At 42.5% G+C, this 492,654-nt stretch overlaps 3 protein-coding genes, 3 long non-coding RNA genes, 1 other non-coding gene and 3 pseudogenes across 21 annotated transcripts, besides 24 other annotated features; 5 read left to right on the forward strand and 5 right to left on the reverse strand.

Moving 5' to 3' along the window:
• Positions 1-6,249: 6,249 nt before the first annotated feature.
• Positions 6,250-6,356, reverse strand: LOC124900911 (small nucleolar RNA U13). Its single transcript, XR_007058553.1, has one exon. It is a non-coding gene; the product is annotated as a small nucleolar RNA U13 (small nucleolar RNA).
• Positions 23,881-23,940: an enhancer, noted in NCBI's record as "active region_22185". NCBI's record gives its function as "activates an Ori minimal core promoter by ATAC-STARR-seq in GM12878 lymphoblastoid cells {active_cell/tissue: GM12878}" and the evidence as "EXISTENCE:reporter gene assay evidence [ECO:0000049][PMID:35858748]".
• RWDD4 (RWD domain containing 4) lies at positions 63,690-83,240 on the reverse strand. 4 transcript variants are annotated; one of them, NM_001307922.2, is made up of 8 exons: positions 82,984-83,240; positions 79,936-80,016; positions 75,273-75,378; positions 75,039-75,186; positions 73,506-73,623; positions 70,543-70,592; positions 70,406-70,408; positions 63,690-65,523 (listed from the first exon to the last, which is right to left on the reverse strand). In NM_001307922.2, the coding sequence occupies exons 3-8, from the start codon at positions 75,296-75,298 to the stop codon at positions 65,491-65,493; spliced, it is 378 nt and encodes a 125-aa protein (NP_001294851.1). In that variant the 5' UTR covers positions 75,299-75,378; positions 79,936-80,016; positions 82,984-83,240; the 3' UTR covers positions 63,690-65,490. The 4 variants fall into 4 exon arrangements, with proteins under 4 accessions (NP_001294851.1, NP_689895.2, XP_047305703.1 ...); NM_152682.4 differs by having other exon boundaries at positions 75,273-75,382; XM_047449747.1 differs by having other exon boundaries at positions 75,273-75,382; positions 79,936-80,029.
• RNU6-479P (RNA, U6 small nuclear 479, pseudogene) lies at positions 77,627-77,731 on the reverse strand (annotated as a pseudogene).
• Positions 82,447-83,235: an enhancer, noted in NCBI's record as "H3K27ac hESC enhancer chr4:184579545-184580333 (GRCh37/hg19 assembly coordinates)". NCBI's record gives its function as "activates a minimal SCP1, AML or CMV promoter by ChIP-STARR-seq in naive and primed H9 embryonic stem cells {active_cell/tissue: H9 hESC(naive and primed)}" and the evidence as "EXISTENCE:reporter gene assay evidence [ECO:0000049][PMID:30033119]".
• Positions 82,447-83,279: a biological region, named in NCBI's record as "H3K27ac hESC enhancer GRCh37_chr4:184579545-184580333".
• Positions 82,755-82,975: a silencer, noted in NCBI's record as "fragment chr4:184579853-184580073 (GRCh37/hg19 assembly coordinates)". NCBI's record gives its function as "represses an EF-1alpha promoter that drives an FKBP-Casp9 reporter gene in an ReSE screen in K562 erythroleukemia cells {active_cell/tissue: K562}" and the evidence as "EXISTENCE:reporter gene assay evidence [ECO:0000049][PMID:32094911]".
• Positions 82,790-82,999: a silencer, noted in NCBI's record as "silent region_15831". NCBI's record gives its function as "represses an Ori minimal core promoter by ATAC-STARR-seq in GM12878 lymphoblastoid cells {active_cell/tissue: GM12878}" and the evidence as "EXISTENCE:reporter gene assay evidence [ECO:0000049][PMID:35858748]".
• Positions 83,150-83,279: an enhancer, noted in NCBI's record as "active region_22186". NCBI's record gives its function as "activates an Ori minimal core promoter by ATAC-STARR-seq in GM12878 lymphoblastoid cells {active_cell/tissue: GM12878}" and the evidence as "EXISTENCE:reporter gene assay evidence [ECO:0000049][PMID:35858748]".
• Positions 83,236-84,023: an enhancer, noted in NCBI's record as "H3K27ac hESC enhancer chr4:184580334-184581121 (GRCh37/hg19 assembly coordinates)". NCBI's record gives its function as "activates a minimal SCP1, AML or CMV promoter by ChIP-STARR-seq in naive and primed H9 embryonic stem cells {active_cell/tissue: H9 hESC(naive and primed)}" and the evidence as "EXISTENCE:reporter gene assay evidence [ECO:0000049][PMID:30033119]".
• On the forward strand, positions 83,348-137,644 carry TRAPPC11 (trafficking protein particle complex subunit 11). 5 transcript variants are annotated; one of them, XM_024454180.2, is made up of 31 exons: positions 83,348-83,502; positions 84,159-84,450; positions 87,902-88,126; positions 90,312-90,481; positions 91,115-91,185; positions 92,058-92,172; positions 98,768-98,867; positions 99,219-99,292; positions 101,513-101,609; positions 103,408-103,541; positions 104,175-104,322; positions 106,787-106,880; positions 108,030-108,109; positions 108,200-108,278; positions 108,360-108,414; positions 108,751-108,896; positions 109,139-109,200; positions 109,326-109,458; positions 110,673-110,803; positions 115,371-115,526; positions 117,015-117,202; positions 117,644-117,792; positions 117,972-118,093; positions 118,659-118,778; positions 121,558-121,623; positions 121,734-121,890; positions 125,752-125,863; positions 129,034-129,125; positions 130,862-130,995; positions 132,462-132,629; positions 136,655-137,644. In XM_024454180.2, the coding sequence occupies exons 3-31, from the start codon at positions 87,923-87,925 to the stop codon at positions 136,697-136,699; spliced, it is 3,402 nt and encodes a 1,133-aa protein (XP_024309948.1). In that variant the 5' UTR covers positions 83,348-83,502; positions 84,159-84,450; positions 87,902-87,922; the 3' UTR covers positions 136,700-137,644. The 5 variants fall into 5 exon arrangements, with proteins under 5 accessions (XP_024309948.1, NP_951008.1, NP_068761.4 ...); NM_199053.3 differs by lacking the exon at positions 84,159-84,450 and having other exon boundaries at positions 132,462-132,471; positions 132,591-132,629; NM_021942.6 differs by lacking the exon at positions 84,159-84,450.
• Positions 83,370-83,659: a silencer, noted in NCBI's record as "silent region_15832". NCBI's record gives its function as "represses an Ori minimal core promoter by ATAC-STARR-seq in GM12878 lymphoblastoid cells {active_cell/tissue: GM12878}" and the evidence as "EXISTENCE:reporter gene assay evidence [ECO:0000049][PMID:35858748]".
• On the reverse strand, positions 99,658-99,770 carry RNU6-335P (RNA, U6 small nuclear 335, pseudogene; annotated as a pseudogene).
• Positions 117,268-118,467: an enhancer, noted in NCBI's record as "BRD4-independent group 4 enhancer chr4:184614366-184615565 (GRCh37/hg19 assembly coordinates)". NCBI's record gives its function as "activates an origin of replication core promoter dependent on BRD2, P300/CBP, MED14 and CDK7 cofactors, and independent of BRD4, by STARR-seq in HCT116 cells {active_cell/tissue: HCT116}" and the evidence as "EXISTENCE:reporter gene assay evidence [ECO:0000049][PMID:35650434]".
• Positions 129,986-130,086, forward strand: RNU6-1053P (RNA, U6 small nuclear 1053, pseudogene; annotated as a pseudogene).
• Positions 146,757-147,286: a silencer, noted in NCBI's record as "silent region_15833". NCBI's record gives its function as "represses an Ori minimal core promoter by ATAC-STARR-seq in GM12878 lymphoblastoid cells {active_cell/tissue: GM12878}" and the evidence as "EXISTENCE:reporter gene assay evidence [ECO:0000049][PMID:35858748]".
• Positions 147,238-147,999: an enhancer, noted in NCBI's record as "H3K27ac-H3K4me1 hESC enhancer chr4:184644336-184645097 (GRCh37/hg19 assembly coordinates)". NCBI's record gives its function as "activates a minimal SCP1, AML or CMV promoter by ChIP-STARR-seq in naive H9 embryonic stem cells {active_cell/tissue: H9 hESC(naive)}" and the evidence as "EXISTENCE:reporter gene assay evidence [ECO:0000049][PMID:30033119]".
• Positions 147,397-147,446: an enhancer, noted in NCBI's record as "active region_22187". NCBI's record gives its function as "activates an Ori minimal core promoter by ATAC-STARR-seq in GM12878 lymphoblastoid cells {active_cell/tissue: GM12878}" and the evidence as "EXISTENCE:reporter gene assay evidence [ECO:0000049][PMID:35858748]".
• LOC105377581 (uncharacterized) lies at positions 149,919-158,092 on the forward strand. The gene is made up of 3 exons (XR_939545.4): positions 149,919-150,254; positions 154,158-154,346; positions 156,515-158,092. It is a non-coding gene; the product is annotated as an uncharacterized LOC105377581 (long non-coding RNA).
• Positions 158,093-184,789: 26,697 nt separating this feature from the next.
• Positions 184,790-189,878, reverse strand: LOC124900824 (uncharacterized). The gene is made up of 2 exons (XR_007058412.1): positions 189,507-189,878; positions 184,790-186,425 (listed from the first exon to the last, which is right to left on the reverse strand). It is a non-coding gene; the product is annotated as an uncharacterized LOC124900824 (long non-coding RNA).
• Positions 189,879-222,076: 32,198 nt separating this feature from the next.
• On the forward strand, positions 222,077-447,585 carry STOX2 (storkhead box 2). Of its 8 annotated transcripts, XM_011532131.2 has the most exons (7): positions 411,714-411,985; positions 412,331-412,646; positions 412,753-412,872; positions 414,060-414,226; positions 425,380-425,532; positions 433,213-435,478; positions 441,144-447,581. In XM_011532131.2, the coding sequence occupies exons 4-7, from the start codon at positions 414,199-414,201 to the stop codon at positions 441,337-441,339; spliced, it is 2,643 nt and encodes an 880-aa protein (XP_011530433.1). In that variant the 5' UTR covers positions 411,714-411,985; positions 412,331-412,646; positions 412,753-412,872; positions 414,060-414,198; the 3' UTR covers positions 441,340-447,581. The 8 variants fall into 8 exon arrangements, 7 of the variants coding, with proteins under 7 accessions (XP_016863955.2, NP_064610.1, XP_011530433.1 ...); XM_047415989.1 differs by having other exon boundaries at positions 414,060-425,532; XM_047415990.1 differs by lacking the exon at positions 414,060-414,226.
• Positions 223,772-224,333: an enhancer, noted in NCBI's record as "NANOG hESC enhancer chr4:184720870-184721431 (GRCh37/hg19 assembly coordinates)". NCBI's record gives its function as "activates a minimal SCP1, AML or CMV promoter by ChIP-STARR-seq in naive H9 embryonic stem cells {active_cell/tissue: H9 hESC(naive)}" and the evidence as "EXISTENCE:reporter gene assay evidence [ECO:0000049][PMID:30033119]".
• Positions 249,036-249,536: an enhancer, noted in NCBI's record as "H3K4me1 hESC enhancer chr4:184746134-184746634 (GRCh37/hg19 assembly coordinates)". NCBI's record gives its function as "activates a minimal SCP1, AML or CMV promoter by ChIP-STARR-seq in naive H9 embryonic stem cells {active_cell/tissue: H9 hESC(naive)}" and the evidence as "EXISTENCE:reporter gene assay evidence [ECO:0000049][PMID:30033119]".
• Positions 249,537-250,037: an enhancer, noted in NCBI's record as "H3K4me1 hESC enhancer chr4:184746635-184747135 (GRCh37/hg19 assembly coordinates)". NCBI's record gives its function as "activates a minimal SCP1, AML or CMV promoter by ChIP-STARR-seq in naive H9 embryonic stem cells {active_cell/tissue: H9 hESC(naive)}" and the evidence as "EXISTENCE:reporter gene assay evidence [ECO:0000049][PMID:30033119]".
• Positions 286,227-286,728: an enhancer, noted in NCBI's record as "H3K4me1 hESC enhancer chr4:184783325-184783826 (GRCh37/hg19 assembly coordinates)". NCBI's record gives its function as "activates a minimal SCP1, AML or CMV promoter by ChIP-STARR-seq in naive H9 embryonic stem cells {active_cell/tissue: H9 hESC(naive)}" and the evidence as "EXISTENCE:reporter gene assay evidence [ECO:0000049][PMID:30033119]".
• Positions 302,426-303,178: an enhancer, noted in NCBI's record as "NANOG-H3K4me1 hESC enhancer chr4:184799524-184800276 (GRCh37/hg19 assembly coordinates)". NCBI's record gives its function as "activates a minimal SCP1, AML or CMV promoter by ChIP-STARR-seq in naive H9 embryonic stem cells {active_cell/tissue: H9 hESC(naive)}" and the evidence as "EXISTENCE:reporter gene assay evidence [ECO:0000049][PMID:30033119]".
• Positions 328,905-329,614: an enhancer, noted in NCBI's record as "OCT4-NANOG-H3K27ac hESC enhancer chr4:184826003-184826712 (GRCh37/hg19 assembly coordinates)". NCBI's record gives its function as "activates a minimal SCP1, AML or CMV promoter by ChIP-STARR-seq in naive H9 embryonic stem cells {active_cell/tissue: H9 hESC(naive)}" and the evidence as "EXISTENCE:reporter gene assay evidence [ECO:0000049][PMID:30033119]".
• Positions 329,615-330,322: an enhancer, noted in NCBI's record as "OCT4-NANOG-H3K27ac hESC enhancer chr4:184826713-184827420 (GRCh37/hg19 assembly coordinates)". NCBI's record gives its function as "activates a minimal SCP1, AML or CMV promoter by ChIP-STARR-seq in naive and primed H9 embryonic stem cells {active_cell/tissue: H9 hESC(naive and primed)}" and the evidence as "EXISTENCE:reporter gene assay evidence [ECO:0000049][PMID:30033119]".
• Positions 344,424-345,089: an enhancer, noted in NCBI's record as "NANOG-H3K4me1 hESC enhancer chr4:184841522-184842187 (GRCh37/hg19 assembly coordinates)". NCBI's record gives its function as "activates a minimal SCP1, AML or CMV promoter by ChIP-STARR-seq in primed H9 embryonic stem cells {active_cell/tissue: H9 hESC(primed)}" and the evidence as "EXISTENCE:reporter gene assay evidence [ECO:0000049][PMID:30033119]".
• Positions 348,429-348,928: an enhancer, noted in NCBI's record as "H3K27ac hESC enhancer chr4:184845527-184846026 (GRCh37/hg19 assembly coordinates)". NCBI's record gives its function as "activates a minimal SCP1, AML or CMV promoter by ChIP-STARR-seq in primed H9 embryonic stem cells {active_cell/tissue: H9 hESC(primed)}" and the evidence as "EXISTENCE:reporter gene assay evidence [ECO:0000049][PMID:30033119]".
• Positions 397,659-397,848: a silencer, noted in NCBI's record as "fragment chr4:184894757-184894946 (GRCh37/hg19 assembly coordinates)". NCBI's record gives its function as "represses an EF-1alpha promoter that drives an FKBP-Casp9 reporter gene in an ReSE screen in K562 erythroleukemia cells {active_cell/tissue: K562}" and the evidence as "EXISTENCE:reporter gene assay evidence [ECO:0000049][PMID:32094911]".
• Positions 411,992-412,778: an enhancer, noted in NCBI's record as "H3K27ac-H3K4me1 hESC enhancer chr4:184909090-184909876 (GRCh37/hg19 assembly coordinates)". NCBI's record gives its function as "activates a minimal SCP1, AML or CMV promoter by ChIP-STARR-seq in naive H9 embryonic stem cells {active_cell/tissue: H9 hESC(naive)}" and the evidence as "EXISTENCE:reporter gene assay evidence [ECO:0000049][PMID:30033119]".
• Positions 441,243-441,742: an enhancer, noted in NCBI's record as "H3K4me1 hESC enhancer chr4:184938341-184938840 (GRCh37/hg19 assembly coordinates)". NCBI's record gives its function as "activates a minimal SCP1, AML or CMV promoter by ChIP-STARR-seq in primed H9 embryonic stem cells {active_cell/tissue: H9 hESC(primed)}" and the evidence as "EXISTENCE:reporter gene assay evidence [ECO:0000049][PMID:30033119]".
• A 7,432-nt stretch (positions 447,586-455,017) lies between the features above and the next one.
• LOC107986330 (uncharacterized) lies at positions 455,018-486,869 on the forward strand. The gene is made up of 3 exons (XR_002959824.2): positions 455,018-455,921; positions 483,927-484,148; positions 486,751-486,869. It is a non-coding gene; the product is annotated as an uncharacterized LOC107986330 (long non-coding RNA).
• Positions 486,870-492,654: the final 5,785 nt, after the last annotated feature.

The raw sequence follows: 492,654 nt of genomic DNA on the forward strand, positions 1-492,654 counted from the left end.
CCCTCCGCAAGGCAGAACTGAACATGTAAGATATTAGCACTGCATATTTTCCCCGATAATAAAAATATTGACTTTATACTTGTATATTGCTGAAGGTTTTCTTGTCCACTATTCTACCATCAATCATTTAGTACTGCACTGTCCTATACAGTAGCCAGGAGCCACATATGACTGTTGAGTACCTGTAATGTGACCAGTCCAAGTTCACATGTGCTGAAAGTATAAAATACGCTCCAGATTGTGAAGACTTAGAATAAAGAAAGTAAAATAGTTCATTAATAATGTTTATATTAACTGTATGTAGAGAAACGATACTATTTGGATATAATGGATGAAATAAAACTCTAAAATTAATTTTACTTAATTTCTTTTTGCTTTTCCAAACACGGCGGCGAAAAGGTTTACCATTTCGTGTGCGGCTCACATATTCCTGTTCGACAGCGTGGACTGGAAGCTGGCCTAGGGTCTTTTAGCACCAATTCCTTGCCCAGGTATTTCGGTGAGAACACTTGATCACATCCACACCACGTGGGTTCCTCCGTGTAGCTTCACAATCTTGCTGAAATGTTGTCCAAGTGAGCAACCGTGTGTCTGTAGGATTAGGGCTGATGACTGGCTCCTGATCACAGCCTACCCTGGTGTGGGAAGGTGGCTGCAGAAGGGGTTACCGGACATGCTACAAGTCCTGCAGCTTCTCACTAGGGGAACGGAATTAAACTCCAGGGCCTGTGCCTGCAGAAGGCCAAGGACGTTCATTCCACTCCACTGAAATTATAGCTCTAACCTTGAGCAGAAAATGTCATTGTCAGAAGAAATAAGATTAGGGGATCAACAGTGAAAAACATCAACTACAAACTTTTTAATGTTAAGATTCCAGGGTTAAAATTCTATTTCCCCATCACCATTTGTCTACATAGCTGGTATTTCCTCGGCCCACACATGACAAGTCTCTTGTGGCTTGACTCTGAAAGTTTTTACATACTTTGCCTTCCATTTAGTTAGAGGGGATTTTGTTTCACTTTAATCATTTGGTGACTTGTAGAGTCGTGAGTTCCTGTCATAATCAAATTAATGGATTAGTATTATCTCTTCAAAGCAATGCAAAAAATAATGTACAGGCATGTGCCGTACAATGATATTTCAGTCAATGACAAACTGCATGAACGATGGTGGGTCTATAAGATTATAAAGGGGCTGAAAAATTCCTATTGCCTAGTGACATCATAGCTACCAGATTCATTGTCACATGGTAGTGCCATGCATTGCTCACATGTTGTTGTGAATACTGGGCTGCCAGTCATATAAAAGCATCGCACATACAAGTATGTACAGTACGTAATACTTGATGATAATAAGTGACTATTTTACTGGTTTATGTATTTACTAAACTATACTTTTTATCATTATTTTAGAGCATACTCCATCTACTTATTAAAAAAAGTTAAGTAAAACTCAGGCAGGTCCTTCAGGAGGTATCCGGACGAAAGCATTGTTATCACAGGAGACGACAGCTCCATGCCTGTTACTTCCCCTGAAGACCTTCCAGTGGCACAAGATGTGAAGATGGAAGACAGTGATACTCATGATCCTACCCTGTGTAGGCCTAGGCTAATGTGTGTGTTTGTGTCTTCGTTTTTCACCAAAAAATGTTTAAAAAGTAAAAGATAAATAAATAAAAGTTAAAAACAGAAAAGAACTTAGAGACTAAGGATATAAAGAAAGAAAATATGTATATATATGTAGCCGTACAATGTGTTTGTGTTTTAAGCTGTGTTATTACAAAAGAGTCAAAATATTTTTTTAAAAAAGTTTATGAAGTAAAAACATTACAGTAAGCTAAGGTTAATTTATTGTTGAAGAAAGACATTTTAAAAATAAATTTAGTGGCTGGGTGCAGTGGCTCATGCCTGTAATCCCAGCTCTTTGGGAGGCCAAGGCGGGTGGATCACCTGAGGTCAGGAGTTCGAGACCAGCCTGGCCAACATGGCAAAACCCCGTCTCTACTAAAAATACAAAAATTAGCTGGGTGTGGTGGCACGCACGTGTAGTCCCAGCTACTTGGAAGGCTGAGGCAGTAGAATTGCTTGAACCCAGGAGGCGGAGGTTGCAGTGAGTCAAGATCACGCCACTGCACTCCAGCCTGAGCAACAGAATGAGACTCTGTCTCAAGAAAAAAAAAAATTAGTGTAGCCTAAGTGTACAGTGTTTATAAAGTCTATAGTGGTGTGCAGCAACGTCCTAGGCCTTCACATTCACTCACCATTCACTCACTGACTTACCCAGTGCAACTTCCAGTTCTGCAAGCTTTATTCATAGTAAGTGCCCCATATATGTGTACCATTTTAAATATTTTATGCTGTACTTTTAATGTGCCTTTTCTATGTTTAGATACACAAATACTTACCATTGTGTTACAATTGCCTACAATATTCAGTATAGTAACCTGCTGTACAGATTTGCAGCCAATAGTCTATACCATACAGCCTAGGTATACAGTGGGCTATACCATTTAGAGTTAAGTACGCTCTTTGATGTTTTCACAACAACAAAATCACCTAATGACACGTTTCTCAGAATGTACCCCCACCATTAGCTGATGTGTGATTGTAGAGGGAAATTTCGTGTTTGGACTGTGTGTTTATTTTTCCCCCAAGTCATTTTTTCTCCTAATGAACCCTGTGTATTTAAATTACAGTCTACCAAATAAGGTAGCTTTATTTCTATTTCTAATTTCTCCCTCTGTGATTTCCCAATAAAGATTTAGTACTTGTCATTTGCATTTTAATTAGGCCCTGTTCCTGGTTGTGGCAGATCAGTTTTGCCTGGAGGTTTGATGCATTCCTTGACTGTGCTCTCTGTTACCTGTACTCTGTCATTTTTATTTCCTCTTGTTCTGTCTGTCATGAAGGCATGTGATAGAGAGATAGTGTCCTCAAATGATAAAAAGATAAGTGGCTGTGATAGAACTATTTACCTACCATCCTGTTAAAGTTTCAGAGCTAGTCTTGAATGTTTTGTCTGTGCACTGAAAAACAATGTATACTTTGCTGTTGTTGGGTGGAATTTCAATTACGTCAAGTTGGTTGATCATTTTGTTGAAATCTTGTATAAGCTTACTTATTTTATGTCTGTTTATTCTATCAATAACTAAGAGAGAGTGTTGAAATATTTCAGTATAGGCCGGGCGCGGTGGCTCACACTTGTAATCCCAGCACTTTGGGAGGCTAAGGTGCACAGATCACCTGAGGTCAGCCTGGCCAACATGGTGAAACCCGTCTCTACTAAAAATACATAAATTAGCCGGGCATGGTGGCAGGCGCTGGTAGTCCCAGCTACTAGGGAGGCTGAGGCAGGAAAATCGCTTGAACCCGGCAGGCGGAGGTTGCAGTGAGCTGAGATTGGGTCATTTCACTCCAGCCTGGGCAACAAAAGCAAAAAAATTAAAAAATAAAACAATAAAAAATAAAACTGTCTCAAAAAAACAAAAACAAAATTGAAATATTTCAGTATAATTGTGGAATTATCTATTTCTCCTTTCAATTCTACCAGTTTTCCTTTATGCATTTTAAAGCTCTGTTATTATGTGCAAAAACATTTAAGATTACTATATTTTTTTGATGACTTGAGCCCTTTATCAATGTGAAATGACTCTGTTTATCTCTGATAACATTCCATGGTATGAAATCAACTTCGATATTTATGTAGTACTTCAGCTTTCTTTTGATTACTTTTATCATGGCGTATCCTTTTCCATCTTTTATAACCTTTTATTATTTTCATATTTAAAGTGCATTTATTGTAAGGAGCCTATACTTGGGTCTTTCTTCTGTTCAATTCTGATTTATGTCATTTAATGACTGGTAGTCCATTTACTTTTAATGTGATTATTAATATGGTTACGTTTAACCTACCATTTTACTGTTTGTTTTCTATGTATTGCATTCCCCATTTTGCCTTCTTATGGATTTGTTGAATATTTTCTACAATTTCATTTATCTGTTTGTTGGTTTGTTAGCTATACCTCTCTTTTTTTAATGACTGATTTAGGGTTTATAGTATATATCAGGGGATGGCAAACTATAGCCCCTAAGCCAAATCTGCTTGCCACCTGTTATTGTAAATAAAGTTTTATTGAAATACACCCACGCTCATTAGTGTATTTATTGCCTGTGGCTGCTTTTGCAGAACAACAACAGTATTGAGGGTGGGTGCAGCAGCTCACGTCTGTAATCCCAGCACTTTGGGAGGCTGAGGTGGGAGGATCACAGAAGGAGTTCAAGACCAGCCTGGGCCACACAGGGAGACCCCATCTCTACCAAAAAAAAAAAAAAAATTAGCTGGGTGTAGTGGCATGCACCTGTAGCCTCGGCTACTTGGGAGGCTGAGATGGGAGGACAGCCTGAGCTCAGGAGTTTAAGGCTGCAGCAGCTGTGAATTCGCCACTGCACTACAGCCTGAATAACAGAGTGAAGCCCTGTCTCAAAAAAAAAAAAAAAAAAGTAAAAATAACAATAAAATAGAACACGAAAACAGTAGAATTGAGTAGTTGTGACAGAGACCATAAGGCCTGCAAAGATGGAAATACTTACTATCTGACCCTTTACAGAAAATGTTTGCCAACCCCTGATAAGCACTTTAACTTATCATAATCTACCATCAAGAAATGTCATGCTGTTTCACATATACTTGCAACAATAAATTCAAATCCTGGATTGGCCTTTGTGCTCTTGTCAAAAATTTTACTTCTATTTATAAGGCCCACAATGCATTGTGGTTATTTTTGCTTTATAAAATTATGTTTCAAAGAGATTTTTTTAAATACGAAAAAAGAGTCTTTTATATTAACCTCCCCTGCTCCCTCCCAACCCCCTACACAATGACCATTTCTGGTGTTCTTTATTCCTTTGTATAAAACCAGATTTCTACCTGGCATTATACTTTGGCCTAAGGGACTTCTCTTAACATTTCTTATAGTGTAGGTCTACTGGTGATTAATTCTTTTGGTTTTGTATGTCTGAAAAAGTCTTTATTTTGATTTTGCTTTTGAAGACATTGTTACTGGATATAAAAATCTAAGTTGACAGTGTTTTTTGTTTTGTTTTGTCTTTTAGCACTATAAGGTTGCTTTGCCACTATCTTCTGGTTTATATTATTTCTAACAAGAAGTTTGCTCTCATTCTTATCTTTATTCCTCCATACCTGTATCTTCTTCCTGGTTGCTTTTTTTTTTTTTTCCTTTTTAGTAGTAGATTTAACAACTTGATTTTGATATGTTTTTATCATAGTCTTCTTTACATGTCTTGTGTTGGGATTTGTTAAATTTCTTAAACCTGTGGATTAATAGTTTGCATTAAATTTGGAAATGTTTTGGCTATTCTTTCTTCAAATATTTTTTATGATCCTCTGCTTCCTCTTCCCACCAGACTCCCGTTACACAATTACACATATATTAGACTAACTGAAGTTGTCCCATAGTTCACTTATATTTTATTCTTTTTTTCAGTCTTTTTTTCTCTCTGTGTGTTTTAGTTTGGACAGTTTGTACTGCTATATATTCACATTTACTAATCTTCAGCACTTTCTAATCTGTTATTAATTTTATCCGATATATTTTTTATTTTGGACATTTAGTTTTATTTCTAAAAGTTTTAATTGGGTCTCTAAAAATATTTCTCATGTCTCTTTTTAACATGGGCATACTTTTGTCTACCATCTTAAACTTTCAGGATATAGGTATAGTTACTATCTTAAAGTCCTCCTCCACTTATTCTATTGTCTCATTTCTGGGTCTGTTTATGTTAATTTTTCTGCCAATTAATTTTCATCCATTTCCCCAATATAACTCTTTTTTCTTGAGCATTTTTTTCTTTCTTTTTTTTTTTTTTTCCCTGTTGCCCAGGCTGGAGTGCAATAGCATGATCACGGCTCACTGCAGCCTCAACGTCCCGGGCTCAGGCAATTCTCCCACCTCAGCCTCTCAAGTAGCTGGGACTACAGGCACACATCACCATGCCCAGCTAATTCTTAAATTTTTTGTAGAATGAGGTCTTGCTATGTTGTCAGGGCTGGTCTCAAACTCCTGGGCTCAACTGATCCTCCCACCACAGCCTCCCAAAGTGCTGGGATTGTAGGTGTGAGCGACCATGCTGAGCCTTCTTGAATATTTTGAAAGAAATCTCCGACAACATGTGTCTCGTAAATATTTCAGTGTGCATGTCTAAGTGATAATTAGTAAAGATTTTTTTTTCACATTGGATGGATAATGTGGTGTTGATGTAGTAACAAGGTTTGAGGGAGGCTGATCTCACACTTTAACATGAAAACGAAATCATCACACTTATGAACCAAAAAAGAATGGTAAAGACTTTAAAAAACATCATCCCTTTGCTATTTATCACTTAAGAAAACTAATAACCATTCCTGAATATAATCTAACATTCAGATCGTATGTGAATTGCTCTACTTCATCTTAAAAATGCCTTTTTACAGATGATTTGTTTGACTCAGGATACAATGAGAATCACAAATTGGCTGCTATATCTCTAAGTCTCTTTTATTCTATAAGTCTCTTTTCAATATGCTATAGCATGTTAAAGAAAATGGGTCGTTTGTCTGCAGATCCCACAATCCACATTGGCTGATTGTTTCCTTGTGGTATCATTTGACTTGTGCTGCAAACCCTTGTATCCCCTGGAAATTGATAGTTGGGCCTAGAGGTCTAAGTGGTAGGCTCAGGCTGAATTTTACAGGCAAGAACCCTCCATATGAATGCTGCGCAATTTTGTGGCATCACATCATGTGGTACATTATGGCGCATTGTCCCATTTTTAGAAAGGCCGAGATTGATCAGTATGTGCTGGATGTGCCCCACTGATGCCTCCACTGGGAACTCCTACAACATCTCATCTCATGTTTTTGGCTTGCATCAGGGAAGAAAAACTTTATTTTATTTTTATTTTTATTTATTCTATTTATTCATTTATTTTTTTGAGATGGAGTTTTGCTCTTATTGCCCAGGCTGGAGTGCAATAGGGCAATCTCGGCTCACCACAACTTCTGCCTCCCGGGTTCAAACTATTCTCCTGCCTCAGCTTCCCAAGTAGCTGGGATTACAGGTGCACGCCACCACAGCCGGCTAATTTTTGTATTTTTAGTAGAGACAGGGTTTCTCCATGTTGATCAGGCTGGTCTCGAACTCCTGACCTCAGGTGATCTGCCCGTCTCGGCCTCCCAAAGTGCTAGTATTACAGGCTTGAGCCACTGCGCCTGGCCAAAGAAAAATGTTATACTCAGATTATGAAGATAGGCAGGGCCAGTATTTTTAGGCACACATCTGCTTAAGAGGTGGCTATGGGAACACTCTTGGCTCACGCTTAGGCAGCATCCCTGTCTCCATGGCTTCTCTGGTCATTCACCCATTTGCCTGCCTGTTGGGCTGTGCACTTGTCAGAGAGGGCCAGTGGCCTGCTACGGTATCCGTAACATTATTCCATTGTAAGTCCTCACCAGAGGTTTTGTGGGAAGCCACATGAGAAACTAGAATTTTCATACTAGAAATTAAAGACAGTTGGGGGGGAGGGTCTGATAAAATAGCCTTGAAAAAGACTCTTTGGCATGAAATAGTTACTCTATTTTTTTGAGGGTTAAATGTCCTTTCTTTGATGAAGTCATGTTAATGTAGTTCGTAAATGGCCAAATATAAAGTTGGCCATTTTATTTTACTGATCTGTGAAATAAAAAAGTTTCAGATAACAGGTTAAGATAATCCTCAATCTAGGAAGTATATGAGAATCTCCGGGTAGCATGCACTTTTAATATTTTTCCAAGAGGACATAGCTTAGGAAAGAAAAAAGATTGGGAAACGCTGCTCTAAAAGACAATGGAATTAGCATGATGAACATCAATCTATCAGATGATAAAGGTAACTATAACTGGCAACGTCTTTTTTTTTTTTTTTTTTTTTTGAGATGGAGTCTCCTGGAATGCAGTGGCGTGATCTCAGCTCACTGCAAGCTCCGCCTCCCGGGTTCACACCATTCTCCTGCCTCAGCCTCCCGAGTAGCTGGGACTACAGGCGCCCGCCACCATGCCCGGCTAATTTTTTGTATTTTTAGTAGAGACAGTGTTTCACTGTGTTAGCCAGGATGGTCTCGATCTCCTGACCTCGTGATCCACCCGCCTCGGCCTCCCAAAGTGCTGGGATTACAGGCGTGAGCCACCGCGCCCGGCCTTTTTTTTTTTTTTTTTTTTTAAATCCATAAAGGTCCACTACCAGCCAGATGTGGTGGCTCACGCCTGTAACCCCAGCACTTTGGGAGGCCGAGGTGGGTGGATCACGAGGTCAAGAGATGGAGACCATCCTGACTAACACGGTGAAACCCCGTCTCTACTAAAAATACAAAAAATTAGCCGGGCGTGGTGGCGGGTGCCTGTAGTCCCAGCTACTCGGGAGGCTGAGGAAGGAGAATGGCGCGAACCCGGGAGGCGGAGCTTGCAGTGAGATGACATCACGCCACTGCAGTCCAGCCTGGCGACAGAGCGAGATTCCATCTCAAAAAAAAAAAAAAAAAAAAGGTTCACTATCACTCAATACCACATTAAAAATAAATAGCCACAATGAAGTACCACTTAACACCCACGAGGATAGCTATGATGAAAAAGAGATAATAGTAACAAGTGTTGGTGAGGGTGGAAAAAGTGAAACCTTCACAGGCTGTGGGTGGGGACATAAAATGGTGCAAGCACCACGGAAAACAGTCTGGCAGTTCCTTAAAGGGAGATACAGAGTCTCCATGTGACCAAGCAATTCCATGCTTAGTTCTATACTTAAGAGAACTTCAAGCCTATGTTCACACAAAACCTGCACACAAATGTTCATAGCAGCGTTAACCACAATAGCTAAAAAGCTTTAACAGCCCAAATGTCCAGGAACTGAAGAATGGGTAAATAAAATGTGGTCTATCCATACAATGGAATGTTATTCAGCAATAAAAAGAAATGCAGTGTTGATTCATGCTACAACGTGGATAAACCTTGAAAACATGATGCTCAGTGAAAGCAGCCAGTCACAAAGGACTACATATTGTATAATTTCATTTATAGGAAATGTCCAGAGTAATCAAATCCAGGGCCGGGCACGGTGGCTCACGCCTGTAATCCCAGCACTTTGGGAGGCTGAGGCAAGCGGATCACGAGGTCAGGAGTTCAAGACCAGCCTGGCCAACATGGTGAAACCCCATCTCTACTAAAAGTACAAAAAATTAGCCAGGAGTGGTGGCACACGCCTGTAGTCCCAGCTACTTGGGAGGCTGGGGCAGGAGAATTGCTTGAATCCGGCAGGCGGAGGTTGCAGTGAGCCGAGATTATGCCACTGCACTCCAGCCTGGGGGACAGAGAGAGACTCCATCTCAAAAAATAATAACAATAATAATAATAAAATCAAATTCAGTGACACAAAGTAGATTGTGTTTCCTAGAGCGTGAGAGGCAAGGAAGGAGGGAGATGGGAATGACTGCCAGTGGGTATGGAGTTTCTTTGGGGATGAGAAAACGTTCTAAAATGTTCTCAGATGATTTCAGGATGGTCGTACAACTCTACCAAGGTAACTGGCATGAATAAATCCACTAAAAAGATAAAGTTAGATTAGAATGAATGTAATTTGTTAATACACACACACACACACACACACACATATATATATATATATATTTTTTTGAGACGGAGTCTCGCTCTGTCGCCCAGGCTGGAGTGCAGTGGCGCGAACTTGGCTCACTGCAAGCTCTGCCTTCCGGGTTCACGCCATTGTCCTGCCTCAGCCTCCCAAGTAGCTGGGACTACAGGTGCCCGCCACCATGCCCAGCTAATTTTTTTGTATTTTTAGTAGAGACGTGGTTTCACCGTGATCTCGATCTCCTGACCTCGTGATCCGCCTGCCTCGGCCTCCCAAAGTGCTGGGATTACAGGCGTGAGCCACTGAGCCTGGCCAAATCTGTGCATATATTAAATCCACTAAATTATACAGTTTAAATGTATGCATTGTATGGTATGTAAAATACATCTTAATAAAGCTGTTATAAAATAAAAAGCAGCCTTTTGAATAAATATCGCCTTAAAGACCTGAAATGTTTCACTCATCTGCCATGTAGCATCTCAAGATTAGAGATTTACAAAGTTAGAATTGATTTCGCAGTCATCTGGTCTTTATCTCCTTATTGGCTTTTTCATCCTCTTTCTCCATTTTTAAAATTTTAATTTAAATTAACAAGACTACCCATTTATTAAGTAACAATGAAAGACAACTCTACCAATGTAACTGGTATGAATAAATCCACTAGAAAGATAAAGTTAGATTAGAATGAATCTAATTTGTTAATTCATTTGTTTAATGAATAAAGATTTGGAATAAATGGTGTTGCATAAACCCATTTCCTGAATTAAGAATAGGGAATATAAAATATCCTAAAGCCTATAGAGAACAGTGAGCTATCATTTTAATTTTATGACAGTTTTAAAACAGAGACGGATGAGAATGAGAGCTGTTGGGCCTGTGGACATAAAGAGACAGGCAGACAGAAGGAAAGCTAATGTTGTTAGAATTGGTGGCTCCGGTATAAATCGGACAGGAAAACACTCCTTAAGATAGAATCCTTCAGAGTGGAAGGAACATGAAACTGTGAAAAGCATCTCTCTGGAATTCCTAGTCAGAGATAATATATGAAGAAAGCAGACTGTCTACTAAAGAACTAGTGACTGATAGCATATGACCACAAGTGTTTTAAACTACGGACAGTGAGAGTTTGAAACGCAGAATATCAAATACTATGTCGTGAATTCAAAATGCAGAAGGATTGCATTAGTAAAAGTATTCCTGAGGTCATTATTGAAAATTCCAGAAGGTTCAGAGGGAAAAATAAATAGGCAGAAATTTCTACGGAGGCCCTTTCTGATTCAGGCAGAGCTGGTAGACATGTGACTCTTGCCTGTCATCCAGGGAGGCCAGGACCATAAGATTCAAAGCCACTCTAGAGCAGGGGTCCCCAACCGCCGGGCCACACCGAAGCTTCCTCTGTATTTACAGCTGCTCCCATCACTCGCATGACCGCCTGAGTTCCACCTCCTCAGATCAGCAGCAGCATTAGATTCTCAAGGAAGCGAGAACCTTTTGTGAACTGCGCATGTGAGGGATCTGGGTTGTGTGCTCTTTAATGAGAATCTAATGCCTGATGATCTGTCACCGTCTCCCATCACCCCCACATGGGACCGTCTAGTTGCAGGAAAACAAGCTCAGGATTCCCACTGATTCTACATTATGGTGAGTGTATAATTATTTCATTATGTATTATAATAGAAATAAAGTACACAATAAATGTAATGTACTTGAATCATCCCGAAACCATCCCCCCAACCCCCAACCCCATTCATGGAGAAATTGTCTTCCACGAAACCAGTGCCTGGTGCCAAAAAAGTTGGCGACCACTGCTCTAGAGAGAGGATAGAAGACACCCAAATCAGCCAAGAGCAACAACAACAACAGAGGAGGATGGCTTTCAACCAAGTTTGTTTTTTGTTTGTTTGTTTTGACAGAGTTTCACTCTGTTGCCCAGGCTGGAGTGCAATGGTGCCATCTCGGCTCACTGCAACCTCCACCTCCTGGGTTCAAGCAATTCTCCTGCCTTAGCCCCCTGAGTAGCTGAGACTACAGGTGTGCACCACCACACCTGGCTAATTTTCGTATTTTTAGTAGAGACAGAGTTTTACCATGTTGGCCAGGCTGGTCTTGAACTCCTGGACTCAAGTGATCCGCCCGCCTCAGCCTCCCAAAGTGCTGGGATTACAGGCATGAACCACTGTGCCCGGCCCTTTAACCAATCTTGATGGTTTATCACATAGAGAGCTCATGCTCTATTGACCTGTAACCATGAGGCAAAATTTGCCCAGAAAATGGAGGTTCCTGAAAGATGGTTGGACCTCCAGGTATTTCAAGAAACAATTTCAACCGCTGCAGCTTCCAACAGAGACACACAAAAAACAAACAAACAGAATGATAGAGAAAGACCTTCCTGAGGCAATATTCTCAGTCTGTGACCTTTTAAGATCCTGCTCAAAAGATTTTAAAGCCAGGTTGTGCTTTGATAAGTAAAGGCATATAGTTCCTTTGTACTTGTTCTAAAGGATTAAATGAAGTTAAATTTAATGCCTCCAAATCCCTAAGGCCTTATTATGGACTCCATGAATTAATTTTTCAAATCGCTGTTTGTTTGGAGAGCCTGTCCTGTGTCTCCTGCAAGCTGGTCAAAGAACATTTTGTACTGGCTCTGAAAGAGCTCCGTCAAGTCACGGGAGACTCCATTTCAATTTAACACGTGGCAATTAATTCTCGCAAAAGACTGTGCCTGACAGCTTCAACAGTGTTGTGTAAGAAGACAGAGTACAATTTGGTGGCGTATCAATTTACAGTGTTAGCATATTTTTACATGAGCCATAAATCTTGCAGATTCACCAACTCTCAGCTTAATTTATAAGCTTTCGTTTCTGGGAGCACGTCCCACTGCAGTCTCGCCTCCTTAGTGTTGTAACAGCTTTCTTGAGATTTCACTTCAGAATTTGACAAGGTGTCCAAGATGAATGGTAATCATGTTACAGAGCTAGAGAAACATGCGAACCAGACTATTTATAACTCTGCCCTTTTACTAGTCACGTTCAGTACTATGTGGCCTTAACCTACAGTTATTGATCTAAATGACCTAGTTCTGAACTGAGACTTTTCCATTTTTAGAGTTAAATTATAATTTGTAGTAATCCTTTAATACTTTAAAACCCTCAAATTGTTAATAGTTGTATTGAGATGTAATTCACACATCATACAATCACTTATTGAAAGCGTACAATTCGACTGAGCGAGGTGCCTCAGGCCTATAAGCCCCACCCATTGGGAGGCCAAGGTGGGAAGACTGCTTAAGGCCAGGAGTTTGGGACCAGCCTGGGGAACATAGCAAGACTCTGTCTATATAAAATAAATAAATAAATACATAACATAAAATAAAATCAAAAATTAATCAGGTGGGTGGCACATGCCTGTAGTCCCAGCTACTCAGGAGGCTGAGGTGGGAGGATGGCTTGAGCCCAGGAGGTTGAAGCTGCAGTGAGCTATGATCACGCCACTGCACTCCAGCCTGGGTTACAGAGCAATACCTTGTCTCTAAAAAAATTAAATGAAAATAAATAAGTAAAAATAAAGTGTACAGTTCGATTTTTTTTTCATATATTCACCAGATTGTGAACCAGCAATCATTTTCTATCTGTATAGATTTACCTGTTCTGGACATTTCATAGAAGTGGATCACACAATATGTAGTTTTTTGTGACTGGCTTATTTCACCTATCATGATGTTTTCAAGGTTCCTCTATACTGTAGCCTGTGTCAGTACTTCATTTCTTTTCATTGACAAATAATATTCCATTGAATGCATATATCACAATTTGCTTATCCATTCATCAGCTGACAGACAACACAAAAATGTTCTACAAGAAAAAATAGTGGCTCATATATAATCATGAAATATCTTGGCTGTCTGTTACATATGCGCTGCAATAATGTTTAAACCCTTGCTAAAGTATAATTTGCCTGAAAGTCTGGGTATGAATTATGATACAGAACATGAATTATAGATTGTGCAGTGTTTTATTCAGGGTTTTCTGGATTAGTAGAGACTTTTCTCTGACATTCGCATATATCACACTTCCAACAGACTCCTGGTTCTAACACAGCATGTTCTTAAAAGCCTGTCAGTGATGCTTTAGCTATGTCGGTGCAATATTTATCCTGTGATGTTTCAACAAGGGATGTCTAAAATAGCCAGGAACTTCCAGATCATCAAAAACACAATCCACTCTCTAGATTCCAGGCTTTGCAATGACTGCCCAGCTCCAACCACGGTGAGGAGGTATTTGCAAGGAGTCTCAGGCTGCAGAGAGATGAAGGGTCTAAAAGGAGTCCTTCCAGAAGTGATGACTCACTGCCTTTAAAGGACATCTGGGACTCAGCTGCAAACATAACCTCAATCAATTTTTGCAGAGATGTATAGCTTATTTGCCGATAATCATTTTCATGAGAGATGCTATTTCATTGCCTGAAGATTAAAATTTATAACACTGGCTGTAGCAGCAATAGAAGCCGTTGAATCGCCACCATTATAACCCGCAGGTGAACAGCACCAACTGTTGTGTGAAAGGAATGGCAGCCTCAAAGCAGTTACAGGCTGATTGGAATAAGGGAAGGATTTAGAATAAAATGTTGTAGCGAGCCAGGTGTGGTGGTTCACACCTGTAACCCCAGCAATTTGGGAGGCTGGGGTGGGTGGATTGCCTGAGGTCAGGAGTTCAAGACCAGCCTGGCCAACATAGTGAAACCCCTTCTCTACTAAATATACAAAAAAATTAGCTGGGTGTGGTAGTGGGTGCCTGTAATCCCAGCTACTAAGGAGGCTGAGGCAGGAGAATTGCTTGTACTCAGAAGGCGGAGGTTGCAGTGAACCGAGATCACACCATTGCACTCCAGCCTGGGCAACAAGATCGAAACTCCATCTCAAAAAACAAAACAAAAACAAAAACAAAACATTGTAGCATAAAATATAGAGGCAAGTGGGGCGTGGGTGGAGGGAACCGGCGGCTGTCAGACACAGGCAATGAATGGCCTAGAAACCCAAGTGCCGTGTGTTCATGCTTGTTCTGCTAATTCAACACCAAGATATCATGTCTATTTACTCCACTGTGAATGCAGATGGTTGTATTGATTGTCAGAATGGTGAACTGAAATAATGTATGAAAAAGTGCCTAAAACATGATAGGTGTTCTGTAAATTATTCAGTGAACCCGACAAGAGCTAAATGATTCCAATGCTGCTTATGTCAAATACCAATATAGAAATCTCTATTTTGCAAAATAATTTCCCAATCCCAATTATTGCAATAACTTTCAAACAATTTTTACACAACACAATCATTTAGAGAGACCCACGGATTTCACTATTGTTTTGTGTAGAACAGGACATTCAACTTAATCTGGTACTAGGGATATATAGTACAGTACAGACACAATTCCTGTTCTCTACAAGTTGATAATCTCATGGAGAAGGTTACACTTACCCCTACCACCTGTGAGATCTGGATAAATATTTTTTTGCATGTCCCTTGTCTATATAACTGAATTTTTACAACGTATTTCAAAGTTCATACACCCATATGAGATATGGTGATTTATTGATGAAGATTTTGAAAAGTGGCAAGAAAATAGAGATTAAAGTATTTTTCTGTTGTCCAACCAGTGCATGTAAAAATTCTTTTTAGTGTCCAAGCACTATTGCTTTTTGTTGAGGTTCAGGAATCATCTCTTTATGTTCTTTATCATCAGATGCCCTCTAACTGCTTCCACATGCCCCTTCATGAGAAAAAGTTAGCAGGGCTGTTACTCAAATGCTGTGGCTCTTCAGAAACTGAGTGGACCGAAAGGTTATGGATCGTCTTGTCTCTGCGGTTCTCTAATACCACTCATCTGATTACATCATTACTCATCGCCCACTGGGCTTCCAGTGACTCCCTCCAAGGTTGTTACTGGGCTTCATTAATGATGACCACAAATGCAAGTCTTACCCAGAATATGTAGAAGAATTTGAACAATGATTTGTTTTATAATCAGTTTCACTCTTCTGTTTGGAATATTACCACTTAAACCTGGAAGAACACATCATCCAAATATGTACTCCTTAGACTATAACCCCAGCATTGCTAGAATGTGATCTCTTTGATACTATCTGTAACTCGACTTTCCAGACACCACCACCAGCAGGGAGGACAGGTGAGGGGTCCTGTGTGGAGAGAGAAGAGTGGTTCCATTCCTGCAAGAATATCAGTCTTTTATCTGGCAGAACAGGCAGCTCAGTGATGGGAAGCAAGGGATGGTATTAATTGGAAGGGTCTGTTGGATTGGAAGGGCCCATTGGCATTGGCATGGTAGAGCAATAGTCTCAAAAGCTCCTCCATGGAGGAGACAGTCAGGGCGCCTCTCGAGGACTTCCTGACACGTGCAGGAGTCTATGGAGGAGGTGGAGTGACTGCCCTGGTGACAGCAGTTGAGGGTGCACAGGGTAAAAGACCCCTGCCACCACCCCCAGTGGCCCTCAGGGGCTATTGATGGGAGGTGGCCCCACAGTTGGGAAATGTGAGCAAAAGCCTGGGCTGGCTTCATGAGTGTGTGACTTTGGGTTCATGTAAATGGAGTCACATTATATGTGGTCTTTTGTGACTGGCTTCTTTTCCTTGGCATAATGTTTGGTTTAATGCTCTATTGTCATCATCTTAAAATTTTTAATTCAATTCAATTAATTAATTTTTTTTTGTTTTGAGACAGAGTTTCACTCTGTCACCCAGGCTGGAGTGCAGTGGTGCCATCTTAGCTCACTGCAACCTCACCCTCCCAGGTTCAAGCAATTCTCCTGCCTCAGCCTCCCAAGTAGCTGGGACTACAGGCGCACGCACCACGCCCGGCTAATTTTTGTATTTTTTTAGTAGAGACGGGGTTTCACCATGTTGGCCAAGCTGGCCTTGAATGCTTGACCTCAAGTGATCGCCTGCCTCGGCCTCCCAAAGTGCTGGGATTATAGGTGCGAGCCACTGCACCCAGCCAAAATGTTTAATTTTATCTTTGCACATGTGTTTTGGAAGGAAAGTCTACCGGGGCAATGGAACTTGCGTGTTCGCAGTGGAGATATGCCAAGTGTCCAGACACTGAGCAATGGCCGGGCAGCCAGGGACACTGTGGAGTCCTTAGGTAGCCAGGTCAGGACCTGGGCCTTAATCAGTGGTGACAACAGGGGCTGTAGCAGCAGTGGTGGTGGTGGCAGTGGTGGCAGCCATGAGAAAAAGGAGAGGCTTCTCATGGGGGCAGCAACACGACCAGGAGGTGGGGAGCAGCTTGCCTTTCTGTCTCCGGAGCCCATCCCTGCAGCATCCGCACAAATGCTAACTCTGGCCTGAGCCCTGGGACAGGAACTGCAGGTGATCGGGCAGTCAACTTTGTCAGTAAATTATTATTATTATTTATTTTTATTTTTATTTTTTTGAGACGGAGTCTCGCTCTGTCGCCCAGGCTGGAGTGCAGTGGCGCGATCTCGGCTCACTGCAAGCTCCGCCTCCCGGGTTCACGCCATTCTCCTGCCTCAGCCTCCCGAATAGCTGGGACTACAGGCGCCCGCCACCACGCCTGGCTAATTTTTTGTATTTTTCATAGACACGGGGTTTCAACATGTTAGCCAGGATGGCCAGTAAATTATTACAAAAGAAAATAATACATATGGGCATTGCAATACAGCATACCAGGAAGCTATTAGAATTTTCAGAGTGTGGACTCTATAGTTTTTTAAAATACTGGAACACTACAAAGCAAACATCCACAGGCTTAGAAATTAAATTTAAAAGTCATTGGATTCAATTATTTTCATAAGAAGCTTCAAATGAACCAATGATTAATGAGAAAGACAATTTTAAAATTAAATTTTCCATGTAAAAATACAATTACAGAATGCATAAACAAGTGTTTAAATTATATGAAAATTATGAATACAATTTCAAATGACCTCTACAAGTTAGAGGAAATGTCAGAGAAAAACCTTAAAATGCCAGTGTGTAAATTTACATTTGTTTGCTTTGTGTTTTTGAGATGGGATCTTGCTGTGACGCCCAGACTGGAGTGTAGTGGCACAGTCATGGATCATTGCAGCCTCTACCTCCTAGGCTCAAGTGATCCATCTGCCTCAGCCTCCCAAGTATCTGGGACCACAGGAGTGCATCACCACGCTCAGCTAATTTTTTAAATCTATTATAGAGATGGGGTCTCCCTGTGTTGCCCAGGCTGGTCTTGAACTCCTGGCCTAAAGTAATCTTCCTGCCTCAGCCTCCCAAAGCACTGGGATTACAGACGTGAGCCAACGTGCCTAGTCAAAATTAATTTTTTTTTTTTTTTTTTTTTTTTTTTGAGACAGAGTCTTGCTCTGTCGCCAGGCTGGAGTGCAGTGGCGTGATCTCGGCTCACTGCAACCTCCGCCTCCCGGGTTCAAGTGATTCTCCTGCCTCAGCCTCCTGAGTAGCTGGGACTACAGGCACCTGCCACCACACCCTGCTAATTTTTGTATTTTTAGTAGAGACAGGGTTTCACCATGTTAGCCAGGATGGTATCTATCTCTTGACCTTGTGATCCACCTGCCTTGGCCTCCAAAAATGCTGGGATTACAGGCGTGAGCCACCGAGTCTAGCCCCTACATTTACATTTAAAATCACATTCAGATTTAAACAAAACTGATTTGTATGAAGAGGTTAATCTTTTTTAGAAAAATCATTCTGTGAAAATCATCTCTAGATGTGCTAAAATGTGGATTTCAAAATAATTTGCCAGAAATTTTTCCCAAAGCTGTCACAGCTCATAAATATTCTTAGCCCCAGAAAGTTTTGTCCTTCTCAAAATAAAAGTTAAAGTATTACTCAAAAATTAGCCAAGCATGGTGGTACATGCCTATAATCCCAGCTACTTGGGAGGCTGAGGCAGGAGAACAGCTTGAACACAGGAGATGGAGGTTGCAGTGAGCTGAGATCACACCACTGCACTCTAGCCTGGGAGACAGAGCGAGACCTTGTCTCAAAAAAAGAAACAAAAGTTAAAGTATTATTATTTATCATATTATTAATACATAAAGTTATGACAGACAATGGAATATTATTCAGGATTAAAAAGAAATGAGCTATCAAGGCATGAAATGATGTGGAGGAAGCTTAAATCCATGTTACCAAGTGAAAAAAAGGCAATCTGAAGAGACACATACATACTGTAAACCTAAAACTGCTCTAAAAAATTAGCCTAATTAAAAGGGGGCAAAAATAAGCAAAAGACCTAAACAGACACATGACAAAAAAAAAAAAAAAGATACACAGATGGCAAAATAAGCATATCAAAGGATGATCAACATCGTATGTCACTGGAGAACTGCAAATTAAAACAACGAGATGCCACTACACACCTGGAGTGTGAGGCAAAAATCTAAAACACTGACAATACCAAATGCTGACAAGGATGTGGAGCAACAGGAACTCTCATTCATTGCTGGTGGGAATGCAAAATGGTACAGCCACGTTGGAAGACAGTTTGGCAGTTTCTTGCAAAATGAAACACACTTTTACCATATGATTCAGCAATCATGCTCCTTGGTATTTACCTAAATGAGTTGAAGCTTATGTCCACACAAAAATCTACACATAGAGGCCAGGCACGGTGGCTCATGCCTGTAATCCCAGCACTCTGGGAGGCTGAGGTGGGTGGATCACCTGAGGTCAGGAGTTCAAGACCAGCCTGGCCAACATAGTGAAACCCTGTCTCTTCTACTAAAAATACAAAAATTAGCCTGGCATGGTGACGGGAGCCTGTAATCCCAGTTACTCAGGAGGCTGAGGCATGAGAATTGCTTGAACCAGGGAGGCGGAGGTTGCAGTGAGTGGAGATCACAGCACTGCACTCCAGCCAGGGCGACAGAGCAAGACTCCATCACACACAAAAAATAAAATCTACACATAGATGTTTATAACAACTTTATTCATAACTGCCCAAGCTGGAAAGCAACCAAAATGTCCTTTAGTAGGTGAGTGGATAAATAAACTGTAGCACACCCATACCATGGAATATCAGGTTTTCACAAAGGTGAAATTTTCTGTATGTAGATTTTAGATCAATAAATCTAATTTTTAAAAAGTCTATATTTCCAAAAACATAACAAGTAAAAAGTTTTAAAGAAGAAAATAATAAATCATAACTGCAAACATTTCATATTTTACTTCAGAAAGGTATAATAACTAAGACCATCCTGGAAAAAACTATAAAGAAAATTTTTGTTTTTTTTTAAGACCTGATGCATGAAATCATTTTGAATTCTTTTTAAGGATTTGAAGCTGTATTGTTGTATTCCCACAAAGAGCATCCTAAAACTCCCAAATGTTTGAAAATAAATAAATTTTAATGACTGTAATCCAAAAACATATGATATTTTAGGAAGGATGTTGATTCTTGCACATTTGTATGGCCTCTAAGATCAAATGGAGAAAGTAGAGGGTTGTGACAAGACCCCCAGAGTGAGTGCCTAAACTGCAGTCTCAGAGTGAGTTTACACCAGAATGAGCATGACTGAGAAATGGCAGAGCAGGCCACACTTCCCACCTATTTTTATAAGAGACTCAGGTGACTCATGGCCCAGTGACCAAAGCCTGTGAGAGTCTTTGAGACTAGGGGATCTAGTACTAAGATCCCTAAGCTCGCTACTGATGAGGGTCATTCCTTCTAACAGGGACTGGTGTAGATGCAAAAGGAGCCCAAACAGAGGAGGAAGAGATTTGTGCATAAGCTTAGGCAAGATCCAAGGTGCCAGGTTAAAGATGAATGGGTCTGAGAACAGATTAGTTTCTGTTCAGCTTCCTTCAGATGTCTTGGAGTCTTAGGAAAATGAGGCTGTAATCACTACCACCACTGCCTTCATTTACAGTGTGTGCTTAATATGGGCTTGGCATTGCGCTAAGCTTTTATGTGTTTTATCTCATTTCATTCTCATAACAATCATAAAATGCAGTAATTTTCCTTATCTCCCCTGTACAAATAAAAAAGTGGAGACACAGAGAGATTAAATAGGCTGCCAGAAGAGGGATGCCCAGTCATTAAATTGTAGAAAAGGAATTCAAACATAGGCATTCTGACTCCAAAATATTTACTTGTAACAAGTACAAAAAGGAGTTAGTTACATAAGGATTTGCATTTTTATACAAAAATTTCTACACAAAACTGCCAGTAAAGGCAAGACAGCTTTAGAACCTCACCAGAGTAAAACACTAGAGGTGGAGAGAGAGGAGATGGTATAGTCTGGGGAAGATGTATTCCAGCAGTGCTAGTGAGAGAGGATAAAGAATGCCTTCATAAAACACCCATGTGAAAATACACTCCACAGCCTTCCTGAACCCAGAAATGTCCAACAGTACAATGATACATACAGCAAATCAGGGGCTACTGTTCTGATTCTGACACTGACTCCACTGTGCCCTACAATTAGTGTGACCCAGGGAAACACATATTATATATGTGGTTTTCAAATTTGCCTGCATGTTGGAAATACCTGGGAGACTTTAAAAATACTAACATTTGGGTCTCGCCCCCAGAGGTTCTGATTTAATTGGTTCTGGAAATTTAAGTTTAGTTTAAGGCTTCCAAGTGACTCTAATGTGCCATCAGGGTTGAAAACCGCTGTATTAGAGGGCATTACAGCTTACTTGATGAGTACTGGGAAAGACTGCTTTAGCCAATCTGCCAAACTCTGAGTTTTAGTTGAAGGGCTTAATGCATTTACATTTAGTGTAATTATTGATAAAGTAATTATATTTATATCTACAATTTGCTATTTGTTTTCTATGTCTTTTTGTTGTTCTATGCCTCCATTATTGCTTTCTTCTGTGTTAGAGATTTTCTAGTGTATCATTTTACTGATTTCTTTCCTGTATTTTTTTAGTTATTTTCTTACTTGTTACCCTGAGGATTGCAATGAACATCTTAGTTTATAAAAATCTAGTTTGAATTATATCAGCTTAATTGAAATTATATACAAAACTGTTGCTCTGTATAACTCCATTCACTCCTCTTTTTTGTGCTATCATTGTCGTACAGGTAACGTCTTATATAGGTTATATCCATCAACATAAATTTACAATTATTGTCACGTGCAGTTGTCTTTTAAATCATATAGGACCGGCTGGGCGTGGTGGCTCATACCTGTAATTGCAGCACTTTGGGAGGCTGAGGCCAGTGGATCACTTGAGGTCAGTAGTTAGAGGCCAGCCTGGTCAACATGGCGAAACCCTGTCACTTCTAAAAATACAAAAAAAATAGCTGGGTGTGATGGTGTGCACCTGTAATCCTAGCCACTCAGGAGGCTGAAGCAGGAGAATCCATTGAACCCAGAGGCAGAGGTGGCAGTGAGCCGAGATTGCAGTGAGCCCAGTTCACACCACTGCACTCCAGCCTCCTGGGCAACAGAGCAAGACTCTGTCTCAAAAAAATAAATAAATAAATAAAAGAAAAAAAAGGAAGAAAGGTGAAACAAAAAATCATATAGAAAAGAGTTACATGTGAAAACATAATTATACTGTTATTTACATTTACCTGTGTAGTCACCTCTACTGGTGCACCTTTCTTCTTCATATAGATTTGAATTACTGTCTAGGGTGCTTTAATCTAAGCCTGAAGAACTCCCTTTAGTATTTCCAGTAGGGTAGATTGCTAGCAATGCATTCTCTCTGTTTCTAAAATCTGGGAATATTTTATTTCTCCTTCATTTTTGAAGGACAGTTTTGCTGAATTCCTGGCTTCTGAAGGAGTTTTGTTAGATATAAAATTCTTAGATGAGTCTTTTTCTTTCAGTGCTTTGAATATAACATCCTACTCTCTCTACTATCCATAGATTTTGATGATAAATCAGCTCTTAATTTTATTGAGAAATTCTTGGATGTCATAAGTTGCTTCTTTCTTATTTTTAAGATTCTCTATCTTTAGTTTTGATGTTTATCATGTGTCTAAGTGTGCATCCCTTTGAGTTTATTCTACTTAGGGTTCATTAAGCTTCTTAAATACATACATAAATAAATGTTTTTCACCAGATTTGGGAAGTTTTCAGCCATATGTCTTCAAATAATTATTACTCCCCTTTCTCTCTCTCCTTACCTTCTGGGATTCCTATTATGTATATGTTGGTATGCTTGATGGTGTTCTACATATCACTGAAGTTCTTTTCATTTTTCTTCATTCTTTTTTCTGTTTCTTAGACTGGATAATCTCAACTAACCAATCTTCAGTTTGGTGATTCTTCCTTCTGTCTCAAATTTGCTGTTGAAACAATCTAATGGCTTTTTCATTTTAGTTATTGTAAATTTTACCTCCAGAATTTCTATTTGCTTCTTTTAAAAAAGTAATTTATATCTATTGATATTCTCTATTTAGTGAGACATCACTCTTATACTTTCCTTTAGTTCTTTAGACATAGTTTCCTTTAGTTTTTGAAGGCATATTTTAAATAGCTGACTTAAAGTGTTTTTAGTAATTTAAACATCTGGGCTTACTGTGGGACAGTTTCATTGATTGCTTCCTTCCTGCACATGGGTCATAATTTCTTGTTTCTTGGCATGTGCTATGGTTTGAATGTGTCCCCCAAAATTTATGTGTTGGAAACTTAATCTCCCATGCAACAGTGTTGAGAGGTGGGAACTTTAAGAAGTGATTAGGTCATATGACTTTGCCCTCATGAATGGATTAACATCATTGTAACAGGAATGGGTCAGTTATTATGAAAGTGGGTTTGTTATAAAAGTGAGTTTGGCCCCCTCTTGCTCTCTTATTCTCACTCTCTCTTGCCCTTCTGCCTTCCACCACAGGATGACACAGTATAAAGTCCCTTACCAGATGCTAGCACCATGCTCTTGGACCTCCCAGCCTCTAAAACCATTAGCCAAATACATTTCTGTTCATTATTAGTCACCTAGTCTCAAATATTCTGTTATAGCAGCAAACAATGACAACATGGACTAAGATAGCATGTCTCACAATGTTTGTTGAAAACTACATTTCAAATAATACAGTATGGCAATTCTCAAAATCAGATTCTCCCCATTCCCCAGAGTTTGCTATTACTGCTTTTGTGTGTATTTTTGTTTGTTCAGTGACTTCTCTGAATGAATTCTTTGTGTTCTTTGTTGTGTGTAGCCACTGAAATTCCTGCTTAGTAGTCAGCTTAGTAGTCAGCTAATGATTACAGAGAGATTTCCTTAAACACCTGGAACCAATAAGCCTCTTGGTCTTTGCCAGTGGGCCATCTGTGTACATTGGGCACACCTTTAGGACTCAGCCAGGCAGCTGACAACTCTATCTTAGCTTTCACTTCCTCACTGTGCAGAGGTTCAAGGTCAGCAGAGGTCAGAGCTCAGGGCCTTCTCAGGTCTTTCTTGAGCATGCAGACAATGCTGGGCATGCACACAGCCCAATGTGGCCTTGTAGATTCCCAGGAATATGCAGGAGCTTTTCAAAGCCCCATGGACATCCCACTCTCCAGCTTTTCCTTTTAAATTTTTTGGCTAGTCTATTATTTGCCCCAACTGTTATCCACTGCTTTGGGAGGCTGCAAAGTTAAACAATGTCTTTTAAGTGTTTTTGACAAATGTCCCCAAGGAAAGGCTTTGGTACCAGGTGAGCTCAGAGTCAGGTCAAACAAAGACAGTCTTGTTAGTAGGGTCTCTCAGGGAACTACGCAACAGGTGAAATAATGACAATTCTCAAGGAATAAGGCCTTGAAGAACCCTAGCCCATTTTGCCCCCTCTGGTGGCTGCCAAGCTGCTGGTTTTCACTGTGATTGGGAGGCTGTTTTCAAGGCTAACATAAAGTCAGAGAAAAGGGAATGGAGATGGGGCGAGTGAAAATGCCATAAAGCTAGTTGTTCTTACCAAGATTCAGCCATTTTTCTTGAGTAAATTCTCCCTGGATTGTGACAAGACTTTAATTTTCAGAGTTCTGAGAAAAGTTGATTCTGACCATTTTTGCCATTTTCTCATTGCTTTCTATGGAAGAAAGAATTTTCAGAGGTCCTCACTTCGCTATTTTTGCTGACATCAACTCCCAGTAAGGTGGCTGGGTATGGTAGCTCATGACTATAATCCCAACCCCTTGGGAGGCTGAGGCGGGTGGATCACTTGAGGTCAGGAATTCAAGATCAGCCTGGCCAACATGGTGAAACCCTGCCTCTACTAAAATACAAAAGATTAGCTGGGCATGGTGGTTCGTGCCTATAGTGCTAGCTACTTTGGAGGCTGAGGCAGGAGAATCACTTGAACCTGGGAGGCAGAGATTGCAGTGAGCTAAGATTGCACCACTGCACTCCAGCCTGGGCAACAGAGTGCGACTCTGTCTCAAAAATCAAAAACTCCCAACAAGGAACTACTGGTCTAGTGAATGAATATCATCATATTCACACCTATGCTTCATGTTCATTTCAATTGTTTTAACACTTTGTATTAAGACAGCTCTGTTTCTCTGGAGGTCCTGCTGAGACTTCTAGCTGTGTGCCACTGGCAATGAAACCCAACATATTTACCATACACACTTGTGAGCACATTCTTCAGATATCCCTCTGAATTATAATTGTAGCTGTTGTAAGTCATTTTGGGACAGTCTGCCCTCGAGGAACCAAAACAAATAAATAGAAAAGATTATCTCTCAATAGCTTTAATTAATTTTGTTCCATTAGTCTTGCACTTTCATACTGCTATCACATAATTATTTGTAAATTATATTCATAACTGTTTCTTAATTTGTAGTAATTTTATCACTCAGAGGATAATAGTTAATTATTTTCCCTATAATTATCATGGAAGAAAAACAGGGCTCTTTAAAACTGTGAAATTAAATTGGAAAGGAATTTCAAACAGCCACACTTCCCTTTGCCCTGACATCCCAGATGGTGTCTATGGTTTGTGTTCACAGTTATGCAAAATGACAGATGTCAGGAAGCAAATATTTTCAGCATATTAATAAGAGTGAATGCACTGCCACCTTCTGCATTGCAGCCATGCACTGACACAGAATGCTGATAACTCTCAGATGGAGCAGACGAAAAGGCTCAGGTACACTCCTGGATTGTTTAGTGTCTGGAGCAGTCAATGGAAAATCAAAACACTGAAGATCTAGCACCTACTCCACCAGAGACTCACTGTGTGACTTTGGTCATGTTCCTTTTAGGAGACAGGGATATGAACTAGTAAGTAGAGAAGTAAGACTAGTAAGCAGAGAGCCACATCTCATTGATTCAGCATCATCATCAGAGATGAGATGGTGCACACACCATAATTCTCCAAATAGCTGAAGCTTATTTTAAGCTCTGACATGTTAATTTTTATCAATTTTGAAGGAAATCCCTCTAAAACATATCATACAGTCATATTGTTTCTTAAAGTGAATGACATAAAACATAATTTCAACCTCCTCTTTAACCAACACAAAAATATATAATAGGCGGGGCGCGGTGGCTCACGTCTGTAATCCTAGCACTTTGGGAGGCTGAGGTGGGTGGATCACCTGACGTCAGGAGTTCAAAACCAGCCTGGCCAACACAGCAAAACCCCATTTCTACTGAAAATACAAAAAATTAGCTGGGCATGGTGGCAACTTGGCAGGCTGAGGCAGGAGAATTGCTTGAACCCGGGAGGTGGAGATTGCAGTGAGCTGAGATCATGCCACTGCACTCCAGCCTGGGCGACAAAGCAAGACTCTGTCTCAAAAAATAACAATAATAATAATAATAATAATAATAATAAAACAGATGGGACAAATAGGTAAATTTACTCCCAAATTTACATGACATGGAAATGGATTATGTGTGGCAGTTAAAAGAGATCTGCTGTAGTCAAAGAACTCTCTTCCCAACTTGACCATTTCCAAAAAGGCCTGCATCTGCTGGAGGTGACATGTCACTCTACAGAGGCCTCTGGGCCTGACTTCTCTTCCAGAGGGCTGAGACTTAGTATGTGGATTTGCAGGCCTAGTAGCCAGAGTCGCTGATCCCTCCGGCCTCCTCTGGAATGTGTTCTTGGATGAGTTAGGCTTTCTCAACACGTGAACGCAGTGTTTCAGGTCTATCCCCTAATCTTAAGTACTATGACCCTCTTACCTTCTAGGTGAGGGGTGCCCCCCTACTCTCTGTTCAAATCATGTTTCAGGTGGAATGGAAAGGTGATGTGTCTGGTTTTCAAATCCTTGTGCGTTGGAAGCATTGATGATGACGGCAGCAACCTCAGCTCATTCATTTTAGCTCCCTCTGCTGTTTCAGCAACATAGATCATTAAAACAAAAAACTACCACAGAAAACCAAACCAACAACAACAAAACCCCTAAGAACTCTATTTTTTTTTTTCTAAGAACTCTCAAGGAGAGGAAAAGGAAAGAAACTTAATTGGGGCTTGAAAGTTTTATAAAAGAAGCAATCTTTATATGAAAAACTAAAGAGGATATGGAATACACTTTTCTAAAATAGCTACTTTTTCTTTCACTGTGTCTTTTTATCATCATTAAAAATTATGTTCACATTAATAAATATTACCAATCTGATAATAATAATTTATGGCTTGGAGTTATTGATTTATTCTTCAACAAATATTTATGATCCCATTATGCACATAGTACATGGGGCTGGGTGCTGTGGATACACAGGGGAGGAAGAGAGTTGTTTTAATAATGCTCTTTAGCTGGGCACAGTGGTTCATGCCTGTAATCCCAGCACTTTGGGAGGCCGAGGCAGGCAGATCACTCAAAGTCAGGACCAGTTTGGCCAAGATGGCAAAACCCCATCTTTACTAAAAATACAAAAATTAGCTGGGTGTGGTGGCATGAGCCTGTAATCTCAGTTACTTGGGCGGTTGAGGCACAAGAATCACTTGAAACCGGGAAGCAGAGGTTTCAGTGAGCCGAGATTATGACACTGCACTCCACCCTGGGCAACACAGTGAGACCCTGCCTCAAAAAAAAAATACAAAAAGTAGCCAGGCACAGTGGCGCATGCCTGCAATCCCAGCTACATGGGAAGCTGAGGCAGGAGAATCACTTGAACCCAGAGGTGGAGACTGCAGTGAGCCAAGATCACTTCACTGCACTCCAGCCTGGGTGACAAAGAGAGACCCTGTCTCAAAAAATTAAAAAAAAAAAGATACTCTTTAATCTCATAAATCTGCATGGGTTTATTCCTGTTTTCATTGTCATAACCATTCCTTGGAAAATAGATGAAATCATTAATGAAGATTAATGTAATTTACTATAGATTTATTTTAAAAAATAAAACCCTTTAAAAGTTTTGTCTCTGATCTTCAAACCTATCATTAAAGGCAGTAGTATGAACCTTGAAAACAAACTTGGGCACGTGACCTAAACCTTCTGTGCCTTAGTTTCCTTAGTATAAATGGGATGCTGGCGATAACACTACTTCATATAGGATTGTTGGAAATAATAAATGAGTTAAATCACTTTAAGTGCTCAGGCTAATACCTGACACCCAGAAAGCACGAAATAAATGTTAGTTATTATCTTTATTCATTTGTGAATTCACTGAGCACCTACTATGTTTTTCCTATTCATATGAGCAAACATACAAAGACTTTATGCTTTGCTAATTGTTTCCATCATTTACAGCAAAATTTCTAAAAGACAAGTTTTCCATAATTGCCGTCTCTGCTTCCCTACTGCCGGTTCTCACTTAAATCCTCCATACTCTGGATCCTGACTTTGGTCCCCTTCAGTACCTGTATTCCTGAAAGGCCGTTAAAGATCCCCAAATTCCCCGCCGGGCTTGGTGGCTCACGCCGGTAATCCCAGCACTTTGGGAGGCCTAGGTGGGCAGATCATGAGGTCAGATCAAGACCATCCTGGCCAACATGGTGAAACTCTGTCTCTACTAAAATACAAAAAATTAGCTGGCGTGGTGGTGCTTGCCTGTAGTCCTAGCTACTTGGGAGGCTGAGGCAGAGGAATCCCTTGAACCCAGGAGGTGGAGACTGCAGTGAGCCGAGATCGCACCACTGCACTCCAGCCTGGCAACAGAGTGAGACTCCATCTCAAAAAAAAGAAAAAAAAAAAGATCCCCAAAGTCCAGTAAGACATTCACGTGGACCTTCTTCGTCTTGAAGTCTGGAAAGCATCTGCTGCCTGACATGTATTGTTCTTGTGGTTTCTCTGACACAGTGGTGGCAGAGTTCTTTTTTTTTTTTTTTTTGAAACAGGGTTTCACTCTTGTTGCCCAGGCTGGAGTGCAATGGCTTGATCTCAGCTCACCACAACCTCTGCCTTCGAGGTTCAAGCGATTCTTCTGCCTCAGCCTTCCAAGTAGCTGGGACTACAGGCATGTGCCACCATGCCGGCTAATTTTGTATCTTTAGTAGAGATGGGGTTTCTCCATGTCGGTCAGGCTGGTCTCGAACTCCCGACCTCAGGTGATCCACCTGCCTCGGCCTCCCAAACTGCTGGGATGACGGGTGTGAGCCGCTGCTCCTAGAGTTATTTTATCTCTGACTCTTTTTCTGTTTCCTTTGATCTTTCTTTTGTCCCAATGAGGCAGGGAACCTAAGGATTTCCTACAACTAAATCAAACGGAAACACTTCAGTAGGATAGGAAATGTCCTCTTCATTTACATAGGGCGTACACCGAGTAAATGACTTTATAACTTTACTTCATCCCCTTCATTTGCAAAGGGCATACAGTAAGTAACCAATGGAAACCTCTCGAGGGTATTTAAACCCCAGAAAATTCTGTAACAGGACTCTTGAGCCTCTATGCTCCGGCCCGCTCCCACACTGTAGACTGTACTTTTGTTTTCAATAAATTTCTGCTTTTTTTTTTTTTTGAGACAGGGTCTCACTCTGTTGCCCAGGCTGGAGTGCAGTGGTGTGATCTCGGCTCACTGCAGCCTCCGCCTCCTGGGTTCAAGTGATTCTCGTGCCTCAACCTCCCTAGTAGCTGGGACTACAGCCGTGTGCCACGATGTCCAGGTAAGTTTTGTATTTTTAGTAGGCACGGGGTTTCACCATGTTGCCAGCTGTAACTCAGGGATTCCCAGGATCCCGTCTTCAGTTTTGACAATTTGGTAGAACAGCTCACAGAATTCAGGGAAACTCTTTACTTATGTTTACTGCTTTATTATAAAGGGTACAACTCAGAAACAGCCAGACAGAAGAGATGCATAGGTCAAGGTATGGGGTGGGGGTGCATGGAGCTTCCACGCCCTCTGGGGCAGGCCACCATCCCAGCACCTCCATGAGCTCAGCAACCTGGAAGTTCATCAACTCTTGTTCAAGGGTCTTCAGAGAGCTGTTTTCCAGTGAGTGGGGATGAAAGTTACAACCTTCTAATCACTTGGTGTTTCTGGTTACCAATCCCATCCTAAGGCTATTTAGGGGCCCCACCCTAAGTCACGTCATTAGCACAACTTAAAGGTTCTAGAAAGGGACTTTTTAACACAGACAAAAGCCACTCCTATCGTTCAGGAAATTCCAAGGGTTTTAAGAGCTTTGTTGCAGAAATCTGAGACAAAGGACATATATATATAAAATATATAAATATATACGTATTATTATTATTTTTATTTTTTTATTTTTTTGAGATGGAGTCTTGCTCTGTTGCCCAGGCTGGAGTGCAGAGGCGTGATCTCGGCTCACTGCAAGCTCCGCCTCCCAGGTTCAAGCGATTCTCCTGCCTCAGCCTCCTGAGTAGCTGGGATTACAGGCACCCACCGCCACGCCAGTTCAATTTTTGTATTTTTAGTAGAGACGAGGTTTCACTATGGTGCTCAGGCTGGTCTCGAACTCCTGACCTCATGATCCACCCACCTCGGCCTCCCAAAGTGCTGGGATTACAGGCATGAGCCACTGCACCCAGCCAAATATATTTCAGAGCCAAAGGGCTTAGGTATGAACTCAAGCACCATGACTTAGGAGCTGTGTGACTTGGGTGCCTTAAGTAATCTCCATGAATCACAGTTTCCTCGTCCGTTAAATGGCGATAATAATAAAACCTCCCTAATAAGCTTGTTGTGAGGATTAAGCAAGTTAACAGAAGCACTTAAAATAGTACCTGGCACATAGTAAGCGATTCGAAAGTGTTTGCTCACTATTCACTCCGTGGCTCACTCCATTGTAAGATAATATTCTAACTCCTTTCTTCCCTACAGGTTAAGTTCCCAAGGGCTTTTAAGGCTCTCTATTTTACAAAATCTTAAATTCCATATTATTCACAGCAAGTAATTTAATAAGTATTAAATAGAGGCAAGATTGGCTAGAAGTGGTCTTCATTCTAAATGAAGACCTTGGGAAGCGGGGTGTGTGTGTATGTGAGTATGTGTGTGTGCATGTGTGTGTGAGTGTGTGTATGAGAGTGCGTGAGTGCATTTGTATTCCAGAACTCCACTTTCTGGAATAGGAATATTTAGGAAGAACATATCTAGGCTTTCAGTACACCTATTGAAATGGGAGAGTTCCCTTATCTCCCTTGCAGGGCGTGTGGCTGGCTTCTTCCGTGCCCTGCTGCTCAGACCCCTAGGGGAGCATGCAGATGGGCAGGTGCAGAGGTCGTGGGGAGCGTTTTTGGGCTCTGACCCCCAAGGCAGTGAAGCCCAAGTGGGCGTGTGTTACAGTGTGCTCCTTCAGCTTTGCTGTCTGCTGATGGCTTGTGTTAATCAGCTGGATAGACCCTCTGCCTTACTGCAAGGGCAGAGGGTGTCCTGTATCCTGAGTTCTTACCCAGTGTACTGGAAAAATTGTATCACACGTGAGCTCAAAGGATGAGTGCAAGGTTTTATTGAGTGGTGGAAGTGGCTTTCAGTGAGATGGGTGGGGAGCCGAAAGGGAGATGGAGTGGGAAGGTGGTCTTCCCCTGGAGTTAGGACGCCCAGCGCCCCCCAGCCAAACTCCCCTCGGTGTCCACCTAGTTCTGCCATCCCTGGTCTGCCGGTGTCTGCTGGTGTGCTCCTCTGCTCCTCTCCATGCCTAGCCACTTGTGTCTGTGCCTGCTAAGGTCTTGGGCTTATATGGACACAGGCTGGGGGCACGTGTCAGGCCAGAGAGGTCTTAGAAAATGCAACATTTGGGCACAAAATCAAAACAGGAGCGCCTGTTCTCACTTAGATCTGTGGGCACAAGCCCAAGGGTGGAGCTCTCGCCAGGGACCCTGCCCTTTTCTACCCAGCACTTTCCTGCCCCCCCGTCCTGTATCACTAGCAGTATAGTAATATATACAGATAAGTACCAAACCCTTGCTTGAAGAATGAAAATCTTTCCAAATCAGAAATTAAGAAGTGATTTTTGGCAGAGATATTGAAATAAATTATGTTCCTGGTTGCTGGTGGAATGTCAGTATTTCCATTATAAATTGTCGATTCAAATTCAGATGGTACAGGATGGAGTTCACTGTGTTCCATTAAAGCCTTTGAATTCCAGGGCGTGTGCGCCCTGATTCCTTTCAGGTTATTACACAGTTTTCCTTGAAACAGGGATAAAATTGGCTGATTCATTAAACTCATCATGACATAATGCTAAGTAATAAATTCAAAGACAAACCCATACAGGAAAATCAGGTCGCAAAAACTAACAATCTTTCTTACACATCCACTTGTTTCATTTGCAGCCATTTTTATGTATTTCAGTTTAATTTATGAGGAGTTCAGTTTAATTTGTGAGGACTCCTAGAATCTTTTGAAGGATCTGCTAGGAATTTGTTGCTCTGTGCAAACAAAGATCTATGCTTCCTTTAAGACTCAGCTCAAGTCACACCTCCCATTAATCTTACTTAACCAGAAATCTTATGTAACTCTTCTTATGGACTGTGTGTTGTGTTCCCAAAAATTCATATATTAAAATCCTAGCCCCCAGTGTGATGGTGTTTGGAGGTAGGGTCTCTGGGAGGTGATCAGGTTATGAGGGTGCAGCCCTTATGAATGGCATTAGTACCCTTATGAAAGAGACCCCAGAGAGCTCCCTCGCCCTCTTTCTGCCAAGTGAGGATACAATGAGAAGTTGGCAGCCTGCACCCCAACAGACCCCTCATAGGAACCCAGCCACGTTGGCACCTTGATCTCGGACTTCCAGCCTCCAGAATGGTGAGAAATACTTATTTGTTGCTTACAAGCCACCCAGTCTATGGTACTTTGGTATAGCAGCTTGAACTGACTAAGGCATTCCCTGGCCTAGTATTTCCACTAGTTCATCATCATAATCACCTATGAGTTTTTGAAAAAAAAAAAAAAAAAAAAAAAAAATCCCAGGCCAGATTTCTAAAGATTCCCCTAGGTAAATCTGGAATAGGCCCAGTAACAATTGTAAAAGTTCCTGTGGGGATTATGATGATCAGGCAGATTTAGAAGCTACTTGTCTATCTCAATCTTCTAGTACTTAATAGGTGTGCAGTAGATGAGTTTAGAAATACCGAACTCCTGCAGACCTGCTTTTCTGAGAACTATTTCTCTATCCACAAGTAGTGGGTCCTGACAAGTTTAACTTTGGTACATGACTTTCTTTTGGGGACAGTGATTTGACCAAGAGAAGGTATCTGACATAAGCTGAGTCAGACTTTTTTCTTGTTTTATTTGAATTGAGAGATTGAGCCTGAAAGAGTTGGGAACTGCGTCACTTAGAAGAGCATGAGACTCAAGGTCCACAGTGCCCTGCTGGGCTTCTGGGGCTTTTCTGCTTCCCGCCTTTTCTGCCTTTTCTGGGGCCCGTTGCCATCAACTCTTCCTGGAGTTCCCGTGAAACACTGGGGCTGCTATAAAAACTACCGCCACCCCTGAGTGCCTTCAAACACTAGAACTGGATTCTCTCACAGTTTAGGAGGCCAGAAATCCAAAATCAAGGTGTTGGCTCACGCCTGTCTTCCTAGCACTTTGGGAGGCTGAGGCGGGTGGATCACCTGAGGTCAGGAGTTTGAGACCAGCCTGGCCAACATGGCGAAACCCCGTCTCTACTAAAAATACAAAAATTAGCTGGGTGTGGTGGCGGGCACCTATAATCCCAGCTACTCAGGAGACTGAGGCAGGAGAATCACTTGAACCTGGAGGGCGGAGGTTGCAGTGAGCCGAGATCACGCCACTTCACTCCAGCCTGGGCGAAAGAGTGAAACTCTGTCTCAAAAAAAAAAAAAAAAAAAAAAAAATCAAGGTGTGGGCAGGATTGGTTCCTTCTGGGGGCTGTTGAGGAGAAACTGCCCCAAGTGTCTCCCCTAGCTTCCTTCTGGTGTTGCCAGCAATCCTTGGCACTCCCTGGTTGTAGGCACATCACTCCAATCTCTGCGGCCTCTCTTTTTTTTTTAAGGACACCAGTCATTGTATATAGAGCTCACCCTAAATCCAGGAAGAGTTCATCTCAAGATCCTCAACTAATTACATCTGCAAAGACTCTATTTCCAAATAAGGTCAGACCCTGAGGTTCTGGGTGGACTAGATTTCAGAGGGACACTTATTCCATCCTCTACATGCTTATTTGCTTGAGTGAGCTGCCAAAGACAACACACTCAAAATCCCAAAGAGAGAGGGGATCTCTCTTCCCCAGCATTTATATCAGTCCCATAAGGAACTCAGGAATCAGCTTGGGTCATGTGACCACGCCTGGACTGTGTCAAGGGAGGCAGGCATTCTGATTGGCCAGCCTGAGTCACACGCTCATGTGCATTGGGGAAAGAGGAGTCAAATGATTGACAGCTTCACCAGAGTCACATGGGATGGAGAAGGGAGTTTTCCCAAAGGGAAGGAATGCTGGCTAGATATAATTGCAACCCCTCAGTATCCCCATGACTCATCTGGTTTCAGATTTGAAGGAAAAATAAAAATTGCAATTGACATTTCCATAGTTCATAACATTTATAGCAAACTGGCCCCCAAACACTCCCTCTTTCCACAGACTTAGCAAGCTTTAGTTACAGGGTTCCTACTACCTAGTAATAAAAGATAAAAATTCTCAGATAAAGGACTGAAACCTTAGTCTCTCCATCTCAAAATTGTTACCCATAAAATCAACTGACTGTGTTCAAAGAAGTGATAGTTGTTCACATTGACATAGCACTTTGCACATTCATATCTATTATCAAAATTGATGAGCACAGTGACTCTGGGAGACAGGCATGTGCTATTATCTCCATTTCGAGGGGCGGAACAAGAAAGACATTTGCCGGAGGTCACATGATCAGCTTGTGCAGAACCAGCCTCAGAATCCAGACCCGCCTGATTCCTGAACAGCCTCTGCACTTATTATAATGGCCCAGTTCTGGGATCCCTTCAAAGCCAGGAGAGTACTCTGCAGAACACTTTGTCCTCCTCTCAAACAGCCTCTCCATGACACACGGTTGCTCTTTTGCTGGGAGACGCCAAGACAAACTTTTGATCTCACAAACACGTTTTTCTTCCTCAGAAACACATAGTCTCATTCCAAAGAAATGCAAAGCTCAGAGGTTTGTGGAAGAATCAATCTTTGCTCTCTTCTAGAAAATGAAAAAACAGGGAGCTTTGATATTGTCTTCTCCTCCTTAAAGTAAAACAACAGGCTGGGTGCAGTGGCTCATGCCTGTAATCCTAGCACTTTGGGAGGCCGAGGCAGGGGGATCACTTGAGGTCAGGAATTTGAGACCAGCCTGGCCAACATAGCGAAACCCCATCTCTACTAAAAAAAAAAATACAAAAATTAGCTGGGCGTGGTAGAGCGCCCGTAAGCCCAGCTACTCAGGAGGCTGAGGAATGAGAACTGCTTTAACCTGAAAGACAGAGGTTGCAGTGAGCTGAGATCACGCCACTGCACTGCAGCCTGGGGATAGAGCGAGACTCCGTCACACACACACACACACGCACACACACACACACACGTATGGCTCCTTTCTCCTCTGGAACTTTGAGGACTGAGGCTTAGGGTGATGGGCTTCAGTCGTGACAGGAGGGACTTGTCAGGACTTGGGAAGATATCTGTGTGTAGGTGTGTCCATGTACTTAGTGGGCATGTGCATGTGGTGTGGCATGGAATAACGACGTTAATTTTCCCGCAGGGTGATTAGTTCCCAGGCAATAACAACAGAAACCAAACAGCATTTCTTCACTATCTGCAGAATTGCGGGAATTTCCGCCATCTGCCTCATCCCAGGCCTCTTGAACAATTGAAAAGGAACCCAGGAAAAAGGGTGGAGAAGAGGGTTAATTTTAGCTGTCAACTTGGGTAGGTCATGGCACCCACATATTTGATCAAACACCAGCCTAAAAACAAACAAACAAACAAACACAATCCTTTGCAGCAACAAAGGTGTTTGATTAAGCACCCCTGTTGTTTGTTTGTGTTTGTTTGTTTTTGAGTCAGAGTCTCACTCTGTCACCCAGGCTGAAGTGCAATGGCACGATCTCAGCTCACTGCAACTTCCCCTAACTGGGTTCAAGCGATTCCCCTGCCTCAGCCTCCCTAGTAGCTGGGACTACAGGCGCCCGCCACCACACCCAGCTAATTTTTGTATTTTCAGTAGAGACGGGGTTTCACCATGTTGGCCAGGCTGGTCTCAAACTCCTGGCCTCAAGTGATCTGCCCTCGTTGGCCTCACAAAGTGCTATAATTACAGGCATGAGCCCCACACTCAGCCTCAAACATCTTTGTTGCTGCAAAGGTTTGTTTTTTTATTTTATTTCCTTTTTTGTTTTTTGAGACAGGGTCTCACTCTGTCACCCAAGCTGAGGTGTGGTGGTGCAGACATGGTTCACTGCAACCTCTGCCTCCTGGGCTTAAGTGATCCTCCCACCACGGCCTCCCAAGTAGCTGGGACTACAGGTGAGCATCACCGTGCCCGGCTAGTTTTTGTATTTTTTGTAGAGGGGGTTTCCTCATGTTTCCCAGGCTGTGCAAAGGTATTTTAAAGATGAAATGAACATTTAAGTCACTAGACTTTGAGTAAAGTAGATGGTCCTCTGTAATGTGGGTGGGCCTCACACAAGCAGTTGAAGGCTTTATGAGAAAACTGGCTGAGGTTCCCCTGAAGAAGGAGGAATTCTGCCAGCAGACTGTCTTGGGATTTGATCTGCAGCATCAGTGCTTTCCTGGGTCTCCAGCCTGCCAGCCTACCCTGCGGACTGTGGGCTCACCAACAGCACTGTGTGAGCCTCCAACAGGACTGTGTGAGCCAATTCCCTGGCACAAATCTCTGAATATAAATCTCTACACGTCCTGTCGGCTCTGTTCCCTCCAGCGCATCCTTGCACACATGCTTCTGGCTGCCCCGTGACGCCGGCTTTCCCCCTTCACTGGTCGCATGGCGGCTTTGCTTCCCTGTCCCCCACCCCGGGTGCATGGGCTCTGCTGTATCTTGTCTCTTCCCATGTAGGCCGGTCCTACCAAGTACAGGGGTCGTTTTCACACATGCTGTCATTGTCTCATATCTCTCCGTCCCCTGCTCAGACACACTCTGCCCCTTGAGCTGTCCTTGAGCTGATGACTACCAAGCATCGCCGACTTGCACTCAGCTCTCAGGGACGTCAGCATCACAGCTCCTTCTGGTTTCCTAACTCCTCTTTGAAAGACATTTCTAGGGGAAGCCATCGTTTCTAATTACCTTCAGAGGTTATCACCAAAACCTCCTTTCTGAAAAAAATTAGTACATTTATACAGTAAGTCCTCACTTGACATCATAGGTAGAGTCTTTGAAACTGTGACTTTAAGCAACGTGTACAGCAGGTCCTTGAATAACATTGGTTATAATATCGATGAGGGACAAACATCGGTTTCATTATACATTGTTTTGCTTAAAGTTACAGTTTCCAAGAACCTATCTATGACATTAAATGAGGACTTCGTGTATATTCAAATGGATTCTCTTTCTGAGTCTCTAGATATAGACTATAATGTGAATTCTAATCATCACGTTATTTCCTGAGCTCCTGTATGCTCAGTTATATGCCTTAGTTTTGATTTTGGGTATGCTAATCCTCATGTTAAGTTCCCCACCATTTGGAAACTGAAACATCGGATGCTCTATCAGCAGCCTAGGGATGCTCACATTTAATTAAATGCAGCTGGGAAGATACTTCTTTAATAATTGTTTAGTCTATTATCACTTATCAAGTAAGTATATAGCAGCTCTAATCTTCAGGAATAAATGACTTTCACCTCCCCTCTTTTCTGTAAAATGCACAAATTGCCATGAGCTCTTCTTGGTATTGGAGCTACTTTTCTTTTGAGGGTGACAATCCGTTCCTTTACTACAGTACTTGAAAACTTGTCCTGGAAAATGACCCAAGAGACCAGGGGAAAATGCAGTGAGCCTCCTGTTTGAGGGTGACACAGTCAGTGCTTGTCTTTACCTCCCTCCCTAGCTCCCAAGATCTAATGAAAAGGATACACAACATATGTTCTTAAGAGAATCAATCCATTCTCCATCACAGAGCTGGGAAAGAAGAAAGGCTGTCACCATTAAAGCAGAATTTGGTGGGGGTGGTGGTACAGATTTCTGGAATATTGAAAACAAATGGCCTCAATTTATGAAGAAACTAAGGCAGAGAGTTCCACCACTAAACACAGGCATTGTCAGAGGCGTGCCATTCTCCCAAACAGAGCCCCAGAGAAACTCCAAGCTCAGGGTCAACAGAAATGAACACAGACCTTAGTTAAAAGGCTGACTGCCGATTGTCATGTCTCGCTGCCACGTTGCATATAAAAATAGGAAAACATAAACATCAAGTAGAGATGTGTGTAAAGGATACTAATAGTCAGAGAAACACACATGGCCCTTATGCACATAAAAAGATGCTCAAATTCTCTAGTAGTCTAGTAGATTAGTGCAAAAAGAATGATGACAACATACCATATTTTACTCATTTGAAAGCTGATACTATCCTGTTTCAGTAAATGTATGGGTGAATGGTCTCTGCCTGTTGGTAGGAATCTAAAGGTATAGTTGTTTCTGTTTTTTTTTTTTTCCTTAGTTGCTCCAGAGCTAACTCCTCGGCAGTGCACCCAGAGTGAGTCTAAAAGTACAGTCTTCTGGGATGACAATTTGTCACCATCTAACAAAATGTCCCATGTCTTCGTACAGCAATTGTTCTTTGACTTAACAGAAATATTGACACATGCAGAAGAATACAAGTGCAGGAATATACCACATAACATGGTTTGCAATGGCTAATAATTAGAAACAATTTATAGAGAAATGGATAAATTACAGTTTATTTATAGTAAGGAAAACTATGTTTAAAAGATCTGACAGGGAAAGACCCTTAAGATATATTGTTTAAAAAAATAAGCAATGTGCACCCGGGATAATCCTAATGAACCCAAAGTAATCACAAGTGTACTTACAAGAAGGAGGCAGTGGAGTTAGGGTCAGAGAGAAGATGTAAGGATGGGCACAGAGGTCAGAGAGAGGCGAAGATGCTTTGAAGATTGAGGAAGGGGCCTTGAGTAAAGAAATGCAAAAGCCAGGAAAGGCAAGGAGACAAAATCTTCCCTGGAGCCTATACCTCTTTTGTTGTTGTTGATTTTCAAACAATTACGAACATACTGAAATTTTCAAGAATAGTAGGACTTTTTTTCCCTGAACCATGTGAGAGTAATGCTGACACAAAGCCCCATCATTCTGAATTCTTTAGTTTGTAATTCCTACAAACAAGGAGATTCTCCTACACAAGCAAACATACCACCAGCAAAATCAGGAAATTAACAATGAAATCTTCCTACCACCTACTCTACAGATTCCACCCCAGTTTCTCCAATTGCACCAGTCGTATCCTTTATAGTCAAAGGATCCAGGACAGGGTCTCCCGCTGCTTTCACTGGTCATGTCTCTACTCACTTTCAATCTAGAGGCTGTCTTCTCGCTGCCTTCTATCAGGTGGCAAATGATTCTGATTTGTCCGTTTCTGCTGAGATCAACTTGATTAAGGTGGTATTTGTCAGATTTCTCCACTGTGCATGACTAATGTTTTGGAATCAGTAAGGAAACGTGGGACTATTTAAATATCCCATTTCTTTCTTTGTTTCTTCTTTCTTTTCTTTCCTTTCCCTCCCTCCCCCTCTCTCTCTCTTTCTCTCTCTCTCTCTCTCTTTCTCTCTCTCTCTCTTTCTTTCTGATAGTCTTACTCACTTGCCCAGGCTGGAGTACAGTGGCGTGATCTCAGTTCACTGCAACCTCCACCTTCCAGGTTCAAGCAATCTTCCTTCCTCAGCCTCCCGAGTAGCTGGGATTACAGGTGCCCGCCACCACGCCCGGCTAATTTTTGTATTTTTAGTAGAGACTGGGTTTCGTCATGTTGGCCAGGCTGGTCTGGAACTCCTGACCTCAGGTGAACCGCCCACCTCGGCCTCCCAAAGTGCTAGGATGACAGGCGTGAACCACCGTGCCCAGCCTCAATATTCCATTTCTTATCAAACATTGACTCACTGATTTTAGCTTCCATTGATATTTTTGGATGATTTAATTATTGCCTTATTAATGACCAAACAGTGATTTTTCTAACTGCATCATTTTTTTCTCCATTTACTTGTTGCCACTTGCATTAGTGTCCTATTGTGTGTCATACTGTATTAGTGCTGCTATAACAAACTACCATAACCTTAGCGGGTTAAAACAACTTAAATGTATTATTTTGTAACTCTGGAGGCCAGACGTTCCCCATCGGTGTCACTAGGTTAAAATCAAGGCACTGGCAGGCCTGTGTTCCTCTTAAAGGCACCAGGGAAGAAGCCGTTCCCTTGCCTTCTAGCTTCTGGAGGACGCCTGCATTCCTGGGCTATGGCCCCCTCCTCTATCTTCAAGCCATCAGCATAGCACCTTCCCTCCTCTCTGACCTCTGCTTTCATCCGTTTATCCTCTCTCTGATTCTGCTCCTCATGGCTGCTTTGTGTAAGCGCCCTTGTGACCACATTGGGGACCTCCCCCCCATAATCCAGGATTATACACACTCATCTGCATTTAAATCTACATATTATACATAATATAGACACATATTTGTATAATATATTATATCTTTATTTATCTATATAATTTTTTTGAGACATGGTGTCATTCTGTCACCCAGGCTGGAATGCAGTGGCACGATCTTGGCTTACTGCAGCCTCAACCTCCTGGGCTCAAGCGATCCTCCCACCTTAGCCTCCCAAGTAGCTGGAACTACAGGTGTGCACCACCACACCTGGCTAATTCTTAATTTTTTTGTAAAGAAGGGACCTCACTGTGTTGCCCAGGCTGGTCTCAAACTCCTGGCCTTAAGTGATCCTCCGACCTTGGCCTCCCAAAATGTTGGGATTAAAGGCAGGTGTGAGCCACTGCACCCGACCCTTATCTATATATTCAAAACCATGAGTTTGCACCAATGCCTTTAATTCCAATCCAACACCATAAGGTTCAGATTAGTTGTCTTATCATTCACCCTGCAGCTCATTTCCAACAATGAAAAGCCTGACTCCCACCACTTTCAATATGTTTCACTATTGGACTAATCCCTCTTGTGTGTGTTCAGTCTCCCCTCCTGGCCAGACCCCTCCACTCTCCTCACACTACGCGGCCTGCCAGGTGAAAACAATACAGGGACTGCCACTAAGCCCTACTTTTTTTCTTTTATTTTTCTTTCTTTTTTTCCCCTCCCTCCTTCCTCTTTCTTTTCCCTCCCTTCCTCCCTCCCTCCTTTCCTTCCTTTCTTTTCTTTCTCTTTCTTTTTGTTCCTTCCTTCTTCTCTTTTTCTTTCTTTTCCTTCCTTCCTTCCTCTCTCTCTTTCTGTCTCCTTCCTTCCTTCCCTTCCTTCCCTCCCCTTCCCTCCCCTTCCTTCCTTCCTTTCTTCTTTCTTTCTTTCCTTCCTCTTTCTTTTTTTTCAAGGTCAGTCTGGCTCTGTCACCCAGGCTGGAGTACAGAGTGGCCTGATCTTGGCTCAAAGCAGCCTTGACCACCCTAGGCTCAAGCTATCCTCCTGCCTCAGCCTCCTGAGCAGCTGGGACCACAGGGCTGCACTACCACACCGGGATAATTTTTGTGTCTTTTGTAGAGACGGGGTTTCACCATGTTGCCTAGGTTGGTCTCGAACTCCTGAGCTCAAATGATCCACTCACCTTGGCCTCCCAAAGTGCTGGGATTACAGGCATGAGCCACTGGGCCCAGCCTGTTTTTTTCTTAAATACTACTACTTAGAACTAAATGTGAAATCATCCAAATATCATATTATCCTAAATTTGATTAAGATAATTACTGTTGGCTGGAAAAGGTAGTATTACATATGGCTTAATTCCTTTACTGTATAGTCCACAGAGATTGAGACTTTAATCTTCACATTGAGTGGAAAATAAGAGAGAATATGTTCAGATGACAGTAAAATAAAGTCAAATTAGACTTTCAGACAAAATTACATTAAATATATTTTGACATTGAAACAAGTGACCAAGTGCAGTTGAGGAATTTCTTTGACTCATGACATTTACAGTAAGAGTAAATATAGAGGCCGGGCACAGTGGCTCACGCCTGTAATCCCAGCACTTTGGGAGGCAGAGGTGGTTAGATCACAAGATCAGGAGATCCAGACCATCCTGACTAACACGGTGAAACCCCGTCTCTACTAAAAAATACAAAAAATTAGCCCGGCGTGGTGGCGGGCGCCTGTAGTCCCACCTACTCGGGAGGCTGAGGCAGGAGAATCACTTGAACCCGGGAGGCGGAGGTTCCGGTGAGCCGAGATCGCACCACTGCACACCAGCCTGGTGACACAGCGAGGCTCCATCTCAAAAAAAAAAAAAGAAAAAAAAGAAAAAGAAAAACTCAGCTGTTAAACATTTCTTGCTCAAATAACTTCTGTAAAATGCTTAATAGAATAAATAATCGTATCAGTCAGGGTTCTCTGGAGAAACAGAACCAATAAGAGATATATATGTATGTGTGTATGTATACATACACATACAAAGAGACAGCGAGAGAGATTTTAAAGAATTGCTCAAGTAATTGAGGAGGCCGGCAAGTCTGAAATCTCTAGGACAGGCCCACAGGTTGGAAATTCAGGCAGGAGTTGATGTTACCGTCTCGAGTCCGAAATCTGCAAAGCAGGCCAAGCCCTCCGGAAACTCACTCAGAGTTTCTGTGCTGCAGGCTCGAGGCAGAATTCCTTTTTTCTCGGGAAAGGCTCAGTCTCCGCTCTGAAAGCCTTCAGCTGATTGCATGAAGCTCACCCACATTCAAGAGGATAATCTACTTTACTCAGAGTCAGCTGATTGTACGTATCAATCACATCTACACAATACCTTCACAGCAACATCCAAGTTAGTGTTTAACCAAGCAGCTGGGCCCCACAGCCAAGCCAAGTTGAGACATAATGAACCATCACTGTCTCTGTAACTATCTGTTTTCAAAGAAACATTGATTTTCTTTCGCAATCACTTCCAGAAGTTTGACTTAGTATTTCCTACACACTGTTTAACTAACATTGAATTAACTCTTAGTTCCTAATAAAGGTTTGCTAACACATACATACAAATCTTATTAGAAAATTGATTTGCATGTGTTAGAAAACATATTTATTGCATTATTTTGGAACAGTTTTAGTTTTTGCATTATCTCTTCTGTGGTCATATATTGGATTTTCTTTGATGCTTTTCACTGATGACAGCTATTTGGGGGAAAACATAGATGATTTTTACAAAACGCGTCACTGAAAGGGTTTGGGCAGACAACAGTGCGTCTTTTGGTGCAGGCTGGCACTCACACGCAGAGATGCCGCAAGATCAGTCTCCACCCCTCAGACCTCTGCGGAGGGACGCTTGGGTCCGGCTAGTTGGACTAAGACAGCCCCGGACTGCAAGGAAAGGCCTCAAGGCCCCGCCCCCACTCATTTGGGTTCTCTTTTTAAAGGGCAAACCCGAGTGGCCTTGCCAGGGGGAACAAAATGTCTGCTTGGGCATCGGGCAGGCTGGGCTTAGGTGACAGCTGTTCAGGCAGTTCGCTGTCTGGAGAGCCTGTTGCCAGCACCTGTTGACCTTGTGAGAAGTTCCATTTGGGCACAGCCCCTCCTGCAGGGGGAGGGGGGAGGTTCTGGTCCCATTTAGATTGTTGCCAGGCAACCCATATCTTCAGGGTCAGACTGTCCTGTTTGTCTTTCCACAAAGTATACAGACAACCATAAACAAAGCATAGCTTAAGTAACATTTAGATTGTTGAGGGAACATAAAATAGGGCTTGTTTTTTCCGTCCCCCTCCCTCATCATTGCCCAAAGATGTTACTGATTTGAAATAATTTTTAGATGATCTGCGTGCAAGAAAAAACACAGGGACGGCCAGGCGCGGTGGCTCACGCCTGTAATCCCAGCGCTTTTGGAGGCGGAGGCGGGCGGATCACCTGAAGTCAGGAGTTCAAGACCGGCCTGGCCAACACGGTGAAACGCCGTCTCTACTATAAAATACAAAAATTAGCTGGGCATGGTGGCACGTGCCTGTAGTCCCAGCTACTTGGGAGGCTGAGGCAGGAGAATTTGCTTGAACCTGGGAGGCGGAGGTTGCAGTGAGCCGAGATGGCGCCACTATACTCCAGCCTGGGCAACAGAGTGAGACTCCGTCTCAAAAAAAAAAAAAAAAAAAAAAAACACAACAGGGACAAATATCCCATCAGCTAACGCTGTGATGATGTTGTCACAAATTACGAGTGGCCTCAATGGAGTGTGGTACTTTTACAATTTACTGTTTAAATAATGCAATAAATACAAACTACTTAAGTGGTGTATGTTCAATAATGCCACAGAACTCTCTAACTGTTTAATCATTTAGGGCTACATTTCATTATTTCATCTTTATTATATTTCAATCCATCCTCTATCAACACCATAGCAAACCTTCCCTCTAGACCTGTGTATCCAATAAGGCAGCCACTAGCCACATGTGGTTATGTAAATGAAAATTACAATTTACTAGTTTAAATGAACAGTTAGTTCTTCCGTCACCCTAGCCACATTTCAAGTGGTCAATAGCCACATGTGGCTAGTGGCTACTTTATCAGGGAACACAGCTAAAGGACACTTCCATCATTGCAAAAAGTTACATTGGACAGTGTTGCTGACCTTTGGCAGGAAACAAAGTCTTGAATTGTCTGGTGTCCAGGTTTCATAAAAAGCCTGTTTACACCAGAAATGGGCAGAAAAAAGAAAAGAAAAAGCCTGCTTAGGAGAAGCAATATTTACGGAGGATTGGTGGAAGGATGCCCATCTCTATAATTTATTTGAGTTTTAGCTTGGAATCAAGCAAGCCCATAGCAGTGTTTCTGGATCACAGAGTCTTGGCACTCCAGAAAACTGTTTTCATGGAGCCACATTTTAGGATTTTGTCCAATAACTCATTAAGAAACAACCTTGTGAGTATTGCTGTGCAGAAAGTAAAGAATTAAGCATCATGGGGACCTGTCAAAGGACAGATGTGCTAGCCTGATGTGGCATTTACTGGACAAATCTGAGAGAAATTGAGCAGCAAAATAAGTAATGATAAATGGATTACAGAATTAACCCAGCATGAAAATAGTCTGCACTGGCCGGGCGAGGTGGCTCACGTCTGTAATCCCAGCACTTTGGGAGGCTGAGGTGGGTGGATCACTTGAGGTCAGGAGTTCGAGACCAGCCTGACTAACATAGTGAAACACTGTTTCTACTAAAAATACAAAAAATTAGCCAGGCGTGGTGGCACATGCCTGTAATCCTAGCTTCTTGGGAGGCTGAGGCAGGAGAATCACTTGAACCCAGGAGGCAGAGGTTGCAGTGAGCTGAGATCGCGCCATTGCACTCCAGCTTGGGCAACAAGAGCGAGACTGTCTCAAAAAAAAAAAAAAAAAAAAAAAGAAATAGTCTGTACTGATGTCAATTAATATGTGGAGGAGAATGGGAAGTACCATGGAATGCCAACAAATGAATGCAGAGGGAATAATGGAATTCGAACATCGAACATCACCACTTGTCTATTGTTGTAGACATAATTGTTTTATGGAAGAGTCAGCAAAGAAACTAGCAGGTTGGATAGGAGACAAGAGATTTTTATGACACCAAAGTGTCTCCTTATAAGTATTTATTAATTATAAAGATAAAAAATAGTAACTTTACAGTGGAGAAACGGCAGACGCTACCTTAACCAAGCATTCAAAGGTAACATCACCAGTAATGGGAAAAGTAGATATCTTGTGCCCCCTGATGGGATACACTGAGGACTCACTACTACTTCTGAGATGTCCCTGCCGAAAATACTGAATCTGGATCTAATGAGGAAGAACAGGCAACCCCAGACTCAGAAACACTCTACAAAAGCATCTGGCCTGTGCTGTCCAAAATGTCAAGGGCTTCCAAGACAAAGAAAGATTTAGGAAGTGTTCCAGATTAAAGACCAAAGAGACATGATGACAGGTACAAATTTGAGCCTAGATAAGATCACTGAGCAGAAAAAAGAAACCAAAAAACTCTTTTTTTCTTTTGCCATAAAGGTATTTAAGAAAAATGATAACATCTGAAAAGTCTTGTATATTAGGAAATACTACTGTATTCATGTTAACTTCCTGATTTTGGTCATTGCACTGTGGTTACAGAAAATAACATTCTTGTTTTTAGGAAGTATGCACTGTAGTGTTCAGGAGTAAAGGGGCATAGTGTCTCCAGCTATCTCTCAGATGGTTCAGAAATATGTAATTCCCTCTTACAGTCCAAGATCTCCAGCGGATGTCTGGAACCAATCCATGCGTATACTATATTTTTCCTGTATGGGAACACCTGTGGTAAAAGTCAGTTTAGAAACATGGCACAGTAAGAGATTAGCAACAATAGTTAATAAAAAGAACAATTATAACAATATACTGTCATAAAAGTTATGCGAATGTGGTCTCTCACTCTCTCTCAAAATATTGTCAAACCCCAGTTGACGCAGGCAACTGAATCCACAGAAAGTAAAATTGCCGATAAGGGGGGATTACTGTATATATGTACGTGTATAGAGAGAGATAGAGAGAGAAATACATTGGGAGAGAGGCAGAAAAGGAGAACAGTAAAGTAAATATATGGGAGGCTGGGCACGGTGGCTCACACCTGTAATCCCAGCACTTTGGGAGGCTGAGGCAGGCAGATCACCTAAGGTCAAGAATTCAAGACCAGCCTGGCCAACATGGTGAAACTCCATCTCTACTAAATATACAAAAATTAGCCAGATGTGGTGGCATGTGCCTGTAATCCCAGCTACTCTGGAGGCTGAGGCAGGAGAATCGCTGGAACCCGGGAGGCAGAGGTTGCAGGTGAGCCAAGATTGAGCCACTGCACTCCAGTCTGGGCAACGAGAGTGAAACTCCATTTCAGAAAAATAAAAAAAAGTGAATATATGGGAAAATACAACAAATACAACATTGAGGAATCTAGATGAAGAGTATTAGCAACCTCTTTGTACATTTTTTGCAATTGTTTGTGGTCTGAAATTACTTCAAAAATGAAATGAATAGAAGAAATAATCTTATGAAATCCATTACTATACTTGTGGGAGGCTTAAACCTCTGCATCCCAATTGTGAAACTTCATATGAGCAAATTCTTACAATTAAAACCTATAAAAGCTTTAATTTTTTCCAAAGGTTGTAGAGTTTCTCTTTTTGCCTGTTTAAAGTATGAAACTGTTTCCCTTTTATCCTTGACATTCAGAAAGCTCAGGGCTAAGTAGTATCTGTAGTTTCTAGCTAACTATAGTGACCATGGAGGACCCTATAGAAAACACTCTGTGGGCCGGGCACAGTGGCTCATGCCTGTAATCCCAGCACTTTGGGAGGCCGAGGTGGGTGGATCACCCGAGGTCAGGAGTTCAAGACCAGCCTGGCCAACATGGTGAAACCCTGTTTCTACTGAAAATACAAAATACTGTACATAAAACCCCACCAGGTGGCGACTCATGCTCCTGTCCCCACTTTACAGACGGACAAACTGAAGCACAGAGAAGTTAGGGAGCACACAAGCTCATCAGCTTAGAAAGCCGGAGAGCCAAGGGTGGAACCCACGCAGCCAGCACTGTTAACAAACTGGAACTGTGCGGCCATTCAAAGGTGAGAATTACAGAGGGAGGGAGCTCACTTCATGCTTGCAAGAAGATCTCAGCACAGAGTTGACCGAGGCAACAGTTAAACAGTCTTGAAAATAAATACGCGTCCACATTATATTGTTACAATTTTTTTTTTCTGAGGCAGCATCTTGCTCTGTTGCCCAGGCTCTAGTGTAGTAGTGTGATCTGGGCTCACTGTAGCCTCGACTTCCTCAGGCTCTAGTGATCCTCCCACCTCAGCCTCCTGGGTAGCTGAGATTACAGGCGCCTGCCACCACGCCCACTAAATTTTGTATTTTTAGTAGTAGTTTCGCCATGTTGGCCAGGCTGGTCTCGAACTCCTGGGCTCAAGCCATCCACCCACCTCAGCCTCCCAAAGTGCTGGGATTACAGATGTGCACCACCACCACGCCCGGCCTATTGCAACAATTTTAAAATTAGCATGTGGAAATATAAAATAAAATAATAATTTTTTATTTTATATTTTTCCTGAAATTTTTGTATAAATAATTGAAACGCATTACATTTATTTTTTGGAGTTTATTTATTTTTACAGAGTCTCACTGTCACCCATGCTGGAGTACAGTGGTGCGATCACAGCTCACTGCAACCTCTACCTCCCAGGTTCCAGTGATTCTCCTGCCTCAGCCTCCTGAGTAACTGGGATTACAGGTACACATCACCACGCCCATGTAATTTTTGTATTTTTAGTAGAGATGGGGTTTCACCATGTCGGCCAGGCTGGTCTCCAACTCCACCGTGCCCAGTCTTCCATATATTTACTTTACTGTTCTCCTTCTCTGTCTCTCTCCTAATGTATTTCTCTCTATATATACATGTACATATATATAGTAATCCCCCCTTATCGGCGATTTCACTTTCTGTGGATTTAGTTACCTGCATCCACCCACCTCGGCCTCCCAAAGTGATGGGATTACAGGTGTGAGCCACTGCGCCCGGCCCCCATTATATTTATTGATAATGCTCTCACATATGATACCAAAGAACTGGGTCAGGGAAGGGAGGACTTCCAGGCTAGAGAAATATTGTTAGGGAGTCACAGACGAGGCAAAGGTATGTGGGTGTATATGGGTGTGTGTGTGACTGAGGGTGAGTGTGAGTAAGTGTGAGTGAATGTGGGTGACTATGAGTCGCCCTAGGACAGGAGGGTGTTCTGGCCAGGGCGGGTCCCACCTGGTGCCCTAGGCTGCTGTGAAGGACTGTGTGGCCACTCCCGACCCTGAGCTGGAATAAGCAGGTAAGTCTTTGTCTGACTTGTTTTGATTAATCCAAGATGTTAAAGGAGTAGGAGAGCTGGCTGTTTCTCTCCATTACTGTTGTGTAGGGGAAAAAAAGACCAATATAGATATAGGATTCCCTCAGTATCCACAGAAGATTTGTTCCAGGACCCCTTCAGATACCAGAATCCAAGGATGCTCAAGTCCCTGATATAAAATGGCTTAGTATTTGCCTAGAACCATACACATCCTCCCGTATACTTTAAATCATCCCTAGATTCCTTATAATACCCAATACAATGTATTGCTATGTAAACAATTGTTATATTCTATTGGTTAGAGAATACTGACCCCCAAAAAATGTCTGTACATGTTCAGTACAGGCACGATTTTTTTTCGAGTGTTTTCGATCCACAGTTGGTTGAATCCAGCAATGCAGAACCCATGAACACGGAGGGCTGACTGTATATATATATATATATATATATATATACATATATGTATGTATGTATATATATACACACACACACAAGTTTAAAAACTGTCTGCAGAGGAGAGGCTGAATAGAGAAATGTGGTCTTTGGGCCAAACACTAGTACCCACCAATGATAATTAAAAAAAGCAGGAGTAGGCCGGGTGCAGTGGCTCATGCCTATAATCCTAGCACTTTGGGAGGCCAAGGCGGGTGGATTACCTGAGGTTAAGAGTTGGAGACCAGCCTGGCCAACATGGTCTCTACTAAAAATACAAAATGAGCTGGGCGTGGTGGCATGTGCCTGTAATCTCAGTTACTCGGGAGGCTGAGGCTGAGGCAGGAGAATTGCTTGAACCCAGGAGGTGGAGGTTGCGGTGAGCCAAGATCACGCCATTGCACTCCAGCCTGGGCGGCAGAGCAAAAACTCCATCTCAAAAAAAAAAGGAGTATTTACTAGCTGACCTGGATGTCTTACGTGCTACCCCAGGCTGGCCTGGCCCAGCTGGAGTCACAGGGGCGTAGGCAGGAGGCTGCCTGCCTGGAGCAGGAATAGGGGATGCAGAGGTCGGCTACAGGCACCTGGCACCCTTTTCTCAGCATGAATTGTACCTACCACCTGGCTACAAGTGTGGGTTCTTCCCATCAATCTAGCTCATAAAACCCTGTATTTTCCTTCATAAAATCTACTGTAAGTTGTAATTATAAGCAAATGTACTTCTACTTAACTTTTAACAGAACAGCTTGCACAGATCCCGCAAAGAAATTAACCAAAGAACCAAAGAAATTAACATCATGAACAGAGGCTGGGCACAGTCATGTTGAGGGTGACCAACTTGTCAGATCCGCCTTGGCCTCCCTAAAGTGCTAGGATTACGGGCACGAGCCACTGCACCCGTTTTATCACTGAAAGTCCTGTGTCCTGGGAAACCTCTCAGTAGCCTTACTATTGGGCGGTTTATCTTGGCTGCAGGATAACTGCTGGTACATACAGGCACCTTTGTACAAACTGGGAAAAGGAAACCCATCCTTTTGGCAGACCAACCAGGAAAAAGGTTTTCTTCGTCCACATTGAGACTGTCTCAAGCCTGGGCATACAGCTTGGTGATTCATGTGAGCCCCTTGAGCAAGTACAAACATACAGGATGGCCTTGCTTTGCCGGGATCACAAGCTTATGGTCCAGGGGTTGAATTCTAGCCCATGGCCATATTTTTTTAGGCCTGTTTTTTTGAATATTTTAAGTACAAATGTGTAAAATTCAGGAGAGTCTACATAAAAACACAACTTTTAGGCCAGGTGTGGTGGCTCATGCCTGTAATCCCAGCACTTTGGGAGGCCGAGGCAGGTGGATCACCTGAGGTCAGGAGTTCGAGACCAGCCTGGCCAACATAGCAAAACCCTGTCTCTACTAGTAATACAAAAACTAGCCAGGTGTGCTGGTGCACACCTGTAATCCCAGCTACTTTGGAGACCGAGGCAGGAGAATGGCTTGAACCTGGGAGGTGGAAGTTGCAGTGAGCTGAGATTGTGCCACTGCACTCCAGCCTGGGTGACAAGCGCGAAATTCCGTCTCCAAATAAATAAATAAAAATGAAAACATGACTTTCTGGCTACTGTTTAAAAGATCTAGTAATGCTCTACTTTTCTTCTTCCATGGCAATAACAGGCTGGAGTCACATAGCAGCGGCTAACTTTGAACTCCACAAATCACCATACTCCCCATTACCCCTGACTGTCACTGACTTGGAGGCTAAGTAGAAACTCATCATTCCTTAGTGCTTTGTGTTGTTTTTTTTCTCTAAACCGAACCTGCTTACATTTTGTGACAGCCCAGCCCCTGTAGGCTTTGTGGTTCTTGTCTGTTTGAGACAGGGTCTCGCTTTGTCACCCAGGCTGGAGTGCAGTGGTGTGATTATACCTCACTGCAGCCTCAAACTCCTGGGCTCAAGCGACCCTCCTGCTTCAGCCTCCTGAGTAGCTGGGACTATAGGTTGAGCCACTGTGCCCAGCTCCCTGTCGGTTTTTTAGCATTCAGTCCCTGCTACTATCTGACTCTCCATTGATCACAAGGTGAGACTGCAGCAAGTTCAAACCTTACAGCCTCTTGGCTTAAGCCAGAAAGCAAGAGCATCTTCCTTGGAGTCCTGCCAAATCTCATTGCATACTACTGGTTCTTAGTAAGTCCAGACCAAACCTTCCTTTGTTGTTGTTGTTGTTTTTGAGACAGAGTTTTGCTCTTGTTGCCCAGGCTGGAGTGCAATGGCGTGATCTCGGCTCACTGCAACCTCCATCTCCTGGGTTCAAGTGATTCTCTCCTGCCTCAGCCTCCCGAGTAGCTGGTGTTACAGGCAAGCACCACAACGCCTGGCTAATTTTGTATTTTTAGTAGAGACGCGGTTTCACCATGTTGGTTGGGCTGGTCTTGAACTCGACCTCAGGTGATCCACCCGCCTCGGCCTCCCAAAGTGCTGGGATTACAGGTGTGAGCCACTGCACCCGGCCCAGACCAAAACTTCCAACAGCACATGAATGTTGTATTTTTGCACTTCCATTTGTTTGCAATCTCAGATTTTTGATGCATGTCTTTAGGGTTCTGGTGGCTTGGAGGAAAGATCATGTATCTACTGTGTTTGTGTTTAGATTTCAGGGAGAGTAAGGCTTCTAGGAGGACATTGCTCCTGAGCCATATTTGGAGGAAGGTAAAGGACAAGAGGAGCGGGATGAGTATTTCAGATTGAGGACGTGGGCCAAGGGAGAACCAACCGCCCATGGCGAGGGAGAACAAGCTGCTCTGGGGCTCCTTACAACTTTCCCAGCTGTCTTTCTCCCCCTTTCTGTAGAGGCTGATGCTATTTGTGATGCCCATCTTCTATAAGCTGTCAGCCAGAAACACCTGCTGAAATAAAGGCCATCTGTTCTGAATGCTGAATGCGCGGTTGTTGGGATCTCCCAAGAAACACACACACAAAAATGAACTTACTCCAAGGAAGCCAGACTTGACATGGACCCTCTGGGGCTTTGACGGCCCTTGGCCTCCAGTGGACGTCCAGAATCAGGGAAGACATTGCTGTGGCCTTCTCGGTACACTATGGGCTCCCATCAGGTAGAGGTCGCGCTGTGTGAGCTGGTGTGTCCCTTTTGACTCAGGGAACATGCTTGCTTGTCTGCACTGCAGTGAGTCCCCAGTGAAATGAAATGGCAGGTCTTCAGAGGCATGAAAATGCCAGCTGTTGTGTGTCATGGAAAGACGCACCAGCCTGGGCAAGTCAGAGGCAACCCAGAATAAATGGATCCACTGTGAAATGGGATTAATACTGGTTTCTACCCCATGTGGAGATCAGAGACTGGGCAGTTATTAATATTAAAGTGGAGCTTTGCTGTGCAGGTCAGCAGAAAGAGGGGTAGTGAGCTGGAGATGGATGGGAGATCAACCAAGGGCTTTCATTTTTGTTGTTTGAGAGATACTAGAGCATGCTTGTTTGCTGAAGGGAATGATTCAGTAGAAAGAAAGCGGATACAAGAGAGAAAGGGTTGATTTGTGGAAGCCTTTGAGAACGTTAGAGGCAATGGGGTTTAGAACCCAAGTGAAGATGGCTGGGTGCGGTGGCTCACGCCTGTAATCCCAGCACTTTGGGAGGCCGAGGCGGGCGAATCACAAGGTCAGGAGATCGAGACCATCCTGGATAACATGGTGAAACCCCGTCTGTACTAAAAATACAAAAAATTAGCCGGGCACGGTGGCAGGCGCCTGTAGTCCCAGCTACTCGGGAGGCTGAGGCAGGAGAATGGCATGAACCCAGGAGGTGGAGCTTGCAGTGAGCCGAGAAGGTGCCACTGCACTCCAGCCTGGGCGAGAGTGCGAGACTCCGTCTCAAAAAAAAACAAAACAAACAAACAAAGAAAACAGAAAGAACCCAAGTGAAGATGTGGGCCTCGGGTAAGAGCAGAGGCATTTGATCCTGTGCACCAGGAAATCGAATATGGATACTCCTGTAACCAGGATGTAGCTGTGGTGCTGGGCAGATGAGTTACTTAAAGCAAACAGTTTTCCTCCAAACACAGAATGGCACTTAATCAGAGGCATTAATATGAGTTTCATGGGGAAAGGGGACATGAACTTAGGATATGGTTGAGAGAAGCAGGTAAGGGGATGGGACATGAAGTTGGAACTCTGGGGTTTTACTGTAGCATGTGGGCTCTGAGTGTCTATGGAACAGGGCGTCTATGCCGGGACCGGGAAAAGAGATGGAAGCAGAATTGCCATTCTTTACAGTAAGTTTTGCCTAGGCTGTCTATGATAGTGCTGCAAGTTTTGAGTTAATGACTCTTCACCAAAATCTTTTACTTAAGTGTCCACAGATCTGCCTATTCCTGATCTAAGCTATAAATCCAAGAAACTAAATTCTGTTGAGCCAGTCAACGAGGATCAGTTTCAGCTCGGCGCAGTGGCTCACACCTGTAATCCCAGTACTTTGGGAGGCCGAGGCAGGCAGATCACTTGAGGCAAGGAGTTCAGGACCAGTCTGGACAACATGGTGAAACCCCATCTCTACTAAAAATACAAAAATTAGCCGGGCGTGGTGGTGTGGTCCTGTAATCCCCGCTACTTGGGAGGCTGAGACACAAGAATTACTTGAACCTGGGAGGCAGACGTTGCAGTGAGCCAAGATTGTGCCACTGCACTCCAGCCTGCGTGACACAGCAAGACTCTGTCTCAAAAAAAAAAAAAAAAAAAAAAGTTTCCACCACGGGGAAGAGTTAAGAAAATTGCTAGGGAAGCTGCCCAGCCCAATGGCCTCAGAAGAGGGACAAAATTCCCTGGAACCAGATTTAGACATGGGGTCAAGTGTTTACTTTGCAGCCAGACCTGGGCCCACTGTCTAAGTGGAGATGTCTGCCACGTCTTCCCTTCTGAAACAGTCACTCAGCATTTCTTTCAATAACAAATATCACTGAATGTGCAAAAGGGAAATGATTTAAAGGTGACATTTAGAAAGATGAGGAAATTTTAAACTGATTTTCAACTTCTTCAGAATGACGTTTCTCCTTTCACTTAAAGAATCACAACGTGGAGGCCAGGCGTGGTGGCTCACATCTGTAATCTCAGCACTTTGGGAGGCCGAGGTGGGTGGATCACCTGAGGTCAGAAGTTCAAGACCAGCCTGGCCAAAGTGGTGAAACCCCGTCTCTACAAAAAATACAAAAACTAGCCGGGCATGGTGGTGTGTGCCTGTAATCCCAGCTACTTGGGAGGCTGAGGCAGGAGAATCGCTTGAACCCGGGAGGTGGAGGTTGCAGTAAGCCGAAATCACACCACTGCACTCCAGCCTGGGCGACAGCCTGAGACTCTGTCTCAAAAAAAAAAAAAAAAACCAAAAACAAAAATCACAACTTGTCAGTTAATAGGGTTGCAAATTTAAAAAAAAGAAAAAAAGGGCCGGATGCAGTGGCTCATGCCTGTAATCCCAGCACTTTGGGAGGCCGAGGTGGGCAAATCACAAGGTTAGGAGATCGAGACCATCCTGGCTAACACGGTGAAACCCCGTCTCTACTAAAAAATACAAAAAATTACCCGGGTGTGGTGGCCGGCGCCTGTAGTCCCAGCTACTCGGGAGGCTGAGGCAGGAGAATGGCGTGAACCCGGGAGGCGGAGCTTGCAGTGAGCTGAGATCACCCCACTGCACTCCAGCCTGGGCAACAGACTGAGACTCTGTCTCACAAAAAAAAAAAAAAAAAAAAAAAGAATTACAACTTAAGTGCAGAAATTGAATATATTTTTGTTTTTAATCACTGACTCAATGCAGAAGTAGATGTCCTGATTTCAAGCATGACGCAGTTGGAATGACAGGTACAGCTCAAGTGGAAAATAGTGTAAAACAAATTCTGCAGCTTATTAAGAAACAGGAGGCTTGTCAGGTGCGGTGGCTCATGACAGTAATCCCAGCACTTCGGGAGGCCGAGGTGGGTGGATCACTTGAGGTCAGGAGTTCGAGACCAGCCTGGTCAACATGGTGAAATCCCATCTCTACTAAAAATACAAAAATTAACTGCCGTGGTGGTGGGCACCTGTACTCCCAGCTATTCAGGAGGCTGAGGCACTAGAATCACTTGAACCCCAGAGGCAGAGGTTGCAGTGAGCCGAGACTGTGCTACTGCTCTCCAGCCTGGGCGACAGAGCAAGACTCAGTCTAAAAAAAAAGAAGAAAGAAAGAAACAGGAGGCTTAAGTAAAATGCAGGATTTTGCTCTATATTATAGTTTGCTCCATTTTATAGGTAGAAAAAAATAAAATCTTAAAGAAGTTATTTGCTGACAGTGGAAAGTGGTCGGGTTTTTTTTTGTGTGTTGTTTTGTTTTTTCAGTCTCAGACTGAACTCTCTAGGACACTTGCCCTGTTAAGTGGGTTGGTGCCAGAGAGAAAACGCTCTGGACACTCCAACTAGTGGACTGCTAGAATTCACCGGACTGACTCCCTGCCACCTTTGGCCCAATCTAAGCACTGTTCTGGTTCAATTCAAGGTCGTCTGATTTGATTCCACTGAAACCCTCACAACCATTAAAGTCGAGCAGCAACTTAAGATTTAGAAAAGTGGTTTTCAATTTTTTAAAATAGAACTCATAGTAGATTTTATGCCACAACCCAGTCCTTAAACACACACACGCCCATTCTAAAGCAAGCCAAAAATGTTTCACAAACAGTATCTACTCTCAGAACACGTATTGCATTCCGATCAATATATTCTATTCAACTGTTTTGTTCATTAAAAAAGATGTTGCTAAAAATCTACTACATTGATTTTTTTTTTCTTTTTTTGAGACAGAGTCTTACTCTGACGCCCAGGCTGGAGTGTAATAGCGCGATCTCAGCTCACTGCAACCTCCGTCTCCTGGGTTCAAGCGATTCTCCTGCCTCAGCCTCCCGAGTAGCTGGGATTACAGGCACCTGCCACCACGCCAGGCTAAGTTTTGTATTTTTAGTAGAGAAGGGGTTTCACCATGTTGGCCAGGCTGGTCTCGAACCTCTGACCTCAGGTGATCCACCTGCCTTGGCCTCCCAAAGTACTAGGATTACAGGTGTGAGCCACTGTGCCCAGCCCTAAATTGAATTTGTATCCACTACTAGGTTACAAACCAGCCTGCCTGAAACACACAGGTTTAGAAAATGTATTTTTCTCTGTTTTGATCATTTATGTATTAGAATAACAGCCAAGATTTTATAAACCGGAAAACATTTGATATTAATATTCAAGGACATCTGATTAGAACAAAGGTGACAAAGTATTTATTTTAAAAATAATCACCACCACTTATTGCCTACTCTTATAGTATTAGGCTCTTTACAAACATTTTCTCCAATCTCTTAAACAACCTTGTAATTTACGGTACTCTTGTTCCCATCAAGGGATGAACCCCAACCTCACAGAGGATGGCCAGAAGTAACAACACCCAAAGGAGATGACCGAGCAAGCAAGCCGATGGACTTGCCACAGCGCATGGTTGCCGGCAGTAGATAAGACTTGGTGGATCCGAGCGAGACAATTCATTACTCTCAGCACAGCACACGACAGCAGCTCAGCATGACAGAGCTTGGTCTCCTGACCCCAAGTCCCGTGGCACAGGCCAGGCTCTGCACCTTTGATAGCAAGTGGTAACAATCCAGTCTCCTCCCTATGGGACAAACAGTGGCCTGGCAGTCGTGCTGTGGTTGCCTCTACGACTAGCTACACAAATGGCTACACCCTGGTCAGAGCGTGGTGGGCCCTGCAGGTTGGCATAGTCTGCAAAGACACGCAGGGTCCCGGGGCCCGTGGTGGACTGACTCTCTCAATAATTCTCCACTTTATAGTGGAAAGACATTATTTTCTTTTTTTGTTTGTTTTTGAGACTGAGGCTTGCTCTGTTGCCCAGCCTGGAGTGCAGTGGCGCGACCTCGACTCACTGCAACCTCCGTCTCTTGGATTCAAGCGATTCTCTTGCCTCAGCCTCCCAAGTAGCTGGGATTACAGGCATCTGCCACCACGCCCAGCTAGTTTTTGTATTTTTAGTAGATACGGGGTTTCACCATGTTGGCTAGGCTGGTCTCGAACTCCTGATCTCAGGTGATCTGCCCGCCTCGGCTTCCCAAAGTGCTGAGATTATACAGGTGTGACTCACCTTGCCCGGCCGAAAGACATCATTTTCTTACATCTACACAAATAATGTGGCAGGGTATGCATTCTCGTACATCCCCCTTACTCTGATGCAAATGCTTTTCTTTGATCCCCTGTCTAATCCGGCTCCTTTGACCCAGGACATACCTGAAGATACTGATGAGTATGGGCAAGTAATGACACAAGACTTTATCCCTGTACATGGATCATTTCACACAGACAAGCACAGACGTGGAAACAATTTCTAGAAGTGGAATTTCTGGACCAAAGGCCTTTGTGATTTTGATGGATATTGCTGAATTGTCCTTTGTCAAGGTTGCATTAGCTTACACTCAAAACAACTTGTGAGAGAGAACCGGTTTCCTCACACCTTTGATATGTCACCAAGCTATTCAGTCTTCGCCAGTGTCACAGGAGAAAAACAGAATCTCCCTGCAGTTTTAGTTTCTCTTGTGATGAGGGTGTGTCCTTTTGTTTAACATAAATTTACATTTCCTTTTCTGAAACTGTCACATCTAAGAGTTTTTTATGTATAAGTATACTAAAAGTACTTTTTCTTAGTTTTATTTATGCAATTTTTTCCACGCACAATTTTTTACATTTATGTCATCAAATGTAACATTTTCTTTATGGCTTCAGAGTCTTGTGTCATACTTTGGGAAGGTTGTCTCATCCTGAAACTATTTTTAAAATCTCCATTTCTTTTCTTTTCTTTCTTTTTTTTTTTTTTTTTTTTTTTGAGACAGGGTGTTGCTCTGTTGTCCAGGCTGGAACACACGGGCATGATCACAGATTCACTACAGCCTTGACCTTCCCAGCTCAGGCGATCCTCCCACCTCAGCCACCTGAGTAGCTGGGACTACAGGCACATGCAACCACACCAGGCTAATTTTTAAAATTTTTCGTAGAGATGGAGGTCTCACTATGTTTCCCAGGCTGGTCTTAAACTACTATGCTGAAGCAATCCTCCCATCCTGGCCTCTCGAAATGCTGGGATTACAAATCCATTTTATTTTAAAAGTTTTTTTCATCTCTCTGAATTTACTGCGATGTTAAGAGTGAGATAGGAGTACCTTTCCTTTTTCCCCCAGTGGCTCTTTGGTTCTCCAATACCATACATTGAAGAAACTGCATATTAAATTTTCTCATATATATATATTTAGGTCTATTTCTGGGCTCTATTTTCTTTCATTGATCTGAGCAGGTATCAGCACAGTATCACTTTAATTCTTGCTGCTGGAAATGTTTGACTAAATTTTATTTTTATTTTTTTTGAGATGGAGTCTTGCTCTGTCGCCAGGCTGGAGTGCAGTGGTGTGACCTCGGCTCACTGCAATCTCCACCTCCCCGGTTTAAGCAATTCCCCTACCTCAGTCTCCCAAGTAGTTAGGACTACAGGTGTGTACGACCACACTCAGCTAATTTTTGTATTTTAGTAGAGACGGGGTTTCATTATTGTTGGCCAGGCTGGTCTTGATTTCCAGACCCAGTGATCCGCCCGCCTCGGCCTCCCAGAGTGCTGGGATTACAGGCTGAGCCACTGCGCTGGGCCATGTTTGACTAATTGAAAGAACTAAACTCACATCATCACTGTTTTTGAAAAAAAATTTTTTTTTTTTGTCTATTCTGGTATGCTTAGTTTTCCTTAAGAACTTTGGAGTCAGCTTTTCTTTCTTTTAAAAATCCAGTTGCAGTTTCACTGGGATTACCTTACTTATTTATAGGATTGCCTTATTTATAGGATCAGTTAAACAAAACTAGTATCATTATCAATTGATTTTTTTTCAATTGCTTAGGCTAAAATCCAATTTGGAGTTAGCTTCGATGCCTCTAGCTCTCCCACATCCTTCGTTGGATTCACCAGCAAGCCCGTCAGCAGTTCCTTCACTATATATCCAGAAACTGACCGCTTCTCACCCACTCCCACCTCCCACCCTTGTCAAGGAATCGTCATTCTTCACCCACTTCCTCAACAGCTTCCTAACTGGCCTTCCTGCCTTCCCTCTTGCTTGCCTATTCTCAACACACAAGTCAGATCCCCTCACTCCTCCGCTCAATACATACCCTCTGAAGGCTTTCCGCCTCACTCAGTAAAAAGCAGACTTGGAGCAGAGGAAACAGCCAGAACAAAGGCCACAGGCAGGATCATGTTGGGGAAGACGAGGGGAGGGCCAGAGCTAGCAGGAGTCTATGGCCTTAGAGACTAGTTCACGCTAAAAGTAGCCGAAACTAGTTACCCCCGCGGGGTGGAGATTGTGAGAGAAGGGAAAAAGATCTTTTTTTTACAAAATTAAAAGCCCTGCAGAACTACTTGCCTTCTAAAACTATCTACATGTATGACTTTGATAAAAATAAAAAATAAGAAATTTTAAAACACTGACATATAAAAAGAAAAATATAGAAACCAACGGAAAAATGTAACAGATGGTATTTGTCAGCATGCAGCGGGAGTTCAGCTTTCCTTCAGCAGATGGACGGACATTCTTATAACCAAAACTGCATGATTCCTCAGTTATCATGAGAATTTCAAACAAAAAAAACTAACATCTATCAATTTAAAATTTGTGAGATGCCCGTGGGAGGTAAAGAATATTTTGTTAGTGTAATTTATCAAGTGAAATGGCAAAGTGACAATGGTAGGTTTAGCGATCTTCAGAAAAACAGAAGGGGGAGGAAAAGGTTTGATAGTTTTTTTGTTTTTGTTTTTTGAGACGGAGTCTGTCTCTGTCACCCAGGCTGGAGTGCAGAGGCACAAACTCGGCTCACTGCAACCTCTGCCTCCTGGGTTCAAGCGATTCTCCTGCCTCAGCATCCTGAGTAGCTGGGACTGCAGGCCACCCAGCTAATTTTTTATTTTTAGTAGCGATGGGGTTTCACCATGTTGGCCAGGCTGGTCTCGAACTCCTGACCTCAGCTGATCCTCCCGCCTTGGCCTTCCAAAGTGCTGGGATTACAGGCATGAGCCACCACACCAGGCCAATAGTTTTGTGTTTTAAAAATAATCATACTGTTGCGTAGATATTTGAAAAAAGTGTGATTTTAGTAATACAAAGGATAGTGAAGAGAATATGAAAGCTAAAGTGTTGGCTTTCTGCGAAGAAGCCTCAGAGATGAAAATCTCCCGTAGGCTCCAGGGTCCAAATCTTCGTATGTTCCTTCACAGATGAGACTGACTGTAAGCAATGCAGAACACCTACTGCCCTCTGTAAAAACAAACATATGGCATGCAGCGTCTTCTTGCCGTAGGAGCAGGAGAATGAAGAGCCGGAGCAGTTAGGAGGAAAAGCTTCCTCCTTAGTCAATTCCACCGCCATGTTAAACACAAAGATTTTCCCCGATTGCTTTGTGTACTCTAAAAACTGCCCCAGTGTTAAACTTTTAAGGTTGATTTCTAATCACCCAATTATGAAGCAAAATATTTTAAATCTGCATCCCCCCCTCCACTCCCCAACAGTTTCCTTCTTTTCTAAGCTGGATTCTCTTTCACTAACAACAGAGCATAGACGTAGTTTGTTATTTAAAATATCAAGAATAGTTTCCCAACAGGCCAGACTTCGTGGCAGGCAGAGAAAAGGACCTATTATAGATCCAGAAGGCTGCAGCCAAACAGGCAAGATCACTTAAAACTTCCCAGGTGCCAGCAATAACAAACAGAAAACGGGCAGGGGTGGGGACGCTTCCTGCCTTACTGTATCACCACAATCAACCTATTACGACAATTTATTCTGGAAACTAGATTTATACAGGAAGCTCAGCAAGCAAAAATGGTATTCCTCTAGAAATGGGAAAGTTAAAATAATTTTCTTATTTTTGGTTCTCATTAGTGAGAAATTAAGGCTATTAAAATTACTTATTTATTCAGGCATTGCCTCTTAAAATGTTCTCAGCTCTTCATATAAGCAAAAATTATCATGCAAGAATTTTCATTATTACAAATTTACAAAGTCATTAAAGATCTCATTCTCAATCAAACACTTGCTCCTCTCCTCATATTGTGCAATGTAGCTTTACTTAATTGATCTTCAGGAATAATGCAAAAATCAATGATAAAAGTCCTTAGCCCTTTGAAAGGCACATTTTGTGCCTCTGAAAATTAACAATCTTCATATAAAAGTCGTTTCATCTTTCGCGTGCTCTGATCAGTGGCTTTCACACTTTTTTCATGACTCATTTTAATAAACTTTACATAGTGACTCAGTACCCATACATGCACACCCCAAACTAAAGTTTTCACAGGGAAAAAAAACCCTCTTACAACAGGTAGTGCATGCTGGTATTTTCTGTTCAATTCTATTGTCTCCCATTCCATTAAAAAATGTTAGTAAAGACCCCTAATTAATTTCCTCACTAAAGGAACACAAATTTGAAAATCACTCTGGGTTACATATTACTTATTTTTTTGTCACATTAACTGAAAATACTGAAATTTTGAATCTTAGATGTCCAATCCCTCTTGTTCTGTTTTCACTCTGGAATATTCAAAGGTAAAAACACGCAAACACAAATCTCTATTGTTACTACATAGCATGACTTTTATATTTATTATTTATTTTTGAGACAGGGTCTTGCTCTGTTGCCCAGGCTGGAGTGCAATGGTGTGATCTCTGCTCACCACAACCTCCATCTCCCGGGTTCAAGCGATTCTCATGCCTCAACCTCCTGAGTAGCTGGGATTACAGGTGCCTGTCACCACGCACAGCTAGTTTTTTTGTATTTTTAGTAGAGATGGGGTTTTGCTATGTTGGCCAGGCTGGTCTTGAACTCCTGGCCTCAAGTGATCTGCCTGCCTCGGCCTCCCAAAGTGCTGTGATTACAGGAGTGAGCCACCACACCCTGCCAAATTTATGGTTAAAGCAATCACAGCCAGCCCTCTGGAAACACTGGCCGAATCCTCAATACTGCTCTCTTCTGGGAATCTGGAGTCCTGGTTACTCGGGAGCCTAGGTCCTGGGGAGGCTGCAGTGAGTTATGATCGTGCCACTGCACTCCAGCCTGGGTGACAGAGCAAGACCCTATCTCTCTACAAAAAAAAAAAAAAAAAAAGAAAAGAAAAACCCTCCGAAAAAATTCCAAGATCCAGGGTTAGGCACATCTACAGTACCAAGCAGGGCTTGGTGAAAGCTTGAATCAAGCAACAAATAAAAAAAAGCTGTGGCCTGTGACAAAACGGTGTGGAATGATTCTAATGCTGCAATCAAAAAGAGAAAATCCAAAGTGCCGGCCAGTACCCGTTTCATTCCATAGGATATTTAAACATATCAGATTTGTCAAGGTTCACTGCAAGTGTATTTGTCATCTTTAAATTCAATTTCAATTTTTTCATTTCAAGAAGTTCTCTTTGGTTTTCAAATCTTCTGATAATTGTCTTGTTCCCCATTCAGTTTATTTATTTAAAACACACTTTGAGTCTGTAGAGTATCACTATACCCTTGTGGCTCCTGTTCCCCTAAGATTTTTGGGCAGGCTCTCATGCCTTGCTTTTATGTATTGTGATTTTTGACTGTGAGGACACATTCCATAAACTCTTTATGGGGCACCTCACTGGTGGTCTGGGTTCAAGTTGAGTTCTGAAAGAACAGAGATGTGTGTTCATTTCTAACAGTTACCTAGAGCCCCTACTGATTTGGTTCAACTAAGATATTGGCTTGAGGTTTTGTCTGTTTTAAAATCATACATAGGGGGAGGAATTTGGGCTGAAATCCAAGTGTGAGGTAACTTGGGGGCACAAACTGTCAGGAGTGTGTGTGTATCCATACTTATATATGTGTATATATATGTATATACTTATATTTTACTCTTCCATCCAGAACCAGTTCCAAGACAGAAATTTCCTCAGGGCTCGCACTGGAGGATGGGCCTCAGTCTTACAGATGTGTCGGGGGTATGACTCCCTAACCTAGGCTGATCCTGGCCTTCATCTCTTGTCTTCTGGGCCCTTGAAGCTGAAAACTAAAGCTGTCCTTAACCTCTAGGTTCCAACTTTCACTGAATTTTTTGGCCTCTAGGCATTCCTTTTCTCCTGTGAGCTCATTTGAAAAACATTTTTTAATCCAACATTTTGAATAGTTTCTAGTAGGAGGGTACATCTTGCACCATAAGGCCATGCAGATTTATAAAATCAACAATTCTCTCTGAAGTGATCTGAAATAAAATGTGTAGAAAAATCGCTGTGTATAATTCAGACTTTATTGCTTATTAATTATGTCACTCCACAAAATTTTAAGTAAACAGACATTGAGAAAATATACTGGGAGTGTTAAACAGATGACGGCAATATTGATGAGGCTGTTCAAGTGTTTTACATAAGGTAATAAGAGGTACCACCATCACCAGAACCCCTACAAATTTTTACATTTCATATAAAAAGAGTAAAAATAGTTCATTGGCATGTAACTAGCATCATTCTCTGTAATCTATGAGCCATAATAAGCCTGAACAATTTCAGTCTCTTCAGAGCAAAACAAAGTATTTTATTCCACTAGCAGATGTTTCTCCAAAAACAAAAAACAAACCAATACAACCACAAATACTACCCACACACAACCCTGAAACATAAGTTGCCATATTCCAGTGGTCCTGAATTTTAACATGTTTTGCTCTACATTAATTCAAGAAATAAAATGAGAAACAGCTTTGAAAATGAGATTAACTCCTTTGCTGTAATTATACTTACTCTATAATTCAAACTATTTAGCTGAAGTCAGTTAACGAGTAAAAACCGCGGATACAGCTCAAACTGCTCTTAACTTCTTTAAATGTTTACTGTTCTATCAAAACTCAGACCCAAGCTGCACAGGTGTAACTTGAGGCACTAACAATCTTCCTACCAGACGTAATAGTTTTATGTGTTCTTAAAGCTGGGCGCATATACAAAATCACTGTACATCACACATAAACATCAGAAACTTTTCTTGGCACAACTAGACCAATAGTTTCCTCTATTATTATTATTTTTAAATCAAGCATGTGTAACAGTTCAGCATTTAAAAGACTCCCATGTATATGATTAAAAAGATGCTCAGGTTGAGAAATACATTTGAATACTTGAAAAGACACTCCAAAAAGAAACAAGACTTGAAATGTGGTTTTATGTTGAACCATTTAGGAGACCTCAGTTATCCAACAACTAAAAGCACACAACAGCAGATAAATAGGATTTTATTAAAATCAATGTCTCCAACAATACAAAAACTAAATATTAAGGCATCTTTTACTCCCATCCTGGTATATGCAAGAGAAATGTTTTAAGAAAGGGCCAGCATTTCTTACTAAAATGCTTTCTAGTGTATTTGGCAGATTTGTTTTTATATTCTCCTATTCCACATACCACTCAAAGCACTCATGATCAAACATCTTGACCCAAATCAAGAGAAAAGTATAAATAGATATTAATTTATTAAAAGGAAGCAGTTCATCTTTCAAAAATTAAAAGAAACTACAAAAAGTATCATGTATAAAGTTCAAATACCAGCATTTAAATTTCTCTGAAGTAATTTACGGTTCAGTAATTAAGCAAAAGAAGAGATGAAGACTTAAGAGAAGAAGCCTATTAATATGGATTGCACTATGGAGTAACTGTTCACTGAGTACTCCGCTCCACTGGGATGATAGTTTGAAAAGGGCTTCATACTCCTTTAAGAAAATAGCACATCCACCAGGATAAGATCATTTAAATTAACACTGATTCTTATTCCCCATGCCTGTCCATTTATAAAGCTCAAGGGGCTTCATAAAGTATACTAAACAGTAACATTTTCACCTTTTATTAAGGCAAGTTTGTGAAAATAATTTAATACAACAAGATCTCTTCATGAACTTTCAACTTACAACCTTTTTAATGTAAGAAACATACAAAAAATTGTGTTTTATAAAAAGTCGCCTCAATACCAGAAAATAGTAATGAAAGATTTTGAACCCAGTTTTACTCTTTAAAGAATGCTCTTTCCTTGTCTCAAATTCCAAGTGCTACTCATCATCCTTAGAGCCAGTTTTGCTTAACTATAAAAAAAAGAGAGAAAATAGTCAACAAGTGGTATTTTCTGAGTTCACTATTTCCATGGAGTATCAAAATTAAACTATAGGCAACGAGGCTTAAGTAACTTAAATCACCTACAGTTTTTACCACATGTAGCTACTTTTCAACTTCAAGCTCAGCTACTTCAAACGGGTTTCAAAATGTAACCTTGACAAAAATCTAAACTCAACAGAACAAGGTGGTGTGTGGGTGGGTGAGCGGGACACTCTTGAAGCTTTCTAGGAAGTAAACTGGAACCAAGAATATACAAATAGAAGGTACCATCTATAAAATGAATGACACTCTTCAAAAGTTCTTGTTTTCCATCACATATTCTTTTTAAAATTTTTAAAAAATAATTTTAAATGTGGTCAAATAAAAAAATACGTAACCTAAGATTTACCATCTTAACCAGACAATAAATTCTTATAGTTTTGAAAATATGATAAAAGTCTTATTTTTGCATTGCAATTTTTTTCTAAGAAAAATCTTTGGCAGGGGTTGGCAAATTTGGGGTAAGGGGAGGCAGATAAAATACAAAGATGATTCTGATCAGACTACTGCTCCAACTACTGAGAAAGGCCACCGCACCTGACAACTCCAAGAACACTAGAGAGTGTGGGAAGCCATGAAAAGCAGAAACTACTAAAGGTGTTGGTTCTCAAATATTTCGGCCTGAGGACCTCTTTCCATTCTTAAAATTTTTTTTTTTTTTTTTTTTTTGAGACAGAGTCTCGCTCTGTCGCCCAGGCTGGAGTGCAGTGGCGCGATCTCGGCTCACTGCAAGCTCCGCCTCCCGGGTTCACGCCATTCTCCTGCCTCAGCCTCCCAAGTAGCTGGGACTACAGGCGCCCGCTACCACGCCCGGCTAATTTTTTGTATTTTTAGTAGAGACGGGGTTTCACCGTGTTAGCCAGGATGGTCTCGATCTCCTGACCTCGTGATCCGCCCGCCTCGGCCTCCCAAAGTGCTGGGATTACAGGCGTGAGCCACCACGCCCCACCCCAAATCTCTTTATTATCTAGCTCAGTGGAAGACAGCTGGCTTCTCACAAATATGCTTCAACAGTAAATCAGGTATAATGGAAGACAGCTAACAACAGCACAGTATAAGTACTAAGAACAACCTGGGTTAATATGCACATCCTCAACCTACTGATTGAGAAAATTCTGGTAAACACAAGAAAATACAAGCACACATTCTCTTAGTGCTTTAAGAGTATTAGTGATGGCATCATCAAATGTCATGCAGCCTCTGGAAAACGCCAGAGAAGTTTCATAAGAAAATGGGTTGGCTGGGCGCGGTGGCTCACGCCTGTAATCCCAGCACTTTGGGAGGCTGAGGCGAGTGGATCACGAGGTCAGGAGATTGAGACCATCCTGGCTAACACGGTGAAACCCCGTCTCTACTAAAAAATACAAAAAATTACCCGGGCATGGTGGTGGGTGCCTGTAGTCCCAGCTACTTGGGAGGCTGAGGCAGGAGAATGGCGTGAACCCGGGAGGCGGAGATTGCAGTGAGCCGAGATCGTGTGACTGCACTCCAGCCTGGGTGACAGAGCGAGACTCCGTTCAAAAATAAATAAATAAATAAATAAATAAATAAATAAATAAATAAATAAAATAAAAATTAAAAAAAAAAAAAAAAGAAAACGGGTTAAGGCCGGGCATGGTGGCTCACACCTGTAATCCCAGCACTTTGGGAGGCTGAGGTGGGTGGATCACTTGAGGTCAGGAGTTTGTGACCAGCCTGGCCAATATGGTGAAACCCCATCTCTACTAAAAATAAAAAAATTAGCCAGGCGTGGTGGCGCATGCCCATAGTCCCAGGCTGAGGTAGAAGAATCGCTTGAACCTGGGAGGCAGAGGTTGCACTGACCTGAAATTGCGCCACTGAACTCCAGCCTGAGTGACAGAGCAAGACTCTATCTCAAAAAAAAAAAAAAAAAAAAAAAAAAAAAAAAGCATTTAAGGGCACACATCATCTTACTATTACGATGCAAATAGTTTTGACCTTGTGTACCCCCTGAGAGAGTCTCAGGGACATCCCAGGGGTCCAAAGCCCACAGCTGGAAACTACTGGCTTAGCATAATAGATTCAGAGACCAAATTATGTCTAGGTGGTAACCTCCTTAAAAATATCTTCTTTCGGGCTGGGCATGGTGGCTCAAGCCTGTAATCCCAGCACTTTGGGAGGCCAAGGCGGGTGGATCACCTGAGGTCAGGAGTTGGAGACCAGCCTGGCCAACATGGTGAAACCCCATCTCTACTAAAAAATACCAAAATTAGCCAGGTGTGGTGGCAAGCGCCTGTAATTCCAACTACTTGGGAGGCTGAGGCAGGAGAATCACTTGAACCCAGAAGGTGGAGGTTGCAGTGAGCCAAGATCGCACCACTGCACTCCAGCCTGGGCAACAAGTGCGAAACTCCGTCTCAAAAACAAACGAACAAACAAAAACCACAAAAAAAACTTCTTTCATCTCCCAAGATTACTGGTAATTTGAATTTTACTCTTTGTTACAAATTGGAATTTTATTTCTATTATCAGGGACTCTTAAAAACTTCTGGAGCTAGGGAAGGAGGAGCACTATCAACACCTTTAGATCAGATTCTTTTTCTTCTCACTTTCAGCTTAGAGCTGCACTAAGAGAGGCAACATTTTGACTAAGAAAATTGCTCATTTTGGAGCACAGCATATTTGGAGGAAAGAATGAATTTAGCTGGTTAGGCTATATGTTGGTATATGTAGGACAACATGAAGTATCCATCAAGCATCAGTGGAGAAAGTCCTGGGAAATGAGAGAATGCCGGAGAGGCTTCACTCATACAGTATCTTACACAGGGGAGGAAGAAATACTGTGTCTCTTCCAATTGTAAGTTAGGGCCCAACTCCCAGGAAATATTTTTGTACTAGTTACTAGCAGCACTAAGATTATTTTAAAGTTTCAATAGAAAATGCATTCAATGGAACAAACAGCTGGCTTTAAAATAAAGTTTAAGAAAATGGCCAGGGCCGGGCACTGTGGCTCACACCTGTAATACCAACACTTTGGGAGGCAGAGGTGAGGGGGGATCGCTTGAGGCCAGGAGTTTGAGACCACCCTGGTCTACATGGCGAAAGCCCATCTCTATTAAAAATACAAAAATTAGCCAGGTGTGGCGGTGCATGCCTGTAGTCCTAGCTACTTGGGAGGCTGTGGCACAAGAATTGCTTGAACCCAGGAGCAGAGGGTGCAGTGAGCTGAGATCATGCCACTGAGATCCAGCCTGGGTGACGGAGCGAGACTCGGCTTCAAAAAAAAAAAGAAAAGAAAAGAAAAGAAAAGAAAATAGCCCTGAGCAGTGGCTCATGCCTGTAATCCCAGTACTTTGGGAGGCCAAGGTGGGAGGATCACTTGAGCCCAGGAGTTCGGGACCAGCAGCCTGGGCAACAAAGTGAGACCCTGTCTCTAGTAAAAATAAAAAAATTAGTTGAGTGTGGTGGTGCATGCCTGTGGCCCCTGCTACCTGGGATGCTGAGGTGAGAGGATCGCTTAATCTGGGGAGGTCAAGGCTACAGTGAGCCATGTTCACGCCACTGCACTCCAGCTTGGGCAACAGAAACAGACCTCATCTTCAAAAACAAAACAACAACAAAAAACCCAAAACAACAACCAAAAAGGTTTAAGAATACACTGCTTGTAAATTACCTGTATTTGTGGGTCCTCACTAAAATCCTAATCTTTAACTACCCTTGCATCCCATTAAACACTTCTCACAGGAGTTGTGGCACTAAATGGAATGCAAAATTTATTTCGTGAAGTCCTACAAAGAGAATTAATTTACTATGTTAAATATTAGTGTAACGTATTTGAAACTACAGCTAATACAAGAAAAATCTGAGACATGTAGGCAGCAAAATTCAAAATGAAAGCAAACAATTTTAAACAGAAACAGAGCATTGTTCTTGGTATGATGAACAACCACGTTTAAGGTCTGTCCTTAAAAAAACCCACAAAAGCCAAGGCCAGGTGTGGTGGCTGCCGCCGGCAATCCCAGCACGTTGTGAGGCCGAGGTAGCAGGATCACCTAAGCCCAGGAGGTCGAGAACAGCCTGGGCAACATATCTGTCTCTGCAAAAAAAAAAAAAAAAAAAATTAGCCAGGCATGGTGGCACATGCCTTTGATCCCAGCTAGTCAGGAGGCTGAGGATCACTTAAGCCTGGGAGGTCCAAGGCTGCAGTGGGCTGTGATTATGCCACCAGCTAGCCTGGGTGACAGGGCAAGATCCTGTCTCAAAAACAAAAAACAAAAACCAAAAACTTAAAAGTAATTTCTACTAAGAAAGTAAAACATTCTTTTCCACATCTGGTTTTCTTCAGTTTCCATATATTGTTGATAACTTGGAGTCATATTTAAGAATCTGCGTTATCTTTTCTTTTCTTTTTCTGTTTTTTTGAGATGGAGTCTCACTCTGTCGCCCAGGCTGGAGTGCAGTGGCACGATCTCAGCTTACTGCAACCTCCGCCTCCTGGGTTCAAGCGAATTCTCGTGCCTCAGCCTCCTGAGTAGTTGGGACTACAGGCGTGCGCCACCATGCCCAGCTCATTTTTGTATTTTTAGTATAGACAGGGTTTCACCATGTTGGCCAAGCTAGTCTCGAACTCCTGACCTCAGGTGATCCAACCACCTTGACCTCCAAAAGTGCTGGGATTACAGGTGTGAGCCACTGTCCCCTAAGTATCTGCATTCTTAAGATGTGCTTACATAGTCATACTATATTGTAGTTTTAACTTCTGCAAATTTTCCATTACTTAAAAAAAAAAAAGATCTAAAATTGAGAGTGCAGGGAAAAGAAGAATGTAAAAGGTATTTCAAAAATACTTACATGCTGAATGTAAAAAAGGAAACAGACATCCCAGTGAATTCCAAAGGTTGTGAAGGGGAAAACAAAAAATAAGAATTTCATTATTTGCTGGTAATAATTGTAACAAGTTTAAAGACTAGAATATAAATGTTATATACCTTCACAACATCAACCCAGTTCCAGCCTCGAGGAAGTTCTCCTTTGTGATCTAGAAGATAAAAAATAGTAACTTTATTTCTAAGACCAACCAGCTAGTTTTATAATAATTAAGATTTTATATACTACTGTACACAACAAATAGGTTAAAAATTTAAATGACATATTACTAAGTTGGAAAAAGAGTTTATCATTATGAATCGATACTGTTCTCCTAGGAATACTTGCAAAATATTTTAGGTATACTCCTTTTTTACATTTATGATATTGCTATCCAAGACAAAACCTGATAATGAGGAAAAAATATAGAGATGGGTTGGTAATGCCAGGAAAAGCAGTTAATCCATTTATTAGTTTCATGCATTTGCATGAAGCTACTGCTTTATATAAGAGGTCATTGCTTATTTAAGTAATAAGTTGTATTGTTCTGTTTAATAAATTAGCATTTCGCACCCAGAAGCTAGGCTCAAGACAGGAGGACTCACAAATATATGTCTGGCCTGGCTTCAAGACTAAAAGAAGGGCTGGCTAACTTATGTATTAGTTGCTGTGATCTGATAACATATTCATTATTTAATCTAACATTCTTTAAAAAGGGCTTTAATCTGTTGGGATTGCTTGGAAACTAGCTTATAATTCATAGTCTGCAAAGTGCTTTTATTATTTTAACAGAATATTCAAATTTAAAGAATAGCTTAACAAATATTATCTAAAAATTCTTCAATTTAAAATGGCTTGATTTCCTTTATGCTTGATGTATGCCATGCATGTCTCCACTTTATGAAACCTTAAAAATTTAAACTCAAAACAAGTACATTATATGAATTTTCCAGCTAGGGAAAAAGAAATTAACCCATGATACTTACAGGAGAGAAGCAATATTACTGGAGCTCAATTTTAGATGCTATCGGTTCTTTTCTCTTTCATGCCAAGAAGAATCGTATCCCCCTGGTTACTGGTTATAGGGGGCACATCACCAATTTTGGTTAACTAAAACTTAGCCACAGTGCCGTGGCTGTCCCATTAAAATTTTATTTAGAATGAAAGCTCCAAGTCACAAACTCGTATACTGTCATTATGGGAAGGTAATGGCTTTAGGTGGGCATCATCAAAGAGATGAAGGTAGGGAGCTATTAATGAAATAGAGTGATCACAGGTCATTATGTATGAAAGCAATATTACCTAACTGACATAGATGCTACAATATTCAAAGAGAGATAAACCAAATTCTAGACAACAAACTGTAATGGCTAACAACTTACTGCTTCAGTTGTTTTTAGAGTTTAATGCTGCTCTGACATTAGGTAGAATGAATTCTTAGATTTTTTTATTTCACAAACCATTACCATTTCAAAAATGTATTTTGGAAACAAACACAGAGTTGCTATTTGCCACAGACAGACATTAAACAAAACATAAACCACAAAAAAACTGCCATTCCATTACAGAAGAAAGGACATTTAAAAGGCCCTCACCAGGCCGGATGCGGTGGCTCAAGCCCGTAATCCCAGCACTTTGGGAGGCCGAGGCTGGCAGATCACGAGGTCAAGAGATCGAGACCAGCCTGCCCAATATGGTGAAACCCTGTCTCTACAAAAAATAACAAAAATTAGCCAGGCATAGTGACATGCGCCAGTAGTCTCAGCTACTCGGGAGGCTGAGGCAGGAGAATTGCCTGAACCCAGGAGGCGGAGGTTGCAGTGATCGCGCCACTGCACTCCAGCCTGGGCAACAGAGCGAGACTCCGTCTCAAAAGAAAAAAGAAAAAAAAAAAAAAAGGCCCTCACCAAAATAAAAGGGTCGGTTCTTCTCAATAAAGAGAAACTTTTTAACCTGACATAGTAGCACACGCATAGATACATACATAAGTGTAAATGTGCAAGTACACAAATGACGTCCTCATTTTCCCTAACTGTGAAAAAGTTTACAGACTGTTATCAATTTGCAAGTTTTCAGGTTAAATAAAGAAAAGCAATCAAATATTATTGTTGATATGAGCTAGAGTTTATTATCTTCTTCTAAAGAACTCTTGTTTAGAACATATGAGAATTCTATTCTTAAATATTATTGTTGTATAATTAACTACAGGCAAAAATGTTAAATTACTTATCACACTAAGACCTAATGGTATACTGGTATCCATTTCAAATGAAAACTGTATTTCAAAAAATTTTTAATAACACACAGCTACTAAAGAGGTAAACAAATCCCAAACATGTTAGAGCTCCAGGTAGAACATGTTTTTGTAGACTATTTAAATGCTCCTCAATCTCTAGACTCATTTATAGTTACTTTGCCACTCGGTTACCTTTTTTTTTCAAATGGTGACCTCTTGTGATGAAGTAGTAGTAAATATTTTCTTTTTTTTTTCTTTTTTTGAGACAGAGTTTTGCTGTTGTTGCCCAGGCTGAAGTGCAGTGGCACAGTCTCGGCTTGCTGCAACGGCTGCCTCCTGGGTTCAAGCAATTCTCCTGCCTCAGCCTCTCGAAATATTTTCAGTATACATATGTGACCCAAAAGGTCAGTGACCCAAAAGTTCACTGGCCCAAATGTTCCAAGAAGAAAGAGTAAGAATTAATCTAAATATATCCACCATATCACACTAAGAAGCAATCCATTTATCTGGGTTATAAAAGAAAAAAAAACGGCTGGGCGTGGTGGCTCACGCCTGTAATCCCAGCACTTTGGGAGGCAGAGGCAGGTGGATCACCTGAGGTCAGGAGTTCGAGACCAGCCTGGCCAACATGGTGAAACCCCGTCTCTACTAAAAATACAAAAATTAGCCAGGTGTGGTGGCATGCGCCTATAATCCCAACTACTCGGGAGGCTGAGGCAGGAGAATCGCATGAGCCTGGGAGGTGGAGGCTGCAGTGAGCTGAGATCATGCCACTGCACTCCAGCCTGGGCAACAAGAGTGAGACTCTGTCAAAAAAAAGAAAAGAAAAGAAAAGAAACACACACAAACCTGTTTTGTCTGCCAGCTTACGCTTCTGGGCTTTTGAAAGTTGTTCTTTTTTGTCTTTTTTCTTACTTGATGGGGCTGTATTAGGAGTTTCAATTGAGATGATATTGCTTATCGATGTCTAAAAAAAAAAAGAAATAATTCTCAGCCTCATACCTTACAACTTGTGTTACACTAAATACAGCTATATCCTGAAGTGGGTTGATAATTTTTACACTTATGAAATAAAAGAATCCTATATTATTATGATTCATTTTTAAAATCAAGTGCCCTTAACACATTATTGGTTTTACTCTTTTAAAAGTTCAGATCAAAGGACGTAATATTAGTTCAATTGTTATAACCAAAATCCTGGGAAGGAAGATCTGATTATCAGCCTTATGTTGAAGATCTGAGGTTCCAAGGTAGGTTTACAATTCAGTTAACTTGCTATTATTTGGAAATTTAATTAAAACCTTTTTTTTTCTTTACAGAGCTTTTCTCAATGTGAACACTTGACAATTTAAACACGTCTTTAGAAAAATCACGTGTGCCTACCTAGAACATCCTGGTTCCCGGAAGAAAAATTTTAAGACACATGGGTTAATGCAGTCAGGGTATATGATAGCTAAAATGTAAAATGCTTACTAGGTCTAAGCATGGCTGCAAATGTTTTCCATATACCACACATTTGATCCTCAGCACAATCTTAGAAGGTAGATACTATATAACCCCCATTTGACAGATGAGGAACTGGGCACAGAAAGATTAAGAAACCTGCCGAAAGTCACAGAGTTGGTGAGTGGTGCAGTGATGTGAACCCAGGCAGTCTGGCCCAGAGTCCATGATCTTAGCTACCACCCTCCACTGCTCCTCCAGTTGCCTCTTGGGGTTCTGTGTCCTGTTGGGAATGTGAAAGCCAAAACCACTTGCACAGAAGACAGGCCTTGCTGCCAACAGCTTAGCCCTTGGTTCACAAGACAACACTAAATTATACCGAACCCCTCAAAGTCTTTTAGTGCATGACGTGGTGCAAAGGGGCCTCATACACAGATGCTTAACGTCATGAAAGAAATATTTCCTAAAACTATTCTAGAAATAATAATAAAACAATTTTTTCTATTCAATAAAGTTTCCACATGCTGCAACATCTACACATTGAACTGTGGCAAGACTGTTTACAATGAAACAAGCCTCATGCAGAAAGCAATTTCATACTTATTTTAGCACTGCATAAGAGATCCCTTAGCTGTTTAAGCTTTATGGAGAGATTAAACAAATATTAAAAATACTAGGTTCTATGATATCTCAGTTTTGGTGGGCATGTTATATATATTCTAGTCTTTGATAAAGGATAAAAATCTAGAGAATATAATATCATTTTCTAGGTTAAATAGAAGAAATCTGAAATCCATTGTTCTCATTTAACTCAGGTGTAACTCTCACTTTAACAAGTCTTCTTCCGATTTTGAATATATATTAAGTAGTACAAATTTATTGCTAACAGCAAAACCAAAACAACAAAAGAATCCGGCAAAAAAATAATCACATACTCACTGCGGAATTGATGGGATTGTGATTCTCCATGAACTGCTCTTTATTGTCTTTGGCATATTCAAACAATGTATAGGTCATAGCGGTTCCAAGATTAGCTTCTACTGCTTCCTGTAGCTTGGCTAATATACTCTGCTTTACAGCTGATGATCTACAATGCACAACAAAAATACCTTGCTGAGAGAAAAGTATAACAGAGAGTGAAATGAAAAGCAGTAAAAACAAGACACTACTCACATGGTGTTGTTAAAAAAAGCGTTCATAGATAGAATTGGAGGTGTTTGGGGATATGTTTCTGTCCAGGAAATCTCTATTAAGAAGGCTTTGGGATCACCATTTTCACCTATCTGAAGAGAAGGGGAAATCTTAGGCTTGTAAAAGGTGATAAAAAGACAGAAAACTAAATTATAATCTTCAAAAGGGTGAATTCTTTCCAATACTCATGCTCAGATCAGAAATGTAATATTTTGAAAAGTCCAGTGACACAGGCTAGGACTGAGCAGGGGTGAAGGGAGTCTCAGGACAGTCTGACTTTAATTTAGTCCTAGTATAGCTTCATAGGTTCAGTTTATGCCCATGTCCTGTCCCTAACCAGCCTACCAGCTTTTCTAGTACCACGCCTACATCTTAGGTATTTTTTAGTGTTTTCCGAGGATGAAAATAAGACATCAACTTATCCGTGGGATACAGAAAGAGAATGGACAAAAATAATTCACAAACTCGACACACCTCATCTTTGTTTTAAGTTATCCAACTGCTAAATCCTAGGAGGCACAACCCCAAGAGTCAAGAAAATGAAATTTAAAACTGAGAGAAAAAAGGAAAAGGCAAAGGATAAGGGACAGGAATGTCTTCAGCTGCTAACAATTTCTGAATAAAGACGCCCTTGTTTCTTCCGCTCTGCTAACTTTTTATTTAAACATTTTTAATCTTAAAGAAAAACTGAAATAGTATAATGAACACTCTGACATTCATCTTATTCACCAAATACTTTCTGCCTCATTTACTTTATCTTTCCCCCTCTCCACCATAGAATCAACCCCTACTCTCCCAATGTGATTTTTTTCCCCTTTGGTTTTTGCTTAAACATCTAACAGTAATGAAATTTCCTCAATATGTGAGTAAAGTATCTTAAGAAAAGGACAATCTTCTTCATAACCACAAGATCATTATTACACCCAAGAAATTCAACATTGGTACAAAAATGCTATCTAATACATAAACCATATTAAAAACTACCCAATCATATCTAAAGTGTCCTTTAATAGACATCACCTCAACCCACAAATCCATAATCCATTGAGGGATCATGGACTGCACGAGTTGTTATGCCTCTTTATTCTGCTTTAATTTACAACAGTCCCCAGCCCTCTCCCCTGGCTTTTTTTTTTTTTTTTTGAGACAGGGTCTCACTCCATTGCCCAGGCTGGGGTCCAGCTGATCACGGGGCGGTCACAGCGAGCTGAGATCGTGCCATTGCACTCCAGCCTGGGCGACAGAGCAAGAGTCTGTGGCAAAAGTAAAAAAAAATAAAATAAAAAAAGAAATCAGCTGGACACAGTGGCTCATGTCTGTACTCTCAGCACTTTGGGAGGCCAAGGCGGGTAGATCATGAGGTCAAGAGATCGAGACCATCCTGGCCAACATGGTGAAACCCCATCTCTGCTAAAAATACAAAAATTAGCTGGGCATGGTGGCATGCGCCTGTAGTCCCAGCTGCTCAGGAGGCTGAGGCAGGAGAATCGCTTGAATCTGGTAGGCAGAGGTTGCAGTGAGCCGAGATAGTGCCACTGCACTACAGCCTGGCAACAGAGCAAGACTCCATCTCAAAAAAAAAAAAAAAGAAAGAAATCCTCCCACCTCAGCCACTCAAGTAGCTGGAGCTACAGGCGTGTGCCCCATGCCAGACTTTAAAAAACTTTCTGTAGAGACAAGGTCTTCCTATGTTGCCCAGGCTGGTCTCGAACTCCTGAGCTCAAGTGATCTTCCTGCCTCAGCCTCCCAAAGTGCTGGGATTATAGATAGGCATGAGCCACTGTGACTGGCTTCCCCTGCCTTTTAAGCCAAAAAGAATACAGGCTAGTTTTCTTGTATAATGTCCCCAGATCTGAACTGATTCAAATTAAACATTTTTGGTAAGAAAACTACAGAGGTGATGTGGCATCTTCCCATAGCATCATATAAGGAGGCACAGAAGATCTTCCAGAATCATCACTGGTGACACTAAGATTGATCACATGGTTTAGGTGATCTTCTCCAGATCTCTTCAACACAAACCTTTTCATTTTGTAATTAAGGAATAATCTCGCTGGGTGAGGTGGCTCATGTCTGTAATCCCAGCTCTTTGAGAAGGTGAGGTGGGAGGATGACTTGAGGCCAGGAGTTAGAGACCAGCCTGGGCAACACAGCAAGACCCTGTCTCTATTAAAAAAAAAAAAATCATCATCGTCTGTGGGGCAACACTACAAAACTGTATGAATACCTTGTTTCTCAACAACCTTTCACCCAAAGGTTTTAGCCTTCATTAACAGTCCTTAACTGTAACTGAATCAATTATCATACTGGTGGTTGCAAAATGGTGATCTTCTAGTAAAACGGTGGAATGATACATGAATCAACATCTCATCCTTACACAGGGCTATGCTAATCTCCTCTGTATTGTTATTAAAATAAATGTAGGGATCTACTGATAGACCTGGATAAGGATTATCTGCATAATAGATGTCATTGGTTTATGTTTAAATATAGATGATAAAAAGTGATAAAAGTTACCTGCTTGATGCAATCACTACGTCCTTACTCATGGCGCATTTAGGAATAAATTATCACATGCCTCACACTGTGCTGGGTACCGAAGATACAAAGATAGAGACAAGGCTATTCCTGTCTTCAGACAGATATTTATATAACTTACAAAACTGCAATATGAATAATAGTTCAAAAGTAACAAAACAAAGTATGAAGAAATGGGGAACGGCTAATTCTGATTCAAAGTCAGAGCAGAGACAGGAGACATGGCCCAAATATTAATGTATCACAGAGAAGGCCTGAGTTAGGCCTTAAAGGAGAGGCAGGGGAATAATGGACCTGAGGTGAGAGAAAGATCAAACAATGTGTGCAAAAGCATAGTACTAGAAAAAAATACACGGGGGGAAATGTCACAACCCATTATGTCTAAGGCATGTGAGTGGAGGGGAAAGTTTGGAGACAGAAACAAACAGAAGGATTTGGAGTGTCAAGTGAAAAAATTTCGTCCTCATTTTATAGGCAAGAGGAACCCAGAGAAAAACATTTTTAAAGAAGAGAATGGGATGACAACTTAAATGCTTCAGAGTGCCAACTAGTACTGTTGGAGGACTCATGGTGGAGTATAAGGGGGAAGCTAAAGAAAGTATTAAACCGGGGAAGTCAACTAGGAGGCTACCAGACTATTCCGTGCAAGAACTGAGGGGTGTGACTCAGGCCACAGGAAGAACTTTACCCCTGGCCCTTTGACTATCAACACACTGTCTCCTAATCTCATGTATCATTCTTCTTAAATCCATCCTATGGGTCACGTCAGTGTCCATCTTATAGTACATATAAATGTCCTAGGGCATTCTGCACAACATGCTCTAAATCACTGCCATTGTGAATGAGATATTTAGGAGAGTATAGGGAAATTCTCGACCTCCCATTTGCTAAGGAGAGAGTAGCAACTGGATTCAAACCGAAGGGCCTAGGACTTAGCTCCACTGTTAACTTTGGACATTTGAGGTCCATGGTTATTACATACTTGGAGATGGTGTAAGGACTGTTAAGCTTGAAAGGGAATTGAGAACAGAAACTTATTTTCTGTGATGGTCATCCATCGATCATGCATAAGAATCATTTCTAATAGTTTAAACTGTGACAATGTTAATAATAACTGTAAATCTTTTACAAAAAAAACTTCCCCATTCCGCTACTTATAATTATTTGTGTGTTTTTTTTGTTTTTTTTTTTGAGTCCCGCTCTGTCGCCCAGACTGGAGTGCAGTGGCACAATCTCTGCTCACTGGAACCTCCGCCTCCTGGGTTCAAGTGATTCTCCTGCCTCAGCCTCCCAAGTAGCTGGGACTACAGGCATGCACCATCATGCGTGGCTAATTTTTGTATTTTTAGTAGAGACAGGGTTTCACCTTGTTGGCCAGGCTGGTCTAGAACTCCAGACTTGAGGTGATCCGCCTGCCTCGGCCTCTCAAAGTTCTGGGATTAAAGGTGTGAGCCACTGTGCCCCGCCTACTTATAATCATTTGAATAAAAGGTTTATATGACTTATTTACAAAATAAAATACTGTTACTATTTTTTTTTTGAGACAGAGTCTCGCTCTGTCGCAGTGGCTTGATCTCGGCTCACTGCAAGCTCTGCCTCCCGGGTTCACGCCATTCTCCTGCCTCAGCCTCCCGAGTAGCTGGGACTACAGGCGCCCGCCACCATGCCCGGCTAATTTTTTGTATTTTTAGTAGAGACAGTGGGGTTTCACCATGTTGGCCAGGATGGTCTCGATCTCCTGACCTCGTGATCCGCCCACCTTGGCCTCCCAAAGTGCTGGGATTACAGGTGAGAGCCACCGCGCCCAGCCCTACTGTTACTATTTTATGTTAAAGATAAGATTAAATAATTTTTAAGGTTTTTTCCATTTCTAGTATCTTATGATTCTGGTACAATAAAAACAAGTTTATCTTGGTTTTTTAAGCTTCTGAATTAAGTTTTCAAACGTTAAAAATGACTGATGTTAGGGTGATGTTTCCATTTAAATGCTACAGAAAATACAGACATAATAAATTTAAACAAGTTTAAAAAACAAAATAAGCATTTTTAGCCACTTTCAGTCTTTTCTAGAAAAGTTCTAAGTGCTCTTATTCATGCCATGTCTTACCCTATATTGAAAAGAAACTGGACTTAATTCCCGGAAACTTTCATCTCCTTCATAAATAGAGCGTAATGCTTCTAGTTCCATCTGAAATAAAGAACTGAATGAGTTTTGTTTAGTGGTATAAATGAATTAGAAATAGAGGGTCTTTACTTTCTCATTCAAGCCCACTCAACTATGTAAAAGCTTGACTAACTTATATAACCTTAGATACTTACCACATAGGTGCATGCAGCAACACATGACAATATTACTACCAATGATACTTACTTTCAAACTCTGTGTCAGGGACTACTAAGCACTGTACAATGTATGATCGCGCTGACTTCTCAAATCAACCCTGTCAAGAGGCTCCTATTATTTTCTCCTTCCTAGGGAAGCAAGGAAGTCTCCCTGTAAAGCCACTCCAGAGCAAGCGCTCTTAGAACTTGGCTAAAGACGAACCTGGGTGCAAAGAGCATTAAACCTAAAGATAAGAACTATGAAAAACAATACTTTCCCATTATTTACATACATTTCTTTTATATGTAATCCTTCCCACAGTGATACAAAGCTCTAAAAAACACCTAAGGGCAAGAAAAAGAACTTAAGAAAAAGGCTGACAAGTATCTACCCAAGATGAGACAGGACTGTCAGAGAAAATGTAACTAGTAATCCTTGCTTGGACATAGTTCTTAGAACATTTTGGTATTACAACTGAGAAGTTCATCACTGTGATCACCGATGAATACCTGAGAAAAGAAGTAAAGCAAGACTGCACTTGGGTACACGTTTAAGTTTTTCAAAAAGATGCATGTCATGAATTCTACAAACTAAAGATGGTGAAAGTGGGCTTGATCTACAGTCAAAATTTTAGAATAGAAATTATTGGCTGGGCGCGGTGGCTCACATCTGTAATCCCAGCACTTTGGGAGGCCGAGGCGGGCGGATCACCTGAGGTCAGGAGTTCGAGGTCAGCCTGGCCAACACGGTGAAACCCCATCTCTACTAAAGACACAAAAATTAGCCAGGTGTGGTGATGGGCGCCTGTAGTCCCAGCTACTCAGGAGGCTGAGGCAAGAGAATCGCTTGAACCCAGGAGGCGGAGGTTGCAGTGAGCCGAGATCGGGCCACTGCAATCCAGCCTGGGCTACAGAGCGAGGCTCCGTCTCAAAAATAGCAACAACAACAGCAAAAAGACATTGTTGAAGAAACAGTGTGTGAGGAACTGGGACATTAAGGAGTAGACCCTAAGACCTAGTAAGTATATGAAAAACAAGATATACCCTTCTTAGATAGGGAAACTTGATTGGCACAATGAAGAAAGGCATAAAACACCGACTATATAGATTTCAGCCAGGCTCCACAGGTTTCTCTTGCTACCTTTACAGAAAAAACAAAAAAAAACAAAATACAGAAATTCAAGCCGGATTCAAGAATAACTAAGATTAGATTGGAACAAAAACCTTACTCAAGATATAGTACTACTCCTTCTGTCCCTAATCCTTTCCCATATTTTAATTTATGACTTGGACAGGTACAAAAATAGGAGGCAAGTTTATTAAATTTGTGGATGACAATTTGTTGGGACAGTGAATAATGCTGATGGCTGAATAAGAATCCAAAAAGTCTTTGAAAAGCAAGCTAATGATGAAATTTAGCAGGGTAAGTAGAACTTGTATCAATACTCAGATACCTAAATGTAGAAGTTGAAGATGAAAGACAAATTGCTTTGTATAAAGCACTTAAAAGATTTCAGTTGACAGTAAATTTAACTAGACAAAACAGCAAGATGCCACAATTTTGAAACAGGACATTTAAAAAATTAAAATCTGTCCACAAACACGTGATTCCAGGATAGTGAAGAGATTAACAAAGAATGGATATATGAAGACAAGCTAAAAGGAACCACTTCCTCAGAGAAGGTCTGAGAAACTGGGCAGGAAACTATCTTCAAAGATCAGAACATCGGTCATCTGAAAGAAGAATGAAATTTTCTTGTTAAACTGGAGATTCCTGGGCCCACCACAGAAATTCTGATTCAGTAGGTCTGGGGTGGAGTGCACGCATCTGTTTTCTAGCAACCATCTAAATGGTTCTAAGGTAGGGGACTATGGTCCAACTCTGAGAAACATTACACTGTATGTTCTTTGCTTTGCAGGGAGAAGAAGCTATTAACGCATTCACTTAGAAATTCACCCGGCAAGAATATTTTAGAAGAGATTCAGATATCAACTAGCTAGCTTGTTGGACTTTGGGTCCTTTAAAGGTTAACTTCCAATCCAGAGATTCTATTACATTTATCATGTAAAAGTAGTAAGTTTCAAGCATTATACTTTAAATTAACAGTGAACTTATCTACCACCCAATAAGACCTGGTTTCTAGTCCCGATTCTACCACGTACTTACTGTGCAGCCCTGCGGCTATCATCGACCCACCTATCAAAGTTAGAAGGTTCCCCTACAGATGGCCCGTAGCACCCACCCCCCAACTCTAATATTATATGATTCAATGTCAAAATGGCATCTCACAAGGAAATATTTGAGCATAAACCATAAATTCAGGTGGTACATGAATGCTCAAAACAGACAGATGGGTAAAAGATTTCCCCAAACAATATGGACAGAAACTCAGATGCACCACCAGTGTCATTTTCTTCCATGAGAAATGTAACTAACTCAATTAGCCCTCTACTAGCCAAGAGATTTAAAGATGACCAGACTAAAATTTAAAGGTGATCAGCCTAACTCAGTAAACAGGCACTGAACACATGGGATTCAAGGAGAGCCAAGAGCACTGGATCGTGCACCAAGGACGCTCATCCCTGTTATTAAGTAACCAGGGGAGACTCCCGGATTTGCAAAAATGAAAAATGAGGGGGGAAGAGTGGCAGAGGCGGACTCCTGGCCATTCACGCGCGCTTGGGTGGGACGCCGGTGAACTCGGGGCACCCCGGCCGGCTCCGAGGGCACAGGGCACGTGCCGGGCAGGCTGTCCGGGCACCAGGTCTCACGGGGGCCCGGGGCTGCGCGCCGCGCCCGCGCTGGGAGAGGGCCCTGAGCCGGGGGGCTCACCTCCTGGTCCTCGTTGGCACTCATCGCGCCGGTCGCGGGGCGCCTCCTGAGCGGACGGCGTTCGCAACAACGAAGAGAAAGCGAAGGCAGCGGCCCAGAGGCCGGGCGTCCCCCTTTCGCGCCTCGGCTGTGGGGGCGGCACAGTCTTGGCACTGGCAGACGCCAACTGCGCGCGCCCCGAGCCTCGGCAGCGCCCAGCCGCCGGCAGTGGGCTGTGGGCTACGAGCCGGAGCCGCGGCTGGTGGGGCCTGGGAAGTGCAGCGTCTCCCTGACGCTTGGAGGAGCGGCGTAAAGTTCCGGGACAGCGATTGGTGTAGAGCGCGGTCACTCAGGCCCAGAAAGTGCTTCCTGTGCCGGGGGAGGTGGGTACAGGGAAGTCTCGCCTGTTGGAACTGGCTGTGGGGCTGCGGCGGTGGGGACGGGCCACGGCGTTCTGTGACATCCCCCCGCCTCCCCTCGTCTTCTCCCGGCTGGCGGCGACCGGCCTCAGCTGCAGCGGGCCCGGGGCGTGGGGCCTGGGTGAGTCCGGGCCCGGAGACCCGCGGGGCCAGGCGGGACCGCCGAGGAAGAGAGCTAGCTCTTAACAATGCTGGTTTGGGGGCCTGCGTTTTGCAATCCCATCGACGGGTGCAATCCTGGCACTTCTCTTTTAGACCCGAGGAAAGACGCACCCGTTTCTAGGGCCTCCCAGGTTTAAGACGGGGGAATAAGAGGAGGAAGATATCTGCCTTTAGGGACTGCAAGGTTATTTCTCTACCTTTCCTCACTGGAGCTACCAGAACAGATACTGGGACCATGGGGACGGTGTTTCTCCTACGTTGGATTGTTGCTTCTCATCTTTAACATCGAAACATCATTTCGTCCCCACACTGTCGTTCCTCTTTTGTTCGTTTTGTAGTTGAACATCTCTGAATCCCATTCTTAGCAGCCTTGTGTCCTAACACCCTGAACTTCCAGTTAGTTAAAAGAAAAAAAAAGTAACCACATTAGGTTTTGGGGTTTTTTTAGTTGCCAATTTGATTGGGTCACCTTTCTTATCTTTCACGCTAGTTTCCAGTTTACTTCCCTTGCATTACTTGATCTCCCATCCATTATTCACCTTCTATAGCTGCGCCTCCTTTCGTGTATAGTTTCGTTGGTTGCTCCATTGGATATCTGAAAATTTCTCCTTCCAGCCTGTCATTGAAATCCATTCGATCTGCGCCTGTGCGTTATCGGGGTTCTCATTCAAATTCCTTTGCTGCAGAATAAGCACGACCATTTCAGGTGACATAGGAGAATGTGGCAAGACTTTCTGATACAATTTTCGTGCAGCAATTTTGGGACACATTTCCCATAATTTAGATCTCTGCTGTCCAGTTCTGTAGCCAGTAGCTACATCAGGCATTTGAAATAGGCTAGTCTGAATTGAGATGTGCTGTGAGTGTGAAATACACACCAGATTTTGAAGACTCAGTACAAAAAAAGGTAAAATATGTCATTAATAACTTTTATATTATTGTCAGTATGATAATATTTTGGACATACTGTACTGCGTTAAATTGAATATTAAAATGAATTCCATCCACGTTTTACTTTTTAATATGACTGCTAGAAATTTTTAATTTATTTATGTGACTTGTATTTCTATTGGATGACAGTCATTTTTAGTTCCTCTTATTTCAACTCCATATTTAAAGACCACAGCTATGTCTTTTGGGCCTCTGGAGTTATTACAGGAAATGGCCTCTAGTCTAGACTCGTTCATATTAAGCAAAGGGGCCCGTATTGTATTTTGGTCACTTGTTTTTTGTTGTTGTTGTTGAGACGGAGTCTTGCTCTGTTGCCCAGGCTGGAGTGCAGTGGTGCGATCTCGGCTCACTGAAATCTCCGCCTCCCGGGTTCAAGCCATTCTCCTGCCTCAGCCTCCCGAGTAGCTGGGACTATAGGCACGCATCACCATGCCCGGCTAATTTTTGTATTTTTAGTAGAGACGGGGTTTCACCCTATTGGCCAGGCTGGTTTTGAACCGTTGACCTCGTGAATCGCCCGCCTTGGCCTCCCAAAGTGCTGGGATTACAGGCGTGAGCCGCTGTACCCAGCCTGGTCACCCCTTTTTAATTTTCATTCCTACATTACCCAGAACTAGACTGTTTCTTTCTCTGAACATGCAATCCTTTGCCCTCATAACTTAATCCTGTCCTAAAAATATTTAAACAATTCTAAAACAATCTGTTGTAGACATTTCTGGCAAGCTTTGCAAATCATTTATTGAATACCTGTTGTTCTTTCAGTATGTAAACATGAGAAGACTAATAGTCTTTCCTAAATTAACCTTTCAGTTGAAAATATTCCATGTTTTGGGGATTAGGTATTAGCCTAAGTGTGCCTCACTTTTCACAAAGATTGTGTTAGACTTCTCCATAATATACTGGTATACTGGTGTAGATTACCTTTTTTTTTTTTTTTTTTTTTTTTTGAGACGGAGTCTCCTCGCTCTGTCGCCCAGGCTGGAGTGCAGTGGCGCGATCTCCGCTCACTGCAAGCTCCGCCTCCCGGGTTCACGCCATTCTCCTGCCTCAGCCTCCCGAGTAGCTGGGACTACAGGCGCCCACCACCATACTCGGCTAATTTTTTGTGTTTTTAGTAGAGACGGGGTTTCACCATGTTAGCCAGGATGGTCTCGATCTCCTGACCTTGTGATCCGCCCGCCTCGGCCTCCCAAAGTGCTGGGATTACAGGCGTGAGCCACCGCGCCCGGCCAGATTACCTTTTAAAAGAGCCTCATGACACATTCTTTTTCAAATAAGATTATATTTAAAATGTAGTGATAATTTTGTTTGGAATAACTTTTTTTTTTTTTTTTTTTTTTGTGGCACAATCTTGCTCTGTCACCCAGGCTGGAGTGCAGTGGCACAATCATAGTTCACTGTAACTTTAAACACCTAGACTCAAGTGATCCTCCCATCTCAGCCTCCCAAGTGGCTGGGACTACAAGTGAGCACCACCATGCCCGGCTATTTTCTTTTTTATTTCTTTTAGAGACAGGATCTCACTATGTTTCCCAGGCCAGTCTTGAACTCCTGGCCTCAACAATCCTCTGGCCTTGTCCTCCAAAAGTGCTGGGATTATAGGCATGAGCCACTTGTGCCTTACCTGAATTCTCTGTAATATGCTGGTATAGATTATCTTTTAAAAGAACCTCATTTGGGAGGCCAAGGCTGGCAATCGCCTGAGGTCACGAGATCAAGACCATCCTGGCCAACATGGTGAAACCCTGTCCACTAAAATACAAAAAATTAGCTGGGTGTGGTGGTGCATGCCTGTAGTCCCAGCTACTAGGGAGGCTGAGGCAGGGGAATCACTTGAACCCGGGAGGTGGAGGTTGTAGTGAGCTGATATTGGGCCAGTGCACTCCAGCCTGGTGACAGAGTGATACTCCGTCTCAAAAAAAAAAAAAAAAAAGAACCTCATGTTGTTACATCCTTTTGCAAGTAAGATTATATTAAAAATATAATGACAGTCTTGTTCGGGATAAACATAGTTTTATATACTTATAAAGTCAGGGCATACGTTAGATTTATTATGGACTGATTCTTAGCTAAAGGACGCAGTGGAAACATCCTCCGAGAGGTTTCCATTCATTGTTAGTTTTTCCCTTACAGATTTTTCTTTAAAGAGTAAATTTTATATTGTGGGAAATGAGACAACATAGCTACTATTTAGATAATTACATAAATTAAAGGCTATTTTAATAATATCCTAGGTATTCAGAAATTCAATATTAGCAATTACAGAGAAATTAGGGGAAGTTTATTATATGTAAGTCAACTGTTTTTCTTTTATATTTTTCTTTCAATATATTTTTCTTTTATAGTTGAAATAGATCATGTAGATCTATTTTAATTTTATCACCTTCTTGCTTTCTTGGTCTACTAATTTCAAAGTTCTGTGTGCATTTTGAGACATTACTGAAAATGCCGATTTGTCTTAAAGTTGACTTCATTTTTAACATGAAAGATTTTTTCTTAAATGTCATATAGTTATTACATTTTAATAGATCTAATTCAGGAATTAAAGTTTTCCCTTTTTCTCTCTTCTGTTTGTTTGACAGTTTGCAGATACTCAAAGCCTTTTGCCTTTTTGTAATGATTATTTTATTTATTTTATTTTTTTTGAGACAGAGTCTCACTCTGTCACCCAGATTGGAGTGGAGTGCCGTGATCTTGGCTCACTGGAGCCTCCGCCTCCTGGGTTCAAGTGATTCTCCTGCCTCAGCCTCCAAGTAGTTGGGGTTACAGGTGTGTGCCACCATGTCCAGCTAATTTTTTGTTTTTTGTTTTTGAGACAGAGTCTCCCTCTGTCATCCAGGCTAGAGTGCAGTGGCGCCATCTTGGCTCACTGCAACCTCCACCTCCCGGGTTCACGCCATTCTCCTGCCTCAGCCTCCTGAGTAGCTGGGACTACAGGCGCCCACCACCACGCCCGGCTAATTTTTTGGATATTTAGTAGAGACAGGGTTTCACCGTGTTAGCCAGGATGGTCTCGATCTCCTGACCTCGTGATCTGCCCACCTAGGCCTCCCAAAGTGCTGGGATTACAGGCGTGAGTCACCACGACCAACCAATTTTTTGTATTTTTAGTAGAGACAAGGTTTCACTGTGTTGGCTAGGCTGGTCTTTAACTCCTGGCCTCCAGTGATCCACCTGCTTCGGCCTCCCAAAGTGTTGGGATTGTATGCGTGAGCCACCATGCCTGGCCTTGTAATGATTATTTTTTTGTAATGATTTTTAAATAGAGATTCATATATTGGAAATGAATATGAGTTGTTTTTTTTTTTTTTTTTTTGAGACAGAGTTTTGCTCTTGTTGCCCAGGCTGGAGAAATGAATATGAGTTTTTAAAAATTAATTATGAATGTATTAACATTTGTATTTCAGGTTTTTTGTGACATCGTAAACATGAGCCCCACACAGTGGGACTTCCCTGTGGAATTATGTTGCCGGCCTATGGCCTTTGTTACTCTAACGGGCCTGGATGTAGTTTATAATGCAGTCCATCGAGCTGTCTGGGACGCCTTCTGTGCAAATCGGAGAGCTGATCGAGTACCAATTTCTTTCAAGGTGCTCCCAGGTGACCATGAGTATCCCAAATGTAGACCCAAGGTAATGGCATTGTGATGGCATGTGTTCTTTCCTTCTCTCTCTCTATGTGTGTGTGTGTGTCTTTTTTGTTCTGTTGTGTGTGTGGAGTTTATCAAGACAGTGGTCACAGTGGTGCATAAAGAAAGCCTTAGGCATTTTCATGTAATACACTGCATGTATATTTAATAATAGTTCTTTTTTTTTAAACTCCAGAGGAATAATTACTTTATAAAGCTTTCTATCCTATGAGCCCAGGTTTTCCCTTTTTTGTTTTTAGGAAAAAACCCAACATAGTCCCCTCTAAAAGGAAGGTCTTGCATTCCCCACCATCATTACTAATGTCGTTTTTGAATCCCATGGTCTGTGCAATGTGGCTCAATTTCACAGATTTTTTGAGCACTTGCTTTGTGATAGGTACCTGGAACCATGCAACAAGCTAGTGATACGAATTTAAGTGAGACAGGTTCCCTATTCTTGAGGAGTTTTACATAAACTAACACAGTTTATTCATTGCGGAATGAAGAAAGGTATTAAGTTCAAAACTGACTTTTAAGGTGAACGACATAGTAAAGACGACTTTACCTTAGATAATAATTATTATCATGATGATAGTATCACTAATAGCTAACATAGTTGTAAAAAAACAGTAAAACAGTTTACTGTTTTAAGCAGTTTATGTGTAGTGATTTGTTATTTATCATAATCTTATGAGGTTGGTTTGAAAGTTAGGTGATAAAACCCTTTTAGTTCTGACCCCTATCCTTTTTTTTTCTTTTGCCCTAGAGCAGTGTCTCTGACATAGTAGTCTCTGGACCAAGTATGTCATCATAACCTGGGGTATTTATTAAAAATGTAGATTGCAGCCCTCCTCTTTGGTTTCTGGGAATATAGGACTTGGTCACCGGCTGATTATTTTTGTGTGTGTTTGAGAACCACACGACAACATTTCATATACTCAGCCCTGGAAACTGAGCTCTCTGAAATTGTGCAAGTAATAGCATCCCAGCCCTGGCCCTCACACGATTATTTTTCTTTTCTTTCTTTTTTTTTTTTTTTTTTTTTGAGACGGAGTCTCGCTCTGTCCCCGAGGCTGGAGTGCTGTGGCGCGATATCGGCTCACTGCAAGCTCCGCCTCCTGGGTTCGTGCCATTCTCCTGCTTCAGCCTCCCGAGTGGCTGGGACTACAGGCGCCCGCCACCACGTCCAGCTAATTTTCTGTATTTTTAGTAGAGACGGGGTTTCACCGTGTTAGCCAGGATGGTCTCGATCTCCTGACCTCGTGATCTGCCCACCTTGGCCTCCCAAAGTGCTGGGATTACAGGCGTGAGCCACCGTGCCAGGCCTACATGATTATTTTTCTTTAGTGTCATGTTTGTGTCAAGAAGGCAGGGAGCCCAGCACAAGCCCTCTTTTCTCTTAATGCTCGAATTCAAGCTGCTTTTCATTTCTCTATTCCCAGCTTTTGGCTGAGTCCCCATGTTATTTTGTGTCAGACTTCCTTATTGACCTCATCTTTCCTTGCTGGAGGTAGACATTGGATCACCATGAAGTGGAGTAGTCTGAGCCAGCACAGCTGATTTGGAAGGAATGTGAGGTTTCAACTGCATCCCTCAGGGCTAACACTCAAATCTACAGCATCCTCTTCCCACTCTGTGGCACTCAGTGCCCAGACTCAAGTGGCTGCTGTGAAGCTTCTGTTTAAGAATTGTTCTCTGCTTTGTACTTCATCTACAAGTGAGGTGAAATGCATCACAGCAATATGTCTTTGAAATAAACAAAGCCTATTGGATTTTAGATAATATTTTATTTGAGCAGTTTTACAAGAACAGAAGCTGGAATGGTGAAGAATATAAGTAGAATTTACCTGGAAATGGGCTACTTTTTTTTTTTTTTTTTTCTTTAGCAAAGTATTTGAGACCCTTGACATCATTAGACATGCATCATCGTTTTATGCATTCAGTTATGGGGCTGATAGAAACTCTTTGGCTTCAGTCATTCTTTAAATGGGAAGTATAGCTTCTCCAGGGTTGAGATTCCACCTTCAACACTTACTAGTTCTTACTGAATCTGTAAGCCTGAGTTTCCTAATCAAAAATGGGAGGTGTGTATATTGAATGAGATCAATGCACATAAAGTGCTTGGCACTCAGTAACAGGTGGTTTCTGCTCCTGTCAGGTAACTTTTCAATTTCTGCCAATGTTTGCAGAGAACTTCATATGAGTGGTACATTCCTAAAGGGATCTTAAAGACTGGCTGGATGAATAAGCATCTGAATCTGGTGCCAGCCCTGGTGGTTGTGTTCTATGAACTGGACTGGGATGAGCCTCAGTGGAAAGAAAAGCAGTCTGAGTGCGCCACCAGAGTGGAAATAGTCAGGTATGATCTTCTGTGTCAGGGCAGCTATGTCAGTTTGCACATGTGTGTTATTCACTAACATTCCTTGAAGGCAATGGAGTACCGTTCAGACTGCAGTGGTCACTTTGCGGATTGACCTCCAGTGAATCTTGTTCACTTCCTCACAGGTAGCATAATTATTGACTGTATATAATGCTGGGTACGTGAAGAAATTTAGAAGACTAATTGGTCTGAATTTCCAAATGTTTTTCTTGTATTATCTTTTTTGGAGACATAGTAATTTACTGTTTAGTCTCTTAAAACGCTTTGCTTTATCACTGTTTAAGTTTCAAATAATTAATTCTTTTGGATGACTACTCTGCAGTGTATCACCATAAAGAAGTAAGTTGCATTATAACTTTTACGTAAAAGTATACATTAATCTTTTGCTTTTAAGGAAGATTTTTAAGATTAGAAGATGTGAGATCATACTTTTAGAATTTAAATCATTGTGACATATATGTGCTTTGTGTGCAGGAAAAGATTTCTTCTGATCTTGGTTTTTTTAGTTGAAATTTATCTTCGGTTGAATGACCAAGGTTGTATTTTATGTGAAGTCATGAATACATTTTTTAAGTTAAAATAATTAATTTTATTCTTGCTTTTTCATTGCAGGCAAAGTTTACAAGGAAGAAACACAAAAGTTGCAGTGGTTCTGATTCAGAAGAAAACCCCTTTGCCCCCAGGTATCAGAAGTCTAATTAATGAATTAATTGTTTTATACCTCCAATTCTTATTAAAGGGAGATAGGGGTTTTTTGGATGTTTAAATCTTTTATGCATTCAGTTATGGGGCTGATAGTATGTTAACTTTAAAAAGCACCAATGATACATGAACAAATGCTTATTGTAAAAAATTAAAGATAGTGAAGAATGCAAATCTCAAGTTCCCCTAGTTCCCCTGTTCCACTTGTCTTCTTATGTAGGGGATATAGGAAGGCATGTTCAATTCACAAAACAATTCGCTTGAATTTTTTTACAAGAGTATAATTTTTTTTGACTTCCAAAGCTTTCCAAAAAAGAATATAATTTACTTATCTAAGATCTATTTGAAGCTGTATTCCTTATATGAAATTTTTTCATTAATTTTCTGTAGGGCAAAGAAAAAGGCTATAGGATTTGTAGTTTTCTCTTGGAAAATGTCTTAGTTTCAGATTCTTATTTCCACTTTCCCAGACTTTTGTAGACCAAAATATATTTTTGTTTCTGTGTTGAAACTTATAGCATCCAAAATGGTTTTGGAGACTTCTTTCATGAATTATTGCTTCCAGTTTTAGTTATGTTTTTTGAAATAGTTATGTGGTATATCTGTTGGCATTACTTGGCCACCTATCCTGGCTCAGTAGAAAATTCCACAGTGTTTTCCTAAAAGGCATATACTGTGTAACCTCTAAGAACCACACAGAGCTCTCAAGGAGCCCAGGAGTCCTGTTGGTGTGATGAAAAGCTGTTTGGGTTTTTATTCCTAATTCTATTTTTTCAGACTTGGGGAAATATTTATTTGGGAAGCTACATTAGTTATTTTATTTCTCATTCATCTTGATGGGGATTATCAACAGGAGAAGATGTCATTGCTTCAGAAAGGGCTGCAGCTTTATGCAATGCATGTGAACTCTCAGGAAAGTCTTTGTTTGTACTGCCGCACACTGACCACCTTGTGGGTTATATTATAAGGTAAGTAGAGGTCTTTTAAAGTTTTGTTTTTTTAGATTATTAAGAATTGAGAAATTGGTAGCTTAGACCCATTTATTTTTTTAAAAAATCATGTTCATGAAAAACATTCATATGATACAGAGGCTATGGGGTAAAAATAAAAGTCTTTTTTGTTAAATTCTTAACCCTCTCCAATTCCCTGAGGTAACCAGTATCAACAGTTGCTCAAGTTTCCTTCCAAAAAAAGTCTTTTTGTATAAGAACAAATATATGTATTTCTTTATAGTATCCATACCACACACACAAACACAAAAACATAAATGTGCTCATATGATACACAGTGATCTTCCACTTAACATTACCTCATTAACATGCTTCCATATGTGCATCTAGGTCAACTTTATTTAAAGAAACAAAGTTTATATGTTTCTCCATTATACTTTCCAGTAATTACCCATGTCCTTGAGTGACATGTATGTCCTTTTTTGTGAGAGTGTCTCCATTCCACTCTGGCCTGTTTTTGCTTCATTCTTGAGCTGTCGATGTATCTATGTCACTAATTTCTTAGGAAGGTGTGAGCCCTATCATATCTTAAATATTTTTATAAAGCCTTTGTGTATAAAGGGCAGATTACCTGGAGACACAACATTACCTCAAAAATCATGTGGTCATTATTCATTGTTTTGTAGCATTTATTGTCACACAGAAGTTTTGTAGTAGTACATTTTATGCTAGGATGTATTTAGATATGAATATTTTCATTGATTTTGACTGTAAAATGGTTTTCCTTTTCATTCTGCATAAGTGTCCTTCGTTAACTCATGAACAGTTTTATTTATTTTTGAGTATTGCTTCTCTTGCATTTGTTTCTTTCTCAGAAGCAAACCTCTGAAAATGATCCGCTGCAGGAGGTTACCTGGCCTTCTCACTGGTATATAAAAGACCAGGCTTCTAAGAAAGAGAAGCATACATTTAGCAGAGAACATGCAGAGGAATAGGATCAAATGAAAAGATGAATTGCAAAGAAACTTAAATGCAATTAGCAAAATAAATCTTTACACTGGAAGCAGTAAACAGTAGAATTCACACCACAGAAAATCAAGTCCATGGTGCCCAGGGTAACATTGAGATAATTGCTTAGAATTCAGAGGAAAAGAATAAATGAGTTTTATTCCTTAAATGCAGACATATGAGCAATAGGGAACAGAGAGAAGAGAGGGGCAGCTGGTAGCACACTCAGGCAGCTTTTCTTTCCACTGAGGCTCATCCCAGCATCACACCTGGCCTCAGCTCTCCAGGCCTGGACAGCTCACCATTGACTCTGCACTTCAGTGCTTTCCTATTCACAGTGCTGTTCCTTGTCAGATGCTTTCATAGTCATGCCCACCTGCCAGCTCTCCTTTTCTGGGCTCTCTCTTACTCAACATTTAAGGCTTCAACGAAGCCTTCATTAGAAAGCTGTTGTCCTCTGTGCTATACCCTGCTGTAATGACTCTTCACTGAGCAGCATTACCTTCCAGAGACTATTTGGCAATGCCTGGAGACTTTTATGATTGCCATAACTGAGGGGGTTGCTGTATTGGCTTCCAGTGGGTAGAGGCCAGGGATGTTGCCACACACTCTACAGCGTACAGGACAGCCCTGCACAACAAGGAATTACCTGGCCGAAATGTCAGCAGTGCTGAGCTTGAGAACCCTACCTTAACCATCAGTGATCCTGCCCACCACAGCTTTCAAATTTAGGCGGTCATGGATTCAAGAGAAACAGAGGATGGGCCTCTGCCCTTAACCACTTGTAGTTTTGTTGTGGATGATGAAACATTTCAATAAGGAGTACATTGTCAAAATAACTGATGTAAAAACAAGTGCCCTGGGTCCATAGCCTCCAGCATGTGGATACAAGATGGGGAGTGCATAAGATAGTCCATTGGAGATGAGGAAACTCATAGACCCTTTCTTCAGATTTATATTTTATCTTCAGAGAGAGAGAGAGTAAAGCTGAATATCAGGACATCTTCATCTCATTGATCTGGGAGGGAAGTAGTGGAGCTACTGATGGCACACTTACTCCTGTGCTTTCAGAGCCTTTCGAGGTATTACCTATACATGCTACAATGATTTCATTAGTGTTTTTTTAAGTGTCAAAATGTTAGAATCTTGATAAAACTTCTGTAATGCATTGGGAGTGATTGTGCAAATCTTTTGTATTGGAGAAGTTTGCTGATCATTTCAAGGCAAAATACAGGAGTTGTCCAAGTTAATGATTCGAGTAAGCTTTTTTCTTTTATTAAAAAGTAAGTGTTCCCAACGTTCAGACCTTTCCTCTTAGGACAATAGGCTGTCTGTGTCATGCTTACTAGCAGCTGTTTAAAAACCACGCACATACTTTGCCTTTCAAAACAAAGGTGACAGTTTAATAATGAGTAAGAAAGCAAATGCTTCTCAAAGGAAAGTTGTGCTATAGAGAGAATATGCCAAAAATGGCTCTGGAAAATATTGGAAGCAGTTTTCTTTTCTTTTCATTTTTAAGATGGAATCTCATTCTGTCACCCAGACTGGAGTGCAGTGGCACAATCTCGGCTCACTGCAACCTCTGCCTCCCAAGTTCAATCGATTCTCCTCCCTCACCCTCCTGAATAGCTGGGACTACAGGCATGCACCACCACACCCGGCTAATTTGTTTGCTTTTGGTTTTTGGTTTTTTTTTGAGACAAAGTCTCACTCTGTCGCCCAGGCTGGAGTGCAGTGGCGTGGTCTTGGCTCACTGCAACCTCTGCCCCCCAGATTCAAGTGATTCTTCTGCCTCAGCCTCCCAAGTAGCTGAGATTACAGGCAATCTTGGCCAGGCTGGTCTTGAACTCCTGACCTCATGATCCACCCGTCTCAGCCTCCCAAAGTGCTGGGATTATAGGCGTGAGCCACCATGCCTGGCCTAATATTTGTATTTTTAGTAGAGTCAGGGTTTTACCACATTGGCCAGGCTGGTCTCGAACTCCTGACCTTAGGTGATCCGCCCACCTCGGCCTCCCATAGTGCTGGGATTACATTCATGAGCCACTGTTCCCGGCCCTGGAAGCGGTTTTCTAATTAGTTTAAAATTATTTGAAGCAAAGAATTTCCATGGGCTTGAACTCCGTTGTTAAAAATACAAAACGATGTATGCAGATGTACAGATTCATGCAGTTAGATTTTTGTCTCTGATCTTCGTCTTTCCATAAATTAAAAATTGGAACTGCTGTAAGCATTTGGCTGGGCGGGACAGTATTGAAGCAGTGTTTCACTCTCCCTTCTGTCCCCTTTTCCTGAAAAGGCTGGAGGAGAAAGGAAGAAAGGATGTAAGGACCCCACCCCTCATCCCCCGCAGCCCCAACTGCTGCTCCTGCTTCTGCTCTTGTGCCTTTTATTTGCAGCCTTTAGCACAGGATCTACCTTCAATATAACTTCCTTTTAAGTATACAGTAGTCCTCCTTTTGTCCTCCAAAGTTGTGTGAATATTTTTGCCTCTTAGGTACTTTACAAAATTCGGGAACACCCCTTTTAGACATAAATCTGCATCTATAACTTAGAAGCTAGAATGTCCTTCACCTGAAAACCGGTAGCTCTCTTTCCTGGAATCGGTGCTCGTTTTTCAAAGTTCAGTTGCAGTGGCTAAAATATATGTTTGTATGCTCTGAAAAATGTGCTTGCTTGATATGCTAGTGCAGTGGTGGCAGAAAATGGACTCCAGGTGATCTTTATATGAATATTGCTAAGAGTAAATATACATGTGTTCTAATAAAAAGTTAGAATAAGGAGCAGCTCGTAATTAAAAGTTTAACCTAAATTATCTGGTAGGATAAATTCTATTTCGAGACAGGTCAAACAATAAAATACAGATAATTGTGTGCGTATTTGTATATGTGTATGTACGTGTGCATCTTGTCTAGCTCAAAACAAGTTGATCAGGTTCCTACCTTCATAAAGAAGCTGATTTAACTGTGGAGACCAAAAGCATCCATGTTAAATTCCACAGAGCACTGCAAGTGTAAATTCTGTAATATAGTTTGTAAGTCTTACAGGATTTCAGAGAAGAAATAAATAGATGTGACCTGGGAAGGTTTAAGGAAGAGGAAGGCCTGCAACTGTGCTTGAAGGTGTGGATTAGTGGGAGGAAGTAGTGGTTATTTTGGACAGAGGAATGTCATAAAAAAGCATGGACATCTGAAGTTCAGCTAGTTTAAATCACTAAATGGGAAGACTGAATCGGTTGGATTTTTTTTTATTGTAGAACAAAAAAAACTGAAGGTCTCTTTCCTTAAAAGAGCATTCTTAATGTTTGGTGTTGCCTTAAAAGTGTAATGTTTGAGTATCTGGTAAGAGAATTGGTCTTTTCACTAACAGCCTTATGTCTTGACTAGATTTGTCGTTTATTTATTTATGTTTGTGAAACTGGTTATAAGGTTTTCTCCAAATAAGCCTCAAATAATAAAGAAGTGTATGAATTAAAAAGTGGAAGCCTTACAACACTTATGCTCTATCCCGTGATGTCTCTGTAGCCTGTTACGGTTAAAGCGAGGGAAAGATTTGACTCTGTATCCCTCAGTTTAGAGGAAATAATAGCACTTACCAAGCCTACTTACTCTCAGTCTTCTGTATTGACTGTTTAACAGGTGTTTTATCTCTAAGTACACATTCAGCTTGAAAACTAAAACCACACTTATCTTTGATATTTACTGAGACAATCTAGATTAATAATACTGATTCTCTATTGAGAAGGATTTTTTGTTTTTGTTTTTTGAATCATTCAGAATAGTCTGTAGACATATTTCTGGCTACCATAACATTAGATATTCTAGTCAGTGCCTTGTTGCTACCCGTTCGCAAATTTTTTTTTTTTTTTTTTTTGAGATGGAGTCTCGCTCTGTTGCCCAGGCTGGAGTACAGTGGCGTCATCTCCGTTCATTGCAAGCTCCGTCTCCTGGGTTCATGCCATTCTCCTGCCTCAGCCTCCTGAGTAGCTGGGACTACAGGTGCCCACCACCACACCTGGCCAATTTTTTGTATTTTTATTAGAGACAGGGTTTCACCGTGTTAGCCAGGCTGGTCTTGATCTCCTGACCTCGTGATCCGCCTCTGCCTCCCAAAGTGCTGGGATTACAAGCGTGAGCACTGTGCCCGGCCCCCATTTGCAAAATTTAAAGGATAGCTTAGGTTAATACATTCCTTCACACATTATTTGGTTCAAGGTTAGATTCTAATTTTGTCATATTTTAACATTTTTAAAACTACAGTTTTGAAAATAGAAAAATCTTAAAAGGCCGGACATGAGGGTTTATGCCTGTAATCCCAATACTTTGGGAGATCGAGGCATTTGGATCGTTTAAGTCCAGGAATTTGAGACCAGCCTGGGCAACATGGTGAAACCCCGTCTCTACAAAAAATATAAAAATTAGCTGGGCGTGGTCATGTATGCATGTAGTTCCAGCCACTCTGGAGGCTGAGGTGGGTAGATCACTGGAGCCCAGGAGGCTGAGGCTGTGGTGAGACTTGATTGCACCACTGCACTCCAGCCTGGGCAACAGAGCGGGACCCTGTCTCAAAAATGAAATGAAATGAAATGAAATAATGAAATGAAATGAAATGAAATATCTTAACCTAGAAAATCAAATATAAAATATAATAGCTGATATTTAAGTTCGTCTTTTATCTGGCTATGAGTTCTGCTTTCTTTCACGCCCTAGGCAGATAACTCCTGATAACTTCTTTTCACCAAAGAAAGCTTGAGTTGTGTATCCATCTCTGGTCAGATTTTCTTGTTCCTATGTAAGTTATAGAATGATGGAGGATTTAAATCACACAAATGTTTTCACCTTATTTGCCAGTTCTCATTTTTGGTTCTTTCCCCATTAGTTTTCTTATTCTTTTAAATCCTAAATACTAAAATCACCAAAAAACTGAAATCTAATTGATTAATAATTTTTTTCAGACTTTTTATAAAAATATAAAATAGTAGGGGCGAATGTGCTTTTAGAGATTCCAATCAAATTTTAGGCCAGGAGCGGTGGCTCACACCTGTGATCCTAATCCCAGCACTTTGGGAGGCCAAGGTGGGCGGATCACTTGAGGTCAGGAGATCAACACCAGCCCTGCTGGCCAACATGGTAAAACCTCACCTAAACTAAAAATATAAAAATTAGCTAGGCATGGTGGCACATGCCTATAGTCCCAGCTACCTGATAGGCTGAGACACAGGAATCGCTTGAACCAGGGAAGTGGAAGTTGCAGTGAACCAAGATTGCGTCACTGCACTCCAGCCTGGGTAGTGACAGAGCCAGACCCTGTCTCAAAAAAAAAAAAAAAAAAAAAAAAAGATTACCAAGTTTTTATGAATCAGAGAAAGGTATTTTTATTTGTTGTATCCTGTATTATAAATAATTTTAAATGGCTTTTGGATGGTCTTGTTTTTAGACTTTTTGATCTGAAAATTCAGGTTATCTTTTGCTTCACTTTGTCTTATTCATAATGTAAAACAGATATTTCTGTCACCATTTTACTTTCAGGTCTCACAAATATTCTTGAAAAGTTTGGTTTAAAATAATTCAATATGTAAATGCTTGTTTGTTTTTGTTTTTTACAGATTGGAAAATGCCTTTTATGAACATGCACAGACTTATTACTACACTGAGATCAGAAGAGTGAAATCTCATAAAGAATTTTTGAATAAAACAACACACCAGGTGCGTGATTTTTTGCAATAATAGAAGCATTCTGGAGCGGATTATTATTATTTTTGAGGTGATTATTACATGTTCTTAATACTTTAATGTTTTAAATGGTTTCAGCATTTCTAAAGTTTTTTTCAATGCTTTTAAAAATTAATTTGTTTTTAAATTAAACTCTTTGCTTTTAAAGTTCTTAAAGGTAGATTTTTATAGCCTTCTTAATTGTGCCTTTATTTGTGGGAATAATTCTTGTATTTCAGTTTTGAATATTTTTCTTCATTCTTTTATGTCTCCTCATAATAAACATTATAATTTTCACATTTTAAATAGAATATGTATAATAGTAATTTTTTTGTCTCTTTTTAGCTTTTATTTGTTAGGCATCAGTTCAAAATAGCTTTCTTCAGTGAGTTGAAACAAGATACACAAAATGCGCTGAAGTAAGTTAAGCTTTCAAACTAAATGTTTCCTATTTTTATATTAACAATAACATGTGATGGAAATTTCTGAATCTCAGCCAAAGTATAATTAAGTTTAAAGTGTTCATATTGCTTAGATTTAGGAATTAGTGTAGAGATGAATGGAGTATAATATTTTAGGATTTTTAAAAATTTTCATTTTATTATTGGAAGTAAATTTCATTGTGTCATAAAGCTTTCTGGTTTGATTAATTAAATTTTATGAGCCACAGAAATGTAATATTAAAATTTTCCCCATCTTCTTGACTTTATTTTGTGTATACTCTGTAAAATTCTTGTAAGAGGCTGATTTAAACATTATCTAAATCGGACTTTGTTTTTCCAAAATAAATTTTTAAATGTGCCTCTTCACAAATTTGCATGTCATCCTTGCGCAGGAGCCACGCTAATCTTCTCCGTGTTGCTCCAATTTTAGCATATATGCTGCTGAAGTGAGCACCAGACTATTGATTTTTATAGGTTTATACACTAGTACATTTATTAAATTCAATTTTTTAAATTAAATTTTAATGTTATCAGTCAGTTGCATCATTTTCCATTTGAAGTCTCTGCTTAGAGCCTTGAAGATTAGTTGCAGATGTGTTGGCAGTGGTTAAATATTTTAGTCCTTTGCTTTTACGAAGCAGAATTCAATGAAACTTGACCTCTTTGTAGCTTTAACTCACTTTTTGAAGACAAAGGTATTAAAAACAGCTATTTATCCCAAAATTGAGGAGGGCAAAGAAAAATAGAAATAAATAAAAATAATTTTATTATTCACAGGAATATTGCAGAAACATCTTATTTTTGTTGTTGTTTTGAGATGTTTAAGTACCAAAGCACCAAGTTGTGTTTCCTGAATCTCAACAACTTCATATAACTGGCTTTAATGTAGTTCATTTTTTTTTTTTGAGACAGAGTTTTGCTCTTGTTGCCCAGGCTGGAGTGCAGTGGCGCGATCTCGGCTCACTGCAACCTCTGCCTACTGGATTCAAGTGATTCTCCTGTCTCAGCCTCCCGAGTAGCTGGGACTACAGGTGCCTGCCACCACGCCCAGCTAATTTTTATATTTTTAGTAGAGACAGGGTTTCACCATGTTGGCCATGCTGGTCTCGAACTCCTGACCTCAGGTGATCCACCCACCTTGGCCTCCCAAAATGCTGGGATTACAGGTGTGAGCCACTGCGCCTGGCCTGTAGTTCATTTTTATCGATGGTATTAGTTTAAATCCTTCAATTTCAGTTCTGTTCAAAAATAATTCTGGAAAGAAATACATTTACCTGGAAAAGTTATGAACAAACTTTTTCTATGAAAAGCCTGTTTTGAGATTTCCTCATTTCCTTCCATGTGCAAGGTAGGCCCTGTTCCCAGCAGGCCCTCCTTTCTCACCATGCTTCTCCTTCAGCGTGAGCTGCCCGAAGGACATCTTTCCCTGCTCTGTAGACTTTACCTGAGGCCAGTAATATTCACTTAACCTGTAGAGGTACTTGGGGTTAAAAAGCTGTTGACCTGTGCTGCTGTTTTTTTGAGATGGCATCTCCCTCTGTTACCTGGGCTGGACTGTGGTGGCACGATCTCAGCTCACTGCAGTCTCTGCCTCCTGGGTTCAAGGGATTCTCCTGCCTCAACTTCCTGAGTAGCTGGGATTACAGGCTTGTGCTACCACACCCGGCTAACTTTTGTATTTTTAGTAGAGACGGGGTTTCACCCTGTTGGCCAGGCTGATCTGAAACTCCTGACCTCAAGTGATCCGCCCACCTCAGCCTCTCAAAGTGCTGGGATTACAGGTGTGAGCCACCGTGCCTGGCTGACCTGTGCTGTCTTGATACCACCTTTGCTAATAAAATTTCTATTTGTTTGAGAGCTTGTAATGGTACTTTAAAATACTTATGTTTTTTAACAGAATGCTGATTTTTCTGGACAGTTGTCCAATTTCCTTTTTTAAGTTATCTGTTTGTTACTGACAGATGTTAATGACAGGAAGAACAACGCACATGTCATGGTTCTGTTCTTTATGAAATCATTGATTCCTCTCATATATTTAATAACTAATGGCTCATTTATCAGGAAATCAGAGATTGACATTATTGAGCTGTTGAGCACTAAAATGTTGAGTAAATATTCTTTGTTATTTCTAGTGATTTGGTTCTTAGAAATCGTTTATTAAACTAATTTATATCATTAACCACCCTCCTCATTTAGGAATTATAGGACCGCCTATAATCTTGTACACGAATTGAGAGCCCATGAAACTAATATTCTGGAAATTAAGACTATGGCAGGATTTATAAACTACAAGGTAATAATTCTGCTTCCAAATACAGGGAATTTGTGTTTCAATATTAAATTATCTTTTTAAAATTTGAACATCAAAATTAATTTCTTGCTCTGAAAAGTTAGTATTTGATTAATTATGATCTCCCCTTTTATATCCTTTTTCTCAGAAGGGCATCGATTCTTAGCAGGCTATTTATAGTAGTTGTATTTTGAATTGATAAGTTCTAGAGGTTTTAAAAGTTTGGAGGGTTTTTTGGTTTTTGTTTTGTTTTTCAGTGGGAGCAAGGAGGAGTTGAGAAGAAAGCTGCCTGTATTACTGAGTTTTAAAGGATAAAATTATTAGAACTATGTGACTTCTTCTTGGTTTAATGGCACAGAAAAGAAGTGTCTATTCACCTTAGAGGAAACTTTTTTTTTTTTTTTTTGAGACGGAGTTTTGCTCTGTTGCCAGGCTGGAGTGCAGTGGTGGGATCTCGGCTCACTGGAACCTCTGCCTCCTGGGTTCAAGCAATTCTTCTGCCTCAGCCTTCTGAGTAGCTGGGAGTACAGGCATGCGCCACCACACCCAGCTAATTTTTGTGTTTTTAGTAGAGACATGGCTTCACCATGTTGGCCAGGATGGTTTCGATCTCTTGACCTCGTGATCCACCTGTCTCGGCCTCCCAAAGTGCTGGAATTACGGGTGTGAGCCACCACGCCCAGCCAGAGGAAACTTTTATACCTACTGTTTGAGCATTTTATTTTGAGATTGTCTATCACAGGAATAGGTGCCCTCAGAAGTCAAGCAACGGCTGTTTGGTTTGCTTTTAGTTTTTTCACATTCATCTTAAAGATGCCTGACTCTGTGTTGGTGATGTATGGCCAAATAGATACTTTAATTCGCTGTTTTTTTCTAATAGGAAAAGATTAGAAACAACCCAGTTGTAAGTGATTGGTTATATAAATTATAACTGTAAACAAAGAAATATTAAAAGCTGTTGAGAATGAGGCCGCTCTATGTAGTGATATGGAATAATACCCAAAATATATTGCAAGATGAATAAAGTCACAGATTAGCATATTTAGTGTGATGTTGTTATTTGTATAAAAACAATAGTTTTCTAGAAAGGCATACACATACTTATCTGTGTGTAGAATATATCAGGAAGCATATGGCAGAAACTGATTGCCTCTAGAAAGGGAAATTAGATGGCTGAGAGACAGGAATGGATGAGAGACTGACTTTTCATGTGTTCCTTTGTACTTAAAAAATAAAAGTGAAAATTGTAACAAGCATATGGAAATAAATTTAGGCTTTGTTTCTTCCTTTTTTCCTTTTGCCCCAAATACATACATATTAGTACTATTTTGAAATAGCATGCCAGCCACAAAATTTTCAAGAATTTCTGTAATACTTGTTTGATATGGAGGTAACTTTGCTTTAATTATGCTACAGAAAATCTTTAGCTTTATGACAAGTCTAAAACTGAAAATTGATCTATCTTATCTCAATTACCTGTTGGACATAGTTTATTTTAGTCCATGTTCTTCATTGGGGATAATTTTTAAATTCTGTTCCATATTTTTTAAAAGCTTTTCTAAAGTGTAGAATAAATTATGTACAAATAGTGAGTTATTTTATTTCATTTCTAAAAGGGATATATAACCTTTGGTTTTAGCATAACCATTCTGATGAGGAAAATTAATTGTATTGCAAAGAGCTTCAGAGAAGGAAATTTCATTGTCTTTTTCTAATGTTATTCTCAAAATAGTTTTTAAATGAATATGTCTTTTGACTTTCTTTTTTTCCTTTATTTTGGGATCAATTTTACATTTTGCAGATCTGTAGGCTGTGTTTTCAACACAACACCCCATTGGATGCAATTGCTCAGTTCCGAAAACACATCGACTTGTGTAAGAAAAAGATTGGAAGTGCAGAGCTGTCTTTTGAGCATGATGCATGGATGTCTAAACAGTATGTTTTACATTGTCCTTTTAGAATTTTTTAAAAATGATACATAGTATTTGGAGAAATAGCATGGACTTTGGTTCTAAAACTGAACCAGGTTTTTTGTCACTAAGTAGGTTTTTGATGATGTAGCATAAGTATGTTTCTGGTAATATTGTACATTGATATTGTATACAGTTCCTTAATGGGAATTATTTAATTCATGGTACCATCTTTTTCATTCAGCATATATTTATTGAGTCTCTACCATATGTCTAGGTCCTGGGGATATAGCAGTAAACAAAATTCCTGCTGTCATGGAGCTCACTGTTTGAGAATGAAGTTTAAAAATTGCTAAAATGAAATTGTTCCCAGAAACTTGGGTGTATTTATTTGAGTGGTAGGAACTATGTTGAGATCTAGTTTGATGGTATATTTATAAAGACTTGTTAGAAGAGATGACTTAAATATAGAACCTATCTGTAACCTACAGTTAGTGTGTATTAATATTTACAAAGAAATTAGAACAAATATTAACTGTTCATCAATAGCACCATTTTAACACAGTCTGCTGAGGTTAAGTTTCCCAGGATGAATTACCAGAAATAAGCTTCTTTTTCTTTTCATTCCTCTTTATTTCTTGATTTTCTTTTCTTTAAGATTCCAGGCCTTTGGAGATTTATTTGATGAAGCTATTAAGTTAGGGTTAACAGCTATTCAAACTCAGAATCCTGGTTTCTATTACCAGCAGGCAGCATACTATGCCCAGGAGCGGAAACAGCTTGCAAAAACCCTCTGTAACCACGAAGTAAGTTACTCACTCCGTATTATCTAGCACATAGAAAAGTTATTCTTCTTTTGAAAGAAGCTAGAACTGATTGGTGTTGATAATTTTTTCCAAGTCTTTAAATTTAATTAGTTTTTATTTTTTATAGCTTTAGGAATTACATTGATCTTTGGTTTTAGCCTGAGTACTCTGTTTTCACCTGTGAATTGAGCAGAAGTTTTTCTTTGAAGAACTAATTTTTGGCAGTAAGTTAGTGACTATTTAGACAAGAGAAAATTACTTTAAAAGCCACATTTTCATCCTTGTCACACTATAAATCCATTGTTTTGTTTCTATGATCACTGCTGTAAAAGTTTGGAAATCTGTTTTGACCCACTGGAGAGGATAAATTTTGACTTCTTTCTCTTCCTGGGGTTTTCCTGTATGGAGACTCTTTTTTTTTTTTTTTTTTTTTGGAGATGGAGTCTGTCTCTTGTTGCCCAGGCTAGAGTGCAGTGGTGCAGTCTCGGCTTACTGCATCCTCCATCTCTTCATCTCTTGGGTTCAAGTGATGCTCCTGCCACAATCTCCTGAGTAGCTGGGATTACAGGCGCCCGCCACCACGCCTGGCTAATTTTTGTACTTTTAGTAGAGATGGGGTTTCGCCACGTTGGCCAGGCTGGTCTCAAACTCCTGATCTCAGGTGATCTGCCCGCCTTGGCCTTCCAAAGTGCTGGAATTACAGGCGTGAGCCACCGCGCCTGGCCTCCTGTGTAGAGACTCTTAAGAGTCTGTTTGAGGAGTAGTGTTCATTGCATAGTTTCTTGATGTTTCAGTTTGCCTTTTTCTTGGAAGATTACATTTAGATATCAGTTTTCTTATAAACACCTTTAAAATAAGAACGTGGTATATATATATAAATATATTTATATTTATATTGTTACAGTAGTTTATTTTCACTTAAAACCTGCAGTTCTCTTCTCTGAAGATGAGTGAATATTATCAGTAGTACTATTTTTAAAACTGTTCCAAAAACGAATAGATTGTATATTAGTACTTAAAATGAATGGATTTTTTTCTCTAAAATGATGATTTAGCTGTTTTTGCCATGCTATTTGTATGATTTGTAATTTTATTGTGTGTATTATATTTCTAAAGTTTGGCATATTGTAATTTTGAACACAGTATTTTAAAAAGTGACTAAAACTAGGTTTTATAAGAATGTAAGGAACTGGGCATTAATAAATATCATTGGTTAAAATGTAAATTAATGGGCCGGGTGCGGTGGCTCACGCCTGTAATCCCAGCACTTTGGGAGGCTGAGGTGGGCAGATCACAAGGTCAGGAGATCGAGACCATCCTGGCTAACACGATGAAACCCCGTCTCTACTAAAAATACAAAAAATTAGCCGGGTGTGGTGGCGGGGGCCTGTAGTCCCAGCTACTGGGGAGGCTGAGGCAGGAGAATGGCGTGAACCTGGGAGGCGGGGCTTGCAGCGAGCCGAGATCGTGCCAGTGCACTCCAGCCTGGGCGACAACTCTGTCTCAAAAAGAAAAAAAAAGTAAAATAAAATTTCCATCAAATAATAATTTGAGAAGCTTTAAAACTGTGCATATCTTTTGACCTAGAATTTAATTTTTGGAGATAACTAAGGCAGCTAATAAATTCTGAAATAAGTACCAAAATTTATTTATAAAGTTGTTCTCACAGATTTATTAATTAATTGTAAAATAGAAATAAGATGAATAGCTATAGGGAATTTGTTAAAATATGCACTAGTAAGCAGCCATGAAAAATAATGTTTTAGAAGAACATTTAATGCTGGATTAAATATACAGAATATATTTAAATGAAAGAAGGAGGTTGAAAATTAATCATTAACAAATTTGTGCATGTGAAATCTGGAAGAATGATAACATACATTCTTAACAGTGGGAGTTGGTAGTAGGTTTATAAGTAATTTAGATTTTCATCCTTTTGGATGTTTTCTGCATTTTTCATGTATTACGTTTTGGTTTCAGAGGGAAAAGTTAAAAAGAAGAAAAAGCACTGTAAATCTGTCAGTTCTGGTGCCAAAAATATTCCCCCACAATAGCAAGATTTAATACAGAAGTGATAAAGAAGGAAAATAGTGTCTTCTTTGTAGAACTCCTTGTAACATTGTTTTCATTTACACAAAGAGCATGTATGCATGCGGAATAAATATAGAGCATAATTTGTAATATATTTTTACTGGTTTATTAGAGCAAAGATTAAAAAAGTGAAGAAATTACTGTGAAATCATTTGTCAGAATCAGATTGATTTTTATGAGACTACCTAAATATGAAACATTTTTAGCTTAATTTTTGTTAAAATTTATGTTAAAATATTCACAAATTTGATAATTGAATATATATTTGGTGGTTGTATTTATGAAAACTTTTTTGTTCAGTCAAAGGTTGGGCAAGAGTTGATTTGCGATGAGTTCCATAAACTATTATTTAGGTTTGTGTTTTAATTTACAGGCTTCTGTAATGTATCCCAATCCTGATCCCTTAGAAACACAAACAGGCGTTCTTGACTTTTATGGACAAAGATCATGGCGACAAGGAATACTAAGTAAATAATTTTTCCCTCTGTCCTTTCCTCTCAACCTCAAAAGGCAACAATAGCTATAATAGATTTTCCATTGGCTGCACATGCATAAGAAATTATGTTGAAGTAAAAATGTGTGCTTTTTAAACATTGTTTTTGTTTTTAGAATGCTTTGTATGTATCACTGCATCTTAGAGTGACTTATAATTAAAGTTGCTGTTGTGATTAAAACATGTATCTGGGTGTGGTGGCACATGCCTGTAGTCCCAGCTACTTGGGAGACTGAGGTGGAAGGATCACACCTGTGAACAGCCACTGCACTCCAGCCTGGGCAGCATAGTGAGACCTCATCTCAAAAAAAAAAAAAAAATACAACATTTGGACATCTGTTGTTTTAAATGACACATGCCACTGTTGTCTTATTTAAATATTTTAATTCCAGTTAACTTTTAACAATTGATTTGACATTTTAAAACAGCATTAACTCATATTACCTTAAAAACAATTTCTCTGCATATTTTTTAATACTTTATACGTAATTTAATTCAAGCAATTGAACTATAACTGTTAAATTACTGGCTAGGCGAGGTGGCTCATGCCTGTAATCCCAGCGCTTTGGGAGGCCAAGGTGGGAGGATTGCTTGAGGCCAGGAGTTTGAGACCAGCCTGGGCAACATAGTGAGAACCCATCTCTACAAAAAAATACAAAAATTAGCCACACATAGTGGCATGTGCCTGTAGTCCCAGCTACTTGGGAGGCTGAGATGGGATGATCGCTTGAGCCTAGGAGGTTGATGCGCAGTGAGCTGTGATTGTACCGCTGCACTCCAGCCTGGGCAACAGAGTGAGATCCCGTCTCAAAAAAAGAAAAAAAGGAAATGATTATCTCCAGCAAGTGTATCCTCTATAGAGGATGATATTGACATTGCTTTTCAGATCGTTGATTCCAGTAGGTAGAAGAACATTGAGCTCAATAATGTTCCCATCAGAACAGAACACGGAAGTTTCCATGTTAATAAAGCTGCCTCTTAGCACCTTTACGATTCTAGAATGTTGAAGAGTCTGAAATGATTATATTAAATAAAGGTTTCAAGGAGTGTACACATACAACGTTCATATGAAGATTTATATTAAATGAGCTGTCTAAAATGAGTTGTGTCTCATCTTACGCAGGTTTTGATCTTTCTGATCCTGAAAAAGAAAAGGTGGGAATTCTTGCCATTCAGCTGAAGGAGAGAAATGTTGTTCACTCTGTAAGTTTTGTGTCCAATATAAACTATTTTTTACACTATTTAAGAAAAATATTTGTATTGAAATGTTTCACACTCTACTTTTTCTAATAGGAGATAATCATAACTCTTCTGAGCAATGCTGTTGCACAGTTCAAGAAGTATAAGTGCCCGCGAATGAAAAGTCACCTAAGTATGTATCCACAAACGTCACCATTGCATGCAACTTTGAATGACTTTAAGTTACATACATAAATCTTTTTTTCCTTTATAGTGGTTCAGATGGGAGAGGAATATTATTACGCAAAGGATTATACCAAAGCTTTGAAGTGAGTCCTGTTCACTATTTACTTTTACAAGTATTTGGATTATCTGAAGTGAAACTGAAATAGAAATCAGTGTTGAAGGAGTTCGTATTTTCATATTTATTTCTATTGTTGTTAAACTCCATTTCTGTAATGTTTTTTTCAAGTGCTATTGATGGCACAATCTTTTTCAGTGTTTTAAGAAATCTCACGTTTAGCTAAATATGAGAATACCTGTTCAACCATCTCAGTAAGATTTTTCTATACTTACATAAAATGAGGAAAGTATTTTTTTCTCCATGAACTCTTCGAACCCTTTCTTGTGAAGCCGGTTCAGTATTACATTTTGTCTTCTTTGAGGTTGCTGGATTATGTGATGTGTGATTATCGGAGTGAAGGATGGTGGACTCTGCTCACTTCTGTATTAACTACAGCTCTGAAGTGCTCCTACCTCATGGCCCAATTAAAGGATTACATTACTTACTCCCTAGAACTCCTTGGTAGAGGTAACCTGATGTTTTTTGAGTAAAATTCTTGATACATAAAATTATTTAGCATCTTTAAGCTTTTTAAAATTTAAAGAATAATTTAGTCCCAGATAATTAGTATACTTTACTATGTGCAAATCACTGTGCTTAGTCATCTTAAAGAGGTATTTATTATTATATCAAGTTTCTAAAACAATAAATGGGGGTAGTAGACTTAATTATAAGTACTTAAAATGTTTTTCCTTCTTTCTTCATACTAGCTTCAACTCTGAAAGATGACCAGAAGTCTCGGATAGAAAAGAACCTCATAAATGTTTTAATGGTAGGTTGGAATTGTTTATATAGAGTGTGTTATTAGGAATATGTGTACTTATATCTATATCAACTAATCCAAGTAGTGGTTTTTATTCAACTAGTTGAATGGATGTTAACTCTGTGTTGATGCAGAATGAAAGTCCTGATCCAGAACCCGACTGTGATATCTTAGCTGTGAAAACTGCTCAGAAGCTGTGGGCAGACCGAATTTCTCTGGCTGGCAGCAATATTTTCACAATAGGAGTACAGGACTTTGTGCCATTTGGTAGGTAGCTAACATCTACAGTACTATTTCAGAGAAATTGTCTTATTTCTACAAAATGAATAGGTGCAGAATAATAAATATAAAAGTCAAGAAAGAGTTTTCAAAGTATAATCATGTTATAGATAAACTGATTTTTTTTTGTGTCCCCTCAGTGACTTACAAAGGTAGTTAGGATCTTAAATACTTGACTTATGTTTTAAAATACACTTTGCTCATTTGTAGTTCAGGTGTTATTAGAAACACCTGACAGTTATTTAAAAGGTTGTGCTTTACTGTCTAGGTAGGTATTTTGAAATAATAATAAAATGGTTCTTTTTCATTTAAAATCTTGTCATCTACATTTCAGGAGCAGCTGTGTTTTTAAAATTAAAGATGGTTTTGAAGCTGTAATTTATTTAAATTTTATTTTATATTATTTATTTGTTCATTTATTTTATTTTTCTTTTTCGAGACAGGGTCTCACTCTGCCACCCAGGCTGGAGTGCAGTGGCATGATCTCAGCTCACTGCAACCTCTTCCTCCCAGGTTCAAGCGATTCTCCTCCCTCAGCCTCCTGACTAGCTGAGATTACTTATGGGCGTGTACTACCATGCCTAGCTAATTTTTGTATTTTTAGCAGAGATGGGGTGTCACCATGTTGGCCAGGCTGGTCTTGAACTTCTGACCTTAGGTGATGCACCCGCCTGAGCCTCCCAAAGTGCTGGGATTACAGGCACGAGCTACCATGCCTGGCCTATTTATTATTCTTTTTGAGATAGAGCCTTGCTCTGTCACCTAGGCTGGAGGGCAATGCTGCGACCTCCGTTTACCACAACCTCCACCTCCTGGGTTCAAGTGATTCTTGTGCCTCAGCCTCCCTAGTAGCTGGGATTATAGGTGCACACCACCATGCCCGGCTAATTTTTGTATTTTTAGTATAGATAAGGTTTCACCGTGTTGGCCAGGCTGGTCTCAAACTCCTGACCTCAAGTGATCCGCCTGGCTTGGCCTCCCCAAGTGTTGGGATTACAGGCGTGAGCCACTGTGCTCAGCCTAAATTTTATTTTTATAATAAAAAGTTAGCTCATTTGTCTCTTGAAGTGCCTTAAGTGCAGAAGTCAGTAAGAATGGTCAGTGCAGATGTGTCTTTCTGAAGAATCAATTTGGTTAACAGGATGTGTGTGGGTCGTGGGTATCTGGTTGTGCATAACACAGCCCTTTTGTTTTATTTCTAGTGCAGTGCAAAGCCAAGTTTCATGCCCCAAGTTTTCATGTTGATGTTCCTGTTCAGTTTGATATTTATCTGAAGGCTGATTGTCCACATCCCATTAGGTTTTCCAAGCTCTGTGTCAGCTTTAATAATCAGGTAATGATGCCATGTCATGTGTTTTTACCACGTTTATCTTATTGTAGCTTATGTTAAACTAGATAAAATGAGCTTAGTGAATTTTATGTCTTAATGGTTTCATAGTAACAAATGAACTTTGGTAAGGTCTATTCAAAAATATATCTCCAGGGCCGGGCACAGTGGCTCACGCCTGTAATCTCAGCACTTTGGGAGGCCGAGGCAGGCAGATCACAAGGTCAAGAGATCGAGACCAGCCTGGCCAACATGGTGAAACCCCGTCTCTACTAAAAATACAAAAAAATCTGCTGGGTGTGGTGGCACGTGCCTGTAGTCCCAGCTACTTGGGAGGCTGAGGCAGGAGAATCACTTGAACTCGGGAGATGGAGGTTGCAGTGAGCTGAGATCGTGCCACTGCACTCCAGCCTGGTGACAGAGCAAGATCTGTGTCAAAAAATATATATATATATATGTTTCTAAACTTCTAGCAATTCAAGTTTACACTTTGCTTACTCCAATTTTTGTTTTCACTCCATGTTTATAAAGTCTTAAGAATTCTCTGTGTGTGTGTGTATATATATATATATGTACACATATAGTATATATATACTTTTTTTTTCTGTCTTTTTTGAGACGGGGTCTCGCTCTGTTGCCCAGGCTAGAGTGCATTGGTGCAATCATAGCTCACTGTAGCCTCAACCTTTTGGACTCCCACCTTAGCCCCCTAAGTAGCTGGAACTACAGGCACCTGCCACCACGTCTGGCTAACTTTTGTATTTTTTGTAGAGACAGGGTTTTGCTGTGTTGCCCAAGCTGGTCTTGAACTCCTGGGCTCCAGTGATCCACCAACCTCAGCCTCCCAAAGTGCTAGGATTACAGGTGTGAGGCATCACATCTGGCCTTAAATTTTTTTTATAATGTATACTTGAATTCCAAATAAGGTATATTCAGAATGAATAGAATTAAAAAAACATTTGGTTTATATTTTACTTCAACATTATTAGTTAATGTTATTAGTTTATGATTATGGAACTAATTTATGTTTGACATTTAAAAAATTGAAATGGAATAGATGGATATAATGTGAAAAGTAAATGTGTGTCTTCTTTCTTCTCCATTCTCCCACACACCCTCTACGTTAACTTCTTGAATAACCTAGACATTTTCTGCACATGAATATATAAGCAACTTTTTTTCTTGCAGAATTGGGATCATATTTCCTGCATTTGAATATATTTGAAGCATTATATAGTATATAGTCAAGTACTTCATTACAACTCTATTATAAACTCACTTAGTAGATAATCATCTTTTGATTACCCAGAAAGTATAGTGAGTCTTTCACCAACAAGCATTTATTGAGAGTTACGATATTCTTAACATGCTGAATCTGAGTATAGCATATGTCGACCTCATTAAAATTTAGGCATTTTGGGGACAAGGGCCAGGACAGAATCAAAGATTGCCCAAATAGGTAATGAAGACTAAATTACGTAGTGTAGGCTAGAAAGAGGGACAGCTGTAGTAGGCATGCCAGAAAAAAGGGAGGGAGTTCCAAGAATGAAGATGAAATTACGATAGGTCGAAAAGATGGAGGGGGAGAACATGTTTGGCAATGAGAAAACACTGCATGGAAACAGAAGCGCACAATCTGTGTTTCTGGGAAAGTCACACCTCACTAGAACAGAGGGTTTATAATGCTGGGTGGTGGGAAATAAGGCCAGGTGGCTTAAAGGAACCTGGAAGAGTTAAGCGGGGATAGGCTAGTAAACAGATGTCTTTGAAGATTTATTTGTTCTTTTGTCTGTGTTCTATTTATTGGATGGTGATAAAGAAACGTTATCTGTTTTATTAGGATTTGATTCATAAGAAAAGAGAAATATCTCTGTAATAGAAATGATTAGATGAAGCTGGGTCACCTGAAGATCAGTATGTTCTATTCAACTTCAGACCCTTGCCCAGGGATTTCCTCTAATCCGTTTGAGAATTTTATTTTAGTGTGTGTGCGTGTGTGTGTGTGTGTTTGTGTGTGTTTTGAGACAAGGCTGCACTCTATCTCCCAGGCTGGAGTGCAGTGGCACCATCTTGAGTTACTGCAGCCTTAGTCTCCCAGGCTCAAGTGATCCTCCCACCTCAGCCTCCTCTGAGTAGCTGGGACTACAGGCACATGCCACCATGCCCAGCTAATTTTTGTATTTTTTTATAGAGATGGAGTGTTGCTCAGGCTGGTCTTGAACTGCTGGGCTCAAGGAGCCCACCCACCTCAGCCTCCCAAAGTGCTGGGATTACAGGTGTGAGCCATCATGCCTGGCCCAGTTTGAGAATTTTAAAGCAAGAGCATGCAATTTATTCTTAAAGTTTTAAGAAACTTTATTCTAGTAGCAAAATAGAAATAATATCATGGAAGCCAATTAGAGGCTCTTTATATTAATCCATGTACAAAAGTACAAGTATCGGAATTGAGTTGCTGGTGTTGGGAATGGAGATTCAGGGATATAAGAGGCATTTAAAAATAGATAAATCTGGATTGCCAAGTGCATATAGCGGCTGAAAAGTGGGGATAGGATGAATGAAGGACAGGAGGTTTTGTACATGCCCTTTCCTCTGCTTGAATTGGTTTGCCCTCCTCTCCGACTACTTCATTCCTTCTTGCCTTTTCTCACTTAAAAGCATCACTTCTTCAGGGAAGCCTCCCCTGACTTACATGACTGAATCACTTAGCCAGGCTCTCATAGCCTTGGTAGTACTAATCACACTGTGGTTTCACCGTTGTCTGTGTGATTATTTGGTAAATTACCTGTTTTTCCTTACTGGAATCTAAGCTCCACAAGGGCAGAAGGGCAGGGGTTTTTTTTGTTTGTTTGTTTTGTTCATTATGAAATTAGAGGGTCAACACAAGGACTCTTTTTTTTTTTTTTTTAAAGAGATACTTTGTTGCCCAGGCTGGAGTGCAGTGATGTGATCATAACTCATCTCAGCCTCAAACTCCTGGGCTCAAGTGAAGTATGGGGACTCTTATTTTACTTTTCCCTTAATAGCCTACTATTTCATTTCTTTTCTTTCCTTTTTTTTTTCAACAAAAAATATAAGCTACTATAATTAAAAACTAATAACGCTAAAATGGAATATAAAGCAATTAGTTTTAAAATTTAGATTATATTCTGAATATATCTTATTTGAAATTTAAGATACAGGCGGGGCGCAGTGGCTCACGCCTGTAATCCCAGCACTTTGGGAGGCCAAGGTGGGCGGATCACTGGAGGTCAGGAGTTCAAGACCAGCCTGGCCAACATGGTGAAACCCCATCTCTACTAAAAACCCAAAAATTAGCTGAGCGTGGTGGCGGGTGCCTGTAGTCTCAGCTACTTGGGAGGCTGAGGCATGAGAATTGCTTGAACCTGAGAGGCGGAGGTTGTAGTGAGCTGAAATTGCATTTCTAGTGGGCGATGGAGTGAGACTCCGTCTTAAAAGAAAAGAAATTCACAATATAAACCATAAGAAAAAAAAAAGTAGAGTAGTTTTTATAAGCATGGAATAGAAATGAAAATTGGCGGGAAAGTATAATACTTGAACTGTGTAAGAATTTCTATGAAGGTAATTTATATGCTGGAATAGAAGATGGCTCTTGGAAAGGTCTTGATATTTATTGAACAGATGAGAATAGTGATTCCATAGATAGAAACATGAAAGCTGTCTTCCTTTACTCATCTATGAGGATTGTTCTCTTCTGGGAAGGCAGATGCACATTCACTTTGGGACGTGCTGAGTTTCAGTGGTAGTGGACTTGTCCTCTAGACAGTTGTGGATATAAGCTTGTAATTAAGGAAATAAGACAGAATAGGACAACTGTATGTGAGAGATACTAGCAACAATGGTATGGTGAACGTGGAAACAAATACATTTCCAATGAAGTGAACAGAGAGAGAAATGAAGACCTGAAAGAAAGCAAAGGAATGGGGCTGGGCTTGGTGGCTCACACCTGTAATCCCAACACTTTTGAAGGCTGAGGCAGGAGGATCACTTGAGCCCAGGAAGTTTGAAACCAGCTTGGGCAACGTAGTGAGACCCCATCTCTACAAAAAATAGAAAAATTAGTCTAGTGTGATCGTACATGCCTATGGTCCCAGCTACTTTGGAGGCTGAGGTGGGACTATCCCTTGGGTCCAAAAGGTTGAGGCTACAGTGAGCCGAGATCATGCCACTGCACTCCAGGTAGGAAAAACAGGAAGTAACCAAGCAGGATGAGAAACAGGAAAGATTATAGCATCACAGAAGCCAAGTAAAAAAAGGCTCTTCAAGAAAAGGAGGTGATAAACAGTAGTGTCCAGTGCAACAAAGAACAAACTGTTTCTCTGGGAGAGGGATAGCTAAATATTTTCAGAAAACAGTTTATGTGTAGTGAACTGTTATATTATGGCAGCAGTAAGTGGATAAATGCCTCTATTTGGCATAAAAAATACTTCCTTTTATTAGTAACCCTTCATAATGCTTCAGTGTTTGTGGAGTTATACTAAATGAGCTCCAAAGCACTTGGCATTTAGGGTTAGCAGACATCTGACATTTGATGACCCCTGTTCACCTTTTTCAGGAATACAACCAGTTCTGTGTAATAGAAGAAGCATCCAAAGCAAATGAAGTTTTAGAAAATCTGACTCAAGGAAAGATGTGCCTAGTTCCTGGCAAAACAAGAAAACTGTTATTTAAGTTTGTTGCAAAAACTGAAGATGTGGGAAAGAAAATTGAGGTTAGTTATGAAATTTGTTTTAAAATATTTTTAATAATAAAAGTATGTTTATATCAATATTTTAAATAATACAAAAGTTGATTAAGTAAAAAATGAAAATCTGCTACTTGGACTTCCTAAAGGAAACCATTCATAATAGTTTGGGAAGTTTCCTTCAGACATTTTTCTGTGAACATACTTGTAGTTTAAAATTTTTTGCAATTAAAAAATTGAGAATATACTGTACATAATAAACTGTAGCTGGCTTTTGTCATTTAATAGTGTATATTAGATATTATTTCTTGTTAGTATATAAACCAATCTTGTTTTTTAATGACCACATAATCAGTTAAGGAGTTTTAAATAATGTATATTATGTAATATAGCAAATATATTTTTTATGTTATTCAGACTGAATATCTTTTGATGTTTAAGCATTACTGAGTACATATTTTTAAAGAAAAATGAACATATATATTTGTAAAGATTGATATAGTATAGATAATTGAAATGCCTTTTAGAAATATAGGATCTAAGTAATATCTTTATTGAGCATAAACTCTGGAGCCAAACTGTATGGGTTTAAATTACAGCTCTCTAGCTTATTAGCTTGTGGCCCTGGGCAGTTACTTAGCTTCTTTGTGTCTCAGTGTATTCATCTGTAAAATGGGGATCATAAGAGTACTAATCTCTTAGGATTTCATGAGGATTAAATCAGCTAGTTAATGTAACTTGCTTGGAATAGTGATTAGCACACAGTAAGCATTCATTAAGTGCTTGTTTTTCATGACTTGAATGGGAATGGTTAGCTCATCTAAACTTGGGACCATTGCTAAGATAAATGGCATATAAAGTTATACAACCAGTGTTCCCATAACAGTTTCTGTGAACATGTTGCTTTTATTATTTGCTTATTCATTAAAAAAAAAAAAACTTTCATGATTTTGACTAAATGCCCTAATTGCATATTTTATTTTTTCATGGTACCTAAGGGAACCTACCAGACATAAATAATAATTAGTAATTCTATTTTGAGTCCTTTTGTTAATGGTTTTAGTTGAATAGATCATGTATTCAATTAATAAAGCATTTTATTGCTAATACTGTAAATATTTTTGAGAAAAATATTTGTGGAGTCGGAAATGAGGTTATAATGTATCCATAGCCATCACAATACTTATTTCATTCAGCAACCACTAATTGAACCTTCATTACATCAGGGACTATGCCAGATGTTAAAATCATAACACTACTGTGCAATCAGCCTGTCAACAGAAAGTCAGGTTAGTGTCTCTGTTTTAAAGGTGAAGAAGTTGGAACCCAGAGCGCAGTTAGTCTCTGTCCCAGCCCGAGTAAGACCTCTAATAGCAGGTGTTCTCACTTCTGTCACACTGGGGGTCTCTAGATGAACTCCATGGTCTTAGCAGTCGACGATGTAATTTTGGTGAGAGGAGATGGTGACAAGCACATATGAGATGACATTTCCAACATCCTTTTTTTTCTTTTTAGATTACTTCAGTGGATCTTGCTCTGGGCAATGAGACGGGAAGATGTGTGGTTTTAAATTGGCAGGGAGGAGGAGGAGATGCTGCTTCCTCCCAAGAAGCCTTACAGGCAGCTCGGTCTTTCAAAAGGCGACCTAAGCTACCTGACAATGAAGTTCACTGGGACAGCATTATAATTCAGGCAAGCACAATGTAAGTCTGCTTTGCTAAGCTGATATTAAAGGTCATCCTCTTATTTCTTTTGCTATTTTTTTTGGAGACAGAGTCTCTCTCTTGTCCAGGCTGGAGTGCAGTGGTGTGATCACGACTCACTGTAGCCTTGACCACCTGAGCTCAAACCATCCTCCCACCTCAGGCGCTACCCTTGCCTTCCCCAGTAGTTGGGACTACAGCCAGGTGCCACCATGCCTGACTAATTTTTGTATTTTTTCTAGAGATGAGGGTCTTACTATGCTGCCCAGCCTTGTTTCAAACTCCTGGGCTCAAGCGATCCTCCTGCCTCAGTCTCCCAAAATGCTGGGATTACAGGCCTGAGCCTCTGCACCCAGCCTCTTATTTCTTTTAAATACTTTATTTGAATAATTTATTTGCTTTTTTTTTGATCAGTTACTTAGCTAAGGTTTCTTTTCAAAGGATCATATCCAGAGTCCCAAACATTTCTGTACATCTGCTACATGAACCCCCTGCACTGACTAATGAAATGTATTGTTTGGTTGTGACTGTTCAGTCCCATGAAAAGACCCAAATCAGAGATGTGAAGCTCACCGCTGGCTTAAAACCAGGTAAGCATTCCTTTTTGTAAGTTTGATCAGTATTAATCCAACATTAAATAAGCATCAGTGATGTCAACTCTAGGACTTTTGTTTACAAGAGGGTATGGCATAGTGCTCTTCACACAGTATTGATTATTGGGATAATGTTTGAATTCTTTGTTTTGAAGAACCAATATTAACTCTTTTAGGACAGGATGCCAATTTAACTCAGAAGACTCACGTGACTCTTCATGGAACAGAACTGTGTGATGAATCCTACCCGGCTTTACTCACTGACATTCCTGTTGGAGACTTACATCCAGGGGAACAGGTAAACTTGGTCAACTGGGATTGAAGAGGAAATCAATTAGTTTGTAGTTTTAAATATATAGTGAGTTTTTAACAGTTCAGAGCGTTTTAACGCATATTCTAGGACTGAAAAAGTGATTTAACTAATGAACATTTCATACACATTTTACATACGTAAATGTGTAAAATGTCTTAAGCAGTTTTTCTACAAGGGAATTTAGAAAACATGCTTAACATGAATTAGTGGGCTAATAAAATACCCATTGTTTGTAACTTAGTGCAGTTAACTTCTCAGTCAACTTCTGCTTCCAAACTAGATAGAAAAATATTTTGGAAGTTAAAGAACAATAATTTCTAAAAGATGCAGTAGTAATGATCCCACCCTTATACTGTGGCCACAGTGTAATCAGAGTACTCTACTACAGTGGGAGCATTGATGAGTTACATTGTAACATTCTGTAAAAGTGATAAAGAATTTAGCCAGTTGGTATAAATAAACTCTAGAAGGTGGGAACATTATCCTAGAATATATATCAAGAAGAAATGTCTGTAATACTAATTAAATTACAACATTTATTTTGTTACAGCTGGAAAAAATGTTGTATGTTCGCTGTGGAACAGTGGGTTCCAGAATGTTTCTTGTATATGTTTCTTACCTGATAAATACAACCGTTGAAGAAAAAGAAATTGTTTGCAAGTGTCACAAGGTATTTTTTTATAGCTACTTTATAAAGCATCATATGTGGAGTATTCCCATTTTGTGTTATTTTAGTTTACCTATAAAATAAGCATAAAATAAGCAGTTTAGGTGCTTATAGTCTGTTATAAATTTTAATTAAACTTTTTAAAAAATCACTTATATTGAGATTTGTTTAGGCTGGCATTCACTGCTCAAACATTAAACAGAAAATTAGCTTATATGGCTTTTCTTTTTTTTTTTTTTTTTTTTGAGGCGGAGTTTTGCCCTTGTCGCCCAGGCTGGAGTGCAGTGGCACGATCTTGGCTCACTGCGACCTCCACCTCCCGGGTTCAAGCGATTCTCCTGCCTCAGCCTCCCGAGTAGCTGGGATTACAGGCATGCACCACCACACCCAGCTAATTTTTTGTATTTTTAGTAGATACGGGGTTTCTCCATGTTGGTCAGGCTGGTCTTGAACTCCCAACCTCAGGTGATCTGCCCACCTTGGCCTCCCAAAGTGCTGGGATTACAGGCGTGATCCACTGGACCCGGCCTATATGGCTTTTCGTATAGAGGATCAATAGGATTGAGATCTCAAGCAAATCACACATGAGATAAAATCTGTAAGTTGACTTACATATAGAGGGTTCTGGAGAAAAGGAGGTCGCCCTTTGAAAGGCATTTTTCTGTTATTAAAAAATATTGGTAAAAATTGTTTTCGGTAAGTGCACATAAAAGTGAAAATAGGAACGATCACGGTTACAGTTCACAACTCGAAGGCAACTGCTAACTCTTTGTGTTTCTTATTGGTCTCTTTTCTATTTCTAGAGATTTTTAACAGGCCATGTTTCTAAATAGATTCAATTGTGCTGTATATAATGTTTATGTTCTCTTTTGTTAGTAGAACATTATGATATTTGGTATCTTCTTGGTCCTGACAGTAATGTTGTCTTAGTTTTCTCTTAGGAATTGGGTCCTCAGCCCAGCAGAGGAGAAGGCCTATAGCAATTTGGGGATTTGTAGTTTTGTTACTGCACAGAGTCTGGGCTGTGGGCTATTTACTAGTCATTGGGAAAGAAAACCATCTCAAAATTATTAGTATTTCCCAAGCGGGAGAGAAGAAGGCATGTAATGTACTGTTGAAAATTTCTCATAGCCTGGTATAATACATAGAGTCCTATATGGTAGCTTAGGAGATAAGGGTGCCAATCTCAGCACATTATATGTATTATCTCATTTGATTTTTCTAACAAGCCTGTGAGGATTATGAAACTGGGACTTAAAGAGACTGCATGAGTTGAGCATCCCAAATCTGAAAATTCAAAATCCAAAACGTTCCAAAATCTTTTGGAAACTTTTTGAGTGCCAGCATGACACTCAAAGGAAATGCTCCCAGGAGCATTTTGGACTTGGAATGCTCAACAAGTAAGTATAATCCAAATACTCCAAAATCCAAAAAATCTGAGACACTTCTGGCCCCAAGCATTTCAGATAACCTGTATAACTTTCCCAGGGTCACGTCATTAGGTTCAAGGTCACAGAGCTAGTAAATATGTATTGAGCCAGGATTAGAATTCAGCTCTGTCTGGCATTACAGCCTGAGCTTTTAACCAGTATGATCTTTTTTAAAGGTTTCTTACCAAGAGGTTGTGTTATTTGTTTTGAAAGATGAAATAACCCCATGGTTTTTTTTCTTCTTTCTTTTATTTTTTTATTTTGACATGGGGTCTCACTGTGTTGCCCAGCTTGGAGTGTAGTGGCACGATCTTGGTTCACTGCAGCCTCCGACTCCTGGGTTCAAGCAATCCACCCATCTCAGCCTCCCGAGTAACTGGGACTACAGGTGTGCACCACCATACTCAGCAGATTTTTTATATTTTTGGTAGAGACAGGGTTGTGCCATGTTGCTCAGGCTGGTCTTGAACTCCTGAGCTCAAGCAATTTGTCCACCTCAGCCTCCCAAAGCTGGGATTACAGGTGTGAGCCACCATGCCCACCCCCCCATTGTTTTTCTAACAGACTCTTTTAGAAAGGAGATGTAGCATGTTGGTTAAGAGTGTAGGCTCCATGACCTCATCTTAAAGTGGCAATCATAATAGCACTTGTTTCCTTGTGTGATTATGAACATTACATAATACATGTATACGGATGATAGCAGTGTCTGTCACATTACATTATTATTATCTTTCTTATTAGTCATTTTGAGTTGAGGTGTAGTAGGAACTTAGACAAAAGGAAGACCCTAGCTTTGTGGAACGTCTGATTCCTCCTCTGCAAAATGGTGATGATGCCTGCCCTGCCCACTTCATTAGATCCAGAGATAAATAATGTATAAGAAAACACTTTAGCCAGGTGCTGTGGTTCACTCCTGTAGTACCAGCACTTTGGGGTTCTGAGGCAAGAGGATCACTTGAGGCTAGGAGTTCAAGACTAGCCTGAGCAACATAGCAAGACCCCATCTCTAAAACCATAAAATACGGTAGCCGGGCGTGGTAGTGTGCTCCTGTAGTCCCAGCTGCTCAGGAGGATCACTTGAGCCCAGGTGTTCGAGGCTGCAGTGATCTGTGATGGTGCCACTGTCCTCCATCCTGGTTGCCAGAGTGAGACCCTGTCTCCCAAAGGAAAAAAAAAAAATTAGTACTCAGTTCTCTCGACACAGATTTTTACAAATGTTATCTAAAAGGCCTTTACTTCTTAGTATGTATAATTTGGGATTATTTATTGATCAGTGATAGGTTGTGTTTTTTAAAACTTTATATAAAAAGATTTAGAAAATCCATGAATGTGCCCTTTACATTTTCTTGCAGGATGAAACTGTAACAATTGAAACAGTCTTTCCATTTGATGTTGCGGTTAAATTTGTTTCTACCAAGGTATGTTTCTTTGAGGCATACTAGAAATCATTTAGGTTATAAAAATGGACTGAAATGATAAAATGGATTAAGGTAATTCCTGACAGACCTTTTATCTTCATTTGTGACAGTTTGAGCACCTGGAAAGGGTTTATGCTGACATCCCCTTTCTGTTGATGACGGACCTCTTAAGTGCCTCACCCTGGGCCCTCACTATTGTTTCCAGTGAGCTCCAGCTTGCTCCATCCATGACCACAGTGGACCAGCTCGAGTCTCAAGTGGACAATGGTGAGTCTGGTTCATTCCCACTTAAAGACCAGGAGAATTGTGCGCGCGTGTGTGTGTGTGTGTATAAGCTGGCAATGGAAGAGTTAATTAGCTTTTTGCTAAGTGAGGGAACTTGAGACCTGCACTCGTGAAAGCAAATGCATATGGAATTAAGGTGGAATTAGTGTCATTTATAATACCATTTGCTTGAGTATACCTGATTTTAAAAGGTTAGACTTTTTTCCTACTCTAAGGGAGTTATACTTTGAAAATGTACTTCACAAAAAGAATTTTTTTTTCATTTTTGAACTTTTTAAAGATTTTTTTCTCATTAACTCTTAATGTTTACTGTTTTTCATAACTTGAAATGAGAAAAGGTATTTATTAAAGAAACTTTGGAAAATATAGAAAAATAGAAGTTACATTTTCTGAGTCACCCTACTAAAACAATTTGTAAGACTGATTCAAATCCAGGACAACACCTTTCTGGTTTTAAAAAGTACTAATAATATCTTTTGCTTTCAGAATGTCTTCATGAGTTTTTTTTCATCTCTCCTTGAAACTCGGTTTTCTCTTGTGTGTTTGGAAATCATTGTCTCTGTCCTACTTTGTTTTTCTGTCTCCTTCCCTTTTTCCTTATTGTCCTTATTGTGCTAATTGGGAATAATGAGCTTTAGGGTCAGACTGAACTAGATTCAGTTCTCAGCCCTACAACTTGTTCTTTCATGAACTTGGATGGTTCCTTTCATCACTTCTTAGAGTCAAAGAGGATGATGTATGTGAAATAATTAATATATATGAGAACATATGAAATAGCTCAGTGCTCATTTTCTAACAGCTCAATAAAAGCTTGTTATTTGTCCATTCTTGCTGATTCCTTTTCTTTCAGTGTTGGTCATTTCCAGTATCCTGACGTTGGTTCTCTTGTTCTTTCTCTACAAGTCTTCAGCTGCCACACGACCTTAGGCTGCCTGCATTCCCTCGTCCAGTTGGAGGGGTTGTCTGGTTGTAAGGGTTGTTGTACGTACACTTGATCCAAGCTGGAAACTGCAGAGAAAAACTACACTCCTTCACACGCACATCTATCCTTCACACCCACATCCAAACATTTTTTTAATCCAGCTTTTCATCTCCATCCTCAGTGCCATCCTCACCATTTCTCTCACCTGGTCTATAGAAGTAGGTCCTTAACTGTTTTCTTCCTTGGCAGTCATTCTCTTCCCTATCCTGCCTTTCATATTGCCACTAGACTTTGTGACACACTGGACCTCACCTGGTCAGGCTCTGGCTGACCTTCCCAGCTGCCTCTACCCCAGGCTGTCTACTGCCCTTTGCTCTCTCCCAGGTTTCAACCAAGACAAACTTAGGGCATTCATCCAACATTGCCCCCAGCTACTTTTGAACATATCTTTGGAACTTTTGTGTAAAACCTTCATCTTTTTCAACCTGTTGAACTCTGGCTTGCTCTTCAGGGCTCTTGTAAACTTGAACTTCTTGTTCCTCCCAAGCAGGACTAAGTACTCTTCCTTCTTTATTCCCATGGTGTTTTGTACACACCTACATTGTAACACTTACCATATTATATTGCAATTTCGTATTTGTAAATATGGCTCCCTTACTAGACTGTGTGTTCCCTTAGAACCTGAGTTGTGTCTTATTCATCTTCATATCGCTAGCATCATAGTACTTAGCTAATAAGTGTTTACTAAATTAAGGAATAATCTGTGGCTTGAACTTCTAGTATATTAGTTTCTTACTGCTGCTGTAACAAACTACCACAAAGTTAGTGGCTTAAAATGACACAGATTCAACTGTATTAAAGTTCTACAGGTTAGAAGTCCAAAAAACAAGGTGTCAGCCTGGTTGCGTTCCTTCTGGAGGCTCTCAGGGAAAATCTGTTTCTTTGCCTTCTCCAGCTTCTAGAGGTCACCTGCACTCCTCCTCATGTGGCTCCTTCCTCTGTCTTCAAAACCAGCAGGTAGCACTTCTTTGTCACAAATTGACCCTAATGTTAATTGGTTTTTTTTTTTTTGAGACAGAGTCTCTGTCACCCAGGCTGGAGTGCAGTGGCACGATCTCGGCTTACTGCAAGCTCTGCCTCCCGGGTTCATGCCATTCTCCTGCCTCAGCCTCTCCGAGTAGCTGGGACTACAGGCACCCACCACCACGCCCGGCTAATTTTTGTATTTTTAGTAGAGACAGGGTTTCACCGTGGTCTCGATCTCCTGACCGCGTGATCTGCTCATCTCAGCCTCCCAAAGTGCTGGGATTACAAGCGTGAGCCACCACGCCCAGCCAATGTTAATTATTAATAAACATTGTGACCGTTTTATTTAACTTCTTACAATTAAGGAGAACTTTGGTAGAGTTTAATATGAATGGCCCAGGTTTTTTAAAAGACGATCTCTAGAGGCTCAAACTGATGTGTATTTTATTTACTGGGCTACAATATCATTTCCAAGTCTTTAACATTACATAAAAATACTTAATTAAAGCAAAGGTTGATCCAGCTTTTTTCCCTTTCACTGTTGTTATCTGTCCACAATCAGACCTCCATTGATCTGTCACAACCATCTTCATTAGAAAACCATAAAAATAGCCTAATGTTTAGAAACTTTGTTGTTATTCCTTTGGAGTTGCACTCACAGATTGCTAAAATTGCCGTTAAATATGTACTGTTGCCTGCTTGCATTTGAAGCTGAGGCATTGCAGGCTCTGGAGAGCTGAAAGGTGGAGGAGACTTGGTTTGAATGGGCGCTTATCTTGTCATCAGGGAATTTGCTATAAAATTGGCAGAAGGAAAGCATTCTTGCACAGAGGTGAATGGCCATGTGAGGCAATAGTGAGGCGGTATGAGTGCTATTAGTAATACAGGCTGAGTATCTCTTACCTGAAGTGTTTGGTACTAGAAGTGTTTCAGATTTCGGGTTTTTCAGATTTTGGAATATTTGCATTATACTTAGTGGGTGAGCATCCCTCATCTAAAAATCTGAAATCTGAAATGCTTTAAAGAACATTTCCTCTTTTAAAAAAAAATTTATTTTCATTTTGGAGCCAAGGTCTCACTCTGTCACCCAGGCTGGAGTGCAGTGGCAGGATCATGGCTCACTGCAGCCTCAGACTTCTGGGCTCAAGCTATTCTCCCACCTCAGCCTCCCAAGTAGCTAGGACCACAGGTGCACGCCACCACACCTGGCTAATTTTTAAATTATTTATAGGGACGAGATCTCCCTGTGTTGCTCAGGCGAGTCTCAAACTCCTGGAGCTCAAGCAGTCCTCCCACCTTGGCCTCCGTAAGTGAGATTACAGGTGTGAGCCACCACACCTGGATGCACTTCCTTTTAGAATAACCTTTGCGTGTCATGTTGGCACTCAAAACATTTCAGATTTTGAAGCATTTTGGTTTCAGATTTTTAGATTAGGGATGGTCAACCTGTATATGTTTACTCAGAGAAAGCCACAATTTTCTGGAATGATATTTTGAGTACTTTAAGAGTAACTGAAATTTTCTATTTTCTTTTTCTCTACCCCAAAGTGTTTACTTTGGAGGCATGAAATAATTTGGAAAAAGAAAAACAATCACCGTAAGATATTGATTCTGTCTCTAAGCTTTTTGCATTCATTAGTTTCCATAGGACTTTCTTGCAGATATACAGATGCCTCATTGGATTTTACTGTGATGGAATATTGGTACATTAGCAAAAACAGTGGACTTTGTGACCTTGAAAAAGTCATTTAACATCTCTGAACCCTACTTTCTAAGTCTCTACAAGTAATATATAGTGGGTGAGGTGTTCTTTCTTTGTTCTGTTACTTGGATGTGAAACTCTCCTTTTGTAGATGAAACCATTGCATAAGGAATATAAAGACTTTTCCCTGTAGTTATCTTACAGACTGGAGAGAGTGCTAGTGAATGCTTTTGTCTTCAATGCCCATCTCTTGGAAATATTGAAGGTGGAGTAGCAACCGGGCATTATATTATCTCTTGGAAAAGGTAAGAATTATGTCAATCCTGTCTTTTCTTCAATGTCTCTGTTATTCTCATACCTTTATTATTCATCTTTGTCACTTAATATTTGAGAGTTTCTGTCATTCTGAAGAGCAGAAGTCATGTGGATATGAACACAAACCTGAAAAAGATAATTAAAGCTGAATTTGTGCTTGTCGTAATTTGTGACTTATATGCTATTAAAATTTTAGCCAAACTAAATCTGTACACAAAGGGTGTATGTATAAGAATGTTCATGGGCTGGGCGCAGTGGCTCCCACCTGTAATCCCAGCACTTTCGTAGACCTAGGTGGGAGGATCGCTGGAGCTCAGGAGTTTGAGACCAGCCTGGGCAACATGGTGAAACCCTGTCTCTACAAAAAATACAAAAATTAGCTTGGCTTGTTGATGCACATCTGCAGTCCCAGCTACTCAGGAGGCTGAGGGGGGAGGATGACTTGAGCTCAAAAAGTGGAGGTTTCAGTGAGCTGAGATTGTGCCACTGCACTCTAGCCTGGGCAACAGAGCGAGACCCTGTTTAAAAAAAAAAAAAAAAAGTTCATAGCAGCATTGATTGCAATAGGAAAAAAATGGGGGAAAAAAACGTAAATGCCCATCAATAGAAAAGAGAATAAATTGTGGCACGTTCATACAGTGGAATACTATATTTCAGTGAAATGAATGAACCAGAGCTACACCATCAACATCTTAAGGTAAAGTGAACAAAGCAAGCTACTGATGAGAATATGAATAAATTGCATTTATATGCCATTGAAAAACATGCTATGTATTTCTTAGGACTACGTACATAATTTGGAAAAGTATAAAATACATAGGAATGATAAATACCCAATTCAGGATAGTGGTTACCTTTGGGATGGGGGGATACAAGCAGGAAGGGCTCTGCAGGAAGATTCAATTGTATCATTGTAATTTCTTTCTTAGACTGGGAAGTAGATACATGATATTCATGTGTTATCCTGTTGATGAGGCTTAGTTATTTTCAGAAATTTTAAAACAGGGAATAAAATGTATTACTTAAAAATGAGAAAGGAATCAGAAGATACTAGTTTTAAGGGAATGTTTATACAACTCAGAGTAATGAGTAGGAAGATCTGAATGTTATGGCTGTCATGAAAAAGTTATAAATTATCAAAATTGACTAAAGGAAAAATTTTTTAACCTAAAAAAACCAGTAACTGGAGGAAATTCATGAAATTGCCTTCAAAGAATATATGTTTAGTATATGTAATTACATGGTATGACTTATTGTTTTCATGTTATAAATTATATGCAAAGCATAGAACAAGAAGGAAAATCCCCTGGGTTTGTTCATGAAGAGCACCCATACCTAAACCTGACAAAGGCAGAAAATAAAAAAGACAACTGTAGGCCAGCAGTTCTCAAACTTTTTGGTCTCAAGACTCCTTTACACTTTGAAAAATCAGTGAGAACCCTAAACAGCTTATTTATGTGAGTTATATGCATAAATATTTACCATGTTGGAAACTAAAGCAGAAACTTTTTAAGAATGGAGAAATATGTAATTTTACTAAGAAGTAAATAAACTTGTCTTTCTTTTCCCCATTCCTGAATTTACCATATTGATGTTTAGTTTTATTTTTTTGTTTGTAGGTGTCAAAATAGCATTTTAAAGGCACTGCTGAATTATTCCATCATACTACAGTATGAATTTGTGCTTGTCATAATTTGTGACTTATATGCTATTGAAATTTTAGCCAAACTAAATCTGTACACAAAGGGTGTGTGTATAAGAATGTTCATGGGCTGGGCACAGTGGCTCACACCTGTAATCCCAGCACTTTCATAGACCTAGGTGGGAGGATCGCTGGAGCTCAGGAGGTATATTCATTTCTTATTGATGAGGGCTTAGATGCTTTGCCTGTTGCTTTTGCTCTGTGATAGTTTGCACATCATGTCAGCTGCTCCACCCTTAGGCTCAAAAGGGATTTCCCTGGCACCACCCTTATAGTTCCCACTTTAGCTGTACCACAGGGAAAATATTTAACAGTTTCATAATGTTACTTCAGCTCCATAAATATTGGAACACCACTATGTTTGTTGATAGTAAAATACTTTTAGTTCTTCAGTTTCTACTGTATACGTGTAGTGAGTTACAATAGTGCTCTTCAAAGTGGTCTGGGGCCCACCTGTAAACCATCCTCAGTGAGTTAAGGAATTTATGTCATGATGTAAATCACTGCACTGTTCCTGAATTGAGAAAGTCTTGCTACCAAAACACTGTATTAAATCGTGTGCATCATGATTGACAGTCTGACACACCTCCTCACTTATCCCCCACTGGTAACATGCAGCAGCCCTGGGTTATAACAGTTTGTTAATTGGAAATACTCAGAAGTGTGATTTTAAAAGCTCTTAACTTCACAAAATATTTCCATTAATAATGTTTTGGGAGGCCTGGTGCGGTGGCTCACGCCTGTAATCCCAGCACTTTGGGAAGCTGAGGCAGGTGGATCACCTGAGGTCAGGAGTTTGAGACCAGCCTGGCCAACATGGCAGAACCTCGTCTCTGCTAAAAATACAAAAATTAGCTGGGCGTGGCTTCACGCGCCTGTAATCCCAGCTACTCGGGAGGCTGAGGCAGGAGAATCACTTGAACCCAGGAGGTGGAGGTTGCAGTGAGCCAAGGTTGCACCATTGCAGCCCAGCCTGGGTGAGAGAGTGAGACTGTCTCAAAAAAAAAAAAAAAAAAATTGGCCAGGCGCATGCCTGTAATCCCAGCACTTTGAGAGGCCGAGGTGGGCGGATCACGAGGTCAGGAGATCAAGACCATCCTAGCTAACACGGTGAAACCCCGTCTCTACTAAAAATACAAAAAATTAGCCAGGCGTGGTGGCGGGCGCCTGTAGTTCCAGCTACTCGGGAGGCTGAGGCAGGAGAATGGTGTAAACCTGGGAGGCAGAGCTTGCAGTGAGCCGAGATCGCGCCACTGCACTCCAGTCTGGGCAACAGAGTGAGACTCTGTCTCAAAAAAATAATAATAAAATAATAATAATAATATTTTGGGAAATGGATAAGTAACATTTCCTTTGAAACTAGCTGGTGAATACATGTTTCCTGTTTTTGATGAACTTCTTTCATAGTTTAAAAAGATGTTTAAAAAGAGTTTAAAAAGATGACCTCTTCTGCCACAGGACCTCAGCAATGGAGAATATCCCCATCATCACAACTGTCATCACTCTGCCGCACGTGATTGTGGAGAATATCCCTCTCCATGTGAATGCAGGTAGCGGAATTCAAATTTTACTTGATAAGAAGGACCCAATAATAATAGTTATTTTAACCTCTAAGAGTTTAGTTATTTTAACATTCTATTTAGAAAGTTTTTCAGCATTTGTAAAAGTAGCTTATGGCCAGTCTTGCTTCCTCTCTACTTCTACACACTCCTCCTACCCCTGTTATTTTGGAACAAATCCCTAGATACAAAGCCATAAATACTTTCATATGCCTGTTTTAAAAATAATGGCTATTTTAAAAAATATAATTACAGTACCATTATCACCTCTTTAAAAATTAGCAGTAATGTCTTAATGTCATCAAATTCCAATGTTGAAATTTTCCTAGTTAACTCTGGATGTTTTTTCAGTTTATTTTGAGGACTATACACTGCAACTGATGGATAAGTCTTATACTATCCTGTAACCTATAGGTAGGCAGCTAGGCTGACTACTACTCCCTCCCCCATACCATCTCTCCTCTCCCCACCCACCATTAACCCCTGCATCACCTCTTCCAATACCGCTTTCTCTACCACTTTGTCCATCTCCTCCCTCCCCGCATCTCTTCCTTGCTGAAGAAACTAAGTCATTTGTCCTATAGAGTTTCCCACAACCTGGATTTTGGAGATTACATGGTGCTGTTTTTAAATGTTTCTCTGTCCCTATAAATTGGCAGCCTGTCTGTAGGCTTGATCAGATTCAGGGTCAAGTTTTTGGCAAGAATACTTCATAGTGTATGTGCTCCCACCAGGAGGCAGGTAACATCTGTCCATCATTCTTTCTTTACTGAAATACTTTATCAAGAGAAACTTCCCTTTATCAACTGTTTGGTTATCCTAATGTCTATAATTTGAAAAAACTGTTTATAGTGCTCACTTCAACAGCATACATGTAAATGGGACTGGTGCAGAGATGAGCACGGCCCTATGCAAGGATGACACCCAAATTCATGAAGCCTTCCATGTTTTTGTATCCTAGGAAAAATAAAATGGCAGAACTGCCAGAACACACACACACACACACACACACACACACACCCACCAAACAACAGTGTATCCACAAATGAATGAATGAAAGTTTTACTTATAACTTCACTGAAACACAGCTTTTGCTTATTCTAGTTTAGGAACCATGAGTGATATTTTGGGAAACCTTTTATGGATTTAAGAAATGATCCCTGGCTGGGCGCGGTGGCTCACGCCTGTAATCCCAGCACTTTGGGAGGCCAAGGTGGGTGGATCACGAGGTCAGGAGATCGAGACCATCCTGGCTAACACGGTGAAACCCCGTCTCTATTAAAAATGCAAAAAATTAGCCAGACATGGTGGCGGGCACCTGTAGTCCCAGCTACTTGGGAGGCTGAAGCAGGACAATGGCGTGAACCCGGGAGGCGGAGCTTGCAGTGAGCCGAGATAGCACCACTGCACTCCAGCCTGGGTGAAAGAGCGAGACTCCGCCTCAAAAAAAAAAAAAAAGAAATGATCCTTAAAATATAATTCAGTTCCTGATAGCCAAGACCCTGTCTAGGCCAGTCATTTTTAGAAGGACACTCATTTCCTTAGCCTGTTTTATCATAGTCTTATTGCTGTTGTCCAATCAAAGAATTTTCTTATCCGGCAAGAGTACAGTAACGTCATTAATTTAAATGATACTATGTCCACAGAATGAGATTCATTTACAAAACGAAGCCATAAGTGGGGAGCTATTTTTTAAACCAAGAGAAGTGTGTCATCTTTCTCTGTAGATCTGCCGTCATTTGGGCGTGTCAGAGAGTCGTTACCTGTCAAGTATCACCTACAGAATAAGACCGACTTAGTTCAAGATGTAGAAATTTCTGTGGAGCCCAGTGATGCCTTCATGTTCTCAGGTCTCAAACAGGTACAGGTCATATCTTGTGATGCTTATGTTGACACAAAAGTGTGCCAGGAAACGGAGAGCTGTACCTTTAGTTTTTATGAATGAACTGAGTAAAGCTGACTGTGGTCCCTGTTGTTTTGGTAATAGTGAATTTTTAAGCACCTTAAGTACAGCTGCCTATAAAGGTGGGTTACCCTTGTCACATCATTGAGACGAGACACGTGGGTTCTTCTTATAAAACAGAAGTCCACAAATCCTTGGACTATATTATAATATGTTATAATTCCTGAAAAACTTAAAAATGTCCCCTTATTACTGATGAGTGTGTGTGTTTATGTGTGTGTGTGTGTGTGTGTGTGTGTGAGGCCTGGAGACTTCACTGTCCTAATATTAACAGCCCATTTTTCTATCAGTGAAGTTTCATAGCAATTTTGATTTTGCGTAGAATATACTTAACCTTTCGTGTGTTTAGATACATTTTGTTTCTATACTTTAAATTATCTAGATTTTTTTATTTGTTCAGTCAAATCAGGTTGGAAAAGTTCATCAAGTTTTTAAATGAGCAAACAAAATACCCAGGCAAAACCATGCTTCAGTGAGAGTCCTGTCCTCCACTGTCAGAGGGATAACAGAGATGACCCTCCAAAGTCAGGAAATACTTTTTAATTAACAAGGGCATAATTAGAGAACATATGTGTCTTAACACCTGGAAGTGTCTATCCTGACTAATTAACTGCTCTGCATATTCTGAGTGCTGTGTTTGTTGTTAAATGCAAAATAGAATTTTATATGAAATATGCTGTATGTTCAGGTACTGTTTTATATTTATAATATACAGTATTAAATATACCAACTATAGTATTTACAAATGAGTGAGCTTTTTTCTTGAGTGTCTTGATTTTTTCCACGTGTTGACTTACATAAATCGTAGGAAATATAAAGATGCTAAAATCTTACCAGTTAGTATACTTTTTAAAAGTATTGTCAAAGATTTTCAAAACATCTTTTTTTTTTCCTCCTGCAGTTACTTAACACAAAGGTAAAATCCTTAAAACAAAACAAACTACTAAATAAATTAGAAAGAACTAATTTGGTATTGACATAATGTCTACAAGTAGATACTCTTTTTACAAATTATCCCTTTACATATTGTGAACATAAAAGCTACCTGGGCTAAGGCAGAGAAAAGATTCACCTGCCTTGAGTTCTCATTCTTTAGGAGGTATAAGTTACCCATTGTAGGTCTTGGTAGAAACCGAGAAATCTTGCATATATTTTTTACACATTTCCTGTCTGCCATGTCCTAAACTCATACTAATTCAGCCCTACACTTTGGAATCTGTTTGGAAGATGGACTAGGAGAGAGTGAATATTTCAGTAGAAGGATTTGGTTATCCAATCTTTTGTAAATAATTGAGGGTAACAACATATAGATATTGCACATATGTGTATTTGATTATCTTTCTCTGTGACTTTTTATGATGCAGATTCGATTACGTATCCTCCCTGGCACGGAGCAGGAAATGCTATATAATTTCTATCCTCTGATGGCTGGATACCAGCAGCTGCCATCTCTCAACATCAACTTGCTTAGATTTCCTAACTTCACAAATCAGCTGCTCAGGCGTTTTATACCTACCAGTATTTTTGTCAAGGTAAAGCTTAGCAATTTTCTGCTTTTTAAATTCAAAGTCTTAAAAACAAACAGACTTCTTTTTCATGTAAACTTCACTGAACAGTATTTTGAGACCAACAGTGATAGTTTTGCCTTTTATTATATGTATTTGGCAGTATTGCTGTTCATTTCTATAGTTACTTTTTATAGAATCTAATTTCAAAGATTGTATTTCCTTAGGTAAATAATGATTTATCTTTATAATATCCTTAAGCATATTTTCTCTTTGGTTTAGTAAAGTATGCTTTAAAATTGTAATTTGTTTGTAACTAGTATTTCATCAAAATGAATTAACTTTAAATATCCTTAAACTTTTCTGATTCCCTGTAACTGTGTAATATTAGATTTAGCTCTCTTCTGAAAATGATCATCTCTCAGAAACTATACTCTGATTTAATGTTTTTTTTTTAATTACACAATTTCCAGGTCCCTACAATAAAAGAATACATACGATGGGCAGTGTGTAAGAGTGAATTGGAGGGATGAGTGGTTAATTTAGCTCAGCAGCCCACCTCTGATTGTCACTCCCTGATACCTAAATAAGAGCCATCTCTCCACATGCTTCTGGTGTCCCTCTAACATACATATACATTAACATAACATACATACACATTAATATATGTCACTGCTGTGCGCCCTCTTTTAAGTTTCTACCCTCATTTGGAATGACAGTTTATATTGCTCACTACTTCCTTTTTTGTGTCTGTCTTATTCAAGTTTGGGGGAACAGTTCCTTGTTTATATAATCCAGGATTTGGTAAGTTATCTGTTAATAATATTCTCTGTACTCTGCCAGCTTTTATATTTCCAGACTTTTATACAGAGTTTTTTCTATCTGTATAAAAATAATTAACCCTCCCAAGCTCCTATTCCACACCATACTTTTAAATTGTAAAAGAGGCCTGGCGCAGTGGCTCACACCTGTAATCCCAGCACTTTGGGAGGCCGAGGCGGGCAGATCATAAGGTCAGGAGATCGAGACCATCCTGGCTAACATGGTGAAACCCCATCTCTACTAAAAATACAGAAAATTAGCCGGGCGTGGTGGCAGGCACCTGTAGTTCCAGCTACTTGGGAGGCTGAGGCAGGAGAATTGCTTGAACCCAGGAGGCAGAGCTTGCAGTGAGTGGAGGTTGTGCCACTGCACTCCAGCCTGGGCAACAGAGCGAGACACTGTCTCAAAATAAATAAATAACTTGTAAAAGAAAAATCTCATAATTTTGGATATCCTTGTGTTTAAACGCTTTTTAAATATTTTCGCCAGATCCCTTCAGTCTAAAGACATTTCCATTGGCCCCACACTCTCCTGGTGAAGTCACTCTGCAGGGGACGAGTCTCATGACTGGGTGGGGGAACAGAGGGGAACAGGTGGCCTCCATAATGTCCCTTTAGCTGTTAGACTTTTTGAAGTTTGCTATTTTTAAACTTAGAAGTACTGTTTGAATCATTTAGATGTATGTAGACTTGATCATATTCTAGCTGCACAGAAATAGCTTGTTTGAAATACTAGAGTAACTAATACTGAAAAGGAGAGATTTTTGGTTCCATCAATTATTCTCTTTCATTCCTTTCTCTGGTGCTCAGGAGACCCAAACCTAATCCCAGCTAATGCTTGTTCAGTCTTTTGATTTTCTCTCAAGGTAAACCTCTTCTGGGTAGTGTTTAAATTCACAAGGAAAGGTTCCAGAAAATAAACTTTTTTTTTTTTTTGAGACAGCGTCTTGCTCTGTTGCCCAGGCTGGAGTGCAGTGGCCCGATGTCTGCTCACTGCAAGCTCTGCCTCCTGGGTTCACGCCATTCTCCTGCCTCAGCCTCCCGAGTAGCTGGGACTACAAGCGCCTGCCACCACGCCTGGCTAATTTTTTGTATTTTTAGTAGATACGGGGTTTCACCATGTTAGCCAGGATGGTCTCGATCTCCTGACCTCGTGATCCTCCCGCCTCGGCCTCCTAAAGTGCTGGGATTACAGGTGTGAGCCACTGCGCCCGGCCTAACATTTTTAACATGACTAGCATGCCCTGTTTAACTGCAGGGATCCTTTTCTGAGTACAGATACCACTTTCTAGCAACTTGACTGCTGCCAAAAATGTTCACCGGACTCCGCAGAGCCAGCTCTTTAATCAGTAGGGAAAATTTATAATTAAAAAATTTTGGCCGGGCGTGGTGGCTCACGCCTGTAATCCCAGCACTTTGGGAGGCCAAGGCTGGTGGATCACCTGAGGTCAGGAGTTCGAGACCAGCCTAGTTAACATGGTGAAACCCCATCTCTAGTAAAAACACAAAAATTAGCCGGGTGTGGTGTGGTGGGCGCCTGCAATCCCAGCTACTTGGGAGGCCGAGGCAGGAGAATTGCTTGAATCTGGAAGACAGAGGTTGCAGTGAGGTGAGACCATGCCATTGCACTCCAGCCTGGGCAACAGAATGAGATGCTGTCTCAAAAAAAAAAAATTGCCATTCTACAGTGTATATATAGTGTACATATTTCAAAACATCATGTTGTATACCGTAAATGTCTACAATTTTTTTTTTTACTTGTCACTCTAAGGACAGTGGCTGAGGATTACCCTTTCCCACTTATTGGACAATCACTGACTAAAATTTTAGGTCCTAGTGCACCTGTATTAAACTTTAGAGCTATGCTGTCCGGTATAGCCACTAGCCACATGTGACTATTGAGATTCAGTTTAAATTAAATTTGCTTAGTTACACTGCCACATTTCAAGTGCTCAATCGCTAAATGTGACTAGCGACTGCCATACCAGACAGTGACGTCCTAGGCAAGGATGAATCCATACTTTTCTTCCTTTGAATAAAAGGCTTTGGTTTTCTAATTGTATGATGCACTCATTTTTTGCTCTTGCTTGTAAAAGCTACATTTGGCAGGGATTTCACTAGCTTGAGCCATGATTTTGTTTCTAAAATTGAGCAGCTCCCATCAGTACTAAAAAAACAGTCAAGAATCAAGGATCGGGAACCTATTTCACTCACTCCATTCCTGCCGTGAATGTCTGGAAGCTATACTTAGCTATGTTTCTGTATGTATGTACACACACACTGCTATATACATCTGAACAACCACAGCAGCAGCAAACTGAAAGCAGGAGTGCTGTCTTCACTGCCTCGGGAATGCCTCAGAATCTTTCTGCTTAAAGCATAGCAAATCACTTTTGATTGTGAACACTCTTCTGTTTCATTTCCTGATCATCTTTCTCCTGCTTTCCCCACAAAGGTCTGCTATTGTATATCTGTATAATAAAATAAAATTATTTGTAAGAATTGTATTCTTTTAGCTACTAGCTATCCCTCTGGGATGTTGTTAACCTGCCAGAAATTTTACAACTAAAAACAGTTACGATACCTTTTATTCATTCTTAGTCTTGACTTTTCTGACGTGATGTTTTAAATTCTTTCAATCAGTGATCTTAGAGATAGGGCAGTTTTTGTTTTTATCTGCCACTTTTATCCTTGCAGCATGCATTGGAGTTCACTGCAGACACTTTTTCTCAAACAGGAGATTGGGCAACCTTGAGTCCCCAAAAGGAACTTACCTGTCAGCTCAGGCTCTGGACCTGCTTAAAGCTTGAGACACAGGAGGGCCCTGAGCAAGAGAGAGAGAATAAAACTATCAGTTAAGTAGGAATGATAAACAAGGTTCCATTCCACATGTGGGAGATGGCCTGGCAGTAGCTGCTGGAACGCAGGGTTGAGAGAGAAGTACTGACAGAAGAGGATTCTTCGGGTGGAAGTGCAGAGTCAGCTGGTGATGGCTACAGGAGAGGGCAGCTCCCAGCCTGTGCCGTGGCCATCCCCAGGTGCAAGTGAAGAAAGAAAGAGGTGGGGTGAAAGGAGGAGAATCACCATATCACCATTTTTATTTTGATGCTTACACTCATTTATTCTGTTTTTGTAAAACAGTTTCAAGAATTTAAAAATCCTTCCAGTTAATAGAGCTTTTGTTATTATATTATAATTTTGTAAACCCACTTTGTTTTTCCCACTTTAAAGCCACAGGGTCGACTCATGGATGATACCTCTATTGCTGCTGCATGATGTTCAAGACCGGCCCTTGGCTGTTGTTACAGAGATGTTGGGCAGAGCTATGCAGGTGTTTCATTGTGAACTCTAGCTTTGATCATGGTAAAAAGTTAACCTTTTCTATTTTTTAATGGATGTTATACCAACTATTCAGAGGAACTCATACTTCAAAAATATTAGGAAAATCTGTCTTATAGTTTCTCTAATAAATATCTGAAATCTCAGTACGACATGAAAGAATGTCAGACCATTGTTATTGTTGAAAGTCATTTGATGAATGGTAAATTCTATGAAAAGTAAGTGATTTGCATGTATAATATCAGGAAAATTAAGCATCCCAAGTGTGACTGGACAAAGAGAGCAGATGCACCAGTGCCTGTGCCATAAAGTTCCGAATCCCCCATGTGTCTCTTTCAGAGCTGGCCAGACCGGAAATAAATCATTCTCATAAATTCAGTGTGTACTCAGAACACATACACAACAACATAGGGAGTTGTATGACTGATACGGAAAACTTCCAGAAAGTTTTAATCAAAGCAGTTTAATTAAGGTATCAAAAATATCTTTGCTTACTATCAAGAAGTGTCAAATAGGTTCAGCTTGCTGCCAAAATATGGATCATTTATGAAGCAGGTTCATATTTTAGAGGTGTTAATAAAATCCTCATCGGAAAAGATCCAAAGTGCAAGGATTTGATTATAAACATAATTTCCTAGACTGAAAGTTTTTGGAAAAGATGCAGGGTCTGAGTCAGGCCTTCTGGTTATATTGTGCAGTTTCAAAAGAACTATTTAAAACTCTTGAAAACTCATGTAAATAAAAATCATAGGGTGAAAATTGTATTTGTTAAAATACCTTAATAATTTAAAATGACCTGATTTCCTGGAAAATTTTATTATTCAAAAGGTGGAGGCATTGTAAAAAGGAAATAGTGATGTAAATAAACATGTTCTCTTTCAAGTATGCTTGTCTGTCTCTATCTTTTATTTTGAGCTTGTTTGATTTCAGCTTCATGGAACAGCTTTTACTAAGAACACTGTTGCATGAGATGCAATGGCAAGCACAGGATTGAAAATTGGGCTGTGTTCTAGAACTGGCTCTGGTAACATTATGTGAGAGTTGGACAGTGCTATCTTGGGAGGACATGAGCTCCCTGTTGTAACATGGCTTTTCAGGTAGAGGCCATGGAGCATGACTCTAGAGTCCAGCTGTCTAGGATCAAATCCCTCCTCTGCTGCTTTTGTCTGGGTGACGTTGTTCAAGTTCCTTACCCTCTGTGTATCTCAGCGTTCTTGTATATAAGATGTAAATAACACCCATCTTATAGGCTTGTTATGAAGGATGATATAGATTCATACATGAGAAGAGCTTGGAACAGTGCCAGACCCAAAGTTATGTATGAGGGTGCTCAGCCAGTGTCATCTATATTTTTATGGGAAGGCTGAAGAGGGTATTCACTTTTCTACTGGAGAGTTCCATGTTATCAGAATTTGTTGATACATTTTACATAATTTACTACATATATGAGTATACATGTGTATGTAAATACGTGAAACTATAAACAAGTTTCATAGAAGAATGCATTCTGTGTACTCTTACATATTTTGTATCCTACTCTGTTTTGTTAAAAAACATCCCTGGTTATAAACCTGATGAATTGATTTCATGACCCACTAATAGGATGTAAAGTGCGGTTTGAAAAATACTGGACCAAGATCTTGAAGGTGCTGTTGAATTCTAAGATGGTCTGACGCAGTGCTTACATAATAAAGATCCCATGTGTTAACACTGCCATTGTCAAACGAAGTACATGTTTGAACAGTGGGTCACTGACATGCACTTTAAAATGATCAACATGGATGGCAGTGGGATTTGTGTACCTGTGCGCGCTTCTGTACGGATATCAAACAGGTCTTTTTCTTCTTGATCTTTCTTAGAGTTGGCAATAGAGTAAGCCTTTCTCAACCAGGAATTCTCCCATATCACAAATTCTACTGTGAGTATATTCTGTCTACCTATTTTGAAACTGAAAATTTTGATTCAACAATACATGAAGTCATCATCTACCCTGGGTTCTAAACTCAGAACTGTTACAGTGTTGCAGGAGCTCTTCATTCACTGAGGCTCCGAGTGTCAGGGAGGACCTCACCCTCTTTCTCCCTGCCTCTGCCAGCAGCCACGACCATCTGTCCCTCATGAGAACGTCTGCCTTCTGTCTTTGTACGTTTGGTTCTCAACATTGCTGTCTGCCAGTGTTCGCACCATCCAGGGATACAGTTTTTTAAATAAAGTGTTATAAATTGTGGGGGAGGTGTGTATAAAAGTTTAACTCGTATACATGATGCGATAAGCACTGGTGGATAATCCAAATATTACCAAAAGGAGCATGCAGATGGTAATGTCTTTGGGAAGGACAAAGTTATTAATTTGCTTAGTTTTATATCTTTGTGATCCTTCAACTTGCAAATTTGATCCCTTCAACTCAGTTTTCCTCATAATGTCTTTAGTTCTCTATCTTTGAATTCTTATGAGAATGAAGAGGTTTTACAGAGCATGGCTCTTCACGTTTTTCAGAATGTCTTCACATTACTTGGAGATTCATTATTTTTGTTCGAATTCAGTCATTTCTTTCATGGACCATGTTATATTTCCACCCAGAATATAAAAAGCCCCCCAGTTGATACTCTGAAATAATAGCTGTGAAGAATTCCAAGCTGTAATTTCCATGTTGGTGTTGTAAGGAGAAAGGGAGCGCTGTTAAGGAAAGGACAGCAAGCAGACAAGCGAAGTTCGCCTTTTAATGGGGAGGGTCCCTGCCGCCCCAGCAAATACCCTTCTGAAGCCTCCTCACCTGGCCTTAAAATTCAGAAAAGGCACCCAAAGTGTCCCAACTCAGTTTAAAAGTTAGACATGGGTTGCATTATTTAATGGTAGAGTGGATAAATAGCAGTGACAGTAACTTTCAAAGCAGTTACGTGCATGCAGCATTAGTAATTAGAGATGGTCCAACAAATGTGTGATAACCAAATAGAAATGTATACATTATCTCATCTCCTCAGTTTTTCATGCCATATGGATTCACCCCACAGGACTAAATCTTCTCTAGCTAAAGCATTATGAGTGAATGCTAACTAAAAGCATTCAGTTATATAAGGAAACAAATTTTTACGTTATTTTATTGTCCCAGTATTCTTACATACCCTGTTTTACAATTACAGATTTGTTCTGAAACATTTCTAATGAGTGACACTGCTGCTGTTCTTTTTTTTTTTTTTTTTTTTTTTTTTTTTTTGAGACAGAGTCTCACTCTGCTCATTCTGTTGCCCAGGCTGGAGCGCAGTGGCATGATCTCAGGTCACTGCAACATCCGCCTCCCAGTTTCAAGCAATTCTCCTGCCTCGGCCTCCCTAGTAGCTGGGATTAGAGGTGTCCACCACCATACCCAGCTAATTTTTGTATTTTTAGTAGAGATGGCGTTTTGCCATGTTGGCCAGGCTGGTCTCAAACTCCCGACCTCAGGTGATCCACCCACCTCAGCCTCCCAAAGTGCTAGGATTATAGGCATGAGCCACCGTGCCCGGCCATACTCATGCCATTCTTTGGTGACCATAACCATACCATTTATTTTAGCAAGTGATGCCATTCTCAGACATACCTACTGAAGAGCTCCATAAAATTCACTAAATGAGTATAAAATTCCATGTTTTTCATGAAAAAAAATGCATAGTTCCATTATATTCAAGTTTTCCTTAAAGATCAAATTGGTGAAAAAACATTCCCTTCCACTCGATTTACTTATGTCTGCAAAAGGAGAAGACGATCACAAGGCCTTATTGTTTCTGCTTTCTGAAGCATGTTTTACTAGAGGGGAAAGTAGAACCAAGGTCAAAACTGCCACGCATGTCCACTCAGGGTGCACTGCCTGAGTTAGCCCTGCTTTGCAGGGAGCTGTGTTAAAAGGGAAAAATCTCAAACTGCCGAGTACCCTTGCATTTCAAGGTCTGTGTACCATCCAAGTTATACTCCAAGCAACTTTTTTTTCTTTTTTTACTATGCTCACTCCAGTTTTTTTTTTTATCATTTCTATTTTCTCTCCATTGAAAGAACACAAAACTCATAGTAACCTTGAAATTGGTTTTTTATTTACAGAATACACCCTTATCCAAAATGTATCAACATGAGGCAGAGCGCGGTGGCTCATGCCTGTAATCCCAGCACTTTGGGAGGCTGAGGTGGGCGGGTCATTTGAGCCCAGGAGTTCAAGACAAGCCTGGGCAACATGGCAAATCCCCGTCTCTACTAAAAATACAAAAAATTAGCCGGACGTGGTGGCTCGTGCCTCTAGTCCTGTAGTCTCAGCTACTCGGGGAGCTTAGGTGGGAGGATCACTCGAACCTGGGAAGTCAAGGCTGTAGTGAGCCATGATCACACCACCACACTCCAGCCCGGGTGACAGAGCGAGATCCCGTTTCAGGAAAAAAAAATAGTATCATCATGCATGGTAAATGGAAACTTACAAATATTACCTTGTTAGGTTGGTCAGGATTTCTAAACTATCTTTCCCAAATGATCATTGCTAACATTTATTGAGTAATGTGATGTGCCACATGGGTATGTTTTTATCTCATATAATACTCATAAAAGCTCAATGTGGTTTTAGGTACTCTTATTATTCCCATTTTGAAGATGTGAAAGCTGAGGCGCAGAAAGGTTAAGTAACTTGCCCAGTGTTCTGGTTATCCATTGCTACAAAACAAATCTGCCCAATGTTTAATAGCTTAAAACAACCATCATTATCTTTATGGTTTCAGTGGGGCAGGAATTTGGGAACAACTCAGATGGACAGTTCTGGCTTGGGGTCACTCATGCAGTTGTAGTCAAACAGTAGCTGGAGTTAGAATAGGACCAACTGTGAGAACCAGGGGAACCGAGGCAGCTTGGAGCTAGCCAGGCACCTCTATTTAGTTAGGGTCGCTCTATGTGTTCACTGGGATTCCTCACAGCATGGCCGGCTGAAGGTGGCTGGACTGCTTACCTGGCAGCTCAAACCTCCAGTGAGAATGGAACCAGCAAGGGAAGCTGCATCACCTTTTTTGACCTTGCCTTCAATAACACATAATGTCACTGCTAGGGTCACAGTCCACCCAGATTCAAGGGGAGGGAACACAAACTATAAATGTCACCTCTTGAGGGGGAAATGGCCTCATCCAGAAGGTACAGGACAGGAGGTATTATTGCCTCCATCTTTGGAAAACAAAATCTGCTGTACCCAGTGACATGGCAAGTGGGAGTAGAGCTGGGACTGTCATCAAGGTACTGTCCTGCAGAGGCCGCAACACTACACAGCCACCATTCTAATGCTGCCAGGGCTTAGTCCTAAATAAATTTGTCTTGAGCTAAATTATGTATGCCTGAAGTACTAGGCATTTTTATGAATTAAGATCTTTCCATGCCTGGGTCTCCATGGCTGAAGCCTCTAATCCCAAAATTTTGGGAGTCTGAGAGGTAAGGATCGCTTGAGGCTAGGAGTTTGAGACCAGCCTGGGCTAGCAAGCCCCTGTCTCCACACAAAACAGAAAAATTAGCCAGGAGTGGTGGTGCCCCCCTGCTACTCTGGAGGCTGAGGCAGGAGGATCACTTGAACCCAGGACGTGGGGCCGCAGTGAGTCATGATTGCACCACTGCACTCCAGCCTGGGCGACAGAGAGCCTGTCTCTAAAAAAAAAAAAAAAAAAAAAAAAAATTCTTTCATTCTGTGACAGTAAATCTATTGCCCTCAATTACACAAATTTATTCCAAGTATTTACTGTGGGCCTACTGTGGGCCAGTTTGTGGGCTGGTTGCTGTGGCCATAAAGGAATCCCTATTCCTGAAGACCAGTGGTCCAGCAGGAGACACTGCCACGGCAGCAGGTTCTGACACAGTGTGGTCAGTGCCATGGAAATGGGCACAAGACTAGTAAGTGATGGGATGTCTGGGATTTCCTTTAACATACCTGAAAAGAAACAAAATAACCAGATTGGAGAGAAATGGATGAAACAAGATTTGAAAAATGTTGATAACATTAAAGATGGGTGGGCCTGGGGGCTTTGCCATTCACTCTCCTTTTGGGTATGTCTGGAAATTTCCATAATAAAAAAATAACAAAGGATACAAGGTAGACAGGAGCCCCAGGGAAGGATTAACTTTATTATAGAGTATGAGGAGGAAGCTGCGGGGAGGTAGGGCTTCCTCAAGGAGGGACATTGACATTGGAGTTGTTTTTGTTTTTGTGTTCATAATAAAATGATTCTGTGCTTTTGTTGTGTGGGAATGCATTTCCATCATCCATGAACAGATAATGTTATGTGAACTGGATTTTGGAGGACATAGAAACGTTTGTAAAATAAACAGATCAAGGAAGAGCTTTCCAGGTGATGAAAGGGACTGTTGGCATGCACCCCTGCGGCACCCTGGCATGCCAGTGCTTTGAACATAGACAGACTTGTCCACTGTTGAGTAAACCTAACCTTTATTTTTTTCTTCCTTAGATATTCAGTGATAAGAGAATGGTGAGCAGGGGATGAAACTCACTTAAAAATGCAAGCGCGCTTGCTGCTGTCTCCCTGCACCTCTGCAGAGCAGGGCTTCTCTCCCGGAGCTTTTGGAGGAAGCTGGTCTTCTTTTTGGTAATGCTCATCAGCTTGAAGAACCGTAGTCTGAAAAAATATTTGATCTTGGAGAATAATTCAAAATCACTATCTCAACAAAGGACTGAATTCCAAATGCCAAATTTAACAGGAACAGTTCATAAACCCTTTATTCAAGATGAAATAGGCCAGGCGCGGTGGCTCAGGCCTGTAATCCCAGCACTTTGGGAGGCCGAGGTGGGCGGATCACGAGGTCAGGAGATCGAGACCATCCTGGCTAACACGGTGAAACCCCGTCTCTACTAAAAATACAACAAATTACCCGGGTGTGGTGGCGGGTGCCTGTAGTCCCAGCTACTGGAGAGGCTGAAGCAGGAGCATGGCCTGAACCCGGGAGGCGGAGCTTGCAGTGAGCCAAGATCATGCCACTGCACTCCAGCCTGGGAGACAGAGTGAGACTCCGTCTCAAAAAAAAAAAAAAAAAAAGATGAAATACGGAATTATTCAGTCATAGGATGGGAGGGGCTCCGTAATAGCTTTTTAAAATCAAACAGCTGATTTTTTTTTAATCAAAGGTATTAGTGACACCATTTGGTCAGACTACATTTACGATATTCTCTCCACTTCTGATTGCCATCCTTTATTTCATTTTACTTTTTTATTGTGACCATTTCCGAACAGACACAAAAGTAGAGACTGTTACACACTTCCATGCTTATACTCAGCTTCAGCCATTAATGCCTTGCCCTCTACCATCCATCCTCCCTACCTCATTTCACCAGAAAGAAAAGGACTTTTAAAATCACACAACCACAATGCATTATTACATCTAATCAATTATTTCTTTACATTGTCTAGTATAACATATTCAATTTTCCCTAAGTCTTTTTACAGTTGGCTTGTTTGAATATGGATCCAAACAAGGTCCATCATTATATTGTTTCATTTCATGTAGAACAGTCCCGTCCCCCTTTATATCCCCTATTGACTTGATGAAGAAATGGGTCAGTTGTTTTGTAAAATATCCCACATTCGGGGTTTAGTTAATTGCAACCCCAGGGTGTTTATGTAACTTGTTCCTCTATCTACTGTTTTTCCAATGGACTGGGAGTTAGAGTTACAAGCTAGCCTGAGCTCAAATTCTTTCTCCTTCTCATCCTCCCTCCAGTTCTTCTCTCCTCTACTTCCTTCCTTTCACCCTCCTTCTCTCTCCCTCACTCCTTCCTTCCATCTTTCCTTTTTTTTTTTTTTTTTCAGAATAAGGCTATTTCATAGGTGATATTTCCCATCACCACACTTCTGTCTCGTCTCGCTTTTCGTGGTAAGACTGATCAATGGGTTTAGAGGATGGCAGCCTAATTCCTTTATCATAAGGTTCAGCTAAACAGCCATCGATGCAATTGTCTGAATTGAATGACGCTCATTGCATTGACGCATTGATCGCTGTTTAGCTGAACTGTATATTTAACTTAAATGTTTTAAAATTAGAAGTTTTTCAATTGGAAGTTGCAAAATGTAATTAAAGAATGCTATTCTGCATTCATTGACTGGAATTCTTAGAGAATTTTTTTTCCTCATCCACTAGGTCTATTTAATTACCCTACAATATAGTTCCTACAGCAAAGAGAACTTTTTTTCTTAATTCAGCCCATCAGACAAGGAAGCAAAGATAATTTTTAATAACCTAATTCCTTCTCTTTATTTGTAATTTTCTTCCTTTTTTTTTTTTTTTTTTGAGACGAGCCTAACTCTGTCACCCAGATGGGAGTGCAGTGGCATGATTTTGGCTCGCTGCAACCCCCGCCTCCCGGGTTCAAGTGATTCTCCTGCCTCAGCCTCCCAAGAGTAGCTGGGATTACAGGCGCGCACCACCAAGCCCCGCTAATCTTTGTATTTTTAGTAGAGACGGGGTTTCACCAGGATGGCCAGGCTGGTCTCGAACCCCTGGGCTCTAGTGATCTGCCCGCCTCAGCCTCCGAAAGTGCTGAGATTACAGGAGTGAGCCCCAGCGGCCGGCCTCTGTATTTTTAATTTTCAGTGTAACGAGTTGGTGGCCCTCCTATCTCTAATGTTATCCCAGAGCTTCGGTGTTTGTGCTTCGTGCCCTCTCCGTTTCTCCCCTGTTCTTATGGAATAATGATGTGCATTAGGAGCCTGGGGTCAGGAGTCCAAGGTTAGGGTGAGGGCTTTCCCGTGGTGTTGGCAGCAGCTGGCGCCTGCGCCCTCCGTGCAGGAGAGCAGCTCCCTCCAGCGGCTTCCCTCGCGCTTTGTGCCTTGCCCACCGCTCAGACGCTCTGCTCTGAAAAGTAAAGTTCACAAGGTATCTTCAGCTGCAAGGATAAAATCAAGAAGACAACTTCAAACACAACCTTTATCAACTTAAAATCAATATTAATGTACGAATGGTCCGAATGGTCACCTTGGGAAATCAGTGAAAGGGCCTGACATGGAGAAGAGATTAAATTATGTTTAATAAATGTTCATTTTATGTTCATTCTTTGAAAACGGGCACTCATTGAGTGACAGATCTTTTACCACACACAAACACTAACAGATACGCGTAACTGCGCCCTGCGACATTTTATTTTCCGGCTGCTCCCCCTCCGCTGTCAGGTGGGCAGTGTCCACGGTGCTTAGGGGAACAGGAGGGGTTCCGGTGCTGCTTCCCTTCCGTGCACAGAAAATCCACCCAGGCTGGCGCGGCGGCTCACGCCTGTAATCCCAGCACTTTGAGTGGCTGAGGGGGGCGGTTCACTTGAGGTCATGAGTTCGAGACCAGACTGGCCAACACGGTGAAACCGTCTCTACTAAAAATAAAAACCGTCTCTGCTAAAAAAATTAGCCAGGCTAGGTGGCGCGCCTGTAATCCCAGCACTCTGAGAGGACAAGGCGGGTGGGTCACCTGAGGTCAGGAGTTCCAGACCAGCCTGGCCAACAAGGTGAAACCGCATCTCTACTAAAAATACAAAAATTAGGCCGGGCGCGGTGGCTCACGCCTGTAATCCCAGCACTTTGGGAGGCCGAGGCGGGCGGATCACGAGGTCATAAGATCAAACCATCCTGGCTAACACGGTGAAACCCCGTCTCTACTAAAAATACAAAAAAATTAGCCGGGCGTGGTGCGGGCGCCTGTAGTCCCAGCTACTCGGGAGGCTGAGGCAGGAGAATGGCGTGAACCCGGGAGGCGGAGCTTGCAGTGAGCCGAGATCCCGCCACTGCACTCCAGCCTGGGGGAAAGAGCCAGACTCCGTCTCAAAAAAAAAAAATAAAAAATAAAAAATTAAATTAGCCTGGCGTGGTGGCAGACATCTGTAATCCCAGCTACTGGGGAGGCTGAGGTGCGAGAATCATTTGAACCCGGGAGGCGGAGGTTGCAGTGAGCCGAGATCGCGCCACTGCACTTCAACCTGGGCGACAGAGGGAGACCTCATCTCAAAAAAAAAAAAAAAAAACAAAAGAGGAAACAAACAAACAAAAAACCTACACCAGCCCAGCCTCTCTAGCGAGGCTCACCCGCCCGCCCGGCCCCCGCACCCGGTCTCGGCTTCTCTGGCCAGGCCGCGGGGCCGTTCGGCGCGGGGCGGGGCGTCGGGGAGTTTCCGCAGCGGTTAGACCGGCCAGGGGACCTCGGGACAATGAGCCTTTCTGTTTTAAAGCCGGAACCCAGCCGGGCCGCGCCGCGAGGAGGCTCCCCTGAGGCTGGCAGGAGAGACCTGCAGAAACTCGTGCGCGCCGAGCGAGGCGGGCGCCCTGGGGCTGGGGCACGCGGCCGGCGGGGGCCGCCAGGGAGCGGCCGTGGCGGGACCAGGACTACGGTGCGCCCCGCCGCCGCCAGCACCCGCCTTGGGAAGCCCGTCCGACGCGTACGCTGCAGGGGCCTTCAATAGGGGCTGTCGCCACCTGCACCCGCGCCGCTGCGGTTCGCAGGAAACTCCTGTGGCTTTTCGGAAGCACAATGCAGAACGCCCGGTGAGGGTTTGCAAAGCCGCCCTGGGAGATGCCGCAGTGTGAAACCTTTACGGTTGCACCTGGCCTCTCTGCTGCATCTGGCCTGTCTGCTGCACCTGGCCTCTCTGCCCCACCTGGCCTCTCTGCCCCACCTGGCCTCTCTGCTGCATCTGGCCTCTGCTGCGCCTGGCCTGTCTGCTGCATCTGGCGCCTGTTGCACCTGGCCTCTTGGCTGCAACTGGCCTCTCAGCTGCGCCTCTTTGTTGCCTCTGCAAACTCGGGTGCCCTGGAGCTTCCTACCCAGAAGTGAGTGCCGTGCACACTGCAGGTGCGAGGTGCCCCTCCTTCTGTCTGTTCTGTTTGGTTTGGCAGATGACAGCACTCTCAGTGGGGCCTGAAACCTTGACAGTCATGGCTTTCTTTGTAAGGACTCTCTTCCTTCATTAAATCGCTTGTATTTGGATTACAGAGATCTGTCATAAAGAGATTCAGTACTTAATAATAACGTGGGGAAAGGATCACCAGGTACTGTTAAGAAAAAAGCAAGGACAGAACAGTGAATACGGTAATGATCTTGTTTCGTAATACAAAACAAAACAGACACTATGCAAATACAAACCCAAAGGAAAATGATCATGCATAAAAATACTGTTTTTGGGCCGGGGGCTGTGGCCCATGCCTATAATCCCAGCACTTTGGGAGGCCAAGGCAGGAGGATCACTTGAGTCCAGGAGTTCAAGATCAGCCTCGGCAACAAAGCGTGACTTCGTCTCTACAAAAATTAAAAAGAAATTAGCCAGGCGCTGGTGTGGGCCTGTAGTCTCGGCTACTTGAAAGGCTGAGGTATGAGGATTGCTGGAGCCCAGGAGGTCAAGGCTGCATTGAGCTATGATTGTGCCACTGCACTCTAGGCTGGGCGACAGAGCTGGGCCCCATCTCTCTCTCTCTCTAGAAAGATAGTTTTTGGATTGTTGGATTGTACAGGTGATAATAATTTTCTTTATTTTACTTATCTGTTCCGAATAGTTTTCCACAGTAAACATGTTTTTTTTTCTAAGAAGAAGGGATAATAAATGTTTATTTTTTGAAAGGAACATAGATCGGCTGGGCGTGGTGGCTCACGCCTGTAATCCCAGCACTTTGGGAGGCGGAGGCGGGCAGATCACGAGATCAGAAGACCAGCCTGGCCAATGTGGTGAAACCCCGTCACTACTAAAAATAAAAAAAAATTAGCTAGGCACGGTGGCACACACCTGTTGTCCCAGTTACTCGGGAGGCTGAGGCAGGAGAATTACTTGAACCGGGAGGCGGAGGTTGCAGTGAGCCGAGATGGTGCCACTGCACTCCAGCCTGGGCAACAGAATGAGACTCCATCTCAAAAAAATAAATCAATAAAAGGAACATAGATCACAACACCAGAGGGAAGAGACCCAGCAGACGGGTCCTATGCAGAAACTTGCTCCCCAGTGATCCACAAGTCACCCAGGAGGTAAAGTATATGCAAGCCACATCAGTGTTCCAGGATGAGGGTTGCCATTAACAAGTTTGTTTCCAGCCCTGAAATCTGTTCCCATTTGAACAAATATTACTCTTAGGAATAGTATAGGGCTCCCCCACCAAGATGGTTTAAGCAAAGGTCATAGGCCCTGCCTGTCTAAAAATGTAACCCTGAAGTTCTTTTTGGGTGAAAGCATTGTTAGGTGTCTCAGACAAGGACTGTTCTATTCAACACGGAAGCACGCGTTTGCTTGTGAGCTGTTACTGCAGACTTGCCTGAGATGCATCCAGCCCAGAAGGGCAGGCACAGTGGGCAGCTTGTGTATGGAGGGAGATCAACCGGGAGAAGACACAAAGATACATTTTTGAGACTTTATTATTTCCCATCTAAAAGTCCACCCCTATTCTAGTGGCCAGAATTGACTGCAGAGAAGGCAGGGTGCCCAGGAAGGGGACTGTATGGTAAACACAGCATTATCACTGCCACAGGAGCCTGGTAGGGCTCAGCTGAAACTCCACCTCCCTCCACAGCCTTCAGGGGTCCTTCTTGTCCTATGGACTCTTCTGGCATTTCCTGTGTGGATGCCCATCTCATACCTTTACATTTTTAAATTTTATTTATTTGAGATGGAGTCTTACTCTGTCACCAGGCTGGAGTGCAGTGGCACTATCTCAGCTCACTGCAACTTCCACCTCCCAGGTTCAAACAATTTTCCTGCTTCAGCTTCCTAAGTAGCTAGGATTGCAGGCGTCCGCCACCCTGCCCAGCTAATTTTTGTATTTTTAGTAGAGGTGGGGTTTCATCATGTTGGTCAGGCTGGTCTCGAACTCCTGACCACAGGTGATCTGCCCTCCGTGGCCTCCCAAAGTGCTGGTGAGAGGTGAAGCCGGCTGGGCTTCTGGGATGGGTGGGGACTTGGAGAACTTATTTGTCTAGCTAAAGGATTGTAAACGCACCAATCAGCACTCTGTGTCTAGCTAAAGGTTTGTAAATGCACCAATCAGCACTCTGTCAAAAATGGACCAATCAGCACTCTGTAAAATGGACCAATCAGCACTCTGTAAAATGGACCAATCAGCTTGCTGTAAAATGGACCAATCAGCAGGATGTGGGTGGGGCCAAATAAGGGGATAAAAAGCAGGCCATGCGAGCCACCTGTGGCAACCCACTTGGGTTCCCTGCGATGTTGTGGAAGGGTTGTTGTTTTGCTGTTTCCAGTAAATGTTGGTGTTGCTCAGTTTTTGGGTCCACACTGTGTTTATGAGCTGTAACACGCACTGCAAAGGTCTGCAGCTTCACTCCTGAGGTCAGCGAGACCATGAACTCACCAACCTGCTGGGAGGGATGAACAACTCCGGACGCGCCACGTTTATGAACTGTAACACCACGAAGGTCTGCAGCTTCGCTCCTGAGGCCAGCACGACCATGAACCCATTAGAAGGAATGAACAACTCCAGACGCGCTGCCCTTAGGAGCCGTAACACTCACTGTGAAGGTAAGCAGTTTCACTCCTTAAGTCAGGGAGACCACGAACCCACCAGAAGGAAGAAACTCCAGACACACCGAAGGGGTGGCCTGTCCCTCCACACCTGTGGATATTTCTAGTTGGGTGGGACGAGAGAGTGAGAAAAGAAATGACACAAAGTATAGAGGAAACAACAGTGGGCCCAGAGCACCAGCACCAGCACTGGTCTCTGAGTTCCCTCAGTTTCTATTGATTACTATCTTCATTATTTCAGTAAAAAGGAATGTAGTAGGAGGGCAGGGTGATAATGAGAAGGTCAGCAACAAACGTGAGCAATAGAATCTGTGTCATAATTAAGTTCGAGGGAAGGTACTATGACTGGACGTGCACGTAAGCCAGATTTATGTTTCTCTCCACCCAAACATCTCAGTGGAGTAAAGAATAACAAGGCAGCACTGCTGCAAGCATGTCTCGCCTCCCACCATAGGGCGGTTTTTCTCTGATCTCAGAATTGAACAAATGTACTATCGGGTTTTATACCGAGACATTCAGTTCCCAGGGGCAGGCAGGAGACCTGGGCAGTTCCAGAGGCAGGCAGGATAGTGGCCGCCTTCTATCTCAACTGCAAGAGGCTTTCCTTTTACTAATCCACCTCAGCACAGACCCTTTTCAGGTGTCGGGCTGGGGGACGGTCAGGTCTTTCTCATCCCATGAGGCCATATTTCAGACTATCACAAGGGGAGAAACCTTGGACAATACCCTGCTTTCAAGGGCAGAGGTCCCTGCGGCTTTCCTCAGTGCATTGTGCCCCTGGTTTATTGAGACTAGAGAATGGCGATGACTTTTACCAAGTATACTGCTTGTAAACATTTTGTTAACAAGGGATGTCCTGCACAGCCCTAGATCCCTTAAACCTTGATTTCATACAACACATGTTTTTGTGAGCTCCAGGTTGGGTCAAAGTGGCTGGGGCAAAGTGGTTGGGGCAAAGCTACAAATTAACATCTCAGCAAAGCAATTGTTTAAAGTACAGGTCTTTTTCAAAATGGAGTCTCTTATGTCTTTCCTTTCTATATAGACACAGTAACAGTCTGATCTTTCCTTTCCCTACAACACACCATCTTTAAGAACTATAACACTCACCACAAGGGCCCATGGCTTCATTCTTGAAGTCAGCGAGACCAAGAACCCACCAATTCTGGACACACTGGGATTACGGGCATGAGTCACTGCACCCAGCTCATCTTGCACCTTTTTAAAGGCTGCATTCTGTCTCTCAACTAGCTCTTTGTCCTGTATCTCTTTTCTCTCTAGTGCCCAAAGCAGGGCTCAGATGGGGTTGGACGCAGCCATCAATGGCCAGGGGATGACTTAGTTGCTCGAAAGTGCAATCTGGGCTGTCTTGTTACTAAAAACAGTTCTGTGAAATGCTACAGTCAACAGCCACTTGCTGGTTTAACTCAGTGATTGAACTGGATACAGTGACTAGAGAGAATCCAAATAGTATGGAGGCCCAAGGTCAGCTGCCTTGTTGAGTCAGTCAGCAGAGAGAAAGCTCTCCACCAGAGTACGCAGAAGTGTAGCGGGCTATCTTCAGGGAACTATGTCCTGGATAGCTACAGGATACGGTTTTAGGTGTTCTGTCAATGATCATATTATTTAGTGCAGTTAAATAAGGATTTATTCACTGATCAAGCAGAATTTTTAAAAATATATACTTCCCGAATGCTAAAAATGGAATTAAAAGCAGCCAATTCTTGTAGAATTGCTGACTTCCCTTTCTCTATTTGTGAGAGAGATATGGAGTGATCCCGACCTTAACAGAATTTTTTTTTCTTTGAGATGGAGTCTCACTCCATCACCCAGGCTGGAAGGCAGTGGCGCGATCTCGGCTCACTGCAACCTCTGCCTCCTGGGTTCAAGCGATTCTCCCACCTCGACCTCCCCAGTAGCTAGGATTACAGGTGCCCACCGCCACACCTAGTTGTTTTGTATTTTCAGTAGAGAATGGGGTCTCGCCATGTTGGCCAGGCTGGTCTCAAACTTCTGACCTCAAGTGATCTGGTTGCATCAGCCTCCCAAAGTGCTGGGATTATAGGCGTGAGCCATTGTGCCTGGCTAATTTTTTTGTATCTTTAGTAGAGACGTTTTCACCATGTTGGCCAGGCTGGTCTGGAATTCTTGACCTCAAGTGATCCACCTGCCTCGGCCTCTCAAAAGTGCTGGGATTACGGGCATGAGCCACCGCGCCCGGCCTAGACCCCGGACCTTAACAGCAGCTGTTAAGGACACAGCCCCCGTTTGGCCAACGCTAAGCATTTTGCCAAATAGTAGCTTGTTCTGCCTTCTGTGCAACTCTCCGCTGGATTCTGTTCAGTCGAAGGGGATGGCAGGAGTGAACGCCTCCGAACTGTGTGTGTAAGGAGAGGGAGGGGCTGGCAGACATCTTGTGATTGACAGCAACCCAGTGTCAGTCCATCCGTCATTCATTGGTCTCTGACCCCAGCACAAATCCCACCGAGGCTGTTGGAACCTCGGTAGAGGAAGTTGGGGTCTCGCACCAGAAACAAACGTTCCTTACTTACAGAGGGGCAGCTTTCCCTGGAAGTTGACCGGGTCCGGCATCTGCTCACATACGCCTTTCCACTGCCTGGGAAGACAGAGTGGCAAACTGGCTGGGCATTTGTAACCATGTCATCTGGAATCCTGTTTGCATGTGGATGGAGACTTTTCTTACTGTACTCTGAACTGTTCATTCATTCTTTGACTTAACAGATATTTGTTTGTTTTTGAGGCAGAGTCTGGCTCTGTTGCCAGGCTGGACTGCAGTGGCACAATCTCTGCTCACTGTAACCTCTGCCTCCCAAATTCAAGTAATTCTCCTGCCTCAGCCTCCTGATTAGCTGGGGCTGCAGGTGCACGCTGCCACACCTGGTTTTTTTTTTGTTTTTGTTTTTGTTTTTGTTTGTATTTTAGTAGTGACAGGGTTTCTTGAACTCCTAAGCTCAGGCAATCCGCCCGCCGCGGCCTCCCAAAGTGCTTGGATTACAGGTGTGAGCCACTGCCCCAGCCACTTAACAGATGTTTATTGAACACTAAAAATGTGTCAGGTGCTCTCTTAAGCCAGTTCAAGTACATTGGTGAACAAAATACACCAAGACTCCCCTCCTCATGGGTATTTTAGGATGGATAATAAACCACAAATATAATAGATAAACATTAGAAAGTATTTTAGAAGGTGATACATGCTATGAAAAAAGAAATAACAGCAGGGTGCCAAGCATGGTAGTTCACACCTGTAATCCTAGCACTTTGGAAGGCTGAGGTGGGTAGACTGATAGAGCCTAGGCGTTGAAGACCAGCCTGGGCAACATAGCAAGACACCATTTGTACAAAAAAATGCAAAAATTAGAGGTGGGTGTGGTGGCACATGCCTGTACTCCCAGCTACTCGGGAGACTCAGATGGGAGGATCACTGCTGCCTGGGTGGATGAGGCTGTAACAAGCCATGATTGCGCCACTGGATTCCAGCCCGTGTGACAGAGTGAGACCCTGTTTTTCCCCACCCAACCCCCGGCAAAAAAGAAGGAGAGCAGGGTGAGTGGGGGTTACATTGTTAAATAGGAGGTCAGAGCAGGACTCGCCAAAAAAGTAGCGTTTAAGCAAAAACTTGAAGAGGACATTAGCTTTGAGGTGGTTGGAGAAAGCAGGCTTTAGGCACAGAGAAGAGTTAGTTTCAATGTCCCGAAGGAGGGGCATGCCCAACGGGAATTTCCAGAGCAGTGTGGGGAGCAGAGTGAGCAAGGCGATGAGATCACAGAGGTGTCGGATCTTGCCAGACCTTCCAGGCCATTCATTGCACAGACTTGGCTTTTTCTCTGAATAGGGAACCACTGGGAGGTTAGAGCAAAGGAGTGACGAGCTCTGACTTAGCTTTCACAGGATCACTCTGGCTGCTGTGTTGATCCTGGACTGTCAGGGTACAAAGGTAGAGGAGACATTGCGGTGATCCCAGGGCCCTGGAGAGAGGAGTGGCAGTGGAACTGATGAGAGGTGCTCAGATGCTGGAGAGAACTAGAGTGACTTGCCCAAGGTCACACAGCTAGTCAGCAGGAGAGCCAGGTAAGAGCCCAATTCTCCCAAATTACAATGTCATGCTTAATCCACTACCCTTCTCTTCAGTCTTTCGGCACCTCGTGGCCATGCTGAGATGCAGGTTTCACATGTGATTTTTGGTTGTCTTGGAGGCATCAATGCATTTGAGTATATGTCTAGGTATCTCATTCCAGCACCATTCTTTTGAAAATGTTTTGGGGCTAGAAGGTAGTATATCAGACATCCACTCTTTGCTACACACACTGATACCTGGATATGATTTCTAGATATTTTTGCAAAAATTCTTGTATACACCCTTTTTCTCTGTCGAAGGCACATCTAGTGATACCAATATGACACTGAAGGCACCCGAGGTGGATTCCTGGCAAGCTTCTACTGTGCATAAGATGAAGATCTGCTCTTGTCTGATGGCTACTCCAGGAAGAAGCAGATGAGCTACGGCTGGAATTATAGCCATGATGCTTTTCTCTAATCTAGAAGGTTCCTGAGGATGTCAGTGACTGATCTGTGGCTTGGCATGTTCACTGAGTCGGTTCTGTCCACATTTCCAGTCTAATGTAGCCAGGAGGGGTTCTCATAGCAGACACTCTGAGGTGTCTCAGCCTTTAGATTGCAGGAGACAGATCTGGACTTAGGCCGCTGGCTTAGGGGATGCCGCCAAGTGACCTAAAGAGTTTCAGAGTCTTAACTAAACCGGAGGGGATAGCTTCAGTCTTGCCACAACTTCCTAAATGGGCCTTCCAGCAGAACCATTAGACTGCAAGTGCCAAACAGACATGTTGTATTCACCGCCTTGTCTCCAGCTCCCCCAGAACCATCCATGGTGCATTAGAAAAAAAGAATATTTGTTGCACATATAGGTAAATTTGGGCCTACTCTTTAGAAATGATTTATTCCTCAGTTTCGGATTCCTCTTTTTTTTCTTTCCTATTTCTTGTCCTTTCTCATTACTTTTTATTTATTTATCAATTTATTTATTTCAGGGTCTTGCTATGTTCCCCAGGCTGGTCTCAAACTCCTGGCCTCAGGCAGTTGCCTCGCTTCAGCCTCCCAAGGTGCTGGGATTACAGGCATGAGCCACTGCACCTAGCCTGCCTTCTTCATTTTCCAAATTTACATTTACATTTGAGAACTCCTCCCTCACCCCACCCCATGTCCGTTTGTCATTTGCTCAGAATCAAACCACAGAGGCCCAGACCGGGCACGGTAGCTCACGCCTGTAATCCCAGCACTTTGGGAGGCCAAGAGGGGTGGACCACCTGAGGTCAGGAATTCAAGACCAGCCTGACCAGCATAGTGAAACCCCATGCCTTCTAAAAATACAAAAATTAGCCAGGCGTCATGGCACATGCCTGTAATCCCAGGTACTGGGGAGGCTGAGGCAGAATTGCTTGAACCCGGGGGGGGCGGATGTTGCAGTGAGCTGAGATCATGCCGCTGCACTCTAGCCTGGGCGACAGAATGAGACCCTGTTTCAATAAATAAATAAATAATGGGCCCATATGAATGCCCGTAAAAGCACTGGCCGTAATCATATCTAATGCCCTAATACCTGGAAGCTTCCAAGTCCCACGACAGCAAAGTCCTGGTGCTTTTGAAAGCAGAAATTGGCTCATGCCTTTAATCCCAGCACTTTGGGAGGCCGAGGTGGGCAGATGATGAGGTCAAGAGATCGAGACCATCCTGGCCAACATGGTGAAACTCCGTCTCTACTAAAAATACAAAAATTAGCTGGGCGTGGTGGTGCACGCCTGTAGTCGCAGCTACTCGGGAGGCTGAGGCAGGAGAATCACTTGAACCTGGGAGGCAGAGGTTGCAGTGAGCTGAGATCACACCACTGCACTCCAGCCTGGGCAACAGAGCGAGACTCCGTCTCAACAACAAAAAAAAAGAAAAGAGAAAAGAAAAGAGAAAGCGGAAACCGAAGCACAGTGATTCTGAGTGCACCCTTTATTCTCATGGCTAGTTCCAGGTAAGTTGGAGATGTACCGTGGCCTACATAACGTGCCTAAGGATACGGACAATTTCTGTCAAAGTGTAACAATGAGAGTTCTATCAGACACTGCAGGCTGATGGCCCATGTCGTTCATTCACCGTGGGTGCTCTAGCCCTAAGTCACTTTGCAGAAGTTTTTTTGTTTTTTCTCAAGCCACATTTCTTTGTCCTCCCACCAGGGAAAACCCCAGCTGACATCTTTTCTTCTGGAGACAGTACAAGATGACGTCTTTGGAGGGCTCTTCAAATAAAGTATGATGCAAATAAAAAGATTTTGCCTTTTGGAAACTTCTTCCGAAACCCCTTATGGTATTTCATCAATCACAAAAATGGGAATTGAGTCACCTGCCCGAGCCCTGTAACCAGGACAGTTGTAGCACACGCTGAACGATGGCCCTGACAGATGTGACTGAGTCTCCCTCGCCTTCTGTTTTGTTTGTGTGTCCAGAACTCCTATTTGTGAGAAAATTGTATTCCCTGCGCTTGAGTCCTGGTCTTCTGAGCTGACATAAGGAACTGTAAGCAGTGGGGGCTGCCATGCAGCAGGGCTCCATCTGCCCCAAGTCTCTGTGACTGCTGCTCGCTGCACAGAGGCCCTGGGTGATCAGAGGCTGCACCGGTGAACCTGTGCAGCCCCGCGCATCCCGACAGGCCACACGTAATTTCTGCCTCTCAGTGAAATCTACCTGCAAGATTTGCTCTTATTTTCTCTGCAGCAAACAACAGGATGAACTTTATTTTCTCATTGAAAACAAGGTGCCGGGAAGTGATTGCGCACCCGTCGGAGATGCACAGAGCCTTGGGCTTCAGACTCTCCCCTGAAGCCCCGAAAAGCCACCCTCATTGACCACATGTACTGAGTGCCCATCCGAGCAGGACTGCAGGAGCGGCTGGACTGTCCATGACCCCTAACAACCCACATGTCCAGAGATGGCGTTTCTGTCTTCTTGGGAGGGAGGCCTGTTGAGCTGCATCTGCACCTCATGATGCCCGGAGTGGCACGTGGAGCTGCACCTGCACACTTGGCTTCTGGTTGCCGGGGTGCCCAGGGAGTTCACCATCGGATAGCAGCCCGCTGCCTGCCTCTCTCTGCCCTCCTGTGGGACACTCCTCGGCTCCCATGACCTCTCGGAGCCCACATTTGCCCTCCTGCTCACCTCACCAGGCCCTGGAAGTTGCAGGCTGCAGGTGGGCAAGGGAGGCTGCCACCACTGCTTGGGATCCGGTCTCCTGGTGGCTGCCTGCAGAGACCGCCCAGATAAGGGGACGAGGAGTTGGTGTCCTGTGAGACAAACTTCAGTCAATGGCAGACAAGAGTCAGTGGATGAAGTCTGCCTTCCTTCGTGGACTGTTTTATGATACTGTTTATAGTTTAGTCAGCCTCTCCGGAGACATCCTGTAAGGCAGAAAAATCACGGTTTTGTGAGGAGCTCAGCAATGCACTTGTGTTTGCTCTCCCTCCTTCCCTCCTTGCTCCTTCCTTCCTTCCCTGCTTCCTCCTTCCCCTTTCTTCCTTTTCTGCTTCCTCTTTTCCCCCTTCCCCCTTTTTTCTTTCCTCTTTTCTCCTTCCTCCTTCCCTCCTTCCTTCACTGATACTTTTTGGGATTACTCTCCCTAGTAAAGCATAAGCACAAATGCCTTGTCCTTGGTTCTGGTTTCCAGAGAACCTGGGCTAAGATAAGTTTATTCCAGAATATCTTGATCTTGAATGTCCTTCTCTGTCTCCTTCCTTCCTTCTTTCCTCCCTCCCTCCCTCCTTATTTCCTCCTCCTTCTTTTTTCTTTTTTCCTTTCCTTTCTTTTCCGTTTTTTTTCTTTTCCTTTCTTTCTCTTTTCTTTTGACGGAGTCTCACTCTGTCGCCCAGGCTGGAGTACATGACACAATCTTGGCTCTCTGCAACCACCACCTCCCATGTTCAAGCGATTCTCCTGCCTCAGCCTCCCGAGTAGGTGGGATTATAGGCACACAGCACCACGCCCAGATAATTTTTGTATTTTTTGAAGAGATGGGGTTTCACCGTGTTGGCCAGGCTGGTCTTGAATTCCTAAACTCAAGTGATTCGCCCGCCAAGGCCTCCCAAAGTGCTGGGATTACAGGCGTGAGCCACCACTCCGGGCCCTGAATTCTTTTTGCAATTTAAAACAGTGTTTGCAAAATTTTTGACCTAGGCCATTCATCTTCTTATTTTTACTATGTTATTTATAGAAGGAATATATATTTATAGTAGAAAATTTGGAAAAGGCAGAAAAATATAAATAAGAAAATGAAAATAATTCACCAGCCATTACTGAATGATGAAGACCTTGAACTTTTTGGAGAATTTTCTTCCAGTTTTTATTCTTTGCATCAAGAGTGTTCATTTTATAAGTAGTTGTCCCCAAAACAGCCAGACCTATTATTATTATTTTTTTTATCCAGCAATTGGATTTTTTTATTTTATTTTATTTTATTTTATTTATTTTATTTTATTTTATTTTTTATTGATCATTCTTGGGTGTTTCTCGCAGAGGGGGATTTGGCAGGGTCATAGGACAATAGTGGAGGGAAGGTCAGCAGATAAACAAGTGAACAAAGGTCTCTGGTTTTCCTAGGCAGAGGACGCTGGGGCCTTCCGCAGTGTTTGTGTCCCTGGGTACTTGAGATTAGGGAGTGGTGATGACTCTTAAGGAGCATGCTGCCTTCAAGCATCTGTTTAACAAAGCACATCTTGCACCACCCTTAATCCATTCAACCCTGAGTGGACACAGCACATGTTTCAGAGAGCACAGGGTTGGGGGTAAGGTCAGAGATCAACAGGATCCCAAGGCAGAAGAATTTTTCTTAGTACAGAACAAAATGAAAAGTCTCCCATGTCTACTTCTATCCACACAGACCCGGCAACCATCCGATTTCTCAATTTTTTCCCCACCCTTCCCGCCTTTCTATTCCACAAAACCGCCATTGTCATCATGGCCCATCCCCAATGAGCCGCTGGGCACACCTCCCAGACGGGGTCGTGGCCGGGCAGAGGGGCTCCTCACTTCCCAGTAGGGGCGGCCGGGCAGAAGCGCCCCTCACCTCCCGGATGGGGCGGCTGGCCGGGCGGGGGCTGACCCCCCACCACCCTCCCGGACGGGGCAGCTGGCCAGGCAGAGCGGCTCCTCACTTCCCAGTAGGGGCGGCCGGGCAGAGGCGCCCCTCACCTCCTGGATAGGGCGGCTGGCCGGGCGGGGGGCTGTCCCCCCCACCTCCCTCCCGGATGGGGCGGCTGGCTGGGCAGAGGGGTCCTCACTTCCCAGTAGGGGCGGCCGGGCAGAGGCGCCCCTCACCTCCCGGACGGGGCGGCCGGCCGGAAGGGGGGCTGACCCCCCCACCTCCCTCCCGGACGGGGCGGCTGGCCGGGCAGAGGGGCTCCTCACTTTCCAATAAGGGCGGCCGGGCAGAGGCGCCCCTCACCTCCCGGACGGGGTGGCTGGCCAGGCGGGGGGCTGATCCCCCCACCTCCCTCCCGGACGGGGCGGCTGGCCGGGTGGGGGGCTGAGCCCCCCGCTCGCTCCGGGACTGGGCGGGTGGGCCGGCGGGGGGGCTGACCCCCCCCCCTCCCCCCGGCCCGGGGCGGCCGGCCGGAAAGGGTGCGACCCCCCCACCCCCCTCCCGGACAGGGCGGCTGGCCGACGCCCCCCCCGCCTCCCTCCCGGACGGGGCGGCTGGCCGGGCAGAGGAGCTCCTCACTTTCCAGTAGGGGCGGCCAGGCAGAGGCGCCCCTCACCTCCCGGACGGGGCGGCTGGCTGGGCGGGGGGCTGACCCCCCCTCCCCCTTCCCGGACAGGGCGGCTGGCCGGGCGGGGGCTGACCCCCCCACCTCCCTCCCGGGCGGGGCGGCTGGCCGGGCAGAGGGGCTCCTCACTTCCCAGTAGGGGCGGCCGGGCAGAGGCGCCCCTCACCTCCCGGACGGGGCGGCTGGCCAGATGGGGGGCTGATCCCCCCACCTCCCTCCCGGACGGGGCGGCTGGCCGGGCGGGGGGCTGACCCCCCACCTCCCTCCCAGACTGGGCGGCTGGCTGGGCGGGGGGCTGACCCCCCCACCTCCCTCCCGGACGGGGCGGCTGGCCGGGCAGAGGGGTCCTCACTTCCCAGTAGGGGCGGCCGGGCAGAGGCGCCCCTCACCTCCCGGACGGGGCGGCTGGCCGGGCGGGGGGCTGACCCCCCCTCCCCCCTCCCGGATGGGGCGGCTGGCCAGGCGGGGGGCTGTCCCCCCCACCTCCCTCCCGGACGGGGCGGCTGGCCGGGCAGAGGGGTCCTCACTTCCCAGTAGGGGCGGCCGGGCAGAGGCGCCCCTCACCTCCCGGAAGGGGCGGCCGGCCGGAAGGAGGGCTGACCCCCCCACCTCCCTCCCGGACGGGGCGGCTGGCCGACCCCCCCCCCGCCTCCCTCCCGGACGGGGCGGCTGGCCGGGCAGAGGGGCTCCTCACTTTCCAGTAGGGGCGGCCGGGCAGAGGCGCCCCTCACCTCCCGGACGGGGCGGCTGGCCAGGCGGGGGGCTGATCCCCCCACCTCCCTCCCGGACGGGGCGGCTGGCCGGGCAGAGGGGTCCTCACTTCCCAGTAGGGGAGGCCGGGCAGAGGCGCCCCTCACCTCCCGGACGGGGCGGCCAGCCGGGCGGGGGGCTGACCCCCCCACCTCCCTCCCGGACGGGGTGGCTGCCGGGCGGAGACGCTCCTCACTTCCCAGACGGGGTGGTTGCCGGACGGAGGGGCTCCTCACTTCTCAGACGGGGCGGTTGCCAGGCAGAGGGTTTCCTCACTTCTCAGACGGAGCGGCCGGGCAGAGACGCTCCTCACCTCCCAGACAGGGTTGCGGCCCAGCAGAGGCGCTCCTCACATCCCAGACAGGGCGGTGGGGCAGAGGTGCTCCCCACATCTCAGACGATGGGCGGCCGGGCAGAGACGCTCCTCACTTCCTAGATGGGATGGCGGCGGGGAAGAGGTGCTCCTCGCTTCCTAGATGGGATGGCGGCCGGGCAGAGACGCTCCTCACTTTCCAGACTGGGCAGCCAGGCAGAGGGGCTCCTCATATCCCAGACGATGGGCGGCCAGGCAGAGACGCTCCTCACTTCCCAGACGGGGTGGCGGCCGGGCAGAGGCTGCAATCTCGGCTCTTTGGGAGGCCAAGGCAGGCGGCTGGGAGGTGTAGGTTGTAGTGAGCTGAGATCACGCCACTGCACTCCAGCCTGGGCACCATTGAGCACTGAGTGAACGAGACTCCATCTGCAATCCCGGCACCTCGGGAGGCCGAGGCTGGCGGATCACTCGCGGTTAGGAGCTGGAGACCAGCCCGGCCAACACAGCGAAACCCCGTCTCCACCAAAAAAAAACGAAAACCAGTCAGGCGTGGCGGCGCGCGCCTGCAATCGCAGGCACTCGGCAGGCTGAGGCAGGAGAATCAGGCAGGGAGGTTGCAGTGAGCCGAGATGGCAGCAGTACCGTCCAGCTTTGGCTCGGCATCAGAGGGAGACCGTGGAGGGAGAGGGAGACCGTGGAGGGAGAGGGAGAGGGAGAGCCAGACCTATTATTTTTAAACTGTCTCTCATGCCTGACACTAGACTCATTTGCAGATTTTTAATTTGTATTTTTTAGAGACAGGATCTCATGCTGTTACCTAGGCTAAAGTGCAATGGTGCAATCATAGCTCACTGCAGCCTCGAACTCCTGCACTCAAGTGATCTTCCTGCCTCAGCCTCCCGAGTAGCTGGGACTACAGGCAAGTGTCAATACACCTGGCTACTTTTCTTAGTTTTTATTCTTGTCTCACTCTGTTGCCCAGGCTGGTCTCAAATTCCTGGGCTCAAGCTATCCTCCCACCTTGGTCTCCCAAAGTGCTTGGATTACAGGCATGAGCCACCATGCCGGATCTTATTTGCAGTTTACATGGTCAACTTAAATTGGAGTAATTCAAACCCGTAGGGTGAGATTCCTAAGTGTATTCTCAGAAATTAATGGACATTGCCAAAGTGGCTAACATGCTTTAAAAATGCCTTAGTCATTGATAGCTTTTCTGCACACACGAAGCACTAATAATACTCTCACAATGACGCTCAGAGAACAATAGGGCGTGGGAGGAGGGCTGGTGATGCCGTTCTATAAATAAGAACTAAAGAACCATCCGGAGGTTCAGTTGAGAGATATTAGGCAGTTAAAGTGATTATTGCTAAAATAAAGAATATTCGTTTTGGTTTATTGGAAGCTATGGTAGCATTTTGGGAGACTGTGATTAGTTATTAATAGCACAGATGGTGATGAGTCAATCTTGGCTTCTCTGCTTGTAAGTTGTTTGACGTTGGGGTATTACTGAAACTTTTTTTTTTTTTTTTTTTTTGAGACAGAGTCCCGTTCTGTTGCTCAGGCTGGAGTGCAGTGGCACAATCTTGGCTCACTGCAATCTCCGCCCACCAGGTTCAAGCGATCCTCCTGCCTCAGCCTCCTGAGTAGCTGGGATGACAGGCATGCACCACCTCGCCCAGCTAATTTTTGTATTTTTAGTAGAGACAGGGTTTTACCATGTTGGCCAGGCTGGTTTCTAACTCCTGACCTCAGGTGATCTGCCCACCTGGGCCTCCCAAAGTGCAGGGATTACAAGCGTGAGCCACCACGCCCAGCCTACTTAAACTTTTTGAGTTCCAGTTTTCTCATCCGAAACATGATAATAGGCAATAATAATAAAAAATAAAAATCTTGCAGAATTGTTCATTTATTTATTCAACAATTATTTGCTTAGTGCTGTCTAACAAACAACGGTTCAGGAGGCTGTAGTGTTTGGGTTATAGTAGTGAATGACACAGACAAGGTCTCAGCTATCTTGGAGCCCACAGCGACAGCTCAGCAAATGACAGCATCATCAGCACTGCCACCTCCACCATTGTCATCGTTGTCATCGGTGAAATTTCCCTTATGTTGCATATTGATTTAAGAACATTGGTTAGCCCAGAGCACTGCATTTTTTAAAAACTAAATTAAACTTTTTATGTTGAGATAATTATAGATTCACATTCATTTGTAAGAAATATTACAAGGAGATCTTTTGTACCTTGCAAAACTAAAGTACAAGATCACAAGAGAATACTGACATTGATACAATCCACCAGTCTTAATCAGATTTCCCCACTTGTGTGTGTGTGTGTGTGTGTGTGTGTATTTAATTCTAGGCAATTTTATCACCTATGTAGGTTGATATATCCACCACCATAGTGAAGATACAGAATAGGCCAGCACGGTGGCTCATACCTATAATCCCAGCACTTTGGGAGACCAAGGTGGGAAGATTGCTTGTGGCCAGAAGTTTTTGAGAGCAGCCTGCAACGTAGTGAGACCTATTTTTTTCTAAGAAAAAAACAGAAAAAGAAGATACAGAAAAGATCCATCTCTATGAGGATTCTATGTGTTGTTAACCATTGCTCCCCACCCCCCCCGCCCGCCCCCGCCACCTCACACAGTTCCTCATCTCTGGCAACAACTAATCTGCTCTCCATTTCTTTCATTTCATCATTTCAAGAATGTTATATAAATAGGATACTACAATATATAACTTTGGGGATCAGCATTTTTCACTCAGCATAATTCCTCAGAGATTAACCCGATCCATTTTTTTTTGTTTTTTTTTTGGAGGTGGGTGGGAAGGAATATCCCTCTGTTGCCCAGGCTGGGGTGCAGTGGTGAGATCTCGGCTCACGAAACTTCTGCCTCTTAGGTTCAAGCGATTCTCCCGCCTCAGCCTCCAGAGTAGCTGGGATTACAGGTGTGCGCCATGCTGCCTGGCTAATTTTTGTAATTTTTTTTTTAGTAGGGTCGGGGTTTTGCCATGTTGGCCAGGCTGGTCTTGAACTCTGGACCTCAAGTGATCTGCCCACCTCAGCCTCCCAAAGTGCTGGGATTACAGGCATGAGCCACCGCGCCTGGCCTAACCTGTTCCTTTTTATTGTTGATTATTATTGCAAGATGGATGGACCACACCGCGCCTGGCCTAACCCGTTCCTTTTTATTGTTGATTACTATTGCATGATGGATGGACCACAACTTACCTATCCACTCACAAATCGAAGGACATGTAGGTTGTTTCTAGTTTTTAAATACTATGAACAGAACTGCAATAAATATTTGTTTACAGGTTTTTGTGAACATAGTTTTCATTTCTCTGAAATAAATTTCTAAGAGTGCAATTACTGGGTCTTATGGTAATAATATGCTTCAGTTTACAATAAACTGCTAAATTGTTTTCCAGAGTGGCTGTACCATTTTACATTTCCACCCATAATACATGAGCGATTCAGTGTCTCTGCATCCTTGCTACCATTTGGCATTGTGACTGTTTTTTATTTTAGCCATTTGGATAGGTGTGTAATGATACCTGTAGCTCACTATGGTTGTAATTTGCATTCCCTTGACAGCTAGTGGTGTTGAACATCTTTTCGTATGCTTATTTGCCATCTGTATATCCTTTTCAGTGAAAACATAGTTGTTCCATTTTCTAACCGGGATTTCGACACTGTTGAATTTTGAGAGTTCTTTATATATTCTAGATACCAGTTCTTTGTCTGACATGTTTTTTGCATATTTTTTTTTCTTCTCAGTCTGTAGCCTGTCTTTTCATCCTCTTTGAGGAGAATAGAGCAAAAGATTTTAATTTTGATGTGGTCCAATTTATCGTTTTTTCCTTTTATGGATTTATTTTTAGGGTTGAGCCTAAGAACTCTTCGACTAGCTCTAGAGCCCAAAGATTTTCTATGTTTTTTTTCTAAAAGTCTCATAGCTTTTAAGTCTGTTATATATTTTATGTGAAATTCCAAAGGAATTTTCAGAAATGCCTTTTACTTTAGTAAAAGTTCATACTGATATTTCCAATTCAGATTTAAGATTACAGAGTTTTTACTTCTAAAAAATTAAATTTATTGGCCAGGCACGGTGGCTCACGCCTATAATCCCAGCACTTTGGGAGGCCAAGGTGGGCACATCACCTGAGGTCAGGAGTTCGAGACCATCCTGACCAACACAGTGAAACCCCGTCTCTACTAAAAATACAAAACTTAGCTGGGCGTCATGTCACGCGCTTGTAATCCCAGCTACTCAGGAGGCTGAGGCAGGAGACTCACTTGAACCCGACAGGCGAGGTTGCAGTGAGCTGAGATTGTGCCACTGCACTCCAGCCTGGGAGACAGAGCTGGACTTCATCTCAAAAAAAAAAAAAATTAAATTGAATAATTAAATTAATCTCTTTTCTTATATCATTGACAATTGTAGTTCCTAATGACAATAACACAATTACTTATTGGCTTTATTCTACAAATACCTAAAATAGTTTTAAAATAAAAATACTATTATTACTAAAATGCAATTAACTGCATTTCAGATTTCTATGGGGCTCTGTGTCCTGAGATTATACATCTCTAAGGATACACAGTAAAATTCTGTTTCACTTGATAATTCCACTTAATTTGTTACTTCACCTTATTAATTCACTTAATGGTTTCACTTAAATAATTCCTTTCTCTGTCTGCTTGTGCCACCAGCTTTATATGTACGGCAGCTATATTTCAGTTTGTTTTCCATTTTTGGTTTTGCTTTGTTTTTAATTGGTGATTTAATTTTATTTTTTTAACCATGTGAACCATGTAATGTTCCTGAAGTTTCTAAATGACACCACTTGGTAAGTTTCACTGAAGCCTTGCTTGCCTCCCAGCTCTCTGTAGTGTTCTAACCTCCACTCCTACAGGGAACCATTTTTATTGGTTTTTGGTTTTTGCGTCCTTTGTTTTTATTTTTGTTTTGCAAATTTAGGAAAATGTCTAATTATATTTATTTCTCTTTTCTTATACAAAAGGTCTCAGTTCTATTACACTACTTTATGATAGCTATGTCATATATCTCTCTCAATATTTTTTTTTACAATGTAGATATAAAATTTTTGATATGTCTTAATATTTAGGAAGGTTTGTATTTTTGTTCTAATTGTTATCTTGGTATTCACATATTTGTATAAGAGCTTTGAGTCCCTTTTTTAATACACTGTCTATTTGCTCCCAACTATGGGTAATAATGAAATTAACTAATACCCACTCTTTCCTCTACTCTTTCTCATCCTGCTTCCAAAATTAAAGTGATAGCCTTTTACTCACAGTTAATATCGGCGAGTTACTTACTGAGCTTATTCTACTTTCCAAGTACTTCGTTCATCCCAAACTCAGTTTTTTATTAGTTCTATTATATCCATATTTTCAGAGTATATAATATTGAAATACCTTCTTCCTTTTTTTTTTTCTTTTTTTTTTTTTTGAGACAGGGTCTTGCTTTGTCACCCAGGCTGGAGTGCAGTGGTGTGATCATGGTTCACTGCAATTTCTGCCTCCTGGGTTCAAGCTACCCTCCTACCTCAGCCTCCCGAGTAAATTGGATTACAGGCATGTGCCACCACACTCGGCTAATTTAAAAGAGAAAATTTTGGTAGAGACAAGATGTCACTATATTGCCCAGGCTGATCTTGAACTCCTGGACTCAAGTAATCCTCCTGCCTTGCCCTCCTAAAGTACCGGGATTACGTGCGTGAGCCACCATGCAGGGCCTACCCTTCTTCCATTTTTATTCTCATTATTTTTTCTTAGTTCTACGGATAAATAAGCTCATCAAAGACTTTGTGCTGAAGCTTCTTATGATTATTTTGAATGGTTGTTTGGAGCTCATTTTCATAGATTTCTTGGAAAGGCATGTGGGAACAATATTATCTGAGGTCTTGCATGTTTCTTTGTTTGTTTATTTATTTATTTTTATTTATTTTTTGGGACAGAGTCTCGCTCTGTCACCCAGGCTGGAGTGCAGTGGCACCATCTCAGCTCACTGCAACCTCTGCCCCCAGAGTTCAACCAATTGTCCTGCCTCAGCCTCCTGAGTAGCTGGGACTACAGGAGTCTGCCACCATCATGCCTGGCTAATTTTTGTATTTTTCTTAGGGACAGGGTTTCACCATGTTGGCCAGGCTGGTCTAGAACTCCTGACCTCAGGTAATCCGCCCGCTTCGGCCTCCCAAAGTTCTGGGATTACAGGCTTGAGCCACCGCGCCCGGCCAGTCTTGCATGTTTATAGCGGTGATCTTTATTGTTGATGAGTTTGACTGGATATAAAATCCTTGGCTCACATTTTCTTTCCTTGAGTATTGTAAATGTGTTGTTCCATTGTCTTCCATTATGAAGTGTTATTAATAAATCGGATACAAATTTTATCTTTTTTCCGTTGTAGTTCTCATTTGGTTTTTGTTTAGATACTCAGATAATTTTTTCTTTCTCTCTAATTCCCGGTAGTTTAACAAGAATATCTCAGTGTGAAATGTATCTCTGAATACATCTCTGAGTGATTTTCCTAGGTACATAGTATATCCTCTTAATTGTAGATTCGAGTATTTTTCTTTTTTTTTTTGAGACAGGATCTCACTCTGTCGCCCAGGCTGAAATGCAATAGTTTGATCTCGGCTCACTGCAGCCTTGATCTCCTGGGCTGAAGCCGTCGTCCCACCTCAGCCTCCTGAGTAGCTGGGACTATGGACATGTGCCACTATGCTTGGCTACCTTTTAATTTTTTTTTTATTTGATAGAGATGGGTTCTCATTATGCTGCCCAGGCTGGTCTAGAACTCCTTGGCCCAAGTGCTCCTCGCCTCAGAATCCCAAAGTGCTGGGGTTACAGGCATGAGCCACCACGCCCAGCTCAAGTATCTTTTTATTTGTCAAAAGATTACTTACACTATTATTTGTTCTGATCTATTTATTTGATTTCCTTTTTAAGAAACTCCTATGTCATATTGTCATAGATTTCCTTTGCCAATCTTCTATATCTATCTTTTAAAAAATATTTTTAAAAATTTTCCGTTTGGACTGGGTGTGGTGGCTCATGCCTGTAATCCCAGCACTTTGGGAGGCCGAGGTGAGAGAATCGCTTGAGCTTAGGAGTTTGAGATCAGTCTGGGCAACATGGTGAGACCCCTCTCTATAAAAAATAAAAAGATTAGCTGGGTGTGGTGGCGAGCACCTGTAGTCCCAGCTACTCAGAAGGCTGAGGCAGGGGGATTGCTTGAGGCGGGGAGATTGAGGCTGCAGTGAGCCATGATAGCGCTACTGCACACCAGCCTGGGCGACAGAGGGAGACCGTGTCTCAGAAACAAGCAAGAAACAACAACCAAAAAATGTCCCGTTTGATTTTTGTTTCCTCCTTTCTAATCTCAATGTCCTTGCTATACTTTCTGTAATGCCTATTGCTCTCATGTAACTTCTAGCTTAGTCTTCATTTATAAAATATTATTTTCTAATTTTTTTCTGAGCTCTTTTGTCACGTTTCTATTGTTCAGCTATCTAATTTTTAATGTATTTATGATATGTTTCTGTAGTTCCTGAAGTTTTTGGAATTACTTTGGGTTCATTTTATATTAGGACACATTTTTCATTTGCTTTGTGGACATATTTTTCTTGCCTTTCCCTTGCATTTTTATCTGTTAGCACAATTAATATTTTTTTTTAGTTTTTCTTTTTCTTTTTTTTTGAGACAGAGTCTTACTCTGTTGCCCGGGCTGGAGTGCAGTGGCGTGATCTTGGCTCACTGCAACCTCTGTCTCCTGGGTTCAAGCGATTCTCCTGCCTCAGCCTCTGTAGTAGCTGGGATTACAGGCGTGCACCACCACGCCTGGCTAATTTTTGTGGTTTTTTTAGTAGAGATGAGATTTTGCCCTTTTGGCCAGGGTGGTCTCAAACTCCTGACTTCAGGTGATCCGCCTACCTCGGCCTCCCAAAGTGCTGGGATTACAGGCTTGAGCCACCACGCCTGGAATAATGTTTATACTTATATGGGACAGTTTTTTTCCTGTAATTTGAGGACAGTATTGTCACACAGAGAGTAGGAGATAGGCCCAGGTAGCTTTCTGGCTTGAAAACTCCCTTCTCTATTGTTATTTCAAAGTTTTCCCAAAAGTGGCCATTCTCTGTCTTCACCTCCACAGCTATGAGATCTTTCTCCTTTGTATTGTCTTTCTTTTTATACCCGGTGCCCTGATCTGATCAATTTAGATTCTACTACCAGAAGCTGCCTTTTTTTTTCAATTTAGGGTAGGTTCTTTTCCTCCTAGCAGAAGGGTTTTGTTGAGTACATCTGAGGTCCTCCAGGACCTAGGTCATCCTAGTGTGTCCGGAATTGGTGGGTTCTTGGTCTCACTGACTTCAAGAATGAAGCCACAGACCCTTGCCGTGAGTGTTACAGTTCTTAAAGATGGTGTGTCCAGAATTTGTTCCTTCTGATGTTCGGACGTGTTCGGAGTTTCTTCCTTCTGGTGGGTTTGTGGTCTCGCTGGCTTCAGGAGTGAAGCCTCAGACCTTCGCAGTGAGTGTCACAGCTCTTAAGGTGGTGCGTCTGGAGTTGTTCATTCCTCCCAGTGGGTCCGTGGTCTCACTGGCTCAGGAGTGAAGCTGCAGACCTTTGCGATGAGTGTTACAGCTCATAAAGGCAATGCGGACCCAAAGAGTGAGCAGCAACAAAATTTACTGCAAAGAGTGAAAGAACAAACCTTCCACAGTGTGGAAAGGGACCCAAGCGGGTTGTCACTGCTGGCTCAGACAGCCTGCTTTTATTCCCTTATCTGACCCCACCCACATCCTGCTGATTGGCCCATTTTACAGAGAGCTGATTGGTCTGTTTTGACAGGGTGCTGATTGGTGTGTTTACAATCCCTGAGCTAGACACAGAGTGCTGATTGGTGTATTTACAATTCTCTAGCTAGACATAAAAGTTCTCCAAGTCCCCACTAGATTAACTAGACACAGAGCACTGATTGGTGCGTTTACAAACCTTGAGCTAGACACAGGGTGCTGATTGGTGTGTTTACAAACCTTGACCTAGACACAGAGTGCTGATTGGTGTATTTACAATCCTTTAGTTAGACATAAAGGTTCTCCAAGTCCCCACTAGATTAGCTAGACAGAGCACTGATCGGTGCATTCACAAACCTTGAGCTAGACACAGGGTGCTGATTGGTGCATTTACGATCCTCCAGCTAGACATAAAAGTACTCCAAGTCCCCACCCACTCAGGAGCCCAGCTGGCTTTGCCTAGGGGATCCCACGCCAGGGCCGCAGGCGGAGCTGCCCGCCAGTCCTGTGCCACATGCCTGCACTCCTCAGCCCTTGGGCGATCGATAGGACCAGGCAGGGGGCCGTGCCCGCTGGGGAGGCTTGAGTTGTGCGGGAACCCACTGCAGGGCGGGAGCGAGCTCGGGCATGGCAGGCTGCAGGTCCCGAGCTCTTCCCCATGCAGAGGCCGCTGAGACCGGGTGAGAATTCAAGCATGGCACGGGCCCGCCGGCAGTGCTGGGGGACCTGGCGCCCCCTCTGCAGCTGCTGGCCCGGGTGCTAAGCCCCTCACTGCCCGGGGCCGGCATCCGGCAGGCCACTCCTAGTGCAGGGCCTGCCGAGCCCACGCCCACCTGGAACTCGCACTGGCCAGCGAGCACCGCGCGCAGCCCCGGTTCCCGCAGGCACCTCTCCCTCCACACCTCCCCGCAAGCAGAGGGAGCTGGCTCCAGCCTCAGCCAGCCCAGAGAGGGGCTCCCACAGTGCAGGGGCGGGCTGAAGAGCTCCTCAAGCTCGGCCAGAGTGGGCGCCGAGGCCGAGGAGGCACCGAGAGGGAGCGAGGGCTGCCAGCACGCTGTCACCTCTCACTAGTTTCCTCTGAGCAGAGCCCGCTCATGTAGCGTGACTTGCTGTTGGCAAGGGCTGTGTTACGAGACTCTCAGGCTGACTAAATTCTCAGCTTACTCTGGCCCAAAAGACGTGATCATGTGCTGCTGGCTTCAGATCTGCAGCCAGTGACATGAGCTGTATTGGGAGTATTTAGACCACAAACCCCAGCCAACGCTACAAGTCAAGGTTGGTTGTGTTGCGTTTGTTTGTCTTGGAGAGCTGATTTCACTGGCCTTTAGCCCCATCAGAATTCCCCTTCCTTTCTTCCCTTAGGTTCTTCACACAGGTGTTAACACTGCAAGGGTTCCAAGCGGGTTTTGTTGATAGTGGTGGTTTGATCCTCCTCGTAGTTATTCTGGAGTTCCTGGGGAAACTTTTGTCATCTAATTTTATTAAAAATACTGTCTGAGAGTTGTTTAAATGTTGTCATCCTATTGCTGTGGGTATCTGGAAAAACTGGTAATGGTCTTACCTGGACTGGAAGCCTGCGGAAATCCTTTGGAATGTAATTGGTAACAGTGCTCATGTCTTTATGATACAGTAATAAGTAACATTGTCATGTTTTTATAGTAGCACTTCACAGTTTACTTAATCCCTTTATGAGACAGAGCAGGCCTAATTTCATTTTGTGGACCAGGAAGCTGAGGTCTATAAGAGTTAAATAATTTGTCCATTTATAGCTAATAAATGGTAGAGCTGGAGTTTAAACTCAAGTTTGTAACTCAAATCTAGCGATGTATATTAAAGTATAAATACATTTGCAAAGAATGCTTAATTTGAGCTAGTGTTTTATCAAAATCTAGGGCAATATTCAGAGTTTTGACCTCTAATGGACTAAATATCCCAATATTTGAATTCCTTAGTCACCCTTGCACTGAAGCATCTTCTCTCTCCAGTCTCTCCCTTTTTGTAAATAGTACCCCACTCTCCTGGGTACTCAAGCTGGAAACCAGGAAGTAGGGCAAAGAGGTGTTCCCTCCACATTGTAATTCAGGAATGCCAGAAAATTGTCTTCTCTTTTCTTCATGCCCCTCATACAAATCCCTGCTGGCTCACTGATGCCTGAAATTCCATCATTTATTGCTTTGGCTCACAGCCAGGAGAAGGGATGCCAGGAAGCCATGCACATGCTTTCCTTCCTAGTGTTGACTGGGTGCCAGGCATCTGTTATTGACTCTCCATCATTCTTCTGCATTACACCTTTTTCTAAGTGAGGGAACCAAAGCTCAAAGAAATTAAGTAATTTTGTTAGGGTCACAAGGCAGGTTGATAGAAGATATAATAACTGAACCCAAGTTGGGTTGGCTCCCAAATCTGTGATTTAGCTTCCATTCTAGGCTAATATTTATGTGGGCCTAGCACTGCAGTAAGTATTTGTCTTACTGCATACTTGTTCTCAGGGCAAATCAGCGTAGCCCCTGATGAAAGTTCCCTACTCATATCAACTTACAGCTCACTGCAGTGCACTCGCAAGGCTTCTGACTGCCTGAGGTCATTCTCTGGCTCCTGCTCTCTCCAGCAACGCTAACATGACAGACTAAAAGTGTTACAGAAACACTGGGGGGCTCAGTCTAGGTCCTGCTGCTCGCCGCACAGAAAGCCTATCACTGAGACAACAGTATTACCAAGGAAGAGGGCTTTAATCGGGTGCTACAGCTGAGGAGGTGGGACCTCAGGCTCAAATCCACCTCCTTGATTGACTAAAACTAGAGGTTTATATAGCAGGGAAGGAATATAACAATGTGTGAGAAAACAGTAACTGGGGAGGGGCAAGGAAGCAATCCCATGAGGAATGAGGGGCCTGGCATCTCGTTGTCTGGATGTGGGTAACTGGTGAGTTTCAATTCTTTGATACTTTTTTTTTTTTGAGAGGTCTGGAGGTCATTTCTGAGGAAGGAACTCGCAGAAGACAAATGTTAAGTTTCAAGCTTTTTAAGACCAGAAGGGTCAATTTCTATGTTTATCTTAAAAACTATCCGTGGGACTATACTGGGTCAGTTTCAAAAGCATGGGAAAATTAACTCTCCCACCCCAACCCCAGCAGCCAAGCAGCCATCAACCAGTGACTGATGGGAATGGGTGTATAAAAGCCGCAGCTCCCTTGCCTGTCGCGAGGGAAAACCCTGCACTGACTCTCGGAATTCTACGCTGGAATTAGGCTCCAGTTGTCCACTTACTGACACTTCTGATAATACCTCCTTTATCAGCTGCCCTTCTTACCCTGTCTCAGTTCCCAGCTTACCAATAGATATTTCCTGGGATCCTTTCCAAAATAATCTAATCTACTTGCACTTGAATCTTGGTGTTGGGGTTCTCAAGGTCTGCTTCTTTGGAACCCAAACTAAGGCAATTGGCATCATCCGAAATACAGATTTTCAGGAGGAGAAGGATTGGTGGACTTTGAGATCATCAGGCCTTGAAGTGAACAGAAGAAGAGCTGGGCCACTCTCATTTGTTCCCACATCATTACTACATCCACGTGTTCCTTAGCCCATCAGTCACAGCCAGGGAGATGGAGTCACACGTTCGTCCGTGAACAGATATTATGCCAGTTCTAGGGAACAGGGATAATGCAATGAACAAAATGGATAAAAAGCTCTGCCCTTATGGAGGTTATAGTCTAATGGCTGCCAAGAGATTCTTCAAAAGAACCAAATGGATCTTCTAGGATGGAATAATACATATCTGAAATAATTTTAAAAATTGTATAGGCTTAACTTCAGGAGAAAGGACATGAATTTGAAGACAGATGAAAAATCATTCAAGCTGAAGCACATTGAGCAAAAATATATATTTTTTAATGAGCAGAGCCTCAATAATTGTGGGACAATATCTAACGTAATTAGAATCTTAGAAGAAGCAGAGAGAGAATGTGGCAGAATATTTATTTGAGGAAAATGATGGCAGAATTTCCAAGATTGAGAAAAAGTAATTCAACTTGTAGACCCACGAAGCTCAGCACCTCCCAAACAGGATAAATTTAAAGAAAATTACCATTAGGCAAATCATCAGCAAACTGCTAACAAACAGAGATAAAGCAGCCAAAGTAAAAAGACACATTACATAGAGGAGAACAAAGATCAGAAACAAGGCAGAAGATAATGGAAAACCATCTTTAAAGTGCTTATAGGGGGAGGAAAAACCTGTCAACCTGAATTTCATAACTAGTAAAAGTGTCCTGAATTGTCCCGAATGAAGCCAAGTGAATTACCTGGATCATCTGATCTGTGGAAGCACTGGTTTGGATAAGTTAGGCTCCAACATGTGTCAGAGGGACAGCAGAGTGTGATCGGGACCCAGCCTGCCTGAGTCCAATTTCTGACTCCATCTCTCACTAGCCGAGTGAACTTGGGCAAGTTCCTCAGTTTCTCTCTGCCTCATCTTTTCATCTCTAACATGAAGATGATAATATCCACCTCACATGGGTATTTTATGGATTAAGTGAATTATTTGATTTCCAACAGTCTGAGGATTTTCTCGGTATCTTTGTTATTGATTTCTAGTTTAATTCCATTATGGTCCAAGAACATAAGAACATATTTTGTATGACTTCTATTCTTTTATCTTCATTTTTTAATTTTTTTTTTTTGAGATGGAGTCTAGCTGTGTCACCCAGGCTGGAGTTCAATGGCGCAATCTCGGCTCACTGCAACCTCCGCCTCCCCGGTTCAAGCGATTCCCCTGCCCCAGGCTCCCGAGTAGCTGGGATTACAGTTGCCTGCCACCATGCTCGGCTGGTTTTTGTATTTTTTAGTAGAGACAGGGTTTCACCATGTTGGTCAGGCTGGTCTCGAACTCCTGACCTCAGGTGATCCGCCCGCCTCGGCCTCCCAAAGTGTTGGGATTACAGGGTCTCACTCTGTCACCCAGGCTGGAATGCAGTGGTGTGATCATAGCTCACTGTAACCTCAAACTCCTGGGCTCAAGCAATCCTCCCACCTCACCCTCCTAAGTAGCTGGGACTACAAGCACACACCACCACTCCCAACTAATTTTTAAAAATTTTATAGAGATGAGGTCTCACTTTGTTGCCCAGGTTGATCTCGAACTCCTGGTCTCAAGTGATCCTCTCACCTTGACCTCCCAAAGCTCTAAGATTACACGTATAAGCCACTGCACCCAGCCACAGATTATTTTATTTTATTTTTTCTTATTTTTCTTCCCTTTGATCTATACAATTAACGCACAAATTCTTTTAAATTGTAAATGTTTGTTTAATGACTCAGGATATAGTCTATCTTGGTAAATATTTCCTATGCAGTTGAAAATAATGTGTATTTTGTTGTTGGGTGGAGTGTTCTATAAATGTCAACTAGATCCAGTTGATTGATAGTATCGTTCAATTCTTCTAAATCCTTGCTGATTTTCTGTCGGCTGGTTGTATTACTAAGAGAGGCATGTTAACATCTCCAACTATAATTGTGGATTTGCTCAAGTTTCCTTTAAGCTGTGTTAGTTTTGCTTTATGTGTTTTGAAGCTCTGTTGTTACATGCATATGCCTTTAACCACACCATTGCATGTGAGCTGTGACCTGAAAGATAAGATGCAATTTTAAAATGCCAAAGCCAGGAATAACATTCCATGAAATAGGCATAACTATTTTAAAGGCACCAGTGAATGAGAGGGCCTGGCATAGTCAGGGAATGAATGACAAGCACCATATGAAGATAGCAGGAGAGAATCACCAATGAGCCATAAAATCCATATATTTTGTTGTGCTAACCTTTGACCTGAATTATCCACAAGGATGCGAAGGGAATTATCTGGATCATTTGCTCTTTGAAAACAACAAATCCAGATGACTTAGGCTGCAAAGTGTGTCACATGGGCAGTGGAGCGTCATCTGCAGTCAGCCTGCCTGAGTCAATTTCTTTTTCCAAAATGCACTAGCTGAGTGGACTTGAGCAAGTTCCTCAACTCCCTTCTGCCTTGGGTTCTCATCTGTCACAACAGAGTTTCAAAAATAGATGAAAATATTCTCATCTGATAATAGTAATATCAGCTCAGAGGGTTATTGTAAGGATTGAGTTGACCCATGAAAAGAGCTTAGAATGGTAACCACTCAACAAACAAAATCTACTTTTTTCAAAAGCAACTATCAGAATTAATTGAATGAACTAGGCAGAATAGCACCTTGCTGTCTTAGTCTCCTAGGGGCTGCCAAACCTAAGTACCACAAACTGGGTGACTTTCAACACATACATTTATTCTCTTACAGTTCTGGCGGCCAGAAGTCTGAAGTCAAGGTGTCCACAGGCTAAGCTCTCTCTGAAGGTTCTTGTGGGCAATCCTTCCTGGACTCTTCCTAGCTTCTGATAGTTGCTGGCCATTCTTGGTGTTCCTTGGCTTTTGGCAGCGTAACTACAATCTCAGCTCTCTTCCCTCTACGTGATGTTTCCAAATTTCCCTCTTCTTATGGGGACATCAGTAGTTAGATGAGGGCCCATCCTAATCCAGTATGGCTTCATCGTAACTGGAATACATCTGCAATGACCCTATTTCCAAATAAGGTCATATCTACAGGCTCCAGGTGGACATGAATTTGGTGGGAGGGGACAGTCTTCAGCCCAGTACACATCTCAATTGCCCACATTCCTTGACGACTTGCTCTAGATAGCCAATTTTCTAGAAGGAACAAATTATTTTTCTTTGACCCTTTGGCCAAAAATATTTCCAAATTTCTTTGCTCACTTTTCAATTTTTTGAAATCAAAGATAACAATTCCAATTGCACTTCCTTTATAGACCTAGGCTGTCAGTCATCTGTCACAGAGGTCTGTGACAAGGTTTTAAGTCCCCATGCTCTCTGGTTCTTGGGTTGGCACACTAGAGTTTGTCTGTTTTCTTTCCATTTATGGCTGTAACTTGTCCTTTCTTGTTGCTGTGGGCATTTGGGTTAGCGTAGAGCTTCTCTCTCATTTCTAAATTTCTGTGAGTTAGGAACCAGAACTCCATGTTTGCTATAGTTGTAGAATTTAGCTTTAGTGTTTTTTTTTTTTTTTTGAGAGGGAGTCTCGCTCTGTCGCCCAGGCTGGAGTGCAGCGGCGCGATCTCGGCTCACTGTAAGCTCCGCCTCCCGGGTTCACGCCATTCTCCTGGCTCAGCCTCCCGAGTAGCTGGGACTACAGGTGCCTGCCACCGCGCCCGGCTAATTTTTTGTATTTTTTAGTAGAGACGGGGTTTCACCGTGTTAGCCAGGATGGTCTCAGTCTCCTGACCTCGTGATCCGCCCGCCTCGGCCTCCCAAAGTGCTGGGATTACAGGTGTGAGCCACTGTGCCAGGCAGCTTTAGTCTTTATAATAGACCACGTGGCTTCTCTTGAATGGAGTAAATTATATTTTATGCAAAGATTGTATGTAGCACACACAGAAATAAACCAGAATCCTAAAGGTTTACCACTTTGGAATTTGCTGAGAAAACCTGAACTCAACGAGACAGTATTATAACTCATTTAGAGAGGGACGTTAACAATTCTGTATTTTGATATTAGTTTCCTATTCCTTGTAATAAAGGATCAGCTGATTGCATTTCAGCGTTGCAGCTTAGGGCACAGCCTCTGTCTCGGTGGTCTGCGTGCTACTGGCTCTTGTTTTCTGCGTCGAATCCTTCCCCTTCCTTTAAGGTTATTCTCACTAATCACAGCTCCATGCACTTGTTCAAAGCACAGTCCTGAAGCACACAAGCTTCGCTAATGAATCTCTTTAGAAGACCTTGCCTCCCTCCCATATACTCTACAAAATGGGGAGTGTCTGCTTTGCAAGTTAACTGGAATGGATGCCCAATGCCGATGCTGCAGCTCTGGCCGTCTGTCTGTCTGTCTGTCTGTCCCTCTCTCTCTAACTCAGGCACCGTTTTTCTAATACCTGTGAATTCTGCCCCATCAGGAGGCCCCTTTTCCACTTACCTGGTTCCCATGTAGGCATTTGCTATAGAGTTGAACTGTAGATGGGTGTAGCGTTACTCTCATGACCTAATCTGATAATGTGCAGAAGAGCCGGTGATAATGGATGCACAGTTCCTATAAGACTGAGCCTTGGATTCCCATGTTCGTTCGCCTCTCGCCCCTTTTTTGTCGGGATTCAATAAATGGGAAGTCGAAAATTCAACACTCAAATAGGAGAGTCAACTATGTAAAGGCAGACTCCTCTAAGCATTAAAATGAAGGCTGAAATACTAACGTCCTTGTGACCTGCAATCATTTCTTCTAAGAGGAGGGTCAGTAGACTGTGTTTGTTGAGCATATTTTTAGAACTTTGCCATTGAATCCAGTCGTGCAGGTCTGGGCCTTGCTCTGTGGAAACGGTAGTCACGGCCAAGCCTGACTTTGCTGCCTTTGCAGCTCCCACCTGAATCCTCCTCCTGTTTGACCACGCCTTTTCTGCCCACCCATACTGGAGCTCACTTCCTCTGGCAGTGTGGATCAGAACGTCCCGCTTCTTTTTTTTTTTTTTTTTTTTTTTTTGAGACGGAGTCTCGCACTGCCGCCCAGGCTGGAGTGCAGTGGCGAGATCTCGGCTCGCTGCAAGCTCTGCCTCCTGGGTTCAGGCCATTCTCCTGCCTCAGCCTCCCGAGTAGCTGGGACTACAGGCGCCCGCCACCACGCCCGGCTACATTTTTTGTATTTTTAGTAGAGATGGGGTTTCACTGTGTTAGCCAGGATGGTCTTGATCTCCTGACCTTGTGATCCGCCCGCCTCGGCCTCCCAAAGCGCTGGGATTACAGGCATGAGCCACCGCGCCCTGCCGGCAGAGCGTCCAGTTTCTAAAGGATCTGCCCTGTCCTGCGTTCTGTTTCCTCAAGGCGGAGCGGGACACCGACTAGCCTGACAGCTTCCTGGGATTTTTTTAAATTTTGTTTTTATTTATTTATTTTGAGACAGAGTCTTGCCCTGTCGTCCAGGCTGGAGTGCAGTGCTGCAATCTCGGCTCACTGCAATCTCCGCCTCTGGGATTCAAGCAATTCTCCTGCCTCAGCCCCCCGCCAAGTAGCTGGGATTGCAGGCGCCTGACACCAGGCCTGGCTGATTTTTGTATTTTTACTAGAGACAGGGTTTCATGATGTTGGCCTGGCTGGTCTCGAACTCCTGACCTCGGGTGATCTGCCCATCTTGGCCTCCCAAAGTGCTGGGATTATAGGCGTGAGCCATTGTGCCCGGCCCTTCCTGGGATTTTCAAGCTGAAAGAGCTCTACAGATAAATGACAGGAGTTAATTTTAGTAAAAAGCGGGAGAAGGGGTCTGTGTGTACACATATGTGTTGGCATTGGTGTGGGAGTATACATGTATATGTGCTTGTGAGCACACATGTACAGTCATGCACCGCATAACCACATTTTGATTAACCACAGACTGCGTATCCAGTAACGGTCCCGTGAGATTATAATGCTGTATGTTTCCTGTACCTTTTCTAGGTTTAGACACACGAATACATACCACTGTGTTACGATCGCCTGTGGTATTCAGTACAGTCACATGCTGTACGGATTTGTAGCCTAGGAGCAATAGGCTCCACCATATCGCCAGGAGTGTAGTGGGCTGTACCAACTAGGGGTATAAGTGCACACTGTGATGTTCATACAACAATGGCATTGCCTAAAGACACATTTCTCAGAACATATCCTGTCATTATGCAGCACATGATGCAGTAATATTGAACACAGGTGCTTTGGGGGAGTCCCCCCAGTCACTCCATATCCAAGATTTACTCTCTCATACAATCTGTCCAGTAAATGATACACAGCTGAAATGATCTTCTCTTTTTGGTTCAGTGAGCGGATCCCAAGTTAGAACATTCTACCAAATAGGAGGGATTAGTGAGCCATTATCTTCCTCAGGAATTTTTGCTATGAGAATTCACTGTTTATTTATGAGGCCACTGGTTTCTTTAAAATGTTGGAATTCGGTATTTTTTAGTTAAAAACAATTTTTTTGAGACAGAGTCTCTCTGTGTCACTTAGTGAAGGGCTGAAGTGAAGTGGTACAATCATACTTTACTGCAGCCTCAACATCCTGGGCTCAAGCGATCCCCTGGCCTCAGCCTCCTGAATAGCTGGGACTACAGGCTCGCACACTACGCTCAGCTAATTTTTGCATTTTTTGTAGAGATGACGTTTCACCGTGTTGCCCAGGCTGGTCTCAAAGTCCTGGGCTCAAGTGATCCACCCACCTTGGCCTCCCAAAGTGCTGGGACTTACAGGCATGAGACACTGCACTGGCCTTAATTAAAATTTTTATTTTGAGATAGTTTAGAATTACATGTACTTGCAAGAAATGCATTTAGTACTTTTAATTCAGGTACTAGTTTCACAGTGCCTTACGAACTGTAGGCATGTTCAGTATACAACGATTGACGGGTAGATTGGTAAAATAACTATAATTTGTGCCTTACAAGTGGGCTTTTGAGGGAAATATGTTCAGGAATTACTGAGATAACTACATAAGGGTTCATTATAATATGTTTGGAAATTACTGAGATATATATATCTTTACATATGGGTCCATGGATAGAAAGTAAATCGGCTGGGAACGGTGGCTCACGCCTGTAATCCCAGCACTTTGGGAGGCTGAGGCGGGTGGATCACGTGAGGTCAGGAGTTGAACACCAGCCTGGCCAACACGGTGAAACCCCGTCTCTATTAAAAGTACAAAAAAAAAAAAAATTAGCCGGGCGTGGTGGCGGGCGCCTGTAATCTCAGATACTCAGGAGGCTGAGGCAGGAGAATTGCTTGAACCCGGGAGGTGGAAGTTGCAGTGAGCCGAGATTGAGCCAGTGCACTCCAGCCTGGGTGACAAGATCAAGACTCCATCTCAAAAAAAAAAAAAAAAAAAAAAAAGTAAATCTGGATCATTCAGTGTCTTTGTGTCTTGTTTTTTGTTTTTTATGCATTTCTCACTTTTAAGTTTTTGGGTTTTTTCATTTTTACCCCATACCATATGCATGTAGTCCCAATATATCTTGTGGTTGTTAATTGGTGAACGTGATGAACTCTTGAAATGCTAGCGTTTTCTTCACTTAATCGGGCAGGACTCTGAGGAGTAAGCTGAGGGTGGAGTCCTGTGGCTGGGGAGAGATGAGCGCGGGACAGCAGCCCCTCTCTGCAGAGCCTCGAGGCTTCTGTGGCCCCGTGGGGTCAGATGCGTGGCATGGCTTGCTGGTCTTGTTCCCATGGCACAGAAGAAACTACACTTCCTTTTGCCCAAACTCAGCCACCATGGAGCCTACTCCTCAGTCTTTCATTTACTTCTAGAATGCTGACAGGTGAGAATGCTACCTCCGGGCTGCCAAGCCACAAAGCGTGACAGCCCGCTCCCTGGGAACCACAAATATTTGGAATCTGAAGTGGATTGGGAACTAAAAATACAACACCTTAAGAAACTACAGTTTGGGGCTGGGCACAGTGTCTTGCGCTTGTAATCCCAGCACTTTGGGAGGCTGAGATGGGCGGATCGCTTGAGGCCAGGAGTTCAAGACCAGCCTGGCGAACATGGTGAAACCCCGTCTCTGTAAAAAAATTGACCAGGCATGGTGGCAGGCGCCTGAAGTTCCAGCTACCCAGGAGGCTGAGGCAGGAGAATCGCTTGAACCCGGGAGGCAAAGACTGCAATGAGCCAAGATTGTGCCACTGCACTCCAGCCTGGACAACAGAGTAAGACCCTGTCTCAAAAAAGCAAGCAAACAAACAAACTGAAGTTTGGGAACAAGTTAGCCAAGCCGGGACTCCCCTGAAATGCATTCGATAAGCATTGCATGAAAGCTGACCTCAGATTGTGCCACTGCACTCCAGCCTGGGTGACAGAGCAAGACTCCGTCTTTGGGGGGGGGGGGGGGAAGAGTTTATAAGACTGATAGTTAGTGGTTTCTTCTTTTTTTTTTCTTTTAGTTTGATAGAAATGCACTCCGCCAGCTGAGCATGTAGTTTGGAGTGAGAGCAGGTTACTTTCTCTGTGGGAGACAGAAATGTTAGAGTGAGGGTCCCGGGGGAGCTGGGGATGCTGGCTATGGCTTTGCGGAAGGCTTAAACGGAAAGCGACATGGAATTTGAAATACATGTTTTACAAGTGGAGGGTGTGGGGCGGTGTCCTGGATTCTGCCGAGCCCGCACCAAGTGTCCTGTCACACAAGGCAGAAGGGGAGGCTGGCCTTGCGCCTCAAATCCCTGCCAGGCAAGGCCTCTCGCCTGCCTCCTTAGGACCAAAGCCACCTAACTTCTGCCCAGGCGAAGGCAGTAAACGTCTCTAACTCTGCGGAAGGCAAAAAGTCAAGTCACACAAAGAAAAAAAAACAAATAAGCAAACAAAAAATAAATCATTTGGGTGAGCTGTTTGCTGAGGTTTTAAAGCTGTCCTCTTGAACCTGAAAGGAACGTCCTGGCGCGGTGACAGCAGTGGCTGGTTGTGCGTGGGCTGCAGTTCCCAAGGCCGTGAGCAGGAGGCGCTATCAGGATCAAAGGCGGGACCGTGGGTCTTCAGGGCCACATCCGTGAGAATCGCTGACGTCCGCAGGGAGGGAGCCTCGGTGGGAAGGCTGGGGACGGGGCGTGGGGAAGGCTGGGGACAGGGCAGGGAAAGAGCAACGGTGGTAGATGCGAAATCAAGCCCGGATGGCGAGGCAGTCCCACCGTGTTACTTACCCTTCCTCCCTAACATTCCATAGAGGAAAAATCTGGCGACAGCTGACATCAAGGGGAGATCTAAAAGAGAAGGGCAGAAGCCACCCCCAAAACCCCAGGGAAGTATGGAAGGCGGACCGCTGTTTCAGGCCGCTTCAGGTCCTGAACTGGGGCGCCCGCCTTTCTCCGCCCTTTCCCTCGGCCTCCCAGCGACTTCTCCACTAACCGCCCCAGTGCTGTTTCCTTGGGGCTTTCCTTGAGCCCCAGGTCTCCAAATCCAGAATGAGAAACTCCGAGAGTGCAAAGGAGAGGGAGGAGATTTGGAAGCAGCTCCCGGGATGTTTGGCTCTGAGTCTGGTGGTAAAGATCAGTCCTTGGCCTTCTTGTAGGCAAAAGGGTTCTGTTCTGTATGCCTATGATTAGGGGTGCCAGGCTTCGCAAATAAAAGTGCAGCGTACGCCGACACATGCTACAACATGGGTGAGCCGTGGAAGCCTGCTGAGTGAAAGAGGCCAGTCACAAAAAAGACCACATACCGCATGAGTCCATGTATGTGAAATGTCCAGACTGGGAAAGTCTATAAAGACAGGAAATAAACTATTGGCCATTCAGGGCTGCAGAATGACGCAGCAGGGATGGGGAGTGACTTGATAACAGCCACAGGGTGTCTTTTTGGGTGATAACAATGTTTTAAAATTAGATATGTGGTAATGGTCGAGTAACTGGGAATATACTAAACCCCAGTGAACTGCACGCTAAACGTGGTGGAATTTTATAATCCATGAGTATCTTAAAGCTGTTTTATAAAACACAGGATACCCAGTTAAATTTGAATTTTATGAATAGATAAATCATGAAAAGAAATTTAGTATAAGTATATCCCAAGCAATATTTGGGACATATTTATATTTAAAATATTTTCATTGTTTATCTGAAATTCAAATTCATTGTTTATCTGAAATTCAAATTTAACTGGATGTCTGGTATTTTGTTTGGCAACTCTATGCTTCTAAATGTCTCAGAAAGCATCAATCTACAGCAAGAGTAAGAAGAAATAGTTCATGTGATGTCATTTAAATAGATTTAAAGAGACTTCTATATACTTTGGGCATCAAAAAAGCTTAATTAACTGAGAGTAAGAACTTCTTGATTTAATGTTAATTTTAAAAATTCTACTTGTAGCCACCAAGGTGGAAAACATAGCTTTTATTATTAAACATTTCCAAAAATCAGGCTGGGCGCAGTGGCTCACACCAGTAATCCCAGCACTTTGGGAGGCTGAGGTGGGTGGATCACCTGAGGTCAGGAGTTCGAAACCAGGCTGGCCAACATGGTGAAACCCCGTTTCTACTAAAAATACAAAAATTAGCTGGGCTTGGTGGTGGGTGCCTGTAATCCCGGCTACTTGGTAGGCTGAGGCAGGAGAATCTCTTGAACCTGGGAGGCAGAGGTTGCAGTGAGCCAAGATTGAGCCATAGCACTCCAGCCTGGGTGACAAGAGCAAAACTCCGTCTTTAAAAAAAAAAAAAAATTTAAAGAAAATCATAGAAAATGCTGAGAGGTGAGAAGGACCGGATACTTTATAAGATCCTCCTAATCTTCACAGCTTATAATCTTGCCATTAAATCAGAAACATTATGGGGGAAGTTCAAGAGTGTGGAACTTTAAAAAATGTTTGGCTTGTTTGAGTACATGAGAAATTAGTATAAATATTTACCATATAGTGATTGTCAAACAATGGGATTTACTTATTGTTACACTTTATGGGAGAAAATGAAAATCTCTTCAAGTAAAGTTTATATACATACAAAATCCTCCCCTGGATGTTTGCTTTGGTTTTAATGGGATGTTTCAGTTTGCAAATACTGGTAAGCAGAGTTGTTTAAAGTTGGAACTTGGATAAAGGTCATTTTAGCAGAGCAGCCACACCTCTGCTCTGATACTGGAAGAACCAGCATAAAATTGCTACAGTGGCATAAGTCAATGCAAGATTATGAAGCAATTAACTAGCAGGTTGTGTCGTAAAACTCTGTTCACACTTTTAGTACAGGGGTAAAAGAGGTCAATATTGTTTTTCTTATTTTATAAATTGAAAAACATAAACCTGCAATACGTTGCTCTGACTTTAATAATTTGACCAGTTGGAATTAGAATGTGTTGGAGTTACATGCTGCAACATTTAACCAAGCCTTAGATTTCTGATTAAATATTTTAAATATATAATAGATACAGAATTAACCTTCACACACTCTGATAGCTCAAATCTCTCACTATGATATTGGTGTGATAATGAATTAAAATAAAAATTATAGGTTAAAATAAATTTAAATTAAATTAAATTGACAAGTTCTATGTAGGTTCAGAGAAAGAGACCAAATCCTTCTCCTTGAGTAATTTCAGTGCTTATATGGAATATAAGGGATGCCAACATTAGGCAACGATTTTCAGGATACTTTCCTCTTTCAACTTACACCTAGAGTTGTAAAAAATCCTTCATGTAGGTGACACATTGAGATTCAGATCCTAAGAGGATATGGCATAATTGTTCTCCTTTTAAAAATTTCATTTTGAGGGCTAACATGCTGTTTTCTCTTATTTTTAGTTGACACATGATCATTGTACATACTCATAGGATATAGAGTGATATTTCATTACATGCATACAATGTATAATGATCATATCGGGCTAGTTTGAATATCCATTGCCTCAAACGATTATCATTTCTCTGTGTTATGAACATTCAAAATCCTCTCTTCTAGCTTTTTGAGAGTATACAATAAATGATAGTTAACCATATTTATCCTACAGTGCTACAAAACACCGGAACTCATTTCTTCTATCTAGCTGTAATTCTGTATCTATTAACCAACTTCTCATCATCCTCGGTTCCTCTTTGCCCTTTCCAGGCTCTAATGCTAAGGGCCAAATCTTCATATAAAAAATAGTTGTGAAGAAAAGAAAGTTGGCCAAACCAGGATCACGGCCGTAATCCCAGCACTTTGGGAGACTGAGGCAGGAGGATCATTTGAGGCCAGGAGTTCGTGACCAGCCTGGGTAACATAGTGAGACCCCCATCTCTACAACAACAACAACAAAAAAAAAAAAAAAAAAGAAAGAAAAAAGAAAAAAAAATAGCCATGTGCCACGCACCTAAAGTCTCAGCTACTTAGAAGGCTGAAGCTAGAGAATCTCTTGAGCCCAGGTGTTGGAAGCTGCAGTGAGCTGTGATTGCACTATTGCACTCAGCCTGGGTGACAGAGTGAGACTCTGTCTCAAAAAAAAAAAAGAAAAAAAAAAAAGAAAGAGTTTGTAATTTTTTAAAGTTAAGAAATAGAATTGAAGAGGCTGAGCAGTATCTGGAAACAAAAATCCACTTAAAAACACTCATGTAGCTAATGCCATTCCCTAGATTCATGAGGGCTTTTTTCTGCTGAAACTCTCGAGGAATGAAGCGTTTCTGGGACATGAGCAGGGAGAATGCATATAACCCTCAGAGCTGAGATCATGCACCTCCGACTCTTCCTCCTTGTCCAGTGTTGACTAACGTGGTCTACTGGATTCTGGTCCAGCCATGTTAATTAAGGTGACAATACAAATGAAGTTCAAACTTCCCTAACACACGAAGCTAAGAAATCACAAAATGGAAAAGTCTGAAAGGTCTCAAAACTGGAGCCAGTCTGTAGAGCTGGGGAAGATGATGTGCTTATTGGACTCAACCCAAGAGACTAGTTCCAAAGGAGGGAGACCTGGAAAGAGAAAGAGGTTACTGTGTTGGCATGGCTAAAGGATTTAATTAGAATCTCTCATTAAAATTAACCACATTTCACAGACTTCAGTCGGCAAGAATATTGGAAAATGATGCACAAGGCTGGGAAAAAAATGATCCGTGGTGCTGGATCCATGATCTACTTGGAATTAGTGTAAAAAGTGAGATGAACTTCACTAGGGCTAAATCTCCTGCTTGTGGGTAAGAAAATAACCAATTTCTTTTCATTCATTCTTAAAGACCAAACATGCTTAAAACAAATATTGCCTTTCCCCCTCTAATGTTCATTCTGTACTGGAAGTATTCTCTTTGCTATTTCTTTAAAGTTTTAGTGTAGCCCCTTGGGTCCAGTTTCAGTCAATCAAATAAGAAAAATATTAGTACCACTCCCAGCCACTTGAGCTAATGCATTGAATCAATAATCTGTTTCAATTTATATTATGTAACATACATTATTATATATTTATATTAAAAAATTTAGTCCAGTCCAACATAGTGTTCCTTCCTTTCTGATCCAACATCCTTATTGGGCTTCCACACATGTCCTTCTGGTTTCTGTTGATATAAATTGGTGTATTATAATCTTACGGCTTATATTTCATACCTGTTGGGGCCTGCTGGGATTTGTGTCTGTTCTAGAATCAATGAGAAACGGGTGGGGGTGGGGCTGACCCTGACCCACTGCTCCTCCTAAGGAGGGTCAGAAGTCCTTTGTAAGGCAACCACTTCAGAAGAGACCATTGCAGGACCTTCAGCCATGAGGACAATAATCTCCTTAACCAGGCTAAAAAGGGCTGCTTCTACCAGCAAAGAAGACTTGGCAGATCTGGGGACTTCAGGCCCCCTGCCACATCGAATATGCCTACATACTCCCTTCCCAATTTTTATGAGTCCCTCTCCTTTCCAATCATTGCCTTAACTTTAGCAAAGGAGATCCTGTAAGGTTAAATTCAATTGAATTGAACTTTGGGTTTGGTTTTCAGAAATCTTGACTCTAGCTACAAGAAAAGATGCTTTTTTTGGCGAGGGGGAGGGCAGTCATAGAAGATTTCTAGTCCTTTAGCCAGACCTTGAGTTGGGAATTTAAAGCCCTAAGCTCATCATTTTCTTTCTCCAAGTGCTGCAGAACACTTCAAAATCAGCAAGCAACCCCATTATGTGTAAAGTGTTCTATGGCAGGAGCTACACATAGTCACCTGAAGCCTTGCTTGCTTTTTTTTTTTTTGAGAGGGAATCTCACTCTGTCACCCAGGCTGGAGTGCAGTGGCGAGATCTTGGCTCACTGCAACCTCCGCCTCCTGGGTTCAAGCTATTCTCCTGCTTCAGCCTCCGGAGTAGCTGGGAGTACAGACACCCACCGTCATGTCCAGCTACTTTTTGTATTTTTGTAGAGATGGGTTTCACCATGTTGGCCAGGCTGGTCTTGAACTCCTGACCTCAGATGATCCGCCCGCCCTGGCCTCCCAAAGTGCTGGGATTCCAGGCGTGAGCCGCTGCGCCAGGCCTGAAGCCTTGCTGTCTATAGGCACTTGATGACAGGTCTCTATAGGTAAATCATTAAAATCACTTTTGCCATCTTGTTTCATACATGACCGTTACCCTCTTTACCGATGGAAACAGAATCACTAACACTTTAAAATTGAATCAGATCAGAGAACCAATTTCAGGTAGCCTAGAACTGGTTCCAAGGACACATCCTCTGAAACGATTTCTGGCACGGGTTTCCATAGAAGGCAGGGTTCAGTCAGAGATGCTGAATCACTGTAAGTGGTACGGAATAATGGATTCATTTTGGGGATTAGACGTTACACAATTGTGGGAGTTGCTGGAGGAGTCAGTGCAAGGCTGTTGCGTCTTCGTCTGGTGATGAAATCCTTGTAGGTTACTAGACCCACTTGGGGAAGAAAAGCCAGGTATGAAATGGCATCAGCAAGGACAGACTGTGACCCACTAGAACACACTGGAACCCACAAGGATAACTGGGACCCACAAGAACAAACTGGAACCTGTGTCTGCCTCACTGGCTCCAACATGGTGACACTGACCAGGAGGAGATGTGGAGCCTCCTTCATCGAGGAGCTGCACACACACCTGGCCTGGGACGCAGAGGAGCTGCAGGGATGTTCTGGTGGGAACTGGAGAAGGAGGAGCCTGGCTGGTGGCCACGGGACAGGATGTGCTTGCACATTAATGACAACGTGTGTGGCTCCCACACTGCCCAGAGCCTGCACTGACCTTCAGAACCTAAAGATATGGCAGAGCCCTTGCTTTTGTCTCCCAAATATTGGGCAAAATTCTCTTGTGGTCTGCCCTAACCCAGCAACATGCAGGGAAGAGAATGCTGGAAATGCAGTCCCAGCTTGGCTAAGTTGACCAAAGCAGCAAACAATCAGTATTTCCTATTGTCATGGGGTTTATATTCTAGTGAGGAAAGGGACTATCAATAAGTGAGTAAATATGTACGTGTGTATGTGTATTTCTTATAAGAACCTTCTGAGATAGGAATGTGTCTTATCCCTATTTGACAGATGAGAAAACTAAGGCCAAAATCGATTAAGTATTTTGCCCTAGGTCCTGTAGCTCATAAGTGTCAGAGCAAAGCTCTGGACAAGGCAGTTTGCAATCAAATTCCAATGTATACTAATTGCTATTCTGTTTTGTTCATTCTGCAGTAGCCTTCCCCAAACACTCAACCCAAATGGGATACTTTCAGGTGATATTGCAGATGTTATTAGTTTATTGCATTCATACTATTTTATCCTTCAATTGTGTTGTACTTATTAATAATGACTTACCTAATTGGATATAAAACTCTTTGATCGACAATATGAACATGTGTGTGTGTGTTCACTTCGGCTGTTAATAGTGTTGCGCACTCAGCCAGCGCCTTGTAAATTCTTGTTGTGTTGACTTAAGGGCTTGAACAATCACACAGCGAGGCATGTGTACCTGTGGCCTAAGCAGCATTAAGTTTGAAAGAAACCTTTTCCTAAGTGCTTTGCCATTCTTTGAAATGTGCTGAAGAAAAGAGAAAGCAGTCACCACTCCCTCCAGGACCTACCTCTGTACTGGCCTCAGATCATCACGTAATTCAGACAAGCTGGGGCACGGGAGCAGTCGGGAGGACAGAGGGGTCCCGCTGAGGCTGGCCCAGTGGCGGTCACGGTCGGGTTTGCCACGAAGGATCCTTCCAAAGGCCTATTAAGTGAATTCCTGTAGCTCATTCAGCCGATGGAAGGTAGAAGGGACTCAGAACTTCAGGCCTAATTCTGCGTTTTTGTATGCCCCAAGAATGAAAGGGCTCTTTGTGAATTTGCATGTAGATTTATTTAACATTCAACCGGCAGAAAACGGAAGGTAGTGCATGACACTGGGGGGAACCAGGCCCCCGCCCACCTCACATCGTCATGGCATTAGCTGTTTACTGGCTCCCGTGGAAACATTGGAAGGGGATTTGTTTTGTGGTTGGGTTTCCTTTTTTTTTTTTTTTTAGCATGATTGCAGTTAGATCTGCAGTATTTCCTCAAATATGTGAGGGGAAGGGAGCGGTGACTTCCTAAAGGAAAGTATTTATATTTTTAGACTGAAATAGGCTGTTACAAAGCTTTTCTCCAAAAACACATTTAAAAAAGGAGTGTTCTAAACAATAGAAAATGTATCTTAACGCATAGTTAAGGTAGTTTATCTTATAAAATATGTTTTAATGCAGTGACAAAGGGCTAAGACACTTTGGTTTGTTTTTATTTATTTATTTTTATTGATACATGGCAATTTTGTCTTATTTTAAAGGAGCACCAAGAAAATGCTTCTGGATGTTGGAATGTCAGCCTCGACTCCGCTTCTTTCTGAACTCGCTTGTTCTGCTTCGGGCTCCCATGTCAGCAGTGTCGTGGAGAGCTCGTCCGTGTGAAGGGACAGCATCCCGGCCAGGCCATGGATGGTGGCCCGGGAGGAGGAAGTGTGAGCGGGTCAAGAGAGAGAGAAGGCATGAGAGAGGCACTCTGCTCGGATGACACAGCCCACACTGTTTTGCCACAGATTTGTGGTGTATCACAGCTCGAGGGAGTCCTGGAGGCCACCCAGGCCAGGGTTTCTCATGTTGTTGACCATGTGCACCAGGAGGTGAGGCCTGGGAATCCACCTACTTAGTGGCTCAGGAGAGCTGGCCCAATAACCAGCTGGTACAGAGGCCTCATTTCATCGAGGAGCAGTCTGGACTGGAGAGGCCACAGGACTCGGAACAGCACCAGATTGAAAGCAGAGCCCATTTGAGACGTGGCTTAAAGAGGGACACCATGCTGTCCAAACGTGGGTGTAGACAGAGCAGACACAGCCTCTTTTATCTGCTTATTGTGGCTCTGGGAAGACAGCTCCCCAACCCCTCCATTCCTCTCTCATTTGTTCATCTTGAAACCCATTAAGAGGGCACAAAACCTTTATGTCACAGTGGGAGATAATATGTGAATGATTCTTAGAAAGGTAAGAGGTATAGGCTGGGCGCGGTGGCTCACGCCTGGAATCCCAGCACTTTAGGAGGCCAAGGTGGGCGGATCATGAGGTCAGGAGATCGAGACCATCCTGGCTAACACGGTGAAACCCCGTCTCTACTACAAATACAAAAAAATTAGCCGGGCATGGTGGCGGGCGCCTGTAGTCCCAGCTACTCGGGAGGCTGAGGCTGGAGAATGGAGTGAACCCGGGAGGCGGAGCTTGCAGTGAGCCGAGATTGCGCCACTGCACTCCAGCCTGGGCAACAGAGCGAAACTCCGTCTCAAAAAAAAAAAAAAAAAAAGAAAGAAAAAAAAGAAAGGTAAGAGGTATAAAATATCCCCCAAGCTAAGGAGGCGCTGTAATAGGCAGCTCTCCACTTTTGAGAAGATTAGCTATTGGAGGAAGAGGTGGCATGAAACGGCACAGGACCCAAAAGGTGCCCTGCATGGAGGGAACATCCCAGATCACAGATCAAAGACTGGATGCAGGGTGGGAATCCTGTTTTCTAATTTTTTATTATAAAAATTTCCAAACACACAAAAATTAAAAGAATGATGTACTGATCACCCAGATATCTACCACTTATATTCAAAAACTTAAAACATTCCCATAGATGTGCATGATCTATCTATAGGTCCATCTGTGTGTGTGTGTGTGTGTGTGTGTGTGTGTGTGTGTGTGTGTGTGTGTGTGTGTCTGGTCGAGGACCAGCATTTCAATAAAGGATAGGGAGTGCTCAACAGGAAACAAGGACAAGACACAGAGGCTGAGGTGGGCAGATCACTTGGGGCCGATAGTTCGAGACCAGGCTGACCAACATGGTGAAACCCCGTCTCTACTAAAATTACAAAAAAATTAGCTGGGCGTGGTAGCGCATGCCTGTAATCCCGGCTACTTGGGAGGCTGAGGCAGGAGGATCGCTTGAACATGGGAGGCGGAGGTTGCAGTGAGTTGAGATCGCGCACTTCACTCTCGCAACAGAGCGAGACTCCATCTCAAAAAAAAGAAAGAAAGAAACTTAGTTACAAAGATTTGAACTTTAACTTGATGTAGTTAAGTTTAAATGTATGTGGAATAAACCGTGGCAGGGTTTGATTTAATTTTAATTGTTTTTTGCTTTTGTCTTATTTAGAGAGGTAAATGAGATGCTTTGGCAACTGTTGAGGAAGAGAGGAAACAGACTTCAATGCAGTTAAGATGGACATAAGCAGGTTGGAAGGCAGCCAGAGGGAATTTTTGCAGAAGGAGTGACCCAGTCTTGGGGACAGAGAATATGGATTTGTTTTCCCCAAAGAATTTATTGAGCTCTGTGTGTAGTGAGCATGGCTGGATGGTGTGAAGAGCAGGTGGAGGAGGATATCAGGGACAAGAGACGAATATGGGTGGCGTGGCCGCAGCACTGCACAGGGCCAGCCAATGAGCTAGGGCTCCATGCATAGCCTGGGCAGGACTCTTCCAGTATCTAAAGGAAGAGGTTTACATTTCCAGAAGTGTTAACCTGTGTCCTCTCAGTGTCTGCCCAGGGTAACCCATCTTGATAAGATATAGTCATTTCTCCTTTTGGCCCAAGGAACAAGTCCAGGCTCATCGGTGTGGCAAAACCTGACCATGTGCATACCATGCACCCGGCAGTCGCACTAGCTGCTCAGAGATGCCTAAATGCACCAGGGCCTTTTTTTAACTTTTATTTTTTTTTTTATTTTTGAGACAGTCGTCTCGCTCTGTCACCCAGGCTGGAGTGTTAACGCGATCTTGGCTCACTGCAACCTTTGCCTCCCGGATTTAAGTCGATTCTCCTGCCTCAGCCTCCCGAGTAGCTGGGATTATAGGCGCACACCACTACACCTGGGTGATTTTTGTATTTTTAGTAGAGACTGGGTTTCACCATGTTGGCCAGGCTGGTCTCGAACTCCTGACCTCAGGTGATCCACCCACCTCGGCCTCCCAAAATGCTGGGACTACAGGCGTGAGCCGCGCCCGGCCTGCACCAGGGCTGTTTATTCCTTGGACACTCTGAAGGTCAGCTCTCTTGACCTCTTCCCAATCATGTCTAGCCTGCAGTGTCTGACTCAGTTTTCAAGAACCATCTCAAATGCAAGTCTTCCTTAACTTCCATTCATAATTAATAATTTCCTTTGGTTTCCAGAGTAGTTGGTCTTCACACTTTTTGGTCAAATAACCTTTAAAATTATTTTGGAAAACTGTTTCACCTCTTGCAGATAATTAAGTTGACACTCCCAATATTCTTAAAGTTTAAGTAGTTGTATAGGATTTGATTTCCAGAGTATTGTAAAAGTATTCCAGATAGTTTACAAATACAGCAATTGTATTTCTCTTTTAAATGTATCACTGGAATAGAAATAGCATTGCAATGTGATGTCTACTTCAGTTATTTTTTAAAAAGTACAAGACCAAGTTTATCCTTAACGGGAGTAGAATGAAGATGAGAGGGAGTGGGGAGAGCATCGTGGTTGGTGGGTTTCAGAAAGAAGAGCCCTGGTCTGCTTCTCTGATCAGGGTTCGGGGCAGCAGCAAGCCCAGACCCAAGTCCATGTATCAGAGGGCAGGGAGGATTTTTGCTCCCAAGGGGATCACCAGATTCCCGAGAAGAAATGGCTGTCAGATGGGTCTTAGTAGCAAAGAGCTTCCTGCACCTCAGCGTGTCATGGAAACAGCAGAATAATTCTTGTGTACCCATGAGGGCCCCAGGAGTCATAGGAGAAGAGCCTCAAAACCTGGAGGAGCCAGTGGATTGAAAGGGACACTGTCTCTGTGATGACCTGTGTAGACCAGAGACCAAGGGCCTGGCAGGGAAACACATGTCTAAGCTGATGTCTGTGTGGACAGGTGACAGTGAGGGCCTGGTGGATTCTCCTTTGCTTCAGGATACCTTGGCATGACCCCTCTACCCCACCGAAAACCTAAGTACAACCCCAGACAAAGGGCAGAATGGCCTAGCGTGGTGGCTCATGCCTGTAATCCCAGCACTTTGGGAGGCCGAGGCGGGTGGATCACCTGAAGTCAGGAGTTCGAGACCAGCCTGACCAACATGGTGAAACCCTGTCTCTACCAAAAATACACAATTAGCTAGGCATGGTGGTGTGTGCTTGTAATCCCAGCTACTCTGGAGGCTGAGGCAAGACAGTTGCTTCAACCCAGGAGGCAGAGGTTGCGGTGAGCTGAGATCATGCCATTGCACTCCAGCCTGGGTGACAAGAGCGAAACTCCTTCTTGGGGGGGAAAAAAAGGCAGAATGAGATGTCATTTCTATCACTCTGATGTAATGGTGACGGTGTAATGGTGGCTTGAAAGATAAAACAATTGAGTTAAAGAAAAATAAAGCTGTATTTTGTACATATCCCAGTGTGCAAGATAAAAGCATACAGAGATGTAGTCCTGCTACAAATGTGTAGAACACTTTATTTTTGCTCCTCTAATTAGACCATATACTCCTATGATGGGGATTGTATCTGCTTTACATTAAGTGTATTGCACACCAGTGTTTGTGAACAGAGGTGTGTATGTGTGCGTGTGTGTGTGTGTGATGTTACTGTGACTGTGGTATATGAAGAACTGTCTTGATTCAGGACAACTCAGCCAATATTTCTGACGTTAGATTTGATCAATTTTTGCCTTTTTGGGGTCTAACTTTGGAATCACACTTAAAACTCCCTCATGAATGTTGGGAAGAAGTATTTTTGCTGAGGAAAAACTGAACTCACAGAGCAAAATGTAAAGAAAAAATGGAAATTGAGAAGGTAGTAAAATACTAATGAAAGGAAGGAAATTGTGGAAAGAGTTGCTGTCAGCTGGGGACTCAAAAGGAAGGAACAGGTCGGTTCAAGGTCATAGGGTCATCAGAGAGGAGTGCAGACTGGCCTCCAACCAAGCACAGGGCAGGAGCCTAAGGTCCTCAGAATTAAATTTATTTCATAAATGGTGTTCAAATCCAATTAAGTAGGTCCAGATTTACAGTGATTTCAAGTGAAGCTTTTAACTGAAACCTGAGGCCTGAAAGTGGGTTTACTCCTGTGCTTTTGGTTAAAGCAAGAATCGTTAGTTAGACAAAGCAAAGCAACAGTAAAGCAATTTTATGTTTTTGAAATCCTCGGGCAGGTGAGCTTGTTCTGCCTAAGGGTAAACCAGCCTCTACCACTTGTTCTCTCAAGTTACGGGCTTTGAGGGAGCCCTGTGAAAAATTGCCGTGTAATGGATCTGTACTGAGGTGGTTGACTGATAAGGTGCTTTGTGTTAGAAAGGTGCCTGGGCAATGTAAACATAACGACAAGGAGCTCTCACAGGCTTCATGTTCAAATCTCGTGGGGGAAAGAGATGCTGGAAGAGCTTCCTCCATCGGGAGAGGTGAGGTTGCCACCTGGTTCCCAAGTCATAGGAATCTGGTGCTATCTTAGACTCACTCACAGGAGCTAATGGTAGTTTTGCAAATGTGTCGATTGGGAAATGCTACAAAAAGCGGTTTCTAGGGGGAACATTTTCTCTGTATTGTAAATGATACAAAAATTGGATAGTGTGGGGCACAGTAGCTCACACCTGTAATCCCAGGGACTCAGGAGACTGAGGTGGGAGGATCACTTGAGCCCAGGAGTCTGAGTCTTCAGTGAACTCTGATCACACCATCGCACTCCAGCATCTGCAAGAGAGCCAGACCCTGTCTCTAAAAAAAAAAACATTAGATGGCAAGGTCAGAAAACATTAAATAAATTTATTTAAGTTCTATATAAGGTTGTTATTATAATGATCACATTAAGGGCAGGTGAATTGGTGTACAGCTATATTGAAGTCAATAATCTGAGCACCAAAATGATCAGAAAATGTAGAGTATTTCTATAATAAATGAGGATTTATATGTTCTAAATAATCAGTTATTTCCTCCAAGGGAAGATCCATATTAGTTGAACATTTCAGTAATTCTCCGAACATGGACAGCAATTTGTTTCTGCCCATTCCAGTAGGAGAAACACTGGCTTGAGGATTTTACAATGAATGTGTACAGCAATTTTTGTGTTTGGTATTGTGGCCACTGTATAGGGTGGATTTATTGCCGCCTTCCACTTGCATATAATCCACAGGAGGTCTCTTCAGAGCCAGTTCCTTTTTTTTTTTTTTTTTTTTGAGACGGAGTCTGGCTCTGTCGCCCAGGCTGGAGTACAGTGGCGCGATCTCGGCTCACTGCAAGCTCCGCCTCCCGGGTTCACGCCATTCTCCTGAATCAGCCTCCGGAGTAGCTGGGACTACAAGTAGAGGGGACTACAGGCGCCTGCCAACATGCCCGGCTAATTTTTTGTATTTTTAGTAGAGATGGGTTTTCACCATGTTAGCCAGGATGGTCTCGATCTCCTGACCTCATGATCCGCCCGCTTCGGCCTCCCAAACTGCTGGGATTACAGGCATGAGCCACAGTGCCCGGCCCAGAGCCAGTTCCTTTTATAATGACACGTGCCTGAGACTCTCCTGTCCCTGGTCTGTCTGGTGGACTGAGTCACCCCTAAAGACCACTTTGTAGTCATAGAACATCATCTGTCCCCAGTCAACACATTTATTTATCTATTTTCTGAATAATCAGGTCCAAATTCCTCTACCTGGCTTCCAAGACCTTCTGTGGTATAGCGCCAATGGAATTCCTGGGTTTGAGTCACATTTCAGAACATGTTAGCTAAGGCCTATACCTTGCCAGGTGCTTGTGTGTGGGTGGGTCTATGTACAGGTCATAAAGATACCATGCAGGGAGATTGAGCTCCAACACTACAAGCTCATCTCCTCATCAACCCAGCTGCAAACTGTGTTACTACTTCCTGTATTTCCTTCAAGCAAAATATCTTGCCATTTCCATACTGCTATTCATATCCCTCAGGGTCCAATGTCTCTGTTCATTTAGGCTGCCATAACAGAATCCCAGACATGAACAACAGACAATTACTTCTCACGGTTCTGGAGGCTGGGAAGTCCAAGAGCAAGGTGCTGGCAGATTCAGTGTCTGATGAGGCCCCTCTCCTTAGTTTATAGTCCAGAAAGCCTTCTCACTCTGTCCTCACATGGTGGAAGGAGTGAGGGATTTTTCTAGAGTCTCTTTTATAAGGGCACTAATCCCATTTATAAGGGGCTCTGCCCCCATGACCTAATCACCTCCCAAAAGCCCCACCTCCCAATGCTATTGCATTGGAAGCTAGGAATTCAACATGTGAATTCTGGGGGGACACAAACATTCAGACCACAGGACCCAGCAAATGTTTCTTGTTCTGGCTACTTTAGTCCTCCCTGTTTTTTGCGCTGAAATTTCACGGTAATGATACTGGGCTGGGTGCAGTGGCTCACACCTGTAATCCCAGCACTTTGGGAGTCTAAGGTAGGAGGATCACTTGAGCCCAGAGGTTCGAAACCAGCCTGGGCAACACAGTGAGACACTGTTCCTACAAAAAAAATTTAAAAATTAACCGGGGGTGGTTGCGGACTCCTGTGGTCCTAGCTACTCGGGAGGCTGAGGTGGGAGGATCACTTGAGCCCAGGAGATTGAGGCTGCAGTGAGCTGAGATTGTGCCACTGCACTCCAGCCTGGTGACAGAGTGAGACCCTATCTCAAAAACAAAACAACAAAACAAACAAAAAACTCCAAAGTAACAATACTCTCTTCCACACAGTTAAGGCCATATCATTATTTTAAATTTTGGCTTTTATTTCAGGTATGTAGGTCTCATGTCTCCCACCTACACTGTAAATTCCTTTTTTCAGCCTAGCTGGACACTCGTTAAACATTTGTTTGGTGAGTGATAATGGAAGACTCCCATTTAAACAAACAACAACAATAACAACAGCAAAAACCTCGCTCCCCTGACTGATAAAGGAGCACATCATCCTCTTCTCTACTGAAGTTTGGGGAAGACGTAGTCAGCCAAACATCTTTATCTCTGACTCTACTGACTTTCCCACTTTTAAGTGCTGGAACCAGGACCCAAACTTAGCTTTTCCGACTCCACGTTCAGTGTTCTTTCTGGGACAGTACGTGTAAGAGAACAAAAGCCTGGGTCCTCACAGCCTTCCAAAGTTACTAACCATATGAATGGAAACGTACAATGGATGACATTATTTCTTCCAGGATGTAAGAGGTTGCCAACTGTCCCGCTGCTCTTTTCAGAAGGAAGAAGACATTAACTATTTACTCCCAGAACACCTGGGACTGGGTAAGGGAAGAGAGTGATGAATGGCTTATGAGTAGATGCCCCAGAGATGGGGAAGTAGAGTGTGGCTAATTCCAGCAGCATTTTGCTCAGGCATTCCCTGAATCCCACAGCCAACGTCCATCTTTCCCAGCCTCACAAGAGGCAGTAGTCAGGAGCACAGACTATGGAGTCTGCCCACCTTGGTTTGGATCCAAGTGCCTCCTTCTAGAAGCTCTGTGGCCTTGGGCAAGTAACTTCCCCTTTCTGAGCCTCAGTTTCCCATCTCTAGGAAATCTACAACATTATAGGCTTCCTGGCAGGGCTGCTCTGAAAATTATGAGTTAATATCTGTCAAGTGCTGAGAGAGTGCCTGGCTCATAACAAATACTATGTCATGTTTCTTAAGAAACAAAAAGCAAAGAACTTATTATTTGTGGAGTTTGTTTCTCACAAAGGCACATTATGCTATCATGGAATTTGCTGCTTTCATTCAACATGTGTTTTGAGATATATTCACTATACTACAAACAGATCTAGTTCTTTCCTTGTGACTGCTCTATAGCATTACATTGTGGAAATGTATTTTATTTGGCCATTTGAATACAAATGGGCATTTAGATTGTTTCTATTTTTTGTTAGAGAATCAGTATTCAATAATACTCTCATCTATTAAGTCAAATATTTTCTATTGTAAGTATGCATTTTATTGTAAGTAAGGCTTATTTTAAAAATGCTTAGCTATGTAAAGTCACAGATCTAATATTATATTTAGTCATGAATAAATGTTTTAAAATTATGTATGAGAACATTAATTAGGAAAATGTTGCTACATTACTTTCAAAATAAGCATATGTTTTAAACAAACGTGGTTTTGGGGAGAATATATCATATAGATGCATCTGAATGCTGAAGCATCACTAAATCCCTAGCAAATGCATTTTTTGGGAATAATCTTTTTAGATTAAGTAGTATTTTATATATATATTTTGAGACAGAGTCTCACTGTGTCACCCAGACTGGAGTGCAGTGGTGCGATGTTGGCTCACTGCAGCCTCCGTCTCCTGGGTTCAAGCGATTCTCCTGCCTCCACCTCCCAAGCAGCTGGGATTACAGGGGCCTGCCGCTGCACTCTGATAATTTTCGTATTTTTTGTAGAGAAAGGATTTCACCATGTTGGCCAGGCTTGTGTCAAACTCCTGGCCTCAAATGATCTGCCCGCCTCGGCCTCCCAAAGTCCTGGGATTATAGATGTGAGCCACCACGCCTGGCTAGTTTTTGTATTTTTAGTAGAGATGAAGTTTCACCATGTTGGCCAGACTGGTCTCGAACTCCTGGCCTCAAGTGGTCTGCCAGCCTCGACCTCCCAAAGTGTTGGGATTATGGGTGTGAGCCACCATGCCTGGCCTAATGTTATATAATTTTAATGCAATCTTAAATTCTTTGTTTTCTAATATCTACTTTAAAGTTTTCTTTTTGTTCTTGAGTCCATACTTGGTGATGAATTCCATTTTTAGAGACTTAAGAGAAGGTTTTCATCAATATGACACAAGCACATACTCTTACAGTCAAATCTTTATGTCATGTAGGACACACCTACTATATCTTTGTCTGAACTCCTCACAGTGAAAGAAATAGGTACATATCCTACATGCATTCTATTACGTGTAATATTATTTATTAACTTTTAGGTTAGTTTTGATTTTTTTGAGTGTGTGTATACATTTGTGGGCTGTTTTTCATCCCCAAAGTAACACTTGCTCATTTTTAAATATTAAAAAAAAATTGAGAGCAGGATAAAATAAAATAAAATATCAAATCCCTTTCCAGTGCTTCCCAATTTTACTCACCAATGGTTGCTCCAAGTAACTGCTTGGAGCTTGGCAGGAAACAGACGGCACTCACAAAAGGGGTGATGGAAGCAGGTTTCATGAAGGGACTACTTACAAAGGAGGGGCAGAGCTAAGAGAAACTAACAAGGGGCAGTGAAGCACCCTGGGGTGGCCATAGCAGCAAGTTCTGTACCCTCTCCTAGGCCTGAAGGAACAAGGGAAGGGAGTGGATACTCACCCAGCAAGACCAACCAGTGTAGAAAAGGTCCCTGGAGAGCAGCCCAGCCCTGGGGAGAGGAACCCCGCTACTGCCCACCCTGAGGCCTGACTAGGAAGAGTGAGGAAAAGTACACCATTTCCTCTCCTCCCGGCCTCCCAGCTCCTGCCAATTTCTCCCATCAGCTAGGTCCAGCCGGAAGTCAGAGGGCAAGAGGGCCTGTTGGCGCATCCCATGGCAGCCTGCCTCCTGATGGGGCGCAGGAAAGAAAGGGGTGGGGCAGGGATCTGGAGGGGAGCTAAAGAAAATTCAGGCAGGGGGCTTACCCACAGAGTCAGTGACACCAGCCTCTGATAGCTTCTTCCCACACCACATGCATTGGCAGATTTCTCTGACTTTCTTTTTAGGGCAGTGTCACCCTCCCATGCATTGGATGATCCTTAAAGAAAAGGACTGGCAGACGGGATCTGAGCCTGGGATCCGAGCTTCCCAAATCGTTTGAGCCTCTAGCCAGGGTGCCACAAAAGGGGAGATCTGAGCAACAGACATGGCCGGTGCTAACGTTGTAATATTTAGAGTCTGACTCATCAAATCCAGGTGGTAATCCCTCAGATCCTTGGGCCACCAAGCAGATTCACGAAAGAGCACTTACCTCTTCATTAAGGCTTGACAACACATTTCCTTTCTGAGAATACAATGCTTGGGCTGGTCTGATCATATTCAGAACCACAAAATTGCTTTTGTTTAGCTGTAATCCCTTCCCCAACTTGTACCATCTTGAAACATTAGTGGAGATACTAGGAAACTGTACATCAAGTTTTTGGCCTGTTCCAAAGTTTTTGGCCATAAGATGCTGAATTATATCAAAATTGTGACCAACTAAGTTTGGATTTACTTTCAATATATTGTTATTTAATGTTACCCATGGAGTTGATTAGGAAAGACATCAAAAGGTCAGTGATTTACAAAACACTATGGTTGAGTCCTAGGAGTTAGAAGGAGAGCAGTGCACCAACACAGAGATTCAACTCTAGGAGAAAACATCAGTCCCAGCTGTGGCTAGGGTGACACTGTTGTCTGCATCTTCGCTGAAAAGGTAAGTGGAAGCCTGGATGTCCTTGTCTGTTTAGTGCTGCTGTAACAAAATATCAGAAACTGGGTAATTTACTTCTTAAATCACCACGTAAAGACCCCGCCTCTTAATACCATCACACTGGCCACCAAGTTTCAACACCTGAATTTTGGAGGGAACATGTTAAAATCATAGCACTGGGCTTAGGAGAGGATTCAGGAAAGTGATTGGAGCAACATGGAAGTAAATTCATTGTCATATGTTCTTAGCTTAGAGTCTATACTTTCTTTTCTTTTCTTTTCTTTTTTTTTTTTAGTTTTTTTGGGAGATGGAGTCTTGCTCTGTTGCCCAGGCTGGAGTGCAGTGGTGCGATCTTGGCTCACTGCAACCTCTGCCTCCTGGGTTCAAGCGATTCTCCTGCCTCAGCCTCCCGAGTAGCTGGGATTACAGGCATCCACCACCACACCTGGCTAATTTTTGTATTTTTAGTAGAGAAGGGTTTCACCATGTTGTCCGGGCTTGTCTTGAACTCCTGACCTCAGGTGATCCACCGGCCTCAGCCTCCCAAACTGCCGAGATTACAGGCATGAGCCACTGTACCTGGCCTAGAGTCTATACTTTCAGCTGCGTAGTGACTAGCAGATTTGAATAAAAGATAATCCTGAACATCTTGCAATTGCTGCAACCTAAAGCAATATAACTAGAGCTTTTCTAAACTTCTGTGCATTTTGCCCACTCTCCTTGACATGGCCCTCAAGCCAGCCAGCCCCTTCTCGGGGCTTAGTTCCTCAGTTCTCTCTCTGTGGTCCTATTAGTGACAACGGCAGACAGGCTGTCTCCAGCACAAATGGAGAACTACCTGCCACATGTCCAGACACTCAACAGTTTTAGTGCAAACCAACCGTTACAATATGTTCTGCAAACATACTTTATCTTAATTTTGTTTTTTATCAGTTTTATTGAGGTATAATCTACAGAGCATAACATACATCTCTTTTAAGTATACACTTCAAAGAATTTTAGCATATTTACAGAGTTGTACAATTATTACCATGATCTAATTTCAGAACATTTCCATGACCCTACAAAGAAACCTCTTGCTCATTAGCAGTCATTCCCAATTTTCACCCCCAGCTGTAGGCAACCACTCACCTGTTCTCTGTTTCTACAGATTTGCCTTTTCTGGACATTTCATATAAATAGGATGATAAAATCTGTGGTCACTTGTGTCTGGCTTGCTTCACTGAGCATTAGGTTCTTCCAGTTTTTAGTGTGTTTTAGCCCTTCATTCTTCTTGATTGTCAAATAGTATTCCATTGTGTGCATAAACATCTTGTTTTCCATTTATCAGTTCATGGACACATAGATTGTTTCCACTTTTTGGCTACTGTGAATAGAGCTTTTTTTTTTTTTTTTTCTTTGAAACAGAGTCTCACTCTGTCCCCCAGGCTGGAGTACAGTGGCCCAATCTCCGCTCACTGCAACCTCCGCCTCCTGGGTTCAAATGATTCTCCTACCTCAGCCTCCCAAGTAGATGGGATTACAGGCATGTGCCACTAGACTTGGCTAATTTTTTTTATTTTTTTAGTAGAGACAGGGTTTCACCATGTTGGCCAGGCTGGTCTCTAACTCAGGTGATCTGCCCGCCTCGGCCTCCCAAAATGCTGGGATTGCAGGAGTGAGCCACCACACCCTGCCAAACATTGTTTACGAGTCTTTGCATGGACATATGTTTTCATTTCATTTCCTTTCTTTTGGGTAGATAGCTATTGATACAAGCGGAATTGCTGGATCACATATGAAGTCTGTGTTTCACCTTTTGAGAAACTACTAAACTGTTCCAGAGTGGCTGTACCATCCTCCATTTCCACAAACAATGTCGGAGGGTTTCCGTTTCTCCACATCCTTGCCAACACTTATTATCGTTTGCCTTTTTAAAAAATTGTAACTGTTCTACTAGGTAAAAAATGGTATCTCATTGTGATTTTGTCAGTATGCGTTTCCTTAGTGACGAATGATGGTGAGCATCTTTTCATGCGCATTTTGGCCACGTGTATATCTTGGGGAAAATGTTTACTTAAATCTTTTGCATTTTTTTAAATTAAAAATTTTATTGAGGTAATTGTAAACCCATGCAGGTGTAAGAAATAATTCAGAGAGATCCCTTGCCCAATTTCTTCCAATGATGACATACTATATCATATCACAGCCAAGATACTAACAATGAAACAATCTACCAGGCTTACTCTTGATTCTCCTGTTTCACTTGTACTCTTTTGTGTGTGTGTGCACATATGTGTATTTAGTTCTGTGCATTTTTTTTTTTGAGACAGAGTCTCCCTCTGTCACCCAGGTTACAGTGCAGTGGCGTCATCTCGGCTCACTGCAACCTCCGCCTCCCGGGTTCAAGGGATTCTCCTGCCTCAGCCTCCTGAGTAGAGACACCACCGTGCCCGGCTAATTTTCGTATTTTTAGTAGAGACGGGGTTTCACCGTGTTGGCCATGGTTGGCCAGGCTGGTGTTGAACTCCTGACCTCAGGTGGTCTGCCCCGCATTGGCCTCCCAGAGTGCTGGGATTACAGGCGCTAGCTACTATGCCCGGCTGAGTTCTGTGCATTTTTTATCACTGATAAAGGTATGTGTATCTGTTACCACAAGATGCAGAACAGGTTTGTCTCCATAAGGGTCCCTCCTGTTGACTTTTATAACCATACCATCTACCTGCCCCACTTGGCTCCACTCCATTACACCTCCTCCCACTCCACTGCTCCTAACCTTAGGCAACCACAAGTCTGCTTTCCATTTCTATAATTTTGTCATTTCGAGAATGTCATATAAATGGAATCATGAAGTATGTAATCTGAGATTGGTTTTTTTTCTGTTAGCATAATTCCCTGGAAATTCATCCAAGATGTTCATGTATCAATACTCCATATCTTTTGATTGCTGAGTATTTCATGGTAGAATGTTCTACAGTTTATTTAACCATTCACCCACTGAAGGGTATCTGAGTTGGAAGGACATCTGAACTGTTTCCAGGTTTTGACAATTGTGCATGAAGCTTCTATGAACAGTCATATGCAGGTTTTTGTGTGAACAGAAGTTTTATTTCTCTGAGATAAATGCCCAAGAGTGCAACTGTTCAGTCATATAGTAATTGCATGTTTAGTTTCATAAGAAATTGTCAAACTTTCTCAGAGTGGCTTTACCATTTTAAGTTTCCTCCAGCAATGTATGAGTGATCGATTTCTCTGCACCCTTGCCAGCATTTGATGCTGTCACTATTTTTTATTAGTCATTTGCATAGACGTATAATGATACAATAGCTTTTTGTGATTTGAATTTGCATTTCCTTGATGGCTATGATATTGAACTTCTTTTCATGTGCTTGTTTGGTATCTGTGTCTCCTCTTCAATGAAATGTCTGTTTTGGCTTATGCCAATTTTCTAATTGAGCTACATTTTTTTTTTTTTTTTTTTTTTTTTGAGAGGGAGTCTCACTCTGTCACCCAGGCTGGAGTGCAGTGGTGCGATCTTGGCTCGCTGGAACCTCTGCCTCCCATGTTCAAGAGATTCTTGTGCCTCAGCCTCCCGAGTAGCTGGGACTACAGGTGCACACACCACCACGACCGGCTGATTTTTGCATTTTTAGTAGAGACGGGGTTTCAGTATGTTGCCCAGGCTGATATTTAACTCCTGAGCTCAAGCGATCTGCTTGCCTCAGCCTCCCAAATTGCTGAGATTACAGGTGTGAGCCACTGTGCCAAGCCATAATGGAGCTACTTATCTTTTAACCATTGAGTTTTAAGAGTTCTTGATATAATCTGGATGCAAGTTTTTTAAATCACATACATGATTTGCAAATATCTTCTCCCAATATTTGAGTGTATTTTTACTTTCTTGATGGTGTCTTTTGACATACAAAAGCTTTTAATTTTGATTAAGTCTAAGTTACCATTTTTCTCCTCTTGCATGTGTTTCTGGTATTATATCTAAGAAATCATTGCCTAACCCAAGAGCATGAAGATTTACTCCTATTCCTTCTTCTATGATTTTTAGTTTCAGCTCTCACATTTAGGTCTGTGATAAATTTTGAGTTAACTTTTGTGTATGGTGTAAGGTGCTTTTGCTTATAAATATCCAATTTTCCCAGTACTATTTGTTAAAAATACCTTCTTTCTCCTTACATTTTGTTGGCACCTTTATTGCAAATCAGTTGACCATAAGTGGAAGCACCTATTTCTGGGCTCTCAGTTTTTTTTTTTTTAAACCATTGATCGATGCGTCTGGTACCACACTGTCTTCATCCCTGTAGTCTATCTTTTTATTTTAACAAATATACTGCTATGATCTTCTGTAAATGCAGATTCTAATTTACAATTTTTTGATTCCTTGGAGTTCTGCCTTAGAATATTCAGAGGCAGCCCCATGCTTCCAGCCTGCCTGGGCCTTTCTCCTTCTCTTCCAACTCCCAGCTCTGTCTCATTGTGTTAGGAGCCTCCTGTGCACATGTTAGGCACCCTAACCCTCAGTCACAGGATGACAGTTTTATTTCTTTTCTGTTTTTTGTTGTTGTTGTTTGTTTTTGTTTTTGTTTTTGAGATGGAGTCTTGCTCTGTTGCCAAGGCTGGAGTGCAATGGCGTGATCTTGGCTCACTGCAACCTCCACCTCCCGGGATCAAGCGATTCTCCTGCCTCAGCCCCCTGAGTAGTTGGGATTGCAGGCGCCCGCCACCAAGCCCGGCTAATTTTTGTATTTTTAGTAGAGATGGGGTTTCACCATGTTGGCCAGACTGGTCTCGAACCCCTGACCTCAGGTGATCTGCCCAACCTCAGCCTCTCGAAGTGCTGGGATTACAGGCATGAGTCACTGTGCCCAGACAGCTTTATTTCTTTAAATACTTGTCAGCTGGGACTATCCTTATGCTCCTAGAGGCCTTCCTCTGATTCTTGCAGAAGGACTTTTATGTTTTGGAGTCAGCAAAAAATGCATTAGATCCTTGTCACCCTTGAAATCTGTCCAGCTTCCCCTCCTGCCACATCTCTCTTCTGCCTTCAGCTAGAAGAAGACTCTGCTTGTGAAGACTCATGTGGTTATATCGGGTCCGCCCAGATAATTCAGGATAATCTCCCTATTTTAAGGTCAATTGATTAGTAACATTAATTACATCTTCAAAGCCCCTTTTTCCCGGGCACAGTGGCTCACACCTGTAATCCCAGCACCATGGGAGATTGAGGCAGGTGGATCACTTGAGGTCAGGAGTTTCAGACCAGCCTGGCCAACATGATGAAACCCTGTATCTACTAAAAGCACAAAAATTAGCTGGGCGTTGTGGCAGGCGCCTGTAATCCCAGCTACTTGGGAGGCTGAGGCAAGAGAATCGCTTGAACCCGGAAGGTGGAGGTTGCCGTGAGCTGAGATCGAGCCACTGCACTCCAGACTGGGTGACAAAGTGAGAGTCCATCTTAAAAAATAAAATAAAATAAAATAAAAAAGGTCCTTTTTTTCCCATGTAATAGACCATATTCACAGGTTCCAGAGATTAGGGCATGGACATTTGTGGAGGGCCATTATTCAGCTTGCCACACTAGACCTAGAATTATTAAATTAGTGCTGTGATTTTGATCTTCTGAAAGCACTTTGAGTTCACCTTCATTTTAGGAGATTATTGTCACTGGCTGTGAGTTCTAGCTTTTAAAAAGATATTCCATTGTCTTCTAGCTCCATCATTTCTACCAAAAAGCAGACAAAATGTCTTACTGTTACGCCTTTGAAGGTAATGTTTCCCCCCACGCTCTATCCCCACCCAACTACTTTAAGATCTTCTTTTCATTTTTGGTTTTCAACAGCTTTATCTTGATGTGTGTATGTGTGATTTTTTTGTGTGCAGAGCTTCTTACATCTGTGAGATAATGTTACATATCAGTTTTGGAAAATTCTGCTTGGTTATTTGGTTATCTCTTCAAATATTTATTCTGCCCCATTCTCAAAGAGCTTTAATTATTCCTGTGTATTACACAGTTCCAATATATACCAGGGGTTTCTGTGCTTTTTTTTCATTGTTGTTTTCCTTTGTGTTTTAAAATCTGAATATTTCCTACTGACCTGTGTGTCAGTTCACCAGCCCTTTCTTATACTGTGCATTGTCTAGTCTTGAACCCACCTGCTGAGTCCTAATTACAGACATTGTACTTTCCATTTTACAGTTTCATTTAATTTTCCTCTTTAGGTTTTGGTTTTTCTGGTAATAATCTCTACTGTTTGTTTTCCTCTATTTTTCTTGAACATATGTTAGTTATTTTAGAGTCTCTGCTCTGAGTCTGCGTCTGGTATATATTTCATTCCCTCAGGGACTCAACAGACTCCATATAGTCCTTTTCCCTGGTAGGCCTTGTAATTTTTAACTGAATTCTGGACATTGTCTATAAAATATTGGAGAGGGCTGGGCACGGTGACTCATGCCTGCAATCCCAGCACTTTCGGAGGCCGAGGCTGGTGGATCACCAGAGGTCAAGAGTTTGAGACCAGCCTGGCCAACATGGTGAAACCTCGTCTTTACTAAACCTCGTCTTTACTAAAAATACAAAATTTAGCTGGGTGCGGTGGCGGGTGCCTGTAATCCCAGCTACTCAGGAGGCTGAGGCAGGAGAATCGCTTGAACCCGGGAGGCAGAGGTTGCGGTGAGCCGAGATCGCGCCACTGCACTCCAGCCTGGGTGACAGAGTGAGACTCTGTCTCAAACAAAACAAAACAAAACAAAACAAAACTGGAGAGGCCCAGTTGATGCTACTTTCCTCCAGGGAAACGTTACCCCTCCCCTTGCTAAGCAGCTAGAGTCGGGGGGGTACTGAGCTTTTGCTTTTGCTCAGTAAGGGACTGAGCAGACGCTACTCTGGGTTGCAGTCTTGGCATAGCTCTCTTTGGTTCACCTCTCTTCTTACGCTAATGAGTTCTGGGCTTTCAACTGAGGACCTGATGTGTACACTGGGGTTCCTGTCCCTGGCAGGTCATGAACTCTAATCTTTGTCTTATCATTACTCTGAGGCTGCCAAAAGCTTGGCTCTAGTTTTCAGCTGAGTTATTTATTTCCGTATCCTTTCCAGCTGTCTTGAAGAGAAAACAGTCCATGTTTGAGGCCCTTCAATTGTGTCACTCCAGCTGCATAAAAGTGCCAAAAAGTCTACTGGTTTCTCCGCCCATCAGAAGCAGCGCTTTACTCAGGCAAAGCCTGGGCTTTCAGCCTCTTGCTCATACTTAGGATTAAGCAATTTCCTTTGGGAAAAGTGGCTGCAGAAGGTTGGATCATTACTTCATGGCTCTTCTCTCTGAAAGTTTATTACCCTTTTTCCTTGTTGCTTTAGAAACTATGTGATGTCTGTAAGCAGATCATGCTTATGTTTAATCTAGCTTTTCTAGTTGTTCCTGGAAGAATCACTGGTCTTACATAAGCAACTCTACCCTACCCAGAAACATAAGGCCAGTGAGTGCTAGAGGTGTTATTTCTGATATATATCATTTTTATGTGGGTGTAATGAGAAATTTTTAGAGTATATAGTGTGCTTTACTGTCAGAAATGAACGCCTTCCATTTCCACTTTTTTCTTGGTAATGAGTATGTTTTCTGTTAAAACATAGTGTTTTTTTTTTAAACTATGTATATATTTTATTCCGATGTGAAGTACAATTTTAGACATGGAGTGCTTATCCAATTCCTTTTCCAATTATATTTATACCTTTCAAAATATTTAAACAGGATAAATAGGATAAATTAAAAATGATGAGGCTGGGTGCAGTGGCTCACACCTGTAATCCCAGCACTTTGGGAAGCTGAAGTGGGCAGATGACTTGAGGTCAGGAGTTCGAGACTAGCCTGGCCAACATGGTGAAACCCCGTCTCTACTAAAAATACAAAAATTAGCCAGGTGTGAGGTAGTGTGCCTATAATCCCAGCTACTCGAGAGGCTGAGGCAGGAGAATCACTTGAACCCAAGAGGCGGAGTTTGCAGTGAACTGAGATTCTGGCACTGCACTCCAGCCTGGGTGACTGAGCAAGACTCTGTCTCAAAAAAAAAAAAAAAAAAAAAGCGATGAGCTGAGAAGACACCAAGATTTGCAATAACTGTTACAGATGGTAGACAAGTCTTAATTAACAAGACAATCTCCATCAATAATATAAAAAAGTGAACAAATTACAAATAAAACTACTTCAAATATATTTTGAAAAAGTAGACATCTGTATTTTTCCATCTGGAATACACAGGATCTAGTCTTCTAGATAAATGTCTAATAACTTCATCTTGGATCATCAGGAAAAATCAATTACATATAATATTTTTCTAAACTCTATGGTCAGTCACATCTAAAATCATTAAGTGTAAAACAGCATATGAATCTAATTACATTTATAACTGAATGCCCAGTATAGATGATTTTGAAGTTCTACTTTTTTTTTGAGACGGAGTCTCACTCTGTCACCCAGGCTGGAGTGCAGTGGCGCAATCTCGGCTCACTGCAAGCTTCACCTCCTGAGTTCACGCCATTCTCCGGCCCCAGCCTCCTGAGTAGCTGGGACTACAGGTGCCCACCACCACGCTCGGCTAATTTTTTTGTATTTTTAGTAGAGACAGGGTTTCACCGTATTAGCCAGGATGGTCTCGATCTCCTGACCTCGTGATCCGCCTGCCTCGGCCTCCCAAAGTGTTGGGATGACAGGCGTGAGCCACTGCACCCGGCCCTGAAGTTCTACTTTTTAATAACTAGAACATGTAGGCCAGCCGCAGTGGCTCAAGCCTGTCATCCCCGCACTTTGGGGGGCCAAGGCGGGCAGATCACTTGAGGTCCGGAGTTCAAGACCAGCCTGGCTAACATGGTAAAATCCTGTCTTTACTAAAAGTACAAAAATTAGTCAGGTGTGGTGGCACACGCCTATAATTCCAGCTACTCAGGAAGCAGGGACAGGAGAATTGCTTGAACTTGGGAGGTGGAGGTTACAGTCAGCCGAGATTGTGCCACTGCATTCCGGCTTGGGCAACAGAGCGAGACTCTGTCTCAAAAAAAAAAAACAAAAACACAGAACTTGTATTAAGTCATTATTCTTTCTCTTATGAGTGACTGTGTTTCTGCCTTTTTAAATGTTTTGATACCTGCATGTTTCAGATAGCAGTTATCTGATTAGCCATAGCATTTTCCTAAAACTGCCTATTTTTAGCTCTGGTCCTTTTTTTTTTTTTTTTCCTCTTTTCCTTTTGGAAACCTGCCATCTACAGAGATCTCAGAGGAGGGAGAGCCTGTTCACTCGCGAATATGTATTTCGGGCAAGATGGCGGGTTCCTGGCAGGTTATAATTTCCACTGCTGGAGACCTCAGACACTGAGTATTCACTTCCTTTTTTGAGGGAGACAAAATCAAGGGTAGAACTTGGCAATTACATTAAAAAAAATCAACAGATAACGAACCGCTGCTATTCCAGTAAGCAGACAAACATGTCTAAAAATTATGTTTATTTTACCATGTACCTTTGTTACTAATATCAGCTATTGTTATTTCACATGAAGTAGCAAGAAGGTGTATCTATGTCCATCTAAATACTTATGAAAATAATGACAGTATAGTGTGTGTTGTAGCAGCAGTTTGTCATGTTGTTTTTTTCTCACCACAGCCCTCATGGAGGATGTCATTTATGTGAAAGACACAGACGTGAAAGACACAGGCTCATGAGGGTACGGTGAAACACACAAATCCTGGCAGGGTAGTTGTAAAAGTCCACCCCTTCTGTTCTTACTTAATAAAGCCTAGCAATATGCAAAAGAATGAGAGTAAAATTATTACTGGAGAAACTTTGACTCTACTCTACCTTTAAAATAAATAAAAAGAAATCCATCCCAAACTGACACTCTAGTGTTAATAACCATTTTCTTATGACATACTTCCCAATGATAGAGACTCAGCAGTGGATCAAGATCTTTAGATTGGAAAGAGCTATACATAATGCATCAATACCATACCACAAGTACTCATCTCCCAAGTGTTAGCCCAATATCACCCACTGCAAGCTGTCCTCTCATTCCCAATTCCCTTTTACAATGAGCCACTCCTTCCATTGACGCCCCTCTCTCCTTTCTGCTGCTCTGCAGCATGTACATGTTTCTACCATTCCACCAATTAGTGTAACTTCATTTTGGGGGGATGACTTGTCTGTTTCTTTTTACAAACTACAAGCTCCCTCCAAACAAGGGCCATGTCACATCTATTTCTCTTTGTCCAGCAGTCAGCTCACTGCCTAGAATACAAGAGTTGTCTGATATGATTGTTGACGAATGGGAGCAATATTTAGTAGCTTCGAATCACTCAGTGTTAAAGCCTGAGACGTGCACGCTCATGATATGGATATCCAATACTGTCAACATTTCATAATTTGGTTTGGCTGGTGGAATTTTTGTTCAAATAAAAATGAATTTAGCATGAAATTTGGGTTGGGTTTACACTAACAAGCAGGTAAAGAGTCAAATGTTCTAATGGGGAAAGTATTATGCTAGATTGGTCTCCACTCTTAATTGCTGCTGTCGCAGGTACAGGAATGGAACATAAGCAAACCTCTAATAGAAACTGAAGACAAAGAGATATATGTTTTGCACACTGCTCTTTGAAATTTGGTTTTGAAGTGGGATGAGCTTCTGCCATTGTAGTTGAAATGCCAGGGCCAGTGCTGTGTAAGTAGAGAGGGGTCATGGCTGGGGGAATTGTCAACAGAGGCATTATTCAGAAGCATCTCAAAAGCCAGTTGCAGTTCAATGTTAGGCCATAGGCGCTTTCACTGATAGTGGTACTATTAAACTTCCTACCAGAAAAGATGAATCCTTTTGGGAAAATTTAGTGAGGAATCAGAATAGATAGAGAAGCTTCTAGGAGCATTTTGAGCCACTTTGAGAAAGTGTCTCAGGCAGTCAAAAAGTCTTCCCCGTAGGGTAGATCAGTACAGGATCTTCACTAAGGTAAGTGTCTCTGGTAGGCTGTGGGAAGAAGTGATGTATGGGATGTGCCTTGGCAGTGTTTTCAATATCATATTCATTCTCAACCACAAGAGATAGCCAATATCCTCAAAGTAAGTGATTCGCACGTGTGTGGCTACAATAACTAGACCATCACGAACTCTTTAAAAAACAGTGGAAGGGGGTCTCACAGTATAGCTGTTGAGAGCACAAACTCTGAAACCAGACTGCCTGGGCTTGAACTGTGGCTTGGTGACTGTCTTAGTCCATTCAGTGTTGCTATAACAGAATACCTGAGACTGAGTCATTCATAAAGGGGAGAGTTTTATTTAGCTCATGGTTCTGCAGTCTGGGAAGTCCAAGGGTGCAGCCTGGCTTCTGGCGAGGGCTTTCACTCTGCATCATGACTTGACAGAGAAGGTCAAAGGGGAAGCAGATACATGGGAAGACCCAACAGGAGGAGGAACCTCACTTTGTAACAGCTGATCTCATGGGAATGAATTCATTCCTGAGAGAACTAATCCCATCTTGCTGGAGAAAGAATTCACTCACTACCACGAGAATGAAACCAAGCCATTCATGAGAAATCTGCCCCCATGACCCAAACACCTCCCACTAGGCCCCACCTCCCAATACCACCACATTTCAACATGGCTTTTGGTGAGGACAAAAAACAAATCCAAACCACAGCAGTGACTTAACAGTGGAGGTCCTGCACATGTTGCTTAATTCTCTTTGAATCAATTTTCGTCTGTAAAATTAGGATGACAAGAGTATCTATCCCATAGGGCTGCTGTGTGGATTAAATAAGTGAATATACATAAAGTACTTAGCACACTGCATGACATATAGGAAGCACCATATAAATGCTAGCTATTTTTATTATTTATCTGGGATAAGCAGTAGCAGACACGTAATTGAAGGTTCAACAGTTGATGGATTCCTGCTTGTAGGTAAACATGTAGTCGTAAGCATGAAAAAAAATCACTAATACTGCATAAGAGTTATGACACAATTAAGTTTGGGTTATTATTGAAAGAATCCTTTAGAAGGCCTGTAATTAGAATAAATGATCACCCCCATGGCTATAGAAGTTCTGTGGAAATTCTGGCTTCCTACTACAGTAAGGTTTTTATTCTTATTTTTTTTGAGACAGGGTTCCATCCTGTCACTCAGCTGAAGTGCAGTGGCATGATCATAGCTCACTGTGGCCTCAACCTCCCAGGCTCAAGTGATCCTGCCTCAACCTTCTGAGTAGCTGGGACTACAGGTGTGTGCCACCATGCCTGACTCATTTTTTCTTTCTTAATGTAGAGACAGGGTCTCATCATGTTGCCCAGGCTGATCTCAAATTCCCGGGCTCAGGTAACCCTCCCACCTTGGCCTCCCAACATGCTGGGATTACAGGCTTGAGCCAGGTTTTTATTTTTTTAATTTTATCTTTTTTTATAGATGGGGGTCTTGCTATGTTGCCCAGGCTGGATTTGAACTCCTGGGCTCAAGCAATCATCCTGCTTTAGCCTCTGAGTAGCTGGGATTACAGGCATGTGCCACTGTACCTGACAACAGTAAGGTTTTTTTGTGCAGACACTGTTGTTTCTGACATGTAACCAATCGCTGCCTGGAATTATGTACTCATGAGTCTAACAGAATACTTGAGACTGAGTCATTTATAAAGAGGAGAGGCTTATTTAGCTCATGGTTCTGCGGTCTGGGAAGTCCAAGGGCATAACCTGGCTTCTGACGAGGGCTTTCACACTGCATCATGACACAGCAGAGAAGGTAATCTATCTACAATACTGTGCTATCAAAATAATATAGAAGGACATTCTTTTTTCTTTATAAAAGCTGACTCTCCATAGATGCATAATCAGCATGTCATTAAAATATTATTTTCTGCCTGGATTCTTATAAATTGTAGTTCTACATGTAGCATGCATATATTATAAGAACAATGGTGTTACAATTATCTATTTCTATGTAATCAATCACCCCAAAACATGGTGATGTAAAAAGGCCACCATTTTATTACGCTCACAATTCTGTGGATCAGGAATTCAGGCAGGGCAAAGTGGGATGGCTCACCTTTGCTACAAAGTTGGAAGTTTCAGCTGGGGTGGCTTGGATGGCCAGATATGTCTGGGACAGCTCAACTGGGGCCATCAGTCTGGGGCCTCAGCTCTTCCATAGTTGGTGTCTTCTGTGGCTGGAACGTCTCCTTCACTCATGTGTCTGGCTCCTGGGTTGGGATGGCAAGAGCAGCTGGGGATTGGCCATCAGCACTCTGTCTGCACACCTTCTCCATGTGACTAGCTTGAGCTTCTTCACAATATGATGAATACAGGGTAGTAGCACTTGTTACATGGTGGCTGGCTTCCATGAGGCAGGACTGGGAACGATGAGACCTTAGGTCTACAGACAGAACTCATGCAGTATCCCTTCAGTTCTATTCTATTGGCTAAAGAAATCACGGTGCCTGCCCAGAGTGAAGCGAGTGGAGAGACGGTTTCTACTTCTTGACGGAAGTGTGGCAATATCATATCATAGATATGCATGTGAACAGGAGGTATTGTGGCAGAGATCTGTAGAAAACAGTAGCTGCCACAAACAGAAATTCCAAACTGGAGGCACTTAGGCAGGAATGCACCTCCCTGACTGATGATTGTCTGGGCTTCTGTTATAGCACAGTGGACAATCAGCAATTGATAAACTTGGCCAAGAGCAAGTTTACAAGGCCGTCTTTCCCCAGCAAGAATGGCAGGCAGTTGACTGCAGGCAGTGGGGAGAAGTGCTGACAAAGAATTTCATTCACCATGCTCTTTAATCCTGCCCCAAATCCCACTCATCTTGAACTTCAGGATTGAGACAACCGAGGCAAAAGTTTTCCCCAGAGAGTTTGAGATGGCTTTGAGGATTTCTTATGTGATTAGATATTCAAGCAGTTCTTCATAGTTTTTCCTGAATGTTTTCAAGTAAATTGGTGCATGCATTTCTTGGGACTAAAGTAACACTGGTTTATCATGTTGGTTCTTACATTCCTGTGGAAGCTGCAGTGGATGGTGACGAAGCATGGGTCTGAATTCATAGATCTAGTTTAAATCTTGGCTTTATTCATTGTGCGACCTTGGGCAAATTACTTAACATCTGAGAACCTCAGTTCCTTCTTGGAAACTTAGAATAATAATTGTTCCTTCTTACTAATTTTATAAGAATGAGGCATTATATATATTTGTATACCCATATATATATAACATGTCTCATTGTTTTTATTTATATATTTTATACATAATATGTAAATATATAAAAATACGTAAATATATATATTTATATATATAAAATGCCTCATTCTTACAAAATCAGTAAGAAGGAACAATTATTATTCTAATGTTTCATATATCTATGGGATCACTGTAGTCTTGGCAAGTTGGGCTACTTCTCATCCTTTGGGCTGGAGTACATGTCCACCTTTTCTGTGAGGGCTTCCCTCAACATCCTATCTAAGGTAGGTCCTCCCTGTTTCTGTCTGTCCCTTCACCTGTTTGACATGCTATAACTACACTCAAGGTCATTCCTTTATGTGGTGATTGCTCCCCTTAAACCCATTATGTTTTCTTGACTGGTTTTTATCTTGTTTTTCTAAATTTGAAGGAATGCTCATTCATCACAGAGCCTGTCCTAGCTCCTGGCTACTGCTGCAGCGGGAGATAGGGGCAAAGAGAGAAGAGACTGGGGATGGTATAGGTGGGGCAGGGAGGGGAAAGAGAGGGAAAGGCTGAGAAAGAAACAGAAGTTATATTCAGAGGCACATTTTGGTGAACTGACATGGAGGAAACAATTGAGTCCATGAATGGAAGATACTGTGAGACAACTGGGAGTTGAGGATTATTGAAAATGAAAATTTGGGCCAGGTGTGGTGGCTCATGCCTGTAATCCCTGCACTTTGGGAGGCCGAGGCAGGGGGTCGCAAGGTCAGGAGATCATCACCAGCCTGGTCAATATGGTGAAATCCCGCCTCTATTAAAAATACAAAAATTAGCTGTGCGTGGTGGTGCTTGCCTGTAATCCCAGCTACTCAGGAGGCTGAGGCATAAGAATCACTTGAACTCAGGAGGGGGAGGTTGCAGTGAGTCAAGATCATGCCACTGCACTCCAGCCTGGGTGACAGAGTGAGACTCCATCTCAAAAAAAAGAGAATGAAAATTCACTGTGTCACTTATCTGAAAAATATGATTGCCATTAAGACTATCTTCTGAAAAAAAAAAAAACACAATAATATGACCACACATGAAAAGTTCTTAGCACATTGCTTGCCGTATAGTAAGTAATCATTAATTGGTAATGATGATGTTAATGAGGTTGATAGTAATGCAAATGATGACAGCAGTAAGAACCAATAAAGAATCTTCTTTTCTTAGTCCCATTGAGTTCTGATGGTAGATCCTCTAAGATAGCCCCTCCTGTTGGGAAGATCAATAGTTTTTGTGATTGCGTGGGTGCCAAGAGCTTGCTATCTCTATGTGAGGGAGATCATTTCTATTAGAAGTTGCTCTTTTTATTTGTCACTTTATTGTAATTGTCTTAATAATTAAACATTTTCATGGTTCATTATAAATGTGCCTGGAGCTTCTAAGATGACCCCTAATGATCTCTATGTCCTGGAATTCATACGTTTGTATAAATCCCTCCCCTTGAGTGTGAGCTTGGCTTTAGTGACTCACTTCTAGAAAACAGAATGCAGCAGAGGTGATGGCATGTTATTTCTCTCTTGAGTGATCTAAGGGAAGCCATCTGGCACGTTGTGAGCTACCCTGTGGAAAGGTTCAAGTTGCAAGAAAAACAGTGGGCTTCCATGAAGTGAGGAATAAGAGCCTCAGTCCAGCAACCTTCAAGAAACTGAATCCTGTCAATAATCATGTGAATGAGCTTGGAAATGGGTCCATACCCAGTTGAACCTTCAGATGAGACAGCAGCCCTAACTTGACTGTAGCTTCCTGAGATGCCTTGAGCCACAGACACTGTATTAGTTGGTTCTTACACTGCTATAAAGAAATATCTGAGACTGGGTGGTTTATAAAGAAAAGAGACTTAATTGGCTCATGGTTCTGTAGGCTGTACAGGATCATGGTGTCATCAGCTTTAGAGGAGGCCTCAGGGAACTTACAATTATGGCAGAAAGCAAAGTGGGAACAGGCATCTTACATGGCAAGAGCAGGACCAAGAAAGAGATAGGGGAAGCACTACACACTTTTAAATAACCAGATCCTGTGAGAACTCACTCACAAGAACAGTGCCCAAGGATGGTGCTAAACCATTCACGAGGGACCCACCCCCATGATGCAATCACCTCTCTCCAGGCCCCACCTCCAACACTGGGGAATACAATTGAACATGAGATTTTGGTGGGGACACAGATCCAAACCATTCAGGCACTCAGTGGGGTTATGCCTGGATTACTGACCTGCAGAAACTGTGAGATTAAAAATGTTTGTTGTTTGAAGCTGCTAAGTTTTGGAATAATTTGTTATGCTGCAATAGATGACTAATACAAATGTCAAGTATCATTTATGCAAGAGGCACTGTTGAAGGACCTTAATGGGATATTCTATCTACCAGTAATTGGTTAGGTAAGTGGGACAGATGGGACGACATGGGGTTTGAGCTTTGGGATAAACTGCTTAGGTTTAGATTCTAATTCTAAACCTAGGCATTTCATTGCTGGGGGATCCTATACAAATTTCCCACATTCTTTGTGCCTTAATTTCCTCATCCACAAATTAATAGAGATGGTATAAGATCTGCCTTAGAGGGCTGTTGTAAGAATTAAAGACCTTTCCATGCCCCGGGTGCTGAACTAAATTTTACTCTTTATTATCAGGAGGAATTGTTGCCTAAGGAAGACAAAGACCTCTGTATCAAGATGCGGAAAGAGTATACAGATAGGACTTGTCCAGACATCTTAGGGCTGAGCTCCTAAGCCATGAGTTTGGAAAAAGATGCTTTCTTTTTACAGATTCAGGGATAGGAGAGGGAACATTTGAGTCTTAATTTTGACTAAAACTTGGCTCTAAGGCTGTTGAGCCTAGATAGCTGTAGTGGAAGATGGAAAACCTATTTTTTTTTTTCCAAAGGGTTGAGTAATCTTTCAAGAAGTAGCTATTTGAAAACACTGTTCCTTTGAGTATTCTAGAAAATATTCTTTGTTCTGAGGAAATAAAATAGGCCATTTAGTTACACAAATAGAACGCAGAGCCGATTGGACAGATGTTTGCGATGCCGTTCAAGAGGGAAACATGCTTTGCTGAGAATGTCAAAGGTTGTCTATATTGAAGGCAGTTTTGCATTTAATTTCCTAGGGAAAAAGATGTATAACTATTTCAGATGGTTGCTTGTTCCTGCAGTATTTTGTATGTTTTTGCTCAGGAGTTGCTCACAGAAAATGAAGGAGCTATTTTTGGTGATTTTCCGGGCACAGAGTTACCTTAGGGTAACTGTGAGAACTAAGGTCCTTCATCTATCTGATAAGTAGACTGAACACACATTGTCCCACCCTGCATCCAACCTATTTGTACGAAGCTACACTGCCTCATGTTTCCTATACAGATGATTGAAGACATATCGTAAAGAGAAGAACTATAGTATCTTGCGGATGCTGCTCATGAATAGATGGACTAATCAAAACCCAATGTCACCTCAGTAGCAATGAGCACACCTAGTAGCCACATGTTGGTTTCTAAATACCATTCACTAAAAAGAATCAGAGTTCCTTGGAAAAATGGCTGATTGTAGGGGTGGAGCAAAATGATTCTGGAACATCTTGACATGCCAAAAAGTAACGAAGTGCTCAGAGAATGATGAGACCAATTCTAAAGGACGTAAGAGCCAGCTTTTAGAAGCTCCCACTGGCCAAATTTGGGGTAATATGAACATCAAAATAATGATAATACTTAAGAATTATAACCTATTGAATAAAGCAAGAAGGCATAGCCCATGCTGTTATTTAATAATAAAGGAAAGCTCATTTTTACAGTAGAATGACAACGAATACACGTAGAAGGCATGATGAAACTGGAATACCAGAATTTAGCAACCATTATAATATCAAGACAAACAAGAATCAAAGACCACTATAATGAGCAAACAATGGAGAAGTAACAGGATGGTATTTATATAATCTCAAAATACTTCTCAGAAAGATATTTATTAATTAAAAGAGTAAAATAATAATTTATAGTAGGGAGATTGTTCCATCATTTAGAAAAAGAATTTGTGCATGTGTAGAGACAGAGTAAAATGTTAATTAAGGAACCCAGGTGAAGATATGTGGGTATTCTTTGTACAATTCTTGCACTTTGTCTGAAGTTATGTCAAAATAAAACAAAAAAAGAGACAAATGCAAACTAAAAAAATCACAAGTGTAAAATTGTCCCTTCTTCCATTTTTCCAACCACCATCACTTCCTTTCTTCCTGAGGCCCAGACACTAAGCAAGGAGGGTGAGGAATGCGGCATTTCAACGGGGCCAAATTGAGGAGGCTTAATACGAAAGCGCCAAAAGCCAGGCAAGAAAATCACAGGTCTCCCCACACGGTGGGTGCCTGGGAAATTCTGAGGTCAGGATGCCCTGCTCCAGCGGCCTTCCTATGTTAAACCCAGCTCTTGGCTTTTTGAGGTCTGAAAAGCACCTAGGGTCTGTAACACCCTCATGCTGACTGAAAACTTTATCATCTGAGGTGACTTCCTATCCATTTATTTGCTTGATTCCTTCACCAGTCCAGTGACAGGGACTTAGCAGGACTTAACAACTCCCATTTTGCAGATGGAGAAACTGAGTTTCTGTTTATTATAACAGTGTGGGCTATGCCTTCTTGCTTTATTCAATAGGGCATCCTGCAGTAAGACTAAAACTCAGGTCTTGGCCGGGCACGGTGGCTCACGCCTGTAATCCCAGCACTTTAGGAGGCCGAGGTGGGTGGATCACCTGAGGTCAGGAGTTCGAGACCAGCCTGGACAATGTGGTGAAACCCCGTCTCTACTAAAAATACAAAAATTAGCTGGGTGTGGTGGCGCCCGCCTGTAATCCCAGCTACTGGGGAGGCTGAGGCAGGAGAAACCTGGGAGGCGGAGGTTGCAGTGAGCCAAGATCGCGCCATTGCACTCTAGCCTGGGCGACAGTGAGACCTCGTCTCAAACACAAAACAAAACAAAACAAAACAAAACAAACCAAAACAAAACAAAACAAACACCTCAGGTCTTTAGACCCGGGTTTAGTGACTTTTTCATGATAATAAAATCACAGGACGCCAGCGGAAAACAGTTCAGTTATTTCTATTCCCCAAAACTAGGCTGGACATTCTGTGTTTTTCACGGTGTGGTCCGAGACCACCAGCAGCAGCAGTAGCAGCAGCATCTGGGAATTTCTTAGAAATTTAAAAAACCGGGTTCCTCTAGACCTACTGAATCAGAAACTCTGGGAATGGGGCCCAGATACCTGCGTTTTAATACGTGTTCAGGTGACGGTGATGCACGTTGAAATTTAAATACCGCTCTGGGTAAATGTAGCATAACTCTTAATGCTTCTTATGACAATCATCTCTTTTCACATATGACTACTAGCCTCTCTCGATTAAAATATAAGTCATACAGAATTTGGCACAGAAACAAACGTAAGGAATTTTCTTAAAAGCATCATCGTTACCTTTCCTGGTAAATTTCTGTAACCTCTTCATAAACCGAGGGTTAATGGTTGATTGGGTTTCCTCTAGGGTAGGCCAAAGTATATGCTGAAGACAAGAGAGTAGAATTCCTCAAGAGTTTGGGAGGAGGGACTGATGACAATTTTTGGTGGTTGACTAAGTTTTTTAAAAAGCCACTTCTAAGGGTACATTCATTAACCAGTCAGCGAATCCACTTGTTCCAGCGAGAGGTGGGAGGTGGGGGCAGGGGTGGAGCGTGGGGAGGAGCGACACTCGCCGCTCCGGAATCCGTGCCTTCCAAGTGTCGCCGTTGCGTCCCCCGCAACCCCCGCTTTCTGATCTCCCTCGAGGCCCAACACCCAAAGGCTCACCCCTAGGCCATCCGCGCTCCCCGACCACCTCCCTCATAGGACTCCTTGGGATTCCTCAGGCCGCGTCCAGCCGAGGGGGTTCCCGGGCGCGGTGCGCACTGCCCGCCCCCTCACTGCCTCCTCCCGCGTCTCCGCCCCCGCGGGGCCGCTGGGCGCCCGGGGAGGCGAGGGTGCCGAGGCCGGAAAATGAGCGCTGCCCGAAGGGTGGCCCGGAGCTGCAGGTAACGCGGTCCAGAGCTCAGGCCGGAGCGGGCCCCGCACACCGTCCCTTCCCCGCAGCGACCCGCGGGCTGCGCCCAGGGACTGCGCCGGGCGCCCGGGCTGCAGGGACGCGGGCGCGGGGGAGGCGCGGCCAGCCCTGCCCTGGGGGACGGTCGCGCTCCCCGCTGGTCTTGCAGCCACGTCCCGGCGGCTGTTCCTGGGAGCGGCGGGAGGCGGCCTCGGTGAGCCAGGTCGGCGCGGCAGATGCCTGGGAAGATGGAGAAGTTTCTGCAGATCGCGCCTCACTCCCTGGCCATCGTCCTGGGCCCGGCAGAGGCGCCGGCGGGGGAAAGGCCAGGGGCAGCCCGGCCCGCGCCCCCGGCCCAGCCCCGCCAGCTCGCCCGGCACCACATCGGCTACGAGATCTTCGCCGACTTCAAAGCCGAGAACATGCAGCACTTCTGGAACAAGAAGGTCACGGCCGCGGTGGCCGAGACCTTCTTCCTGGGCTGGATCGACGAGCAGGTCCTGCTGATCCAGGGCAAGGAGGAACATCTGGAGGCGCTGCGCGAAGGCTGGACGCGCCGGGCCCTGCGGCCGCCCTCGGGCTTCCACATCCGCTGCCTGGGTGAGTGCGACCGCCGCGCGCCCGTCCCGTCCCTTCCCACCGGATCGCGTCCGTGCCGTGCGGTCGCGGGTGCCCCGCCCTGCCCCAGCCCGCCGCGGGCACCGCCGAGGCTCCCCTGGGTGCCCGCGTCCCTGCCGGGGGAGGAGCCGGGGGCCCTCTGCGAGCGTGGGATTGGGGAACTTCCTGGCACCGAAAGGAGGGAGCCGTCCCATTCCCGGTGCGCCGCCCCCGCCTGCCCGCGGGAGCCTCCCCGGTGGCGGGCGGTGCCTGAGGCCGGCCAGGTGGGCGCCGCGGCTCGGCGGGCGGCTCGGAGGGCGCGGCGCTCGGGGCGCGTGAGTGTCCCCCTCCCGGCACTGCTCCGCGGCTGGAGTGCGCGGGCCGGGCGGAGGTGGGCGGGGAGGATTCCGGGGCTCGGGTCGCGCGGGGCTCCCAGCTGGAGCGGCGGCTCAGGTGCGCCCGGGACGCCCTTCCCTGGGCGGCGACTGCGGGGGACGCGCCGGGAAGCTAGGGTTGAGGCTGAGTGTTGCGCGCACGCATTTCTCAACGAGGCAAGGCTGCAGAGTTCGTCTTAAATGTCTCACCTGCAGCACATCTCTCAAGTCGTTTTGTGTGTCTGAGGGAAGGAAGAGACACAAAGAGGCCGGAGGAAAAAAAATCTGATCCTCAACAAAAGAGAGCAAAACGTAAAGAGGGGCAGAGTCGCCCAGAGGTGAAGGTCGCCGCCGCGTTTCCAGTGCTGCTTTGACTTGCTGGTTTTTATTGCACTACTTCATTTCCCCTCCTTAATCCAGTTTGCATCGCCTGTAGAATATACTTTTGAGTTTTGTACTTTGGGTTTTATACTTTGAGTTTTTGTACTATTACATAGTAAATAGTAAAGCTTTAGGAAACAATTTCAAGGAAGAAAGCATTCTTTCTAGTCCCGCGGTTCAGAAATTCTTTCTTGACATTTTGGGAGGTCAAAAGTTCAAACGCTAAAAAACTGTAAAGCCGCCTTTTCTCGTTACCCGCTGTTGCTATGCCGCCTTCCTCTGAAGGATTAGCTGTTACCTGCTGATGTGACGCCATCTATGCGTGTGACGAATTTATAGCATTTTTATTTTGTTGTGTTTTGTCTATTTTGGCAGAGAAGAGATCTTTACAAAGCTTTCTTTGACTTGAGTAGACAAAAAGCTAGTAAAGCTTGCATCTTGTGTATTTTGTAACCTGCGCTGAATTTCAAAAGGTGCCTTGATTTTCTCAATTCTTTTGACTTTAGCAAGAACCTCAGTCTCTGAAATTAAGCGGCCTCCGTAAAGGGCCAAGGTGAACGCCTCTGAGACTTAACTTGCTTTTGCCCCGTAGGACTGTGACACATTAGGACGTAAGGATATACGTAGTCATTTATATGCACCGTATAGATTGCTCTACAGGCTTTTAATAATTTTCTTTGAAATTCGATTTCACACTTTTTAATGTTTTATTTTGCATAATTTCAAATATATACAAAAGTAGTATAACTCAAAAATATTATATTGAACCCCCACCGTGTACTCAACGTTCCGCTCCAAAAAGTATCAATGGCATGGCCGGTCTTACTGCATTTATACCCCCATCTACCCCCTACCCGTACTTTTTTGAAATCTCAGACATTATATCAACTTGATTTCATTTGTAAATATTTCAGTATGCTCATGTATTTTTTTTATTTCAGCAGAATTTATAAGTTCATAGGAATTGGTGATCTGTCATATTAACCAAAGAGAAATATTTTGGCAATTTTTAAAGGTTCCAAATTGCTCTAATTGGTTGACTGTTGCCCTGACCTGGGTAGGTGGCCTGGCCTGAGCTGTCTCTGCTGACTGGCAACTGATGGGGCCTGCCAGCCTCTGTAGTACTGAGCTCCTCACCTTACCTCTGCACCCTCAGAGGAAGCAGAGGGACTCCCTCTTAAAGCCCAAGCATCAGATAAAAGAGCAGGGGTGATACCTGCTGGGATCCAAGTGCTAACTTTCTTTTGAACTGCCTGGGGGGTGGGGTGGGTTAAAAATCTCCACTGGAATTCCAATTTTGCTTCAGTAATGACGGTAAAATGCTGAATTGTTTGAAAGATTTTTATCTACTATAAAAATTCTCAATATCTGCTGCAGGCTTCCTCATTTTTTTTTGTTGCCAGATCTTTTATTGGGCTTTGCAATTCCAGTCTGGAAGCTGATGAGGATTGGCTCACAACCTTTTATTCTGAGTCACAATACACGTGATGACAAGTTCAAATGCTGGCGGGGGGCCGGGGCGGTGATATGGGGGATCCTGGCTGAAACTCTGCTCTGAAAAGCGTGATGTTATAGGAATAGCCTAGAATCGATCTACTGCTAAACGTACAAAACCAGAAACCAAATGCTATCTTTGATACTTTATTATTAGTAATACATTTCTTGCAGCATCCCTTTCAATTGACCCCCATCTGTAGTACATATATCGTCAGGTCCTTTTACATTGTTTTGGGATTTTAGCTCATTATTTCATGCATATGAAACGGCCATAGAGCCAGACACATAGATGAGCTTTACAGGAGGCGCATTACATTCCCACTTGTTGAACTTGAATTAAGCTCATCAGTTACCAATAGTCCTCTGAAATAACTGGTAGCCAAAAGTTTGCTTAAGTCTTATCATTCTTGTGGGGGATACAGATTATTTATAAAAATTGGTTGTGTTTCAGATGATCTCTTAGATCCCACCATAGAGAGTGGTAATAAAAGTGTCCCATTAGATCCTGCCAGTGAAGAAAGGAGAGGAACGGTTTTGCCCTGTCTCTTGACTTGGGTTCGCCTGGGTGCATGATTTCACACAACCCAGAGCAGAGAGGCTCACAGGCGGGGCGAGACAGGCAAGCCCCGGTGCTTTTGTCTGGCTGTGCTGTGGTACAGTTGAGGCAAACCTACACTTTCACAGCAGGATTTGCCAGGAGTTAATATTTTATGCTGTAACTTGAAACACCTGTGTTGAAATCATAAGCATTTTGGTGCCTGTAATTCCAAAAGTATATGGTTCTAACCAACTGTAAAACTTCAGGTGAGGGTTGGACAACAAGGAGATAATTACTGGATTCAACAAGAAGCAGGGTGTTAAGCCACTCAAAGGAAAAGTGGTTTTGACTTGGCATCTTCCAATTCACTACTTAGAAATAACCTACTAGAATTTGCAAGTCCATTCTTAGAAATAACCTACTGTGGGCATATAGAAAAAAAGTTTGGACTTTTGATTTTCAGAACCCTTCAAAGGGTATACAGGATGCTGGTAATGTTTTAAAATTGTGCTATGTATTTTGAGTAAATCACAGTAAATTAAAGCCCATACATGTTTATTGAGTGCTTTCTAGCGCCAGCCTCTGTGTCACTCCTGCAAATAGGAAGACTGATGGGACATGCCATCTTTTGGGGTATTCTGACATAAGAAATTGAGAGTGTGCTAAATGCTTTGAGGACTCTTTGTTTTGAGTGAACGAGAAGCAGTTACTTCTGTCTTGTGAGCTGGTAGGGGAGGTTTCCCAGGTATGAGGCTTGAACTTGATCTTGTGCAGATGGAGATGGGGGTGGGGCGGGAGTTCCTGCAGAGCAGGAGAACTTTCCCTGCTGGGGAAGGAGGTGCCCGGAGCTTGAGTGAAGGCTTGGGGTTGGAGAGTTCCTGATGTGTTTGGAAACTGGCTGGGGTGATAAGACAATGGAAAGGTGGGAGAGGGCCAGATGTGAAGATCTAGAAGCCACTGGAGGCTTCTAAGCAAGGGTGGGAATGAAGTGATTTGATCTGTGTTACAATGAGAATTCCATGCCAGTGAGGGTGAAGGGTGGGACTGGGAGGGGATTAGAAAGAAATAGGAGCACTAGCTAGGCCTATTGAAACAGAGGGAGAAATGCCAAGTGCTTCTTTAGAGTGTTTGCTCTCCTTCGGTACACTTGCACAGGCCACGGTTAGTACCCGAAGAAAGACACCATTAGTCTGGTTGAGGCTGGAGGGCCTTCTAGCCTCGGCCACAAGCCCTTAGCCTTTGTGTGGAGCCATGTGCGTGCTCCCCCTCCAGACCTCAGGGAGCACAGGTGCATCTCTGTCCCCAAATGGGAAAGTGGCACTTTACACTTTCCCATTTGATCCTCACATGTTTAAATAGTTCAGACCAAATACACTTTTTTAGACTTTATATCAGAACTTGTATTTTGCATTATAAAATTGTTTAGAACACATGGGCATCAAGATTTTATTCTTTTCCAAAATTTTTATTGGTTTTCTCAAAAAGAGTTGCTTTCTTGAAGTGATTTCCCCAAATAGTAGATTTTTAAGACAGATTTCTTTTTTGTTTTTGAGACAAGGTTTCATTCTGTTGCCCAGGCTGGAGTGCAGTGGCACTATCATGGCTCACTGCAGCCTCCAACTCCTGAGCTCAAGTGGTCCTCCTGCCTCAGCCTCCCTAGTAGGTGGGCTATAGGCACACACCACTAAGCCTGGCTAATTTTTAACTTTTTTTTTTTGTAGAGACAGGGTCTCCCTATGTTGCCAAGGCTGGTTGTATTAGTCCATTTTTCTTTTTTTTTTGAGGCGGAGTCTCGCTCTGTCGCCCAGGCTGGAGTGCAGTGGTGCGATCTCGGCTCATTGCAAGCTCCGCCTCCCGGGTTCACGCCATTCTCCTGCCTCAGCCTCCCGAGTAGCTGGGACTACAAGTAGTTGGGACTACAGGCGCCTGCCAACACACCTGGCTGATTTTTTGTATTTTTAGTAGAGACGGGGTCTCACCGTATTAGCCGTGATGGTCTCGATCTCCTGACCTCTTGATCCGCCTGCCTTGGCCTTCCAAAGTGCTGGGGTTACAGGCGTGAGCCACCGCACCCGGCCCGTATCAGTCCATTTTTATGCTGCTGTTAAAGACACACCTGAGACTGGGCAATTTACAAAGGAAAGAAGTTTAATGGAGAACTCACAGTTTCACATGGCTGGGGAAGCCTCACAATCATGGCAGAAGGCAAGGAGGAGCAAGTCACATCTTACGTGGATGGCAGCAGGCAAAGAGAGCTTGTGCAAGCAAACTCCCTTTTTTAAAACCATCAGATCTCGTGAAACCCATTCACTATCATGAGAATAGCACGGGAAAGATCCGTCCCCATAATTCAGTCATCTCCCACAGGGTCCCTCCCATAACATGTGGGAATTATGGGAGCTATAAGACGAGATTTGGGTGGGGACACAGCTCCAAACCAAATCACTGGTTTTGAACTCCTGGCCTCAAGCAGTCCTCCTGTCTCAGCCTCCTAAAGTGCTGAGATTACAGATGTTAGCACCTAAGCCTGGCCTAGAATTATTAAAAAAAAATGTACACTCCACAGACATTTGTATACTCAAAAGAAGTTACAGTTCAATAACTTACTTAAGTCAACTTAAAATTGAATAATATTCCTAGACGAATAGCTTGAATTGCTTAACAATTGTTTTAAAGCCTTTTAAATTGTAGATATTGATTCATTCAGTGACTAGAGCATTCACCAGTTCCTGGGATGTGTTCTAGGCACTGAAGTGGAGAACAAGTCAGATACAGTCCCTGTACTTTTGGAGGCTCCATTCTAGTGGCACAACAGACATTTGAAAAATTAAAGAAATGGTCTGGGCGTAGTGGCTCACACCTGTAATCCCAGCACTTTGGGAGGCTGAGGCAGGTGGGCCACCTGAGGTCAGGACTTTGAGACCAGCCTGGCCAACATGGTGAAACCCTGTCTCTACTAAAAACACAAAAATTAGCCAGGTGTGGTGGCAGACACCTGTAATCCTAACTACTTGGGAGGCTGAGGCAGGAGAATCGCTTGAACCTGGGAGGCAGAAGTTGTAGTGAGCCGAGCTGAGATCACGACACTGCACTCCAGCCTGGGTGACAGTGAGACTCTGTCTCAAAAAAAAGAAAGAAAAGAATTAAAGAAATAAAAATTTCTAATATTTTTAAATGCTGTAAAAATTAAGCACTTGATAGAATAGAGAGCGCTGGGGAGAAATGACAGAATAGCTAACATTTACATTTATTGATCACCGACTATTTTCTAAATGCTTTATTTTTATGATCTAATCTAATCTTTAAGACACCTATACCATTTAGGTATCATTATTTTATCCATATACAAATAAGGACCTTAAGGAACAGAAAGATAAATGTTCTCCAGGGATGCCTACTTAATAAGTGATAGAGCCGGGATGTGAACCCAGGCCCTGGGATGCTAGAAGCAGTGTTTTGGATGACTACTCGACAGTACCTCATTTGGGGTGACACTTGACCAATGAGGCAGGTATCCACCAACCAGCAATGACAGAGGAGCAGGTGGAAATCAGCTTGCTATGCTGGAGAAACAGAGAGGGTGGCCCATGGGGCTGGGCTTGTTGAGCCAGGAAAGGAGAAGAAGGTGTGACTGCAGCTGAGGTCAGAAGCAGGCCCAGGCCAGGTCCTGTGGGGCCGTGTGGGATGGTATTCTGCAGAGAGAAGGCATGAGTCTCCAGAAATGTGCACTGGGTTGGGGTCGGCAGAAAATTTAGAGAAGTTTAAGAAGCGGGCCTGGCTCCTAAAGAAGCTTATCTCTTACATTAAAATCTCAGGATTAAGTCTAAACAGTGAACAAGGATGCATTTAAAACTTTAGTGACTTCTAGCTAGTCATAAAAACCATTTTTATGAATTATCTCACTTTGGCTCAAAGATGTTTTCAGCAAAGGCTGTCAGTTTCATTGTAATAAAGCATTTAGAATGAACTTCTGAGATTCCAGGTCTTGCTGTGATAAATCTGGCTTTGCAAAGATTTATAAATTTTACTGCTTATAGATTAATTATGATCTTGAGCACGTTTGTTTCCTTGTGGGTTTACTTTGAATTTGGAAAATAAATTGCATCAAGAGGTAAATTTGCTGGTTATTGCCAAGTTCTTTTAAAAGGGCTCATTAAACTGAAACGGTGTCTGTGTCTTGCGACGGGTTGAAAGTATTTAGATGCTTTCTGTTCCTGAGGTCGATCATATATTTTGCGGTAAAAACCCGGGAAAGTTCGTTATATACAAACTATTTGCTGCAAGGAATTTTAAATGTCTTCAGTCTGCCTAAAATATCACACACAGTGATGATCTGGTCACCTTAAAAATAAAATTTTCAGTGTATGAGGTGGGCTTTAACATTAGTTACTTGAAGTTTGGAGATTGTACTTGTATCCTTCTACTTAGTTTATATATTTGTTAAATAAGTTTTAAACCCTTGTTGCATAGCTGTAGACATGATATGATTTCCAACATTTCTTAATTTGGGGGAAACTAACGATATGGTCTATAGTTTATCTCAATGAGGAATAAATAGATGTATTGCCAAAGTACAAGCTTTGGATCTAATTTTTTAATTTATAGTATACTATAATAATAGCTAGATCTGGATTTTTAAGAAGGCCTTCTGTCAAGAGCTTTTAATCCACTTGAATCACAGTAGGCCAAGCATGGTGGCTCACGCCTATAATCCCAGCACTTTGGGATGCCTAAGTGAGGGGATCACTGGAGCCCAGGAGTTCTGGACCAGCCTGGGGCAAGATGGCAAGATCCCATTTCTACAAAAAAGTTTTAAAAAAATTAGCTGAGCATGGTGCTGTGTGACTGTGGTCCCAGCTACTTGAGAGGCTGAGGTGGGAGGATCGTTTGAGCCTGGGAGATGGAAGCTACAGTGAGCCAAGATTGTGCCACTGCAGTCTAGCGTGGGTGACAGAGTGAGACCCTATCTAAATAAATACAAAAAGTAAAAATAAAAATCACACTGGCGTGGGATGAGCTGGCTTAAACAGCTCTTGATAGCTTGGCATCAGTCTCTCTTGATGCGGACCAGTCAGGCTGGACACTACCAAGGGCCAGAGCTGGCGGTGTGTCTTTGAGAATTTGATAAATGGATAAATGACTTAGATAAAGAGGTAGAAAGGATTCATCCAAGTCTTTGGGGCCTGAATTAAGTGGGTAAGTTGAGAAAGTGCATGGGACAGTGGGAGACCCCATGCTGAGCAGATCCAGGTCTGAATTTGTCCTTATGACATTAACACTTTGGAAGCATACCTCTGTGCTGTAGATTTCACTCTGAAGATGAAAATAAACACGATTAAAGACTCCATTTTCCCAATTTATTGTGAAGGCCCTGTAATAATTTTCTAAAGTGACAGCCCATCTGTCAGTGTAAAATGACTTGCTTCTGTAAGCAGGATGTCACCTCCCCACTCCCCAATAACGTACGTTTGGGAAGCACATGATGTCCCTTAGTCTAGCTCTCTGGCATGGAAGCTGGGGATGCATAGTGAGTCCAAAATCACCTCCTTCTCATGAATCCGGGAGTCCCTGGAGCTCACGGAGGGCTTCCTGGTGTCTTGAAGGGGTGGAATCCAGTCTGGGGCGCCCCATCTTCCTGCCGCCTGAGGTTGCTGCAGCCTTCTGTCTTCACTGTGAACCCCGGGATACTGCGGCGGTGCTGGCTGGAAGGCTGGCTTCCCAGAGCAGTGACCCGCTGTGGCCTGCTTCCTGAGAGCTCTGCGTGTGACAGCATTTCCTTCTGTCTCAGCCTCTGCCAGCGCTGTGTCAGGTGCCTCCCTTCTTCCCCCGACCCCCACTTTCCCTCCAGGATTTGGACTATTTTTTCTTTTCAAACCATTGCAACAAAAGGTTATGATGACACCTCTGCCTTTCTACTTCTAAATAAGGTCCGCCGCCGTCCAAATTTTGAGGAAACAAACATTTATGTGTTCGTGTTCAGGACGGTAGGGCCCAGGACATGCCCTTGTAAGGCAAGTGGTCTTCAGAGATTCCAGACTCCCCCGCATGCACTGCCCCCACGGCCCCACAGCTCGAAGCCCCCATGCCTGGAGGGGGCCTTTGTGAGTCCCAGATGCTTTCTGACACTTTCTTTTTTTCTTTTTTTTTTGAGACGGAGTCTTGCTCTGTCGCCCAGGCTGGAGTGCAGTGGCGCGATCTCGGCTCACTGCAAGCTCCGTCTCCCGGGTTCACGCCATTCTCCTGCTTCAGCCTCCCGAGTAGCTGGGACTGCAGGCGACCACCACCACGCCCAGCTAATTTTTAGTATTTTTAGTAGAGACGGGGTTTCACCGCGTTAGCCATGATGGTCTCGATCTCCTGACCTCGTGATCTGCCCGTCTTGGCCTCCCAAAGTGCTGGGATTACAGGCCTGAACCACCGCGCCCGGCCTCTGACACTTTCATGCTGAAAAAGGGAGGAGAACTTCTCCATATTTAGAGGGGCACCACGGTGGATATGATTTCCAAAACAAATTTTATTATGGACAGCAGTCCCCAGGCCCTTCTGGTGTGACCCCTTTGGGATGCTTTCCACTCTTGGGACAGTCCTGCAGTCCTTGCAAACCACCTGTCAGCCTAAGGCGCCAGTGAGCCTGCCCGAGCCGCCAGGGTTTGCAGCCTCTCTGGCCACCGTGTCTCATCGCCTTCCCTCTTTGTCATTTGGCTTTGGGTGACACCTTCTCTAGGGAACACTTGCGCTTTATCTCTGCGGCCTTCACAGCCCCACACCCCACACCCACCCCACTCCCAGCTCAGCTTCTTAATCCTGCCTGCTTGTTTGGCAGCCCTGGTGGGTGGATGGAGCTGGAAGAGGCTGAGCTGGGGGAGGTGGGGTAGGCAGGTGAGGGCCCAGGGTGCTCTTGAAGCAGTGGGCTGTCAGCAGGGAGATGGGAGCATGGGAGACGGCCCAGATGCATGACTGGGAGCTGAAAAAAGGCGAGGGAGAAGATAGAGGAAGAGGAGGTGTGAGGGGAGCAGCTGCCTGCTGTCCGTGAGGCTGCAGCGGAAGGCTCTTGCTGGGAATCAGGCCGCTTTCTTTGTGGATTTATCTACCCAACAGGCCTGCGGGGCGGGCTGAGCTCTCCCAGCCAATTTCGCCAAGGCCAGGAGGAGGACTAAGGGATCAGCGCGGGTTCCCGTAGCAGATGGACCCCACATTACACCTGCTGGGTGAAAAGAACTGTCCAGTCTGGACGAATCACTTTGGTTTTTCCTTTTTAAATCTCTGTTCTCTGGTCAATAAACCAGACTCTCCTGGACTCTTCCTGAGGAAGTGAAAGGAGGATACAGCTCAGTGAACTCTGCGGCGCTTCTGGAAAGAAATCCAGTTCTCTATCTCATCGGTTAGGGTTACATCTCTCCTGTAGTCTTGTTACAGCGCCACCATTCATTCCAATCCTCGCCTGACTCCCTCCAGCAGTGCCTCTGGGCTCCAGGTTCTCCTGACCGGTCACTTCCCCTCTGTCCTGGGTTGGTCGTGATAGGCTGGGAAAGCCTTGGAAGGCCTGCTCACTTTGGAGTTAATATAGAACCGCAGAGACGGGAAGCATCCTTTGTTTTTTGTTTTGGGGGACTTTGTGACTAGCATAATTTGTCTAGGTTGATCACTTTCCTTTCATCAGAGCCTGGTTATTAATTTGTAACAAAAAGTTTGTCCAAGGAAAGTCTTTAATCGTTAGTAGACTGTGAGGTAATGTAGAAAATGCAGAAAGCAGTACGTTTTAAATATAGGAAATGCAGTAATGTAGAAAAACAAAAGCAGTACTTTAGACACTGTCTGTTCCCAGATAATAATGGTTACTCTAGCATCTTTGTTTCATTTTTACCTGTATCTTTAGCATTTCCTCTTATATTGAAAAAGGAACATTCTAGAAGACAGTCTTTATGCTATATACTTCTTCATTCTGTTAGATCAGGGGTGTCCAATCTTTTGGCTTCCCTGGGCCACATAGGAAGAAGAATTGTCTTGGGCTACACATAAAATACACTGACACTAATGGTAGCTGATGAGCTAAAAAAAATGGCAAAAAAAATCTCATACTGTTTTAAGAAACTTTAAGACACTGGGGGTCTTGATTGCTTTGAATTGTTTTTCTAGGGGTAGTGATGAATTTGTACTAAAGTTTTCATCTGTACGCATTGTAAACAATAGGACATGCTTGAATTTTGTGGAATTTGGATACGAATTAGAGCTGTTATTTATTTATTTATTTTTGAGACAGAGGGAGTCTTGCTCTGTCTCCCAGGCTGGAGTACAGTGGTGTGATCACGGCTCACTGCAACCTTGAGCTCTCAGACTCAAGAGATCCTTCCGCTTCAGCCTCCCAAGTAACTGGGGCTACAGGCATGAGCCACCACACCCAGCTAACTTTAAAATAAAGTTTTTTTTAGTGGAGATGACATGTCACTATGTTGCCCAGGCTGGTCTCGAACTCTTCCTCAAGTGATCCTCTCGCCTTGGCCTCCCAAAGTGCTGGGATTACAGGCGTGAGCCACTGTGCCTGGCCTGATCTGATTTTTATTTTTATTTATTTATTGAGACGGAGTCTTGCTCTGTCACCAGGCTGGAGTGCAGTGGCTCGATCTCGGCTAACTGCAACCTCTGCCTCCCTTGTTCAAGTGATTCTTCTGCCTCAGCCTCCTGAGTAGCTGGGATTCCAGGCACGTGCCATCACACCCAGCTAATTTTTCTACTTTTAGTAGAGACGGAGTTTCACCATGTTGGCCAGGATGGTCTCGATTTCCTGACCTCGTGATCTGCCCACCTCAGCCTCCCAAAGTGCTGAAATTACAGGTGTGAGCTACCATTCCCGGCCCTGACTTTTATTTTTTAAGTCAACTCTCCACTTTTGGAGAAATACAGAGATTTGTGTTTTGATTATGTACTTGACTTTCTAGAAGCCAAAACAGAAAAACATACAGACTTTCAACATTACCGTTGTATCTTTTCCTTTAGTACACTTATTTTGCATTTGCTATTTTTGATAAAATGTTTTAAGTGCTGTTTCCCTCTGAAATACTTTTTAAAAGTTGAATTATGAGCATCTTTTATTCTCCAAAAAATTATAGATAGGTTTTTCTATGGAAGACTGTGAAATGTCAGCTTTTTGTAAATCACTAACAGTAAACTGAATTCATAGAGCATAACTCTCGAATGTTCACTGCCATTTTTACCTATGAAGAATTAACTTGTTTGGTGGTTTCCTTTTGACCTTGTAACTACAGTACTGCTCTGCATGGATAAATAAACCCGGATTCTCTACCCTTGACCCTAAGGAGGAGTAGTGGGGACAGAGGTAAGTGTAGCTGCCACCTTGCAGTTGCAGGGAGGGACTGGTGTAGGAATGAGTTGGTAAAATGCTCACTTTCTGGCCCAGAAACCTCCTTCATTGTGTATCTGGACCAGGGACTGTTGAGGATGCTTCTGCCCTAGGTTAAAGAAAAAATTATTTAATGTTACTTTTAAAGTACTGTGAGGAAGGCTTTATCAGGACCACCATGGTAGGTACAGGAAGCAGTGCAACAAGGTTTTGCAGTAGGGGAGAGAAATTAGGCTCAACTCCAAACACAGCATGGGCAAGTGGCAATTCATTGCCAAAGAAAGAGCTGGGTGGAAGTCAGTGGCTGGAAAATTACTACCAAGAAACATCAGGGGTGCTGTGGTTTAAATGTGTTCCCCAAAGTTCGTATCTTGGAATCTAATCCCCAGTGCAACAGCGTTGACAGGTGGGAACTGTAAGAGGTGATTAGGCAATGAGTCCTTTGCCCTCATCAATGGATTAATGCTGTTATCTTGGGAGTGGGTTCTGGATAAATGGATGAATTGCCTGCACCCTCACCCCCACCCCCACCCCATGCAATGGCTTCTCCCATGTTGTGGCACAGCAGGGGGCCCTCACAAAATTCAGCCCCTTGATTTTGGACTTCCCAGCCTCCAGAACCATAAGCCAGATATACTTCTGTTGTTCATAAATTAACCAATCTGTGGTATTCTGTTATAGCAGCACAACATGGACTAAGACAAGGCACGAGGGGATTTCTGGCTAAACCTACCTAATAGAATTCTTGCTGAAGACAGGCCAGGGTGATCAGACAGCACGTCGGGGGTGGTGGGGGATGAGAAACCTGATCAGATATCAAGGATTGGGGTTCTTGTCAAACCGATTTAGTGCAGGGTTCTTTTGCTAAAGTGATTTTACAAGGAAGTGTACAGATGGGCCTACGAGAAGGTTCAAGAGACTGACTACAGTTTGGCCAAGCAGAGAATCTTTGTCACTGACCAAGTTTCAAAGGACGGGGAGGGGTGATAGATGGTACATGGGGACTGACACCCGTTTATTCTTAGGAGACTACATCAGTTGGTTTGGAAATTGGAATTGTTTTTGTTTGTTTCCAGTTTATATTGTGTTAAGTCTATGTTAGATCCAGAATTCAAAAGCAGAAAGGTGAGAAATGTGGGCATTGCTATGGAGTTAAACTGGCTCACAGAACAAGCGGCTCCCTCAGGCAATCCTAGGAACAGATTTTCAGACGTTACAAGCACCAGGTATTTGATCCAGGCCTAAAGTATGAAGCGCCATGCTGTTCCTTTGGGTGACAAGTTTTGGTTTTTGTCACATGCTTCTCCTGTTTTAAATCTTCCATCTCCTTCATGTGGAAGAGATTGTTTATGTTTAAAACTGCTTATGCCAAATCAAGAAGTAAATAAAAGCAGGAAGGGGAATAGAAGCTGCTTATAGCAGCAAATCTTTAGTTTGAAGAAGTCCATGAAGACAGATTCACATGGAAATTGTTGATGGTGTTAATTCAGTGATATGTGACTAATTAGAAAATGTTTCCTGTGAAAAAAGTTTAATTCATGAATAGTTTTTTCCTCTCCTCTCTTTCTTCTTTTAAAAATGAATACTTTAGATATGTCTTTGACACTATGGAAGAGATAAGGTTCAGAAAGCTCCAAAATTTCTTTGTTTTCTTAAAATAATATCAGTTTCTTTTATTCTTAAGTGTGAGCCCATTTCTTATAAAATGACCTAGTGAGAAAGCCTGGATTTTTTTTTTTTTTTTTTTTTTTGAGACAGGGTCTCACTCTCACCCAGGCTAGGGTGCAGTGGTGTGATTATGGCTCACTGCAGCCTCTACCTTCTGGAATCAAGTGATCCTCCCACCTCAGCCTCCTCAGTAGTTGGAACTACAGGCATATGCCGCCACACCCAACTAACTTATTTTTATTTTTGTAGAGATGGGTCTCACTATGTTGCCCAGGCAGGTCTCAAACTCCTGAGCTCAAGCAACCCTTTTGCCTTGGCCTCCCAAAGCATTGGGATTACAGGGGTGAGCCACCATGCCCAGCCGTCTGTGATTTTCTTAAAGTCCAGCAGTTTGTAGCTATATTTGCAGTTAAAATGTGAAATCATATTTAGCCAGCAAATTTGCATGTAATTTGAATAAACTATAACTTTAAATTTACTTTAAATGTACTCAAACTGATGATTAATTGATAAAGTTGCATTGTGCTTAATACCTTTAAAAATGTCTATGCAATTTAAGGGTTTTTAGATTTGTTTAAAAAAGTGCTAAAATCAGTATTAAATTTTTAAATGATTTTTTCTTCCCTCATTAAAATTTCTGGAAGTTTATTAGTAGAAACTCAGTTACGTGCTGATAGAATATGCATTACAGTTGTTTCTAAAGAGCAGCTCAACATGAATTGGTGAGTTCACATCATTTCTGTGACTACTTGTGAGGACTGACTTTTCAGAATATAAATCTGTACTGCCCAGTCTAAGGATCGAGAGTGTGATCTAATAAAAAAAATGCTTTTACTTTCAAGGAGGGATTTAGAGTGTGTGCAGTTGTGTAGAGAGAATGTGAATGATTTTCTCTAAGCCCTGACCCCATGTACTCAAAAGTTCTGAACTCTAATGAATGAATGCAGCCCTTTGTAACACTGCTAACATATTTAATTTTCCAAGTATGTAGGTCATTGTGCTGATTTTGTTCTCATACCAAAAAGATTGTCCAAGCATTTCAATGAAGATATTTCACACACTGCCTTCTCAAGTCATAAAAGTTGAAAATGATTACCATTTATGTGATCAATTATTTAAAAAAATAATTTGCATTTAAAGTCAGCCCTCCGTGTCTGTGGGTTCTGGGGCCACAGATTCAGCCAATGGCAGATGGAAAATATTCAGAAAAAATACAAATAAAAAACCAATACAGGCAGGGCATGGTGGCTCATGCCTGTAATCCCAGCACTTTGGGAAGCCGAGGGGGGCAGATCACTTGAGGTCAGGAGTTGGAGACCAGTGTGTCCACATGGTGAAAACCCGTCTCTACTAAAAATACAAAAATTAGCCGGGCAAGGTGGCGGGCACCTGTAATTCCAGCTACTTGGGAGGCTGAGGCAGGAGAATTGCTTGAACCCGGGAAGTGGAGGTTGCAGTGAGCTGAGATCATGCCATTGCCCTCCAGCTTGGGTGACAGAGTGAGACCCTGTCTCAAAAAGAAAAAAGAAAAAACAGCCAATGTAGTCTAACAACTATTTACATTGCTTTAGGTATTATGGGTAAGCTAGAGATGATTTAAAGAATCTGGAAGGATGTGAGTAGGTTATCTGTGAATACTCTGCCATTTGATGTCAGGGACTTGAGCATCCGTGGATTTTCGTATTCTTGGTATCTGATCCTCTGTACCGAGGGAGGCCTGTGTGTTCTACTTGCTTATGTTAGCAGGACACTTTGAATGTGTCTTTCCCATTAGATTGTAATTCCTTTGAGGGTGGAGACTATAAACTTCAGTTTATATTTTCGAGCTCAGTTTTCTATGTAATGTGGATCTATAAGTATTACATAAATATCCTCACAGGTAGAGTCAATGCTAATTGGCGGCTGGTAGTAATTTCTAAACTACCATTTTAACACTGGGGGAAAAACACTCAGTACTGACAAGGGTAAAATAAATCTGATACCTTAATGTGCTGCCAGTGAAATTATAAGTTGAAAAAACTCTTCTTTGGAAAGTATCTTGGCAGTCTGTATGAGAAAGCCATCTAAATGTTCATATAGTTTGATGTAGTAATTTTATTTCTGGGGCTATCTCTAAGATAATATTGCAAAATTTTGGAATATTTGTAATATTGTCTTAGAGATAGTCCTAGAAATAGAGTTACTGCATCTTACATTTTGTAGAGAGCTATATGTAGGAAGCTATTCATTACACAATTTTTAAGGAAGAAAAATTGCATATAATCTAAATGCCACGAATGGAAAATATTAGGTAAATTATGGTTCTTTATATTGGATGGAATAGTATATAGCCGTTAAAATATCTATGAAGGTTATGAAGCAACATAGAAAAGTGCTTATGATATATAATGTCACTTAGAAACACATGGAATATTTCACAACAATACAAATTAGAACAGAATCTTAAACCAGATGCTTAGGGAAGATGGGAAAGAATAACAATAATTACTGTATATTGAGTAATTATTATGTTTTAGGGACTTTGCCGAGTAATTTTCTCACTTAATTTTTATAAATGGCTCTTGGTTTGTTCATTTTGCGGACAAAGACACTGAGCTTAGAGAGGTTGTGTAATCTTGCTCAGCCATGTTGAGTGATGGGACTGCATCGGGACCAGGTCTGCCTGTGGGATCCAGGGTCCGTGCTTGAAACTGGTAATTTGCAAATTTTTCTGTGTGTCAGAATCATCTGAGAACTTTAAATAGATAAATGAGTGAGCAAACAAATACATGCCCCGTGGCCCACCTCCTGAATTAGTCACCTGGCAGACAACCAGAGCCTGGCACGGTTTACACCAAGCCAGGGTCTAGTGCCAGCCTGTGGCCAGCATTTAGGACCCTCTGCACATTCCGTTTGTTGGGTACAACACAAATATTAAAATACATACAAAAATACACAAATATTAATACTGTGAATATTAATAGTGGTTGGATTTGGGTTAGAGAACTAAGTGATTTTAGTCTTTTTTCTTCATTTTCAGATTTTCTTTAGCGATAAATGATGTTACTTTGAGTATAAAGATTTAGTAAAAAGAAAATTGAATAAAAGATTTGATTTAGAGTCCTTCTTTTGGGGGGAATATTTTATTTTATTTTATTTTATTTTTTTTCAAGACAAGGTTTCGCTCTGTTGCCCACGCTGGAGTGCAGCAGTGTGATCATAGCTTGCTGTGGCTGCCTGGCTCAGGTGATCCTCTGACCTCAGCCTCCCGAGTGGCTGGGACTGTAGGTGTCCACCACCATGCCCAGCTAATTTTTTTTTTTTATTTTAATAGAGAAGGAGTCTTGCTATATTGCCAGGCTGGTCTCCAACTCAAGCGATCCTCCCGTCTCAGCCTCCCAATGTGCTGGGATTATAGGTGTGGACCACTGTGGGCCTGTGTTGTTGCTTTAAAAAACCCACTGTGAAGATGCATAAGTGGGGAAATGGAATTGTAGTCAAAAGAGGCTTAATCTTAGCAAAATACTATAAAATGTATCAGTCTAATGATGATGACACTTAATAGCATATATTAAATTTATTTCAGTTACAACATTGCTTTAGAAATTAAAATGAACTATAGATTTTTAATAAATGATATATTAATTATATCTCAATTTAAAAATAAAATAAAATAAATTGGACAATTACAAAAAGCCAGTGAGATTGGCCTGTTTAGCTCTTTGACAAGCAAGAGAGAAAACTATAATTGCAGAACATTTTTGTTGTGAAGGAAGGGGAATAAAATTCTTTTACTCATAGTTGAGAAGAAACAGAGTGAAGTGAGATATTAATTACAGGACACAGTGGACTTTATTGTTACTGTTCAACCTTGTGGTCCTCAGCATGGGTAGGTAAACACGAGATCTTTTGAATGAGGTCTCTCGAACACTGCATGGGCAACAAATGCGATACCTTAAATAAGGTATAAATGATGTTGAAAAGTGTCTATTTTCAGGAAGGCAGAGGAAAATGTCAAACTTTAGACAACTTGTGTGTGTATTTTTTTAAAATCAACCACTTATTTTTATATTATTGATACTATTGACATGAAATGATAAAAAATCTTGCATACGTGGTTGGACACCTGGAGTAACCTTAGCATCCAGTGTCCAACAGTACATTATTGTAACATCTTCCTCACTTTGCAGGCCTGCCAAATTTCAGAATTCCTGGGTCAATTTGGAAGAAAACCAAATCGATTCGTAAGGAATAACCAGCGATTTCATGAGTGATTCATGTGGACATGAATGTATATTGTGAAGAGTAAGAGGAATATTGGATATATTTTTAAAAGCTGAGCAGTGGTGCCAGTTAGCCTTAGTCATAAAAGTCTTATTTTAAAAATGGTGACGTCAATAGCAAGGTCATGGAATCAACACAAGTGCCCATCAACAGTGGATTAGATAAAGCATGGAATACTATGCAGCCATAAACAAGAATGAAATCATGTCCTTTGCAGCAACTTGGATGCAGCTGGAGGCCATTATCCTAAGTAAATTAATGCAGAAACAGAAAGTTAATATCATATGTTCTCACTTATAAGCGGGAGCAAAACAATGGGTACACATGCACATAAAAATCGGAACAGTAGACATCAGATACCCTAAAAGGAGGGAGGAGGAGGGGGAAGGGTGGAAACACCACCTATTGAGTACTGTATTCACTATTTGGGTGATGGGTTCACCAGAAGCTCAAACTTCAGCATTACATGATATATCTGTGTAACAAATCTGCACATGCATCCCCTGAATATAAAATTTAAAAAAAAAATTCAAAAAAATTTAAATGGTGAAGTGTATTCATTTATTTTGGAAACATCACTTTTCTTCCACACATGAGATGGAATGGAACTGGAACACATTATCGAAATCCACAAAAGCTGTGAAAATTTTATATTAAATAATCCTGTAACTTGAAAAGATTTTAAAAAGTCCTCATTAAAGATAGGCTCATGAAAATTAGCGTATTTTTGTGTCTGCCAAAACTTCTTTGCAGAGGAAATGGGGATGAAATTCCAGATGATGTCTTTGTCTAACTGTACGGGCAAGGGCTGCATTGGCTGAATTGATGACTTCGCTGAAGCTATTGAATTTCTAGTGTTGCCTCAGATCACGTCATCATTTTTGCTGTGAGCTCTGATAGTTGCAATTGTGTTCAACTCCTGGTGAGTGCAGCACATGCCTCAAGTCATGAGAGATGGAAAAGGACTACTGTTTTCTGCAGGTAGGTGGCCACCACTAAAGCTTTGAAATGGTGTCCACATTCTTGGAAGCTAGTGAACTGAAGCAAAGAGGAAAAGAACCCTCCAACTATTTTGGGGGCTGATCTGTGTCATTCATAAAAGAATGGCTTTCAAAACTGCTTAGTAATCTAGGGGAAAACCTCAGTCCTTACCAACAAGATGGTTCACTGGGTTCAAAAGAACGTGCCACACACCCGGAGGCGTGCCTTGCTTTGCAACCCTTTGCATGCTGGCTGCAGGGTCCGTCCTTTGCTGGCGATCAGTGGGAAGTATGGTTGCCAGACTATGAGCTGAAAGACATAGTAGCCCTATTTTTGGATCGCCAGGGAAAAAATCAAATTGTTTGTACTTAAGAAAAGTCCTCAGGTGGAGCATTGTGTATTTGGTAGAAAGACTGGAAACTCCAAATACACAGAAATAGAAATTTCAAGGGATAAAAACAAACATTATAGTTCATGCATTTATAAACAGGTTTTAAAATAATTATAAGCCACCAATTTGATGACACTCTCAAGACTTCGTGAGAGTGACTTTTGAGAAGTTACATCTCATCCAGTTTAGGTGAATTCAGGTCACCTACTCTTGACATGAGTAGAGATTTGCCTTTGTGACTTGTGAGGAGAGACCTTTTCTCACCGATGGTATTGAAAAGAGAACTCCAAGCGAGGTTTGGGAAGAGGAATTTGATTCAGGTGCCAGATATACTTTACAGATCACTGTGGTTATCTTACATTAAAACAAGCAAATGTGCATCTTCAGGTATTATCTTATTTCTTTCACTCACAGACATTTGCTGCACTGTTCTCCCCACCTCACGCAGCAGAACACTTGGGTATGAAGTAACTATCACTGTACTTTCGGTGAGCAAGCACCCTCAGCATTAAAAAAAATTACATGACAAGAAAAAATATGTATGTTTCAAGGCGACTATAAATATTTTTCTTTTTTTCTTTTCTTTTTTTTTTAGTATAATTTTTTTTTTTAATTGATCATTCTTGGGTGTTTCTCGCAGAGGGGGACTTGGCAGGGTCATAGGACAACAGTGGAGGGAAGGTCAGCAGATAAACAAGTGAACAAAGGTCTCTGGTTTTCCTAGGCAGAGGACCCTGCGGCCTTCCTCAGTGTTTGTGTCCCTGGGTACTTGAGATTAGGGAGTGGTGATGACTCTTAACGAGCATGCTGCCTTCAAGCATCTGTTTAACAAAGCACATCTTGCACCGCCCTTAATCCATTCAACCCTGAGTGGACACAGCACATGTTTCAGAGAGCACAGGTGTTGGAGGTAAGGTCACAGATCAACAGGATCCCAAGGCAGAAGAATTTTTCTTAGTACACAACAAAATGGAGTCTCCTATGTCTACTTCCTTCTACACAGACACAGCAACAATCTGATTTCTCTATCTTTTCCCCACATTTCCCCCTTTTCTATTCGACAAAACCGCCATCGTCATCATGGCCCGTTCTCAATGAGCTGTTGAGTACACCTCCCAGACGGGGTGGCGGCCGGGCAGAGGGGCCCCTCACTTCCCAGAAGGGGCGGCCGGGCAGAGGCGCCCCCCACCTCCCGGACGGGGTAGCCGGCTGGGCGGGGGCTGACTCCCCACCTCCCTCCTGGACAGGGCGGCTGCTGGGCGGAGACGCTCCCCACCTCCCAGACGGGGTGGCTGCCGGGCGGAGGGGCTCCTCACCTCCCAGACGGGGTCGCGACCGGGCAGAGGCGCTCCTCACATCCCAGACGGGGTGGTGGGGCAGAGGCGCGCGTCACTTCCTAGATGGGATGGCGGCCGGGAAGAGGCGGTCCTCACTTCCCAGACTGGGCAGCGGGGCAGAGGGGCTCCTCACATCTCAGACGATGGGTGGCCGGGCAGAGACCCTCCTCACTTCCTAGATGGGATGGCGGCTGGGCAGAGACGCTCCTCACTTTCCAGACTGGGCAGCCAGGCAGAGGGGCTCCTCACATCCCAGACGATGGGCGGCCAGGCAGAGACGCTCCTCACTTCCCAGAGGGGGTGGCAGCCAGGCAGAGGCTGCAATCTTGGCACTTTGGGAGGCCAAGGCAGGGGGCTGGGAGGTGGAGGTTGTAGAGAGCCGAGATCACGCCGCTGCACTCCAGCCTGGGCAACATTGAGCACTGAGTGAACGAGACTCCATCTGCAATCCCGGCACCTCGGGAGGCCGAGGCTAGCAGATCACTCCCGGTTAGGAGCTGGAGACCAGCCCGGCCAACACAGCGAAACCCCGTCTCCACCAAAAAAATACGAAAACCAGTCAGGCATGGCGGCGCGCGCCCACAATCGCAGGCACTGGGCAGGTTGAGGCAGGAGAATCAGGCAGGGAGGTTGCAGTGAGCAGAGATGGTGGCAGTACAGTCCTGCTTCGGCTGGGCATCAGAGGGAGACCGTGGAAAGAGAGGGAGAGGGAGACTGTGGGGAGAGGGAGAGGGGGAGGGGGAGGGAGAGGGAGAGTGGGAGGGGGAGGGGGAGGAGGGAGAGGCGAAATATTTTTCTTTTAAAATATCATTGCTTTGATGTTTTTCATTGATGCACTTAATTTTACTTCAGGTGAAATGAAAGGAGGGCGTGAGATATTTTATGTTCGTCAAAAGGAAGCATGGGTGAAAAAGGCTTGAACGGCATCGCCCCACTAAATCACAAGGAGGAGAATAAGGTTCTTTCTCCCTTTGCTTTGCTGGCTTTTGGGCCATGCTCTTTTTCCATGCAAACTGCCGTTGCCTTTGGAGGAGAAGGTGGTGAGGTTATGCTCTTAAATAGGGTAAGCAATGTTCTGGAAAATAGTTTTACAGTACAGTTGAGATTTGGAGTGCTTAGAGAATGTGCATTATGGTATAAGTATCAGAGTTAAACTAAAATCCCAATGAATATTAGTTCATAGTTCTTCTTTTACTCTCTTTTTGAAGTATGCGCTAGTCACACCATTAAAATGATCTGAAAAAATCCTGACTTTTTCTTTTTTTTAAGAGATGGGGTTTCACCATGTTGGCCGGGCTGGTCTCGAACTCCTGACCTCAAGTGATCCTCCCGCCTCGGCCTCCCAAAGTGCTGGGATTGTAAGCGTGAGCCACCATGCCCAGCTAGACTATTTTTATTTTATTACCAGATGATGTTCTGTGTTCATGAGGCTCATAACCTGTTTGTGCATGTGTGTCTCTGGTTTTCACATCTTGCCCCTACTATTAGGGTCTTATCTTGTGAGGAGGTGGGCCACTCCATGTCCCTTTCCTCTCCTATTGCCGCTTCTCTCATTGATGTCATTGTCAGGTGACAAACCTGGGTGCCCTGCCAGGAGCTCTGGATTTGAATGTGGGCCCTCATCCCTGCTCTACTCTTTAAAAGCTGCAGGGTCTCAGACAAGTGGCTCTCCTATTGGAGGATTCAATGAGATTAAAACCATAAATGTATCAATTTATTCTTTACTGTTTTAAAACTTTGAGTTTTGAGTAAATTTCTTTTGATCTGTCTGCTTATTTAGACATAACAGTATATGGTTATTAGAATTATTAGGCTATGTATCTTGCAAAGGACTGAAATTGTCATACTTAGTTTCAAAGTATGCAGATTGAATAACAGAAGCTGTCTGTGCAGTCAAATCTGGCTGATCCCCATTATGGTTTTTGAGACATTCAAGGTAACTCAGAAACCAGGAGATTAAAAAAAGAATGAAGCTAAGGAGTGTTTTGGCAGAGCACGGTGGTTAACTCCTATAGTCCCAGCACTGTGGTAGGCCGAGGTAGAAGGATCGCTTGAGCTCAGGAGTTCAAACACAACATAGTGAGACCCCGTCTCTACAAAAAAAAAAACACCAAAAATTAGCCTAGTGTGGTGGTGAACACCTGTAGTCCCAGCTACTCAGGAGGCTGAGGTGGCAGGGTTGCTTGAGTCCGGGAGGTCATGGTTACAGTGAGCTGTGATTGTGCCACTGTACTCCAGCCTCTGGCAACAGAGTGAGACCCTGTCTCAAAGAAAAAGAAAAAAGAAAAAGAAAAAAGAGATTTTTCTCTTCACGGTTCTGTTGAGTTCCTGGCCCTCCTTTCCTGATGCCAATCTAATATAGCATAACGACTTAATTTTGCTCTTGAATTGTACACAGAGGCTTGGTGAGAACCCTCCCTTGGCTGGAGGCCCGTGTGTAACCATATGGTGCTTCACGGAATGCAGATAATGGCTTTATTTTCCTCCCTGTCTTAATAGGTGGAAGCCTGTGCTAGCAGGTAGAGGATCTTTTATAAAGAACAAACGAAAGCATTACACTGATATTATTCATGCCAGAGCACAGCAACTGTTAGCTGCTCTGAAAATTGTAATTCCTTTTCTTCTACCTGCTGGATATTTTCACCCATGACCCTTAAGAGAATGCGGGTGATCCCAACCCTTGCTGCGAAGGTCATTGCTCACAGCTCCCCATCTTGCTGTGTCCTTTGTTCTGATGTCACTGGGGTTGGGCCTGAGGCCTCTTTGGGAGGCTGGCAGGCAGGTAGGCTGGGAAGGTGAGGGTTGGCAGTGTGTCCTCTTCCGGAACTGCAGGGTGCTGTCCCCACTGTCACACCCCACCACCTCCCTTTTGAGCCCTGCCTAGAGGGGAGGGGAGGGGTCCCTGCTGCTCCAGCAGCCTCCCCCTCCACATCCCTGCGGAGCACCCATCCCTGTCCCTGTTCCTGCCGGGCTGCATTCTGACCCCTGCCCCAGGTTTGTGAGTCTGTAGGGTGGGGTTCTAGTCACAGAGTTGGAGCTTAGGATCTAACAGAAATGGATGGGGCTTTAGAAGTCTATGTCCCCCACCCTGCCCTTCCCTAAAAAGGACGCTTGTGTGTGGAAAAGGTGATACAGTTTGTGTCGGGTCTTGCAGCCAGGCTGGCTGGGGGTGCCTAGGTCTCTGGGATTTGCCCTCCTGGGCAGGGTGCTCTGCAAACTTCCCGTCCTGATCAGCCTTTCAGGCCCCGGATTATGGAGTCTCTGCCACCCACGTGCTAGGGAGCATCAAACCCCCATAAGCCACAAGCCTAGATGGGATTCCTGTGCCCTCCAGAGAGGACAGATCCCATCCATGCTGGAGAGTGAGCTTTTAAAAAGCTACTGCTAATGGAACGCTGGCTGTAGCTTAGATTGAGAAGTAACCCATTTATGTATATCATGGTCTCCAACCTTTTTGGCACCAGGGACTGGTTTTGTAAAGGACAGTTTTTCCACAGACTGGCATGGGGGATGGTTTTGGGATGACTCAAGCGCATGACCTTTATTGTGCACTTTATTTCTGTTGTGATTACATTGTTATATATAATGAAATAATTATACACTCACCATCATGTAGAATCAGTGGGAGCCCTGAGCTTGTTCTCCTGCAACTAGACGGTCCCATCTGGGAGACAGTGACAGATCATCAGGCATTAGATTCTCATAAGGAGCACACACCCCAGATCCCTCACATGCGCAGTTCACAAAAGGGTTCACGCTCCCATGACCATCTAACGCTGCCGCGGATCTGACAGGAGGCGCAGCTCAGGTGGCCATCTGAGCGATGGGGAGCAGCTGCAAATGCAGATGAAGCTTCCCTGGCTCGCCTGCCACTCTCCTCCTTCTGTGCAGCCCAGTTCCTAATAGGCCACAGTACCGGTCTGTGGCCCAGGGGTTGGGGACCCCTGTGATATACATGATTGTATTTAATCTTCATGGAAACTCAGTGAGGCTCTTCTTATCTCTATTGTCTAAGAGGCTGAAATTCAGAGAGGTTAAGTATCTTGCTGGAGGTCCAGCTGTGCAGTGCTGAGACCTCAGCCCAGGTCTGCCTGACTCCACGGCTGAGCCTGCACATGGCTCTCCTAGCCTTCCTGTGTCCGACCCATCTGCTGTGCACCTCCTGAGAACCTTCGGGTGCTCTTGAAAGCTTGTATGATCTACGTTTTTCTTTCAATATAAATGTAACCGCAATGATCTAGCGATGATTCTCTCTTTTTAAAACTATCACTTGGGCTGAGCGTGGTGGCTCACACCTGTAATCCCAGCACTTTGGGAGGCCAAGGTGGGTGGATCACCTGAGGTCTGGAGTTCAAGACCAGCCTGGCCAACATGGTGAAACCCCATCTCTCCTAAAAATACAAAAATCAGCTGGGTGTGGTGGTGGATGCCTGTAGTCCCAGCTACTCGGGAGGCTGAGGCAGGGGAATCACTTGAACCCGGGAGGCAGAGGTTGCAGTGAGCTGAGAATGTGCCACTGCACTCCAGCCTGGGCAAAAAGAGCAAAACTCCGTCTAAAAACAAAACAAAAAACAAACAAACCAAAAAACCCCCAACTATCATCTGGAGGCAACAGCTGGCTGTCCAGAAGTAGACTGTTGAAAGGCAAACTGTTACACAATAAAAGACTTTCCTTCCCACTAGCCCATCACATTCCTTAGGCTCATAGACCTGGAAGATGAGGGAATGTGGAGCTGTGCTCTCTGCCCTAATCGTAGTAGCTCTGGTGAGTCACCAGATGTCTGGCCCACAAGAAGTTCCAGCAAAGCACGTCCTCATAGCTCTGGGCCCGAGAGACACCAGTGCCTAAAGGGCTGTCACACTTCCCAGCCCATCTGGCGGAGGCTGCCGCGGGTTTGAAAACTTACCTGATGAGCAGAGGCCTTTCAATTCCAAAGACTTTCACAACTTTCCTGGCGTTTTCCTTGGCTCTTAACATCTGTGCCTCTAGACTGTAAATCCTCTAGGGCGGGGATTTTGTTCTTTGGCACATTTTAGCTATTGTAAAGCATAATGTACAGCATACGTTAAAAACAGTATAACAGCAAGGCAATTTTGTCCTTCAAATGCGGCTTCAGGTCTTGATCTTTTTCCCAGATACGCAGACATGTGTAGCCATGTATCGTAAAATCGGCTACTGAACTTTCTGTGAGAAGTGGTTTCCATGAGATCCATTTGTGGTGTTATTGCAAACTTGGGAAGGCATCAGATGTTAGAACAATTCAGCAGTTGTATACATACAATGGTTTTTTTGAGCTTTAGCTCATAAACCGTCACCTACTTTAAAATAATTTTGGGATTAAAACAATGTAATAATAAATTCATACTGGCCAGAATAGGATAATTTAAGCAGGGATACCCTCATAGCAATTTTTTTTTCTGGGTCATAAAGCTAATACAATATTCTCACCACCTGCTAATGTTCCTCATATTTTATTATAAATTATTTCTCACCGACATTCTACTTTCATTTAAGGCTATTTTACTTTCCTAGGCCTTGGGCCTTGGGTAATTTCGTTAGGTAAATTTCTGTTACATCTGATTTGAAAAGGCACGCTGGAGAGAGGGAAATGGAACGGCCAGCCATCTGGATGAACTCTGAGAGCTTCTCAAATAAACAGCCACAAAGATATTATTGTGTGATTCGTGTGCCCTAAAACTTAAAGTATAATAATAATAAAATTAAAAAAAGATATTATTGTGTGATTATAGAAAAGTTTCTTAATTTGCTGTAAACTGGTAAACAGAAATTATATTTATTTGACATGGGATAAAGTTTTGAGGGAAGCACAGAGTAAAATGTGCATTTTGTAAAAATAACAGAATCTGAACCAATAGAAGATTTATTTAGTATGTATTATGTGATGCACCAATACTAGGCGCCATGGGAGAGGCAGGAGACATCATGCATTTAGTTCCAGCTGCTCAGGACTCAGGGCTTCCCCAGACACGCAGGGCAGCAGACTGTGGCGGGTGGTTAAGTGCCCAGATGGGGGCTTCCAGGCAAGTGCTGTGAGCTCGTGAAGAGAGGGGACCGATAGAGTTCAATTGTGACCCTTGCCCTGGACTACTAAGTGTGCAATCACAAGTGGGTTCTCTTCTTGGCCTGCACAATTGGAATGTCCCCATGTCCCCTATCTCCTCACACAATCTTGGGCTTGGGGATCGGGGAGGAACATGGTGGATAATCCCTGGCTCTTAAGGACCAAGGAGGCTGCTCATCAAAGACACTTGCTGAAAAGAGGCAGAGCTAGGACTGAGCATCCAAGGTCACCCCATGGTGTCAGGAGGTCGTGGTGGATGGTCTCAGGTCCACCATGAGGACGGCTGGGACATTCTTCCAGCTTATTTTGCTTTGAGGATCTTGAGCTAATTATGCATGAGGAGGAGAGGCTGTGGGCGAGGAAGGAAGGACGTGTTCTTAGGAGGGAGATGCAGCTGATGAGGCTTCCCAAGCAGTAGGTTGGGAGGAAGGTGGGCCGGGAGCGGTCAGCCTTCACACAGCTGGGCCATCCCTCGTGTGGCGCGTGCTGCAGATGGCAGCGGTCAGCTCGTGTCATCTCCTAGCATCCCTGGACCGCAAAACAGGCTTGCACTGGGTGGCAGGCAACCTTCAATGGGTGAATAGACGTTCCTTCAGGCCCAAGTGCAGGCAGCCACCCTCGCTGTAGGTGTGTGTGTCCGTGCCTCTGTCCTGCCAACGTGGGTGCAGCGCCCGACCCCTCCCTGCCCGTCCTCTGTGTCCCAGGACTCGCGGTGAAGCCCTGAGCATGGGCTTCCATTGTTATTTTCTGAGGATAGCTTGACAGGACAGGGGCAACCTAGACCTAGTGGAGCAGGAGTCAGGGTCAGCGAGGTGGCTGGGGCTGGACTTTGCCGGGGAGGGGTTCAGATTTAATGCTTCGAGCAGTGGAAAGCTGCTCTGGGCTCCTGAGCACAGGCAGGGTGTGATCAAATCAGTGTTTGGGGAAGTTTAGTCTGGGAACGAGTATGGCAGTCAGTTTGGCAAATGATGGGGAGAAGGCGCGAGAAGGGTCGTTGGCTGTGAGCTGAAAATCGACACCATTTGCAGTCGCTGAAACCTTTGGGTAATCTATCACCTCTTCTTCTGCTCTTTCCTGTTTGTCTAATCTAGAAGTTCTCAGTTTTTAGTGCACAACAGACTCATCGGGAAACAGGTTAAAACACAGACTCCTGGGCCCCACTCCCAGGGACTCTAGCTCAGCAGACCAGGAGTGGGGCTGGGGACCTGCATTTCGTTTTCATTTCGCTCCTCAGATGATTCCAGTGCAGTTGATTCGAGGACCAAGTTTGAGAAAACAAACTCAGCTGCCAGGTTCCATCTGGTTTTGGTCTTTTTTCCCTTTCTGTTGGGGCACTTCTTTCTGTTCTCATCACCACTGCTAGTCCTGACCCCTCCATGGTTTCCCTGAGCCTTGCCCCTCACCGTCCTCATCAGCGAACCTGTTCCCCTGAGAATGGCTTGCTCATCTATCTCAGGGGATACCCAGGCAGCCTCTGGCTCCAGCGACTCCCTGTCCCCGTCACTGGCCTTCGAGGCACAGTTCGTCTTCCCTGTGAAAGCTGCCACTCTGACCTCCCTGCTGAGTAAGTGTAACCTCTCTGCTTTCCATTTCCATGGCTTGTATTCTCTACACCACTTCACTCCTTTCAAATACGAGCCATTAGCTTGTCGAAAGAGCAAGAACTTGGTATCACACAGTCCTGGGACGGCTGCCTGCTAGCAATGTGGCCCTGGCAGGTCACACCATCGCCCTCAACTTCAGTTTTCCCGACCGTGGAATCTGCCCCGCAGGGTTTGCGGAGGCTTAAGTGGGAGAATACACAGTGTCCACTACATAGAATGTGTTTGGACAAATGCTATTTCTCTTTCTTTTCTCTGCGTCTGGAATCGCCAGCTGGACCAAAGACCCTCAGAAGAGAAAGGCTGTGTTTTATGTTCCTCTCTGATCTCAGCATTGAGCTTGCTGCTCAACAGGCAATCATAATGCAAAAGGCAGTGATAGTAGTAGCGGTAATGGTAATAATAGTAATAGCAAATTTATAAGTATTTATGATATGCCAGGCATTACATATAACATGACCTATTTAATCTTCTCAACAGAGCTTTGAGGTATTGGCTGTCATTAACACCATCTGAGGAAACTGAGGCACAGAGTGGTTAGGTGCCCAGGGTCACCTAGCTGCTATGTAGTATAGTCAGTATTTGAACTCAGAAAGTCTGGCTGCAACCACCGTATTTTTATAGCACTGAAATAAAAATAACCCCTATTTTATTGTTATGAAAAATGTCAGTCATTTATAGAAATGGAATAGCATGGGTGCGGTGGCTCACATCTGTAATCCTAGCACTTTGGGAGGCCAAGGAGGGAGCATCGCTTGAGGCCAGGAGTTCAACACTAGCCTGGGCAACACAGCAAGACCCCAGTCTACAAAAAATGAGGAAATTAGCTACGTGTGGTGACACGCACCTGTAGTCTACTAGGGAGGTTGAGGCGTGAGGATTGCTTGAACCCAGGAGTTTGAAGCTGCAGTGAGCTGGGATCATACCACTGCACTCCAGGCTGGGTGACAATGAGACCCTGTCTCTAAAAAAAGAAAATAAAAATAAAAAAACAAAGAATTGGAGGGAATGAGAGAATGAGTTCCTCTTTACTCAGCTTTAATGTAATCAACACATGGCCCATGTTGTTTCATTGGTGCTGTCACCTCTATCTTCACTTTGGGTTATTTTGAAACAAATCTCAGACATCATACTATTGTAAATACAACACATTAGCAATTGTATTTACAATGAACTTGTACATATTTTATAAATAAATTTCAAAAAGATGGGCCAGGAGTGGTGTCACGTGTCTGTAGTCCCAGCTGCTCGAGAGGCTGAGGCAGGAGGATTGCTTGAACCCAGTTCAAAGCTGCAGTGAGCTATGCACACCACTGCATTCCAGCCTGGGTGACAGAATGAAATCCTGCCTCAAAAAAAAAAAAAAAAAGAAAGAAAAAAAGACGGCCTTTATTGCCCCAGTATAACCTCAATGCCATTATCAGACTTAAAAATATCATATTATTGGTAATTCCTTAATACCAGCTATCCTGTTTGTGTTTAAATTTCTCTGATGTTTGCATAAACATTTTTTTACAGTTCATTTGTTCAAATCAGGATCCCAACAAAAGACAGTCTATTTTTGAGAATGAATTTTTAAAGCAAAGTACCTGAAAATGTTGTGTACTTGTTGCACTTTATTCAGCAAATGTTTATTGTGCCCATGTTTGCAAGGCACGGTTTGAGGCTGGAGAAAGAGACTTCCAAGGAGCTGCCAGCTGGCTGTGATGACAGGGTGGACTCGGAAACTGGCAGAGGGTGTTGGCGCATTTTGCCTCTGAAGTCATAAGTTTGGGTGAGTGACACAGCGGTAGAGTCTTGACAGGGCTGGGGAAGGTGGGAGGAAGAAACAGCCCCAGGAAAAGAGGATGGGTGTGGCTCGGGGGATGTGTTTAGATTCTTCAGTCATATTCAGTCTAACATGTCTATTTCCTGTATTTCATTCTTCGTCTCTACCCTTCCACTTGATTTTTCTTGCAAGTTGTTATGTTGGCTTTTCCCCCCTTTATAAAAAAAATGGTCAGGAACTTGGGGAGGTGCATTGAATGATGACAGTGTGTTTGAGTAAAGTAAATGAATGCAGTGGGGTAAATCCATGCTTTTAGGGCATAATCCCAGAGGCGACAGATTTAAGTTTTTAGGTACATGCTTTTATTATTCAGGCTGGCTCTTGGTACTGAAAATGTCTTGACAAATGAGCCAGCATTCAGATAACTGAAAAAATGAACTTCTGTGAAATACTTCTGTTTGCTTTGAAATTATTCATCACTTTGTTTGGGGGACCTTGCCAAATTCAAAGTGGAGTATTGTGATGTACCTTGAGCCTGATGGAGTTTTTTTCTGTATTTAACCAAGATCACACTTTAAAACTAGACAGAGAATCATGGGTACCTTGTAAAAAACCTACCACGGACGCCAGACCTGGTGCTGCAGACACATGTGTTTTGTCAGGTAGATTTAAGTTGTAACAGGCAGAAGAAGGAAAGCAGTTTGGCTTGGGTGCCAACCGGGAGATTAGCAATTTGCTGATTTCAGCTGTTTTATGGCAACATTTATAAAGTTGACTAATTTTCTCCACAGATATTTTGCCAATTAGCATTAAGAAACAAGAGAATTTAGAAATAAACTTTTGCTCTTTTCCTATCCAAAGAAAGTGGTCTTTTGTTTTTAAAAATCTATCATCTTTTTCTTTGATGAGAGAAATTATATTTGAGGCATTTAGTTAATCTGCTATTCTTTGAAACATACACATTCTTATTTTGGAAAAATTAAAAACATTCATCTCTACATTCAACATTCTTTAAGACTGGTGGGATTGTGAGTTGCAGTAGTAGCAGAAAGAAAAGACAGAACGTGGAAAAAAGCCGTTTCCTTTCTCTTTTTGTTGCAACTTCTAGTCCCTTGTCATTTGTTTGTCTTTGTCACACTTGCAGGCCTTTCCAACCCCCAGAATCTAGGGTACTGTTATACATAACTAGAAGACTTCTATGCGCCAGATTATTTAATGCTCCTCATTCCCTTTGCATTTGGTGGCACGTCTCCCTCATGTCTTTGTATTAAACTGTCAGTCACCAGCATAGGTAACACAGTACACTTTAAATTTCTTGTGAAAATCAGCCCTTGGTCACATTGTCTTAGCCATGGGCCAAGGCCTTCAATTCCAGCCCCACCTCAGGAGTTCACAGATAGTGAGTCAATACGTTCCCTGTAATTTTAAGCCAGCTCGACTTGCGGTTTCTGTTACTTGCAACCAGATGCACCTAATGGATCCTGATTGTAATGAACTTTATAATTAGATTTTCTGTTATGTGTTGGAAATGAAACAGAGTAATTCTCCTCTCCTGGCCAAGGAACTTACACTCCCAAAGAGACACGAAGAAAAGTGAACACTTACTGAGCATCTGCTGTGTGTGCTGGGTGTTTCAGAGACATTTCCTCATGGAATGCTGAAGATGGCCATTACTGGGCCTGCTCCCTCTTCTTGCAGGTATGAGTGATGGGGTAGAATCGGCGAATCCTTTAGATCTTTACTGCATTGTTGCTGAAGTTATGCTGATTGTGACTATTTCTGGGCTGTCAATGGATTTTTATGTGGCCCTGAGCACAGTGTCTCAGGGAGGTAGGGCTATTTCCAGTGTCTGAGCAGAACTAATTTCACATCCCCCCCAACAAGGTATCTAGGGTCACCTGGTGCGTTGTTACTTGCTTTTCTGCTAACCTGCTTTCCTTGCACACAGTAGAAAATTGGGCTAGGAGTAACATACTGTTCTAACTATAATTAAAAGAATTCCCCCTCATTGGCCAAGTGCAAGCACATGGGGTTTTTACACTCTCAGTCGACTGAATTACATTCTAGGTGCACTGAGAGTTTGCTACTATGGGTGTTATCTTGTTTTCTGAATTCCACTGGGTGATAAAATGCAACTACAGCTGTGTCCTTCTGTGGGAAGGAGGGAGTCCAGTGAAGTCCTCTGTGCCAGGGCTGGGAGAGATGGTCATGAGGGTTCTTATCCTTTGACCTTAGCCATGACCCCAGGCTGGCTTTACCTTTGACCCTGCCCTTTTGATGTGCCCAGGGCTGGTCTGGCCTGGCTAGTAGTCACTCCTTGTGTGGCAGTTAGCTGAGGGTATATCTGAGGGTGATATAGGGTATATCTGTTGGTTGAAATTAGCTGGGATGAAAACATACCTTTCATCATAGGCCAATGGCTCATTGAAAAGAAATTAGTCATGAACTTCACTGTCAGCTGAAAAGTAGTCATTAAGGGCCCTCCTCCAACAATAGGACACTTGTTCCGGTTTCAGGGTCACCTGATCCACACCAATAGGGGAAGACTGGGGAAGAATGCTGTGCAAAACGTTTTCAGAGGTTGTAACAGGCAGGTCTGCATTTTTAGAATTTTTTTTTTTTTTTTGGCTAGCTGTATATGATTGAACAGTTTTCAGTTTCAAAGTTGCAGGCTTTGGTGTTTAGATCCTTCCTAGGCTGGTGGTAGAAGAATCCTGGGATTCTGGGTTAGTCCTCGGCGGAGATGGCCAAGCACTACATGGGACCGAACTCCGGGCCTGAGCAGCTGGCTTGGAGGGTGTTGGCTTTTCTCCTTCCTGGTGGGTGTGGAGGCGTGAGGGGGGATGGTGGGGGGATGGAAGATTTCAGTGAGAGTTGTTTATTGCTAAAGGTCTACAGGAGAGAAGACGATTTGAAAGGCAGGATACAGTAGGTTAAAAAGGTTGTCCTGTACAGAACACACCCACAGAAATTGCACACATGTAAGGAAAATTGTGGCAGGAAAGAAGCTTGGCTCTTTTGCCTTTCTTCATTTCCGCCCCCAAGTTTGCCTTGAACTTGGAATCTTACGTTATAAACGTTGCCAAATTGCAGCTCCAATCAGGAAACAGATGGTTAGGCAGTACCAGAAAACACAAATAATTGTGGGGACCATGAACATTAGTTCATGAACATTAGAAAACCCTGATGGAAAGTTTAGAACTATGTACATTTTTTTTTTTTTTGGTGAATATCAGACTTAAATAATTGCGAAAAGAATGGTCTAGAAATATTTTGCTAGGTATTAGAATTTTGTGGTACAGTAAACAATTAATCAACTTCTAGTTTATAAAAAATCTGCTGTGCTGTATAATTCTTAAAAATAAATTTAGTCAGTGATGGATGCGCTGAGGGCCCTGACCACCACGAAGCAATAGATCAGGTAGCAAAATGCACTTGTACCCCACGGATATAGACAAAAAACACTAAAAGTAAATACATAGATAAATAAATTTTGTTAAGCTTATCTGCCTTAGTTTCTGTCTAGGTGGCTGTAAACACGCCCTGGTCTCATTTCCGAGGCTTTGTACTTCCTCTTTTCTCTCCTGGGACAGCTCTGCCCAATTTTTCCTGTTTCCAGGCTTTAGTCCCCTTCTCGGCCCCTCCCTGAAGCTTCTTCTGGTGAATTCTGCAGTTCATTCATTTCTTCTTCTTCTTCTTTTTTTTTTTTTTTTTGAGACAGAGTTTCACTCTTGTTGCCTAGGCTGGAGTGCAATGGAGTGATCTTGGCTCACTGCAACCTCTGCCTGCTAGGTTCAAGTGATTCTCCTGCCTCAGCCTCCTGAGTAGCTGGGATTACAAGTGCCCGTCACCATGCCCGGCTAATTTTTGTATTTTTGGTAGAGACAGGGTTTCACCATGTTGGCCAGGCTGGTCTCGAACTCCTGATCTCAGGTGGTCCGCCCACCATGGCCTTCCAAAGTGCTGGGATTATAGGCAGGAGCCACCACACCTGGCCCTGGAGCTCATTCATTTCTATTTGTTTCTGAAAGCAGGGACTCTAAATATTACTAACCCCATTTTGGCTCCTAGTTGTATGCTTATCTCTGTTAGAGAAGACTCTTGAAATTATCTAAGGAATGTAATACTTCATCCAGTTTTTTAAAACTCTAGAAAGCTAGATTCTGCAGCTTCTTAGTAGCCTATAACCGACTCTTTTTTTTTTTTTTTTTTTTTTGAGACGGAGTCTTGCTCTGTCACCCAGGCTGGAATGCAGTGGCATGATCTCGGCTCACTGCAATCTCTGCCTCCTGGGTTCAAGCGATTCTCCTGCCTCAGCCTCCCAAGTAACTGGGATTACAGGTGCCTGCCACCATGCCCGGCTAATTTTTGTATTTTTAGTAGAGACAGGTTTTACCATGTTGGCCAGGCTGGTCTTGAACTCCTGACCTCAAGTGATCCGCCTGCCTTGGCCTCCCAAAGTGCTGGGATTAGAGGCGTGAGCCACCACACCCAGCCTATAACTGGCTCTTACCCTTACTGTCGTTAGGCTCTTCCTCTGACTCTCGGCTCAATTAAAAAGATGAGGTAAACTTTATACACAATCCCTTCATGTATATTTAAGGAACAGTGATGTCTCCTTTTAACTTCACCTCTGCAGACCAAACACTACAGATTCCGTCAAAACCTGTTACAGCATGCTGATGTTTTTCAATCTCCAATAGGAGTATTAGTCAGCTATTAAGAATATTTTGCTAATTTGTTACCAAATATGGATTATCCATGGCGATGGTCTACCTGAAATTTCCCCTGTGAAATGGACATGGTTCAGTGAGTTTGAACATTGATACACTCAGTTCTTAATCGTCTTTCTAAATTCAGTGACAGTTCTTTTTTTATTGCCTAATAACCGCTTGCAAGAAGTCAAGTCCAGACTCTTCCTGATTTTGTAGGAGCGTTTGTGCTTTGCAACCTGCCCCATGATTATGGTGTGACCTGTCAGGATTCCCTTCGTGGTTACTTAGCAGAACGCTTAGGTCTGGCATCATCAAAGAATGTCTAACTCTGCTTGGTAATGATGAAACTGGTGGGGGTTTTTGAATTACTCTTAAAAAGTTATTTCCCCAGGTAAGTTCATAGCCTGGATATTTCCCCACATAAAAGATCAAACATTCCTTAATCTCTTCTCTATATCCCACCCTTTAAGACCTTCAGGTTAGAGAGGAGACATTCTGAAAAAATCCAAATGCAAACAGTGGTATGTCAGAAGAAATGGTTTCAAGTGGTCGCAACAGAGAAATAGCGTTGGCAAGGCGGGATCGGGGCTGATGAAAATGATACAGGCTTTTATATTTCTGCAGGAGTTTTTTTTTTTTTTCATTCCAAGCATACCAGAGTTTCACCAAAGCAGGTAGAAAGAATGTGAGAAGGGCCGGGCGCGGTGGCTCACGCCTGTAATCCCAGCACTTTGGGAGGCCGAGGCGGGCGGATCACGAGGTCAGGAGATCGAGACCATCCCGGCTAAAAACGGTGAAACCCCGTCTCTACTAAAAATACAAAAATTAGCCGGGCGTGGTGGCAGGCGCCTGTAGTCCCAGCTACTTGGGAGGCTGAGGCAGGAGAATGGCGTGAACCCGGGAGGCGGAGCTTGCAGTGAGCCGAGATCCCGCCACTGCACTCCAGCCTGGGCGACAGAGTGAGACTCCGTCTCAAAAAAAAAAAAAAAAAAAAGAATGTGAGAAGGTGTTGTCACAAAATCCAGGCATGAGTGTATTTCTCCTCCTTAGAGCCAGCCTCTTCTGGCAAGCCATTGGATCTCTTCAAGCCTCAGCTTCTCCATCTATAGAATGGCTACAGCAGTGTTACTTGCTTCCCAGGAGAGGAGCATTCCATCAGCAGTAAAGCATTCATTGATCTTCCTTTTGTTTCTCTGTCACAGCCTGGCATGGTCCCAAAATATTGTAGTAATCAATGTGTTTTGAATTAATGGGTTTCTAAATATTCCCATGCTTCACACAGACCGTTTTGGATCTCTGAAGTTTTGCACCGTGCAGCCTGTTAGGCAGTTGATCAACCTGTGACTACCTTGTTTGTGGCTTATTTTCCCCAGCCAGAGCAGCCCGGATCTGCTGGCAACCTGGCAATCTTTGTTGTGAGAGGTTAACACAATTCCTACAGTCTGCACAAGCAGGAGGTGGAGTGGAGGTGGGAGAGGTGCGGAGTTGGAATGGCTCCCAGGCTGCCGTCTTGGCTCGTGTGAGTCAGTGGCATGGAACACGCAGGTTCTGTGCATTTATATAAGGGAAGGAAGGCTGTTGGCTCTACATTCTATATATTCCCCAGTTGTCGCTCAGAATAGTCATGAAGATCCGTGCCTATTCCATGTTCTTTTGGTCTTACAATGATAGTCATATTAGGCAAAGAGAACACAAAGTCTCTTGAACATTAGCTGCTTGCCTTGAATTTCAGTGTGACGCATTCATTCATTCCATTTATTCATTCAAGAAGCAATATTTAGCACTTACTCTGTGTCAGGTACTGTGCTAGGAACTGAGATTCCTACCTCAAGAAACTTCAAGTTTACAGTGGAAGAGACAGGTAATCTTTGTGATCCAAGGTTACTGAAGCAGTGAGATGTGGGCCAGGTGCTCTGGGGAACCTGTGGATGAGCCAAGAATTTCCGATGTTGGGGCTGGGGTGGATAGGAAGGATGCACAGAGCAGAAGATCTTTAGAGTTTGATGCAATACAGTGTCGTGGAGAGGAAACATAGTGTCTTGAAGGAGAGCATAGGTGAGATTGAATTCTAGCTCCTCTTCTTAACAATTACGTGACCCTCAGGCAAGTTACCTATTTTTTTTTTTTTTGAACTTCAGCTTTTTCATCTGAGAATAGGCAAAGAAGATAATAAGATAATAATGTCCTAAGACTTCATCATAGTGTCTGGCAACCAATAGATTTTTTTTTTTTTTTGAGACGGAGTCTGGCTCTGTTGCCCAGGCTGGAGTGCAGTGGCGCAATCTCAGTGCACTGCAAGCTCCGCCTCAAGGTTCATGCCATTCTCCTGCCTCAGCTTCCCGAGTAGCTGGGACTACAGGCGCCCACCACCACACCCGGCTAATTTTTTTGTATTTTTAGTAGAGACGGGGTTTCACCATGTTAGCCAGGATGGTCTTGATCTCCTGACCTCGTGATCCACCTGCCTCGGCCTCCCAAAGTGCTGGGATTACAGGCGTGAGCCACCGTGCCTGGCCAAACCAATAGATTTTTAATTAATTAATTAATTAATGTCCAGTAATAGTTTTTAAATATGTTAATTAATTAATGTCTGTCTGTTTTCAATCTCTTCCTCTTATTGTTCCTCACATTGTTACTGGAGGCAAATTATTACAATAGAAAGAACACTAGAATTGGCTCTGCCACCAGCCTACTGTGTGACTCCAGGGATGCAGAGCTAGTCACACCTCCCTGTAGACCTCCTGTGGGATCTGTGAGGGGAAAGATCTGGGTTGACTTGTTTCCAGTTTTTGGCTATTAAGAGTAATGCAGCTACAAACATTCCCTACAAGTCTTTGTGTGACATATGTTTTCATTTCTCTTGGGTATACACCTAGGAGTGGAATTGCTGGGTCGTATGGTAACTCCATGTTTAACCTTCTGAAGGACTTCCAGGCTGTTCTCACATGGCTGTACCATTTTACAATCTCACCAGCATTGTGTAAGGGTTCTGATTCCTCTCCATCCTCACCAACACTTGTTACTGCCATTTTTTTTTTTATCTGAGCCATCCTAGTGGGTGGAAAGTGGTATCCACTGCAGTTTTGATTTGCGATCTCCTGGTGACTAATGATGTTGAACGTCTTTTCATGTGCTTTTTGGCTGTTTATCATAGCCTTTGGAGAAATGTCTGTTCAAATCCTTTGCCCATTGTGAGAGTCATTGACTTTGGTATTTGTTGTTTGGACTCTCCTTCTCCTGGCTTGTGGAGATTGCTTTATCCTCTGAGGTTGCACCGCAGATCCTCTTCTGCAAGTCAATGGGTATGGTTGTGGTGTAGCGGGTTTCAGCAGCAACAGTGGTCTGAGGACCACTAAAAATAAACATAAGGAGTGTCACTACGTTAGCAGCATAGGCTGTTTTATGCTGAAATAACGTCTCAGTGGCTTAACACATTAAGCCTCATTTCTTCTTCTGCAAAGTCTATGCTCCAGGCTGCTGCAATCTTAGGGCACGACTCTACTTTCTATGAATGTGAACAATGTGAGGGGACTCAGGGGCTTTTTGATGCCTCAGCCATTATCCAGACCCCATCACATGGCCCCATACAATGGGAAGGGATCTGGGAAGTGCAGTCTTCCATGTCCTGGGAAGGGGTGACCTGGTATTAGTGAGCATCAGCAGTGTCCATCGCAGTCACCGTCTCCCATTTCGTGGCAGGGTCAGTGACTTCTCGTGACAGCCTCATGAAGGTGAAAAAGCAGGGATACTATTAGACACTCTGATATTGGAAATCTCCTAGTTGGCTCAGTGGAACTACAAAACTTCACTTAGGGACACTAAGATTCATCTGGAATATTTGCTTCTAATTTGACTATACAGGTTTGGTACACCTTGGAATGGATTGTCTTTTCTGTCTTTTATATAATAATTCCAGGAAGACGGTGTTTTGAGTTCCTACTGTGTGCCAGTATTGTACTGTGTGCTGCTTATACAGGATTAATTAGAGCACATCCCTGCTTCTTAGGACTCATACACGTAGCACTGTACAAGAGTGGGGATAAACACATAGACTGACATCTATGCTGGTGAGTGAAGATTAGTAGCAGGAGGAAAGACTTCTGGGAGCAGAAATGGGGGAATCCTTGGAGCTTTCTCGGGGAGTGGGGAAGAGCATCCCAGGCCATTCCCTTTATTTTTAATTGTGGAAAAATATACATAACCCTTCATATAGATCATTTAAATCATTCATAAGTGTACAATTCAGTAACATTAAATACATTCACAATGTCATGTAACCATCACCAATATCTATACCTATTAAATAAGAACTCCCATCCCCTGGCACCCTTTATTCTACTTGCTGCCTTATGGAGTTTCCTATTCTAGGTACTTCCTATAAGTGGAATCATACAGTATTTGTCCTTCTGTATCTGGCTTATCTCACTCAGCATGCTATTTTCAGAGTCCGTGCTTTTTTTTTTTTCTTTGAGATAGAGTCTCTCTCTGTCACTCAGGCTGAAGTGCAGTGGCACAATCTTGACTCACTGCAACTTCTGCCTCTCGGGTTCAAGTAATTTTCCTGCCTCAGCCTCCCACGTAGCTGGGATTACAGACGTGCACCACCACGCCTGGCTAATTTTTGTATTTTTGGTGGAGATGAGGTTTCACCATGTTGGCCAGGCTGGTCTCGAACTCCTGGCCTCAAGTGATCCCCCTGCCTCAGCCTCCCAAAGTGCTGGGATTACACATGTGAGCCACCGCACCTGGCCTCCACGCATGTTGTAGCACATATTAAAATTTCATTCCTTTTCAAGGCTGAATAATAAATACTCCATCGTGTGTGTATACCAAATTTTGTTTATCTGTTCATCTGTGGATGGAGCCTTGAGTTGTTTCCACTTTTTGGCTATGATGCTGCTGTGGACGTGGGTGTGCAGATGTGGGTGTCTGTTCCAGTGGCACTCACTTTTTTAGGAAAATTTTACCTTGAGTTCTGAGATAGCACATATTCATTGTGGATTAGTTAGAAAAATACAGAAAATTAAAATTAAAACAGAAAATCACCGCTTTTGTATTTAGTGATAATTTTTACGGTAAAAATATGTTAAATTTATCTCCTTTTTTCTCTTTAAATATTTCAATAAATATATTGACTAGATTTTTAGTATTTATTATTTTTATTATTTAATTTATTGAAATATTTAAATAATTCAATACATATATTGAAATACTTAAATAATTCAATACATATATTGAAAAACTTAAATAATTCAATACATATATTGAAATACTTAAATAATTCAATACATATATTGAAATACTTAAATAATTCAATACATATATTGAAATATTTAAATAAATGAAATTTGTTAAATAAATAAATACATAAAATATTTCAAATATTTTTAATGACCATAAACAATACTTTTATGGGTGTGTCTTGATTTATTATTTCATTACTTTTAGATAGTTTTGAGATTTATTATAAATTACATCGAGATGAACATATCTATATAAATCTTTGTTGATAAATCTGTTATTTACATAAAAATGAAGCTACTACATCAAAGATATGAGCAAATCAAGTTGCTTATCACAAATGGCCGATTACTTTGTGAGAGTTTTGCCACAGCCTCGCCAGTGTGTGAGTCCCCATGTCCTTAAAGCAGCACAGTAATGCTCTTGCTCAAAACTGTGCTTCCCATTCCAGGGGTTTTGGCCTCTCTCTGCAGCCCCCACTTGGGGCACCCATTGTGGATGGGTGGAGACTGACTGTTGAGGAGAGTGTGCCTTGTTTAGTTATATACAAGTGGCTCTCAAGCCTTTGTTCTGCCTCCACCTCCTCCACGTGGTTACACACTCATCACCAGTGAGTCTCATTTCTTGCAGAAGTCTTCACTTTGGAGAGAGGTATATATGAGCAGTTTCTGGTAAGCATTTGAGAATCACTGATTGTGCTAGCCAGAGAAAGAGAACCAATAAGATGCAGTAAGATGTGTGTACACACACACAGGTACACGTGCACGCGCGCGCGCACACACACACACACAGGTACACATGCACACACACACACACACACACAGAGAGCAGGCCAGGTTGGAGACCCAGGGAAGAGTGGGTGCTGCAGATCCAATCCAAAGGCAGTTGGCTAGCAGAGTTCCCTCTTCCTTGGAGGAAGTCAGTCTTTTTCTCTTAAGGCCTTTGATTGGACGAGGGTCACCCATATCATGGAAGGTAATTTGCTTTATTCACAGTCTACTGGCTAAGTGTTAATGTCATCTGAAAGAGTCACAGAGACATCTAGACATCTAGGTGTCAGATCAAATATGTGGGTACCGTGACCTAGCCAAGTTGGCAATAAAATTAACCATCACACTGATCCGAAAAGTTTGGGTGCCACTGACTTTAACGTTCTCCTGCATATAGGCAAGAATTAAAACACACACACAACAAAAGTTTATTTTTACTCTGAACCACTTGAGGGCACCATGAACGAGGGAAATGGAAAGTTGTGGCTCATCCGCTGTTCCTTTTAGAACAACCAGCATTAGTACTACAGGAAACCTGAGGGGATTTCTCCATGCGAGTCCCTAATTTTGCAGTTGAGAAAGTTACTGTGACTGTGTGCAAGTCTACAGGGCAAAGTAATAGAGTGAGTGAATGAGGCCAGAACGCGAACTGTGTCCTCTTGACTTTGCATTTCATGTTCTTTTTCGGACATTCTGATAATTTCTATTAATTAATAATGGAAAGAATTTGAAATATATGTGAGTTGTTTTGGTTCCCATAAGTTACATATGGTGATGTGGCACCTAATGTTGTGCAGATTGCATGAGTAAAGAATCCATTTAACTTTTAAACATCAATTATGAAATGATAAACTTTCGGATTTACAAATATTGTTGATACTGAGTCTGTAGCGAGTTTTGGCCAACGCTCTAAGGGTTTTGTTTGTTCTTCCTTTTGTAAAATGTTGCCTTCGAGTAACACAAAGGCCTGTGGTCTGTGAACACTCAGCGTGCAAGGATTTCTTTGTTTTTCATGGACTCTGTGTGTGTGTGCGCGTGTGTGTGTGTGTGTTGGTTGTGGGGGCAAGAACTAGGGGAAAAGGGATGCCAAAAAATGTAAGCATGTAGTTTTTCTCCGCTTTGTTGTGAAAACAAAATTGATAATGTAACTTTTGGAATCAAGTCTTTTGTATTTAGATTGGAACGTTCTAATACCTTATTGTTACAAATAGACAATGTGTCTGAAAAGCTGAATTTTTGAGAGTGGATGGATTATTTAAAATAATGATTCTTAACCCATTTGTACAATTCTGTGTTCTGTTACAAATGTCTTTTCTTTGTCCATGTAACAGTCAATTCCTGTTCTCTGAAGGAGGAATTCTCTCGGTAATTTCTGAGCCCTTCTTTAGGTGGTTGGCCACCAGGGGGCAAGCGAAGAATGGCAGAAGCCATCTGACGTAGCCCCTTCATCACTGCAGATAAACTGGTGATGCTTTCCTGACACACTTAATGGCAACCAGAGGTTTTCTGCACGTTTGTGTTTGTGTGTAAGTGTGTGGGGTGAGTGTGTGGCAGTGGTTATTTGCTGTATTTTGACTGCATAAAATTGCCATGCTTTCCCCTCGGTCTCCTAGAAATCCTTGTAGGATAATTATAACACAAGAAACAGATTTGATGGAAATTCTCATAATTCTCATACTCTGAAGCTTAGCTCATATGCATATTTCAGACTTGCCAGAGCCCCTCTTCAGTGGCTTGAGACTTGGTCTTAATCTTTTTGTCTGACTACAAAAAAAGTTCAGTGATGTGGTTAGTGTGTTCTTAGAGACACTGCACACTGTGGATCTGCGGGAGAGAGTTTCACTCATTGTATTCTGTTATTTTTTTTGAGACAGGGTCTCACTCTGTTGCCCAGGCTGGAGTGCTGTGGCGGGATCTCAGCTCGCTGCAATCTCCGCCTCCTGGGCTCAAGCAATCCTCCCACCTCAGCCTCCTGAGTAGCTGGGATTACAGGTGCACACCACTACATCCGGCTAATTTTTGTATTTTTAGTAGAGATAGGGTTTCACCATGTTGCCCAGGCTGGTCTCAAATTCTTGGGCTCAAGTGATCTGCCCGCCCCGACCTCCCGTGCTGGGATTACAGGCGTGTGTCACCACGCCCGGTTCAGTTTTCATCGTAGTATTTATTTATTTATTTATTTATTTATTTATTTATTTATTTATAGACAGGTTCTAGCTGTGTGGCTCAGGCTTGAGTATGGGGTGTGATCATAGCTTACTGGAGACTTAGCTTCCTGGGTAGCTAGTACTATAGGTGCATGCCACCACACCAGGCTAGTACTGTAGGTGCATGCCACCATACCAGGCTAATTATTATTACTATTTTTTATTTTTAGAGAGACAGGAACTTGCACTGTTACCCAGGCTGGTCTTATATTCCTGACCTCAAAAGATGCTCCCTCCTCGGCCTCCCAAAGTTCTGGGATTACAGGCTTGAGCCACTGTGCCACGCCGTAGTATTATGAAATCATCAGAACCCTTGGTAGCGTGCGATTTCTTCCTCCATCTCTTGTGCTCAGCCTGCTTCTTATTTTAAAATGAGGTTCATTTGTAAGTTGCCTTGCTCACTATTTTTGAACATTTAAAACAACTTTTTAGAATAGGTAAGAAGTTGAGAAAATAGAGACAGAAAAAAATACACAGCTTATTAAGGCATTCCAAAATACATGCCAGATGATTATACAGAGCAACTCTTATTTTAGGAATTTCTTATTGGATGAATGATGAAATCAAATACTAAGTTGGCTTTGCATAATCAAGATATTGGAAAATAGTGGGTAAGGTAAATGCTTATGGTGGGAATTTAATTTTCCCATAGAGTCATACAATTTGAAAGAGTCATTTATATGGGAAAAAAAAACTTGACTGTGGAATTATTAATACCAGCCTTACTTTCAGCAAGGGCTGTGTCCTTGCCAGTGTGTGGCTTAAGTAATGAATTTCCTCATATAATCCCTGTAAGAAAAGTTAGATGGATAATGAAGCCACTTGATCCTTTCATGCTCATTGCCACATATATTCATTAAAATATCACACAGGTAATTCCTCATTTCCCTAGTAGCTCTTACCACCTTTCCAGATTTGAGTGTTGAAGAGACCAGTCTTCTTACTGGCTGCCCCAGGCATTCAGCAAAACTCAGTCTTTGTAGGAATGTCTTAGATCTGCTTTTTTAGATGGAACCTAGTCTATATCAGTTTACTAGTTCCATACGACGTGGCTAAACTCATTTTTCAGATGCTTTGAATGGAGTATAGAAGACTATTGCTTTACTAAAAAAGCAAACATGAAAACTTCAAGCCTCACAGTCAGCTCCTATCAATTTCCCTTTAATTACCTCCTCAAGTACCTGTTAATGGCTCATTAGTTATAAAAATAAATTATAGGTACTCTGCCACCCTGTTTGTAGTTTCTTTAGTTTTTGATTTCGCTAACCCCAGGAAAATGGATGTGTGGCAATAATACAGGAATGTGAATCAAATTGCTCTGTAATTTTATATATTTAATAAAGTATACAGCAGGGCCGTGTGCACATGGGGTTAAGCTGTGGTGGAGGAAAGTGCTCTGTGAGAAAACTGAAGTCCTCATACACCATGTTGGCTGCCTATGTTTCATTTCACGACATAGTGCTCAGCAAATAGGGCTGATTGGTTTTCAGTCCGGTTTTGTGTGGTTTTAGGTTCATAATGGTTCCTTTTCATATATGGCCTTTGAAACTTGCTTGACACTGCAGTCATCTCTCATAGATAAAATAGGTCACAGTGAGTTTTAAATTCTTTTTTTTTTTTTTTGAAATAAAAATGTTATTCAGGCCGGGTGTGGTGGCTCACGCCTGTGATCCCAGCACTTTGGGAGGCCAAGGCGGGTGGATCACAAGGTCAGGAGTTCAAGACCAGCCTAGCCAAGATGGCGAAACCCCATCTCTACTAAAAAATACAAAAATCAGCCAAGCATGGTGGCAGGTGCCTGTAATCCCAGCTACTCGGGAGACTGAGGCAGAGAATTGCTTGAACCCAGGAGGCAGAGGTTGCAGCGAGCCAAGATCGCGCCACCGTACTCCACCCTGAGAGACAGAGCGAGACTCCATCTCAAAAAAAAAAAAAAAAGAAAAAGAAAAAGAAAAAGAAAAATGTTTTTAAAATAAAATTGCAGGTGGTATCCCAATCTGCAAGGATAAAAGCAGAATGACTCTTTTTGGGAGGAGGGAGAAGAATCTCAGAACCTTGGCCACACAGTTCACACAGAGACGTCACCCTGACCCGTAGGACTCCGCAGAACTCAGTGTGAAAAACACCAAAATAGAAGATGAAATCATTTTTATGCTTAAGTACTAAATATTTCCACTCAATTTTTAGACTTGTTCAGCCACAAATGTAGACAGAAACATTGTGTACCTTCCTGGGCACTGAACTTTAGATCAGGAGTTGGCAAACTTTTTCCACAGAGGGCTAGATAGTGTATGCTTTCGACTGTGGGGCCATATGGTCTCTGTCACCACTACTCAGCTCTGCTGCCGTGGCACAAAAGCAGCCAGGGACATTATGGAAATCGCATGAGCGTGGCTGTGTTCCAGTAAAGCTCTGTGCATGCCAAAATTTGGATTCCATATAATTTTCACATATGATGAAATATTGTTTTGATTTTTTCTGATTTTAGCAAAAAGATACTCTCGGCTCTTTTTCTTCTTTGAGTTTTAGTTATTATAAAGGTAATACCATGAAAGAACATTTCAAAAGGATGAGAAACTCATCTTTAATTCCATAATCCATGTTCTTTTCTTCATACGTCACTGTATCTTATAATAATTGTAATTATAGTTGACCCACAGTTCTGTACTTTTGCTTTTACTTACTTAATTTTTTATACGTAAATCATAGTTTATGTAGTGTAGGTGTAAAATTCTGAAAATAAATTATGTTTACTTTTCTTTAATGTTACTTATTTAATTGCATCTACTCCCAGTGTTCTTCTACCCAATCCGAATTTCTAATCTTTTTAAAAGCAATCTAATAATTGTTTCTTAAAAAAACAAAATTATTATTCAATTTGGTGAATTTGTATTTGTTGGTATTCTGGAATATAAATCTCTGAAAAAGGGACACCCCATTGCAAGTAGATATGAGGATGGCAGTCATTTTCTTCCTCCAACCCTTAACACTGTCTTGGAGAGTTCCCATGTTCCGGTTGAATATTTTGGTACTGAAAAATGTCTTCAGGAAAGCAACAATTGTTTTCCTAGAAAAAAAACCTGAGAACTCATTTCTCTCTTTAGGTTGCCTGACATTTGTAGCTGAGTGAAACCATGGTGAGCATTGATTTATTTTACTATAAAATTATCAGTTTTACTCACTCAAACAATCCTTTTATATTAAAAATATTTTAAAAATAAAAGCAGGGTATTGTTTTGCTTTACTAAATGGAGTCACCTCTTTTTCTCTTACTTTTGACAATTTGGTTGTCAAATTGTGTGAATTGTGAAAAAATAGCCCTGAGTACAGAGAATTTTTACCTCAGGGATATCAAAAAAGTCATGTTAGTAATAAAATAAGCCATTGATTGTGTTAAAACTCAAGGTGGGTCATTTAATTGCAGTTATTAAAAAGTTCTTTCATTATTTACCTCTGGGAGAGACTGTAGGTAGGACTGTAAGATTATTAATGAAAATGCGTGTAGATTGGTTTAAATGATTCAGCTTCATCTCACCAAGGAGTTAGCATGTTCATTCATTTTACAAAAGTGTATTGAGCACCTCGCCTACTATGTCTTGAGTAATTTGTTAGACATACAAAGTTGACTAAAACATGGACTCTGACCCCAAGGCTAAAATGTTATTTCACATGTGCACAGTGCTTTACAGATTACAAATGACATCATTACATCCTCATAAGAATCTCATGAAGCAGATGTTGGTTCCATTTCATTCATGATGAAACTAAAACATAGAAAACATAATAGTCTCCCCAAGGCTGCCTGTAGCACAGTTCCTTAGATTCCCAATCAGGTGACCTTTCCAAACTGTAGAGATGGCTCTATAATAGTTTAAAAAGGAGAGATAAGAAATGTCCACCATAGGTAAATACAAAATAGACAGTAATACGTACAATCACAGAAGTTCAGCTAAAGTGGTACAGGAGTCCAGAAGACGGAGAGATGGCTTCTGGGTAGGGGATGGATAAAGGGCATAAGGACTAGGGATAGGGATGGATGGACTGTGCACTTTCAGGGCAGGGGAAGATCATTCCATCCAGAGCCGGAAAAGCTTCAGAAAAGCTTAAGCCAGGTGGGATATGGCATGGGAAGAATGGAAATAGGAACAGTCAGTGGTTCAATTTACCTTGAAGATAGAATATATCACATGGAATTATTAGAGATGAGGACAAAAAGATGGAAAAGAAACACATCTTCCAGGTCTTTGATGCCAGGCCATAAAGCTTGAATTTTTTTTTGCTGGAAGTGGAGAGCCATCTGAGGCTTCTAAGCAGAAGTGTGCTAATCTGGCAGCAGTTTTGAACAAGGGAGTTGCAAACTCACATACCTGTAAAGGCCATGAAGATAATAGAGAAGTGATGTGGAGAGGATACAGCAAAAAGAGAAGTATTCTCCAGGGGACCATCCACCATTCAATGCTTTGGGAATGCAATCTCTCATTCTGCTGCAGATTTACAGTTCTCCTCTGCATATGTGCTTTATTAAGTTACATCTTTATACGATGTGTTCCCATTGACATAGATTTGTAACTTTTATGTGGTTATGTTTTAAATCTTACAGAAAAAAGGAGTTAATAGTCAAATATACTTTAATACTGACTTTTATATGTACTTATGTAGTGTACTTATAATATGTACTTAACAGTGTTCTTTATTTCTTCGTGCATATTGAATTATTGTCTAGTATTTTTTCATTTCAACCTGAAGGATTTTTTGTAGGGCAGGTTTACTAGTGACAAACCCTCTTGAGTTTTTGTCTATCTTGGAATGCCTTAATTTCTTCTTCAATTTTGAAGGATAGTTTGCTGAATATAAAATTCTTAATGGACAGTTTGTTTTCTTTCAGCACTTTGCATGTCATCCTATTGCCTTCTGGCCTCCGTGGCTTCTGATGAGAAATTAACTGTTAATCTTACTGTGTATACCTTGTGACAAGGCTGTTTTCTCTTGCTGCTTCCAGGATTCTCTTTTTGTATTTCGACAGTTACATTATAATGTATCTTGTTTTGGACTTGTGTGAATTTATCATGCTTGGAGTTTGTTGAGTTTGTTGAATGTGTAGATTCATGCTTGGCCATTATTGCTTCAAATATTCTTTTGCCCTTTTTCTCTCTCCTCTCTTTGTGGAACATCACGTTGGTGTGCTTGATGGTGTTCCACAGGCCTCTTTGGTTCTGTTTATTTTTCTTCATGTTTTAATTTTTGTTCTTCAGATTGGGTAATCTCGATTGACCTATCTTCAAGTTTGCTGATTCTTTCTTCTGTCTCTTTAAATCTGCTATTGAACACTGAAGTTTGCTTATGGTACTTTTCAACTCCAGAATTTCTTTATGGTTTCTTTTTATAATTTCTGCGTGTTTATTGATATTCTCTATTTTGTGAGACATCATTCTCATGATTTCCTTTAGTTGCTTGTATATTTTTTTCTTAAAGCATTTCAACATATTTAAAATAGTCAATTTAAAATCTTTGCCTAGTAAGTTCAATAGCTTCCTCAGAGACAGTTTCTATTCATATCTTTTCTTTTTTTCCTGTGCGTGGGTCATACTTTCTTGCATGCCTTGTAATTTTTTTTTTGAAACTGGGTTTTGAATATTGTAATGTGATAACTCGGGTAGTCAGATTCTTTCTGATTCTCAGGACTTGTTGCACCTGCTTATTGTGGTTGCTGTTTCTTTGTTTAGTGACTTTTAGAAACTAATTTTGTTAAGTTCTGCCTTCTTTGTCATGTATGTCCATGGAAGCTTATGTTTGGTTAGCTTAGCAATTTGACAAAGATTCCCTCAAACATCTGGAACAAAAACAGAAAAAAGAATCAGAGAGCCAGTGTGCTGTGTGTATTAGGTTATGCCTTCAACCCTCAGCCATACAATTCCCAACTCTGCCTTAGCCTTCACTTCCTGCTTGTGCAGAGCCTGAAAGTCAGGCAGAAGTGAGAGCTCAGTGCCATCTCAGGTCTATTCTGAGCATATGCCCTACCTTTAGCATGTATATGGGCTTCTAGAATCCCAGGATTACATGGGAACTTTTCAAAGTCCTTATATGGAAAAGTATGTAACTCCCTAGCCTTTCCTTTTAGGTTTTTTTGCTATCTGTTGTTTGCCCCAATTTGTATTTCTTTGCCCCAGGTGTCAGCAACTAAGTCATGTGTTTTTAATGAGTGACAAATGTTTATTGGGTAGTCACTTCACCACCCAGGGAAAGTTCTGAATTAGCAAAAATAATTCAGAACATATTGCCTTTTCTATCAGTCCTTCAGAGCCACCAGACAGGTTAAAAGAAACACAATTATTGGAAAGCAAGATCTGCTCTCCTTCCAGCACTAGGAACCATCACCAAGAAAGTGGGTTGCTGTCTTCAAGACCACAATCGAACTGGATAGGAGGATCCTGGGGCCAGGGTAGGTTAAAATGCCATAAATCTCCCCTACTGAAATTCAGCTGCCTTTTTCTTATGTGTTCACCTGGCCGCTGTAAACCTGTGACCAGTTCCAGAGTTCAGATTAAGTTGATTTTGACAGTTTTTGTCCATTTATTAGCTGTTTCTGTACAGGAACAGGCCCTTGGAATTCCCTATTCCACGATTTTCGCTGATGTCACTTTGTGCACATGTGCCTTACAAATAGTGTGTATATAAAAGAAAACATGTGTGAGCTAAGTGCAGGATGCTACCTTATTACCTTTGGTATAAAGAGAACTAGAGAGGAGAGAGGTTGAAGGAGAAGAAATGAGTAGGAAATGGAGGGATATTGACTGGCCCAGCTTCAGGCACCAAAACATAATACAGTCTTCCTAGAAAGTTATGCAGTTCAGGTATCTGTTCTATTAGGGGACAGCGTGTGGTTGCCTGTAACAGAAAATTGTTTCATACTGGCCCACACAAATAGGAATTTATTTGACTCACATAACAGGAAACCTGGGGATGAACAGGTAAGAGCCAGAGTAGTGGCCTAATGATGCTGTCAAGAACTCAGGTGCTGTTGATCATTCTCTTTCACTGTCATTAGAATATTGGCTTCTATATTCTCAGTTGTTGCCTCTTGATCTCAAGATGGTTGCTGTAGCTCCAGATAGCACCTCTGCATTCAAGGCACATAATATACAAAAGTCTTTTCCTGGCAACTTTTTAGAACGTTGGAACAGAAAGCCCCCGTCAGAAGACTTCTTATATTTCATTAGCCATAAATAAGTCACATGTTCACTCGTATATCCATCACTGGCCAAAAGAAGAGATTACCATGACAAGTCTGTGATTCTTCTGTCAGGGCTGGGGAAGGGCCTCCGAGAGATGAAAGGAGCAGGGTTCTGTAAGCCAGGAAGAGAGAATAACCGTTAGGTGGGCAGTGGACAATGGCTAGATAGAAGCTAAGAGGGATGGCTGATAAGGATGTGAGGTGGCTAGTTGGAAGGGTAGCAGGTACCTGCTCTGTCCTAACCATGTCAAACTTGGAGCAAGCTGTCATCTTTATTAGAGAAGTGAGGAGTTAGAAGTGAAGATTAGAAATACAAAACTTACAGACAGTCATGTAATAGGGTTAAAACCAGAAATGTCAACTCTGAGCCAAAGTAAGCTAAAGCCTGTGGTGTGTCGGATGCTGGAACAGGAGCCCGAAGTCCATGTTGGGGCCCAGGTGGAGGGAATAGAATTCTGCTGAGTGCCTGGTTTCTGGCTCTGGCTCTTGCCTCGTGGGAGTTTAGGTTACATTTAGAGCTGGCAAGCAGTTTCCAGCAGGTGTGGCAATCTCCAGGCCCTTAGATAACTAGTTCACTCTGGGCATGTACACAGTCTTGCAGGGGCTAGTAGATTCCAAGCATCAAACTAGAGATGGGAGAAGGACAATTTAGGGCCAAGTGGGGAAATTGGCAAGAGTCCCAGGCCCAGGAGCAGCCAGATTTCCTGGGCAGTTACCAAAATTGGAGCTTGGAAACAAGGCTTAAGAGGTGAAACTCTGTTATTTAGGGTTGGAGGCAGGCTGGAGTTGGGGAATTAGGAGCTCTTTGACTAAAATTGAGACTTTAGGGTGGAACTAGCAGCCACTGCTACTGGGTGCAAGACCCCAGAGTGGGCTGAAGTCAAAGGCCTCATGCCTCAGTATGGGCTTGATCCTGAGCATTGGAAATTAGCCTCAGCCTACTACATATGGATCAGGGGTTTCCTGTTGGGGTGGGAGAAGGAAGGATGTAGCTTCGTAGGAGATACATACAAGAACTCTTTTGGAGATAGCATTTACAGGGCTTGGAAAGAAGACAATGCTGGAGGGTGAGCCTAGCTGGCTGGCTTTATCTAAAATGTGGAATACAGAAATAGTAATAATTGTTGACGTTAAACGTCTGAGCCTATGAGTACATAGGGCATCTAGGGAGAGATGTCAGTAATTGATTATATGAGATTGGGATGTGGGAGATCTCTACCAAGATCTCTACAGCCAGAAATAAAGACTGGAGCCATCCACACATCGGGATCAGGATGGAGTGAGATTGCGAAGGGAGAGGGCGTTGGGAGTTCGGCACATCGTTTTTGTGTATGCACCATGAAGGAGAAGCCACTCCAAGGGTTGTATTTATTTCCATTTCATTTTATTGCCCCATGATTTTTTTCCCAGATTCCTCCAATTTCTGGTTGATTCTTCTTTCCTAATGTTTTTCAGATATAACCAGTTTCTCCCAAATAGCTGCATTTTCTTTTTTCTTTTCTTTTTCTTTCTTTCTTTTTTTTTGAGATGGAGTTTCACTCTTGTTGTCCAGGCTGTAGTGCAGTGGCAAGATCTTGGCTCACCATAACCTCCACCTCCCGGGTTCAAGCAATTCTCCTGCCTCAGCCTCACAAGTAATTGGGATTACAGGCTCCAGCCACCACAGCTGGCTAATTTTTTGTATTTTTATATTTTTAGTAGAGACGAGGTTTCACCATGTTGGCCAGGCTGGTCTTGAACTCCTGTCCTCAGGTGATCTGCCTGCCTCGGCCTCCCAAAGTGTTGGGATTACAGGCATGAGCCACCACACCCAGCCTGCATTTTCTTAAATGCTCAAAAAGTTTATATAGATTCTTCAAGGAGAAAAAAAAAATTTTGGAGAATGCCATATTTTCCATCCTTAAGACAAGGATTTGTGCTTATTATTCTTTATGATTTTCATTTATAGTAATTGATACTTATGAGATTTCTTTTTAAAAAAAGTCAAAAGGGCTGGGCATGGTGGCTCACACCTGTAATCCCAGCACTTTGGGAGGCCGAGGCAGGTGGATCACTTGAGGTCAGGAGTTTAAGACCAGCCTGACCAACATGGTGAAACCCCGTCTCTACTAAAAATACAAAAATTAGCTGGGCTTGGTGGCAGGTGCCTGTAATCCCAGTTACTTGGGAGGCTGAGGCAGGAGGATTGCTTGAACCCAGGAGGTGGAGGCTGCAGTAAGCCGAGATCACACCACTGCACTCCAGCCTGGGTGACAGAGTGAGACTCCGTCTCAAGAAAAAAAGAAGAAGTCAAAAGAAGAAGAACATGTTGCCACCTTCTCCTCCATTCTTTCATCATGTGACAAATGGGAGAAAGGATGAGGGAAAGGATGAGAGAAAGGATGAGAGAAAGGATGAGGGAAAGGATGAGGGAAAGGATGAGAGAAAGGATGAGAGAAACGATGAGGGAAAGGATGAGGGAAAGGATGAGGGAAAGGATGAGGGAAAGGATGAGGGAAACGATGAGGGAAAGGATGAGGGAAACGATGAGAAAGGATGAGGGAAAGGATGAGAGAAAGGATGAGAGAAACGATGAGGGAAAGGATGAGAGAAACGATGAGAGAAAGGATGAGGGAAAGGATGAGAGAAAGGATGAGGGAAACGATGAGGGAAACGATGAGGGAAAGGATGAGGGAAACGATGAGGGAAAGGATGAGAGAAACGATGAGAAAGGATGAGGGAAAGGATGAGAAAAAGAATGAGAGAAACGATGGAAAGGATGAGAGAAACGATGAGGGAAAGGATGAGGGAAAGGATGAGAGAAAGGATGAGAGAAACGATGAGGGAAAGGATGAGAGAAAGGATGAGGGAAAGGATGAGGGAAAGGATGAGGGAAAGGATGAGGGAAAGGATGAGAGAAAGGATGAGGGAAAGGATGAGAGAAACGATGAGGGAAAGGATGAGAGGATGAGAGAAAGGATGAGGGAAAGGATGAGAGAAAGGATGAGGGAAAGGATGAGAGAAACGATGAGAGAAACGATGAGGGAAAGGATGAGGGAAAGGATGAGGGAAAGGATGAGAGAAACGATGAGGGAAAGGATGAGGGAAAGGATGAGAGAAACGATGAGGGAAAGGATGAGAGAAAGGATGAGGGAAAGGATGAGGGAAAGGATGAGAGAAAGGATGAGGGAAAGGATGAGGGAAAGGATGAGAGAAAGGATGAGGGAAAGGATGAGAGAAAGGATGAGGGAAAGGATGAGAGAAACGATGAGGGAAAGGATGAGAGAAAGGATGAGGGAAAGGATGAGGGAAAGGATGAGAGAAAGGATGAGAGAAAGGATGAGGGAAAGGATGAGAGAAAGGATGAGAGAAAGGATGAGGGAAAGGATGAGGGAAACGATGAGGGAAAGGATGAGGGAAAGGATGAGAGAAAGGATGAGGGAAAGGATGAGGGAAAGGATGAGAGAAAGGATGAGGGAAAGGATGAGAGAAAGGATGAGGGAAAGGATGAGGGAAACGATGAGGGAAAGGATGAGGGAAAGGATGAGAGAAACGATGAGGGAAAGGATGAGGGAAAGGATGAGGGAAAGGATGAGGGAAAGGATGAGAGAAACGATGAGGGAAAGGATGAGAGAAAGGATGAGGGAAAGGATGAGGGAAAGGATGAGGGAAAGGATGAGGGAAAGGATGAGGGAAACGATGAGGGAAAGGATGAGAGAAAGGATGAGGGAAAGGATGAGGGAAAGGATGAGGGAAAGGATGAGGGAAAGGATGAGAGAAAGGATGAGGGAAAGGATGAGGGAAAGGATGAGGGAAAGGATGAGGGAAAGGATGAGAGAAACGATGAGGGAAAGGATGAGGGAAAGGATGAGAGAAACGATGAGGGAAAGGATGAGGGAAAGGATGAGGGAAAGGATGAGAGAAACGATGAGGGAAAGGATGAGAGAAAGGATGAGAGAAAGGATGAGGGAAAGGATGAGGGAAAGGATGAGAGAAAGGATGAGGGAAAGGTTGAGAGAAACGATGAGGGAAAGGATGAGAGAAAGGATGAGGGAAAGGATGAGGGAAAGGATGAGGGAAAGGATGAGGGAAAGGATGAGGGAAAGGATGAGGGAAAGGATGAGAGAAAGGATGAGGGAAAGGATGATGCTGCCTTATCATACTCTCATCAAGGTTAATTCTAGGTTGAACGATCTGACCACACCCTGTACCTCGGAAGCAGCATTCCCTTCAGCCATGGGAGGTTCTTTTTTTCTGCATTTAGCGGTGGAACTTTTAAGATTTATGTTAATAAGGAAGAGGAAATTAATTTAAACCTATTTAATAAAACGAATGGTTTTGTAAGTTGGTGTAAGGGTGCGTCAGCGTAAGTAGTAGAGAGTAGAAATCTATAAGTTCCTGATGGTCAAAATGGTCAAGTTGTTATTCACACTTGTGATTGTAGGGTATGGGTGTCAACTGCTTTTTCAAACATAGATGGCAAATGTGAAGAACTTCCCAGAACTGAGGTTGAAGCTCCAGATAAGGTAGGCAAGTCATTTACTGATGAACCCGGGGCACTTTGGAGTGGGAAAGGCAGTATTAGGAATAATCGCACGCAGGAACTTTTCTGGGCAGAGTGGGACTTACGGTCACCCTAGTTCTAGACCTCAGCAATGGTTCCCAGATTCCATAATTCAAGGTGAAATGAAATCAAAGTAAGGCATTTCCTCCTTGTTCTGGCATCTAAGTTGAAGGACTGTTCTCTTCTATAAAATACAGGTGGCTTAAGGTCCTGGAAATGCCGAAAGGAGATTGTCTTCATTGTCAGGCTTTTCCCTTGCGTTTCAAGTCAGGTGACAGTGTTTGGAGACTGTGCTGAGCGGATTCAGGGCCCAGCCCCGTGGGTCCTTAATGACTTCAATGTGGGTTTTTAATCTTCTGCCCAAGTGTTATCTTACTTGCCCAGACAAGTCGTTCACCACTACAGGAGAGTGTGGGAAAATTAACACTGCCAGAGCAACCAGGGAAGGGACGAAATGTCTGAAGGTAGAAATGAATTGCATTAGGATTTATTTTAATGCAGCCTGGAAACACACAACTTTAAATCTCTGGGCTGCTTAAGGAGATCCCACACCTTTCCTTGGAGGGAAAAAGAAAAAGAGGATTGAAAAATATACAGACTACAGCTATCTTTAATGTTTAAGTTAGCTATCAGGAAACTCGAAATAGTGAATGTAATAAAATGTTGACAGCAGTTTCACTTAACATGCGGTAACTCTGGACTAGAACGACATCTTTGGCACCAAAGGAAATCGAGAGAATAAAAGCAGCAGTCGTCAGGATTTGAAGGAAGCCACAGATTATTACCATCTGTACATTTTACAGACCTCTTACAAAAACCAGAAACCCAGGACCCAGACTGGAGTGTAAGTATATTGAGCTCTGGGGTGTGTTGTTAGATGGAGGAAACTCAGAAATTGGTCTGAATTTTTAAACACAATGCTTCATAAAACCTGACTATTCTGTTCTGGCGATGTTAGAACTTGTCTATAATCTGAAACAGCAGATTTATTTGGAGGGGTTATTTGCATGTCTCATGTGGGATATCCCATTGTTTCAAACCTTTACTATACCAGGCCTTCATACTTCCACGATTTCTCTGTAAATGTAGAATTATCTGTAAATTGCTCTCTGATTTCAGATTGTTCTTATGTGATGGGTTGTGTGTTCTTTCCTGAAGCTTGTGGAAAGGTCATCGTCAAACACATATAAGTGTCTTGAATAATGAATTGGTTCATCACTACCATAGATCACTTAGCTTGGACTTTTCTATTATTCTTGAGAAGGTACTTTCTCATGAACCTCCATTAAATATCAGTAGAAGAAGGTTTTGCCCAGTGTTTATTTGACATTATAACTTGGGCCAATGGTTAGATTCTCTGCAGTTGAAACTCATAGATAGAGACTAAACATAAAACATGCAAGTTTCACATCAGATGTTTTTGTGTGTGTCTGTGTGTTTTAATCAGGGCTTATATTTGCTCAGAGATATTAGACCTGAACTCCTAAACTCTAGCCCTTGAAAAACTAGATTCATGGCAGGGGGCAGGGGGGATGGTGAGTTTATTATTTTTTATAAAAAGTAAAAGTGTTTTAAAATAGCAAGTAGTGAATAAGAGAGGCCCATTTACCTAAAATGTTTACATAAAAATAGAGTTACATCCATGTAAATGGGACTGTTAGGTAAATTATTTGACATCTCATGGAGAAATAGAAACTTTCTCATAAATGATTTTGATATAGAGCACTGAAAATACAATTTAATGGAATCATTTCAACTTAAAAATGACAATTAATGACAGATTGGAGAAGTCAGCCAATTATCGCTTAGTGCTTTTCTATCCAACACATATGGAAGATTGCTTATAAACAGGGAATGTTTTTTTTAACATGCATATGAATTTAGTATAATATTTGTCAATTCTTAGCTAGTTTGGCAACATTAAAATCTTAGATCTTTGATACTTAGACTAGTGTCCCGAATATGAAATGTTCCATGGATAGATTTGTTCATTCTTTGCAACCCCTGAAATATTAATGTTTAAGCAAGAAACTCTTCACCCCAATATTTTTCTTTGGTAACCTAAGATTCACAGAGTGATGTAATAGAGTATTTGGCCAAATTAAAATGAGGGAAGGTGCAAATAACAGAATTAATTCCCACAGCTGTCGAATACGAGGTTAGCAAGTAAGTGAAATCACACGCATTACTTTGGGTGTTTAATTCTGAAAACTACTCATCCAAGTGTTCACTTTGAAATTTAATTGTGTGTATTTGTGTCTCTTCTCCTGAAGGGTGCTCTTCTGTTAGGGCAGCCCATGCCGTTTTTTAAATTAATGGTGCAGATTCTTTTAGTTCATAGGCTCGTCTTGGGGGAGTAATGCAGGCATGTGTGAAAGGGGCCGTGAGCCTTTCTGGACTCTTGGGTCCTATCTGATAAATGATTGCTTCAATACACTAAATGGGCCCCAGTGTCCTAGAAACGTTCATATCATTTCCACATGTTCACTTCCTTTTCCTGGAAAGTGTAACTTATGACAAGGGTAACTTGGAAATCCAAGCTCATTATTGGAGAAAAACGAATGGTCGTCTATTTGGCATATGTTTTGAAAATAACCTCAGTGTGGGAAAATCTTTTGTGAAGTTTATTATGAATCTGTTTATAGTATACTTTTCAAAATGTGTATGTAAGCATCTTAAGGCTTAAGAAAAGAAAGCGCTAAGTAGGCATAGTTGATTTCTCCTATTGCAAAAATACAAGTGAGCAAGGAAGAAGACTATGCAGCGGAAGGTATGGTTGGAATGATGTGTTGAGGAATGTTAATGATTCGTCTGGAAGCGTGCAAATGTGGGGCAAGTGCAGGCCCTTCACTTCCATCCTGGCTTCTTTTTGAAGTGACATTTGGCATTTTAGCTGCCTCACGATGCTACTCTGATAGGAATCTTCTGCCTATGGTGCACATTCGGAGAATGCTCTGGCCACAGCTGCTCTGGTTTGGGTCAGGAGTAGGGCAAGCTTTGCTGAAGGTGGCAGCTGCCCTGGCCTGTCTCCTCTGAGTTCGCTTCCAGCCTAGGTCTCATTCCTGGCCTGGTGGTAGCATCTTGCTGCAGGGATGGACCTCTCAGAAACATCCTAAGTGCGCACCCTGGGGTCTCGAATAGGCTGGTCACAGATTTCTAGGACACTGAGGCCCATTTAGTGTATTGAAGCAATCATTTATCAGATAGGACCCAAGAGTCCAGAAAGGCTCACGGCCCCTTTCACACATGTCGACATTACTCCCCCAAGACGAGCCTATGAACTAAAAAAATCTGCACCATTAATTAAAGAAATGGCATGGGCTACACTAACAGAAGAGCACCCTTCAGGAGAACAGACGCAAATACGCACAAACAGTTGCAAAGTGAACACTCGGATGAGTAGTTTTCAGCATTAAACACTTAAAGTAGTGTGTGATTCAACTTACTTGCTAACCTCGTATTTGACAGGTGAGGGTATTAATTCTGTTATTTCCACCTTCCCTCAGCAGTCTCCATCCAAACTGAAGGGCAGTTCAGGGATCTGCCTTCCAAAGCCTTGTCTAAAAGCCGTCCCTGCTCTCAGCCACCTGCCCCTGGCTGACTGCAGCTAATGGTAGGGTGGTTCATGTGAACATCGCTTTGCAGTTAGCTGTCTCGGACTCGGACCCCGGGGGATGATAGCTCCCTTGCCCAAGAATAATGGGGTGTTTTGTTGTTACAGAAGAAGGGAAGGGAGATGTGAAAGTGCTACTTTAAAAATAGTCTTTTTTCAGTAGTGTCTGTTTAATAGTTACTGCATATATATTAATGTGTGTAGCTTTATTTTTTTTGACACTTACCCTATGGGACCAAAACAGTCAGCTACCAAGTCTTATTGAGAATTTACTTTGGAAAGTCCTGGAGATTTGGTCTGTGGCATCTGACTGAGGAGAGAGGACATGTGAAGAGGCAGGGAGGGAGATGAGTGGATAATTAGATTAAATTGTGTGGTAGAGGCTGGGAGGGGTTTGGAGGGGTTTGGAGGACAGGAAGTTCAAACAAGCCTTCCTCTCCCTTCTCTAGGGTAATCCTTCTGCCTGGTAGGATTGGTTGCCCTGTAGGACTGGTTGTCCCACAGGACTGGTCATCCTGCAGAACTGGTTATCCCGCAGGACTGGTTATCCTGCAGGTCTGGTCATCCCACAGGACTGGTCATCCTGCAGGTCTCATCATCCCACAGGACTGGTTATCCCACAGGACTGGTCATCTCGCAGGACTGGTTATCCTGCAGGACTGGTCATCTTGCAGGACTGGTCATTCCACAGGACTGGTTATCCTGCAGTACTGGTTATCCCATAGGACTGGTTGCCTCGTAGGACTGGTCATCCCGCAGGACTGGTTATCCCGCAGGACTGGTTGCCTCATAGGATTGGTCATCCCACAGGACTGGTCATCCTGCAGGACTGGTTATCCCATTGAAGGCAGTGCCACGGCTGCCTGGATTCCCAGCCTTCCACATACTGACATGTGCAGGTCATCTCCGAATTTGAGGTTCTGCCCGATTCAGCTTCTTAATCTACTTATTTTTCCTCTTCTCCACATAACTTAAAAGATGTTCTGCTTTCATTCCTTTTATCTTGTTACCCCTTACCTCTGGGGTCCTTCCCACCTCCTGAATCCCGGGCAGCTGTGGAATGGAGGAACCTTCCCCCCAGCCCTGTCTCTTTCTCCTCCAGCTCTGCCCCAGTGCTGCTGGTGTCCCTGTCTGCTTTGCAGCCCCCCTTCCTTGGTTTCTGGAAAGCTGCTCTGTCCTTGTTTGCATCGATGCTGTTGGCGGCACAGCTCCCTCCCATGCCTCTGAGGGTATCCCCAGGTTTCAGTCCTGCCCATCCCCCTGTTCTCTCCCTGGGATAATGATAATTCATCCACTCTTCTCTCCCTACAGGAGTCAGTCATTCACTTCTCAAACATTTATCGAGTGCCTTTTATACCCCAGGAACTGATCCAGGCATTGGAGTAGAAGGATGAGGGCAAAAACTGGGTCCCTGCCTCCTGGAGTCCACAGTGAGGAGCGGGTAGTAAATAGGCCTCCCCAGCACAGCTGGAAGGGCAACCCCTGGGGAAGTGCAGGCTCCCTGGGGGACCCTCAGGGGGCACCATGCCTGACCTCACTGCACAGCCCCATCCCTAAGCTCTCCCTTGCCCCTCCGCCTCCCGGATGACCTATCCACACTTCAGACAAAGCAGCTCCACAGGGAAACCCACAATCTGTTCCTCCAAGCTAAGTGCCCTGCTGCTGGCCCATTCTTGACACTGTGACCTGCGTCTCCCGCCCTGTGCGGGCTGCAAGCCTGGGAGTCCCACTACAGCTCTAGTTTCCCTTCAGATCCTTACCCAGTCAGCCACCCACCCGGCAGCTCTTCTGCTGTCGTTGCGCTCAGCTCTGCTTCCGACTTTCCATTCCTGTTGCCTCTGCCCACGGCCGGAGCCTCCCTGCCTCATTCGTGCACTGTTTCGTATTTATAGATGGGGTATTTACTTCCTCAGAGATTTAAAAAAGTTACCCAAGTGGTTCATGTTCATGGTGGAAAATAATTAGAAAATAGAGAAAAAGAGAAAGAAGGAAGGAAGGAAGGAAGGAAGGAAGGGAGGGACGGGAAAACCACACATTTCACCATTCAGATAATGTCCCTATTGAGCTGTGATAGTTATCCCTCTAGACTTTTTCCCGTGTATCTATCAAAATATCCTCATCTATCCAAATGTGAAACATGTCTTACAAATCATGATTATGTTATCTATATTGTTTTGTAGTCGACTTCTTTATACTTAGCTTCTATGATTGCTTTTCTGGATCTAGAAATATAATACTTTTTTTTCATGGCTGTATAATTATTGGAAGCAATTTGCCCCTTCATCTCTACGTCATTTCAGTGTACTGTACACACCGCCCCTAAGTCATTCTCACACTTGATTGGTCTTGCTGCCCTTCTGCTGAAAAGCACAGGCAGCTTCCTATGGCCCTCTGCCACCCGCCCCACATTCCTCTTCTATAGGAAAGGTTTTATGCCTTTCTCAGTCTTCAGGATTCTTTCTCTCCTCTGAATAAGATCTATTATTTGGACCAAGCTTGGTGGCTGTCATAGGCTACACCTTGGGATTAGGAGGGGCAGTTCCTGGGATCCCACGGTGCCTTGCTCATCGCTGTGCCCCTGCTCTGGCCCATTCTCTCTCTCCCTCTTCCCAGTGTTGTAGGGTGTCACATGCTGCCAGGTCTTGGGACTGAAGAGGTGACCAAAGTGCCTCCGAACTCCAGCTCCTACCGCAGTAGGGCAGATACAGCCATGAAAACAGACAAATGCAACAGGGCAAGATCACGACGCTGGGGAGGAAGAAAGGGTGTCCATCGGGTGACATTGGAGCTGGTCTTGCCCTGTGACAGGCACCTACAGAGCTCAGCTGGCAGTGACCAAAGAGGATGACAGCAGGCATTTCAGGGGTGGCAGAGGGGACTGGGGGCAGTGGGCAGCCTGGGAAGGGCAGGGGCCAGATGGTGGGTGTTGGTGTGGCTTGGCATGACAGAGGCGGCGGGGCCAGGGTATGAACAGGCTTACGGAGCCATCTCCACCCACCCACAGGACAGTTTTGATGAGACAAAGCAAATGGTGACGCACAGAAGGCCAGCATGGCCCTTGCATGCAGGGAACTTGTTGTTGAAACCAAGATAAATTTCTGTATTTTTATGATTTTGATATCACAAGTCAAATCCTGAAACCCACATGTCACTGGGATGATCCAAATGATCTTACCGAACTGAATGGATTTTTTTTTCCTATTATACCAAAGACTAGAAAGACTTTTGATATCTAGGACTTTATTTTCCTTGTCACAATATTCTGTATATTAGGATTTGTTCATGTCAGTTGCGTTTACTGACAGATTAGATTAGATTAGATTAGATATTTACTGACAGAATTTCCTGGCAGATTAGAATGTGTGTGTGTGTATGTATTTGTTAGTATATTAAAACTAGTCAAAAAGCCTCTTTGCTGTTTAAAGATAATATATAATTCTGCAATTAAATATCTGTGTCCCTTTAAAATCATATTCTTTTTTTTTTACCGATGTCTACCTATTTAGGATGTAGTTCACTGTGAATTTTTAAATCAAAGAAAATAACTTCTTCCAGTTTTTGTAAAGGGAGATGAGGAATGATTTAAGCTTCACAAATAGAACATAGTGCTTTAAACTGTGAGGGACTTCTCACTGGGTCCAGCCTCATCATTATACAGAAAAGGAAACGGGCCCTCAAAAGTGAAGCAATTTGCCTAAAATGACGTAGCTAATTAGTGGCCCAGCCAAAACCCCAATCCAGGACTTCTGGCTTTCAGTGCTGTGACCTTCCCACTATTCCATGCTGCCAGCTGGCTTAAAACAAAACAAAACAAACAAAAAACAAAAAACAAAAAAAAAAAAAAAAGAAGAAAAAGAAGAAAAAATTGGAGAATTGAGTTGACACATTGCTTGAATTCCCCTACCTCTTTATAGAGTGTGAAAAATCCTGATATGCTTTAAAAGAAACACTTAAAAATGTATCGGGACTTGTAAAGAAAATCAGGAATATTTGTGATATGCTAATTAGAAAGTATCTCATTATGCGAGAGACAGGAAACGTGGCAGAGGGAGATGCTATTCAGAGTAACTTAAGGAAACTTCAAAGGTAAGACAAAAGGCCGTTCTTTTTATTTATTTGATAATGTTTGTGGCTGTCATCAAAGTTCTGATGGGGCCTGACACCTTTATGAAAAACCCCCTGTATGAAAAACACTGGGGGAATCTCTCAGACACACGGAAGGAAAAGCAAACGATTCCATTTCCATCCGAGTTTCCGTAGGTGGAAGACAGCCTTTCCCACAGTGCTCGCCTGCCAAGCATCTTCCTGTAGGAACTTGTCAGTGCCGCCATTAGTTGTTTGCAAAGGGATTACGCTTTGGCAGCCATGCTAATCGCTCCAAGGTGACCCTTTATTTGGAGAAACAAATCCTTTTCAGTTGTTGTTACGGTACACTAATCCAACCATGCAAGTAGCTGTTTGGGAAAAAAATTATCAAAGTGCATTTTCTCCCCACTACTTCTTTCTCTCCAGATCGCTCCTAACTAAAAGTGCTGTTTCTTCCAAAGAAGTTCAAAATGACAGGGAGAAAAACACAGAACCTGGTCAGATTTCAAATTCAGGAGCAGACAGGACCCCCTAGATCTCAGAAGGAGCTGCCCCCCACCACTGAGGTTCAACAAAACCCCCAGGTGGGAGTGGACTGTCCCGTTACCTTGGGGGGGTCCTCACCCTGCTGCAGTGGGGCCCCTGTCTTTGTCTGGCCATTGCTGCTGTTTGCCGCCATGGTGAAGTTTGTTGCACTGTAATGTTCATAGATACCCAGGAAGAGGGAGAACCGGGGAGCTTTCAGCCTCTCAGCCTGCGAGAGCCTCTAGGGAGAGACAAGGACACCTCAAAATACCAGTTCTGACGTGAGAAGCGACTTTCAGGCAGGGTTTTGTAGATCGTGTGGATTTTGGAGTTGGAACACACTGGCTTGGGATTGCAGTTTTGCATCTTAGCTGTGTGACCGTGAACAAGTCACCTGGTCCCTGGGCGCCGCAGCTTCTTCATCTGTAAAATGGGTTGTGGTGATTACCGGTAGGGATGTTTGGAAGACACAATGCGACAATATATGTAAAGTGCCTCGCAGGGCGTAGGGCTCATTGTGGGTCCTCAAAAATAGTAGCAGTTATCATTTTTCCTATATTTATGATTATCTAAACGCTAATATACCAACAACTATTTTAGTTTAAATTAGGACCCGGAAGAGCCCAAATATTAATTTACAGCTCAGTGGATGATTCAAAGTGCAAAGCCCCACGTAACCACCATCCAGGTGGTAACTAGAACATTACAGGATCACAGGAGCCTCATCCCTCCCCGTCCACACGATTTCCCCTTCCCTTCTTACCGAATGTAGCCATTTTCCTAAACTTCTAACACTCAACAGATACTTCGTGAGGGTTTCCTAGATCCCAGGCTCTAGACCACACAGTTCTTGCCCTAGGGAGCTTAGGTTTCAGAGGCAGGAGCCAGACAACAAAAGCATATGAGAATGAGGGGATTTCAGATAACGTTAAGTGTTTGTTGTTGTTGTTTGTTTGTTTGTTTGTTTTTTGAGACAGAGTCTCACTCTGTCACCCAGGCTGGAGTGCAGTGGCACGATCTCGGCTCATTGCAACCTCTGCCTCCTGGGTACAAGCGATTCTCCTGCCTCAGCCTCCCTAGTAGCTGGGATTACAGGCACATGCCATCACCCCTAGCTAATTTTTGTATTTTGAGTAGAGACAGGGTTTCACCATGTTGGCCAGGCTGGTCTTGAACTGCCTACCTCGGCCTCCCAAAGTGCTGTGATTATAGGCATGAGCTACTGTGCCCAGCCAATGTTAAGTGTTATGAGGAAAATAAAATACCCGAATGGGCCAGAAGACAGCTGTCAGAGGGTGCCTCTACAAGGGTGACCAGGGAAGGCCCTTCTGAAGAAGTGACAATGGGAAGACCCAGGGAGGAGCTGTCCATGGGAGGGAGCAGTGGGAGGCCCCTGGGCGGGAGAGGCTGGCACGCATTTGAGTGGCAAGAAGAAGCCATGCGAGAGTCGGCAGGGTTTACACCCTGAGGGCTCGATACAGGCTTTGGGGGCAAATTGCGTTTTAAGATCAAGGGTAATTAGTGTCCTGAGAAAAACCAAGGAAACTCAGAAGAGGGAGGGATCGCGCCCCACCACCTCTCTCTAACGGTGCCCTGTGGGACTTGGACAGTGTGGTTTCCTTGTAAACACAGGGCCTCCCTGGACCGTCACTACCACCTCGTGAGGCCTACAAGGAAGGCGTGGTTATTTCCGGTCAGACAGGAGGTGACAGACACTGGGAGGGCCTAAGGCTTGTTGCAGAACTCCTTTTACCACACCAGGGAGCCCACCAATCTCACTGGGGATGTTTAGGTTGCTCATGTCATCGTAGTTCAGGATCTTCCGACCTAAGAAACAAGCCAACTCCTGCAGGAAGCAGGTAGCCTTGTGTCTCCCACAAGGTCATCTGAGAACATCGGTGGCGTACAGGACTCATGAAAGAAGCGGTCCTGGGTGAGTGACGTGGACATGGAGCACAGTGCCTCCCAGCCCTGGAGAGTCCCAATGTGGAACGCTGTAAAGCCTCTGAGAAGCTCTGCAGTAAGGAAACCCATGAACTGTGCCCCCCACACCAGGCCATAGGAGCTCTTTTGTATGCCATGTCCATTGACATCTCAAGGAATGCAAGTTCTGGAGGTGCCACTTGGAAAACGCCAGCTGAGAGAGCTGCTATAGAGTGTTTACTAAATGAGCTCTTGAAAGAGTTCAAGGATTTTCTGAGCCTGAAAGTCTTCTCTGTGTGAAAGGATTAGAAACAACATTTGTAAAGCACTTCCATATGCGTAGAATGAAGACTCTGGATGAATGGAGATTCAAAGTGTTGAAAATCATAAATCCACTCCTGTTTTGTACACGAATGTTAATTTGCCCTTTGAACTCATAGTGTTTCCATTAGTATTGCGTGACGATTGGCTTGTTCTTCGGGACTCTAGGATCTCAAAGCAGGAACCAGTCTTATCTGGTTTAAAAGATAAATGTTCTAAACCACACATGGCTTTGATTTTGGATTACTACCTACAAGGCTACATATTTACATAGAAAAGAGTCCATTTCTAGATTGCTTGTAACCATTTATACCTGTTTTCATACAGATTATTATTCTTTTAATTTTTTTTGTTTGCTCTTGCCTAGGGATTTACACAACCGTATCTGAACTTGGAGGAAATGTTTTTGATAGGTGTTCACAGAACCACTGAGCTCTGGCAGTTTGTGGAAGAGTGTCTGGTTGACTTTAATTCGAAACAGAATGTTCAGACCTCTTAGCACCTTCATTTCTCTTCATTTTCCAGCTCCAGCTCCATCTGTATTTCCTCCTTCATTTTAACTCTGTGGTCCACACTTTAAAGTATGTGAATGTTATTTTTTTTAATAGTCTGTATTGCCTAGAGTTCTGCATTTCCCAAACTAGGTTCTCAGAAAAAAAAGTTTTGAAATATGAGGAAATACAGAGGTAAACGAGGCTGTTTACTGCAGGACTTCTCATGCCTTTACTATCCTAACATGCACTGTTATTCTCCAGAACGGAGATAAAACAGTTATTATTTTCCAGACTTATTTAACTCCTGAATGCCTACCTCAGCCCCTTTCAGGAATGTTATTCTGCAAATCCTACTTTGGATTAAAAAAACTAAAAGAAGAGTAATCTCTATGAAAACAGGTGCAGATGATTACAAGTGATGTATAAATGGACTATTTATTTATTTATTTTTGAAATGGGGTCTTACTCTGTCACCAGGCTGGAGTGCAGTGGTGCACTCTCAGCTCACTGCAACCTCCACCTCCTGGGTTCAAGTGATTCTTCTGCCTCAGCCTCCCGAGTAGCTGGGATTACAGGCGCCCACCACCATGCCTGGCTAATTTTTGTATTTTTAGTAGAGATGGGGTTTCTCCATGTTGGCCAGGCTGGTCTCGAACTCCTGACCTCAAGTGATCCATGCACCTCTGCCTCCCAACGTGCTGGGATTACAGACAAGAGCCACTGCGCCCGGCCAAATGGACTCTTTTTATGTAAATATATATCCTTGTAGATAACAATCCAAATCCAAGTAGGATTGATGCTGAAGTAAGATCAAACCCAAACCTCTCAACTTGGATTTTCCTCAACCACTCCTCTAGCAATGTGTCCCACTACCACTTCACTTATCCGTCCCAGCAAAACTAATTGTTTTATAATCTTCCCAAAAAACTTCAGGTTTCTCTACTTTTAAATCTCTTCTTATGATACTCTCTTTCTCTCCTCCATTCTTACCCAGCAAATCTAAAATGCTTTTCTTTCTTCTGCTCCGGTATGAAAGATCACAGTTCTCCAAATCCCAGTTACCCTGGGAACACCTTCCTGACCATCACAATCCACAAAGAATCTCTCTTAGAGCTGTTATCATCTGTACCCTGCCTTAGCCCGTATTATGAATATTTGCTGCCTATGGTTTATCACATATGTACTGTCTCTGCTACTTGAGGCTCACACCTGTATGTGCATTTGTGTGCCCATGTGTTTAATCCTTGTTAGGCTTTGTACACAGCACAAACTCCATTGAATGAAAAAAATAGTTTATATTTTGTTTTGAAATCTGATTATTTATTCTCTCTCTTCTTAGATACTCGGTTTTAAAGTGACTGGGGTGGGTGGGATTGCTGTTTTACCTGTCTTTTGGTTCATGAGTTAGGCAGAGACTATAGAAAAGGCATGAACAATTACTATAGAAACTGCCACAAACATATTAAGCACATAGAGGGTGTCAGCATCTATGAATAAAAAGCCCGTATTTTCTCTAAATGAGCTTACGGTCTGTTTGGGGAGATAAGTATTATAATACAATTTAATAAAAGACCTTGTTAGTAGTATCAAAAAGCATTATAGGATACAGGAATGAGGATGGCTAATTTCAGGTGAGTCTGCAGGACCGTAGATAGAAAGAATTTATGGGATGTAAAGAAAAAAATTCACTGAAGAGGAGGTAGTGATTTATGCTAAAAGAATAAGACAGAATTAGGAGTTTGGATGGGGAAGAGGAGGTGACGGAGGTTGCAAGGAGGGGAACGAAATGGCATGAACACAGGCTAGAAGGCAAGAAAACCCTGGTTGTAGGTTGCATGGAGAAGTCTTGTGGAGACAAAGACAGAATTTGATTTGGGGGTCATTTTTTGGAAGGCTTTTTTCTTTTTAACCACTTAGGCATTGTGAGTCCATTAAAACAACGTTTAAGCTGATGAGTGGCGTGATAAAGATTAGGCTTTAGGAAAAATGGAAGACGGAGTTGACACAGGTGAATAAAATGAGGGTTCCACTGAGATTGTCATGGATCTAATGATCTTGGTGACTCCCAGCAGACCTGGGTATGAGGAGCAGAGAAAACCCACAGCATAGGTGAAGGGGAGAAAGATACACGTGCTGATGAACAATTGTTTTCAAAGTTAATTTTAATTCTTTGCGGTGAAGGAATAATATAGGGAGGGGCCTTAAGCTCTTGTTGTCCCCCTTCAAGTGGCCACCCCTCTGCCCCTTCTCTTATATCCAGTGCTCAGCTTATTTCAAGAAGATAAGCCCACCCCGAGCCTGTTCTTTCCTTGCCAAAAACCCTAATTGCTGGTTTTCCTAGTGGTCTTTCTCTCCCGGTTTCTCTCACTGGCAGCCTGAAGAAATCATATTATAATGAGTGAGGAAAGAATGTTCTCCATGGAGAACCTGTTCTGGCATCTTAAGATCCTGTTTCTCCTGGTGTTCTGAGTAGGATGCTTCAGCCTTCAGAGCTGCAGGGCATCTGATTTAAGAGCCATCTGTTTTAATCAGGCATTTTGCCTGATTTATGAAGAAGAGGATGGTGGAGGGGGAGGGGCTGGGATATACTATATTCTCCCAGTTAGATGAGAATTACTGAGAATTACTGTGCCAGATCCCGGCAATGATGTGTTTGCATTATTGAATGTCATTGCTTTTCCTTTCATTGTTCTTTATCTTAAAGTTTCAGAGCCTCTTGTTAGTGTTTCTAAAACTTCAACACTTTGTGTTTTTGGAGCTCCTAGACAGGTGCCAGGCGCAGTGGCTTATGCCTGTAGTCCCAGCACGTTGGGAGGCCAAGACGGGAGGAACACTTGAACTCAGGAGTTGGAGGCCGCAGTGAGTGGCAATTGGGTCACTACACTCCAGCCTGAGTAACAGAAGGAGACCCTGTCTCAAAACAGACAAACAAACAAACAAACAAAAAGAACAATGTATTTTATTTTGTCAATCAACATGAATAGAAGTTGAAGCAATTTACCCTCACATTTGATACTCCGTGATACAAATTAGAAAAAGGTCATCTCTTGTTTATAGTTCTTTTTTTTTTCCCCCTATGAGTGGGCACTATTTACATGTGGAAGGATCTGTGTCCAAGCTTTCAATCACCATGTTGTTTCGGCTCTAGAGCTGCCTATAAGCAACTGTACAGAGTTTAGAGTGGATCAAGGTGGTGACATGTTCGCCCTCTCTATTACCCATGTGGGCACACCCAGTGTTTAGAAAATAGTTTTTCTCTACATCTCCATTTGCCGCTGTCACTTGAGGAAATTTTACTAAAATTCAGAAGGTTTTGAAACTCCCAGATTACCTTTAAAACTTAGGGAGACTGGTTGCCCAGAGGATAAACAGAGATTTCAAAAATATGACATGGAAGAGAGGGTGAAAGGCTGGCACTTCTTAAGCCGAGAGCCCGAGGAGAAAGGCCAAGATCGGGACACAGCAGATACGTTTCCTGGACAGGGCTGCTGAGGGAACGTTGCCAGATGAGCTTTCAGCGAATGCTGTGTTTCATTTGTTCTTGGTCCCTTCATCATTAAAAGCATATTAAAGTGTCATAGTCACTCGGAGCAGTGGCCCACCCCACCATGATCCTGCTTTACCGTGGGACATGAGGCCAGAGATCTGAGGTTATCCATCGTTTGTCATCCTGAGAAGGAGTTTCCTTTAATAAGTCGGGGTATATTTCCCTTCCTAGCTCTTTTCCCATATAGTTAATTCTTGGCGTGTGCAATCACTTTTAGTCTATTAGTATTAATCGTGCTCCCTTGCTGCTCCAGGCTCTGTGCTGGGCTCAAGAGACACAAAGGTTGAGTAGCTTCTCCTGAAAGGTACCTCACAGCCCCAAGGGGGAAGCAGACAGGAATGCAATTCACTACAAGTGCCAAGAGCTAGAATAGAGCACCGGTATGGCTCAGGGGATGCAGAAGAAGGAAGAACTGATTGCTGGGGACAGTCAGAATTTTCCCTCTGCTTTTTTATTCCTGTAGTGTAAAATTTGCATAATAAAGAAGCAAGTTAACATGTTGTGTCAACCTATGCCTCTCGAACATTAGAGTGTGTTCTGGATCTGGGGCTTGACCACTTGCTCAGCAAGTCTGTAATTGTCCTGAAAGCCTTTCTGAAGCCATGACTGAAGCCTCTCGGTGGCATCTGAGGAGAAATGTTAGGAAAACATTTAGATGGCAGTTCAGTGGATCATAGAAACTACTTTGCTAATACAGTTTAGTGACATTTTTAGAAAGGAGGCCAGAATACCAGAGAGCCATGGACAACCATTTCTTTACATTGTTTCTAGGGCCAGCACTGTGGCTCACACCTGTAACCGCAGCACTGTGGGAGGCCGAGGAGGGAGGATTGCTTGAGCTCAGGAGGTTGAGCCTGCAGTGAGCTATGATTGTGCCATTGCACTTCAGCCTGGGCAACAGATGGAGACTCAGTTTCTTTAAAAAAGAAAAAAAAATTGTTTCTCTATGTATGAGTTGGATAATGGAAGTTACCTAGATCTTCCTCAGGTCATCTGGGCATGCTGGTGAGGTGGCAGAACCTGCCCCAAAGACGAATGTCCCGACTTGAGTGAAGGTTGCTCAGGTGGACTTGAAAAGTCTGGGGAAACCAGGAACAGCTGATTAAGCCCGAGGAGGCATAATATAGCAGCACTGTGACCCTGACGGCTGGAAAAATTTAGATGCTCAGTTTTTCTCCTGAGTGCAACAATTCTCATGTCTTACTCGAATTCAAGACTTCATGGAATGCAGCAAGCTGTGTATAGCTCCTCGTAGCAAAACCTCAAATGGGTGGAAATAAGATGTCCGGCTTAACTGAATGTTCTAGTTTATTAAAAGTAAACCCTTCTGTTAAGAGTAAGCCCTTTTATTAAAAAAGAAAAAGGGTAAGTCACTCCCCACTTTTCTTTTGATAAAAATATGTCTTTAATACAATACAGTGAGTATATCCTTGAACCTTTTTGGTTTATTTGGTGTTTTGAGGATTTCCCCAGATTCTTCTGACTTTGATATTACTCCTCATGGTAAGACATGAGAATGAAGCTCTGGGAGATTCAGATTATTTTCTGAAACTTTAAATAATAAACACTGATTATGTATTTATTTGCTGTGTGAAAGTTCTGGATAGTGAAATTAAAACTTCCCAGTATGGTATGATGTAGACTCTTTTTAGTATACCTGACAAACAAAAGAAAGCAAGCCGTGCTATCTTTATAACACAATTTTCCATGACGAGGAAAGAAAATGGACAATAAAGAAAATACAAACCACCACTTAATAAAGCTGTCAGAATTGTTCGATGGGCCTAGAAACTGACTGTCATTGAGAGCTGTTCAGAATCCATGTCCATATCTGTGGTGCATATCAATTGAGGGGTAGAAGCAGCTTTTTTAAAGCTCTTTTTTTAATATAAGCATGGGAATCCTGTGAAAGGTTAAAAGCTATAATGGATCACCTTTTCAACTTGCTAAGTCATATTTTTATTATCTGAGGTGATCTGTATTAATATATCTGTATAACAGATGATTACACAGCCTTGAAAATAGAAAATGTTTTCATTCCTTAGATTAAATCAATAAAGGTGAAATTAGACCCAACTCTCAGAATACTTAGAATAGTCATTTATCACACTATTAGCTTGGCATCTCAGAATTTACCTTTATTAATTTTGGCTTCACTAATTCTAAATTTTGTGATTATTTAGACAAAAGTTGGACTAGAATTACTTTTGTGAGATTCTGTAACTGTGTAAGTAGAAACAATCAGTGACTATTTAAAGCTATGTACGAGACCATTCTTTGGAAGTTCCCATATACTTGGAAACATTGATAAGCTATTTAAAAACAATCCTTCCCAGTCATCAGTGGAATCCCAGAGATGCTTTTTCTTGCTTCTTTTTTGTACTGTATTCTGGGCTTAATTATGGTGGGACCAAGGAATGGGCGGGACCAAGGAATGGGCTTCTGATTCACAAGCAGGCCGTAAAGCAGCCAAGGTATCTTTCCCAAAATTTGTTTATGGCCTGATTGATTTGGGATGTCTCAGAACTCATACTTCCGTGGGCAAAAAAATCGTTGTAAGTAGTAGTGAATACATTTCAGTACTTACGATGAAATGAAGCCCATTTTATTCCATATGCAGCTGTGATAGTCTCATACTAGTATCTCCAAACTGTTATGTTGTTATATACTCTACCAGTACTAAAATACCAGAGCCATAGTATGATTAAAATGGCTTTGGGAACTTGCGCGACATTTTTAACACTACATGTGATTGTGTTTTGTATAAAAGTGTTTGTGTTCTAAGAGTTCATTTGTGAGTAAATGACTGCTTGTAGTAACGAAAAGCGTTGTTCAACCCTAAAACCATTTCTTTCTAGGTCGTCAAATACAGTTTAGATGACTATGGTTTTTAGCTATTTTAACTACCAGTAGTATATTAATAGCCTTGCACTTTTAGTCATTTCACCTACATTAGAGATTATGTTGGTTTTTTGTACTCTGAACTACACCATGAGTTGCCCTTTATAATATTGTTTATTGGGACAATGCATTCTACAAATGATGGTGGTTTATAAATTTTAAGTCTAGGGCACCTGTGTGCTCTTTCACTTAAAATTTATAAAAATATTTATTATAAGAATGAGAGTACAATATACTTAGTAATAAAAATCTTCAAATTTAAAACATGTTCTTTGGGTGATTTTCATAGCTGCTTTGTCTTTATATGGTCTTTCAAAGACATAGTTATGAATTTCAGTTGTTGCACTGATGGGGGAGAAGAATTTCAGTAATTACTATATTGAACGTGGAAATGCTGTATAAGAACCCCATTTGTTGTTCTTAAAAATATAAAAGTGAACTTTCTAAGAGGATTCCTTCTCTCTCAGATTAACAAGTCCACATTCATAGTCTACTGAATGTAAAAATGTTCTTGCTTGAAATCTTATATGATTCTATCCTGAAAGTTAAACTTAAGAAGCCTAGAAATCATGAAGATACTGGTTATATGTGGCTTACTGGATGGCTGCCTAAAATTATTTACGACCTTTTTATTCTTAGATGGCCTTATTTGCTTTAACTAATACGAGACTGCAGTGAGTGTTATTCTGGTGAGTGGGTGCCATTCCTGGCTGGATCTAACAGGGAGATACCATCCTTGCAGGGAGCACAGTCTTTATTCCTTGCAGTGAGACCTGCTTCTCCAGGTGTGCCCACACCTTGTTAACTGTCTTTCTCTAACTACTGTGGACTCTCTTCAGGGAATAAGAATTCTTTGTCCTCTCCTTGGCCGCCCTTCAGAAGCAAATGTCTTTCTTCTTTGAATGCCTTTGGTAGGCATTTCCTGCTCTGTTTTCAAGTCTTGCTCAACTTGAAAAAGTTTTTGAACCTTGAAAAGCAGGTATCCTGATCTGCTTTCAGTACTAATGCCAGTGATAAAATTACACTAATTGCTTTTAATCTCCTAGTCACTTTAGTTTTGGTATGAGAACATTCTGGTATTTGTGAACAGGCTTTTGTGCCAGAAAAATAATATAAAACCATTGCTCAGAAAAATAGTGCCATTAGGAGCCCTCAGCAGCACATAATAATGGCAATTAATGACAATCAGCGGCCAACTCACTGCTCACTGTATCTGATATTTTTTAAGGGAGCAAAACATATGAAGTTTATTTTATTATTATTTTTTTACTTTGTGTAAGTATTTTTACATCTGCTTGTGATTATTCTGCCTTGTAACTACCACCTCAGGCCCAGTTCTTTTTAGGGGAAAAAATGAATTCCTTATGTAATAAGTGATCGTTTGGAAAATTTCTCTGACAGACCGTGAGCTCTTCTTATGAAACATTCAATACCAAAAAAAAAATATGCAGCTATAATTCACTACAGAAGTATGGGTTTGTAAGAGAGATAGAGGATCTTATGTATCCAACTTAATTTCTTTTGTAAGGATGAAAATTTGCGCCTCATATATTAATGTAATAACTTAATATGAAGTGCTGCAGGTATTAAAAAAACCCTATCATCTGGATAAACTATAAGTTGTGCCAAGACAGCATGGCATCGAGTGGAATCATTTTTTTTTTGAAACAGAGTCTCACTCTGTTGCCCAGGTTGGAGTATAGTGGCGCAATCTTGGCTCACTGCAACCTCTGCCTCTGGGTTCAAGCAATTCTCCTACCTCAGCCTTCTGAACAGCTGAGATTACAGGCGCCCACAATCATGCTCAGGTAATTTTTGTAGTTTTTAGTAGAGACGGGGTTTCACCATGTTGGCCGGGCTAGTCTCGAACTTCTGACCTCAGGTGATCCTCCTGCCTCGGCCTCCCAAAGTGCTGGGATTACAGACGTGAACCACTGTGCCCGGCCAAGTGGAACCATTGGACCTTGTTCAAGATGACTGCCTTATTCGAAACACCTTCAGTTTAGGATTATATTGCTGCATAGACTCTAAAGGAAGAATTATAGCCAGATTCCAGAATATGTACAAACTTTTTATGTATTTAAAAAAAAATCACAAGTGTGTTTAAAAATGTAAATAAAGGCAGAAATATCAAGGCTATGTGTCAGAGACTTGAAATAGCATATTTAACATCGATCATAAAAGGGGCCTCTTGCAGATTGTGAAGTGGTGGTTTTTAAAATTAGAAGCCGGGTGTGTGGCAAGCTCAGAAGCATATGACATAGCTGTTGCTAGGGTAAGCGTGCTGCTTTGGGCCAATAGCTGAGTAAATAAACAAGATAAACCCACGTAAATTGATGGCTCTGGTCCTCCTAACTCATTGGCCATCTGCTTATTATTTTTTTTTTAATCCTGGGTTTTCTCACCCTGCAATGTCCATGTATCTGACACTTTGGAATTCAGATCTGCTCTATGAGATTAGTCCGTCATCTTTGTGTTCTGCTGTTTGCTTTTAGTGAAAGTTTGAAAAACCATGAAGGCCATGGAATCAATGATAAGACAGAACGTTTCAGAAAGTCACGTTCTGAAACTTGTCTATAAGCTGTGAATGTTACTTCTCAGATTTTTAAAGTGTTACTTACTTTTTGGAAGCTGGCTCTTTATTTTTAATACAAAGACAGTCTAAGTCTTTTCCCTGCATGTTATGTCCTGTTGGTATGTTCAGATCTGTCTATAAGCATTTTTGTGTTGGGCACATATAAAAATTGGGAGGATTGGGCTGGGCGCAGTGGTTTACACCTGTAATCCCAGCACTTTGGGAGGCCGAGGTGGGCGGATCACCTGAGGTCGGGAGTTCGAGACCAGCCTGACCAACATGGAGAAACGCCGTCTCTACTAAAATGCAAAATTAGCCAGGCGTGTTGGCACATGCCTGTAATCCCAGCTACTCGGGAGGCTGAGGCAGGAGAATCGCTTGAATCTGGGAGGCGGAGGTTGCGGTGAGCTGAGATCGCACCATCACACTCCAGCCTGGGCAACAAGAGCAAAACTCTGTCTCAAAAAAAAAAAAAAAAAAGGGAGGATTGGTTGATTTCTTTGGGTGTTGCATTCTAGGTTTCCAGAAGGTGCTGAGCCTGCCTTGACAAGCACTAAATGGTGACTGTGCTAGTAACACACGCAGCATGCAAGCTTCCTCCTGGAGCACTGTGCTGGGGGTTGTTTCCATAGATATTGTGGGATAGTAATGCCTCCCTTTACTGTCTCTTGGGTATGTTGAAACCGGGAAGTGAGACAATGCACATGAACATGCTTTGAGTTCTTTGGAAGAAAGCTACTTAAATCAGGCATATAATTAGTTTCATCACCATTATGTGTGTGCTTCTCCTGAAAATTGCCCAGGGAAGCTCCACAGTAAGGCAGGGCTGTAGTTGTACAAACACAAAGCTGCCAGGGCTGCACACCATGGAAATGGTGGTTTCCCCAGGATTGTAACTCCAGTGCTCTGTCATGACTCTGAAACGACACCTCCAATTGGAGAGCGTGGATGAGCTTCCTCCAGACTTGTGGTCTGCTCAGCTGAGGTCCGGGTACTTGCCTTCTGTTTCATGAGACCTCATCCTTTTCCCTACATGGGCTGGATATCTGAGACAGTGTGGCCTGTGGCTCCCATAAGTAAGTGGCGAGCGGACAATCATTCTGCTTTCCTAAGAGATGGGCATTCTGACTCAGATGTGGTTGTACCAATATCTTAGCAGATGGCAAGAAACAGATTGCAGAGACTTGGAGAAAAAAAAATGTCACGGATGTGTCCAACCCACTTTTGGAGCTGTAGCCCCATTTGGGATATTTTCTTATCAGTGACACTGGGAGAAAGGCTTCATCCCTTGGTAAAAGTGACCCTTTTGCATGCCATTTTTCTTTGGTTGTGCAGGGGGTTTTATTATTTTCTTCAACCCTAGCCTCCCTGCAGTCATAACTGAATAAGAAAGTCTCTTTGTATTTGCTCCCTTTTAGAGAAGGAGGACAGTCCTTAGGTTTACAGAGGTTCTCTTTAAGCAACTGCAATATTTGATTGACTCCTGGAAAGCTCAGAGTCTCAGGAGGACTGAAGATTATTAATGAGCTTTTACCTTTGTTGTGTATTTTAAAATGTACTTATTATTCTAAGCAATTATACAGAACTCTTTCTAATAGCATTTTTGTTCTTGATCTGTAGAACAGGGCACTTATATATGCAGAGACTATATATATATATTGGCCGGGCGCGGTGGCTCACGCCTGTAATCCCAACACTTTGGGAGGCCGAGGCGGGCGGATCACGAGGTCAGGAGATCGAGACCATCCTGGCTAACACGGTGAAACCCCGTCTCTAGTAAAAATACAAAAAATTAGCCGGGCGAGCTGGCAGGCGCCTGTAGTCCCAGCTACGCGGGAGGCTGAGGCAGGAGAATGGCGTGAACCCAGGAGGCGGAGCTTGCAGTGAGCCAAGATCATGCCACTGCACTCCAGCCTGGGCGATGGCGAGACTCCGCCTCAAAAAAAAAAAAAAAAAAAAAAAAAAAAAATATATATATATATATATATATATATATATATATATATATAAAACTTAGAATTTTGCAGTGTGAATTAAGTTTACATGTTGTGGGATAGCTTTGGTTTCTGTGATTTCTCAAGAACAGAGTCACATACATCTCAAGAGCTCCTGTCCTTCCACTGTCTGCAGACTTAGTGGCCCTGGGCTGCCTCTTTCCCTGACCAACATTTGTCTCAAGTAGTCACCAACAATGCCCATATTATTACAGGGTGATGGGGACTGTGGAGAAACTGAGTTCTAAATTTCTCTTCTTGTCTTTATTCTCTTAAAATAAGGAAAGTCCTTCTTTCTCTCCCTTCCCTCCGCTTCCTCAAGGCTTTCATGGTAGGTGGTGGTGAATACCTTGGCTGGGGTTTTAGAAGATGGGGCAGGGGAAGGAGGCAATTGTGGTTTTGTTTTCTGTTCCTTATTGATAGCACTTCCGCAGAGGCCAGTGGCTTTTCTAGGGAGAGTCTGTGTTTGCCCCAGGCGAAGCCTCCCATTTTATGGAGGAGCCTGTGATAGTCGGGACTGTGTTCCCTGGAGGGCTCCCTCTCACTGTGTGGGAGCCCGAGGCCTGGTGGAGCGGGCTTTGCAGCCTCCTCCTTTCATGCAGCAGTAGCTGGTGTCTCCTTTGCAAAGCCCTCTAAGAAAATTGAGTGGCAGCCTGTGTTTTGTCAAAGAAGGATGGAAGAGGAGGGTATACTTAAAACCTGGGTCTTGAGAGGATGAGCTCCGCTCGTTTTAGTCTCACATGAGTACTTTTATCATTATTGTTGTTGCTATTATTGGAGACAGGCAGGAGTCAAGTGCCATGATGGTGGCCCACTGCAGCCTTGACCGCCCAGGCTCAAGCGATCCTCCCATCTCAGCTTCCCGAGCAGCTGTGACCACAGATACATGCCACCACGCTGGGCTAATTTTTTAAAAATTTATTTGTAAAGATGGGGTCTTACTATGTTGCTCAGGTCCATCCAGGGAGGAGTGATCCTCCTGCCTCAGCCTCCCAAAATGCTGGGATTACAGGTGTGAGCCACTGCACCTGGCCACATGAATACTTTAGATACTGTTGACCAGAGGCCCCATATCAGCTAGAATTGTTGCAGGTGCATGTTGCCTATGTTCACCTTGATCCCCATGAGTTCTCCAAGAGGTGCAGATCTCTTGATGACCCAAGCTCTGCGTCTTGCAGACACCTGAACCCTGTGTCTGGCCCACACAGTTCTCTGACAGAGACTGTCTACAATTTGAACTTCAAGGGGCGACTCCCAGGCGGTCTGATGCATTACCCCTGACTTGGCCAGGTCCCAAGCTCTTGGCAGCCTCCCAGACTGCAAAGGCTGTGCGTAATGGCTTTCCAGAGAGTGTGCAGCAGGCCCGGGAGGCCTGGGCTCCTTTCCTTTGGGGGAGATGCCAGCTTTGGCTCAGCCTCCTGGTTGGCTCTGACCAGGAGGTCAGATAAGTGGATGACGTAAGTGGATGACGGATAGGCTTCTTGGTATTCCTTGTTTATGGTATTAATAACCAGACATGGAACTGCACCAGAAAGGAGGTTTTTAAAAGTGAAAGTAGTTAGTCATGTTGAGCCGGGATGGCAAGGAGAGGTTGCCAGCGCCAGTGGTTTGAAAGGTGCTGAGGCCCCACCTGTATGGAGGCAGCCGCTCAGGGTGCCTGCTGAGCTGTCAGTAGTTCTCATTGTCCCGTAGGGGACCCAGCACCTCCCCTCCTCTCTGCTGCCCAGCCCTGTGGCCTGAGCCAAGTCGTTCACGGCTGCGCCTCCCACTTTCTTGTCTGCAGAGCGAGTGGGGTTGCCAGGAAGGTCATGTAAACCAGTGAAGTGGGCCAAGCGGGCATTCTATTCTGACGTTTCTTGAAACGTGCACAAAGCCCTGTGAGTTCCATTGTGAGTGCGAATGGAGAAGCGTTTTCTAGACTGAGAACGGTTGACAGTAGTTCCTGCATCCTGGAACATGGCCGTGCCGTTCAGTCTTTGTGTTGGGGAGGGTCTTGGAGAATGTGTGGCCCCTCTATAGGGCCACCACTCGGCTTCAGGAAAAAAGGCCCATACTATGAGACTGTGTTTTTTGGGTTTTTTTAATGCTATAAATCTGTAAAACTTACCCAATTTCAAAAAATATGATGAGGACCAAAACTAAAAAAATTATATGTGGGCAGAATTTGCTGAGTCTTCCATCTTTGGGATAAAAACAATCTCTTTTAGCTCTAAGTTCTGTGAGTCTCTGATTCTTGCTATCCCCTGAACTAAAGTCCTGCTACTCAAAGCGTATGGTCTGGGGACCAGCACGTCAGCATCTCCTTTGAGCTCAAGAGAAATGAAGAATCTCGGGTCCGCACACAGACCTACAGGATCTGCATTTTAACCAGATCCCAAACATTTCCAGAAAGATGATGCTAAAATGTTTTGGAGTAGGGGAAACATGAACACCAGCCAGTATGTTAGCATGAATCTGGTTTTCAGGTTAATTCACTGACCAAAAGAATCAATGGATCAGAGCATATAGAGATTACTTTTGACCAAGGGAGAAAATAGGGTCTGTAACTTTGTTGCAGAGCCGTTTTGCATGCTCTGTATGCGTGCTCTGCACAGTGGAGTGGGACGCATGGAAGCTTTGAGTTTCTGGTTGAGGATAAAGCGTTATTAACTTTATTAAGAATTTTAAGCACCTGCCTCATGCCGCACTTCCGCTGCTGCTGCTGCTGCTGCTGTGTTTTTGAGAAGGAATCTCGCTCTGTCTCCCAGGCTGGAGTACAGTGGGGCGATCTTGGCTTACTGCAACCTCTACCTCCTGAGCTCAAGTGATTCTCGTGCCTCAGCCTCCCAAGTAGCTGGGACTACAGGTGCCTGCCACCACACCTGACTAATTTTTTTTTTCTTTTTACTTTTAGTAGAGACGGGGTCTCACCCTGTTGGCCAGGCTGGTCTTGAACTCTTGACCCCAAGTAATCTGCCTTCCTCGGCCTCCCAAAGTGCTGGGATTACAGGTGTGAGCCACAGTACCTGGCTTATGCCACACTTTCACATAATTTATCCTATTAAGCCCTGACAACAGTATCTTGAGGTAAGAATTATCACTTGAAGTTTTTAGACCTGGAAACTGAGTTGCAGAAAGCTTGAGGAACCATCCAAGGCCACTTGCTTGCTAGGAGAGGAAAGAGCTGTGATTTGCACCCAGGAGATCTAAGAAGAGCTTGTCCAGTGCAAGCTTCATTTATACAACTCTGCCATGGCCTGCCCTTGCTGGAGACATTTTTAGATTCAGTGAACCTGCCTGGTAAAGGTGCCATTTGTAGAATTCCCAGGAATAAGAAAAACTAAAATGCAGGCCTTGTAATGCTGCTCCAAGTTTATTCATTATGTTTTGTTTTTTGGTGTTTTTTGAAACAGCTATTACTTAAGCTTTCATTGGTGGTTTTGGCCACGGAAAAGCAGCTACAAAATAAGAAATATTTGTCACTTCATAAGGACCAATTATTCTGTTTTAACAGTCGTTTTCTGGGTTTAATCCAGCAAGTTGGGTCCTGATTTTGATTTGGAATTAGAATTACAGACAATAGCAAATTGAGAACATACATGCAATCTTGGTGTTGAAAGAAAACCAAATGAGTGTGAATCTAAAAAGCATGTTCATTGTGCACCTTTAATGAAAAAATTTTCTGTATAACGACCTCTTCAATTTAGTATTTAACATTTCAAAGGACTTTGAAGGACTCTGCCTTCTCAAAAGTTGTCAAAGATTTTAGCTATTGTCATCATTAGACTTCAAAGCAGAAACTGCAGGCTATTTTAATGCCAATGCTTTTAATCCTAACCTTTGTATTGAGATTAGGAGCACAAAGGATGGCCCGTAAGGGGTGAGCTGAGTTTTTCTATTTTGTTTTCTTTTTCTTTTCCCTAAAGATTTACAGTGAAAGCTCTGCTCTCTAGAATTGTTCTTTACTCATGGATAGTTTTTTTTTTTTTTTAGGTCTAAACTATTTTGAAATCTGCACAATGGTGTCTGTTATTAAAAAAGAACAGCCACAGTAATGAAAGGACTTGGCACTTACAGATCAATTTCATGTGCCCACAGCCTGTTTCTGTAAAAGATCAAGAGCCATAAATCTCTCCCAAATTATCTGTGTTTGTTATTATTTTAGTGTTTGAAGATTAGACGTGTGTATGGGGTGAAGGAGTTGGTGAGAATTATGTGTAGAGACCCCAGGCAGCCTCAGGCCAGCCTCGCGAAGGCATGTCCCCGGGCTCACTGCCACCCTCTCTCTCACCATCTCATCCTTCTTCACCTCCATGAGCCCTACACACATCCCTTGTACGCCTTTCTGCTCTCGGCCCATACATCAAGCATGGACATATTTGTGCAGTGTCCTCACGGAGCAAAAACAGAAGCACACGGTGGCTCTATGCTGGCCTCACTCTGGAGGAAACCACAGAGCTCCGGCAATGAATAGTTTCTCGGGTGTTTGTGCATCGCACGAGTTCACAATGCGGCTGGGCGCTGGGATACAGTGAGTGACTTTCTCTTCTCATGGGCCCTAACATCAGGTAGGCTTGTGTAGCCGTAAGTTAAGTGAGCCGCATCTCCATGATCTCTTCTGTCCCTGGCAATGTCAGATGCCTCGCGTTGGTGTGGCACCTTTCACCATTTCTCCACGGACAACTCCATCTATTAATTTCTTGGAGAAATCTGGAGCCCAGATTTAGGGGGCTCAAGTGGCATAGTTGATTTGCTGCTGATGAGTGGAAGGAAGGGTTAGTGGGAACCTGTTGGGTCTATGGCCAGCTTTGGAGGAGGCTTGGGGGATGGGAGCAGGATGCTAAATACAGGGAAGAGGGGTGGGGTGTACTTGAGAAGAACGTGGGGGGATGGCGCATGGCAATGAGAGGCGATAGTACGACATGGTGCAAATCGTACCACGTCGGAAGTCAGAGACCTAGGGCCTAGTCCACTTGGTGCTGCTAACTAGCTACAGCCTTAGGAAAGGAATTTGGTGCCTCAGTTTCTTTTCTTTTTTCTGTTTTTTTAGAGACGGAATCTCGCTCTGTTGCCCAGAGTTGCATGATCTTGGCTCACTGCAACCTCCGCTTCCCGGGTTCAAGCGATTCTCCCACCTCAGCTTCCCAAGTAGCTGGGACTACAGGCATGCACCACCATGCCCAGCTAATTTTTGTATTTTTTTAAGTAGAGACGGGGTATCACTGTATGTTGGCCAGGCTGGTCTCGAACTCCTGACCTCAGGTGATCCGCCCGCCTTGGCCTCCCAAAGTGCTGTGATTACAGGCATGAGCCACCGTACCCTGCTGAGTTTCTTTATCCATATACTGTGAGTGCAGGAGCAGATGGATTTAAAAATCTTCAGATTTAAAAGTCTTCTTTTTCAGTTATTAGACGATTTGATTCTAAAGTATCCAGGTATAAACCAATCAACCAACCAACCAACTGATCAAACAAGCCAGAAGTCTTTTCATGGAGGAGAAAAACTGTGAATTTTGCAGAACGATTGATTGAAAGCTACTGTTAGAATTTTAAGAAGAGAATGTCACAGCCAGATCAGAGATAAAGATAATTTTTTCATCTACATTCAACATGTCCAGAAAAAGTATGTTTGGAGACTAGGAGAACAGAAAAGATGGCACTAAAATGTTTAGGTTAGAATTAACTTGGGGCCTTCGTCTGATAAAATGAGAGATGAAGAGAAAAAGATGGAGCCAGCAAAGTTTGTGAAAGAGACAGCAGAAAGCCTTGACAATGTCTCTGTTAGATGTTTTCCTCTCATTTTACAATTTGAACAACCAACATGAAATTTTAGCATTTTACCTTGGACAGATAAAGAACATTGTGGGGTAATATTTTTGCCTGTTTGATAACTTACTTCTGAACAGGATTTTTTTTTTCACCTGTGTACAGACTCTAAGGAGGAAATTTTTTCAAGAAATACACGTGATTGTTGGAGAGTTAAAATTTAGACCATTGTGTGAAGCTGTTAACGTCTGTCTCATTGGCTGTGGGAAGAAGAGTGAAAACATTCTCTAAATATAATCAACAGAGCTGTAGGGTGGTACAGGTCTCTTCAAGAGCCTTTCTGCCTTCAATGAGACTGAAGTAAATTGCCTTTTCTGAATTCCCCAAGGGCTGCTGAAGTTACTCGCAAGCTCAGAGATTGTCTAGGAAAGAGGTGCAGCCACACCATCAAGAGGTGAGGAAATCTTAGTCCCAGTCGTGGAGAACAATAAAAGGCTGGCTGAGTGCAGTGGCTCACACCTATAATTCCAGCACTTTGGGAGGCTGAGGTGGGCGGATCCCGAGGTCAGGAGTTCGAGACCATCCTGGCCAACATGGTGAAACCCCGTCACTACTAAAAATACAAAAAAAATTAGTTAGGTGTGGTGGTGCGCCTGTAGCCCCAGCTACTCTGGAGGCTGAGGCAGGAGAATCACTTGAACCTGGGAGGCGGAGGTTGCAGTGAGCTGAGATTGCACCACTGCACTTCAGCCTGGCGACAATGCAAAACTCCTTCTGAAAAAAAGAAAAGGCTTGGTCAGTGAATGGAAAGGACATCACTGCCTCACATTTTAAGCTCTTATATATTTGTTAAATAACTAAATGGAATTTCTTCTGAGAACTAGAATTCAACATGAATTATTACACAGCGGGGCATAGAAAAACCTGATAAAAATATTGAAATCTCTGTTTAAGATGATATTTAGGCAGAAATACATGGAAAGAGTAATTTTTCTATGTTTAATTGTATTGCTCTCATCCTCACTCAAGCCAATTTCGTAGCACGAAATAGACTTTTCATCTGATTTCATTCTCTGTGTGGCATGCGTGCCATCATCTGCGTAGCTTTGGAAAGCTGACGGATAGTGAACAGAATTATCATAGATCGAGACATCTTTGGGTATTCTCCATTCTAGAAGTGGAACTTAATTTGAACCAACAACTTTAAAAGTAACGTATTTCGACTGGTTTGAACTTGAGCTGACCTAGAACTGAATTAATTACATGTAATGAGGACCCCAGCCAAGGCACCACTCGGACATATGCGCTGTGGCCAGCAGGGCTATGTGAGAAGTATGAGTAAGTGACAGATACTAGGACTTCAGGTCTACTGTACACTGATACCCAGCTCACTGTTCTGGAAAATCACAGTGAAAATGTTTGTCCGAAAACAGATTCCAGCCTGTTCTCTTTTTACAATGACTCCCAAAATGGAATTTGGGAAACTGAATCCCTGAGATAAAATGCCATTCCCTTGATCCCAGTTAGACCCTTCCCTGTTTTTCTGTGTGTGGAATTTTCTGTTAATTGGCCCTTTACTCTGAATACACATTGATCTTTATGGGTTCCTGAGTGCTAGGTTCCCACTTTTTAAAGCAATTATAAAAGAAAAAACAGGGCATTTCCCAGACGTAAAACTCCTTCTCATTTCCCAGTGGGTCGGTTAATCCCGGGATATTGCAAGAGTTCAGTGAAACCTAATTCAATTAACTTCTATCACTTCATTCTATCCCAATTTTGAGTATACCTTTAGCTGCATTAAGTGGAACAAAGCCAAGCTTTTGGTCAATGTCAGATTAATATCTTTCTCCCAACATTTAGATTGAATGCTTAGTTTTTGTAGTTGACCAAATGCACTGTAGAGTTGTAGCAGCTGTTAGGATTTACTATGCCTGGGTTACACTTTTGCTGCTTCCTTTTAAGCGGGCTTCATATTTCATTGAATCTTATAGCTGGAAGAGACCTTAGAATCCTTCTGGTCTGATGCACTGGTTTTATATAAATGAAGTAATGAAGCCCACAGAGGCTAAGAGACAGGCTTAAGGTCACAAAGCTAGACAGTGGCAAAGCCGGGGCTAGAACTGCAATTTCCCACCTCTTGCACCAGTGTTTTTGGTAGCTTACTTCTGAACAGGATTTAATGATATTCTTTACCTCTGTCCAGATTCTCAGTGGAAACATTTCCAAGAAATGCTAAATGTTATTGTTGGAGATTTAAAATTTAGACCATTTTATATAACTGTTGCTTTTTTTTTCTTTTTATCACGTACAATTTCTAAAATACACAAAAGTAGAGAGAATAGAAAAACAAACCCAATATCCGGCTTCAGCAATGTCATCATGTTTCATTTATATCCCCATCTACTCCCTCCTCCCCCCAATTATTTTGAAGCAAATCTAGACATCATATTAATTCATCCATAAATATTTCAGCATGTAGCTCTAAAAGATAAAGACCCTTGAAAAATAGCTACAATACTATTACTAACCTAAGCAAATTAGAAGTAATTCCATAATGTTATTAAATACCCCATAGTTGTTCTGTTTGACATGTTATAAATTTTTTTTTTTTTTTGAGACAGAGTCTCGCTCTGTCGCCCAGGCTGGAGTGCAGTGGCGCGATCTCGGCTCACTGCAAGCTCCGCCTCCCAGGTTCATGCCATTCTCCTGCCACGGCCTCCCGAGTAGCTGGGACTACAGGCACCTGCCACCACGCCCAGCTAATTTTTTGTTTTTTAGTAGGGATGGTTTCACCGTGTTAGCCAGGATGGTCTCGATCTCCTGACCTTGTGATCCACCCGTCTCGGCCTCCCAAAGTGCTGGGATTACAGGTGTGAGCCACCGCGCCTGGCCGACCTGTTATAAATATTATATAGTCATTTTATTTTCAAATGTGTTTTCCCTTTCGAAGAGGAAACAAACTGTTAAGAATGATGGGTGTTTTAGGTGAATGGAATGAGGAGAGGTGCTGTAAAGGTCTTCTTCAGTATCACTGATGAAATGTGACACGACTTTACAATTAATGAAGAATTTGCTAGATAGTCGCTTAATTTTGGAGTGTTTTCTCTTTTCCACCAAAACTAGTAAATTTTATTTTATTTTTTTTTGAGATCGAGTCTTGCTCCATCGCCCAGGCTAGAGTGCAGTGGTGCGATCTCATCTCACTGCAACCTCCGCCTCCTGGGTTCAAGTGATTCTCCCTCCCTCAGCATCCTGAGTAGCTGGGACTACAGGCGCCCGCCACCACGCCCGGCTAATTTTTTGTATTTTTAGTAGAGATGTGGTTTCACCATGTTGGCCAGGCTGGTTTTGAACTTCTGACCTTAGGTGATCCGCCCCCCTCGGCCTCCCAAAGTGCTGGGATTACAGGCGCGAGCCACTGCGCCTGGCCCAAAACTAGTAAATTTTAACATGATGCTTTTCTAAGGCACTGCAGCTGTTCTTTTTATATCCCTTGAAGTCATTTGAGTATCAGTATATTAAAAAACTTGTCACCACAGAAAAGGAGAAAGACTGGGTCATCTTTGTTGGTTGTCTCTAATTTTTTTTTTTTTTTAGTGTGAGCAGATGTGAATACCTTGAGCTCCTAGGGTCCGGTTTAGTAGCATGAGATAGAAAATATTTTATTGGTTTGGGAGGCTGAGGCGGATGGATCGCTTGAGCTCAGGAGTTCGTGACCAGCTTGGGCAACATGGTGAGACCCTGTCTCTGTTTTAAAAGGAAGAACAAATAAAATAATTTATGGTTAGATACATGTCCTATTCACTACAAACTATATTCCAGGGAAGGATTTTAGAGGAGACAGGTTTATCCTTTTGTGGGATCCTTTTGTGAAGGCGTTTCTCATTTCTTTGACTTCTGCTTTTACGTTTCTTTAGTGACAGAAGCCGCGAGCAGGTGTTGAATGAATATCCCATCCCATTCATACGTTTAGGCTGGCGTGACATTTTGTGCTGCAGAATATAGGGTACAAAACCGAAATGTCCTCATCACTTGTCTGTTGTGATGAGAAAGCTACAAGTTTGTCAAGTTGGCTGAAACCAGATTGTCTGCCTTAGAGAAACGTTAGGGAGAGTGGGATCCCGGGAGTGAGAATCCAGAAGCAGGATTTTCCTGAGAGCAGCGGTCATGAAAGTAAACCTTGGTGAATGAGCCAACTGGGAGAAAAGAAGAAAACAAACCAGCCAAGTACAGCTGTGTGCCTGGGCGTCGCGTCCCCGTCGCCACACATCCCAGACCTAACAGCGCAGAGACATGTGAGCTGAAACTAGTTTAAGGCTTGCTGTATCTAGGTCAGACTGACTTCCAGGGCATAATAAAAACCCGTGTCTTCTGGTAATTGGGGCCACAGACGCACCTTGTGACTTGCTTAAAATGTTTCCTCCTACTCCCCCATCAGAGTATAGTCGCCCACCGCCCCCCACCCACCTTTCAGAATTTGGAGAAGCTCCTTTTTTTCTTCACCTTTCATACTGTTTGTTGTTGGTGTGTATTTGTTTTACCCTTTCTTTGCCATTGGCTTTGGCTGGTCCAAGAAGGACAAGTGTTTCAGAAAAAATATAGAGAGAGCAACAGAGAGACAGAGGACTTATGTAGCTGATCAGTCCGAGAGCGGGAACAGCTGTTTTGTAGGGCTGAACACTCAGATGTCCAAAGGCCTGCATTTCGTGGTCACTGCCTCCTGCCTGTGGCCTCCTTGCTGTATTTGAGTGATGATGATTCTGGTTCTGTGCAGCGAGACAAATGAGGCCCCTCCATCTGTGGAGGCTGTGCAGGGTGCCGGCTGCCTCGCATTTGCTTTGTTAATGGTGCTGAGGAAGAAAGAGGAAATGCCTCAGCTTCTGGAAGCTAAACAAAGTGGATGTCTAGCCTGATGGATGAGTGGAGTTTCTGTATCTCCCTTCACCGATAGTCCATTCATCCAAGGTCCTGCTCCTTATATACACTGGTGTTTAATGCTCTTACTGTGGGCTTTGCAGGACCTCCTCTTTAAATTTTGTTTTTAAAAGTTCATTGATGATAATTGACCAATAGCCAAATTCCCAAAACCCGTGAAGGACCTTAGTCCCCTTTATAACAATGTTTGCGTGGAAAAATAAGAGTTCCAGTGTCAACACGCATCTCATTGCCCCATTACCTGAAACTGTTGGCCGAGGGAGGGAACCCTTTCCTGGCCCCAGCTTATGAGTCTGCAGAGATGGAGGCCCACATAACAGGGTGGACACGAGGGCTCTGAGAAGGGTCCTCCAGAGGGCGAAGGTTCAGATGGTTGCTGGATGGTGTAGGCAGATGCAAGATCAGGAGGGTGAAGGTTCCGATGGTTGCTGGATGGTGTAGGCAGATGCAAAATCAGGAGGGTGAAGGTTCAGATGGTTGTTGGATGGTATAGGCAGATGCAAGATCAGGAGGGTGAAGGTTCCGATGGTTGCTGGATGGTGTAGGCAGATGCAAGATCAGGAAGGTGAAGGTTCAGATGGTTGCTGGATGGTGTAGGCAGATGCAAGATCAGGAGGGTGAAGGTTCAGATGGTTGCTGGATGGTGTAGGCAGATGCAAGATCAGGGTCACTAGGATTGCACAACAGAAAGGGGGGGGAATGAGGAAAGGCCTCCTTGGAGACAGGCCTTGTACCTAAGAGATGATTTGACAATCGAATGTTTCTAAGCAGGGGACTACCTGGATTTTTCAGTAATACAGACTGAGAAGAAATTCTGCCTGCATGTCTGTGAGTCCATTGAGGACACTTAGGGACACAAGAGAAAGGGGAAAAAAGCTAGTGTTTGAGCAATAACCATGTGTCTGCAGCTCCTGGCACTCTGTTCCAGCACCGTCCAGGTGCAGAATGAAAGGCAGCCAGACTGGAATTAAGCAAGTAGTCCTGGAGTAAGATGCAAGTAGTAGTGGGGTAAGTAGTGTGGTAAGAAAAAGACCAGGTCTTTTTCTTCTAAGCATCTTTCTCTGCAATACCACTTTTCTTTTTGAACAGCCATTCCCCAAGCACAGACGTCTCATTAGTTGAACACAGAGCAAGCAGTCCTTAAAAACAACCCCACTCTGCCATCTTTTTTCTCATCCTCCCTCCCACAGATGTGCATTCAATACCTTCTACACACGAAGAATAATGCCAGATTCTTGAAGGCTATGTTCCTATCCATCTTGAGATTCTTTTTCATGGTGGATCAACTCAGTGCTACTGCATAAAGTTATGTACTTCTGGCTGGGCACGGTGGCTCATGCCTGTAATCCCAGAACTTTGGGAGGCTGAAGCAGGAGGTTTACCTGAGGTCAGGAGTTCAAGACCAACCTGGCCAAAATGGTGAAACCCTGTCTCTCCTAAAAATGCAAAAAAAAAATTAGTCTGGCGTAGTGGTGCATGCCTGTAGTCCCAGCTACTCGGGAGGCTGAGGCAGGAGAATCGCTTGAACCCGGGAGATGGAGGTTGCAGTGAGCCAAGACTGTGCCATTGCACTCCAGCCTGGGCAACAAGAATGAGACTCCGCCTGAAAGAAAAAAAAAAAGTTATGTACTTCTTCCCTGTACAGGGACGTCATAGCTAAGAGGACAACCATTTGTCAGAGACACCATCAATTTAGGCCGTTATAAATTTAGTGATTTAGTATTTGGAGAGATTATAGTATTTGGAGAGATGGATTAATGTTTCCTTAGAAAGGAAACTCTTTATTCCCTCTAACTGTCCAAAAGGTACTGTGTGAGCTACTGGAGGCCTTTCCCCTTTAGGATCAGACATATCCCTACTAATGAAGGACACTTACACATCATTAGCAGACTCCCTGCTGAGCGCCCTGCATGCACGCTCTTATTTACTCTTCACACAACATTAGGAGAGAGCTCTGTTTCCCATTTTGCCTTGGAGGGAATAAAGCCTTAGCAGAGATTTTGGACTTCGCTCAAGGTTATACCTCTAATAAGTGCAAGATCCAGGACTTACATCCATGCTCCAAAGCTGATGCTGTTAAAAAATTTATTATTTTGTTTTATTTTGAGACAGTCTTGCTTTGTTGCCCAGGTTGGAGTGCAGTGGTGCAATCATACCTCACTGTAGCCTTGAGCTCGTAGGCTCAAGCTATCCTTATGCTTCAGCCTCCTGAGTAGCTGGGACTATAAGTGTATACCACCATGCCCGGCTAATTTTGTTTGTTTGTTTGTTTTTGGTAGAGACAGGGTATCAACTTTATTGCCTAGGTTGGTCTCGAGCTCTTAGCTTCAAGTGATCCTCCTGCCTTGGCCTCCCAAAGTGTTGGGATTACAGGTGTGAGCCACTGCGCCTGGCCCTGGTGCTCTTTTTTAATACTGTAGAATGCTAGGCAAATATCTTAGGGCCATGTGTATCTTTCTACCCTACCGGGAGGAAAATATGGTGTTGGAGACCTTCAATTGTCTTTCATTCCCCTGAGACAGCTTCATGTTTCAATGGATGAAGATTCAAAGCTCTGAGCAAGAACCCCTCCTTAGACCCTTCCCCTAAGCATTACTAATAGTAGCTAACATTTATAATGCTCTCTACCAGGCATTGTTCTAAGCAGTTCACATGGATTCACTTATTCAAGCTTCACAGCAGCCTTGAGAATTCTATTATTTTCCCCGTTTTACAGCCGGGGAAACTGAGGCCCAGGGATGCTCACACAGCTAGTCAGTGGCTAGCGCACTTTACCTAGGCAGGCTGGCTCTGCATTCTGTACTCTGTACCTCTCTGGCATGCCACTTGGGTCCCAGGTACCATGAGCCCATGTCCTGTTTCCTCCCGACCTTGAAGGAGCTGGAGGAGGAGGCCTTTGCAAGTGAGGGCTCGAGGCTGGTACTGAGGCAGCACCGCCTAATTGGGACCTGGATTAATTCTCTTGCCTGCTCCTTGCCAATCCCGTGGTTACTTCTTATTCTGACTTGCTTATTTCTGGGCCCTGGGGCTTGGCAAAGCAGAAGCCAGAGGTTTGCAGAGTCTGCACAGGAATGAGACAGACTCTTGCTCCTGTTAATGAGCATTAAACATCTCAAGTGCTACCTTTTCCCCACGCCTTTCCTCCACTTCATTCTTTTGGATGGTGCTCAAACCCGCAATTATGCTGACTTACTGCTTGTTCCTGGGGCTGATTTGGCTCTGTGCTGGGGAAGGGGGCAAATGCTGCCTTTCTTTGGAGCACAGAAAACAAGTTGGCTTCTTCCTCTGTCAGGAAAACACAGTTACCCAAAAGGGAAGGTTTGCTTTGATGAACTGCCAAAGATGTTCTCGATGCGTTATTGGACCGTCTTTTGCTTGGTTTATTTTTTTTCCTTAATGAATTTGGCTTTGGTTTATCAGTCCAAGGGAGTTAAAGGATCGTCCTCAACGACACTGATCGGGGTTGAACTGCATCCCTCACAGATTCATATGTTGAAGTCCTAACCACCTATAGCTCCAAATAGGACCTTATTTGGAAATAGGGTAGTTGGCGATATCATTAGTTAAGAGGAGGTTGTACTGGAGTAGGGTGGGCCCTCATCCAGCATGACTGGTGTCCTTATAAAAAGGGGAAACTGGGACACAGGCACACAGGGAGAATGCACAGACAGGGACGGTAATGCAGGAACCAAGGAATGCCAGAGGTCACCAGCGTGCCCCAGAGGCCAGGGGCAGGGCATGGGGCAGGCTCTTCCTGCAGCACCCCCAGAGGAAACAGCCCTGCTCTTAACCTTGATCACAGACTTCTGGTCCCCAGAACTGTGAGACAGTTTCCGCTGTGTAAGCTGCCAGTGTGTGGTGTTTCGTTACAGCAGCCCTTGCAAACCTGTACAATCACCTTCAACAAACAGACAGTCAAAACAAAAGCATGAAGTTAGCAAAGTTTGATGGACCTGAGCCTCCGTGAAGGAGGCCTTCCCTTCTTCTGCAGCAACTTCGAGTCAGAGGGCCCAGCCCTGAAAGGGCCTGGCCGGGGACTTGAATGGGGTCTGCTGGGGCACGGCAGGCCTGAGTCTGAGGCCAGGCATACCAGGCCACCTCCCCTCTTTCTACACCTGCCTCCTTTCCATATATATGTGGAGAGAGAGAGAGAATATTCAAGGATGGCTGGAAACCTTTGTTTTCTCTGTGGTAATACTTTCTGTTTTTTCTTCTTTTGATGAAAAGATGGATTTCATAATTGATTGTTAAGGGATTACTGCTGTTTAGAGGCCATACAAGAAAAAGCGAGCTACTTGCTTCTATTTCCCACAATATGGCAGACTATACAGCCTGAGAAGCTTCTAGGTTTGAAAAAAATTAATTTCCAGCTGAAATATTACATAGTATTTCTTGGCTCTTCAGTCTCATTTAAAATACAGGTCTAGCTCCATACACCTGCGCATACCATTAAGCTAGCAACTCAGACCCGAGGGAACTGGCCAGCTCATACTGAACAAGGAAACCGGTAAACTCAGGTAAACTCAACAAGGTTTGACTATTTAAAACAGCAACAGGGCCGGGCGCCTGTAATCCCAGCCCTTTGAAAGGCCGAGGTGGGCAGATCACGGGGTCAGGAGATCGGGACCATCCTGGCCAACATGGTGAAATCCCGTCTCTACTAAAAATACAAAAATTAGCTGGGTGTGGCAGCTTGCACCTGTAGTCCCAGCTACCCTGGAGGCCGAGGCGGGAGAATTGCTTGAACCCGGGAGGTGGAGGCTGCAGTGAGCCAAGGTTGCGTCACTGCACTCCAGCCTGGGCAACAGAGTGAGACTCCGTCTCAAAAAAAAAAAAAAAAACAGCAACAGAAGAAAGAGGGACAGGAAAAGGAGGGAAGGAAGGAGAGAGGGAGGAATGGAGGGAGGAAGGAAAGAAGGGAGGGAGGGATGATGGAGGGCAGAAAGGAGGCAAGCAAATAAAATACTGAGCAACTCAAACCTGTGAGCCAATGTCTGTGCACAGAGTTGAATCAGTCTAAGGTCTTTGTATTTGGGAGAATGGTGGAGATAGTGATCAATTTTAGATTTTACAAAAGTTAAGAATGCTCGGAAGGGTAATCATTGAAAGAGTAGGAAGAGAAGCAGAGATGGAATTAGAGAAAAAGAGAGAGCTTGTTATTCAATAAGGCTGGTTGCGGTGGCTCATGCCTGTAATCCCAGCATTTTGGGAGGCTGAGGCGGGAGGATCGCTGAAGGCCAGGAGTTTGAGATCAGCCTGGGTAACACAGGGAGACCCCATCTCTACAAAAAAATTTTAAAAAATAGGTGGGCATGGTGGTGCACACCTGTAGTCCTAGCTACTTGGGAGCCTGAGGTGGGAAGATTGCTTGAGCCCAGGTAGTCAAGGCTGCAGTGAGCCATGAGCCCACCACTGCACCCCAGCCTGGGCAACAGAGCAAGACCCTGTCTCTGACAATAAAAAATAATAATCCAATGTGGCACAACTTTTTGAGCTGTCTAGGGGTTAACCACCTGTCAGAATTTGTCTGTGTGCTCACAGTTTGCAATTGCAAAAATATGGAACCAGCCCAAATGCCCATTAATTAATGAGTGGATAAAGAAACTGGTGTGTGTGTGTATGTGTGTATATGATGGAATATATATATATATCTATGATGGAATATATATATCTATGATGGAATATATATATGATGGAATTTATATATATATATATATATATATATATATATATATATATATATATATATGATGGAATACTACTCATCCATAAAAAGGAATGAATTAATGGCATTTGCAGCAACCTGGTTAAGATTGGAGACTATTATTCTAAGTGAAGTAACTCAGGAATGGAAAACCAAATGTTGTATGTTCTTGCTTATAAATAGGAGCTAAGCCAGGAGGATGTAAAGGTATAAGAATGATACACTGGACTTTGGGGACTTGGGAGGAAAGGGTGGGAGGGGGTGAGGGATAAAAGGCCAAAAATTGGGGTCAGTGTATACTGCTCAGGTGACAGATGCACCAAAATCTCACAAATCACCACTAAAAAACTTACTTATGTCGCCACACACCACCTGTTCCTGAAAACCCTATGGAAGAACAGAAGTATTCATCATTTTTAAAAAAATCAATAAATAAAATGAAAATTTAAAAAAAAGGAATTTGTCTGTGTGCTCAGCCCTGAACCAGGTATAGTGTATTAGTTTAGAAATAGCTAATATTTACTGAGCATTAATGAATCGCCAGGCACTAGTCTCAGGTCTTTGAAGAGATGGTTGCTTTTGTTTTCCCCATGTTCCGGAGGAAGAACTGAGAAGAGCGTCAATAGGACAGGCCGGCGGTCTCCACAATGGGAGTAGAGGTGCTGGGATTCACACACTGTCCGGGATATTCCAGAGCGTTCATGTTTAACCCCTGAGCTATACTGTTTTAGTAAAACCCTTGTTTTGTCTTAGCAAATCCTTGTCTTAGCAAAATTCTGAAAAGGTGGTCAAGAGAACTGTGTCCCTCCGAGATGGCTCCGGGCCGCCCTCCCCTCGTCTCCTATGCTGCGCCTGTGAGCCACCTCGGGAAACCCTGAGGCTGCACACAACACCGTATGGAGCCTTGCCCTGCTTCCATAGGTGTAATTTTTTTGAGACGGAGTCTCGCTCTGTCGCCCAGGCTGGAGTGCAGTGGCGCGATCTCGGCTCACTGCAAGCTCCGCCTCCCGGGTTCACGCCATTCTCCTGCCTCAGCCTCCCGAGTAGCTGGGACTATGGGCGCCCGCCACCACGCCCGGCTAATTTTTTTTGTATTTTTAGTAGAGACGGGGTTTCACCGTATTAGCCAGGATGGTCTCGATCTCCTGACCTTGTCATCCGCCCGCCTCGGCTTCCCAAAGTGCTGGGATTACAGGCGTGAGCCACCGCGCCCGGCCCATTCACACTCTTCTTGCATGCACGCTGACAAGGGCATCAAAGCACTTTCTGTTGAACTGCGTATCGTAGTTGCCGAGGTTGTGGCGGTGTGGGACAACAGTCTGCAGTGACATGGAAAAGCAAACTGGACACTCTTCTCATAATCGATACATACTTAAGATATACTTAACCTCTCCTCCGAGGCAGTTTTTTTTCACTTGTTCCAGAGTCTGAGTTTAGGATATCACACGAGCAACTGTTACCTACCAATTAGTAGGTAACAGTTAGCATGTAGGTTGTGACTCCATGAAGACCTTGCTTTGTCCAACCAAACATGGATGGATTCCCTTACACCTAAAACTTAAGTAATTTAGCTTTAAAAATGTATCATGGCTCTGGAAAAGTCTGTAGGAGGCTTGTCTCCAGGGACATGGTGATGTGTAAGCACAGAGTATCTAGGGCCAGAAAGCCACATCAGATATCCTTCGGAAACCAGTCTCTGAGATTTTGGAACAAAATGTGTCCCACCGTATCTCTGGGTCCAACTTTCTTTTTTTTTTTTTCCCCTCTCCCTCACTGTCTTTAATTTATTGCCTTCTGGTTCTTTCTCACGGTTTCTAATTCTGCTCAGGCCTTATCCCATTTCTAGGATATTTTCCGCTCGTATCTACTGAGACGCCACAGCCCCAGGTAAGCGGCAGTTCCCTGGCGGTACAGAAGTGATCACGTGGAAACCCTGCAGTAGGCTGGGACCAGTGTGGACTGTTAGCCGACCTAACAGCCTCGTCTATGGTCTGAAACATGCTCCACATGAAGTGCTGGCACTTGCCCCTTCCCTTTGCGGCCAGCATCTTAGCTTGGTGGACTGGACGAAGCCGGTGGTCTCTTCAGAGACCTGTGGGAGGAAAAGTCTGGGTGATGCAAGTGATGCTGGACTTCATGTTTTTGTTACTGGAAACATTTGCAACAGATCTTGAGTCTTCACCCTTCTAGTCGGGGTGAGAGAAGAGCGGATGGAGATACTCTTATTTTACACTATTATTTTACATATAAAATACACTATTATTTTACATATAAAAGTGTATATTTCACATATAAAATACACTATTATTTTACATATAAAACTGTCTGATCCTGCAGGTGATTTTTCCTGTCTCCCCACTTAGATTTATTTGTTCCTCTTATAAAGCAAAACTGTAACTTAAAAAAAAACAAAAAACTAGCCTCCTTTCCCTGAAAAGTAGAGTGACCTTGTGTCCCCATTTGTCCAGGAGGGTACTAGTCTAAGCATTTTGTTCTAGTGTAATTAGTAGCATCCTTCTTACTTTAAAAAACATCCTAGTTGGCTCTGGGAGGCCAAGTCAGGTGGATCCCTTGAGCCCAGGAATTTGAGACCAGCTCGGGCAACATGGTGAAACCCCACCTCTGCTAAAAATACAAAAATTAGCCAGGCACGCTGGCGTGCACCTGTATTCCCAGCTACTTAGGAGGCTGAGGCACGAGGATCACTTGAGCCCAGAGGTCAATGCTGCAGTGAGCGGTGATCATGCCACTGCACTGCAGCCTGGGCAACACAGTGAGATTCTGTCTCCAAAAAATAAAAAAAATTAAAAATATTAAAAATATCCTAATTGAATAATAACTGACATGGTAACTCTAATGGAAGCTACTGCGAACTACAGTTATATTATAGCTAATCCTCTGTGCTTGAAACAGCACCTTTAACATATGGTATGAAAAATAATAGAAAGATTTAAGATTATTACCCATAAGCCTAGCTACTTAAACTGCTAAATATTGAAACAAAATTTTAAAAAATGTTTCAGATGAACTCAGCAGAAATTATTAAATAATAGCATCTCTGTATTTTTATTCTATATTAGCATTAGAAATGTTATTAGTAATTATTAAATGATATCACATAAAAGTCCTGTAATTTGCTGGAGTTAAAAAGTTATTCTTAATAGTGTCTGGGATTTAAATATATGGGACCTTTTTTTTTTTAACAGTTATTGAAATTTGATAAAGCAGGAAACTATTTGAGCTTTGCTTCCCTTTTTGATATATGATTTTAATTGTTCCTGTATAACATTCCCTTAAATTACAGGAAGCCACATGTTGGAAAAAGGATCCATCCTTTAAACTCCATCTGTGTTATAGTGTGGTTTTTCATTGGCTTGGGAAGCAGCTCTGTGGTGACCTGCAAACAGAATTGAGAAAAGAAAACTTTCAAGACTGATTAGTGTGAAGGAGGTTTGTGGATTTAACTCTCTCGGTCTCTTGCACCATCTGTATAAACGAGCTGCGGGGAAGTCATTTGAGTCATCTGAATACATTTGTACTCTATTTTGCATTCGTGTATATTCATAAAAACTAATAAGACATCCTAAAAATTGGGGGCTATTCTAGCAATGCAAAGATTTATATGGACTTTGTTTGGATGACACAAACAACAATAAGAAAACACTAAATCCAGTAACTGCTCGCACCAGGCATTACGGAGGCAATGGAGTGAGGCAGGAGAGTACAATCGCGGACTAGGATGTCAAGAATGGAATGCTGGTTCCTCAAGCTCTGTGGGCAAATCGTGGACTGTCTCTGAGCCTTAGTTTTTCATCCTTTCTTATGATAGCAACCCCTGCCTTGCCTGCCTTATGCATAAGGCTCAATAAATTGTCAAGTCCTATATGAACATAAGGCATTATTTGTTTTTCCTTAGATAGAATTCTTATCTATAAATGGATATGAGGGACATGAAGTAGATACAATATTTGTTCCTTTATGATCTGAAGTCCACGGCCATTTGATGCCCCTCTGCTGGGAACCATAGCACTGAAGAGGGCCTAAAATGAGCACATTGTGGCACACTTTATTGAGGGCCTATTTTTTGAAAGGCACTAGGCATAAAATGATTATAAAGTGAAATCTCCCCTGGCCACCCCATTTTACATTGCTAACGCTCAGTCTCAATCTTCGTCTTCTGCCTTATTTTCTTCCATTCATCACTATTTTATATTCGACACAGTTCACTAATTGATATGTGTACTGTTGTCTCCTGCCCTTAGGAGGCAGATTCCTTAATGACAGAAGATTTTGTTTTTGTTGCTATTTTATTGTTTTATTTTTGAATTTTGGTACCCCAGTACCTAGAACCATTATTAGCACATAGCAAGTGCTCAATAAACATTTGTTGGATGAACAAAGCAGCCATTACTCTTCAGTCGTACACCGCCAGGGAAGCAGACAGACATTTTTGTAGGGTGTTGTGTTGCATTATTAATACAATGAGGTCAGCAGGGTAATAGGAAGGGCACTGTTGTTATATAAACAGGACAAGGGCCTCTAAATCTGCAGGGATATTTGAGGGCAAAGATAAGGAGAAGATGGAAAGTCTTTCAGAGAACTGACCTGGGTTTGAATCCTGCAAGCAGGATACATGAGAGTTTCCAGAAGGCCAAGGAGGTGCTAGCCAGCTTACAGCAACAGGGCGGCTCCTAAGGCCTGCAATGAGAAATGACCTTGCTGACCACTGGGCATATTTTGGTGTGTGGTGCACATTGTGACAAGGGCCCTTGATGATTCAATGAGTCAGCAGGAGAAAATGCGAGAACTTGGGTATTTATAGTGATCTTTTAGGTAGAAAGTACCAAATAAATGAAGTCTTAACAGCTGATACCAGGACCAGCGCTGGGTGAAATGTGTCTGGTGGCAGTGAGTTACAGAAGGATGTGTGGGAGTATCATCAGGCGCAGGCCATTCTCCGTGGCTCCGTGTCGTCTTTTCCTTGTTTATCTTTTTATAGAAACAAGATCTTACTCTGTTGCTGAGATTGGAGCATAGTGGCACAATCATAGCTCACTGCAGCCTCCATCTCCCAGACTCAAGCAGTGCTCCTGCGCAGACTCCCAAGTAGCTGAGACTACAGGTGCACCCCACCATACCCGGATAATTTTTTAATTTTTCATAGAGACGGGATCTTGTTATGTTGCCCAGGCTGTTCTCAAACTTCTGGGCTCAAGTGATCCTCCCACCTTGGCCTCCTAAAGTGCTGGGATTACAGGCATGAGCCATCACCCAGTCCCGTCTTTTCCTTTTAGTATATTTCTTCCTACTGCAGTTTACCTGTGCTCATTAAGTGGATTTACAGCTCATCTGATCTTCACGATTTTGTAACGAGTTTGGGAGTAACCTTGAAAAGTTTTTCTACTTCACAAAAAATCCACTGATTAATTGTGACAAAATACTTTAAGGAGGTGTTCAACATAAAGATAAGGTATGCATTTTACTTTATAAATGTCCAGAGTTATATTTTTGCTGACCTTTTTTGAATACAGCGATGTTAGTACTAGTCACTATAATCCAAGGAACCCACCAATATTGTCATTTGGGGGTTAGTTAAATATGAGCTGCATGAAGCAGTTCACAAAGACATTGTGGTGAGTCTTGGGTGGTCCAGTAGAGAACTTGCTCTGCCTGTTGAAGCTTGGCAGTGGAAGCAAGCGTTACCCACTGCGGTTTCCCTGGGGCAAGCCTGAGATGCACAGGGAAAATCTAAAGACTCACTTCATGAACTGTTAACATTGTCAGTCATGTCAATCAGGCAACTAAATTCCTACTCTTTTCCTCAACCTGTAGAGGTTTGGTGACTCAAATCAACTATTGTTTCATTCCGAAGCTTCTTGGTTTTCATGGGAGAAAGCCCGTTATTTGTCTATTTGGGTTTCAGAGAAACATTAGGTCTTTCTAGAGGAAGCCTGTTCTCTGTGAGAGCATGCCTGGGTGCTTCTGGCTTTGTAGATGACTGTATTTTGGTGCTAGCTTTGCTTACTTGAAGTCTTGTGGGTATAACCTTAGGTTCTTCAGATGAGCAGATGTAGCTGTTGTACATGCTAATTGTCAAAGACAGGGTTTCAGTATGAGATAGCTTTAAAAAGGGGACTGCAAATCGGGGCTGAGGAGCTGGACACTGAGGTCATGGTGAGCTAGTTTCTTTTAGTGAAATGAGCAACTTTATTCTGAACTCTTTGGATTTTGCTGAAAATATTTTAGCCATTTTGAGGAGAGGCTTGAGAGCTTGATAAAAGAGCCTCATAGATATTTTCCCAAAGAAGATGGCAGTAATACACTTCAGATGCATTAGTAAATACACAGCATATGCAGAATAAAAACAGATCCTGAGGTTCATTTCAAGTAATACGGTTTATTGAACAGAAGTCAGCTGGCTCATTGTCAGTGTCCAGCCTTATCAGAAAAGATCTTTAAATATTTTTCATGATTTCCAACTGCATTCACATTGGGGCTTCTCCACGCTGGTTAACATAAAAAGTGAAACATACAATCATATTATTATGCAGTCTGATTTTTGCCTTAAACTATTTAATATTGAAACAAATTGCTGATTATCACGTTCCTTTTTTTAATTGAAAAGCTTATTTTGAAGTAAGCATTTTAACAAATATATTAGGCATAGGATTACATATATTTTATCATCTATCTTATTTTAATTTTTAATATTTAAATTTGTAGCATAGTCTTATTTCATTGGATTTTTTAATGTCACATTTTCTGTATCTTTGGCAGGTGACACCGATTTTCTGCTTCCGCCCTCCCTCTCCTTCTCCAGTGCCTTGACTCGGGCCTTCAGGAGATAGGAAGGCTGTAGAAACACAGTATGGCGGTGGACTGTGTGTAGCGATGTGTGTGTGGGCTGAAGCAGGGAGAGCAGTGAGAGGAGGTGATTGAGAATGACTCCCAGGTTCTTGCCCTGGGAGACTGGACAGTGGGACTCCCATTTGCCATGACTGGAAATGTACGCTAAGACCCCAGAGGTTGGGAGACTGGGCATAAAGATGATACATTTTGTGGAATGAGCAGCTTGAGTTTGATTGTCCATGGAGCATTCAGAAAAGATATTCAGTTGACAGTAGGAAGTAAGAATTTGGAGATCCAGGAGAGAGGCCTGGGTTGGTGAGAGTTATTTGGAAATCATTCACTTGCAAGCGCTGAAATAAAGCAGTGAATGTTGTGGAAGGAACTGAGCTGATGAAATTCTGAATGCCAAGAAGGGCGATTGGGTGGAATCCAGAGAACACCCAGTACTGAATGGGCAGAGGTACCATGGATAAGGAGGAGAGCCTGTAGAGAGTGACAATGAAAATGACAGGGAGGGAAGAGTTTTAAGGGGAGAGAGTGGGCAACAGTGGCAAGCATGAAACCAAATAAGGATGAAACCAAATTCAACGTCCTGAGTGGATTTGGCAGTGGCGAGATCGTTAGCTACATTAGCAAGAAGAAAAATGTGTTTATGGGTACACCTTGTTTCACTGCTCTTTGCTTTGTTCCACTTTGCAGATATTGCATTTTTTACAAACCGAAGTTTTCTGTCAACGCTGTGGTGAGTAAGTCTATGGGCGCCATTTTTCCAACAGCATGTCCTCACGTTACGTCTCTGTGTCACATTGTGGCAGTTCTCTCAATATTTCAAACTTGTTCATTTTTGTTATATGTGTTATGGTCATCTGTAATCATTGATCTTTGATGTTATTATTGTAATTGTTTTGGGGCTCCACGAAGTGTGCCCATATAAGATGGCAAACTTGATCCGTAAGTGTTGTGTGCGATCTGACTGTTCCAATGACTGGCCATTCCCCTCTCTCTCTCCCTCTGCTCTGGCTCAACAGTATTGAAACTAGGCCAATTAATAACCCTGCAATGGCCTCTGCATGTTCAAGTGAAAGAAGAGTCACATGTCTCTTACTTGAAATCAAAAGCTGGAAATGATTAGGCTTTGCGAGGAAGGCATGTCCAAAGCTGAGATGGGCTAAAAGATAGGTCTCTTGTGCCAAAGTCAGCCAAGTTATGAATGCCACGAAAAGTTGTTGAAGGAAATTAGAAGTGCTACCCCAATGAACACACGAATGATAAGAAAGCAAAACAGACTTAATGCTGGTATGGAGAAAATTTGAGTGGTCTGGACAGAAGACCAAGCCAGTTACAACATTTCCTGGATTAGCCAAAGCCTAATCCAGAGCAAGGCCCTAACTAGCTTCAATTCTCTGAAGGCTGAGAAAAATGAAGAAGCTGCGAAGGAAAGTTTGAAGCTAGCAGAGGTTGGTTCATGAGGCTTAGGAAAAGGAGCTGTCTCCATAACATAAAAGTGCAAGGTGAAGAAGGAAGTGCTGATGGAGAAACTGCAGTAAGTTATCTCAAAGATCTAGCTCAGATCATTGATGAAGGTGACTATACTAAACAATGTATTTTCAATGTAGACAGAACAGTCTTATTTTGGAAAGAGATGCCATCTAGGACTTTCATAGGTAGAGAGGAGATGTCAATGTCTGCCTTCAATGGTACCACCTTCAAAGGACAGGCTAACTCTCTTACTAGGGGCTAATGGAGCTGGTGACTTTAAGTTGAAGCCGATGCTCATTTACTATACCAAAAAACTTAAGACCTTTAAGAATAATGCTAAATCTACTCTGCTTATGCTCTATAAATGGAACAACAAAGCCTGGATGACATCACATCTGGTTACAACATGGTTTACTGAATATTTTAAGCCCACTGTTGAGACCTGCTGCTCAGAAAAAAAGATTTCTTTCAAAGTATTATTGCTTATTGACAATATACTTCAGTGACAGTGATCACTGAAGAGCTCTGATGGGGATGTACAGGGAGATTAATGCTGTTTTCATGCCTGATAACACAACGTCCTTTTGCAGTAGCCCATGGATTAAGGAGTAATTTTGATTTTCAAGTCTCATTATTTAAGAAATACGTTTCATGAGGCTGTAGCTGCCATAGATCATGATTCCTCTGATGGATCTGAGCAGAATAAATTGGAAACTTTCTGGAAAGGATTCACCATTCTAGATGCCATTAGGAAAATTTGTGATCCATGGGAGGAGGTCAGAATATCAACATTAACAGGAGTTTGGAAGAAGTTTATTCCAACCCACAGGAAAGATTGTGTTCAGATGCTTAGGTCTTTAATGAATGTTCCGTATACTAGAGATACAAGTTCAAAAATTCAAACTGCAAGTTTTCCTTTACTAGAGATGCAAATTGAAAAATCAAAATTTCCTTAAGGTTTTACATTCAATTTATTCTATTTGTAAATTTTGTATTTTTAAGTAAAAAATAAAAACCATAACTCTTGGGGTCTTTGAAAATCATTTGATCAACTTGAATGGAAGACTAAATCCCTTTTACTTAACAATTAGCCCTACTTAGAAACATCTTTAAATACATTCCCTTAAACATTTAAAGTGCATCTATAAATTTCATTTATTTAATTTTTAAAATTTATTACTATTTTTATTGAGGTAAAATACACATAACGTAAAATTTACCATCTTAATCATTTTTAAGTGTATATAGTCCAGTTAAGTTAAATACATATATAACATTATGCATCCATTACGACCATCTATCTCCGTAATTCTTTTCCTTTTGTAAAATGGAAACTCTCTACCAATTAAACAACAACTCAAACAACAACCCCTCCTTTCACCTTTCCTCCAGCCCCTGGCCACCACCATTCTCCTTTGTGTCATTATGATTTTGACTATTCTAAGTACTTTGTATAAGTGGAATTATGCATTATTTTTCTTTCTGTGACTGACTTCTTTCACTTAGCATTCTGTTTTCAAGGTTCATCCCTGTTGTAGCATTGGACAAGATTTCCTCTCTTTAGAATGCTGAATAGATTCCATTATATGTATATATTGCATTTTGCTTATCCACTCATCCCTCAATGGGTACTTGGGTTGCGCCCATGTTTTAACTATTGTGAATAATGTTGCTATGAACATGGGGGTGGTCCAGATATCTCTTCGAGTCCCTGCTTTCACTTCTTTTCGGGTATATCTAGAAGTGGAATTGCTGGATCATATGGTAACTCTATTTTTAAGTTTTTGAGGAGTTGCCATACTGTTTTCCACAGTAGCTGTACCATTTTGCTTGCCTACCAACAGTGCACAAAGGTTCCAGTTTCTCCACATAATTGCCAATGTTTGTTATTTTCTGGTTTTTGGGTATTTTTTTTTTTTTTTTGATAGTAGCCGTCCTAATGGGTGTGAGTTGGTATCTCATTGTAGTTTTGATTTGCATTTCTCTAATGATTACTGATACTGAGTATCTTTTCATGTGCTTACTGGCCATTTGGATATGTTCTTCGCAGAAATCTCTATTCAAGTCCTTTGTCCATTTTTGAATCTAGTTGTTTGTTTTTTTGTTGTTGAGATTTAGGAGTTCTCTGCATACTCTGGATATCAATCCCTTATCAGATATATGCTTTATAAATATTTTCTCCCATTCTGTGGATTGTCTTTTCTCTGTTGACAGTGTCTTCTGATGCACACATTTTAAAAATTTCATGAAGTCAGTTTTTCTGTTTTTTCTTTTGTGGCTTGTGTCTTTGATGTCATATACTTGGTACACTTGATTTTTAAAAAGTAGTTAATATATCTGACGAGGAAGGCTTCAACCCAAATTTTCCCCAGTACTCTATTGGGCCTTTAGTAGTCATCAAATATGTGCCAACCATTGCTAGCCATTGGGGATATAGCTCTGAACAAAACAGAACAATGAGCAACAATGAATAAGACAGAAAATATCCCTCATCCTTATGGAGTTTACATTCTTCTAACTCTAAATTCATTCAACTGTAGCAAAGCTGATAAACTAAAGTTTTAAATGAAGAGGATTTCAAGTCAAAATTTGTATACCTTTCAATTTAAGATTACAAGTCTAAAATCAATTATACATTTGAATTAGAGTCACAAAGCAAATCTGTGTAATTAGTGTCTCTAATCTGTCTGATATGAAAATACCAAATATACACATTTTAAAAGCCCGATTAAATAATACTAATGCTATAAAATCGATTTGCTTTATCATTCATTTAATTCTAACTTTCCTAATATTGAATACTGGCTTACAAAACCGAGCTTGCTTGATGGACAACTCATGACCCAGGTACATGATTGTCTGAGGTAGGTTTAGAGATCTGAAACTGGGCCCAGGGACATAGGGGTTGTATATGACCAGAGTGACTCTTTCCATCATAACACAGATGGACAGACTGAGTCTGATTTTAATAGTGGCTATAGTAACAGGGAACTCCATTTTTCTTCAGATTGGACTGGTTTCACAATACGCTGTTTGCTAGATTTAAGCCTTCCCTTCATAGCACTATTCAGCATTGTCCCCAGTTTGGATGGATAAATTACTACACCACCCATACCTACTTTGCCATCTGATCCGATTCAGCTAACTCAGCCTATGTACCACCTGATTATTCTACATCAGGCTAGTTGGCCACGAACACTGGATCATGTCACCCCTCTGCAAGGTCTGCATTTGGAGGTGGCTGAGTGGAGCTATAGCTCTTCTCCCCAAATGTCCATCAACTCACCTCCCGTCTTTCATATGAACAATTAATATTTTCTCAGTTTAATCAAGTGCGATTCAAACTTACTTCCAGAAAATTCTTAGTCAATCTCTCCCTTCGAACAGATTCCCTCTTCTTCTGTAAAGAAATTCTAAAAATATCATTGCTTCTTTGATCCAAACTCTTCAACGGCTCACACTGCACTTGGAATAGAATATAAAACCTTTACCATGGCCTGCAAGTTCCGGCATGATCTGGCTCTGCATCCTTCCATGACCTCATCACAAACCTCCCTCTTACTGTGCTCCAATTTCAGCCACAGTGGCCTTTTTCCACTTCCTCCAACAGAAAGTCAAGATCCCTTCTACCCCAGGGCCTTTGCACAGACTGTTCCCCCTTTCTGTAACACCATCTCCCCCACTCTTTGCTTGAGTGGCTCCTCATGCTGTAGGTCTCAGCTCAACTGTCATTTCTTAGAGAGATTATTGTTCTTCATAGAACTTAGCACAATTTCTGCATTTATTTGCCTACTGTTTCTCTTCCATACTAGACGGTTTGCTGCAGGGTCATGTGTGGTGTTCTGTTTGCCCAGCACCCATCCCAGGGCTTGCGTATTCTAGACAGTCAGCCATTGTTTGCTGAATGAATGACTATCACAGTTGCCACAGCAGTCACCATTAGCTTTAAGTCATAGCTATTATAATCATTCATATAACCACCTTTGGCTCTTGGGAGGTACTGAGTAATTGTTGAATTGAGATATCTAAATGTCAGTTCTCCTACATTCATTAATACAACTTGTTATTACCTTATGGTCCTTTACACCAGCGGCCCCCAACCTTTTTCACACTGGGGACCAGTTTCGTGGAAGACAGTTGTTCCTTGGACTGGGGTGGGGGTAGGGTTGGAGAGCAGAAGGTTTTGGGATGATTTGAGTGCATTACATTTACTGTGCACTTTATTTCTTTTATTATTACATTGTAATATATAATGAAATAAATATACACTCACCATAATGTGGAATCAGTGGGAGCCCTGAGCTTGTTTTCCTGCAACTAGAGAGTCCCATCTGGAGGTGATGGGAGACAGTGATAGATCATCAGGCATTAGATTCTCATAAGGAGCACGCAACCCAGATCCCTCCAAGCATGGTTCACAATAGGGTTCGTGCTCCTGTGAGAATCTAATGCAGCCACTGATCTGACAGGAGGCTGAACTCAGGAGGTAATGCCAGTAAGCAATGGAGAGCTGTTGTAAATACAGATGAAGCTTCACCACCCACCTCCTGCTGTGCTGCCTGGTTGCTAATGGGCCGAGGACTAGAAGCTGCACGGGGTCCGTAAATATCTGTGGGGTAGGTAAATATCCAAGCAGTCCATGGCCTGGGAATTGGGGATCCCTGCTTTATACAGCTAGCTTTCTATAACTTCTAAAGCTGTAATCTTTCTGTTCTTAGCAGTTCTCTTACAGGAAAGAAGACATTGAACTAAAAGTGCCTTCTATAACTTCTAAAGCTGTAATCTTTCTGTTCTTAGCAGTTCTCTTACAGGAAAGAAGACATTGAACTAGAAGTGCCTTTCCCAATTAAAAATAAAAACCACAGAACATTAGTGAATTGGTTGACAGTAATACATTTTGATTATGTAAATATAAATTCCATAGGCTACTTAGTGATTATTTATTTATTTACCCTGGGTATCCCAAGAGGTAGTACAGTGGCCACAGGTTATAGAGGGCGGTCTTGAGATCTGAATGAGGAGAGCTCTAATTCTAGATTTTATAATGCCTGTGGCTTAACGCCATCCTGCTCTGCCTGGTTCTTCAAGATAGTTGCTACCCCCCTCAAATAATTCAAGCCTTGGAATAGCACAGATTGTGTTAGAACTTCCTGAATCCTAACCAGCTAGAATCCACTGGCTTGTTTTTGCGATATCAGCCTGTTAGAAGCATATCCCTATAAAGATTTAATATCCCTGTCTCTGCATCTTGGCACCTGTGAATATGAAACAACAGCATAAATATGATTTTGAACGTTGCATTGTCACAGATGAAAAAATGCACCAACATGTCAAATGCAGCGCTGAAAAAGGAAATCGGGCTTATTTTTGTCGTTGTTTACTGTACCAAAGCATTTTTGAAAACCCAAATCGAGGAGATAACCGTTTTTGAATGAACGGCAGTGCAAAGCGTGGTCGGGGTTAGCAGCAACGTGGCTGGGCGCCTTTAACTCGGCGTGACCTCCGGGTCCCAGGCCCGCGTCCCGGGCCCAGCGCCCAGGCCCGGGCGGCGCATTGGCCCCTCCTCCCCTCGCGCGCCGCGCGCATTGTTGTCCTTTAGCGATTGGTTGTTGGACCAGAAACAGCTGTGCAGAGCCGTGCCATCTAAAGAGCTGTGGACCTGAATGCAGCGTAGCGGGCTGGCGGTGACTTACACCGGGACTCCAGAGGGAGAGAGGAAGCGCTGCAGGCCACTTGCATTGCGTCTTCCAGGCTGCGTGGACCCGGCGCCCCGGCGTGTGCGGTTGTGGGGGAGCTCGCCGTGGCCTCCCCTCCCTCTGGCTTTAGCTTCCTTTGGGGTTGGCGCAGGTGGGCCAGGCAGCGCACCGCAGATCTCCCCGTTCCCACGAAGGCTGGCTCGCTGTCTCTCTCCGAGCGGGAGGGACCATCCTAAAAATATGTAAATATCCAAGCGCTGGCTCCAGGCTGGGGCAGCTGCCAAGGTCCCCGCGCCGCCGCCGGGTGTTTTACATGAAAATGAGAAGCCTGATGGGAACCGCGTTCTAACTTAAGGCAGCCTGGTGATTAGCATGAGACTGGGCGGCTGTCCTGCTTCCTGCCCTTCAATAGCCGTTCCGCGCGCTCGCGCCGGAGCAGCGCTGCCGCCGCGCGGGGGTCGATCGCAGGCTCGGCGTCCTTGGCAGCCATGGCTCCGGCGCCGCCTCGGCCAGTAAGTAGGAGCATGCATGTGTAGGGGGCACATGCGTGTCGGCGCACCCACCCAGCCATCCACCCGCGCGCACGCACAGCGCCCGGAGCCTCGGCAAGGGGAAGATTGACGAGGCGCTGCAGTCGCGGGGACGACGCGGGCTCTTCCTGGATTCCGCAGGAGCCCGCCCGCCGCAGCTGCTGTCTGCAGAGCCTGCTCGGATCCTGTGCACACGCGCCCCCCGCTCGAGCCTCTGTGATGAAGACTGTCTCCCGGGGACTGCAGCGGAGGCAGAGCCAGCCAGCGCCGGGGACTGCGGGCCGTGCGGCTGATAGGCCCGCGGGGACACGACTCGGACACTGTCATCCCCACGCCTCGCGCTGAGCTGCCCGGCGCGGAGGGTCTGCCGCCGCCCCTCCGGCCTCCCGCACGCCCGATCCCGGGTCAGCCCCGGAGGCCTCGGCTGCCTCATTTGTTTGGGTCTTTTGTGCCGTGGCTCCCAGTTGGCCAAGCACTCCTGCGCTGAATCGGGCCATTGTCTGCGCTCCCATTGCCTTCACGCTGCAAGTCTCGGCGCCCCCACCCCGCCCGCCCCCTCCCCGCCTCCTCCCGGCCGGGGAGCCTCCTAACGTGCCTTTCCCCCCAGGAATCTGGAAGCTATAAGCCGGGCGGATTGCAAATGAAGTGTAATGCATTGTGGGACGTGTGTAAAATCGGAGCCTTCGCCGTGGGGGTGTGGGGGGGCGTGGGGAGGGCCGGACCCGCCGCTGGCGGTGTAGACGCCGACGAGGAGGGGCTGGGAAAATGTGCGCAGAGTCCGCCCGGGTCGTGCCCGCCGTAGACGGATGAAGGAGCGCGCTGCGCCCCGGCGCTGAGGCCCCGAGGATCGGGGCGGCAGGTCGCCCTCCCCACCATGAAGAAGACCCGGAGCACAACCTTGCGGCGAGCCTGGCCTAGCTCGGATTTCTCGGACCGGGCCTCGGACCGCATGAGGTCCCGCAGCGAGAAGGACTACCGCCTGCACAAGCGTTTCCCCGCGGCCTTCGCGCCCCAGGCTTCGCGGGGCTACATGACATCAGGTTGGTTGGTGACCGCGTTTCTGCCCCCGGGCCGGGGCCGCGGGACGTGCTCGGTACGCCGCGGCCCGGGTGCTTGGAGGAGAGGACGGGCAGTGATGGATGCGATAAGTTATGGGGAAAGCAGGAAAAAATTAGCTCCCATCCACCATTTTGTACCTCCCAAGATCCACAGCAGGCCCTCTCAATATGGGGTTGGAGAGCTATTAGTTAGGTAAAACGAGGGAGGGGGGACGAGCCGGGCGTTTTGGCTGCAGGGAGATAAATGACTGCAAGCCCCGGCGCTGCAGCCTCCTCGAGCTTTGTGGAGGATCCTGCGCCCAGGGTTGCCTGCAGTGCCAGGCTTGCTGGCTGCTGCATTGTGGCCGGTTATCTGAGTGGGTATTTCCAGCAGCCCCCTGTTCTCCAAAAGGAACAGGTTCCATGCGCAGCTCTGGATGGGCTGAGTCAGGGGAGAGTCCTGCAGACATCCCAGGCTGGTCTGATTTGCACGCAGAGAACTGTGTTGGAGCTTACTGAACGCGTTCTGTGGGGGTAATGGTGTGGATGCGGATTGAATGCTCACATGATTCTGTGTGGATTTAACATATGTTGCTTTGAATTAGGCTGTATGGAAAGAATGGAGGCTGTATCATGTGTTTGCATGTCAGACAGGAGGGACAAACAAAACGGTAAATGGAAAGGGAAGGCTTCAAAAAAGATTTCCGCTTAAAATGCAGTGCTGTGAAAAGCCTTCCTGAAGGAGCCAGTTCTTTTTTTGGAAATACAACGGAATGGCTTTGGTTTGATTTGGGAACCCAGGGATGAAATTCTTGAGGGAAATGCTGAAGGAGGAAAAGCCTGGAAACCTTCCGTTGCCTTCTCCTTACTTCTCCTTAACCACTTGGATGTAATGATGTGTAAGGCATCGGTTCTTATTTATTTTTCATTCAGAGAAAAATTTAGATTTTCTTCTAAGCACACTGTAATGGAAGAACCGAGATTTTATTTTAAACCACATACTGTACCAAATCACTCTGAGCCCTGTCTTAACTGGGAAGATCATTTTAAGCTTGTGGTTGGTACTTACAGTCTAGCTTTACTCTTTTTCTCCTAAAACAGCAAGTCCTTTTTAACTGGGGTCAGCATCTCATGCTTCAAAAATGCCTTGCGACCGCATTTCCACGAACATAAAGCCGAAATAAAAGAACCATCTTTTTTATTGCAAAGTCAGGCGACATAAGGATGTTGTACTATTTTGGCAATAAGGCTCCCTTGATTTTCCCTTTCATGAAAAGCCAAATTCGTAAAGAAAGTGACAACTACAGTTTATACTTCAGTCATTTAAGTCGCTGCTGTGGTTGCTACACTCTTCAGACTTGTGGCAGTAAATTTTGAAACACACCTAAATGCAAACCTAACCTCAAAACACATATGTACATAAACCCATTGCTGCACTAAGTGTTCAGATAATCCTGGGTTTCATGTACTTAGGGTTTGAATGTCTTCATTCCACACTTCACAGTTCCCCTTTCTTATGCCTCCTAAGGAACCGGTCCTGACACCAACTGTGAAGCTATAGGAGGGTTGGTGGCCATCATTTCATCGACAAACCTGCAACACTCTGTTTCATGATTCAGGCACATTTCCAGGCAGCCAGTTTTTTTTTTTTTTTTTTTTAATCTATCTTGGCATTACCTCATTATCACATTTGCATTCTTTGCAAAAGAACTTGTCTGCTATTGCAGGTGCTGCGAGGCGTTTTTGAGGGCTTGAGGAAGAAGCTTTTAATTGTACTTGATTCCCTTATTTTATTTCTTGATCTACAAATGGTAAGATGGTCCTATGGTGATAATGAAGGATAACCTGTTTCAGGTTGGCGGTTTTCTGTTCAGATTCAATGTTAGGTTACTGCTGAGAAACCTGAAGACCAAAAGATGGAAGAAAAGTGCTGTCATTCATTCAGCATTTTTATGGCGTGCCCCCAAAGAGCGAAGTGCCTTGCTGGATTCTCATGGGGTTATAGGGTTGGATATAATACGGTTCTTGCCCAGGGAGGGAGGCTTATCATTTATTCTTTATTTTAACTGTTAGCTAATACATGGAATAAGAAGCAGGTGTTGCTGCTATGGAAGGAAATGGTAAACATGATGACAAACACCTACAATGAAGATTGGGAGAGTAGGTGGAGTCTTTCTCATGTGCAACTCTTTTGGGGGTTGGGTTGGGAAGGATGTGTATCTTCATCTATTTCCTTTACAAATATGGCTCCTTTCAAAATGTGAGTATTGATAGAAATAGATGATATACTGAAACACTTGGAAATGATTTATAAGACATTCTCATCCTTTTAGGAAATGTAAAGGAGATCCACTTTTATCAAGTTAGTGACTTTGGATACAAACAGAGCCTTTGTCACATAAAATATTGAGTAGAAAATGAAACCACTTAGAAACACATGAGGCCTTTCATATTTCTTCTTTCTGTTTGTTCAGCCATTTGGTTTAATTACTACTGGTATCCTTATACTTGATTTTTAGTAAAAAAGGTTTTTGTTGTGGGGAAATTACTTGGGTTCAAAGGACAAGATAAGCCTTTCAGAGATGTACTAAATGACTTAAAATAACTTCAGTTAAGAGACTATTTTTAGACCCCCTCCCTCAACAAATATTCTGAAAATTATGGGAAACAGTCACTTAGTTTTAAACTTCAGGACATGAGAGAGCCTTGGGAATTTCAAGAAATAGATATTAATAATTTTCCTTTTGGTCTAGCATCCCGTACCACACAGTAGGTGCTTCAAGCAAAATTGTAGGCTTCTATAATAGCAAATGAGACAGCACCATTTCAAACAGTCTTTTCTCCACGAATAAGTAATTACCAGTGTGAAATGTGATTTATAGCAATAGGCTTGACATTTAGCCTTGGCCTTTCCGATACCTTCAGGATAAACTACACTTAAGCTCAAGAGGTTAGAGCGGGCACCTATAAACTAGCGAGCTCTTGCAAAAGGACAGTTAGAGAATGCTGAAACTTTAAGTCTCGAAGACTATGCCTTATGTGACTGTTTAAGCTCCCAACTCATGCTACCAAATCTGAAGAAATCCTAAGAATTCATGAGCTTCCTAGCAACCAGTAAGTTCACAGGCCATGAGATGACTTCATTGTTCATCTTGAATATTAATTTCCCAGTGGTGGTTTCTGGGCAGAAAGGGGAAGATCTTGCCTTTTGTTCAAATCAAGATGAATAATAAAAAGTGCATGGCGTTATCTTAAGAAGAAAAGGGATTGGACCAAATGGATGTGGGATCATTCTTGGGCATTTTCTAAAAGTAGAAGTTACGATATTAATGAACTAGAGATAAAAGCAAAACTCCCCACAAAGGAGCAAATCTGTATAATGAACGCTTAGTACTTTATGTATGAAAACATGCTCATTTGTCTCTGTGAAATGATTTTCAAGGCCCCAAACCTTTTGTTGATGAAGTTGTGAGAGCTTTCTCTGTTAGAATTATGTGAACTGTAAGCTCTTCACACGAATGATGCTGCTAACTTTTAATTTCCTTCCCTCTCCCCTCCCCCAGCCCTGGGGATGGGCGCCTCTTTATATTCCATGTATAATGCCAGCAAAGTTTTGGGGGACATCCTTATTGATCAAGCATGGAAAGTAATTTTTTCATTATACAGGTTCTACAGCACATGATCCTTAAAAGCTTTGTTTCTGCATGAGAAAGCGAAGTCCTGGCCCATTTGAGTTTGATGCTTATCATTTTGATAACATCTTTAAGGAGTAAAGCGTGCGTTTTTAATACTACGGTTTTAAAGCCTTTGAAAAGAAAGATAAAACAAAAGCCCTAAACTGACATTGCAAGAAATTTGAAAGCAGTTTTGTCTGCTGGGGAAGAATGGCCAGCTCATCACCTTGATTAGTTTATTAGTTTTCATTTTATAGAAACTAATTCTGGGGCACGTTTGACTGTGTGTTCCAGTTCCTTATGTTCTGTTATTTTAAGAGACATGAGGGTTTTCTGGGAGTGAAGGATGGACACTGGAGGTTCCAATCTGGGCCTGCCACAAACCAGCTGTGTCCCTGGCGAGTAATATGACCTCCCTCCATCTGTAATGAGTCCCCCACTTCCATGCTGCCATTACAGAATTGGGCTGTGCAGTGGCTCTGTCTTGAGCAAGTGCAAGACTTCTGAACACTTACACATAAATTGTTAGACAAAACTTCTCTGCCCTCTTCTACTTTTTGGAGTCAGGTGCCTCCTGTTTGTGGGAATAGTGCTCATTTTGCGATACAATCCTATTCCCTATCATCCTGAAATGTTACATTAAAGGTATGCGTTTTAGGACTCGCCCTGATGACCAGAGTAATGAGGGGGGAAGAAATAAATGAAGACCTGGCAAGTTATAATCATATGCAAGTTTTAATAAAGAGCGTCCTGTCACGTCCCTTTCCCTCTTTGCCGAGATCCATTTTCAGCCTAGCCGCTCCAACTGTGTTTTAATTTGAAACTACCTATGTTGACTCCTTTCATCAGGCGAGTGGAAGTGAGGAATATTACACTTGGTGGTGAATGACTTTATTCTTTATTTCCCAGGAGAACATGAGTGGGCTTACAAAAGGTCACCTCTCTTGATATTTCAATATCTTTTACATTCTTTCTAATGTTTTTATTTGAAAAAAAGGAATATGAGTGTATTGTATAAAAACCTTAGCACTTCTGCACCTCCAGAGCAATTCTGGCCTGAAATTCCCTACACCCCGGAGAATTAGGACAATTCAGACAATGGTATACTCTTTGGTACACGGTTGCTTAGGCTGCATGCAGGTTATAACTAAAAGCAAAATCTGCTTGGACCCTTGCCAGTAGGTCCTATGCTAACTTTTGAATTTAGGACATGTTTTTATAAATCAGTGATAGAGTGTGTGATGCCTAATCTATAAGGTATAAAGTAGAGGTTCTTCTAGTTTGTGAGAGTATAGATATAGTCTACTCCAAATTGACCTTATCCACAGTAACACAAGAAAGAAAGGACATGGGTAATTTTTTAAGTAGGGAGTACACTTTTCCTGAAGTAGGAAAAGGCTAGTCTTCTTTAACATCAGAAGGCGTGTGCAACCAGTCAGTCAGAAGATTCTATTTGTTCCTCCCACTTAAATATTTCTAAAACCTGTCTCTTCCTCTTCATCTCTGTTGCTGAACCCTTCTTCTGTTCTATTACACTATCTACCAAACAGACCTCTCTTCTGGTTCCATCTATCCTCCTTATGTCCCCAGAGGGCTTTGATGGTTTTGTTTTGGTTTTGTTATTTTAAAATCTCTCCTAAAGCAAAATCACTTGTGTTGCTTCCCTTCCCAGTGTTCCCATCCATCACGCCTGTGGATGAAATCATAGACCAGGGCACATCACAGTATAACCTCCCTCACTTTTCCACCTCTTCTTCTCTTTCCCCCACTGTTCACCTCACCCTGTGCTCTGGGCTCTGGGAGCTCTTTACCTGCATCAGCGCCTGTCACCTTGTGTACCTGTTGTAGTTTATGTGACTTTGCCCAGAATGCGTTCTCCATCCTTACAGGTCTGATAGAATCCTCTTTAGCCTTCCAGAACCAGCTCCTATGCCCCCTTCTCTTGCATCGTCTCTCAGATCCTTTCCAGAGTGATTCGCTCCCACGACGTTTGTTTTGTACTTGTGTTACAGCAACACGGTCACATTGTGCCACATCACGAGTTTACAACCCATGTGTGTCTCCGGTCTGGATGGTGAAATCCTCACTGATAGTACCTGCCTTATTCACATCTCTATTTTGCCAGCAACCACAGAGCTTGGCATGTATCCGGCACACAGTAAATGTGTATGGGATGAGTGACTAAAACATGACTTCTTAGAAAGTTGAATGAGGTCTCGAAGTCCTAATGTGAGTCACCTTTTTGTAACTGCAGAAATTATAAGTATGTATGCTAAGATCCTACTTTTGAAAAGATCTCCCATTGTGATTGGTAGACAGGACCAACAAGCTATGAGTGGATGATTAGAAAGTACTAAATAATAGGATACAATCAAGAGTCAAGTTGGGGTGGTTGATGTGGTTGCTGCAAGTGAAACTGGAGTTCCGAGAACAGAAGGACGTTGCTTAGAAAAGGCTGCCTGGAGGGAGGACTTACTTGGGTCTTGAAGAAGTGGGTCGATTTGAAGAGATGGAGAAGGAGAAGGATTTGGGGAAGGTTGAGGAAGCGGTACAAACCAAGGCATGAAGCTGGAAATGAAAATGGGTGTGTGAAATTTGTCTTACTGTAACTCTGGGATGTAACCAGAAATAATGTGTGGGATCTTGAAATTTGGGCGGATTCAGAGTTTATGGGGTAGGTAACACATTTGTGATTTGGGGAGAGAAATGGTGGAAGCAGCCTTTTTAAAGAGGTGTCAGATCGTGGCTTGCAGGATAGATGCATGTTGTGAACGTCTAGAGGCTGGGAGACCAGAGGGGAGGTGTGTGGGGGTTGATGTGGTGATCAAGCAGTAAGACGACGGCCATAGAACAGTGTGTCCTGGGCCAGGCGTGGTGGTTCGCGCCTATAATCCCAGCACTTTGGGAGGGCGAGGCGGGCAGATTACAGAGCCAAGAGTTCGAGACCAGCCTGGACAACATGGTGAAACCCCGTCTCTACTAAGAATACAAAAATTAGCTGGGCATGGTGGCGCGTGCCTGTAATCCCAGCTACTCGGGAGGCTGAGGCAGGAGAATCTCTTGAACCCTGGAGGTGGAGGTTGCAGTGAGCTGAGATCGCCTCACTGCACTCCAGCCTGGGTGACAGAGCCAGACTTTGTCTGGAGTGTGGGGGTGGAGGGGTCGAGAACAAAACAAACAAAAAAACTGTGTGTCCCAGCACTGCTAGGTATTATTAGCACACCACCCTCAAGATTTTAAAAATATGTCCACATACCACCTAACCTATTTAATACTTCGCTTTAACTTGATCTACTTTTGTATTTAAGTGAATTAAAGAAACAATTTTGCATTTCCTATGAAATTATGGGTTTCTCTCGATAATTATATATTTTTTCTAATCCCTAGTAAAATGGACATTTAATTAGTTCAGTAAAAAATATTCAACTAGGTACTACCCAGAATGAACCCATGTACCTGAGCGGTACTCACACCATGTAGTGGAAAACCTGAGTAGGCCAAGGGAGGAGGGATGGGACAAGGTGGAAAGGGTTATGAAGAGGAAAGGGAGAATCTGGGAGAACAAAGGAACTGGCCGTTCTTTGTAAGTGGTTGGGTTTAAGAGGTGGAAGAAAATAAAGGTGAACATGGCGAAACCCCGTCTCTACAAAAGATACAAAAATTAGCCACACTTGATGGCATGTGCCTGTAGTCCCAGCTACTCGGGAGGCTGAGCGGAAGGATCACCTGAGCCTGGGGAGGTTGAGGCCTCAGCGAGCCGAGATTGTGCCACTGCACTCCAGCCTGGTTGACAGAAGGAGACCTTGTCTCAAAAATAAAAATAAAAATAAAAATTAAAAAGCTGCAACTGATTTTGTTGTTGTTGGAAGAATGCAGTAAATGACCAGGAACCTGCAGAAAGTGAGCAGAGAATGAGTTCCATTTTGGGCTAATGGTTTGGTATTCCAACTACAGAGGGCTTTCAGGTGAACAATAAAGGCGTATAAGTTGCAGGTCATTTGTGCGGCAGTGTTCGTTGTGAACACGAGAATAGCTTGGCTTTCTGTGCTTTCTGTTCCCCTTCTTGGAGGGGAGCAGGTGACTGATTTTTATTTCCAGCAGAAGGAGGTTCAGTTGGATTCCATGAACTCAGAGCCCTCCTTGGGTTTCTGAAACCTGGAAACTCGAGGTTAGGATTGCTTGGAGATTGTCCGCTTTCCTGTTCCTGAAAGTAAAGTGCCCTTTAATTCTTGGATTTGTTTTATTAGTGTTCTCATCTATTCAGAAGCCATTGCATTGTTGATAGAAGGGATATGTTTTTGATGTCTATAGTCAGGTCTGAAAACAGAGCTCTGCAAGTAGCCGCACAAAAGACTAGGCCAGCTATGTAAATAATGTATATTTCAAACATCTGTCATATACCTATCCCGTTGAAAAATTACGGCTTAGGTAACTCATACACACAGTCAAAGTCTCCATTTATCTTTCTACTTTAATCCGTGATGGCCCCTCCAGGCCAAGTTTTCTTTTTCTGAAGATAAAAGAGAGAGATTTGGCAGATGCCTGTGGGCAGTCGGGGTAGCAGGACTATTGCCTGGCCTTATCCGTCTGATGGCCGTAGTTTCAGAGGGAGGAGCCATCCTCTGCAATTAACATTGCCTTCTCACCCCTACAGATTCCTGTCTGGTTGGTTCCCCTAAGAGAGCTAATATGCCATTTACTGCTTTCGGCATATCCAACTTTTGCTTTGAAATTGTCTCGTTATTAGAGAAAACGAAGGCCGCCAGAGTGACTGAGGTGCATGGGGTATTTGTCTTTTTTTTTTTTCCTTTTTGGCTGCCCAGTATCTGAACCTCTTTTCGATGTCGGTGTCATTCCTCATTGTTACGCGTCGAATGTGTCCGCCCAAAAGATAGGTTCAAGTCCTAACCCCCGGTACCTGCGAATATGCCCTTATTTGGAAATCAGGTCATTGTGGCTGTAACCAAGTTAAGATGCAGCAGTACTGGAATAGGGTGAGCCCTAGATCCACATGACTGGTGTTCTTATAAGAAGAAGAAAAGAGACACAGACACAGGGGAGAATACCATGTGACGAGAGAGGCAGAGATGGGAGTGATGTGTTTACAAACGAGGGAAGGCCCAGGACCGACAGCCACCACCGGAGGCCGGGAGAGAGGCCTGGGAGGGCTTCACCCTCAGGGTCCCGGAAGGAAACAATCCTACTGACACCTGGGGTTTCCACTTCTAGCATCAGAGCTGGGAGGGCACATATTTCTGTTGCTTTAACCCACCCACTGTGCGGTGCTAGTTCCAGCGGCCACAGGACACTAGTCCGCCACCTCTGAGCCTTGGTGGCAGGCAGCGCCCGCATTCTCTGTGAAGATGCTGAAATTGCTGTGTAGGTACTTTCCTGGCCTTCCTTACATGGAGGGCAGGGGCCAGAGACCTGGGTTCCACCCAGTGGATATTCCCTTCCTGACTTCTAATCTGGTGCTAGTAAGGTAAGATGATGGAGACTGTGAGACAGAGTCCCGGGACGTGGTGGTGTGGCATGATGGCGTTCCCGGGCCAGGGGTGGCAGCCGGCAGGTGGTGCCCCATGTGCCTTGCTAGTGGTGCCAGCTGTAGGTTTGTGCTTGGTGGTGGCTGTATGTTTCAAGCCTGGGTCTCCAGCCCTCCCTGGAATCCTTGAGTTGCTCAGTGTATTTTACTCTATCCTTTTGCCTGAGAGGCTGTGTAGCATAGTGATTTAGAGCAGAGATGCGGACCTCATGGCTTGGCTTCATAGTTCAATGTTACCATCACTAGCCAGGTAAACTTGGAGAAATCACTTATTTTCTCAGGACCTCGGCTTCCTTACCTGCAACATGGGAATAATAATGGTACCTACCCCTTGGGCTTTGGGTGAATTAATATGTGTAAAGCTCTTAGAACCAAGCTTGGTACAATGGAAGCATTATATCCCTATGACTGATTTTGTCATTAAAAGTAATGGCCAAAACTGCAATGACTTTTGCACCAACGTAATATTAAAAGAGCCAGCATGGGTATAAAACTGTAGAATCCCATCAGACACATATATAGAATCACAACAGGATCTCGATCGTTGTCACTTCAAAGTATTGATATAAAGAGTGACTTGCACAGAAGCTACACAAAAAAGTACAGTTGAGTTTTACTTTGCAACCGTGTCGTCTTCCTACGGTGACCTTTCCAGAACGCTTTTGTTTTCCCCTTTCCAATAACACCCTCTTCCCTCTACTTCCTATCTGCTTCCTCCTAGAGTTTAGAACTTAGTTCCTTGAGGAAACCTGATGGAGTGTGACCGAGCCGCTCCTTCTCTGTGCTCCGGCAGCACTTCTTGCGCACCTCTGAAATAACCGACACATCTGCCATTTTCTTGTCTGACCCTCTGTCTAGACTGGAAGCTCTTTCAGGCCGTGGCTCGGGTCTGACGTGGCTTTGTACTCCCAGTGTCTAGCGAGTGCCAGATGTGTAGCAGGTACACAGCAGTTTAAATGTATAGATACGGGGACACATGGTCTTGCTGGCATTCCCAGTGGCTTCAGTGGACTCTGTATTTCACATCTTTCTCTAACCATATGCGTGGTTGATGCCCCAGGGGTTGATGGAAGGAAGCCACCAGGGTGATTGTGGTGGATCGGTAATCGTGACCCACTCACAGGGGCCCGAAGGAGCAAACTGAAGGAAACTGGGGTAGTTTAGCTGTAACCACCGGGTTGTAGAGATGTGAACTTTGGTTTTAGGATTTTTAAGAATTCCGGCATGGATCTTTGGTGAAATTATAAAACAGTGTCTTCTGAATTCACCAAACGTCTAAGATAAAACTTCCATTTAGATTAGATGCTAGAGCTTGTGATTGGAATGTGCGTTCTGTTAACCTAGTGAACTCATTTGGATTTTCATTTCCATTGGTTTTCAAATAACTGAAAGAAGTATTTGGACATATTTTCCCCACACTTGCAAACTGGCTGTTTATAATGTAGACAAGGGGCAGATGTGGATAACTTTTTAACAGTGCTTTTAAAAAGACTGCTTAGCCAGAGAGTGAACACGTCCCAGAGAGCAGAACAGTGAAGATGGCCATAGTGTCAAGTGGATTTTTCCTTATTTGTGAGAGTGGCTTCTGTCTATGTTCATCAAATGCCTTTATGTGGTAAGGCAGCGCTGTGATTTAGGGCTGTGAAATCAGACATTCATACATTGGTGCTGGCACCCACTTGCTGGCTGTGAAATCCTAACAATCTATGTTATCAGTCTATCCTCTGTTTTCTTATATTTAAGATGAGGATAAAATAGTATCTAATTTATAGTTGTTAAACGTGGATTAAATGAGCAAATGCAATCAAAATAATTAGCATAGTGCCTGACACACAGTAAGAACCTAATACATCTTTGCTACTGTTATTTCTTTTGGAACAGAACTATACAGGATTGACTGGTTTCTAAGTGTTTTACACCTGAGGATGCAGAAGAAGAGAGCCAGCGGGCAACTTGTCTAGTGCTACATAGAGTTAAAAGCGGCTTTAAATGGGATTCTTCGCCTGATATTTGGTACTCATTTATCAGAAATCAAGTATTCCATTTCTTACTGATTTTGGTATGTGCTCTGCTAAGGAAATTCACAGAATTATTCATTTATCCAAGTGGGCTCATTTGTCCTTGAACTTCCAACTAAGGAAAAATGGTAGAGAATCACCGTGCAGTCAGTGTAGTCAGTGTTCCCGTGGAATATAACTCTAGGAGAACTTGGCTTTACTTAAAATCAGGGAAATTGTGCCCCATATAATCAGACATAGCTTACTCTGAGATACTTATTTTGACTTTTCAGTTGAAGGTAAAGGAGAAAACTCCGCTTCTGAGCTGCGAGTTCAGCTGCGTGTTTATGTGTTTGCATATGTGGTAAAAACCAATCTTGCAGAAGCACAGTTGAGAGGGGAAAGCTGTGAAGCGAAGGGACATCTTTCAAGGCCAGTTTTGAAAGTAAAGCCAGTAGGCTCTCTCCTGCCAACCAAGTGCATGTTCCTCCTTCGGTGAGTTTATAAAAGTAGTGATGGGCCCAGTGGAATCTCAGGTCAGCACGGCCTCTGGGTTGCTTAGGAAATAAAGGAGGGTGCTAGAATTGGAGGTCCACTCTTCACATGTGTTAATATTTCAGCTGCTACGAGCAGACGGTTTGGCAGCCAGGCCTGGGGCTCCGGGATGACGGCCTGAGCTGGAGGAGCAGCGTGGGTTTTCCCTCCTGCACACACCTCCTGTGAACCTCTGCACCAGCCAGGATCTGGGAGCTCAAAGCTGCCCACCTTCGCTGCATCTACCCCCGAGTTTCCATGTTACTTATTCATTTGCAACATATCCTTTCCCTTCCTTCAAATCAAGGGAAAGATAACTAAAGAAAAACCAAAACGGTACGAAGTAACTTGCTTTCTATGGTTATGCCCAACTAATTGAACTTGGAAAGCCTGTTCTACTTATGATTCCACAAGTATTGGCTTTCTTTAGTCAAAGCATAGCTTCTGGAGCATGCAGATCTTGTTTTTCCATATGGTGTACGCTGCTTGATGTGGGTGATTTAAACACATGGAGAGTTACACAGAATGTTTGTTTGGGATGCCAGAGGCGTAGTGAATAGTAGTGTACCATCCTGGCCTAAGGGCCAGAAGTGGAGGTTTCCATCGTGAGATGCAGCCATGTGCTTGCAAGGCTTCCTCTCCAGGGCAGCGCGGTGGAGTGTGCTTGGGCTGGGACTGGCCGTGGGCCAGCTAGAGGTGGGGTTTATGGTTCCGCAGTCGTGGAGTCAGGCCCCGCCGGGAGGTGTCTGTTAAGCTCGGCAGTGGCTCAGGCCTGGGATGTAAGCACAGTCTGAGAGCATGCTTCCTACGTGATAGTGGAGTGCTGGTGTGCTCCTGAAATGTCAGTATGGAAAAGGGGCCTCTTTACCCTCAGCTCCCTTTCACCTAAGGAAGGAAACCATTGTTGTTATTGGGATTGTTTTTTAAGATGGTCTCACTTTGTCACCCAGGCTGGAGTGCAGTGGTACTATCGTAGCTCACTGCAACCTCTACCTCCTGGGATCAAGCAATCCTCCCCCCTCGGCCTCCCAAGTAGCTGGGATTAGAGTTGTGTACCACCATACCTGGCTATTTTTAAATTTTTTTGTAGACTGGGTCTTGCCGTGTTACCCAGGCTGGTTTCAAACTCCTGGGGTCAAGGAGTCCTCCTGCCTTGGCCTCCCAGTGTGCTGGGATTATGGACATGAGCCACTGGACCTGGGTGGAAACCGTTGTTTATTGAGCATGTACTTGGTGTGTTGGTACCTGTGTAAGTGTCACCTTGTTTAGTCCTCACAGCAATCCTGCAAGGGTGCCACTGATTAATATTTTAGCAACACAAATGTAAAAAAATTTCAGAAAACTGAGATTTCACATACTCATCGGTATACTTTTAATCATGTTCAGTGTTAGTAAAATAACTTCTTATTTTTATTTATTTTTATTTTTATTTTGAGACAGGGTCTTGCTCTGTCACCCAGGCTGGAGCACAGTGGCACCATCTCGGCTCACTGCAACCTCCGCCTCCTGGGTTCAAGCAATTCTCCTGCCTCCGCCTCCTGAGTAGCTGGGATGGCCTGCCACCACGGCCAGCTAATTTTTGTATTTTTAGTAGAGATGATTTCACCATATTGGCCAGGCTGATCTTGAACTCCTGACCTCAAGTGATCTGCCCGCCTTGGCCTCCCGAAGTGCTGGGATTACAGGTGTGAGTCACCAGACCCAGCCTTCTTATTTTTAAGTAAAGTATTGAATACTGTTTCATTCCCCCAGTGGTTCATCTTGCACTTCCTCTAAGTGGACCCCACTGTAGAAGCCTGTGCTGTAATGAGAGAGCAGATTTTAGGGCTCCTTGCATATTCTAACAAGTCTAACCCTAAATATTTGGGTATGTTATTTAAAAATAATCTCTTCTTAGCCAGCTGAGGTTCTTCTGAGAATTATCTTGCCTTACCCAAAGAACAATAAAGCCTCCTAAGATCTGGTAAGGGGCAGGCTGGGGGATTTGCTGAGTGTTTCCCTGCTGCTATTTCTTCCTCTTCCTCTTTTTAGCACCTTAGAGTGGGTTTCAAATGCCATTGTAATGCCGTTGTGAGCTCCTTAGTCGTCTTAATTGGCTTAGTGTTATCATGAGCTGCCAATCATGTAGTGAACATCCCTGATTCCTGGAGAAGATGAGATAGCTGGGACCAAACAACTCCTAGGTCTTAACGCATTTAGTGCAAAGGTACCTGACAACAAAATTTGAAACATCAAATGAAAAGAAGTCTCAAACATAAACATAATTTCGTTCATTTGCAAATCATCTTCTTTTGCTTACTCATTTTCTCTTGTATTTTTCTTGACTTTTTTAGTTATGAAAAATTGCTGAAGAAGCATTCGGTTTAGCACAGTCTAATTTCTGCCATCTGTTGTTGTAAGAGTTAGACCGAACATTATTCTGAGGATAGCAGGAGGCTAGGATCTATGAGGATAGCAGTAGGCTAGGATCCAAATAATTGAACAATTTGACAGTACCTGGCACAGTAATTCAAAATGACAGAACTGGGGGCAAAGAAGAAGTTCTATGGGTTTGCATGGTGTAAGATAAAATCAAGTTCAAGGTAATCAAGAAAGAAATTAATAAACTAGGAATTTTGTTGAATATGATTAAAAACTATAGATGGTTAAAAATTGGGTAAACCAACTGTATCTTTGATAAGGATCAGTGAACTGGTTTAGAGTACATTAGATGTATATTACAAATCTTCCTTTTGGGGGAAAACAAAAAAAAAGTGTCCTGTGACTCCCTGTAGGAGGGTCAGTCTGAGAAAATCCGTTACAATTTCCTCCAGCATTTCAGTGGTCCAGGAGGATGGGTTCAGTAACCCATGGCAACCCAGTGAATGTGGGTAATAGGAAAACATAAGCTTCATTCAGTTCTGTTAGTAGGAGGACTTGCAAAATCTAGCACCTACATAATCCTTGGAATGTATAAGATTTAATATAATACAAATAAAGGAAACCCCAGCTCTTTAGAACATTTAAGAACAGTCACAAAGCTTTATGAAATACGGTATATATTTCTAAAAGACCAAAATTGCTTTTAAACAATATATAATAGTTAAAAATGATATCTTTTATTAACTCTTACTCCCGTTTCATGGCTAGCTAACTAGCTAACACTTAAATTCTCTGTATACTATACTAAAGAAATATAACACAAAGTTGTCAGCTTTTAACTAAAAATATGATTTATAGTTTCTCTGTATTTTTAACTTTAGAATCAATACACCAAACGATAAACTCGTAAAATGAAAAAGGTCAAACACTTGTATTCAGTTTCCTAAGATGAGAATTTCTTAATTATTTGCATGTCTACTTAACTTCTTATTGTCTTCCTCTTTCTAATGATATTCTGGGAGAGATTTGATTAGTAAACTACCTCTTTAGAGCAAAGGGTTTTAACGATTTACAGCACATTAAATGTATAGAAATTGCATTCATCTGAGCTAGATGACTTTCCTCAAATTCGCTGTTCCCTGGTGCTTTGAGAAGATGAATAGTTTGTTCCTCAGGTGCAAATATTATTTTAACTGTTTAGATTCATGCTTAGTCATGCATTTTTTTAAACTTACTTTTTCAAATTGTGGTAAAAAAAAAACACATAATGCAAAAGTTACCATCTTAACTTTTTTTTTTTTTTGAGATGGAGTCTCGCTCTGTCGCCCAGGCTAGAGTGCAGTGGCGTGATCTTGGCTCACTGCAACCTCCACCTCCCGGGTTCAAGCAATTCTCTGCCTCAGCCTCCCGAGTAGCTGGGATTACAGGCGCCCCCCACCACGCCCGGCTAATTTTTGTATTTTTAGTAGAGACGGGGTTTCACCATCTTGGCCAGGCTGGTCTTGAACTCCTGACCTTGTGATCCACCCACCTCGGCCTCCCAAAGTGCTGGGATTACAGATGTGAGCCACCGTGCCTGGCACAAAAGTTACCATCTTAACTTTTTAAGGGTACAGTTCAGTGGTATTAAGTACATTCACATTGTCATGAGGCCAACATCAGGGTGTATCCTGGGAACTGTTTTCATCTTGCAGAACTGAAACTCTGCACCTATTACACACTAACTCTCGGTCCTCCCTACCCTCATCCCCTGCAACCATCATTCTACTGTCTGTCTCTGTGAAATTGATTACCCCACCTCATCTAAGTAGAATCATAAAATATCTGTCCTTTTGTGACTGGTTTATTTCACTTAGCATATCATCAAGTTTCATCCATGTTGTAGCGTGTGTTGGAATCTTCTTCCTTGTTAAGGCAGAATCGTATTCCATTGCCCACGTGTACCATGTTTTGTTTATTCATTCACCTGTTGATGGACATTTGAGTTCCCACTATTTTGCTCTTGTGAAGAATGCTGCTGTGCACACAGGTGTACAAAGAACTGGCAAGTCCCTGCTTCAGTTCCTTTATGTACATACCCAGAAGTAGCATTGCTGGCTCACATGGTAATTCTGTTTAACTTATTTTGAGGAACCACCAAACCGTTTTTCACAGTGGTTGCACCATTTTGCATACCCACCAACGGTGTACAAGGGTTCTAATTTCTCCACATCCCTGACAACACTTGTTATTTTCTGTTTTTTTCCTTGATAGTAGCCATCCTAATGGATGTGTGTTCTTAGTCATGTATGTTATGAAGTACACTCATAGCTCCATGCTGTGGATGATCTGTCTTCTCTGAGAAGTTAGAAGAAAACTGGAGTGATCTCTGTGTTGTCTGCTGCACAGAGAAACATGATCAGCTGGAGTCTTTCTTAGAAGGCCGCTGTCACTTGATTAATAACCAACACGGAAGGCAGAGGCAGAGCAGACCAACAAACGTGCTCCTGGTTTCTTGTGCTTGTATTTGAATACTGTTTTCTTATTTTTTTCCAAGCGAGGGAAATATTTAAACACAGGCAAAGTACACTTGTGATTCTTTAAGTTTTATCCCTGTTTGCAGTGTGTGCTATGAGGTAGTGCTGTGGGATGTAACCATATGGGCCCTTCCCAAGTTGCTTAAAATGTAGTGAAGAGCTTAGAATATCTTTAGGGGTGAGCTGCAGAAAGTGAGGTGTCAGATGAGTCCTTACCTGGGGCTGTGAGGGGTGTGGCATGGAGTTGTCAGGCTGCATTCGGCAGGGTCAGCATTGAGTTGACTCTGTCCTTGTGTTCTAGATATACCCTCCGGAAGGTAGGAACACTCTGTAGACTGTGGTTCCTAGACACCATCTGTGGACCAGCATTGAGTTGGTTCCTTCTGCAGAATCATCTGGGGAACTTAAGCAGATACACATGTTAGCCTCATTCCAAAGTATTTGTAGCTTGGGATGGGGTCCAGAACTTTATATTTTCAAAGCTCTCGAGGTGATTCTGATGTACAGTTAGGTTTGGTAGCCACTGATTTGGAATTGCCTGTCCAGGACAGCAGCCTCTCAGCTCCTTCCTTCAAATCCTCACTGCTTCCTCACACCTTCAGCAAACCAGCGTTGCCTGTTCGTGTCAGGGCCTTGACACGTATGCTTGTCTTATTAAAGAGTCAGGATCCATTCTTGCCTTGAAGGCCCCCACAGTTGGCTGGAGATATACAGGAAACCACTGCGGGACAGTGGGATGAGGGTGATGATGGGGGCTGAGTAAGGGGGGCTGGACCCCCACAGAGACTAGGACATGGGAAAGGACTTCTGAGGAGGCACAGGAGCCCCGTGTCTGCCCTTGGAGGGGCAGGCAGCCCAGCAGGAAAGGACAAGAGAGGCTGGAGACAGGAGGAGTCCCCCAGGCAGTGCCCTCTCTCTGGAGGCCAGCAGATGAGAGAGACAAGGCAAGAGAGAGGAGGGGCTGGGACCCAGGAGGACCTTATGTTTCGAGCTGAGGAGCTGTCGGGTTATTCTGAGCTTAATGAGTCCCAGACAGACTTGAGGTAGGGGAGTGACATGTTGGGATTTGCATGAGAGGGAGATCGCCCTGGCTCAGGGTGGAAAATGGATTGTAGGGCCTAGAGGAAGAAACTGATAGGCCGGCAGTGGATAGAGATAGGCTCGCAAGGGTGACAGGGCCAGAATGTTGAGGAATTCCATGCCTGGCGGTGCCTGTCTCTACCTTGAAGCAGGAAGTTGGCTGCAAGAGTTGGAAGAGGTCATGGGCAAGATACCAGAGTCAAGATAGCTGTGCTGGCGTCAGAAGGTACATGCGTAGACCTCCCTTAGAGAGTCTTAGGGAGGCCTGCTGAGGCCGGATACCGTGAATTTGTGGTGGCCTTAATTTGTATGATGAGTGATTTTTACATGTAGCGGTCTATAATCTGAGTGCAAAAGTGGGAGTACCAAACATTTGGATTTTTCTAGGTTTTAACACTTTGCCAAGTAGAAGGATCTAGAGTAATGAGGAAGTTGAGGTTTCTTTTTCTCCCCGTGTTTTAATCTTCGAATGAAGCCAGGGCTGATGGGATGTCTCCTTTGGGGGTTTGTTCCTAGTGAAACAGAGGTTTGGTATATGAGAAGGTGAAAGCACAGGTTTGGTATGTGATACTCCTTAATCTTCTGAATGGTTCTCTAATGATGGTAGTCTAAATACTCAGAAAAGGAATCCAAATTGAAAGAGGTACAACGGGTGAAAATTTGAATCTTGATCACAAACTGTCATTTCAAACTCACTTTTTTTTCGGTAGAGTTGGGGTCTTGCTATGTTGCCCAGGCTGGTCTTGAACTCCTGGGCTCAAGAGATACTCCCACCTTGGCCTCCCAAAGTGCTGGGATTACAGGCATGATCCCCCTTCCCCGGCCCCTCCCCCGGCACACTTGCAAAGTTGCTTGAAGAATAATTCCAGTTGGAGTCTATTATCATGAAGAATTATTTCTGAAGGACACTTGAGCTCTTCTTAAGCTCTAGTCAAGAAAAATTGATCACCTAATTAAGCTTTTGTCAGATATGACTTTCTGTGTATATAATGTTCCACTAGACAATGTAATACATATAACTAGGACTAGAATTGCACTAATTTGGGATAATTGGGAGGAAGACCTGTCTAAATAAGTAAAAGATTTAAATTTTATAGAATGTTTAATGGAATGCAGTCTTATTACTTTCATGTCCTTAAGCTATCTAATGAATGGATAAATTATTTATAATTAGCATATCAATGGTTCTACTAAGAGATTGCTCCTTTTAGTATTTGAAAACAGGGTTTTTTTTTTCTTCTTGAATCATTGATATGGTGCCCTGAACTTTTATTTATGGCAGTTATTTGTCCTAGCCAAAGGAAAGGTAACCTTTAACCTGGCCCTATCCCATCATCGCCAAACTCCAAATTGGTAGGTTTCGAATTAACATGAAATTTTATTACATGGGAGAACCAAGTAATTCTGCATCCTTAATGACACGAGTCTTTTTCGTTTTAAAAAAGAAATCTGTATTTCCATCACCTATATGAGAACAGATGTGTTTTTAAAATTCAGAGGAAAAATACACAAATAAATATTCAAGATAAAGAAATAAAACAGTCAAGATACATTAAAAAGTGCAGATTTTAAAAATTAAGAAAATAAGATAAGGGAATAATAAACATAAAAAATATAAAGCATTCAAGATAAACACTCAAAATGATAAATAAGTAAATATCCAAGAAGAAATAAGTAAGAAACACGTCATTTTCCCCAAAGAATATTTTAGAATTCCTGATAATAATGTTTTCCACTTATTGAGGCCCTCATAGGAGCCAGTGATATTCTTTCATTTAATACAACACCCAATTCTCTGAGGTTGGTATTATAATTATATCAGTTTACTGATAAAGAATTTGTGGTTGAACATTACTAGCTAATTAATGGCAGAGCTAGGATTCAAATCTGGATCTGCTAACTTTTCTTAGGACGAACCTTTAGTACTTCATCTTCCAATGTATAATTAGAGTAAAGCAAAAGTGGGTTTTTTTTTTTTCTTTTTGAGACAGAGTCTTGTTCTGTCACCCAGGCTGGAGTGTAGTGGCACAATATTGGCTCACTGAAACCTCCACCTCCCGGGTTCAAGCAGTTCTCCTGGCTCAGCCTCCCAAGTAGCTGGGACTTGGCACGCGCCACCATGCCTGGCTAATTTTTGTATTTTTAGTAGAGACGGGGTTTCGCCATGTTGGCCAGGCTGGTCTCGAACTCCTGACCTCAGGTGATCTGCCCGCCTCGGCCTCCCAAAGTGCTGAGATTACAGGCGTGAGCCACCGGGCCCGACCACAAATAGTGTTTTTTAACCAGATCTGTAAAAAGTTTAGGAGATGGAAACTGGGCAAAAGTAAAGTATTAACCTACTCTTAACAGAAAGGAAAAAATGCTATTGGTGCAGAAGTGGCAGCGTTCGGGAGGATCAAAACAACACATCATGATGAGTATTATTTCCTCATTGACTCTGATTGCTTTTCTAGCCAGTTATTGATTCTTTGCACACATGTAGACTTTTCAGTTGGTTTTCTGAAAGCAGAGCCAACGCCAAATAGTGGCTTGAGGCCCGGATGTGGGAGCAGGCTGGCTGAGTTTGGGCACAGGCTCTGCACGGAACCAGCTGTGTAGCCTGGCCCCCATGCCTGGCCTCTGTGTCTCATGTGTAAAATGGGACAATAGCAGCACCTGCTTCATGGGATTGTTTGAGGATCAAATGCCTTCATCAATGTAAAACCTTGAGGACAGCAATCTTTGATTTAATGTTATGTGCTCCATAACAGTGAACAGTTATTGTTATTAATAAGCTTATAGTGTCAGTTTAGCAAGAAGCATCTTTGGGCCTCTAAAAAAGGGTCATTTATTTCTGAGAACTTTTGGGGTCTTTTTTTTTTTGAGGTGGGAAAGACTTAATTGCCGGTAATTACAATCTCCCCTGACCTATAGGAGCTGTTTTAAATAGTGTGTTTAAAATAGATTGGCTTTGCAGGCTAGACGTGGTACTTTTTCAGTGCACATATTACTGAGCTGGAAGGACCCATTAGGACTTAATGGTCAGGAGGTTGCCAACTGATGTTTTTGATAGGAGGTAGGAGGGTGTGTGAGTGCTGGTGTGGCATTCTAACAATTGCCTTCTTTTGCCCTTTCTGGGACTTACCCAGGGCTTTACATCTATGAGGAGCCATTGTCAGTCTGCTCTCTCTTCTTGCTTAGGAGGAGAACAGACTTACCCTGTTTCTCCACTTGCAGGTAAGTGAGCACACCCCTCAGCAGGGCACCCAGGCATCCCACCAAGTGGCCGGGAAACAAACCTGGCTCTGCGCCCCTCCTTGCTGTGGTCGGATGGTCTTGCAGAGGCTGTGATAGGACCAGCATGATGGTCAGGCTACTCAACAGAGAGGATACAACTGCAGAATCTTTCCAGATGAACAGAGGTGCTAAGGATCCCTGGTGTATTATTTCAGTGGTTCCATTTTGCATTGTTTGCTTATGGGCTTTGTGGCAGCTTTTTTTCCCAACAGATTGGTGTTCAGTTTAGGTCATCTGTTTTAAGTTCATTTGTGTCTTTCACGTGGGTGAGGATGGGGAGCCCTCGGGGGGGGGCATTTTGTATCTGGTGTACCCTTCTGTTCATCTCTGCACCTCCCCAGAGCTGCCCACGAAATGCTTATAGCCCCCATGGTCTCCTTTCTGTGCAGAAGATAATAAACTGTTGGATTTAAAACAAAATGAAACAGCAAAAAAACCACACAAACACAAAAGCCTACTTCAATGTCTGCAGGAGCTTGGATTTTGCCCCCTTCAAGATTCTTGAGAAACGTATCTTTCAGCTGGAGAATACAGTGAAGAGAATAACAGAGGAGAGCCTTGGTGTTCAAGGATTTATCAGAGATTTCAATTATTAACGGGTGATCAGGATGGAGGTCTAGGACAAACTTGCAATTTTGCTGAGGCACAAAAATTTTAATCCCATGTCCTGTGAGCGTGGACCTGAATCAGTAACCCAGTGAGCCGGCCGAGCCTGGCACTCTTGCCAACCCGGTGTATCTCCACGGGCCTGTTCTCAAAGTTCTGAGACAGGAGGGGATTAACAACTTAGTGTCTCAGGAGGCAGAGGTTGCAGTGAGCCGAGATCACACCACTGCACTCTCCAGCCTGGCGACAGAGCGAGACTCCATCTCAGGAAAAAACAAACAAAAAAAAAACAACAAAAAAACTTGGTTTCTTTTTGGAAATAGTCCTGAAAAGAACACCAACCCACCACAGCTGCTGGTGATAAGAAATAAGAGAAAATGACGATGTCTGAGAAAGTCATAGCTCTTACTCAAAGGAAAAGAAGCTTTGGATAAAGTGTGAAATACTTGTAACACAAGCCCCGAAAGCGTAACTCCTGTAACCGTCTCGAGAATTCCTCAGATGAGTATGTTTCACTTGCCGTCTTAATTTTAATACAAATAATCTTTAAAGATACAAGGCAGTAACTTAAAATTTTTAGTTATTGGGAAAATTACATGAGATCTAGTCATGATCAAAAACATGGAGATTTGCTGAAGTCTTGGGGCCTCCCATTGCTCATGGCTGGTTTCTTTTCTACAGCATACAGGATGAGACCAAAAGAGTTCAGAGCTGTGCCCCAAATATCAAGTACACAGCTATCATTAAATCAGATATTTTATGCTGTTTTTGATTTTGTGGTGGTATTGGCCTTCCTTTGAATAATCCAGTAAAGATTTAGATAAACGCGTTAGGAATTCAGGGAAAAGAACGGCCTAGGTCTGGAGGTTTGGAAGTAGTACACATTTTCTCTTTATATGACATTACGTGTAGTATGTTGGGTCATTGCCATACCTGAGTGGAGTTTGGGGACATAATTTATAACAATAACCGATTGATTATTGGGTATATTTCAAACACCTTAAGTGAGACTGAGAAAGTGATTGAATCTCTGGCCATGGATCACACTGGGTTCTTCTGAGCCTTTTGTAAACATTAAAACCAAATGAACAAAGAGGCTCTTGCAGGGGATTCATAACTCTCACTTCGCGCTGCCATTCCACATAAAACCAAAAAAAGGACCATTTAGCAGTATTGTATGCTGAAGGGCCACAGCATCGACAAGCTCCCGGTTAAACGTATTTCTGAGGTACAACAGCTGTTTTGTTGATGTTATGTTCACTGCTCTGTGAATAATTTTGTATAGCAAGAAAATATTACAACCAATTATCCTAGCTATATAACTTTTTTCTTCTTCTTCTTTGAGACGGAGTCTCACTCTGTCGCCCAGGCTGGAGTGCAGTGGCACGATCTCGGCTCACTGCAAGCTCCGCCTCCCGGGTTCACGCCATTCTCCTGCCTCAGCCTCCCGAGTAGCTGGGACTATGGGCGCCCCTCACCACGCCTGGCTAATTTTTTGTATTTTTAGTAGAGATGGAGTTTCACCGTATTAGCCAGGATGGGTCTCGATCTCCTGACCTCGTGATCCACCCGCCTCGGCCTCCCAAAGTGCTGGGATTACAGGCGTGAGCCACTGCACCAGGCCAACTTTTTTTTTTTTTTTTTAAGACAGGGTCTTACCCTGTCATCCAGGCTGGAGTGCACTGGTACAGTCATAGCTCACTGCAGCCACAAACTCTTGAGCTCAAGTGATCCTCCCAGCTCAGCCTCCAGAGTAGCTGGGACTACAGACGTGCGCCACCAAGCCCAGCTAAGTTTTTTATTTTTATTTTGTTATTATTTTTTATTGTTTGAGACAGGGTCTTACTCTGTCACCCAGTCTGGAGTGCAGTGGCACGATCATGCCTCACTCCTGGGCTCAAGTGATCCTCCTGCCTCAGCCTCCCAAGTAGCTGGGACTACAGGTGTGTGCCACCATGCCCCTTTTTTTTTTGTTTTTTGTTTTTTTTTTGTATTTTTCCTAGAGACGGAGTCTCATTATATTGCCCAGGCTAGTCTCCAACTCTTTTGTTCAAGCCATCCTCCTGCCTCAGCCTCCCAAAGTGCTGAGATTACAGGCGTGAGCCATTGCTCTGGCCATAACTTTTGTTTCAAGAAGGAAGTTAGTCTTCAATATTCTGTTCTAAAGCTTAATAGAATAATATGAAGCTATATTTCTTTCCCTCTGTTTTGGAGGAAGAGCTCATATTTTTTGGATGCTGTAACTCAGTATTTCTGAATAACTTCAATATCAGTTGAAATACTGACCTAGATCTACAAATTTTCTTTTTTTCTTGCATGATATTCCTAGAATCTTATGTGGTTTCTACAGATATCTTCAAATCAAAGAGGCTGAGCATAAGCCATACTGGTTAAAATAGAAATTTCTATTGGGGGACAATGAAAGTGTCTTTGTTAGTATCAAAATAAGTCTTAAAAATATTCATCTAGAAACTGTCATGTTTGTTCTTGTTAAGATGATTGTGTTGAACCCAAAGCCTAGCTTGTTGAGTAATTTTTCCTTGTAATTTCTCAAAAGATCTTCATTTATCATCTACTATAATATATTAATTATGGAGCTACTGGTTGGGCACGGTGGCTCACACCTGTAATCCCAGCACTTTGGGAGGCCGAGGCAGGCAGATCACCTGAGGTCAGGAGTTCAAGACCAGGATGGCCAACATGGTGAAACCCCGTCTTTACTAAAAATACAAAAATTAGCTGGGTATGGTGGCATGCGCCTGTAGTCTCAGCTACTTGGGTGGCTGAGGCGGGAGAATCGCTTGAACCCAGAATGTGGAGGTTGCAGTGAGCCAAGATTGTGCCACCGTACTCCAGCCTGGGCGACAGAGTAAGACTTCTTCCCCCAGCCTCCCCCCACCAAAAAAACTGTGGAGCTACCATATTCCTGGTATTATCTTCTGTTGATTTATTCAGAGATATCTAGTGTCTATATGCAAGCAATATATTAGTTGCGAAGTGTCTAGGAACAGTGAAAGACACAAGTCTCCTGTTTACTTAGATTATGCAGACTATTGTGAAAGAAAGGGACTGAAAGGAGTTCACTATACCGTAAAGGTAGTGTGGCGCAAGGTGAATGTGAGTCTGTAGGGTAAGGTGAGTCAGGAAGTGCCTTGTAGGTTGGATGACCTTATAAACTGGCATGCTGGGGCCAGTGAAAGAGGGCACTATTAATAATTGCACGAGAAGAGCAGGCATAAGCTGCAACCATCCCAGGCAAATGGGAACGTATGGTTACCCTATGCATGAGGGTAAGGAATTTGCATGCTCTTAAGAAGCAGTAAATGAGAAACTGTAGAGAGTGTTTAATCTAGAGAGCAATATAATAAAAATTTGCATTGTGGAAGGCAGAGAAGGATTGGAGCGGGCAAGAAGGGAGGCATGGAGACCAGGGAAGGGCTGTTTCAGGGATCCAGGCCTGGGAAGGAGACAGCGTGGAGCAGGTGATGATGGTGGAGAGGCTGAGTGGTGGGCAGAGCTGAGAAGTGCTTTGGAGACTCAGCTGACTGACAGGTGTCAGTGACTGTGAGGATGTAGCCGATGAGTAGGAAGGAGGAGTCAAGGTGATACCCAGTTTCTGAGAAAGGGAGAGGTGCCATTTGCTTGGATGGAAATGCATGAGGAGGAGCAGCTATGGGGTTGGGGACGTTGATGAGTTCCATTTTAGATATGTTGAGTTTCAGGTATTGATGCAATATATTGATACAATATATTAATTGTGTCAGTGTATACATACAGTATATGTATGTATACATACAGTATATGTATGTATACATACAGTATATGTATGTATACATACAGTATATGTATGTATACATACAGTATATGTATGTATACATACAGTATATGTATGTATACATACAGTATATGTATGTATACATACAGTATATGTATGTATACATACAGTATATGTATGTATCAGTATACACATTAATGGTGTATTGATACAATATATTATACAGTAGAAATGTTTGGCAGGCATTTTTTTCCTTTCTGTGTTAACCTCAACATCAGCCTGCCCATACCAATGTTGTTATTTAGGGCTTTTAATCCCTGTGAAGATCTTGAGCACCTAGACTTGCTGTGACTCACTTAAGGGCTCATGTCAGCCTTGAATATGAACTGTTCTGAGCCTTGTGAAAAGTAGCATGGCTGCTCTGTTGAAGCAGCTGAAGTTTGGCTAGGAAATGGGGAACCCGACTTCCTACAACAACGTTGTCTCCCAACTCCCTGTCAGAACTGTGGAAGATGTGGGTGTTTCTGCAGCTTTAGAACTAAAGAAATGTCCTACATGACAGCTCCTCCTCATCTGAACAATATTTATAGCCTCTTGCAGAATACGACTTCAAAAATAACTAGTATTTATAAGGCACTTATTCTGCAGAGCTTGCCTCTATTTTTCCATTTTTCCTTAGAATCCATACGGAGTTGTCGAGAGGCAGATTCACATGCTAAATGACCATGAAAAATATATAAATATGACATTGCTTTCTGAATGGTTTATTAGTTAATGTTCGTATTAGCCAGTGTTTACATTTTTAATGTGCATCAATAGAAAAATTTCTCTTTAAGCTCCTGGATAATTTCCGAAGCAGATTATCTGGCTCACGTACAACATTTATTGGAGTTTGTGGACAGACACAAATACCGTGCCTTTCCCCAGTATATTTTAAGTGATACCGATTTACTTTAATACTGCAGATTTAGCCAAAGACGTAATTGGGAATGGCTTTTCCTAAGCCTGTCTAGTTCTTATTGAAATTAAAGCATTTGCATAAAAAGCTATACAGTAAACCCCAGAAGTTGTTGTTGTTGTTGTTGTTGTTGTTGAGACAGTTTCACTCTTGTCGCCCTGGCTAGAGTGCAATGGCATGATCTCGGCTCACTGCAACCTCCACCTCCTGGGTTCAAGGGATTCTCCAGCCTCAGCCTCCTGAGTAGCTGGGATTACAGGCGCCCGCCACCATGCCAGGCTAACTTTTGTATTTTTAGTAGAGACGGGGTTTCGCCATGTTGGCCGGGCTGGCCTCGAACTCCTGACCTCAGGTGATCCACCCGCCTCATCCTCCCAAAGTGCTAGGATTACAGGTGTGAGCCACTGCACCTGGCTGAAACTCAGAAGTATTAAGACATTGTAAATTATGCCCAACTTGAGTATTGCTAACAATTACATTTATGAGGTAATTAGAATTGTAGTATCTCCTGTTTTAAAGAGCATTTATTATTTATACTCAGCTTCATCCTGCCTCCCTGCAAAAGTATTTAAGATGTGTTAGGGAGACACATAGCTATCATGTGATGAAAAAAATTAAATAGTGGAAAAATGGACAGAGAGAATAAAAATAGGAAAGTAAGCAGAAGGTGGGGTGTTTTAAGAATTAAGATGTGCTGGAAGAATTAAGAAATTCAGACTTGATTCTATCTATTTAAAGATGTAAATATTGGCCAGGTGTGGTGGCTCATGCCTGTGATCCTAGCACTTTGGGAGGCCGAGACGGGTGGATCACCTGAGGTCAGGAGTTTGAGATTAGCCTGGCCAACATGCAAAACTCCGTCTGTACTTAAAATACAAAAATTAGCCGGGCATGGTGGCAGGTGCCTGTAATCCCAGCTACCTGGGAGGCTGAGTTAGGAGTATCGCTTGAACCCAGGAGGCGGAGGTTGTAGTGAGCTGAGGTCGTGCCACTGCACTCCTGCTTGGGTAACAGAGTGAGACTCCCTCTCAAAAAAATAAAAAATAAAATAAAATAAAATAAAGAGGTAAATGTTGTATTTAATTGAAAAATTTCTGTCTCTCTATCCTGAATGCCTTGGCCCAACCCCTTTGTCTTAAATCAGGAAATGGAGAATTATTCAAGCAATTGGATCTAAGTATATAAAGGCCTTTAGAAACTTTAGATAGCCTAACTTTCTTTTACCTTTATTTCTATATAGCCTGTCTTTTATTCTTGTCTCCTTTACTGACTTATCCAGTTGTACAGCAATTAATGACAGAATTAATTAAAACAAATATCCAGAATCTTTCACTCAACAATTCCTTGATTTAGAGCAGCAGTTCTTGGCCTTGTCAGCCTCAACGAGCCTCCTTTTTTTTTCAAACAACAACAACAAATACTTTGGTAATGCTTCTTTTCTTATCCTGAAATATAATTTATCTACACACATAATTTCAAAGAATCAATATGCATCTTAATTGTAAAATAAATGAGAAATAAGAAGAATGTAGCTTATAGTAAAATTAGGTGTATTTTCATATGTACCTGCTTAGATAGGTCTTCACCAGAAAATGCAGGAAGCTGCCAGCTGCTTCGCCTCTTGGGGGTATCGCTATGAACGCACAAGCAGGCTGACTCCTCAGGTTGCATGGGTGCCTCAGGCACAGTCATCGCCATTGCCATTGGCGACACAATTTTCTGAAACAAGAATCAACTCAGTGCAATATTTCAAACAAAGCAAAGTTCAGTTTGTTCCATCTCCAGTTGTAATCCTGGAAAACTCAGCTTTTATTAAAGCCGGGGAAACAGTTTGGTGTTTTTATGTAAAATGGAGTTCTGTTCTAAGTGCAGATAATTACACACAGATACTCCCCAGCATGGATGTCCCGCAGGACAGTGGGAAGCCCGCTCAGGAGCGTGCATTCTGGGGCGCCACCCCATGCGTGCCCTGGAACCTCATCTGCTAAGTACCAGAGGCACTCTCTCAAGCAAAACTGCCTCAAACATACCTAAAAGCTCCCCAGAGGGTATCACCCTGTTGACCAGAAAAAGGGGAAGATGAAAAAAAACAACTGGAAGATCGTATTTAGGTTTGTCTTTCCCTTAGGCCTGGAATGCAGCATTTTGGGGCTAACGCTCTAGAGAATTATAAGGGTGAATAAGTCTATCTGCTTATTCCAGAAAGAGTCAAAGGGAAACTGAAGTGAGAGGGACAGAAGGCCAGGGCTGAAGATCAGAGGCAGGGCCCAGGGGCCCAGCAGTTTGGTAGTGTGGGGAAATTGAACTGAACTTTGAATTCTAGCCCTGTATCAAATGTAGCTCCCATGTAGCTGTATGATCTTGGAACAATCCTTTTAAACTGAGTCTTTCTTCACCTGTAGAAACAAGTACTTATTCCTAATTTATAGGGTTGTTATGAGAATTAATATTAATGGGACAGTAGTGCATTAAAGTAACTGACATTGTGCCTGGGACTAAGGAGTACTCAGAAACTGCTAGTTTTCTCTGCTCCCCTCTTCTCATGCAGAGATTTCTAGTGATGGTGTTTGCATTTCAAGAGGAGGGATGTAAGAGTGATAACAAAGTGAAATGTTTAGTTCCTAAGTTTTAAGGTGGAAAACCTGATATACAGTACTTTATATACCCTGAAGCATCCTAAATTTTTTTGTTGAAATGAACCCTGTGCATTTCAGATTTAGATTTTGTATTTCACGACATTCGTGGGAGAAAAAGCGTTACTTCTTTAAATGACAAAAGAAATGCTTTCCTGTAGGAACTTCAAACAAGGGACATATAAATAAATTTCAACATGAAATCTTCACCACCCCTAATCCAACTTCCTGAGAGTAACTAACTACTAATAGAATTTAAATTTAAGTACTTCTGCAGTCTTCCTCCAAGCCTTGGCAAACGCTGTTGTTTCCATCTGGAGTTTTTTTTGCAGTCTGTGTGAAACCTTCGCTCTCATCTGTGCTGGGGAAGCTATAGCCTCGTGTAGCCTAGCCTAGCCCACCTGACTCTACTCAGCGTAATTGCTTCAGCACCGCTTTTCTTTGTTTGTAAGGCTGTGATTGATGGATATCAATTTTTATTTCTCCTGTAAGGTTTTTGCATATTTTCTCTCTTTTTTTTTTTTCCGCAGTGGATCATGAGTTTATTGGCGTCAGTATCTTTTACTTTATTGTAAGGCCTGATAGTATCTTTTTTTTTCTCTATACCAAAGTTGCTCAAAATTGGAATATATTGACCAAAGCACTGAATTGTGATTATACATGAGTATTCTGTAGGCAGAACTGTGTCTGAAGAGAATAAATGAAAAACCTAGATTTTAAGAAACTAATAATTTTTTAAAAACTAAGAACTTAATCACAAAGAAGCTTATTTAAAGGAGAGGTATAGGTGCATGGAATTGTTGAATATTTAGGACTGCCAGCCTGCCTGTGTTCTCAGAGGTATACCATGAACAATTGTGTGCTGAGTCACAGTTTGTCTTATTTCAAAACTTCATCAGTACTATCTGTTGTAACCACTTCTGTGTCTTGCAAATGATATGTCACCTCACTTTCATTCTGATTAATGAAACAAGGGATTTGTAGGAATAAACAGTTCTTAAAATATTTGGAGATATAATTTGGTGGGCAGAGCATGGATACTTTTGCACATCATAAGTTTTCATTATAAAGACATTATCTTACTCACTTTAATAAACTTTGAAATGGGCATTGTAAATAAGGAGGGAAATAATTATGACAGTATCTTGAATTCACACATGCATATATTTTTATGCACTCAGGGCAGTGTATGCATGTCTTTGATGTACAGCTAAAGCACTCTTTGGTGAGGTACATTCATTGTGCCTTTCCTTTCCTGTGAGTCACGGCCTACCTAAGAGAAAGCTTAGTAACACGCAAGGAAAATTCAAAACACATTGAGGCTCTTTAATGTACGTGATACTTCAGCTGAGATAACCTGTCATTTAAAAAATTTATTATCCAGAATTCTCCTAGTTAATGTCAGTTTCCTGTTTAGACACAGCTTTCCTGAAAGGCTGTAATCAATTCTTCATCCATCCTGAAGGAGAGAATTTCCAATGGAGAGAAGACGTGTCTTCTTCCCTTATTTCCGACGCTCAGGAAGCCATATGACCTTTTCTTTATTGGATGAGACCTTGGCACTTGCTTAGGGAGGTCAGTGTTCGTTTTAGAGCTGCTCAGAGTGGGGTCGGCAGACAGGTCCACAAGGACATATATTTAGAAATTGAGAGTAGGCATTGAAACACCAATAGCAGTTTGATATTTCACCAACATCCAAGCTCATGATCAGTGGACTCGTCTCATTGAGCTCATTCAGGTGTGGTGTGACCTGCAGAACAGTCACGCTCAGGACCTTGTTCACAACGTGTGGCGTTTTAAGGTTAGCTTCTATGATCCAGAAGTATGGAAACCATTGATTTCATCAATAGATGATGTACCATTAACTAACTTGACTGAAAAAAAATTTGGAATTGATTAAAGATGAATTTTGAAAATACAGTATCTCTGGCTTTATTTTGAGTAAAAGTTAAAAAATCCTGAGCTGGCTGGGTGCTCATGCCTGTAAATCCTAGTACTTTTGGAGTCCAAGGTAGGTGGATGGCTTGAGCCCAGGAGTTCAAGACCAGCCTGGGCAACATGGCAAAACCCCTTCTCTACAAAAAAATCAGAAAATTAGCCAGATGTGGGGGTGTGTGCCTGAGGTCCCAGCTCCTTGGGAGGCTGTGGTGGGAGGATCGCTTGAGCCTGGAAGGTCGAGGCTGCAGTGAGCTGTGATTGCGCCACTGCACTCCATCCTGAGCGACAGAATGAGACCCTGTCTCAAGAAACAAAACAAAACAGTTCTGAACTTGCTGAAATTACTTTAAAATCTTCTTCCATTCTCCTTAACATACCTTTTGTGAGACTGGTTCCTCTACTGTAACTGTTATTAAAACAAAACATAAAAGCATTTTAGATACACATTATTCCCTGCGAATAGCATTGCCATCATCCAGTTTGTGTTAGTAAATTAACATGCAAGAAGCAAGCTCATTTGTCACTTTAAAAAACTTTATTGATGGCTGAGCACGGTGGCTCACGCTTGTAATCCCAGCACTTTGGGAGGCCAAGGTGGGCGGATCACCTCAAGTCAGGAGTTTGAGACCAGCCTGGCCAACATGGTGAAACCCCGTCTCTACTAAAAATACACAAATTAGCTGGATGTGGTGGTGCACGCCTGTAATCCCAGCTACTCAGGAGGCGGAGGCAGGAGAATTGCTTGAACCCAGGAGGCGGAGGCTGCAGTGAGCGGAGATGGTGCCACTGCACTCCAACCCGGGCAACAGAGTGAGACTCCGTCTCCAAAAAAAAAAAAAAAAAAAAAAAAATCTATTTTATTCCCAAAGTTCACTCTTTCAAATGCCATTGCTCCTGTGTGCCAACTTTGATTTTCAAAGCTCACCATTACCTTGGAGATAACGTTGTGCCTAATTTCAGGATGATTGTTTTGAAATGCATTTTCGAATTTTTTCCAGCCTTGCACTTGTAGCATCCGTTGCTACATTTCATCAGCTCTGATTAAGAATGCTCATCTTTTAATAGCCTGCTAATGAAAATAAAAAATTTGTAAAGTAAAATAAAAAATATTTTATTAAATGAATGATTTTAAAAATGCAGGCCATTAATAAAATCTATCCAAAGAGTCAGCTCCTTGCTACATACGGAATAGAAGACTGTTTTCAGATTTTGGACTTGTAAAAGCTATCGGTAGCTAACCAGGTAATTTGGATGTTTAAGTGATTTGTAATAATCTTAATCATTTGGTGACTTGGAACCAAGGGTGGCATGTTATTCCCTACGGCTGCCATAGCAAAGTAGCACACACTGGGTGGCTAACAACCCCTGAAGTGTATTCTCTCACAGTTCTGGAGCCCGAAGGCTGAAATCAACGTGTTGGATGTAGGGGAGATTCCTTCCCTGTCCCTTCCAGCTTCCGGTGACTCCAAGTCCTCCTTCGTCTGTGGCTGCATCTCTCCAGTGTCTGCCTCTGTCTTCACAAAGCTTTTTCATCTTCTCTGTGTTCCCCCATCTTCTGTCTCTATGAAAACACCTGTTGTTGGATTGAGGGCTCACCCGAGTAATCCAGGATGATCTTCTCATCTCGAGTTCCTTAACTTCATCATATCTGCAAAGACCCTTTCCTAAGTAAAGCCACATTCACAGATGCTGGGGGTTAGGACTTAGATGTACGCTTTTAGGGGCCACCACTCAGCGACTACAGATGGTCACAGATTTTTTTTTTTTCAGAATCACTATTTATTGAGTGTTGTTTATAATGTGCTCAAGTGGTTGCTGGAGAGAGAGGGACTGTGGTAAAATGAGAGTGACACCTTTGGGTTGGACGGTCCCAGGCTTGATTTCAGGCTCTAGCGTTCTCCCAGCTCTGGGAGCTGGGATGTGCTTCTTAACTTCTCCGCGTCCCAGTTTCCTCATCTGCAAGATGACATAATGGCGAAGTTATGTAAAGTTCCTAAAAATTCTGACCAGTGTGATAGATACATCAGGAGTGATCATAGTTATGGTGTTTTCTTATTTAAAGATAGCATTTTTTTCTTTTAATGGAATCTCGCTCTGTCGCTCAGGCTGGAGTGCAATGGCACGATCTCAGCTCACTGCAGCCTCCGCCTCCCGGGTTCAAGTGATTCTTCTGCCTCAGCCTCCTGAGTACTGGAATTACAGGCGTCCGCCACCACACCCAGCTAAGTTTTGTATTTTTAGTAGATTCGGGGTTTCGCCATGCTGGACAGGCCGGCCTCGAACTCCTGACCTCAGGTGATTCACCTGCCTTGACCTCCCAAAGTGCTGGGATTACAGGCGTGAGCCACCGAGCCCGGCCAGTATTTTTATCATTTCTGAAATCAAGACGCCCGGGTTCCCTGATGTTGATTCATGGTATCTTTCGTGCCTCACGAATTTTTCCACAAAACTGCTAGGGCAAAAGAAACACCTAGTTGTTCTGGTTACTCATTAGTGAGACCCAAACGACTAAGCAGGTGTTTATGTCCTAGCAACTTCGTAGCAATATGAAAAGTGTTATTTTATTCTTAAATAAGCCCGGTTACTCCGGGGATGTGTGTACATGCTGAAAACTGCAGAACTTCTCAAACGTGGGAATTACCTGGGGCATGGCCACCCCTCTTCCTGCTCCACACTGATTTTTGCACAATCCTGCTTTTTATCTTGGCAACCACGAGAAAACCAGCTTCACAAAGATGTTGTCATCAAAGGGAACACAGCACGGTCTAATTTGAAACTCGAAGATAAGCCAAGTTGATTGATCACTTGATGTTTGACAGAGGTCAAGTATTATTTTCTAATTTGGTTGTATAAAATTTACCCCCTAATCAGCAGGATTTGAAAGCCTGACTTCCTTTTTCTTTAAAAACTTCCTGGTCCTAATTGTACTAAATATTTTATGTATGATAGTTTATTCTAAACCTACTGTTTCTTCTACATTTGCAACCTCTTTATTTTACTATTTTAAAGTTTTATTTTACAATTACAGCATAAAATAATTGTCCAATAAATATTTGTTGATGAATACCGTGTCAAATAAACCACTTTTCATTCAGGCTGCCACGAAAATGAAACATTCAGGAGAGACAAAGCTTGCTGTAACATGTGGTTTAGATCTGTGGTGTGGCCAACCGACCACTTTTTATGAAACAAGCTCAGATCTAGCTTCTTTTATGTGCACCAAAGATAAGGATGATGAAGTTAGTAAAAACACATTAGGTCATATTTAGTTTATCTTTTCAAGAACCAAATCAGTTACTCCTAAGATGAGTAGACTGAATTATGGATTCCATGTGCTGATGGAGCCTTTGAGTCGTATGTATTTGTTCATAATATTCATTCTTACTCATCCTTTTGGTTCTCCTACTCTTCAGTTCTTTCATTCATTCAAAAAATATTTTGTGGCCAGGCACGGTGGCTCACACCTGTAATCCCAGCACTTTGGGAGGCCAAGGTGGGCAGATCACCTGAGGTCAGGAGTTTGAGACCAGTCTGGGTAACATGGCAAAACTCCGTCTCTACTAAAAATACAAAAATTAGCCAGGCGTGGTGGTGGGTGCCTGTAATCCCAGCTACTTGGGAGGCTGAGGCAGGAGAATCACTTGAACACGGGAGGCAGAGGCTGCAGTGAGCTGAGATCGCACCACTGCACTCCAGCCTGGGCAACAGAGCAAGACTCTGTCTCAAAAACAAATTTCTTGAGCACCCCAATATTCATGCATGGGGTGGGGGTTGTATACCTAATAAGTATACTGGGGGTATGGCGATAGACAACATGGATACCATGTTATGTGCTTAAAGTACTTAACACGTGCCTGGCACACAGTCATTAGCAATTGGTAGATGGAGCTAATGTTCATATTATTAAGTTTATGTGTTGTGCCTTACAAAGCTCCACTAGAAGAAACACAGAGATGACGTATAAATCAATATGTTGTGAATATTTTATTGTACACTTTGGTTATAGAGAATCTGAGATTCTCTAGGATGACAGACAATAATGATTCTCTTATTGACATTTATCACTTCATCATGCCTGGCAACCTACGACTCCTCTTTAGCTATTAGAGGGCACATGTGTTGAAGGGTCTGTCCTCAACCCATTAAAAAGTATGGATGGTCCTCAGGGGTATTTAGTACCTCAGAAGGATTTAAAACTCTCAAGGATTAGTAAGTAATTAGCCTTCATGCCTGATGTGTAAACAGCAAAGGCATCTTTGATTTTGGCTCAATCAATGTAATTTTAATGTTAACAGCTCTGAGATCAGCAGCCAACAGTTAAATAAACTTTGACACTGAGAGCAGACATTTCAGCAGAGGTACAATCCAATTTACTGTTGATTGATCAACCAGCTTATTTCCTTTGACTTTAGACATTTGTAAATTATCTTACAAATTTGTAAATTATCTTACACATTTGCATTATATATATATATATGTGCCAGGCTTCTAGGTTTTTTTTTTTTTTTTTTAGACAAAACCAAGGTTAAAAAAAACAAAAACAAAACTTGGATGAACACTCATGACTCACCACATGGGACCAGACTTCTGGTTGTTGGATCTGGGTTTCATCTGGTACTGAGGGATCACTAAGAGGCTTCTGATTCTCCTGAGCTCATCCCCATTTCATTTTCATAATCTGTATACAAAAACCTGTAGTCCTCCAGCTCTTCCTTAATTATATTCTTCCTTTTCTTAAAAAAAAAGTCATTCCATATTGCATAATTTATATTTGTAAACTGACTTTTTAGGCACTCCAAAAAGAGATAGAAGAGCTCTTGTTTGTAAAATATGGGCTAACTACTGTTTCAGCTTGAGAAAACAAATGGCAGACAGGAACTGCAAATCTGGTATAGGGTCCTAGGAGAATGGAGGCAGGCCATATTTATAAAGATTTTCTATATCATGTGCTTTAAAAAAAAACTTTTTTAATGGTTTGAAACCAATTCTTACGGCTCTGAAATAAGAAGTCTTTATTACTGTCTTGTCAGATGTTTTCATTTTGTAAAGTAAATGGCTTTTGATTTTGTATTGCTACATAATCATTTCTTATCAGTTCATCTAATTGCTGGGGCTTTGAATTCCAACTCTGGCAGTGGTGAGTTTCAACTTTTCTGGAAGACTGTTTGAATCTGGGATACAGTCAGCTTTCAGAATGGCAATAGAAAAGAAACCTTGAGATTCCTAACTTTAAAAGATTTATTAATTCAGATAAAAGTTTAGGCTGGAAGAGAACACTGACATAATTAAATATATTTAGTCATTTAATTCTCATTAATTTTGGGGATAGGATATTATGGGACAGTGACCGTGTGTTTGCAACTTGGCAATCCAGGAATACTCTCTTCTGGTAGCTAGTTGCCCAGTGAATAAACTTAACTAAAGCAGAGAATTATTTGTTAAAAATCTAAAATACTTTATTTTAACAGAAAACACCTTTTTCATGTAGAGGCAAGGACTATGAATTTGCATAGTTTTTCTAGAATAAATCATACCTATTATGTATCCAGATGTATGATTTCCAGTTTCATTTTCCACAGAGAAACAAAAATGAGTTAATTCTTGAAGCTGAGTGATAGGTATGTGGAGGTTTTAGGATACTGTTCTGCTAACTGTTGAATGTATTTGGAACTTTCCATTTTAAAATGTTTTTTAAATAAAATATAGAGAAATAAAGTGATCAAGAATTTCAAACGTACGAGAAGAAATAGAAGTGCAGAATCATTCTTGAGTTTTATGATTTAAAAAAGAAATCTCAGGCCAAGGCAGGCAAATCACGAGGTCAGGAGTTCGAGACCAGCCTGGCCAATACAGTGAAACCCCGTCTCTACTAAAAATACAAAAACTAGCTGGGCGTGGTGGCGTGCGCCTGTAGTCCCAGCTACGCGGGAGGCTGAGGCAGAAGAATTGCTTGAATCCGGGAGGCGGAGGTTGCAGTTGGCTGAGATCGTGCCACTGCCCTCCAGCCTGGACGACAGAGCAAGACTCTGTCTCAAAGAAAAAAAGAAAAACCCCCAAAAAACAAAAAAGAAATCTCCCCAGGGGATGCCACTCTGCTGTAGCCACCACTGAGCACTGTGCTAGGTGCTGTGGATTCAAAGATGTCTCAAAGTCAGTCCTGCTCTGGAGAAACCCATGGCTCAGTACAGAAGACAGACAGACAAATGCAAGAGAATACATTCTGGTTGCATAAATGTTCTGAGTGTAGATAGAGAGAAGAGAACTAATTCTTCCTAGGAAGTTGGGGACACTTCACAGAGTAGCTGACAATGTAAGTCAGGGTAAAATAGTAGTTACTTATCTGTTCATCCCTTTTGCTAAGTGAGTGTCTTGGCCCTGCGGGGCTTAATTAAAGCCAGGGCTGCCCTACTCCTCCATGTCCTGGGAAACATGTCTTACTTTTAGCACCACTGCTTAACTGGAATAGTTCACGTGGTGCTGATATGTGAGTCTTCCAGACTCAGGTGCATAATACACTCAAATACTACATTAAGACCCTGTCATTGCTCATCAGATATTTACTGAGCATGCATTTAAAATATATGGGTGAGAGCTGGGCATGGTGGCTCACGCCTGTAATCCCAGCACTTTGGGAGGCCAAGGTGGGTGGATCATGAGGTCAAGAGTTCGAGACCTGCCTGGCCAACATGCTGAAACCCCATCTTTACTAAAGCTACAAAAGTTAGTCAAGCGTGGTGGCGCATGCCTGTAATCCCAGCTACTTGGGAGGCTGAGCCAGGAGAATTGCTGGAGCCCAGGAGGCGGAGGTTGCAGTGAGCCAAGATCACACCACTGCACCCCAGCCTAGGTGACAGAGACTCCATCTCTAAATAAAATGAAATAAAATAAAATGGTGAGAAAGTCATTTAAGTATAAATTCTTTATTTGCCTTTGAGCACCTCAATATGACAACTAGTAAAGAATGTTTGGATAATTTATTTATTTGGCAAATATGAGGCTTCTGTATTATAAGCCTATCTTTTACTCATTCAACAAATTTTATCTAATGTCTACCATGTCTAGGGCACATCAGCAAAAAAGACACAGCTTACAGAATGATACACAATATAACACCATTTATTGAAGTCTTTTATTATGCATGTAAAAATACCAAATATTGTTGTGCATTCATTTATATATGTAAAAGTGTTTAAATGTCCTGGGAGAATTGATGGTCAAGTTCAAAAGAGTGCCTCTGGGTATGGAGTCTGTGAGTGTATCACCTTACCTTCAAGGTTTCATTCTTTTCTGTAGGAAAGATTAGGACAAAATTTCATCAATTGTCAGTTTTAGGTGGTGGCAAGGCAGGTATGTATTTTACACATCTTTGAGCTCTTTGGTATTTTAAAAATTTCTCCAAAAAGGGAACGTAGGAGAATTTCAGTTGCAGAATTCGGGGGTTGGAAGTGGAAGAGACACAGGAAAAATCTGATTTTAACATGAGGGTACACAGCGGAGAGAGAGAGGGTCGTGACAGTATACCCATTCCTTGGTGAGAGAGCAAAAGCAAAGTGACTTAATTGATTATTTATTGATTAGAATGATTTAATGAGCTTTCTAATCATAAGTAATTTTGTTTTTAGATTTTATAGATCATTTCTAGATTGCATCTGTATTTTGAGCAAAAGTTAGTTGTGCTCAAGATGGTTTTGCTGGGTACAGGTTACTATGAATGCCTGTAGGCCTGCATTTAAAAATTAGGAACCCGTAGCAGTTCTACGCAGAAAAAGAAAAAGTTCTGTGAAAACAAAGCAGGTTCCATTTGTTGAGGGATTACGAATGTTGCAAAGGGCTGAGGAAATCCGTTTACCGTGGGTACAGCAAAGTTGTTTCCCATCGTTGAGCACACCACGAAAGAAGACTGATTCAGGTTCTAAGACGCTGGGAAATGCTCTCTTGTCCTCAGTCGGTGTGTTCTTTTACCTTCAGTTTGTTTTGCTGGGATACATCATTTCCTCTCTCCTTGCGAAGGGCTGTAGCCATCGTATCCTCCTTTAGAATATATTTCTTTAAGCTCTTTAGAAAACTTCAGTCATGAAATGCTTAATGTTCTAAATCTGAATAAAACCATTGTGAATGTAGTCCGTAGCTCCCTTGGGACTACAGTTTCTAAAGGGAACAATTTAACATATTTTCTATGTCAATGGGCACACAGGGTAAATGATTTTGGAAAGAAAGCAATAATGTTTCCTAGGTCTAACAGGTCTTGTTCTAAAACAAATAAATACGAGACGTCGGCTGAATTCAGGGTCACACTTTTTAATTCAGATGACCTCTCAGTGTTTAATAAAATGGCAGGATAGCATCATGGTTAAAATGATGGGCTTTCTAGGAAGACTGACTTCATTTCAAGCGTTTATTTGCTGTGCGACTTCAGGCAAATTACATGCCTTTTCTTAGTCTCAGTTTCCTCACTCGCACAGTGACTGTTGTCAGGAGGATTAAATGAGCTTATGTCTGTGACAAGAGCTAAGCACACAGCAAGAACTTAATAATAAGTACAGTCATGCCTCGGTGTCCATGAGGAGGGGGGGTTGGGCCTATGACCCCATGGATACCAAAATCTGAGGATGCTCAAGTTCCTAGTATAAAATGTCCTCCATATCTGTGGGTTCTGCATCCTTGGACTCAGCTAACTGTGGATCAAAAATATTTGGAAAAAAAGGCGTTCGTGCTGAACACATATGGACTTTTTTTCTTGTTGTTATTCCCTAAATAACGTAACAACTATTTACATAGTTGTGGTTTTTTTTTTTTTTTTGTGATGGAGTCTCGCTCTGTCGCACAGGCTAGACTGCAGTGGTATGATCTCAACTCACTGCAACCTCCGCCTCCCAGCTTCAAGCAATTCTCCTGCTTCACCCTCCTGAGTAGCTGGGATTACAGGTGCGTGCCACCACATCCAGCTAATTTTTGCATTTTTAGTAGAGTTGGGGGTTTCACCATGTTGGTCAGGCTGGTCTCGAACTCCTGACCTTGTGATCCACCCCCTCCTTGGCCTCCCAGAGTGCTGGGATTACAGGTGTGAGCCACTGTGCCCTGCCTACAACTATTTACATAGTATTTACGTTGTATTATGTCTTGTAAGTAATCTAAAGATGATTTAAAATATATGTAGGATGTGGGTAAGTTCTATGCAAACACCACACCACTTTACATCAAAGGTCTGGACCATCCGTGGATTTCGGTATCCTGGTGGGGGGTGGGGCAAGGGGGCTCCTGGAACCAGCTCCCTAAGACAGCAAGAAATAACTGTATTTGCAGTGAACTCTTGCACATCCTCCTGTATACTTTAAATTAATTCTACATGTGCTTATAATACCTCATACAGTGTAAATGCTCTGTGAGTAGTCATTATACTGTATTTTTAAAATTTCTATTATTTTTTGCTTAATCGTTAGTTTTGATTATTTTTTTCCGCATAGTTTTGATCGTTGGTTGGCTGGATATGGAGCTCGCAGAGGGCTGAGTGTAATATTTCGTTGTTGGCCTTGGCATTCTCTGCTTTATTAGCCATCTAGTTTGTGGGGTGGGGCTGTCCTTTGCTTCTCAGGCAATACACATCTCAAAATATGCCCTGTTGCATTGGCCCTTTGGTTCTACACAGAACTCCACTTTTCCACTAGCTATATACATTATTTAATTTCTTTGTGCTTCTGTTTCCCTAGCTGGAAAAAGCAAATCATAGTAGCACTACATCATTGCCTTGCTGGGAGGATTAACTAAAGTAATGGTTGCCTTATTGCTCAGTCCTCAATAAATGTTCACTCTGTGTTTTGTGTTCCAGAGGCTGTTTCCTCTGCCTGGAACACACCTCCCCTTCCTCCTTCCTGAAGACTCCTTCCTTGTCATCTTCTCTGTTGTGTTTGTCAGGGTTCTCCCAAGCAGAGTGGAACGGTGCCTCCTCTGTGTCTCAATACAATTTTGTACATACTAATATTACTGCAGTTAGCATGTGTTAGAACCAGTTGGCTTTTTGCTTGATGCTGTGCTATCCTAAGTTGTTACAACAAGGCTCCATGGTAGCAAACTTACATTTAAGAGTAAGTAGAGGCTGGGTGCAGTGGCTCACACCTGTAATCCTAGCACTTTGGGAAGCTGAGGTGGGCAGATCACCTGAGGCCAGGAGTTCAAGACCAGCCTGGCCAACATGGTGAAACCCTGTCTCTACTAAAAATACAAAAAGTTAGCTGGTCGTGGTGGCTCACGCCTGTAATCCCAGCTAGTCAGGAGGCTGAGGCAGGTAAACCACTTGAACCTGGCAGGTGGAGGTTGCAGTGAGCCGAGATCATGACATTGCACTCCAGCCTGGGCAACAAGAGCAAAACTCCATCTCAAAAAAAAAAAAAAAAAAAAAAAAAACACGAAAAAGAGTAAGTAGAGATGTTTGACAAGTATGTGGAGGCTTATTTCCTTTCAAAAAGAAGAAGCCAATAGAGAATCAATTTTTAGGTTGCGCATTTATTATTTGTCCTTAAACTGATACATAGCATCTTAAAATTGGCAGGTGGAATGTTTTCCAGTAGCTCCATATTTCTATTAGTCAATTCAACACCTAGTTTGGGGAATAATCACCAGGCAGGGATCCAGGTGCTCTTGGGGCTCTTTCTCTAATATGCAGCCTTTGGACAAGCTGTTAACTTGTTAATGCCTTATCCTTTTTTTTTTTTTTTTTTTTTTGAGACAGAGTTTAGGCTGGAGTGCAGTGGCGCGATCTTGGCTCACTGCAACCTCTGCCTCCCGGGTTCAAGCGATTCTCCTGCCTCAGCCTACCAAGTAGCTGGGATTACAGGCACCCACCACCACACCTGGCTAATTTTTGTACTTTTAGTAGAGATGGGCTTTCAGCATGTTAGTCAGGCTGGTCTCAAACTCGTGACCTCAGGTGATTCACCCGCCTCAGCCTCCCAAAGTGCTGGGATTACAGGCGTGAGCCACTGTGCCGGGCTGCCTTATTCTTAAAATCGCAATAATGAGACCTCACTTACCAGGTTGCTATTATGATTAAGTGAGAGAACATGTGAAGTATTGTCTCTGATACTTAGAGGGTGCTCGGCAAATCTTAGATCTTTCTTTCTCTTGGCTGTAATCTATCCATTGCTGAAACAAGGATGCTAATTCCTGGAGACTATAAGAAAAATAATAAGTGATATCCACTAAGCAGAGGTCCACACAGTAGTGGCATTAATAGTTTTCATATTTTTTTTTTAGTCTTCTCATGGAGAAATTGAAGCTATTGGTATAATAGGTGGGGAAAGCAGTGTTCACAACCACTAATCAAACGAAGATTAGGCACTAAATGAAGAGGAAGAAACAATAAGAGAGGAGATCTCAGAAATGATCTCAAGTTGTAAACACTCAGGAGCCAAATTACAAAACAAATACACAGGCTAATTTTAAATCAATCACTGTATTAATTCTTTAAACATGGAAATTCAAAGGTAGCATTTTTTCTCTTTTTGTCTTTGATTTTAAGAAACTGCCCTTAAAATAGTAATAGTTTGGATGTGTAATTTGCTGTACTTTCTTAATTTAGGCCAGGCGTGGTGGCTCATGCCTGTAATCCCAGCACTTAGGGAGGCCGAGGTGGGCGGATTACAAGGTCAGGAGTTCGAGACCAGCCTGGCCAACATGATGAAACCCCATCTCTACTAAAAATACAAAAATTAGCTGGGCGTGGTGGCAGGTGCCTGTAATCCCAGCTACTCAGGAGGCTGAGGCAGGAGAATCGCTTGAACCCGGGAGATGTAGGTTGCAGTGAGCCCAGATCGTGCCATTGTACTCCAGCCTGGGCGACAGGGCGAGACTCCGTATCAAAATCAAACAAACAAACAAAAACTTTCTTAATTTAAATACCAATACACTTTAGATTTTTGCAAGATATTTTTATATTTTTAGATCATATTTTTTTGAGTGCTTGTTGTTTCAGGCTGGTGGTCTTATCCGTTTAGACATTTAGCCAAGTCATGCTTCCCATTTTTCTGCTTTGATGTGTGGATGCTCCATTCTCTCGGCATTTGTATCCCTCCTCTAGCAATGTCACCTCTTCCCCACTTTTCTCACAATGTCCCCCTGAGGTTTGAGGGTTCCTACTGACAGTTAACACCATGAATTAAAAGTCATAAAGTTTTCATTTTAGGCATGTTCTTCTCACTATTGTACAGCATTTTTATTGATTTGCTAACTGCATTGGATTAATCTGCTAACTGCATTACACTCTTATTAAATTACATTGCTATTCCAGAGAAGGGACAGCTAAAGCTGAAATCCTTTAGTTTTTATTTCTCTTGGTAGATTAAGACACTTTGGTCATTCATTCATTGATTCATATATTCAGCACATGTTCACAGACGCTTATTGTGTGCCTGGGTGTGGTCTAGGTGTGGGGGATTATCCAAGGATATCGGGTAGTGAGCAAAGTTGAAATGGTCTCCGCCTTCATGGACCTACAGATTAGTGGGAGAGAGAGAGAGAGACAGACTCAGACTCAAACATGAAGGAAATAAAACAGGCTGCTAGGAGGTTCAGAAGAAGGGGACCTGGCCTGGGCAGGATGCTCCTGGGGCAGGGAGTGTGAAGGCCAAGGGCAGCAGAAAGTAATGGGGAGCCAGTGTGGCTGGAGCTCCTGGGCAGATCAGGAGAGACAGGATGGAAAGAAGAGACAGTGCCCCAGGAAGCCACTGGAAGGCTTAATGGGGGAAGTGGCATGGGCAGGCCGAGTTTGTCAAAGATCACTGTACCGAGGGGCTGGAATGACATGGAGCAGGATGGTTGGGCATGCAATAGCGCATGAGGCCGGGGAGCCACAGAACTCACAGCCTGCTGGGGACTCCAGACAAGGAAAAGAGCAGCCTCGCTGCAGCCAGAGAACAGCTTGCAGAGAGCCTGCAGGGGGCTGATTTCAGGAGCTCACAGTTTTGTGGGAACGCAGGCTGGTAGGAGGGAGCAGCTGCCAAGAGATGGAGTTAGGGATGTTCACTGGGGTCAGAGCAGAAAGCCCCCACAACCCACGTCATGAAGTCCCTAGTTTGTTTAAGAAGGACAGTAGTGCGGCCGGGCGCGGTGGCTCACGCCTGTAATCCCAGCACTTTGGGAGGCCGAGGCGGGCGGATCACGAGGTCAGGAGATCGAGACCATCCTGGCTAACACGGTGAAACCCCGTCTCTACTAAAAATACAAAAAAATTAGCCGGGCGTGGTGGCGGGCGCCTGTAGTCCCAGCTACTCGGGAGGCTGAGGCAGGAGAATGGGTGAACCCGGGAGGTGGAGCTTGCAGTGAGCCGAGATCGCGCCACTGCACTCCAGCCTGGGCGACAGAGCGAGACTCCGTCTCAAAAAAAAAGAAAAAAAAAAAAAAGACAGTAGTGCAAAGGCTTTGCTCAGCAGTGACAGGATCACCTTGAGGCACTTTAGGAGCTCATTCTTCCTGCAGTGTGGAGAAAGGATTTGGGATGACAGAGGTGGGAAGAGGAGCAAGACTAGAGAGAGGAAGGGAAGTCCATGTTGCTGCCTGTTCATAGATATTTTCATCCATGATTTAGAGGACGACAGTCTCTCTCTCTCTTTTTTTTTTTTTTTTTTTTTTTGGGACGGAGCTTCGTTCTTGTTGCCCAGGCTGGAGTGCAGTGGCGCGATCTCAGCTCACTGAAACCTCCACCTCCCGGGTACAAGCGATTCTCCCGCCTCAGTCTCTCAAGCAGCTGGGATTACAGGCGTGAGCCGCTGCGCTCGGCAAGGAAGACAGTCTCTTATCCAGTTTTCTAAAAGTAGGTGAGTGGTCGGGTGCGGTGGCTCACGCCTGTAATCCCAGCACTTTGGGAAGCCAAGGCAGGCAGATCACAAGGTCAGGAGTTCGAGACCAGCCTGGGCAACATGGTGAAACCCCCGTCTCTACTCAAAAAATACAAAAAAATTAGCTGGGCGTGGTGGTGCATGCCTGTAGTTCCAGCTACTCAGGAGGCTGAGGCAGGAGAATCTCTTGAACCCAGGAGACAGAAGGTTGCAGTGAGCCGAGATAGCACCACTGCACTCTGGCCTGGGTGACAGAGCAAGACTCTGTCTCTAAATAAATAAATAAAAAGTGGGTGAGCGACTCTCTTCACTCTCCGATGCTCTCTCCCTCTAGCCTTTTGTAGTTTCCCCACATTAAAGTGGTTTTGTTTGCGGTGAGATAAACAACACCGGACTTCCACACTCTCTTTCTTGGAAAACTTCGGCACAGAAAGAATGTATTTGTGAGTTTTCTCAAAAGGCAAGAGAAGCAAGTGAATATAAAATGATCCCAGTCATGCATATTTCAAAACAGGGAAACTGCTGCAGAACCCACATGCTACTTTTTTTATGGTGTTGGTTTGTTCTGCGTACTTTGAAAACCGTAACACATCTCATTTCACAAATTATCCAGGATTCATATACTATTCTTCTAAAGAAAAAAGAAAAGAATCCATCACTGATTTTACTTTTGTTCTAAAAATGTTATTGAAACCTTTTCTTCATTCTGAATTATTTGAACTCAACTATGTGATTCTTGTCGGAAGTATATACAGATCTCACAAATATATTTAGATTCCTTTCCACAAGAGTAGTTTAGTTAGGGGAGTTTCCTATTAAATAATATTTTCATTGTAAACATTTGAGACTTTAAAAATTGTCCAAATAATTGGGGGTAAATCAAAAAGGAATTTGAAAAGCTATGAAATAGAAAGAACAGAATAAAAATTTCTCCATCTTGACAGCCTTAAAATCAGTGGCAGTGACTGCCAGAATGTGATTGTGGAGCACCAATTTTGTGATACTTGGGCCTCTTGAGTAAAAAAAGAGGTGCATGTCACATTAGTTTGGGAAATGCTGAATTAAACAAAGTTGCACCATTTTCTTTACTGTAGGACTCCTTAGGGTCCTACATATGCTCATGAGTGGTGACTATACCAACGCAGGTATAAAGTGTGGTGTTTCCCCATGGAATACTATGCAGCCATAAAAAAGGATGAGTTCATGTCCTTTGGAGGGACATGGATGAAGCTGGAAACCATCTTTCTCAGCAAACTAACACAAGAACAGAAAACCAAACACCACATGTTCTCACTCATAAGTGGGAGCTGAACAATGAGAACACATGGACACAGGGAGGGGAGCATCACACACTGGGGCCTGTCAGAGGGTGGGAGGCTGGGGGAGGGATAGCATTAGGAGAAATACCTAATGTAGATGATGGATTGATGGGTGCAGCAAACCACCGTGGCACATGTATACCTATGTAACAAACCTGCATGTTCTGCACATGTACCCCAGAACTTAAAGTATAATTTTAAAAAAAAAAGTGTGGTGTTTCCCAGATGGATTTTACCACAAAACTTTTTTTTTAAAGAAGTGTATTCTGGGACTAGTGTTTTATGGGATTTCCTTGGGAAAGGCAGATTTTTCACACAGGGGTGGTATATGGGTCATGAAGGCAAGGGTGGTATTGGGAGCATACCTCCTAGCCCCACACCTGGTTGCCCCTTTACCACTTTGCATTGTCATTCATTGCCACCTTCCCCTCCCACTAGAGGTCCTGGAGGCAGGGGTGCCCCTTGTTCCTGTTGTACCCAGTGGCAAGACTGGGGCCCATTCATAGTAGGTAGCACTTAACTTGCTTGAGCATTTTTTCTGTGCCACACACTATTTATGAGGTATACATGATTATTATCCCTGATTTTTTTTGAGACTGAGTCTGGCTTAATCGCCCAGCCTGGAGTGCAGTGGCAGGATCTGGGCTCACTGCAACCTCCGCCTCCCGAGTTCAAACAATTCTCCTGCCTCAGCCTCCCGAGTAGCTGGGATTACAGGCGTGCACCACCATGCCCAGCTAATTTTTGTCTTTTTAGTAGAGACGGGATTTCACCATGTTGCCCAGGCTGGTCTTGAACTCCTGACCTCAAGTGATCCACCTGCCTCAGCCTCCCAAAGTGCTGGGATTATGGGCATGAGCCACCACACTCGACCTTACACCCATTTTATAGACATTAGGAGGTTCAAAACTTGCCCAGAGTCCTACAGCTGGTGTGTGAGGGAGCCGGAAAGTGGTTCTGAATAGATGTATGCGACATGAGTGAGTGAAATTTGCTTTACTCTTGCAGAGCTAAGACTGTGGGCCTCTAATTCTCATTGAAGGTGGTTTCATGTGACAACACCCCTTCCGTCGTCATTCGGGTAAATTTCTTTAGTCCTTGATAAAAACTAATTTTTGTAATTAATGCTTCTTTAAAAATAACATGAAAAAAGAAACTAAAAGAACATCCACTGCACCGTGGAGCACTTCTTGTCACGTTGCAGGGCCCGTGGGAGGAACTCAAAAAGGTCTCACTGGCGGATTGATTTCTGCCCTACCAAGCCTGTGCTATTCATTAGGGTTTTTTTGTTTTTTGTTTTTGTTTTTGTTTTTTTGAGATGGAGTCTCACTCTGTCACCCAGGCTGGAGTGCAGTGGCATGATCTTGGCTCGCTGCAACCTCCGCTTCCCAGGTTCAAGCGATTCTCTTGCCTCGGACTCCTGAGTAGCTGGGATTACAGGCGCCCACCACCATACCTGGCTAATTTTTTGTATTTTTAGTAGAGACGGGGTTTCACCATGTTGGCCAGGCTAGTCTCGAACTCCTGACCTAGTGATCCACCCTCCTCGGCCTCCCAAAGTGCTGGGATTACAGGCTTGAGCCACCACGCCAAGCCCGCTTTTGTTTTTATAATTAATTTTTACTTTTACAAAGGTAATTATTTACATAATTTAAGAAGTCAAAAATGCACACACACATCACACACACTACTGTCTAGCATAATGAAAAATAACAATTGCCTGATCGCTTCCCCACCAATATTTATTTATTTATTTATGTATTTAGAGACAGAGTCTCACTGTGTTGCCCAGGCCGCAGTGCAGTGGTGCGATCTCGGCTCAGTGCAACCTCTGCCTGCCTGGTTCAAGTGATTCTCCTGCCTCAGCCTCCCAAGTAGCTGGGATTACAGGCGTGCACCACCACACCCAGCTGATTTTTGTATTTTTAGTAGAGACGGAGTTTCACCATGTTGGCCAGACTGGCCTCCCAAAGTGCTGGGATTACAGGCTTGAACTACCACGCCCGGCCCCCCAACCAATCCTGGATTCTCATTCTCAGAGGTAATCTCTTCAGACTCCTCTAGTTGTTTCCTTGGCATGTATCTAATTTCTAAATGTGCTTGTAATGCTTTATCTTGGTTTATTACTTTGGATTTTATCTTTTCTCTTCCTGGTAGCCTAAGGGAAATTTAGCTTCCTTATGTACTCACCTCACCTCCCTTTATCTTCCGCATGTACAAGAACTTACAGATAAATCAATAATCAGTATTGGTATTAATGATGACTACATAACTTTTATTCTTTGAAGGGCCAAGTATTGTGCTATGAATACACTTACTTTCCTTACACAGCCATTCGTTTTGTCTGCAGTTAATGATTGCCTTTTTAAAAAATTGCATAGATTTTAAAAAATAGCCTTTAACTTTTTCCCCAGTGCTCATCAGAAGTGCCAGATTCCCACCAGAATTTTTTTCCCCAAGTACTCTAGTATCTCAGGCAATCTAGGTATTCCTCCCTGTTCTTGGAGACTTAGCTTTGAGAGCGCCCTGTCCTCCTCCTCTGATCGGGACTAGTAGCTTTTAAGGCTGGCTAACAGCTGATATCTGGGAGTTTTCTTTTCACCATTCCTGTGTTGGATCCTCTGTCTTCTAGGCCCCATGTCTTCCTGTTCCTGGATTTATTTCCCGATTTTGCTGGGCCACATCTCTAGTAGCTTCCTGGGAATATTAATTTTGGGAGTTTGGGAGAGGATTGTTCTGTTCTGTGCCTTGCATCCGCTTCTTTAAAGTTTTTTTTTTTCTAGTTTTTGCTTTGTTTTGATCTCTGGAGGCACTAAAGTGTTGCTTGGAAGTTCTGTGGGAGGTGGGCTTATCCCTCGTGGGCCTGCCTGCAGAGCGATCTGTAGAGGATAATGGTTGGGCTTTTCTCTTGCGCCAGTTTCCCTGGAAGAGTCTACCAGGCTCCAGAGTGTGACAGCAGTCCAGAGGGAGAGTAAGGCATATGATTTTTCACATAACCCTATTTCATTCAGTAACTGATTTCTCCTTTCAGCTATGCTTGGTATCCCTAAGTTAACAACCTGTGGGTTAACCTCTCCAGTATATAAAATTGCTGCCGTCTGCCTAGGTTGAGAGGTAACTGTATTAGATGAAGGAATAGGACTGAGTGTCTAAATGCTCCTTAGAAAGTTTTGCAAACAATAGTTCTGCTTTCAGTCCTGTTTTACACCTCGCCGTTAACAATACCTGAATTTGAGAGACTTTGCAGCCTTCTTTCCTCCCACCAGCTTTTAATTTATTTCTTGTGACAGAAAAGTTACAAAGTACATGAAAGGAACACTAGTCTGCTATTCACCTAGATTTACTAATTGTTAACATTTTGCTGCATTTGTTCTATCTATCTATCTATCTATCTATCTATCTATCTATCTATCTATCACCTATCTGTCGATCTATCATTCTATCATTCATCTATCTATCTATCTATCTATCTATCTATCTATCTATCTATCTCTAGTATCTATTTTCTGTACATTTGAGAGTAGTTGCAAGCATCATGGCACTAATGTTTTAGAGCTGCATTTCCTAAATGTTTCAGAGGTACATTTCCCAAGAGCAAGGACATTCTCTTACACATAATAAGACTAGAATTACTGAATTCAGAAAGTTGATCATTGATATGATACTATTTCTAGTGTGCAGTTAACATTCACGTTTTTTCTGTTGTCCCAATAATATCGTCTATAACTGTTTTTTAAAATTCTTATATTTAAATTCCAAACTCTAAGGATCACATGTTATATTGACTTGCATTTCTTCAGCTTCTTTTAATGTCAGAGTTTTCCAACCTCCTTTTGCATTTTATGAAACTGATTTTTTCGAGCATTACAGGCCAATTGTTTTGCAGAATATTCCTCAGTTTGAAGTCCAATTATTTCTCCATGGTTAGATTTAGATTAAGCATTTTTTTGCAAGAATACTGTGTAAGTTGTGTGGTGTTCTGGACACAGGAAGGGGAACATCACACAGTGTTGTGGGGTGGGGGTGGGGGGAGGGATAGCATTAGGAGATATACCTAATGTAAATGATGAGTTAATGGGTGCAGCACACCAACATGGCACATGTATACATATGTAACAAACCTGCATGTTGTACACATGTACCCTAAAACTTAAAGTATAATAATAATAATAATAATAATAATAATAATAATAAAAGAAAAAACACTGGGAGGCACGTGGTGGCTTTTTGTCTCATTGATGATACTAAGTTTGATCATTTGGTTATGGTGGTGGCAGCCTGATTTCTCCATTGTCTTTTTCTTTTTGTAATTAAAAATAATCTGTTGATATTTTGAGGCTGTATGAATAGCTTGTTTTCCAACAGCCTTTGACCCTGTGGTTTTATCATGCATCAGTAATTCTTGCTTTAATCACTTGTTGCAATGGTGGTTACAAATGTGATATTCGAATTCGATAGTTTCTTCTAAAGTTATGAATTGATGTTCATTTGTTGAACGAAAATAAGCACTGTCCTTTCTAAGCACTCTATAATTTTTTGTTTGTTTTTGTGCCATAATGGACTCATGGATTTCTTTTTATTCAGTGGGTTATAGTCTTTTGCAGGCATGGTATTCTATGCTGAACTGGTTCCCGATTTGACCACAGAAATCCTTTCAATCTTGTCCCCGTGTCTTTTGAGGTGTCCTCATCAGTTTTTGAGCCTTTTCTGACACTAAATGATGTTCCATGTTCACCTATGTTTTTCCTGCCTTGGACCTATTTGTGATGATCAATTATTTCTCTAAGGCACCGTGGTTTCCTTCAGGGCGGATGGTAGAATGGTATTTAGAACCCAATATCGTGAATAAGGCACCCTGGTTTCTTTCAGGGGGGATGATAAAATGGTATTTAGAACCCAAGAGAGTGAATAAGGCACCCTGGTTTCTTTCAGGGGGGATGGTAGAATGGTATTTAGAACCCACTATCGTGAATGAGGCACCCTGGTTTCTTTCAGGGGGGATGGTAGAATGGTATTTAGAACCCAAGATCGTGAATGAGGCACCCTGGTTTCTTTCAGGGGGGATGGTAGAATGGTATTTACAACCCAAGATCGTGAATAAGGCACCCTGGTTTCTTTCAGGGGGGATGGTAGAATAGTATTTAGAACCCAAGATCATGAATAAGGCACCCTGGTTTCTTTCAGGGGGAATGGTAGAATGGTATTTACAACCCAAGATCGTGAATGCTATGGGAGCTCTTTGTACTGGGGTGGCGTTGCCTCCTGAGCTTTTCAGTGGACGGAGCTAGGAGAAATATACATATAAAATCAGGAGTTCATAGAGATATCACTGGGCTCTTTGTCTCCTCTCATGATTAATTTTCTCAGTCACACCATATATACCATATATATAAAATACCATATATATAAAATAGTAATTTTAGAATTACTATACCCATACCACCCTCTGTGGTTGGCTTTTCCTCTTGTATATATATTTATACTTTCTTCACTCCTGTAATTCAGCTACTTCTCATCCATCTGCTTTTCCAACTTCCAAAATTATTTCATGACTTATCTGCTTTCATCTTCCCTCTCATTCTCTTCTCCTTTTCTATTCCACCTACTGTCATTTTGGTGAGAGTTGGGGAGACACTGTTTGCAGTCTGCCATGTTTAACTGAAAAGCCCATCTTAGATCTTCCGTCTGTTGGTTACTTGAAGTAAGAAGACAGAGAATAAGCAGTATTTACCTTTAACACCCCAAGTAGCTCTGCTCATGATGTCTGCCTCGGTGTCCCGGGCCCGCACTCCTCCAGTATCCCTCACTGGCAATTAGAACTCTGTACGGCTTCCTTGAAGTTTCTCTTCCTAACTCTCTCAGTGGGTGGGACTCCTTTTCAGTGATATTGACGGTAGACCTGAAAATTCAGGGATGTGGGCAGTTCTGGAGAGAATAGGCCAGGCTCTCTGTGGATACATTTGCACTGTGCTTGAGGACTGAATGCTACAAATCAGACAGTCCTGGATTATTTCAGACTGAAAAAAATTAGGAGACTAACCTGGGAAGAGGCAGAAGGCACGCCAGCTCTCTCAGCATGTTTTTGATGTCTCGGTGTTCTCATTTCATTGAAATTAGTGCAGACCTCTCCCCTCAGCTGTAACACTTGGATTTTCTAAGCCACTTTGATGTCTCCTATCTCTGCTTATTTACAATGAACATAGCTTCGAATTTTCATTTTCTTTCTACTCTGTTAAATGTGTTATGTGGAAATCTGAAATCTGAAGACAAATTTTTACCTTAGAATTCTAAGAATGCCTTTGGTATCAACGCCAGTTAGGAAGGTCTAACTCAGGGCGGAAGGGGGGGTTTTCAAAAAGGTGATATTCGTGAGGCAGCCATCGCCTTCGAAACACTTTGAGAGGTTTAATTTATTTCTCATGCTTTGGTAAACAAAAGCTGGCATTTTCTTTCCATGGTTTTTCCACTGCAAGGCTGCCGTTCCTCCCCTTCCCCCGCAGTGGTGCATTTTGGTGATCAAATCTAAAACATGTGTCAGGTTTGCGGGCATGCTTTTTACCAGGAACCTCCTTTAATACTTGCCATATTGGCAGTTTTCACAAGATCTTCTCGCTGTGCTTTATTTATTTATTTATTTACTCTGCTTGCATTGTGGAATTATGGGTAGAGCTGTTTTACATCAGAATCATGTTAAATAAAAATATTGAAAGAACATTTTGACCAAGAATAATGTGAATATTTCAACATAAATATCTATGCTGAATTGGCTTCTAGATTTCAGAACAGGAAGAACATCTTCAGTGATGTTCATGATTTGGATTTGCTTTGCTGCGGAGTAGGTTTAGCGACAAATTCCATCTGGCTGGAGCTACATGCAGTCTCTCTATTGATTGGTTATATTGGGACTTCATGGGAGTGTCCTTCAATTTGCTTTTCCCAGCATTTTTAAAAGCTCCATTGGAAAAAAAAATAGAGACTAGAAAAGAAAAAAGGAACCTGCATTGTTTCAGTTTGCATCCAACATGCAAAACATAGTTCTAAATTTTTAATTAGCTAAGTGAGTGGTGAAAAGGAAAAGTAATATAACAAGCCTCCGTGAGCAGCTGGGATGTGTTGTCATGACGACAAGTTCAGCAGGCTGCCAGCAAGCATGTCAATGGGTAATATTGGGAGAGCGCTTTGAAACAGTGCCTGCTAGCCACAATGTGATTGGTCACGCCTCTGTTGTCTTTGTGTGAACCGGTGCATGCTGGGTAAGACCTAGAGTGAATGCTCAGCTTGTCTCAAGGCTGCAATGAGGTAATGCTTCTGAATCTTTGGGGATCATGAGCTCCTGCCTCCAAAAGACTGCAGTCTAGAGTGTTTTCATTCCGATTTGCGTTAATTACCGACTGTAACATGTTAGGAAGTTTTACAGCTGCCTTTATTCAATCTTTTATATGTGCATGTGTATATTATAGATAACTTAACACGTGTGTATGCTGCATAGAGAATCTCAAGCGTATTCTAAAAAAAGAGATAACCCTCCATATTAGTCATTCTGCTCAGAGTCAACATTTCATTTGATTGCTGGCATCAGTGACAATATCTATTGGTGGATAAATGATACATTAAAGTGCATTTACATTGGGTAAGCAAACTTGTTCATTTCTAGAGGATATTTTGGCATTGATTACTTTTTAAAGCCTTTTATCTATAATGAGTCGTAAGGGCCATAAAGGGGGATGTAAAGAGTGTCGGATTTGCTTGGTCAGGAGGTTTAGTTCATTTTTAGATTCCTTGAAATTGGCTGGTTTATATCCTAATATTGATATTATAGTCTTTCATTAATTGACCATAATATCTGATTGCTCCAAAACTATCTGCTGAATAATGCTCTGACAGTTTCAACTTAAAGCTGTAAAGGGAAGCTGTGTTTACAGACGCAAAGATCTGGAAATGTTTATGGTGGTTTGTGAAACAAATACATCAAGGTGCTGATGTGACAGAGACACATGAGCTACACCCCTCAGCCCTACCCCTGGTTCTCTGTGACACAGCGACTTGGATGCTCTCCAGGGTTTTGTCGGTTGGTTAGAGAATGTTTTATCACATTCATAAATAGTAACCCAATGCCCTGGAAAGGTTAAGGCAGTGTCTCCAACTAAGGTATGTGTCGCTAGGGGGGACACATACCATAGTTGAGTTGGGCTATCTGGTTCATCGTGTCACAAATGGGAAGCATGTGAGCAAGCTTTTGGACAGAGCTCACCGAGCTGTCATATTGCCACCCCAATGTATTTACCCCTCAAACAGTTCATAAAAATTTATAAGCCTTTAAAAGCATAAACAAAGAATAAAAACACATCGAACGACAAGTGATGGTTGCTGCTGCTGCTGCTGCTGCTGCTGCTGCATAGAACGGTGGACTCTGCCAGCCACCTTGCTTTATGTGAGGTCAGGCCACCGGCATGTGAGGAAGCTGGATGATCGTCAGCCCAGCTACCTCCGTTCACCAAATACAAGGCCAGCTAGCAAGAATCTGTAGCCAGCTTTGCAGCGCTTCACCCTTGCTTTATTCTTTTATATATTCATTTTTTAATGTTTTAGATTCAGCGGTACAAGTGCAGTACCCCTAAATCTTATTGTGTTACATGCGTATCTTCCACAGTGGTGACGTCTGGGCTTTTAGTGTGCCCATCACCCAGATAGTGTACACTGTACCCAGTAGGTAGTATTCTTGGCTTATTTCTACCCCTCTATATGGTTTCCGTTTATATGGCTTTGTAAAGAAAGACTTTACCAAAGATACATAAATGTGATAGCATAGCTAGGTTTTTAAATAATTGGTTCAAAATATTTGTAGCACAAAAAGGATCTTGGGTTGTGACTTTTACCAAGATGTTGATTCTATCTCCTGGCACAAATGCCAAAGCCAGACAGCTTGTGCTGAGACCACAGTTGGAGAGGCCTTTGAAGTGGGCTGGAGTCCTTTGTCTAAAACAAAGCAGGGTGCGGTGACCCCATGAAGAGAAATCCACCTGTTGATGAGACAGGCACTTTTTCTCTATAAACATTTGATTGTTCTGTTACCTTCATTTCTCTGGCAGATGGGTTAATTGTGTAGTTTCAAATTTCAAACATGCTTTTCTAATTAAACAATTTTTAGGTTCATTAATGACTCAGTTTGCATAAGATTGGATCCTCTGTAGTGCAGTTCCATTGTTATAAGCAGGATTTGTTATCTTTGTTGACTCGCAGGCTGTAAAGATTCCCTTACTTTAAAATGTAGAAATCACATTTCTTAATCGTCATAGGAAGACAACTTTATTTTGTGTAACTATATAGTAATCGTTTTTCTTAAGTGGCAAAATTCTAATCTTTTATATTTAGGTGATTTAGTATGTCTCTGTGGTCAGATTATGATATGGCAAAATCTTCATTATTAAGTCATTTTAAAGCATCTAACAAATGCAAAATTAATACGTTAAAGATTAAGTAGAAGTGAAAGGTAAAGTGATGTTCTGTTTAATTTACTATTTCATGAGCTTTTTACTATTTTGAAAGCCCCCTTGAAGAGGAGCAATGGCAAGTTCAAACTAGCGTGAATCATTATATCCTGTGACAGGTTCCACAATAAATGACTTGTGATTGATGTGAAGCCTGATGCTTAGAGATTAATGGCAGATGCAGTATTGTAGTGTTTTTCTTTCATCACTAATATTATCCAGTGAAGCTAGTAGCTTAGCAAAAGACTTTGCTCAGAAATAATTGGGATTGGTAATACTGATGGTCTGTGAAGTTTTAAAAAATATGACCCTTTAGGGAAGTCTAGAGAAAAACAGTGTGCTTTTAGATAATTTGGTGGGTTCAAGAAATTTAAAAATACTTTTCTTTAGAAATTCACTGTTTACAAACAAATATCAAGCTCACTACATTTATAAAAGGGGGGTTATTAAGCAGTAGAAGCAAAAGTTCTTTTGAAGATAGGCAAACTTTAGGAGAAGAATAAAATCAGGGTCTCTGGAAGGTAGAATATCAAGAGTATTAAGGCTTCAAAATCAGACAAAATCTTAATTCTTCTACACTCATTGGGGTAACTTTTGATCACTTACTCTCTCTACATTGATCCTTCTCCCACACTCACCAGTCACAAAAGTCAGTGTCCCCCAGGTGTAGATGAGTGGGATGGACCAGTGGATACACCTGGCTCTTTACTGATCAGGTGGTTCTGTCACATGGAAATATGAGGAGACAGTATTTGTTACCCCCAACTAAGAAACATGTGGTCTCTATTCTTATGGGTTTTATTATGACGTCAAAAAGTCATATTTGTATAATACTTAACTTCATTAATAAAGTGCCATTAAAATAATTTTTAAATGACACAAATTATAATAGGAAACAACATGTTGAATGTTGCTTTTATCTATTTAAAAATGTTATATTTTTTTTCTTTTTTTCTTTTTTTTTTGAGACGGAGTCTTGCACTGTCACCCAGGCTGGAGTGCAATGGTGTGATCTCTGCTCACTGTAAACTCTGCCTCCTGGGTTCAAACGATTCTCATGCCTCAGCCTCCTGAGTAGCTGGGATTATAGGTGCCCGCCACCACACCCGGCTAATTTTTGTATTTTAGTAGAGACGGGGTTTCACCATGTTGGCCAGGCTGGTTTCGAACTCCTGACCTCAGGTGATCCGCCTGCCTCGGCCTCCCAAAGTGCTGGGATTACAGGCGTGAGCCACCACACCCGGCCTAAAAATGTTGTATTATTTCTAATATGACAAAAATGCAACCTTACTGGCTTTCTTTTTTTTTTTTTTTGAGACGGAGTCTCGCTCTGTCACCCAGGCTGGAGTGCAGTGGCATGATCTCGGCTCACTGCAAGCTCCGCCTCCCGGGTTCATGCCATTCTCCTGCCTCAGCCTCCCTAGTAGCTGGGACTACAGGCGCCCACCACCACGCCCGGCTTATTTTTTGTATTTTTAGTAGAGACGGGGTTTCACTGTGTTAGCCAGGATGGTCTCGATCTCCTGACCTCGTCATCTGCCTTCCTCGGCCTCCCAAAGTGCTGGGATTACAGGCGTGAGCCACCGCGCCCAGCTTTCTTTACAAAGCTGAATGTTGATAATTGAAATAGAGACTAGTCTGAAATGTACTTCTGTTCCACTTGTGTAAAAAGGGTTTCCTAAATGAATTAATGGCACAAGGGAGATGATCTGCTTCAGAGAATAAACTTTGCAAGTCACTTCAGTTCTTCCGATGGGGTGCTGATTAATATTCAAATGTTATGTTGAGAAAGGACTGATTTTCAGATCTTTGTGACCTAGAATCACTTCCCCTATGGTGCATTTTACACATTGTGTGGTTGTAGTATGTCAAATCCTTTTTTATTTGGAGCTCATGTTATTTAGATTGAGTCTATGGTGAGGTTGTATGTAATGCATGATGCCAACAGCGCTGGGAGAGAAATGCTGTCTTTATCTCAGTACCTGTTTATCTTGAGTTGAAAGTTTGTTACTTGTAGGTGGATTGTACTCTGTACTGTGCTTTTGTCTTCCTTTTGTCCCCAGACCAGAGCTAAGTATAAAACAGGTGTAAAAAATTGGTGAGTCGTTTTTGTTTTGTTTTGCTTTTTGAGACAGAGTGTTGCTCCGTCGCACCCAGCAGTGGTGCAGTCTCGGCTCACTGCAACCCCCGCCTCCCAGGTTCAAGCGATTCTCCCACCTCAGGCTCCCAAGTAGCTGGGATTACAGGTGCATGCCACCATGCCCAGCTGATTTTTTGTATTTTTAGTAGAGATGGGGTTTCACCATATTGGCCAGGCTGGTCTCAAACTCCCGACCCTAGGTGATTCACCCGCCTTGGCCTCCCAAAATGCTGGGATTACAGGCATGAGCCACTGTGCCCAGCCAAATTGGTGAGTTTTTACATTGAAACGTTATGAAAAATTACCCTTGACCTCAGAAACAGGAAATGGAAGGGTTTTATGAAATCTTAGACATGTTATCTGTTGAATTTTCTTATCACGAAACAGTGCTGCTCATATTTACCCATTTCCTCTTTCAATCAGCATAAAAATCTTATAGTCTTGAAATCTGAAATTTGAATTAAAAAGATATTGTGGTTGAATTTAAATCAAAGCAGTTATGCCGTGTTTATGAATCTTTTAGCCACTCATGGCACCAGCATGTCCGTTTTCTTGGTGACAAGGCATGTGGAATGGTGACAAGTGTGTAGGTTCAGGATATTAGAACGACATTTGAATCCTGGAGGTACCATTTCCTTGCTGGGAGACTTAGAACAAATTAGCTTTAATCCTTTAAATGAGGATTACACCCACATCACAGGTTATATTAATTGTGAACCTATATGAAGTGTCTGACATAGAGTACTGGCCGTGCAGAAGGTGTGCAATAAATGTTAGCATTCTTTATCTCCTGCTTGCATTTAATTGCTAAAATGACCAAATTCTGTTCACTTTAATGGGATATCTTTCCTGAAGGGATAAGATAAAATTGTTTGTTCTTCAACTCTGATAAGTTATTCTAGAAGAATATCTTTCTGATACCATTAGACAGTTTTATCATCTGTCCTTATGTAATGTCCTTAGTTTTATCAGCTCAAAAATAGGGATGCAATTGATATCAACATATTGAGATCATTAGGGGTTTATCATTGGAAAAGGGGTAAGAGAGGAGCTTTAGACGGGAAGCTCATTCGGGCACTTATGCTTAGGGTGACAGAGGAAACCAGTGGCGGGGGTTGTGGGGGGCGGTTTCCAGTAGTGCAGGTGAAAACCTAAAGCAAAAGAAAGGAACGGATTTAGAGACATCCAGAGAGTGAGTAGAGTGGCTCTGTTGACTGTTTCATTATGAGGGAAGGGGGTGGTTAGGGAAGAAGGGACAGCAGGTGTCTGTCTCACATTCATGTGTCATGTGGCTGCCCCAGTGGTGGTGCTACAGTCCAAACCAGGAGATACAAGAAGGGGCAGGATTTATGGGATAGAGTGAACATTCAGTTTTGGACATGTTGAGTTTGAGGCACTGGGGGTATCTAGGTGGAATCATCTGATAGGTAAAGAGAGAGGGGGGCAGGGAGGGAGGGAGAGGGAGAGATTGAGAAAGACAGGTGGGTCAGGCAATCAGAGAGAGTTTTGGGACCAGGGAGGGAGTTTTGACCCCTTCAGCTCTATATGGCCAAGAGTGGTTATGCCTGAGACGGTGGGTGGGCCTGCCCCTGTGGGGCACATAGCTGGGGAAGAGAGGAGGTGTGGGTGAGGATGGAGCCTTCGAGAGCTCTCTTTTAGACGCCAGCAGAGGAAACAGTTATAAGAAGAGGAAACTCAGACCATAGTTATGAATTTAGAATCTGCATTTGGTTTTAATAATTTACACACAGTGAGTTTCCCAAAGAGATGGAGAAGTCAACTGTTTGGAACCAAAAAGCCAAAGCTGGAAAGAACCACAGTGCCCTGAGTCAGTTCTGCATTTGATGGACAGATGGACGGGTCTCTTGAGTCCACTGAATTTCCATTTCATCACAGTCACCCTCCCGGCGGCGCCTCCCCCAGAAGCCGTTCCCAGGGGTGGTGATGACTCAGGCTACGCCACACATTCACCTTAACCTTCATGAGACCACAATGCTGCAGATGGCTGTGGGAAATAGAAGGTACTGAACACTCAACAAGGAGGCGTGCAATTTAGAGTAGTTTTCACTCATCTTTAGCATGAGTGCTTAAATGGTTGTAATTAGAAGGGATGACCTAGGACCTGTGCGGAAAGTGTGACTTAATATTTTAAGTATTTTTGGGAGCTATTAAAACAAGAAAAGTGTTCTTTACTTTGTCAAATTTTGCTTTTTTCTTTTCCTTGATAGAACTCGATCAATGTCTTAGCTATTATATAATCTGTCATTAAAACTGTGACCTTGGGCAAGTTACCTAACTCTCCCTGATTTCATTCATGAAATGGAGATAATAGTATTTGTTTCATAAGGTTCTTATGAGAACAAAGTGACGTGACATGTAGAAAGCCCCTTTGTACATATTGGCAGTAAAGTGTAGTTGTTATGAGTAGGAGGTGGGAAGGGTAGGCATTAGAAGTGAGAGGGGCTGGGCACGGTGGCTCACGCCTGTAATCCCAGCACTTTGGGAGGCCGAGGTGGGCGGATCACCTGAGGTCGGGAGTTCAAGACCAGCCCGACCAACACGGAGAAACTCCATCTCTACTAAAAATACAAAATTAGCCGGGTGTGGTGGTGCATGCCTGTAATCCCAGCTACTCGGGAGGCTGAGTGAGGCAGGAGAATTGCCTGAACCCGGGAGGCGGAGGTTGCAGTGAGCCGAGATTGTGCCATTGCACTCCAGCCTGGGCAACAAGAGCGAAACTCCGTCTCAAGAGAAAAAAAAAAAAAAAGAAGTGAGAGGAAAGCGGTTAAAGATGATGGGGTGTGCATATGAGTGAGAATGTTTATCATCGAGAAAGTGAGTGGTGCAAGAGGAAGAAAGGGGAACATGATGGTGTTTGGTGTCTTTAAGGAAGAGTGAAGGAAGGGTAAGAAGGCACGGGAGCATACACTGGCCACCCATGGGTGGTGCTCACACCTGGCAGTTGGATGTTTGGGACCGGAGATGTACCTAACTTAGATAACTTGTTGTGTGCTCTACGCTCTAGTTGTTTTGTTCGGGTTTCCTGCAATCAGACATAGCTGGATTGTAGGATGTCATGAAAATGGTGATAGTAGGAAGGAAAGTAGTTATAATCCTGTGTTGGATTAAAAAGATCATCAACTTTGGGTTATGAAAAATGTAGTGCCACGAAAGTATGAAAATGTTAAAACTTAGAAACATAAAATAACAGTTTATGAATGCAAAGCTTGGGAAATGAATTATGAAAGTCTACTATGTTTTTAGGAGCATAAGACAAAATGAGGAAGACAAAACTTAAGGAAAACCCATGAGGGGATCCAGCTGAACACCGGATCGGTACACACTAAGAAAATAACTGAAACTCATGTGAGTTCAAACGCAAGTGTTAATGCTTTTTATCAAGCAAAAGATATCAGGATGGGTAACACTTTGCTTCCCAAACTCTGAACATCACAAAGGGAGTTGGGGAATGGCCTCAGGATGTGTGTTAGGATTATCAATCCCTGTGCCCTTTTCCCTCCCATCTTTCTGAAATCTAATCCAAGGGTTGTCACACTTTTGGACTTCACGTTCAAAGAACACTTCAATAAAATTTGTGTGGATCACCATAGGTCGCCAGCTTTTAGTTCTGGCAAGCAAGTGCTTTTTAAAAAAATCTGTCATCTCTTATCACCATTACTGCATTAAAAAAGAAGACATTTAACATGCACACATGCATATACCTACACACACACACACACACACACACACACACACACACAAAGAAGAGCATAATTAAAGACAATTTTTTGATCAAGTAAAGTTATCTTTATGAGAAATTTTCTTTGTTGTCTTATCTTTTCTTCTTTTCATTGTGGACTGTTAAAATAATTGTCCACACAAGCACAAACACAGACCTACAGAATCTGGCCAGAATTTACTAAGTACTGGTCCAGCTGTTGTCTACCTGCTCCCAGGTGACCAGCCCAGGACAGCTTGGGAGACAGAAATCCTGCCACCTTCGCTGCTACAAACGCAGGGCTGAAAAGACCAACCCTTTTTCCGGACCACTTTGTGGCCCAAGCCAAGTTATCAAAAGGATCTTTGTTGCCAGGGGATGTTTTTTTCTTTTCTGAGAGTAGGTTGGGTTGCGGCAGGGGGGCGGGGGGTGTTGGGTGGCAGGGGTTTGGCCGGGGGAGGGGAGGGTGGATAGAAAGGATAGAAGGTAAATGGTATAACACAAGAGGGAAATTTTAAAGACTTTCAATGATTAAGTACATATGACTTCCTTTTTCTTTTTTGCCCTGGCACTGCCTGAAAAGTACATATGACTTTAAGCTGTATAGGCGAGAATATTTTAGATTCTAGTGTAAAGTAATAGGATACGGTATCACATTGGGAGTGATGTCTTTCTTCATCAATTGTTTGTTCTTAAAACAAGCCTTTTATGAGGTGTGGAACTTTAAAGAGGCCAGTTTTGCTGTTCCTGTGAGAATTGACGCCTTTATTGCAAAATATGAATGTGGTAGACATGTGGGTTTTTGAAAGTTAACAGAAAAATCTACTAATCTGAATAGATCATTAAGAATGTAGTCTGCTTCATCAGTGTACGTGTTACATGAACAGACATTAAGAGCTTGTGACGGCAGTGACTTACCAGCAAGGATGGGATAAAAGTAAAATGTGGAAGGAAGAAAATGCAGCATGGTTTTTTATTATAGAAGAGCTTACAGACAACTTGTATTGATAGCTTTCGCAAATTTAGAATTAATTTATATTAACAGTTTGATATTTGGAAACATTTACTTTTAAAAATTAGCCTGATTTGTATTTAAAATTATTTTTTAAAATACAGCAACACGGTTTGCTTTGTTGCCCAAGCTGCTCTTGAACTCCCGGGCTCAAGCCACCCTCCCGCCTCAGCCTCCCAAAGCCCTGAGATTATAGGTGTGAGCTACCATACCCCGCTAGATTTCTGCTTATTCATAATCTATGAACTTTGAACTTACCATTTTCAGGGTTGCAGGGTTTTTTTTTTGAGACGGGATCTTACTGTGTCACCCAAGCTGGAGTGCAGTGGTGGCAATCATAGCTGACTGCAACCTTCAACTCCTGGGCTCAAGTCATCCCTCCACCTCAGCCTCCTGAGTAGCTGGGGCTCCAGGCACGCACCACCACGCCTGGCTAATTTTTGAAAGTTTTCTGTAGAGATGGGATCTCACTATATTGCTCAGGCTAGCCTTGAATTCCTGGACTCAAGAGATCCTCTCACCTCAATCTCCCAAAGTGCTGAGATTCCAGGCGTGAGCCACCACACCCTGCCATGGTTGCAGGTTTTAGGTGTTAAATTTACATATCTTGTGTTGGGGAAACTATTGATTTAGGACCACAGATCTGAACAAAGTATAAAGGAGCTGATCCATCAGCCATTCATTCCTGTCTCAATAGAGACTGTGCCGCAGTGCTCTTGGCCCATGCATGAAAAAAACACTTTATACTGTCTTGCTAGGTTTCTCAATCTCAGTCTATAACTACATGTACGTGTGTGTGTGTGTGTGTGTGTGTGTGTGTGTGTGTGTGTGTGGGGTTCCAGCTGAATTTTCTGTCCCGAGGTTGAGTTAGAAATCAGCTTTTGTTTGCTTTACAATTTCTCGTGGCTTCAGTCAAACAGTGGTGTCAAATGTGGTATCATTGACATCTGTGGTAGCCTTCGTTCTCTGAAGTCTATCAGCAATATCCATGCTGATAATTCAGTCTAAATGATTGCCCAGCCACAAGCTGGACAGTGAACACTGTTTTCTCAGTTGGGTTGGGTGCTCCTCAGGGAGTCCCACTATGCCAAGCAGATGAAGCACAGTTTGCCATTCACTGAGAAGGAGCCCCTGGGACCCCATTCGGTGGCCCAGGCCACATCACTGCCCCCGACCGGACCCTTGCCTAGAACTGTTAAGTGTCAGGGGAATCACACAGGAGGAAGGGCAGCCACCACATACACACAAGGAGGATGTTCGGGTGGCCCCCGCTCTCAGCTAGAGGCATCTCCATGGAGCACTTTGGGCTGAGCCACCTTCTTCTCTGTCCCCACTGGTTCCCCCACCAAAGTGCTGCAGCCAGCAGCCAGAGATTAAAATCCTCATTTGGGTCGAGTAAGAAAGTTTATCTATTACCCATAAACCTTTTCTTGCAAATCTGCTCATGCTGCATATATTGACTTTCACATTTCACTCTCTAATTGAGTAGAATTATAAGTATCCCTTGCCTATTCATCCTGCCAAATACTCAAGATTTCTGTTCAACAGGCTGTCCTATTATCAGTAAACTGCCCTCGCTATGACATACTAATATATATGATATGAACATTGCCTTCTTGGAGCTCTTTTTAGTATAACCGTTGGGGTCATATCCCCCAGTGAGAAGGCCATTAGAATTTTGGGGTCAGGTTATTTGTACATGGTAGTGTAACTGTCAAGATGTAATATCTGAGGGGTTTTTTTGGTGGAACTTTTTGTGTTGAGTATAGAAGCCAATCATGTTCATATAGTAGACAAACTTGAGTGATACTCGTCTAAGGACCACAAATACCAACAGTTTGAAGTAAAAGTAGGAGGACTGAACATTATTGAGGCAAAGTCTCAGGCCATACCTGTTTCTCTTCTCTGTTGTAATGCCCTCAGCCAGGGCTAAGGTGAGTTTTTGAAAGCACCCATCACTATTGTGTGTGTGACGTGGATAGGAGAGGTTCAGAAAAGGAAACAATGAACTCAATAATTATATTTGATGCTAATGATCTGGTCTGTGGGTCATGTGGGTGTCTCCTGTCTCCTGATCCACCTAACACTGATGACAAAGCTCATTAGTACCTCTGGCCAGAGGGTGGACTTGAGGAAAGAGAGGACAGCACTCATGTCAATCAGTTTGGCTTCTCATTAGTAACTCCAAAGAAAATAGTTGGCCAAAGAGGCCAGAACCACAAAAAGGAAGCTAACTTTGAGTCACCCATATCTGTCCACTATTATCACAGAGGTGGGAAAAGGCTAAGTGTCTGGTATGTGGTAAGTGGATGAAGTGAAATGATATTTTTTAAGGCTAAAATAAAACTTGTAAAAAATCTCAATGGCAGCAGTCCTAAAATAAAAGTAAGTCTTTATAAAAGAAAAACAAAGTCCAAAGTGAACATATTTGCTTCTCCTGCTAACAGTGCTATTTCAGACACTAAAAAGTAGTGATGGATTCTTCTTCCGAGCAAGAGGGAGCGTGTAGCTGAGACCATGGGCAGAATGCATGGTGCAGCAGGCACCGTGGGGAAGGAGATCAGAATTTGAAGTTCCACTAAACTGTATCACCTGGCATAGACTCCGAGGTAGCCCGAAATCCAGTAGGTCACACTGGTGTGGACAGAAAGATCTTCAAGGGAAGCCCTTGCTTCCTGACCTGAGAAGCAGGAAAAGGGAGTGCTGACTTCATAGTGAGTGGAAGAAGCCACCGTCCTCATTCTCTCCCTTCCCAACCCATAGCCAGTCCTGCACAGCGGCGTAGGGCTGGGCAGACATCCAAAACTGTGCGTGCTGGGGGAGGAGGATTTCCTTCTTTCTGATGAAGGGAACTGTGGTCCTAAGAGCATGGGGCGAATTCCCATTGCTTTTCTTCCCTCCCTCTGTCCTTCTGCCACTTGACACCACATTGAAATGCAGTTGTGCTAGAAGTATGTGGCTGAGCAAGGCAACTAAACCCAGCGTTCTAGCAGAAGGACCATGAAAAAGGGCCCTAGGGTACTGGAAGGTACTGGGGAGATCACAGAGAGGATCAAGAGAGCTATTGCATAAAATATTGTATGAACTCCTGGACTCGCTTCTGAGCTGTGCATGTTTGGATCTCATTGTAGCAGCATTACAAACGCTTTGAGAGCTGAAATATGAACTAGATCATACAGGTCCCAGGCTGACCACTGCATGGTATACATGTAAGACAGATCCAAATAGCACTGCAAAAGCTTTCTGCACTGAAGTGACATTCAGCTGACAGGAGGTGGTTTGGAAATCGCAGCCTGAACTTAACAATGTTGATCACGTGCTTAAAAAAAAATTCAACATTGTCCTTAGGATTTAAAGACTCGGACTCTCATGATATAATAATCAACATTACTAAAAATTAGCCAGCATATGAAGAATTAGGATAATCTCAATTTGTATGTGAAAGAACAAGTAACAGTTGCAAATACTGAGGTGTCACAGATGTTGGAATTATCAAAGATTTAAATCAGTTATTCTAATCATGGCCCCAGAAGTGTGGGAATAGATTATGTAATGCAGAAGTGAGTGGTAATTTTAGAACTGAAATATATAATAATCAAAAATAAAAATTCATGGGTGGGCTCAACAACAGAATAAAGATAATAGAAAGAGAAGAGACAGTGGACTTGAAGATAGAGCAATAGAAATTTTTCAATCTCAACAACAGAGAAAAAGATTGAAAAAAAAATAAGTAAACAGAGCTTCAAGGATGTGTGAGACCATACCAAAAATGTCCAACATTTGTGTAATCAAAGTTCCTAAAAGAGTGTGATTTGAAGAAATAATGGTTGGCAACTAAATTTGGTCAAAGACGTAAGCTTTTAAATTTAAGAAGCTGAACAAACCTAAACAGGCTAAAATCAAAGAAATGCATGCCCTGACACATCATAAACTGTTGAAAACTAAAGAGAGAAAAATATTGAAAGCAAATAGGGAAAAATGCTACATAACATATAATAGAGCAAGTTGAATTACTGCAGATTTAATTGGTATGTTTAGACATACCAATGATACATAACATATAATAGAACAAGTTGAATGACTGAAGATTTTCTGTTAGAAACCACAAAGGCCAAAGTAAAGTGGAACACTATTTTTAAAATAACCAGGGAACATATTATTTATATACGAAGGTAAAAAAATGAAATTCTCAAATAAAAGAAAGCAATAATTCACTGCCAGAAGACTTGCTCTAAAAGAAATGCTGATAGACAGAAAATTATACCAGAGGAAAACTTGAAACATCAAGAGAAAAAGAAAAGCAACAGTAGTAATACCTGAGTAAATATAATTATTCTCTTAAGTTCTTTAAAATATGTATAATAGGCCGGGCGCTGTGGCTCATGCCTCTGATCTCAGCACTTTGGGAGGCCGAGGTGGGTGGATCACGAGGTGAAGAGATCGAGACCATCCTGGCTAACATGGGGAAACCCCATCTCTACTAAAAATACAAAAATTAGCTGGGCGTGGTGGCGCATGCCTGTAGTCCCAGCTACTCAGGAGGCTGAGGCAGGAGAATTGCTTTAACCCAGGAGGCAGAGGTTGCAGTGAGCAGAGATTGTGCCACTGCGCTCCAGCCTGGTGATAGAGCAAAACTGTGTCAAAAAATATATACACGTATAATAATGGAAATCAAATATTCTAGCATTGGTAGAGTTTCATTGTATATAGATGTAACACATATGAGAATTGTAAGATAAAGAGAAGAGGTTAAAAGGACTAAAATGATGGTAAGATTTACCACTTGAAGTAGTAAAATATTAATTCTAAGTAGACTGTGAAAAGTTAAGTATATATATTTGAAATGTGTAGAGCAACAGCTAAAGACACCATACAAAGGAATACAGTAAAAACTCAATAGATAAACAAAAATAGAGCACTGAAAATATTCAAATAATTCAAATAAAATTAGGAAAGGAAAAACAGGAACAAAATGAGGGAAGAAACCTAAAATAAATCATAAAGGGTAGATTTAAATTTCAACGTATAACTAATTATATTAAATATAAATGATCTAAACATACAAATTAAATGACAGAGATTGTCATAATGGATTTTTTTTAAATGACCAAAGGATATGCTATCTACAGGTAATACATTTTAAATATAATGAAATGAATGTGTTAAAAGTAAAGTGATATACACTAATCATAAGGAAGCTGGAGGGGCCATATTAATATCAGAAATAGTAGACTGTAGAGCAAGAAAAATTACCAGGGATAAAGAAGAACATTACATAAAGAAAAATGGGTAAGTTCACCATGATGACATAACAAGCATAAAAAAGTGTATGTACCTAACAACAAAGTTTCAAAGTACATGAAACAGAATAGAACTGAAAGGAAAAATGGACAATTATAGTTAGGGGCTTCAACACAGCTCCCCCAATAATTGCAAGAACAAGTAGATAGAATAGCGGTAAGGATATGGAAAAACTGAACAATGCCATCAGACTTGCTAATTGACATTTATAAAGTGTTCCTCCCTCAAATAGCAGAATATACATTCCTTTAAAATCCTCAGGGAGCATTCAGAAAAATAGATGACAGCCAGAGACATAAAACAAACCTAAAAATGATTAAAAGAATTGAAATAATCAAAAGTAGTTATCTTACCATAATGAGATTTAACTAGAAATCAACAAAAGAAAGATAATTGATAAATCTCTAAATACTAGGAAATTAAACAACCTACTTCTAAGTGATCTGTGAATCAAAGTCTCAGAGAAAGCAGAAAATATTTTGAAGTGAACAAAATTGAAAATGCAATATATCATAATTCATATGAAGTAGCTAAATCAGGGCTTAGAGGGAAATATGGAGGATTAAACCCTCATATTAGAAAAGAAAAAAAGAACTGCAATGAGCAATCTAAGCTTCTACCTAAAGAAACTAGAAAAAGAAGAGCAAAACAAGTCTAAAGCAAGCAGAAAGAAGGAATTTTATAAAGATAAGAGTAGATATCAATGAATTTGAAAACAATAGTGGAGAAAACCAATAAAATTAAAAATCTGGTTTTTTAAGTATATCAAGAGCTGATAAACCTCTAGCCAGATTGACAAGGAAATATGACATAAATTACCATTGTAAGGCATGAAAGAGGGCATATCACTATAGTCCCCACAAAAATATAATAAGCAAACACCATCAAGAGCTCTGTGCACATAAATTCAACAATATAGATGAAATGGACCAAATCCTAGAAAGAAGAGGCTGCCAAAACTCACCCCAAAATATCCCTTTATATCTCAATAAATTCAATGTATAATTAGATCTTTACCAAAAACTCAAAAATCAAAACCTAAAAAACTACAGGTTTGGATGGTTTCACTGGTAGAATTCTCTGCCAAACATTTGTGGAAGAAATGACATCAATTCTGTAAGATCTTTTTCAAAAAACAAAAGAGGAGGCAACATTTCCCAACTCGTTTTGTGAAGCCAGCATTATCCTGGTTACCAAACCAGACAAAGTTAGTACAGTAAAAGAAAACTGCAGACCAATGTCTCTTAGGAACATAGATGCAGAAATCCTTCACAAAATATTAGTACATTGAATTAGGCAATAATAAAAATAATAACAAGTCATGACCGAGTGGATTTAGGCTTGGAATATAAGGCAGCATTTGAAAATCAGTCAATGTAGGGCTGGGCACAGTGGCTCACAGCTGTAATCCCAGCACTTTGGGAGGCCAAGGCAGGCAGATCATGAAGTCAAGAAATCGAGAACATCCTGGCCAACATGGTGAAACCTTGTCTCTACTAAAAAATACAAAAATTAGCTGAGCGTGGTGGCACATGCCTGTAGTCCCAGCTACGCAGGAGGCTGAGGCAGGAGAATTGTTTTAACCCAGGAGGTGGAGGTTGCAGTGAGCCAAGATTGCGCCACTGCACTCCAGCCTGGGCAACAGAGCGAGACTGCGTCTCAAAAACAAACAAAAAAAAAGAAAATCAGTCAATGTAATCTATCATATTAACATACCAAAGAAGAAAAAAACCACACAATAATATTAACAGATTCAGAAAAAGAAGTTGACAAAATTCAACATACATTCATGATGAAAGCTCTCAACAATCTATGTAGGATTAAAAGGAAACTTCCTTGACCTGATAAAGAACGTCCACAAAAATCTGCAGCTATGATAGCTATAGACACTGCAGACTACTAGAGGGGGAGGGAGGGAGGGAGGAGGGCATGGATTAAAAATTACCTGTGGGGTACTATGCTCACTACCTGGATGACAGGATCACTCATACCCCAAACCTCAGTGGCATGCAATATACCCATGTAACAAACTTGTGCATATACCCCATATCTAAAATAAAAGTTGAAGAAAAAGAAACCTGTAGCTAACATCATACTTGATGGTGAAAGACCTAATACCCTCCCTTTAAGACTGGAAACAGGGCAAGGATGTTCACGTTTACCATTCCTGTTGAACATGATACTGGAGTTTCTATCCATTGGAATAAGGTAAGAAAAAGAAATGAAAGGCTTACAAGCTGTAATAAAACTGCCTGTTTGCAAACAACTTGATTGACCATATAGATAATCCCAAGAAATTTACAGAAAAAGTTCCTAGAATGGCATTGCCAGTTAGATGCAAGATTGTATAGCCAGTCTGGAAAATAGTTCAGTAGTTTCTTAAAATTTATTTTTATTTTTATAGATTTAGGGATGTCAGTGTAGTTGTATTAAATGGATATATTGTGTAGTGGTAAAGTCTGGGCTTTTAGTGTAACTGTCACCCAAACAGTGTACATTGTACCCAATAGGCAGTATAATAGGTAGTATAATAGGTAGTATTTGATCCCTCACTTCCCTTCTACCCTCCTACTCTGAAAGACTCCTTTCAGAGTCTTTAATGTCTGTTATTCCACCCTGCAATAACTTTTTGAGACTGGCTTCTTTCACTGAGCCTAATGTTAAAATGTATCCACGGGATTAGAAGTGTGTAAGGCACAACATGAAGGAGTTCTTTGGGGTGATAGAGCAATTCCATATCTGATTCTGCTCCCACTTATAACTGTACTATAAATACAGTTTTTGCCTTACTAGTAATTTCACTTAGGATAAGGGCCTCCAGTTCCACCCATGTTGCTGCTTTTGCATGCAAAAGCATGATTTAATTCTTTTTTATGGCTGAGTAGCATTCCATTTCGTGTGTGTGTGTGTGTGTATCACATTTTTAGTCCAGTTATCTGTTAATGAACACTTAGGTTGGTTCCATATCTTTCCTCTTGTGAGTAGTGGTGCAATAAACATACAAGTGCAGGTGTCTTTTTGGTAAAATAATTTCTTTTCCTTTGGGTAGACACCCAGTAGTGGGATTGCTGGATCAAAGGTAGTTCTATATTTAGTTCTTTGAGAAATCACCATACTATTTTCCATAGAGGTTGTACTAATTTACATTCCCACAGACAGTGTATAAGCATTTCCTTTTCTCCACATCCTCACAACATCTGTTGATCAGTGATGTTTTTCATATGTCTGTTGGCCTCTTGCCTGTTTTTTTGAAAAATTTCTGTTCACATCCTTTGTCCACTTTTTAATGGGGTTACTTGTTTCTTTCTTGTTGAGTTATTTGAGTTCCTTGTAGATTCTGGCTATTAGCCCTCCATTGGATGCATAGTTTGCAAATATTTTCTCCCATTGTGTAGGATGTCTGTTTACCCTGTTGATTATTTCTTTTGCTGTGCAAATGCTATTTAGTTTAGTTAAGTCCCATTTGTCTTTTTTTGTTTTTGTTGCATTTCCTTTTGAGGACTTAGTCATAAATTCTTTGCTTTGACCAATGTCCAGAAGAGTTTTTCCTAGATTTTCTTCTAGGATTTTAATAGTTTCAGGTCTTACATTTAAATCTTTAATCCATCTTGATTTAATTTTTGTATATGGAGTGGGATAGGAGTCCAATTCTATTCTTCTACATATTGGCTTTCCAATTTTTCCAGCAGCATTGATTGAATAGGGTGTCCTTTCCCCGTGTTTTATATTTTTGTCAACGTTGTCAAAGATTAGTTGGTTGTAGTTATGTGGCTTTATTTCTTGGTTCTCTATTCTGTTCCATTGATTTATGTATGTATTTTGGTACTAGTACCATACTATTTTGGTTACTATAGCCTTGTAGTATCATTTGAAGTCAGGTGATGTGATGCCTCCAGAAACTAACAAAGAGTCTGAATAGCCAAAGCAATCCTACTTCAGTAGTTTCTGATGAAGTTATATGTATCCTTACCATATGATCCAGCAATCCCATTCCTAGTACTTGCAACAGCATGGATACATTTTAACATTAGGCTCAGTGGAAGAAGCCAGTCTCAAAAAGTTACATGCTATATGATTCCATTTATATGACACTCTAGAAATGGCAAAATGATAAGGAAAAATAACATACCAGTGGTTTCCAGGGATTCGAAGTGTGTAAGGCACAACATGAAGCAGTTCTTTGGGGTGATAGAGCAATTCCATATCTGATTCTATCCTGAGTGATGGCAAGGAGGCAAATCTACACATGTGTTAAAACTTACAGAATCTGTACATCAAAAGAGGCCTCAATTTTGTATATGTTAATTTTCAAAATTATGTTAAAAATATGAGTTTTCTTGGCAAAAGTGAATGGTACCCGATTTTATTATTCTGTTCTCACATTGCTATAAAGAAATACCTGAGACTGGGTGATTTATAAAGAAAAGAGATTTAATTGGCTTGTGACTCTGCAGGCTGTAGAGGAAGCATGGCAGGATCTGGTTCTGGTGAGACCTCAGGGAACTTACAGTCATGGCAGAAGGCAAAGAGGGAGCCAGCATTGTTGGATGGCCAGAGCAGGAGAAACAAAAAGGTCGGGGGGCGGGCTAGGTGCTACACACTGTTAAACAACCAGATCTCAGAATAACTCACTCACTCACTGTCACAAGAACGGTACCGAGGAGATGGTGTTAACTCATTCATGAGAACTCCACCCCTATGCTCCAGTCACCTCCCACCAGGCCCCACCTCCAACACTGGGAATTCATTACAATTTGACATGAGATTTGTGCAGGGACACTGATCCAAACCATATCACTGATATTCTTGTGATTGCCTATTGATTAACCAGATCAGTACTGTCCAGTATAATTTTCTGAGATGATGAAAATGTTCTGTATCTGCTCTGTCCAGCATTGTAAATACTAGCTACATGTAGCTATTGAGCACTTGAAATAATATTTTATTATTATTTTAAATGTTATTAGGAACTAACAGTATTAGTTCCTAATTTTCAGTTAATTTAAATTAAATAAAATTAAATATTAGTTCCTCAGAAAGTTCCATACGACACTATGACATAAACTTTTTCTGCCCTAAGTTCTTCTAATCAATGTCCTAAGAAGACAAGGAAGGAAAAGATGAAAGTAAAAGGAGAAAAACTGAGAGCTTATGATTTTTTAGTTAAAAATCCAGATTCTAAATATATTGTTAGGTCTTATATTTCAGGTCTTATGTTAGTTCCTCGGGAACTAATATTTTAGGCCCGGTCATGCCGAGTTCACCTTTGTGATGAGAATGTTTGGCCAGTATTATTCCTGAGGAACTAATATTTTAATTTTATTTAATTTAGATTAACTTATAATTAAATAGCCACACATGCCTAGTAGCTACTCTATTTGACAGCACAAATATAGATAATTGTATAATCACTGTGATCTTAGAAAACAAATTATGTTATTTTTATTCATTCAGAGAGATAAAAGAAATTATGACTAGTTTTTACTTTTTTACATCAGGATTTTATGACATTTTCTAGCTTTATAAACAAAAATGCATGATCCAACTTCCATGAGGTGATATAGGGAGGTGATACTGAGGATGAGGCTAATGTACATTAAAGATGTTAGTAGGAGAGTAGAAGTTTATGGCTGTGATACGAAAGGTGTAGAGGAGAGCAAAGCCCAAATAATGTTTACTTTTAAGCCAGCGAATATTGGATTGTTTTTGCGTGCTGAAAATAACTATACTTTCACCAGGCGAACACAACAGTCCGGATACTGTTGTCATTCTTGTCAGTAGGGATAGAGGTGGACATTAGGAGTCTGTCCCCGGATACGGAGGTGTCGGGAAAGCAGCCCTTGGAAGGTCCCTGCAAACCTCCCTGAACTGGGTGTTCCATTGTGGTGTGCCCCTTCCAACTGGTTCAACTGGGGACTGTGAGAAGTACAAATTCAGCCTGGTCATGCTGAGTTCAGCTTTGTGATGAGAATGTTTGGCCAGTATTTCTTTACTTTACACTCCGTCTGGACTTAGTTTGGAGCGAATTTTTTTTCCTTCTTATTCATAGTTTTTTTTTTTTAGAAGTATGGTGATACTTTCTTTTCATGTATGTTTACTTTTCATTCCTCAGTTAATTGGAAGCACCTTGAGGTCAGAGGTTGATTCTATTGCTATGTCTGCTTTGTAAAAATATGGCAGTCTTTGCCACCTTCATATTTTTTTCCCAATTCCATCTTGCAGGGAAGGAATGCAACCCACAGAGAGGATAACTCAGTTCTAATTAAATAAGCCAGGGACAAAGTCACTCAGTTTCTCAGCTCTTTGACCTTATAACTAATTCCAGCTAAAAGAGCTCTAGGACTCAATAGCAGTATATGTTTAAAGCAACAGAAATACTGATGATAGTTTTGAAAACTAATTGGGAAATACCATTTTTAGGGCGTATTTTTAGATGTAGTTGTTGTTTCCCAAATTGGGGGCATATTTGTCCCAAGGGATTGGGGCCATACACTGGCAGGTTTATACATCCTCAAGATGAATGTGGATGGTCTCCCTAAAGGGTCAGTTCACTTGTAAATTTGGGAAAGTAATATTGAATGGTGTTCATTGTAAACAAAGTTTTAAACTTTTGTTATTAGGACAATCAGGGTTCTATTACAGAGTAGAATGCATAGACTGTATGAATTTCAGGGCGTCTTCACAGTAGAATCTAATTGTTTTTCCTCTGCATATTGGGGGCTTCTGTGGGCCTCCATCATTATTCTCTGCAGTTTAAATACTAGATACGAGATAGAAACGTCTGAGATACACTCAGGCATGTTTTAACCCAGTCGGTTGGAAATAAATAGTCTGTAAATCCAAATGCTGTGTAATAAAATTGTAATGGAGAAGGGCAACACTTCGTTTTTCTGTGCTGTCTCATCGTTTTCTTATTGTTTAATGTTAAAACAACAAATTTAGAATCTGGCTTTTTAACTGAAAAATCATAAGCTCCTCAGTTTTTCCTCGTTTTACTTTCATCTTTTCCTTACGTGTCTTCTTTAGATATTGATTAGAACAACTTAGGGCAGAAAAATAGTTTATACCACAATGTGGTATGGAAAAAATTAGATATCTGCATACTTCATTTGTAATTTTTTATCCAAAGTGCACCTGCGGCTGGGCGCAGTGGCTGACGTCTGTAATCGCAGCACTTTGGGAGGCCGAGGCAGGGGAATCACTCGAACCCAGGAGGTAGAGAGGGTGCAGTGAGCCAAGATTGCACCAGTGCACCCCAGCCTGGGCAACAGAGTGAGACTCTGTCTCAAACAAAACAAAACAACAAAACGCAAAGTGCATCTGGAAAAGCCTTACAGTTGACTTTTCTTTCGATATATTTTACAAGGTGTTGTGGAGTAATGGAGGGACACCTGCACTGAGAATCAGGGGACCTGAGTGCTAGTTCTGGTTTTGCTAGTAAATCTTTGCAACCTGGGCAAGTCACCTTCCCACTTTGGGCTCTAGGATTATATACGATTAAGTGATGATGTACTAGATGTTTTTCTGTGTCTCCTCCAGCTCTTACCTGCACTTATTCAGTATTCCCAATCCTATGAGAATTGACTTTTGAGAATTTAAGTAACAGAATAGCCATGTTCTTCACTTCATGTTCATAGTGTTGCTCTCTAATACTTGTAAGAACACCAAGTGTATTTTTTAAAAGTATTTCGTTTCCTTACATATACAGTGCAAGGAAATCTTACCCAATTTAATTGAAATGGTTTCTTCCACCACTTAGTCAATCCTGGGCTATAAAGGCCCTAAAAATGTAGGAACTTTCTGTTTTCCAAACTGCTTTTGTTGAGTTTTTAATTTGTGTCTTTTTTTAAAAAAATCAATTTTATGCAACTAAGAAAGTATAATCTGTTATTGGTGCCCAGGGTTTTTGTTTAGAGAATTTCTCCTCTTCCCTTTATTTCTCAGTTTGTGCTAGTATTCTACCCTGGGCACTACTCCAAATGTCAGGCTACTGCTATAGCACAGATAGTCTTTTCGATAGATTCTGGGGAGGTAGTGTTAGGTGCGTTGTGAAACTCATGCATTTCTGATAGCATTGCAGTATTTCATGTTGGAAATGTTGGATAGTACTTTTGTGAAACAGAAAAGTTATCTCACGTCTCTCTGCTTCTCTCTGTTCCCTGGTTAAGCACTCTTTACATTTTGTTCACTCTCTCACAGTAGGCTTTTACCTTGCCTCAGTAATTATCTTTTCCTTTGGATGCATCCTATACCCTGTTGCCTGCATAACCTAAACATTCAGCATGAGGAACATCTCCCCTGTAGAAACCTTTAATGCCATTCTCCAGGTATTTAATGTTATCTTTATCCCAGCCTGACTGACTCTTTGGCCTTGTTGCTACCAATCTCCTTCATAGATCCCTCCAACCCAGCCATGCTGAATCTACCACCAGCCATTCTCCAAAACATCTTAGACTGTCTAACCACATCGTCTCTGTTCATACTGCCTTGCTGCCTGGAAAGACACTCTCATCTTGCCTCTCCCCACCCCTTTACTCGCCCATCCTGTGTGGCTGCCTCAGTGCCTCTTCCTTCCTGAAGCACCTCTCAGTTCCCTCCATGCTTCCTTGATGGCGCTTTTCTCATATCAGAAATAACCATCTTTCTTTGCTCTCCTGGTCCTCTTTCCCTCTTTGCCTTGAATGACATAGATGCTGATGTTGAACAATGAATATAGGAGCGGTACTCATTCATCGTTACTGTGACCTCAGCCACATGCTAGGATCTCACGTGCTGTGTTTTATAAGTGTGTTTTGAGTCGAAAGGAGGTTTAGTGGAATATTGTCACAGACTAGGATTGTTTTCTCCCCGACTGGTGCAGTCTTGAAAAAGGAAGAGAATCTTGACACCGCAGACTTCTGAGTTGTGATAGGAGTCCAAGAAGTCCCTGGGGGAAGCCGCGTCTGACCATATTGTCAGCATCCCTTCCCTCCTGGGAGTTGCCATGAGCTTATAAATGTTTTTGGAGAATGGAGGTGTCAGGCTTCTTTGGGAGGAGACTTACTAAGGGCCATCTAGCAAATGCTGAGTGAAACTCATTGCAAATATAAAGTGGGCCATTTTCCTATCCATTAAAGACTGTTCTTTAAATTTTTTTTAATTGATTAATTTTTAGAGAAGGATCTTGCTCTCTTTCCCAGGCTGAAGTGCAGTGGTGCAATCATAGCTCACTGCAGCCTTGAACTCCTGCCCTCAAGTGATATTCCTGCCTCCCAAAGTGCTGGGATTACAGGCATGAGCCACCGTGCGCCATGTTCTGAATCTGACCTTGGGCCACCCCTCTTGCCTTCTCTTCCTCTACTTCCCAGTAATGAACCCTCAGCCCCAGGCAGGCCTGCCTGCCTTATGATCCCCACCTCCCTCCCATCCACACCTCCACACCTTGTCCATGCTTCCTCCCTGCAGGTCAGTCCTCTCCTTCCTTCAGCATAGATTTAGGGTCTGCTGTTGGCTAGCCACTTTCAGGGATATACCTGTAAACACAAAACATGCAAAAAGTATCCCTGCTCATGGAGCTTATGTTATGACATATGGGCTGTGCTTTCTCTTTTCTTTCACCTGTCCAGATTCTAGAACAAGTTGGCCTTTCCGTGGAAGCCATTGCTGACTGTTTCGACCCCGGTTCTTTTCTTCAAAATTCTTGGGGGCACTGGTTACCTGTTCCTCCCCTTTGAAATACACTGCCTTGTATTTTTGCACTTTTTATATGTGAGTATCTTACCTCCTCAAGTACATTTGAAGCTTCTTGAGGGCAGACACCATGTCATTTGTCCATGAGAGAGTGTGCACCAAGGTTTGTATACTCCATATGTACACAACCTTAAAGATTAAAATTTAAATTCCTGAACTGACCATAGGACTTTGCAGTTAGGCACCTGATAAATATTTTTAATTGATTTAATGGTATTTATTGCTGTCTGCTTTTTCAAGTGGAGCAGCTCTAAGAGCATGCGAGACCATTAGCCATCAAGCGTTTATTAAGATCCTCCCCGTGTCCCTATGTGACGCTGCTATTTAATCTGCTGCCAAGGACGCAGGCGAGTGCCAAGCACAGCCTCTGCCCACACTTCATCAACTGAGCAAATCACCTCTGCGGTCCTCTGTGTGATGTTCGTAAAGCTTTACTGTAACACCGAAGCTGTTATCCAAAGATGTAAGAGGCACGGGGCCAGGAGGAGGACTGCTAATGATGGCTGCATGTGATTCTTGAGCTCATCTTGCCATCAGACGCCGAGATTTAAAGCATCAGCAGACCGTTCTTGTCTTTGTTTCTCAGTGGAGGCCAATGGTGTCCATTATGAAACCCACCGTACTCTCGGTAGGGCAGCAAGATGAGCTTGTGGTGGTTTTGCCTGACCGTGTATATTCTTTTCCATGGTCCTTCAATAAAAGTCTACTCAGGGGCAGTCGTTAGGGGTCATAGACCCCAGCAGAAGCAACTTCTACGGGAGACCCCACTTGTGACCTTGACCTCATTGGTCCATGTGCCAAGTAAGCAGATTGTGTTCAATCTAAATTTAAAAATTGACATATAGGTTTTGACATTTTTTTGTTTACAGTGGCTTTTTTATTTTAATTATCAAGAGGTAACACGTGTTGTTGAAAGAACAGACTTTCAACAGCAATGGTTGTTGAAGATGATTCATGTAGGAAGTCTGTAGAACAGCATACATAAACGTGTAAAAGGTAAAATTGACTTTCAGTGGCTGAAAGAACAGACTCGAGAGCCAGCTGCCTTGGGTTGAAATCCCATCTCTGCCGTTCACCAGCTCTGTGAGCTTCAGGAAGAGAGTTCCCCTCTTTAAGTGGGGCTCACACCAGTACTTAACTTTCAGAGTCCTTGTGAAGATGATGTGAGTTTCTAAGTACAGACATACTAGGCCCATATATAGATGAAAACATGCATGCTTGGATATTAGAAATTATGACTACATTTTTATTTGTACATTCTCATCCCTTCGAGTATTTGGATTTTTTTTCTTTCTCCACATATTTAACCTTTCATAGATCATAGAAGAAACTTGTGTCTTTAACTGTCAGGAGGTGGTACAGTGACCCAGGGCTTCCCAGAAGGCTCTTACACTGCCAGGACTACAGATATGTCTGTTTAGATATGAATTTGTAATACATTTGTTATATGCTTCCATCATTGCATTCTTAAGGTGCGTGTGCTTATTAGGCACCCTGTCTGACCTTACAGTGATCAGACCACGCCCGACAGGAATGGGCTGGATTACATGGGTTTGGGTGGATTTATATCCAACAACACAGCCAGACTTAAAGAGGTTTGATGAAAGGCGAGTGGCTTTGTTTGGAGGCGCTGGTGCTGGGCCCTAGGCTCAGTCTGTGGCATGCATGAGAAGCTAGTGGCTTATCAACGAGGAGAGAAAATCATACCCTAGAAGGGAAAATCAAGACCGTATTTGGTTAAGTATGTGGAGAAAGAAAAAAAAAACAAATACTTGAAGAAAAGGGATGAGAATGTATAAATAAAAATGTAGTCATAATTTCTAATATCCAAACATGTATGTTTTCATCTGTATATGGCCTATTAGGTCCTTATATGCTTCTGATCAAGCATACAAGGTAAAATTGATGAGGCTGTTAAAAAGTGCATCAGTAGCAGTTGGTGTGGAACACATTCTCAAGGGGGTCACAGGGTGACAGATAGTCCAGGACAGGGAGGAGACAGTGCCACGGGGAGGACTCAGCAGGAGGATGCCACGTCGTCAGAGGGAAATGGATACGCCAGACCAGAGCAAAGGGGGGACCCCAGGAGGGCAGAGGATGTGAAAAGCGTTAGGTGGTTGAGGGCATGGAAGACGTTTTATTTAATAACATTCAAAGCAAGCATCTCAATGGATCAGTAGATGAATATATAGTCTGCATGCCTGCTGAGTGTCCCAGACTCTAGGCAGCTAGAGAAGAGCTGATCTGGGCACAGGGACCTGGTTAGTGTTTGTAGCTATCGGATGGGTGATGGCGCAGAAGCGGGTTATACGTTTTGTAGCCTCCCGAGGACAGAATGGATGTCACTGTGCAGGGGTGACAAGAGACGCTGATTTGAACTCAACTCACAGGGGGGCCTTTGCCAGAGCCTGAGCTCTGTTGGGGGAGGTTCTGGAGGACAGGCTGAATCACCGGAGTCAGGAGAGGATAGGACGCTTTCAGGATTTTAGCCGGGAGACCCACGTGGGGACCCCTGTAACTCTGAGTTTCGGGGGCGCCTTATGAAGAGCTTCAGTGCATTTCCCATCTTTGCTGGCACCCCACATTTTGTGCCCCTGGTAGCTGAGCTGCTGGGTTCATGAGGATGTGGGAGAATTTGCTGCAGAATCGTCTGCCACCCACCTCTATGGGTTTCTGAGAATGAGATAATTTTTCGGTTATCCGGATCCTGAGCGGAGGCAGCGAGCGGTGCCTGTTTTGGCGTTATTGGATTTGGGAGAGTTCGGCAGTACCACTGCCGTGAGATTCGTTTCCTTGGCCTCTCTGACTCCATTTTTCTCGGGTTTTATGTGGCTGCTCTACTCCTTCCATTGTGTTCTCTCTCTCAACTGCCGCCCCCGTCTTCCTCCTGAGATGTTTACGTGTTGCTTCTTGCACTCTAAATAAAGACTACATGTTTTCTCTGCTGGCATAAATTCCTCTGTGTGTGTGTGTGTGTCGGTGTGTAAATGCATGTCCGCAGGTGTACACGTGAGTGATTCAGCCTGGGGTTCACAATGAGCGTGGCACCCGTAGTGCAATGAAAAGGACATTTTTATGCAGATACGTGATTCATTTTCACCTTGCTGATCTTAGCCGTAGACATTTTTAAGAAACAGGGGAGGAACCAGCCACCCCCCAAATCCCATGAATCCCACTTCTCGGTGCGATTGGAGTTGTGTTGTAAGCGCAGGAGAGGCTCCTGCTGAGAGCGAGCTCCTGACATAGTGACCTCATTCCCCACGCCGCCCTCCTCGCAGCGGCAGAAGCCGCACTGGCTGGTGCTGGGTGAGCTCCACCGCTGCCCGGGCTGCGAGCCTGACGGCTGTGTGTCGGGAATGACGAGACCCAGGCTTGCAAAGACTTGCACGGCAACTGGAATTTATGACAAATAGCTCACTGCAGCTAAACTTTGATACAGTGTACAGTAGAACCGCCTGTTACACACAGGAGGGAGACGCGTCCTTCGTCACCATGCAAAGCCAGCCTTAACACAACATAGGAAAATGTGGCAGGTCTCTAATTACGGACTGGTGAGTATATGACGCCAGATCAATTTTAATGTGTGTGTTCTCTCTTCAAGCATCTGGAGGTATGTGCCCTTTTTACCTTTTTCATGATTAAAAAAATATGAGTTGGTGCTAATGCATGGGAGGGGACCTGGGCCCCTTGGAGAGGAGAGTGTGCCCCTCGCCACCCCGCGCCTGGGGTACATTCTGACCTCGCGTCTCCGCACTGCACAGACAAAGGAGCCTGCACAGACAAACAGAGGCTGTAGCTTTTCTTGGAGCGATGACTCATTTCAGTTCACAAAGGATTCTGGGCAGGGCAGTGAGAAGTCAGGTTGGCTGATCCGTCCCTGTGACTTCACTTTGCAGAGAACAAGCAGAAGAGGAGTGACACTGCAGATTCCGAGGCACTGCAGTGGGATGTTGGCTCAGCAAGTGGCTGTGATGTACGGGATAGGCATGGAACAGGATTCCAGCTGTTCCATGCAAATAGGATAAAAGAATGGTAAAGAGGATTCCTTTTTTTTTCCCTCCTCAAAACGTTACCAGCAAAGTACATTCACAGAGCCTTTTTAAGGTGCCTTTTGCCAGCTTTTGAACTGAACTTGTACCAGTATCTCAAGCCCTGAATTGTAAGAAGAGCTGAGAGTTCTGGAACTCATTTTTAAAAAGTAGATCTACGAAGGTAAAGTACCAGATTCCTCTTGTGTTCCACGGGCCCTCAGTAGCCAATCTGAAATGCTCATTTAGGATACTATGACTTGAAACTTTACTCTTTCTTCTTATTCCAGATTCTAGGACGTCCGTTTCTGTTACTGGCTCCTTCTTGTGCTTGGATGCAGCTCCCTAGCATGCACCAGGCTTTAGCGTCAGTGCTACCTGGGGGATGGAGCCAGTCCAGAAAGGGCCAGGTAGGTTTCCCCTGCTTTTATTTCAACAGTTGTTGTGTGCAAAGGAATATGGTGAAATGTCAGCACCACCCGTGAAGAGGGTGCACGGTCCTCTGAGAAGTCTTGCTGTTCCGCTCCTCCCGCAGCCTCAATCTTAGGCAGTCCAGGTCCTCCCACTGTGGGCTGCCCACCACACACGACCTCACCAGCCCAGGTCATCCCAGAGCTGCTCACGGGGACCGAGAAGTCCACAGCAGCAGGATTTGCCAATAGGAAATAATCAGACTGCCCCAGATTTCCCTCAGCTGTATATCTATCTCGCTCGCTGCTCTGAGGGAGGCATTCAGTAAATAGTATTTGACATTTTTTCTGGTTTTTTTTTTTTTTTTTTTTTTTTGTTTGTTTGGTTTGGTTTGGTTTTTTGAGACAGAGTTTTGCTCTTGTTGCCCAGGCTGGAGTGCAATGGTGTGATCTCAGCTCACTGCAACCTCCGCTTCCCGGGTTCAAGCGATTCTTCTGCCTCAGCCTCTTGAGTAGCTGGGATTACAGGCACGTGCCACCACGCCTGGCTAATTTTGTATTTTTAGTAGGGACGGGGTTTCTCCACATTGGTTAGGCTGGTCTTGAACTTCTGACCTCTGTTGACCTGCCTGCCTTGGCCTCCCAAAGTGCTGGGATTACAGGCGTGAGCCACTGTGCCCGGCCTCGACATTTTTTCTTACCAATTAATATATAGTGCCCGAAATTTTGCATACTGTTTGGCCTGTTAACCTACATGCAATGCACTAAAATCCAAGAAAGCCTGATTTATGTGCCCAGGGACTGTTTCCAAGACTAACATCATATTGAGGCTGCTGTTAACTGCTAAGGAAGTAAGCATATTTCATCATAGTCTGCTTTAGGATTCAGATTATGACAGAGCTGTTTTCTTACAACATCCATGGGCTTTTCACACGAAAGCTTTTTAAAAAAACATGACAACGAAATGGTAAATTTTGGTCCTCAAAAGTACATTACATGCCTCATTTCCAAAGTGAGACTTGGCACATCTGAAAGCATGGCTTTACCCCCTCATCACATGGATGGTTTCAGCACTGTTACAGATATTTCTGAGAGTGTTGAATCCCGTATGTAATAGGTAAGAATTTTTAGAACATGTTTAAAGGCAGATGTTCAAGACCCCTTGAACATCTTCTTTCTCTTCGCAGTCACATCCATCTCATAGCTCACCCTGTCACAGAAGAAAAGAGAGCATGTTTCCTTTCTCCACTGTCAGAGGTCTCTTCTTTCTGCATAGCAGTTTGCATCTTCAGAGCAACGTTGAGGATGCTGAGTCAGGTTTAAAGGATGTTTGGTCAGAAAAAACACAAGCATGGTATGTTGCAAATACAGTTCCATCATGTCCTCACACCCATCAATTCTACCCATCCTTAAGGACCTATTCCAAATCTCTGTCCCCTGGAAAGTTCTCCCTAATCACCCCAACAGGAGGTCATTTCTAAATCCTTGAAACTCCCATTATAGAGTTAAGTTTCTATTCATTCATGTGTTTTCTTGCTATAGCTCTTCTAAGGGTGTTTTGAACAGCAATGTGTATATTTCATGATGCTTTATATTTTCACACATGTATATCTTATATTCCCACCTAAATTGTAATCTCATTGAAGGCAGAGATCAAGATTTATGCTTTTTTCTGCTGTCTACATCTCCTAGCAGTTCCCTACACATGGAACCCTTTCAATAAATAGTTGAATAGGAAGAGGGGCAGTTTAAAAAGCAGGATTTTTTTTTTTTTTTTTTTTTTTTTTTTTTTTTTTTTGGTCATAGAGAGTTAGAATGATCTGGTTTTGCTAATTTTAAGAATCTTCACAGGGTATATTCAGGCTAAGGTGGACCTCAGGAGTCATGCATGCCACTCTAGAAGTTGTGATGGTTCTTACCCTGAGACAGTGTCACAGCCAGGAAGCTGCCTTACCCTGCTTGTAAAGAACTGTTGCCGTAAAGGACAAATGAGCATGTGGACATTGATCACGGTTTACTTGAATTATATTGGACAAGCCATCCTTAAGTTATGAGGAGTATGCCGAATTCGGGAAGTTTAGGTGAAAGTCACTTTTTTGACTCCTACAGGACATTTTCCTTAGAAGAAAGAGCCAGAATGGTTACTAATAATTCGGATCATATCAGAAATTATTTAACTCCTGGTGTCACTGATTTTTAATACTAAGAGTACTTATTTAAGTCCTGAGTTTCCTTTCCCTTTCTTAGGTAATGGATTGGCCCAACCTAAGTTTTGAAATAGGTCAACATCCTTTGATATCCTTGTAATTCTCTATCCACACTATTTCCCATCTCCTAGTGCCTTTTTCTCTCCAAAGTCCCTAGTGTAATGCATGTTTGCACTCCCAGCCTGGTGATGCATCCCAAATGCTATGTGTTCTATATATCTGATTAAAGTAATCTTATTAAACTACTTCATACTAGTATAAGGAAGACCTCTGCACTCTTAGCCTTCCCAAAGATATTTTAGTTTTTTAAAAAGGCTTATTTTTAGGTACAAACAAATTTTCCATTGGTAGAAATTCAAACACTGTAAATGAGTAAATTGGATAAATCTAGATGGGCTTGAGGAAGAATTTTTTTTTTTTTTTGACGGAGTCTTTCCTTGTTTCCCAGGCTGGAGTGCAATGGCACGGTCTTGGCTCACTGCAACCTCCGCCTCCTGGGTTCAAGTGATTCTCCCGCCTCAGCCACCCGAGTAGCTGGGATTACAGGCATCTGCCACCACGCCTGGCTAATTTTTTGTGTTTTTCGTAGTGATGGGGTTTCTCCATGTTGGCCAGGCTGGTCTTGAACTCCTGACCTGATCCACCCACCTCGACCTCCCAAAGTGCTGGGATTACAAGCATGAGCCACCGCGCCCGGCCAGGGAAGATATTTTTAATACTAGCTACTATTTATTAAACATGTATTAGGTCTCAGGGACAGGGTAAGCACTCAACATCCATTATCTCATTTAATCCCCTCAGTGAGTCTACAAGGTAAACATCATTATGTATACTTCACAAAAGAAAAAATTGAAACTCAAAAAATTAAATAATTTGCCCCAAATCACACAACCAGTGAGGAGCAGAACTGGGCTCTGAACCTAAAGTTTTGACTACAAAGCCCATGGCTTTTAACACCATCTTGTAATGCTGAATTGAAGAGAGAAAAGTTACTTAATTGTACAGCGACTTAGACGTTTCCTCTGTGTATCTGATCTGATCCCCTATCCTTTCTTTCATGCCTCTGAATTCTGACATAGTCCTTTCATAATGACCTCCATGGCAGTTGGAAGGGGTAGAAGCGTGTTCGGTTTTAGGGGGGTTGGTTGGTAGCAGTCAATCGGTACAATTTTGTTGTAATTTGGGAACTGTCAACCTGTCCATATTTGTAGTTTATTTAATTAGGCCTTCCTGTCCTATTACAATTGTATTTTACAGAAATCAGTCCCACTACAGTTGTCATCCCTAAACTGATGAAGCAGAGAATACAAAGACTGAGAAATAGCTCTGGTGATTCCAACTTAAAAAGAGGGAAAGTGAATGTGTGACCTAGAGTTGTTAGATGATTTATTAAGCTGAAGTTGGGAAATATCATCAGTGGAAACTGGAGCATCTAATGTCTAGTGTTAGGCCAGGTTATGCTGCAGAATGAACATGAAGGAGAAGTACAGGGTGGCTTAAAATAGGAATTTATGTTCTTTCTTATGTGATGCACTTAAGGAAAAGGAAGACGTCATGTTCCTCAGGTGCTCTTGTTGGTCAGGTGCTTTACAGAATTTCAGGACATCTGGGAGATCTTACTAATTGTTATCATCTAGGACTGGTATTTCATCATAACTTTATCCTTGTTGGTAAGTGGCTTTACCTTCATTCTGGTTGAAGGACTGGAGCACAAGTGGCAGCTGGTGTTGGAAAACATCTTGTAAGGTAGCAGGGCCTTGCCTCTTCTTGTTTATGTACGTAGGACCTTTTGATTCTACAAGCATTTGAGGACCTGCCGTGTGAAAGCATTCGGCTAGGTTTTATTCCATGTGCCTAGCACGTACCACCCTGGACCTAGCTGATGGGTTATAGTGTGGAGCCTTAGCAAAGGCGTTAATTACGAAATTAACCTGATTGGTCCCAGGGCTCATATTCCATCCTACCTTTTCTGCTATGCATCTATTGCAAATAGCTAAATGGTCCAACAGAAGTGTTAGTTGTTCCTATCAGAGACGTCAGGAATCACCTCTGGCGGTGGGGAAGGTGGCTCTTGGCCAGGGCGCTCTCACCCACCCCTGCCCACGAGGATGGCCCCTTTCTGCCCGATGCTCTACCCTTTCTGCCTTATCTGTCTCTATTTATTCTGTGATAAGCTTTTACCTGTAGTCAAATCTCAGTAACAAGAGCAATAGCTAATGTGACTAACGAAAGGTTGCGGACTGGGAGGATCATGAGCTTCTTCTGTAGACCAATGAGCCAATTAATTCGTTACTTCACATAGTGGCATTAGACAGACTGGTCAGCACAAAGGCCCGGGTGACGTGGGGGATGTTAACTCATTCTTTTGGGTGCCCTTGGCCACCGTGTTACTCTCGTTTAACTTTATTCCCATTAGAAGTTTCTTAGTAAGTAATAGCTAATGGACACCAGTATTTCAGTATGATTAATGAGTGTCTTCTGTTTACGCTCTCTTGATTAAAATGATTTACTCAAATAATAGCTTAGGAATTGGACCTGCTTTAAGATACCCATTAAGTGTTGAAGTAAAGCATTAGGAAACATTTTTAAAGTTGTTATAGAATCTCTAAATATTCTAAAATTCCTTTTTTATGCTGTTTCCTTCAGTTGACTATTGCCATCGGGCTCAGCCTTCAACTTTTGAAATCAGTGGCATTTGAAACAAACCTACAGTAAACTAGTAAAAGTGCCTTTTCATTGCCAGTTTTCTTCTGAATGTCAAATACAAACATTCGAAAGTCAAGAATAGTCATCTGGTTTCAAAGGAAAGCTGCTTAAAACGCAGGAGCATGTGAGGTAATGGGAGCCGTCTGCTCTGCCCCCACCAGATGGGTGCTGTGGTCTTCAAGAGAGCGCATAGGAAAGAAGTATGTGGGTTTTTTTAGAACAGCTTTTTAAAAAATACTGTAGTAGGCCTTCTGTTAAAAGAGCCAAACAGCATTAATACATAAAATTGGGGTTAATAAATTGAATTAAATTGTAAAACACAAGATTTGTCTGAGGCGCTGCATCCGAGAAGTTGTTCACTTGACTGTAACCCCAGAAAGCGGGTGATTTCCCCAAGCCCAAGGGCATTTAAGATAAAACTTGGCGAAAGAATCGTTTTCTGAAGAGTGTGCGGAGAGGAATAGAGTTGTGTTGTCCCCATGCCCATAGTGCATTTTATAGACATGTTTGACTATTTTTATGAGGAATCACGGTATCTACTACTTGTGGTAATTTTATGGCATCCGTGATTTTAACTTGCGTGTTAATTTTGGCGGTGCAGAGAACAAAAGGGGCACACATTAGTCCTGAGGAACAAAGCTGAGCAAGACTTTGAATTTAGAAAGAGAAAATGATGAAGCCTTTATTGTAAGGGAAGAAAAAATTATTAGCCAGTATATGGAGCCATTTCTTTGAAAATTAAAGCCCAACTTTTTCAGTTCAGATGAGTGTTAAAATAGTGTCCCCAGCGTGATGGAAGCAGAGCTAGACACCCGTGCCATATGATGCTTTTATGCCAGAATTCTGCTGCATTCATATAGGATCACAGGATTTAGGAGGCTGAAGGAATCTTTGAAATCATTTCATCCAAACTCTCATTTTACAGATGAGGAAACGGGCGCAGAGCGGATAATTGTATTTTGTTTTAAGAGACTGGGTACTTATCAAAATATCTCTTGAATGCTTTTTTTATATTGGGAATTTCTCAATTATAAACTAGTACAGTTTCAGAACCACATTCTTAAGTGGGTTGTTTTGGTACAAGAATTTCATTAATGTCAAAGATAACTCTTCAACCCAGAGAATAGATTACATTAACACTTGCAATGAAAAACAGTACCTTAAAAGGAAAACAGGATAATTCATATGGAATGTTGGTGCTTGAAAAAAAAATTATTTAAAGAAAGCTAAGATAGAGGATGGAGGCTGGTACTTTCCAGGCTGTTTACTGTGATGCAGTTTGCCTGGGGAAATTCTGGCTTTCCTTTTCTTACACAGTTGTATGAGGATGGGTACTTTAAGATGAAATGACATAGTTTTATGTTGGCTTTTGTAGCAGGTATCTTTTGGAAAGCTACGGATGTCACCCAGGAAGGAGCAGGTGTAAGCTGTTGTGAAAGTCATATCCCAGGAGCGGTGCTGGTCTCCTGCGTGTGCACAGGCTGAGAAGTTCCTGGAACCTCAATTAATGACTGCAAAAAGTGAAAATGCCACTTATAAAGGACAGGGCTTTATTTTAGTCTTTTTTTTTTTTTTTTTTTTTTTTTTTTTTTTGCACAAATAGAACCGAGATAAGAACAGTTTTGGAACTTGAGTGCTTAAAGGTATTTGATGTAAAATAGGCATTCAGATATTTCTTGAAAGGATGAATTATGTGAGAGAGAGTTTTTTTTAAAATAACTCCAACTAAAGTAATGGGCCAGAAGTTGGAAGGGGAAAATAGATAGAGGGATTTAAATAGTGAAAATGGATGCGCTTGATAAAGCTATTTCCTGAGGTAGGGGTGACTAGCTGTAGACAATCCAAGAGCAGGTTGGCGTCTGCAGGACATCTGCCTGTTGTCCGTTGTGCGAGTGATTTTAGGAATCACCAGCTCTTTCTCCAGAGTTGCACAAGAGTGATTTTCTCATGCAAGCATATCATGTGATTTGTCTGTATGAAAACAGGGGCAGTGCCTCGTCACCGTCAAGAATAAGATCTAAGCCTTCTTGTCAACCAGGATCTGGCCCCTTTTTTCTCTGTATCTCACCACCAGCCTGCCCCAGGGGAGCCTGAACCTGCCGCAGCTCCCCAGTCTCAGCTCCCCGGGCTGCCTGGGCTCAGCATGCTGCACCCCCGTGCTGGCTGGGCTGTTCCGCCTCTCCTGGAGGGGGTCCGTCTTCCATGCCCCTCATCATCCACCCGGCTACTCTTTCTCTTCATGCCAGTCAGCCGACAATGACCTCACATGAAAGCAGTGTCCACATTTTCACTCATGCATTTTAAATGTTAAATACTCTTAAAACAGAAGTTTACTTACAATTGTAATATTTTCATGTCTTTTCACATTTTAAGCTCGCTTAAAAATCTATGGAATGCTTCCTCTGTCCAAGGCACTGAGTTTGGTTTTATCTGAAATAGCCTAGATTTGACAAAAGTCCTCTGAGGACTGTACTTAAATGGATGTTTGTAAGAAAATAAAGCTGAACTAAAATCTATCTACTCCTTTTTTAGAACAATAGGACAGAATTATAGCAGTTTAGAAAGAATTTTTTAGCTGACAAAGTGCCAATGTGCTTTAAGATGAGTTGTCGTTATGAATGTGTTCTGAACTAATTCTGACGATGGAAAAATCCATCCTATAAATTATAGACAAGTAAATTATAATCCACATTTCATGCAAAATATGGTAGTTTCTGTAGATAATGTAGATTATCGTGACCAACAATATTTTAGCAGTACCTACATTCTCCTTTTTTCTTCTTTGAATAAATAAATGTGGTCCGGTAGTTGGAAGAATTTTCTAGTAGCATATCTTAAAAATGACTAGTTGGCTCGTTAAGCAGGTTTATATAAGATCCACAGAAGATTATGGTAAACTTGAATAATGTTTATGTTGTGTTGAGAGATACCTGTGATTCCTTTAATACAGATCTTAAATGCATGTTCTAAACTTCACTTAATATATAATTATTCTTTTAAAAAATTTACTCATTTTTATTAATTTTTAATTTCTTATTGCTATATAATAGTTGTGTTATAAAGTTATTTTTCTATAGTAACTGCTGTGTTTGGAGGCCTATTTCTCATGCAGTTAATTGGGGGAGTCTTAGAAATTGCATGGGTAAACTTATTTGTTCTCTTTTTGTTTGCTATTATTTAGCAAAAATATTAATAAAATTACAGTCCTTTAAGATGACTAAGAAATTCCTTAGATTATCATGTTAAAAATGGATATTCATTCATTCAACAAATATTTGTTGGGTAAGCACTGCATCATTCTAGGTGCTGGGAATGTGGCATTCACGTTGCCTTCTGTCATGGAGCTTACATTCAAGTGGGTGAGACAGACAGTAAACCAGTGAACCAAACGCACATGCACACATGCAGGGAGAGAAGACAGTAAACTCGGCTGTGATGGAATGGCAGTAGACCAGACAGTCAGGTTAGGGCTTTCTGATGAGGTGCCATTTGAATTGAGACCTAAAGCATGAAAAGCCAGTCTTGAAAGGTCGACCCAAGGAGCATCCCAGGCCAAGGGCACAAAAAATACAAAGGCCCTGAGTTGAGGAAATGCCTGACATGTTCAAAGAACAGAGGAGGTCGTGAGTGGCAAGTAAGGATGGAGGTGGGAGTGGTCCTAGCATAGGGTGGACAGGCTCAGGCCACGTGGGCCCGTGTAGGCCTACCAAGGAGTTCAGCTTCTCTTCTAAGTGCAGTAGGCAGTCCCTGGAGGATTTTATGCAGGGAAGTGGTGTGTTTTTTGTTTTCCTAAGAGGACCTTGCCTGCTCTGTGGAGAGGGGAGTGTTGGAGGCAGGAGGGAAGGCTGAACATCATCAAGTTCTTATGAAGGACCAGGTGAGAGATGATGGCAGTTTAAGGGAGCTCCAGGGATAGAATCCAGGGGACAGGCCAGGAAGCATTTGGGTGTAGACAGGATTGCTGATGGGATTGGGGATGGGAAAGGAGTTGAAAGTAATATATCTTAGTGCAGCACAAAAATGAGATGAGGTGGAGACAGTTACTTAGAACATCCAAATTCCATTTTGTTCTACATTCTGAGTTAAAAGTTATTGCCCATATTCATTATTATAGTGAAACTGAGCTTTTCCAAAGTAAATGCCATTCAGACACACTTAAAGCATGCTGCCTCTTGGAGTTGGCTGCAATGAATGAAAAGAAATTAACTGAGAATATGGCAGTGAAACCAAACAAATTGTTTCAGCTAAACCCATAAGGACAAGCATGACCTAAACCAAAGCAGTTAATTAATTTTGCTAATAGTCATTTCTTTTTTACAGAGAGTTCGAGTTTCCTCTTATGACCTATACAAAAATCTGGAAATAGTCCGGCCTGCATTTTGGGGATCATATTTAGTATTTTTGTATCTTTCATCTTCTGAGATGTTCTTAGTTATATAATAGGCACACGTTGGAAGGTATTAACTTCTCAAGTGATACCCAAGTCCAGAGGTTCTGGAATCTGCATTGATCCTGTCCCTCTTTGCCAGCTGATCCCATCTTCCTTTTCATCTGACTTTAAAAATCATCCCAGGTGACTTTCAGGTCCATATGGCTAACTTAGCACCTCTGTAAGAAAGCCGGCCTCAGTGCCCCTGTCCTATCCAGTGGAGGTGGAGTGAGAGAGAAGGAACTACAGGCCGGTGTCTCAGACTGTCTGTGCCTGAGCTGTAGGGCCTGCGGTACGGAGGGCAGAGTCAAACAGGTGAACTTCCCAACTCCCACCTCTGCTGCAGCTTGCATCAGCACTCAGCCAATCTTCACACATTTCTTATGTGTTTATTGATTTAGAGACAGGGTCTCGCTCTGTTGCCCAGGCTGGAGTGCAGTGGCGCAATCTCAGCTCACCGTAGCCTTGACCTCCCAGGCTCAAGCGATCTTCCCAGCTCAGCCTCCCAAGCAGCTGAGACCACAGGCGCGTGCCAGCATGCCTGGCTAATTTTTGTATTTTTTGTAGAGATGGGGTCTCATCATGTTGCCCAGGCTGGTCTCAAACTCCTGGGCTAAAACAATCTGCCTGCCTTGACCTCTAGAACTGTTGGGATTATAGGTGTGAGCCACCATGCCCAACCCACATTAGGTTTTAGAGTAAGACTTCATTTGGGCTGGGCATGGTGGCTCACACCTGTAATTCCAGCGCTTTAAGAGGTGGCCGGACTGTAGTCCTAGCTATTTGGAAGCCTGAGGTAGGAGGATCTCTTGAGTTCAAGGTTGCAGTGAGCTATGATTGTGCCATTTCACTCTAGCCTGAGCCACAGAGCCAGACCCTGTCTCAAAAAAGCAAACAAACAAAAAAACAAAAACAAATGAACAAACAAAAAAACCCAGCTTTTTTTGTAGGAAAAAAAAGGATATGACAAATCTTTTCTTTAAGATTTAAATACATTGTTCTAGGCCGTTGGAAACTTACCCACTGAGGTGGTCCCAGCCCACGTCATTCTATCATTCTGTCATTTTTGAGTTACCAATACGAACTGAGCTTCACCAGCCAATGAATGAAACTCACATCCCCCAAAATGGCCCCAAGTTCACACTCGGTCTCGCCTGCTACTGCCCCACAAAATATTACAAGAATTTTTCTGAGGGTGTCTCTTTATGATGCCTATGACCCATAGGCCCCAGACATTTGTGGCTTCTAAGCTAGGTCAGTTCCTGGCTTCTGCTGATTTTTCTCCCTTCCTCCTTTTCTGGATGTGGGTACTCCTGTCTCCCTCTGGCCACTGGGACAACGTCTTATCCTCCTCATATCCATCTTGCAGAGAGTGGAGCTACAGTAGAGCTGATGGGAGCCCCATGTGGTCCAGGGAAAGGGGGGCGTTGAACTGAGCTGGGTTTGGGAAGGGGGTGAGGCCTGAGCCTTGGGCACTGGAGTCCTGCTGCTTCCTCCGAGGCACCTGTTGGACTCTCCCCGTACGTGCTGATCTTTGTCCCAGGCCCTGCTGCCTGATTTCATCGAGCAAACCATTTCTCTCCTAGCCCATCAAAGCAGCAAGTTTTTCCCCATAGGGACTCTGCACTCCTCCTGCAAACTAGGAACTGTGGCTGGGCATGGCTTTAAGTGCCTGACAGTGAGGAGGTTGGTCCACCTCAGAGCAGCCAGACACCTTGTCGGGGAGGGTGTTGCTTAATGCTACAGGCCGACCTGAGTCTCGGTTTTGGTCAACCATGGTAGCTTATTACAAGCATGCTTCAGAAACAAAAAAGGCTAGATTATGGAAGTACATTTAGGAAATCAGATTAGAAACTTAACAGACCCTGTGAGCCCTTCTATGTTCTACTGTGTTGATAGTTTGCATCCTCCTCGTGTAGGACATCTTTTCAAATGCAACCTTGGAGAACCCCAGGTATAAAACAGGTGGCACCCAGGTGTCAGGAGCGAACTTTCCTGCCCTCCCAGCCTCTGCTTCTACTGGGGGCACCTCCATCCCAGAAATATTCCAAGAAATTCTAGGGATCCTTGGAGCATCACTTGAAAATCACTGACTGCACTGTGGTATAAAGACTTGAGAAATGAAGACAGATATTTGCATTGTAGGTTGACATCTCAAGAGTCACCGTCCATCACCCCTCCGATGCAGGGTCTTCAGCCTCTCCTGCCTCCACTGGCCCTTTTAGTGTGCAGGAGGCCACATTCTCTGAGGGAATTGTAATCTGCCTTCTCCCACTCCTCCCAGCCATCATCCCCACGGCCACCACAGTCATCTTTCTGAAATCCACACCTGCCTTCAGCCTTCCATGGCTCACCACCCCTCATAGAATGCAGAGCTTGGACACTCAGCTCTTTATTCATGGTCGTCCCTACCTACCTGTCCCCCTTCGCTTCTGTGCCCCAGAAAACATCTGCTTATAGGTCCCAGCCCCGCAGGGACACACCTACTCTTGAACACTGGGTTCAGATTACACTTCCTTGGTGGAACCTTGGAAATTCCTGCTTCTGAGCCCCACCCTCGCCTCCCAGAGGTGTTATCCTTCCTCGACTCTCAGCACCCAGGTGTTGTTCTGTTCTCTTGTGTGCCTGCCACGCAGCATTGCGAACTTCGTTCGATCTACTTGTCTGTCTTCTCCACTTAAATAGAAACTGAGGGCAGAGATGTTTGGGGAGAGGCGCGCACTCTGTCTCTGCAGCTCCCGTTCCCCCAGCAGACACGTAAACGCGTTCAATGTGTGAATGAATGAATCATCAAGTTACACAAATGCAATTTGTCGGGATATGAATGGCAGTTATTAAATAAATCAGCTCCAAGTTAATAAAAACGGAAATAAAAGCCTGTTGTTGCAAGACTTTCAGTACTAGGACTATTTAAATGAGATCTCGGATGTTAAAGGGAAGTTTTATTTGTTGAGGCAGTAGGAGCTTCCACTGCGTGTGGAAGTCTTTCCACCTGAGTGGAATTGGCTGTGGCTTCTGTGTTCAGAGTGGAATTGGCAAGCAGCTGCTATGTTCGGAGCTGACTGTGTTCGTCAGACCAGGGCCAGATGGACGCGTGAAGGCGTGTGTCTGACAGATGACCGGGTCTTTTAATGAACCACTCACTTGAAAATTGTCTTTCTGCAGGTGATGTATCACCCATCAGTATGTCTCCCATCAGTCAGTCTCAGTTTATTCCACTCGGGGAGATCCTCTGCTTGGCCATCTCAGCAATGAACTCGGCAAGAAAGCCTGTCACCCAAGAAGCACTGATGGAGCACCTGACCACGTGCTTCCCAGGTAACGAGGCGGGAACGTAGCACTTTCCAGGTGGCGGTGTGCTGTGGTCGCTCTAGGACTCACGTGGACTGTTCTGCCCATGTTTAAAGAGAATAGGAAAACATTCTTCCCCAAAACTGACCCGAAGCTTTCCTTACTTCTGTAATTAAAAATTCAGGCACCTGCATGACATCAAAAAATAACTTAACTGCTTCAGCTGTAATACTTTTTAAATTGGCACCGAGAGGAAGAAATTAATTCAGAATCCATGAAGAATCTGGCAAGAATGACCAGGACTCCAGTCAGTCTTTGCAAACTAATCTTTAAATACATGAACGTGAGGGTTCAACGGCTGAAAACTTTAGTCCTAGGGAGTTAAACTACAGAAAGGGTCATGTCAAAAATTAACATATCTTACATATTTGTATCATGGCTTGATGAGTTTTAAGAAAATAATATTGATAAATTAGGATTTCATTTTAAAAAATAAAATACTTACTTTTCTCTTAAATGTTATAAAAAGGAGGCAACAGCCCAGCTGCTGTGTGAGAGGCATTTGACGCTTTCAGTGCTGGAAGGCATTAGGAAGGGTGACAAGCTGCAGAATGCAGGACCCTCTTTCAAGAGAGCCAGTGTATTGTCACCCCACCCCCAAATGGAGATCCTGCCAGAGTTGCCAATCTCATGTTTCAAGACAATCTGGAAATTTGGTCTTATGTGAAATCTCTGCATTTCCTTAAATATTGACAATTGTGTGTGTGTATATGTTTTAATGTCTGTGTGCCAGCAACATGCAAGTCAAATGAAATACATTATCGGGCTACCAGTTTGCCAACTTGGTGTGGACTCAGCCTGTTTCTAGGTTGAAATAGAGATTATATTAAAAGGGAACGTTTGCTATATTTCTCATTCAACTTAGAAGAGATCTGAGTAAATATAAGCTGTTAATTGTATCAGTTAGCTTTTGCTACAAAAATGCTGGGTAACAAACAACTACAGAACATCAAAGGCCTACGGCAACAAGAGTTGATTTCATTCATGCCTCTGTGGGTTCCCCAGGAGTCAGCTGAGCCAGGTGGGGCCCAGCAGGGTAGTTCTGCTCCATCTGTACCCATCCGATTTAGAAAACGGGGCAAATGGAGATCTCCTTCACTTGCGGGATGGCAGAGGCACCAGAGCACAAGCCCATGGCACGAAGGCTCTTCAAGCTTTGTTCATGCCAGCCCATTAACACTGCAGTGACCAACACAAACCTGCTAAACTCAAAGTCAAGGTGTGGGGAAGTGCACCCCACACATGGGAAGAGAACGGGAGGACGAATTCTAAGCTAAGGAGAGATCTTATCTACTGTATTGGTCTCCCTGCTTCTCCTTTTGTCCCCGAGGAACGTTTTCTCCTTCTCCTTGTGATATTTCTTCCTTTTTCAATATTCTAATTAATGTGTTTTGATAATATGTATATGGTTCAAAATCTCTAACATGAACCCACCCTTGCAACATACAAATTATTTTAAGATTTCTAGCATTTTATTATCTCTGAATATTCTTCACTGTCTGATTGCCTGTCTCTTTTTGTTAAGTCCTAGGCAAACGCCTTTCCTTTTAGTAGTGAGAGAAACAGAATCCCAGGTGAGAGCCACCTAAGTGGGGACAGATAGTGTTGCCAAACACAGTGGTCTTGGAGGAAGGACCTGCTTTCTGTCCTATGAGTGCGTAGCCACTTCTGACATTGAACAACCCAGCAGCTTTTTAAATCCTTTTATTTTTATATAGCTTCATGAGAAATCACACGGCTTTTCTGAAATTGGTTACGTACCACCCATTTTTGGGCTCTAAAATAAATAATGGAAAGAACATACAGCCAGTGTGTAATAGTAAAATGCTCCTCACTGCCAAGCAGCTGATAACAATATCACTAACTTGGAATGCTTTGTGGATTAATCCATAGGTCATTTGTACTTAAAAGAATAACTGTTTTGCTAGCTTTTATGGGAAGAGAACTTAAATCCCAAGGCCCTGGTTTTCAGACAGACTGAGGAGCTTTTTCTTCTGTGTGACACTGATGACTCATTGGTCAGCCTCAGAAGTTTGCAAGGACACCATACAAACCCAGGTCTAGCGCAGGAGTTTGCTAACCTGCAGGCCTAGTGCGGCCCACCACCTGTTTTTGTAAATAAAGTTTTATTGGAACACAGCCGTGCCCATTTGCTCATGGATGGTCTTTGGCTCCTTATGCGATAGTGGCAGAGTTGAGTAGTAGCAATGGAGGTCATATGGCTAAAAGCCTAAAATATTTACTATGTGGTTCTTTACAGAGAAAGTCTGCTGACCCCTGGGCTAGGATATGGTGGTAACTATTTAAAGTTATGTTCAGCAATAGCTCCAGATTTTAAACTGGTATTTCATAAAAAATGAAAGTTTGTTTCCTGCCTGCCTGCCTTCTTTCCTTTCTTCTTAGCTACCTTTCTCCTTTCCTTCCCTTCCTTCCTTTGATTTTTTTTTTTGTCTGTCTTTTACTATCAGTTAAGCTACAGCAGAAGAAAATATTTTAGAAAATCTAACCCTTTAAATTCTACTTGAAAATTGTATTTTTAATGACAATGCTAAAACTCTGAAGGGATTTAAAGATCATATTTATATTTTTTGTTTTTAAAGGTAAGAATAAAGTATTTAGTTCTTTTATATCTTACTATTCAAAAATAAAGTTTTTGAGCCTAAGTATTATTAAAATATTTGGATCTCATATTTAATGTATATTTTATAAATCAAAAGTGTAGTCTAGAATTTGGCTTCTTTTCTTGTTTTGGGCATCCATATTCTAAAGAAAGTTTTTAGTGAATAGTCTTCCAGCAAAAATTTCTGGGTCAGGCGCAGTGGCTCATGCCTGTAATCCCAGCACTTTGGGAGGCCGAGGCGGGCGGATCACGACGTCAAGAGATCGAGACCATCCTGGTTAACACGGTGAAACCCCGTCTCTACTAAAAATACAAAAAAATTAGCCGGGCTTGGTGGCGGGCGCCTGTAGTCCCAGCTACTCGGGAGGCTGAGGCAGGAGAATGGCGTGAACCCGGGAGGCCGAGCTTGCAGTGAGCTGAGATCACGCCACTGCACTCCAGCCTGGGCGACAGAGCGAGACTCCGTTTCAAAAACAAAAACAAAAAAAAAATTCCGATACATCAAAACTTAAACCTTTTTATCACTTTTCTATAAAAGTGAGAAAAACAAGTTGGCTGAATTTTTGAAAACCAACTCAACAACTTTTATCTATCAATTTCCATTACAGAATCAAGAATATTTTTAAAAGGTTTATAAAGAATAATACTTGCTTCTTGTATTTCTAAATAACTATGCATCCATTCATCCAGAATGATCATTTAAATTGGTGGTCTGGTACCTGTTAAGCTGTTACAACTGAATCTTTCTGGGAGGAAGACTGGTCTTCAGGGACATAGAGCTAGACCCTATAAGTCCAGGTATGGAGCTGAACTTGACTTTAGAGATTCCTGGAGAATGTTAATAGATACACTGTGTTCTGTCTCCCATTCGTCTCCTTATGTTGGCTCTTACTGAATTCTTCTTCAGCCAGCGTTCTTCACAAACAAGAATAATCTAAAGATGCTCATTAAAGCGTTTCACTTGAAAGTGCTTAACATACAGAACAGGTCCATGTGCTCACTGTTCTGACAGTTTGTCAGATTTGCAGGACTAAAGCAATACATAGAGGCTGATTGTGGTGGCTCACACCTATAATCCCAGCAATTTGGGAGGCCGAGGTGGGCGGATCACTTGAGGCCAGGAGTTTGAGACCAATGTGGCCAACATGACGAAACCTTGTCTCTACTAAAAAATACAAAAATTAGCTGGGCGTGTGGCACGCACCTGTAATCCCAGCTACTCGGTGGCTGAGGTACAATAATCACTTGAACCCGGAGGTGGAGGTTTCAGTGAGCCAAGATTGTGCCACTGCACTCCAGCTTGGGTGACAGAGTGAGACGATATCTCAAAAAAAAAAAAAAAAAAATTCATAGGTATAAGTAGACCACAGTGTCATGCAGTGTTTTAAAATAGTTATTTTTGCTTTGAAAAATGTAAAGGTGTGGAAGAGATCAGGTTCAGGCCTGTTAGGATGTAAAGTTTATTTTTGTTCTTTAAGCCCTCACAATCTGAACTCATGATGAACTTTCGGAGTCGAATTTGGAAGTAGTGGAATATGCAAACGTTAAACATCCATCACAACCATCACTTTCTCAGGTCAACCCTACAGATTTCTGGCAGAACCCTGAATTTCACAATCAGTCAGTATATTAGGGCTTCATAATACAATGATAATCATAAACATAAGCAACTTTCAGTTAAGTCTGAAAACTCTCAGGTCACAGCATGGAAAATGGCTTGGACAGGGGGCAAAGAATGTTTCTAGTTTGCATTATCAAATTAAACATTATTTGATGGATATACCTGGAAACCCAAGACATAAAAAAATTTAAGCACAAATACTCTATGGAAATAGAAAAATTTTTCTCTATTTTTCTTTTTATTCCTTCATTTGAGAACTACTAGAGAACTTGTTTTTAATGGTAAGTAAAGATGTTTGCATTGTAGTCATAATTCTATACATTAATAGCTTTATGAGTTTCCTAAGATCATCATTTGGAAGGCCTACAGTCAGCAAATTCTATAATAAAATTAAACTTTTGCTTTATAGTAATAGCTATTTTTATGACGTATACATCAGCTTTCCCTTATTAGGAGCCATGGTAAACTGGTCAATCATGAATACTTATAAATGAACCTTACGAGTGTTTGAAAAAGTTTGTCACATTGTTGACTAAAAGTATGCTACCATTTAAGATGTGGTCGGCTTTAAACATGGGCTTGTTATCTTGATTGCTGTGCCAAACAATGACAGTGGGCATCATTCCTGAGACTGCGGTGCAGAGGTGTGCCCTCATCTCAGAAGGTATATTCCGTGTCAGTGGTGTCCCCTGAAGTTATTCAGTGGAAGGCACTTTGGGAAGCAGGGGCGGGAAGATCACTTGAGCCCAGGAGTTCGAGACCAACCTGGGGGGCAACATGGAGAAACCCCATCTCTACAAAAAATATAAAAATTAGTCCCAGCTACTCGAAAAACTGAGGTGGGAGGATCACCTGAGCCTGGGGAAGTTGAGGCTGCAGTGAGCTGAGATCTTGTCACTGCACTCCAGCCTGCGCAAGGGTGAGACCCTGTCTCAAAAAAAAAAAAAAAAAAAGGAAAAAAGAAAAAAATTCATTTCTATTTTGTACAGAAAGTATTATAAAATTAAAAAACACCAGCACTTTGGGAGGCCGAGGCGGGCGGATCACGAGGTCAGCAGATCGAAACCATCCCGGCTAAAACGGTGAAACCCCGTCTCTACTAAAAATACAAAAAATTAGCTGGGCGTAGTGGCGGGCGCCTGTAGTCCCAGCTACTTGGGAGGCTGAGGCAGGAGAATGGCGTGAACCCAGGAGGCGGAGCTTGCAGTGAGCCGAGATCCCGCCACTGCACTCCAGCCTGGGCGACAGAGCGAGACTCTGTCTCAAAAAAAAAAAAAAAAACAAAACAAAAAAAAAATTTTGTTATTATTGGTCTTAAAATCATTTGTATAAAAACTAATGCTCACTTGCCAGAAGTAAAGTATTAGACTAAAAGGAAACCATGCGACTCAAAAATTAAATAATTATATTGATACATTATCTATGAACAATGCTACCTTTTCCGCCTTGGTCACTAAAGATACCTTCTGAAGATGGTAACACAAATGGGTGTGTATGTTACCGCGCATTCACGGATTTTCTCCCCTTGAGAATCCCAGGCCATTTCTAATACCTTTATTTCCTACTTTGGAAGGACTTGGGGAGTTGAAGCATCTCAGCTGACCCAGGTGTTCTAGGTTGGTGCACATTGTTGTTTGAAGGCAATCTGGTTTTCCGTGGGTCCCGACCCAAAGTGGAGACTAACTCCCAGCTAATGTTTATTGAGCACTCTCTGTGTGCCAGGCACTGCTCCACACACGAAACTCCTTTCACCTCAGCCCTGTGGCTACAGGTACTATTGTTATCTACCTTTTGATGACAGTGAATGGAGGCTCAGAGAGGCTGAGCTGCCTAAGGTGGTACCAGCTGTCTTCATTTGCTAGGACTGCTGTAACAAAGTGCAGATGGCTCAACCAACCAACATGTATTGTCCTACAGTTCTGGAGGCCAGAAGTCCAGAATCACAATCTCAGCAGGATTGGTTGTCCTTCTGAGAGCTGTGAGGGCCCTGTCCTCGGCTTACGGATGGCCACCTTCTGTGTGTCTCCTCACACTGTCTTCCCTCTGTGCCTTTCTGTCTCCAGCTTTCCCCTTTTCAGAAGGACATCAGTCGTATTCGATTAGAGACCGCTCTAACGACCTCATTTTGACCTGACTTTAAGACCCTTTCTCCAAATAGAGTCATATTTAAAAGAGTATTAGGAGTTAGGATTTCAGGATATAAATTGGGGTGGGGAGTGCATAATTCAACCAGTGACACCAGCTAACAATGACAGGGCAGGGTTTCAATCCAGCAGCCCGGCCCCAGCCTTTTAGTCTCCACCTTACACTGCCTTATTCGTGTTTGGTTGAACCACATGCAACTGCCATTTTTGTGAGTCAGATGGTTAAATATGGGCAGTTTCACATGACTCAAGCTGACCGATTTCAGGTCAGTCTTCTAAGTATTACCACCCTTTATGTGCCTGGCATTGAGAAATGGAGAATACCCAAGAAATGAAGTAAATGGGCTGGAGCCTGGGGAACTTAAACTCTCTTAAGAATTTATGCTCTTAATTCTGTCTCTTAAGGTAGACGAGGCATAAACATGCACAAAAACCCTTTGAAAACAATTATCAATCATACAAAGAAGCTTTCATCATTTTCATCTGGTGTGTCTATTCTAGCCAATATGGGAATTTTGGACAAAAAGACACAGAGTGTCAAAGCCTTCACTCATGTATTTATTAGGGCTCTTTGGTTAGAAATTAGAAAAACCACCTTCTTCTTACTGACTGACGCCAAAAAGGAGAACATTCTTACATGAATTTTACCCGGGCTGCAGTCAGTTTCCAAATGGAAGGCAATGACTCCAAAATTAGAGGATACATCATAAACAGTAGTCAAGTCTAGTTGCCCTTTTATATCATTCACAAAATTAAGTTTATTAAGTAAAATCTTTAACAATGAGCACACACAGTAACTCTTCTGTGGTAGCCTCCATATATGTTAGATATGTTTTTTAATATCAAGGTAGATATTTTCACTCTGCTTCTCTAGTTGCTTTTATTGAAAAAGCCTTTTCTATACTTTCATATCATATCATGGGAAACATTTTTCATTTTTCTCTCATTTAAAAATATTCTGTCTTTCCTGTTTCGTTCAGGAAACAGGAAACAACAGGTAACAACAGTAGCAACCTGACTCCACCTAACTTCCATCTCTGTCTTCCCAGCTTTTATATCTGCTCATTCTGTGGGTAGTAATGTAGGAGTTACCCAAGAAGGCGAGGATTTGCACTGAACTTAATGAACACCTTTGTCTGAATTGTGCATCCTAGCTCTGTGATGGTACTTCGCATCTTGGCGAATGAATAGGATCCTGGAAATCAGGAATCCACATGTTCTGTCTTCATTCTCACAAGTGGTTTTTTTTTTTTTTTTTTCAGGTGTTCCAACGCCAAGCCAAGAAATTCTGCGGCACACGCTGAACACGCTGGTACGGGAGAGGAAGATCTACCCAACTCCAGATGGCTACTTCATCGTGACCCCACAGACTTATTTCATAACTCCTTCCCTCATAAGAACTAACAGTAAATGGTACCATTTGGACGAGAGGATACCTGACCGGTCTCAGTGCACCTCTCCGCAACCCGGGACCATCACGCCCTCTGCCTCAGGCTGTGTCAGGGAAAGGACATTGCCCCGAAACCACTGCGACTCTTGCCACTGCTGCAGAGAAGACGTGCACAGCACGCATGCACCCACCCTGCAAAGGAAGTCTGCCAAGGACTGCAAAGACCCTTACTGTCCCCCTTCTCTGTGCCAGGTGCCACCCACTGAAAAGAGCAAAAGTACTGTAAATTTTTCCTATAAGACAGAAACTCTCTCAAAACCTAAAGATAGTGAAAAGCAGTCAAAAAAATTCGGGCTAAAGTTATTCCGGTTAAGTTTTAAAAAAGACAAGACCAAACAGCTGGCCAATTTTTCTGCCCAGTTTCCTCCTGAAGAGTGGCCCCTGCGAGACGAGGACACGCCAGCTACGATCCCTCGGGAAGTAGAGATGGAAATCATTAGGCGCATTAACCCAGACCTGACCGTGGAAAATGTCATGCGGCACACCGCGCTCATGAAGAAACTGGAAGAAGAAAAGGCCCAGAGGAGTAAAGCCGGGTCCTCTGCCCATCACAGCGGAAGGAGTAAAAAGAGTAGGACTCATCGGAAGTCCCATGGAAAGTCTCGGTCTCACAGCAAGACACGGGTGTCTAAAGGAGACCCTTCCGACGGTTCACATCTGGATATCCCAGCTGAAAGAGAGTATGACTTTTGTGATCCTCTTACCAGGGTGCCCAGGGAGGGCTGCTTCATCATTGAACACAAAGGAGATAACTTCATCATGCACAGCAACACAAACGTGCTCGAGTCCCACTTCCCCATGACACCAGAATGGGATGTGTCTGGTGAATTGGCTAAAAGGAGAACTGAGATGCCTTTTCCTGAACCTTCTAGGGGAAGCTCCCACTCAAAAGTGCACCGAAGCCACAGCCATACACAGGACCGGAGGTCCAGGAATGAGAGATCCAACAAAGCCAAGGAGAGATCCAGGTCGATGGATAACTCCAAAGGCCCTCTGGGTGCTTCTTCTCTAGGGACGCCGGAAGACCTTGCTGAAGGCTGCAGCCAAGACGACCAGACCCCCAGCCAATCCTACATTGACGACAGTACTTTAAGGCCTGCACAGACCGTTAGTCTCCAAAGGGCTCACATTTCGTCCACAAGCTATAAAGAGGTGTGTATTCCAGAGATAGTCAGTGGCAGCAAGGAACCGTCCAGCGCTTGCAGCCTTTTGGAGCCAGGAAAACCACCCGAGAGTTTGCCATCCTATGGCGAACTCAACTCTTGTCCAACAAAAACAGCCACAGATGACTATTTCCAGTGCAACACCTCTAGTGAGACGGTGCTCACGGCACCATCACCTCTGGGAAAGAATAAGGAGGACCATGACACTCTGACTTTGGCAGAAGGGGTGAAAAAGCTCTCCCCTTCTGATAGGCAGGTCCCCCACTCCTCCAGGGAGCCTGTGGGGCACAAGGAGGAGTCACCAAAAGGGCCGGGTGGGGGCCCCGCTGCTTCGGGAGGAGTGGCTGAAGGGATCGCCAACGGACGCCTCGTCCAGCACCATGGTGCCGAGCCCAGCAGCTTGGACAAGAGGAAAGAGATATTTAGCAAAGACACACTGTTCAAACCTCTTCACAGCACCTTGTCTGTAAACAGCTATCACAAGTCGAGCCTGTCCCTCCTCAAATCTCACCCGAAGACACCTGCTGACACATTGCCAGGCCGATGTGAGAAACTGGAACCGTCCCTGGGGACCTCGGCGGCACAAGCCATGCCTGCTTCCCAGCGTCAGCAGGAGTCAGGAGGGAACCAGGAAGCCTCTTTTGACTATTACAACGTCTCTGATGATGACGACTCTGAGGAAGGGGCAAACAAGAACACAGAGGAGGAGAAAAATAGAGAGGACGTAGGCACCATGCAGTGGCTCCTCGAGCGGGAGAAGGAAAGAGACTTGCAGAGGAAATTTGAAAAGAACCTCACCCTTCTTGCTCCAAAAGAAACCGACAGCAGCAGCAACCAGAGAGCCACCCATTCAGCCCGGCTCGACAGCATGGACAGCAGCAGCATCACAGTGGACAGTGGATTCAACTCCCCACGGTAGGGAGAGGTGTCTCTGTGCACACACATGCGCCTAGCGGGGCCTGGGGCTTTATGCACGTAACTTGACAAGTTTCTGATTTCGTAGTCTCAGTTCTATGGATGAGGGTTAAGAGTTGTATGAGTTGTATTGTTAACAATCTGTTTCTGACTTCTTTTTCAGGAATTGAAAAAAATGTTTCTGCACCTGTAGAGATCACCAATCTGGACTGGTGGGTTGGCTCCTCCCCTCAAACTTGCATCAGTCTGATCTAACTAAAACCAATATTTCCAGTATTTTTTCTGCTACGTTCATATTGCCACCCATGCTAAGAGAAGGATGTTTTTTAAGTCCTTCAAAAATAGTAACTTTTTGAGTAGAATAAATAGTCTGGGGGCGGGGGAGGAAGATAGGGGTTGGGAGTAAACTGATTGATGCTAAGATAGGGGTCCCTGTAGTGAAAATATAATAGCAGATCTCAAAACCTCTCCAATGGATCTAGAAGCTTGTTGCCATTTGGATCCCACTATTCTGTGCAGCCTGTCCCTCTGGCTCACACACCTTCCTTTCACTGCCAAGAAATGGAATATTTCTTCCCTCACAGCGAGGGCAGGGGCCTGTGCTCTGTTAGATCAAAGCATGTGCCATGTTTATTTCTCCTCCTGCAGAAATGACGGAGCCCATTTGGGCAGTCTAATTGTAGTTCCTTCTTGTTAATAGGTGTTAGTTCAGCAAAGGGTTGACAGTCAAGAGTTAGTGGTGCCCAGTGGTCATGGCCAAAGCTCTAGAGTTATTCAGGGATTCAGAAAGCAAACAAGAGTCTGTGCAACTTCCTTTTTTCTTCTTAACTCTTTCTTCTCCTCAAAGAGCAACATGGGACCTAATTCTCTTTCTAACTTCTACTCCAGATTGGTGACTCTGAGATGCAGAAATACTACTGAGAGATTGACATTTCTCATCAGCTATGATTCCCAAGATTTTATAATACTTATAATTTTAACATGGATTCAGATAGGATTATGTACTTCATATATTTAATTATTAAGAATTAAAATTAATTCCGTTGTGATCTTTTCACTATATCCCTGGATAATTTTGGAAGTGAGCATCACACAGCTGGAACTGGGAATCATTAATTGCTTTGTCCCATATTAGGCCTTTGTGATTTATTAAAGGGCTGGTTCATTATTATTATTATTATCATCATTATTATTTTGGTCTTGGAGCCTTTCTTCCAAGTTAACACGTGTGTGGAAGTCTAAATGTCTGCACAGAGCTGAGAGATGGCCGTGGTGACAGTGGAGACTATGGGCCCCAGTCCCTCTCCCCATCCCTCGAGGAGCCTCTGACACCTCAGGGAGCCATGGGCCTCAGCCTGAAAACCACTAGTCTACTAAGTGGCTTTTCTAAGAAATCATTTTTGCTAAATAATTTTTTATCTCAAATCAGATATTATTTTCTGATTTATTTTAACTATCCTTTTTTTTCTTCATTTTCCTGTTCTACTCTTTTTTCCTCTTGAGTTCCCGGTAGTGGATACCAGATTAGCAAAACAGAAGGTCTGTAATCCGTGGTAGAAGTTGAGAACAATTTTTGGTGGTAGGTGTGGTGTATTTGCCTGTGTCTTTCTGTTCTACTGTTTCTCATTATGTAGCCTCTGCCTCCTACCTGCTTTTCACATGCTCGTTTTAAACCTTTCTCCTTTCCCTCTGGGCCCCTGGGCTTCCACAGACAGGAAGCTGCCGTACTAAAGAGATAGTTGCTAAGGAGACATTGGGAGTAGTTTAATGAGTTCTAACTAGAAAACCTTCCACTGCATAATATTGAAAGTTTTTTGTTTGTTTGAAGGTAAACAGAGATATTCATGAAATGGTTGAACCAGTATCTCTACAGAATATATTTTACTATCTCTAAACTTGGGGTGCAGAATATAGAATTTATGACTGGGATTATTTCTTGAAGTAAGTTGATTTTCAGTTGTTTCATTATGTGCTTAAAGTTAAGTGTTTTGTCATGGCAGAAGGTAAAGACTGTTCTAAAGAGACAACCTTCACACAATAGCCGCATGTCTCCCCACTAATATTAAGTAGAATTTTCTCTACATGAAAACGTGTATCACCTATACATGTTATACAGTTAGAGAATCTACAGAACAATTGCTAATTTTACCCCTTTCATATTTACTACCCTTCGATTAGAAGCTAGGTGACAAACTATTTTCTACACACCTTAATAAAGTCACTGAGTTGTCTCGCTGATCCAGGAGTAATGTTCTGCAAAGGAAAGTATTTGACTACTAGAAACTTTGCTCTGCAGTCTGGGGAGTATTTTAGCCAGATAGCATTATCATGCGCCTACATTACCATTGCTGCGAGACATGGGAATCGTTTTAAATTTTTTTTAGAGATAGAGTCTCACTCTGTTGCCCAGGCTGGAGTGCAGTGGTGATTGTAGCTCACTGCCGCCTGGAACTCCTGGGCTCAAGCAATCCTCCCACTTCAGCCTTCTGAGTAGCTGGGACTACAGGTGTGTGAAACCACACCTGGTAATTTTTAAAAAAATTTTTGTAGATCCTTCTGCCTTGGCCTCCCAAAGTGCTAGACTTATAGGCATGAGCCACCATGCCCAGCCCTGACATGAAAATCTTAAGCAGGCCATTTATTAAAATCTTTCAGTAAATAATTCACCGAGCAGCTAAGCCCCAACCAAAAAAAAAAAAAAAAAAAAAAAACAGAAAAAGACCCCAAAAAGTGACTTTTCTCCACACTCCAGGGTTTCAGTGCTGGCTTAGAAGTCATGTTCAGCCACATTTCCAAAATTCTTCAGTCCCTTTTGTTGGGAATTAAAGGGTATGTAGAAGGAAAAAGGGTAGAAACTTGAACTATGCTATGAGATCTAATATTGAAAATGAAAAGTCTTGACGTGAGAAGCCTGTGATTTCAAATATGAGGCCTAAAGCTGGTTGATAAACACAATATGAAAATCAGAGACCAAAGGCTGCCAGGGGTATATCTGCTTAATGTATTGCAAGAACGTGTGCTGTAGACGCCTGGGGCCAGGGGAAGACATGTGTACAGAAGGATGAACAACAGAACCGCTTGGTCCATTTCTCCTGCCTATAAAATCCTGAAATCCTGTTTTTCAGGTTGTACTCCATTAGCTCTCTTTAAAAAAAAAAAACAAAAAACAAAAAACCAACTTTTAAATTTGAGGAATATTTTTACTGCTAACATTCTATCTCCTTTAACTTTTTCATCAGCACATCCGGAGCCCGCAGCTTGAATGTCACAGACTGTAATCATTATTGCAACAATAATGAAATACATTCTTTACCACAATTTACCACTATTACATATATTACATATTTACCACTATTAATATGTTGGCTGTGATTGAAGGTGGGCGAAGGGATCTTACAGTAGAGACAGACCCCAGCTCAGATCATGTATTGCAATATGTGTTTACGGTGCCTGGTATACAGCAGGCACATAATAAATGTTGAGCCCACCCCTTGAAAGCTGGTTTAAGAGTGAATCCTTTGGACCTTAAAATGTATTTTCCCATAGAAAATACGTCATTCGTAATACATGGATTCTGAAGCGAACCCACAGTCACTATTTATTTCATTATATGCTAGGTATACAATGAAATAATCCACATTTTCTACCTTATTAGTGTACAGATTCTTCCTTGATGCTTACTTCTTCTTCACAGTCACCCTAGGAGTAGGTACATCCCATCATAACTCTCTATATTTTAGAGATGAGGAAGTCAGATACTGTAAAAAGTTACTTTAGTGATTAAGAACAAAACCAAAGGAATGTGTCTTGAAATCTTTGGGGTTTTGCATCTTTCCTGACCCTCCTCTTCCTCCACCTGCTCCATGCCTCAGTGGTAGCTCTGGCAAAGCCACTGGTGAGTTTTCCTGGGGGAGACGTCATGTAGGCAAGTCTCACACTTTCCCTTTTAGTGATGACATTTTGGAGTGTCTTTTAGGTATGCTCAGATTTACCATAAGCATAATGAAAAACTTGACTTCTCCCTATAAATGGATTACCTTTCTGGAGGTACCCTCGACATTCAAGAAAGTCCGAGGGTTTGTTTGTTTGTTTGTTTGTTTTTTTGGTTGTCAGTGAACAAACTGCCTTTTAAACAATTAACTCTTGGCTTCTTGGTGAGAAGCAAACTCAAAGCCACAAGGAGTTAGGCTTAAATAACCTGTTGGAAAGGGCTGTCAGAGTACAGGATTCAAAGATGCTATCAGCCGAGGATGGGAATGAAAGAGAGGAGAGGATGTCTTCGCTGTAGTAGTTTGACTTGTTAACTAGCTCTAGCAGGCTTAAGTCAGTTGTGGGGACCAACTCTCAGAGACTATTTCCTAAATGTTGACTCTGCCTCATGCAGTGGATGTTTTGAGAATGCTTCTGGCTTCCTCAATCTCTGTAGCTGATACATTTCTTGTAGCCACATTGAGGCCCTGGCACAGGAAAGCTACTCAGTTCTTCTCAATCTGGCCCAGTCATCTTATTTCTGCCATTGCCCTATACATTTGAAATCTTAAATGTTCTAAATATCTTAAAGCAATGAAATAGATTCAAGTGTTTCTAACTTAGAAAAAGTAAAAGAGAGAGCAAAATAATACAGCTTTTAAATCACCTGTATTCTATACGAATTATTTTAAAAAGAAAATACTTCACGTATAATCCCAGCATTTTGGGAGGCCAAGGCGGGCGGATTGCTTGCACTCAGGAGTTCGAGACCAGCCTGGGCAGCATGGGGAAACCCAGTCTCTACTAAAAACACGAAAATTAGCCGGGTGTGGTGGCACATGTCTGTGGTCCCAGCTACTCGGGAGACTGAGGTAGGAGGATTGCTTCAGCCTGGGAGGCAGAGGTTGCAGTGAGCTGAGATCACACCACTGCACTCCAGCCTGGGGGACAGAGCAAGACCTTGACTCCAAAAACAAAACAAAACAAAACAAAAACAAAAACAAAAAATCCAAACAAAAACAATCCTGCCGAAGTGGGGCAGAAATGAGTGGAAACTTAACAAATGAATGGGAAAAAAAAATCGAAGTTCCTTTATCGAAAATATAATGTATTTTAACTAAAGTGTTAAATTTTGAAACAGTGGAATAAAACGTTTAAAGTGAATTTTATTCCCATCTTTGCGGCAAATGCCCAGGGTCCCCCAAAAAAGGGCATGCTCAAGTCCCCCACAGTCGAAATCTGCTAATCCAGAATGAAAATGGAATCATTAGGATAAAATTATCGAGTGTGTTCAGGAGCGGCTATGCCAGTGAATTTCCAGCCTGAAATGAAATCATGACTTAGGTGTATTTATGAGTATCTGTTTTAAAAACCACTGTGATAGCTAGCTATCACCTCAAATTTTGAAGTCGTTTCGTTGAGTGTGAAAAAAAGGAGAAGACATTTCAAAGTGCATTTAGCTATTTAAAAACCCTTTATTCACTGAGTGTGCTGCTGATTATTACATGTCTGTGGAAGCTTCTGGAGCCAGTGGTGGAGAGGCAGATGTGAATAATCAGTCGAGATGTATATTGATATGACATTATGAACCAACAGAGGAAATCCATTAACGACATCATTTGCTCTTCCTCTGGGGCTCAATTTATAATTATTTATGTTCCAAACAAAACAAAACAAACCCTTTTTGCTCTTTTAGTACTCGGGAGAGCCTGGCTTCCAACACATCAAGCATTGTTGAAAGTAACCGTCGTCAGAACCCCGCTTTGAGCCCGGCCCATGGTGGAGCTGGTCCAGCCTTCAACTTCCGAGCGAGCGCGGAGCCCCCGACAAATGAAGCTGAGAAGCTACAGAAACCTTCCAACTGCTTGCAAGCTTCTGTTACTAGCGTGTGATTGTCCTTCTGCCTCAGATCTTCTGTCTCATTCGATACAGCAAAGTTTACGACACTGGGACTGATGTTTACATCTTTGGAAAGACAAGCATCTCAACCACAGTTTTTGTGTTTACTTAAACTGTGCTGCTAAGTAGGGCTAGGGCAAAAAAACAAAAAATCTTTATTTCAGAGTATTGCTTTTCACATTTATGGCTCTGTAGCAACTGAGTAACAGTAGGGGTGATATGTATACTTTTGCTTCACTAATTGTATCTGAGCACACATAGGAAAGTCTAGACACTGTAAGTGTAATACGCATTTTCAATGTCATGCAGTTGCCAATTCCATTTTAAAATGCCACAGATGCGTGTTGCTCCCAGTCTGTGGTTAAACGGTGCCACAGAACTGATCCTTGACACTTCCAAAAAAAAAAAAACAAAACAAAACAAAAAAAATTTAAAAAAAAAAAACAAAAAACAAAACTAAGCTACCACGAAATGTCAAATGCAAGGGTCCACCTTGAGGGAAATAGATGCCAAACTAACTAGAAGGGACCCCGGCCCTTTGTGTGTGAATTGTTTATGCACCAGTCATTTTTCACTGTGAGTTTTCGTGACACTATTTTGCAGGAGCCCATGGAAGTGTGTGAGAAGGGGTCGCAATGGAGATCACTGGGAGTGAATGTTTTCAGGGTTTTGTTTTGAAGTGTCACAGATGCTTGTCTGATTTTTTTAACCTTCCGTGATCACAAACAGGAATATAGGCCTTTGAATCTGAAGTGGACAAAGGAAAGCAATTTCCAGTCTGGCTGGGGCACAGCATTAGGTGATTGAAAAGGTGATGTGGACTTGTAAAAGGTGTTACTCAAATATTGAAGGAAGAGAATTTCCTCCTTGTGATACTTAGGATGACCCTATCTTACTCTAATAGATACAATAATTAGTTTGTTTAAAAGCAAAATGTTCTTTGTGATACAAATGAAGAGTAGGGCCTGAGGATGTTATTCTTTCTAATGGAAGGACATAAATCTATTTTATGTAGTTTTAAATAGAATGCCTAAATTAGGCTGTGGGAGATAATTTTTAGTGGTTGTAGGAAAGAGCAAATTTAGGGAGTGTTGAACTTCAGGCCTTTTATTCCTGGGAAGATATGTATAGAGAAAACTTTTAAAATAATTTTTGATTAGAAATATACATGTGCCCATGTAATAAACAACAGAATGTGCTCATTCTGCTAGTGCGGTATAATCCGAATTTGTACTCCCCTAAAATTTATCAGAATAACAATTATGCATACATGAACTATGCCAGAGTAATGTTTACAGATACTTTGTAACCAATTTCAGGAGGCGTTTTTAGCTGGATGTGTAGTTAATTAGACCAACTTATTTCCAAATGGTTTGTTAACATTTTGCTTTGGTTTACAATGTCATGTTGAACACAAAGAAGACCCAGCAGCAAAGGGATGACCAATAATTTCATCTTATAGCAAGGAGACATTCCAACGTTCCCATGTTTTATTTTCTGAGAACAGTGGGACAGATCTGTAGTAATGGAATATTATTTGCAAAAGGGTTACATATGACACAAGTAAGTGTTCTGACATAAAGTTTTATTTAGTTCAGTGGCATGTGCTGTTGGGAGCCATACACCATAAAATATATATATCCCAAAATAAATCTAGAATATTTTCACCTCCAATTTCAGTAATTGGCATATGATTTGTGAGACGCATCTGTTTTTGTATGAGGTTTAATCACTAGCAATCTGTTTAAAGAATCCAGTCCTATACACAGTTGGACTCATTCTTGAAACCTTTAAATGCTCCCTCATAGTTTTTCAGTTATTTGGAAGTTGCATTGGGTCAAACTGAACTCCTTGAGTTTGGTGTAAATTCCTTTTTTCTGCTTATTATAGTGAAACTTCAGCATGTTTCTTAGTAAACTCCCATACCATTGAAATGCTTAAGCCAGTTGGCTTTCAGTCTCATGCCTTATTTCCTCCAAGGCATGCCTCAACGCATTGTTTGTCTCATTGCTTAAATATGTCCAGAAGGAATGATCATGTATCTAATAGACTACATAGTTGGTTCCCTTGGGGAGTTATATATCATACAGTTACTAAATATTTGTCTAAATTCATTTTTTCCAAAAACCTGCTCTCAAATTTTTCTTCTACTCTCAGTTCATAAATAATATAACCATTGAAACAACACATCAGCCTCTAGCTGATCCTCTGAAAGTAGCCATTGAAATAATCGAATACTGTGTGAACAGGAAAGGAAAGCGTTACCTTTAAGAGAAGCTTTAAAATAGGAATTTATTGATATTTCACAAGATATAGGTTTACAGAAGACATTATTCAAATAAATATGTACACTATTTGCCTGATGCTATGGGGTACATAATTTTTTAAAAACTCCCTTAGACCAGCAGCCATTAGTGTAGAAATGATGGACTTTAAAGGTGATACCATGTAAGCAGATGTTGCATATAAAAATATTCCTGCCTGAATCTGATCGAGATTCTTGAATGGGGGAGGAGTGGCAGCCGGCAGCACATTGCAAATGTCATTCGAGGTCACGGTGAGGCTCTCGGTCCCGGAACAGTGGGGGCCTCGCCAGGCGTTGCCAGTATCCCTTTCCTCCTGTAAAATCATAGCTTTGTGTTACACGACTGCTTATCCAGTCTTAGGGTTTAGCAGCTGAAAGGTTTACAAAACTGAATCTGGTTGAATCTCTGTGAAAGGGTCAACACATCTGTCGGCATTTTGCACACTTATGTATTATTATGATACAACATATTACTTTATGGTAATTTTTATTTTTACATATAACTACCTCCATAAATTTGATGAAATGGCAGCCGTGTGTTAAAGTGTATCGTTCAGAAGAGCAAAGTTGAACACTTCCTTCAACATTAGGGCATGGCGTGCTGTGTGTGTCAGTGATTGCCTCTGTGGACTCATGACTTTCCATCGCCATGGCTTTCTCTTACGCCGCTGTTTGGCTTTCAGATGTAATCCTGTCTTCTCCTCTCTTCCCCACGAAAGCGCACTCGATTTTGTTAGGAATGAACGGAAGTTTAAAAATTCTTGTGCCCACCCCCGCCCTCCACCCATTCCTGTTAAAAGTTCTCTGGCGAAGAGCCAATGGGTGAACGTAATTGAAAGAGCTATTTACTCTTTTGGAAATCTGATTTGAAGTCTAAGTTTTCAGTAACAGAAGACACACAAGCAATGTGGACTGCCAAGCTTGAAGCACTTCGGGCTCTGCCTTCACTCGCATGCTACCATGTCGAGCCCAAACTCCACTTTAATTAAAAGAGCTGTGCTGTGAATTCCACAACTTCTGTTAAATAATTTGTATTCCATTATATATATTTTGCACATCTCAGGGGACCATAATGAACATATGAAAGGGGGGGGGGTGCCATCAAATAGAGAAAACAAATAGAAGAGGTGAATGGAGACTAGCTGGATAAAAATAACAAATTACTTCTTCTCTGATGTTGTGAAGGTCAGGTTCAGGAAGCATCAATTCACAGTTAATCCGGAGTAACAATGATCTGAACACCAGCTGTTCCCAGGTCCCTCTTTTTCATAGCCCAACCAGCATCTAAAATGTAAATTTAAATTACATTGCAGTCACCATGGGGAGAAGAAACCTGTTCAGTGGAAGCAGAAGCATTGTTCCTTTTTTAGGTTGGCGCAGCTTTGCAAAACTCTACCCAGGATAAACCACTTATCACCACCAAGTGTACTTGAAAATAAAGTTTTTAACTTAAATTACAAGCATATTGCTCATAATACAATAGTGATCATTTTTTGAAAGTCTTGCCATTTATAACATGGGCAGTATTTGGAGCTTCATTTAAAAACCAACAACAACCGATAATGACTTTGCACGATTCACTTTGGGATCTCAAAGTGCTTCCAAAGCATTCAGATTTACAAACAATTCACAAGACAGGTCATCTTTGTAATACGCATACTTACAACGAATTAACAAAAGGAGTGACTTAAGATTCTCCAGGAACACAGTGGCAGCTATTGATGATCTGTTTTCTATCTGTTTGATAGAGCATCATGAGAAATCACAAAATACAATGCTATTTTTCTGATGTGTGCTAATAAAGTCAAAGAAAACAAATACATCTTGACACTTTTGTCCATTTTCATTAAAAAAAAAAAAGTTCAGGGTGTTTGGAATTTTACATCTCAGCACACCTTACTGGTATCAATGGATAAAGCGGGTGATTGACAGATCCACCCAAATGCCACTGCAGTCAGAAGCAGATCTGGACACACCCTTGTTTACAGTTTCATATTGGGTTGCTATAGTTCCCGTGCTAAATCACCAGCTTTCAGGAACATGACTGCTCCTGGCAGTGGAAGGTGCTGAAACAGAAATTTTAATTAAAAACTTTATCAAGTACTCTTCACAGTGCTGCTTGGCACCATAGAAAATCAGTACAATATATCGAGCCCTACTTTGGAGGAGCTGGATTTCTGAGGGAGCTGATCCAGTTCTAAGTGTCTTCTCGAATTAGGAGATAGATGATCTTTGATGGGGATCTCCTCCGTCACCACAGGCCAGTCACAGAACCAACTAGCCACGTGCTGCCAGACCTCAGTGGGCCCAAGCAGGAGCAATCTCTTCTATCCCCCATCTCCCCCAGGACCATCCCGCCCATTGTCAACGTCATCCAGGGCTCTTCTGGTAGTGAGTGACTTTTCTGCACATGTTTAGGGCTTGGGGGAGCTAGAACACAGGAAACATGAATGCAAAAGGCATGGAAAACACTGTTTTGCTTTGGGTTAGTAAAATGTGGGCAGGACAAAGATTACTATTGGTCTGAGCTTTGCCAAGTGAGATAGAATCAACTGTCACCCCATTCCTTTCCCAGAAGGTCTTATGGTATTAAGGATACATCCAGTATTTTCCCACAGATTTTTATTCAGGCGATGTTTCATAAATTACATATATGAAAACATTCATTATTACATTTCCTTGTGTGTTTCAAACAGACATTGGCACCTTCCTATTGAGTTAATTCTCTGCATCTTTTGCAGCAGCAGCCCACAAGGAGATTCCCAGAGATGGCTCCCCTAACACACAGTCCTGTGATTTTACAGTTCTATGACTTACAGTTGATGATTCACAAGATTCAGGATTCTACAAGACTCAAGGGGGAACTAAACTTTCTTACGATTGTACATGATCAGTTATAGGGCTGTAATCATTAATTGTTGGCTTCAAATGTGGACACACACACACACACATCATGCCAAGGAGGGAATGGGGTGTTTCAAGTCAGGCAGCGATGATTCTGGAAGGTTGGAAATGTAAGGTTAGAAGCTTGGCTGGTCTTAGTAAACTTGTTCCCTTGCTCCCACCAAGAAGAGGTACCAAATGTGAGACCTGAGATCTCCTCCAATATCTGTCCTCTGCAGTTCCGGGAAACTAATCATGAAGTACACATGCAGCAGCTCCTCCACTTCCTTTCCTCCGAGGTCCTCCTTTCCATTCTCCCACCTAGATACTGACACACCGCCACGGTTTCCACATTGGAAGGGCAGAACACTGTGCAGTATCGTGCACACTTGCTGGGTTAGGAATAGAGCTGCCCTAGGGTCACCTTCATGCAAGTATTGACAGCTACAAATTAAAGTCCTTAGAGCAGTTGACACAGATACTACGTTCTAGAAGAGAATTAAATTTAAACGTCAAGTTTAAAGGGATCATAATTCTGCAGGTATCTTTCTCTGAGTGACTGAATGTGACTATTGCATTAGGGTAAATGAATTAAGACGTGCAAGTGGGATTTACTGTATGTTAGAAAGGAGTTTTGCAGCCAAGACTGCCTTGAATAAAATGTGTTTGCACTGAAAAAAAATTTTAAATTACTTGGTCTCTGGTTGCTGTAAAGGTCATCCAAGATGGATGTTCTGTTTATATTGTATAGTATTTCATATGAAATAATTACAGTTCATGAAATGTCTTCCCTAATGTTACTGATTTATAACAGCACATTTGTAACATGGTTTTTATCGTGTCAGTGTACCATACTGTAAATGATGATTACTTGTCATGCTTAGTATAATAACTTAAAAGAAAAAAAAGGACAGGGATTTTTGTAAGTCTATATTTGAAAGTCCCTCCCTATGGTGATACTGTGTTCATGTTGTTTATGTAGTGTTGTGTGAAATATCCATTTTGGATTGTGTTACTTTTTAAGATATTAAATAACATTTGGTTATATGTCTTAAGTGGATTTTTTTTGGTACTTGAGAGAAAATATTTTAGGTGAGGTTAATTGACTTCTCTCTTCAATTAATAGGATTTTATAACATTGTGATTACTCAATATTATTAGAGCTTCTGAGTTAAAACAACTAAAAATGAAAATTTTCTGATCAAAATTCTTTTTCCATGAAAGTTGGGGGAAAAAAATCACATTTTTAGGTAACTGAATTTAAAACAGAGTGAGAGAGATGCCTATAACTACATTTTCTATATGAAATTATAAAGTGATGTGATTAGGTCTGGGGTTTCTTTTTCATTAGCACTCATGTCTCAGCTTTTGTTCCCAAGTGGATGGGATCCTCTCCCCAGTAAACACGAGGAGGCTGCTCACAGGTTCCAGTGAGTCACTTGCACAGGTTCGGAATCCTCCATGTTTATTCTCCTTCAGCTGTCATTCATTCTTCTGAGTCTCTCACTGTGGCAAATCTTTGCCCGTAGAAAATGGGCTTTTTCAAACCAAAGGGATTTGCTGCCCCGTTAATGATGGAGCTAGGAAATGGTATTCTCAGTCAAAAACAATGAGCCATAAAGTCGAGCCTGATTTTCTTATAAAGGCAATATCCAAAGTAGACTTCCAAAAATTGTTGTGAACAATGACAGTGTCTACGGATAAGTGTCTGGAGACCCCAAGGTAACTGCTTTGAAGAACAAGTTGTATTTTGTTGCGTAAGTTTGTCTATATATTTTAAACTGTCTCAATACAGACGTTTCCTTTTTCAGGCATGAAGTTAGGAAGAGCAGGAATACTGGGAGTATATTGTGAGTTTTACTCTAGGACCAAAAGCAGCTGTGGTCAAGGAAAGGTAATTGTGTGTTCATTTCAGAACGATCTAGTGAACTGAGGAAACGTGGGGACTTAAGGAGAAGGGGGAAGGCAGGATTCTGATTCCTTGGAGAGAATGGTCACAGTTCATAAACACGTTGTCTTTCCAAAGGAAACGGTATGGTTTTAACTTACTTTTAGCATTTAGAGTGGTGGCTTTTCTCTCCTTCCTTAGAGAAAATTCAAGCAGAGTACTCAGTACTTGCCTCCTTCCCTGGTGGTGGCCATGAAATCGAGAACCACTGAGTAATCAGAAGAAGTTATTCACCTGACCTTAATAATTCATTTAACTGTAAAATCTTATCCCTACTGTGAGAGTTCTTGGATTTAGGGACACCCCCCTGCCCATCTTCACGCTCAGTGGCTCCAGACCTTTCCTGTCAAGCAAATGGTTAATCATGTGTGTGATTAATATATTTGCACAGTACATTGCTCCATACAGGAATTTCAAGAAAAACCGAGGCACCTGTGCTCAAGAGAGGCCGAATAGGTTGCTTAACTGCAGCTCCCAAATTCCATCAAATAAATTCCTCCCAGGTCACTTTCCTTTGCGTTTCCCTTGTTCCTCACCCTTTATTGTAAAGTTCCATGCATTATTTTTATTTTCTATTACCTTGAGTTTATTTTACTTTACTACTCTTCACTTTGCATAATAGCAGTGCTTTTCATTTGTTCGTTGTTATGCTGTTAATATTTGGACTCACTCTTGCTCTCCATTATTGATAACCACAATTGATTACTAGTATTTTAAATTTTACATTTATATTGTCTTTCCCTCCTTGTGTGCACAGACCACTGTCATCCCTCAATCTCATTTCCACTCTCACCTTTGCACTAAGAGCCTTTGGTTCTCTGACACTTCTGTAGATGTCTGCCACCAGCTGAGTCATCAGTGGCCTGATAAATGGTAACTTGAAGATATGCATGGATTGATGGATGGATGGATGGATGGGTGGATGGATGGATAGATGGATATTGCATTAGATCAAAGGTGCCTGTATTCTTATCGTCTGAAAATGACAATGAAACAAAAGGAGATATCATGCAAAAGGATATTTTTTGATGTCCGTGTGACTCCCTTTTAAGAACTTATCTTGGGAAATTATTTTGTAACCTTCTTCTATCTATGCTTCAAGCCATTGCCTGCCATTCTTTACTATACAATATATGATTTATTGTGGGAAAAGTTTTTTTCCCCTGAAAGACACCTCCTTTTTTTTTTCTTTTGAGACGGAGTCTCGTTCTGTTGCCCAGGCTGAAGTGCAATGGCACAGTCTTGGCTCACTGCAACTTCTGCCTTCCGGGTTCAAAAGCTTTCATTGAGAGCTGGGATTAGAGGCACCTGCCACCATGCCCAGCTAATTGTTTTTAGTAGGGCTGGAGTTTCACCATGTTGGCCAGGCTGGTCTCGAACTCCTGACCTCAGGTGATCCACCTGCCTTGGCCTCCAAAATGCTGGGATTACAGACGTGAGCCACTGCACCCGGCCAAACACCTCCTTTAAAGTTAGTAACAGCTCAGTGGTTTAGTGATCAGCAGGCCCATCGACACAGTGCAGCTTCACATTGTTTGCCACTGTTGATAAAACAAGCGAGACAGATAACTAACAAAGCTCAAGTGGATTGGAGAAGACAGCTTTTGCCCCTCTTTTTTCCTTCATGTGTTATTTGAAGGCAGTTCATGAGAGGACATCTGTGTTGAATGTCAAAGGATCAATACTCAGTCTGGGAAAATGTTAAGATTGTCTGGAATACAGCAGTGAGCTTGGAAACAGAAATGGTCATTTCTACATTTCTCTCCCTTCCATGTCTCATCTCTTAATTTGAAGGGGACTTAATTAAGTGGATTGGGGCTCCATATGGCCCCTAAGAAGTCAGACAAATGAGCATAATAGAAGGTATCTTTTACAATTGACTCTTGCTCTAGCCAACTGGTGGAAGGGCCAGCACTTTAGAAAGACTTGCCTCGGGACTTCAGCAGTTAGCATTTTTGTAGAGAGTTTTTGAGAGTAAAGCACTTCCACTGCATCTTAAAAATAAACCTTTGATAACATTTTTAGATTTCTGGAATTATTACAAAGATAGTACAGAGAGTTCTTGGATACCCTATATCCAATTTCCCTTGTTATTATCATTTCACATTAATACAGTTCCTTAGTTACAATTAATGAACCAATATTATTACATTATTGTTAAGTAAAGTTCACCTTTTATTCAAATTTTCTGTTTGTCCCCACTGTCATTTTTTGTTGCTCTTGTCCCAGGAGCCCAACCAGGATACCATACTATAATCAGTTGTCCTGCCTCCTTGGTCTGTGACAATTTCTTAAACTCTGTTTATATTTGATGTCCTTGACAGTTTTGAGGAGTATGTGTCTGGTATTTTGTACAATGTCCCCAGTTTGAGTATGACTTATACTTTTGTCATGAGTAGGCCAGAGTTATGTGTTTTGGAGAGGAGGACCACAGAGATAAAGCTCCATTCTCATCATATCAAGAGTCCATCCTATTCATTATGACCTATTACCACTATTGATGTTAACCTTGATCATCTGGCTGGAGGTAGTGGTTGTCAGGTTTCTTCACCGTGAAGTTACTCTTTTTTCCTCTCTTTCCATACTGTTCCCTTTGGAAGAAAGTCACCATGTGCAGCTTAAGGAGTGGAGAGTTAAGCTCTGCTTCCTTAAGGGCAGAGTATCTAAATAAATAAGTTGTAATTCTTCTGTACAGAAGATTTGTCTCTTCTGTGCCACTTATTTATTTATTCAATCATTCTTAGCAGTATAGATTCAGATATTTATGTTATACTTTGGGTGAGAGTCTATTACCACTTTATTTTATTGCTCAAACTTTTCCAGATTTTGCACTGAGAGCTCCTTAAGTTGGCTCTTGTACCTCTTTGATGTACCCCAGCACTGTGGTTTGTTCACATGTTTTTGAGCACCTTCTTAACTCTCTGGCACTATAAGAAGCTGTAGGCTCATTTTGTATATTTCCTGTCCCAGTCTTGGAATGAGTCGTTTCTCTAAAGAACGCTCGTGTCTTTTATTGGAGAATGGTATTAGAAACCACCATCTGGGTGCTGGCTTTGTGCATTACTACTGGGGAGACATTACTTCTAGGTCTTCTCAGCTGACAGAGCAAGGAGGTATATGTGTGTATGCTAACCTGTCCACATACACGTATCAATAGATATTGCTAAATGTAACCACCTGTACTTCTATTAAGCTAAGTGTCATGCTGATGTCTCCAACTCTAATGCATTATGACATGGATCATTCTAGCCTCTTTTCTTGCTCATCTGTAACTTCCCACTCCCACAGTGAGAAACCCGGCTCTCATCACCTGCCATCCCTTTACTGGACTGCTCAATTGCAGTATACACGATAGTAGGTCATCCATTGCATTTTCTAAAACTGATTTGATAAATATGGAAATAGGGAAACAAATGAAAGTGTTTCTCAACTTATTCTAGTATGCGGCTTACTTCCTGTGACAGTGCAGTGAAGATTATAAACTTGTTAGTGAGCTTATTTGGTCCTAGAAGGATTGTTCTGAAGAATGTGAGGTTCAGAGGGAGGAGGGGCACTATTAATTTTATTTAAGATGTGTACTTCCTTATGCTGCACTGTTAGAACTTGGAAAGAAGCGACGTTGACTTAGCAGTACAGACTAAATGTCTGGTGAACCGCTACTTCCTTCTCCCCACTTCTAATCTCTGAATATTGACCTAAATTTTTACCATATTTCAAGGTCCAGATCAAATGCTGTCTCTTTCACAAGGCCTTCTCTGAGTGCCCTTCTCCACTTCCATGCCCTGAGAAGATGGCTTCTTTTCCTCTCTTATAGTACAGCATTCATCATTTCCAATCCTGTGTTCTCATGTTTTGCCTTAAAGACAGACCCTGCCCAAGACCATCCCCTCAGCTAGACAGTTTATACCACTTTAATATTATTCCCTTGATTTCCTGGCTGGGGGAGCCTCTGCTTGTCATTGTTTCTAGGTGGCCCTTATGAGCTTTGAAATCTTCAGCAAGAAATGGGCTGGGTGTGGTGGCTTCAAGCAGGGTTTGAAAAACGCTGCGTGCTGTGGTCAGGGCTCCTTCTCACTAAGAAACCTCTCAGGAATGTGCTCCCAGCTACTGCATCCTTTTTGCTTCCATGCGTCTACCTTATCACCAAAAAACCTCAACACAAACCGAAACCAAAGAACACCGGGAACAGGAACTGAGCTTTGGCTTTTGAGATGTCGAGAAGTTGTTATAAGATGAGAAGCTGAGCGGGAGGCTTCCAGCCCTTCCTGTTGCAAGCACCTGTGCTGCAGAAGCCTGGCCCTTTGCTCTTGGGTTGTGACGGAGCCGCTGTGTTTCTCCACAGCACCCTTCAGTCTGTGTGTGCAGCACCAAGTCGGGGGGAAGTTAGAAGAGGTGGGAAGAGCCACCGAGCAGGCAGCTCAGGAGAAGCCAAACCTTGCACAGTGGAACGGAACGGGCAGTCCATTTGTGGGGAAAACACGAGACGGAGGTCCAGTGCTCTGTGGTGCGGCAGGCAAGGGGGAGGCTCTTCCCCAAAGTGGTTGGAGTGTGTATGGCCACGGTCACAGTGTGTTTCCTTTTAACCGTATCTTAAATCTGAAGGCAGCTGACGATTGTTTATGCAAACTTTCCATAAAAGTGTAACAAAAAATTTATTTTCTCCGTCCTGATTTAAGTTTTCTCCCCACTCCATCCCCCATCTCAGCCACATGGTTTCCTTGGGGCTGCTTGTCATTTTTTTCCCCCACCTCCTGCTCCTTCTCTTTGCATCTGTGGGATTTTGCTTGCAGCTAATTTTTCATTTTAATGTTCTCATTTCTCTCCCCCTGTCCCGCACACTTTGAGAACAAGTCCATGAATTTGATTTCTTGATAACTTTTTCATATCTTCCCAGAGCAGTTTCCCCAACTGTTACTAACTCATTTTGTAGTCATAATGTGGCTGTTTGTAAAGCCTCACTAGGGAGGTCTGCTATAATATATACCAACACACTGCTTGCTCTTACTTCCAAATATTCAAGCTGGTTTTAAAAAAAAAAAAAGCCGGAATCTCTGCTCGTCTTTTTCTGGTTGTCTGATGTAATACCAGAAATCTCCTAAGCCTCTGGTTTACCTGAGGTGTTTGGAGTTGGTGTATTTGAGGGGAATTGCTAAAATGAAGTTGTTTCTTGTGGCACCAAGGTTCAGACAACTAGGGCTGGGTTGCAGCCCAAGGTGAACTGAATGACTATAAAGTCAAGTTCCCACTGGGAGATGTAACCTTACAGGTAAATTGAACAGGGGCTTCCAAATCCACACTTCTTGAAAGCCTTGCCTCTATGAAAATACTCATCTTAATTTTAGTTGTCTGTATGTCCCAATTTTTCTACAGTAAGCACATATTATTCTAAACTCAGAAAACTGTGTATGGACAACTAAAATGTTTAAGAATACAATAAACAGAAGGGGCTGGGGTGTGGTGGCTCGCGCCTGTAATCCCAGTATTTTGGGAGGCTGAGGCGGGCGGATCACTTGAGGTCAGGAGTTTGAGACCAACCTGTCCAACATGGTAAAACCCTGTCTCCACTAAAAATACAAAAATTAGCCAGGCGTGGTGGCACATGCCTGTAATCCCAGCTACTTGGGAGGCTGAGGCAGGAGAATCACTTTAACCCAGGAGACGGAGGTTGCAGTGAACCAAGATCGCGCTACTGCACTCCAGTCTGTGCAACAGAGCAAGAATCCGTCTTTTTTTTTTTTTTTTTAAAAAGACAATAAACAGAAGGTCACAAGTTGTGACTCCCATGTCTTCCCTCTTTCGACACTCTTGAGCTCAGCTGTCTTCTGGTTGGCGAGTGCTTCCTTTCTCCGCAGCGTCTTCTGGCCACTTCACTCTGACTGAGGCTGAATTTTGAAGCTTACAGATTTCTCGTGAGTATAAAAAGCCTTATTAATTTTTTCGAGCTGTAAATCAATGTACCTCCTGCTAGCCAGAGAAAAAATATTGTTCTCGTCTCAATAAAGTGCAATCCAGAATTTCTTTTTTATTTTTTAATTTTTTTTTTAATTTTTAATTTTTATTTTTTTGAGACAGAGTCTTGCTCTGTCGCCCAGGCTGGAGTGCAGTGGCACAATCCTGGCTCTCTGCAACCTCCATCTCCTGAGTTCAAGTGATTCTCCTGCCTCAGGCTCCCGAGTAGCTGGGATTACAGGCATGCACCACCATGCCCGGCTAATTTTGTATTTTTAATAGAGATGTTGGTCAGGCTGGTCTCAAACTCCCGATCTCAGGTGATCTGCCTGCCTCAGCCTCCCAAAGTGCTGGGATTACAGGTGTGAGCCACTGCGCCCAGCCCAGAATTTCATACTATGAAGTAGGATTAAGAGGGGAAAACTCTCAGGAGTAAAGATTAAGTGTCATTTCTTCCTTGGGGCACAGAGTAAAAGCCATCATGTAGCAAAGACAAATGAATTATTTGTAGCCGGTGTAAGCTGGTGCTTGATTTTTTTTTTTTTTTTTTCAATAGAGATAAGGTCTTGCTCTGCTGCCCAGGCTGGGCTGGAACTCCTGGGCTGAAGCAATCCTCCTGACTTGACCTGCCAAGTAGCTGAGACTACAGGCATGTGCCACTGTGCCTGGCTTATTCTTCTTAGTCCTTACTTGAGTATTTAGACATTCTTCCCAAATGCTTTGTCACAACTAACTCATTTCCCCTCAAAATCCAAGTGAGAATCTTCAGACACTTCCTATAGGCCCAGATATCTAGGGCTTGTCAATTAATGTTGTAATTAATTAATTTTTATCATAATTTGTAAAAAAAATGCATCTAAATCACAGACTTAAAAAATGTCACCCCCAAAAGGTAGTTCATTTTGGGGAATGCTTTTTTAAAAATGTGGGGTCTCCTTGTTATAAACTAGGTTTTTGCAAAGGTATATGAAAAAGTGAGGTTTGAATTTGATAGTGCCTTGAATACTGCTCTTCCAGATTGAGAAATTAATAATACACTGTTTGAGGAAGGAACCCACATCAATAGAAAGAGGACATACAAGTGCACCTGCATGTATTCTGATGTTTGGATATGAATGTTGATATAGTGGATAGTTTACCCAGCAAGTATTCAGTGCTTTCCTCCTTGCTTCTGAGCATCCCTGAAGTTCTAGGGACACAAAGTAAAAGACATGATCGTTGCCTTCTAGGGGATTCAGAAGGGAAGGTCACCCCCGCACATGGAAGAGCAGTGATGCGCCCATACTGCAACGTGCTCGGGATACTGCGGGAAAGGGTTCCAGAACCATTCCGCCTACTCACCAGCTCTAGGATTTGGCAGCCAACACCCTCCTCTGACCTCCGAGGCTCGGCGTTATTGACTAACCCTAACAGGGATGGATCCCGCCTTCCCTGCCTCACAGTGACTTCTGTGAGGGTTAAACGAGAGCCATGAAAACCATGCATGTCAGGTAAGGTGCAAAACCACCATTGTGCGGTTGTGCAGGTTCGGGGGAGACAGAGCTCACTTTGCGATATTTTATTACTGGAGTCTAAGCTGGACCTCTAAAGCAGGGTGGGATATTGGTAAGGACAAAGGGGTTTGGAGAGTGTTCCGAGCATGGATGACAAGGGCTTAAACTCAGGAGCAACAAAGATAACAGTTGCAAGACAGAGGACATAGGATGGACCTTCCTCTCAAAGCAATGCGTAGCGTCATAAATGCTCTACGTGTATACGAGGGGGAAACGGGTGAACATCACAAATATCATTTTCCCAACACAGTTTTGCTATAGAACATGAAAGGTGAGCACTGGAATGTGACGTGGTAGAGGTTTGTCACATGTTATTGCCTCATGCCTTGTCTGCAAATGGAGCCACTACCCCCACCCCCAGCTTTCAATGACTAATTCCTACTTCAATAGGAGCCCTCTGTCTTGGCTCATTCCCCTCCAGTCTTTTCTCTCTCTCTCTCTTTCCTTCTCTCTCTCTCTCTTTCCTTCCTTCCTTTCTCTCTCTCTTTCTCTCTCTCTCTCCTTCTCTCCTTCTCTCTTTCTTTCTTTCCCCACTCCCTCCCTCCCTCCCTCCCTTCCTTCTTCATTCTTTTTTCTTTCTTTCTTTTTATAGAGGTAGAGTCTCACTCTGTTGCCCAGGCAGGAATGCACCAGCATGATCACAGCTCACTGCAGCCTCAAACCCCTGGGCTGTGGCCATCCTCCCGCCTCAGCCTTCTGGCCCCTTCAGTCATTTTAGCACTCTCGTGTTCTTTGCTTTCCCCCGTGGACATGTTGTGTGTCCCCAGCTGGATTTCAGAGTCCCCGAAGTCAGGAATGCCTCTCAGTCCTGTGACCTCACAGAGCCTGCAGTGGCTGGCTCTGGTGGGTATCGCTGGTCTGATGCTGACAAGCTGGCTTTCCCTCTTATGTTTACTTGGCCCTAACCCTGACAGCCACCCACTTGCAGTTCTTTTGGTGAGTTTCAAAGTGTCCTTCACAAAGTAATGTGCCCGCACTTGGCTAGAGAAAAGGCCAAATGTATTTTAAGGCTTCTGCAATACCTGTAGTTTTGGGTCCAGCCACTCTACCACAGTCGTGAGTGTAAAGATGACATGATCTTACTATGTTTTATGTGTGTTTTGGCATGATTAAATAGCAGCATTAGAACATGAACCTCAAAAATCACACCTTTCTGATGTTTCTCTTACTTTTTTTGGCTCTCCCTTCTAAGGCCCTGTGCCCACCCCTTGAATGATCAATGTCCCTTAAGGATTTTTGGGCCCCTTTTCTTCTTGTTCCTGGGCCTCTACTTGAATTTTCTTTCTGTCTTTTTTTTTTTTTTTCCTTTCTGTGAGGAACGGGGTCTCGCTATATTCCCCAGGCAGGTCTGGAACTCCTGGGCTCAAGCTATCCTCCCGCCTCAGCCTCCCTAAGAGCTGGGATTACAGGCGTAAGCCACCGCGCCCGGCACTTGAATTTTCCTGTAAAAGAATTCAGTATCTTAATCTTCAGCCCACACTTCCTCCCTGAGTTCCAGACTGGACATCTCTGTTTCTTCACAGCCAGTATTTCCAGCGAAACTTGCATCTTTCCCATCAGAACTTGGTCTTCCTTTCTGTGTCCCCAGCCTCGCCAAAGATCTCATTGGCTACCCACTTGCTAAAGCCACCAACTCAGGAGCGCCCCTCGGCCCCTTCCTCACTCCCTCGCATCCCACATGGAATCCATCACCAGGTGGTCTTCGTTTATCTCCTAAGAGTCTCCTGAGTCAGCCCACTTATCTCCAGCTCCACCACCACCACTGTGCTAGTTCAGCTCACCCTTACGTCTCGCCTAATTATTTCAGTGGCCTCTTCCTTGATGTCCTGCCTCATTTTCACCACACTGTCACTGGAGGCATCTTTCTAACATACAAGTCTAACTGTGTTACTCCCCGGCTTGGATCCTTTTGGTGGCCAAAGTTAGTTCAGTTAGATCCAAGTCTTCACTAAGGCTTGTCAAACCCCCCACCCCAAGTCCCGCCTGCTGACTCCACCCTATCCCCCAAGGCTGGCATCCCCGTGCTCCAGCCAGGCCTCTGCTCAGGCTCTTCGCTGCCTCCATCACCTCAAAGACCCTCAGCAGAACTGGAACAGCCTTTCCTGCCTTCACTGGCCCCATCATGGCGCCTGTTCACTACTCAATCTTTAGGTTTCATGGACCTGGGCTGCAAGATATTTGTCTGAGCTTGAAGACCCTGGAGAAGAGGCTCTTGTATGGCTCCCTTGGCCCCTACAGCTCAGAGCTGGGGATTTCCTGTCATGCCTGGGTCTTTGGGGTGAGACTTTTAGGTGAAGATGTGTGCAGGGGGGCATGTCCAGAGCAATAGTTCTCATCAGTGCATGGCGTGGGGGCGTGAATCAGTCACTGGAGAAATATTTCCAAAGTATGCATGGTTGGCCTCCAAGGAGACCCTCATCCTCTCAAGATTCCGATTCGGGAAATCCACAGTGGGGCCCAGGTGTGCATATTTTAACAAAGTTCCCTAAGATTGAGTCTGTTTTCTCTTCCCTGACCCTTTCCAAGAAAAGAAGAGGCTTAAAGCTTGGTGGTGATTTCTGAAATTGGTCTTCAGGAATCAGGGCACACTTTTCACTTTTTTTCTGCCTTCTCAGACATAATCCTAAAAAGCGAGACAGGAAGTTGTGTCACAGCCAGGCTAGGAGGTCTCAGATTGAAGACAATTCTGTAGAGACGTCCTGTACAGCAACTAACATTCTCCAAGGAGCTGAAATCTTAACAAAAAATTTTTTTCCTACAATTTCAAGTCTCCTATTTAAACTGACAACTTCATCCTTAGGTAACTGTAGTGACCATCTGGAGGTTTTAAGGTTTGTACTACATGTGAATAATATGCTGGCCCCAGCACTCCCCTCTACCAGCACAGATCCCAGGAACGGTTGCTTCTGGCTTCAGTGTCACGTTCACCCTTTGAAATGTACCTTCTCTAGGGAGAGAACACCGTAGCCAAGGGTACCCCCTTCGCAAACATGGGAAGCAGGTGAATTTATCTGGAGCCACTTTTCTATTCTCTGTCCATCAATTCTGTCTCCTGTACAGGAGAAAAACAGTAACTGTCTCCAAAAGTTCTCTTCTCTAAAGGTATATGTCTTATAAAAGAACCTTCGGTAGAAGGATGCTGGTGAACTCGGCCTTCCACATAGTTTCACAGTAGTCTGTTTGTGTGTCTTTCTGCCCTGTTAGTGTGGGGCTTTTTGAGCAGAGAGGCTGTGCCTTCGTCATCTTTGTATCTTCTGTGCTGACACAGACATAGGTGTTTGTTGAATGACTGAATGAATGAATGAATTCACGCATTCATGTATGCATGAGAGCGGCAGAAGGAATTATAGGCGTTTGGGGTAGGGTGGCCTTCAGCAAAGTCCCACAGATCCATATAGTCACCTATATGGTACCGGTATATTATTAGGGAGGCATTCTTATCAGTATTCCTAGGGAGGCATTATTATCAGTAATTTTTAAACAAAGTAATTAATATTTGAAAAATATACAAATATACAAATATGTGATAGAACATATTTGTATATTTGAAAAATAACGAGTGAAATTAAAATTTTCATAATATTAGAATTTAATACAATTAGCCCTCTGTATCTGCAGCTTCCACATTTGTGGATTCAACCATCTGTGGATTGAAAATATTGGGAATATCAATACCCACAGCAATACCAATATCAATATTAATAACAAATAACAATGCAACAATAAAAAATACAAATAAAAATCCAATCCAGTATAACAACTCTTTCCGTAGTATTTACATTGTATTATGTATTATGAGTGAACTGTTTAATAGAGGTGATTTGAAGTAGACAAGGGCCTGTGTGTGGGTTATATGCAAATACTGTGCCATTTTATATCAAGGACTTGAGCATTGAATTTTGGTATTTTCAGGGGGTCCTGGAACCATTCCCCCTAAGATGTTGAGGGGCAGCTGTACAAATTTATCCTGAAATGTCTCTAGTCTTCACTTTGAACTGCAGACACCTTGTGCCACCTTATCACTGAATTCTGTGTAGCCTGAAAGATTCCAAAACACACAGATATTCACACACGCCAACAATACAGGGGCAGTGTTAGACAAATGGGGTGAAGAATTGGGGAGCTATTCATAGGTGGAGAACAGATAAATATTTGGAACATCTGGTCTTATAAAACCATTTATTATTTTTTTGAGACAGAGTTTCGCTCTTGTTGCCCACCCTGGGGTGCAATGGCATAATCTCGGCTCACCACAACCTCCGCCTTCCAGGTTCAAGTGATTCTTCTGCCTCAGCCTCCCAAGTAGCTGGGATTACAGGCATAAGCCACCACACCTGGCTACTTTTGTATTTTTAGTAGAGACTGGGTTTATCTATGTTGGTCAGGCTGGTCTCGAAATCCTGACCTCAGGTGATCCACCTGCCTCAGCCTCCCAAAGTGCTGGGATTATAGGCATGAGCCACCGCACCCGGCCTTATTATTATTTTTATTAAAAACTATGTTTATTATAAGAAAACTGAGAATTACAAGAAAGTAGAAAACAAGCGAACAAGAATTAACCATCATTATATCAACCAAAGATGATCATTTTCAATATAATGTGTTTATTTTATATATATATATACATGTATATTAGACTGTATGGTCCCAATTTTGTTTAAAATATATTTTTAAAAAATTGGGACCATACAGTCTAAACTGTTTTGTAACCTGCCTTTTTCCCATAGTTATCCTTAACATTTTTCATGGCTTTAAACATTCATCCACATTGCTCCAAATGGCTGCATAGTGATGCCTTCCTTAAATCATTTTCCTTCTGTTTCTCATTGTTGGATATTTTCAAAAACATTTTTTCTGATGTGAATGTTCAGGCCGTCACAAACATCCCTGAAGAAACCTGAACATGTCCTGGAATTAGAATTGCTAGGTCTGTAGTTCTCCCCATGTTTAAGGCTTCTGAAAAGACATCGTCAAGTTACCCTTCATTGTTTGTCGTGTCCAGTTACATCCTGGTCAGCAGTTATTCTAAAACTATTTTCCAACACATGTAATGGTCACTTTTATTTTGGAACCTTTACAACTGCATCCATTACTGTAGGATTTGCATTTCAGGATTACATACTGATGTATAATTTTCCTGCAAAATTATTCTGCGTGGTTGAGTCTTTACCAGGTAAAGTATCATATCTCCTAATTAAGTTTTAATAAAACAGTATTATGATAGGGGATTTCTTGGCTTTTGCATCTCTGAAAGTCCACCAGGGGAAGCCAAATTAGTCATTGCTAATCAGAAATATTTTGAGAGAAAGTAACTGTTTCACTGTAAAACTTTTTCACCTGGATGGCTGGGAACAGCATATTCAAATTCAAAATTCTTTCTGCTCTCTTGCTCTCAAGTATGCAAGCACAATGCAAGTATGATTTGGTCTCCAGCTTGGTAGAGAAACATTTACAACACAACCCATATATTTTCATCCTGGTTGTATGGGTTGAATAAAAAGCATCTCTAATTCCCATGAAGATTCAACCTCTGGTATAAGATGTTTTTCATTTTAACCCAGAGTGAAAGCTGCACAGAAACTACTTGACTGTATTCTTCTGTTAGTAACATTAGATTCCCAAGATGCAACAGGCTTTCAGATGTATTATTCTCCTACAATGAAGAAACTCAAGGATACGAAAACCTGGAAGAGCTTTTCATTTGACATCTTCCTTTCAAGGTAACAGTTGTGCTGCAGTTTGTTTAGTGTGCACCAGCTTATTAGTGGTAGCTTTGTGTGAAAATGTGGTTATCACAAAAAGGTAATATATGGTGAAGAGCAGCTGCTCCTAATCACAAACCATCCATAAATAGCTTTCCCTCCTTGAGAAGACGCTCAATTCTCTGGTTGTCACAGTCAGCAGAAAATGAAAACCCCATAGGATGATAAATAGTTTAAAACATATTTCTCCCCAGTGTTTTGAATGCTGTCTTATAATGCAGTGCACTTTTACTGAACCAGAAATTGTCTGTAATAAAAGAATATTGGGAGAAAATGTTTAGATTCTCACTGAATTCTAGAACTTCGAAGGAATGTTCTGGTTTCACTGTTAAAGGTTAATTGCTGAGTATATGTCATAGGCTGCAATAAAATGAGAGTTTTTAGTCTTCTGCTCCCAATAAACAGTTACAGTTTTTAACACATCAAAGTTGGAGACCTTTTTTTCTTAATTAACATAACAGCCAAGTGAATTTCTTGGCAATAAGCAAATGATTGCTTTTAAAAATCCTATAAATATTTCATTTTTTAAGTCATCAAAAAGAAAACAAATCACTTCTGTCAGCTGTCTTTTGACACAAAACCATCTTTCCCGTATACACACAGAAAAAATATTGTTCTTGATCTTTATGCTGATGCCTTTTCTGGCTATTAATCATCTGTTTTATACATGATATTGACCATTCCCTGGAGGCACTCAGAACTTGCAGCTTCCCTTCCTTATGAAAGGAAATTGAGGAGAGTCACGGAAATAATTTCAGAATTTTCTCAAGACTGTTGAGACTAAATTCTAAATGATTGAACCATGGTAGTAAATTCATTGTCAGGTCGAGGCTGTGACTTTTCTTATTTTTGTTTCAAAAAAATTTTTTTTTTTTTTGAGATGGAGTCTTGCTCTGTTGCCAGGCTGGAGTGCAGTGGTGCGATCTTGGCTCACTGCAACCTCCAGCTCCCTGGTTTGAACGATTCTCCTGCCTCAGCCTCGCGAGTAGCTGGGATTACAGGCACATGCCACCAAGCCCAGCTAATTTTTTTTTTATTTTTAGTAGAGATGGGGTTTCACCATGTTGGCCAGGATGGTCTCGATCTCCTGACCTCATCATCCGCCCACCACAGCCTCCCAAAGTGCTGGGATTATAGTCGTGAGCCACCACGCCCGTTCAAAGCTGTGATTTTTTCTACTTGAAGCCACTGGTTTCCACCAGAGGTTAATTGACTGTCAGTCTTTCCTGTAGGTGACTCTTCCAACTATTAGCAATAATCAGTATCTACAGAGGAGAATCTCAGTTGTAAGTGGCTTGACTGAGTCTAGCAAATGAAACTTTGTTCTTGCCCTAGCTGACTGATGTCTCAAAAGTCCTTGAAATTTTCTATTCATTCCAGTGTATGCACAAAACAAAGAAAAAGTGAGCTTGTTTTCCACAGCCCGAATCTTCCCAGAGCAGATGGGGCTTGCGTTTCGCAGGGTGGGGGGTGTCCTGAGGACTCCCACCTTGACATTGCAATGAAAACTTTCTCTCGAATCTCTGAATTCTCTTATCTGGCACAATAAATGAGAAAAGCCTGCCTGCTTCCCTTGGTAGGCTTAAAGAGTGCTCTCATGTTAGATGAATATCCAGAAATCATCTCTTCTCTGGCATAGCAGAAGGCACATGGTGGGTCCCAGATGTTTCTTCAAGCCTGTCATTCCCAGACATAATAGATTACATCAGGGAAGCCAGCAGGAAGGAAGGGAGCGCTGCCTTTCTCTCTCTTTCTTTCCTCCCTCCCTCCTCGTCGCTTTCTCCCTCTGTCTCTCTCATCCCCCAAGCCCACCCCACCTTTTCTTTCTTTTCTAAAGGTTCCAGGGGAGTTGAAGGTTGACTCAGAACCTCCCTTTATGAAAAAACCTGCCCACATTTCAGTAACTACAGCTGGTGTTAAAAGACTTTGGTTGGTTAGAAAAATTTCAGATGTCACAAGCTTGGACAGCACGTGGGAACGTGGAGGGGACGGTGGCATGAGGGCACCTCAGCAGTGTCCCCTTGGCCGCCTCTGGCCTTCCCCTTGGATGAGCCTCCTGCAGTTCTGTTTTGGAGACAAGAGCTTCCTATGCGGTTTCTTCCTCCTTGACTGAAAATCACTGGGAAAGCTAACAGAGCACCCTAGAAAACTCCAGAAACTTTCTAACTGCCTAAGGCAAAGTGACCTTAACCCTAAATGACCCTCCCTTATTTCTCCAGTACTGTGCTACATTTCATAGATTAGGGTTAGTGACCTTTGAATGAGTTCACCCGCGTGATTTCACAGATGAGGGGCCTCAGATTCATGACAGCACATGGTCCCTACTCGTGGTAGGAAGCCAATGAGGGCAGCCCAGGCTGCAGACGCGAATTGAACGGAAGCGTGTGTGCAGCGGCGTGTGGGTGGTAAGCTCTCCCTCCACTGCGCTTTCAGGCTGTCCACAGACCTCACCAAACCCCGCGGGGCTGGGAGCAGCCGCGCGCAATCCGCTCTTGGGAGCCCTGGGAGCTGGCTGTGCCCCTGTAGCATCGGATTCCACAAGACTAATTAAGAACCTGGGCGGGAGGGAGAGAGAAGCTGTGCGCTTCCTGCAGCGATGGAGTGTAGAAAATGCTTTTTTCTAACTGCAGTGCTGTCTCATTGCTCTCCAGCCGCGGTCCACCTGGGGCATGCTGGAGCTGATCTTTCTCAAGTTATTTCCCAAGTAAAAGGAGAGAACAGAGAGAACAGCAAGGGCTCCTCCTGTGTGGCTTTGCTGCGGTGGGCTTGGCTCCTCAAAACTGTAAACGCTGCCCTCCTCTTCCGTGACTTCCCCTCTGCCGGTGGGGGTGTTAGACGCACCTGGGGAGTCGCTCCCACCCATATTGGGTGTAATCCCACTGAAGGATCGGGGCCCTGAGGGAGAAGGGAGGAATTTACAAAGACTCCTCATATCCCTCTCTTTTTTTCTTTTTTAATTTTGTAGAGGTGGAGTCTCCTTATGTTGTCCAGGCTGGTCTTGAACACCTGGCGCCAAGTGATCTTCCTACTTCAGTCTCCCAAAGCACTGATAGCCCTCTCTTCCAACCAGCCACCTTTTGCTCATGACCTATTTGATCCTGGTCTACTGGGGCAGAATGTAAATTGAGACTTTTGAGTCCTTTTCTAAGCAGCCTTTCAGAGCTGGGAAAGAACTGCGCCATCTCCTTGATCCGTTCCCATCAATCACTCTCCTGTCCCATGCGTGGAATGGACATGGAGTCCCCGCGTGAGCTCAGTACTGGTAGAGAGATGCCTTCCATATCTCACTGCTTTTAATCATTTTGGCCACTTTATAAGAACAACATAAGATGGTTAGCATCCTTCCCTTTTCAAGAAGAGGAAATTTGGGCTTGGAGGTCGGTTGTGTTGTCAAAAGTCATATGGTTGGTGGACAGCAGAGTTAGGAGTTACACACTAGCCAGGCTCATGCCACAACCTGAATGGCTGGAGACGCCACGCTGCCTTGTGTACTTTCACATCAACAGAAAGCCCCTCGTTTTGTATCCTATTTATATGACTGTATCAGTTACAAACATTATGATTCTACTGTCTTTGGCATGTAGCATGCCAAACCAAGCTCATACGGAGCCATAATGGAATGTGTCCACAGACTGACCACAGTGTTGCTTTACAGAAGACAGACTTCAGAGCAAAATAAACTCCACAAAGCGTGCTGAATGGGTTCCTATGACGCGCAGCCATAAGGAAGTTTCTTTTTAAAACAAAGTTAACTTTTTTCCTGTTTATAAGAATAATGCACAACCATCGGGAAAAAAAACTAGGAAAATATAACGGAAAAATTTTAAAACCACCCATAGTGTTAACGTTAAGCTGTATGTAGTTTCAATTGTACATATATACATTTTAATAAATCAGACTAATTATATATGGCCTTTTAAAAAACTGTAACATTGTCCCTGACCATATGGCCAACCATTAGCTACTCCATGAATCAAAGCAGGACCTTAGTCCAGACCATCTATTCTGTAGGCAAAGTACTGCCCCCTGGGAGGATTTTCCTCCCCCATGTTCAGGGTTACCATGAAGTGGGGCTATAATGACTTCAATACTCCGCTTGGGGCTGGTTCTGGCATATGGTACAGAGCCATCAGTACATTTGGCTTCAGTTGTTTTCCTCTTTTGTCAGTAGGTCATCAGGAATTTACCATGAGGCCATGGGAAGAGGTGGAGAGCATGTTGTCAGTGTGGCCAGGGCAGCATCCTGGGCTCCTGAGCACATGTGACTTATTGATGCCTTTGTGAGCTGTAGATATCATCTGTCCCTAATGGTGGAGCACTTCTTGGAATTTCCAACTTTATGACCAAGTAGATCTTATAACACTCAGTTCATGAATGATGAGTATTGGGTGTCTTGTCACCTGGTGTCACCTGGTCAGCCATCTCCACCAGGATCTCGTGGCAAGCCGGGAAGTGTTACTCTTAGAAGGAGAAGAGGTATTTGTTGGAGGCAGAGTTTTACTCATACATTTTAAGGTCTTTCACTGTCTTTAAAGAACTTTTTTTGTGTGTGTAAGGTACACATAACATAAAATTTACTATCCTAACCATTTTTAAGTGTGTCGTTCAGTGGTATTAAGGACATTTATAATATTGTGCAAATATCACTGCCATCCATTTCCAGAGCTCTTTTCATCTTGCAAAACTGAAACTCTATACTTACTAAAAAATAACTCGCCATTCTCCACTCCTCCCAGCTCCTGGCAAAGTAGACCAGCATGCTACTTTGTGTGTCTATGAATTTAACTACTCCAAATACTTCATATGAATGGAATCATACAGTTTAGTATTTTCCTTTTGCAACTGGTGTATTTCACTTAGCATAATGTCTTCACAGTTCACCCGTGTTGTAGCATGTGTAAGAATGTCCTTCCTTTTGAAGTCTGAATAATATTGTATTGTGTGTATATACTACATTATGTTTACCCATTTGCCTATCAATGGACACTTATGTTGCTTCCACATTGTAGCTATTGCGAATAATGCTGCTATGAACATGGGTGTGCAAATATCTCTTCAAGACCCTGCTTTCAGTTCTTTTGAGCATATATCCAGAAGTGGAATGGCTAGATCATATGGTAGTTATATTTTTAATTTTTTGAGGGGAAATCTTACTGTTTCCACAGTGACTGTGCCATTTTACATTGTCACCACCAGTGAACAAGGATTCCGATTTCCCCACATCCTTGGCCAAACTTGTACTTTTTTGTTTTTTGTTTTTTGTTTTTTTGGTAGTAACCATACCAGTGGGTGTGAGGTGGTATCTCATGGTTGATTTGCATTTCCCTAATGATGAGTGATTTGGAGTGTCTTTTCCTGTGCGTATTGGCCATTTGTATATCTTCTTAGAAGACACGTCTATTCAAGTCCTTTGCCCATTTTTGAATCAGGTTTTCCTTTGTTGTTGAAGGTCTTTCACCTTTGATGCTCCTGTGGAAGCTTGCAGTAGGTTCCAGACAGTCTCCTGATGTGCTCTAGGTCCTTCGAGCACTGCTTGTTCGTAGCACTGACTCTAGAGTCCTGAGGTTCTAGCAACATCTATTGGTCTGCAACTCTGAGCAGCATAAGAACTGTGCTGCGGGAGAAAAACATGCTGTAAAGAGCATTGCTGGCTCCATTTGTTCCATTCCCATCATCCACTCTCCCTTCCCACACATGGAATGGACATGGAGTCCCCACCGTGAGCTCAGTACTGGCAGAGAGATCCCTTCCACATCTCAACACTTCTCATCATTTTGGTCACTTTATAAGGACAACATAAGATGGTTGGCCTCCTCCCCTTTTCAAGAAGAGGTAATTTGGGCTTGAAGGTCAAACTTCTGGCCCAATTCTCACTTAAAGCCCGCAGCTGTTCACAGCACAGAAATTTTGTCGCTTTATTACACTTTAAGTTTTTCTGTATTTTTCACAAATCAAGGTTGAGATTATGCATTATCTTCTGATTTCCCCAAAATAGGAAATGAATAATTTAACTCACTTATATGTCCCCATCTATTACAACATTTCTTCCTTTACCAGTTGTCCAGACTTTGTTAATTAAAATCCAGTTTATTGTTTTTTACATTTTTTTACATCATGTATCTTCTCTATCTCTGAGAAATCTAAATTTCATTTGCTTCTACTTATGTGGAATGATTTTTTGAGATTTAACACTATCTTAATTGGTTATAATGACAATGGTCAGTTCTTGTATGCACCATTCATTGATACTAGAACTGGAATTAGAATTCCCCTTCAAGTCTATTGGAATGCTTCTTCAAATAATTTTTTAAGAAAGAGACATAGATGATATTTTCTGAGCCTTTGTATGTACCAGACCATTTTTCGGATGCCTTCACAAAAGAAAAATAACTGAGGATAAAAATTATAAGTATATTACTCCAACTTCTATAATTATTATTTTATTTCTTCTGGTTTGTAGTATGACAGAAAAAAAAGTCTAAGTCCACTAGTCCAGGTTGATTTTTGTTCACTTTTAAGGAAACTTTTATGAGGGAACTTCTTTTTTGTACTACGTATGTTTAGAATTTTTTTGTTGTTTGTTGGAAGACTTTTACAAACATTTTAATCTTTTTAAAAAATAATTTCAAACTTACGAAAAAGCTGTAAGAATAATATGAGTACAAAGAACACCCATGTGCACTTTGCCCAGATTCACCTGTGGCTAACACTTGGCCTTGCTCGTCTTAGTTTCTCTCTCTCTCTCTCTCTCTCTCTCCCTCTCTGTTTGTCTCTCTCTGCCTGTCTCCCTCTCTCTCCCTGTCTTTCCATTCACAGACACCCCCAACTTTTTCTGAACTATTTGAAGGTAAGTTAGATACATAATGGCCCTTTGTTCCTGAATACTTTGGTGTGTGTTTTCTAAGACAAAGGAGAGTATATTTTCAGTTTTAGTAAATTTAATATTGGAAAAGTATTTTTTATCTAAGCTAACCACCCATTTTCCAGTTGTGTCAGTTGATCCAATAATGCTCTTTATAGCATGTTTTCTCCCTTAGCGTAGTGTCTAGTCTAGAGTCACATAGTCTGTGTATTTGCTGTGTGTCTTTAGCCTCCTACAATCTGGACTGTTACCACAGCCTTGTGTGTGTGTGTGTATGTGTGTGTGTGTGTGTGTGTGTGTTTTTAATCACATCTACATATTCTGAAGAATGCAGCCCCCTTCTCCTTTTTTTAGTGGAACATTCCTCATTTTGGCTTTGTCTGATGCTTCCTCATGGTTAGATTCATGACACATTCTTGGCTGGAATGCTACATAGGTGATGTGCCCTCCTTAGGGCATCTCGTTTAGAGGCATATGATATCCATCTGCCCTTCACGGTTCATTCAGCTGATCTTCTGTATTTGGACACTTAGGTAGTTCCCAGTGTTTCCAATCACAAATACTATCACAATGAATAACTTTTCATATTGTTGGAGGTATGTTTTCAGGGTAAATTCTCTGAGTTGAAGGGTAAATGAATACGTAGTTTAGTTAGATATTTCCAGCTTTTGCAATTCCCTTCATAGGAATTGTACCATTTTGCATTCCCAACAGCGGTGTGTGAAAAGTGCCTGTTTCTTCATAGAGTTGCCAACAGAGTACATCTTTTCATATGCTTGAGTCATGTTTAATCATTTTATGAATTGCCTATTCATGTCTTTTGCCCACTTTCTATATGATTTTGGGCTTTCTCCCTCAATTTATAAAAGTTGTTTGTTTCTTTAAAATATTGGCTCTAGCTGAGATAAATATTGCAAATATTCTTTCCTAGATTGTCATTTATCTTTGCTTATTTTTTGTCATTTAAAAGTATTTTCTTTTTATGTAGTCAAATTTATCAATCTTTTTCTCATTACATGTTTAGAGAGTTTCTCCCAAAAACCAGGTTATGGACGAATTTACTCATATTTTCCTAAGATACTTCTAGAGTTAAATATATATATTTTTACCTTTGGATCTCTGATCTATTTGGATTTTATTCTTATGTAGCATGTGAGGAATGGATCTCTTTATTTTTAGCCTTTCAAGTCACTGTGTTCAGGTATATCTCTTTTTTACATTGAAGTGTTGGATTTTGTTTATAAGTCAATTTAAAAATATTTTTCACGTAATAGGTGACTTAAGCCATTTATTGAAATCCCCATCAGTTTTTGGTTGGACGAAGTTCATCTTCTGATAGATTCATCAGAAAGGGCACATGTATATAGCATTCCCTGATCCCTGGCACTTTTAAAACTTTTTCTCTTGCCTTTTACCTGAAAGACAACTTGTTTAGATATAATGTCCTTTTTTTTTTTTAACTTTCTTTACATTTCTTGAAAATCCTGCACCATAGTTGCCTTGTGTTGTGGAAGTCTGATGCCAGTCTAGTTCTCTTGCGTTTTCAGTTACTTTATCTTTTTGCTTAGAGGCCCTGAGAATATTTTCCTTATCTTTAAAATCAGATATTATCATTTTACTAGGATATATTTTAGAGTGGATCATTCTGTGTCAATTTTTCCTAGTACCAGGTGGACTTTTTAAATGTGTAGATTCAATTCTTCTTGTATTTCTGGACATTTTTCTTGGATTATCGTTTTAAATATTAGTTCTGTTTCCTTGTTTTGATTTTCTTTTGCATTGTTGCCAATTATATGTATGTTATACCTGCTTTGCCTCTCTTCCATTTCAATCACTTTTTCTTAAACTTCTTTTTGTTTTTGTTTTTTTCTTTATCCTGCTTTCATTCTCTTGGCTTTTTCTTGCTCTTCTTCAGTGTTTTTTATTTGGTTATCCTTTGAATATATTCTTTTTATCCTTTATTCAAAGGATTTTTTTAATTCTTTTTTATTTTTTATTTTTTTATTCTTTTATTCTTTTTTTATTCTTTTATTTGGTTATCCTTTGAGTATATTCTTTTTATCCTTTATTCAAAGGATTTTTTTATTCTTTTTTATTTTTTATTTATTTATTTTTTTATTCTTTTTTTTTCCTTTGAATATATTCTTACCTTGACACATTGAAATTCAGTTTTCAGTTCTGATATAATACTGTCTTGCTATTTTTTCCTGGGATAAATCCTTATTTTATTTCTTCTGGGTTTTTTGTTGGTTTGTTTTGGCTATTTCTCTTTTTAGCTTTTATATTCTTAATTGGGTTGATTTTAATATCCCAGATGCTTGTTTGAAGATATTTAGTTCTGTTTGGAGTGTTATGTTACAATTTTCTTTAGCTTCATATTTAGATTTTTGGAGGATATTTTTTATAAACAGAAGAGCCTTAGTGAACTTGTTCTGTCTTATATAATACTTTTATATGAATGTGGCTGCATTTTCCTATTCCTATTCTTTTCATGGGCAGAGATTGTAGTTCACCATCACTCTCTCCTGTCAGTTCTCATCTCTGCTGTGTAGTTTCTTTTAGAGATGAAGTTGGTGGTGGTAGGTCAGGCTGGGGAGAAGTGTTGAAATTTCTTATGTTTCATTACCACATGGTATCTTATTATTTATTTCCTTCACTTCCTCATGTATTTGATTATAACCTGGAAGCTGTCCTGCTCTGATTCTGCTCTAATTCTGCTCTTTTCAGGCCAATTCTCTGTAGCAAGAGCTGAGAACTATCTGATTGTGATCTCAGTTTAGTATGTTGACATGTATTATTTCACTTTCTCTCTCTGGGAGTGATCTTATCTGTACTTCATCTAAATTCTTTACTACCACCTACTGTTTTTCACAGACTTTTAAGCCTCTCCTCTCCTGTTTGCCATACCCACAGGCTTGCAGTGGCAGGTGGGTAGTCAGGGCTTTGTTGGAGTTTTTAAAAATCTCTTTACAAGTAATTTGAAGGTCATGGGATTCTCTTCCTCTTTATAATACTGAAAGCATGAGTACTAGTGGTGTATTCGCTTTCTTTGTTAATTTTATGTTTTGGTTATGTTGCATTGTGTTTTTCTGGGAGGGTATGGGAGGAGATGTGGAATTGGCTGCCATTTTCCTCAAAACTTAGAACTCTCCATAGGTGTAGGTATCTTTTTATAAATTATGCATGAAATATAGTGAGCTTTTACAATTTTTATGCCTAGATTTTTTTTTACTCCAGAAATTTTTATTTATCCTTTGATAGTTGATTGTTTCAGTTAAAAAAAAAAATCTACAAAGAACTAGAATCTTTGTTCTTCGTATCCACCATCTGCCTCAGGTATCGTATATGCTGCCTTGGGTAATATTTCTCTGGGTTTCTTTTTGTCTCTCTCATACCATCTCTTTGTTATTCAGTTTTATTTTTTAGGTTTCCTTGACTCTTTCCAATTACCCTATTGAATTTTTTCATCTTGGCTCTCATATTTTTATGAGGCCTTTTATTTTGTTTCCTACCCATTCCTTTGTCAAAACATCCTGATTCCATTTTATACATGCAATATCTTCTTTAATTTCTTTGAGAATATCATAGTTTTTGTGTTTTAATTCTTTCCTGCTTCCTACATTAACCCTTCCTTTTGAGATCATGTTTCCTGTCTGCTTATCATGAATTCTCTTTTTTATATTTTTTTATTGATCCTAGGTTGCTCATTCATATTTAAGAGTAAGGTTCAGCCAGGCATGGTGGTTCACACCTGCAATCCCAGCACTTTGGGAGGCTGAGGTGGGTGGATCGCTTGAGCCCAGGAGTTTGAGGCCAGCCTGGGTGACATGGAGAGACCCACCTATTAAAAAAAGAAAAAAAAAAGAAGAAGAAGATTCTAAAATTAGATCAGGAGCTTCGTATGTTTTTGTATGTGTGGGTAGGGTTGTGTTTTAGGATGATCAGCCAGGAAGGCAGTTGTTACACTGGGAATTCATCAAAACCCTGAATGTGAAGGTCTTTTGGGGGGCAAGGGGTAGTGGGTGGATATTTAATTTCCAAAAGTGAAACCTTTTATTTGTTAGCTTCAGAAGCACAAATGCTTAGGTAACAGCATTCTGTGTAATAGGCCAGGGACATTGATTCCTTAATTTATTTATCTTTAAAAAATCCATTTGTTTTCAGCCTTAAATTTCACTTGCACTTTTGCCACACCAAAGTATCCGGTTCCTAGGGCTCTGAGGAGTCCTGAAGGACCAGCTACCACTCCCTGTGATCCAGATACCCCCAGTGAGCACTATGCTGCCTCCTCCTCCACCTTATATATGTCATTCCTCACTTCTCCACTGGCTTTCTGCCTTATTGTTGAAATTTTTGTTGAAATCACTCATCGGCAGATAGCTACTCTCTAGTCTCTTTGACATTGTAGATTAATATATTTTTTAATCTTTCATTATCCTTGCATTTTGATGGTGTCTCAAGAGGGAGAAGATTTTCTCTTTTTGCTATGGACTTAACCTTTCAATTTATTAATTTTTCTCAACTGCAAAATGATCATTTCTAAGGTCACCTATCATTTTTAAATCCTGTTATACATCTCTCCCCTACTTGTGGGTTCACCTTAAATCCCAAAACTCATGACTTTCATGAGTTTTCAGCATGTTTCCTGAGACTTGATCTTAGTGAAAATTTAACTTTTTTTCTCTAAAGGGGCTGATTTGTTTTAACCTGATAAATGATCTCCTTAGAGTTGCTTTGGAAAAGCATTAACACATTATTATTATTATTATTATTATTATTATTATTATTATTATTTTGAGATGGAGTCTCACTCTGTTGCCCAGCTGGAGTGCAGTGGCATGATCTCAGCTCACTGCAACCTCCACCTCCCAGGTTCAAGCGATTCTGCTGCCTCAGCCTCTCGAGTAGCTGGGACTACAAACGCCCGCCACCACGCCTGGCTAATTTTTGTATTTTTAGTAGAGACGGGGTTTCACCATGTTGACCAGGCTGATCTGGAACCCCTGACCTCAGGTGATCCGCCCACCTCGGCCTCCCAAAGTGCTAGGATTACAGGCATGAGCCACCGTGCCCGGCCAGCATGAACAATTATTAAATAAACTACCCTCTGTCTCTCACCTGGGCCAGCCTGCATGTAGTTGCTCACGTGGCACATTGCTTGAAAGCAACTCAGTATGGGCAGGTAGGAGTGTTTGCCCTTGCGACTTGCAGTTTAGGCCTCATGTCCAAAATGACTCAGGTTTTCTCCGTCCATCACATCTCAATATTTGCACAACACCTCTCTCCATTTTTGGTTCTATGAGTCTTATATACTCGAGTTTGGGCTGTTCTGGACAATGACTACCCATCCTGTTGAAATTTCCTTTGGCACTTTTCCAAAGTGAGTTTCGACCATGCCACTAATTCTATATGAAAGTCAGATAACTCCAAGTTTGGTGAAGACCTGTCCAGATATTTTGCGTGATGCAGATTGAATTTTTATTTTTGTTTTGCTTTACTTTCGGTTATGTTGATCGATACCGTTTAAAACCAAGTTAAAGTAGCACAGTGTATGTCTACATCAGATGATTTTCTTCATGATTCAGTAATACTGAGAATAAAAATAGCCAACACAGAAAGTTCTTTCTATATATGCCAGGCGCTGGTCTAGGGAATTTGCATTAATTTATTCCTTTCATCCTCACACAGCCACGTGGGATAGTTACTATTATAATCTTCATTGTAAAGATAAGGAAAGTGGAACCAGGGTGCAAACCCAGATTGTCTGACTCCAGAAGGAATTTTTTGTGGAAACTTTTTCTTTTGGAAATGGTCCAGAAAATACCTAGTCCTTGGAAGAGAGATAAACCTTGGAGTTACTGGGGTGGGGAAACATGAAGAAGATGAATAGCTCATCTAGAAATGAGAAGATGAAGCAGTTCATTGGGATTCGTAAGAGTCTTGTAGGAAGAACCAGCTAGAGGAAACCATGAGAACGGATATCTGAGGAGACGGGGCCTTCTTACTGTTAGAAGCTCTACGGTGGCACAGACGTGTCCACATTCCTCTATGTCCTATATTAAATAGCACCTTTACATGTACAACTTTTTTTTTTTTTTAAACAGGGTCTCACTCTGTCATCAAGGCTGGAGTGCAGTGGTGTGATCTTGGCTCACTGCAGCCTCCAGCTCCCAGGCTCAAGCAATTCTCCTGCCTCAGTCTCCCAAGTAGCTGCGACTACAGGTGTGAATCACCACTCCCAGCTAATTTTTATATTTTTAGTAGAGACGGGGTTTCACCATGTTGGCCAGGCTGGTCTCGAACTCCTGGGCTCAAGTGATCCACCTGCCATTTGAAAAGAATTTTATACTTCCATTCACTCCTGTACTCCCCATTTGGCAGGTGTTTATTGAGCACTGTGTGGAGGACACGGTCTGGTGAGAGGGAGGAGTTGGTGAGGAGAACTTCCCTGCCCAGGGAGCCAGCCTGGAGCAGTGAGCCCAAGAAGTGGACACAGGCTGGATGGCGGTGTGGGCTACTCAAGGAAGGAAAGCAGACCAGGGTTTGGCAGATGTGGAATCCCAAAGAAGGGGTAGGGAAAGTCACAGCTTGCAGTGGGGTGGTCGGTGTCAGCCTTGTGGAGAAGGCTAGATGTGGACCCACTCTGTCTAGGGGAAGGGGGTTCCCAGCAGAGGGAATCACTAAGGCAGGAGCATGCATAGCTTGTGGGAAAACAGCAGGGAGGCCCACACGGCTGGCACAAGAGAGGGGTAAGGGAGCCTGAGACCCCTCAGGACCCAAAGGAGGCCAGCCTTGTAGGCTGTCTGGGGCCTTGGCTTTTATCCTGAGTGACATAGAAAAGCATCACAGGGTTTGACATGGTCTGACTTCATCCATGTCTCTGCATAAGGACATGATCTCATTCTTTTTCATGGCTGCATAGTATTCCATGGTGTATATGTACCGCATTTTCTTTATCCAGTCTATCATTGATGGGCATTTAGGTTGATTCCATGTCTTTGCTATTGTGACTAAGCACTGAAATTTTTATCTTATCCTGGGCACTGACTGTAGAGTAAAGGTGGCGAAGGTGCCCACAGTAGTCTCGGAGGTTTAGGTTCTCCTCTCTTGAGGATGACATATCCTGTTTTTCAGTGTGTGTCTGTGGCGATACCTTTGCGTTTTCTTTATTTTTATATTCTACCTTTTCTCTTTCTTCTGGTCTGAGTGTTGCCTTTCAGATGGAGTGCTGGGAGATGCTGACTTTTAAACTCTTCTTTTAGAATCAAGATTTACTGGCACAGTCCTCTCACCGAAGGCTAGGAAAGCCATTGTAACTTAATATAGCCTATTACCCTAAATCTGTGTGTATCCCGTGTCTATTTAAATTTGTTAGAGGGCAAGATATTGTTAAAGCTGCTGCTAGGAGATTTAACTTGGTGCAGTCATGGGCCTGGCAGGTGGGGCAGGGAGACAGATGGGTAAACCGACGGAGCTAGCTGGTAGTGTTCTAGGTACCATAGTGCCATCAGTTCTGTAGAGCAATGAGAGAGAATATGGTCAGCTGGCATCCCTGCCCCAAATGGGCCTTGCACAGATCTGAGGGCCCAGAAAACTGGCACCCAACTGCTGGTGACATCAGCTATTCCTTTGATGTAGACTAAAACGTTTTCATTCACAGTCTTAGAATGAAAATAGCTGGGGGATGAGCACTGACCAATAGGCTGTCAGCTCCCCGAGGGCAGGGGTGGGGCACAGTGCAGCCTCCAGAGCATCACCTGCAGCCCGGTACCCAGAAAGCGTTTAATACGTGTTTGCTGATGAAATAGATATGGGGGTTCCCCCCTTAGGAGCAAGTTTTGTAAGGAGGTAAAGGGAAAGAGCCTGGAGTGTCAGAGTCACCACTTTCTTAAAACAAAATCAAGAACCAAGAATCAGAATCCCAAATCCAGAATCAAAGTTTAGAAGCTGAAAGAGAACCTTTTTGCCAAGAGGGATGGCTGAGCTCTGTTCACAAGGGTTTCGACTTCTTCTAGGGTTCTTTTGCTTCATTTAGCTCTGCTGCTGTTCCCGGCCCCAGAGATGTGCTACCCACACTTGAAGATTCTTGCTCAAGCCCGGATGCTGTTGCTGTCACATTCCCTTTAATCTAGCTTGGATGGACCAAGGCTCTCAACACTGCTCTAACAGGTGGACCAGATGGAAAATAAAACATAGCATATATGAGCATTCAAACAGCCCTGCTTTCAAAGGCTGAGCTAATTACCTTCCAGCTGTAAAGGCCTACCATAAATGAGGTCACCCTGTCTGAGTTCCTGAGTTCCCAAGTCCCAGTCATTGGCTTGTCCTCAGATAGATGGATACTCATCCATTAAGGTCGAGGCCTAGAGACTCTCTTTCTCTCTGAGGCTCTCCTTCCAAATTCCAGCTTTAAATTTGAGAGATGAGCTTCCCTTGATGGCTGACCTCCACCCAATCACTTCCTCCAGTTGAGCTCTCCGCCCTGCTATGTGGTGAAGGGCCTCGAGGCCAGCACAAGATGAACACGCCTATACCACAGCACCAGAGTAGTACTATATGACGACAGGTGCATATCACATACAGCCGCAGGAGGGCTACCCATCACAATTCCTGGTGTCACATGCAGAGCCCAGCACATTCAGAAGTAGAGAGGAAAGAAACATCATGTAAAATCTTAGGGAGAGAAAGCTGGGGCCACCCAAGAGAGTAAAGGTTGCCTGCTTTGCAGCTCTGCCCGAGGCATCGTCTGCACGTATTATATGGTGCTGGTAATCTGAGGTATCATTGAGAGGCTGTGTCTTTAAAGGGGTCACAGGAATCTCAAAAACAAGAAGCAAATCCATTTTAATTGAGTTATCGTGGGGGAGTAGCCTGCCTGCCAGCACTCCAAGCTCTGTGTGTCCCGTATCCCAAGTCAGGGTTACCCTCCTAGGAAGGGAGGAGCCCTGTCTATGGAGCAGGCGGGTCCAGTTCCTTTCTTTTTTGCATGTAAAACTCTCAAAACCAAGGCTGGCTCTTCACAGGTCCCTCCCTCAGTCTGTTGTCTGTTTTCCCAGGCCTTTATGGAGCTGTCGTTGGTTCACAGATGCCAAGCAGTTACATGGTTAATCCTCCCTCCGCCAACCCCCCCTTCAGCACCACGCCCTCCTTCCTAATGGGCCTGAACTTGCCATTGTCCAAACATGAGTGACTGAACTGAAAACTCAACTTTCTGATTTAACACACAGAGTGGTTTGTTTTTTTTTTTTAAGGAAATGTATTAGATTTTGGCTGGGTTTTAGTTTGTCATTATACCTGCGTGTAATGTTCTTCTGTTTCTTTTTTTTTCTTTTCTTTTCTTTTTTTTTTTTTGAGACAAAGTCTTGCTCTGTCGCCCAGGCTGGAGTGCAGTGGCGCAATCTCAGCTCACTGCAAGCTCTACCTCCCGGGTTCACGCCATTCTCCTGCCTCAGCCTCCTGAGTAGCTGGGACTACAGGTGTCCGCCACCTTGCCTGGCTAATTTTTTGTATTTTTTTAGTAGAGACAGGGTTTCACTGTGGTCTCGATCTCCTGACCTCGTGATCCACCCACATCAGCCTCCCAAAGTGCTGGGATTACAGGCGTGAGCCACTGCGCCCAGCCTGTTCTGTTAATATTGCTTCTCACTCCCATAACTTTGGTTCAAAATACCATGTTCAAAAATACCTTAGTTATGCATATTTTGGATTCTAATATTTCAAATAGACATGGACAATTCATTTGAGATAAGTTGGGAATTTTCTCTTGGCCAGTTAAGATATTGAGGAGAAAATAACTTGATATAAAAAGTACTTTTCTGGATTTTTCTTTCCTTTTTTTTAATTTAAAGAAGGATGACTTGGGATGTACTTGAAGCTTCTTGAGAGTTTGAGAATATCTTAAGATAGATCCTGGTTTTCTCATAGTCTGGTACTTGTATCTTTCACTACTTCCTGTCTTAATGTTATTCTACGTGGGAATAAATGCCAACATGGCGTCAAGCAATGAGCTGAGTTTAACACAAAATGTTAGAGGTAACCTCCTTGTTCTTTATCAAAAGATAAGAGAAGAAGAGAGATCCAGAATTTAAAATTTTCCCCTTTTCCTCCATTGGAACAGCAGCTCTTCTCTGAAAACACCTCAATACCAAAGATTCTTCTTAATCACACACATCTTTTAATTAATGTGATTTTATTCTAAAGAAAGCAAATGTCTTTGACTTTCAGTTCAATTTCTAAAAGGGGAAACCATGTACTTGGTCCCTCTGTGGGGCTCTTTGCCATTTTAATCTTTTATTTTCTCCCAAATTATGAATGTTCCTCAGTGAGTCTTGATAATAATTTCTAAATTAGCCTTGTCTGAACTTGTGTTTGATAATCTTAGGTATTTAATTATAAGTGTCATAGATTCCTAGCATTTCCAGTCCAGGTGTCAGATTAAAAAAGACAGTTTGACATCCTCATTGTGCAGGTCATTTTCATCATTTTCCATGCCAGGAGCAAGGTAATTAATATTGCTCTCTCACTGCAGGGACAGAGTAGTAAGTTTCTAAATGTTACACTTTACCTATATGGATAGTGATGCACATTCTGCTTGCAATTTCTAATGCGATGCCCGAAAGAATGCTATAGATGGAAAGCCATACCGTGGAAGACAACGGGCCAATTCTCACAAGCAGCAGGGTAGCTAATGTCTGCTGCATTGTTTATTTTACACAATTTTTGAAAAGTGAACAGAAACCATGATTTTAAATTTAATTAAGAAAGATTATGTTGGGGGGAGGCAAATCAGATAATCACATGCACAAAGGGTTTAAAGGAGAATTGTTTGGACCTAAAGTCCTATTTTGTTGTTGATTTTCATCTTCCGACAAATTGCTTCCCAAGGCTCTGAGTTGATTTAAAGTCAACAGGAGTTCTGAATGGGGTATGAAAATAAACAAGAATGGGGAAAAATGGGAGATTTCTGGATACTGATTCTGAAGATATTTCACAGTTAACATTTTTCACTGCTTCCCATATATTTAGCCCTTTCCAGGGGATCAAAATGCTCATACCCCATCCCATTTTCCAGTTAGAATTTCACCTGAGAATTTAAATGCACGATCAGTAGCTTGCTTGGTGAGCAAAGATTTCAGCACAAGAAGTGACTCCCTGCTGACAGTGGCCTGTGAGCCTCTCCTGGCTGGATTTGTGTCTGTCAATCCCTTGTCTCTCTGCATGGGTTGTGCCCCATCAATCTTGCCAATCCCTGATTATTTGGCCTTACCTCTTTTCTGAGTTCTGGACTCATTGAGCAAGTCATACACATAAAAATATTTACTGAGCACCTGCTTGCCACAGGCCTTGGTCGACAATCTTTCTCCAGTCAAGGCATTGTACAAGTGATACCTGTTCCTTTGTTAAATCACATCCAAGTCCCTGTCTTCCTGAGATTGCCCCATATTGATTTTAATTGGATTACAGACATTTTCAAAGTCATCTTAGTTTGTTGAGAGACAGCTTACATGGCATGTACATACCCTTGAAACTGGAAAAAATAAATCACATTTCTCTTTTGGAGATTTGCAAAGGAAGACAAAGCCCAATGAACACTGGTAGAACAGAAAACAGTTTCCAAAATCCTTAACTGTTATTGCCCCTTTCTCTTTTCATGGAATTGTATAATTACTATCATTTTATGTTATAGAAAAGTTTCTAGTCTATCACATTTCATACTGTAGAAAAACATCATTGAATGGTGCACTTTGATGGAATTTGAAATAACTAGTTGTTAGTTTTCTGATCAATGACATTTAGAATTGTTTACTATGTGCTAAGAGAAATCAATGGTCAGCTTTGAAATATCCCAAATCAACGTTCTTAAATAGAGAAATACATGGCGCCTGAATGTTTCAAACTTGCACTAGGGGCCAACAGCCTCAGAAGCATCTTAGACACCTCCCCCAACCATCATCAAAAAAAAAAAAAAAAAAAAAGGCATGTATTGCAATTCTCAGATAACCAGTTTGCTTTAGATACATGCAAGCTGCCTTTGGTGCCTGCCACAGCTGCAGGTCTTTCTTGGGAGTTCCATGCGGTGGAGGAAAGGCAGATCCTGTAGGCCATCGGTGGCTAAACAGAGGCATAAGGCAGAGTTGGCGATTCAGCCACAGCCCTGGAATGACAGTGTCCCCATATGGCAAATCCCTCGCATAGAAGGCCATGGGAAATCCCAACCAGGGACCCATGATGGCAGCTCTAGAACTGCGTTGCTCTCTGACCTCTCTGCTAGGGCCAAGACTGGCCAAGCTGCTACCTACTGTGCCCTGGTCTGTGCAGGTCCCCTATACATTCCCACCCGAAACTTCCAACACTGAGCTAAGCTGAGCTTGCTGTGCTCCCCTCAGTGTGAAAAAGCTTATCTCCCACCACGTGTCAGGAGCTTCGGGGAACCAGGGCTGTGTGGGGATGGCTCTGCCTGTGCCGAGCCCCGTGCCTGTCACTGAGACATTTGAGGGTCCGTTTCTTGCCGATGAGGCAGTTTTTTAAAAGGCTCTCCATCTGGGGACGACTCATCCTGTGTGAGGCAGGTGCTTAAGCACTTGACGTGCTTGTGAATTTCAATAGTTGCAGCAGCCCCAGGGGGTGGGAGGCGTTATTGGCATTTCACAGGTGAGGAAACCGAGGCACAGAGAGCTCCGTGACTTGCCCAGGGTCACTCGCGAGTGAGTGGCTGAGGCAGATTCTGCATTCTAATCTGATTAAATCCAGAGCCCACATTTTTAAGCACACTGCTCTGCAGCTCCGGGGTCTTTTATCACTTTGTTTATCGTGAGTATTGATACAGGAGACTCCTAAAGTGATCCATGGATTGAGGCTGTCAAACATGAACCCAGAACACGTTGTGTTTTCAATAGGGTGTCATTCTTTATACACAAAGACAACAGACTCTTAATTCTGCCAGTGCCGCACACTGTGAGCTTTTTAAAAAAACAGCAACAACAAAAAACAGCAGTGGGATAATTCTGCTTATTCCTCTGTGTTCTGAATGGGTCACCCTTGTCTTACACCCAACAGCTCATATTTTGCAATGCCTGGTATTTAAAGAGTAGCTTCATTAAATAAAAATGTGAAGTGCGTGGCCTAAGGGGTTTAGGAAGAGTAGAAAAGGAAAATAAAGCTGGGCACTGTGGCTCACACCTGTAATCCCAGCACTTTGGGAGGCTGAGGTGGGCGGATCACCTGAGGTCAGGAGTTCAAGACCAGCCTGGCCGACATGGTGAAACCCTGTCTCTACTAAAGATACAAAAAATTTAGCTGGATGTGGTGGTGGGCGCCTGTAGTCCCAGTTACTTGGGAGGCTGAGGCATGAGAATCGCTTGAACCCAGGAGGCGGAGGTTGCAGTGAGCTGAGACCATACCTACTGCACTCCAGCCTGGGCAACAAGAACAAAACTCCGTCTCAAAAAAAAAAAAAGAAGAAGAAAAGGAAAGGAAAATTTCTCACGCATCCAGTGCATATATTTTCTATTCCAAACAGTAAGTGTAATTCATCAATTTATGGGTGGGAGAATGGTTTGATAAAGATGGACAGCGAGTCACTGAGTCGCCCGTGACGATGTGGTCTGTGCTTCTGTGTGTATGCTGTGATGTATTCATTCATAGCAGCCCTCACATCCAGTTCCCATGGGGTGCTGGGTTCTCAGGAAATGCATGTGAGGATGGAAGACACGGGACTAGAATGCACATGACTTTCAGGGGAAAATTGTTAGTTTTACAGTAGATGGAGAAGGAAATTTGCTTTTCATTTGACATCTTACTTTTCTTCTTTTCTTTTTTAAACTAAATCATTATAATCTTATTACAAGGGTAATATGTCTTCAATTTAGATAAGTTGAAAAAATATAGAAAGCCCCAAACTTATACAGAAATACAAATCTTGATTTTATTCTTGGTCCCTTTATCTGAAGGTTACGTAAGTCATTTTCAGAAAGACAGAATGCTCGAGTCTAAATCTCGCCCTCTCAACACTCACCTCCCTCGAGGAAGCTGAAGTCTCGGTCTCCGTCCGCGCCCCCACACACTGCCTTGCCAAGGGGCAGCAGAGCTTGCGTGGAGCCCCCTCCTCTCTCCTTTGGCAGGGTCTCTTGGTTTCAAGTATTGCCTCTTGACTCCAAAATCTGGATTTTCAATCCTGACCTTCCATGTAATTAATCTTCGGCTGAAAATTTCATGCTCATCCCTACTTTTCACTCCCCTTTAGATCACACTAATGCAGATCTTGTTACCAAATGCCAACACTGTTAGAACATCTCTTAATTCGTCTCCCTGACTCTAGTGCCTCTCCTTCTAATCCGTTCTTCATACTGGGACTAGTTTAATTGTTTTAAATCCCCTCATGTTCTCTGATGCCTATAGGGTAGTGTGCTAACATTTTAACCTGGAAATAAAAATGCTCTGCTGTCTTGCCTTTATTTACCTGTTCAGTTTCTCTTTCCGATTATAGTCCTGATACGGCAGAAGCATTTAGTATTTACTGAATATCCACGTGCTCCCCTGCATTTCCTGGCCTCCCTTACTGGCAGACTGGGCTAGGATGACTGAGTTCTGACTAAAGGGATTTGGGTAGAAGTAAGGTTTGTCACTTCTAGGCCTGGACATAAAAGCTCCTACATGGCTTTTCAGTCCTCTCTTCACATTTCATGGTGTCTTCGGAGGTCATGTGCACTTTCTAAGCACATTCAGAAAGTGCAGCTATAAATAGTGAAGCCTCCATCAGCCTGGGTCCCTGAATGACCTTGCGGAGTATACAAACCCCTGTTGACCCATGGTGGATGTGTAATGAGTAAGAAATAATTTTGTTTTTGTATTAAGCCTTTGAGATTTTATGCTTAATTTGTTACTATAGCATAGTCTGTGCTATCCTGGCAGACCCCACAGGAATGCATCTTAAGTACCTCGGAATTGAGCCATAGGCCTAATCTATTACTTCTGACTAAGAAGAGAGAGTTGAGACCTAGTCCCAGAACTTCAGTTCTAGAATGACCAATTCAATGATCCCCAGATTTTGAGATTTCATCAACTGGGAACAGTCAAAATAAAAACTAAGAGTTTGACAGGAGTTACCAAATGATAATTTTGCCAAGAAAAGGCATTTGAAAAAATCCTGTCATCTACTGTTACAACCATTTCGTTAAAAAGGACGTATAATGTCACATACCTCCTCCCAGCAGGGAGAACATACACTGTCAAAATTAAGGGTGAATTTTGTCATTGAATAAATTTTGCATCATAAAAAATGAAACTCTTAACAATATTGTTCTAACTTTCTCACTTCAGTATTTCCCAGTAAACACTTAGTGACGGAAGTGCTGCGGTGGGGACCAGCGTTCGCAAAGTGCAGAAGACACGGTTCCCCAAGTGAAGCTTGAAGACCTAGAAAGACCTGAGTCAGGTTTTCCACTGAGATGTGAACCAGCTCCTGGGGGCCCCTGGGGTGCTGCCTTGTTGACCGCAGGCCTTTAAGATCTTTGTGTACCGCTGAGACCTCTTGATTCTAAGGTAAGGGGTAGGAAAACTCTTGAGCACTTACACCAAAATGTGTAGGGGGCGGGGGTGTGCGGGCTCACGGGGGTTTACACATAGCTAATAGGTGTCAGGGGCAGGACTGGATTGAACCTCAGCCCCACTCCACCATCTCGGTGCCATTCCACTCTCGAGAGATTGAAGACTCAGAGCTGCAGGGAAACCAAACAGAGCTACCCAAGGTTCCTGGAATGGATTCTGCCAGGGTCCTCATTTGGTGACTGTGTTGCTCTCCCCAGGCCCTGGGTGCTGCCTCAACCTGCTTAGGTCCTTCCAGGCTCAGCCCTGGGGGTCTCTTCTCCTGGGAATGTCCCCTAACCCCCATGCAAAGGCTCAATTCTTTCCCCTCATGCTCTCACAGCATCCTGCATATACAGTTGACCCTTTAACAAGACAGGGGTAGGGGTCCAACCCCTTGTGCGGTCAAAAATCCATGTATAACTTTTGACTCCACAAAACCTTAACTACTAATAGCCTACTGTTGACCGGAAGTCTTACCAATAACATAAACAGTTGATTAACACATACTTTGTGTTATATTTATTATATTCTCTATTCTTACAAGAAAGAAAACTGGAGAAAAAAAGTTATTAACAAAATTACAAGAAAGCCTGGTTGTGGTGGCTCACACCTGTAATCCCAGCACTTTGGGAGGCCAAGGTGGGCAGATCACTTGAGCCCAGGAGTTTAAGACCAGCCTGGGCAACATAGCAAGACCTCACCTCTACAAAAAATACACATAAACAATTAGTCAGGCGTGGTGGCAGGCATCTGTAGCTCCAGCTACTCGGAATGCTGAGGTGGGAGGATCACCAGAGCCCGGGAGGTGAAGGCTGCAGTGAGCTGTGACTGCACCACTGCACTCCAGCCTGAGTGGCAGAGCAAGACTCTGTGTCTATTTTTAAAATACAGAAAAAGAGAAAGAAAATCCCAAGAATGAGAAAATATATTTACAATTCAGGTGAATTATAAATACAGTTGTCCCTCAGTATCCAAGGGGGATTAGTTCCAGGACTCCCATGGGTACCAAAATCTGAGGATGCTCAAGTCCCTGATACGAAAAGGTGCAATACTTGTACCTACTCACATCCTTCTATACACACACACTTTACATCATCTCTAGATTACTTATAATACCCATTACAATGCAAATGCTATGTAAAGAGTTGTTATCGTGTATTGTTTAGGGACTAATGACAAGGGGAAAAAAGTCTGGACGTGTTCAGATGCAATTTTCTTTTCAAATATTTTCAGTCCGCCATTGGTTGAATCCATGCATGGGAAACCCACAGATATGGAGGGTGAACTGCTCCTCTAGCGAGTTTTGTACATTAAGTGGCAGACTCAGGTTCTGCCGTGATTTGGCTTCTGTTGCCTTTCAGCATTGTTGAAAGAGCAAAAGATTTTCGATTTCCTCTTCTTGCCCTGAACATGGGAATCATGACTTTCTCTTCCCCATTGCACCTTCCAAGACTGGGACTTGGAAGGAGGGACAGAAGCGGGAGCTCTGAGTTAGGCCATCGGGGCCCTTGCTGGGAAGCTTTGCCTTGCGTAGGCTTCATGAGGGATGGCCTACTCGCTCCTCTGAGTGGAAAGAAATCTGAGAAGGGGCAAGTCTCAGGATTAGCGCCTCACCCTGGGCTGGCCCCATGTGTGGAGGAGGTGACCAGCTGTGTGGGGCAGGGGGGAAAAAGACCTCACAGCCCTGCCTCAAAGCTCCCTCCTCCCGCATTCTAGTGAGATCTTTCAGGCATTAGTTCCCTGCCCAGGGGCAGTTAACGCATCACCACTCAGCATCACCTGTCCAGGAAAGGGCATTGCAGAGCAGAGAGGGAGGAACAGCCATCTGCCATCTGTGGAGCACCCAAGGCCTCTGCCTAAGCCCTCTCCATAGCAGAGGACTTCCTGAGCCCTGGTGAGAGGCAGGGAAGGCTGGGCTGGGAGAGAACGCTTCTGGAGAGATGGCTGGAAAGGAAAGAAGAGCCCCCAAAACCAGGCACAAGATTAAATTTGCTCCCAGCACATCCTTCTGAAAACTGCCGTATCCCAGGGCCCTGTTATCATGGCCTAAGTATGTCAGGAAATCCTTGAAACAGCTCCATGTTGCACTTAAAACCTTACACATTGCATTGCCTGTCTTCCCTGCTGGGTTTACATGAAACCAGAACACCTGGTCAGTTTAGTCCAGCAGATAAAATTTGCATCCATGACCCTGGCCCGTTCTCTCCTCTCTCTTCCTGCTCACACTCACTCACGCAACGGTCCACTGAAAGTCTTGCTTGAGAACCCTTGGATTTTCTCCCTGGTAGGGTCTTTTAATGCCCACCCTGCCCCTCTCCACAGTTTATAGACAAAGACGGTAACAACCACGAAATTCAAGTCGCTGGTTGGAGGTCCCACACCTCTGAAGGACTCAGGCCTGGGAAATTAAGGAGCCCTGGTCCTCTCCCATCACTGACGGATGTCCAGTTCCAAATATGTTGTCCTGGAGCCAGACCCCTTTTTTGACTAATAACTGTGTCCTGACTCTTTTTTTTTCCAAATGAAAATGACTATGATTTTATTTGTTCATTAACAGTTTTACAATACTGCCCAGTTGACATCCAGAATCCTGGCAGAGGAAAAAAAGCAGGTAGACAAAAAGCATCACGTTTTCATTTTTTATCATCATTAAATGACCTCAAAATTATTTTATATTTAAGTTACTAAATTATTTTCTTGTCGTTAATTATGATTTGCAGAGGTAGAACTCACATAGCATAAAATTAACCATAAAATTAAAGTAGACCATTCAGTGGCATTTAGCAATTCACAGTGTTGCGCAACCATCACCTCTCTCTAGTTTGAAAACATTTTCATTCCCCAAAAGGAGACCCACTAACCATGAAGCAGTCTCTCTTCATTCCCCTCGCCACGGCCCCTGCGTTTTGTGTCCTTTGGATTCCCCTATTTCAGATACTTCATAAGAATGGAATCATACAGCGTGTGACCTTCGTGTCTGGCTTCTCTGATAATTATCTTCATGTACTGTTTGGTACATTAGTAAGTAGACGAAGTGGAAACCAGTAAACCTAGTAAGATTATTAACCATTCCCTCCTTAGCCCCGTGTGCAGGGTATGGCGGGACCTTATTTATTCTTGGCATCTCCCTTCACCTTGGCAAAATAGTACCAGTGCCTGGTATGTGCTTTATTATTATTACTATTATTATTATTAATGGACTTTATTTTTAGCAGAGATTTAGGAAAATTAAGCAGATAGTACATAGAGTTCCCATATAGTCTCCATGGTCTTCACAATTTCCCTTTTTATTAACATTACATTCGAGTGGTACATTTGTCGTAATTAAGGAACCAGTGCTGATACATTATTACTAACTAAAGTCTAGTTTATTCACATTTCCTGAGTTTTTTCCTAATGTCCTTTTGCGGTCCTAGAATCTCATCCAGGACACGGGATTCCACGGAGTTGTCACGTCTGTCAAGCTCCGCCTGTGCCAGTTTCTCCGACATTCCTTGTTTTTGATGGTACATTGACGGTTTTAAGGAGCGCTGCTCAGGTGTATTGTAGGATGCTCCGTGACTGGACTGTGATGCATTTCTTATGATTAAACAGGGGTTATGGGTCTTTGAAAGAAAAGTCACAGAGGTAAAGTGGTATTTTCATCAGACCCCATCAGGGGCACATAGCAACATAACTTATGACTGTTGATACTAACCTTGATCACTGGCTTAGTAGTGTTTGTCAGGTTCCTCCACTGTAAAGTTTCTCTTTTCCCCCTTCCTGCCTTTTCTTGTTTTCAAAAAGCCCTGTTCCCATGATTATGCTTCTGTAATATAAGCAGGTGGATGCTTTGTGTGGATACAGCAGCCTCCAAGGTTTGGATGGCCTTGTTGTCTGCTTAGCAGTGCAGGATCACCCAGAGGCTGTGCTGCGTGTGCTCAGAGTCTTCCACAGCCACAGTGTCATGTACGGGGTCTGGCCCACAACTGACAGGGAATCAGAATTTCCAATGGGATGTCAAACACATAGCCAATAGTTTCTTTCTGCTTAAATTCTTATTTAACAGTCTTCCCAGGGTTTTTTTTTTTAAATTTTCATTTAAAAAATCTTTTCAATTTTTTTTTGTAGTGGCAAGGTCTCCATAGACCCATAGTCCATTGCACAGACTGGTCTCCATCTCCTGGGCCCAAGCAATCCTCCCACCTTGGCCTCCAAAAGGGATAGATTACAGGTGTGAGCCACTGCACCTGGCTGCACTCTTCCAAGTTTTATCAGTCATGAAATCACAGCCAATGGGAACAAGAGCATGAATGCAGGAGGAGGTAGGAGAATCACATTTTCCTGTGTTCAGTCAACAAACATTGCTGACAACACGCCTGACATTCTGCAAGGACAAGTCATCTGGACAATGATGAGCATGGATGGCCCCTCTGCGGTGTCACTCACAACCCTTAACAAATCTATTTCATACATGGCAGATGATGGGAGCCCTGAAGGTACAGCTCCAAAATTGTTGCTTCCATGAAGGTTCAAATGAACCAGGGACTAACTCTGGGTTCTTGACACTTGGATTTAGACATAAACTTTTGCCTGTATGTTTTCAGAGATGAAGAGGACCAAGACACACATTCAGATGGGGGTGAGACAATGCCCGTTGTCCCTTCAGTGCATCAGTCACTTCCAGTGCTCTTCAGTGGAAACTCCTTGAAGCCGGCACTGTGCCATTAATGTAATTCCTGAAAAGAGAGGAAAATAGGCACACTGCCTTGGCAAATAAGATGGAGAAGGAAGTGAATACAGTTAGCTGGGTAGTAGGGATCTGCACACGATTATATGGAAAATAACTTTCTGGGCTGCAAGCTTCAAAAGCTCAGGACACAGCCCTGGAAGAGGTGCCAGGTTGCAAGAGGGAGGCATGCACCGGACTTTGGACCCCAGAGTGCTGCCTTTCCTTTCTCCAGCCACGCCCACCCTGCCTGTTACAGCACCTGAGCATGAGGACAGAAAGAAAGGACGGGGCAGAGGGGGTGGGGAGGGGTGTGTCTGTCCACTGGGCCGGGCAGTTTGGGTCTAGGGGAGGCTGTTCTAGGGCTCCTTTGAAAGCACAGGTAACAGATGACAAGCAGCACACAAAAGCTATTGACTAGTCCACACACTTAGAAAGGTGGAAAAGAGGAAATGCATATTTTCAGTAGAAGACAAAACAATGTCCCAGTGGCTGGTCATCCTCATGGATCGTCACGGTATGAGCACCTTGTACAGGGCATCTGGTCTGCCGAGAGCTGTCAGAGCCATTTTCTCAGCCACCTTTTTTTTTTCTTCCTTTTTTTGAGATAGGGTCTTGCTCTGTTGCCCATGCTGGAGTGCAGTGGCGCAATCTCAGCTCACTGCAACCTCCACCTCCCGGGTTCAAGAGATTCTCCCTGCCTCAGCCTCCTGAGTAGCTGGGATTACAGGCGCCTGCCACCACGGCTGGCTAATTTTTGTATTTTTAGTAGAGACAGGCTTTCACCATGTTGGCCAGGCTGGTCTCAAACTCCTGACCTCAGGTGATCTGCCCGCCTTGGCCTCCCAAAGTGCTGGGATTACAGGTGTGAGCCACCGTGCCTGGCCTCAACCATCTTTAAGAATAAGCGTTTAAAACTGGCCAGTTCCTTTTGGTGGAGTGACAAAACCTGTAGTCACAGAGACATTTGGAGCAGACGAAGGCTTGCATCTCGACCTCCATGCCTAGTTTTCTACTTGCCACTGACGGCAAGGAAACGACGGCCAAATCACAACCTCCTTATGTTTGGGTACTTTGCAGTCACTGCTTATAATAGAGTTCAGTCTCTTAAGAAAGTGTGAAATGAACATTGTCTTGAGTTTCTGCGAACGTCTCTGGTCCACTGGTGATCAATTTGTCCAAGTTTGCCTGGCTTTAGCACCAAAAATCTCACCTCTTGGGAACCCCAGTCCCAGGAAACCCTGGCAGTTGGTCACCTTGCCTCCCAGTCATCTGCTCTGAGAATCTTCATTTTAACAACTTGACTCATTAGTAATCTGGATTCCTTGTAATCTGAAAGTATTAAATTAGTCGAGAGTGTGTTTCTTTCCCTGCTCTTGCGAAGGCAGTCTAATGAGGATATGAGCTCTAGGCATCAGCTCCCCTGGAAAAAGGCGTAACATACCAAGGGTGACATACTTTTCAGGAACCCTAGGTGAAACCTTGAAGGCTACTGCTAACATGTATGGATGCAGTAACACCTTTTTCCAGAATGCAGAAAAGCTAAGACTTGGGACCAGAGAAATTATGGTAGAAAAATTGGAAAGCTCCTGACTTGTAGCTGAGTTGGGAAATGCTTGCAGAGGAATTCCTGGGAGAAACCGAATGATGTAAGGGTCCCCCATACCTGGAATTGATGTTCAGAAAAGGAAGAAACTCCACCAGATGGGGAGTGGGAAAGGTTGTATGTTCCAGTTTTTAGCTGAGTCTTATTTGGGATTATCACCATTTCTGTGACTTTTGAACAGCTTTGACCTCCAGGACAGACCAAATGGACCCCTCTGATTTTCTCAGAATTGTAGTATTTATTTATGTCTATATCATATCTGCAGACATGTATTATGCAGGTTTCCTCTGCTGTGTTTCCTCAGCTGCAGTTTCATAATTTATTCTGCCAGGCTCAGCATGTCCTTGACATACCAAACCATTAACTGAAAATCAGAAAAGTTCTGTGAGGTCGCTAAATTCTTTCTTCTGATGATCAGCCTGCACACTAGCTGAAAATAAAGCCACTGGGCTGGCAGACAAAAAATAATTGGCCTAAATGGTCACAGAAAAGTCTAAACAGAAGATTTTCTTTCCCTCTTCACTTGCAATGATTTATTTTCGCGGTTTTATGAGACTTTAATGAGGAAACCTTATCTGTACGCCTGGTAATTATCAACCAAATTTCCATTTCCTGCCAGAAAATCCACAATAAGCAGAACAAAAACGGTGGAATCGGGAGACTGTTTGGCCTCTGACCTGTATGGCTGGGGAGTAACTCATTGCCACACAGAGCATGTGACTAGCAAGCATGTCTGTGACTTCTCTTGTACACTTTTGCTTAAACTAAATTGCCACATTCAATTTAGTATAACTCAGTACACGTAGACTCAGACGCCATGAAGCATCCCGGACACTGTCCCATGAGGTGGCATTTGGGCAAGAGAAAGTACAACTTCCCTCTTCATAATTTAATATAATTTCTAGTCTCATCCAGTTCCTTCTGTTGGGTGAATGAGGTCATACCTGACATGAGGGTCTGACAAGAGGCCATGAACTTTGCATCTTGGAAAGTTGGGTTTTTCAACATAGATTGCAGCTCTTGCCTATGAGTGATGATGCTACAATTGGGGTCACTGAGGAAAGCTGCTGTGGGCACTGACTCCAGACTTAGCGGTGTGGATGTCCCAGCATCCTGAGATTCAGGTGGAGAGCTTGTCGATGCCATGGCACCGGTCTCTGGGACCTCTAGAACAGAAGGTACAAGAGGGGAGCTCAAATGAGCACGCCAGACAGATGGAGGCTGTGGGAGTTGAGAGTCTTTGTAGAATTGCAGGGTACTGCAGCACCCACAGCAGCCAGGAAGTCAGAACGCGTCTGAATCTTCTGTTCTAGTTTAGTTAACAAGGTGAGAATCCTTTTTTTTTTTTACACTTTTCTCTAGGTGTAAAATTTGTCATGCTCTGAAATAACCTACAAATTTATCTCTGCCTGTTCTGTCATTGAAAGAACTTTGCTCATGCTTTAATTGTGTCTTTATTGGCATTTGGGGGCCAGTGATGAAAAAAAACCTGAATAATAATGTAATGACTTATTTTAAATTAAAGAAATACTTCCCAAAAATATTTCTCAAGTCACCGCAGGTAACACTGGGTAGGTTTGTACCAGGTGCAAGTTCTACTCCAGGAGAAAATGAAATGGCCCAAATTTGCTCTTGCCCCCTCTACAGCAAGGAGTATGAATTCCTTCACTCTGTCTCTGCGTCCATCCCCATCCTGCCCTTCCCCATGGGACATGGGTAGGAGTGAGACGCCGGGAGCTAGAGGCTACTATACAGCATGCAGTGGCCACAAGCTTTGGGCATTGCTTGGTTTTTATTATCTTTTCAGTTATTAATCAATGTATGTCCTTTGACTCCTTCTCTATATTGCAGGAGTGTTTATATTTGGCAGGCTTCCTGGACTAGTGAATGAGCTGGGCCAGGGCTGTCTGCTCTTCGTCTTTCTTGAGGGGCCATTACCATTAAGTCACCTGCTATGACGGCAGTGTAGAAGGGGCTCTTGGCACACCAATATCCTCCAGAAGGAGCACGCTCCAAGATCAAGGCGTTCTATCAGTTAAGACCCAGACGGTGTCCTGATCTGGAACAGTGCTGTCTAATAGAAATATAATGAGAGTCACATAAGTAATTTTCGGTTTTCCAAAAATAGTGACATTTAGAAAAGGATC

The sequence above is a fragment of the Homo sapiens genome, chromosome 4 (genome assembly GCF_000001405.40).
Source record: "Homo sapiens chromosome 4, GRCh38.p14 Primary Assembly".
Classification (NCBI taxonomy): domain Eukaryota; kingdom Metazoa; phylum Chordata; class Mammalia; order Primates; family Hominidae; genus Homo; species Homo sapiens.

Excerpts from the sequence above, each read along its gene's own strand:
- TRAPPC11 (XM_024454180.2), top strand. The coding sequence starts at position 87,923 with ATGAGCCCCACACAGTGGGACTTCCCTGTGGAATTATGTTGCCGGCCT. Across the intron at positions 101,610-103,407 it reads CAGGATTTATAAACTACAAG|ATCTGTAGGCTGTGTTTTCA; the intron begins GTAATAATTCTG and ends TACATTTTGCAG. Across the intron at positions 118,094-118,658 it reads ACTTACATCCAGGGGAACAG|CTGGAAAAAATGTTGTATGT; the intron begins GTAAACTTGGTC and ends ATTTTGTTACAG.
- RWDD4 (NM_152682.4), bottom strand. The coding sequence starts at position 83,007 with ATGAGTGCCAACGAGGACCAGGAG. Across the intron at positions 75,383-79,935 it reads CAGTTTCTTTTCAATATAGG|ATAGGTGAAAATGGTGATCC; the intron begins GTAAGACATGGC and ends CCTTCTCTTCAG. Across the intron at positions 75,187-75,272 it reads GCTTTTTTTAACAACACCAT|ATCATCAGCTGTAAAGCAGA; the intron begins GTGAGTAGTGTC and ends TGTGCATTGTAG.
- STOX2 (NM_020225.3), top strand. The coding sequence starts at position 330,846 with ATGAAGAAGACCCGGAGCACAACCTTGCGGCGAGCCTGGCCTAGCTCG. Across the intron at positions 425,533-433,212 it reads CCTGACCACGTGCTTCCCAG|GTGTTCCAACGCCAAGCCAA; the intron begins GTAACGAGGCGG and ends TTTTTTTTTCAG. Across the intron at positions 435,479-441,143 it reads AGTGGATTCAACTCCCCACG|TACTCGGGAGAGCCTGGCTT; the intron begins GTAGGGAGAGGT and ends TTGCTCTTTTAG.